Source organism: Heptranchias perlo, chromosome 7, assembly GCF_035084215.1.
Source record: "Heptranchias perlo isolate sHepPer1 chromosome 7, sHepPer1.hap1, whole genome shotgun sequence".
NCBI lineage: Eukaryota > Metazoa > Chordata > Chondrichthyes > Hexanchiformes > Hexanchidae > Heptranchias > Heptranchias perlo.
Genome location: NC_090331.1, coordinates 56,448,737 through 56,896,529, shown reverse-complemented (window position 1 = coordinate 56,896,529; position 447,793 = coordinate 56,448,737). Strand labels below are relative to the sequence as shown.

General features: G+C 39.1%; 9 protein-coding genes and 1 long non-coding RNA gene across 27 annotated transcripts in view; 8 read left to right on the top strand and 2 right to left on the bottom strand.

Moving 5' to 3' along the window:
* Positions 1 to 9,093: 9,093 nt before the first annotated feature.
* ttn.2 (titin, tandem duplicate 2) lies at positions 9,094 to 382,118 on the top strand. Of its 16 annotated transcripts, none has more exons than XM_067987633.1 (248): positions 9,094 to 9,306; positions 10,836 to 10,939; positions 11,508 to 11,711; positions 14,294 to 14,581; positions 14,678 to 14,766; positions 14,870 to 15,093; positions 16,912 to 17,827; positions 18,221 to 18,379; positions 19,879 to 20,169; positions 20,328 to 20,438; positions 22,218 to 22,502; positions 22,853 to 22,918; positions 23,033 to 23,291; positions 23,391 to 23,460; positions 23,675 to 23,881; positions 26,384 to 26,526; positions 27,874 to 28,070; positions 39,805 to 40,035; positions 40,242 to 40,486; positions 40,623 to 40,819; positions 40,913 to 41,077; positions 42,870 to 43,038; positions 43,126 to 44,819; positions 44,901 to 45,182; positions 45,485 to 45,751; positions 45,878 to 46,150; positions 46,264 to 46,527; positions 46,626 to 46,886; positions 49,721 to 49,981; positions 51,396 to 51,659; positions 52,220 to 52,480; positions 52,617 to 52,877; positions 53,059 to 53,319; positions 53,433 to 53,574; positions 53,669 to 53,837; positions 53,997 to 54,228; positions 58,592 to 58,876; positions 59,412 to 59,537; positions 78,534 to 78,722; positions 82,468 to 82,524; positions 97,839 to 102,140; positions 103,140 to 103,418; positions 104,410 to 104,973; positions 107,435 to 107,716; positions 107,843 to 108,121; positions 108,262 to 108,540; positions 108,651 to 108,929; positions 109,045 to 109,332; positions 110,167 to 110,445; positions 110,668 to 110,949; positions 111,081 to 111,359; positions 111,497 to 111,775; positions 113,245 to 113,523; positions 113,647 to 113,934; positions 114,196 to 114,474; positions 120,527 to 120,808; positions 120,923 to 121,201; positions 121,354 to 121,632; positions 121,735 to 122,013; positions 124,981 to 125,268; positions 125,532 to 125,810; positions 145,626 to 145,907; positions 146,014 to 146,292; positions 146,405 to 146,683; positions 146,814 to 147,092; positions 147,197 to 147,484; positions 149,715 to 149,993; positions 150,098 to 150,376; positions 150,501 to 150,779; positions 150,949 to 151,236; positions 151,416 to 151,703; positions 152,581 to 152,868; positions 160,261 to 160,350; positions 160,758 to 161,040; positions 161,389 to 161,572; positions 161,711 to 161,797; positions 161,912 to 162,179; positions 162,267 to 162,527; positions 162,664 to 162,873; positions 163,864 to 163,941; positions 164,041 to 164,067; positions 164,532 to 164,576; positions 164,874 to 164,897; positions 166,083 to 166,148; positions 167,236 to 167,331; positions 170,570 to 170,653; positions 173,394 to 173,468; positions 174,723 to 174,797; positions 177,616 to 177,693; positions 180,012 to 180,095; positions 202,970 to 203,050; positions 203,811 to 203,891; positions 204,652 to 204,732; positions 205,489 to 205,569; positions 208,254 to 208,334; positions 209,095 to 209,175; positions 211,613 to 211,690; positions 212,846 to 212,932; positions 213,872 to 213,955; positions 214,912 to 214,995; positions 216,195 to 216,278; positions 216,975 to 217,055; positions 217,760 to 217,834; positions 218,293 to 218,376; positions 219,083 to 219,160; positions 224,743 to 224,814; positions 226,318 to 226,404; positions 234,654 to 234,737; positions 235,561 to 235,635; positions 236,061 to 238,949; positions 239,611 to 239,661; positions 240,679 to 241,074; positions 241,385 to 241,654; positions 241,748 to 242,023; positions 245,144 to 245,280; positions 245,375 to 245,501; positions 245,641 to 245,907; positions 246,826 to 247,092; positions 249,795 to 250,058; positions 250,162 to 250,301; positions 250,547 to 250,673; positions 250,890 to 251,156; positions 251,257 to 251,523; positions 251,632 to 251,898; positions 252,078 to 252,217; positions 252,303 to 252,429; positions 253,163 to 253,305; positions 257,689 to 257,812; positions 257,924 to 258,190; positions 258,316 to 258,413; positions 262,779 to 262,947; positions 263,049 to 263,318; positions 263,412 to 263,678; positions 264,857 to 265,135; positions 265,240 to 265,648; positions 265,754 to 265,878; positions 265,967 to 266,233; positions 266,353 to 266,640; positions 266,750 to 267,049; positions 267,151 to 267,453; positions 267,545 to 267,732; positions 268,803 to 268,917; positions 269,032 to 269,316; positions 270,199 to 270,350; positions 271,714 to 271,861; positions 272,771 to 272,948; positions 273,035 to 273,156; positions 273,678 to 273,965; positions 274,063 to 274,359; positions 274,470 to 274,656; positions 276,995 to 277,110; positions 277,360 to 277,659; positions 277,772 to 278,071; positions 278,175 to 278,280; positions 278,385 to 278,581; positions 278,679 to 278,984; positions 279,092 to 279,370; positions 279,483 to 279,782; positions 279,892 to 280,194; positions 280,367 to 280,744; positions 280,870 to 281,172; positions 281,367 to 281,666; positions 281,767 to 282,063; positions 282,154 to 282,438; positions 282,536 to 282,829; positions 282,915 to 283,214; positions 283,357 to 283,665; positions 283,789 to 283,979; positions 284,084 to 284,513; positions 284,805 to 285,113; positions 285,201 to 285,349; positions 292,762 to 292,794; positions 292,908 to 293,037; positions 293,131 to 293,430; positions 293,549 to 293,863; positions 293,969 to 294,265; positions 294,395 to 294,694; positions 295,089 to 295,403; positions 296,530 to 296,678; positions 297,454 to 297,604; positions 297,689 to 297,970; positions 298,069 to 298,371; positions 298,476 to 298,778; positions 298,862 to 299,143; positions 299,234 to 299,533; positions 299,869 to 300,171; positions 300,279 to 300,587; positions 300,702 to 300,983; positions 301,097 to 301,396; positions 301,495 to 301,788; positions 301,911 to 304,877; positions 304,998 to 305,318; positions 305,435 to 305,719; positions 305,817 to 306,116; positions 306,266 to 306,568; positions 307,983 to 308,258; positions 308,394 to 308,693; positions 308,790 to 309,092; positions 309,210 to 309,509; positions 309,658 to 309,945; positions 310,202 to 310,498; positions 310,597 to 310,899; positions 310,995 to 311,300; positions 312,992 to 313,279; positions 313,400 to 313,690; positions 313,813 to 314,100; positions 316,125 to 316,712; positions 316,804 to 316,908; positions 316,996 to 317,193; positions 317,291 to 317,587; positions 317,682 to 318,269; positions 318,366 to 318,668; positions 318,782 to 335,887; positions 337,264 to 337,560; positions 337,731 to 338,318; positions 338,418 to 338,720; positions 338,849 to 339,145; positions 339,241 to 339,528; positions 339,622 to 339,921; positions 340,012 to 340,314; positions 340,421 to 340,726; positions 344,557 to 346,323; positions 346,435 to 346,728; positions 347,462 to 347,749; positions 347,883 to 348,182; positions 348,288 to 350,354; positions 350,464 to 350,766; positions 350,889 to 351,194; positions 351,307 to 351,597; positions 351,707 to 352,006; positions 352,121 to 352,426; positions 352,522 to 352,827; positions 353,104 to 353,385; positions 353,495 to 354,088; positions 354,226 to 354,513; positions 354,627 to 354,926; positions 355,291 to 355,593; positions 361,059 to 361,361; positions 365,935 to 366,519; positions 366,630 to 366,935; positions 367,093 to 367,392; positions 367,481 to 368,056; positions 368,163 to 368,468; positions 368,561 to 369,154; positions 369,502 to 375,380; positions 375,492 to 375,645; positions 380,367 to 380,636; positions 380,757 to 382,118. In XM_067987633.1, the coding sequence occupies exons 2-248, from the start codon at positions 10,849 to 10,851 to the stop codon at positions 381,053 to 381,055; spliced, it is 96,519 nt and encodes a 32,172-aa protein (XP_067843734.1). In that variant the 5' UTR covers positions 9,094 to 9,306; positions 10,836 to 10,848; the 3' UTR covers positions 381,056 to 382,118. The 16 variants fall into 16 exon arrangements, with proteins under 16 accessions (XP_067843734.1, XP_067843733.1, XP_067843739.1 ...); XM_067987632.1 differs by having other exon boundaries at positions 211,607 to 211,690; XM_067987638.1 differs by lacking the exon at positions 18,221 to 18,379 and having other exon boundaries at positions 211,607 to 211,690.
* Positions 79,607 to 82,156, top strand: LOC137323429 (myosin light chain kinase, smooth muscle-like). Its single transcript, XM_067986902.1, has 3 exons — positions 79,607 to 79,703; positions 80,329 to 81,213; positions 81,513 to 82,156. Exons 1-3 carry the CDS (start codon positions 79,607 to 79,609, stop codon positions 82,154 to 82,156), a joined length of 1,626 nt encoding a protein of 541 aa, XP_067843003.1.
* On the top strand, positions 126,682 to 127,566 carry LOC137323428 (CAVP-target protein-like). Its single transcript, XM_067986901.1, has 2 exons — positions 126,682 to 127,139; positions 127,283 to 127,566. Exons 1-2 carry the CDS (start codon positions 126,806 to 126,808, stop codon positions 127,564 to 127,566), a joined length of 618 nt encoding a protein of 205 aa, XP_067843002.1. The 5' UTR covers positions 126,682 to 126,805.
* LOC137323427 (roundabout homolog 3-like) lies at positions 127,872 to 129,052 on the top strand. The gene is made up of 3 exons (XM_067986900.1): positions 127,872 to 127,915; positions 128,116 to 128,465; positions 128,715 to 129,052. The coding sequence occupies exons 1-3, from the start codon at positions 127,872 to 127,874 to the stop codon at positions 129,017 to 129,019; spliced, it is 699 nt and encodes a 232-aa protein (XP_067843001.1). The 3' UTR covers positions 129,020 to 129,052.
* Positions 134,452 to 138,563, top strand: LOC137323426 (titin-like). Its single transcript, XM_067986899.1, has 7 exons — positions 134,452 to 134,629; positions 134,832 to 135,110; positions 136,005 to 136,283; positions 136,974 to 137,138; positions 137,388 to 137,666; positions 137,944 to 138,225; positions 138,490 to 138,563. Exons 1-7 carry the CDS (start codon positions 134,452 to 134,454, stop codon positions 138,561 to 138,563), a joined length of 1,536 nt encoding a protein of 511 aa, XP_067843000.1.
* On the top strand, positions 192,960 to 194,666 carry LOC137323757 (uncharacterized). The gene is made up of 3 exons (XR_010963440.1): positions 192,960 to 193,032; positions 193,769 to 193,849; positions 194,606 to 194,666. It is a non-coding gene; the product is annotated as an uncharacterized lncRNA (long non-coding RNA).
* Positions 382,119 to 390,730: 8,612 nt separating the features above from the next.
* plekha3 (pleckstrin homology domain containing, family A (phosphoinositide binding specific) member 3) lies at positions 390,731 to 405,080 on the bottom strand. 2 transcript variants are annotated; one of them, XM_067987628.1, is made up of 8 exons: positions 404,786 to 405,080; positions 399,966 to 400,082; positions 399,436 to 399,591; positions 398,748 to 398,884; positions 397,749 to 397,919; positions 397,535 to 397,578; positions 396,923 to 397,050; positions 390,731 to 393,960 (listed from the first exon to the last, which is right to left on the bottom strand). In XM_067987628.1, the coding sequence occupies exons 1-8, from the start codon at positions 404,823 to 404,825 to the stop codon at positions 393,821 to 393,823; spliced, it is 933 nt and encodes a 310-aa protein (XP_067843729.1). In that variant the 5' UTR covers positions 404,826 to 405,080; the 3' UTR covers positions 390,731 to 393,820. The 2 variants fall into 2 exon arrangements, with proteins under 2 accessions (XP_067843729.1, XP_067843730.1); XM_067987629.1 differs by having other exon boundaries at positions 396,923 to 397,047.
* A 203-nt stretch (positions 405,081 to 405,283) lies between these two features.
* On the top strand, positions 405,284 to 417,561 carry fkbp7 (FKBP prolyl isomerase 7). 2 transcript variants are annotated; one of them, XM_067987630.1, is made up of 5 exons: positions 405,284 to 405,564; positions 407,794 to 407,838; positions 414,271 to 414,422; positions 416,461 to 416,588; positions 417,120 to 417,561. In XM_067987630.1, the coding sequence occupies exons 1-5, from the start codon at positions 405,299 to 405,301 to the stop codon at positions 417,279 to 417,281; spliced, it is 753 nt and encodes a 250-aa protein (XP_067843731.1). In that variant the 5' UTR covers positions 405,284 to 405,298; the 3' UTR covers positions 417,282 to 417,561. The 2 variants fall into 2 exon arrangements, with proteins under 2 accessions (XP_067843731.1, XP_067843732.1); XM_067987631.1 differs by lacking the exon at positions 407,794 to 407,838.
* Positions 417,562 to 425,781: 8,220 nt separating this feature from the next.
* On the bottom strand, positions 425,782 to 435,978 carry pjvk (pejvakin). The gene is made up of 6 exons (XM_067987626.1): positions 435,768 to 435,978; positions 434,195 to 434,390; positions 432,106 to 432,247; positions 429,877 to 429,994; positions 429,340 to 429,483; positions 425,782 to 426,616 (listed from the first exon to the last, which is right to left on the bottom strand). The coding sequence occupies exons 1-6, from the start codon at positions 435,976 to 435,978 to the stop codon at positions 426,315 to 426,317; spliced, it is 1,113 nt and encodes a 370-aa protein (XP_067843727.1). The 3' UTR covers positions 425,782 to 426,314.
* A 4,940-nt stretch (positions 435,979 to 440,918) lies between these two features.
* Positions 440,919 to 447,793, top strand: part of LOC137323750 (interferon-inducible double-stranded RNA-dependent protein kinase activator A homolog A-like) — a 23,211-nt gene continuing 16,336 nt past the window's right edge. The window contains exons 1-2 of the mRNA XM_067987625.1: positions 440,919 to 441,112; positions 442,774 to 442,943. Of these exons, the coding sequence (XP_067843726.1) occupies positions 440,934 to 441,112; positions 442,774 to 442,943 (349 nt within the window). The 5' untranslated portion in view covers positions 440,919 to 440,933. The remainder of the gene's footprint in view (positions 441,113 to 442,773; positions 442,944 to 447,793) is intronic.

Below are 447,793 nucleotides of genomic sequence, written 5' to 3'. Positions count from 1 at the left end.
TTGTTTCTAATCTCATTTTGGGGTTCACTCTCATACTTCATGATATCATCAAAAACCTTTGATCTGATTACTGCCTTCTAATCACTTCCAGGCATCCATTAATCCATATATAAATGTATATACAAGTAAAAATGTTTGTTTATTAGAGGTGAAACAATTCACCAAGGTTAATTAGGACCTTTTAATCTTAATGTGGACTTGTAGTGGTGTAAAATTTGAATTTTCTTCACTATTGCTGAGTACAATAGTAAGTACAATAATAAGTACATCTGTACTGTATGGGGAATGTGTTTGTAATGAATTTCTACATAGTTTTTGAAACATTATTAATGGCAGTTGATCTCATTACCCTTTTCAGAAAAAAATAAACAGAAATTATCCAACATTAACAAGGAAACTTCAGAAAAGGGTCATGGAGTTATGACCAAGACAGATAGACCCAATTCATTTACAAATATACAAGGGCACGGAGCATGTTGTGTTAAAGATCAAAGATCAGGGATTGGACAAACAGCGCTGAGGTAAGTTATCTACCATTCTATTTATATGGTAAGTAATCCTTTCATTTTGTGTAATCATGAAATACATAAGACCATGCCAACAAATGTACGTAGCAGTTTTTTAAAAATCTGCTTAAAGTAATCAAAAATATTGTGGCAATATAAATCCAAACAGTAGCAAAATATCATAATACTGTGATATCATTTTAATATATAGAAATTATATTATATCTTAGTAGCATATTGGAAATTAATATTGTCCAACTGTCTTCTTGCTGTTATTCTATGATAGTACTTATATCTCAATGCTTGTACAATTTCTTCCTATTTCCTGTTTCATTATTTTAAGCCAAATGACAAAATTTGGTGGCGATAACTGAAATTATGAACCTGAACAGTGAAACAGCTGCATCAACTGATATGTTGATAGTGTGAGATGAAGTAAGGTGGGAGGAGGCTCGTGTGGGGCATAAACACCAGCATAGACCTGTTGGGCTAAATGGCCTGTTTCTGTGCTGTAACTACTATGTAATGTAATACTATGCAATGTAGATATAACATGCCAACACAGCTCTCTACAGTGATATCGCAATATACAGCTTAACTTAAATTAAGAAAAACAAACAGCCAAATAGAAGATTATATATAGATGGTTGGGAATGCATTTGAAGGATCTAACTCAATCTCATGGTCCTTATACAGCTGTAATTTTCTGAAGCTTAAGCCCAGCGGTTCTTATTGTATCAAAACTCCTCAATTATGTCATAACCTGTTGTTGTTCAGCAGTAGGAAAAATATGAAGCAAAACATAATTTTAGTTCCTAATTTTAAAATATATTTTTCCTCTCATGGCACACAACATTCCTAAACCAAGAGGGCAAGAGACTTCTCCAAAGCTCCTGTTAATACAAGTCTGTAATTAGCCATTCAGATGTTCCTAACAGCAACCAAAGTTGACTTTGTTCTCAAATTTTGTTTTGTTCTTTTTAACTAGGATGACATGAGGTGCACATTCTGTAGGGGACTATGGTCATGAACTGACTTCCAACCTTTCCATGCAAATAACATTGGTCAGCTCTGTGTTATTAATCTTGGTTTCCAAATTCCAATTTATACCTTTTTTTCCTTGACAGTTTGCTCCATTCCCGAAGGCAGTGTCTCCTTGCTAGGATACAGTTTCACAGGCACTGGTTGCCCACCAGTGCCTTGCCTAAGCAGTCATTATTCATGTAAGGCTCTTGACAGTGAACGCCAGAAGGCTGTTCACCTGTGGAGGAGCATGACAGCCAAGCCCTATCCTATCCTCAACCAATGTTCACACGTGTACGTTTCCAGTAGTGTTGATGGATAACAAATCAAGGAACCCTGACTGATATCCACCTCATCCTATTTGACTTCTTCATCAGTGGTTTGACAGATGGCATCGTATGGGACAACCTCAGTGTGTCTATTCAAGTAATTTATGAATATACTACAGCTCTCTTTTTCATAAATGATATGAAAGAATTGTCCTGAGATCGAGTTCATTCTACTCACCATCTTAAACAACAGGCTAACCAAGGGGATATGGTAGTGCCTGCCCGCAAAGGTTGGATTATGGCCTTGGAAGGCTTATGAGGGGACCTCAAGGATATTGTTTGGAAAATACAGGGGCCATGTGTTCCAGTTGTTTTATAACCTGGAAGTCCTGGTGGATGCTAACTTTAGTCTGGATTCATTCTCTGGGATCGCACTGTGAAATAGTGAGGGATACTTGAGTTTTTTGAGTCTTTCATCAATGATAGTAAAATTTCAATACAGGTTAGGCTTGTGATGTATAAGCATGCAAAAGAAGGGCTTCCTTTGATCCATACTCAAGAAGGGGAAGTGGCTATAGAGATAAAGGGCCTACAATGCCCTGGCAGGCAGCCTCTTAGCTAAAACCTATCACATTAGGAGCTGGAGTAAACAGTTGTGATGAGTAAGGCTGGTACACAGCATTGTACTTGGATGCATAGAACATTAAAGGTGTCTGGCACAATGTAAGCTGTCTTGTGTAGGCCCTTCTACCACACTGAAAGCAGATGCCCCTTGTATAGCCAATGAGGCTTGGTGCTGGAAGACATTACCTGAAGACCATGTATGAGAACACATGCTTATATATCTAGGGCTCGGTGCCTACTGTTGGGTTGCAGAGAGGCAAGCAGCTGCTGCTGAAACTCTGCACCTCCAATTGGTGGAACATGGTGTATGTCCATGATGTGTCCAGGAAAATGGTGGCAATACACCCCACATCTTATGGTGAGTTGCACTGTTCATCATACTGATTAGAAGGACCTCCAGGACCTGCTGCCGTGCTTGGCAGTTGTCTTGTGACTACCCTTCTTGCGGGAGGTACACAGGAACCCTTTGGGCTCAAGATGGCTCCAAGATGGCATTTCTGGCAATGGAAGCTCAGAGTCAAGTCAACCCTCTGTGGTAGACTCAGAAATCCAATACCTGTACCAGGCAAGTTTGCAGTACTGCAGTGCACTGTTGATGATTGACCAGCCAGTTTGGCTCACTATTGGAACCTGGAAGAGTTTGAGCTGTTACTGGAGGCTAGGATTCTTGCCACTCAGCTCTGGATATTGTTGCAAGCCAATGCTCCAAAGAATAGCCCGAACTGGACTAACATTGGGAAGCAAGCTGTGTGGATTTAGCTGGTTGAATTCCAAGGACACCCTGGTGCACACTTGGAGTCCCCAAGCCTTGCCTCTGTGCCTTAGCTCTCTGGATGTGGGCAAGTGGGCTATGTCCCTATGAGCAAAGAGTGTCTACTCTACATTAGGAAAACAAAAACCCTACAAGAGGATGCTGATTTCTCAGTAGCTTGATTTGTAGACTTTTAAACATAGTAATGGGTTTCTGCACGTGTCATACACCCACCTGAGCAAAACAAAAAATACGTGGTGCTTTCTTAGAAAATTGAGCATGCCATAGTTCTTTGAAGTGGAGGAAGAATTGATACCTGGTTCCTTCAAGATATGAACTATGTGCTGCAATAATAGCTGATGAACCTTCAGCATAGGAACATAGGAACAGGAGTAGGCCATTTTGCCCCTCGAGCCTGTTCTGCCTTTCAATGAGATTATGGCTGATCTGTGACCTAACTCCATATCCCTTAGTACCTTGAGTTAACAAAAATCTATCAATCTCAGATTTAAAATTAACAATTGAGCTAGCATCAACTGCTGTTTGCAGAAGAGAGTTCCAAACTTCTACCATTCTTTGCATGTAGAAGTGTTTCCTAACTTCATTCCTGAAAGTCCTGGCTCTACTATTTAAGCTATGTCCCCTAGTCCTAGACTCCCCAACCAGCGGAATTAATTTCTTTCTATCTATCCTATCGGTTCCCCTTAATATCTTGAAAACATCAAACAAATCACCCCTTAATCTTCTAAATTCCAGGGAATGCAACCCGAGTTTGTGTAATCTCGCCTCGTAATTTAACCCTTGGAGTCCAGGTATCATTCTAGTAAATCTACCCTGCACGCCCTCCAAGGCCAATATATCCTTCCTAAGGTGTGGTGCCCAGAACTTAACATAGTACTCCAGGTGTGGTCTAACCAGGGCTTTGTATAGCTGTAGCATAACTTCTACCCCCTTATATTCTAGTCCTGTAGATATAAAGGCCAGCATTCCATTAGCCTTTTTAATTATTTTCTTTACCTGTCCATGATATTTTAATGATCTATGTACATGGACCCCTAAGACTCTTTGGACCTCCACTGTTTCGAGAAGGGATATGCAGCACAACTCTATACCCCTTCAATACAGGGAAATGACAGAGCAGTTGAATACTTGGACCTGGGAGGCAATGTGGAAGAGGTTTGCAGACACCTGCAAAATTGCCAAAGTGCCACCACTCAACAAACGTCCTCCATTTTTGGACTTCTTCCCCACCCTCCCTGTCCTCCTCCTCCTCTAAGACTATATTTGCCAAGCACCTGTATCATTCACAAGATGTTTATTTTATTCTTACTTTTCTTTGAAGACCTTGTCTCGGAGACACATTGTAATTGCCTGTCATTTTCTCTTTCTGTAGATTCTTCCAAAGGTGAGGGCCTAAGATAGCATGGTCTTGCACAGCACCGCAGGTTGTGTAAAACACTTACCTGCTTCCAGCACCAGCCCAGCTATTAGCTCTCAGGTACAGAGCAAGCAATTAGTGAGTTTGAGAAAAGAGCACCAGGTGAAGTATTATTCACAGATGAGACGGTGCAAATGGAGGGCAGGAGACGGAAATGATAGACTGGAGGAGGCTATGAGCTCAATGCTATATCCCCACAGCATTACCAAGGGATTGGTACCCTGCATTCAAATGTGATTTAATGCAAGAGCACAAGGCATTAGGTTTAACTTTAATATTTGCCTGTCATAAGCAGTATCCAGTGCTTATCCAAGTTTGTGCAGCAAAACAGCTTGAGTATCACTGCACTGCAGCGGATTTGTGTGGAGTGAGTAACATCTTCATGGACATCTGCAGGGATATCTCAAAACAATAAGGGATCAAACACAGAACAAGTTTCAATCACGGTCACAGTGACTACTGCCATTGAGACCTTGGATACCCACTGTGTAGTCTGGATTAGAAACACAAGATCATTTGGAAAGAGCAGTGACAGTGGGAAATAGATACTCTATTGACTCATAGCAGCCTGCTGAGCCACTAGCCCCACCACCCAGCTGCAGTGGTGTGGTTTCAGAAAAGGACGATGATGTAGCTTTTTCTCAAAGATGGCCCACAACCTTCCAGGCATCACCTAAGACTAAGGAAGTCCCTTGGAGTACATCTGACGTCCCTGCACCCCGAGGATCATTGCCACAACCATTCCATGAGGCTCACCTCTTTCCATCGCAGTTGGCGGTGCAAGGGAATATTTCACCAATAAGAAATTGATTCAGCAAATCTTAAAGATTCATCAAAGGGAAGCATGGGTAGGAAAAAGACAAGGGCAGTTTTCTGTAGACACTAAATGCTTTTTGAAATGTTATTTTTTCTTCCTTTGATGTTTCAGTATTATTTGGGGAGGAGGTGAAAGCCTAGAAGAGTGGGAAACTTGTTAGATCAGCATTAGAACAGGGAATGTGGTATTTGTAGAGTATCTAATGTATTGGAGATGAGAGTTAGATGAAACTTAGGAGATGGGAGTAGGTGTCTCACTATGTTTTGGGCTACAGTCTCTGCCTGCAGATCGTGGCCCTCCATCTCTGCCTCCTCCTCTTCATCACTCTCTTCATGTGGGTCTGTTGCCCTTTCGGTTTCCTCATCCTCCAGCTGCATGCTCATCCCTTTTTATACAATATAATTGTGCAGCATACAGCAGATGGTGATAAACTGGAGATTATGGCTGGATTATAAAGCAGCACCCAACCAGAGTGTTCCAAACAGTGGAATTATTGATTGAGCATCTCTACAGTGGGATCCATATATACTAGGATGGTGGCATGAGACTGACTCCACTACACTCCACTGCTGTTTGGATTGGGGTCAGAATCCATGGTTGTAACTGGTACCCCTGGTCTATCAAGAGCCATCTGGACATTCTGTCACCACTTGTCAATCAATGAAGGCACTGTAAACTGCTGGAGAACTAAAGCATTGTGAGTGCTTCCTAGATAATAGGCATTAACATACAGGAAGGATAAATTTGTTGTGGTTGAAAACCACCTGCACATTAAGGAAATGGAAACCCTTCCAGTTCATCCATGCATTGGGGTTGTGATGAGGAGCCATGACGTCCACATGGATGTCGTTGATGATGTCCTGAACATTTGCGAAGCTTGCCAATTGGTAAAGGTTCTGTACCCTCTGCAGTTGGTAGTTCCTTTTCCCAGGAATGGTGATTGGCAAATATGCCAAATATGCAAATATGGCATCAGACACTTGCTGGATGAAATAATGAACTAAAGACTGCCTTATCTGGCAGATGTGTCATGTGGTGGCCTAGAAGGAGCCTATGGCATAGAAACCTAATGCACCGTGACCTTCATAGCAACAGTGAGAGATATTCCAGTCCTTGACATGGTCAGCAATTCAAGCTGCAGGAGATGGCATAGTTCTGAACTGCATCTGCAATGAAGCAGAGGTGCTGAAGACTTGTCACATCTGACATACCCAGGTAGGAGTGGCATGGTCTGCAAACCCAGGTCTTGGATACATGCATAGCACCTGAATTGTCTTTGAACTTGCATATGATGTCCCATCATGAACTGGTCCTCTTCATCCAAATCATGCAGGAGAATGGGAGTTGATAGAGCCAGGCCCATCGTCCCAATTGCAGCAGCTAATTGGCACTAACTAGAAGTGCAGCAAAGCAAAACTTGGGCTTGTGCAACAGAGAGCACAATAATAAATGTACAGCTGTCTAAATATTAGCAGCAAAAAAATCCAAATGCAAGTGAAAAGGCAACAAATTGACTTGCCTGCTCTTGCACTAATGTGCTCAATTTTCATTTGTGAGGCTATTAGTGTGGGCGGACCATTGCCAAACTTTTGAAATTTTGGCATGGGACTTGAAATGCATCATTAGCATATTAAGATGAAGTCCATGCATGCTGACTATATGGCCTCCTGTTTTAATTGTATCCATGTGATTTATATCAATTATTGTTAATTGTATTCAGGTGGTGCGTATCAATTGGGAACTCTCTTGTATCCATTTATAAGAGAGGATGTGGTGTGGGTGTAACGTGGAGCTCTGTGAATAAAGGCTTGGAAGCAACTGAAGACCAGGCTCTAGTATTCTAATCTTCACCACCTGGCTGTCCCATTTATAACATCTAGGAAAAATCCCCCTCCCCCAAATAGCACCTCGTAAACACAGGCATGCAGTAGAGTTGAGGTCGAAGATCAGCCATGATCTGATTGAATGGTAGAGCAGGCTGGAGGGGCTGTATGGTCTGCTACTGTTCCTATTCATTATGTTCTTACGAATCAGGTGTGCACACATGGGCCCAATTTCACAAGCTCCACTAGCTGTGTGTGATGCCACACCAATGGCATGCAGCTTCACAAAATTTCTTTTGAGTACAAAACTAACAATACTCAACTGAAACTGGAGATGCAAAGAATTTTTTCCCCAAAGCAGTGGCTATGTGTAGCAGACTCCAAGCAAAAAAGTTAAAAGTTGTGTTGATTAACTACTTCAATAAAGATCCAGAGAAATATCTGGTTAAGAATCGGATTGAAGATTATAGAGAGAAGTATAGACAGAGATGGTTAAATATTCCATGGAACAATTTTTTCTGCGATGCTGAGACCATAGCGAGCAGCTCGCCAGCTTTGAATATTGGGGCTACTAGGATAGTTAAATATTTTGAAGTTTTGCTGAAGTATTATTGAGGGTTGGGGAGAAATTCTGTAGAACCTTCCTTCAGGTTATTTAAATTTATGGGGTAGAATCCATAATAGGAAAAAAATTACAGTGGAAGAAATGGGCTTGTTGTACCAAACAATCTTTTCTTAGTCAGGGCTGTCTTATATTCTAATACACAACATTAGGTTTTCCAGTAGTCTGAAAAGTATTGCATTTTTTTAGTAATCTACATTTCATTATTAAATTCCCAACCACCGGGATCCACAGTGCAGATATATGTCAAAGATCACTTCTATATAATTTTAATACTAATTTCTGTCTTTGCATTGCTGCTATCAGCAGTATACATCTAACTACAAAATTAGACCACAGCACTTCTCTGTTTGATATGGTAGAGAAATAATTATTGACATTTATTGTGCTACTATGTGCATTTTCTTTATTTTGTTCAATCTTTCATAGTTTTTAAATTATAAAGAAATACATTTGCATACATTCAATCAGGAACTTTGTTTTTCATAATATTGTCATTAATATTATAACCTTTGTATAAAACCCATTGCTGCAGATAACACAAATTAGATTCAGTCCTTTTTTACAATGAGATTGAAATACACATCCTCATATATTTTGCACTTTTGAATTGTTTGCAATACCTGGTCAATAGCTTTCATTTTAACTTCTGCAGTAGTAATAGCAACAAAAATCAAATGTGAAATTCTATAATGAAATGGGATTGTCTGTGTCAAAGCGAACACTACTGATCAACACAATTATTTAAAATAATACCCTTGATTAGCTGTTTTGAAATGAAACATTTGACTTGGTGATTGACAGATGCAGTTGTTAGTTTCAATGTGTCATCAATGATTGACGGTAACAGGACTTCTGCTTTAAGACATGCACTATTGCTAAGGGTTTGATTTTTTCTTTATCAGTTAAGTGCTAACTGGAATATACAAAAGTAAAGATCAAGAAAAGAACAAATAAAAGTGCTGACTGTATTTGAATTGAATCTAATTATTGTGACCATAGGAATTGAAAACTCAGAAATAATGTGCCAAAATTAGCACTGTCTGCATAAAAGTAAAGTGACTGGCAGTGTTGGGTTGCCTAAAATGGATTCATTATCCCATGATGCCCTGCTGTAATAGCCAATCAGAAGTGTCTAAGAAATTATGTTGCATACTTTCAGCAGAGCTGTGGTATATAAGGTAAAACCACCATGTTAGCACTTCTGAGCGGCTCAGGCATTCCCAGCCTCGCCTCGGGTGTAGGGATTGCATGGGAAACTAAAACTACACCTAGTCCATCCACAACCTCCGTGTAGTTTTGTTTCCTTTTAGTAAGAGGAAAGTCCCATTCTCTCAGTGGATTGTTGGAAAAATTCTGAATAAGGAGGTAGTTTCCGAAGCTTTAAAACTTTGGGCTTAGCCCTATAATTCTAGGCACGCTTGAAAATTCAGGTTAGTAAATCTGTATTTCTTCTAAAGCAGCATTTTGTTTTCATTGCATTACAATTAATTCAACTGATTTTGTATGTTAAGCAATAAATACATTCTTGTAATATTTGTTTTCCCAGTAAAAGTTTGAGTAAAACAACTTTAAAATATATTTATCTATACCTTATTAAATCATTTATAACCCTAGACAATGCTACTCAATATTTTGTGTGTGAAATGGATTTGTTGAACAATACTTAATATTTAAATATTAAGACAAATTGAATTCTGTGATCGAAATCTAAATTATTTAGAAAGTTTGGACTGTAGTTTGAAGTTTTCAAGGTTATGCTATTGACAGATAAATTAAGACATGCTAAGAATAGTACTGATTATATGCATCTGGTATCAGCTAGTCAGTGATGTCTTTTTAAGGGAATCAGCACTGAGCTATTAGTTGTACCATCAGCTATGTCACACTTGTCCACTGTCAATCAAAATCATCTGGCTAAATTTAGAACACAGCTTTAGGTCACAAGCTTGTTAATTCTTACTTCTAAAGAAACTAAGGATCATATTTATAAGATGTTACAAATTCATTTACTTTGTAATAAGCAGCTGATTTTTTTTGTGTGGAATTCTGAATATAAAGTAGTTTTATTTCTCTCTCCTTTAATTTGTAACTACATTATATATCTCATTGGGTTTTTATTTAAACTAATATTTGGGGAGTAATGGTGTTCTTTTTTAGTGTGGTGTAAATTAACTTTACTTAAAGAACAGATTTCTACATTTCTACATTTGTTTAGTTAGGACCAAAGTTGTAGGAAATTTAGATAAAAGTGGAACAAATAAAGATTTTCAACAACTAAAACATAATTTGGATAAATTGTTAATTTGTTCATTTCCATCTGGAAATGTATTTATTAATTGACAGCAGGATGCAAAAAAATTCTACAACATAGCAAAGTGATCCAACATAGAAATAGTATACATCACCTCATTGTTGGGTTATTTAACCATCTTTTAAAGCATTCCATACCAGTTGCCCTGCTCTTCAGTGTTAGTTTTTTTATAGAATCGTATCATAAATAGCTATGTCTGCATCTCATAGGTTATCAGTGGTGTTTGTTCAAGCATTAAGATGACTCATAGTCCAAATTTATTTCATATGGATATTCACTGAATCGACATAATAAAATAAAATCGATTATGTTAAAAAAAAGTAAAGTTCTGCCAGGGTAGACTGAGTACACAAGTTTAAACATGTTCCAACAACTCTTAAGAGCAAATTGTATGCATACACAAAAATAAATCTCGTTCATAATTAATTAATTATTCTGAAACGAAAAGCTCCTGCTCTGTAGCGCCATCATCAAAACTGAGTTGCTTTCTTTCCACTACCCAAACCAATCTAATGACCAGCCCATGACAGAATAAGAACAGAAAATGATTTAAGAAAAATGTTTATTCATTTCATCCTTTAAAATAATGCACACGGACACATTCAAAGAAATGCAACGTTATTAACTATCCATCTTTTTCTTTTTTAGGGTGCCTATAAAAATGACAACACAAGCTCCGACTTTTTTACATCCGCTTCAAAGCGTTGTGGCACTTGAGGGTAGTGCCGCAACCTTTGAAGCGCATATTAGTGGTAAGTTATCAAGTCATTTTTGTAAATGCAACGTAAACGCAAACAGACACAAAAGGCTGGAAATTAAAATCGGTCAGGATCTGAAAGGCGGGAGGGGGGGAACATTTTAAGATTTCGAGTGGCGACCTTTAGTCACCTTTGTTGTTCCATATAACTCAATACACGTGCTTGTAGATTATATTTATTTCAGGAAGCAGTAAAATAATTGTTTACCACCATAGTTTCTTCACACCCGTAACGACATAAAATATTCAATTCTGTAAAAAAAAATTAATTTGATTTTATTATTGCTCAATGTATTGTCAAGATGCGCTTTCGTAAATAGATACGCATCTCAGCAAACTGGGCAAGAGCTTGGTGTTCATCGGAGCATTATTAGCTAATCACATCAGAGGAATGCAAACTTAAATATTTCTCTCTTCGTTTGTCTGTAAATTATTTCGCCCATATTTAATTTTCTACTTATAAAGGACTTCAGTTTCTCTCTATCTTTATATTTATTGCATGCTATGTATTCTATGTGTGTGGGTGGATCGGTTTCTGGAGCCCTGTGTTTGTGTGTTGTCAGGTTTGCCAGTTCCTGAGGTGAGCTGGTTCAGAGATGGCCAGATTCTCTCCACTGCTGCTCTCCCAGGCGCAGAGATTTCGTTCAGCGACGGCCGCGCGAAGCTGACTATTTCTCATGTGTCGCCTGCGCACAGCGGCAGGTTCTCATTACGAGCCACCAATGGATCAGGACAAGCGACTAGTACCGCCGAGCTGCTGGTGACAGGTAAATAAATGCACAGAGCAACCACATGGCGCTGCTGCAATTACAGCAGGACAGGGGAGTGGGAGGAGAAAGACTCCAGTGAAAATATTCTGGGAGTGCAAATTCCTCATTTTTAAAAAAAAGTCAAGGGGAGGGTTCGCCGGTCGGCCCGGCCCCTTTTGCAATGGGGACGACGTTAAGTTTAACGCCCACTACGAGCCCCCTCTACAGGAGCTTCTGGTAATTATACACTCTTTGGTGTTGAGATTGCTGGGTTTTACAGTACTTTTTAATAGTCTGAAAATACAATTTTTAATAGTTTCAAAATACTACACTCGCCGTCAGGTTTTACGTACACCGCGGATGTCCCCTATCTTTAGCTAATACGTAACAAAAAACACCACACCTTCCTTTTTAAAATGGACAACTAAGTTGCCCCTTTATGAATTTTCACGGCTGTAACTTCTCTTAAAGAACAATATTTTATCATTCCATTTTTTAATTTTCCCAAATGTGTGTTTTCCATTTTTGGTTTTATTTTGAAAAATATGCAATGGGATATTGTCGGCTTTGACATTAGATCCTTAGAATTCTGTACTGGATTCCTATTTATATTTCCAAATGCATTGCAGACTGGATACTAATTGGTTATGAATTAAAATAGATTTGAAATTAACATACAACCACTTGAAAAATAATCTGGGCTGACACTTCAGTGCACTACTGTGGGGAGTGCTGCATTGTCAGAGATGCCATTCTTTAGATAAGATATTAAAATGAGGCCTGTTCCAGATGGTAAAGAGAATGGTAAAGGTCTTGGAGAACATTCCTTCCTTAGCTAACACCACCAAAAATAAATGGTTTGGTTATTCATTTCATTGCTGTTTGTGAGACATTACTGTGGGCAAAATGGTTGCTGCATTCACCTGCATAACAACAGCGACTGTATTTCAAGTATTTCATCCTATTTGAAGCACTTCAGAGGATAAGGAGTGACAAGGCAGTAAATAAACGCAATTAACAAATGAGTCCAATACAGAAGATGAAGCATTAGAATCCCCCATGCTTGCTATCTTTATATAAGATTAAGTACTATCAAGGAACGAGTAGGGCAAATACTGTGGTCTTGCTCTCCCTTCTAAATCTCAATTTGTTATACTTTCACTGGCGCACCTGGTTCATTTCATTATTACCCTTCAAACTTTTGAACTTCCAACGTTTGTTGTAAAATAACAATCTTATTGCACTGTATCCAAACTTTGTGAGTTCACCGGTAAAGCACATCTTCTACCACATTTGTTATTAGTTTCTTGGAATTTTTTAAACATTAAACATAAATGTTTGCAATTTTTCAAAAACAATTTCACTGTAACATGATAATTTGGTTGCATATAAAGGACATATCTCAGAAATCACTAGCTTAATCATAACATCAGGAAATGAAGTTGGGAAATGAAGGAGAGTAGTTAATTAATGTGCTGCCTTTCACCTCTGGGACCCAGGTTCAAATCTAGCCAAGATTAATTGGAAGTTTCCCCTCTCTCTGTTGTAATGGTATATATAAAATCAGCGACAGATCTCAATCGAATTCCTGCTGGTTTGGATTCATTGCCTAATACTACCCCCAATTTGGCACTAAACCACTGATCTCTTGCAGAGATGCAACAAGGTTTCCTGATGTAGGAAATGGTAGTGGTGCAATAGGGGTACTTATTTTAAGATAATTGCTAAAACACTTTGGAGAACAAAAGGAGCTTTACATTTACCTGCTCTGATTTGGAAGTTCTTGATGCTGGCACTTTAGGAATCATTTTACAAAATCGTGCTGCCAAGGTAGAGCCTCAGCTGTCAGGAGTGCATATTGGAAATAGAGATGTTTCATCCCAACAATTTTCCATCCATAAAAATTATTTAATGGAAAATCATGGGAAATATTCATCTGAATTCCCAATATGTGTTCCCAATGGATGATGCTCCGTGCTGGGAGCATGATTTTGTAAAATTACCATTCTCTATTCACTAGCACTAACATTCTTCAGCCTGAGTTTAAAAATGCAATAAAAATAAAACTGAACTAGTTGATCTCCTGTGATGTTCACAAAGTGGAGATATAGGGAGTAATTTTCACCTTCTTCACTTGGGCAGTAATCTGGCAGTACCGATTGCCAGCCTGCTCCGGAGTCTGCCTGATTTAATTTCCATATGGAAATTAAAATCAGACAGATTCTATAATGGACAGGAGAACCACTCCAACAGTTTACCGCCCAAATGGTGAAGGTGACAATTATCCCCATAGTAATATACCTGATATTTGGGCATGGATCAGTAGTCGTGAAGACATGGGTAGACCGCATGTGTAGAGAGACCCAAGAGGCACAGAAGGGAAAAATCATGGTTATGGGATGATAGTAAAAGAAGTATTTAGGGACAGAAAGCAAGACTAATCAGAAAAGTTGACAGTTTTTATGCTAGTGACTCATTGCATATAGTGCACAGTGATGTGCACTATATGCAGGACTTCTAATTATATAGATTGATGCCAAATAACTTAATCCAAAATCGCTACGAATTTAATCTTGGTAATTTTTTTTAACCTATTGCAGCAGAAACAGCGCCTCCCAACTTTATACAGAGACTACAAAGCATGACTGTGAGACAAGGATCCAAAGTTAGACTGGACGTTCGTGTGACTGGAATCCCTACACCTGTGGTGAAGTTCTACAGGGAAGGAGCAGAAATCCAGAGTTCTCCCGACTTCCAGATTGTACAAGATGGTGATTTGTACAGTTTAATAATTACTGAAGTTTATATGGAGGATTCTGGAACCTTCTCAGTGACTGCCACAAACAGTGTTGGACGTGCCACCTCTACAGCCGAGCTCCTCGTCCAAGGTATTTTTTTGTTGATTATTTGGGCAAGTCAAAATAGTACTTGTACAGTTCCGAAATTAATTGCAACACTTCCATTGTCATATTTCTTTTATATAGCTGATGATGAAGTGGTACCTGCCAAAAAGACAAAGACAGTTATTACTTCTGCTGAAATTTCCCAGGCAAGACAAACCCAACTTGAAAAGGTATCTTGTACTTGATCTTCACTCTGAGATTAATTTTACAATAATTTATTTGTTGTAATTGAATATAAGCCAATATAAATTTCCTTTTTATTTATATTTATAGAAAATGGAAGCTCACTATGAGGCCAGATCTTCAACAATTGAAATGGTTGTTGATGGCAGGACAGTAGTGCAGCATTTGCATCATAAGACACCTCCACGCGTCCCACCGAAACCAACGTCCAGGTCCCCAACTCCACCAGCTGCTGCTGGCAAAATACAAGTGACTCGCCAACAATCCCCATCTCCTGTTCGTCATGTCAGGGCCCCAGCACCTTCACCTGTCAGGTAAGGAAAATTTAAATGTTCATATCAGAACATTTAAACACTTTTCTTATTGCATTTGTTAACTGGTAGTTCATGTGGAACAATAGTGTAAAAATCAAAAGTTCTCTGAATTTTTAAAGGAATGATGCCATTCATCATTCAAACCTTCATTGGGTTTCATTCAAAGTTACAAGTGCATGGAGCTAAACTTATTTTTACACAGGAATCTATCTGCTGGTCAGAGTTTAAGGTTCATGGTGCTATCTGGTATCAGTAGAGGCTATGGCATCTAGATTGAAATCCTACAATTTGTTGGATGCAAAAGATTTCCTAATTTAATCCAATGAAATCCAAATTCAAATTTAATTTTTTTTTTGTTTTGCAAAGCAAATCAGTAGTATACTGGAATGACAGTTATTTTGGAATGATAGAAGAATGTAGAAATGCTCAGGACCAGAAGAGGCCATTGTGGTCCATCTGGCCAGTGCCAAATTTCAAAACGACCATACTGTATTGTAGCATGTAAAAACAGAAAATGCTGGAAATACTCAGCAAGTGAGGCAGCATCTGTGGAGAAAGAAAGAGAGTTAACATTTCAGGCCGATGACCTTTCGTCAGAACTGGAAGAAGTTGAAGATTTAACAGTTTTTAAGCAAGAACAGAGCCAGGGAAAGTAGAGGGGGGGGGGAGCGGACGAAAGAACAAAAGGGAAGGTCTCTGATAGGGTGGAGTGCATAGAATCATAGAATCATAGAAGTTTACAACATGGAAACAGGCCCTTCGGCCCAACATGTCCGTGTCGCCTAGTTTATACCACTAAGCTAGTCCCAATTGCCTGCACTTGGCCCATATCCCTCTATACCCATCTTACCCATGTAACTGTCCAAATGCTTTTTAAAAGACAAAATTGTACCCGCCTCTACTACTGCCTCTGGCAGCTCATTCCAGACACTCACCACCCTTTGAGTGAGATGAATTGCCCCTCTGGATCCTTTTGTATCTCTCCCCTCTCACCTTAAATCTATTCCACTTCGTTATAGACTCCCCTACCTTTGGGGAAAGATTTTGACTATCGACCTTATCTATGCCCCTCATTATTTTATTTTAAGTGCAGGAGGGATTAAATGCCAAAATGGATGATGGTGCAAGGCAAGTATTGTAGCATACTTCTCAATCACTTCTTTCATCAAAAAGCTATCCAGTTCATTGTTGAATTTAGGTCCAACATGTGTCACCACTGTTTTCCTGGATAGTATATTCCACAAACGCTGTCTGTGTGAAGTGGATAATCTGAACTGCCTGTTCACTGTTTCTTTTCTGAGTTTGACCTCATGCCCACAGGTTATAGAGTTTTATTATGTGAATCATTTTATTACAGTTCAGTTTATCTATACCCATTGGAATCTTGAAAACTTTAATAAGATCTCCCCTGAGCCACCTTTCTTCAATTCTTCTTACATTAAGAGTGTAAACATTCTTAGCTGCCTTCGTCTCATCTTTAGCTCAAATGCTAATCCCTGATATCTGTTTAGTTGCCCTCCGCTGTACTCTCTCCAAAGCCTCTGTAGTATGATGAGCGAATTGTACATATTACTCCAGGCGGGCCTGAACCAGTGCTCTATACAAAACTCATTATTATTCCTCGACTTTATATTCTATTCCCCTCGCTATACACAACATGATCTTGTTTGCAAGAAAAAAAATACTTTTTGCATATGCTGTGATCAAAGGCAGGTCTGCCAAAATGAGACTTGTACCACTGAACCACCACTGCAGATGATGCTATGAATGAATTAATCAATTTAAATGCTGCTCATACCTTTATTTTTTTATATACAGGTCCGTATCTCCAGCTGGAAGACTTTCAACATCACCTATCAGACATGTCAAATCTCCACTTCTTACTCGCAAATCTCAGACAGCTACAGTTGTTACTGGAGAAGCTATACCTCCTTGGAAGCAGGAAGGCTATATTTCAGCAACTGAAGCACAAATGAGAGAAAGCAGATTAACCACACGTACCACACAGATTCATGGAGAAGAAAAATGGGAAGGGAGATATGGAGCCCATGGACAGATGATAATCACTGGAGCTGCTGGAGCTGCTGGTGCTGCCAGAATTACTGCAGTTGGAGGAGGTGCCAGTGCTGCTGGTGCTGCTGGTGCTGCTAGAGTTACCATAATGGAAGGAGCTGCTGGTGCTGCTGGTGCCGCTAGAGTTGCCACAGTTGGAGGAGCTGCTGGTGCTGTTAGAGTTACCACAGTTGGAGGAGCTGCTGGTGCTGCTGGTGCTGCTAGAATTACCACAGTTGGAGGAGCTGCTGGTGCTGCTAGAATTACCACAGTTGGAGGAGCTGCTGGTGCTGCTGGTGCTGCTGGTGCTGCTAGAATTACCACAGTTGGAGGAGCTGCTGGTGCTGCTGGTGCTGCTAGAATTACCACAGTTGGAGGAGCTGCTGGTGCTGCTGGTGCTGCTAGAATTACCACAGTTGGAGGTGCTGCTGGTGCTGCTAGAGTTATCACAGTCGAAGGAGCTGCTGGTGCTGCTGGCGCTGCTAGAGTTACCACAGTTGAACGAGGTGCCAGTGCTGCTGGTGCTGCAAGAGTTACCACAGTTGAAAGATCTACTAGAATTACCACAGTTGAAGGAGCTGCTGGTGCTGCTGGCATTTCTAGAGTTACCACCGTTGAAGGAAGTGCTGCAGCTGTTGGAATGACCGGTGTTGCTGCTGGTGCTCCAGTTGCTGGCAAAGAGGTAAGGCAAATTGGCATTTTCATCAAGCATGACCATGTTCTGCCAAAAAAATTGTTGTTAATAATTCAGAGTAGTCTTAATTCAGCTATGTGGGAGGATCTCAGATGCAAATATATTGAGATCGATAAATTTTAAACCAACAGTGAAAGTGGATTAAAATAGATCTGTAAAAAATTAATCAATTTCCTGCTTGGTTGTATAAGAAAAAAAAAATTGTATCTGTAAAGACTTAATAATCTAATTTGTTATGTTCATGCTTTTCAAATGTATGTATATGCATCTGCATTTTGAATGTTACACCAATACAGCTTAATTTTGAAAACAATTTTTTTGATATTTAGTTACATGGTATATATAACAAAATAAATCTATTTTTTGCTGTAATGAATTCAGACAGAGCATGACATAGAGAAAACAACAGCTGTAGCTACTGTAGTAGCCGCTGTTGACCAAGCCAGAGTACGTGAACCAGTTACTGTAACCACTACCAAAGAAAGAAGCACTTCAGAGAAACACATGTTCACAGTACAAGCACAACCAGTTGAGGATCAGGTAGTTTGAATCACAATGAAAAATAACTTTTAATTCACATATTTGTTACAAAAATATAGCCTTTTGCTCTTATAATAAATTTCATTGTCACATTCTCATGTAAACATAACATTTTTTTATATACCCCTTAGTTTCACCACTTCTCTTTACTTGTATCATTTAGTTTCACCAGTACTTCCCTGTACTTGTACCCCTTAGTTTCACCACTTCTCCCTTCTACTTATGTCCCTTAGTTTTACCCGTACTCCCTTATTCATATTTCCCTTAGTTTCATCACTACTCCCTGTCAAGTGTGTACCACCTTGCATGTACATGTCATGTCATTTTAGATGGTTTGCTTAAAATTTGTATTGGTTACAAATGCATTAATGTGTACTGTGCATTTTGCTATCAAAAGCAATACCAATTTTTTTTGTAACTCAAATCTTTTCACTTTGACAATTAAGGAAAGAAATCAAGGGGTACATTTTAACGGGGAACCAGGAAGAGGGTAGGGTGAGGGGTGGAATTCCTGACGGGAAACCCAAAAGTATGGTTTTCCCGGACGTCCTTACGATTTTGACGTAAGGACGTCTTTCAATTTTTTTCTGTAGGTTTCCTGCACGATAGCCAGCCAGATTGACAGGCTGGCTGTCAGTCGGATGGGAGAGCAACCAGGGAGTGGATGCCAGCAGGTAAATCTTAGATCGAGGGGGTGGGGGAGTTGAGGGTCATTGGTTGGGGGGTCGGTCATTGGGGTGGAGGGGGTTGGTCATCGGAGGGTCGGACACGGTGGTGGGGGGGTCGGACACGGTGGTGGGGGGGTCGGACACGGTGGTGGGGCGGGGGGGTCGGAGATTGTGGTGGGGTGGGGTGGTGGTGGCCGATCAAGTATGTGGGTTCATGGCAGGTAGGCTTGTTGGGCCTGGAGCAAACACTTCTGCTCCTCCTGGCCCACAGCAGTGCAATAATGGCACTTACCTGCTGATCCAGGCCTTCTCACCTCCTCTTACGTGGAATCACGGCCCCCAAGTTTTAAAAATAAAATCCTATTAAAATGGAAGCCTGTAGTTTCCTTAAAAGATTTCAGTGACCGACCTGCCTCCGGAGAGTGGGTTGGTCGCCCGCCCCTCAACCCGCCTCTGTTAAAACCGGAAGTGGGCAGGTTGGAAGTGGGTTGAGGTCGGGTTTTACTTTTTTATGACTTTTACCTTCCCACCCGACCCCAACCCACCTGTTCGTGGGGTTAAAATTTACCCCCTAAAGTTTCCTATTTTTAAAATTTCTTATTTACTAGTTTGATTTAATTAACAAATCAACCAGCTTTGCAAATAAGTGCCTTTAGAGCATAAAATAAACTTTCAACGAATTGTAATATGACAGAAATATATTCTCAGACCTCAATGTGATATATCAGTCAAAGCCCAAGATGGTATTGCTTTTGAAAGTCATAGTTAATCTTGTGAAATGTAAGATTAGACTATGAGTGCCCTCGCAGACTTAGCCCTTGTTGTCTGCAGATTGAGGTTGGCAAAAAGGCTGAAGCTGTGGCTAAGGTATTGGCTGCTGTGGATCAAGCACGTACTAGACATCCTGTGTATGCTGAAGGAGTGCGTTCAGAAGAAACATCTATGGAGTATGAATATGCACAGCGTGGTGTATGTCAAAGTACCACTGAGTTTTCTGCTGAGAAACCAACAGCCCCTGCTGAACATCAAGTTGTCACTACAACTGTCAGAAAAGAGACAGTTATTGTGCCAACTGAAACACAAATTTCCTATGGCGAACAAGCTGAAAAACACATTTCACAGGTTAGACATCATTTCACTCATAAAACAACGAGTTAACATTAACAAAGATTCTGTTATTCGTGTTAGCTATGAAGATCATCTTGACAGAACTTTTGTTTTCAATTTTATCAGTACATGCTGAATTAAACATAATAATAAAGATTTTGTTGTTGCTTTAGATTGAAAGAGCATCAGAATCTGCAATACTTCTGGACCACAAACTTTCCAGTACAATTCCTCACTTCACTGTCTCAAAAATCACTGTTGCCAAACCAGAAACAGCCCAAGAGGTAAGGATAAAAATTCTGTATGGCAGGCAAACAAACAAAAAGCTTATAATATTAAATCTTAAATAGACAAGATTATAAAGTGAGGTCATTGATAATAAAATAAATCTGTAGCTAGAGAAATTAGAAAGGGAAAATCTATATATTTTGTTTAACAAGAGTCTTATCAATTTAGGGGAAATAATCCTGTAAACCACTGATAATTCCCGCCATGTAAGCAATGGTTTGTGGATGTGCCAAGCAAGCATTGGGTCAAGTGTATAATTCATTATAAATGCCTTCTAAAGGAAGAAGCTATGTGGATATTAGCTGCAATAATGATTAACACACATGCTAGAGACACTGGGGTGGAAATTCCTTTTGACCTGTTGGTGGATATTGTTATCATTTACTTTATGAAAAACTTCTCATTAAATATCGGGAAAAGGTTTTTATAATCTAGTCATTGGGTAAATTTAGAAACCAGTTACAGATAATTAATTAGGGGGCATGCGCAGAGTCCTAATTTGCTGAGATGGCAGATATAATATCTCAAGTTATTTTTTACAAGCATCAGACAGCTTATATTAGAGGTTGCTATTTCCCTTCCATGCTGTATTTAATTTTTTAAAAAGTTTATATCTGGATTAAAAAGGTTTGTTTGTACATTGGTCCAGAATTTGCTGAGAAAATAACGGCGATTTTAATGTGCACGCTTTTATTAGTGTGTAAATAACCAAGCAATTTGAGGCGAGGAAGAGATACGATGTGAGTTGCGAATCACCACAAATTGCTGGACAATTTGTGCTGCTCCACCGTTAGCCTCGCAAAAACAGGAGCTCGTTGTCAACTTCCCCATGAGTTTCAAGAAATTGCTGCATTTGCGCTGTTAAAACTAATTAAACCTGCCGTAGAAAGTTAGGGCTAGTACTTAAAGACATTAGGACCCTTTTCATGACAAGATTTATGTTCCTGCAACGCCACTGAACCTCTCCGGCCCAGAAAGGCAACAATCGAAACTGTGACGTCTCATTCCTGCCGGTAGTAAATTGTTCCTAGAGGTTTTTAAAATTTAAAATTTAAAATGTTAAAAATATTTTCTTACTTTTCCATTCTGTCTCTTTTTTATCTCACTCTTAATCCAATCTTTCTTTCCCTCTGTTTATTTCTCGTTCTGTATCTAATTTGACTCTAATTCACCCTATTTCCTACTCCGTCGTTCACTCTGTTTCTTTCTCTATCATTAAATTTAATTGGTAAAGGAGATAGACACTTGGTCCCGTTGTTCACCAAAGTCCCATTATCAGCTCCCACTTCCAGCAATTTGTGGCACAAAAAATTTTTGAGCTGAAGGGTGAGGAAAAATATATAATAAACGGGGCACGCACCGAGATGCACCGCTCCAGCAAATTCTGGGCCATATGCTTTTTTGCTGTCTTTGTTTATCATTCATTTTACATTTTCACAAGTACATTTTTTGATCTTCATCATTTATACTAATAGTTTATTTTTAACAGTTATAGAGCATTAACTCAAGTTCTTTGAATCTAACACTTCATGTTAGTAGGAAGCTATTTGGACCTACCTTTCACTATTACCTTAATGTTTTCTAAAATATGAGCTCCTACATTTATTGCCTTTTATCCTGTTGATCATTTCATTTTCATGCTCACACATTTTCCCAAAAGGTCACCTAATTTAGCTAACCCAATAACCCCTTCCATCCCTGTCATTGTGACCAGTAGTTTAAACATTTAAAATAATTTGTAAATAATGTAACTTTGTTCTTCTTGGCTTGGTCAGGTTTCTATAGCAGGAACTGCTATTGTTACTCTGGAAAAAGAGTTGTCTGCGTCTTCTGCTGTAAAGGTTACCAAGCCAGTGAAACCTCCTGTGTTAAAAGAGGCCAGAATTGTGACAGAAGAGAGTGTCTCTCCCCAGCCTCGTATTGGAGAAAAAACAGTCATGTATGAGACGCGGTTTGATACTGAAATGCACAGGCATCTAGGTTTAAGTATTTCAGGCTCACTTGAAGCTGAATTTGATGTTGAACATGTGGAAGATCACTATAAAACAGAAGCTGACCAGGTTTGTTAATTACCCAGTAGTATGCCCTAAATATTCTAACTTTTGTGTGTTCCTTTAAATTAACAATAGCAAATAGTGTGAAAATTTTCACTCCTGATCAAGAGCAAAGCTAACAACATTTTCATCTTGACCCTCTCTCCTCTGAAACCCTTACCACAGCATAACATGGTATAACTCTTTTAATTATAAGAATGATAACTCAGTGGAGTGACAGCCTGGAGTAGTGTGGCCTCTTCAGGAAGCTCTTCTCCATTTTTCTATTTGATTCGTAACATTCTGCTAAACCTATTTGACAAGTTGTATAATAGGGTCTCACTTCTTACTCACTGCTTTACTTTCTGTTTCTTCAGGTCACACAACCTGTTGCTGTACCAATTCCACCAGTGGTTCCACTTACCCCACCAAGTTTTGTTTCTGTAAGCAATTAGTTCACATGAAAATGCATTTTAAATGGACAATTTGCATTTTGTATGCTTTATATTAGCTTTTTTTTTAAGTTGTTTAAGTTAATTGTACCCTACTTTTTCCAGGGCTTGAAAGACGTTACTGTAGTAGAAGGTGAATCTGTGACCCTAGCATGTGAAATCACAGGACACCCCAACCCAACAGTGATGTGGTTTAGAGAAGACTATCACATTGAAAGTTCCATTGATTTCCACCTAACATTCGAAAGAGGCATTGCTCGTCTAACAATTAGGGAAGCCTTTGCAGAAGACAGCGGCCGCTTTACATGTACTGCCACCAGTGACGCTGGTACTGCTAGAAGTTCATGCTACCTTCTTGTTCAAGGTAAGTTTTTTAGTAGGGTTAACAAAGATTATTAAAATTTGACAAACAACCTTCTGTCCAAAGCACATTTGAAATAATTTATTGTTTGTACTTTTGTAGTGTCAGAAGAGATTGAGAGCAGAGAAGAAGCCTTTGCAGTATCTGAGCAAACTGTCTCTGAAAGGAAACGGTATTTACAATCTTTAAATCTTACAGTATTTTCATTGCTGATACTTTCGTTCTATTTTTGTTCCGAGAAAGATACTCTTAAAACCTGCTGTTCTGTGCATTGAATGTGCAATAACATAAATAATATAAAAAGCTATATAAACTTGTGCTAAAAGACAAGTCATTCATTATGGTCCACCAATTCAAAATGGATCTTGGTATTTGTTTACTTCCAGAGCTGAAATGAGAGTGGAGTCTGAAATCAGTGTTACAGCTGAATCAGTGGAAGGTGCCGCTGGAGTCGCTCCTTTCTTCATCAGGAAACCGATCGTGCAGAAACTAATTGAAGGTGGAAGTGTTATTTTTGATTGTCAGATTGGAGGCAGCCCTAAACCACATGTTTACTGGAGAAAAGCTGGAATTCCATTAACGACTGGATACAGGTATAACATTCTGTTAAGCAGCACTTAAAGTCTCATGCCATGCCATTTTAAAATTTAAGACAGCCAACTAAAGTCACTTTACATTGTTTTAAATTGGAATATTAACTGACTTGAAAAAAGACAGTTGTGCAGCATAGCTAAATTATTACGTTTATATCTAAAAATAAACTATTTACACACAGTAAGTGTGATTCTGTGTTTGGGGGAATGCAAGTTGGAGTTAGAGCTGTAGTAAAATGGCCCCAATTCTCAGACCTGTGCTCAATGTGAGTACAAAATTGCAAATGTAACATTTCAACAGCTCAGTACAAGTTCTTCATGTTCTATTTGAATATTTTTTTGATAAAATCAACAGAGTTATAACAGCTTCAGAAGTACAATTTATTTTTTAAACAGTAAGAAATGACCTTGCAATTATACTGTGCCTTATCATGTCCTCAAGACATCCCAAATAGTTTAGAACCTTTTACTTTTGAAGTGCAGTTACAATTATTATGTAGGTAAATGCAGCACCCAATTTGCACACAGGAAGGACCCACAAACAACTAATGAATGAATGACCAGTCAGTGTGAAGCTAATCATGTGCTGGGATAGATTTCAGAAGCATATCTGTTATTCTAACCTTGCACAGGTCATTGGTGAAGCCACGTTTGAATTATTGTGCCAGTAACATACTATCATGAAAAGAACTTTATTGAGCCCCTGATGGCCCAGTTGGTAAAGGCAATGTATATCTGAACCATACAAACCAAGAAGGTTCCAGTTTCGATTCTTGGTCTGTGCTAAGTTAGCAGATCTCATCCAAGGTGGCAGTATGGTTATTACAATTGAACTCAGCATGGCTGGTCTAAAGAGGGAAAAATCAGCCAAATTTATCCAGTGACCCCAGCAGTGATACCTTCACAGTCAAATGACATGCCAAGCTGACTGTGGAGGCTCACACAGGATAACCATTTGGGTGAGGTGCGAAAGGGTACCTGGCCCCCATGGAATCAGAGCTCAGCATAAATCTTTGTGTTCATGAGAGGATGGGGTAAAAAGCAGTATAAAACAATTCGTGAAGAGGGATTCACAGAACTGAAGTTGTTTTCATTGGAGGAAAGAAGATTAAGAAGCAGACATAATCCAGACTTTTAAATTCCTGAGAGTAATGCAAGCAAATTATTTAACTTGGACTGTGAGTGCTAATGTACATGAGTATAAAATTAACAAGCAGACATAAAATCAGAATTTTTTGTCACCAGATTTGTTGTATATAGAAAAACTCTCAGCCAAGACAAAATTGCTCCTTTAAGAAACATGTTGGGTAGACATGTTAAGGAGGATCAGAAAATGGCAGTCGTGTTGAATGAGCTCTTCACATTAGTCTTCACAAATAAAGACCGTGGGTAAATTCTAGATCCAGTTATTTTGGTGCAGGAATTTATGAGGGAGAAATTGCTCTTTTAATGAAAAACAGGACAATGTCTTTTTTTCTTCATAATGACTAGGTGCAGCTTTGAAATGTAATTTCTGAGAATTAGACTTCAGGCTATCTCAATTGGACTGTGAGTGTAGAACTGGAATACTCAAGTACAAAATTAATGAGCTTCAACTGAATCTAGAGATAAGCAGAAATATTTTTTCCATGGAATAGTGGATTGGTGGAACAAACTCACTGTAAATGTGGTGTTGATTAACTTCATCAGAAAAGAACTAGATAAATATCTAGTTAGGAATGGGATTGAGAAGAAAAGGGAGCTGGATACGGACAGAGATAATCATTTTCTACATGGAGTACAGTGGTTCCTGTGTTGTGATGAAGAAGGAAATGCCATTCATGGAAAGCACAGTTGAATACTACAAACATGCAAATGGATAGATTTGCTAGTTTGATTACCTTTGGATGACGGGGAGTAATTTTGCAGAACCTATTTTTCAGAAGATAAATTAGTCAGGTAGAATTCATGAAAAGATAGATTTAATATGGAAGTAATGGGCTTGTTGTGTTTACGCTGTTAAAGTAGTTAATGTTGCATAAATCAATACTTTTAAAACAGAACTGGATGAATACCTCATCAGGAATAGGATTGATAGATACAAGTTTCAACATAGATGTAGCTAAATGTTGCATGGAAGATGATGATTCTTCATTACTTCTACCATTAACAGTTTGTTTTTCAATCTCGTATTGGTTCCTGAACTCCTGGGACCAATGAAGTGTCATATCAAGGAAGGCAGTGGTATAGAATATAGAAATTAAGATTAGATCACTATTCTGGGGTTTCTCTTGATTTATCTTTCAAGGCATGGGGGAAAGCTGCAGAACCAGGTGATTGAATGGGCTGGGCAGAGTCTGTGATATCACACGTTCTTTGTGCTTTGTGAAAGGAGTGGGCGTAACAGGCTGTCTGGACTTTTTTTGTTCCATGATCTCTTATGTTCATCATGATTTTTTTTCTAACAGGTACTTTCTTTATGATTCTTGAGGTTTTATGCTAACGTACTTTCTTCCTCTCTAGGTACAAGGTGAGCTACAACAAGGAAATGGGAGAATGCAAACTTGAGATTTCCATGACTTTTGCAGATGATGCGGGTGAATATTCTATTGTTGTTCGTAATCAACATGGAGAAATTTCTGCGTCAGCTCAACTACTGGAGGAAGGTATGTTGCCATTAAAACAATTGATGGTTAAAATAAGTTCATTTTGTACAACAGCTAAATCTGCCCCATGGAGGTGGTATTAGATTACTATAATAATTAAATTATTTTGAGATTAAAAAATCTTTATTTAGGTAATGACAAAATCATTTGCTTTTATTAAGTGAACTGTAAAATTTGTAAGTGTGATTTTTTTAAACAAGTACTAAAATTATAATTGTGATACATAACAATCATAACATTTAACAACACAGAGGAAGGCATTCAGCCCATCACATCTGTGCTGACGCTCTGAAAGATCTATCGAGTTAGTCTAATTTCCCTGCCCATACCCCTTTATTTTTTTCTTTTCCAGATATTTATCCATTTCCCTTTTAAAAACTATTGTCCACTCTGCTCCTATCATTGTTTCTGGTTGGACATTCCATAACCTAATAACCTTCTGTCAAAAAAGTTCTAACCTCTTCTTATTCTTTTGGTAATTATTTTCAATTTATCCCCTCTAGTTACCAAGTTATCGGCCAGTGGAAATAGTTGTTCCCTATTTCTCTTATAAAAGCCGCACATAATTTTGAACACCTCTATCCAATCTCATCTTAACTTTCTCTATGCCAATAAAAAAAGCCTCAGTTTCTCTAGTCTCTTTTCATAAAGTCCTAGTATCCATGGTATAAACTTAGTGAATCTCTTCTCTATCCTTTCCCTGGCCCTGACATCCTTTTAAGGTAGAGAGCCCTAAACTGGATGTAGTGTTCTAACTGGAGCCTAACCAATGATTTACACAGGTTTCGCATTACCACTTCGTTTTCATATTCTATAATCCTATTTATAAGACCTTGGATCACATTTGCTTTTTTTTTTACAGCTTTATCAACTTGTCCTTTCACTTTTATAAAATTGTGTTTCTGCACCACTAAGTGTCTCAGCTTTTCTGCTTCTTTTAAAGTTTTACCATTGAGTGTATATTTCCTCTCATTCATCCTCCCAAAGTACCTCACATTAAATTTTATCCGACACCTGTTTGCTCAAATTACGATTTGAAGTTGCTTATAGTCTTTTTCATTGTTGATCACTTGTTCTCATTTTTCTGTTGTTTGCGAATTTTGATGTGCCCCTTTCATCCAAGTCCAAATCATTTATTTATATATATATATATATATATATTTTGAGCAGAGCAGTGATCCTAATAATGATTCCAGAGGGACACCACTGTTTATATCCCTCCAGTCTAAGTAGAAGATAATTAAAGTACCATATTTGTTCAACTCTTTGTATTGACTTTCCATTTTAACAACTCAGTAATTTTTATAGCTTCTAGGCTGATCTAATTCTGTTGTAATTTATTTTTAGCTGATTATGAGCTTTACATGGAGGAACACCGGGAGGTAATATATCGGACAGAATTAGTAACAGAGTATGTCCAAGAACCCAGTGTTGCAGAAGTAGCGCCAGTGATTTTAATGACAGAATATGAAAAAGAACAAGCACTAATCAGGAAGAAAATGGGAAAAAGTGCAGCCATGATGAAAACTGTGACAGAAGAACAGGTGAGATTCATCTTAAAATTAGTTTATATATCTGAACAAATCTTAAATACAATGCAAAATTATCTCATTTGTTTTATAATGCTTGGAGGTAAAATTGTTTTGTAATTTTTAAGGTTAAATTAAGCAGTTTTCAAAATGCACAACTTGTGTTATTATTTTTCAATTTTTGAATAAAATATTTTTAGCAGCCAATGTTCAAACAATATTCGGCTTTCATAAAGAGATCTTTTTTAAGCTTTGCTAAAGTGCAGAAACTAGTGGACTAATGGTGTCATTTAAAATGTTTAGAGTTACCAATAGTTGAAAAAAATTACTGGTTGCCATTCACATTATTACGATTTGCATTACTGATTAACAGTCCGATTGGCGACAGAGCTTTGTGCAATTATTTTCTAAATATCTGTATCAATCACAGAAATGCAAAGCAAGGTTTTGCATTCTTTGGGAATAGTATATGCATGTGAATCAGCCTGATGCATGGAACAATTTTGGAAACTGTTTTGTAGAATGAATTTTACATTTTGTAATAATGGTCTTATCTCCAATGGTATTGCACCTGGAGAGACAAGACCGTGTGTAGTGTTCAGCTGAGGTGGGGTTAGAGGGTGTGAGAATAATTGGATCAGGTGTGCGGACTTAGTTCAGTCGCCATTTTAAAGTCATTCATTCGGTCCTTATTTTCGTATATTTCTATTATAAATTTTTATTTCCACATTTATAATGGAACCTATCTTTGTAAACTTGTCATACTGTAATTACATCTTCCTGTCAGTGATGGTGCTCCAGTGAGTCCACTAGCAAGAGTATGTAATTTCAGTAGGACAAGTTTATAGGACAGTTTCCATTATAGATGTGGACATAAGAATTTACAATGGAAAGAGTTAGCCAGAGGTGTGTGCAGTTGTATGATTTTTAATATATTATAGATAATGGTCTTCCATAGAAACTTACAGCACAGGAGCCCATTCGACCCATTGGGGCCGGTTTTCGGGTGACGGAGTGGGTGTGTTGGGGGCGGAGGGGCTCTGAAAATCGCTAAAATCCAGAGCGGGTTTGGAACCCGATTCCAACCTGCTGACTTCCGGTTCCCCAATGATGCGTCCGGGTGCGCATGCGCCTACTGAATGTGGGAGTCCCACCGGCAATTGAAGCCGGCGGGATGATAATTTGCATAGTTTCTCCGATAGTTGAGGTACTTGCACTACTTGATTGACTAGACATTTTGACAGGGGTGCGATTTTGAAGCATCCTCAGCGTGTTTCCTGTACTGTGAGAAACACTCCCTGTTGCAACAGACATGTTTCAGCCAGCAGCCAGTGGGAGATGCAAAGGATTATTTGACTGGTGGGGAGAAAACCACATTTATTGCAGCAGGGCACTCTGTCACTTCGGACAAAATTTTGGTTGCAAGACCTTTGTGTTTTCACTCAAAATTCTTACTTTCCACCCTAAACTCTGCTGTGCAAACATATTTAACTACCTTGCGTACCCCCTCAAACTCACATCGTCAGGATGGGGAGTGCCATGGCTGCATTCACCACTGCATCCGAAGACACGGCGTTCATCTCCGCCACGTGGAGCTCCACAACACAGCACTGTGCCACAGGCACCTGCTCAAGAGCACCGAGGGCAACAACAGAGAGAGCGACGTCGCAGGAGGCACTACCCTTGCAACAGGGTCTGCAGACCGAGGCTCAGCTTCCTGGACCTCTCTGAGGAGCAGTGCATACGGAGGCTCAGAGTCAGTCGCCAGGTAGTCGCAGACATCTGCAGCCTCCTTCATGCCGAGCTGCTCCCAGCTGCGCCGAGCAGCATCTCCTTACCTGTTGCTGTCAAAGTCACCACTGCCCTCAACTTCTTTGCCTCCGGATCATTCCAGGGTGCCACCGGGGACAGCGCCGGGGTCTCTCAGTCGTCTGCACACAAGTGCATAAGGCAGGTCACCGGAGGCTTGTTTTGCAGGGCCTCGCACTACGTCAACTTCCCCATGGACTACCTCATCCGGACAGAGAGGGCAGTGGGATTCCACGCTGTGGCTGGCTTCCCACAGGTGGAGGGTGTAATCGATTGCACCCATATAGCAATACGAGCACCTCCACACAAGCCAGGGCTGTTCATCAACAGGAAGGGCTATCACTCCATCAACACTTAGCTCGTTTCTGACTATCACAAGAGATTCCTTCACGTGTGCGCCAGACACCCTGGCAGCTGCCACGATTCCTTCATCCTCCGGGAGTCCAACATCCCACCCCTCTTCCACGCACCGAACATCCGTAAGGGCTGGCTCCTCGTGGACAAGGGATACCACCTGCACATGTGGCTCATGACACCTCTGAGGAACCCCACCACCGAGCAACAGAGTCGATATAACGACAGCCACATCGCTGCCAGGTCTTTTTTTTTATTCGTTCATGGGATGTGGGCGTCACTGGCAAGGCCAGCATTTATTGCCCATCCCTAATTGCCCTTGAGAAGCTGGTGGTGAGCCGCTTTCTTGAACCACTGCAGTCCGTGTGGAGAAGGTTCTCCCACAGTGCTGTTAGGTAGGGAGTTCCAGGATTTTGACCCAGCGACAATGAAGGAATGGCGATATATTTCCAAGTCGGGATGGTGTGTGACTTGGAGGGGAATGTGCAGGTGGTGTTTTTTTTTATTCGTTCATGGGTTTGTGGGCGTCGCTAGCGAGGCCGGCATTTATTGCCCATCCCTAATTGCCCTTGAGAAGGTGGTGGTGAGCCGCCTTCTTAATCCACTGCAGTCCGTGTGGTGAAGGTTCTCCAACAGTGCTGTTAGGAAGGGAGTTCCAGGATTTTGACCCAGCGACGATGAAGGACCAGCGATTATATTTCGAAGTCGGGATGGTGTGTGACTTGGAGGGGAACGGGCAGGTGGTGTTGTTCCCATGTACCTGCTGCTCTTGTCCTTCTAGGTGGTAGAGGTCGCGGGTTTGGGAGGTGCTGTCAAAGAAGCCTTGGCGAGTTGTTGCAGTGCATCCTGTGGATGGTACACACTGCAGCCACTGTGCACCGGTGGTGGAGGGAGTGAATGTTTAGGGTGGTGGAAGGGTGCCAATCAAGCGGGCTGCTTTGTCCTGGATGGTCATAGAGTCATAGAGTCATAGAGTCATACAGCACGGATAGAGGCCCTTCGGCCCATCGTGTCCGCGCCGGCCATCAGCCCTATCTACTCTAATCCCATATTCCAGCATTTGGTCCGTAGCCTTGTATGCTATGGCATTTCAAGTGCTCATCCAAATGCTTCTTGAATGTTGTGAGGGTTCCTGCCTCCACAACCCTTTCAGGCAGTGAGTTCCAGACTCCAACCACCCTCTGGGTGAAAAAGTTCTTTCTCAAATCCCCTCTAAACCTCCCGCCTTTTACCTTGAATCTATGTCCCCTTGTTATAGAACCCTCAACGAAGGGAAAAAGCTCCTTAGTATCCATCCTATCTGTGCCCCTCATAATTTTGTACACCTCAATCATGTCCCCCCTCAGCCTCCTCTGCTCCAAGGAAAACAAACCCAATCTTCCCAGTCTCTCTTCATAGCTGAAGCGCTCCAGCCCTGGTAACATCCTGGTGAATCTCCTCTGCACCCTCTCCAAAGCGATCACATCCTTCCTGTAGTGTGGCGACCAGAACTGCACACAGTACTCCAGCTGTGGCCTAACCAGTGTTTTATACAGCTCCATCATAACCTCCTTGCTCTTATATTCTATGCCTCGGCTAATAAAGGCAAGTATCCCATATGCCTTCTTTACCACCTTATCTACCTGTTCCGCCGCCTTCAGGGATCTGTGAACTTGCACACCAAGATCCCTCTGACCCTCTGTCTTGCCTAGGGTCCTCCCATTCATTGTGTATTCCCTTGCCTTGTTAGTCCCTCCAAAGTGCATCACCTCGCACTTTTCCGGGTTAAATTCCATTTGCCACTGTTCCGCCCATCTGACCAACCCATCTATATCGTCCTGCAGACTGAGGCTATCCTCCTCACTATTTACCACCCTACCAATCTTTGTATCATCAGCGAACTTACTGATCATACCTTTTACATTCATATCCAAGTCATTAATGTAGACCACAAACAGCAAGGGACCCAGCACCGATCCCTGTGGTACCCCACTGGCCACAGGCTTCCAGTCACAAAAACAACCTTCGACCATCACCCTCTGCCTTCTGCCACGAAGCCAGTTTTGTATCCAAAGTGCCAAGGCACCCTGGATTCCATGGGCTCGTACCTTCTTGACCAGTCTCCTGTGGGGGACTTTACCGAAGGCCTTACTGAAATCCATGTATACCACATCCACTGCGTTACCCTCATCCACACGCCTAGTCACCCCCTCAAAAAATTCAATCAAATTAGTCAGACATGATCTTCCCTTGACAAAGCCATGTTGACTATCCCTGATTAATCCTTGCTTCTCCAAGTGGAGACTAATTTTGTCCTTCAGAATTTTTTCCAATAATTTTCCTACCACTGATGTTAGGCTCACTGGCCTGTAGTTCCCCGGTTTTTCCCTACTCCCCTTCTTGAATAATGGTATTACATTAGCGGTTCTCCAGTCCTCTGGCACATCCCCTGTGGCCAGAGAGGTTCTGAATATATGTGTCAGAGCCCCCGCAATCTCCTCCTTTGCCTCACACAGTAGCCTGGGATACATTTCGTCCGGGCCTGGGGATTTATCCATTTTTAGGCCTGCTAAAACCGCCAATACCTCCTCCCGCTCGATGTTAATATGTTCGAGTATATCACAGTCCCCCTGCCGTATTTCTATGTCTACATCGTCCTTCTCCATAGTGAAAACAGATGCAAAAAATTCATTTAGAACCCCTCCTACATCTGCCGGCTCCACACACAGATTGCCATTTTTGTCCCTAAGGGGCCCTATTTTTTCCCTAGTCATCCTCTTACCCTTAATATACTTATAAAACATCTTAGGATTTTCCTTTATTTTGCTCGCCAGTGTTATTTCATGGCCCCTCCTTGATCTCCTAATTTCTTTTTTAAGTATCCCCCTGCACTTTTTGTACTCCTCTAGGGCTTCCTCCGTCTTTAGCCTTTTGTATCTGCCAAAAGCCCTCCTTTTTTTCCTAATCCATTCTCGTATATCCCCTGACATCCAAGGTTCCCTGGAGTTCTTGGAACCACCCTTGACCTGGTGTTGAGCTTCTTGAGTGTTGTTGGAGCTGCACTCATCCAGGCAAGTGGAGAGTATTCCATCACACTCCTGACTTGTGCCTTGTAGATGTTGGAAAGGCTTTGGGGAGTCAGGAGGTGAGTCACTCGCTGCAGAATACCCAGCCTCTGACCTGCTCTTGTAGCCACAGTATTTATATGGCTGGTCCAGTTAAGTTTCTGGTCAATGGTGACCCCCAGGATGTTGATGGTGGGGGATTCAGCGATGTTAACGCCGTTGAACGTCAAGGGGAAGTGGTTAGACTCTCTGTTGTTGAAGATGGTCATTGCCTGGCACTTGTCTGGCGCGAATGTTACTGGCCACTTATCAGCCCAAGCCTGGATGGAACACTATGTAATCATCAGCGAACATCCCCATTTCTGACCTTATGATGGAGGGAAGGTCATTGATGAAGCAGCTGAAGATAGTTGGGCCTAGGATACTGCCCTGAGGATCTCCTGCAGCAATGTCCTGGGGCTAAGATGATTGACTTCCAACAACCACTACCATCTTCCTTTGTGCTAGGTATGACTCCAGCCACTGGAGAGTTTTCCCCCTGATTCCCATTGACTTCAACTTTACTAGGGCTCCTTGATGCCACACTCGGTCAAATGCTGCCTTGATGTCATGGGCAGTCACTCTCATCTCACCTCTGGAATTCAGCTCTTTTGTCCATGTTTGGACCAAGGCTGTAATGAGGTCTGGAGCCGAGTGGTCCTGGCGGAACCCAAACTGAGCATCGGTGAGCAGGTTATTGGTGAGTAAGTGCCGCTTGATAGCACTGTTGACGACACCTTCCATCACTTTGCTGATGATTGAGAGTAGACTGATGGGGCGGTAATTGGCCGGATTGGATTTGTCCTGCTGTTTGTGGACAGGACATACCTGGTCAATTTTCCACATTGTCGGGTAGATGCCAGTGTTGTAGCTGTACTGGAACAGCTTGGCTAGAGGCGCGGCTAGTTCTGGAGCACGTCTTCAGCACTACAGCCGGGATGTTGTCTGGGCCCATGGCCTTTGCTGTATCCAGTGCACTCTGCCATTTCTTGATATCACATGGAGTGAATCGAATTGGCTGAAGACTGGCTTCTGCGATGGTGGGATATTGGGAGGAGGCTGAGATGGATCATCCACTCGGCACTTCTGGCTGAAGAAGGTTGCAAATGCTTCAGCCTTGTCTTTTGCACTCGTGTGCTGGACTCCGCCATCATTCTGGGCTTCCTTCTACAAAGGGAGAAAGTACAGTCGCGTGAGTGAGTGATGGTGACGTGGCCAACCAATGAATGCATTGGTTTGGGTGCGGCTGACCATGAAAGAGATGCATCAGAGGGTGAGTATGAGACAGAGCTATAACACTGTATGAGGATTGGTTTGAGTGGTAGTGGCAGGGTGAGTAATGGGGAGGTGAGGAAGTGCTGAAGAAGTGCAGGTAAGTTGAGGATGAGCTTTGAGTGGGTGTGAGGAGTGATGTGATAGAGTAGTGTTGACAGTGAGTTGTGGTTTGGGGGCGGTGATGTGGAAGACGGAATGTCGGAGAATCATTAAGTGTACTCACTTTTGCTGACCTGGTTAGGTCATTGCAGCACTTCCTGCACTGTATCCAGGTGCGGGAGATGTTGCTGCTGTTGGTGTCCTCCTCTGCTACCTTGAGCCAGGCCTTCTTAGTGGCAGCGGCAGGGCACTTCCTCCCGTCCGTCGGGTAGAAGATATCCCTCCTCCTCCTCACGCCATCCAGTAGCACCTGGAGTGAGGCATCACTAAATCTTGGAGCAGCCTTTCCCCCGGGCTGCTCCATTGTGCTGTTTGGGTTTTTGCTTCAGGAGCAGCCATTGGAGGACTGCCCCTTTAAATAGAGCTCCTCCAGCTGACAGCATGTGATGTGGGTGCGCAGCCCGCCCACTGCGCAGCTTTCAGACGGCAAACCCGGAAGCCACGTTAAGTGGCTCCAATTTACCCCCGATCGCGTAGGGAATGGACAAATTTTATTGGGCGGGTTACCCACACGCCCATTCGCCCCCCCGCCCTCGCTGCCATCCCGCCTCCCTGCTAATATCAGGCCATTGTGCTTGTGCCAGCTCTTTGCCAGAGCAATCAAAAACTAATCCCTGCCTTTTCCTCATAATCTTGTATCTTTCTTTGCTTCAAATATTTATCCAACTTTCCCTTATTAATAATAATAATAATAATAATAATAACAGCAAGTTGCAGTTATATTGCACCTTTAACGTAGAAAAAAAGTCCAAAGTGCTTCATAGAGGAGTAATTTAAAAAATGGATGTAGAGCCAAAGAAGGACATACTGGAAGGGGTGACCAAAACCTTGGTTTGAGGATTGTCTTAAAGGAGGAGAGAGAGGTAGAGAGGTATAAGGAGCAAATTCAGAGTGTGGGGCCTCGGCAGTTGATTGCACAGTCACCAATGATTGGGTGAAAGCAGGGGGGTTGCATAAAAGGCCAGAGTCAGAGAAATGGAAAGTTCGGACTGGGGGGAAGGAGGAGGGGCTTGAGGAAGCTGCAGAGGTAGGGAGGGACGAGGCCATGAGGAGATTTAAAATTTGAGGCAATGGGGGGACTGGGATCCAGTGTAGATCAGCATGGTCAGGGATGATGGGTAAGTGGGACTTGGTGCGGGATAGGATATGGACAGTGAAGTTTTGAATGAGTTGAAATTTATGGAGGATTAGAGGATGGGAGGCCAGCCAACAGAGAATTGCAATAGTGAAGTCTGGAAGTGATAAGGATTTCATGGCAGATGGGCTAATGGAATGTTGGCTTTTATTGCTAGGGGGATAGAATATAAAAACAGGGAGGTATTGCTGCAGTTATATAAGGTATTGGTGAGACCGCACCTGGAATACTGCATACAGTTTTGGTGTCCATACTTAAGAAAAGACATACTTGCTCTCGAGGCAGTACAAAGAAGGTTCACTCGGTTAATCCCGGGGATGTGGGGGCAGACATATGAGGAGAGGTTGAGTAGATTGGGACTCTACTCATTGGAGTTCAGAAGAATGAGAGGCGATCTTATTGAAACATATAAGATTGTGAAGGGGCTTGATCGGGTGGATGCGGTAAGGATGTTCCCAAGGATGGGTGAAACTAGAACTAGGGGGCATAATCTTAGAATAAGGGGCTGCTCTTTCAAAACTGAGATGAGGAGAAACTTCTTCATTCAGAGGGTAGTAGGTCTGTGGAATTTGCTGCCCCAGGAAGCTGTGGAAGCTACATCATTAAATAAATTTAAAACAGAAATAGACACTTCCTAGAAGTAAAGGGAATTAGGGGTTACGGGAGCGGGCAGGAAATTGGACATGAATTTAGATTTGAGGTTAGGGTCAGATCAGCCATGATCTTATTGAATGGTGGAGCAGGCTCGAGGGGCCGATTGGCCTACTCCTGCTCCTATTTCTTATGTTCTTATGCTAAGGTAGGAATAGAAGCAGATGATGTTACAGAGGTGAAAGTAGGCAGTCTTTGTGAAGGAGAAGATTTGGGGTTGAATGTTTAGCTCGGAGTTGAATAGGCTGCTGAGATTGTGAATATTCTGCTTCAACCTGACACAGTTGTTTTGGGGAGGGGAATAGAATCGGTGGCAAAGATATGGAGTTTGTTGGAGGGAAATGAAGACGATGACTTCAGTCTTACCAATGTTTTGCTGTAGGAAATTGCAAAGGACTTTGAATAGGAAAGGGAGTTTGGAGTGGGGCAGTAGTTTGCATGGACAGAGTGGGTTTTATGTGGGGGAGGGGGTTGGTGCTGACAATTTTGAAAGGGAGTTGGACAGTGCCTGAGGAGAGGGAACAATTTGCAATGTCAGTTGGCAGAGCCAGGAACAGATGTTGGGTGGTTAGCAGTTCAATGAGAATAGGGTCAAGGGAGCTGGAGGTGGGTCTTATGGTCAAGTTGAGCTTGGAGAGGGAATGAGGGGAGATGGGTGAGAAAGTAGAGAGGGGCAGGAATTCAGGACTAGGTCAGAGGGAGTCTGATGGATGGCCTGACTTCCTTGGCAAGGTGGGGAGAAAGCAGAGGTGGCTGGACATATGATCTCTATCTTGCTGACAAAGAAGTTTATGAGCTTCTTGTACTTGTTGTTGGAGGTGAGGGTCCAGGGGAGATGGGTTTAAGAAGACGCTTGGTAATGGAGAAAAGAAACCGCATTTTATCTTTTCTATTCAGGATGAACCTGGCATAGTGAGTGATTATGGCAGAGGGGAGTGAGGCCTGGTGGAGCTTGATGTAGTCCAACCAGATCTGGTACAATATGGCTGAGCCATTTGTTCACCAGATATGCTCAAGTCTGCATCTCTTGGACTTGAGAGAACGAAAATGGGGGCAATACCAGGACGATCAACTGAGATAGAAGATTTTGAAAGTTTTGCTTGAAACAAAGGCATCAAAGGTGCAGGTGAAGGAGTGATTGAGCAAATAAATAGCTGCAGAATTATCGTGGTGAATGAAGGGCCAAAGTCTAGGCAGTTGGGAGATTGAAAGTGCAGTTGGACGAGGAGAGTTTTTTCCAGGCGCAGAGGTAGAGGCAGTAGGAGATGGAGTAGAGGAATGTGGGTGGTGAGGGATACAAGGAAGTGGTTTGAAATGGCCTTGTCAGTGATTGAGACCATGAGAATATAGAGGCTATGGGTGATAGCCTATTAGAGTATTTTGAGGATGTAACTAGCAAGGTAGATAAAGGGGAACCAGTGGATGTAGTATATTTGGATTTCCAAAAGGAATTCAATAAGGGGCCACATTGTTACTCAAGATAAGGGCTCATGGGGTTGGGGGTAATATATTAGCATGGATAGAGAATTGGTTAACGGACGGAAAACAGAGAGTAGGGATAAACGGGTCATTTTCAGGTTGGCAGGCTGTAACTAGTGGGGTGCCGCAAGGATCAGTGCTTGGGCCTCAGCTATTTACAATCTATATTAATGACTTAAATGAAGGAACCGAGTGAAATGTATCCAAGTTTGCTGATGATACAAAGGTAGGTGGGAAAGTAAGCTGTGAGGAGGACACAAGGAACCTGCAAAGGGATATAGACAGGTTAAGTGAGCGGGCAAGAAGGTGGCAGATGGAGTATAATAAGAACATTAGAACGTAAGAAATAGGAGCAGGAGTAGGCCATACGGCCCCTCGAGCTTGCTCCACCATTCAAACAGATCATGGCTGATCTTCAACCCCAATTCCACTTTCCTGCCCGATCCCCATATCCCTTGATTCCCCTAGAATGTGAGGAAATGTGAAGTTATTCACTCAGCTAGAAATTTTTGGACTCTAGGAGAATCAAGGGATATGGGGATCAGGCAGGAAGGTGGAGTTGAGGTGGAAGATCAGCCATGATCTTATTGAATGGTGGAGCAGGCTCGAGGGGGAGTATGGCCTACTCCTGCTCCTATTTCTTACGTTCTTATGTTCATATAGAATGGCCATGAATATACGTAGGAGAGTTTTTATGGAAGGAGAGGTTTTGCGAGGATAGGAGGGCAGTAAATTCAGAGGAGAGAGTGCAATGGAGCAAAGATGGAGATTAAAATCACTGAGCATGACTCCTCGAGCAGAGGAAATTGTTTTTCCTCCATTCACTGTATCAAAACTATTCTTAATTTTAAAAACCTCCATTATATGTCCTCTTAGCTTTCTTTGCTCCAGTGGGAATATTCCTGGTATCTCAAGTCTCTCCTCATAACAATGGTTTCCCATCCCTGGTGAATGTATGCTAAGCATTCTCTATGGCTTTAATATCCTTTCTATAATGGGGTGCCCAAAACTGCACACTACTCTGTAACTGTGGCCTAACCAGTGCTTTGTATAAATCATTACTTCTTTATTGTTGTAGTCTGTGCTCCCATTTATATTGGCTTTTGTTATGATTGTATCTGTCTGAACTCGCACTTTCAGGGAATTGTGTATTTTGAGTCCCCAAGTCTCTCCGTTCCTTCAGCATCTTTCCGATAGTGTACACTCCCATTCATTGGGTTAGAATTTAACTTACCAAAATCATCGTTAATGAGGCAGTAATGACCTCAAAAGGGGTCCCGTTACTGCCCGTTAACGCCGACACTCTGCCCATTGCCATTTTTACAGAGAACGAAGTGGGTGGCCGAAGTTCTTTCCCGTTTCAAGTGGTAGGCTCTTTTTAATATGCAAATTGAGGGCCTAAAAAGTGGATGCAGCACTGACCCCTGGGTCACCACTTCCAACTCTTCTCCAGTCCAAGAAACACCCATTTACACTAACTCTTTGTTTCCTATCCATCAACCAGCTTTCTATCCATGCTACTAAATTTTCTCTTTTACCGTATGCTTTAATTTTCCTAACAAGTTTCTTGTGGAACACTTTATCAAAATACTTCTGAATATCTGTATCCATTAAATCTACTGCATTCCCTTTCTATCACATCAATCAATTCAAATGGTTTCAGAACATCATGTGCTGTGGCTGTTTTTATGCATTTATTTAGGTGTTGATTAAACAACCCTTTCTATCTTATGCATTGTTTGGTTGTCACTGTTTTAGTCTATTGCTTATTGTCAGCTAAAAATAATTTTGTTTGCTTTTTCAGGAGTACCACATTTCTTCATTTGAAGAAAGACTTATCAAAGAAATTGAATTCCGAATCATCAGGATTACTTTGGAAGAACTTCTTGAGGAAGATGGTGAAGAAATGGTGTTAGATATTTCTACAGATGAATCTGTTGAACCAGGATTTGATTCAACAGTGAAAAGTTATAGAATTCTTGATGGAATGGGTGTTACTTTCCATTGTAAAGTCTCTGGTCACCCATTGCCCAAGGTAAACAATTGTCGCATTCGAATCCAAATATACCATGAAGATTATTTAAAATGAAATTTGTTTGTAATTAGATGTAGTAACTAATGTGAAGGTATGAAAATGTGTATTGTACAATTTAAAATGATTTTGTAAATTTTTCCTTTGGAAATTACAGATTTTGAAATGATCTAATGCATCTTGGTGGTATACATTTTATATTTTCGTAGATTGTATGGTTCAAAGATGGAAAGCGCCTGAAACATGGAGATCATTACCTGATGGAGGTTTCTCAGGATGGCAGAGCCAGTCTGCGTATCTCTACAGTTTTGCCAGAGGATGAGGGCATCTACACAGTGTTTGCCAGCAACATCAAGGGAAATGCTATTAGCTCTGGAAAGCTGTTTATTGAACCTATTGGTGCTCCAGCAAGCCACACTTATTTACCAACAACAGAAATAATGAGGAGAATGCGGTACTATTTATTAGACACTATCTACTTTGTATTGATTTCATATATTGTGCTTCACATTCAGGACATTTCAAAATTAATTAGCTAGTGATTTCAAAATTGAAATTATAATGTTAAATCCTTTTCTTCCTTTCTTCAGTTCTATGTCTCCTCGATCTCCAAGTCGTTCACCGGCACGTAGACTAGATGACACAGATGAGACTCAACTAGAGAGACTATACAAACCTGTTTTTGTTCTGAAACCCACATCATTTAAGTGTTCCGAGGGGCAGACAGCACGATTTGACCTTAAAGTTGTTGGCAGACCCATGCCTGAGACGTTATGGTTTCACAATGGTAAGAGTGATATTTTGTCACATCAATGTATTCAGTGTTTGCAAATAATATGGGGAAGTTAGGTAGTTAACTTAATATCCATATCTGTTACAGGAAGTCAAATTGTAAATGACTACACTCACAAAATTGTGGTAAAGGAAGATGGGATTCAGTCGCTGATCATTGTTCCTGCTCTGCCAGTTGATTCTGGTGAATGGACTGTTGTAGCACAAAACAGAGCTGGCAAAACCTCCGTTTCTATGACATTATCTGTAGAAGGTACCATATATTTTAATGTCTTTTCAATGATTGAAAAATTTAAGTGGTTAATTATTTTAGGCTAGCTTGCTCCAAGAAATGTGTTTTTCATTAGGCTGGATTTTACTGTAAAAATAACAGTGAGTCTTAAAGCGCTCACTGTTACTAATAATGAAATCGATCAGCAACTTCCACAAGCGCACGTGCGCAGTTAAATGCGGAAATCGGGAAGTTGCTGTCGGAAATGCGTCGCCCCTCTGTAAGCTGCGCAAAAACGGCATCTCGCCGACTGTCTCCCCATTCAAATGAATTGAACAGCGTGAAGTTCCTGTACTGATGGACTAAAGTTACCAGAAAAAGTTAGGGCTTGTCCATTCCAGTGTAAGTACCATTTTAACGGTGTGGTAAATTTTAATTACTGCCAAACAACTTCTCTGGCATTGAAAATTAGCTTTTACAAGTGTGAAGTCTCATTCCTTCTGCTTTTAATTATTGTCAGACATTTAAAAAAAAATGTAATTAAAACTTTTTTTTCTTACTTTTTCTTTCTGTCTCTTTTATCTCTGTCTCTTAATCTAATCTGTCCATCCCTCGCTTTATTTTGCTTGCTATACCTGATTTGACATTGAATTCGCTATTTTAACTTACACTTCCTGGTTCAGTCTCTGAGCTGCTCATTAAAGATTCTTCAATCTGATTGGTTAAAGAGACACACAGTTGCTTGCCCTGTTCACACAGGTCCCAGATGCCCTGTAGAGGGCGCCGCGCTGAATGGATCTCTAATTTATAGTAACTTGCTGTGCAAAAGCTCATAGAAAGACTATGGGGAAGTGCAAATCTGACAAACGGCACCCTGCTTACAGTGCAATTTGGCCCATTGTTTCTGTGTTTATTGTAAAAGACACATAGAGATTAATAATGAGCAGCATCAGGACCATTGCTTCAGTGTGTCTTGTGCACCTGCCCATAAATGAGCTGAGCTTCCCCCACAATGTGAGGTCAGCTCATTATAATATTTATTATTTGCTCCAGTTGCATTGCCTAGAATGTACCGAGTTTGTGGCAGTAGGGTTTCCAGTACCGGCAACTCGAGAAGAAAGGACCTTTTTGGGAGGGTTGAAGGAGCATTGCACTGGATGAAAATCAGTCTTTTAAGGCCCAAAGATTGAGCAGGATTTAAGCTGGATTGTCGTAGTGGTAGAACAGGGCCACCTAGATTTTAAAAAAATAAACATTTTGACAGACCTTCCCTTCCAGTGCTCATTTTAAGCACGCAGTGATTGAAGCGCTGTCCAGGTGGTCCAACTGTAGTATGGGAGCAGGCTTAATTACAATAAAAACACGTGGCCTTGATGAGCATTATCAAGCCTATATTGTAATACGTTTATAGGGGAAAAATGAACATCAATTTTTAAAAAAAGTTTTGTTCTGTCTTTTTATTCCCTTTTGAGGCATGTCCTATTCTTTGGCTGAATGGGTGGGTAATGACCTGCTTCCAGGTTTTTGACAGAGTCTCTTGAGTTGATAATTAACAAGTGCGCTAATATGAGCCAACATGAATGACATGTGGATTTTTCCTCCTTGTGGGGAAGTACTTTGGCTGCAAATTATGCTTCCCTCACTGGCATGGCAAGATTGGAAACCCATAATGTGAAACTGCAGCATACCTCTCTGTTGTACAGCACATTGGAGCATCAATATATGGCTCTACTATGCCACTCAAATTGCTAAAGTTCAATCTCTAGGTGTGTAAGTTTTTGTGTATGCATATTTATGAGCAACAATATTTAAAATTTCATTATTTTCTTTACAGCTAAAGAACATTTATTGAGACCACAGTTTGTGGAAAAATTGAAAAATGTCAGTGTCAAAGAGGGAGCCCCTGTTGCAATGGCGGTAAAAGCTGTTGGAAACCCAAACCCTGATATTGTATGGCTGAAAAATAGTGATATCATTGCCCAACACAAGTATCCTCACATTAAGTAAGTACATTACAATTTTAATAAATGTTGGTGATAGTATGTACATTTGCAGTATTTGTTGTATTCTAATTTCTACTTGTGTTTCAGGATTGAAGGTACTAAGGGAGAAGGTGCACTTAAAATTGATTCTGCAGCAAGTTATGATGCCGCCTGGTATACTGCAACTGCTATCAATAAAGCAGGTCGTGACACAACAAGGTGTAAAGTCAATGTTGAACTTGAGTTTGCTGAACCTGAACCAGAAAGAAGGTTAATCATTCCAAAGGGAACATATAAAGCTAAGGAGATATCGGCTCCTGAGCTAGAGCCCCTCCATCTACGTTATGGACAGGAACAGTGGGAAGAAGGTGATTTGTATGATAAGGAAAAACAACAGAAACCCCATTTCAAAAAGAAGATTACTTCTGTGAGGCTCAAATGTTTTGGGCCAGCACACTTTGAATGTAGGCTAACACCAATTGGTGACCCAACAATGGTTGTTGAGTGGTTGCATGATGGTAAGCCTCTTGCTGCAGCCAACAGACTTCGCATGATCAATGAATTTGGATATTGTAGTCTTGACTATGAAGTAGCATATCCCCGGGACAGTGGTGTCATCACCTGTAGAGCAACTAACAAGTATGGTGCTGATCAGACATCAGCTACTCTCATTGTAAAAGATGAAAAGAGCCTTGTTGAAGAATCTCAGTTACCTGAAGGCAGAAGGGGAATGCAGCGAATTGAAGAACTTGAAAAAATAGCCCATGAAGGTGCACTTACAGGTCTTTCAGAAGAGCTGATAAAAGAAAAGACAAAGCCTGAAATAGTTTTGTTCCCAGAACCAGCAAGAGTGCTGGAAGGTGAAACAGCACGCTACCGGTGTCGTGTCATAGGCTATCCTCAACCAAAGGTCAACTGGTATCTTAATGGGCAGCTTATTCGCAAGAGCAAACGGTTCCGACTACGGTATGATGGTATCTATTACCTGGAAATTGTTGACTGCAAGTCATATGATTCAGGCAATGTCAAAATTACTGCAGAAAGTCCTGAGGGGGTTGTGGAACACACAGTGAAGCTAGAAATAACACAAAGAGAAGATTTCAGGTCTATCCTGCGGCGAGCCCCTGAACAGAAAGTTGAAATTGGCCCATCAGAACCAACCAAGCCATTCTTTGAAGTCATTAAGATAGAAAAACCAACAGATGCTGCAACCAAAGAAGTGGTGAAGCTTAAAAAGGCTGAAAGAATTGTTCATGAAAAACTAACAGAGGAGACTGAAGAACTGCGCAGCAAGTTCAAACGTAGAAAGGAAGAAGGTTATTATGAAGCTATTACAGCAGTTGAACTCAAATCACGTAGAAAGGATGAAGCTTATGAAGATATGCTGAGAAAAAGAAAGGAAGAACTCCTCCATTGGACCAAACAAATACCTGAGGAGGAGAAGAAACTACCTCCTCCTGAAGGCACTATCAGCATTCCAACCTTTAAACCAGAAAGGATTCAGTTATCACCAAGTATGGAGGCCCCCAAAATTTTTGAGCGTATTCAGAGTCAGACAGTAGCTCATGGAGATGAGAGTCATTTTCGTGTTAGAGTGGTGGGCAAGCCGGACCCTGAATGCCAGTGGTTTAAGAATGGTGTAAAGCTTGAAAAAACTGAACGAGTCTACTGGTACTGGCCTGAAGACAATGTTTGTGAACTTGTAATTAGAGATGTTGTACCTGAAGATTCTGCCAGTATAATGGTGAAAGCTATCAATGTTGCTGGAGAAACCTCGAGCCATGCTTTTCTGCTAGTGCAAGGTATTTAACTTTGTGTGTTAAACGCTAGATTTTTTTTTATTTGTCACCTGGCATTTACATTTTTTTTTCATTGTTTTTCAGCCAAGCAAGTGATTACATTTTCTGAGGAGTTGCATGATGTCAATGCAAAAGAGAAGGACACCATGGCAACTTTTGAATGTGAATTGTCAGAACCATTTATGAAAGTACAGTGGTTTAAGAATGATGTGCAGATTTTCTCTGGTGACAAATACCGAATGCATTCTGACCGGAAAGTTCATTTGCTGTCTGTATTGACAATTAATATGAATGATGCTTCAGAATACACCTGCGCTCTTGTTGAAGATTCTTCTGTAAAATCAACAGCTAAACTTATTGTTGAAGGTAAGGAAAAATGCTTGGGCAGCAAAACAATAACTTAATCACTGCATCACACTAGACAGCATACAAAGTGTAATTAAAATTGGAATTAATTATTTAGTACAATGGAGCCCCATTCAAAAGGATAGTGGGTTGGAGAATTTATACTACAGTATTGTAGCCCTATCTCTGACCCAAGCTTCTTTATGCATGGCTTCCGACTGAGAGCACTGGATTTAATTTTAAATTGCATTATGAGTGTCAATATATGAAATACTACAGTGATGCGGTTGTTTGAAGTTCAGCATTTTTTTCTGTGCGCATAGGTGCTGTTCTTGAATTCGTTAAAGAGCTTGTGGACTTGGAAGTACCAGAGTTGTTCTCAGGTGAATTAGAATGCACTGTTTCATCGGAAGATGCTGAAGGAAAATGGTACAAAGGAGATGTAGAGATCCACTCTAGCAACAAGTTCTACATTTCCTCTCGTCGTGGTCGCCACACTCTGACAATTAGGGATGTTGTCAGGGAAGACCAGGGTAGATACAGTTTTGTTGTACATGGCAAAAAGACAAGTTGCAATCTGAAGATGATACGTAAGTTAATTTTGTATGTAAAACGATACTAATTAACTCATCTTGTGTTTTCTAATATATACTTTTAGTGAATTTAACAGATTTAGAGTCATTGCCAGGGACTGATGTCATCTTTGTTATTTGTAGCACGCGCTGTTACAATCCTTGAGGATCTTGGAGACCAGACTGTTTGTGAAGGCGATATTGCCCAACTTGAAGTAAAATTCTCTCAAGAAAATGTTGAAGGTGTCTGGAAGAAGGATGGCCAAGAAATTCAGTCTGATGAACGTGTTCACATTGTTATAGACAAAACATCACATATGTTACTGATTGAGGATGCAACTAAACAAGATGCTGGCAAATATTCATTTCATGCCAGTGATTTTGACCTTGTATCAACTGGACACTTAACTGTAAAATGTAAGTGTTCATTTCTTTATTTTTAACATTTCAACTTTATAGCTTTTCATGTGGCTATAAGGGATATATGTATATTTCCAAAAAATGATGCCCACTTTTGATTTATTTTCCAGGTATCGATGTTGTGATCCCTCTTAAAGATCTTGCAGTTGTTGAGGGAACAAAGGCAGTTTTAGAGTGCAAAGTCTCAGTTGCACATATTACTTCTGTGAAATGGTACTTCAATGACCAACCGATTCAGTTTAGTGACAGGATACAGACTATTGCTAAAGGGGCTAAACAGCGTTTGGTAATCAGCAGGGCATTTGCCTCAGATGAAGGATGCTACAAACTTGTCATTGGCAAAGCTGAAACAAGCTGCAATCTATCAATTGAAAGTATGTGCCCAATTATTATGAAACTGTTTAAAGAACTTATATTTTTGTTTGTTGAGCATTTTGTTTTCTGAAGCTTGAATTTGTATCTTTTCTTATAGGAATTGAAATTATTAGAGGTCTTAAAAATGTGACGTGCACAGAGACTCAGAATGTTGCTTTTGAAGCTGAGTTGTCTCATACTGGGATTGATGTAGCATGGGTCTTTAGAAACCAAGAGCTCAAAATGGGTACCAAATACAAGATCGAAGCAAAGGGCAAAATTTACAGATTGACTGTGCTGAACGTAATGAAAGATGAAGAAGGAGAATATACATTTGAGGCTGGTGAAAAGACATCAAAAGCAAACCTTACAGTTTCAGGTATGAAGATCTTAAATGATATTACGTTGATTAAACAACAGAATATAGTAGTTTTTTCAATTTATTTAGAGTAAAAAATCATTGCATCTCTTTCTAAAAATAAATTGCAAGAACAATTTAGCAAAATGTTCTGCATTCTCCATCTATATCTAGCTATTATTACTATTATTATAAAAATGGTCTGAGTGCGCATGTGCCCTTAGCGTCATAGTTACATTTCATGTGTCTATGGTATTTGGTATCGCACTGTTAGATTAGTTGAACTTAAAAAAAATCAAATTACAACTCTGTAATTCTGAGAATTAAACAAAATCTATCAATTAAAAAAAATCAATCAAATCACTCAAGATGTTTTTTTTAAAAATGTTCATCTGTTATTGTTCTTTCTCACAAACTCAAATACCCCAGTACTCAAAATAAAGTTTCTAACATAAAAGCATTAAAAATTACATATTTCACATTTATATACTTAACTTTAACTTAACAATTGTGTTTGGTTCCTTTCGATATCTTCATTAATCCTTTTCTTAAGATACCCCAGCTCCTCTTGAGAAGCGTGGTACTGTAGTTTATTTCTCTGACTACACTGACAGCATGTCTGCCTTCCTTCTTGCAACCGTGCATCTCCTCAATTGATTGCATTTCCATTTTCCACATATAGCTCTATATTTTTCCTTTCTATCAATCATTTAAAAACAACTTTATTTTTTCACTTTATCTGTTAACCATCTGGCTTCCATTTCCACAATTGGCCTCATCATTGCACAAGAGCGAACACACACTCAATCCCCTATCATGGCAGCCCACAGATGCTCCCATTCTCTGATATCGCTTCTCTCTCTGACCATACCGCAAATCATTCTCACAGTGGAAGAGCTGAAGTGCCAACAGACTCGCTTATAAAATCTAGAGACCCACTCTTCCAACCCATTTCCCACATTCCATCTCAGTGCTCGCCCCATTAACTCCTTACCTAAAGTAATCAAGTGCATGATTTTTTAAAATTAATTTGAAGTTAGTATTGTAGTTCATTTCAGCCCACTCTCTTTTCACCGCCGCTAACTTCTTTCCTTGAACTCTGGAATACAGGTAGCTTGCAATCCCCAAAATCAGCTTTATATTTCCTATTCTATGTGCTTTTAAATTACATCCCTTTTTCATTCTTCTAAATCCTCCTGCCACTGTTTTGTTATTTCTTGAGCACCCGATTCCAGTCCTGCATATAATCCTACATTTTCCTCCTTTCCTACCTCCCCTTCTCTGAACAACTGACATTATATATTCCTCTCCAGAATTTGAACTTCTATTTTACTCAATGTAGAAAACACATTTAGCCTTTAGTAAGCTTTACACCAGAATATACTCTTATCCTTAGAAAATTAAACAAATTAATACCAACACAATAATCACTTTTTCTTTAATAAGTCAATCAAACGTACCTTAATATAAAACTTTATTTCACAATGTTATTTTTAATAACTCAATTTTTAAGACAATAATTATTTTTTCTTTTATATTTCTCGACATATACAATTATTCCACCAATATTATTGTTGTTAGTGGAGCAGACTTTTCAGTGTCTTTTATTGTATAGCAATTAATGTACTAATGAGTACTGTGCTTTAACAATTATTGATTTTCATTTATTGAAACAGACAAACACATGGGCACCCAAAACTATTTTTTTCTGTTGAGGTTGAAAGATGAAGGAAACCCATAGGGAATATTTTCTGTTTTCAAAGTACTCCTTATTTGTTTTATAAAAATAGAATCATATTGATTACTTATTTTAGATTCTTGAACCCTTATCCAGCTTCAGAGTTTGGGCGGACTGAAGTCATGGAGGGATTTGTAGACAGAGATATGGATTTTAAATTCGATGTGAGTTGGGAAGCCAATGTAAGGACAGGATTGATGGGAAAGTGAGACTTAGTGTGGGACAGGATGTGGGCAGCAGAATTTTTCACAATTTGGAGTTTATAGAAGGTAAACGATGGGTACCCAATAAGGACAGTGTTGGATAGTCATAAGGGTTTCAGCACAAATGGCTAAGATATGGGTAGAGGCAGGCAGTGTTGTGGAGGTGGAAGTAAGTGGATTAGATGTTGAATATGATATTGGGTCAAATAGGGTGCCAAGATTGCAAACAGTCTGGCTCAACCTGAGAGAGTGGCTAGAGAGGGGAATAGAGTCAGTGGCAAAACTGTGAAGTTTGTGGCAGTGGCATCGTTTTTCTCAATGTTGAGCTGCATGAAGTTGTGGCTTATACAGGACTTGACGTCAGATAAGCAGTTTGACAACACAGAGTCAGATTAAGAGTTAAGAGAAATAGTGGAAAGGTAGAGGCAAGCTGATGTCGCAAAGGAGCAGTCCATAGTTAACAAAGAGGAAGGGGGCAATGATAGATGCTTGGGGGATCCCAGAGATAACTTTATAGGGGAGGGAGGAGAAGCCACTACTGGAGATACATTGGCTACATTCAGATAGGAAGAAATGGAACGAAGCAAGGGTAGTCCCACGGAGTGAATTGACGGAGGAAAGGGATTTGAGAAAGATGTTGTCATCATTCATATTGAATGCTGTGGAGACGTGGAGAAGGATGAGAAGGGATAATTTACCATGTTCACATTCATTGAGGATGTTACTTTCCTTTAAGATCATCTTCTAACTAAAATGGAGATTTATTCAGGATCAGAGACACCATTTGTTAAAATTTACAATAATGATGCACACTATATCTTCAGTGTGTGTGCATACATATATAGTTAAGTGTTAGGAGTTGGTGTTTGGTTTTGTTTGTTTTGCTTCATTCCAATATTTTTGTACACCTATAGGTGGTGCCATCAGCAAACCCCTCAAGGACCAAACTGTGGCTGAATCACAGCAAGTTGTCTTTGAATGTGAAGTTGCTAATGCATTCTCTGAGGGATTATGGTTAAAGGATGGCAAACCAATAAACTTCAGTGATATTATCCGAAGTGAAGTAGATGGAATTACTAGGCGTCTCATAATTGAGATCACTAAATCAGAAGATGCAGCTGAATATTCATACCAAGTTGCAACCTCCAAGACCTCTGCTAAGCTGAAGGTTGAAGGTCAGTATCACAAACATAAAGCAAAATACATTTATATTTAGACACTTAGCTGAAGAATGGAGATCATGACCATTCATATTTTAATTATAAATAATACAGTCAAAAGGAAAAAAATATTTAATTATTAACAGCCAAGTAATATGGCAGTTGTATTTTATATAATTTCTGTTTATGCTAATATATTGACCGCTGTTTTCGAACATAAATACTTAAAAAAAAGTACTGCTGAATTATAGTTGAAATTTGAAAAATAAATGATCTAATTTGCATAAATCGTACATTGAAGGATTGACCTGATGTTATATACTGGGAGTTTATTTCTGTCTGCCTTAGAACACACTTCAAATTGAGTTATTCTGTACATAATATTACCAGCTTCTACTGACGATTTTCTGCTTTCATGCCTGTGGGGTGTTCTTCATTGTAGACAAGAGACTCCCATGATTGAATCATGTAATTTGACAAAAGACGATACTAGAATTTATTACACATTAATAAAGTAGAGTAGCCTAACATTTATATATTAGGTAGAGATACAGAGAGTAGATGAACAGTTGAATATGCAGTTAATTCCGTGACTAAGGAAAACCTAATAATTTGGAAATAAGTTATAAACTACTTCCTTAGGAGTAGATGTATTGTGTATCCTTTATTCCCAGTGCATAATTTTATTTTGCAAAACTTTTATTTCAATGAAAATTACTTTCAAAATAGTTCTATAACAGAATACACTAGGGGAACGTGTAGTACCCAGTTTATCCTTTTCATGTAGAAGATTTTTGTAGCTTACTTATGTGTTAGAGTCTTATGCACGTGGAAAAACTGATCATTTTACTGTTCCCCGAGGAATAGATATGAAATAGTTTTAGAAATTTAAAACTTTGTTGCTTTTTAATGATGATTATTAGAAGCATAGAAAGTAGCTTAATACTCTCCATTATATTTTGTGAAACACTTCTCCCCAGAGTTGATTGGAAATCTCTTAATATTGAAAATTTAAATTCATTGAATTTTTTCAGTCTTAAGAACAACTTCTTTCAGGAGTAAGTTATAGCACTAATATAACTACTTAGCCCCATTACTCTACACCAAGTGGAAAAATTTGAAATTTGACATCAATTGGCACATGGAAAGAAATGGCAATCTTGCTCCATAAGTTCTATGCAGTGTGCCATGAATGTGACGATATTGCTGTAAAACACCTGAATAAAAATGTATGGCACAGCATGAGGGAGTAACCAGGCAGATTAGGTGATGAATTAATTGTACCAGTTGATCTTGCAAAACAGTTCAGTACTGCTGAGAAGTAGTACTCGCCTCTCCTTTCAGGTGATTAATGAGGTGGATAATGGGATGATGGGTAATTGAGGTAGCATTGTAAATAAATAATGTTTATAAAATTGTGTTTATAAAGCTGTCAAGATAAAGAAGACCTTGAAGAATCTGACTGTCACAGAAACCCATGATGCAGTCTTTATCTTGGAACTTACACACGCTGATGTGACTGGAGCCCAGTGGATTAAAAATGGAGAAGAACTCAAACCAAGTGACAAGTATGAGATTGCCGTAGATGGAATCACACACACTCTTAAAATTAAGAAGTGTGTCATTACGGATGAATCTGTGTACAACTTCAAACTTGGCAGAGTGGCAGCCAATGCCAGACTTCATGTTGAAGGTAAGTAGCAAAATTTGTATTTTTTATTGCATAACAATACAATTTATTAACAAAACAATTATTATAGGTTATAATTTCTTATACAATTCTGAAACTGTTTTTAACCATGCTAATAAGAACTGAGATATTCTTATATTATACATTTTAAATACTTTTATAGGAACATGGTACAGTCTTGCAGAATTGCCAATCAACATCTTGGCTTGTTCAATTAAAAAAATGTATTTTTTTGGCATACGGGACAACCTGTTAATATAATTTGAGTATCACCGCAACACTTTTAACATTATGTGAGGGCCTGAATAAAATATTGTGTAAATAAATGGATTCAAATAATATATCAAAAAAGAACAAAATATGACATTTTGCACTAATTACTCATTGTGTTCATATTTGTAAACTATAAATTAAATGGCATATTTTTACATTGTATACCTGAAGTTATTACAATAAAAATATGCATTCATATCTTTTATCTCTCATTAACTATTATTATGTCATCTAAAATGTTTATTTGAATGGGCAGGACTTAAAACATTGCTTTGGTTTTACGTTATTAGCTATCAAAGTAATTAAGAAACCAAAGGATATTACTGCCTTGGAGAATGCCACTGCTACTTTTGAACTGAGTGTGTCACATGACAATGTGCCAGTAAAATGGATGTTCAACAATGTGGAACTTAAGACAAGTAACAAGTGTAAAGTCATTTCAGAAAGGAAAGTTCACAAATTAGTATTGGAGGATATCACCCCAGCACAAATTGGCGAGTATTCAGCCATCGTCGGACAGCTTGAATGCAAAGCAAAACTTTATGTGGAATGTGAGTACATAATTATATATTCTGTTAGTGATAATACATTACAAAATGGCAATTTAAATATACAATCAAAAATTCCATCATCCCAAAAGAAATTACCTATTTTCTGCATTCTAATTTTTAAAATTTATTTGTTAAGCTGTACACATCACCAAGACAATGAAGAATATTGAAATTCCAGAGACAAAAACTGCAACCTTTCAGTGTGACGTGTCTCATTTCAATGTCCCAGCCACATGGTTGAAAAATGGTGTGGAAATAGAAATGAGTGACAAGTTTAAAATAGTTGTGCAAGGCAAACTCCACCAGCTGATTATAATGAACACAAGCCATGAGGACTCTGCAGAGTATACCTTCATCTGTGGAAATGACAAAGTGTCTGCTACTCTGACAGTAAAACGTAAGACTTCCTCATCTATATACACACTGTATACCCACTGTTTCTAAGTTAATCTTACATAATTACTTGTGAAAACATTAGGTGTGTTATAAAACTAAATACCAAACATTTAATAATGAATAGAATGTATACATTGATAGTCATGTTACTCTGCAGCTAAACTATGTTTTTCTTTCTTTAGCAATTTTAATAACATCAATGCTAAAGGACATGAATGCACAAGAGAAAGATACAATTACCTTTGAAGTAACAGTGAATTATGAAGGTATTACTTACAAATGGCTCAAGAATGGTAAAGAAATCAAATCAACTGAGAGAACCCAAATAAAGTCCAAGCAATCAACGCACACACTTTCAATTCGAAATATTCATTTTGGTGATGCAGCAGAGTACAGTTTTGTTGCTGGATCAGCATCATCTGCAGCAACTTTATATGTGGATGGTAATGATTTGAAATTATTTGTTTCTGCTTCTGTTTTGGTAACATACTTAACTTTAAAATTGCATGTCCAACATACTCTCTACAGTGTATAATCAGCATATTTCCTTCTACAGCTCGGCACATTGAATTTAGGAAACACATCAAAAATATCAAAATCACTGAGAAGAAGAAAGCCGCCTTTGAGTGTGAAGTTTCAGAACCCAACATTGCAATACAGTGGATGAAGGATGGTGAGGAAATTCAGCCCTCTGACAGGTCAGTATCTGATCTATATAACATTTGAAAAATTCAGTTTTATGTGCTGAATGCGTTAAATATACAATTTCACTTATATTGCTTTTTTTTATAGAATTAAGATTCATAAGGACAAATTTGTCCATCGTCTCACCATTCCTGTTACAAAAATGTCTGATGCTGGCCAGTATGCAGCAGTAGCAGGTGGAAATATTTCTGCTGCTAATTTGTTCGTGGAAGCTCGACACATTTTGATTTCAAAACCTGTTCAAGCAGATATTCAGGTACAATGTATTCCTTTTTTTATTTAGAACCAATAACTTTTACAGCTATCAAACAGCATAAGTAACAATATAATAATTGAAATCACAACGGAACAGAAAACCATTTTTTTTTCACTTTCCATACATTATTTTAACAAACGAATAATTTTCTGTAATTAGATCCTTGAGAAAAAGCGAGCCGTAGTTGAATTTGAAGTCAATGAAGATGATGTTGAGGCTCAGTGGCTGAAGGATGGAATTGAGATCAACTTTCAGGTTGAAGAAAGATACAGATATATAATCCAAAGACGGGTACATCGCATGACCATTACCGAAACAAGAGTTTCTGATTCTGGAGAATACACCTTTGTTGCTGGAAAGAATCGAAGTGCTGTGACACTTAATATCAATGGTATGTACAAGAGCAACAACAACTGCTAGCACCTGTAAATAGAAAAACATCTGAAGGCATTTCACAGGGTGTAATCAGACAAAAATGGACACTCAGTCAAAGAAGGAGATATTAGGAGAGTTGAACAAACACTTTGTCAAAGAGGTGGCTTTTACAGTGCATCTAAAAGGAGCAGAAGGAAGTGGAGAGGCATAAAGGTTTAGGAAGAAAATTCCAGAGCTTAGCGCCTAGACGGCTGAAGGCACAGCCGTTGAAGGTGGGACAAATAGAGGGGAGGATGCACAAGAGGCCAGAGTCGGAGGAATGCTTGGGGTGGGGGGGGGGGTTGTAGGGTTGGAGGAGGTTACAGCCAAAGGAATGAATGAATGAAAGAATTTAAATAAGAGAATGAGAATTTTAAATTGGAGGTGTTGGGGGACTGGGAGCCAATGTAGATCAGTAAGCACAAGAATAAAGGGTGAGCTGGACTTTATGTGGGATAGGATACAGGCAGCAGAATTTCAGCAGAGCTTTGGATGAGTTGAAGTTTATGGACAGCGGAGAATGGGAGGCCAACCAGGAGAGCATTGGAATAGTTGAATTCTTTTTCTTTATTTGTTCATGGGATGTGGGCGTCGCTGGAGGTAACAAAGGCATGGATGAGGGTTTCAGCAGCAGATGGACTGAAGCAGGGGCAGAGATGGACAATATTATTGAAATGGAAGTAGGTGATCTTTGTGATGGAGAAGATATGGGTTGGAAGCTCAGCTTCTGGTTGAATAGGATGCTGAGGCTGAGAACAGTCTGGTTCAACTTAAGACAGTGGCCGCAATGGGGAGTGGTACAATTTTAAAGGGGGTACAGGAACAGAGAGACCTGGGGGTATGTGTACACAAATCTTTGAAGGTGGCAGGACAAGTTGAGAAGGCTGTTAGAAAAGCATATGGGATCCTGGGCTTTATTAATAGAGGCATAGAGTACAAAAGCAAGAAAGTTATACTAAAGCTTTATAAAACACTGGTTAGGCCTCAGCTGAAGTATTGTATTCAATTCTGGACACCACACTTTAGGAAGGATGTCAAGGCCTTAGAGGGGGTGTAGAAGAGATTTACTTGAATGATACCAGGGATGAGGGACTTCAGAGAAACTGGAGAAGCTGGAGTTGTTCTCCTAAGAGCAGAGAAGGTTAAGAGGAGATTTGATAGAGGTGTTCAAAATCATGAATAGTTTTGATAGAGTAAATCAGGAGAAACTGTTTCCATTGGCAGAAGGGTCAGTAACCATAGGACAATGATTTAAGGTGATTGACAAAAGAACCAGAGGCGACACGAGGAAACATTTTTTTTTATGCAGGGACTTATGATCTGTAATGCACTGCCTCAAAGGGTGGTGGAAGAAGATTCAATAATAACTATCAAAAGGGAATTGGATAAATACTTGAAGGGAAAATATTTACAGGGCTATGTGGAAAGAGCAGAGGAGTGGGAATAATTGGATAGCTCTTTCAAAGAGCATGATGGGCCAAATGGCCTCCCTCTGTGCTGTAACATACTATGATACTATGTAATCAGTGGCAAGGATATGGAGTTGTGACATGACCTGAAGATGATGTCTTCAGTATTACTAATGTTTAACTGGAGGAAATTGCAGCTCATCCAAGACTAGATGTTGGATAAACAGTGTGGCAGCACAGAGGCAGTGCAGAGGTCGCGAGAGATGGTGGAGAGGTAGAGCTAGGTATTGTCAACGTATATATGGAAGCTGACCCCATGTCTTCAGATGATCTTGCCATGAGCCATTGTAGATGAGGAAGAGGAGGGGGCCACGGATTGATGCTTGGGGGACCTAGAGGTGATGGTGCAGGGGCAGGAAATAAGGTATTGCTTAAGATCCTCTGGCTACGATTAGATAGGTAAGGGTGGAATCAAGTGTGGGCAGACCCACTGAGATAGACAATAGAGGAGAAGCGTTGGAGGAGGATTGGCATGGTGAAATATGTCAAAGGCAGCAGAGCGTTGAGGAGCACTAGGAGAGATGGGTCATTGTCACAGAGAATGTCACTTGTGATTTTGATTAGGGCTGTTTCAGTACCGTGGCAGAGGCAGAAACATGATTTAAACACGGAGTTGTCGAAAAGATAGGCACAGATTTGGGAGGCGACAACACCTTCAAGAACTTTGGAGAGAAAAGGAATATTGGAGAAGGGGCAATAGCTTGCAAGGACAGAATGATCGAAGCTGGGTTTTTTGAAGGGGATAATGAAGGCAGTTTTCAACAGGAGGGGGACAGTAACTGAGGGGAGGGATCTATTTACAATGTCCGCTACCATGGAGCCAGGATGGGTCTCATGAATGGGATGAGCTCAGAGAGGGCATGGCAGGATATAGGAGAGAAAATAGAGAGACAGGAGTTCAGATCTAGGGTGGGGGAGCCTGGCAGGTGGCTTGGCTTCCTGGGCAAGGGGAAGGGAGAGAAACAGCAGAGGTAGTTGAGCAGATGATCTCAATCCTATTGGCAAAGAAATCCATGAGCTCCTCATACTTGTTGGAGGTGAGGGGGTCAGGAGCAGTAGAGAGTGGTTTAAGGGGGTTATCTTTGCTCTCTAGGATGATCCTTGAGAAATGTTTATTTTTGGCATAGGAGAGTGAGGCCCATAGCATTTGGTGTGGTCCTGCCAGATCTACTGATCAATGGCTAAACCAGTTGTGTGACAAATATGCTCATCAAGTCTACACCTCATGGATTCAAGGGATCAAAGATGAGGGCCATACCAGGGAGAATGATCAGGATGGGAGAGAGAAAAGGTTGTACTGGGGACAGGATATCAAAGGTGGAGGAGAAGGAGTGGTTGAGCAGATCGACAGCTGTCGAAGTATCGTGACGAATGGAGGGCCAAAGGCTGGGCAGTTGGCCTAAAAGTGCAAATTTAAGTTACTTGGGAGAGAGTGTTTTCCAGGAGTGGATGCAGAAGGAAGTGGGTTCGGTAGGGGAATGTGGATGGTGAGCGATACAAGGACGTGGTTGGAGACAGCCTTACTATGATCAATGGGAGTATAGAGGCCATAGTAGATCGTGAGGTTGAGGGAGTTGCTGTGAATATGGGCAGGAGTGTTTATGTGGAGGGAGAGTTGGAGGGAGAGGTTGACGGGAGGGCAATGAAATCAGAGGAGAGAGGAAAAGATGTGTTGAGACAGAGACCATGGATGAGGAGTCACTCAGTGCAGAGGTGAGGGAGGAAAGGAAGGTGGATATTTTGGCAAGAAACTTGAGGCGGGGCTTAGGCGGGCGGTAGAGAGCAAGGACTTTAAAAGAGAGGAAAGGAGGGGTGGAACAAGGTGAGGCACTCAAAGGAGAAGGTACCATAAGAGATGGGTGAGAGATCAAGATGTGATTTCCAGATATGGGCTACATTGCCATCCCAGCAGTGTGGACGAGGCAGATGGTGGAAAGTATAGCTGTGCAAGGAGGCTTCAGTAAAGGGCTAGGTGTTGCCACCTGTGACCCAAGTTTCCGTCAAAGGCAGGATGTCAGTATAATCATCCACAGTAAGGTTGTGGATGGCAAGGGCCTTGTTCACAAGTAAACGGATATTCTGGAGGGAAATTCAGAGAGCCGCCGGTATTGTTTATCTTCTGACAGAGTCTGAGGGGGCAGTGGTGGGTGGGGTGAGTGGGACGGAAAGGAGGTTGGTGAAATTAGCCCTCAGTACTGAGAAGGTCAGTTAGAAAGGATAATGAGACAGTAGGGGTTGCTGCTCGTAAGGAGGCAGAGATGAGTGCCTCGATGGCCCCTTATTATTGTTCTTGGAAAAATGGGGGAGGGGGTGAGGTTTAAAACTTCCTCAATTCCTTAATTCAACTTTAGCGGGGCAACAGGAGGCAAAATGGGAGGTAGTAGATCAGCCGCCCATTTTACACCTGCTCGATTTTCCTTTCCATTGACTTGAATGGAAAGGAAAGTCGGGTGGGGTGTATAACGGGCGGCCTATCTGCTAACACTTGTTTTGTGCCCCTGTCGAAGTTGAATTTCAGCCCAATATTTCCAATGAGAAACTGTATCCAAGAAAATCTTAATTTTTTTTCAATTAGCTGTTTTGGAAGTGAAAAAATTGAATGTAGTCAACGAAAGTTAAATATTCAGTATTAATCTTCGGTTCTTCAGCAAATGGAATCATTCACAGAAAGGTGTCTTTTTGTGTGTTTTTTAAAACTTCCTCAATTTCTTAATTCTTTCTCAGCTATTTTTAATGTACCTTTTGCTATGGACTATTATCAATTCTATAGTGATATAAAGAAAGGATATACATGGCTATAGACCGTAGAAATAATTAGTATATGGAAATAGAAAACTAAAGTTTTGGTCTTCTTTTCTGTTCCTATTTTAGTTCCCGAGCCGCCTTCTTTTATGGTGGAACTGGAACCTTGTGCTGTGAAAGCGGGAGAACCTGCTCGATTCTGTGGTGTAATACTTGGCACACCAAAATTAGAAATATCTTGGTACAGAGATGGCCAAAAGCTTGCCTCAGGATTTAAATGCAAGTTACTTCATGATGAAAATCAGTACACTTTGTTACTGATTGAAGCATTCCCTGAAGATGCAGGCACCTACACTTGCGAAGCAAGAAATGAAGCTGGAGTAGCTGTCAGTGGTGCATCACTTGAAGTTGAAGGTACAACTGATGTAATTGATTTATTTGCATGTTAAGTGCTTTGATATGTGGAATATCCTTGTGATAGATACTGCCTGCTCTTAGTCATATACAGATGGGGGAGATGAAATTGATCTTCATTGATAGCGTAATACGATTGATAGCGAATAGTCAGACTGTTTTGAAGTCAGCAGAAAAGAAAATTGGACTGCCTTTCGCTGTCACTCGTTTCGCGCTATCGCAGAAGACTAATTTCACCCCTGGGAATTTTCCATAAATAACAGTTAGCTTTAAGTTATGCATAATTTTACATTGCGAACATCAATCATTTATTAAAATCTTTTGTTAAACTTACACCATGTGTTAACTTTTACTTCATATATAATTTTCAGATGTCCATTCTGATTAATAAACTATTGCGAACATCAATCATTTATTAAAATCTTTTGTTAAACTTACACCATGTGTTAACTTTTACTTCATATATAATTTTCAGATGTCCATTCTGATTAATAAACTAGGATTTGCAAAACATTTAATCATTTATTATTTACAGTTCCAGAAGTTGTCTCTCCTGAGGTAGAGGCACCCGTTTATCTACCTACCATCATAAGTCCAATCCAGGACACTTCTACTACTGAAGGAAAATCTGCTCGATTTCAGTGCCGTGTTACTGGAACAGGTATGTTCCATATTTATATTTCTGCTTCACCTTTTATTTCAGTTTTCTCCTTCCGCCTCTGAAGGACTGAGTTTTGCTGGGGTAGGGTTCCACAGGTACTAACAGCATTCTCATACTTTTCTCATGAGGCCATTCTACATGTATGAGCCAGGCTATTTAACCATGGAGGGCATCACAACTGAGCTTCATCCCCTGCTCACCCGACATCTATACAATAGCACTTTCTAGCAGAGATCACTGGTTAGTGATCGAAAGTGGGAACCTTGGCTTTTTTCCCCTCCCTAACCTGGAGGACAGAGACTGATTGTAGCCCCACAACTGTTGTCCACAGAAGAATAATTTAACCTTTTAGCAATACAGCTTTGTGATACTTTAGCATCAACTTTACCAATTGTATTATTGGGGAGCATCAGCTTTATTAATGACCAAAATAAAGTTTTGAAAGTATGTTTTTTAAAAACTATTGGTTAACCTCCCGTGGCATTGCTCATGTGAATTGGAGGATATGTTGTATTATCAGGTGAACAGACTAATTCCCAACTCCAAATGATTCTCCAGTTCCCAGCAGAGAAAGAGGTGCATCTCACCAGTAACATGGTTTCTTCATTTTCTGCTCCTCCCCACTCAACAGTGCCTCTCTCTGCCTGCTACCTCAACAGGATCTGTCTTCCCACCTCTCCTTCCCTGTCTCAATAGTTCACTCTATACACTCACCCTTTCTTCTTATCCTGCACTCAACAGGATCCTTCTCTCTTTCTTTCCATATCCTTCCCTTGAATAGGCTGTTTGTGTGTGTGTCTGCCTTGCTCTCTATCCCTCTCCTTCCACAAGAAGGTCTCCCACCCTCTCCCAACAGTATAAGTCATCTCAATCTGCTCTCCCCATTCCCTGCATTGCAGCATTGCTAAAATAATGAAAGTCAAGAGTTCCTTGTTTGGAAATGGAGTCCTGCTCATTTTCATATTGGGGCTGTCATTGATTATATGAAGAAAGAAGTATCTTCCTTTGTGGATGTGTTAAAAGCCCAGCTTGGCAGTGGCTTTTGGAAATCGTAGCCTATAATATCAGAGATGGATGAAATTACAGTCTTTTACATTGGAGATTCACTTAAATGAATAAAGAGGCTCATGGCCCATTTGATCTTATTTTTCCAAAATACCAACTCTATCATCTTCCTATTACAGTATGTTGTGTTTTTTAAATTAGTCCATTTTCCTGGCAACCTGTTCTAGAAACATGATCTTGGAAAATTTGATTTCTTATGTCATCAGGCCACACAACAAAACTTGGCAGCTATAGGGTTAAGTACAATTTAGAAAATTTGGTGATGGTAATGGGAAATATTAATTGTAACTGTAAAACTTGAAAGGAAAAGCACAATAACAAATAGGGAAAAATCAGAAGCCTATGGGGGTAAAATTCGACTTCAGCTGTGGCGCAAAATGGGCAGTAGCAGTTCCACCACCCATTATACATCCCGCTCAATTTAAAATTAATGGACGGCAGATCTGCTACCGTGTGTTTTGCACCCCCGCCGAAGTTGAATTTGATCTATATATTACAACATAAGATGTCTAACAGCCTGTTTCAGGATGTAAATGCACTCCTGAGGTCTGGGCTTTTCTATCTTTTGTAAAAAAGGAAAGGTTTTTTTTGCCAATTTTCTCCTCTCCTCTACTAACGATGTCCACGAGGGCATATCTCACAGTCACCAGCTGCTCGCTGCCATTTTACACCTCACAAGGAGCCATTCTGCCATTGTATGTTTTGTTTGCATTAGACCTTCGAATGTGGGTAATTGCTTGACTTAGTTGAATTCTGAAGTATGGAAACTAGGGTGCATCTGGCATCCAAGACGGAAAGAGGCTAATGGGTGTGGCATGCTGTTTCTGGAAATGAAGGAGGGGGATTTGTTGGAGCCTCATTTAAAAATCATTTTGTGCTTTTATTCTGTGAGCTTTATTTTTATGGATATTTAGTGAAGTGGGTGAGGAATTGTCCTGGCAGCAGTATCTCAGATAATTGTCTTTTGCTAAAAAGTGATTGGTTGAATGTACTTTGGTAGAATATCATAGTGTAGAACTTATTTTTGGTGGAGTGTGATTGGAGTGAAAATTGAAATTGCAGTGTCATATTGGGCATCATTTTAGCACCCGCTATCGGGTGCGTTCCTGGTGGGGAGGCTCCGTTAATGGGAGAATCCCGGAGTGGGTTGGGAGCCCGACTCCAACCCTCCCACTTCCGGGTTCCGCACTGATGCGCCGGCGTGCGGCGTGCGCGCGCAGCCCCCGCTGGTGGGAATCCCGCAGGCAATTAAAGCCAGCGGGGTTCCACTTGAAGGTATTTATTTTGCTTGTTCAGGTCATTAACTGACCTGATTAAGGGATCATGTGAGGAGGGGTGGGATTTTATAGGAAACTGGAACTGTTTCCCATACTGGGGGAAACACTCCCAGTTCAAATGGACCTGTTGCAGCCGTCAGCCTGTGGCAGCTGCAAAGGTCCATTTGACAGGTGGGGGGTGGAGACCCTCACTCATTGCAGGAGGCCACTCTATCACTTGGGACAAAGTTTGGCCTCCACCACCCTCCTCCTGACAATCAAAGTCACCAACTTGCACACTTACCCCGGGGTCCAGAGACAAGTACCTACCTTGCGGACCCCCTCAGATGTACATCTTCCGGATGGGGGCCGCCGTAGCTGCAGTCATGACCTCCTTGGAGGGCGAACAGCATCACCAGCCTCGCCATCCACGCCGTCCACCTCTGACACGTGAAGCTCCACAACAGAGTGCTGTGACGCATCCACCTGTACAGCAGGAGGGAGGGATACCGCAGGGAGAGATGCATCGCAGAGGGCACTACCCTCGCCACAGGGTCCACAGACCGAGGCTCAGCTTCCTGGACCTCTCTGAGCAGCAGTGCACACGGAGGCTCAGAGTCACTCGACATGTAGTCGTGGACATCTGCAGCCTCTTTCATGCCGAGCTGCTCCTGGCTGGCCCGAGCACCATCTTCTTACCTGTCGCTGTCAAAGTCACCACTGCCCTCAACAACTTCTCCTCCGCATCCTTCCAGAGTGCAACCGGGGACATCGCCGACGTCTCTCAGCCGTCTGCACAAAAGAGCCCTGCAAATACACCTACAACCACTCTGCAGTGAAACAATGGGTGGCATCAGGTGTGGGTCTTCATTGTGATCCTCAGGAAAGGGCATTATTGCACAAACCAGACAAGATTCGCAAAGACATGACAGTAGTGGTGCCAATATAATATGTAATGTGAGTTGGTCAGAAATGAAATATAAGTAAAAACCATGACAAACCCTCAAACACCCATGTGCATCCCCTTCATGCTCACGACACGTTTGCCTTACGCTTCCTACTGCATATATGTGATGCATGCCCTGTGGCTGCAGCACAGGTAGTGGCAGGTTGAGTGAGGCTGGCCATGAAAGAGATGCACGAGAGGGTGAGTATGAGATAGAGCCATGAGATTGTATGAGGATTGGGTTGAGTGGTAGTGGTGGGATGAGTACTGGCGAGGTGAGTAAGTGCAGGTAAGATGAGGATGAGGTTTGAGTGGGTGTGAGGGGTGATGTGACAGAGTAGTGTTGGCAGTGCAGAAGGAGGTGTGGGGTGGGGGCGGTGATGTGGCAGATGGAGTGTAGGGGAATGAGTAAGTGTACTCACTTTGGCTGATCTACTGAGGTCATTGCAGCGCCTCCTGCACTGTATGCAGGTGGGCGATATGTTGGTGGTGCAGGTGACCTCCTCTGCCACCTCGAGCCAGGCCTTCTTGGTGGCAGAGGCAGGCCGCTTCCTCCCGCCCGCCGGGGGGAAGATCTCTGTCCTCCCCCTCCTCCTCACCCCATCTATTGATACCTGGAGTGAGGCATCATTAAACTGGGAGCAGCCTTCCCCCTGGGCTGCTCCATGCTGTAATTTTTTCTATTTGTTGCAGCATCTGTCAGTGGAGGACTGCCCCTTTAAATAGAGCTCCTCCAGCTGACAGATCTTACTGCGCATGCGCAGTCCGCCAGACGCGCAGATCAGCAGTGGGGAACCCGGAAGACCAGGTAAGTGGATCCAATTGGGCTGCGATCGCGCGGGTGGCTGACTAATTTCACCGGACGCGATACCCACGCGCCCGATATCCCCCCCGCCGCGAACCCGCAGCCCTGGTAACATCGAGCCCATTGTGAAATGTGATTGATTATTTCTAACTTTTTTTTTTGCTAATTTAACAAATAAAAAGAGCACAGCAGCCTAGAAATGACTGTTGACATTAGCAGATGAACATATAGTGCGTTCACATGACATTCTCCCTCTGCTGTTTTAACTAGGATGAATCTGTTAAAATAACAGAAAAAGGAATATCATAAGCACATGTTCATCCACTAGCATTGCCAATTGTAATTTCTAGGCTAGACATTTAACTAATGAGGAAGAAGAAAAAACAACCAATAAGGAATAAGAAAAATGAGAAACAAACATGATGGTCATGAACATACAAAGAAAAGACAGGAAAAAGCCATGACTAGGAAGCCTGCCCATTCAGATACGGCACAACCACGTACACAATTTACTGACTTCTTAAGAGAATTCCCTGAGAGAGGCAAAAACCACAGAATAAAAACGTGTGGCCAGTTTAAGAAAAACTGGGAATTTGTTCTCTAAATCTCCTAGGGTAATCAAGAAAGGCCAGAGGAAGTCACAATGAACGACTTACCTTCTATAATTGGAAATGCCCTTTTCACTTGTCAAGTTCCCTATTAAAGGACTGCAGGTGCATTTTTTAGTAATTTGTTCGAGGGTGATGATTCTCTGAATAATAATACCTCCTGGCATCTAACCTAACTTCACCTAATGATTTTGTATGCACAACCTCTAGTCTTACCATTCCTATCCATCTCAACTAACCCATTCAACCAGACTGAATCCATCCATTAGTTATTTTTTAAACCTCTAAGCTAGCATTTCTCTAAGGAAATCGACCTTATTTTTGGAACCTGTCCCGTTAACTAAAAGGCTAGGTATCGACATGGTAACTTTTCCTCTGCATTAGCTCCAATGCCTCGCTATCCTTCGCAGGGACCAAAATTGAATACAGTAGGGTTGATATTCCTCTCCTGTCTGAGAGCAAGAAGTGTGCTGCACCTAGATTGTGATCTCAGCGTTCACTCTTCCTGTCAAGCCTGATTTAAATATCATAGGCATGCACCGGATGCACATGAGGAGGTGGGGGGGGGCTTGAATTGGTAAGAAGGTGGCACCGTTGTTCCTCCACCTACAGCTTGGCACAAGGAAAGCAACTCCAAAGCTCCCCAGATTCAGGAGTTGTGCCTTTGATTGGAAAAATGCAAATGTGATTCCATTATTTAAGGAGGGAGGGAGAAACCAATTAACTGCAGACCTATCAGTTTAACATCAGTTGTGGAGAAGTTGCTGGAATCTATCATCAGACATAAAATGTCTGAGGACTTGGACAAGTACGAGCTGATCAAAGCGAGTCAGCATGGATTTGTGATGGGTAGGTCATGCCCGACTAATCTAGTTGAATTTTTTGAGGTCTCCAGCATTGTGATAAGGTTTCACACAACATATTATTAGTAAAAATGAAAGCCCACGGAATTGGAGGTAACCTTGTAATATGGGTTGGTAATTGGTTGGAAGGTAGGAGACAGAGAGCAGTGATAAAGGGAACATTCTCTGATTGTGGGATGCAACATGTGGGGTTACCCAGGGATTTGTACTGGGGCCTCAGCTTTTCACCATATATATTAATGGCATGGATGAAGGCATTGCGAGTTGTATATCCAAGTTCACAGATGACACAAGGTTAGGAGACACATTAAATTGTGTAAACAGGAGCAGGGGATTACAAAGGGACATAGGCAGACTAAGTGAGTGGGCAAAACTATGGCAGATGGAGTTCAATGTGGGGAAGTGTGAGGTCATCTACTTTGTATCTGAGAAAGACAAATTGGAATTTAAAAGAAAATGTTTCAGGAGCTAGGGAGGAAGTTCAAGAACAGGATCTCAAAGCTGGTAATCTCTGGATTACTCCCAGTGCCATGTGCTAGTGAGTATAGGAGCAGTGAGCTATGACAGGTTAACACGTGGCTGGAGAAATGGTGCAGGAGGGAGGGCTTCAGATTCCTGAGGCATTGGGACCTGTACAAGAGGACTAGGACCAATGTCCTTGCAGGGGGGTTAATTAGTGCTGTGGGGGAGGGTTTAAACTAATTTGGCAGGGGGAGGGGCACCAGGATGAAGTATTAGAGAGGAGATACAAGGTGCACAGAGGACTGGGAGAGGCAAACAGCATTAGAATAAAGAATAGTTCATAAATAGGAGGGATCAGACAGGGGAGAAATGTGAGGCAGACTAAGATGGGTTTGGAGTGCATCTGCTTCAATGCACAGAGTATGGTTAATAAGGTTGGTGAGCTGCAGGCACAAATAGCCACATAGGATTATGATATATAATGGCAATAACAGGGACCTGGCTCAAGCAAGGAGAGGAATGGGCACAGTATTCCTGGTTGCAATGTATTAAGAAAAGATAGGGCAGGAAAAAAAGGCTGAAGATGGTAATATTGATCAAAGATACTGTTACAGCACTAGAAAGGGATGAGGGTTCAAAGACAGAATCTATTTGGTGAGAATTAAGGAACATTAGAGAAGCTGTTGCACTACTGGGTGTATACTATAGACCATCAAATAGTGGGAAGGAGATAGAGGAGCAAATTTGCAGGCAAATTGCAGAAAGATTCAAGAACTATAAGAGTAGTACTAATGGGGGATTCAATTATCCTAGCATAGACTGGGAAAATAACAATGTAAAGGGCAAAGAGGTAGAGGAATTCCTGAAACGTGTACAAGAGAACATTCTTGATCAGTGTGTTTCAAGCCCAACGAGGAAGGAAGCAGTGCTGGATCTGGTTCTGGGGAATGAAGTGTGACAAGTGGAGTATGTTTCAGTGAGGGAGCATTTGGGAAACAGTGGTCACAATATAATTAGGTTCCATGTAGTTATGGAACAGAACAAGGAAAATCAAATGTGAAATTACTCAACTGGAAGAGGGCTAATTTCATGGAGTTGAAACGGGATCTGATCCAGGTGGATTGGAATCGAATATTGGCAGGTAAAACAGTAAATGAGCAATGGGAGACCTTAAAAGAGGAGATAGTACGGGTACAGACTAGACACATTCTCATGAGGCGGAAAGGAAAGCCATCCAAAGCTAGAGCTCCCTGGATGACTAAAGATAGAGGTTAAAATGAAAAAGGAGGCTTTTGATAAATGTCAAGTTTATAATTCAGTAAATAACCAAGCTGAATACAAAAAGTACAGGGGAAAACTGAAAAAGGAAATAAGAGCGGCAAAGAGAGTGTATGAGAATAGATTAGCGGGTAACATAAAAAGGAACCCAAAAGTCTTTTCTAAACCTATAAATTGTAAGAGGGTAGCCAAAGGAAGTATGAGGCTGATTATGGACCAAAAAGGAGATCTTCTTGTGGAGGCAGAGGGCATGGCTTAGGCACCAAATGAATACTTTGCAACTGTCTTCACTAAAGAAGAGGATGCTACTAATGTCACAGAAAAGGAGGATAGAGAAGAGAAATTAGATAGGATAAAAATAGATAAAGAGGAGGTACTTAAAAGGTTGGCAATGCTTAAAGTAGAAAAGTCAGATGTTCCAGATGGGTTTCATCATAGGTTGCTGAGGGAAGTAAGGGTGGAAATTGCGGAGGCTCTGGCCACAATCTTCCTCAGATATGGGAGTGGCGCCAAAGGACTGGAGGATTGCAAATGTTAAACCTCAGTTCAAAAAAGGGGAGTGTGATACACCTGACAACTACACGCCAGTCAGCCTAATGTCGATGGTGGGGGATCTTTAAGAGACAATAATCCAGGGCAAAATAAATTGGCACTTGGAAAAATATGTGTAATAAATGAAAACCAGCACAGAGCCAAATCATGTTTGACTAAGTTGATTGAGTTCTTTGACGAAGTAATGGAAGGGATTGATGAAGGTAGTGTGGTTGATATTGTGTATATGGACTTTCAAAAGGCATTTGATAAAATACCACATAATAGACTTGAATAAAATTGGAGCCCATGGGTTTAAAGGGGCAATAGCTGCATGGATAAGAAATTGGCTACGGGAAAGAAAGCAGAGAGTAGTGGTGAACAGTTGTTTTTCAGACTGGAGGGAAGTGTGCAGTGGTGTTCCCCAGGGGTCAGTGTTGGAACCACTGCTCTTTGTGATATTTATTAATGACCTAGACTTGGGTATATAGGGCAAAATTTCAGATGACACAAAACTCTGAAATCTAGTAAACAGTGAGGAGGATAGTAGCAGACTTCAGGAGGACATAGATGACTGGTGAACTGAGCAGACACATAGCAGATGAAATTTAAGGAATAGAAGTGTGAAGTGATTCATTTTGGTAGGGAAAATGAGGAGAGGCAATATAAACTAAAATTGTACAATTTTGAAGGGAGTGAAGGAACAGAGACCTGGGAGTGTACGTACCAAAGTCTTTGAAGGTGGCAGGACAAGTTGACAAGGCCATTAAAAAAGCATATGGGATCCTCGGCTTTATAAATAGGAACATAGGAACAGGAGTAGGCTATTTTGCACCTCGAGCCTGTTCCGCCATTTAGTGAGATCATAGCTGATCTGTGACCTAACTCCATACACCTGCCTTAGCCCCATATCCCTTAATACCTTTGGTTAACAAAAATCTATCAATCTCAGATTTAAAATTAATAATTGAGCTAGCATCAACTGCCGTTTAAGGAAGAGAGTTCTAAACTTCTGCCCCCCTTTGCGTGTAGAAGTGTTTCCTAACTTCACTCCTGAAACTCCTGGCTCTCTTTTTTAGGCTATGTCCCCTAGTCCTAGACTCCCCAACTAGCGGAAATAGTTTATTTCTATCTACCCTATCAGTTCCCCTTAATATCTTAAACTTAGATCAAATCACCCCTTAATCTTCTAAATTCTAGGGAATACAACCTTAGTTTTAGTAAATCTATGCTGCACTCCCTCCAAGGCCAATATATCCTTCCTAAGGTTGCCCAGAATTGAACACAATACTCCAGGTGTGGTCTAACCAGGGCTTTGTATAGCTGTAGCATAACTTCTACCCCCTTGTATTCTAGTCCTCTAGTTATAAAGGCCAGCATTCCATTAGCCTTTTTGATTATTTTCTGTACCTGACATTTTAATGATCTATGTACATGGACCCCCAAGTCTCTTTGGACCTCCACTGTTTTGAGCTTCACCATTTGGGTCCAAAGTGGATGACCTCACACATGCTTACATTGAAATCCATTTGCCACAGTCTTACCCATTCATCTCTCTGTAATTTTATGCTTCCATCTACACTGCTTATAATGCTGCCTATCTTTGTGTCATCATAGATAAGTGGCTCTCTATCCCATCATTTAAGTCATTAATAAATACAGTGAGTAGTTGAGGCCCCAACACAGATCCCTGTGGTACACCACTAGTCACACACTGCCAATTTGAGTACCTGCCCATTATCCCTACACTCTGTCTCCTGCCGCTCAGCCAATTTCCTAACCAGGTCAATAATTTGCCCTCAATTCCATGAGCTTCAACTTTAGCTAACACTCATGAGGGACTTTATCAAATGCCTTCTAGAAGTCCATACAAATAACATCCATGGACATTCCCCTGTCCACTACTTTAGTCACCTCTTCAAAAAATTCAATCAGTTTCGTCAGGCATGACCTACCCTTTTCAAATCCATGCTGGCTCTCTCTGATAAGCTAAAAATTTTCAAGGTGTTCAGTCACTCTATCCTTAATTATAGACTCTAGTAATTTCCCGACAACAGATGTTAGGCTAACTGGTCTATGATTCCCTGATTTCCTTCTCTCCCCTTAAATAGTGGAGTGACATGTGCAATTTTTCTATCTAAAAGGAAAGGTTCCTGAATCGTGAGAACTTTGGAAGATTATAGTTAGGGCTTCTGCAACGTTCTCACCTACTTCTTTTAAAACCCTCAGATGGAAACTGTCTGGTCCTGGGGATGTCACTTTTTAGTGCCATTATTTTCTTCATTACTCTTAATTTGCTTATGTTAATTATGGTGAGCCTCCGTCCCTGATTCAAAATTAGTTTCCTTGGGGCATCTGGCATCCTCTACTGTAAATTCTGATGCAAAGTAATTATTTAACATGTTCGCCATTTCCTTATTTTCATTTACAATATCACCATTATCAGTTTTTAGGGGCCCACATTGCTCTTGACCATCCTCTTTTTCCTAATATAAAATTGTAAATTTTTTTTGTGTTGATTTTGATATCCCTTGCAAGTTTCTTTTCATACTCCCTTTTGTAGCTCATACTGTCTGTTTTGTCACCCCTAGAGACAGAGGACAAAACAAGGAAATTAAGCTAAACCTTTATAAAACACTAGTTAGGCACCTGCTAGAGTATTGTGGCCAATTCTGGGCACCACAGTTTAAGAAGGATGTCAAGGCCTTAGTGAGGGTGCAGAAGACATTTACTAGAATGGTACCAGGGATGAAAGATTTCAGTTATGTGGAGAGACTGAAGAAACGGAGGTTTTCTCCTTAGAGTAGGGAAGGTTAAGGGGAGATGAAATAGGAGTTCAAAATCATGAAGGGTTTTGATAGAATAAATAAGGAGAAACTATTTCCAGTGGCAGAGAATCAGTAACCTGAGGACACAGATTTAAAGTAGTTGGTGAAAGAACTAGAGGCGACATGAAGAAAACATTTTTTACACAGCGAGCAGCAATGATCTGGAGTGCACTGCTTGAAAGGGTGGTGGAATAACTTTCAAAAGGGAATTGGATAAATACTTGAAGGGGAAAAATATGCAGGGCTATAGAGGATTGGGGCTAATTGGATAGCTATTTCAAAGAGCCGGCACGATAAGCCGAATGGTCTCCTTCTGTGCTGTATTGTTCTATTGGTGAGAGACTAAAAACCCTTTGCTACTCCACAGTTCCATGTACACAAGTCACCAAAAGCTAGTGCTCAGGTATAAAAAGTAATGAAAAAGGCTAATGGAATGTTAGTCTTTATCTCAAGGGGGTTGGAATACAAAAGTTGTACACCTTTGAATAAAGATTCCAATATCTTTCCTGCTACCAATGTTAAGCTAACTGGGCTATAGTTCCCCCAATTTGTTCTCTTTCTTTTTGAATATAGGAATAACATTAGCTGTCCGCCAGTCTTTTGGATATATATTAGTGCCTCTGATCCCCTGTGCACAGATCTACATATTACAAAAAGGATATAGAGGCATCGGAAAAGGTGCAAAAAGATTCACAAGGATGATACCAGAACTGGGAGGATATACTTATCAGGGAAAGCTGAACAGGCTGGGGCTCTTTTCTCTGGAAAAGAGAAGGCTGAGGGGTGACCTGATATAGGTCTTTAAGATAATGAAATGGATTGATAGGGTAGACGTAGAGAAAATGTTTACACTTGTGGGGGAGTCCAAAACTAGAGTTCATAAATAGAAGATAGTCACTAATAGATGCAATAGGGAATTCAGGAGAAACTCCTTTACCCAAAGAGTGGTAAGAATGTGGAACGCGCTATCACAAGGAGTAGTTGAAGCAAATAGCATAGATTCATTTAAAAGGAAACTGGATAAGCACAAGAGGGACAAAGGAATAGAAGAGCGTGTTGATAGGGTTAGATGAAGTAGGTAGGGAGGAGTTTCATGTGGAGCATAAAACCTGGCATAGACCAGTTGGGCCAAATGGCCTGTTTCTGTGCTGTGGACTCGATGCTGTCTCTTCCTTAGCTTCTTTGAGTATGTGCAGCTGCAATTCATCCAGACCCAGGGTTTTATCCTCTCTAAATTTGTCTAGTTTATCAATTATTTCCTGCCTACCTATCTTAAATGTCATAATATCCTTTTTGATCTCTTTCTCTAATGTCATGTCCACCTTGTTAGTCTCCCTGGTAAAAACTGAGGCATGTAACTATTCAATATTTCTGCCATTTCACTGTCATTACCTGTGACTTTATCATGTGCATCTCTTAATTGCCCAATCCCTATCTTAATTTTCCTTTTATCCTTTGTGTCTATAGAATACTTTGCTATTTCTTTTTATATTCTTTGATCATCCTTTTATCATTCCCTCCTTTATTGTGTATGTATTTAGAGCATGCCTTTTTCTTCCGTTTCAATTTTACCCATATCTCTCATTATTGGCAAGTTTGTTCTTGTATTTTAATGGCATATATTTCATGAACACCGTTGATCATCTTTTTAAATATTTCCCATTGCTGCTCTCTTTCTTAGAAAATATTTTTTTCTAGTTCACTTTCCATTGTTCCATCTTCAACCCCTCATAATTTGCCTTTCCCTCCCCCCCCAATCTATTGCTTATGTTTCTCTCAATCATTATCTTAAACCTTATTATGTTGTGATCTCTATTGCTTAGATGCTCTCCCTATGCTTTCATCTCTTATCTGCTCTGGTTTACTTCCCATTACTAGATCCAGCAATGAGTCCTCTTTTGTTGGGCTTCTTATGTACTGGGTAACAAAGGAGTCCTGTTCACACTGTAAAAACTCCAATCTCTTTTCCCCTTTCACTACCACTTCTTGCCATTTTATTTGGGGGTAGTTGAAATCTCCCATGATTAATATTCTGTCTTCTACTCATTTCATAGATTTCCCTACGTATTTCTTTCCACTATTAGGTGGTCTGTAGTATACCCCAATTAGCGTGATCGATCCCTTCTTATCCTTTACCTCAATCCATCTAAATGGCAGTAGGAAAAAAGAACATAAACTGCCATTCCGTTTTCTCTAATTAGTACAGCTACCCTACCCCATTCTTCTTAAATATATTATATTCTGCAATATTCAACAGCTAATCCTGGTCTTTACACAGCCATGTTTCAGTTATCCCTACTACATCTGGTTCCTCTCTACGAATTGTTGCCTCCAGTTCCCCCATATTGTTTCGGATATTGTGTACATTGCTGTACTGGCAATTTAATTTGTTTTTATTAATCATTCCTCACTATTTTTAACAGTTATTTTATACTTAAGTTCTATAATATTTTGTTTCCTGACCATTTGTTACCCATATTCATTTTCTTAGTTTGACCTTTACTCTCCTCCTATTTCTTTTATCTTCGGGCTACTGTTATTTCAACCAGATCCCTCCCCCGGCCTGACTAGTTTAAAGTCTTACGCACAACCCTATTTACCCTTTCCGCTAAGACCTTGGCCCCATTCCCGTTCATGTGGAGTCCATCCGAGCGGTACAGCTCTTTCCTGTCCCAGCACTGATGCCAGTGTCCCATGAACTGGAACTCTCCTTCCCACACCAATCTTTCAGCTATGCATTCAACTTCCTGATCTGTCTATCCCAATGGCAATTAGCATGTGGCTGGGATAATAACCCCGAGTTTACCACCCATGAGGTTCTGCTTTTTAATTCAGTTCCTTGCTCCTGATACTCTGAGTAGGACCTCCTGCCTGTTCTTCCCTATGTCATTGGTCCTTACATGGACCACAACAACTGGATCGTCGTTTTTTTCCTCTCAAGTATTTATCCAATTCCTTTGAAAGTTACTGTTGAATCTCTTTCCACCATCCTTTCAGGCAGTACATTCCAGGTCATAACAACTCACTATGTAAAAAATGTTTCCTCATGTTTCCTTTTGCCAATTACCTTAAATCTGTGTCCTCTGGTTACCGACCCTTCTGCCACTGGAAACAGTTGCTCCTTATTTAGTCCATCAAAACTGTTCATGATTTTGAACACGTCTAATCAAATCTCCTTTTAACCTTCTCTGCTCTAAGGAGAGCAGCCCCAACTTCTCCTGTCTCTCCACATAACTGAAGTCCCTCATTCCTGGTACCATTCTAGTAAATCTCTTCTGCACCCTCTCAAAGGCCTTCAGATCTTTCCCAAAGTGCGGTGCCCAGAATTGGACACAATACTTCAGTTGTGGCCGAACCAGTGTTCTATAAAATTTCAACATGACTTCCTTGCTTTTGTACTCTATGCCTCTACTTAGAAAGTCCAGGATCCCGTATGTTTTTTTAACTGCTTTCTCAACCTGTCCTGCCACCTTGATAGATTTGTGCACATATGCCCCCAGGTCTCGGTTCCTGCACCCCCTTTAGAATTGTACCATTTAGTTTATATTGCCTCTCCTCGTTCTTCCTGCCAAAACAAATCACTTCAAATTTCACCTGCCATGTGTCTGCCCATTTCATCAGTCTGTCTGTCCTCTTGAAGTCTATCACCATCCTCCTCACTGTTTACTACACTTCCAAGTTTTGTGTAATCTGCAAATTTTGAAATTGTGCCCTGTACACCGAAGTCCAAGTCATTAATATATATTAAAAAAAAGCAATGGTCCCAGCACCGACCCCTAACACCACTGTATACCTTCCTCCAGTCTGAAAAGCAATCGTTCACCACTACTCTCTGCTTCCAGTCACTTAGCCAATTTCGTATCCATGCTGCCACTGCTCCTTTTATTCCATGGGTTTCAACTTTGCTGACAAGCCTATTATGTGGCACTTAATCAAACATCTTTTGAAAGTCCATATACACATCAACTGCATTGCCTCCATCAACCCTCTCTGCTACCTCATCAAAAAACTCAATCAAGTTAGTTAAACATGATTTGCCTTTAACAAGTCCGTGCTGGCTTTTCTTTATTAATCCGCACTTGTCCAAGTGACTATTAATTTTGTCCCGGATTATCATTTCTAAAAGCTTTCCCACCACCGAGGTTAAACCGTAGTTGCTGGGTTTATCCTTACACCTGCTTTTGAACAAGGGTATAACGTCTGCAATTCTCCAGTCCTCTGGCAACACTCCCGTATCTAAGGAGGATTGGAAGATTATGGCCAGCACATCTGCAATTTCCACCCTTACTTCCCTCAGCAACCTAGGATACATCCCATCTGGACCAGGTGACTTATCTACTTTAAGTACAGCCAGCCTTTCTAGTACCTTTTCTTTATCAATTTTTAATCCATCCAGTATCTCAACTACCTCCTCTTTTACTGTGACTTTGGCAGCATCCTCTTCCTTGGTAAAGACAGATGCAAAGTACTCATTTAGTACCTCAGCCATGCCCTCTGCCTCCATGCGTAGATCTCCTTTTTGGTCCCTATTTGGCTCCACCCCTTCTCTTACTTCCCATTTACTATTTATATGCCTACAGAAGACTTTTGGATTCCCTTTTATGTTAGCTGCCAGTCTATTCTCATACTCTGTCTTTGCCCTCTTATTTCCTTTTTTACTTCCCCTCTGTATTTCCTATATTCAGCCTGGTTCTCACTTGTATTATCAACCTGACATCTGTCATATGCCCCTTTTTCTTGATCTTTCATCATTCAGGGAGCTCTGGCTTTGGTTGCCCTACTTTTCCCCCTCTTGGGAATGTACCTAGACTGTACCTGAACCAGCTCCTCTTTAAAAGGCCACCCATTGTTCGATTGCAGATTTGCCTGCCAATCTTTGATTCCAATTTACTGAAATTGACCCTCCTCCAATTAAGTATTTTTTTCCTCTAGCTTGCTCCTTGTCTATAACTAATCCAAACCTTTTGATACTATGATCATTGCGCCCTAAATATTCCCCCCACTGACACTTGCTCCATTTGACCCATCTCATTCCCCAGAACCAGGTCCAGCAATGCCTCCTTCCTCGTTGGGCCGGAAACACACCGATCAAGAAAGTTCTCCTGAACACATTTCAGAAATTCCTCCCCCCATTTGCCCTTTACATTATTACTATCCCAGTCTATATTAGTATGGTTGAAGTCCCCTATTATTACTACTCTGTAGTTCTTGCACCTCTCTAATTTCCCTGCAAATTTGCTCGTCTATATCCTTCCCGCTAGTTGGTGGCCTATAAAATACACCAAGTAGTGTAATGACACCTCTATTCTTTCTGAACTCTAACCAAATTGATTCTTTCTTTGAGCTCTCAAGGACCACCTCTCTCTCCAGCACTGCAATATTCTCCTTAATCAATACTGCCACCAGGCCCCCCCCCCCCACCACTCCTTTTTTTCCTTAACACCTTGTATCCAGGAATATTTAGTAACCAATCCTGCCCTTTTTTGAGCCTGGTCTCCATTATCGCCATCACAACATATTCCCATGTGGCTATTTGCACCTGCAACTCACCAACCTTATTTACCGCGCTTCGTGCGTTTACACATATGCACTGTAAACCTATTTTAGACCTTCTTGTATTCTCTCTTAGTCTGATCCCACCTAATACCATACTATTTCTTACTCTAGTGCTATCTGTCTCTCAATCCTTCGTGCACCTTGTTTCTCCTTTCTAATGCTACATCCTAGTGTCCACCCCCCCTACCAAATTAGTTTAGATCCTCCCCCACAGCACTAGTGAACCTCCCCGCGAGGACATTGGTCTCAGTTCTGTTGAGGTGCATCCCGTACATCTTGAATAGGTCCCTCCTGCCCCAGAACTGGTTCCAATGCCCCAAGAATCTGAAGTCCTCCCTCCTGTACCATTTCTCTAACCACGTGTTAACCTGCCTTATCTTCCTGTTTCTGTACTCACTAGCGCCTGGCACTGGGAGTAATCCAGAGATTACTACCTGTAAAGTCCTGCTTTTTAACTTCCTCCCTAGCTCCTGAAACTCTGCCCTATGTCATTGGTACCCACGTGGACCATGACTGCTGGCTGTTCCCCTTCCCTCCCACAGAATGTTCTGCACCCCCTCCATGATGTCCTTTACCCTGGCACTAGGGAGGCAACGCACCATGTGGGACTCACATCAACAATCACAGAAACACCTGTATCTCCCTGACTATTAAATCCTCTATGACTACTGCATTTCTACACTTCACTCTGCCCCCCCTATGCAGTCCTATGCCCCATGGTGCCATGCACAGGACTGCACACCTTCAAGGTGTCATCAACCATGCTATTTTGAGTGTGCCACACATCCAAAAGATTCTTGCACTGCCTGCCTCTTCCTACCCTTTTGGATGGCCACCCACTTGCTATCCTGAACTCTCTGTGGCTGCAGGGTGACCACCTCCTGGAACGTACAATCCAGGAAACCTTCAGCCTGCCTTATGCTCTGCAGTGACTCCAGCTGTCCCTCAAGCTCAGAAACTCTCAGCTTGAGCTCAAGCAACTGGAGGCATTTCCTGCACATGTGGCCCTCCAGGATACATGAAGCGTCCTGAAGTTCCCACATGGCACAGGCATTGCAGGCAATGGGTCTCAGCTGCCCATCCATTATATTTAGAAATCTTTTTTTCTAAACTCCCTTTAGATACTTGATTATTATTAATTTACTTACTGTTTACTTACCCCAATCAACCTACCCTTTTACACCAGGTCTCCTCCTCTCTGTTCACTGTCCTTCCCCCTCTACACCTAATTCTCAAGTTCACAATGCACTCTGTGCTTCAGTAGATAACTTTTACTTTATATGCCTTTTGAGAACACCAGTTAAAACTGCTCAATCAGCTTCCAGCTCACAATAATCACCCTCTATTCAGGCAATCACTTACTGTTAACTGTCACCTAACTTGCAGTTCCTTTTAAAGTTTTAAAGTTCTTCGTTACATTTTAAACTAAATTTAATTTCAATTCACCCACTACTTTAACAGAGTCTCCCTCTCACCAAATTCTCAAGTTCCCACTAGGTTCACAATTCACTCCATTCGCAATGCGCTTGACCAGTCTGTCTATGTCCTCCTGAAGTCTGCTACTATCCTCCACATTGCTTACTACATTTCCGAGTTTCGTGTCATCTGCAAACTTTGAAATTATACCCAAGTCTATCTCCCTAATTATCGAATCCCCCATGACAACAACCTTTCTATTTCTATTTTGTTCCTCCCCCCACCCCGCTTCCCTTGGACCGCCCCCTGCTCCACGGAGCCTTGGTTAACTTTCTGGCCATCCTCCCTGCAGCCTTCATCCTTATTCCCATAGGTAGCAAGTGCATCGTACCTGTTTGATAGGACCAGTGTCTGCAGTACCTCCTTCTCTACCTCCCCTAGGTTCACCTTACCTTACCGACTGACTGTCACACACCTTCCTGCACCTGTGTTTTACAGTGAGGTGTGACTGTACTCTGGAGTAAACTGTCCAGAAATTCCTCCCCCCTCCCTTATGTGTCAGAGGGTCTCTAACTCGCACTCCAGCTCAACACCTCTAAACTGGAATGTTTCAAGGTAGAGACAATTCCTACAGGTGTAATCATCCGGGACAGTGTTAATGACCATAAACTCCCACATTCTGCAGTCCTGACACACTGCTTGTGCTGCCATTTCTAATCTTTATTTATTTATTGTTAGCAGTAATTTATTTCTAGAGCTAATAGAATAACTTGAGGTCAAGATTATAATTAGTTTGATTTCAAATTAATTAGTAATTAATTACAAGATTATTATTTATTTATGAATTATTTATGTATACCAAATATATATTTCATGCAATTTGGATCCCTTTAATGTTGATTTACTCTACTTTGTTTATTTTATCCCCTTAGATCTTTTAGACAAATTTCTTAGGTCTGTTTGTTTACCTAAAGGCGATATTCTCTTAAGACTTAAGTTAAATGATAATTTAAACACTTAGATCTAATTTCTCGGGCTCCGCCGCTCTTCACTCTGTACTGACCATGACGTTACTTGTGAGTTTTTCCTCTGTTTGTCTAGTACTTACTCGCAGATTCCCGCTCTTTTTATGGGGAGCCACTCTCTACCGCCACTCCTTTTACATAATCAGTTCATGTGCACAACAGATTTTTATGATGCACATACTTTATTTATATTTCAGTTACATTATTTTAAATTGTAAGCACTATACAGTTGCATTATTTGAGTTTAATTTTGACACTTTTAAGTTAATAAGTCATTAAGTTGGAATCTGTTATCAAGATTATAGTCAGTTTGGGACAATGTTTCTGATGAAAGTGCATTTTATTAAATAAATATAGATCTAAAGGTTACCTGGTATAGTAAACACAAGGAGATCAAACAATCACGATTCTTCAAGATGGTTCAGTTTGAAGACACTTACCAGCTGGAAATTGCTGAAGCCTACCCAGAGGATGAAGGAATGTACAAATGTGTAGCATCCAACTCTGCTGGAGAGGTGTCATGTACCGCTAACTTAAAACTGGAAGGTAAATTAACTTATTCTTGTTTGTGACTTTATATGCTACACCTTATATTATTTTTACATTTCTATTTTACTGGTATGAATTTTGAAGCATATTTCTGTTTGTGGTTGTTTTCATAGTTTAGTACTGTTTGTCATTGCCTGTGGCATTCATTTCCATTCATCAGCACAATTGGGCCAGGAAGAGTGTTCATTTCTTGTGAAAGCATGTGCATTTTGTGCTTGTATTGCTGTCCACCATTCCACCTTATTTTTGTACCTACCATTTCTTGAAGCATTTTCATCAGTTATAGACTTCATCAAGCAACTCACCTAGTCTACATTTGTGTCCACACGTGTAGTATCTCTCAAGGCCAGTTTTCATCCACCTCTAAGGTAAACAACAGAGGCCACCTGCTGTGCACACTGTGGAATTCCACTATAAAATGATTATACTTCCTTACTAAATACAGTTTGTTTTTTAAACAACTTAATATGTTATAACTGTAAATTTATTCAGCAATAAAGTGTTGTATTTAATCATTTTGTTTGGATTTTCTTGAGTTAAAAGTTAGGACTCCTCTTGCAATGGTTTCACTTTTAACATTTTTCCACAAAACTGTAGAGTAAGATGAAAGCTTTCATAGCCTATATCAAATGCACCTAAAATAATTCAAACTTACAGAGATGCACTGATTTACAAGTGTCAAGTTTGTACCTTGGCTTGTCATTATTAATGTCAGTCATACAATTTAAAACCTGACCTCCTTTCCAGGATATAAAAAGGTTGAAGAAATTACATCAAAGATCCAGTGGCATATGCCCACATTTGGTTTCCCTTAAGAATCAACCCCAGCCCAAAGGCTCATCCTTAATGAGTCTGTTTCAAGTCAGCAAGTGTACTTTGGGATGGCAGCCAAATTTTATGCAATAATTTCTGGTCTTCCTAAACCAAGGACCCAAATGGCTTCACAATGGACAGTTAATGAAGCCAAGAAAAGACCTGGTACTTCATTTTGATAATTCTGAGAACAAAGCCACCCTTATTACTGATGCAAGAATAAAATTAGGATAAGTGTTAACTGGTCTAGCAGTTTCAGCAAAGTACAGCTTATGCTAGGCAATATATATGCAAAGCCAAAAAAAATTGCTGGAGAAACATCTAATACTGCTACACTTACAGTAATTGAAGGTCAAACAGTTTATCCTCTGAAGAGATAGCTGCTATTTACTGTAGCATTTCCAATAATACATTTTATTACTGATTATTTCATCTAGCTTTTGATTTCACACTTCATGCTACCTCATGGTTCTAAAATCTGACCATTTTAATGCACCATTTAGAAAGCCTTTCATCTTGATATATATACATGCATTCATCTTCATCTTGAGTATTTGCAAAAGAAGAAGTAAATCTTCATTTTGTTCAAATGAATGCCATTTTCTCCCATAGAATTTTGCAGATTTTTTGAGGAAAAGGACATGGGAGTTTTCCTCAGTCAAGTGAATTGCACTTCTTTAGCATGTGGCCAGCATGCTGGGTTGCCCTTTGGACAACATGAACTATTGCTTTTTTATTTTGTCAGTCATGATTTAATATCATGATTAATATTTTGTCTTTTGTTACTCAGATTACAAAGTGCAAAGCATAGATAGTCAGAGCATAACAACTTCTGGAAAAGCTGTAGAGGAATCCATCGCTTCAAAGCCTTTTGAGGTATCAGAAATGCATGTGGAGTCCCCTGTGACCTTAAAGCATACAAAGAACTATGCAAAGGAAATCAGTTTACAGCAAAAACATACATACGATGTTCAGATGTTTGAAAGTATTTCCACGAGTTCATCTAGCAAGACAGTTTCTTCTGAAAGATGGGAAGAATCCCAAAAAGTTGCCAAGACAGAAACAATCAGAAGTGGCTCTCAAAGTTCGCCGAAAATCCTACAAGATATGAATAATGTCGCAGTTCTGTTAGGTGAAACTACATCCCTAAAATGTCAAATTCTAGCGTTCCCAAGACCTGAAATAACATGGTATAGAGAAAATCAAGAAGTTGTGGAAGTTAAGAGAATAAAAATTGTAACTATAACAGAAGCTGAAGTTTTAACATCATCTGAAATAATTATACAAAATGTTCAAGAAGAGGACACAGGAATTTATAGATGTAAAGCTGTAAATCCTCATGGTGAGGCTAAATGTGAAGCTGAAATAACTGTTACTGCAGCCAAACCTATCCTTGAAGTCCCCATGATTCTCCTTGAACTTAGTGATCTGAGGGTGAAAGCTGGTCAGATGGCACAGTTCATCTGTTCTTTTAGAGGGGAATCTTTTCCAGAGGTCATATGGAGTCACAGAGGTAGAAGACTGGAAGAATCAGAAAAACTGAAGATTTCTCAAAATGGAAATGTTATGTCTCTCACAATCCTTAATGTGCACATAGAAGATCAGGGACAGTACAGCTGTACTGCAAGAAATGAAAGTGGAGAAATGAAGACTACTGCCGTACTAATAGTAGAAGGTGGTTGTTTATTATTTTGTTTAAAAACAACATCCTGATCCATTCACTTCATTGTTTCTTTTCCAAAATAAGTTTAGTTTCTTTTTAAGAAGATCCTAAATTTACCTATTAAGAGTAATATGTTTTATTTTAAATGTTTAGCTAGTGATTTATACAAACCTTAACACTGGACATTTCATCACACCAGTCTGCATGAAGTATTGCAAACATTAATTCTTGCTGTTATATATTTTACAAGTATTTACTTTGCTGAAATTGCTAAATCAGTTAACACTTATCCTAATTTTATTCTTGCATAGCTGAAGAAGCAAAACCCAAAACAGGTGCAAAAATTTTCACTGATAGCAGTTCAGATAGCAGTAAAACTGAAAAAAGGCCACATATCACATCTGATAGCAAATCAGAAGTACGAAAGAAACCATCAAGTCCACCACCGTCTTCAACCAAAAGACCAACTGGAACAGAGAAGCCCCGAAGCCGAGACTACTATCCTGACGTAGTGCCCTGTGATGAATTGATAGACACTGGAGCCATAGCACCGGCGTTCTTAGAAAAGCTGCCTTCAGAAACCATTGTACACGATGGAGAAGATGTTTTACTGTTTTGCATTGTAAAAGGTGTACCATCGCCTTGTGTGCTTTGGCTGTGCAACCAACGCATAGTTGAAGAATCTTCACTGTGTTCCATAAAACATGATGGAATGCTATGCAGTTTAAAGTTACAGAAAGTCAGCCAGAGTTACAGTGGTACTTATACATGCAAAGCGGTTAATTCTGCTGGAGAAACAGCGTGCAACACTCTACTTAGAGTGACAGGTTGGCAATTGCATGCTTTGGTCCTTCCCAATGTGACTCTATCATGCATCTCGGCACAGCTCATGGAAAGATTCTTTGTGGAAAGTCATCTTTTTGCCATGTGGATTACTGCACTCCTTTTTTCTTAAATCAGATTAGGCATGTTGAGGCATGTTTGATATTTTGATACAGAGCGAAACGGAGAATGAGTCATTTTTGTACAAAATCATGGATTTTCTGAATTAGCTTTGTGATTCAATCAACCAGTTGCTTGGTAAAGCCTTCTGAAAATCTCAATCAGCAACTGCATTTTAACTTTATTGCATGTATGTTTTGTATGGTTTTTGCATATTTCATGTATTCCTAGTTTTATTATTTCTTTTTGCATTTTGTACATATGAATTGGAACAATAGTGCTACATTTCTGCAATTATGTTCAACATTATTAATTTTCATGCAGCTATAGAAAAGGAGATTCAAAAGAAGATTGAACAGCAAATCGAAATGGAAGTGAGAGGTAATGTTTTTATTATTATTTGATAAAATTTGTTTAATTCTGTATGAAAATGCTAAGACCCAACTACATCCACGTACTTTGATATTTTGCAATCTTGATAAGTTGTGCTTTATTATAAAATGTCAAAAATCGCATGTTGTCTGTGTCAGTCTGATTTGTTTACAAATCAGGGTTGTTGTCATCATTCTCATTGTGATGTAAACAAAAAAAATCCTTTAACATCAATATTTATTTTACAGGCAACTTTTCTTTTTACCAGTATTAGTTCCTCATATTTCAGCTGAATTTCAATTTGGAAGTGCTCATTATCATAATTGATACACTGCAAAAGGAATACGTAGAGATACATGTTGTATCTTAATATAAAGGATATAATAAGAAGTGTTTAAATGAACTCTCAGATATTTATTGTTTAATGACTGAATCCCAGAGATATATTTTAATATTTTATGATTACTTGAGTCAGTAGGTTTTTGTCAGTCTTATGTATTTCTGAATTCCCAATAAGCTTTACAATAAGAATTGCACCTGGTACTTAAAGAACTTGCAGGCAATATTTTGTTAAAGGATATTTGATCAGAATATTTTCCATTTGTGCATTTATTTTCTTCCATTTACATGACATCAATCTATCTTCATGTATTTACACTGGCTTGCAGATAGCAGTATGTGTTCATGTTTGTTGGCTTTTTTTTGCATAACACTATGAATCTAGCAACTGTATTAGTTCGAATAAACGCCTTCTCATGCAATTTATGAAGGATTACAGTTATGGATGAATTTATTTCTATCTATATTTATTAAAATTCTAAAAATTATACCTATCAAACTGGCTGAAAAATTTATCTACTATCGAAAGGATCAGAAAGGGCGTTTATTCTGCTGTCTGCAAGTCAGGTAAGCACTTGTAATAACCTAGATACCCCCAAACCATTACAGGGACAGATTTCACATTTAAAAAATAACAAAATTCTGTCATGAGATCACTTTATGCTTTTTTCAAAATATACATTCTGATATGATTTTTGAGAAGAAATTGCTACAGTCTGAAGAAGGAACAAAGAACGAGCGATTTTCCTGCTCAGAATCTTTAAAAAGAAAATGGTCTTGCGTTTATTCGAACAAATATGGTGAGTGAATTTTTTATAGTTTTTGTGAAAAAAGCTGATGCTTTAAGTTTGTCATTTCATTATGTTTCAGATTTGTACTAAATTTAATTCTTAAAATGTTTTGAAGTGATTTTGAAGAAACTTCACACAAATTATTTTTCTTTTTTTTGCAGAGTTATTTTTTGGTGATGGGAACGAATGTTTGGAAAATAGAGAAAACCTGCGGGATGCTTTTTCGGACGCTGAAGATTATTTAGATCAGGGACTTGTTTCTGCTGATCGTTGTGCAAGCAGAACATCTTCTATAAGTTCCTGGTCTGAGAATTTCAGACCATCTTTCACTGAAAAGCTAAAATTCAAATCTGTAATGGAAGGAGATCAAGCTGCTTTTAAATGTAAACTGGTTGCCAGTCCAGCACCAAAAGTTGCATGGTTTCATAACAACAGACCTATACGTAAAGATTCAAGAAGGATTATTAAAACTGAAAGCACAAGGCACATTCATAGCTCAAGTTTGGAAATCAATAATGTAGAAGAGAAAGATTCAGGGAGTTACAAAATATTTGCAATAAACTCTGAGGGCTCAGGAGAATCAACTGCATCTTTACTTGTTGCACTTAAAGAGGAGCAAAATGCAAACTATCTGAGCTTTGTGAAGAGATCAGAGATGGTTCACAAAAGTATCTACTCTTTAGTTAAGAAACGGGAAGCAAGACTTAAAGTTGATCTCAGACATGTTGGGTCTCCCTTTGATAAGAAATATGAGGTTCGAGGAGCTTTGTGTAAACAGTCACATTCTAAAAGCAGACTGATGCGTACAATGTATTTTGAAAGGACATCCGCAGCAACAAAACATGATCTGTTTTTTGATGGCTCTGCAAAAATGCAGTCACCTAGGTTATATGGGAGGATTCTAGACAAGGATAGTTTGATTGATGAAGACATCAAAATTAAACTGCAGCTTTTACGTGAAGCTAAAAGGAAAAAAAGATTTTCTCTTGCACTCTCTGAAGCTTCATTTGACCTAGGTACAGTATCAGTTGAAGACAATCTAAAGTACAGTAATGCTTATTTAGACAGAGAGCGCAGCAGAAGTGTGGGAGACCTTGATCTCATGAATTATGAACAGAGTAAATCTTATTTTGTGCAAGAACAGGCAGAGTCTCCTGTTGAATATTTCCAGAAAGAGTCTCCTGAATTTCAACATCGAATGGAACGGATATTAGGACTTCCTTCACAGGCAGTAGAACCACAAAGAGCCCCTGAAGAAAAAATTATTGAAGAATCTTCCAGAACAAAAGTCATAAAGTCATTAAAAGAGCAATTTCTGAAAGGTGGTTTATCTCAAGAAACAGCACAATCACATGAAAATCAATATTGGCTAGAAGAACAGGAAACCGATGAATGTTATTTTCAGAAAGAATATGATACAAGAAAAGAACCAGAGAGTGAACTTTGTGAAGAACCACAGGGACTTTCTGATCAATGGTTTGGAGGCTTTATTAATATGCAGAGGGAGTTATTAACAAAGAGGCCTGAAGAGGTGTTTGACCCTTCCACATCAGCAGTCAAAGAAACAAAGCTAATTAAAGAAGCAGCACAATACAAAGACAGTGTTGAGTGTGCAGAGATTTTATTGAAGGAAAAAGAATTCCCAACATTTGTCAGAACACTGATAAAACAAACTCCAGTTGAAGTAAAAGAATCTTCAACTGAGTCTGAGTTTAAGGAAGACCATGAGACACTTCCTGATCAGTGCTCTGATAGTTTGATAAGTATGCAGAACTCACTAGCAAAGAAAACTGAAAATGGCCATTCGATGTTTGACCATTCCCGAGCAACAGAAATAAATGTATCCAGAATCGGTGAAAAGGAAGACATAGTGAGAGAGTATTCTCCTTTACCAGAGAAAAAAGAAGCCTCAGCCCTTTTCAGAACATCATTGGAAGATAATGCAATAGAAATAAACAAAACCTCATGTAGAGGCGAAGTCAAAGAAGACCATATGACACCTCTTGACCAATGGCCTGAAAGTGTCTTACTAAAACAGCCATCTGTATTTGACCATAGAATTATTGATCAAACCAAACCAGCAACCAAAGGACATGAGATGATAAGTGTGTCTAAAATCAACCAAAAATCAAAGCAATATGAAAGTGAAATTAAAGATTATACCCAGATGCTGATATCCTCTACTTTACCAGAGAAAAAAGAAACCTTAAGTTTTGTTAGTTCTTTGATGGAGGAAACATCAAAAGAAATAAAAGAAATTCCATACAAATCTGACGTTCAGGTGGAGTATGAGACACCTCTGGAACAATGGCCTGAAAGATTAATTAGTATACAAAGGGATTTACTAACTCAGAAACCTGAAGGAGGTCATAAAACATCTGACCAATCTAAATCATCAGTCAGGCTGACAGAGATGATTAGTATGTCCAAAATCAGGCAAAAGGAACCACAATATGAACGACAGATTACAGATTCCATTCAAGCAGTGAGACCTTCACCCTTGCCAGCAAAAATAGAAACATCAAGTTTTGTCAAAACACTGATAAAACAAACTCCAGTTGAAGTAAAAGAATCTTCAACTGAGTCTGAGTTTAAGGAAGACCATGAGACACTTTCTGATCAGTGCTCTGATAGTTTGATAAGTATGCAGAACTCACTAGCAAAGAAAACTGAAAATGGCCATTCGATGTTTGACCATTCCAGAGCAACAGAAATAAATGTATCCAGAATCGGTGAAAAGGAAGACATAGTGAGAGAGTATTCTCCTTTACCAGAGAAAAAAGAAGCCTCAGCCCTTTTCAGAACATCATTGGAAGATAATGCAATAGAAATAAACAAAACCTCATGTAGAGGCGAAGTCAAAGAAGACCATATGACACCTCTTGACCAATGGCCTGAAAGTGTCTTACTAAAACAGCCATCTGAATTTGACCATAGAATTATTGATCAAACCAAACCAGCAACCAAAGGACATGAGATGATAAGTGTGTCTAAAATCAACCAAAAATCAAAGCAATATGAAAGTGAAATTAAAGATTATACCCAGATGCTGATATCCTCTACTTTACCAGAGAAAAAAGAAACCTCAAGTTTTGTTAGTTCTTTGATGGAGGAAACATCAAAAGAAATAAAAGAAATTCCATACAAATCTGACGTTCAGGTGGAGTATGAGACACCTCTGGAACAATGGCCTGAAAGATTAATTAGTATACAAAGGGATTTACTAACTCAGAAACCTGAAGGAGGTCATAAAACATCTGACCAATCTAAATCATCAGTCAGGCTGACAGAGATGATTAGTATGTCCAAAATCAGGCAAAAGGAACCACAATATGAACGACAGATTATAGATTCCATTCAAGCAGTGAGCCCTTCACCCTTGCCAGCAAAAATAGAAACATCAAGTTTTGTCAAAACACTGATAAAACAAACTCCAGTTGAAGTAAAAGAATCTTCAACTGAGTCTGAGTTTAAGGAAGACCATGAGACACTTTCTGATCAGTGCTCTGATAGTTTGATAAGTATGCAGAACTCACTAGCAAAGAAAACTGAAAATGGCCATTCGATGTTTGACCATTCCAGAGCAACAGAAATAAATGTATCCAGAATCGGTGAAAAAGAAGACATAGTGAGAGAGTATTCTCCTTTACCAGAGAAAAAAGAAGCCTCAGCCCTTTTCAGAACATCATTGGAAGATAATGCAATAGAAATAAACAAAACCTCATGTAGAGGCGAAGTCAAAGAAGACCATATGACACCTCTTGACCAATGGCCTGAAAGTGTCTTACTAAAACAGCCATCTGAATTTGACCATAGAATTATTGATCAAACCAAACCAGCAACCAAAGGACATGAGATGATAAGTGTGTCTAAAATCAACCAAAAATCAAAGCAATATGAAAGTGAAATTAAAGATTATACCCAGATGCTGATATCCTCTACTTTACCAGAGAAAAAAGAAACCTCAAGTTTTGTTAGTTCTTTGATGGAAGAAACACCAAAAGAAATAAAAGAAATTCCATACAAATCTGACATTCAGGTGGAGTATGAGACACCTCTGGAACAATGGCCTGAAAGATTAATTAGTATACAAAGGGATTTACTAACTCAGAAACCTGAAGGTGGTCATAAAACATCTGACCAATCTAAATCATCAGTCAGGCCGACAGAGATGATTAGTATGTCCAAAATCAGGCAAAAGGAACCACAATATGAACGACAGATTATAGATTCCATTCAAGCAGTGAGCCCTTCTCCCTTGCCAGCAAAAATAGAAACATCAAGTTTTGTCAAAACACTGATAAAACAAACTCCAGTGGAAAAAAAAGAACCTCCATATGAATTTGAGGTTAATGAAAAACATGAGTCAACTTCTGATAAAAGGCCTGAAAGTTTTATTCACGTGGAGAAGGACTTTCCAGCAGCAAAATCTGAAGATAGCCGTGGAATCCAAATGCTTGATCAATCCGAGTCAGCAGAACAGACAGAGGTGATTAGTGCGCTTAAAATCAGCCAAGAAGAACAGCACAAAAGCAAGGTTAAAGACTTCACTTCAATACTGAGACCTTGTATATCAGAGAAAAAAGAAACCTCAACCTTTGTCAGTTCATCAATGAAAGAAACAGCAGCAGAAATAAGGGAACCTCCATATAAATCTGAGGTTAAGGATGGCCACAAGACACCTGACCAATTCTCTGGAAGTTTTGTTAGAGTGCTGAGGGACATTGTAACAGAAAAATCTGAAGATGCCCATAGAATGCCCAATAGGTCCACATCAGTGGTCAAACAAATGGAAGTGACTAGCATATCTAAAATCAGCCAAAAGGAGCCACACTGTGAAGACAAGGTTAACAGCGCCACCCAAATAATACAACCTTCTTTACCAGATAGAAAAGTCACATCAGCCTTTTTCAGTTCATTGATAAAAGAAACGCCAATGGATGCAAAAGAATCTCCATATGAATTTGAGCTTATGGAAGACCATGAGACAGCTCCTGACCATCAGCCTGGAAGTTTTGCCCATGTACAAAAGGACTTCCTAACAGGGAAACCTGAAGAGGGTCTTGAAATGTATGACCAATCCAAATCAGCAGCAAAACAGACTGAGATGATTAGTGTAGCTAAAATCAGACAAAAAGAATCACGATATGAAGCAAAGGTTCTGAATTCCACATGGATAGTGAAGCCTTCTCCTTTACCAGAGGAAAAAGAAACTTCAACTTATGTAAGCTCATTGATAAAGCAATCTCCAGTAGACATTATAGAATCTCCTTGTAAGGGTGAACTTAAGGAAGATCATGAGCCAGAACTTGAAAATTTTAACAATATGCAGAAAGACTTCCTGACGGAGAAACTGGAAGGTGGCCGTGGAACATCTGATCAATCAGCAGTCAGAGAGACACCAATGATTAGCATATCTGAAATTAGTCAGAAAGCACCGCAAAATGAACGGAAAGTTAAACCTTCTACCCAAGTGAGACCTTCTCCTTTAACAGAGGAAAAGGAAACTTCAAATTTCTTCAGTTCATTAATGAAAGAGACACCAGCAGAAATACAAGAACATCAAAAGAAATTTGTAGCTACAAAAGAATCTCCAAAACAAGAGACTCCTACAATTAAACTCAGACAACATTGCCCACCTGTATTTTTCCATCATGTTGCATCTCCTGAAATTAAGCAAGGAGACATGTGTGTGCTTGAATGTCAATTTAATGGGGACCCACATCCTACTGTAACTTGGTACAAGGATGAAAACCCAATTCCACGAAATAGGGATTATGATGTTCACTCCACAGAAAGCAAATCTACATTGAGTATTGGCTGCACTTGCAAAGAACATGAAGGAACATATACATGCATAATATTCAACCAACATGGAACTGCAAAAACATCTTGCATCCTTACAATAAAAGGTAAGTTTCATCTTACTTTATTTCTGAACTTATTTTGTTAAAATATGTTGCAAAAAGATATTAATCAAATTTTGATTTTCAATTCAGTAAACAAAATCTTCATTTTCCAGAGCCAGAGCTGTTTGAAGAATCTTTGAACACATTTGATATACATGTGACTGAAGCACTAGAGAACTATACTGAAGAAGATGATCTTGACCAGCTGGTCGAAAAGGAAATTGAGTTTTATTTTGCACCAATTACTGTAATAAAATCCACCTTACAATTACCAAAAGTAGCAATACCCCAACCATGTCCTTTAAGTGTATCTTTGCTTTCTTCTCCTGTTGAAATTAAAATAACTGCTCCGACTCCAACACCAGAGCAAGATGAAGAACGGAGAGAGTTACTTCAAGTAGATGAAGTTGATTCCAAGCATTCATCTCAAGAACCCTCCTCTCAAACTACAAAACATAAATTTAAATTCTCCTTTGATGTAATTTCTGAACCTCCACAGGTTATAAAAGAATTAGATAAGATTTCTTGTACAGAAGGAAAATCAGTGATGTTTGAATGTCTAATTTCTGGAGAGCCAACACCTGTTGTTAGATGGATCCAAAATGACAGAGTTTTAACTTGTGATAGTAGCAAGCACCGATTTGAAGAGTGCGGAGGAAAGTATAGATTATATATTGATAGTGTTTCAGCATCTGATGTAGGGAACTATAAATGTGTTGCTAAAAATAAAGATGGAGAAGCACAGAGTATATCTAATCTTACAATAGAACCTGTAGTGCATAGCTTTATTTGCCATCTGAAGGACACTGAGCTATCTGATGAAGAAGAGTCATCTGTTAGCCATTTCTTACTAAATCTAAGTAAAATGGGACAAGGAGAAGACATTGAGCAACAAAGACAATTATCAGTACATGAAGGAATCAGAGATATTTCTCCCTCATTTAGCATAAAAGAAAAAACATCTAGTTTTATTTCTGAAGCTGGAGGCTCGGTGACTTCCACTGCAGATGAATTTTCAAGTAAAGCTTCATCTTTAAAGGAAGAGTGCAGTGAGGTAGTAATAGACCCAATGACTTCCCTTTCTGATGAATTTTCAAGTAGCATGTCATCTTTAAGGGAAGAAAGCAATAAAGTAGTCGCCGACTTAGCGACTTCCTTTAATGATGAATTTTCAAATAAATATTCATCTTTAAAGGAAGAGAGCAGTGAGGTAGTAATAGACCCAATGACTTCCCTTTCTGATGAATTTTCAAATAGCATGTCATCTTTAAGGGAAGAAAGCAATAAAATAGTCACAGACTTAGCGACTTCCTTTGATGATGAATTTTCAAGTAAATATTCATCTTTAAAGGAGGTCAGTAATAAAATGGTCACAGATTTAGAAGTGACAGGACAAAACGTGCCAGATATAGCATTAGAGGAAACATATTCTATTGGCCAATATCTACGTTCCCTTGATAAAAATCATAAGTTATCTGAAGTTTGGAAGACGGAAGAAGAAACAGAACCAAAAGGAGGCAAAAGTGTTGTTGTAAGAGAAATGTATGAGGATAGTATATTTCCAGAAAGTGTAATTAAGCAAGTTGCTGAAAGTAATAGAGCAGAAACAGAAGGAAATGTGTTAGAGGTGGAGTTAAGTGGTAACTCAAAGTCTCATAAAACCATTTGTGACATAAATGTAGATCCAGTAGAAACAATTTCTAAGAAAGATGAGGGAAGTGGAAACTTTTCCATTGCACAGTATTTCCTTACTGCAGGACAGGAAGAAGCACCAGTTCATGAAGAGGGAAATAATGAGGCATTTGCCTATGATGAGTCTGGAATAACCTCAATGGAGGTTGAGGAAGTAACATTTGCTGCTGTTTATGACTACTATAATCAAAGTGAAGAGTGGGCACGCTCCCTTTCCCCTGAATCTGAAATGTCAATTGAAATAAGCAGTACAATTAGCGATGAAGTAGCAGAGAATGAAAGATTTTATACACCACCCTTGGCTTCTGAAAATTGCAGATCTGCTGTGTCTGTAGAGTCATTTCATACCCCACCTCAATCTCCTGGCTATGTGACTCCTCCAGAAAGATTGCCTTCACTTAATGCTGTAGAAAGGTCTCCTTCTGGTTCTTTACTGGAGAGGTTTCATACACCACCAGAATATTTCAGAACACCAATAGATGAGGGTATTGAAACAACACCTCTTGAGTATGTAAGTCTAGCTACTGAAGAGCAAAGATCAGAGTCATTTTCAACTCCTCCGCAAGAAGCTGAAGCAAAAGGAAATGAAATGCCACCTGCATTTATCAAACCTCTTGCCAGAAAAAGGATCTATGAAGGAGGCACACTTACATTTATTACTGAGGTAATTGGTTGTCCTATTCCAGATGTTAAATGGTATAGAAAGTCATTATTAGAACCAAATCATAGAACCAGACTGGAAAGAGAAGGAGATTTGTGTATATTAGTAATTCATAGCATGCAGAGAGAGGATGAAGGAGAATACATTTGCAATGCTGTAAACATTATAGGAGAAGCCAAAAGTATTACTCAGGTGGATGTTTTACCACAAGATGGAAGGTCAGTTGCATTACCACCCCCAGTGACTCATCAACATGTTATAGAGTTTGATGTGCAGCAAGGCCAAACATCTAGATCTCCTTCACCTCAAGAAATTCTTCTGGAAGTTGAACTTGATGAATATGAAGTGAAGGAATTTGAAAAACAGATAAAGATTGTTACAATTCCTGAATTCACTCCTGACAATAAAAACATGATTATCTCTCTGGATGTCCTGCCCATGATGATTGTTGATGAACATAATGTAGACTTTATAACAAAAGAAAATGAAGATGTGAAAATTGACTTTGAAGTCACTGAAATGCCCCCAAGATTTATTAGCCATATTTTTGATCTTGAGATTCCAGAAAACACCGATGCAGTCTTTGAATGCACAGTGACAGGTATTCCTACCCCTGAAGTAATGTGGTTCAAAGATGATTCATGTATAACTTCAGATGGCAGGAAATACATTATAACAGATAATTCTAATCATAGTCTTAAAATAACCAATGTTTGTCCTTCTGACAATGGAATGTACAGTTGCAAAACAGTGAATAGTGTTGGAGAAACAACATGCAGAGGTTTTCTTGCAGTGACAAATTCAAATATGGCACTTACAAAAACAGGTGGTAGAGCTGTAGCTGCTCTATCACTGGGTAGTGCCCAAGAACGTCCCCAGGAATTAGATGTTGTTGTTGGTGATTCTTTGCTGTGTGGCAACCAGAGTTCAGAAATTGAGGTTGAGTTTGAATTTGAGCAAGGTAGAGATGATTCTCAGAAGTCGGTGAAACTCATAGCTGTAACAGAGAAGGGGAATGAAGAAAAAGGAGAGAAATGTGTGAACATTAGTTTTGATGTATTTGCTGAGCCAGCCAAGGAGGAGACTATTCAGTTTAAAGCGGAGGCTTCTGAAACCTGTTCGTTCGAATTTCAAGTGACAGAAACCCCACCAAAGTTTGTAATATCCCTCCATGACTGTAAAACAACTATAGGTAGTTTAGCATCTTTTCAATGCTTTGTGACTGGTACTCCAAAACCTAGTGTAATGTGGTATATGGATGACAAAGTACTTCAAGGTGACAACTATATAATTGAGGAAAAGGACTCAGGACACCATTATTTGAACATTGCAAATGTTACAGCACGTGATGCTGGAGTGTACAAGTGCAAAGCTGTTAACAAAGCTGGGAATACAGTCACAGATGCTGTTTTAAAAGTACTTTACATATAAAACAGTACATGATATCACTTCTGAATGTCCTGTGACATGCTTTGAATAATGAAGAATTTGATGCATGTAGGTTTTTTTAGATTTATGTACATTTATGAATTTGCTAAATTCAAACATGAAAATTTAATTGGTAAGAACAATTATATTTGCTTGTTTGACATTGCTGAAAAAATGGTTTATTTTTAGATGAATTTTGGCAATTTCTAATAGTTTTACTTTGGAGTGGTTTATCAATAGTGAAACTGTATTTTATTATGTTCAAAATATTATCTGAAAAGTAACTAGTGTAAACATAGCAAATGTTTTGGACTAGGGATATAAAAAGGCCTGGCTAGGGTCAAGACTAGGGCGTTGAAAAGTATTGCTAACGTGAGGAGATTTACATCAAGCAGGTTGATTGTTAATGGCTTGATTGGCATCTTTAAACATAAAGTGCTGTTGTGGTTACACTGAAGACCTGTCCATGTTGAATTAACACAGCCCTTTTTAAATAAACTTAGCCAAAATCTTCATCTTACATGTACTTGATAATTTTTGCAATTCTTTTTCTAATATGTTCTTCTTCAGAGGTGACTTTCCTTGATTAGTTGTGTGATCTGCTTTCAAAGACACTTTCAAAGCACTGAAAGTGCTGTAGTAATGTAGGAAAATTCTGTCATTTTGAATTTCCTTTCCTTTGGCCCAATACCTTTTTGCTGCTTGGAGCTGTGTCTGGCAACTCGATTGAGTTCCTCATTTCTCAACATGCAGAGGCCCAGGTACTAATTTCATCAGAGGTTTGCATTCAAACACAGATCCTTCAGTATCAGATAGAGGCATTAATGTGCTTTCTTAAGGTATTTAATTCAAAATGCATGATTGTTTTCCGTTGAAAGATTAGTTAAGATATTGAAATCTTATTAATAGAGTATTTGTCCTATTTGGTATACTGTAGCTGAATATTTTTGTTAACATTTGGTATAACTGAAGATGTGAGCTAACATATAAAGAATGGTTTATTGTTAACCCTTTGAGGACAATGATACCTTTTTGTGGCAAAAAGCATTATATAGTGCAAGTTTAGCTGGAAAGTACAACAAAGGAGAAATACATTGTGCCAAAGAATGCTTTTAAGATTTTACTTTGTAATATTTGGAAATAAAAATATAGTTTGACAGAATAATAAATACATAATACATTGTAGGGTCCTGTTTGATTCAATATTTATACAAGTGCATTTGATTAAAAAACACTCAAGCCCTGAAATTGTATGTTCTGATGCCACATACCTGAATTATTTAAAGTTGTTTCTGTATTGAACCTGCTCTGTTTCCTGTTTTGTACCATGGTGGATTTGGACATAAGTGTGGGTTAGAAAATATTTTAATTTAAAACATATAAGGCTAGAAATTCATGTTAGTGATATTAGCGGCCAATCACTTAACGTGCTTATATGACATTCCTCTGTCCGTTATTTTAACAGGGTCATTTACCCTAATTTTTTTTAACTGGCCTAAAGCCTCAATTAAAATACCCTACAGAGGAATGTCATATGAACATGTTAAACATTCATCTGCTGATATCACCAACAGCAATTTCTTGCCTAATATTTTAATATAACTACTTTTTGAGTCACATATGGCAAATTGGAACCTGTTAACTTTGAGCTATGCAGAATTGTTTGATTCGGATACTGTCTGATGCTATGGAGGGAAAACCAAGAGATTGTGATAGAGGGACCTGAAAGGGATACTAACGGTCGGTCATATGAAGGACTAGGATGGATACTTTCATGATTGTGAGGGGAAGCCACAGTTCTTGAATGGAATCTATGCCTTAGGACAGAACTACTGCAAGGACATGACAGGATAGTTTCTTGTGGCTATAATCTGGAGGGATACTTGAAGTTTTGGTAAGTCTGATTTTATTTATTATATACTCCTGCTTTTATTCATTTATATTTCTTATCTCCTTTTGGGACCCTCATGCATACGCTATTTCTCAGCTAAAATAGGGAAGAACCTACCTGGTCCCAGATCTTTTTAGCTAGGAAGTGCCAAAGCCCAGGTGACTCTTTACCTGGCTTTCCTATCTTACCAATGAGAAAGTGTTTGGCATTCCTAACTTGCCTTCCAGTTATCTTTACAACTGAGATCAGAAACTTGTGTTGGGAATCTCATGTACAAACCACATCCTGCCTCTTTGTGGCATAGTGCATTAGTGCACCTATGTGCTACATCGCCACACAGGCTAGATGTTCAAAATTTTATGTAGTGTTTTTCTTGTTACTCTTTTGTATTTGTTAACTTTAGGGCTAGTGTTTAGAGTTGAGAAAGGCTTGAGAGATTGCTCAGGGCCAGAAGTGCATAGTGTTGAATTAAGAGTACTGTTTCTGGAGCTGCAGAACACATTGCTATGTGTTACCACAGTTGCTGTTGGAGGAAGTGCACTATATGCCACAATGGATTTTAATGCCCCCTGAGAATTATTAGCTAGTCTGTCAGTTGAATTTTTTGAACAGTTTCCATAATTGTGAAAGTAGGGCAGTAAAAATTTATATTCAGTGGGTCCAGAGAGTACGACCATGATATAATGCAGATGATTTCAGAGTAATTTGAAAGCTACAATGGAAATTCAGTCTTCAATGAGTTTGCAAATAATCAAATTGCATCTGTATGTTTGTGGGTCACATCTTTGATTATCATTGTCATTTTCATATTTACTTTCTAATTTGTTAATTTTACATTTAAAATTAAGTTATTCTATTGTAATGAGGGTTTAACATTTGTCCAAAATATATAATTTGTTTGGTAGTAAAGAACAAGCTTTACTGGTTTCAATTCAACAAGTACATGGTCAATTTATTGAAATTCCAAGATTTAAAAAATAGTTTCTTTCATGCCATAAAACACAAATGAATGTTTTGATCAAAATGTTTCTGTCAATTATGTTATCACAAGTATAACAATATAGTTGTGTGAAAGCATGCGTTGTTTTCCATGTTTTATCTGCCACATTTGACATGATTTAAGGCATGATGAATGAAAAAAAAACTTCCATCTTGGTGAGGAGAAACTCTTTAACACTGACATCATTCATTCCCTGTACAGGTTTATGTTACTATATATTGTATTATTATATAGTGTTCTGATGCTGTGTAGACTAATGGATGCTGGTACCTTTGGTTTTGTTGTCAAGTAATAATGCGATTGATATGTAAGGTATATTTTCTTTTGCTTATCCCTCCTCTTCTGAAGACAGTAGCTCATGCTAGGATGCAGTTCCACAGGTTGTAGTGACCCCCTGGTACCATGCCCAACTGGCCATTCTACAGTGGTCAGAGAGTGTCGGTAAATTATTTGACTGTGGGGCCAAAACAGTGAATGTTATTCTGCACTTAACTGATGTCTACACACATACTTCCGATATGGATTGCTGGATAACAATCAGGAGCAGGAATTCTGGCAGTTTTTCTTTTGCCGTAGCCTGGAGATGCTGAAGCCAATTTTGGCATCTCATTGCTACCCAATTAAGAGAAGCTAACTCTGCATAAATCAAGGATTGAAGCTGGGATCTGTCTGTTCTGTATGGCACAGTGGTATACAAATGTTGCATTTATCTTCTGAACCACTGGAGCAGTCCCTGCATAGTAAATTGTTTTTAACCAAGTAAAGCAAGGTTAGATATTGGTTTAGCCAGACATAGTTTGGCAACATTGGGTTACCAGTAGATTGGCATGGTTCACAAATGATACCTTTGTTATTTTTTAGCCTGAAACTTAGCACACTATGGAAATTATAGTACTGATTGTGCTATTACTAAGGTAAAAGTAGCAATGCATGTTTCTTGTAGCTTGCTTGTGGTACAACTTAATGTTCAAATCTGATTTATTTGATTGAAAAATATGTACTTCAGTGATGGAATAAAGGTTATATTAGAAATTCCTCTCAAGCCTACAAATTTGTAGCATGCAATACTTTTTTGCATAGCAATAAATAACACCAGCATGACTGTCCTAGAGTTGAATTTCAGTAATGTTCCCATTGCAAGATGCCATTCCACCACTAGCAAACCTCAATCTACAGAGTTCCTTTTTACTCACTTTGAATAAGAAATGGAGGATCTAGATCTGACTTTAAATCTTTTCATTTGTAAATAATTACTCTGGTTCTTCAGAAGACACACAAATCTCAATTATTATTATGTTAAATAGTTCAGTTTTAACTTGAAATATAAAGTTGGGTTTTTTAAGTTGCTAGTGTGATGATAAGAGTAGCTTTAGGCAACATTTTTCCTCCCTTTGTCCAACATAATTCTATTCACAATCAGTGGATTCCATTACATGTATAGATTGAAGATAAATATTTGAAGAAGGCCATTATAGAATCTTTTGAACCAAAAAGAGTTTAGCACACAAAGTTATACTACTAATTTTTGCGATTTTTTTCAGTTTCCAGTATTAAGAAGCATCTCTCACAATCAACATGCTTTCTAAATGTAACCATCTTATTTCTTATACAGAATTTTCTAGCTCTGTTACCATCGCTGCTGAAGATAAGAGGGAAGATTTCTACAGCAGTGACCTTCATGTGTCAGACAAAACATTTGAACTCAAGCCTGAAACAACAGTTCTTTCTAGTATTTCGGACATAAAAACTGATGCTAAGCCTTTAAAAGCAGTGCCAGTATTCATCAAACAAATTTCTAGTATTGAGGTAGTTGTGGAAGATGTAGCTAAATTCTCTGTCACTATTACTGGATTCCCAAAACCCTCTATTCAGTGGTTTTATAACAGTAAAAAATTGACTCCTTCATCAAATTACAAGTTTGTTTATGATAGGGATGAATATAGTCTAATTATACCTTATACAAAATTTACAGATGAGGGAGAATATTCCTGCTCAGCTACTAATGTACTTGGAGAGACTTCATGTAGTGCATATCTGAAGATCAAACCAAAGGAAGGTATGGGAGGGTTTAGGAAATCAACTGCAAAACCTCCAGTTGCAAAACTACCAGAAAAAAAGTTAAGTAAAGAGGCGCTGTCAAAGGAAGCTGTGACAATGATACACGCAGAAAGCATATATACACCTAGGGGTCAACCACCACATTTTTTCAAACAGCTTAAATCTTTGCAGTGCCCAAAAGGGCTGTCTGCTAAATTTGAGTATGCAGTGATGGCAGAACCAATGCCAGAGGTACTTTGGTATAGGGGAAATTACCAGATTCATCAGAGTGTGCACTGCAACCTTAGTTACAATCCTGATGGCTTTGGTTCATTAACTATTAATAATGCACAGAAAGAGGATAGTGGCTTGTATTCCTGCAAAGCATTTAACCCATTTGGAGAGACAACTTGCACTGCAGAGCTAATTGTATTCAGTGATACTTCTGGTACTATCGAGCATACAAAGCAGGAAGTAGTTCCAAAGCACCACACTAAGACATACAAAAAATCTGTAAGTGATCACGCCACAGAGTCACGTTTATTCATGGTAAAATTACCTGGTGATGCTCAGGCTGAATTACAGGACAGAGATCAATTGGTGTATACAATAGCCTCTGAAGATAAGCATTCTGTGCACAGTGAACAGGCAGGCATGTTGCATGATGTGGCTGTCTCTGCTGCAGAAGCAGCAATTACAGGAAAGAAGCAGATAATAATGCATACCCAAACTACACAAGAGAATCTAGGCTTTATAGAGCAACATTATGAACCAATTAAAAGTCCACCATTATTTGAATTATCAAGCACTGAAGTGCAGCCAGACCCTGCCCTTTGTTTGCCCACAGTTGAGAAAACTGTAATTTCAAAGGAAGCCATCTTTAGTATTAGAGATTTGCCTACTACAGCTGCGAAGGCAAAGACGCAAGAAACAAGTATCTTGTACCCATTGTTGGCTGAGGATAAACATCTAATTCCCAGCTATAAGACTGCAACTCTTAGTGTTGTAGAAAAAGAAGTAATGTCAAAAACAGAGCCAAAGTACTCTCTGCATAGTTACAAAGTTGAGGGACATCAAGAACTCCCCAAAGAAGCTTTTTTTGTTTTAGAGGTTCCTGAGTTACAGAAAGGTAAAATGCAAAAAGAAAGAAAAATGGAGGTTCATACAGCTGTAGCAACAGAGAAGAAAAAAATAAGGGATGAAATCACAAAAGACATACAACCATTAGATGCAGCAAGAGAAGCAAAGTCATTAAAAGAATTACCAAAACCATTCTTGATGTCTGTTACTGAAAGCCAGAAATCATTACCAAAGGAATCTGTATTTAAAGTACAAAAAACTGAAGTGCAACAAGCTTCATTTATGAAAGATGAACTTGTCAAAACTGCTTTAACTGCAGAAGAAAAACAACAACTCTCAAGTGAACATACCGAAATAATAATTGGGTTAGATAGTGCAATCTCGTTGACATCAAAAAAAGAAGAAAAGAAGCCTTTGCATTTACAGATTGTTAAGGGACAAGACACTCTGCCCAGAGAAACAACATTTACTTTTGAAGTACCTACAGAAGAGAAAGCTGACATGAGAAAGAGCCCAACATTACTACATTCATTAGTGTCCAAAGAACAGCACCTTACACCTTACGAATACACAACTCAGTTATCTGATGTAAAAGATACCATCACCATTAAATCTACAAAAGAACATGCTTCTACTTTATATCCTAATTATATAGAGTCTCCGTGCATTCTTCATAAGGAAAGTGTACTACCTTATGAAAAACCAGCTGCTCATATTGCAGCAAACAAACTTGAGAAAGCATATAGCTATGCTGCTGTTGCGGAGGAGAAAACAGAACTGTTGGCTGAACAAACGAAAACCCTTGAAATGGAAATTAAAAGTTTACAGTCTGAGGTCAAAACTGAGCCACTGCCACAAAAGTATCTCCCATCTGTAACTGTACCAATGCAGATATCAAAGGAGAAGATTTTTACCGTTGATGAAAAAGAACAACATGCAGTAATAAATAAGTTGGATCACATTGCCAAACAGTTCAGTACTGTAACAGAGAGCAAGATAGTGGAAGATGGTTCTGTTGCCATTTTTAAAGCCCTAAGTGCAGCAACCTGTGAAGAGAAATATGAACCAAAGCTACTTTCAGTTTCTGTGCAGGTTAAAGAAAAGGCTATGTCTATAGAAAGTACCAGTACGTTAGAGGCTGCAGAAGAAGATTTTGCAGCAAGAATCCAAGAGGGACAGTCAGTAAGATTTCCAATGTTGCTTCAAGAAAAACAGCTCATTAAAGAGGAACATTCTTCAGGTATCAAGAGATCAGAGCAAACAACTCTGAAGGTAGAGAAACAACCAGATCAAGCACTACAAGCTCATGTAATACAAGAAAGTGATGCACTCCGTAAAGAACTGGCATTTAAGGTTGATGTTCCCAAAGCAGTCACGTTAGGTATAGGTATACAGATTAAGAAAGCACTGCAATCTGCTTTAGCAAGTGAGCATCGTGTTCTTTCTTCTATCTTATTGGGCAACATAGAAGAGGTGGAGATTAGGGAATTAAAAGTTCAAAAAGAATTTAAGTACACTTTATATACATACCAGATTACTAATGCCAGTCCTCCCATAGATATAACTCTGGCCTTTGAAGGAGAATATCCTCGGAAAGCTGACCTAAGAAGGGAATTGACAGCTGCTTTTCATTCTATTACTCATGAACAGCAGCACGCTTTGCTAGCTGAGCAGCTAGGTACAATTCCATTGCCAACGGATAGGCTAGAAAAATTGTACATCAGCACTACACCTGCCAAAGAGATGATCTCACCTGTCGTTGAGACTGTTAACATTGCTGAAAGCACCTTGGATGTGGCTAGGTATGGGATGCATACAGCTGAACTGAAAATGCAAACAATGGAGTTAGTACAAGCCACAATTACACAAGAACACCCTGTAATCTCAAAGAAAGCAGTACCTCTAGCACATACACAGGTTATAGATATTCCATCCAAAAAAGAGCCGCAAACCACCTTGTTTTCTCCTACAATGAGAAAAGAGATCAGTGGGGAATTTGTGAAGCATCTGTCCAAAGAGGAAAAGCATCTGGCTGAAATGAAAAGCCAGTCTAAAACTCTTTTACATTCTTTCATTGGTGCAGAGCAGATTGTAATGCAGCATGCTGAAGAGGTTAGGGATGACAAAACATTGTTAATACATTTGAGTAAAGAGGCTCAGGCGATGAAAGAGCAACATGCGACTTTGTTTACTTCAGTTCTGGCAGATAAATCAGCGTTGGGTGATTCAACTATTTCTCAGAAATCAAAAACTCAAGAAATGATAGTAACCACTGAATCAGAGGGTTTTATTCATGAATCTAAATCTGTAGAGACAGTTGGAAAAGTGGCGACTGTAACGAGTCACATAAAAGATGTTGGTGCTGCGATAGTTACGACAGACGCCCCTTCAGCACCTGTCCCAGTAGACCAGCCAACAGAAATTCTCAAAAAAGAAAAGAAAATGGAGGAAATTATAGTTACTAATGTTTCTAAATCTAGAAAGCCAGGCGAAACACTAATAAAAATTGCCAAAGACTATCCAGTAATTACTGAAGGGCTTATAGATATCACTGTAGATGAAGATAGTAAAGTAACATTTAGCACAGTCATAACAAAAGTTAAAAAGGTAAATTGGTATATCAATGGGAAGCAAATCACTTCAAAAAATGAGTTCAAATGTTTGCAAGAATTTGACACTTACTCACTTATAATCAACAAAGTACAGAAAGAGGAGCATCAAGGAGAATTTGTCTGTGAGGCACTGAATGAAGCTGGAAAAGCAACTACTTCTGCAAAACTCACAGTTGTTATAAGAGGTTGGATTATGGGGATAAAATTTTTGTTAAAATGAACTTCAAAAGCTAATATATTGGACTAAACATATAGTTAACTTCTAGTATTAGTTTATGCTAATAAATTAACATGACTAAATCCTTCCTTCCTTCCCTCCTTTCCTCGCTTCCTTTTTTTCTTTCCTTTCTTCCTTATTTTAAAGGTAAAAGAGTGATTGCATTACCTAGTTGTCTATCTAGATACCATGCAGTCAAAGCCTGATAAGACCACTTCAGTTGATTTCACAAATATTTTACATCACAAATTTTAAAACATAATATGATTATATATTGCTTTAGAAAACTTAATAAGGTTATGTATTATTTTAAATGAAACTTGCATTCTGACTTGATGCGATCTTCACAGGCTTTCACTGCAGATAATTTTAAAGATAATAATTAGCCTTTAAAACTTAATGCTATGTTTGAAACTTACTGTGAATATATTATTCTCTTTTGCCCTCTTGTACTTTAACATTAACTACTGATTAACATCAGCCATGTTTTTGTAAGTTTCTACTAACAGAATATTTAATATTGCTTTCATCCCCATATCCACATTTGAGGAATTGCTAGATTTTTATCATTATCACCACTTTGTCATAACGAAAAGACAACTGAACATTGCATTTCTTCCTAAAACTTAATATCACCTTTTTGTCATCTACTTTTTTTCTAGGAAAAAACATTTCATAGATGTACCAATTACTTTGCATGCTTCAATGGGCACCACACATGTCAGTAAATCTTGAATTTCATTCATTGAAATGTTACCATTTACTGCGTTGAGCACAACTACTGGTCAGCTAACATCTTTTAACAATCATTTCTTCTCCACAGTCACTCCTTGGATTGCTAGTTTCTGTCACCCTTCCCTCCTCCATCCTTGAATTTCAGGGGGCCACGTCTAAGCCCTGTGCTAAAAAAATACAGTTTACTGTTACAATCTTTTTACAATCCAATATTTTTTATTTAAATCTATAGTGCCTCCATCTTTCAAGAGGAAGATTGAATTACTGGAGGTGATAGTTGGACATGCTGCTCAGTTTGAATGTGAGGTTGACCCTATTCCTGATGTGAGGTTCCAGTGGTTCCGAGCAAGAGCTGAACTTCGTGATAGTGAAAAGTACAGCATTGTGAACGAGAAATATATCTCCACCTTGAAACTTTTGAAGCCTCAGCTAATTGATTGTGGTGAATACACCTGCAGAGCATCAAACCAGAGCGGCAGTGTAAGCAGCACAGCTAAATTGATCGTGACTGGTAAGTAGGTTATGCTCTAATTGTTTTGATTAATTTTAACAATTAATTTTCAATTTGACTGCTCTTAAAAAGTTTGAATGGTTTCACATCTATAGTTACTTTACATCTGCCCAAAATGACTGCTCACTTCCAAAAGTAACAATATACTTTTTGACATTTTTACACAGTTTAATTATCAAAAATGTTTACATTTTGCAAAGGTGTTTCACTATATAATAATTTTGCCCACCATCTTTTAGACTTTGTTTTTATAAAACCATTGTTGCTTTTTCTTACACTGACAAAAATGTTCTGCTTCACTTATGAAACAAAATGTGTCTAAAGCATTAACAAACCATTGCAACAAATTACTGCAATAGGTTTCTATAGCTGTTTCACTGGTGTAATATTATTTTTTGAAAGATTTATGAACTTTGAAATTATACTACAAGAAGATTTTTGTCCCTCCATATATATTACTTCACCTTTATAAGAAAAATATTTCACTTTGAATTCAAATGTTCCTTCAGTCACCTCACAGTAACCAATTTTGCTACCCAGATAAAATTGTTTTGAAAATGAGTCTGTTTTAATTTTTTGATGGTAAGCTATCTAAATGCTGCAACAAATGCAGCTAAGAATATCAATGTCATCTGTTTTCTTTTGTCTTTCTTATTTTCTTTATGATGTGGAGATGCCGGTGATGGACTGGGGTTGACAATTGTAAACAATTTTACAACACCAAGTTATAGTCCAACAATTTTTATTTGAAATCTACAAGCTTTCGGAGGCTTCCTCTTTCCTCAGGTAAATGTGACATTTACCTGAGGACGGAGGAAGCCTCCGAAAGCTTGTAGATTTCAAATAAAAATTGTTGGACTATAACTTGGTGTTGTAAAATTGTTTACAATTATTTTCTTTAAGTAAATTAGAGCAACATACCAGTCCTAAATGAGTACTTTCTCAAAGCCTTCAGTAAATGAAAATCCTAACTAAGATGTTTCTTTTGTAGAACTTTCCCCACCAAGCTTTATAACTAGACCGGAGTCAGTTACGACATTTGTGGGTAAAACTGCAAGACTTGAGTGCACAGTGGCTGGATCACCTGTGATCCATACCATTTGGCAAAAGAATGGTGTTGATGTTACTGATGAAGAGAACTACAAAATATCAACTAAAGACAACAAGCGTGTTTTAGAAATTAATAACTTAAAGGTTCAGCACAAAGGAACCTATTTTTGCAAAGTGACCAATGACTGTGGCACTGATATCTGCACAGCTGACCTGATAGTACTTGACAAACCACACATTGCCAGGAGCCTTGAATCTACCCAAACTATAATTAATAGCAGTACACATCTTGAATGTCAAGTAGTCGAAGACACAGGAGTAAAAATATCATGGAAAAAAGATGGATTAGAACTTCGCTCTAGCAAAGATTATAAAATGAAATTTGAAGACAAGATAGCAGTTCTAGAAATCTTGAAAACCAAACTGAAAGATGCAGGAAATTATGAATGTACAGCTTCAAATGAAGCTGGAAGTGTTTCTTGCTCAGCATCATTAACAGTAAAAGGTAAGGAGTGTTATAATATTGCAAATTGCTGGTAAGCAAAACTGATGGTTACTTTACATAAAACTAGTGATAGCTTTTAAAGCTTTTAGTAGAGGCAATGTTTCTTGTTACGGGTTAGATAGTTCTAAATTCTTGTTAGCCTAATTCTTGTTAATTCAAAGAATATTTTTCTTAATCTTGGTTTGCATATTTTGCATAAAAGTAATCATATTTATTGCATAGTACTTTGATTAAAACATCCTGATTAAAGACTGTTTCCTAAAACAGCTGCTTCTTATTTATGATTATCTCATTTTCATCATTTTTGGAAGCTGTATTCAGCCATTTTTTTATATATCTTTACTTAAAGATATTTTTACATTTTGTCAAATGCAATATTCAAGTAATTGCAATTTCTGTAGAACTAATAAATTTAGTATGCTTTATATGTATCACTTTATGGAGCATTGGTATTTTATGCTTTTCTTCTAATAACTAAACATATACCCAGTAGATATATTTTGAATGCAGTGAAATCTGTCCTTATGATCATTTTAATTAAACGGTCATTTATCTTAAATATCCACTGTTTCTCAAAACCGGAAGGTTTTTAATTTGTCTCTTGAAAAACTGGCAGTCAAAAAAGTACAACCCAGGGGATCCAAGGGAAAATGGCAAGTTGGATCCAAATTTGGCTCAGTGGCAGGAAGCAAAGGGTAATGGTCAACGGGTGTTTTTGTGACTGGAAGGCTGTTTCCAGTGGGGTTCTGCAGGGCTCAGACCTAGGTCCCTTGCTTTTTGTGGTATATATTAATGATTTGGACTTAAATGTAGGGGGCATGAGTAAGACGTTTGCAGATGATAGAAAAATTGGCCGTGTAGTTGATAGTGAGGAGGAAAGCTGTAAACTGCAGGAAGATATCAATGGACTGGTCAGGTGAGCAGAAAAGTGGCAAATGGAATTCAATCCAGAGAAGTGTGAGGTATTGCATTTGAGGAGTGCAAACAAGGCAAGGGAATGCACAATAAATGGGAGGACACTGAGAGATGTAGAGGAAGTGAGGGACCTTGGAGTGCATGTCCACAGATCCCTGAAGGTAGCAGGACAGGTAGATAAGGTGATTAAGAAGGCATACGGGATACTTCCCTTTATTAGCCGAGGCATAGAATATAAGAGCAAGGAGGTTATGATAGAACTGTATAAGACACTAGTTAAGCCACAGCTTGAGTTCCGCAAACAGTTCTGGTCACCACGTTACAGGAAGGATGTAATTGCACTAGAGAGAGTACAGAAGAGATTTACGAGGATGTTGCCAGGACTGGAGAATTTTAGCTATGAGGAAAGATTGGATAGGCTGGGGTTGTTTACTTTGGAACGGAGGAGGCTGAGGGGTGATTTAATTGAGGTGTACAAAATTATAAAGGGCCTAGATGAAGTGGATAGGAAGGACCTATTTCCCTTGGCAGAGAGGTCAATAACCAGGGGGCATAGATTTAAAGTGATTGGTAGAAGGATTTGAGGGGAGTTGAGGAAAGAATTTTCACACAGAGGGTGGTGGGGGTCTGGAACTCACTGCCTGAAAGGGTGGTAGAGGCAGAAACCCTCATCACATTTAAAAAGTGCTTGGATATCCACTTGAAGTGCCGTGACCTACAAGGCTAAGGACCAATTGCCGGAAAGTGGGATTAGGCTGGGTTGCTCATTTTCGGCTGGCGCGGACATGATTGGCTGAATGGCCTCCTTCAGTGCCATAAATTTTCTATGATTCTATTGACCTTGATTAAATATCTGCCCCATAGTATAATGAGAGATGTTGAGTAAAAAGGACAAGTTAGCAATGTGAATTAGTGGAATCTATACCTGAATTAGTCAGCTGCTCTTTCAATACATTCAAGCTGACTGTAAAATTATTGTGCGATTAGGATTGTGACATAATTCTTTTCATTTGGATTCAGTTATTTACATAACGTACATAAAGATTTTGGTCTCATTCTGAAGGTGATAGACAAACAGGTTCTTTGTGTTTCTCTTATCCTTTGCTTACCTCTTTTTATTTAATTGAACTTTACAATAGAAAATCATTACATATAAAAAAAGTAAATGTCTGGAAGCAAGATACAAAGCAGTTATTAAATCAAGGGTTCTGTTGATCACATAAATTATGAAAACAAAGCCCACGTGACCTAAAATGTTATCAGAGTCCCACCAATTCAATTGCTGCTTTATATCTGCCTTCAATTTAACAATTTTATTTAGCTATATATATGTGCATAAAAATAGATGTTATTTTTTCTTTGCCTTTTTGATTTGTTGTTGAAAAAAATTGCTAAGCTTAAGAATTTAACATTTTCTCATTTGTCGATTGCAATACTTTGTGTTACATCTTTTCTTTAAAAATTGTCTTTGCGTTATCACAGTTCTCTTTTTGTAAATGCCCTTTCTTTGACGTCTCTTAAAATGTTTCTTCAAACCTTTCTTCAGAGCCACCTTCGTTCCTTAAGAAGCTAGAACCATCATTGCTGTTGAAACAAGGTGATCCAGCACACTTGAAGTGCCAAGTGAAAGGGTCACCTGAAATCAGTGTTACCTGGTACAAGAACAATAAGATTCTCAATTCCTCAGAAAAATACAAGATATCATTTATTGATTCTACAGCTGTCCTTGAGATTAATGATACAAATGTAGAGGATAGTGGGGATTATGTGTGTGAAGCACAGAATGAAGCTGGTACTGATAGCTGCAGCTCTGTCATTACAATCAAAGGTCTGTACGATGTTGACTTTGGTTTCATATTAGGCACCATCTTTGTTGCCGTCTTTAACATTTTTGGAAAAAAATGACAGTTTGAAATTGAATTTTAGTCTGAGATTTTTATGTGTTCCTTTGTAGAGCCTCCCTCTTTTATCAAAGCTTTTGAACCTACTGAAGTAGTAAAAGGATTCAATTGCACTCTTGAATGTGAATTGTCTGGTACAACTCCATTTGAAGTTATCTGGCAAAAAGACAGAAAGCAGATAAGAAGTAGTAAGAAGTTCAAGGTGATCTTCCAAAACGCTCGTGCTTATCTCCATATTAGCTTCTTTGAGTTCTCAGATGTCGGTGATTATCAATGCACAGTTTCTAATGAAGTAGGAAAATGTTTCTGTGGTGCAACAGTGAAGATGAAAGGTTAGTGATGTTTTTAGAAAGTGAGAGAAATATATTCATAACCTACTTTCATAAATAGATGTTAAAAATTTGACAAAGATCATTTAATAGATGGACCATAAAATACATACTCTGTCATCTGTATGTTCATTTTAATTTAGAGCCACCATCATTTGTGAAGAAGCTTGAAAATACTACTGCACTTTTGGGAAGCTCAGCTGTGTTTCAATGCAGCATAAAAGGCTCACTTCCTATCACTTTAACTTGGCTGAAAGATAAAAATGTTGTCACAGAGAGTGATAATATCAAAATGACTTTTGAGAACAATATTGGTACTCTTCAAATTGCTGCTGTTGAAATGAACAACAGTGGGAGATACATTTGTCAGGCAGAAAATGAAGCAGGAAGTCAAAGATGTCTGGCGTCGCTGATTGTGAAAGGTTAGTTTGAGAATGTATTGGCTCATTTTATGCAAATCTCATATTTTATGAAATGACGCTGCTTTACATTACTAAGTTTTGTTAATAGTAACCATTTCATTTTGCCACAGAACCTGCAAATATCCTTGAGAAAGCAGAGCCAATTAGTGTGACTGCAGGGGACCCAGCAACTTTGGAATTCATAATAGCTGGTACACCAGAACTAAAAGCTAAATGGTTCAAGAATGGCAAGGAGCTAATATCCAGTAGAGGATGTAAAACAACTCTTTCAGATAAGGTCGCCAGCTTAAAGATTTTTTCTGCAGAAAAGGAGGATAGTGGTGAATACTCTTTTGAGATCAAAAATGATGTGGGCAGTTGCAGTTGCAAAACCTCTATTACTGTACTGGGTTAGTATAGAATTATCTAATTTCATTTTTATATTTCCTTTGCTTATTGTAATTCAAAGCATGCTTTTAATTTAGTTCCAGTAATCTCATTGATTTGTTACTCTGTCTTGGGCAGATCGTATGATTGCTCCATCCTTCACCAAAAAACTACGGAAAATGACCAGCATCTTGGGTGCTTCCTTTCACATGGAATGCAAATTCTCTGGTTCTATCCCAATCAGGATTTCTTGGTATAAGGATGACAAAAAGTTATCAGCTAATGAAAAGTACACAATATCATGTCAAGACAACACAGCTGCTTTGGAGATTAATCAACTAGAGATTGCAGATGGTGGAACCTACTCCTGCAAAACTACTAATCCTGCAGGAACTGATGAATGCAGTGGAGTCTTAAGTGTAAAAGGTTTCAACAATTAATTTCATTCTGCTTCTGCAATTATATCTTTTCTTTTGCTGTTTCAATTTTCAATCCAGACCTTTTGCAAACCCATTTTATTTTCATGTAAAGCATATTCTTCATTGGTAAGTGTGTTCAAGTTTGGCCAACTTTTTAATGCATTTGTTTTCCATTTACTCTCCGATGACTCGATATATAAATGCAATAAGTGTATAGTATTAAATCGTATGGATCAGCATCTTCCCAGGCCTTTTTTGGCCATTTTTTCTTTGCTATCTTCCTCTCTTGAAGTTGTTGATTCCTTACCAAAGCTTCATTCCACTCATATGTGAGGCTTGATGGAGAATGTCGGTGGGATATTTAACTGCAGCGGTCATCTCTGCAAAGCCGGATCCTGTCTTTGCTCAATGTCCATATGCACATACTTCTAGCCAGAGATTGGGAATGGGAACTATGTTTAATTTTTCTCTCTCGAACCATGATGCTCAGACCAATTGTAGTGGAACAACAGCTGCCCTGGCTAAGATCAGCTAACTCAGCACATATTAGCAATTGAACCTTGTATGTTGCTGGTCTGTATTAGTTAGCCACTTGCCAGATAAACTTGCTGAGCCATCAGGGGAATCCCTGGAATGTCCCAGAGTTAATTGCTAGAATGTGTTGAGTTACCTGATCTCAGTTAGCTGAGGTACCAGTGGACTGCTAGAGCCATGAAACTGTACCCTAGGGTAAATCACTGCATATAGGAATGGAAGAAAGAAAATAAGGAGAAAGCTTACTTGCTCCATATATTTATTCATTATGCATAATTCATATGTTTTTTTTCTGAATGTCTTTTAGAGCCTCCGAGCTTTATAACAAAGCCTGCATCAAAGCAAGTTCTACCGGGTTCAACGGTGAAGTTTAAGACTGTTGTGAATGGCACACCTCCAATGTCAATGAAATGGTTCAAGGGTAACACAGAGCTTGTGACTGGTGGCACCTGTTTCATTAAGAAGGACATTTCTGCAACTTTTCTTGAGCTTTTTTCAGTGAAACCGTCTGACATGGGTGACTACACTTGCGAAATCAGCAACGATTCTGGGACAATTTCCTGTACAACAAACCTTTTTGTAAAAGGTGATTCTTTTTTATATATATTCTCTTTAGTGTTATTCAATATTCTTATCACTTTTTATGTTCTTTCTATTAAAATGTCTCTAACATTGTAAAGTATACTTTTATTAATAGGAGGGGCTATAGTTATCTTCTCTGTGAAGTGGCGTGGATGTTTTCATCTTCTTTGTCTTCCTTTATGAATATCTTTTAAATATATTCTTTATGACATCTTGATTTTTATAGAACCACCAGTGTTTCTCCGGAAACTAGAGTCATCAACATTACTGAAAAGGGGTGATTCAGCTCGGTTTGAATGTGAAGTGACTGGCACACCTGAAATTAAAGTTACCTGGTATAGGAAAGACAAGCAAATTCATCCCAGTGACAAATACAGAATGTCATTTGTTAATTGTGTGCCAGTTCTTGAAATTCTTGATGGTGATGTGGAAGACAGTGGAGAATACAGTTGTGAAGCTCAGAATGAAGTTGGTAGTGAGAGTTGCAGTATTACTGTAACAGTTAAAGGTCTGTGAAGATATCTTACTTCTAATTTTACGAATTTAGGCTGCATTTACAAGATACCTGCAGCTGCAAATTTTTGGATCTAAGTGATAAAGAGCATGTTTTAGATTGAATTTGTTGTTTCTTCATTTTAGAACCTCCATCTTTCAGAAAAGAACTTGAATCTCTTGAGGTGCTCAAAGCCTCTGACATCATTCTTGAGTGTGAAATGGCTGGTACAGCCCCATATGAAGTTTCATGGTATAAGGACAATAAGCAAATTAGGCCTAGCAAAAAACGCAAGACGGTCTGTCAAAACTCTTTAGTTAGTTTACATATTCTTACATTTGATACCTTAGATGTCGGTGAATATCAATGCAAGGTATCAAATGAAGTGGGAAGTTGTTTCTGCAGTTCTGCAGTCACTTTGAAAGGTTAGTAAAGACTTAGCAAGTGTTTCTGTTCCATTATATTACATTATAAATTAATTTTGTTTTACACTAATTATCAGGTGAGTTTGTAATGAATATTCAGAGAAATTCTTTATTCATAATATTTCATTTTAAAACAGAATCTCCATCATTTGTTGAGAAGATTGAAAATATTACTGTGCTTTTGGGAGCTCCTGCTATGTTTCAAAGCACTGTGAAAGGTTCAAGCCCTATTTCTATAACCTGGCAAAAAGATAAAGATGATATCACCGAAGATGATAACATTAAAATATTTTTTGAGAAGGATAGAGCTACACTGCAAATTGGTTCTGTTGAGAAACATCATGGTGGGAAGTTCCTTTGTCAGGCAAAGAATGACGCAGGAATCACAAAGTGTATTGCAAACTTGGTAGTGAAAGGTTGGTCTAAAAATTATTAACGTGTGTGTTACAACTTCACTTATTTTTAAAATGGAACTGCTCTAAATGTTTTAAGTTATTTTAATTTCATAATGGCTGTTTTAAAGCAGATGAAACAAATAATACCCAGTACTTGCTGGAATGGTTAGACCATAAAGAAAGTCTAAAATATTTTTATTGGCCTAGAAATTGCTGGAAAAATAATGGCGAGTTCACACATCCACCATTATTCTTGCGTAAAAAGCCCAACAATCTGTGTCGAGGAAGAGATATGCCATGAGTTGCGAATCACCACATATTGCTGGACGATTTGTACTGTTCCGCCATTAGCCTGGCAAAAATGGGAGCTCACCATCAACCTCCCCATGAGTGTCAAGAAATTGCTGGATTTGCACCGTAAATATGAATGAATCTCGCTGCAGACATTTAAGGCTGGTATCTCATGTCATAAGGACCCTTTTAATGACGTGATTTATCGACCTGACATGAAACTCAACCCTGGAGGCCCAGGGGATAGGCGGGAAAGTGGAGTTGAGGTAGAAGATCAGCCATGATCTTATTGAATGGCGCAGCAGGCTCGAGGGGCTGTATGGCCTACTCCTGCTCCTATTTCTTATGTTCTTATGTTCTTAGAAAGGGAACAACCAGAGGTTTTTTAAATTCAACATTTTTTCTTATTTATCTTTACTGACTCTTTTTCCTCTTTAATACAATCTTTCTTTCCCTCTCTTTATTTCTCTTTCTATATCGAATTTGACTATAATTCACCCTATTTCCTTCTCTGTCATTCGCTCTGTTTCTTTCTCTATATTTAAATTTATTTAGTTAAGGAGATAGACCATTGGACCCGACGTTCAGGAGGTCCCAGTTGCCACGTTGACATCACCGCGCCATTATCAATTCGCATTTTCAGTAATTTGTGGTGCAAAAATAATACGATCTGAAGGGTGAGGAAAAAAATCGAATTCATGTGGCTCGGTGCGAGATGTGTCGCTCCAGCAATTTCTGGGCCAATTCTCCTTAGAATAGAGAAAATAGAAGAAGAATATAGTACTACAATATTTTAGAATCATGAGAATAACTGATTAAATTGATGTTAAGTTGAAACAGGTATTAGAACTGTGACCAAAAGAAAGAATAACTCTGAAAGAATTTAGGCATGGATGCTTAATGCACACAGGTGTAAAATTGTAAAATTGGCAATGCATGCAGTTAATACATTTTTTTAATTAAATAAAAAGGAATTGGATGAGTCTTTTTTAAATGAGAAATTAAACGGTTGCACAGGCAGAATTTTCCAGAACTTGAGAAAGGCAGGCTAAGGCACAAATGAATGGTATAGTTTTACAAATAGAGGTTGTGGAAATATGTATCAATAGCTTGGCTCAGGGAAAGCGAATTAGGTGGGCCAAAATGGCCGTTTCTTATTTCTTATATTCTTATGTTCTAATATTCTTTTTTTGTCACAGAACCAGCAAATATTATAGAGCAAGCAGACTCTATTAGTGTAACTGCAGGAGAGCCAGCAACACTGGACTGCAGTTTTACAGGAACACCAGAAATTAAAGCCAGATGGTTTAAGAATGGCACAGAGCTGATGACTGGTAGAAAATATAAAATCAGTCTTACAAATAAGCTTACAAGTTTAAAGCTTCTGTCTACCGAGAAGGAGGACAGTGGTGAATTTACTTGTGAGGTCGAGAATGATGTTGGTAGCAGCAGCTGCAAAGCTTCTATTACAGTATTGGGTTGGTATTCTAACTCTTCCATTTCATTGCATTTACTGCCATATTTAAAAGAAACAGCAACATAGTTCAGCGATTATTTTGAAAGAAATTATAGCCTTTGCTTTCCTACTATGTGTTGGACAGATCGCATAGTTCCACCGTCATTTAAAAGAAAATTAAAAAATGTGGATGGCGTCAAAGCTTCTTTTATTAAGATGGAATGCAAGATCACTGGTTCTCTTCCAATGAGTGTGCTCTGGTATAAGAACGATGAAGAGATAACAGCAAATGAAAAATATAAATTTTCTTATCATGATAACATGGCGCAGTTGGAGATTCATCAACTAGAGATGACAGATGGTGGAGCTTACACTTGTAGAGCAACAAATGCTGCTGGAACTGACCAGAGCAGCAGTGTCTTAACTGTGAAAGGTTTGAAATGTTGTTATCAACCTCTTAATTGCTTACAAGAGTTAACTAGTTATGGTAATATCTTCTTTTTAGTCATCACAAGCATTACTTGTTATCCTTCTTGGTTTGCTACATTAACAAACATACTGCGAATACCGTACATTATACTTACATATTCTTGTACTCACTTATTTTGGCTTACCTTTTGAAAGAAAAGTACTGTATTTATTTTTCTTTTATGTTCTTGCCATAATGACTGCAATTTTCCTCTGGCAATTTTAGAGCCTCCGTATTTTACTGTGCGACCTTTGTCCCAGGATGTTGTGCCTGGTTCCAAAGTACAGTTTAGGAGTGTTATGAGTGGGACACCTCCAATGACTATAAAATGGTTCAAGGACAGTAAGGAGTTGATGCCTAGTAATTCATGTTACATTTCAAAAGAAGGCTCAACAAGTTTGGTACAACTGCATTCAGCAAAAGTCTCTGATACGGGTGACTACACTTGTCAAGTCAGCAACGAAGTTGGCACAGAATCGTGTGCTGCAAATCTTTTTGTCAAAGGTGTGGATTTTCTTAATAATGTTTCTACATAACATTGTACACAGAGTTTTATTTTACTATGTTTCTTAATAACATTGTAAATCTTTATTTGATAGCTCCTTTTCCCTTATAGCTTTCTTTCAGTTTCTGTAGTTTATATATTATGTCTTTATTTTTATTCATTTCAATTTATGATCAATCTGAATCTACCTTCAACATTAATACTAATTTCTTTGTCTTATTTTTCTCAGAGCAATGAAACGTGTAATTTTTTTTTGTTTCCAATGGTTTGGGTTTTTATATCATGATGTGACAGTAGGCCACAATGATTCTTGTTCAGGTTTTTAATTATTTATTTGGTTTAAATATATATTTGAACTGAGGTGGCCAAACTAAGCCACGTGAGCTATATGCAGCTTTGTGAGATCTGGGGAAATATTCTATTTATGCTTATTTTTCTTATTTAGCTGGTTCCTCCTGTTTGAATTCCACAGGTCTTGAGGTTTAGAAAAGTTTCTCATTGCTACTCCCTTATTGGTGGATAAATCCTAGATTTGAATACCCTGATCTGTTAGCTTGCTAGTAGCTTGGCATAGATCCAAAATTAATTTAAACTTTATATGTGGCTTTCGTGTAAGTGCTCCTCAAAGACAAAATATTGAGACTCCTGTTAGGAAAGATAGCAGTGGGCAGTGCTTTACTAAAAAAAATCCCTGGGTGATATCAGTCTGCATGAACCATAATCCCAAGAGGTGACTGGATTATGTGGTTTATGTTAGGTAACTATCTTATCTATATGTGTAGCTTTGAGATGGAATATTACAAATGAGCATCATGAAGCATATTTACTGTTGCAGTAGTGGATAGTATGGCGGCATAATTCAGATATGATACTGAATGTAAGTATTATGCTTTTCTGTTGAGATGCTAGATTGTGCTGTGGAAAAAATACAATGTGGTAGGCCAGGATACAGTACACCCAGTGAAAGGGAAGGTGGGTAGAAAAGAATTGAAATGGAGAAGTAAAAGGCTACAGGATCAGCAAGAATCCTAAGGATACAGTGACTAAGAAGCAGGCACCTGGAGAGAAAAACAGTGAAAAATATTCTGAAGTGTAGGTGAAATATCAAAACAGATCATAAGAGAGTGGGAGAACTTAAATGAAGAGATCTACAAGCGGAAAGGATGGACTGAGATTAGCATTGGTGAGAAAGGGAGAGGCATCACTGGAAAATGGTGGGAAGAGCAATAGGTGAACAATTTAATAACTAGTGATAGTTTTAGAAGGAAGTAGACAGGCATAAGCGTGAGCAAGACCAGTAGAAAGCAGTCACAGATTTCTTTCTATTTTTACAACTACCATGAGTATTACTCCCATGCAAAATGATGACTATGGGGGAGCACAAATTAGCTTGCTATGGAGTATTCAGGTCTTGTTAAAACCAGTCTTGAGAAATTTATGCAGAGCAAGATAAACATGAAAATTAAGTTTAGTATCAGATCCATGAATTAGTTGTAAAAAGAAATGGCAAGATTTCTAATTTTCACAATACTGACAGAAGTAAATACCAAACTTTTAATTCCCCAACATTGCTGGTTAACTCAAGTTAGGGCAGGAAATTGGACATGAATTTAGATTTGAGGTTAGGATCAGATCAGCCATGATCTTATTGAATGGCGGAGCAGGCTCAAGGGGCCGATTGGCCTACTCCTGCTCCTACTTCTTATGTTCTTATGTTCTTATATCATGAACAAAGAAGATGTATCATTCACAGAACATACAACTCCAGGTCTACCACAATAGATGCAGCTACCTGTACCTCACTAGAAGCAATGCATGAATTGCCCTGGCCAAGTAGGAAGGGTGTGACTCAGGTGTGCTGTTTTGCCCATGTTGTGCTGCAGGGACAGTAAAGGTCACTAGCGCCCTCCATTATTATGCTGTATCCCAAGTGGTCCTTGCTGCCCTGCAAGTTCCAGAGGACCAGTCACAGTGAGAGCCTCCCTTCCTATCAATTTGATCATTTTCTTTTCATCGGCAAAATACTGTTGCTGTGAGGGACTACCATCTATTTGGTCCTTTCTGTATTTTTCAACTTTACCTATTAAATATGAGAACAATGTGAATTTAGGCAGGGTAATTTGAACCATGTAAATCCCTTCCAACAGTACATTCTCTCTGCCACCCTGGTGAGCGTAATGTAATTTGCAGTCGCCTTCCTTGCTATATCCTTCTTACCGTTTCTCTGAGTTAGTGCAACACTTTTTGTGTTTAATAACTCTGGTTTTTAAATTCTTGCCCATATACATCCATTATCACGTTAAAAGAATCCAAATTCATATGTGGCATTTCATTCATTTGTCTGTGAGAATACTGTTTTTGTTCATCGATATCTTTAACAACTCATAGATGTATCACCTATTTTGAGCTCTTTGTGCTCCTTTTTAAGTTATGATAATTTTTCCAGGCTTGCTCCATGGTCCTCACAATGGTTGATCTTGAGTTCATGTAGCAGTTCATAAACTGTCAAGTTCTTTGTCTCTAATGTAGTTTTGTTAGCAACCCCTCAATCTTTCCAGCCCAAAAGAGTTCATTGTGTTTTTCAAACATGATCTTCATGTACTAACCAGGGAAATGGTCTTTCTTTAACCTTCTTTGAACCATTTTGGAAAAGTTTCTGCATTCTCCAACAATGGATGAATGAAATACTCATCATTAAATGACAATTTAGCTACTTGAGAAGTGTGAAAAGAACATTATTACAGGTGCGATGTGATTGGCCAGTTTTCATTTGCTCCCCTAATAGGATCACATTATAAGAAATCATCTGCAACAATATTGCTTACACCTATTTTTTGTCCACTGAATTCAATGCAAACAGAACAATTAACAATTAATTATTTGTAAAATATAGCCCTAGCTAATTTTTTTTTAAAGATTAAATTTGATGATGTAATCTTTATTTTGGTTTTGAGAAAGTGGCAGGATAAAGCCATATTCTTCTTTGGTGCTATTTTCTTCTAATGTGAGCACAACTTCAGTAGTCAGGAACAAGCTGAGTGTACCTGGTGGTCAGTCCCTGTGGAAGATCCAGTAGTTATTAACCCCTGAAATTCCACAGGGGTTCCATCTGTTACCTACTGAACACATGACTGGAGACTAGCAGAACCCCAGCAAAATGGTGTAAACAGTTGAAAACGGCCATTTGCACCATTTCCATGGAGTTCCGCTGGTCTCCCACAGGAATTACGATAGGAGACTGATTGAACCCCGTGGAATTTTAGGGCCATAATAACTAATCAATGTTCCATGACATTGCACATGGGTAGTTAAGACCAAGTGTTGTCTTCAGATGAAGCTGAGTCAGAGGGTGAGGGATACTTGGACCAGTGTACACAGATGTAATTCTAAAGTCATGCATTCTGCTCTTATTTTTATATTTCCATTATAGAAATTACTATATTTACATCTATAATGGAAATTGCTTGCATAAACTTGTCACTTTGTAATTACACCCTCTCAGCATTGGTGTTGCTTCACCCCCTTAATTGGCAGGAGGGTGTAATTAGAGTGTGACAAATTAACAAAGACAGTTTCCATTATAAACATGGACATAGGAATTTATAATGTAAAAAACTGACAGGAAGTGCATGCAGACATAAGATATTTTAAAATGTTACTAGTCATTCTGCTATGGTGTTGCACACAGGGAGTCAAGATCTAATGTAGTTTTATGTAGTCAGTTATGTAGTCAGTTATGAAGTGTGTTTAGAGGCTCAGGGTGGGGGGAGCAATAATTGGTCCAAAGTACACATACATAATTTGATAGCCATTGATTTTGTCCTTATTTTAATATTTCCATAAGTTCCTGTGTCTGCATTTATAATGAAAACTGCCTATGTAAACTTGTCATTCTGTAATTACACCACCTTCTCTCTCTTTCTCTCAATTCCCATTTCTCTCTCTTTCACTCAAGATCCTCGCTCTTAAACTTCCCCAACTCTCAACCCTCCATCTCAACCCCTTTTCTCTTATTCAATCCGCCTCCCTCTGAACCCCCTTTCTCTCAAATGCCCTTTTTTCAAACCCTTTTCTCTCAAATTCCTCTCTCAACCTGCCTTTCTCTGAACCCTAGTCTCTCTTAATACCCTTTATCTCTCTCTCGCTACCACGTTTGTGAGGTCAGTGGTAGGGCACTTAATTTGAACGTGGCAGGTGCGTACAAGCACCAATACGAGTGCATCAATGGCACCTGCCCCTCCAATGCCTTATTCAGCCATGTCCCCTTAAGGGGGCCAATCAATTTTTTAAAAATATAAATCTTAACATTCTTCATCAGTCCAGGTCACTTGGGTGAGGTCCACTTCCACCAACCTAGAGATTGGTATGCCTCACCTCATTGACATACTGACCACCACTATTTCCCTGGGGCCAGAATGAGCTCAGAAAGCAGGGCTGCATCCCCTGACAACATTTGTCTTATAAGGGACCAGAAAACCCCAGAAATGGCAGAGGCTTGGTGCACCTGGATTTACTGCAAAACCCCTGCAGAATTTTGGGGCCAGCTGTTTTGAGAAAAAAACAATATAAATTTGATCTCAATTAAGCTTTTGAAATTTGTTCTCTTGTTTTTCAAAATTATTTAAAGGAAAGCTACTAAGCAGAAAGTTGAAGAAGCTGAAGAAAAATATTGCATCAGTAGAGCTGATTGAACATACTGATGCATACTAGAAAACTAGGTACACTCCATATACTCAGACTGCATAATCCAAATTCTGCTTAGTGTCACGGGTCTAGGCACAAATACCAATTCTAAGCCCAGGTTTTTGGGAGAGGCTGAGGCCTTCAAGTGAAAACTTTAATGAAAGCGTTAAAAGACACAAAAGACAATTCAATTGATAAATTCAATCATGTTATTGTGAAATTTGTTAAACGCAAATCATGTTTAACTAACTTGAAGGGTTTAGACAGAGTAGATAGAGAGAAACTGTTCCCATTGGCGGAAGGGTCAAGAACCAGAGGTTATAAATTTAAGTGATTGGCAAAAGAACCAAAGGTGACATGAGGAAAAACTTTTTTACACAACGAATGGTTAGGATCTGGAATGCACTGCCAGAGGGGTGGTGGAGGCAGATTCAATCATGGCTTTCAAAAGGGAACTGGATGAGTACTTGAAAGGAAAAAATTTGCAGGGCTACAGGGATAGGGTGGTGGAGTGGGACTAGTTGGATTGCTCTTGCAGAGAGCTGGCACGGACTCGAAGGGCCGAATGGCCTTCTTCCTTGCTATAACCTTTCTATGATTCTATAAATATTTAATTTTTGATTTTTTAACATTTTGTTTGAACCCTAAGTTTAGACATTGGAAATTTTAGTTACTGAGGAAAAAAATGACTGCTGAAAAAAGATTCAGAATACATTTTGAGAGAATTGTGGGAACCCAGTGGCCGGATTACACAAACAGAGTGACTAGCTTACATAGGCAAACATCAGAATTTATAATGGAAAAAGTTGACACAAAGTATGGGGAAAAAATAACAACAGAAAGTCAAGTGCTGCATTTTAATATATTATGGATAGATATATGTCTGTAAATACGTGAGAAGACAGTTACACAAATATAGGTAATGCGTGAATGTAACCTAACAGACAATTTATTTTTACACAAGATTATTTTAACTTAAACATTTTTGGAGCTAACTTTGGCTCTATTTGTAAAAAAGCGACTAGCATATTTGAATGAATGTGATTTCTTGATGTTCCAAGATGTCGTAATGGTACATCGTATGATAGCTATGTGATGAGTTTGATATCAAATATTGACTGAGTAGTTAAAGTGTAATTTTTAGGGCATTTACAGAAGTGTTCAATGAATTGCATATTATGCTGTTTAAAATAAGGTCGATCGAAATCAATAACAGATAAAGTGTTTTCTCCATTTTATATTTGTAATGACTTAGAGGTCATACGAGTCATCACTAATTTATTTTAGCATATCCATTACCCCCAGTTGAGTGCACATAAAATCTTTTGGTTTTCTTCTCATTCAATTCAGTACATTTTGGTTTTATAGAGCCTCCAGTCTTCATTAAAAAGCCAGATCGTACAATATTATTGAAAAAAGGAAGTTCAACATGTCTTGAGTGTACAGTAACTGGCACACCTGAGCTCAAAATTACCTGGTACAAGAATGAAAGTGAAGTTCAGCCAAGTGACAAATTCAGGATGTCATTTGTTGATTCTATATCAGTCCTTGAATTTATTGATGTCATTGTGGAAGACAGTGGACATTACACTTGTAAAGCAGAGAATGAAGCTGGTTTTGAAAATTGCAATGTTACAATTACAGTTAAAGGTGTGTAGCCGTAAAATGTAATAATGGAACCAATTTTGACAATTTGTTTTTTAAATGTTTTTCCAGTTTGGACAGTTTCTAAATTCTTTTGCTTTACTTTGCTTTTTTTTTTAGAACCTCCTTCTTTTAAAAATAAACTCGAACCTGTTGAGGTAGTAAAAGGCAGTGATATCAGTCTTGAATGTGAAATGGCCGGTACAGGCCCATTTGATGTCACTTGGTATAAGGACAATAAGCGGATTCAATCTAGTATAAAATTCAAGATGACCGTTGGAAAATCTTTAGTTAGTCTTTTTATTCAAAAGGTCGATAATTCAGATGCTGGTGAATACCAGTGTGAAGTAACAAATGATGTGGGAAGTTGTTCTTGCATTGCTGGAGTCAGATTAAAAGGTCAGTTATCAAATGCCAATCATTTTCTTTTTTGACATTTTCAATAATCCCATTTTGCAATTCATTCTTACATGGGATTATTACTTTAGCATGAAAGAATACTGAGTGTTTGATCTTATATCTAATTCATACGACTTTTAACTTTAAATCAGAACCCCCTTCATTTGTGAAAAAGCTTGAAAACATTACAACATTATCTGGAAATCCAGCCACTTTCGACAGCCAAATAGAAGGGTCAGCTCCCATATTTGTCACTTGGATGAAGGACAAAGATGAAATCACAGAAGATGACAATATTAAAATATCTTTTGAGAACAGTATTGCTGTACTGCAAATTGCTTCTATTGAAGCAAATCACAGTGGAAAGTACACATGTCAGGCCAGGAATGATGCAGGAACTGAGAAGTGTTTTGCCACCTTGTTAGTAACAGGTTAGTATGAGACACTTGACATTTGTGAATTTCAGTAAAGTGTCAAGTATGCAAACAGTTTTTTTAAATTCATCTATTGAGGAAGTATGGTTTTTCTTGCAGAACCTGCACAAATTATAGAGAAGCCAGAGCCATTAAGTATTACTTCAGGAACCCCTGCAATTTTGGAATGTGTTGTTGCTGGTACCCCAGAACTGAAAGTTAGATGGTTCAAGAATGGAGCTGAGTTGACATCAAGCAGGAAATATAAAATGACTTTTGTGAATAAGGTGGCAATCCTAAAGGTTCTTTCTGTTGATAAAGATGATAGTGGGGAATATGCTTTTGAAGTCCAGAATGAGTTTGGACACAGCAGCTGCACAACTTCTATGACAGTACTAGGTTGGTGTTTTTTTTAATGTGTTGAAACCTTTGATTGTGCCTCTCAAAAAAGAAGCTGAAAGGGAAAGGCCCAATATAATTTTAACATAATTAGAATGAGAAAAGTATATTTTAAATGTTCTGAAATCATATTTGTGTTTTCATGTCATCATACCATCTTCTAAATGTGTGCAATTGGTTAGAGACAATTTCTTAGTAACATCTTCAGTTCCTTCATGGTTGTGTAATAATTATCTTCATGCCTTGAGCAGCTAGTAGAATATTACAGGGCCTTTAAGGAAAACATGCCAAAATTTTAAGGGTGAATTTTAACTATCGGGTGGCCAGTTGTTGGGTGAGCGGGCCAGCTGCCCAATCCCTCACAGTCCATTTCAAGTGCCAGGCCTCATTTTCATGCCGCTAGTGTGCTGCAGGCCCCAAACCAGTGCCCTAAGAACATAAGAACAGAAGAAATAGGAGCAGAAGTAGGCCATACGGCCCCTCGAGCCTGCTCCACCATTCAGTAAGATCATGGCTGAACTTCAACCTCAACTCCACTTTCCTGCCCGATCCCCATATGCCTTGATTCCACTAGAGTCCAAAAATTTATTTGTCTCAGCCTTGAATATGCCCAACAACTCAGCATCCACAGCCCTCTGGGGTAGAGAATTCCAAAGATTCACAACCCTCTGAGTGAAGAAATTCCTCCTCATCTCAGTCTTAAATGGCCAACCCCTTATCCTGCGACTATACCCTCTAGTTCTAGACTCTCCAACCATGGAAAACCACCTCTCAGCATCTACCCTGTCAAGCCCCCTCAGAATCTTATATGTTTCAATGAAATCACCTCTCATTCTTCTAAACTCCAGAGGGTATAGGCCCATTCTACTCAACCTCTCCTCATAGGATAACCCTCTCATCCCAGGAAATTATCTAGTGAACATTTGTTGCACCGCCTCCAAGGCAAGTATATCCTTCCTTAGATAAGGAGACCAAAACTGTACGCAGTTCTCCAGGGGTGATCTCATCAAAGCCCTGTAGAACTGTAGTAAGACTTCCTTACTCTTATATTCCAACCCCCTTGCATTAAAGGCCAACATGCTATTTAATTTCCTAATTGCCTGCTGTACCCAGAATAATAGAATCATAGAAAATTTACGGCACAGAAGGAGGCCATTCAGCCCATCATGTCAACGCCGGCTGGAAATGAGCCACCCAGCCGAATCCCACTTTCCAGCAATTGGTCCATAGCCTTGTAGGTTATGGCACTTCAAGTCTATACCCAAGTACTTTTTAAATGTGATGAGGGTTTCTGTCTCTACCAACCTTTCAGGCAGTGAGTTCCAGACCCCTACCACCATCTGGGTGAAAAACTTTTTCCTCAGCTCCCCTCTAATCCTTCTACCAATCACTTCAAATCTGTGCCCCCTGGTTATTGACCTCTCTGCTAAGGGAAATAGGTCCTTCCTATCCACTTCATCTAGGCCCTTTATAATTTTGTACACCTCAATTAAATCACCCCTCAGCCTCCTCTGTTCCAAAGAAAACAACCCCAGCCTATCCAATCTTCCCTCATATTCCTAAAATTCTCCAACTCCAGCAACATCCTCGTAAGTCTCCAGTGTACCCTCTCTAGTGCAATTACAGCCTTCCTGTAATGTGGTGACTAGAACTGTATGCAGTGCTCAAGCTGTGGCCTAACTAGTGTTTTATACAGTTCTAGCATAATCTCCCTGCTCTTATATTCTGTGCCTCGCCTAATAAAGGAAAGTATCCCTTCATAACCACCTTACCTAATTGTCCTGCTATCTTCAGGGATCTGTGGACATGCACTCCAAGGTCCCTCACTACCTCTACGCCTCTCAGTATCCTCCCATTTATTGTGTATTCCCTTGCCTTGTTTGCCCTCCCCAAATGCATTACCTCACAATTCTCCAGATTGAATTCCATTTGCTACTTTTTTACCCACCTGACCAGTCCATTGATATCTTCTACAGCTTTTCTCCTCACTATCAACCACATGGCCAATTTTTGTATCATCTTAATAATGCCCCCTACATTTAAGTCCAAATCATTAATATATACCACAAAAGCAAGGGACCTAGTACTGAGCCCTGCGGAACCCCACTTGAAACAACCTTCCAGTCACAAAAACCTGCCTGCTAACTTTTTGTGTTTCTTGTACCAGGACACCCAAGTCTCCCTGGACACCAACATTTAATAGTTTCTCACCATTTAAAACATATTCTGTTTTTCTATCCTTTCTACCAAAGTGAATAACCTCACATTTCCCCATATTATACTCCATCTGCCACCTTCTTGCCCACTCACTTAACCTGTCTATATCCCTTTGCAGACTCTTTTTGTCCTCCTCACAGCTTACTTTCCCACCTAGCTTTGTATCATCAGCAAACTTGGATACATTACACTCAGTCCTACTGCAGCTTGCTGGCTCAGGGCTAGTGCAATGTCAGGTGGCCTGTAGGCTGACCTAACCGGCAGAAAGGTAGGACCGGAGGGGAGGATATAATCGTGGAGGGGGGGATCCCAGTGCAGCAGCATCCTACTTTCTTCGTGTGAAGTCCCAGAGAAGCACCATTGATCCTCCTGGCCCCATAAAAATAATTTTCACACTTAGCTTTTTGGGCCTTTTCTGCTGTACCACCAGGTCTTACTGAGCAGAGGCATGCAAGGCACACGTCCAGCGTGGTAGGCCATAAAATTGCATCAAAGTCCTAAGTATGTCATAAGACGTACATAAGGCCACAGTTTGCATAGATTAATGAGGCTCCTGCTTGTTTCCGGTGTGCCCATCAGCCGCCAAGCAGAAGGTCCCGGGAAAAATAATAGTGGAGTGGGAATGGAGCAGAAAGTCCAGCACCTCCATTTTAACAACATTACCACCTCGTTTCCACTGAGTAGAGTGAGTTAAATCTCCCCTTTGATATTTTAGCTGACAAACTATTTTCGTTGTTCTGTGTTGGACAGATCGAATAATTGCTCCATCCTTTACAAGAAGTTTAAAGAAAATGAATAACATATTGGGGACTTTGATGCACATGGAGTGCAAAGTATCTGGTTCTCTTCCAATCAGCATTTCTTGGTATAAAGATAACAAAGAGATAATAACTAGTGACAAATACAAAATATCATTTGAAGAAAATACAGCATTTTTGGAGATTAAAGAACTTGAAATCACAGATGGTGGAAATTACTCTTGCAAAGCAACAAATACTGCTGGAAGTAGCGAATGCAGTGGATTCTTAACTTTAAAAGGTTTGAAGATCTCTTTACTCCAATCCACTTCTATTTTAAGACGCATCAAATGCTGATTTTCCAGTTGTAACATTTTCTATTTCTTCTTTTCTGCAACAGTAGAATGCCTAGATAAATTGTATGTATTTCCACTTCCTGAAATATTTTAACATGTTGTGATCAGTAGTAAAATGCTAGAGTTATGTAATTAATTTTAGAAGTATTATTTTTATATTTACTTTATCTGACCTTAATAAAAAAACATTTTCTTAAATGAATTATAGAATCACCGAACTTTATAGAAAAACCAATGTCCCAAGGAATTGCACAAGGATCGACACTGCAGTTTAAGAGTGTTGTGAAAGGAACTCTTCCACTGTCTGTCAAGTGGTTCAAAGATAATAGGGAATTGAAGCCTGGTGCAAGATGTTCCATTTGGAATGAAGAAGCAGCACACTTCTTTGAGCTAATGTCAACTAAAGTTTCTGACGCTGGTGTTTACAACTGCCAACTCAGCAATGAAGCTGGTTCAATCACCAGTACTGCAGAAGTATTCATCAAAGGTTTGCTTTTCTTGTAAATCTTATTAGAAATGATTTTTGTGCAACATTTTTAACAGTGTTATATTTCTTCCTTAGTTTTCTTAAAATCAAAGTTGAGTAACATTTATCTGAAGGTGTCTTTTAGTCACTTGTCTACTAATCTATTCTTCATGTGCCCTAACTTTACTTTGTACTTGCAGTATTCAGGTTTATTGCATTTAATTTTCCCAGAACCTCCAAGTTTTGTTAAGAAGCCATCTCCTTCAACAGTACTGAAACAGGGAGAATTTGCACATTTTGAGAGCAAAGTAACTGGTACACCTGAAATCACAGTCACATGGTACAGAAATAACCATGATATTAGAACCAGTGACAAATACAGCATATCATTTCAAAACTCATTGGCTGTTCTCGAGGTTGCTGATGTAATTGTGGAAGATAGTGGGGATTATTCCTGTGAAGCGCAAAATGAAGCTGGTGGTAATAGCTGCAACTTTGTGGTCCAGGTTAAAGGTGTGTAAAATAATATCAGATATGCTTAAAGAGAGATTTAGCTTTTGGCATTTGATTGTTTCCTAAGCCACATTGTTGTGTTTGCTCTTTAGAACCTCCCACATTTATAAAGAAACTTGAACCGGTTGAGGTAGTTAAAACCAGTGATATCACTCTTGAATGTGAGGTGGCCGGTACAGGTCCCTTTGACGTTATGTGGTATAAGGACAATAAACAAATTCGACGCAGCAAAAAATACAGAATGATCTCTGAGACTTCTTTAGCCAGTCTTTGCATTCTAAAATCTGATGTATCAGATGTTGGCGAATACAAGTGCACAGTAAAAAATGATGTGGGGAGTTGTTCCTGTAGTTCTGCAGTCAGTTTGAAAGGTCAGTTATAGAGTGTTGTCAGAACCTATTTTTCTTCCACTGTTTATAGTGCCATTTTAGTTATCTGTGTTCCTCATTAGAGAATGCATTGCTAAGCTATTTGTGGAATATTAAAGCGTTTTAAGAACCATAATGAAAAACTGTGAAATATATTCAAATATTCACATTATCATTTGTTTTAAACTAGAACCCCCAGGATTTATAAAGAAGCTTGAAAATATAACAACATTGTCAGGGAATTCTATTGTATTCCAAAGTCTATTGAGAGGCTCAAAGCCTATGTATGTAACTTGGATGAAAGATAAAGATGATATCCAAGAAGATGGTAATATTACATTGTCTTTTGAGAATAATATTGCTACTCTTCAAATAAATGCTGTTGAAGAAAATCATGCTGGGAAATATATGTGTCAGGTCAAGAATGACGCAGGAACTGAGAAGTGTTTTGCCACTTTGTCAGTAGCAGGTCAGTAGGATATTGGTTAGCTTTATAGTACCCTCCACTCCAAAGTTTTTGCTAGTTACAAGTGGGTTCATATTCTTTATCATGTATCAACTAACTATTGATTCATATCCGTAGTATATTGAAGAGATTTTTTTTTCTCATAGAACCAGCAAAAATCACAGAACAAGCACAGTCACTCAGTGTGACCGCAGGAAATGCAGCAAATCTGGAATGTACTGTAACTGGTACACCAGAACTAAAAGTTAAATGTTTTAAGGATGGAAATGAAATGGTACCTAGCAGAAAACACAAAATCAGCTTTGAGAATAATATGGTCAGCCTAAAGATTCCTTCTGTTTCCAATGATGATAGTGCTGAATACACTTTTGAGGTCAAGAATCAATTTGGAACCAGCAGCTGTAAAGCTTCATTGACAGTATTAGGTTAGTGTTTTATTTGCATTTAGAATTTGACTAATTTAAATATCCAGTGTCATTTGAAAATTTTGCTTGCAAATAAAGAAATCCTGATCACATCAACCATAAATATATATAAAGGTTCTTATTGTCATAATATTCATTATTGATCTTATTAGTGGCCGTGCCTTCAGCAGCCTAGGCCCTAAGTTCTGGAATTCCCTCCCTAAACCACTCCGCCGCTCTAACTCTCTCTCCTCCTTTAAGACCCTCCTAAAATCCTAATTCTTCGACCAAGCTTTCGGTCACCTGTATTAATATCTCCTTATTTGGCTCAATGGCAATTTTATTTGACAACGCTCCTGTGAATCGCCTTGGTACGTTCGACATTAAAGGCGCTATATAAATGCAGGTTGTTTGTTGTAATGATGAGAGTAGCCAGATTGGCTGTGTTGAGAGTTTTAAAATAAGTTTTGTTTTGAATGGTCTCAGAAAGAACATCCTAATAAATATGAAAATTCCACTTTTGAAATCATTAAGTCTTATTGTAAACAATCACAGTGGATTTGATTCATTTAAAGCACTTGCAAATATTTGCTGTTTAAGTTGATTGGCTGTGCTTTTGTCACTTTATCTTGGACAGATCAAATAATTCCCCCATTGTTTACAAGAAAATTACGGAAAATGGACAGTATTTTAGGATCTTTCATACATATGGAATGCAAAGTTTCTGGTTCTCTTCCAATGAGCTTTTCATGGTTTAAAGATTACAAAATAATAACAACTAGTGAAAAATACAAAGTATCATGTCAAGATAGCAAAACAACTTTGGAAGTTAATCAACTGGAGATTTCAGATCATGGAACTTATATTTGCAAAGCAACCAATTCAGCAGGAATGGATGAATGCAGTGGTATCTTAAATATAACAGGTTTGAAAGATGAGCTTGCTTTGTTTCAGTTCCTACTATAGCTTTTGCATATAATTTGCACTTATTCAGCAGTTTCTGATTTTTGCTTGTTGCCCTAAAAAGGATCACTACATAGTGTTTAAAATTTGTTATGCAATTTATAGTAAGTTCTAATTTTAGCTCTGCCATTTTATTTTTGTTGATATCTTACACATTGTAAATTAAGTCCTACAGGGATCCAATTCTATTTTTTTTTCACCTGACTTTTAGAGCCACCAAGTTTTATAGAAAAACCCGTAGCCCAGGAAAGTCTACCTGGTTCCGCAGTGCAGTTTAGAAGTGTTGTGAAAGGAACTGCTCCACTATCTATAAAATGGCTGAAGGATGGCAGGGAACTGATGTCTGGAGCTGATTGTTTCATTTTAAGTGAAGGTTCAACAAGTTTACTAGAGTTGTTTTCAGCTAAAGTTTCTGACATGGGTGACTATACTTGTGAAGTCAGCAACAAGGTTGGCAGCACCACTTGTACGACAAGACTATTTATCAAAGGTGTGCATTTTAGGTTCACTTTTTAAACCATTGTGGAACATAGTTAAAATTCTGATGTGTTCCAGTTTCAAAAGTTTACATGTCTGTAAAGTTATTTTTCTTTGGATTGTTACATACTTATCTCTTATTTCTTATTTTTGATGTTGCTATTGTGTGGTGTGTTGTCTTCCTTAATTCCTTTATATGTTGCATGCATTTCATTGTTCCTTTTTATGTTGTATGGGTTTGTTTCAGACTTTTGCATTTATAATTAAATTTACTACATTTTCTTCTCTAGAACCTCCATATTTCATTAAGAAGTTAGATCTTACGGCAATATTTAAAAAAGGAGAGACAGCGAGTTTTGAGTGCAAAGTAACTGGCACACCTGAAATCAAAATCACTTGGTTCAGCAATAATCGTGAAATTAGAGCCAGTGAAAAATACAGAATGTCATTTGTTGATTCTGTGGCAATCTTTGAGATTGCTGATATAAGCCTGGATGACAGTGGGAATTATTCCTGTAAAGCACAAAATGAAGCTGGCAGTGAATCTTGCGATATTAAAGTTACAGTTAAAGGTGTGTAAAAATTCCAAGTTAAATTTTCCATCAGAAGCTAATGGGTCTTTCCGAAAATGTTGCAAGTGTCTGGTGCTTAATTATAGAATATTTGGGAGCCTTGACTTCATCAGCCTGGTTTTATAGCTGTTTTATAATTGGCTAATAACAATTATTATTCACTTGCCACCAGCTCCTTCTCTCAAATTGATTTATGAAACATAATGCAAACATTTTACTCGTACATTTTAAACTTTTAATTACCGGCGGGAAGCTGGCAGGACCAGACTGTGCAGGAGTCTTCATTGGAGGCCCCGGCAGATTTTAACTGCTCGGCCCTATTCGAATGCCGCCATTCAATTGCTTGTCCATTTCGAGCAGAAAGCAGCAGCTGGCTTGCCAGGGTGATGGGGAGTGAATGTAGGCTGCCCTCTAGCACCAAGAGAAGGATGCTGGCAGTAAGGTTAGTCTGGGAGGGGAAGTTTTGCAAGCGTTGCATGGGTGGGGAGAGGGTAAGCCCGGGGCAGAAAAGCCGAGACTTTCTTTGCGGGGCCCGGAGTACCACCTGAGCTCCTCCTGATCCCACAAAGGAAAGATTTTTAATTGATCACGAAGGCCTCATTAGCTTCCCTACAACTTTAACTGGCGGACAGCTGAAACAGGAGAACATTAAAATGCCACATGTGTCCCATGTACGAATTGCGACCCCGATTTCCATTTATTAGTGCGGATCCTGCCGCAGTCCAGTGGTCGCCTCATCTGCCGCCAAAACTAACGGTGTTAAAATGGGGAATTGGCGGGAACAGAGCAGGAAATGGAGCCACTCCATTTTATCTGCACCCCCTCTTCATTCCTGCTGATAAGGGAGAGTTAAAATTCCTCATCCCTTTATTTTATATGCTGAAGTCATGTGCACCTCGGCTAATTAATTAACATTGAGGGCAGATAATGCCATTGAAAATTGTAGCTATGTATGAAAGAAAAAATGTGAAGGGTATTTATTAAAGTATTTGACTGATGTGCATTAAATAATAAGCTGTAGAAGAAAACATCTGTGTGTTGGTTTGTCGTCCATGATTAGCCATCACACATTCAATTAAAGATCACGGAAATATTTTTTGATGCCAGTGATTATAGTCGGGAGTCACTGTGCAGAAATTGAATTTAGTGGCTGCGATTTGTAAACCATGTTAATGTGTTTACTCTTTAGAACCTCCCACATTTACGAAGAAGCTTGAGCAAGTTGAGGTAGTAAAAACCAGTGATTTCACACTTGAATGTGAGGTGGCCGGTTCAGGTCCCTTTGACGTTATGTGGTATAAGGACAATAAACAAATTCGACGCAGTAAAAAATACAAAATGGTCTCTGAGAATTCTTTAGCCAGTCTTTGCATTCTAAAGTCTGATAGCTCAGATGTTGGTGAATACAAGTGTACAGTAAAAAATGATGTGGGATGTTGTTCCTGCAGTTCTACAGTCAATTTGAAAGGTCAGTTACAATCCAGTTCTAGTAAGTGATTTTACCTGGATGTTGTGTGGTATCTGCTTTGTTGTCATCTTCCTGTTAGGTGTTATTGAATGTCTTGAAGCACAATATTTGCAATAATTGAAGATTGGTTGTATAATTGTCAATTATAACAGAGTATATTCTCTTTAAACTAGAGCGACCAACCTTCGTACAAACAATAGAAAATGCAACAGTATTTTCTGGAAATTCTGCTGTATTTCAATGTCTTGTAAAAGGCTCAGTTCCTATATCTACAAACTGGAAGAAAGATGGCAAACATGTCAAAGAAGATGATAATGTAAAAATGTCCTTTGAAAACAATGTTGCCACATTACAGATTATTAAGGTTGAAGAAAATCACAGTGGAAATTATATTTGTCAGGCAAAGAATGATGCGGGAACTGCAAAATGTTTTGCCACGTTGACCGTAATGGGTTAGTAGGAAGTAATGAGCATATGTATTGTCCACAAATTATTGATCTCTGTTTCATAATATTTACTTTTCCACAGTAAAATTATTTGAATGTTTTTAAATTAATTTATGATCATCAAGGTGAGGAATGCTATTACTGACAAAGGGGACATTTTCCATGTCGTGCAACCATTGTCAGGATCAAGCACTCCGGTGTGGCAGTTAAATGCAGGGTATAGCTCCCTCTATTCTGCCCCAAAAATATGCCTCTTGCACATCCTCAGAAGAGCATTTCCACTGTATCTGTGTGTCATTTTCCCATTTCCCTCCCCATCTATTTTGTGAGGTCTCTGAATGAGATTTCTAACTTAATGCCCACTGAGAGACAGTTTATGCACAAACCCATTGGGAGCTATATTGAGACTGCCCAAACTAATTTCACATGGAACACTTACAGCAAGCATGTAGATGAGATTTTTATTGCAGCTGTCTTGACTGGATTTGAACCCAGGTCCATGCGATATCAAACCCGTTGTGCAGTCCATGCCCCCAAATTTATTTTCTTAAAATAACAATCCTACCATAAATATTACATAGTTCTCCTGATGTAAAATATCTAATTTTTCCCACAGAACCTGCGAATATTATAGAGAAAACTGAGCCACTCACAGTGACTGCAGGAAATCCAGCCATTTTGGAATGTACTGTAGCTGGTACACCAGAATTAAATGTTGCATGGTTCAAAAGTGGAAAGCAACTGGAATCAAATAGAAAATATAAGATGAGTTTTGTGAATAAGGTGGCCAGTCTAAAAATTCTTTCTGTTGAAATGGCTGACAGTGGTGACTATACTTTTAAGGTCCAGAATGAGTTTGGAGCCAACAGCTGCCATGTTTCTTTGACAGTGATAGGTCAGTGATTAATTAGTGTCGATGGCTTTGATTTCATCAAGCATTTATTTTAAAACCAAAGTTTATCACAAAGTTATAATACTTTTATTGATGTATTGTGATTTTTTTCTTTATATTGGACAGAACAAATAATTGCTCCATTGTTTACAAGAAAACTAAAGGAAATGGGCAGTACTTTAGGATCTTTGGTACGAATGGAATGCAAACTTTCTGGTTCCATTCCAATGAGCATTTCTTGGTATAAAGATGACAGAGAAATATCAGCTAGTAACAAATACAAGATGTCATTTCAAGACAACATGGTGTCTTTAGAGGTCAATGAGTTAGACTTTTCAGACGGTGGAATTTACACATGCAAAGCAGCAAATTCAGCAGGAAGGGATGAATGCAGTGCTGTCTTAAGTGTAAAAGGTTTGAAACATTGCTTTGCTATATTTCTTTCTCTTCAGTACTATAAACAAATACTTGTTTTCTTAGCCAAACAGTTTCTATTTGTTTTTGCTGCGATAGTGAAGTAACCAAAACTGATAGGCCATCTCTATCTTCATTTTCTTAAGTGTTCTTAGGTTTTTAATGGATATGTTAGCATGTGTTATTCATAAAGTTGTCTTTACTCTGATCAGCTCTTCTAACTTGTATATACATCTGAGCTCATTAAATGTTTTCTTTTTGTGTGAATTTTAGAGCCCCCAAGCTTTTCAGCCAAAATAATGTCCCAGGATGTTATACTTGGTTCTACAGTGCAGTTTAGGAGTGTTGTGAAAGGGACCACACCACTGTCTACAAAATGGTTCAAAGAGAACAGGGAATTGATGCCTGGTGTGACATATTCTATGTGGAATGAAGGCTCAACATATTTGTTAGAGCTGTTTTCATCCAAAGTATCTGATGCGGGTAGTTACACCTGCCAAGTTAGCAACGATGTTGGCACAGATGCCTGTTCTGCAAAATTGTTTGTTAAAGGTGTGCATTTCTGTATTTTTGCTGCAGTTCTATTTTATATAAAACTGTTTTCTCTGCTTTGCTATTTTAAAAGTTTGGAAACAACAATTTGTTTATTTGATGGTTGGTGAACTCTAGTGGTAGAACTTCACACTCCCAACCAGGGAGAGGGGGCAGTGATAATCGTCTGGCATTCAAGTCTGGTCTCACAGTTAGACTCGATGATTTATCATTAACTGCTTGGTGGAGCATCATGTAGTGGTGGAGAATTCTGTCTCCATTCAAAGAAGAATTGGCAAAACCAACAGTCTCACTAAAATTGATTGGTATCATCTGATCGTAAACTTATAATGATGTCAATTTTGAGGACTTTCACAGCCGACAATGCCCCACCCCTCCTATGGAAGGAAGAACTATTTTGGTGGAGGCAGCAATTACGGAACCCGATAGCATATGAAAAAGGAAATGCAGTTTACTTTACCATACACAGAGCTCTATTTGAGTTTTAAACTAAGTTTTTAAAAAAATTATAAATTTAGTCTGTAAATGTTATGTAGCCAATTATTTATATCTAAATATTAGTTTGAATTGCTTTTGATTATCCTTTAAACGTATATTGAAGTTTGTAATATTTTGGCTTCTAGAACCTCCTCGTTTCATTAAAAAGCTAGATTCTTCAACAATACTAAAGAAAGGAGTCTCAGCACGTTTTGAGTGCATTGTAACTGGCACACCTGAAATCAGAATTACTTGGTACAAAAACAGCCATGAAATTATAGCCAGTGACAAGTGTATGATGTCATTTGATAGTTCCGTGGCAGTTCTTGAGATTATTGATGTTATTTTGGATGACAGTTCATGCTACATCTGTGAAGCACGGAATGAAGCTGGTAGTGACAGCTGCAGCAGTGAAGTTGAAGTTAAAGGTCTGTAATAATGTCTTCTTTAATTTGGTAACAAAATATATATGTTAGTTTCTTGAGGAGGGATACTGTTAGTTTCTGCTTTTTGGTTGATTTGGATTTCTTTATTGTGATTACTTTATAGAACCTCCCAGTTTTAGAAGGAAACTTCAATCTGCTGAGATAGTTAAAACCAGTGATATCACTCTTGAATGTGAGGTGGCTGGCACAGGTCCCTTTGACGTTATGTGGTATAAGGACAATAAACAAATTCGACGCAGCAAAAAATACAAAATGATCTCTGAGAATTCTTTAGCTATCATTTGCATTCTAAACTCTGATGTATCAGATGTTGGCGAATACAAGTGCACTGTAAAAAATGATGTGGGGAGTTGTACCTGCACTTCTATAGTCAGTTTGAAAGGTCAGTTATAGTGTGCGGTCAGAACCTATTTTTCTTCCACTATTTATAGTGCCATTTTTGTTATCTATGTTCTCCATTAGAGAATGCATTGCCAAGCTATATGTGGAAGCCTTCTACCTTTTACATTAAAGCATTTTAAGAACCATAATGAAGAGCTATGAAAAATGTTCAAATATTCATATTATCATTTGTTTTAAACTAGAACCCCCAGGATTTATAAAGAAGATTGAAAATATAACAACATTGTCAGGGAATTCTATTGTATTCCAAAGTCTATTGAGAGGCTCAAAGCCTATGTATGTAACTTGGATGAAAGATAAAGATGATATCCAAGAAGATGGTAATATTACATTGTCTTTTGAGAATAATATTGCTACTCTTCAAATAAATGCTGTTGGAGAAAATCATGCTGGGAAATATACGTGTCAGGTCAAGAATGATGCAGGAACTGAGAAGTGTGTTGCCACATTGTCGGTAGCAGGTCAGTAGGATATTTGTTAGCTTATTAGTACTCTCCACTCCAAAGTTTTTGCTAGTTACAAGTGGGTTCATATTCTATATCATGTATCAACTAAAATGAGATTCATACCAGTAATATATTGCAGATGTACCATCGTCCAGGTCCCCAGACAATCCTTCCAGTTGAAACAGCGATTTACTTGTACTTCTTTCAATTTAGTATACTGTATTCTCTGCTCACAATGTGGTCTCCTCTACATTGGGGAGACCAAACACAGATTGGTTGTGCTTTCCTGAACATCTCCATTCTGTCCACAAGCGTGACCCTGACCTGCCGGTCGCTTGGCATTTTAATTCCCCGCCCCGCTCCCACACTGACCTCTCTGTCCTCGGCCTCTTACACTGTTCCAATGAAGCTCAATGTAAGCTCGAGGAACAGCACCTCATCTTTCGATTAGGCATTTTACAACCTTCTGGACTCAACATTGATTTCAATAACTTCAGTTCATAACCACTGCTTCCATTTTTTCAGACAGCAACTGCTGGTAATGGTTCTGCTGTTGCCATTTACAGCTACTCTTGACCAATCTTTTGTTTCTGAACCTGTCCCATTACCACCTTCCTTGCCTCGCACCATCATCCCTTTTGACATTTAATCACTCTTGCCCACTACCCTATCACAGACCTTCCCTTTTGTCCTTTCCTCCCCTTTCCCTGGCTCTGTACCTGCTCAAAAACTTTAACATCTTCCAATTCTGATGAAAGGTCTTCGACCTGAAACATTGACTTTGTTTCTTCCTCCACAGACGCTGCCTCACTTGCTGAGCTTTTCCAGCAATTTCTGTTTTTATTTCAGATTTCCAGCATCCGCAGTATTTTGCTTTTGATATATTGAAGAGATTTTTTTTTCTCATAGAACCAGCAAAAATCACAGAACAAGCACAGTCACTCAGTGTGACCGCAGGAAATGCAGCAAATCTGGAATGTACTGTAACTGGTACACCAGAACTAAAAATTAAATGTTTTAAGGATGGAAATGAAATGGTACCTAGCAGAAAACACAAAATCAGCTTTGAGAATAATGTGGTCAGCCTAAAGATTCCTTCTGTTTCCAATGATGATAGTGCTGAATACACTTTTGAGGTCAAGAATCAATTTGGAACCAGCAGTTGTAAAGCTTCATTGACAGTACTAGGTTAGTGTTTTATTTGCATTTAGAATTTGACTAATTTAAATATCCAGTGTCATTTGAAAATTTTGCTTGCAAATAAAGAAATCCTGATCACATCAACCATAAACATATATAAAGTCTCTTATTGTTATGATGTTCATTATTGGCAGTCGTGCCTTCAGCAGCCTAGGCCCTAAGCTCTGGAATTCCCTCCCTAAAACTCCCATCTCTCTCCCTCTCTCTCCTCCTTTAAGACGCTCCTTAAAACCTATGTCACCAGTCTTAATATCTCCTTACGTGGCTCAATGTCAGATTTTGTTTGATTACGCACCTGTGACGCGCGTTGCTATATAAATGCAAGTTGTTTGTTGTAATGATGAGAGTCGGCAGATTAGCTGTGTTGAGAGTTTTAAAATAAGTTTTGTTTTGAATGGTCTCAGAAAGAACATCCTAATAAATATGAAAATTCCACTTTTGAAATCATTAAGTCTTATTGTAAACAATCACAGTGGATTTGATTCATTTAAAGCACTTGCAAATATTTGCTGTTTAAGTTGATTGGCTGTGCTTTTGTCACTTTATCTTGGACAGATCAAATAATTCCCCCATTGTTTACAAGAAAATTACGGAAAATGGACAGTATTTTAGGATCTTTCATACATATGGAATGCAAAGTTTCTGGTTCTCTTCCAATGAGCTTTTCATGGTTTAAAGATTACAAAATAATAACAACTAGTGAAAAATACAAAGTATTATGTCAAGATAGCAAAACAACTTTGGAAGTTAATCAACTGGAGATTTCAGATCATGGAACTTATATTTGCAAAGCAACCAATTCAGCAGGAATGGATGAATGCAGTGGTATCTTAAATATAACAGGTTTGAAAGATGAGCTTGCTTTGTTTCAGTTCCTACTATAGCTTTTGCATATAATTTGCACTTATTCAGCAGTTTCTGATTTTTGCTTGTTGCCCTAAAAAGGATCACTACATAGTGTTTAAAATTTGTTATGCAATTTATAGTAAGTTCTAATTTTAGCTCTGCCATTTTATTTTTGTTGATATCTTACACATTGTAAATTAAGTCCTACAGGGATCCAATTCTATTTTTTTTTCACCTGACTTTTAGAGCCACCAAGTTTTATAGAAAAACCCGTAGCCCAGGAAAGTCTACCTGGTTCCGCAGTGCAGTTTAGAAGTGTTGTGAAAGGAACTGCTCCACTATCTATAAAATGGCTGAAGGATGGCAGGGAACTGATGTCTGGAGCTGATTGTTTCATTTTAAGTGAAGGTTCAACAAGTTTACTAGAGTTGTTTTCAGCTAAAGTTTCTGACATGGGTGACTATACTTGTGAAGTCAGCAACAAGGTTGGCAGCGCCACTTGTACGACAAGACTATTTATCAAAGGTGTGCATTTTAGGTTCACTTTTTAAACCATTGTGGAACATAGTTAAAATTCTGATGTGTTCCAGTTTCAAAAGTTTACATGTCTGTAAAGTTATTTTTCTTTGGATTGTTACATACTTATCTCTTATTTCTTATTTTTGATGTTGCTATTGTGTGGTGTGTTGTCTTCCTTAATTCCTTTATATGTTGCATGCATTTCATTGTTCCTTTTTATGTTGTATGGGTTTGTTTCAGACTTTTGCATTTATATTTAAATTTACTACATTTTCTTCTCTAGAACCTCCATATTTCATTAAGAAGTTAGATCTTACGGCAATATTTAAAAAAGGAGAGACAGCAAATTTTGAGTGCAAAGTAACTGGCACACCTGAAATCAAAATCACTTGGTTCAGCAATAATCGTGAAATTAGAGCCAGTGAAAAATACAGAATGTCATTTGTTGATTCTGTGGCAATCTTTGAGATTGCTGATATAAGCCTGGATAACAGTGGGAATTATTCCTGTAAAGCACAAAATGAAGCTGGCAGTGAATCTTGCGATATTAAAGTTACAGTTAAAGGTGTGTAAAAATTCCAAGTTAAATTTTCCATCAGAAGCTAATGGGTCTTTCCGAAAATGTTGCAAGTGTCTTGTGCTTAATTATAGAATATTTGGGAGCCTTGACTTCATCAGCCTGGTTTTATAGCTGTTTTATAATTGGCTAATAACAATTATTATTCACTTGCCACCAGCTCCTTCTCTCAAATTGATTTATGAAACATAATGTAAACATTTTACTCGTACATTTTTAAGTTGACTCCTAAGGACTGATTTTAATTTCCAGTGGGAAGCTGGCAGGACCAGGCCATGCAGGAGTCTTCATCAGAGGCTCCGGCAGATATTAACTGCTTGGCCTAATTTAAATGCCGCTTTTCAGCTGCTCATCTGTTTCGAGCGAAAGTGGCAGCTGGCTGGCTGGGGGGATGGCTGGCAGCGGGGGGGGGGGGGGGGGGGGGAATGATTGAAGACCAAGCTCTGGCACCTAGAAGGCTGCCGGCAGCAAGGTAAGTCTGGGAGTGGGGTGGGGGTTGGTGGTGCTGTGTTGTGAGGGTCTCATTACTGAGGAGGGGGGAAGCCCAGAGCAATAGAGGCCCAGAATATCTCTGTGGGGTCCGGAGTAGCTCTCGTGCTCTTCCTGGTCCCATTATGGATGCATTCTTAATGTACCCTCGCTGACTCCCTGACAACTTTACCTGTCGGGGCAGCCGTGCCGCCCATCTCGCTCAGGAGAACGTTAAAATGCCACTTGCGTTCCATGTACGTTATGGGACCCCGATTTGCATTTATTAGTGCAGCTCCTGATGCAGTCCAGTGGTCGCCACATCCGCCGCCAAAACCAGCGGTGCTAAAATAGGGAAGTGACGGGAACAGAGCGGCAAATGGAGACGCTCCGTTTTAACTGCTCCCCCTCTTTGTTCCTGCTGATCAGGGGAATTAAAATTCCTCCTTTTTTACATGCTAAAGTCACGTGCATCTAGGCTAAATTATTAACGTTGAGGGCTGATAATGCCATTGAAAATTGTAGCTATGTATAAAAGAAAAAATGTGAATGGTATTTGTTGAAGTATTTGACTGATGTGCATTAAATAATAAGCTGGAGGAGAAAACATCTGTGTGTTGGTTTGTCGTCCATGATTAGCCATCACACATTCAATTAAAGATCACGGAAATATTTTTTGGTGTTAATGATTATTGTTGGGAGACACTGTGCAGAAATTGAATTTAGTGGCTGTGATTTGTAAACCATGTTAATGTGTTTACTCTTTAGAACCTCCCACATTTACGAAGAAGCTTGAGCAAGTTGAGGTAGTAAAAACCAGTGATTTCACACTTGAATGTGAGGTGGCCGGTTCAGGTCCCTTTGACGTTATGTGGTATAAGGACAATAAACAAATTCGACGCAGTAAAAAATGCAAAATGGTCTCTGAGAATTCTTTAGCCAGTCTTTGCATTCTAAAGTCTGATAGCTCAGATGTTGGTGAATACAAGTGTACAGTAAAAAATGATGTGGGATGTTGTTCCTGCAGTTCTACAGTCAATTTGAAAGGTCAGTTACAATCCAGTTCTAGTAAGTGATTTTACCTGGATGTTGTGTGGTATCTGCTTTGTTGTCATCTTCCTGTTAGGTGTTATTGAATGTCTTGAAGCACAATATTTGCAATAATTGAAGATTGGTTGTATAATTGTCAATTATAACAGAGTATATTCTCTTTAAACTAGAGCGACCAACCTTCGTACAAACAATAGAAAATGCAACAGTATTTTCTGGAAATTCTGCTGTATTTCAATGTCTTGTAAAAGGCTCAGTTCCTATATCTACAAACTGGAAGAAAGATGGCAAACATGTCAAAGAAGATGATAATGTAAAAATGTCCTTTGAAAACAATGTTGCCACATTACAGATTATTAAGGTTGAAGAAAATCACAGTGGAAATTATATTTGTCAGGCAAAGAATGATGCGGGAACTGCAAAATGTTTTGCCACGTTGACCGTAATGGGTTAGTAGGAAGTAATGAGCATATGTATTGTCCACAAATTATTGATCTCTGTTTCATAATATTTACTTTTCCACAGTAAAATTATTTGAATGTTTTTAAATTAATTTATGATCATCAAGGTGAGGAATGCTATTACTGACAAAGGGGACATTTTCCATGTCGTGCAACCATTGTCAGGATCAAGCACTCCGGTGTGGCAGTTAAATGCAGGGTATAGCTCCCTCTATTCTGCCCCAAAAATGTGCCTCTTGCACATCCTCAGAAGAGCATTTCCACTGTATCTGTGTGTCATTTTCCCATTTCCCACCCCATCTATTTTGCGAGGTCTCTGAATGAGATTTCTAACTTAATGCCCACTGAGAGACAGTTTATGCACAAACCCATTGGGAGCTATATTGAGACTGCCCAAACTAATTTCACATGGAACACTTACAGCAAGCATGTAGATGAGATTTTTATTGCAGCTGTCTTGACTGGATTTGAACCCAGGTCCATGCGATATCAAACCCGTTGTGCAGTCCATGCCCCCAAATTTATTTTCTTAAAATAACAATCCTACCATAAATATTACATAGTTCTCCTGATGTAAAATATCTAATTTTTCCCACAGAACCTGCGAATATTATAGAGAAAACTGAGCCACTCACAGTGACTGCAGGAAATCCAGCCATTTTGGAATGTACTGTAGCTGGTACACCAGAATTAAATGTTGCATGGTTCAAAAGTGGAAAGCAACTGGAATCAAATAGAAAATATAAGATGAGTTTTGTGAATAAGGTGGCCAGTCTAAAAATTCTTTCTGTTGAAATGGCTGACAGTGGTGACTATACTTTTAAGGTCCAGAATGAGTTTGGAGCCAACAGCTGCCATGTTTCTTTGACAGTGATAGGTCAGTGATTAATTAGTGTCGATGGCTTTGATTTCATCAAGCATTTATTTTAAAACCAAAGTTTATCACAAAGTTATAATACTTTTATTGATGTATTGTGATTTTTTTTCTTTATATTGGACAGAACAAATAATTGCTCCATTGTTTACAAGAAAACTAAAGGAAATGGGCAGTACTTTAGGATCTTTGGTACGAATGGAATGCAAACTTTCTGGTTCCATTCCAATGAGCATTTCTTGGTATAAAGATGACAGAGAAATATCAGCTAGTAACAAATACAAGATGTCATTTCAAGACAACATGGTGTCTTTAGAGGTCAATGAGTTAGACTTTTCAGACGGTGGAATTTACACATGCAAAGCAGCAAATTCAGCAGGAAGGGATGAATGCAGTGCTGTCTTAAGTGTAAAAGGTTTGAAACATTGCTTTGCTATATTTCTTTCTCTTCAGTACTATAAACAAATACTTGTTTTCTTAGCCAAACAGTTTCTATTTGTTTTTGCTGCGATAGTGAAGTAACCAAAACTGATAGGCCATCTCTATCTTCATTTTCTTAAGTGTTCTTAGGTTTTTAATGGATATGTTAGCATGTGTTATTCATAAAGTTGTCTTTACTCTGATCAGCTCTTCTAACTTGTATGTACATCTGAGCTCATTAAATGTTTTCTTTTTGTGTGAATTTTAGAGCCCCCAAGCTTTTCAGCCAAAATAATGTCCCAGGATGTTATACTTGGTTCTACAGTGCAGTTTAGGAGTGTTGTGAAAGGGACCACACCACTGTCTACAAAATGGTTCAAAGAGAACAGGGAATTGATGCCTGGTGTGACATATTCTATGTGGAATGAAGGCTCAACATATTTGTTAGAGCTGTTTTCATCCAAAGTATCTGATGCGGGTAGTTACACCTGCCAAGTTAGCAACGATGTTGGCACAGATGCCTGTTCTGCAAAATTGTTTGTTAAAGGTGTGCATTTCTGTATTTTTGCTGCAGTTCTATTTTATATAAAACTGTTTTCTCTGCTTTGCTATTTTAAAAGTTTGGAAACAACAATTTGTTTATTTGATGGTTGGTGAACTCTAGTGGTAGAACTTCACACTCCCAACCAGGGAGAGGGGGCAGTGATAATCGTCTGGCATTCAAGTCTGGTCTCACAGTTAGACTCGATGATTTATCATTAACTGCTTGGTGGAGCATCATGTAGTGGTGGAGAATTCTGTCTCCATTCAAAGAAGAATTGGCAAAACCAACAGTCTCACTAAAATTGATTGGTATCATCTGATCGTAAACTTATAATGATGTCAATTTTGAGGACTTTCACAGCCGACAATGCCCCACCCCTCCTATGGAAGGAAGAACTATTTTGGTGGAGGCAGCAATTACGGAACCCGATAGCATATGAAAAAGGAAATGCAGTTTACTTTACCATACACAGAGCTCTATTTGAGTTTTAAACTAAGTTTTTAAAAAAATTATAAATTTAGTCTGTAAATGTTATGTAGCCAATTATTTATATCTAAATATTAGTTTGAATTGCTTTTGATTATCCTTTAAATGTATATTGAAGTTTGTAATATTTTGGCTTCTAGAACCTCCTAGCTTCATTAAAAAGCTAGATTCTTCAACAATACTAAAGAAAGGAGTCTCAGCACGTTTTGAGTGCATTGTAACTGGCACACCTGAAATCAGAGTTACTTGGTACAAAAACGGCCATGAAATTATAGCCAGTGACAAGTGTATGATGTCATTTGATAGTTCCGTGGCAGTTCTTGAGATTATTGATGTTATTTTGGATGACAGTTCATGCTACATCTGTGAAGCACGGAATGAAGCTGGTAGTGACAGCTGCAGCAGTGAAGTTGAAGTTAAAGGTCTGTAATAATGTCTTCTTTAATTTGGTAACAAAATATATATGTTAGTTTCTTGAGGAGGGATACTGTTAGTTTCTGCTTTTTGGTTGATTTGGATTTCTTTATTGTGATTACTTTATAGAACCTCCCAGTTTTAGAAGGAAACTTCAATCTGCTGAGGTAGTAAAAGCCAGTGGTGTCACTCTTGAATGTGAGATGGCTGGCACAGGTCCCTTTGACGTTATGTGGTATAAGGACAATAAACAAATTCCATCTAGTGAAAAATACAAGATGCTCACTAAGAACTCTTTAGTTAGTCTTCATATTTTGAAGTTGGATGTTTCAGACGTCGGTGACTATAAATGCATAGTAACAAATGATGTGGGAAGCTGCTCCTGCAGTTGTGGTGTCAATTTAAAAGGTTAGTTACATTGTAATAAGAAAATACTTTTACCTTCATCACATAGCACAGTTTTAGCAGCTAACGTGTAATGTTGACATTTTAGGGAATAGTTCCAAATACAGTATGTATTGCCATTTTATTATAATCATTAAAGAGGACAGAGCAAATTACTCATATTTATTTGTATGCCTATTTACCTTGAACCAGAACCCCCATCATTTATAAGGAAGATTGAAAATGTTACAACAATTGCTGGAAATTCTACTATATTTCAATGCCTTGTAAAAGGCTCACAACCTTTATCGATAAGTTGGATGAAAGATAATGATGATATCAAAGAAGATGATAACACAGCAATTTCTTTTGAAAACAATATTTCTATCCTACAAATTACAACTGTTGAAGAAAAACATGGTGGGAAATACATCTGTCAGGCCAAAAATGATGCAGGGATTGAGAAATGTTTTGCTACGTTGATAGTAACAGGTTGGTAGGAAACATGATTGACTAACATGTAAAAGTCAGTTACTGCCAAATTCATATTTGTTTATCATACTAATGTGAAAAAGAAGGCCACATTAAAATATTAAACATACTGACAACATTACTCAGCAGAGTATTTTTTCTTAACAGAATCTGCAAAAATTGTTGAGGAAATAAAATCATGCAGTGTAACTGTAGGAAATCCAGCAATTTTGGAATGTACTGTAGCTGGTACACCAGACCTAAAAGTTAAATGGTTTAAGGATGGAAAGGAGCTCACATCCAGCAGAAAATGCAAATTGACCTTTGAGAAAAACATGGCCAGTCTAAAGATTCTATCCGTAGAGAAGGCGAGTAGTGGTGAATATACTTTTGAGGTCCAGAATGAGTTTGGAGTCGACAGCTGCAAAGCTTCCTTGACAGTATTAGGTTAGTATTTTAAATGTATTGAGAGATTTGGATGTGAAAAGGATTGCAGTTAAAGCATGAAAACAAAGCAGGTGTTTTAGGCTACTTTTACACTTTAAGCTTACAGGTTGTGCTCTGTATTGTACAGATCGATTAGTTGCTCCAACATTTACGAAAAAATTAAAGGATACGGGCTCTGTATTAGGGTCTTTCATGTCCATGGAGTGCAAAGTATCTGCTTCTCTTCCAATGAGCATTGATTGGTATAAGGATGGGAAAGAGATATCAGATAGTAACAAATATAAACTATCACAGCGAGATAACGCTTCATCTTTGGAGATTAATCAACTAGAAATCGCAGATGGTGGAATTTATACTTGCAGAGTATCAAATGTAGCAGGAAGTGATGAATGCAGTGGCACACTAACTGTGAAAGGTTTGAAATATTGTCTTACTGTTTCTGCTCAATTTCTTAACATGGTACTTGTCAGTCATATCATATTTTAACCTTGCCAGAATTTCTTGAAAGTTTGAAATAATTACTCTGAATTTATTAGTTATGTAGTTTATAACACAAAAGTTGATGAATCTTTTTATATGTGCTCTTTATTGCGACAAATATATTTTTTCTTCAATGAATTTTAGAACCACCAAGATTTATAGTAAAACCATTGTCACAGGAGGTGCCCCCCTATTCTGCAGTACAGTTCAAGAGTGATGTGAAAGGAACACCTCCCCTGTCTTTCAAATGGTTTAAGGATGACAAGGAACTAAATTCTGATGCTACATGTTGCATTGTGACGGAAGGTTCATCCAGTTTTGTACAACTGTACTCAGTAAAACATTCTAATACAGGATACTATACTTGCCACGTCACCAATGATGTTGGCACAGATACTTGCACAGCAAAATTGTTTGTGACAGGTGTGCATTTTTTATGTTGTGTTGGTATATGTTATCAGCATCTTGTTTGTCTTTTATTTGTTGTTAATGTCTTTAAGTTGCTGAGTATTCTCAGTATATTCGAATCTTCTTTCTTATCTGTGTTCTATGTTAACATATTGTGTTCATCATGACATCAATTGTATGTTATCTTATATTCTTTATCACATCAATTCTATATTAGTTTCTTATACTCTTCATTGCCTCAAGGATATATTATCATCTTATACTCTTCATTACAACAATTCTATTGTATGCTTTTTATTATCTATAACATTAAAAAAATTATAATTGATTTATAATTTGTCTTTTTAAAAGAATTTATAACATTCTCTTATGCAATTTTTACTTTGTCCACTTCTTTCCACATATTTCACAATTCCAATTATTCCAAAATGTAACATTCCTGTAACCCTGGCACTAAATGTACTCTATTTTGGTTTCCCAGAGCTCCCATCTTTCATTCAGAAGCTGGAACCATCCAAAGTACTGAAGAAGGGTGAATCAGCACATTTTGAGTGCAAAGTGATTGGCACGCCTGAAATCAAGGTTTCATGGTTCAAGAATGATGCTGAAATTAGTGCTGGTAACAAATACAAAATGCATTTTGATAATTCTGTAGCAGTTCTTGAAATTATTGATGCTGATTTGGAAGATAGCGGTGATTACATTTGTGAAGCTCAAAATGAAGCTGGCAGTGTCAGTTGCAGTGTAGCTGTTGCAGTCAAAGGTAGGTAGCTTTTTTCAGATGCATATATAAAAGTCTGTCAAAGTTATAAAGCAAGTATCTTTTCTTCATGAATGCATAAATGAGACAAATTATGATCTTCTTACAGAACCTCCTATTTTCAGTAAAACACTTGAGGCAGTTGATGTACTGAAAGGCTCTGATGTCATACTGCAGTGTGAATTCAGTGGTACATCTCCTTTTGAAGTTACCTGGTATAAAGACAAAAGGCAAATCCGAGCAAGTAAAAAGTATAAAATTACTTATGAAAACCATGTAGCAGGTCTTCATATTCTTAAAGTAGAGACGCCAGACAGAGGGGAATACATGTGCATGGCCAAGAATGATGTGGGAAGTGACAATTGTATTGGCACCTTAAATCTAAAAGGTTGGTAAATTTTCCAAATTGTACATTTAAATTTTACTGTTGTTATAATTTTAGGAAAACATTTCTTTAAGGTTATGTTTCACATGAAAGGAATATTTCTTTAATTCTTCAGAGCCACCAGCATTTGTGAAGAAACTTTCAGACATTTCTTCTGTGCCTGGAGAGTCTGTAACTTTACAATCTACCATTAAAGGCTCAGAACCAATTAATGTAACATGGATCAAGGAAAAGGAAGAAGTGAAAGATAATGAGTACATGACTATTACCTATGAACAAAACATTGTTACTTTACATATTGCAAAATTAGAACCAGTTCATGCTGGAAAGTATACTTGCCAAATCAAAAATGATGCTGGAATGCAAGAATGCACTGCTACTGTAGTAGTTCTGGGTCAGTAACCTAATATCAATATACTAGATGTTTATAGAATTTAATTCATATTTGAGAGGATTACAGACTATTATTTTATTTGCCAGTGTTTATCAAGAATATTTTGTAAATGGAGGTTTTTTTCTTATAGAACCTGCCACAATAGTGGAAAAAGCAGAATCTATCAGTGTAACTGCGGGAGATCCAGCAACTTTGGAATGCATTGTTACAGGTACACCAGAACTAAAAGCGAAATGGTTGAAAGATGGTCAAGAGTTAGCATCTGGCATAAAATATAGGATCAGCTTTCTAAACAAAATTGCCAGACTAAAAATTCTGTCTGCAGTGCAGGCAGACAGTGGTGAATATGCTTTCGAAGTCCAGAATAATGTCGGTAGCAGCAGCTGCAAAGCATCAGTCAGCGTTCTAGGTTTGGTTTACTGCTTTTTCTTCTTCATACTGTTTTCTTCAGGATTTTAAAATATTTTTTTCAAATCTCTTTATAATCATGGTTTATTGGTGTAACTTAAACAGATCGAATTATTCCACCAACATTTACAAGCAAGTTAAAGAAAATGGATGGTATCTTGGCTTCTCCCATCCAAATGGAGTGCAAGGTGTCAGGATCACCACCTATTACTATGTCTTGGTTCAAAGATGGACAGGAGATTGTACACGGAGAAAAATATCATCTTGCATTTGGAGATAATACATGTGATTTGAAAGTAAATACATTGACAATGTCAGATGCCGGCAGTTATACATGTAAAGCAACGAATGCTGCAGGAAGCGATGAATGCAGTGGTGTCTTGACTGTGAAAGGTCAGTTTATTTCTTAATGAAGATACCAGTATTTTTCTTGCTCCTGTGTACTCTCTTTGTATATAAATTATGTTTATCATTTGCTGTATTCCAAATGATTTTTGTTTGGTGCTCCACTGGTCTACGAGTGTGTAAATGTTACCATGTGACATGGCACTGAGCCTTGTATAGCAAAAAGGTCTGCAAGAAAGATTTCCAAGGATGATACCAGAACTGAGAGGATGTACCTTTCTGAAAAGATTGAACAGGCTGGAGCTCCTTTCTCTAGAAAAGTAAAGACTGAGGGGTGACCTGATAGAGGTCTTTAAGATTATGAAAGGGTTTGATAGGGTAGACATAGAAAAGATGTTTCTACTTGCAAGGGCGACCAGAACTAGGGGCCATAAATATAAGATAGTCACTGATAAATCCAATAGGGAATTCAGGAGAAACTTCTTTACCCAGAGAGCGGTTAGAATGTGGAACTCAATACTATAAGGAGTAGTTGAGGCGAATAGCAAAGATGCATTTAAGAGGAAGCTAGATAAGCACATGAGGGAGAAAGCAACAGAAGAATATGTTGATTGGGTTAGATGAAGTAGGGTGGGAGGAGGCTTGTATGGAGCATAAACACCAGCACAGATCAGTTAGGCCGGATGGTCTGTTTCTGTGCTGTACATTTTATGTAATTTGATGTAAGTCGGCGATCGGGTGCACTACAATTGGCCTCCGTGTCCTCAGATAGGCAGTGGGAAAATATCGACCAGCATTCCTGCTGTCACTTTCAAGGGACCCCAGCTTGAAAGTGCACAGATGTGGGTGTTGTATCAGGATAGAATCAGGCTCATCAATGATCATTTTCATGGTCAAATGGCCTGCTGATGCCGACCTTCCACACTTAGACACTAAGAATGGCCACTTGGGTGAGGTACTGGAAGGCTGGTATTATCTGCAGATTATCTGTCAGGAAAGAAGGTGACAAAGGGGTAAAAATTGTGAAAAAAAGAGAAAAACTGATTTTGTTTTTATTTCGAGCAAAAAATTAAGGTATTTTAGTCTTAAATTTAAATCTCTAGTAAATTTATAACTTAAAGTTAAGATGCAGGTACAGCAAGCAATTAGGAAGGCAAATGTATGTTAGCCTTTATTGCAAGGGGGATTGGAGTATAAGATTAAGGAGGTCTTGCTGTAATTATATAGGGCTTTGGTGAGACCACACCTGGAGTACTATGTACAGTTTTAGTCGCCTTACTAAGGAAGAATATACTTGCCTTAGAGGGGGTACAACAAAGGTTCACTAGACTGATTCCTGGGCTGAGAGACTTGTCCTGTGAGGAGAGATTGCACAGAATGGGCCTATATTCTCTGGAGTTTAGAATAATGAGAGGTGATCTCATTGAAACAAATAAAATTCTTAGAGGGCTTGATAGGATAGATGCTGAGAGGCTGTTTTCCCTGGCTCGAGAGTCTGGAACCAGGGATCATAGTCTCAAGACAAGGGGTCGAGGGGAGGAGAAATTTCTTCACTCAGAGGTTGTGAATCTTTGGAATTCTGTACTCCAGAGGGCTGTGGATGCTCAGTCATTGAGTATATTCAAGACTGAGATCGATAGATTTTTGGACACTAAGGGAATCAAGGGATATGGGGATAGGGCGGGAAAGTGGAGTTGAGGTCGAAGATCAGCCATGATCTTATTGAATAGCGGTTAAGTTACAAGGAGAGATTACACAAATTGGGGTTGTATTCTCTAGAGTTTAGAAGGTTAAGGGGTGATCTGATCGAAGTTTATAAGATATTAAGGGGAACAGATAGGGTGGATAGAGAGAAACTATTTCCGCTGGTGGGGATTTTAGGAGTAGGGGGCACAGTCTAAAAATTAGAGCCTGACCTTTCAGGAGCGAGATTAGAAAACATTTCTACACACAAAGGGTTGTAGAAGTTTGGAACTCTCTTCCGCAAACGGCAATTGATACTAGCTCAATTGCTAAATTTAAATCTGAGATAGATAGCTTTTTGGCAACCAAAGGTATTAAGGGATATGGGCCAAAGGCAGGTATATGGAGTTAGATCACAGATCAGCCATGATCTTATCAAATGGTGGAGCAGGCACGAGGGGCTGAATGGCCTACTCCTGTTCCTATGTTCCTAGCGGAGCAGGCTCGAGGGGCCATATGGCCTACTCCCGCTCCTATTTCTTATGTTCTTATGTTCTTAATGTTATATTACACCATTTTGCTTTGACCCCTTTAGAACCACCCTCATTTGTGAGCAAACCTGATCCTCAGGAAGTTTTACCTGGTTCAACAGCAAGATTTCTAAGCGTTGTTACTGGAACAGTTCCACTGAAAGTGAAATGGTTTAAAGGTAGCACTGAACTGGTAATGGGAAGGAAATGTCTAATTTCTTTAAGTGACTCAACAGCAGTACTGGAGCTACTAAACGTGGAACCTTCCCAAAGTGGAGACTATATCTGCCAAGTCAGTAATGAAGCTGGCAAAGATTCCTGTACAACAAAATTATCTGTGAAAGGTTTGTAAAGTACAGATTAAAAAACAGAACATCTGTGTAAGTTAAAATTTTGCTTGAGTGGTTAGGATTTTTTTGACAACTGTTTTCATATGTATCTTTATCAGAACCAGCAGTATTCCAGAAGAAATTGAAGGATTCTAGTGTTGTACTGGGGAAGTCAGTTTGTCTAGACTGCACATACGCTGGTACCCCAGAAATCAAAGTCATCTGGAAGAAGAATGGTTTTGAAATATCCCAGTCTGAAAAATATTTAATAACTACTACTGAAACATCTTGTATTTTGGAAATTCTCAACAGTATTAGAGACGATGGTGCAAAATACCATTGTGAGGTAGAAAATGATGCTGGAAGGGACACTTGTCATGCTGAAGTGAAAATATTAGGTTTGTTAACTTTTGATTTCTTTCAGTCACTGACTTTACATCAACATTCTGTTTCTTTGCTTTCTTTTTGTGTGTGTATACATGCATATTCTTTCATTGCTGACATATATTGATTATACCTTAGAACCACCAACGATTGTCCAACATTTAGAGCCTCTGGAAATAACAATAGGAGACTCAGGATCTTTTGACTGTACACTCACTGGAACACCTGAAATTAAAGTGGCTTGGTACAAAGGAGACACAAAACTGAGAGCCACCCATAATTGCAAAATGGAGTTTGTGAACAACATTGCAAAAATGGAACTGAAGAAAGTAACCATGAGCGACAGTGGGGAATATATATGCAAAGCTGCAAATGAAATAGGGGCCTGTTCATCAAAGGCCATGCTTACTGTTCAAGGTGACATTGCTTGGCAGATTAATCAATGTCTGTGCTTAACAGATTGATATATGTCTGCATGTCATACATTTCGTTGTGAGGATATTTTAGTCTTTTTGTTGTGGTTAAAAATCATTTCCTGTGTAATCATAGTTTTGATGAACTCATTCCATAACTCTTTATTTTACAGAACTTAAATCTGCACCTTCTTTCACAAGAAAAATTAAGAATATGGAAGGAACTCTTGGTCTTCCAGTGACATTTGAGTGTTGTATTTCTGGTTCAGCTCCCATTGAAACTTCTTGGTTTAAAGATGGGATGAAATTGGTCAGTGAAGAAAACTTAATTATATCTTTCATAGAGAACAAAGCAACACTTAACATTCTTAACATTGAGATGGATCATGTTGGTGAATACACTTGCAAAGCTTCCAACATGGTTGGAGATGTTTCATGTGATTCCAAACTAACTCTGAAAGGTTTGTTGGGTTAAATATGCACTTATTATCTTCAGCTTTTTGACTTTATTATCTTTTACCCTAATTCTGTAATATTTACACTTTGATATCTGCTTCTTTTATATGTCATTGCTAGATGCTATTACTTTACTATTGATAGTATTACAGCAGAAAATAATCCTTTCTTGTTATATTTTTAGAGCCTAGAGTTGCCCCTGTATTTGACAAAAAACTAGAACCAGTGGAAGTTACCACTGGGCAAAGTGTAGAACTTGAATGCCATTTAATTGGCTCTCCCCCAATTAAAGTCATTTGGCTGAAGGATGACAAAGAGATCCGATCAAGTGGCAATTACAAGATAACCTGTGCGGAAAATACACCTCACCTGACAATTCTAAAAGCAGACAAGGGAGACTCTTGCCAGTTCATCTGTGAGGGCAGCAATGATATTGGAAAAGACTCTTGCAAAACACAAGTGACTGTAAAAGGTATTGCTCAATGTCAGTTATTCTTTTCCTCTGGTACAGCATTCCAGGCGAAGCTTTATTCATTTGGAAGAAGAATGTTGCTACTTATTAGTTTTGCTACTTATTAGTTTTGCTTCTTCATTATGATTGTTTTCTAGTTACTTGTTCAGTTTGTGTTATATTATCTGTGTGGAGTTCTTCTTTTGCCAGTAAAATATTTAGGAAAGTCAATTATTTAAAAACAAATCTTAACTGAAAAATAACATCAAAGGTGGTGAAATTCTTTATAATCCTTATCAACAGCTCTTCATTTTAGACATCTACCACCCATTTCTCCAGGCACTTTTTAAAGGATTTCTCTAGTGGAAACATAACATCACTGAAGAAATGAAAAATATATCTATATCTTTTGGGTATTTGTAATATTAAACTCATGTTGCTATACCTGTCTGTTACAGATTGTAAAATTCCACCAAGCTTTACTAAAAAACCTCTTGAAACAATGCAGGATACATAAGGAAAATCTATAAAACTTGAAGCTCGTGTTTCTGGTTCACAACCAATGTCTGTAAACTGGTTCAAAGATGAACAAGAGATCCTGCAAACTGAAAATTATGAAATGTCATTTAAAAATAATGTAGTAGTGTTGAACATTAAGAGAGCACATCTTACTGATTCTGCTGTTCATACATGTGAAGTGTCCAATGCAGCACAGACTGCTAAACTCTCCTGGATGAAAGAGGAAATGTGATGATGGGATGCAGCAACGGGTAACCTCAAAGGGGGAGGGGGTATGGACTGGGTAAAATAAATAGTTAAAAGAATCTTCGATCTGATGTTTGATGATGGCAGATTTTCCATTTTAAATACTGACATTTATTTTTTTTTGCTGTTTTAGAGCTTAAAAAGCCTCCTGTCTGTGATATACCACTTAAACCAATGACAATAACCGAAGGAGAGATCTTGCAGCTTAGTTGTCATTTCCATGGATCTGAGCCAATTAAGATACAATGGTTTAAAGACAGAAAAGAAATAAAACCATCTGAAAAATTGAACATAAGCTTCATGGATGGTACAGCTGCCCTAGAAAGTAAAGCAGCTACTAAAGCAGATAGCGGTGATTACCTATGTAAAGCCACAAATGAGGCTGGAAGTGACTCTTGCAAAGCCAAACTAACAATCCAAGGTATGGGGTAGATATGAAATGGATTGCCATTGTTATGTGAGCAATATAAGGATGCTAAATGCTCTTATTAATAATGTTTTGTTTGGCTTTTCCAACTTCTTTGTTCCCTTTCTGCAATAAGATTAATCAGTGCTGCCTAGAAATCTTTAACTTGAAGTACAGAAAGGGACTGAGGAGGTCCACTGAGCCATATAGCTGACACTGGATGGTTGGAACAACAACTAGCCAATGGCTAGATTAACCATTAGCAGTGCCCCAAGCTGCCAATAGTATTTTTTTTGTGAGTCAAAAGTTCTACCCCAGGGTTCAAAGATTTAAATGTGTTCTCACAGATCATGTAACTGCTCGGATCAAGCCCATCTTGCTGAGCTTGCCATGGTAGTTTTCTTAAAAAAGAGAAAGTTGCATCTTAATTTCGAATTCTTAAACAAAAAAATTAAACAAAATGTAAAATTCTGGTTCTGATTTTAAATCACTGCTTCTTGCAGTTAGATAGCCACTGCTGTTTTATACTGAAATAACTGTATTTCATATCTCAGACTGTGTAGAAAAGAAATTTTAGATTAATATTTAATTCTAGCTCTGTTCATTGCAGTGCTCTGTACCATCACCACTTTGTTTCAAATGCTGCCAAAAGTTCCTCATTTTGAAGTTTTATTCCAGGTGCCTTTGGCCACAATACTAAATAAACTTATGTATTGTTTTTGTTTTGTAAATATGGTACAAGTGTTAAATTGTTCTTAAGCTGATGATGCTGTAATAACAGATTATTAATTGAAATGTAATTTGGAGAGTGAAGATGCATCATGTGCATAAAGACTTTTATAGTTTGTTCATAGTACCAAAACTGCATCTTGGTCTGTAACCATTTTTGTTCCATCTTGTTAAATGATCTCTATAGGTAAGTGGTCTGCATATTTTTATGCGCAAATTTCAAAATACTATTAATGATATAATCAAAATAATTGGAGGGTAGGAGCATAACATCTTAAGTTTGTAAAACATGGAGGCAGCTCTGGCCAGTACTTTCTTCTTCCAAGAATGCAGTGGTAATGCATGGGATGTGGGGAGCTGGCAGAAGCACAAGCACAACTGGTCAAATGGCCACATACTTGGGAATTCCTATGATTCTGGGTGCATATGCATATTCACCATGCACTGAAAATAGGCACTTTCCAGCCATTGCTCACTGGAAGCAAACATGTGGATGTGTTACGATACAGTTATCCTTATTGCCAAGAAATAATATCTTAACAGCATCCTCTCTGAATTTTTAATGATTGCAATGCTTACTTGTCATGATTCCCTGGAAAGTTTTATTAGCAAATCCCACAGAGATGAGATATTACAACTGAATCTGTGTTAGTTATAGAAAGACACAGAGAGGAATACTGCAATTTTAAGTATGTAATAAAAAGAAGATAGTCAGCATAAATTTTCCACCAGTAGACTTGCTAGCATGCTTTGTAAACATTGTAGCATATTGGAGATGTCAATACAACGTGACTCCAGGATGGTATGTTGCCTCCCTGGTGCTAGGGTCAAGGATGTCACGGAGCGGCTGCAGGGCATTCTGGAGGGGGAGGGTGAACCGCCAGTAGCCGTGGTCGATATTGGTACCAACGACATAGGTAAAAAAAAGGGATGAGGTCCTGCAAGGCGAATTTAAGGAGTTAGGAGATAAATTAAAAAGCAGGACTTCAAAGGTAGTGATCTCAGGATTACTACCGGTGCCACGTGCTAGTGAGTATAGGAACAGGAGAATAGACAGGATGAATGCGTGGCTGCAGGGATGGTGTAGGAGGGAGGGATTTAGATTCCTGGGACATTGGGACCGGTTCTGGGGAAGGTGGGACCTGTACAAGCGGGACGGGTTACATCCGAGCAGAACCGGGACCAATGTCCTCGCGGGGGTGTTTGCTAGTGCTGTTGGGGAAGGTTTAAACTAGAGTGGCAGGGGGATGGGAACCTGAGCGGGGAGTCAGAAGGGAATAAAATTGAGAGCAGCAAGAGAGGGGAAGACCCAGGGGAAATCTACAATACAAATAGGACAAACAGTTGTTCAAGAACAAGTGAAAGGGAAAAGCGTAGAGCAGCGGAAAGAAAGTGTACTTTAGGCACGACAGAAAAAATAAAAACTAGAAGGCGTAAGGCGAGTAACCCAGCATCAAAGCTGTGGCAGGGGGTTGGGAACCTGAGCAGGGAGACAGAGGAAAGCGTGTCAGGAAGGGACAGAAGGTATGGAGTAAAAGGTAAAGTGTTAAAAAAGGAAAAAGCAGGAACTAAGTGTCACAAAACATATTTGAAACTTCTTTATCTGAATGCACGTAGCATTCGTAACAAAATGGACGAGTTAACGGCACAAATAACTACGTATGGGTATGATCTTGTGGCCATTACAGAAACATGGCTGCAGGGTGACAACGACTGGGAATTAAATATGCCAGGGTATTTAACAATCAGGAAGGACAGGCAGGAAGGAAGGGGAGGTGGGGTGGCTATGTTAATAAACGAAGGAATCACTGTAATACAGAGAAATGATATTGGGACAAAGGATCAGGATAATGAAACAGTTTGGGTAGAGATAAGGAATAATAAGGGGAAAAAACACTAGTGGGCGTAGGATATAGGCCTCCTAATAGTTGCAACTCTGCTGGAAGAAGTATTAATCAGGAAATAGTCGGGGCATGTAATAAGGGAACAGCAATAATTATGGGGGATTTTAACTATCATATTAACTGGACAAATCAAATTGGGCAGGGCAGCCTTGAGGAAGAGTTTATTGAGTGTATTAGGGATGGATTTCTTGAGCAGTATGTAACTGATCCTACAAGGGGGCAAGCAACCTTGGACCTGGTCCTGTGTAATGAGCCAGGATTAATTAATAATGTCCTAGTTAAGGATCCCCTTGGAATGAGTGACCATAACATGGTTACATTCCATATCCAATTAGAGGGTGAGAAGGTTGGTTCTCAAACAAGCGTACTGAGCTTGAATAATGGAGACTATGATGGTATGAGAGCGGAATTGATTAAAGTGGACTGTGAAAATAGATTAAAGGGTAAGACGGTACATGAGCAGTGGTGTTCATTCAAGGAGTTATTTTACAACTTTCAAAAATATATATTCCACTGAGGAAAAAAGGGTGTAAAAGAAATGACAGCCATCCGTGGCTAAGTAAAGAAATTAAGGACAGTATCCGACTAAAAACAAGGACATATAAGTTGCCAAACTTAGTGGGAGGATAGAAGATTGGGAAGTCTTCAAAAGACAGCAAAAAGTAACTAAAGGATTGATTAAGAAAGGGAAGATAGATTATGAAAATAAATGAGCAAAAAATATAAAAACAGATAGCAAGAGTTTCTATAGTTATATAAAAAGAAAAAGGTGGCTAAGGCAAACGTAGGTCCCTTAGAGGATGAGACCAGGAAATTAATGGTGGGAAACATGGAGATGGCAAAAATGCTGAACAAATATTTTGTTTCAGTCTTTACGGTAGAGGACACTAAGAATATCCCAATACTGGACAAACAGGGGGCTCGAGGGGGGGAGGAGCTAAATACGATTAAAATCACTAAGGAATTGGTACTCAGTAAAATAATGGGACTCAAGGCGGATAAATCCCCTGGACCTGATGGCTTACATCCGAGGGTCTTGAGGGAAGTGGCAGTAGGGATTGTGGATGCTTTGGTAATAATTTTCCAAAATTCTCTGGACTCGGCAAAGGTCCCGGCAGATTGGAAAACTGCTAATGTAACACCCTTATTTAAAAAGGGTAGTAGGCAGAAGGCTGGAAATTATAGACCAGTTAGCCTAACGTCTGTGGTGGGTAAAATTTTGGAGTCTATTATTAAGGAGACAGTAGCGGAACATTTGAATAAACATAATTTAATAGGACAAAGTCAGCATGGCTTTACGAAGGGGAAGTCATGTCTGACAAATTTGCTTGAGTTCTTTGAGGACATAATGTACAGGGTGGATAAAGGGGACCCAGTGGACGTAGTGTATTTAGACTTCCAGAAGACAAGGTGCCACATAAAAGATTATTGCTCAAGATAAAGAATCACTGGATTGGGGGTAATATTCTGGCATGGGTGGAGGATTGGTTATCTAACAGGAAGCAGAGATTTGGGATAAATGGTTCATTCTCGGACTGGCAACCAGTAGCCAGTGGTGTTCCGCAGGGGTCGGTGCTGGGTCCCCAACTCTTTACAATCTATATTAACGATTTGGAGGAGGGGACCGAGTGTAACATATCAAAGTTTGCAGATGATACAAAGATGGGAGGGAAAGTGGAAAGTGGAGAGTGAGGAGGACATAAAAAACCTACGGGGGGATATAGACAGGCTGGGTGAGTGGGCGGAGATTTGGCAGATGCAATACAATATTGGAAAATGTGAGGTTATGCACTTTGGCAGGAAAAATCAGAGAGTAAGTTATTATCTTAAAGGCGAGAAACTGGAAAGTACTGCAGTACAAAGGGATCTGGGGGTCCTAGTGCAAGAAAATCAAAAGTTAGTATGCAGGTGCAGCAGGTGATCAAGAAGGCCAACGGAATGTTGGCTTTTATTGCTCAGGGGATAGAATATAAAAACAGGGAGGTATTGCTGCAGTTATATAAGGTATTGGTGAGACCGCACCTGGAACACTGCATACAGTTTTGGTGTCCATACTTAAGAAAAGACATACTTGCTCTCGAGGCAGTACAAAGAAAGTTCACTCGGTTAATCCCAGGGATGAGGGGGCGGACATATGAGGAAAGGTTGAGTAGATTGGGACTCTACTCATTGGAGTTCAGAAGAATGAGAGGCGATCTTATTGAAACATATAAGATTGTGAAGGGGCTTGATCGGGTGGATGCGGTAAGGATGTTCCCAAGGATGGGTGAAACTAGAACGAGGGGGCATAATCTTAGAATAAGGGGCTGCTCTTTCAAAACTGAGATGAGGAGAAACTTCTTCACTCAGAGGGTAGTAGGTCTGTGGAATTTGCTGCCCCAGGAAGCTGTGGAAGCTACATCATTAAATAAACTTAAAACAGAAATCGACAGTTTCCTAGAAGTAAAGGGAATTAGGGGTTACGGGGAGCGAGCAGGAAATTGGACATGAATTTAGATTTGAGGTTAGGATCAGATCGGCCATGATCTTATTGAATGGCGGAGCAGGCTCGAGGGGCCGATTGGCCTACTCCTGCTCCTATTTCTTATGTTCTTATGTTCTTATTTGAGCTCTTTCACAGGTTTATCATATCTAATCTACATCTGTTTGCATGGTTGGAAGCAGGCTTCAGATATCTCAATTGATATAGTAATATCCATTTTCAACCCTGTACAATAGAAACTTCACTCTGCTTCCCAAGCAAACACACTGACCTTACCATATGGAGCAGCCTGTTACTCTTGGAAAGGGAAAAGTCAGTGAGCGTGAATGTACCACCTCCCCTCTTCCAAATGGTGCCTTTTTAAAAATTCGCTCATGGGATGGGGGCGTCGCTGGCAAGGCCAGCATTTATTGTTCATCCCCGATTGCCCTTGAGAAGGTGGTGGTGAGCCACCTTCTTGAACCGCTGCAGTCCATCTGGTGAAGGTTCTCCCACAGTGCTGTTAGGTGGGGAGTTCCAGGATTTTGACCTAGCGACGATGAAAGAACGGCGATATATTTCCAAGTCAGGATGGTGTGTGACTTGGAGGGGAATGTGCAGATGGTGTTGTTCCCATGTGCCTGCTGCCCTTGTCCTTCTTGGTGATACAGGTCGCGGGTTTGGGAGGTGCTGTTGAAGAAGCCTTGGCGAGTTGCTGCTGTGCATCCTGTGGATGGTACACACTGCAGAGGACTGACCAATGGCACACCTGCCAGAGGTCCGACCAATGAAGCAATTCTGGGACTTTACTAAGCACATCTCAAAATTCCTGTAGCAAGCAAGCGACCACAAATACATCTCAGTCATCTACAGGCTCCCAAGCCTCATTCTACTTCTCAACAACCCAACCTTGAGGAACCATGTCCTGCAACATGGTCTCCCCACAACACCCACAGCTGGGTAAAGAGATGAAAGTTTCTTGTATATTGTCAATACAGAGGTGCTAATGGAACTTCTTCACAGATTTATTATTTCTAATTCATCCATTTTGTGTGGTTGGAAGCAGGCTTTAGATATCTAAATTGATGCATTAATGTCCACTTTCAACTCCCCAGACCCAAATGGTAGATTGCCTTTCATAGACACTTTGAAGAGACTAGAGGAAACCCCACAGTTGTTCTGATGTTATCAGCTGGAGAGAAGTGTATATCAGGCGGAAAAAATCCCACAATCACTTTGAGTAACATAGGAACATGGGAATATAGGAACAGGAGTAGGCCATTCAGCCCCTCGTGCCTGCTCCGCCATTTGATACGATCATGGCTGATCTGTGATCTAACTCCATATACCTGCCTTTGGCCCATATCCCTTAATACCTTTGGTTGCCAAAAAGCTATCTATCTCATTTAAATTTAGCAACTGAGCTACTATCAATTGCCGAGTAGATTCAAAACCTAGCAGAAGAAAGGCATCACCAGGCTAGACCATGTTTTCCTCAAGGGCCAGATCATGAATTTTGAGTTAGCTGAAAAATTACATTTCATTTCATTCAACTTGATCCAATGTTTTCATATCTGGCATTTTCTCAAAGATGCAGTGACACCACAGATTCAACTCATACTGTTGTGGAGCTGCAGCTGCTCAACACCATGTACCACTGTTATCTCTATGTGAACAGACAAAATAAAAAGCTTGTCCTGCAAATGAGGTTCAAGCCATCCATTCACTAAAGAGAAATGGGATGAAATATAAAGACACCCCCTACAACCTCCACATAGACTAAATATATCGCACTCTACACAAACTTTACCCCACCTTGATTGTTGAATTCATTTGGGGTCAGGAAGAACTGCACTAAGCCACAAAGTATCAGATGCAATTCTCTGATCAAGTGTTGCTGCTTTTTAATATTGGTGGCATTGATGAAATATAAGTTCATGCAGCCTAAATTTAGACTCAAGACCTGACCTGACTGCAGAGCTAAGTGGAAGGAGACTCTGGAGGATGGTGTCTTGCTGCTCCACTGTAGAGTCAGATTAGACCCTATCTCCAGATTTACATCACATATAGTGAAAACTACATTGTGGTGAGGTCAAACCTGTAGTGTAAATGCACCCTGCAATGCTTTGCCAGAATATTACGTCTTCATGAAGATTTTTGTTGTTTTTAATATTGACAATAAAATAAATAATTACTGATGTTTCTTTTTATGTACACTCTGCTTAGTCATTCAGCTTGTTTACTTGTGAGAAATTTGACATTTAAATACTAAAATTCTGACATTTGAAATTCTTTTAAATTGTTCTGGTTTAGAAAAAGCTGTCGCAAAGAAAGCAGTTTCTCCATCACAGCGGGACAGGATCTTCTTCATTGAGAAACCAAAGAATATGAAAGTACCAGAAAGTAAGTCCACTGTGGAATAGTTCCTCTAATGTGTAATGTTTGTTAAAAAGAAACATTTCTGAAAGATGCAAAATATTTTAAAGCAAAAATGGCCAAATAATTACAATGCTATACCATTTGACTGTCAGCTAGAAGGTATTAGTTTGAATTTCAGTCTGAAAGTAAATTTACACACAAGCTTCTTGAGAAAAAAAGCTTCACGGATCTTCTGGAAGGAAGAGAATACTTTACAGGATTTCATTACTGTGCACCACCTAAAGGGTTAACTAAAATGTTGGAGCTGTATCCAATTTCCCAATTAAAGAGAGCAGCAAAGAATTAGGGCATAGGTTTTTGGCAGGAGAAAATAGGGAGAGTAAAAGTTTTAAAGTAGTTATCATTGTTCTTGATTATATTTTGCATTCCAGAGGGTATAGCAACATTTATTGCAAAGGTTGGTGGTGACCCAATTCCAAATGTTAAATGGATGAAAGGCAAATGGAAGCAGATGAACCATGGTGGCCGAGTTATTGTACAACAAAAGGGACAAGAAGCCAAACTGGAAATCAAAGAAGTGGTAAAAACTGACTCTGGACAGTACAGATGCGTAGCATCTAACAAATTTGGTGAAATTGAAAGCAGTGCAAACTTAGAAATTGAGGAGAAGAAGGAAATTATTGTTGAAACAGACTTCAGAGCTAAACTGAAGAAGTAAGTATTTTAGATTAAATAAGATTGATAAAGTTCTGATTCAAAATATGAGTGAGCAGATGATATTTAAAAGTAGTGTTTTTCATTTTATGAATATTTCACCTGTTTGCCAGAAAAGAATGTGAATGTTTATAAAGCTTAATGTAACTGAATCTTTTTCTTTAGTTTGGCAGCTTTGTTCTTGATTATTTATTCTATTTTATGTAATGATTGGAAGAAAAAATTAATTTCACAGTAATACTTCTTATTGATGTTAGTTTTGGTCCATTAATTTATAAATTTTATTAAATGTACATTTTATTTTAAATGCAGTTAAAAGGCATTAATATTTGCTGTTTATTTTAAAAGAACACCTTCCAAGCAAAAGGAAGAAGAATTAGACAAGGATATTGACATTGTAGAACTTCTAAGGAATGTCGATCCTAAGGAATATGAAAAGTATGCCCGTATGTATAGAATTACTGATTTCCGTGGTCTTCTTCAAGCCATTGAACAACTGAAAGCCAGCAAAGGGGATGAAACTCACAGAGTGGTGAGTAACTTTATGATTATTTCTATGTGTACTAGTACAGTGGAACAAGCTATAGATTTTATGCAGAATAAAAATCTTATATGATTATTATGCTGGGCTTTTTTGTCACTGCTTTTAATTTTTTGGTGCTTTATTAAGGAGTTGGAAGAGTATGAGCGAGGCCCTGAAGAAGATGAGTTTAATGAACTAATCCAGTATATTCAGCAAAGAATAGAAAGGGTTGAGGTAAGATCTGTTCTATGATAAAATAATAGTGACCACAAGTTGTGTTCACAGTGTTGTGTTTCACAGTGTTCTGTTTGAAATAAATATTTACAAAAATGTTTGTCCTCTCTGCAGCCCATTCAATTAATCAAAGATATTGAAGATCAAATTGTACGTACAAATGTAGATGCAGTGTTTGAATGTGTGATAAAGATAAACTATCCAGAAATCAAGCTTTCCTGGTATAAAGGGACTGAAAAGTTGGAATCAAATAACAAGTATGAAATTAGCATTGATGGTGATATTCATCGCCTAAAGGTCAAAAACTGTGCACTGCAAGATCAAGGCAACTTCCGCATTGTCTGTGGCCCACACATCTCTAGTGCAAAACTGACTGTTGTTGGTAAGCAGTATTTATACTTTTAATTCTGAATGTTGTTTCCATTTTTTTAACTCATCTAACTCATTTGCATTTGTTTGTGTTCTCCAGAACCTATAGTTGAACAACACCTTGAGAATCTTTCCGGTAAGGAAGGTCATATTTGCATCATGGTTTGCCAGTTCTCCCTACCAAACCTGAAAACTGAGTGGTTTAGAAATGGTAACAGGATTGAGGGACGAGGCAGATATTCCATAGATGTTGTGGATAAATTGCAGAAAGTCACAATTAGTGACTTGAAACCAGAAGATCAAGGCCGATTTACTTGCAGTTATGAAGGTCTTGAAACATCTGCTGATCTAATTGTTGAAGGTTTGTAGTTCTATCAAAAAGTCTTAACCGAATTGTACTTTGCTGATTAGGTTTTATTAAGTATTATGCTGATTAGGTTTTATGAAGTATTATTAAGTATTAAGTATTGAATTGTTTTTGCTCTTGTGTGTTATAGCTCAGCCAATTGAATTCACGAAGGCAATCCAGGATATTGTGGTGAATGAACATGAGTCAGCTGTATTTGAATGTGAAGTGTCTTTTGATGATGCCATTGTAACTTGGTTTAAAGATACAATGGTGCTGAAAGAAAGCCCAAAATACAGCTTCAGAAGAGATGGGCGCCGAAATTTTATGACTATCCATAATGTCACAACAGAAGATGAAGGTGCATTTAGTGTAGTCACCAAATGTGTTCTTTTTATTACAGTAGTTATCTATCTATCTTACTTATCTACCTGCAAACAAAGTTAATTTCTAGAGGAATAGAATTCAAAAGCAGAGAATTTATATTAAACTTAAATAGAACCTTGGCTAGACCACACACAGTACTGTGCTCAGTTCTGGTCTATTACAAAAGGATGTAGAGGCACTGGATGAAAGTGCAAAAAAGACTTACAAGGATGATATCAGTACTGAGAGGTTATAATTATCAGGAAAGACTGAACAGGCTGGGGCTCTTTTCTCTAGAAAAGAGAAGGCTGAGAGATGACCTGATAGAGGTCTTTAAAATTATGAAGGGGTTTGATAGGGTAGATGTAGAGATGATGGGGGCGATTTTAAACCCCAAGAACTGGTGGGTTGGGGGCGGGTGTGAGTTGAAAATAGTCGTTTTTTGGGTCACAACTGCAACTCGGCTTTTTTTCCGGGTTTAATGTTGGCACGGAAAAGTACAGGCTTTCCACTGGGAATCCAAGTCCAAAAATCTTGCGGTTGTGACCCAAAAAAACAACTATTTTCAACTCCCAGCCGCCCCCAACCCACCCGTTCTTGCGGTTTAAAATCACCCCCGATGTTTCTACTTGTGGGGGAGTCCAAAGCTAGGGATCATAAATATGAGATAGCCACTAATAAATCCAGTTAGGAATTCAGGAGAAACATCTTTACTTAGAGAGTGGTTAGAATGTGAAACTTGCTACCACATGAAGTAGTTGAGGTGAATAGCATTTAAGAGGAAGCTCGATAAGCAGGGAGAAAGGAATAGAAGGATACTTTGAAAGGGGTGAGGTGAAAAAGGTGGGAGGATGCTCGTGTGGGGCATAAACACCGGCATAGACCTATTGGGCCAAATGGCCTGTTTATGTGCTGCAAATATTATGTAGTACTTATTTCAAATAAAGTAAAGGTAAATACAGCAGTACAAAATTCTATTTTTCAGGGGTTTATTCAGTAATTGCTCAACTTGAGCCAAGAGGTGAAGCTAAAAGTACTGCAGAACTTTGTGTATCAAGCCAAGGTAGGTACATTTGAAATTAATGCACTTTTTTAATGAAACAAAAACATTTCCTTTATTGTTTTATTAATTTTCACTAATGCTAAAATCTGTTGTTTACAGAAATCATCTTACAGCCCAGGAAACCTGGTGTGTAATCTGTTAAAAATCTTATATTCCAGTTCTTAAATTTTCCTTAATATTGCAATAAAGTATAAGCAGAACTAACTGTTTTCATCTCGTCTTTTAGTTAAAATATCAGAACTTTGTTAAGCAATAGTAAACGATGGCTGTATTAAATAACTTATATTACAAAAATATTTAAAACAAGCTAGTATTTGTTTTTTTCTTTATTTTAACTTTAAAACAGTATGCACGCACAAGATTCACTGGTGATCAGTAATTTAAAAGCTGCCTCTAACATTACTGTTTGTCATTGATGGTAATATTTTTTTTACATTTTCTCAAGATGTAGGTCAGATTTTAAAATCTAAAATACTGGTTAGAAATTTCATTTCATTTCTTGCATTAAATTGTTCAATAAAATAGTAAGAAAATGGGTCCTCAGGAAGAATGAATCGAAAATAATTATTCCTCCTTTTGTAATTCTTTAGATGTTCCTGATATTGGAATTCAAGTTGAAAAAATGCCATTTACAGGTAAAAGAGCAGTTAGCTTAGGAATGTATTATCAAAAGGGTATTGGTTCAATTGTAGAATCTATAGATTTCATTTTTTTTGCCAAAAGAGTTGCAAAATGAAAATTGTAATTAATTATTGTTTATTCATCAAAATCACATTTTGGATTCATGTACACACCTTTTAGCTGAATGTTTGAAGTTCCTTCCTGTCCTGTGTCTTTCGTTGTGATCTTTTTAGTAAGCTATATAAATGTATCTTCCTTGAATTTGCAAGAATTATTTGTTATTTACATATTTTTCCTCATCTCTGTTATAGAAGAAGAATGGATAGAAGAAAGAGGTAACATATTTATATCCTTTGTGTTTTAATAAGCTAAGGAGCTAACTAAATCTTAAATATTCCAGCATTCTAAAACAGCATCATGGAAACATACTTTGACTATGTAATTTCTTCATGTTATGCCAGTTCCATAAAAACAAATTTAGACTTTCTGAAGTTGTCTAGTCAACTGCACCTGAAAAGTTTCATGTGTCATTAAGAATGGTTTTCCTCTATCAAAATGTGTAATAACATTTACAGCATAATGTTTTTATAAACAGCATGTCTGCATAAGATGTGTGCCTTTAATAGAAATATTTGTACTGTCTATACTGTGAATACTGTGTATTCAGAAGTAATTTTTACTTTTGTGGGTAATGGAGAACTCCAGGTGCCGGATGGGCTGCCCGTTCCCCCCCACCCCCCGATTTTCTTTCCCATTGACTTTAGTCAGGTGGGGTGTATAATGGGCGGCCAATCCGCTACTGCTACTTTTCCACCACCAGCAAAAATTAAAAATCGGCAGTTGTGGGAAAAATTGTAGTTTTTCTGGGCTGTTTTCAGCTTATACCACACTGTGACACTGATGCTCACCAGAAATTGGACATCGGGCTTCATCTACATAAAACGGGCGAGCTGTAGACGTCTATCGAGCGTCCCAATGCAGCTCACAGGTCGGGCCCTGGAAAATTCAGCAGGCTCCAATGGGTATCCAACCGTCATGCAAGTTCTTCAGTCGGGGTGAGGCAAACTGGAGGGGGGTGAGCACAGGCTGACATTGGCCTGCAGCATTGCTGTGAATCCAGGAGAAGCACTGCTGCCCCTTCTGGCTCCACATTAAGGCAAGTAAAGAAACATAAAACTTGCCTTTTCTTCAGCAGCCCTCAGTGGTCTATTTAAACACTGCTGGTTAGGCCACTGTGGACCCTTGAAAACTGAGCAGAGTATTGGGGTCCTTAAAAAGGCATTAGGCACTTGATTAGCATATTCAAGGTGCCTAACGCCTGTTTTAAGTGGGTGCCCTTGACACTCATCGTACTTTTGGGAGGAATCTCCCGTTCAGTGCTTTTTATTTGGTCAATTCACTGAAACAGGATCAGCACGTTATAGGCTTTCATTCGCATTTTTTAAATGCACTTTTTCTGCAAGATTCATATTTTTTTAACTGAAGTAATAGTGGTGTAAAATAAAAATGTTTTTTTAAAGTTACTGAGGCTCGCACGAAGATTACTGAACATGTTTCTTTTGAAGAGGAAGTTTATGTCAGAAAAGGTACAGAAATGAATGGAACCTTGTGTTTTTTAACAAGTGTGATTTTTGTGATCTGTGCTATTATCATTTTATTCTTTATAAATTTTTTCTTTAAATAATCCCTCCTTTGTAATTGTTCTTTTTCTTTTATAATTACTATGATTTATTTCAGTGTCTTTTATTTATTGATTTTTGCCAAACTGTTGCATGAATTTAGGTCTCTTTGTATGTGTTTGTTTGTGTTGTTCCCCATCTTTTAGAGAAGGTTTTTGTTTAATTGTGGAAGTCTGATTACAATCAGTTAATTTGTACTTTATTGTTGTGTAATTAGTATAAAAATTGAAGAAAATGTGCATACGGCTATTTGAAAGAAAACAAAATTGCCCTTAAGATTGTCATAAAGAATTTTAAAATTTGAATATATTTAAATTAGTTTAATATTTTAGGTATTGAAATTAGTTAGCCTGCTTCTGAGACCTTTCTTAAGTGGTAAGCATTCAGGAGCATGTGAATTTTCAAAACTCAAGCTAAGTTGTCTAATTTTCTGGTAGCACTTGTACATATTTTTAGTATTTGCTGTAGAATGATATTTTCTGTGACTGTCTATCGTTAGTAATTGTTTGTCGTGCTCCCAGATCATGATCAAGCTTTTTTCTATATATAGCAGACTTTCCTGTATTTTCTTTGAATCTTCTTTTGCACTTTTTTTCTCTACACAACATAGCCAGAAATGAAAATGTACCAGAAAAATATGGAAACATCAACAGTACTATGGTAGTATTTTTGAATGTTAAATACATTTCACGTACTGAGTGTATCTCAAAAACTTAATAAACCTGTTATGTTATTGGACATATGCATACAAATTTACTGCATCATTTTAAATTCCGGAAACATGAGGGAACAATTAGTAAGAACCCGAAAAGACATTTATTTGGTGGTTTTCTTGCTGTTCTTTCCCATATCCAACTCAGGTACATTTTCTTGTACAATACAGGAATCTTTATAGATGTGAGAGCACAGAATGTTTGTTAATATAATTTGTTAAATGTGTATAAATGTTTTCTGTTAATTGATGTGGTCTACAATAACAATAATGTCTTTAAAGTGTCTGGAGTTGCCAGAGCGGCTGTACCTGAAAAAGTACCTGAAAAAGCTGTTCCCTCTCGGATTCCTCTTGTACAGGAGGCAGTTCCTCAAGAAGGTACAATGAGCTTGTAGTTTGTTTACAACAAAACTTCATGTATGTTCTGTGGTTCTTGTTAGCCTTCTTTGTGGTTTTCTCACAACAAATGCCAGCTTGTTTTATTTACTTTAGCTTATTCTTTATTTCAGTAGGGTTCTTTGAGATTTTATATACTTGATCAGTTACATTTCAAAGCTGCTTATGTTCGCATAATTGCTACTGTCTGTGTACATAACTATTACTGATATAGTTTTTAATGTTCTGTGAAAAGGTTTAAAATTGTAAAACTTTTGATTGCTTATAATTTTTGAACTCATTTAGAATTGTGTGTCTTTTGAAAATAATCCACATTGTTCATGTGTTTAAACAAATTTGGATCTGACCTGCCATAAGTTGTCAAGAAAATACCACTTCAAAAAGTTGTATCACCAACTCCTCTAAAAAATCAGAAGTACTTTGTGGGAAAAAAAGCAATTAAAGTCTTAACTGTATAGCGTGCAATGTGGTCTTCATGGAAAACTGTTGTGTTTTGTCTGCCTCTGTCAGAAACCATACTTGTTTCATGTTGTTTTTGTGTATTCATTTTTCACCATTCCATATGTAAGAGGATTGGCATAAAGAAAGCAGGGTACTTGTGAGCTATTATAATCCCACAATAATTCAGTACTTAAGGTTTTGTAAGGTCACCAGATTCATTGTTTGAGTCATGGATTTATTTTTCATGGGCAGCATACGGTAGTACAGAGAGAGGATACTAGGATGATGCCATTACCGTTTTTAATGACCTCACAATATCAGTGACGTCAAAGAATAAAAGTTTTTGTTTCATTTCTAAATTTCTGACTTTATTGAGATCCCTATGTTTTATGCAGCACTGTGTGATCCATCTATTGCCCCTTCGATTTCTGTCTGTACTTCCTTACTTGTTGCTTCTTGAGGCCATGCTACCTTCTTCATCTAGCATATGTGGTACAGTCGTGAATCTTTTTCATAAATGTCATCGGGGCAACCAACAATTGGAAGATGGACCTTATTGCTGTAAAGTGCATTGTTTAACAGCCTGACTAAATATTCAAACTCACTCAAACATCATTGGTTGCATGAAGTGTCAATAAAGGTAGTAGCAATGAATACTTGTTTGGCAGACCGACACAATTGCTAGATCTACAAGGCTGCCCTTTCTTCTTTGTATGGATACCTATTCATATCTCATCCTTAATGTTTGATGTGTCTGAAGCTATGTTTTGTATCCTGATGTAAACTGTTGTTTGTATAAAAATGTTTCTTTAAATATTCTCTTATGAGTATAATCAGAAAGTATAAAAGGTTATGGCCTAGATTTTCCTCCCATTGTATGAGATTTGGGGCAGCAGGTGGGGGAAGATGGGGCAGGGAGGCCTAGTATCGTTTCGCCTCTGGTCAAAAAACCCTGTTCAGATTTTCTCTGCCCCCGATGTGAGAAGCCTGGAGCACCCACTGCAATCCCTGCACTGAATGTAAATCAGATTAAATTTGGAAGTGATGTGCAACGTTGGATTTCCGTACCGTACCAATTCTTTTGTGCTGTTTTCGCCTTCTGAGAAGAAAGTAGAATGTGTGGAAGCCCTCCACTTGCCACAAAGAACTTGCATTTATTTATATAGCATCTTTCATAACCACAGGAAGTTCCAAAGCGCTTCACAGCCGATAAAGTATGTTTTGAAGTGTAGTTACTGTTGCAACTTGCGCATAGCAAAGTTCCACAAACAGTGATGAGATAAGTGGCCAGATAATCTGTTTTTAGAGGTATTCATCCACTTGAGAAGGCAGACAGGACCTGGATTTAGCATCTTATCTAAATGTCAGTACCCCTCAGAGTGCAGCATTCCCTCAGTACGATCACTGAAGCGTCAACCTATGTGCTCAAGTCTCTTGATTGGGGCTTCAACCCATGGCCTTCTGACTCAGAGGCAAGAGTGCTACCACTGAGCCAAGGCTGACAACATATGGAATGTAAGTGTAATTTAATAGGCGTGAGAACAGGTGCAGGAAACAAGCAAACATATATCAAAAGCAAAATACTGCAGTTGCTGGAAATCAGATAATGCTGGAAGTACTCAGCAAGTCAGGTAGCATCTGTAGAGAAAGAAGCAGAGTTAACATTTTAGATCGATGACCCTTCATCAGAACTTTCTGATGAAGGGCCATCGACCTGAAACATACACTCTGTTTCTTTCTCCACAGATGCTGCCTAACTTGCAGAGCATTTCCAGCATTTTCTGTTTTTAAGCAATTGCTTAAAAATGTCTTTCACCACCCCTTCCAAGTTAGGCTGTGAGTTGAGGAACACTTGCAGGAGCAGGAAAAGGGTGTGAAGGGTCTCATGCACTCTCATGGATATTTCAGGAAGTAGTACATGATGTTGTAATTGTAAAACATGTTTTTAACATTACATTGGTTCAAATTGTGACTGTCACCTCTTACTTTGGCTAACCTGGTGAGATCATTAGGCTTGTAATGGCAATGGTTGCTGGAGGTGGCACTCACTGCCAAGGCCACATCCTTCCATTGGACTATGCTCTTTGTGGGTCTCCTTACTTCACAGCCAAAAAACAAGTTTTTCCTTTGCCAGATTCCAGTCAGTAACACCTCAACTGTAGAATCTGAAAATTTGAGAATCTGAAGGCCCCGTGCCTTGGAGAAGCAACAGCCTGAGACATTGTAGTTATCCAAATAGCTGCACAAGTAAAATTGTCGCCTGGGCCGTTTAAGACCCAGAAAAAATAGGGCAGGATCAGAGCTGGGTCACACTGATGGTGGAAGTACAGTCCTGGTAAACCCACGATGGAGGAAAATCTAGTGCTACATGTACATATGTTTAGAAAATTAAAATTGTTGTTCCTATAATTGTTACAAATATTAGCTAATGAAAAACACATTTTGTTGAGAATGTGTAAAACCATATTTATATTACAATCATTACTATTTAGGTAACTTTTTATAATAGTTTCTTTTAACTTAATCTGTTAAGTTTTTATTTGGTTGCTAATATTATCATTGCTTCAGTGACCAGCAATTCTTATTAATTATTACTGGTGAATCTATATTAAAGATATAGATCCTTATTTGTGCTATGTTATTGATGTACATGCAATATGTTGCAGCAGCTTGTTTTTTGTTATTTGTATGTATCACATATATCAATAGATTACTTCAGATTTATAGTTGTCACTGATGAACTTGGCCAAAATTTTAAAATAAGTCACTTTTTTTAAAGTGCCAGAGATTTATAAGAAGCCTGTTACTGAAGAAGTTCAACTACCCATTATTCCAAGAAAAGAACAGGATGTTCTAGTAAAAGGTATAAAAATCAATGCAGTGTTTTATGCAAATGTTAATTTTAAAATGTTGTCTTTCTTTTGTGATGGCCTGTTAAAGCTCTTCCAGCACATTGGAAATTAGCGAGAACGAAATATAAAAGATGTCAGCAAGAATGTTTTATTACCCAGAATGATACCTGTTTGGAATAATCTGCTGAGCAAAGTAGTAGACAAAAATATGGTGCAAGATATGGTGCAACTACATACACACCCCTCAATCACACAATTTCCTGCGAGAAGCAGTAAAGCAAAGATAAAAACTATAGCCAATTCATGAAAACCTCTGGGAAATTTCTCTCCAACCCCCAAAGCTGTAGGAGACCCATTACAAACTACAGCTTACCTTCTATAACTAAAAATACCCTCTTCACTCTTAAGTTTGTAAATTTCCCTTTTAAAGGAGTGTAGCAAATCCATACCCACTGCATGTTTCAGTAAAGTTAGGGTTAAGGTTCCAGAGGGCAGTATCACCGTGAAAAGAAATATATCCTGGCATCTAAGCTAACTTTTTGCTTAAGGTTGTTATATGCATTATGTCTAGAACTACCATCCCTATCCATTTCAAATAACCTATCAAACTAGACTAAGTCCGACCTCATTATCATTTTAGAAAGTTCAATCATGCCCCCTCTAAGCTTGTGCTTTTCTAAAGTAAATAGCCCTAACTCTCAGACACTATTCTGATAACTAAGAGCCCTAAGGCTAGATATCAACCTAAAAGCCCTCATCTGCACCTTCACCAGAGCATCAATATCTTTCTATCCTTTAGCATGTGCAGGAAACAAAACCTGACACAATAGTCCAAGCAAAGACCTAAAAAGGCCTTGTGTAGCATAAATAAAGTGCTCTTTGTTTTATATTCGATGGTCCTTGCAATACACCCTAAAACATTATTTACCTTCACCGTAGCCACCTCACACCGCTTGTAAACTTCCAACAATTTGTCAATTGTTACCCCCAAGTATCTCCCTTGAACATAACTGTAGTTTCTGTACCCCAAATGCACATTAAAAAATGTCTGCCACTTATGGGCCCATTCCTCAAATTTATATAAATCAGCCTGCAGCCTATTAATTTAGTCTAAAAGGCTTACTTCTGTGCACATTTTCCTGTGATTGAATGAATTGCTTTCATCCAAATCATTAATGAAATTGATGAACAGCAGTAGTTCTAACATGGAATCTTGTGGAAGTTCATTTTAGTCCAGCTCCCGTTCATATCCACTTCTGTTAATGGCAAACTTATGTCTATGAGATTTTAACCAGTTACCTGTCCAGTATGATACCCGTCCAATGATCCTATATGACTTGAATTTTTCTAGTAGCCTTCTGTGTGGCACTTTGCCACATGCTTTTTAAAATCGAGATATATAACATCAACTGGATTGTCATCATCCACTATTTTGGACACTTCCTCAAAGGACTAAATAAGTTTAATGAGGTAGAAACTCTGCTTCCTGAAGCCATGCCGGGAATCTCAAATAACCACTGATCTCTCTAAGTGATCATAAATGAAATCCATGCAATGCCTTTCAACTTGTCAAACTGACAGCCTATAATTCCCAGGGTCAAATTTCTTCTCCTAAATAATGGGATCACCTAATTATGCTTCCAATCCATTAGAACCTTCCCAGACATCAAGAGCTATTGAATATGTGAATCAGTGACCCACATACAACCTCCTCCATTTCTATAAGCACTCTAGGGCAAATGGAATCAGTTCCAGCAGCATGATCATCAAAGACACGTTTGCAGTTATTTCTATTGTAGCATTTCTAGCTGCACATCTATCTAGTGCTATCAGGACTGTAGCATCATCATCATCAGTTTTGGGAACTGATGCACAGTGCCGATGCATTCTGTAGATTTGATTCCCTCTGATTACATTTTTGTAACAACTATCGATAATAGAAGCATTTGATGTGCACCCAACAAAAGTGGAAAAAAAAGTGTGGCTGCTTTCACATTTCACCCCCCACCCCCCACCCCTCGCCACGCACACACACATTTTGATTTGAAGTTTAAGTATAAATTGTAAAATTTTGAACATACTTTTTTTGTATTAGAGTTCCCACTAATATAAACATTACTTTAAGAGTCATGATTATCGGTATACATTTACCACTTCTTATTATATTCTTGACCTCAGATGGCTGTGCTTTGTGGTCTAATTGTTTTTATGTATGCTCTTGTTCCATATGTTTTGTTTCACTTTTAAACATTGTTGGCTGCAGAAGGTAAGCTGAGACATCAGCTGCTGATGCACACAGGCAGGAACGACTTTTGAACTAAAGTAACCTGAATTCAGTCCTGGCCTTGGCTGGCTGGAACCAGTTTGAATTAACTAAGTTTTGAGAAAAACAAAGGAAATGTGATAAGACACTGGCTCCCCGGCGGGGAATTGAACCCCGGTCTCCCACGTGACAGGCGGGGGTACTTGACCGGAGGTTACCAGTTACGGTTACTGGCTTAGTACAAAGAGGAGAAGAGTCAATCTCTCTTAACTCTCAATTCACTTTATTCACGCCGTTAGATCATATACATATAGCTTATACGTCTGGTTAGATATAGGCATGCAGTTTACACCAGGTTATACAGTTTTATACCCAAACTAAGATCTAAACGCACACCCACTAGGTTTCTCTGACACTCCCTGAGTGGTCACAGAATATAAAGGATAATACCCAATATCATTTTCTAAAAATGAAAATGTTCTTTAAAGTGCCTAAGAAGCCTGTTGCTGAGGAGGTTGAACCAGTTACTGTTCCAAGAAAGGAAATAGCTCCTCCAACAAAAGGTATGGAAATATACATACCATACTTTTAAAATGACTCTTTCAAAATAAATCACATGTTCTAGCTGGTTATTGTGTGAATGTGCGTTCGTGTTGTGTCCTGATTCTTTTGTATACTGTTTTTATTGTTTGCTTACTTATCCATTACATTGAGGGGCACATTAAATTAGAAACACTGGTTTTGGGGGACTTTGCTCTTATTTATAAATTTTAATTAAAATATATTTTCAGTGAATATTACAGTTCTAGTAATGAGTGTATTCTCATTTTGGTTAATTTATCAATAATTAGTGTTATTGTAACTAAAATAAATTAACTTCATAACTTACAAAGTTTTTGGGGGAAAAGGGTAATTATTACAAGTAGCTTAGTTTTAAGCTTTTTAATTTGTAAAATCATAATGGTTGCTTAGTTGATTTATTTTTATGCTACAGTTACTTATCAGTAAACATTAGTAAAACATGCATGCATGAGAACATATAGATGGGGTAGTAGGTAAACCAGAAATTAATGAAACGCAATGGGTCTTGATTAGTATTTTGCTTCCTGAAAATTGCTATTAGGAAATCTTCAGAGATTGCAAATTAACCTACTGGCGATCAAGGCTGAGAATACCTATCATCATGCTACACATTATATTCGGACCTAAATCTTTAATACTGCAGAATTACCTATGTCCAACTTTATTTCGAAAAGGAACTTGAAATTTTGTTGAACAGACATCTCTATCTTTCTGCTTCCTAACTCGGCAGTATGGTTGGCACTAGCATGTCTAGTCAAAAACATAATCATGCTCTTCCAATAGCATAGAACTGCTATAAGCCAGCTTGTTCGGAAAGTAATTCTGGGGACAACACCATAGGCTGTATATGGGGGAAGGAGTTCTTTCTATAAAGAAGCATAATCGCAGTGCTACCAGAAGTGATAGGAAGTATGGAGGAAAGTGTGGAGATTTGCAGCTAAAATCACTTATGCTAGTTGAGAACTGAACATTAAAATATCCAAAGGATTAGTGTGTAATTAAGGTGGCTCATAGCTGCTTGATTGATTAACTAGGTTGCATAAAGCAATAATAACTGAATGTATACCAGAGCCATGATGCAAACTGCGAGATTATTGTGTGATTGGCATAAGATGATAGACTGTGTAATGTACTAGTTGCTTCTTTTGTGTTTAATGTTATGTGTATTTCTGTGTTAAAATGTTTTAAGTACACGTCTTTGATTTTTTTTTGTCCAAAAATTAAATTCCTTGAAGCATCAGAGGTTCCTGAGTTTGTTCCTGAAGAAGTGAAACCAGTTACACGAAAAGAAAAGGTTGCTCCAATAAAAGGTACAAAAGAAGCACCATGTTTTCTATAGCATTGTTCCTAAGCAAAACAATATTTCATTTTGTCATTATCTTGGAAAGTATTTCTGTCTTAGAGGCTTCAGATCGCCAATGCTCTACTTAATCTTATTTTATGAAATGTATTGTTTTAATTATTTGCTTGTGAATTTGTGCCATTCTATTGCTGTAGTGTAAAATTGTGCTGTCCTTGTACTTGAAATAATTTTGGTACTATCATTGTGCATAAGCATTAAGCATTAAAACACAAAGTATTTTAATAACACCAGTATTATATAAATTTGAATTTTGCATTGAATTTCTTAACCAATGGCTTGCGTTGAAAACTTTTAGTCCATTACTTGGACCTATTGGTAACCCCTGTGATGAAGCTGTTGAAACAACTGTTTGCTTTGATGCATCATAAATGCACAGCTCTTTGGCCGGTTTTTCTTGTTGCCTCAATGGAGTTTGCCCTATCATACTGTATGCATGCAATTGATATCATAATTACTATCTTTTGGTACTTATCTTCAAGGAGCAACAGCTCAGTGATGGACTGCCACACCCACAAGGGAAGATGAGGACCATGATTGTATTTCTTTGTTTTCCTAGGTTACCAACCTCATCAAATATAAAGGGGGGGGCGGGGGGAGTCTACTTCCAAGTCATTTTACATAGTTTACGTAGAATCTATGTAATCAATTTTGTTCAAATATAAGGTGGGGGGGGAGTCCACTTCCAAGTAATTTGAAATTGAAAACTATCTTTTAAACTTTTATCTTTTAATCTTTTAGATTATCTTATTATAACTTAAGCAAGAGTTTATAACAAACCTACTGCATCTTACTCCTCTAGCATGCTGGCTGCTAACAGTAACTTACACAGGGTGCAACAAGTGTGCAACCTGGCTCTTATGGCTGGGCTCAAAGCGAGTAATTGGAAAATCAGAGTGTGCATCTTTAAATCCTCCTGCCCTTCAGGCTAGGCTTCTGGTTCGCTGCAAGCCACTATTCATTGTTCGTGTACCACTGTCAGAAAGTGATAATGTCAGAGTTTTGTCATTGTTAATGGCCTATTTGCACTCTCAGTGCCACCTGCTCATGACCAACCAGTCTTGGTTGTAATTTTGAGTTATCCACAAAGTGTTACAGGCACCAGATTTTTCCTTCTAGAAAAAGGTTAACTTTTTTTTAGTTCATTCATGGGATGTGGGCGCCGCTGGCAAGGCCAGCATTTATTGCCCATCTCTAATTGTCCTTGAGAAGGTGGTGGTGAGCCGCCTTCTTGAACTGCTGCAGTCCATATGGTGAAGGCACTCCCACAGTGCTGTTAGGTAGGGAGTTCCAGGATTTTGACCCAGCGACGATGAAGGAACGGCGATATATTTCCAATTCGGGATGGTGAGTGACTTGGAGAGGAAGGTGCAGGTGGTGGTGTTCCCATGTGCCTGCTGCCCTTGTCCTTCTAGGTGGGAGGTGCTGTCAAAGAAGCCTTGGCGAGTTGCTGCGGTGCATCTTGTAGATGGTATACACTCCAGCCACAGTGCGCCGGTGGTGAAGGGAGTGAATGTTTAGGGTGGTGGATGGGGTGCCAATCAAGTGGGCTGCTTTGTCCTGAATGATGTTGAGCTTCTTGATTGTTGTTGGAGCTGCACTCATCCAGGCAAGTGGAGAGTATTCCATCAAACTCCTGACTTGTGCCTTGTAGTTAGTGGCAAGGTTTTGGGGAGTCAGGAGGTGAGTCACTCGCTGCAGAATACCCAGCCTCTGACCTGCACTTGTAGCCACAGTATTTATGTGGCTGGTCCAATTAAGTTTCTGGTCAATGGTGACCTCCAGGATGTTGATGCTGGGGGGTTCAGCGATGGTAATATCGTTGAATGTCAAGGGTAGGTGGTTCGACTCTGTGTTGTTGAAGATGGTCATTGCCTGGCACTTGTCTGGCGCGAATGTTACTTCCAGGAGACTATTTCCCTGGCTGAGTTTTTTCTAAATTGATGTAGTATTTTCTATAAGGAAAGCGTAATTCCATTTACATTCTTTATCGCTAGAAAAAAAATCTCTAATTTTAAAGCTAATATAGATTGTTTAAAATTGGTTGAAAGACCTTAACTTAGAAAATCCATTGATCTTAACTGCCTCTGCTTCACTGATGCAAAATCATGTACATAAATAGTTGAGGTCAAGTTTACAGAGGGTGGAAGATGGGAGGCCAGCCAGGAGAGCATTGGAATAGTTGAGACTGGGGGTAACAAAAGCGTGGATGCAGATTTCAGCAGCAGATGGACTGAGATAGGGGTGGAGATGGGCAATATTACGGAGGTGGAAGTAGCCGATCTTGGTGATGGGGAGGATTATGGAGTCAGAAGTTCAACTCCAGGCCAAATAGGACGCCGAGATTGCGAGCAGTCTGGTTCAGCCTCAGACATTGGCCAGGGAGGGGGATGGAATCAGTGGCTAGGGAATGGAGTTTGTGACGAGGGCCGAAGACAATGGCTTCGGTCTTCCCAATATTTAATTGGAGGAAATTTCTGCTCTATGGATGTCGGACAAACAGCGAGACAAATCAGATGCGGTGGAAGGGTCGAGAGAGGTGGTGCTGAGGTAGAGCTGGGTGTAGTCAGCATACGCATAGAATCTGACATTGTGTTTTCAGATGATGTTGCCGCAGTGGCAGCATGTAGATGAGATATATGAGTTATGTGTTGGAAAGGAAAATACAATTTGGATGCCACCATTGTATGACTTTCATTAAATGTTTGAATAAATGTCATTTTTGTTTTTGATAAGCTTTTGCTAAATATAAAAAATATTCTTTCAAGTGCCAGAAGTTGCTGTGAAACCTATTCCTGAAGAACCAGTTCCTGTTCGAAGGAAAGAGGAAATCACTCCAGTAAAAGGTACAAAAAATACAAGATTTATACAAATATTTTCCCATGTGATATGGTAGTTTATTGTTGACATTGAGGTGACAATGTTGTCTTGTTTTCATGATAATCTCTCAAATCAAAGTTAGAACTCTTCTGACTGCTTATTGTACAAAAAATACTCGTATTCTCAATGTCCGTTATGAACATGTTACAATGTTGTGATCATTGTTCATAGTTTGCATGTGTATAGATCACGAATATTATGATAGCGTTAACATTGCTTAATAATTTGGCAATACATCAATTAAATTGGAGTGAAGCCATTTTTTGCAAAATTCTGGATTAATTTTTGTCACTGATTAAATTCTGATCATGCTGTTGGAAAAATGTGAATAACAATACTCAGTAAACAATTAATTTATTAGGAAAAAGAGTAAAGAGCCTTTTGTATTTTATTTTAACAAATATAATATATCAAAGTAAAAATATTCCATTAATTCTAGTCACTGAAATTCCCAAAGGAAGCACATTACTTACATAAGTACCAGTAATTGACGCAGCTTTACTGTTATGTTATTGTTATAAGAGAAATTGTCTGTCATGTGTTGTCCTGTTTGGTGTTAAGATACATTCTGTATATTTTCTAAAATGGTTATAGTCTTTAAAAAGATAATGTTATTTTAAAGTGCCAGAGATTCCTAAAAAAGCAGTTGCTGAAGAAGTGAAACCAATTATTATTTCAAGAAAAAAGGAGGTTCCTCCACTAGAAGGTATAATATACACAGAAGGATTTTATACAAACTTCATTCCCATATAATTTAGTATCATCTTCATCAGATCAGAATGCAAGCATGGTTTTTCTTCCGAGTCATCTCATACGTCCTAACCGGATCCCTGCTTTTGATGATGCTTATGGTGTCATTTATGATCTTCATACTTATTCCTGATTGTATATAATGTTATGTTTTATTCTGTTGTGATGTAGTGGAATCATTTACATGTCTCATTTGTGCGTATTGTTCTTTCTTTTTTGTAGAAATTAGGTAATATTTCTTGCTGTAAAAATAATAAATGAGAATTTGATCTGGAACATTTGAATCAGCAGAGAGTTGATGATATCTAGTTTTCTATAACGCCTATTCAGAAATTAAATCACGGCTTTAATTTTTAAAAAAAGTTTCAGTGGTTCTCAATTGAAATTGTTTGATTGCTAGAGCAAGATTTTAGGATTTGTCAGTTATTTAAAGAAAGCAAACCATAATTTTGTATGCAAATAATCAATACTTTAACTTAAGTGTTGACTATTTCCCACAGCAAGAGTTATTTTTATTTATTAATTTGTAGCGTGAGTTGTCAAAATCAATCATTTGGATAAGGAATATTTTCCTCCAGCAAATAAAATTCTAGAAGCCAAGTTCAAAGAAAATGTTGACTCCTAATGGTTCAATGAGTAAGTGGGATTGAGATGACTGATCAGAAAGGCCCATCTTCAGCTCCAGGATGAGTTAGCTGATTTAGTGGTGGTGGAGCTAAGTAATGCTACAATTCTTCTTACCATCCCCAGTCTAGGGAAGAGGAGGGAATTTCTGATTATCTTCTAGAATCAGGGTTGGCTCTAATGGCCCCAAGAACAAGTAACCTACTGACCAAGCTGCCACTGTGTAGGAAGTATGCAATGTGAAGGGGGCTTTTACCTTGCACTCCAAATGAGATCATTACATTTATTTCTGCATTGCAGCCAGGTCCTGGTGATAATGTTGGGTGCATTCACATGTTGTACCATCTCTCACCATGCCAATTCACCAATTTGCCTTGGCACCCACCAACCATTGAAGGGGAAAAGGGCCTACTTTTTGTTTTGAATTTACACCACCAGCTTCTCCACAGCTCTATCTGAAAATCTCCAGGCACTGCTTGAACTCTTCTTATCCCCAGACATTTTCCTGCAGCTTCACTGCTTTGATGACAAAAAATGCACCTCTCCTTTAAAATGCTGTAGGCCTTTAAGAACCTGCAGCAGCATCTGATTTCCCACTGCCGAATCGGCAAGATGTCTATGGGGAGCACATTTCATGCTGGCACTTGACTCACTCATGCAAATTAGGGATGATCTGGAAATTGGGTTGGGTTCTCCCACAAATTTGTCCAGATTGCTGTTGCTTCTAATCCATACACCTCCTGATGAGAGACCAAAATTGAACCTAATGTCTCCAGTAGTTGAGTACAGTTAAGCAGCTATCATAATGCACAGTTTCATTATCTCCCTCATCCTTTCCTTGAATGACAAAATCAGACGGTATTGTACATTTTTGATATACATTCTTTTAAAACCATCCTGTTTTTTAAAGTGCCAGAGGTTCCTAAGAAGCCAATTGCCGAAGAAGTAAAAGCAGTTATTGTGCCAAGAAAAGAAAAGGTTGCTCCAGCAAAAGGTACAAAATTACTCAGAGACTCTTACACCAAAATTATCTTTACATAATGCAGCATTCTGTTGTTTCCATTATACTGAAAACGACAGCTACTTTTCATGCTTGACTCTTCAGTCTGAATCAAAACCTCTTTTTGAGGTTTACACCAATATAATTTCTCTTTATGGATTTATACTGTCCTGTCACACTGTAGTGAAGTTAAAGCACACATTTTTTTTTGTTTAGGTTACTCATGCTCTTTGATTTAAGCAAATAGCAATTTAATATTTTTATTATAATGCTTAGATGGAAATGTTGCATTGAACATTTGGATGTTTGCAGAAGTTAATATCTACTTGAAAACAGGTTCACTTTTTAAAACAATTTTAAAATCAATTATTATTTTGTAACTTGGATCATTTGAATTGAAAAAATATAAATAAACAGTGAAATAAAATTGCTTAATTTATAAAGATAGTAAAGAATAATTTTTATATTATTATATCAGTGCAGCAGGATCCACAATATTACCAGTAATGTTATTTTAACACTGCAGTTAGGTCCCTGTCACATTTCAGGATTTTTTGGCCATTTTTCCACCGAAAATATTTAGAAAAATAGTTACTTTTAATGTTAGGCTTGTAAAAGCATAGTGTATTTCAGCAAGATTAAAAAAAGAGGCTGAAACAAAAGATAGCTACGATGCTGATGAGCTAGTTTAGATGTCGTTTCTCCATATACTGTAAATAATAAACTTATCACATCATATCAGTTCTTGTTTCACCAAGTGTTTGCTTGGTCCACCTTCATAGAGATTGAAGCAGTATACATGCAAAAGTTGTCTTGTTGATTTAGTGTTTGTTTGTCGTTACAAGAGCAAACGTCACTTTAAGTTAGCGTCGTCCGCTGTGTATTTCATGTCGTAATTTGTTGCTTAAATTTCTTCAAAGTGCCAGAGGTCCCTGAGAAACCAATTCTTGAGGAAGTTAAAACCATTACTGTGCCAAAAGAAGAGATTGTTCCAGCTAAAGGTAAAAATGAATACACAGAAGATTTTATATCAACAGTCTTCCTACATCGTGTGGTCTCTTGTTCTCACTATTGTGGTCATTTTCAAATCCTGTTTCTTATTCAAATGCTACTTGTTTTCTCCATGTTTGTGTCTTTATGCTGTTCAGTTACACTGTTGCAACCTCATATATTGGCCCAAATCTTGCTGGAGCGTGGCATGTACCATCAGCTAGACTTTTTCCTGCACCTTTCAGCTCAAAATGTTTTTGCTCTGTAAGCTGCTGGAAGTGTGAGCTGATCTGGGGCCTTAGTGAACGACAGGACCAACAGTCTATCTCCTTAACCAATGAGATTTAAGGATTGAGAAAGAAACAGAGGAACGACGGAGAAGGAAATGGAGTGAATTAGAGTCAAATCAGATACAGAAAGAAAAATAGAGGGAAAGAAAGATTGCATTAAGAGAGAGAGAAAAAAGAGACAAAGGAAAAGTAAGAAAAAAATAAAAACAATTAAAATTAATTTTTTTTTAAATCTCTAAGAAGAATTTACTGCATTAAGGAATGAGACTCAACAGTTTAAATTGTTCTCTTTCTGGGCTGGAGAGGTTGATTGATATTGTATTAACAATTATCACATTGTTAAAAGGGTACTTACACTGTTAAGTACAAACCCTAACTTTCTCGGCGAGTTTAATGTGGAAATCCAGCAAGTTCTTAAAAATAACGGGGAGGTTGAGGGCGAGATGCTATTTATGCAAGGCAAACGGTGGAGCGCTGTAAATCGACCAACAAGTTATGGCGATTCGCAACACACAGCATATCTCTTCTTCACCTGAACCTGCTGGCCGATTTGCGCATTAATAACGGCATGCATCATGAACTTGCCATTATTTTTCCAGGAAGATTTAGGTCAGTATGCTTTAAACTTTTTTGTATTGTTCATACTGTCATAGCAGTAGCTGTACATGTTGAAAATACCTAAATACTTTTATGGTAATGTATCAAATCAATGTGAATTTGATCATGAACCTTCACAATTATACAGAAATTTAATAAAAATGCTGTTTAATTGAATATATAAACCAATAGAAATACCATGATTGTTAAAACAATATATTTAGGTCTCATTTATGTCAGTTACTTTTGTCATGTCTGTTGCATGTTATCTATTTTTGTCTTAAACATCTTCAAAGCTATGTAAGTTTTCTTGGCTGAATCGTGATGGTAAAAAATAATAATGTTCTTTCAAGTTCTGGAGATCCCCAAGAAGCCAGTTGCTGAGGAATTGAAACCAATTACAGTCCGAAGAAAAGAAGAGGTCATTCCAGCTCCAGGTATAAAAACACAGAAGGTGTCATCTAGGTTTATTCTTACATAGGAAGCATCTTATTCTTTCCATTATGGTGGAAATGATTCCTACTTTTTATGGCCATCACATAAAGTCTTTCCCAGACCCTGCTTTTGCTGCTGCATATTAAGAACAGTATTTGTCTTCTCAGTTTGTATGAAATTGTGATGTTCTGTTATATTGTTCACAATGTTCTAACAGATGTTATAACATGCAGGAAAAAATATTTGTCTGATAACACGTTAACAATGAAATTGATATTGAATATTCACATTTACAATATTCTGAGGTTCGTGCTGTTTAATTCAAACTGCTAAAAATAATATGAATAATGTATTAGTGATTACATGCTGATTTGTGTCATTGCATTGGGCAAGTGTGAATAAAATAATTTTTTAATGAAAAGCTTAGTTTATAAAGATCATAATGCTTTTTAAAAAAACATATTGCCAAGCTTATTTTATTGTAAAATATTTTATCATTATGTTTTCCTAAACTAGAGGTTGTTAATATATTTAAACATTTCAATCTCACATGGTAAAGATTTACCAGAAGAGTGAATTGAACACAATTGGGTAATTATCTGTCCTGCAGAAAGAAACATTTGAAATCTATGAGTCCAGATCTAAGTATGTGGTGTAATAAATGAGACCTCAACAATCACCTGAGTAAAAACATTAGTTCAAAACTACACAGATTAGAAGTAATCAACTGAAAAATGTAATACAGAATTTTAGATTATAAGCAAATAAATCAGAAAGTCAGATCCTTCTACTCTGCCCAATAATGCTTCTTAGCCATAACTTCAGATCTACCGTTTCTCACACCAGCAATCTTAAAAAGTCTTGGATTGAGATTGACAATTTAGTACCAAATTTGAAGCATTTTTATGCTTTGGGCCCATTTCCACTATGAACTGCATTGAGACTTTTTCAACTGATTGAACCTTTACAGCCAGCAACATCCCATTAGCATGCGCTGGATTTCAATCCAGATCCCAAAGATAAAAGGACTGTATCTAACCCATTGCACCATTCTGTCGCTAACTGTAAACATATGCTTTTATTTTGCATGTACATAAATACCTGCCTCTTTAATTGAATAATTGTGTTATTATGAAAGAGAATGTATTTTATTTCTGTATCATGGATCTCATGTTGTCCTAATTTGTCTCTTGCAAGTTCCATGTTATCGTGATCTGTTTAAATATTATCCAAGTTATGTGTATATTCTTGAATGAATCTCATCTTAAATTAATAATGTTCTTTAAAATGCCAGAAATCATTAAGAAGACCATTCCTGAAGAAGTTAAACCAGTTACTATTCCAAAAAAAGATATTATACCAACTAAAGGTATAAAAAGCATTTTTAATAGTCTAGCTCTTATGTAATACTGTGTCCTGTCTTCAGTTATGATCATTGTTACCTTTCATTGTCAAGTTATAATCTGTGTTTTCTTCTAGTGCTTCTTGTTACTTAAATGCAAATTGGCATCTTCATATTTGTCAATGTGTGTTATTCTGTTACAGTGCTGTGGCATCGTGGTTTATGTTTAAAATCTGTGTGAATTTGTCATAAACAGTAGCTCTAACAGATATAAAATATTTGTGTAATATGGACATGGACTATGATCTTGAACATTCAGATCTTTACTGAACTTAAACATAAAATCAATAGAAACAAATATGAATATTAATGTGTTATTATTACATGATGACTTGGATCACTTCTTTTTGGAAAAAATAAATAAGATAGAAAGCATGACATTAATTATAAAGTCAGTAAGGAATTTTAATGTTTCTTATTATCATAGTATCATAGTAAGTACAGCGTAGGAGGAGGCCATTCAGCCCATCATGCTTGTGTCAGCTCTTTGACAGAGCTATCTAATTAGTCCCATTCCCCTGCTCTTTCCTCATAGCCCTGTAAATGTTTTTCTTATCAAGTATTTGTCCAATTCCCCTTTGAAAGTTGCCATTGAATCTGCTTCCACCACCCTTTCAGGCAGTGCATTCCAGACCATTAAAACTCGCTGCATAAAAACTGTTTGCTCATGTCGCCTCTGGCTCTTTTGCTGATCACCTTAAATCTGTGTCCTCTGGTTACTGACCCGTCTGCCACTGGAAACAGTTTCTCCTTACTTACTCTATCAAAACTGTTCATGATTTTGAACACCTCTATCAAATCTCCCCTTAACCTTCTCTGTTCTAAGGAGAATACCCCCAGCTTCACCAGTCTCTCCACATAACTGAAGTCCACCATCCCTGGCACCATTCTAGTAAATCTCTTCTGCACCCTGTCTAAGGCCATGACATCCTTCCGAAAGTGAGGTGCCCAGAATTGAACACAATACTCCAGCTGAGCCCTAACCAGTGTTTTATAAAGGAAGCATAACTTCCTTGCTTTTGTACTCTATGCTTCTATTAATAAAGCCAGGATCCGATATGCTTTTTTAATAGCCTTCTTAACTTGTCCTGCGACCTTCAAAGATCTGTGAATGTGCACCCCCTTTAAAATTGTACCATTTAGTTTATATTGCCTCTCCTCATCTTGCCAAAATGTATCACTTCACACTTCTCTGCGTTAAATTTCAACTTCCTTTTCCCCTCGTAGGGATGAGCCTACTCTGTACCTGAACCAACTCCTCCTTGAAGGCCTTCCTATTATGGTGCTAAATATATTCTGTCAACAAATCCATTGCTACCAGATAGTATTTGACTGATTAATGACAGGACAACAGTAACCACCACTTGCATTTATATAGCCCTTTTAACGTAACAAAACGTTCCAAGGCACTTCATAGGAGCATTATCAAACAAAATTTGACACCAAGCCACATAAGGAGATATTAGATCAGGTGACCAAAAACTTGGTCAAAGAGTTAGGTTTAAAGGAGCGTCTTAAAGGAGGAGAGAGAGGTAGAGAGGTTAAGGGAGGGAATTCCAGAGCTTAGGGCCGAGGCAGCTGAAGGCACTGCTGCCAATGGTGGAATGAAGAAAATCGGGGATGCGCAAGAGGCCATAATTGGAAGAGTGCAGAGATCTCAGAGGGGAAGGAGGAGGTTACAGAGATGCACAAATGACAGAAGTTTTGATTTTATAATTGTCATTTGATTGTCATTTGATTGGAAGAGTACATGTCTTGTGTTCGTTTCATCTGTCACATATGTTTCATGCCTTCAGTTTTTAAGTATCTTCATTGTCATATATTACACATTCTTGAATTAATCTGATATAAAACAAAATTGTCCTTTTGAAGAACCAGAGATTCGTAAGAAGCCAGTTGCTGAAGAAATGAAACCAGACACTATTCCAAAAAAAGAAGAGATTACTCCAGCGAGAGGTAGAAATATATACAGGACATTTTATACATGCTTTATTCATATATGACATGACAACATGTTGTTATAATGAGAACAATTTCTGCTTTTCATAGTCATCTCTTGAACCCCAGCCTTGCTTTGGTGCTGCTTGTTCTTTAGATGCAGTCTGTCTTCTTTGTGTTTTTATGAGTTTGTGATGTTCTGTTATAATGTTGCGTATTCATGCTTTGTATTGTATATCAACCAACTAGGGAGAAATTTTTGAATGACTTAAAGGGAAATTTAAATTTGAATATTTGCATTTATGCAGAAACTAATATTTGAACTGAATGCTAATTCATTAGAACAGTTCTGAATTTTACTTTTTTAAATTTAGTTATATATACCAACTTAGATCAATTATCTTGAAAAGTTTAAACAAAATTATTGGCTAATAAAAGTATTTAATTTGTGAGTCTATAACGTATTCTTTTATTTTGTTAGCTGAAATAATACTGAAGTGTATTTTTCTCTGTGTGTAAAGTTAAAGAAAAATAAGTAAACTGGTGACAGTTTAGTACAGGATTTTTTTTAACTTTACACAGAGGAAACTGCCCAATTATATCAATGTAAAACTTCTCTATTACCAGTTAATGCTCAGTTGCCTCAATAGAGCACATTTTTATACAAGTAATTCTCTTTTTGATTTAAAAATCATGCATTTTCAAATGTAAATACAATCCTATATTAGTATCTCCTGTCATACGTGTGTTATGTTGTATTGGTTTGTTGTTTAAACACCTTCAGAGTTTTGTACATTTTACTGAATTAATTTGCTCTTAATATATCAATGTTCTTTAAAGTGCCAGAGGTTCCTAAGATGCCTGTGGCTGAAGAAGTGAAACTAGTCTCTCTTCCAAGAAAAGAGGCAGTCACTCCAGTCAAAGGTATAAAATAAACACATATTGTATCCAGTGTTAAATGTTGTATGTTATATTTGTATGATTTTTTTTGCCATTATCTTTTGTGTGTCTGTTTTTCGTCATAACATCTTCTTTGACATTAAAGCAAAAGAAGGGTTTAAAATTAATTCTTAATACAGTGAGAACGAAATGGCAGTTTGACCTTAAACACTTGAATTTGTGCAGATGTTAGTGTTTTTTAATTCTACTCAATCTGACATTTTTTATGTCCAGTGATTCCATGTTGACTTGGATAAATATAAATGGGAAGTATGATTCAAAATAATTAAACTAAATTGTAAATTTGAAAATAATTAAACTAATTTAGAAAGACAATTTTTTTTCAATAAAATTATGTTAGCAAAGATGCCAATCTAGCATTACATAAATATTGCTATTTTGACCAATTACTGATCAAATACAGCAAATTATTTATATGAGCACTTTGGCTGACTAATTTATCAGTTGCGTTAATCATTCAAGAGAATATGTTCATCCTGTTAGTTTCAATCTGTTATGTTGGTTCACCTGGTCTCAATTAGTGCAATATCATTAAAGACATACTTGTTTATTTGAGCTAATAAAACAATAATAATCTTCAAAGTGCCAGAGATTCCTAAGAAGGCACCTGCTGAAGAAATTAAACTAATAGCTATTCCAAGAAAAGAGGAGGCCCCTCCTGCTAAAGGTACAGATCCAATAGAGGTAATAGCTTTAACATGTAGGGAAACCGATTATTTTTTGATAACTTGATGTCAATAACATTGGAAAATGATTTTAGACATTTCAATTTGTACCGACAGTATTGAGGAAGATTTCCACAGTTTGCGAATCAACAGCATATTTTCAATTTTGCTATAAATAGTGAAAAGTAGAAACTTTCTCCCAATATTTAGATTAAGTCAAAGTCACTAGAGATGGTATGTTTTGATTAGTTATTACAAGGTGAATTGGATCATTACATTAGGAAAAGTTTGAACAAAAATACCGTACTTTTGTAAAGACTGTAGAATATGTTAAAAGTATGGGTAAATATATATTCCATCAGTGCACAAAGTTCATTTTCCTCTTGATGTAATTGTTATGTTGATTCACAAGAAAATATCACCTTGTGTTAGTTGGTCTGCCATATTTGTTTCATGTTTTGTTGACATTATATGTCTTCAAACTTTTATACATGTTCTTTGAGTGAATCTTATCTTAAAAGAATTATGTCATTTAAAGTGCCAGAGGTTCCTACGATGCCAATAAAACCAGGAGAAAAGCCGATCTTTATTCCAAGAGATGAAGTTGCTCCAGCTAAAGGTACAAAAACACAAAGATACTCTTATAATACAGCGACCTGTTTACACCATTAGAATGATAGCTTAATTCTTAACTAGTGTGACATTACCTTCACATTAATAGTGAAAACAACTTCTACTCTTCATGGTAATTTCTCAAACCCTATCCAGAATATTAAATTGATCATCTCTATATTTATTTGTCAATCTATTTGTTTTGTTACAATGTTGCGACATTGTTATCTGTATGTGTTGTTCATGCGGTAACTGCTCTAACATGTATGGAAACCGATTTTTTTTTGCTAACTTCATGTCAATTGCATTGAAAAATGATTTAAATATTTCAATTTGTGCCGACAGTATTGAGGAAGATTTCCACAGTTTGCGAATCAACAGCATATTTTCAATTTTGCTATAAATAGTGAAAAGTAGAAACTTTCTCCCAATGTTTAGGTTAAGTCAAAGTCACTAGAGATGGTATGTTTTGATTAGTTATTACAAGGTGAATTGTATCATTGTGTTCGGAAAAGTTTGAACAAAAAAACATACTTTTGTAAAGACTGTAGAATATGTTAAAAGCGTAGGTAAATATATATTCCATCAGTGCACAAAGATCATTTTCCTCTTGATATAATTGTTATGTTGATTCACAAGAAAATATCATCGTGAGCTACTTTGTCTGCCATATTTGTTTCATGTTTTGTTGACATGATATGTCTTCAAACTTTTATACATATTCTTTGAGTGAACCTTATCTTAAAAGTATTATGTCATTTAAAGTGCCAGAGGTACCGAAGAAGCCATTAAAACCTGGAGAAAAGCCGGCCATTGTTCCAAGAGATGAAGTTGCTCCAGCTAAAGGTACAAAAATACAAATATACTCTTATAACACAGCGACATGTTTACACCATTAGAATGATAGCTTAATTCTTCACTGGTGTGACGTTATCTTCACATTAATAGTGAAAACAGCTTCTACTCTTCATGGTCATTTCTCAAACCCTATCCAGAATATCTAATTGATCATCTCTATATTTATTTGTCTATCTATTTGTTTTGTTACAATGTTGGGACATTGTTATCTGTATGTGTTGTTAATGAGTTAATAGCTCTAGCATGTAGGGAAAACAATTTTTTTTGCTAACCTCGTGTCAATTACATTGGAAATTGATTTTAGACATTTCAATTTGTACCGACAGTGTCGGTGAAGATTTCCACAGTTTGTGAATCCACAGCATATTTTCAATTTTGCTATAAATAGTGAAAAGTAGAAACCTTCTCCCAATGTTTATGTTAAGTCAAAACCACTAGAGATGGTATGTTTTGATTAGTTATTATGAGGTGAATTGGATCATTACATTTGGAAAAGTTTGAACAAAAATACCGTACTTTTGTAAAGACTGTAGAATATGTTAAAAGCGTGGGTAAATATAAATTCTATCAGTGCACAAAGATCATTTTCCTCTTGATGTAGTTGTTATGTTAATTCACAAGAAAATATCACCTTGTGCTAGTTTGTCTGCCATATTTGTTTCATGTTTTGTTGACATGATATGTCTTCAAACTTTTATACATGTTCTTTGAGTGAATCTTATCTTAAAAGAATTATGTCATTTAAAGTGCCAGAGGTTCCCAAGATGCCAATAAAACCAGGAGAAAAGCCGATCTATGTTCCTAGAGATGAAGTTGCTCCAGCTAAAGGTACAAAAACACAAAGATACTCTTATAATACAGCGACCTGTTTACACCATTAGAATGATAGCTTAATTCTTAACTAGTGTGATGTTATCTTCACATTAATAGTGAAAACAACTTCTATTCTTCATGGTCATTTCTCAAACCCTATCCAGAATATTAAATTGATCATCTCTATATTTATTTGTCAATCTATTTGTTTTGTTACAATGTTGCGACATTGTTATCTGTATGTGTTGTTCATGCAGTAACTACTCTAACATGTAGGGAAACCGATTTTTTTTTGCTAACTTCATGTCAATTACATTGGAAAATGATTGAAACATTTCAATTTGTACCGACAGTATTGAGGAAGATTTCCACAGTTTGCGAATCAACCGCATATTTTTAATTTTGCTGTAAACAGTGAAAAGTAGAAATTTTCTCCCAATGTTCAAGTTAAGTCAAAGTCACTAGAGATGGTATGTTTTGATTAGTTATTACAAGGTGAATTGGATCATTCCATTTGGAAAAGTTTGAACAAAAATACCGTACTTTTGTAAAGACTGTAGAATATGTTAAAAGCGTGGGTAAATATAAATTCCATCAGTGCACAAAGATCATTTTCCTCTTGATGTAACTGTTATGTTGAATCTCAAGAAAATATCATCTTGAGCTACTTTGTCTGCCATATTTGTTTCATGTTTTGTTGACATTATATGTCTTCAAACTTTTATACATGTTCTTTGAGTGAAATTTATCTTAAAAGAATTGTATCATTTAAAGTGACAGAGGTTCCGAAGAAGCCAATAAAACCAGGAGAAAAGCCGGTCTTTGTTCCAAGAGATGAAGTTGCTCCAGCTAAAGGTACAAAAATACAAAGATACTCTGATAATACAGCGACCTGCTTACACCATTAGAATGATAGCTTAATTCTTAACTAGTGTGACATTATCTTCACATTAATAGTGAAAACAACTTCTACTCTTCATGGTAATTTCTCAAACCATATCCCCAACATTAAATTGATCATCTCTATATCTATTTGTCAGTCTATTTGTTTTGTTACAATGTTGCGACATTGTTATCTGTATGTGTTGTTCATGCGGTGATAGCTCTAACATGTAGGGAAAACAATTTTTTGCTAACTTCGTGTCAATTAAATTGGAAGATGATTTTAGACATTTCAATTTGCACCGACAGTGTCGATGAAGACTTCCACAGTTTGTGAATCAACAGCATATTTTCAATTTTGCTATAAATAGTGAAAAGTAGAAACCTTCTCCCAATGTCTAGGTTGAGTCAAAACCACTAGAGATGGTATGTTTTGATTAGTTATTACAAGGTGAATTGGATCATTACATTTAGAAAAGTTTGAACAAAAATACCGTACTTTTGTAAAGACTGTAGAATATGTTAAAAGCGTGGGTAAATATAAATTCTATCAGTGCACAAAGATCATTTTCCTCTTGATGTAGTTGTTATGTTAATTCACAAGAAAATATCACCTTGTGCTAGTTTGTCTGCCATATTTGTTTCATGTTTTGTTGACATTATATGTCTTCAAACTTTTATACATGTTCTTTGAGTGAATCTTATCTTAAAAGAATTATGTCATTTAAAGTGCCAGAGGTTCCCAAGATGCCAATAAAACCAGGAGAAAAGCCGGTCGTTATTCCAAGAGATGAAGTTGCTCCAGCTAAAGGTACAAAAACACAAAGATACTCTTATAATACAGCGACCTGTTTACACCAATAGAATGGTAACTTAATTCTTAAGGAGTGTGAAATTATCTTCACATTAATAGTGAAAACCACTTCTACTCTTCATGGTAATTTCTCAAACCATATCCCGAATATTAAATTGATCATCTCTATATTTATTTGTCAGTCGATTTGTTTTGTTACAATGTTGCGACATTGTTATCTGTATGTGTTGTTCATACGGTAATAGCTCGACCATGGAGGGAAAACAAATTTTTGCTAAATTTGTGTCAATTAAATTCGAAAATGATTTTAGACATTTCAATTTGTACCGACAGTGTCGGTGAAGATTTCCACAGTTTGTGAATCAACAACATATTTTCAATTTTGCTATAAATAGTGAAAAGTAGAAACTTTCTCCCAATGTTTAGGTTAAGTCAAAGTCACTCGAGATGGTATGTTTTGATTAGTTATTACAAGGTGAATTGGATCATTCCATTTGGAAAAGTTTGAACTAAAATACCGTACTTTTGTAAAGACTGGAGAATATGTTAAAAGCGTAGGTAAATATAAATTCTATCAGTGCACAAAGATCATTTTCCTCTTGATGTAGTTGTTATGTTGATTCACAAGAAAATATCACCTTGTGCTAGTTTGTCTGCCATATTTGTTTCATGTTTTGTTGACATTATATGTCTTCAAACTTTTATATATGTTCTTTGAGTGAATCTTATCATAAAAGAATTATGTCATTTAAAGTGCCAGAGGTTCCTACGATGCCAATAAAACCAGGAGAAAAGCCGGTCGTTATTCCAAGAGATGAAGTTGCTCCAGCTAAAGGTACAAAAACACAAAGATACTCTTATAATACAGTGACCTGTTTACACCATTAGAATGATAGCTTAATTCTTAACTAGTGTGCTGTTATCTTCATATTAATAGTGAAAACAGCTTCGACTCTTCATGGTCATTTCTCAAACCATATCCCGAATATTAAATTGATCATCTCTATATTTATTTGTCAGTCTATTTGTTTTGTTACAATGTTGCGACATTGTTATCTGTATGTGTTGTTCATGCGGTGATAGCTCTAGCATGTAGGGAAAACAATTTTTTTTTGCTAACTTCGTGTCAATTAAATTGGAAATTGATTTTAGACATTTCAATTTGTACCGACAGTGTCAATGAAGATTTCCACAGTTTGTGAATAAACAGCATATTTTCAATTTTGCTATAAATAGTGAAAAGTAGAAACCTTCTCCCAATGTTTATCTTTTGTCAAAACCACTAGAGATGGTATGTTTTGATTAGTTATTATGAGGTGAATTGGATCATTACATTTGGAAAAGTTTGAACAAAAATACCGTACTTTTGTAAAGACTGTTGAATATGTTAAAATCGTGTGTAAATATAAATTCCATCAGTGCACAAAGATCATTTTCCTCTTGATGTAATTGTTATGTTGATTCACAGGAAAATATCACCTTCTGCTCGTTTGTCTGCCATATTTGTTTATGTTTTGTTGACATTATATGTCTTCAAACTTTTATACATGTTCTTTGAGTGAATCTTATCTTAAAAGAATTATGTCATTTAAAGTGCCAGAGGTTCCTATGATGCCAATAAAACCAGGAGAAAAGCCGGTCTATGTTCCTAGAGATGAAGTTGCTCCAGCTAAAGGTACAAAAACACAAAGATACTCTTATAATACAGCGACCTGTTTGCACAATTAGAATGATAGCTTAATTCTTCACATTAATAGTGAAAACAGCTTCTACTCTTCATGGTCATTTCTCAAACCCTATCCAGAATATTAAATTGATCATCTCTATATTTATTTGTCAGTCTATTTGTTTTGTTACAATGTTGCGACATTGTTATCTTTATGTGTTGTTCATGCGGTAACTACTCTAACATGTAGGGAAAACGATTTTTTTTTGCTAAGTTCATGTCAATTACATTGGAAAATTATTGAAACATTTCAATTTGTACCGACAGTATTGAGGAAGATTTCCACAGTTTGCGAATCAACAACATATTTTCAATTTTGCTATAAATAGTGAAAAGTAGAAACTTTCTCCCAATGTTTAGGTTAAGGCAAAGTCACTAGAGATGGTATGTTTTGATTAGTTATTACAAGGTGAATTGGATCATTACATTCGGAATAGTTTGAACAAAAATACCGTACTTTTGTAAAGACTGGAGAATATGTTAAAAGTATGGGTAAATATATATTCCATCAGTGCACAAAGATCATTTTCCTCTTGATGTCATTGCTGTGTTGATTCACAAGAAAATATCACCTTGTGTTAGTTCGTCTGCCATATTTGTTTCATGTTTTGTTGACATTATATTTCAAACTTTTATACATGTTCTTTGAGTGAACCATATCTTAAAAGAATTATGTCATTTAAAGTGACAGAGGTTCCTAAGATGCCAATGAAACCAGGAGAAAAGCGAGTCTTTATTCCAAGAGATGAAGTTGCTCCAGCTAAAGGTACAAAAACACAAAGATACTCTTATAATACAGCGACCTGTTTACACCATTAGAATGGTAACTTAATTCTTAACTAGCGTGATGTTATCTTCACATTAATAGTGAAAACCACTTCTACTCTTCATGGTCATTTCTCAAACCATATCCCGAATATTAAATTGATCATCTCTATATCTATTTGTCAGTCTATTTGTTTTGTTACAATGTTGCGACATTGTTATCTGTATGTGTTGTTCATGCGGTGATAGCTCTAACATGTAGGGAAAACAATTTTTTGCTAACTTCGTGTCAATTAAATTGGAAAATGATTTTAGACATTTCAATTTGCACCGACAGTGTCAATGAAGATTTCCACAGTTTGTGGATAAACAGCATATTTTCAATTTTGCTATAAATAGTGAAAAGTAGAAACTTTCTCCCAATGTTTATGTTAAGTCAAAACCACTAGAGATGGTATGTTTTGATTAATTATTGTGAGGTGAATTGAATCATTACATTTGGAAAAGTTTGAACAAAAATACCGTACATTTGTAAAGACTGTAGAATATGTTAAAATCATGTGTAAATATAAATTCCATCAGTGCATAAAGATCATTTTCCTCTTGATGTAATTGTTATGTTGATTCACAAGAAAATATCACCTTGTGCTCGTTTGTCTGCCATATTTGTTTATGTTTTCTTGACATGATATGTCTTCAAACTTTTATACATGTTCTTTGAGTGAATCTTATCTTAAAAGAATTATGTCATTTAAAGTGCCAGAGGTTCCTACGATGCCAATAAAACCAGGAGAAAAGCCGGTCTATGTTCCAAGAGATGAAGTTGCTCCAGCTAAAGGTACAAAAACACAAAGATACTCTTTTAAAACAGCGACCTGTTTGCACCATTAGAATGATAGCTTAATTCTTAACTAGTATTAATAGTGAAAACAGCTTCTACTCTTCATGGTCATTTCTCAAACTTTATCCAGAATATTAAATTGATCATCTCCATATTTATTTGTCAATGTATTTGTTTTGTTACAATGTTGCGACATTGTTATCTGTATGTGTTGTTCATGCGGTAACTACTCTAACATGTAGGGAAACCGATTTTTTTTTGCTAACTTCATGTCAATTTCATTGGAAAATGATTGAAACATTTCAATTTGTACCGACAGTATTGAGGAAGATTTCCACAGTTTGCGAATCAACAACATATTTTCAATTTTGCTATAAATCGTGAAAAGTAGAAACTTTCTCCCAATGTTTAGGTTAAGGCAAAGTCACAAGAGATGGTATGTTTTGATTAGTTATTACAAGGTGAATTGGATCATTACATTCGGAAAAGTTTGAACAAAAATACCGTACTTTTGTAAAGACTGGAGAATATGTTAAAAGTATGGGTAAATATATATTCCATCAGTGCACAAAGATCATTTTCCTCTTGATGTAATTGTTGTGTTGATTCACAAGAAAATATCACCTTGTGTTAGTTCGTCTGCCATATTTGTTTCATGTTTTGTTGACATTATATTTCAAACTTTTATACATGTTCTTTGAGTGAACCATATCTTAAAAGAATTATGTCATTTAAAGTGACAGAGGTTCCTAAGATGCCAATGAAACCAGGAGAAAAGCGAGTCTTTATTCCAAGAGATGAAGTTGCTCCAGCTAAAGGTACAAAAACACAAAGATACTCTTATAATACAGCGACCTGTTTACACCAATTGAATGGTAACTTAATTCTTAACTAGTGTGATGTTATCTTCACATTAATAGTGAAAACCACTTCTACTCTTCATGGTCATTTCTCAAACCATATCCCGAATATTAAATTGATCATCTCTATATCTATTTGTCAGTCTATTTGTTTTGTTACAATGTTGCGACATTGTTATCTGTATGTGTTGTTCATGCGGTGATAGCTCTAACATGTAGGGAAAACAATTTTTTTTTGCTAACTTCGTGTCAATTAAATAGGAAATTGATTTTAGACATTTCAATTTGTACCGACAGTGTCGATGAAGATTTCCACAGTTTGTGGATAAACAGCATATTTTCAATTTTGCTATAAATAGTGAAAAGTAGAAACCTTCTCCCAATGTTTATGTTAAGTCAAAACCACTAGAGATGGTATGTTTTGATTAATTATTGTGAGGTGAATTGAATCATCACATTCGGAAAAGTTTGAACAAAAATACCGTACATTTGTAAAGACTGTAGGATATGTTAAAATCGTGTGTAAATATAAATTCCATCAGTGCATAAAGATCATTTTCCTCTTGATGTAATTGTTATGTTGATTCACAAGAAAATATCACCTTGTGCTCGTTTGTCTGCCATATTTGTTTCATGTTTTCTTGACATTATATGTCTTCAAACTTTTATACATGTTCTTTGAGTGAATCTTATCTTAAAAGAATTATGTCATTTAAAGTGCCAGAGGTTCCTACGATGCCAATAAAACCAGGAGAAAAGCCGGTCTATGTTCCTAGAGATGAAGTTGCTCCAGCTAAAGGTACAAAAACACAAAGATACTCTTATAATACGGCGACCTGTTTGCACCATTAGAATGATAGCTTAATTCTTCACTGGCGTGATGTTATCTTCACATTAATAGTGAAAACAGCTTCCACTCTTCATGGTCATTTCTCAAACCCTATCCAGAATATTAAATTGATCATCTCCATATTTATTTGTCAATGTATTTGTTTTGTTACAATGTTGCGACATTGTCATCTGTATGTGTTGTTCATGCAGTAACTACTCTAACATGTAGGGAAACCGATTTTTTTTTGCTAACTTCATGTCAATTACATTGGAAAATGATTGAAACATTTCAATTTGTACCGACAGTATTGAGGAAGATTTCCACAGTTTGCGAATCAACAACATATTTTCAATTTTGCTATAAATAGTGAAAAGTAGAAACTTTCTCCCAATGTTTAGGTTAAGGCAAAGTCACGAGAGATGGTATGTTTTGATTATTTATTACAAGGTGAATTGGATCATTACATTCAGAAAAGTTTGAACCAAAATACCGTACATTTGTAAAGACTGTAGAATATGTTAAAAGCGTAGGTAAATATAAATTCCATCAGTGCACAAAGATCATTTTCCTCTTGATGTAATTGTTATGTTGATTCACAAGAAAATATCACCTTGTGCTACTTCATCTGCCATATTTGTTTCATGTTTTGTTGACATTATATGTCTTCAAACTTTTATACATGTTCTTTGAGTGAACCTTATCTTAAAAGAATTATGTCATTTAAAGTGCCAGAGGTTCCTAAGATGCCAATAAAACCAGGAGAAAAGCCGGTCTTTATTCCAAGAGATGAAGTTGCTCCAGCTAAAGGTACAAAAACACAAAGATACTCTTATAATACAGCGACCTGTTTACACCAATAGAATGGTAACTTAATTCTTAACTAGTGTGACGTTATCTTCACATTAATAGTGAAAACCACTTCTACTCTTCATGGTAATTTCTCAAACCATATCCCGAATATTAAATTGATCATCTCTACATTTATTTGTCAGTCTATTTGTTTTGTTACAATGTTGCGACATTGTTATCTGTATGTGTTGTTCATGCGGTGATAGCTCTAACATGTAGGGAAAACAATTTTTTTTTGCTAACTTCATGTAAATTACATTGGAAAATGATTGAAACATTTCAATTTGTACCGACAGTGTTGAGGAAGATTTCCACAGTTTGCGAATCAACAACATATTTTCAATTTTGCTATAAATAGTGAAAAGTAGAAACTTTCTCCCAATGTTTAGGTTAAGTCAAAGTCACTAGAGATGGTATGTTTTGATTAGTTATTACAAGGTGAATTGGATCATTACATTAGGAAAAGTTTTAACAAAAATACCGTACTTTTGTAAAGACTGTAGAATATATTAAAATCGTGTGTAAGTATAAATTCCATCAGTGTATAAAGATCATTTCCTCTTGATGTAGTTGTTATGTTGATTCACAAGAAAATATCACCTTGTGTTAGTTCGTCTGCCATATTTGTTTCATGTTTTGTTGACATTATATGTCTTCAAACTTTTATACATGTTCTTTGAGTGAATCTTATCTTAAAAGAACTATGTCATTTAAAGTGCCACTGGTTCCTACGATGCCAATAAAACCAGGAGAAAAGCCGGTCTATGTTCCTAGAGATGAAGTTGCTCCAGCTAAAGGTACAAATACACATAGATACTCTTATAATACAGCGACCTGTTTACACCATTAGAATGATAGCTTAATTCTTCACTGGTGTGATGTTATCTTCACATTAATAGTGAAAACAGCTTCTAATCCTCATGGTCAATTCTCAAAGCATATCCCGAATATTAGTTGATCATCTCTATATTTATTTGTCAGTCTATTTGTATTGTTACAATGTTGCGACATTGTCATCTGTATGTGTTGTTCATGCGGTAACTACTCTAACATGTAGGGAAACCGATTTTTTTTTGCTAACTTCATGTCAATTACATTGGAAAATGATTGAAACATTTCAATTTGTACCGACAGTATTGAGGAAGATTTCCACAGTTTGCGAATCAGCAACATATTTTCAATTTTGCTATAAATAGTGAAAAGTAGAAACTTTCTCCCAATGTTTATGTTAAGTCAAAGTCACTAGAGATGGTATGTTTTGATTAGTTATTACAAGGTGAATTGGATCATTCCATTTGGAAAAGTTTGAACAAAAATACCGTACATTTGTAAAGACTGTAGAATATGTTAAAAGCGTAGGTAAATATATATTCCATTAGTGCACAAAGATCATTTTCCTCTTGATGTAATTGTTATGTTGATTCACAAGAAAATATCACCTTGTGTTAGTTCGTCTGCCATATTTGTTTCATGTTTTGTTGACATTATATGTCTTCAAACTTTTATACATGTTCTTTGAGTGAACCTTATCTTAAAAGAATTATGTCATTTAAAGTGCCAGAGGTTCCTACGATGGCAATAAAACCAGGAGAAAAGCCGGTCTATGTTCCTAGAGATGAAGTTGCTCCAGCTAAAGGTACAAAAACACATAGATACTCTTATAATACAGCGACCTGTTTACACCATTAGAATGATAGCTTAATTCTTCACTGGTGTGCTGTTATCTTCATATTAACAGTGAAAACAGCTTCTACTCTTCATGGGCATATCTCAAAGCATATCTCGAATATTAATTTGATCATCTCTATGTTTATTTGTCAGTCTATTTATTTTGTTACAATGTTGCGACATTGTTATCTGTATGTGTTGTTCATGCGGTAACTACTCTAACATGTAGGGAAACCGATTTTTTTTTGCTAACTTCATGTCAATTACATTGGAAAATGATTTTAGACATTTCAGTTTGTACCGACAGTATTGAGGAAGATTTCCACAGTTTGCGAATCAACAACATATTTTCAATTTTGCTATAAATAGTGAAAAGTAGAAACTTTCTCCCAATGTTTAGGTTAAGTCAAAGTCACTAGAAATGGTATGTTTTGATTAGTTATTACAAGGTGAATTGGATCATTACATTAGGAAAAGATTAAACAAAAATACCGTACTTTTGTAAAGACTGGAGAATATGTTAAAAGTATGGGTAAATATATATTCCATCAGTGCACAAAGATCATTTTCCTCTTGATGTAATTGTTGTGTTGATTCACAAGAAAATATCACCTTGTGTTAGTTCGTCTGCCATATTTGTTTCATGTTTTGTTGACATTATCTGTCTTCAAACTTTTATACATGTTCTTTGAGTGAATCTTATCTTAAAAGAATTATTTCATTTAAAGTGACAGAGGTTCCTAAGATGCAAATAAAACCAGGAGAAAAGCCGGTCTTTATTCCAAGAGATGAAGTTGCTCCAGCTAAAGGTACAAAAAAACAAAGATACTCTTATAATACAGCGACCTGTTTACACCAATTGAATGATAGCTTAATTCTTAACTAGTGTGATGTTATCTTCACTTTAATAGTGAAAACCACTTCGACTCTTCATGGTCATTTCTCAAACCATATCCCGAATATTAAATTGATCATCTCTATATTTATTTGTCAGTCTATTTGTTTTGTTACAATGTTGCGACATTGTTATCTGTATGTGTTGTTCATGCGGTGATAGCTCTAGCATGTAGGGAAAACAATTTTTTTTTGCTAACTTCGTGTCAATTAAATTGGAAATTGATTTTAGACATTTCAATTTGTACCGACAGTGTCAATGAAGATTTCCACAGTTTGTGAATAAACAGCATATTTTCAATTTTGCTATAAATAGTGAAAAGTAGAAACCTTCTCCCAATGTTTATGTTTTGTCAAAACCACTAGAGATGGTATGTTTTGATTAGTTATTATGAGGTGAATTGGATCATTACATTTGGAAAAGTTTGAACAAAAATACCGTACTTTTGTAAAGACTGTTGAATATGTTAAAATCGTGTGTAAATATAAATTCCATCAGTGCACAAAGATCATTTTCCTCTTGATGTAATTGTTATGTTGATTCACAGGAAAATATCACCTTCTGCTCGTTTGTCTGCCATATTTGTTTATGTTTTGTTGACATTATATGTCTTCAAACTTTTATACATGTTCTTTGAGTGAATCTTATCTTAAAAGAATTATGTCATTTAAAGTGCCAGAGGTTCCTATGATGCCAATAAAACCAGGAGAAAAGCCGGTCTATGTTCCTAGAGATGAAGTTGCTCCAGCTAAAGGTACAAAAACACAAAGATACTCTTATAATACAGCGACCTGTTTGCACAATTAGAATGATAGCTTAATTCTTCACATTAATAGTGAAAACAGCTTCTACTCTTCATGGTCATTTCTCAAACCCTATCCAGAATATTAAATTGATCATCTCTATATTTATTTGTCAGTCTATTTGTTTTGTTACAATGTTGCGACATTGTTATCTGTATGTGTTGTTCATGCGGTAACTACTCTAACATGTAGGGAAAACGATTTTTTTTTGCTAAGTTCATGTCAATTACATTGGAAAATTATTGAAACATTTCAATTTGTACCGACAGTATTGAGGAAGATTTCCATAGTTTGCGAATCAACAACATATTTTCAATTTTGCTATAAATAGTGAAAAGTAGAAACTTTCTCCCAATGTTTAGGTTAAGGCAAAGTCACTAGAGATGGTATGTTTTGATTAGTTATTACAAGGTGAATTGGATCATTACATTAGGAAAAGTTTGAACAAAAATACCGTCCTTTTGTGAAGACCGTAGAATATGTTAAAAGCGTAGGTAAATATATATTCCATCAGTGCACAAAGATCATTTTCCTCTTGATGTAATTGTTGTGTTGATTCACAAGAAAATATCACCTTGTGTTAGTTTGTCTGCCATATTTGTTTCATGTTTTGTTGACATTATATGTCTTCAAACTTTTATACATGTTCTTTGAGTGAACCTTATCTTAAAAGTATTATGTCATTTAAAGTGCCGGAGGTTCCTACGATGCCAATAAAACCAGGAGAAAAGCCGGTCTTTATTCCAAGAGATGAAGTTGCTCCAGCTAAAGGTACAAAAACACAAAAATACTCTTATAATACAGCGACCTGTTAACACCAATTGAATGGTAACTTAATTCTTAACTAGTATGACGTTATCTTCACATTAATAGTGAAAACCACTTCGACTCTTCATGGTCATTTCTCAAACCCTATCCCGAATATTAAATTGATCATCTCTATATTTATTTGTCAGTCTATTTGTTTTGTTACAATGTTGCGACATTGTTATCTGTATGTGTTGTTCATGCGGTGATAGCTCTAACATGTAGGGAAAACAATTTTTTTTTACTAACTTCGTGTCAATTAAATTGGAAAATGATTTTCGACATTTCAATTTGTACCGACAGTGTCGTTGAAAATTTCCACAGTTTGTGAATAAACAGCATATTTTCAATTTTGCTATAAATATTGAAAAGTAGAAACCTTCTCCCAATGTTTATGTTAAGTCAAAACCACTAGAGATGGTATGTTTTGATTAGTTATTATGAGGTGAATTGAATCATTACATTCAGAAAAGTTTGAACAAAAATACCGTACTTTTGTAAAGACTGTAGAATATGTTAAAATCGTGTGTAAATATGAATTCGATCAGTGCACAAAGTTCATTTTGCTCTTGATGTAGTTGTTATGTTGATTCACAAGAAAATATCACCTTGTGCTTGTATGTCTGCCATATTTGTTTATGTTTTGTTGACATTATATGTCTTCAAACTTTTATACATGTTCTTTGAGTGAATCTTATCTTAAAAGAATTATGTCATTTAAAGTGCCAGAGGTTCCTACGATGCCAATAAAACCAGGAGAAAAGCCGGTCTATGTTCCTAGAGATGAAGTTGCTCCAGCTAAAGGTACAAAAACACAAAGATACTCTTATAATACAGCGACCTGTTTACACCAATAGAATGGTAACTTAATTCTTAACTAGTGTGACGTTATCTTCACATTAATAGTGAAAACCACTTCTACTCTTCATGGTCATTTCTCAAACCATATCCCGAATATTAAATTGATCATCTCTATATTTATTTGTCAGTCTATTTGTTTTGTTACAATGTTGCGACATTGTTATCTGTATGTGTTGTTCATGCGGTGATAGCTCTAACATGTAGGGAAAACAATTTTTTTTTGCTAACTTCATGTCAATTAAATTGGAAATTGATTTTAGACATTTCAATTTGTACCGACAGTGTCGATGAAGATTTCCACGGTTTGTGAATCAACAGCATATTTTCAATTTTGCTCTAAATAGTGAAAAGTAGAAACCTTCTCCCAATATTTAGGTTAAGTCAAAACCACGAGAGATGGTATGTTTTGATTAGTTATTACAAGGTGAATTGGATCATTACATTAGGAAAAGTTGGAACAAAAATACCATACTTTTGTAAAGACTGTAGAATATGTTTAAAGCGTAGGTAAATATATATTCCATCAGTGCACAAAGATCATTTTCCTCTTGATGTAATTGTTATGTTGATTCACAAGAAAATATCACCTTGTGCTAGTTTGTCTGACATATATGTTTCATGTTTTCTTGACACCTTATATTTCTTTAAACTTTTATACATGTACTTTAAGTTAATTTTATTGTAAAATAATTATGTCATTTAAAGTTCCAGAAGTTCCGAAGAAGCCAGTAAAACCAGGAGAAAAGCCGGTCTTTGTTCCAAGAGATGAAGTTGCTCCAGCTAAAGGTACAAAAACATAAAGATACTCTTGTAATACAGCGACCTGTTTACACCATTAGAATGATAGCTTAATTCTTAACTGGTGTGACATTATCTTCATATTAATAATGAAAACCACTTCTACTCTTCATGGTCATTTCTCAAACCCTATCCAGAATATTAAATTGATCAACTCTATATTTATTTGTCAATCTATTTACTTTGTAACAATATTGCGACATTGTCATCGGAATGTGTTGTTAATGAGGTAATAGCGCCAACATGTCGGGAAACTGATTCCTTTTTTTGGTATCTTGATATCAATTAAATTGGAAAATGATTTTAGACATTTCAATTTGTACCGACAGTATTGAGGAAGATTTCCTCAGTTTGCGAATCAACAGCATAATTTCAATTTTGCTATTAATAGTGAAAAGTAGAAACCTTCTCCCAATGTTTAGGTTCAGTCAGAGTCACTGGAGATGGTATGTTTTGATTAGTTATTACAAGATGAATTGGTTCATTGTGTTAGGAAAAATTTGAACAAAAAACGTACTTTTGTAAAGACTGTAGAATATGTTAAAAGCGTAGGTAAATATATATTCCATCAGTGCACAAAGATCATTTTCCTCTTGATGTTATGTTATGTTGATTCACAAGAAAATATCATCTTGAGCTAGTTTACCTGCTATTTTTGTTTCATGTTTTCTTGACATTTCTATGTCTTCAAACTTTTATACATGTTCGTTGAATGAATCTTATCTTAAAAGAATTATGTCATTTAAAGCGCCAGAGGTTCCTATGAAGCCATTAAAACCTGGAGAAAAGCCGGCCATTGTTCCAAGAGATGAAGTTGCTCCAGCTAAAGGTACAAAAACACAAAGATTCTCTTATAATACAGCGACCTGTTTGCACCATTAGAATTATAGCATAATTCTTAACTAACGTGACGTTATCTTCACATTAATAGTGAAAACCACTTCTACTCTTCATGGTCATTTCTCAAACCCTATCCCGAATATTAAATTGATCATCTCTATATTTATTTGTCAATCTATTTGTTTTGTTACAATGTTGCGACATTGTCATCTGTCTGTGCTGTTAATGAGTTAATAGCTCTAACATGTAGGGAAACCGATTTCTTTTTTTGGTAACTTGATGTCAATTAAATTGGAAAATGATTTTAGACATTTCAATTTGTACCGACAGTATTGAGGAAGATTTCCAGTTAAGAATCAACAGCATATTTTCAATTTAGCTATAAATAAATTAAAAAGTAGATATCTTCTCCCAACTTTTAAGTTAAGTCAAAGTCACTCGAGATGGTATGTTTTGATTAGTTATTACAAGGTGAATTGGATCATTATGGTCGGAAAAGTTTGAACAAAAAAACATACTTTTGTAAAGACTGTAGAATATGTTAAAAGTATGGGTAAATATATATTCCATCAGTGCACAAAGATCATTTTCCTCTTCATGATGTTGTTATGCTAACTCACAAGAAAATATCACCTTGTGCTAGTTCGTCTGCCATATTTGTTTCATGTTTTCTTGACATTATATGTCTTCAAACTTTTATACATGTTCTTTGAGTGAATCTTATCGTAAAAGAATTATGTCATTTAAAGTGCCAGAGGTTCCTAAGAAGCCATTAAAACCAGGAGAAAAGCCGGCCATTGTTCCAAGAGATGAAGTTGCTCCAGCTAAAGGTACAAAAACACAAAGATACTCTTATGATACAGCGAACTGTTTACACCATTGGAATGGTAGCTTAATCCTTAACTAGTGTGACGTTATCTTCACATTAATAGTGAAAACAACTTCTCTTCATGGTCATTTCTCAAACCATATCCCGAATATTAAATTGATCATCTCTATATTTATTTGTCAATCTATTTGTTTTGGTACAATGTGGGGACATTGTCATCTGTATGTGTTGTTCATGCATTAATAACTCTAATATGTAGGGAAACCGATTCCTTTTTTTGCTAACTTGGTGTCAAATACATTGGAAAATGATTTTGGACATTTCAATTTGTATCGACAGTATTGAGGAAGATTTCCACAGTTTGTGAATCAACAGCATATTTTTAATTTTGCTACAAATAGTGAAAAATAGAAACCTTCTCCCAATGTTTATGTTAAGTCAAAACCACTAGAGATGGTATGTTTTAATTAGTTATTACAAGGTGAATTGGATCATTATGTTAGGAAAAGCTTGAACAAAATACCGTACTTTTGTAAAGACTGTAGAATATGTTAAAAACATAGGTCAATATATATTCCATCAGTGCACAAAGATCATTTTCCTCTTATGCAGTTGTTATGTTAATTCACAAGAAAATATCACCTTGTGCTCATTTGTCTGCCATATTTGTTTACATTTTGTTGACATTATATGTCTTCAAACTTTTATACATGTTCTTTGAGTGAATCCTATCTTAAAAGAATTATGTCATTTAAAGTGCCAGAGGTTCCTAAGAAGCCATTAAAACCAGGAGAAAAGCCAGCCATTGTTCCAAGAGATGAAGTTGCTCCAGCTGAAGGTACAAAAATACAAAGATGCTTTTATAATAAAGCGACCTGTTTACACCATTAGAATGATAGCTTAATTCTTAACTAGTGTGATGTTATCTTCACATTAATAGTGAAAACAGCTTCTACTCTTCATGGTCATTTCTCAAACCATATCCAGAATATTAAATTGATCATCTCTATATTTACTTGTCAATTTATTTGTTTTGTTACAATGTAGGGACATTGTTATCTGTATGTGCTGTTCATGCGTCAATAACTCTAACATGTCGGGAAACCGATTCCTTTTTTTGATAACTTGATGTCAAATGCATTGGAAAATGATTTTGGACATTTCAATTTGTACCGACAGTTTTCAGTTTGCAAATCAACAGCATATTTTTAATTTTGCTATAAATAGTGAAAAGTAGAAACCTTCTCCCAATGATTAAGATAAGTCAAAGTCACTAGAGATGGTATGTTTTGATTAGTTATTACAAGGTGAACTGGATCATTTTGTTCGGAAAATTTTGAACAAAAAACGTACTTTTGTAAAGACTGTAGAATATATTAAAAACGTAGGTAAATATATATTCCATCAGTGCACAAAGATCATTTTCCTCTTGATGTAATTGTTCTGTTAATTCACAAGAAAATATCCCCTTGTGCTAGTTTGTCTGCCATATTTGGTTATGTTTTCTTGATATTATGGGCTTAATTTTTGGATGTTTTAGCCGGCGGGTTCGTGGCAGGGGGGCTCCGAAAATCCGGTATTCCCGGGGCAGGTCCAGAGCCCGGCTCCAACCCGCCCACTTCCGGGTTTCCCAGTGATGCGCTTCGATGCGCGCGTGGCCCCCGCATGCGGGTCTCCCGCTGGCAATTAAATCCGGCGGGATCCCACTTAAACCAATTAATTAGATCGTTTGCAGACCTGATTTGTAGGATATTTTAGGAGGGGTCGGATTTTCAACTCAACTGAGCCTGTTTCCTGTACTGGGGAAAACACTCCCAGTTGAAATGGACGTGTTGCAGCCACCAGCCTGTGGCAGCTGCAAAGGTCCATTTGACAGGTGTGGGGGGAGACCCTCACTCATTGCAGGAGGCCACTCTGACACTTTAGACAAAGTTTGGCCTCCACCACCCTCCTCCTAACAATAAAATTCACAAACTTGCAACCTTAACCCTGGAGTGCAGATACATTTACCTACCTTGCTGACCCCCTCAAACATACATCTTCCGGATGGGGGCCGCCATAGCTGCAGTCGTGACCTCCTCGGAGGACGAACAGCATCACCAGCCTTGCCGGCCACACCGTCCACCTCTGACACGTGGAGCTCCACAACACAGTGCTGTGACACATCCACCTGTACAGCAGGAGGGAGGGCAACCGCAGAGAGATGCGTCGCAGAAGGCACTACCCTCGCCACAGGGTCCACAGACCGAGGCTCAGCTTCCTGGATCTCTCTGAGCAGCAGTGCACATGGAGGCTCAGAGTCACTCGACATGTAGTCGTGGACATCTGCAGCCCCCTTCATGCCGAGCTGCTCCCGGCTGGCCCGAGCACCATCTTCTTACCTGTCGCTGTCAAAGTCACCACTGCCCTCAACAACTTCTCCTTCGCATCCTTCCAGGGTGCCACCGGGGACATCACCGACGTCTCTCAGTCGTCTGCACAAAAGAGCCCTGCAAATACACCTACACCCACTTTGCAGTGACACAATGGGTGGCATCAGGTGTGGGTCTTCATGGTGATCCTCAGGAAAGGGTATTATAGCACAAACCAGACAAGATTTGCAAGGACGTGGCAGTAGTGGTGACAATATAATATGTAATGTGAGTTGGTCAGAAATGAAATATAAGTAAAAACCATGACAAACCCTCAAACACCCTTGTGCATCCCCTTCATGCTCACGACACGTTTGCCTTATGCTTCCTACTACACGTATGTGATGCATGCCCTGTGGCTGCAGCACAAGTAGTGGCAGGTTGAGTGAGGCTGACCGTGAAAGAGATGCATGAGAGGGTGAGTATGAGACGGAGCCATGAGATTGTATGAGGGTTGGGTTGAGTGGTAGTGGTGGGATGAGTACTGGCGAGGTGAGTAAGTGCAGGTTCGATGAAGATGAGCTTTGAGTGGGTGTGAGGAGTGATGTGATAGAGTAGTGTTGGCAGTGCAGAAGGAGATGTGGGGTGGGGCCAGTGATGTGGCAGACGGAGTGTAGGGGAATGAGTAAGTGTACTCACTTCAGCTGACCTACTTAGGTCATTGAAGCGCCTCCTGCACTGTATGCAGGTGCGTGATATGTTGGTGGTGCTGGTGACCTCCTCTGCCACCTCGAGCCAGGCCTTCGTGGTGGCAGAGGCAGGCCACTTCCTCCTGTCCGCCAGGGAGAAGATCTCTGTCCTCCCCCTCTTCCTCACCCCATCCAGTAGGACCTGGAGTGAGGCATCATTAAACCTGGGAGCAGCCTTCCCCCTGGGCTGCTCCATGCTGTAATTTTGGCTCCTTTCTGCAGCATCAGTCAGTGGAGGACTGCCCCTTTAAATAGGGCTCCTCCAGCTGACAGCCTATGATGCGGCTGCGCAGTTACCCACGCGCCCAGTCGACCCCCACTGCCAACCCGCCTCCCCCCTAAAATCGAGCCCTATATGTCTTCAAACTTTTATACGTGTTGTTTGAGTGAATCGTATCGTAAAAGAATTATGTCATTTAAAGTGCCAGAGGTTCCTAAGAAGCCATTAAAACCAGGAGAAAAGCCGGCCATTGTTCCAAGAGATGAAGTTGCTCCAGCTAAAGGTACAAAAATACAAAGATACTCTTATAATACAGCGACCTGTTTACACCATTAGAATGATAGCTTAATTCTTAACTAGTGTGATGTTATCTTCTCATTAATAGTGAAAACCACTTCTACTCTTCATGGTCATTTTTCAAACCATATCCCAAATATTAAATTGATCATCTCTACATTTATTTGTCAGTCTATTTGTTTTGTTCCAATAATGGGACATTGTTATCTGTATGTGTTGTTCATGCAGTAATAACTCTAACATGTAGGCAAACCAATTCCTTTTTTTGCTAACTTGACGTCAAATACGTTGGAAAATGATTTTGGACATTTCAATTTGTACCGACAGTATTGAGGAAGATTTCCACAGTTTGCAAATCAACAGCATATCTTTAATTTTGCTATAAATAGTGAAAAGTAGAAACCTTCTCCCAATGTTTAAGTTAAGTCAAAGTCACTAGAGATGGTATGTTTTGATTAGTTATTACAAGGTGAATTGGATCATTATGTTAGGAAAACCTTGAACAAAAAAACGTACTTTTGTAAAGACTGTAGAATATGTTAAAAGCGTGGGTAAATATAAATTCCATCAGTGCATAAAGATCATTTTCCTCTTGATGTAATTGTTATGTTAATTCACAAGAAAATATCACCTTGTGCTCATTTGTCTGCCACATTTGTTTATGTTTTCTTGACATTATATGTCTTCAAACTTTTATACATGTTCTTTGAGTGAATCTTATCGTAAAAGAATTATGTCATTTAAAGTGCCAGAGGTTCCTAAGAAGCCATTAAAACCAGGAGAAAAGCCGGTCTTTGTTCCAAGAGATGAAGTTGCTCCAGCTAAAGGTACAAAAACACAAAGATACTCTTATAATACAGCGACCTGTTTACACCATTAGAATGATAGCTTAATTCTTAACTAGTTTGACGTTATCTTCACATTAATAGTGAAAACCACTTCTACTCTTCATGGTCATTTCTCAAACCATATCCAGAATATTAAATTGATCATCTCTATATTTATTTGTCAATCTATTTGTTTTGTTACAATGTTGCGACATTGTTATCTGTATGTGTTGTTCATGCGTCAATAATTCTAACATGTAGGGAAACCGACTCCTTTTTTTGCTAACTTGGTGTCAATTATATTGGAAAATGCTTTTGGACATTTCAATTTGTACCGACAGTATTGAGGAAGATTTCCACAGTTTGCGAATCAACAGCATATTTTCAATTTTGCTATAAATAATGAAAAGTAGAAACCTTCTCCCAAGGTTTAAGTTAAGTCAAAGCCACTAGAGATGGTGGGGGAAAAATTGGATAGGGCCTGTTTTTGGGCCGGAGTAGCACGATTCGCTATCACCCCGCGCGCAATGGTTCCTGCGCAGGCACGACGAGATTTTCATCAGTCCTGAGGACTCACCTGCAATCTGCGTTGGAAATCAGCATTGAATGAGGATTCCATGCAATTTGCACTTTCCACCAGCAGGGGGAGCTCCAATCTCTTAAAGGCAGGCTGTCCGTTAGAAATCTCTTAAAGGTAGCTGGTACCTGTTATTTGCTGAATATAACAGCCTGCTGTCTGCACGGAGTCTGAATGGAGATCAGACATCGCACACGTAAAGCACAGATGCAGGCCCCTTCCCTAAGTTTACATACTGATGTTATATTAAAACACTGAATAAAGACCGTGCAGCACTAAATCCCACATCCTCCAATCTGCTTGCCAGACCTCACCAACCCACCGATCTGAGAGTCTGTCCACCAAGGTTGTCTGCTGATGCACCAGAGGCCTAGGTGCAAGAGGTGGACAGAAGGCGATACATCCTATATTCACCGGGGGTGGGGGGGGGGGGGGGCGGGGTGGAGCAAGAGGCCCTCCAGACATACACCCAAAAGGCAGTGGGAGGTAGTAGGGGATGAAGTCAATGCCAGGTGCACAGCATCATGAACATGGATGCAGTACAGGAAGAAGTTCAATGTTTTGACATGAGTGGTCAAGGTGAGTGAGGTCAACTGTCAAGTGGCATCTCCTACCAACTGCACCACTCGCCACATCCACTCCTCCCGCACTAAACCCACCAACAAACTCTTCCCATCAGTACTCAACTCTTCCTCTCACCCTCACACATTACCACTGTTGCAAGCCACCGACCCACAAATCACAGGCCACACACACTGGCAGCTATTCATACATGACAGGCACATTGCCCAGACACACGTCATGTTTTCTTGCAGGAGAAGGTAGCGCATATCAGTAGGCAGCTAGCGGCAGTGGCATTCAGCCTCTCGAGCCTGTTCCGCCATTCAGTGAGATCATGGTGGACCTGTGACCTAATTCCATATATCCGCCTTAGCCTCATATCCCTTAATACCCTTGGTTCACAGAAATCTATCAATTTCAGATTTAGAATTCACAATTGAGCAAGCATCAACTGCTGTTTGCAGAGGAGCTTCCCAAACTTCTCACAACCTTTGCGTGTAGAAGCATTTCCTAACTTCACTCCTGCACGTCCTGGCTCTAAATGCTTGGCTATGCCCTCTCGTCCAAGTATTCAAGTATAGGAGACCTCCAAAAACAGTTACAAATGTCTCGGCAGCCAGAAGCAATAATCCAACCTCTAACCTGTAAATCCTGCATGGTCCTTTTAAATAGCGCTGGTGGGAGGTCCTCCAGGCACTCTAAGACACGTTGAGATGGTTTGGTTTAGACTGTGTGTTGAGTTGAGCATTAAGTCCCAAAATGGTGTGTATCACTTTAAATCAGTGTTGTACACTGATTGATGCCATTTTCTCCCTACTTTACATGCTTCCAGCATTCATTATCTGCGCCTGCGCTAACTCCTATACCAAGATGGCGTCCGGCGCACATTACGCTGGAAACGTGCGTGCGCATCCAAGACGCCATCTTGGATGTCGGAGAGGCCGTGTAGCACCGAAACAACGGGCGCATAAGGCCCAATTTAGCGCCCGGTATGTTTTGATTAGTTATTACAAGGTGAATTGAATCATTACATTAGGAAAAGTTTGAACAAAAATACCATACTTTTGTAAAGACCGTAGAATATGTTAAAAGCGTGGGTAAATATATATTCCATCAGTGCACAAAGATCATTTTCCTCTTGATGTAACTGTTCTGTTGATTCACAAGAAAATATCACCTTGTGCTACTTTGTCTGCCATATTTGTTTCATGTTTTGTTGACATTATATGTCTTCAAACTTTTATACATGTTCTTTGAGTGAATCTTATCTTAAAAGAATTATGTCATTTAAAGTGCCAGAGGTTCCTAAGAAGCCATTAAAACCAGGAGAAAAGCCGGCCATTGTTCCAAGAAGAGATGAAGTTGCTCCAGCTAAAGGTACAAAAACTCAAAGATACTCTTATAATACAGCGACCTGTTTACACCATTTGACTGAAAGCAGTTATTGCTTTTTATGGGGATGCACTATTATTCAGAACTCTATTTCTGGTCCTTTTTATTATTCTAATGGAATTCATTGACTCCTTATCAATTCATCAACAAATCTGTTACAATGTTGTGACACCGTAGTTTATGTTTTACATCTGTGTGTGTTGTCGTAGTTGTAATGTGCATGGAATTACATAGAATTTTATAGCACAGAAACAGGCCATTCGGCCCAACTGGTCTATGCCAGTGTTCATGCTCCATAAGAGCCTCCTCACAACTTAATTTATCTCACCCTTTCAATATATCCTTCTATTCCTTTTTCCTTCATGTACTTACCTAGCGTCCCCTTAAATGCACCCATACTAATTGTCTCAACCACTCCATGCAGTAGCGAGTTCTACATTCTCACCACTCTCTGAGTAAAGAAGTTTCTCCTGAACTCCCTATTGGATTTATTAATGACTACCTTATATTTATGGCCCCTAATTTTGGACTCCCCCACAAGTGGAAACATCTTCTCTACTTCTACCCTATCAAACCCCTTCATAATTTTAAAGACCTCCATCAGGTCGCCTCCCAGTCTTCTCTTTTCTAGAGAAAAGAGCCCCTGCATGTTCAGTCTTTCCTGAAAATAGTTTTATATTTTTATACTACAAACAATTAAATTGGAATATTATTTTGAAGATTTGATTTTATACAGAAGTACAATATCTCAATGAGTACAAACCCACTATAAATAGCACTTTAATCAATTTCATCAATCATTATATTTGAAAAAGTCTGGTAAATAAATATTGGACAAAAACGCTCTATTTGCAAAGGCATTGAAAATTTTAAAAGTTACACTGGTAAATTTATATTCTGTTAGTTCAGAGAGATGCTTGTTATTTTCAATCACTGTGCAAATGATTAATACCAATAGAGAATCCACACACAGCTGTCCTTTTCAATTAATGTCTGTGTGTTCCTATAACAGAAATATAATTTTGAGTTAGTTTTGTTGGTGACATGTGTATCGTGTAGTGTTAACTTATTATTTAAATATCTTCAATTAAGTACATTTTCTTGAATTAACCTCACCTTAAAACACAATGTTCATTAAAGTGCCAGAGATTCCCAAGAAGCCACAAATACCAGAAGACGTTAAGCCAGTTGTTGTTTCAAGAAAAGAGGAAATCATCTCGACAAAAGGTACAAATGTACACAGAAACATTGCATACAAATCTTATTTCTGCATTTTATAGCAGTCTTGTTATACTATTATATTAAATTATTGTCTGTTTGTCATGTTCTTCTCCTTTACCAAAGCCAAAACCCTTATTTTGGCTAATTCTCGATACACGATTGCAATTTGTCTTGCCTTTTATTTGTGAATTTGTTTTCATGGTCTTCACGTAAGTTGTATCGATAGTATTCTCGTGGCGTTAGTTTTTCATGTGCAATTTGGCTTCTTAAATTTCATTCATGAATTTCTGTTGTTCTGTTATAGATAAAATTATAGCTTATCTGTGCTATTTATACTGTCAAAACAGGTCTAATTTGTAGTAAAATAATTACTCATTTTTAAAATTGAGAAATAAATGCTAAGTGCCAAATCCTACAATGCAGGACACTATCATGGCTGAAGAGAGTAGGAGATAATATGCAGATGTATTGTTTTTATTGACATTACAGAAAGAAATAGTTGAATAGCAGGATATTGATTCAGTACTAATACTTGATCTTAAACATTTGATTACTAATATTACTGATATTTAATTAGGTATTCAATTTCTCTAGAAATAATCAGTTTTTAAAAATATCATTTGAAAAAAGCATAATAAAATAATTTATTAGTGAAAAGAAAAAATCTTAATTGTGAAGATGATAAGTATTGTTTTGGTATTTAGAATATGATAAACTACTGATGCAGAAAGATCCTTATTATCAATTATTGCTTCTGTGACAGCAGATTATGGACATAATATCTTTGGTTATAATAGTCATGTTGTTCTTAGAAAAGGGATCATTATCTTATGTTAGGTTAGCTGTCCTGTGTGTTTCATGTTGTCTTGTCTTTTAAAAATCTCTTCAAAATTATGCATATCATCTTCAATAAGTCTCATTCTTAAACAATAATGTTCTTTAAAGTCCTGGAGATTCCTAAGAAGCCAGTTGTTGTTGAAGCTCAACCAGTCACTATACTAAGAAAAGAAGAGGTCATCGCAGTAACAGGTATAAAAATACTTGGAAATATCATTCTTATATAGTATTGATTTTTTTTCTACTTTTCACGGTCTTCTTGTAAATCATTCTGGTACTAGTTATTCGTGTACCATTTGGCTTCTCAAATATTAATTCATGAATTTGTGTTGTTCTATTACATGTAACATTATGGATTATGTTTTAAGTCTGTGCTGTCTGTACTATCATAAGAGCAGGTTTAACTTGTAGAAAAATAATCGTGTATTTTTTTAAAATTGAGATATATATGTTAAGTGCAAAATTATATAATGCAGGGCACCATCATGGCTGAAGACAGTAGGAGATATGATGAGATAAATCAAAAAATAATGATTAAGTAATTCCAATCTTGGGTTTAAACTCTGTAAATTGTAGGAGAGAGGGCTGAGTAAATACTGTTTACATAATATGAACTAAATATGAATTTAAACTTGGGGAAGTTCAGTTTAAACAAAGATAAAATAAGTAATTGATTTACAAAACTATTAAGAAAGAAAGAAACTACTTGCATTTATATAGCACTTTCCATTTCTTCAGGATATCCCAAAGGGCTTCACAGCCAGTGAATTACTTTAGAAGTGTAGTCACTTGTAATGTAGGCACTTGTGGCAGCCAATTTGCGTACAGCAAAGTCCCACAAACAGCAGTGAGATAAATGACCAAATAATCTTTTTTGTTGTTGGTTGAGGGGTAAATATTGGCCACAACACTGGGAAAAATCTCCTGCTGTTTTTCGAATGGTGACATGGGATCCTTTACGTCCACCTAAGAGGGCAGAAATACTATTATTTTTATTATTAGATGACTTGGATATTTTATTAAATGTAATGTAGTCTTGTGTGAGTTCTGTTTGTCATATGTGCTTCATGTTATTCTGAATTGTTGTTAAATATTTTTAATGTGTTTTTTAAATGAATCTCATCTTAAAACAATTACATATTTTAAAGTGCCAGAAATTCCTAAGAAGCGAGTTGCTGAAGAAATTACACCAGTTACTGTTCTGAGAAAAGAAGAGGTCATTACAGTGAAAGGTACAAAAATGAAAGGAAGACTTTCATACAAACTTTACCCAACATAGTACGTTATCGTGTGAACAATTTCTACTTTTCATGATGGCATTGTAAATCAAAACCAGAACCCTGCTTCTTGTGCTCTAAGTACCGTTTGCCTTGTCCACGTGTATCTGTGAACGTATGCCGTTCTGTTGCACTGTGGTGATGCTGTTTTGCACCTGGGTGCATTGTTTTTGCTGTCATGGGGAGCAAGTTAATTAATATTTTCATATCAGTATATTCTATTTTCATTGAAATGGAAGTGGAGATGGAACAGCTGAAGTTTTATTAGCTAATAGTATTTAATTGAATACCAAAAAGCTAGAAATAACGACATGGATATTTTAACGGATCATTATAGGCTGACAAAAATTATTATATTTGTAGAAGTGAAATGGAAATACCAATTAGAAGAAAAGTAATTTAATTATAAAAACAATAAGGAATATATAATTAAATATGCAGCTGTTCTGATGTACTCCTATTGCAACTAGAATGCCAGAAAGTAGGCTGGGTCCCTTGAAGTAAAGTTTCTAGATGGCCTTGTGGGGACAGAGCTTCCACCCACCTGTTACAAGGTCATCGTCATAAGAAGACGGAGGAGGGGTGGGACTCCCTACATCAGGAATTCCTGAAACCTCAGCCCTCAAAGTATGGTCAACACAAGAATGCTTGGTGGGACCAAGACACCAGGCATACTGGCTGATCCAACAGTGGATATGGGATTGTGGCCTGTACCCCAGAAAATTTACCACCAATTTTTTTTTCAATTTTTAAAGTAGCCTGCTTTGTAAGGGGTCTATGGGAGGGTGGGTGGCAGCCAACATTTCCTTCCAGGATATAGGCCCAATACCTTTATGCTCGACTTTATGACAAACGGCCCTATTGGCATGCGTGCCCAGCATTTACTGGCAAATTGGATAAATTCCCCCAATCTTGATAGGTTTTAAGTTTGCCAGTGGCAGATGCTCTCGTCAGGCGCTATCCCCATGTAAGAACTGAGATCACTGGCCCATGGATTTTTGGGTTCTATGCCTTTATAGAATGGAATGTCATTTTATGTTAGTTGAGTTTGTTACGTGTTTCATGTGCGTTGGTTTTGCTTGTTTAAAATAGTTTCAAAAAAGCTTAGATTTTCTTGAACGAATTGCATCTTAAAACAATCATATTCTTCAAAGTGAATGAAGTTCATGAGAAGACTATTGCTGAAGAATACCAACAAGATATTATTCAAAGAAGAGAGGAGGTTACTCCAGTAAAAGGTACAAAATACACTCAAGATTTCATAAAATATTACAAAAGTAATTTTTACTTTTCTTGGTCATCTTTCAAATCTTATCCTAATGTTTATGTTTTTTCTTTTTATTCAAATGTCATTTGTCTTAGCCATATGTATACATATGTGTCATCAATGTGTGCTGTTCTGTTCAACAGTTATGTCAAAGAATGTATTTTACATCTGTTTGCATTGTATGTGCTGTCATAACAGTAGCTTTAACTTTTGGGGAAAATATTTTTTATTTTATTCCATGCTAACAATTAAATGTAATTTTGAGTCTTTGAGTCTCTGCTTAAGTTAAGAGGACCTCGTGAATTACAAAATCACCAGAAATATATAGTTTTTTTTAAGAAATCTGAAATTACTTGCTGACTTGGATCATTGTATTTGTGAAACAAAAAAATGCTTTGTGGCAGAACAATGTAATTCTTTAACTTTTATTTATGGTGGCAAATGTTTATTTTTGCAATGCAAAATGATCCTTATAACTATTTGCTCCTCAAATACCCAAAAAGTAGTTATTAATATTTAATAATTATTGTTTTACAAGGGAATTGTGACCTTGTGTTAATTTTGCCATTTAAGTATGTTTTGTGTTATCTTAATTTGTTTACATATCTTCAATATTTATATGTAATTCCTCAATGGATCTTATATTAAACAATGATATTCTTTAAAGTGCCGGAGGTGCCAAAGAAACCAACTGCTGAACAAGTCCAACCAGTTAAAATTCCAAGAGAAAAGGTTACTCCTATAAAAGGTATATAAAACAAAAAGATTCCATACAAATATCATTTCTACATCTTTTCTTGTCATTATCGTGTAAACAATTTCTACTTTGCATGGTCACTTCTTCAATCCTATCCAGAATTTGCCTTGATACTTCTTACTTTTCTCTTGCAACTTCATTTTTCATATTCGTTCATTTGTAAGTCCTCCTCTGTTGCACTGTTGTAATTTTGTTTTAAATCTGCATGTGTTGTTTATATTATAACTAGCTTTAATATATTAGGAAAAAGTCCAATATTTTATCACGTTAGTTGAAAGGAAATTAGATTGTGTAGATTTAGTGTTATGGAATTAAATATAAAACCACTAGAAATATAATCTTGATGACATGGATCATTGTATTTGGGAGAGTCAAAATAAAACTAAGGTTATCAGGACTGAAGTCCTTTTCTAGGAAAGATAGTAAAAATGTATTTTGGTAAATACATTTTCCTCAAGTATATTTCATCAATGCAGAAATATGCAATTATTATTAGTTACTACTCTAATACCAAATTACAGAACATTACATTATTTTGATTTAATAATTGTTCTGTATTTGCAAGAGGGAATGTCATTATGTGTTAGTTTTGTGTATTATGTGTCTTTTATGTGCCTGGATTTGGTTAACTAGCTTCACTGTTATCCACATTGTCATAAATGAATCTCATCTTAAATCAATAATGTTCTTTAAAGTGCCAGAGGTCCCAAAGAAACCAATTGCTGAAGAACCAGTTACTATTCCAGGGAAAGAAGTTGCACCAACTAAAGGTACAAAAGACCACAGAAGAATTCCCATACAAACCTTATTCTTTGCACTGTGGCATCCTGTTCTTTCCATCACTGTAAAAACAAATGTACCATTTTTGATCATCTTTTCATAAATCATGGCCAGATGTTACTTAGGATGCTTCTTATTTCAATGCCATTTCCATTCTCTTATGTTTATTCATTCTGTGTGCTGTTCTGTTGCAATGTAGTAGTGAACATAGTTTTTGTTTTAGATTTGTGTGTGCCACTCATGCCACCGTGTACAAAAAGCACAATACATGCTGGAGTAGTTTCTATTTCCATTTAATACTTATATTGTTACAAGATAAAATGTCATATTGTGTTAGTTTTGTTGGTCATGTCATCTTGTGTTTAAGTATCTTTATGGTTTTGTAGATCTTCTTGAAATAATTTCATTCTAAAATAATCTCATCCTAAAATGATAATATTCTTTAAAGTGCCAGAGCTTCTAAGAAAGCCTGTTATTGAAGGGGAGAAACCAGTTGCTATTCCAGGAAAAGTGGAGGTTCCTCCAAAAAAAGGTATAAAATAAAGAGAAGGATTTCAGCCAAACTCCATTCTTATGTAACATAATGTTCTGACATGGTAACATTATTTACTTTGTGGGGTCATCTCATTAATCTAAATAAAACTTTACTTTGGACACAATGTTAAACAAGTTTAATTGTCTTTTCATGTTTATTGTTGTGCTCTTCTACTTTTTATTGTGAGGTGTTGATTTATGTGATGTATCTCCTTGTATTATTCATGTTGTTGTATATTGACTGTAAATTTTATATTTTGTTCTTCTGAGAATATATTCAATAACTTGGGGCTGGATCTTGAAAATATGAACTGGTGCAGAAGTTAGTAACTGAATAAAAGTCCACTATAGAAATCAGAGCAGTGCCTTACTTTACCAATGAATAAATGATTTAAAACATTGTATTTGGAATAGAGTAGAGCTAATTGATTTCATTGGAGAAATAGCCAGGAATGTTTTCATATTATTTTATTAGACATTATTCTAGCAATGCAAAAAAATAGGATACTGTCTCAATGATAAAACATTTTTGTACAAGAACTTACCTTGATAACTATAAATGTATTTGTGAAATATCATGTAGGTGCCTTCTGTTGTATCTGTTTAATTGTTTGTTTTGTTGAAGGCGGGTGTTAAATATTTTGAAAGCTGTGTACATTTTCTTCGGTGACTCCATTATTAAATACAAATAATGTTCCTTAAAGTGCCAGAGGTTCCTAAGAAGCCAGTTGATGAAGTGAAACCAACTGCTGTTCCAAGAAAAGACATTGCTCCACCTAAAGGTATAAAACTACATAGGTATTTTATAACTTTGAGCTTGTGTATTTAAAGATTTTATTTGTATTTTTCTTGAATTTGTCCTGCTTTATAGGATGTGATTTTTGTACCTGTGTATGTGTATTTGTATGGATTGTATGATGATGTCCCAGTATTTTTCATTGCATAATATCAATGAAATGGGTACTGGATTTTGAACTCTTGAGTTTGTGCAGTGTTATGATATTAATTGGCTTCACTCTAGAAATAATAATTTTTTTCTTATCGATGGTCCTTACTTAATTAGATTACTGAATTTGCAAAAATGTGACCGAAAGTAATTAATTCTTGGACAAAAAACTTAAAGATGCTGAAAAACAGTTTTTCTGTTCGGGGTGGTAGGGAATCCATTTTTCTATTGTAGAAACATAATTTATTATTGGTTGAATGCTCTTTTTATATATAATAGTAATTCTTGTTTGTTGTCATTTTGATATGTGGATTTCCAACTTGCCTCTTGGGCTTAAAACTGGCATTGAAAATCGAGCGATTTCTATAACATAAGAACATAAGAAATAGGAGCAGGAGTAATCCATATGGCTTCTCAAGCCTGCTCTGCCATTCAATAAGATCATGGCTGATCTTCGACCTCAACTCCACTTTCCCGCCTGATCCCCATATCACTTGATTCCCTTAGAGTCCAAAAATCAACGATCTCAGCCTTGAATATATTCAATGACCGAGCATCCACAGCCCTTTGGAGTAGAGAATTCCAAAGATTCACAACCCTCTGAGTGAATTAATTCCTCCTCATCTCAGTCCTAAATGTCTGACCTCTTATCCTGAGACTATGTTGTAGTCAACTTGACTCTCTGTTCAACTGTTTGAGACTAACTCCATAATGGTTAATAGCCATATGACTTTATTTTGTACAAATAAGAATCAATACCTTACAGTATTGAAGCAGTGGTTTACAAAGCACAATTGAGAATTATATTACCCCTTTGTCCTTTGGGTAGAGGCCACGACTCCGTTCCACATTCCCTCCTACATGTACTCTCGTTCTCGTTCACCCACTAGGTATTTTCTTTTCTGTCCTCTACAACTTGATTCTAGCAAGGGGTCTCTCTTTAATGCTACTTTTGGGTGTGGGCACAGGGGCTGTTACTGACACAGCTGTTTACCCTAACGGGTTCTTTCTAAAGGGCAAGGTGACCAATGAGACGTCATGTATCTCTTTAGACAAAGGAAGAAGAGTCAGCCCACTTCTTATCTTTACGTTTCACGGGCAAGGGGTGATTGAGTGGCCGTCAAAATGTCATATCCTCTGGTTGACCAATCATAGGCTTCCAACACTAGAGGGGGCCTGCCCACTCACTTAACCTTTTTCTAACTTTTCTTCAAGGCCAAAGCCGGAGGCTTGGACCTGTTATCTTTTCACTCCCTGTCTTGTCCCAGGCTGTTAGCTCTCAGACTTCATTGTCTCATACGGACAGATAGCTCCTTATCCTGTGGAAATACGAACATACGTACATACGAATTAAGAGGAGGAGTAGGCCATTCGGTCCCTCGAGCCTGCTCTGCCATTTGTTAAGATCACGGCTGATCTGATTGTGACCTCAACCCTACTTTCCCGATTCTCTACTATAAACTTTGATTCCCTTGTTAATCAGGAATCTATCTAACTCAGCCTTAAAAATATGCCATGACCCTGTCTCCACCACTCTCTGGGGTAGGGAGTTCCACAAACTCACGACCCTCTGAGAAAAAAAACTTCTCCTCATCTCCGTCTTAAATGGGAGACCCCTTATTTTTAAACTGTGGCCCCTAGTTCTAGTCTCTCCCACAAGGGGAAACATCCTCTCAGCAGCGACCCCTTCTAGTCCCCTCAGGATCTTATATATTTCAATAAGATCACCTCTCATTCTTCTAAACTCCAGTGTATACAGGCCCAACTTGTCCACCCTTTCCTCATAAGATAACCTCCTCATCCCAGGAATCAGTCGAGTGAACCTTCTCTGAACCACCTCTAAAGCAATTATGTCCTTTCTTAAATAAGAAGACCAAAACTGCACACAGTATTCTAGATGTGGTCTCACCAATGCCCTGTACAACTGTAGCAAAACATCTCTACTTTTATATTCCATTCCCCTTGCAATAAATGACAACATTCCATTTGCCTTCCTAATCACTTGCTGTACCTGCATACTAACTTTTTGTGATTCATGTACTTGGAAACCAGATTCATGTACTAGGACACCCAGATCGTACATATTTATTTCTATTTGAGCTGTCAATTCATTCATTTTGTTATGAATGCTTTGTGCATTCAGATGCAAAGCCTTTAGTACTGTCTTTTTACTATTTTTGCAACTCTAGTCTTATCTGCTGGCTCACTCTTAAGTTTGCGTGACTGAGTAACTTGTTAATGTAGCTGTGGTTACTGCTTGTGTGCTGTGCCTCCAATTTAATATTCTCTTTAATTGTATTAAGGGATTTTAAGGGTTTTGTAAGGCTTGACAGATTCTAGGTTATATGATTAATTACTATATACTTGCTTGATTAGTACAAAAAAGAACAAGGTGCTCATATAAGGATAGCAAAAGTTACAAAATACATGTGGTACAATGAGTCAAGTTACATGTGTGGAATGTGGTTGCCGAGCGACATGAAGGCCCATCCTTTATTTCACTGCTTTTGCCTCAAAAAGCATAATTGTGTGTTTTTAACCACTATTACTAAATTTGTGTGGAAATTATATTTCCATACAACGTTCTCTAGTTTTAGACGCTCCAGCCAGGGAAAACAGCCGCACAGCAACTACCCTGTGAAGCCCTCTTAGAACCTTATATGTTTCAATGAGATCACCTCTCATTCTTCTAAACACCAGAGAGTATAGGCCCATTCTACTCAATCGTTCCTCATAGCACAACCCTCTCATCCCAAGAATCAATCTAGTGAACCTCCAGTGCACTGCCTCGAAGGCAAATATATCCTTAGGTAAGGAGACTAAAACTGTATACAATACTCCAGGTGTGGTCTCACCACAGCCCTGTACAATTGTAGTAAGACTTCCTTACTCTTGTATTCCAACCCCCTTGCAATAAAGGCCAAAATACCATTTGTCTTCCTAATTGCTTGCTGTATCTGCATGTTAACTTTCTGTGTTTCGTGTACAAGGACACCAAAATCCCTCTGAACACCAATGGTTAATAGTTTCTCACCATTTAAAAAATATTCTGTTTTTCTATTCTTCCTACCAAAGTAAATAATCTCACATTTCCCCACATTATACTCCATCTGCCACCTTCTTGCCCACTCACTTAACCTGTCTATATCCTTTTGCAGACTCTTTGGGGTGATTTTAAACACCAAGAACGGGTGGGTTGTGGGTGGGTGGGAGTTCAAAATAGTTGTTTTTTTGGGTCGCGACCACAACCAGGCTTTATTTCCAGGTTTAACGTCGGCGTAAAAGTACAGGCTTCCCACTGGGAATGCAAAGTCCAAAAATTTAGCGATTGCGACCCAAAAAAACAACTATTTTCAACTCCCACCCGCCCCCAACCCATCCATTCTAGGGGTTTAAAATCACCCACATTGAATCCTCCTTACAGCTTACTTTCCCACCGACATTTGCATCATCAGCAAACTTGGATACAATACACTCGGTCCCTTCATCTAAGTCATTAATATAGATTGTAAATAGCTGATCCCCAAGCACTGATCCTTGCGGCACCCCACTAGCTATAGCCTGCCAATCTGAAAATGACCTGTTTATTCCTACTCTTTGTTTTCTGTCCGTTAACCGATCCTCAATCCATGCTAATATATTACCCCCCAATCCCATGAGTCCTAACTAATCTTGTGTAACAACCTCTTGTGTGGCACCTTATCAAATGCTTTTTGAAAATCCAAATATACTAATCCACTCCTTATCTACCCTGCTAATTACATCTCAAAAATTCTAATCGATTTGTCAAACATGATTTCCCTTTCATAAAACTGTGTTGACTCTGCCTAATCATATTTTGATTTTCTAAGTGCACTGTTACTACCTCCTTAATAATTGATTCTAGCATTTTCCCTACTACTGATGTCAGGCTAACTAGCCTATAGTTCCCTGTTTTTTCTCTCCTTTTCTTGACTAGCGGGATTACATTTGCTACCTTCCAATCCACAGGGACCATTCTAGAATCTAGCGAATTCTGGAAGATCAAAACTAATGCATCCACTACCTCTGCAGTCACCTCTTTTAGAACCCTAGTATATAGGCCATCGGGTCCAGGGGATTTGTTGGCTTTTAGTCCAATTAATTTCTCCAGTACTTTTTCTTTACTAATCTTAATTACTTTAAGTTCCTCCCTCTCATTAGACCCTTGGTCCCCCACTATTTCCGGTATGTTTTTTGTACCTTTCACTGTGAAGACAGATACAAAATATTTGTTTAACATCTCTGCCATTTCCTTATTCCCCATTACAATTTCTTCTGTCTCTGCCTCTAAGGGACTTACGTTTACTTTCGCTAATCTCTTCCTTTTTACATACTTGTAGAAGTTCTTACAATCTGATTTTATATTTCTTGCTAGTGTACTCTTATATTTAATTTTCTCCCTCTTTATCAATTTCTTGGTCATCCTTTGCTAAGGTCTAAAACCCTCCCAATCCTCAGGCTTACTACTCTTTTTGGCAGCACTGTAAGCCTCTACTTTTAATCTAATACTATCCTTATCTAGTTAGCCATGGTTCGATCACTTTTCCCGTGGAGTTTTTATTCCTCAAGGGTATGTATATTCGTTGAGAATTATGAATTATTTCTTTAAATGTTCGCCATTGCTTATCTACCATCATATCTTTTAATCTAATTTCCCAATCTACCTTAGCCATCTCGCCCCTCATATCTATGTAATTGGCCTTGTTTAAATTTAAGACCCTAGTTTCGGACTTAACTACATCACTCTAAAACTCTGTATGAAATTCAATCATAATATGATCATTCTTCCCCAGAGGATCCTTTATTATAAGATTACTAATTAATCCTGTCTCATTACGCATTACTAGATCTAAAATAGCCCATTCCCTAGTTGGTTCCTCAACATATTGTTCTAGAAAACTGTCTCGAATGTATTCCATGAACTCGTCCTCCAAACTACTTTTTGCCAATTTGGTTTGTCCAGTCCATATGAAGATTAAATTCCCCCATGATTATTGCATTTCCCTTGTTACATGCTCCTCTAATTTTCTGATTTATATTCTGTCCAACACTATAACTACTGTTAGGGCCCTGTAAACTACTCCCACCAGTGTTTTCTGCCCCTTGTTATTTCTTAGCTCCACCCATACTGATTCTGCATCCTGATTTTCTGAGCTAAGATCCTTTCTCACTATTTCTTTATATCATCCTTTGTAACAGACGACCTAGCCACAACTCTAGTTTTATGCCTGACAGCAAGTTGATAATCTAACCCATTGTGTTGACTTGAGAAAATAAAATGTCATCTTGTGTTGATTATCTCTGTCAAGTATGTTTGTTGTTATTTTACCTTGTAGCTTAGGCATCTTAATAATATAAGCAATGTATTCAATCTTAAAACTACAATGTTTCTTAAAGTGCCACAAGTTCCTAAGAAGCCCGTTCCTGAACCATTGAAACCAAAAAAAGAGGAAATTACTCCAGGAAAAGGTACATTTCTTTTCATTGTTTTAGATGCTAGAAATACTTGTGTGAAACAAATGTCTTGTTGCTGTTTAAATATTAATATTCTGTTCCATTTTTGTTTCATGCTTTAATATATTTGTAAGTATTATTGTTGCTCAATTGGACAATGGAGGGTCTAACCATAAGGCTCCAGGGATGGAAATAAATGTCAGGATTGTTTCATTGGCTGATTAAAGGATTTGCCAATATTTATGTCTTTACTAATTTTAGTAAAATAGTAGACATAAGTAAAAAGTGGTGTGATGCCAGTAGAAAGCATGAATGGACTGTTCTTAGCACTGCTTTGAGGATTCATAATTCAACAAAAATGGTTTGACAAACATTAGCAAAAAGTATTGCTGATGTTTGCTCTTTAAGCACTCCTGTGCTTTTGTTAGCAGGTTGCAACTTAAAATTAAAAGTGGGCATTTCTTCTATTTTTCAAAAAAAAGTTAAGTGTAGTTCCAGGTATCATCACTGTTGCCAGCACCAAACAACAGCTCATAGCAGGCTGTGACAAACCCAATAGTCTCACCTTGTTAATGGAAAACTTGCAAGGTGCACGCCTACACCTCCAATCCTAACTCTGCAAGTTCTGCTAGTTCAGCGAAACCCTTCCTTTATCCCACTCTGTCATACAATGTAGTGAATTAACCCAGTATATTGAAATAATGAGAGGCAATAAGACTCGTTTACTAGGTCATGATGAATAATGTAATAGGATAATTATCATGCCCTGTTATAATATATGACGGGTTATATTGTGACATGTGGTAGGTAGTTTTGTATGCTATAATGAATCTCTGGCGATGTGTTGTGAAGCTGGTAGCAAAGAAATGGATGAACACTCACTACTTACTTTACCTGAAGAATCGTGAGTATTATTGAGGCAACATTATTCCACAGTATTGAAAATGTGTGCTAAAACTTGTTAATTGCGGTAAAATCCATTGTCAAATGAAGCTGCAGCTGTGCTGCTGTATAGAATGACTGCAGTTTAATATGTCAATGGAGTTTTAATGCACATAATGAACTTCTTATTTAATTCTTTCTAACCATCCAGAGGAGCAGGACCATTCGCAGGGATTTAGTGTAACACAAGAAACTACCTGCTGCATGTTACAATACGACATTAAAAGTTACCCTCTGTATATTAGAATAGGACATAATTACTAATATGCTACATTATTATAATATGACCAAATTAATGTTATTGCTATGACCCAGTAGACTAGTGTGCAACATTTTAACAACAGATTAGGTTAAATGTGGGATGTGATTGTAATAGAAGAGCTTGTGAAGTGTTCGTTCTTGACAATAAAACTTAATGTTAATATTACTTCTTTAATGTTACCTTATTTGGATGATCACCATCTTGGTATATTAACTGTGTTGTGGGTGTGTCCAATGAGAGTTTCTTTTTTGGTTAAATATTGTATAAGTATTCTTTGATCATTTTAGTTTAAAAATACTTTCTTTTTTTTAAAGTGCCAGAGATTCCTAAGAAGCCAGTTGCTGAAGAAGTGAAACCAGTAACTGCTCTAAAAAAGGCTGAACAACCTGCACCACAAGAAGGTAAAACAAAAAATCAACACAGCGAGGGTGAAATTTAACTTCAGCAGGGGCACACAGCGGGCATAATTGGATCGGACCCCCATTATACACCTGCCCGATTTTCCTCATCATTTTGTGTACCTGCCGAAGTTGAATTTCGCCCCCAATATTTTATACAAACATTTCTCAGAAGAAATATTACTTTACTCTTAGAACGCTCCTTTATTTCTACTGTTGGGCTTTTCGGTAACTTTCTTTGATTTGATTTTCTTTTATAATAGAAGTGTTTATTGGTTTGTTATGTCTTCCAATTGTGATTGCCCTTTTTGTTACTTTTGAAAGGACCTCTTATTGTTGTCATGTTTCATCTTTTGCAAAGAAAAATACATGGTTCACTTTGGTGATCTCAAAACATGCAAGTAGGATGTGTACTATAATTATCAATTAAATAGAAATATAATAATTAATGAAAAACAATTATTATATGGAAGCTTGGAACAAATGTAGAATAGCTTTTTTAGATTATAATGATTTTATCCTTACATTTCTTTTTTATGACTATTTTAAAGGCAATTTTATGCTCATTAAGGGGAGGGATGTTTGTGCTGTGGATGGAATATTTTCCATTTCAAGCTCCTCTACTTAGCATCAAGCACTTCTATAAAGTTCCCCCAACATTATGCCTCAGTCTCAAACTGAAAAGAACATACTTACAACATTTGTGTGATTTTTTAATTTCTCACAATAACTATTTTGTAACCTCTGAGTGAGATTACCAATTTAATACCAATAAGTGGAGTTCTCCGCTGTGGGCCCATGCTTACCAAGAACTGGGTTAAGACTGCCCAACCTCATTTGATGTAGGAGCCCAGCAGACACGGGACTTTTCCATTCACTCAGTCTGGTTTCAATTTGAATCCTGGTTCCAGAGGTGAAAGGAAAATGTCTAATTGAATATATCATTCAACCCTCCAACTTTGCTTGTTAGATTTTCCAAATTATGCTTATCTGTAAAACACACCTTCTCTTAGATAGTTTAAACTACTTCAAAGTAAAAAAAAATGAGTTTAATAATTGTAATGTTCCCTCAAATCTTCCAATTTGTATCTAGAAGCCAACTTGTTTTTAGATGATAGATAACAATAGATTTTTATCTATATTTGTTTATTCTGTCTTCTGTGTTTTATGTGACTGCTTTTGTTGTCTTTGTATTACTAAATACTCATTTGGTCAATTTGTCCTAAAAATAATATTTGAAGTGCTTGAAATTGATAAAAGGACTGAATCTGCACCCATCACTGTTTAAAGAACAGGTTTAGTCATTTCAGAAAAAGGTAGAACATGTGCAGAACCAGCCTATGAATTGTGGTATTTTGAAAAAAATGAGCTAATACCAACACTCTTTTCTCTACTGAACACTACCAGTGCTTAGCTGGTTCATCAGAATTCTTCTTGTTTAACGGTGGTGTCTTTTGTTTTAATGTCAGTAATGTAATGCAATTATGTGTTACGTTGTGTGTTCTTAAAATGTTTGATCCGTTTTACCTTTATCACAAACTGTATAATAGCTGCTATGAGACATTGTTTTTTTTGGGAAGTAATTTTTTTATATTTTAATGGCTTTGCCTATCCCATGAAATACAGGAAATGTATTTGAATATTTGTTTACTGGAAGCCCAAGAAACAAGTATTCATCATGAGTGTAACTATGCTGTAGTCAACTATATGTATTAATATTTTAAGAGAACAAGTATAACTGTAAACATAATTAGACATCACAGCTTTAATATCTCTAGTCACTTTGAAGCAGTTCATATCATGATGATAACATACTGTGTTGTGAATATTTATCTAAGGTCACAGTCATCGTGTAGCTACAGATGTCAGATCAATAGCACAGCATTCAACACTTTGTTTATACTGCCTGACTGAGAATCTGATTTTCTCAGCTTTGTGCTCTCCTCGACATTGTGAATTTTAAATGCATTCAGAGGTGTCCACAATCTCAAAATATTGAAATTAGTTCTACTTCAGTTTCTAAAATCTTCAGAAAATCCAACAGACTCCCTGACCTCTTTTAAAATAGGCTTGAAGCTCCACCAAAGTTATAATCCATACAATGCCAAAGTGAAATAACCTGATATGACCACCTCAAGGTGGCCTCACACCACTTTGCTGCAATCAAAATGTGACCATATAACTGTACCCTAAGATAGCATTGTGGGATATTGAATAATGCTCTTATGAGGTTGTTCCCTCCACCCCACCATTGCAGCTTATGTATAAGTACAGTGATGACAGATTAAGGGGGCGATTTTAACTCCCATCGGGTTTTGGGTGGACCGGGGCACTCCTGCGCCTCCTGGCCCGACAGAGGCCTCTTTGTCCTCCAGATTGCCGCTGACCTAGCGGGAAAGCTTCCATGCTCAGGCTCGAGTTAAAATCCAATCAGGGTCCAATTAATGTAATGGGACCCCGATTTGCATTAATTTATGAGGCTCCCACCTGATTCCGCGGGTGCTTCAGCCAACGGACTGAAGTAAGCAGTTATAAATTGTGGAATGAGGCCGTATGGCTGAACACTTCATTTAAAGGCCCCCCCCCCCCCCCACCCCATTCATGCTAAGCAGGGTGGGTTAAAATTCCCCTCTAATAAATGTGAAAAAGTACTATTTGACTTCAATTTTAAAACTGTGCATGAAGAACTTTTTGGAATTCAGGATTTAAGATTTTGACAGAGAAGCACCTTAGTAAAAAAAAATGCAAAGTTGAAGTGATGCTATATTTTTATTAATTTCTCCTTTAAAAAAAAACAAAAAATAAACATTTGAAGATAGATATCCTGCTTATTTATTATTCTAGGTTGATTTAATAGAGGTATTATTTGATCATCTTTGCATCATCTTTCAGAAACTTAGTTATATTTATTTGCATAGTTCACAAAATAAATGAATATCCATAATATATTGCTTTCTTTCAACATTATGTTTCATCATTCGTTATTGCAGCAGTACAATAAATTATATAATTTTTATAATTTTTTAATAAGATTTCAAAAAGATGTTGGATAATTGTTTACATATTCCTTTGATTTATCCAATTTGTAATTAACCTTTGTTGAGATTTTCTTTCAAATGATTCAAGCAGTCAATTTAATTGCAATGCAGTACTCACTTAAAGGATCTAAAGATCCTTGAAAAATAGCAGTATTATATATATTGTGGTAATTGTGATGTACTGTGTGTGTCTGTCATTTGATGTTACCTATTATCCCATAATGGAAAGTATGGATTGAAATTGAAATCATGTTCTTTAAAGTGGTTGAAGATGACTCGACCATAATTTGGAAAAAAAATCGACCATGTGAATAGTATTAACAGGCACCTTGGGGAAAATTTTAACCTCCCTCTTCTGGCAGAAACCAGGCCGGGGGCAGTTAAAATAATGGCAGCGATTTACCCCCCCGGGATGCGCTCCCACATGATTGGATTTTAACTTGCTGTTTTCAGCAGGTGCGTGGGAGACCGCGGGATCCGGCTTTAAGCATGCAGATCATGCCCTGATGCAGAAGTGCTCCTCCGGGCCTCACAAGCATTGGTTTTATCTGTCAAAATTGTTTATCTTTAATATTCTGCTTTAGTATCTTCTGTGTGATCTAAAACTTTATATTATTGTTAAAGTCCCTGAGGTTATGAAAAGGCATGTGTATGAAGAAGTAACAGAAGTCACTTACGAAGAAAGAAAAAAAATTTCTTCTCTTAAAGGTATATTAAGAAACCTTACATTTGTGGACTATTAACATGCTTTTAATTCTTTCAGTGTTACCAGTGCCATGCTGGTTCTTTTATCTGACTTTATCTTTTGTACTTGTAGTGTTGCATTTTATGTCTTGGCCTGTCTGTTATTATGTTATGGTACTGTTGTGTTGTAAGTGTATGTACTACACACATTAAATGAATACTTAAATGTACAGTTTTAAGCAACAACTTACATTTGTAAAGCAGCTTTAAGGTGCAAAATGTCCCAAAGCACATCTCAGATAGGAGTATGGAAAACAGGCACTGAGCCAAAAGGTAAGGAATAGGAGGGAGTAACCAAAAGGTTGGTTGAGAAGGTGGGTTTTGAGGTGGTCTTGATAGTAGGAGAGAGAGTTCGAGAGGTTTATGGAGGAAATTCTAGAGAGTAGAACCTAGGCGGCTGAAGGTAATCCAACCTCTGGTGGGCCGAAGGGAGGAACAGATGCAAAGACGACTAGAATCAAAGGAATGGAGAATAGTTTAGGTGGGAAGAATATAGGGCTGAAGGGGATTGCAGAGGTGGAACAAGGCTTTGAAGACAAAGACATGGGGGCTGAATTTCCTCAGAGCATCTCTTGGTCCGTCGCCATAACTGTGGTGGAAATTTGGCAGAAACCTCATTACGTGTATAAACGGCGTTTCCGCCGAAGTGGGAGAAACTCTGAAGAAATTCACACGCTTAGATTTTAAATTCAATGCATTTGAATGGGAAATCAGTGTAAATCAGTACGGATAGAGGTGCTGGGTGAGCTGGACTTTGTGCAGGCAGGGTATATGCAGCAGAGTTTTGGACAATTAGCGATTGTGGAGGATGGAGGATGGACGATGGGAGGCCAACAAGGAGAGCTTTGGAGTAGTCGAGTCTGCAGGTGACACAGACATGTATAAGCATGTTTGTGTCATGTTGGGTTGGAGGCAGGCAGTGTTGTGAAGGTGGAATTAAGTGGAGTTTATAATTGAGAGAATGTGGGCCTGAAAATCAGCTCAGCATCAAACTGGGCACCAAGACTGTGAACAGTCTGAACCTTTGTCAAATGGGAATTTCTCCAAGAGATGGTCACTACATTACAATAATTTTAATTTGATTTTCTGACATTTGGTTGATCAAGCCCAATTTTTTTATATTAATTACTGGCCAAGATAATCTGTCTGTAACTATGCAAAATTAGTACCTACCCATAAGAGAAACAATTATTTACTGTTGGTCATATACGATACAACTGTTACTTAGGAACACACTAGTTGAGGCTGCTACAAGAAAATGTATGATACTTTCTAATTTCATTTTGACATCATTTAGGTTCCACATTCAGTTATACTATTTTTTTCTATTTTCTGTCATTCACTTTAGAATTATTTTTATGCTTTACATATTATTTTCAAAATCTGCACAGTATTTCCATTTGGGTTTGTAGAGGCTAATTATATATTGAAGTTAATTTTTAAAGAATTAACAGAAAGAATAGATGTAGGGTAATGTAGTCGATGTATTATACTTGGATTTTCAAAAGGCCTTCGATAAGGTAGTTGATACATGACTAAGCTCAGGGCATATGGAGTCAGGGGACAAATAGCAGAGTGGATAGCAAGCTGACCACAAAACACAACAGAGAGTAGTGGTTAAAGGTAGTTGCTCAGACTTGCGGAAGGTGGGACGTGGTGTTCCACTGGCATTGGTGCTGGGACCACTGTTGTTCACCATTTACATAAACAATTTGCACTTGGTAATCAGAAGTACAATTTCAAAATTTGCAGATGACACAAAATTGAGGGGTATAGTTAATACTGAAAAAGACTGCAACAAAATACAATAATACATTAATACATTTTCAGAATGGGCATGTAACTGGCAAATGAATTTCATTATAGTGTGTGTTGGTACATTTTGGTAGGAGGAATAAGGAGGCCACATACTCCTTGGATAATAAGATTCTAAATGGGGTAGAGGAGCAAAGGGAACTAGGGGTGCAGATTCACAAATCAATAAAGGTAGCAGTGTAGGTTAGCAAGACCATAAAAAATGCCAACAAAGCACTGGGGTTCATTTCTCGAGGAATAGAACAGAATTGAAAAGCAGAGAGGTTATGTTAAACTTGTATAAAACCTCGGTTAGACCACACTTAAAGTACTGTGCACAGTTCTGTTCTCCATATTATAAAAAGGATATAGAGGGACTGGAGAAGATGTAAAAAAAAGACTTACAAAGACGGTACCAGAGCTAAGAGGCCATAACTATTAGGAAAGAGTGAACGCGGTGGGGCTCTTATCTCTAGAAAAGAGAAGAGTGACTTAATGAAGGGGTTTAATAGGATAGACATAGGGAAAATGTTTCCACTTGTGGCGGAGTCCAAAACTAGAGGACACAAATATAAGATAGTCATTTATAAGTCCAATAAGAAATTCAGGAGAAACCTCTTTACCCAGGGAGTAGTTAGAATGTGGAACTTGCTACCACATGGAGTAGTTGAGACAAATAGCATAGATACATTAATGGGGCAGCTAGATAAGTACATGAAGGAGTAAGGAATAGAAGGATATGCAGATAGGGTTAGATGAAGTAGGGTGGGAGGAGGCTCGTGTGGAGCATAAACACCGGCATAGACCAGTTGAGCCAAATGGGCTGTTTCTGTGTTGTAAATTGTATGTAATTTTGTTATATGTAAATTGCTGTGCCATTTAAAAAATATATACTTGTTTTCATTATGATGTTTTGCTCTTGAAAAAATACTTGAATGTGGTTTACAACAGTTTTAATAATGTCTTTAAAGTGCCTGAAGTTGCCAAGAAACTTGTGCCTGAAAGAGTTATTCCAATCACATTTGCAGAAAGCAAAGGGGTTACTCCAGTAAAAGGTACAGAAGTAACAGTAACTTCATCTACATGATCTTATCACATATATTACTAACGGTAACCTTAATGTTCCATGGACTTCATCCAATAACAAGGAGTATGCTTCATTTCCATTCTGTTATCTTTTACATCAAGATCATTGTCTTTGTTTCTTGTTTTTTCATCGTTTTGTACTGTTTTGTTTTGGTGATAATCTCGTCCATTTTTTCTTTTTATATCTTGATTTTTGTACCTGTATTTGTAATAATGTTACTTTATTTTATGTGGTAATATTTGTATCATCTTATACTCTCTTCAAACCTAAACTTCAAAATTTTTGACCTAAAATTCTGAAACTCTAAAATTCTAAAACTTTTTCTTCAAAGTCTCAAAAGCTTTCAAGAAGATTTTACATGAAGAAACTGTTGAACCTGATGAGTCGATTTTAGATGAGGAAATTGTTGAGTCCGATGGGACGATTTTACATGAAGAAACTGTTCAGGCTGACGAGATAAGTTTACCCGAGGAAATTGTTGAGCCTGATGAGAAGATTTTACATGAAGAAATTATTGAAGCTGATGAGACAATTTTATATGAGGAATTTATTGAGTCCGATGAGATGAGTTTACATGAAGAACCTGTACAGGTTGACGAGATAACTTTACCTGAAGAAATTGTTGAGGCCGATGAGAAGATCTTACATGAAGAAATTATTGAAGTCACACCTCCAGAAAAAAAGAAAATTATTGTAGAGAAAGGTAGAGAACTAATTTATTAGAAGATTCTATTCTAAAGCTGCTGCTGCATCTCACAACCAATGGAAATATATATGAAATTTTGATTTTTACATCGTTGCTGTGGGAGTCTCCCTGCTTTGTTCTAATACTGTTGTCTCCAATGTTGATATCCAAATTTCAGGTGTTCCCTAGTTACACTCGCTCTATTCTTACTTGTTTTTTGTTTTACATCATGCTCTAATATTTATTATAGGGTGTAAGAGTTTGTGAATTCAATCACTTTTGGAAATCCCTCACCAAACTTAAGTATTGCCAAACCTAACTAACGAAAAGTACACATAAATAACAGTTACTATTTGCCAGATATGGAATGAACTGTTTCTCCCAGTAGAGACATACCCTACTTACCTCAGTATAGAGAATTTAAAACTGGTTTTCAAAAGCCACGACTTAGAGAACTCTCACGTGTACAAAGGTACTGCTGGAGTTTAACCATCTAAAATTGTGCATCTTAAAATCACAGGGTACTAGAAAGTTTCTTATAGCTTGTCCAGCCAAGACCATCTTACCTGGTAGGGCATTAGCTTGCAGAGTATTCTAGGCTCACTGCATTCATGGGGCTACTTTTTGTTATGTTATCTATAATATTATTTACTGTTGTGTGTACATCTAAAAATGATATGGAACGATTAGCACTCAAAGGTTGTTTGTTAAACCTTTTTAACAAGTTAACAAAGGTTTACTCAAAGGACCTTTGTTAACTTAGGTACTTTCAGAGCATTGTTATATTTACTGTTATTTGAGTGTTACACATGTTTGGTATGATTGTAGTTAGCTGTCAGAGATTTAGAGATTTTGCATTTTAGATCATGCAAACTAAATATTTGAACAAAAATATTTTTTGAAGTGACTCCAATTACCAAGAAGATTGAACCTAAAGGTGATGTTCCAGTCACTGCTCCAGTGAAACAAGACTTGGAACCAGTGGAAGGTACACAAATAAGTGTCACCCATTGCCTTGTGTCACTGCTGCAAAATTCATGAAACATCCTACATTTGAATACCTTTCATTTTCATCACATCTCCTCATTTGCAGATGTCTGCTTCCCACAATTCATTATTTCATGGCATAATTGATGACGCTTGCTTTCGATTTTACTTTGTTCATTTGTTCAACTGTCCCTAATTTTAATTTTGTCACCTGGACATCGTTCTTACAGTCTAATTAGTAATCAGTTTTTATAGTGAAAGGAAAATATTATAGCCGTATATAAGAACTAACTATGATAAATGAAAGTCAAACCCTGATCTATCCAATTATTTTGTTGATTATTTAGGGATGTTAGTTATTATACTCATTTAACATGCTGTACAACTTTACTGTGATTTATTTTTTCCAATTTTATTTTTGTAATTCTCCTGCCCATCTTCTAATAAAGCCATTCTTTCTCAAGGTCAAAATTTGCAGGAATTCTATCAATACCACTGCTTTATTGACCAATCATATGGCATGCATAAGCTGTGCAGGAAAGAATACTTCCCAAACAGTTTTCCTTCCCTCTCACTGATGACCTGGATAAGCTGGCAAATTCATCATCAAGTGGAAGATTGGAAAGGAAATGCTTGTCAAAACTTCACTATTGCAGAATTGTAGTTGATGGTTCAGTACGCTAGTGCTGTAACTACTAAATCATGGGACAGCTTTCCAAGAATTTTAAAATATTTTTGATATTGCTAGGGACAACATTCCATATAATTATGCATTTTCACATTTGACTTTCATGGTAACACAATTTTTCACATTGTTTCTAAAGCACCTGAAGCTGAAGAAGTTCCTATTACTACAGTTCCTGTTACTGCTCCAGGACCAGTCAAGAAACCCCTTAAAGGTACAATTTATCAAAGCAGCTTGAAACTTTACTTATTATTATACATTGTAAAATACCTAACTGTATAATATGTTAATGTACAATTTCTGTTTGTTTTTTTCTGAGTGTTAAATTTAAAGTTGTGCAGAATTTAAGTCCACAGGTTTCTCAATGTTGTGTACTGATTGTATCAAATTGTTTCTTCAGTCTATTTAAAAAGCTACAATTTATGTAACTTGCCTGCTGTGATTCCTTCTGTTAATGTGTTTATTTGGAAATTTTGCTGTCTATGGAAATGTTTTTCAGTGTGTTTTAATTTGGTGAACACTAGTGTAGTTTAGAGAGTATGACATTGTTTTGTTTTGTTTTGATGTTAGACTGTTCTTTTACGGAATTACAAAAGTCCTTGTTTATTTGTCACTAAATGAAATATGAAACCTTTATAGCTGCAGAACAATCCAAGGCACCTTTGAAACTAAAACCTACAGTCAAAGTTCCAAAAGAAATAGTAGAAGATATTGTAGAAATTCCAGCACTGAAGAAAAGTAGTAAGGTTCCCAAGGAAGAGACAGATGAAGAAGAGGGTATTATATTAAAGAAGTTTGATAGATCCCCTGAAGAAGAAGACAATGACATAGGGTTAAAACTCAGGAAACCTGCTGAAAGCCCTAAGGAAATGGAAGCTGACAAAGGACCGGATATAACCTTAAAAGAGAAAGAAACAGAAAGAGAAATAATATTACAGATGGTTGATAAGATTCCTAAAATAGACAAAGATAAGGGGAAAAGTGTAATACTAAAGAAACCAGATAAAATCTCTATTGAACAAGATGATGCATATAAAATATTACCAAAAAAGATTAGTAAAGTATTACCTGAAAAAGTAGAAAAAGAGCCAGGTATACTACTTAAGAAACCTGATAAGATCCACAAACAAGAGGAAGAAGCAGAAAAAGTACTATTAAGAAAGTTTGATACAGTTCCTACAGAAGAAGCCATAAAAGAAAAAGACATAATGTCAAGGAAAGATAGTAAGATATCCAGTGATGAAGAAGATAGAGAAAAGCAAATAATATTGGAAAAGTTTAGTGAAGTTCCTAAAGCTGACAAAGATAAGGAAAAGATTGTGCCCCTAACCAGATCGGCAACGGTTCCTATGAAGGTAGGAGACAGGGAAAAAGTATCAGTAAAGGAGGCTGAAGTTCCTGGTGTAGAGAAAGATAAGGAAAACATCTTTCCATTGAAAAAGCCTGGTAAAAGCTCTAAGGAACAGGAAGATGAAGAAAAGCATTTGATACTGAGAAAAGGTAGTACACTTCCTAAGCCTGATGTGGAAAAAAGAGAACACCCTAGTATCAAGAAAGTTGACCTTTCCAAACCTGTTCATGAAAAACCAAGGGTTGCGCCACCTGCTGAAGAAGGAAAACACAAAGGTATAGAAATTTATCCAATAGAAAGAGTACCCAGGGAAGCTGTTTTAGAAAAGCCTGCATCAAAAACAGTACCAGGAGAAGTTGCTGCAGAAGAGGCTGATGTTCCCAAGGCAATACATGAAAAGAAAATGGTATCCTCTAAAGAAAAACCTCATGAGACAACTTTAAAAATTGGTAAAGGGAAAATTCCAGTTTCAAAAGAAGAACAGGAAACAGTTCTCCTGAAAAAAATTCCTTCAAAGGGAAATGCATTGGAAGAAAAAGAGCCACAGAAGATTCATAAAATACTTGAAAGGGATGTGGCAGTTTCTAAAGAAAAAAAACAAGATACACCTACTAAAATTCACAAAGAGAAAACATCAGGCTTACAAGAACAGGAACCAGTGAAGTTAGAAAAAGTCCCCTCAAAAGATATTACATTCGAAGAAAAAGAATCACAGAAAATACAGAAAGTTCCTGAAAAGACATTGGTGACCCCTAGAGAGAAACGTGATGAAGCACATCTTAAAATTGGAAAAGGGAAAGTGCCAGTTTTGGAAGAACAAAAGGATCATATTGAGCTGAAGAAAATTCCTTCAAAAGAAGTTATGGTAGAAGAAAAGCCACAAAAAGCACCTGTAAAGAAAGTACTAACCCCCAGAGATATACCTGATGCTGCACCTCTTAAAATTGGCAAGGGAAAAGTGCCAGTTTTGGAAGAACAAAAGGATCGTATTGAGCTGAAGAAAGTTCCTTCAAAAGAAGTTGCAGTGGAAGAAAAGCCACAAAAAGCACCTGTAAAGAAAGTACTAACCCCCAGAGATATACCTGATGCTGCACCTCTTAAAATTGGCAAGGGAAAAGTGCCAGTTTTGGAAGAACAAAAGGATCGTATTGAGCTGAAGAAAGTTCCTTCAAAAGAAGTTGCAGTGGAAGAAAAGCCACAGAAAATACCTGTAAAGAAAGTACTAACCCCCAGAGATATACCTGATGCTGCACCTCTTAAAATTGGCAAGGGAAAAGTGCCAGTTTTGGAAGAACAAAAGGATCGTATTGAGCTGAAGAAAGTTCCTTCAAAAGAAGTTGCAGTGGAAGAAAAGCCACAGAAAATACCTGTAAAGAAAGTACTAACCCCCAGAGATATACCTGATGCTGCACCTCTTAAAATTGGCAAAGGAAAAGTGCCAGTTTTGGAAGAACAAAAGGATCGTATTGAGCTGAAGAAAGTTCCTTCAAAAGAAGTTGCAGTGGAAGAAAAGCCACAGAAAATACCTGTAAAGAAAGTACTAACCCCCAGAGATATACCTGATGCTGCACCTCTTAAAATTGGCAAGGGAAAAGTGCCAGTTTTGGAAGAACAAAAGGATCATATTGAGCTGAAGAAAGTTCCTTCAAAAGAAGTTGCAGTGGAAGAAAAGCTACAGAAAATACCTGTAAAGAAAGTACTAACCCCCAGAGATATACCTGATGCTGCACCTCTTAAAATTGGCAAGGGAAAAGTGCCAGTTTTGGAAGAACAAAAGGATCGTATTGAGCTGAAGAAAGTTCCTTCAAAAGAAGTTGCAGTGGAAGAAAAGCCACAGAAAATACCTGTAAAGAAAGTACTAACCCCCAGAGATGCTACACATCTTAAAGCTGGCAAGGGAAAAGTGCCAATTGTGGGAAAAGAACGGGAAATAGTACAAGTGAAAAAAGTTTCCTCTGAAAGAATCTCACCAGAAGAAGAATATGAAGAAGAATACAAAGACCAGGAAGTAGAATCAGAAGAAATGTCAATAGAATTACAGGATAGGGAAGACTGGGAATCGGAGCTAACTGAAGAAGGGGAGGAATATGGCTCATCTGCTGATTGGGAGTTTGAAGATGATGAAGAACTGCTTGAGGGTGTAGTTGAGACTCCTTCAAAGCCGTACAAACGACGAGGTGAGATGGCTGCTGCACATCTACCAAACTGATTGTTCATTTCTTGTGCTTTGGAAAATGGATCCGTGTTCCTTGATGTTGTGTATGTTCATCTTTGTCAACCGTCTTTGTTTCTCCTAGCAATGCAGCTTGTGATTGTGTGCATGAAGTACCATGTTTGTCAAAAGTGTAAGGTCTAAAATTCATGTCTGTTGCTTGTGTTTTATCCATGTAGTCCTATGTTTCCCAAGGAAAAACTGTCTTAATTTGCTTTGGTGTTTGCTGTTAACAGAACTAAGGGTGATTTAAAATCATTTTTCATATATATCATTGAAGGCAGAGAATTCAATAAACCTTACAAATTGCCTGGTTTCATATTTTCCTCATTCTAAACTAATACGTCTTTTTCTTCATTTTAAATCCCCTCTGGCCGCATGAGTAAACCTTTGTTTAGGATATTAAACCAGTGGTAGTGCCACTTTGGATTTTTTTTGTGTGTATATATATATATATATATATATATATAGCTATCTATATGTAAATATATTTTTGCATTTAAATGCAATACACTTTTCTAGCCTCATTGTTTTCACCCTCGGGTTATTACAGAAGCAGTTTAACATATAATGATTTGGCAGGATAGTCATGACATGCCAATAATTATGTTACTATCTCACTACAGATGCTAAGGCACCAACTGATGAAGCCGGCAGGGGTAGAGGCATGCTAAGAGGTGAGAGGGGCTATCAAGCACATAGTGGCAGCTATGAATCCATGCATGATTGTACACATTTATACTTGTTCCTCAAGCACTACGGAACATGCAATAGTATTCCAACGTACCACATCTACAGTTAAATGAATTATATTGCTATCTAAAGCACCCTATTTAAATTTCACTCATTATTAGTGAAAAAATCCATTAAATGCTATGATACATTTCAGTTATTTTAGAATTTAATAAGTCAAATCAATTTGCATGGCCTTCCAATTACAGTAATGATTGTTGGCTGCATAGACTGGATAGTAAACCATGGATTTATATTATGTTGCTTAATTTTGCATGAACTGCCCTCTCTTTGTATGCTTGCAGCTCCATAAAGCAACAAATGGAGTTCAAATAATCCTATTACTTGAGCACGAATAATCTATTTGTGTACTGCATCTGTATATTTGCTGCAAATGATGTGGCGTGGGAGAACTTAGCCTGAAAACTAAATGGAAGGAATGCCTACTATGTTTCCATGTACATAGTTAGGTTGTGATCACCTTACTAAAATCTAATATTTTAATGCATGCATTTTCCTCTATTTGTGTGCAAAATACAGTGTTTTCAGCTGCACAGAATAGTTACTACTTGAATTTACTTGTGCTGCCTGAGAACTATGATTACGAATCACTGATACTCCTTGGTGAATGGCGAATATATCCGTACTGAAACTATAGTGGCTGTATATGGTGTAAATCTTATCACCTGAAATCATTATCGCATGATGGAATGCATAGACTTTGAATGATGGGCTTCCATGCACCAATTTACCTCAGAGAAGAACCAAAACCAAGTTTGCAGAGTTTGGTCTCTTCTTGGTCAGTCAGTTTCATTGCTCTGCTTGCATCGCCGTCGTTTTTTTACCAACTGAAAGTGGCACGTGGCATCTAAGTGTCTGGTTCGCATCAAACCATCTTCAGAAGCATGCAAAAAAAGAAACAAATAAAATCCAATGTATTTATGTTCAACTCTGAATTTTAGCGAGAAAGACACCATCGCCTGGAGAAGGAGACAAGAAGCCAATTAAACCTGGTGCAGGGAGGCCACCCTCAGAGGAGCCACCTTTTGCAGGGTTCCAGCTCAAAGCAGTCCCGCTGAAATTTGTCAAAGAGCTAAAAGATATCGTGCTGGAGGAAGCGGAGTCTGTAGGTTCTTCCGCCGTCTTCGAATGCCAGATCTCCCCGTCTACAGCACAAACATCTTGGATGAAGGATGGAAGCACTGTGAGAGAAAGTCCCAAATACAAATTTACCGCTGATGGCAAAGATAGAAAGTTGCATATCATTGATGTGCAGCTTTCAGATACTGGTGAATATGTCTGTGTAGGCCGCCTCGGCAAGCAGGAAAAGACGTCTACAGCAAAACTAATTGTTCAAGGTATTTTGCATTCCTGTCTGAGGTATTGCACGGCGCAAGCCAAGAACAAGACTGCACGTTGTATTAAAATAGCTGCAACTTTGGAATCCTGCTGAAAGATATAGTTCTTTTCTCAGTCTAATTATTAAGCTCAAATAGTCAGTTACATACTGTTGCCATGTTATTGCACAAGGCTTCATCAATTCAGTGTAATCCAAATCACTAGATTTGAAATATTAGATGTGACAAAAGGCTTTTGAACGCTTTGTATAAAATGCACACTTTGTTTTATTATAGAAAGTTAATTGCTATTTTCCCTAAAATGTTTTAGAACTACCAGTGGCATTCTTTAAAACGTTGGAAGAGGAAACCACCATCTTCAAAGGACAGCCCCTATATCTGTTCTGTGAGCTGACCAAAGACAAAGAAGTGATTTGGAAGAAGGATGGTGTACCTATTACAGACGAACTTGACAAATACGCAATTAGTGTCATCGGGTTGCAGCACTCCTTAACTATCACAAATTCAGATTTTGATGATGCTGGAGTGTATTCTGTTGAGACTGGTGACATAAGATGCGAGGGAAAAGTTAATGTACAAGGTTTGTATATATGAACGATCTTGTATATTTGAAGCAGCAGGAAATGAGGATTTAAGGATTGGTTTTAGTTTGGTATATTTTTATCCATTATAGAGATTGTAAGGAAGTGGTTTGTTAAACCTGTTCGGGATCAGCGGGTCAAACAAAAAGAAACTGCCGTCTTCGAATGTGAAATTGCAAAAGACACTCCAAATTTCAAATGGTTCAAAGGTAATGAGGAGATTCCAATGGAACCCACTGCAAAAACTGAAATTAAGAAAGTTGGCAAAATTCTTACTCTGATTGTGAAGGATGCAACTCCAGAAGATATTGGTGAATACACAGTGGAGGTGGAAGGACAGGCTTCTACAGCCAATCTGATTGTTGATGGTAAGTTTTCCATTACTTGTAGAAATGTGCATCCCACTTGCTCTTCCACATCTGTATAATATTAATAATTTTGGGTAGGCACGCACTTCCTGTCCACAAATCGTAATTCCTATTGTCACAATTTTTCGTCACCTGCCAGCATCGCCCATTGTAAATTGCTATGTCAGCATTTCCCATTCAACTTTCATGTATGGACTAAAATAATGTAGTAGCAGGCTCTGACCACTAGTGCCTTTTTGGAGCCAGGTCCTTAAGTCTCTATCTTATATATCAACTGACCTGTGGGCAACACCACAGGCAAGTTACTACTTTAATATAATGATTCCTGTGTTTATCAACATGAAATAGAAAGCTCTGACAGATTATTTTGATATATTCCAATTATAGAATTAAATAATTTTACATCACAGAAGAGGGCCATTGGGCCCATCCACTTAGTTCTAATTCCCTACCCTTTCTCCATAATCTTTTAAATCTTAAAAATATTTATCCACTTCCCTTTTCAAAGATATTATGGATTCTGCTTCCATCACTTTTTCTGGTAGGGTATTCCTACCCTAACAACCCTATACGTGAAAAAAAATCCTCCTACCTCTCCCTTTGTTCTTTCGCTGATAATCTTAAATTTATGCCCTCTAGTTACTGACTCATTGATCAGTGGAAATAGTTTGTCTCAATTTACATTATCAAAACCCCCTCATAATTTTGAACAATTCTATCAGATCTCCCCTTAACCTTTGTTATTCTAATGAAAGGAGCCTTAGTTTCTATGATCTCTCCTCATAATTAAATTCCAAAATTGAACTTCCACTTAGAGCAAATTTTCTCCATATAAAGATTTCAGTTGCAGACTACAGACTGACGCTAAGGAAGTTAAGATCACTTTGATATGGGGAGAAAAAGCTAACTAAACAATTTTAAATCTGCTGTTTCTTAATAAATGTTTCAGTTTGAGAATCAGTTTATAACCCGACAGCTGTAAATCCTACTGCCAGCAAGAATTTCTTGGCAAATTGAACTTGCTTTTAGGAAGATTTACCTTGCGACTTACAATTTTTAATTTCTTCCAGTTCTGACGAAAGGTCATCAACCTGAAACGTTAACTCTGTTTCTCTCTCCACAATTGCTGCCTGACCTGCTGAGCATTTCCAGCATTTTCTGTTCTTATTACAATTTTTACTGACTGTTATTTTATAGTAATCAGTTGTTATTTGATAAAACATGTAATGATTATGACACAATCTTTCATCCTTCAGTGTGGATGCAATGCATCAACTACATGGATTGCCCTGACCATCAGTATCCTTCTCTGCTATTTGTAAAATAATTCAAGAAATTACAACATGCAAGCAGGCCATTCAACCCAATCAGTCCATGCTGATGTTTATCCTCCACGTGAACAGTAGTCCTACTGTATTCCCATGTAATCCCATGTACTTGTTCAGTTCCCATTTCTCTTTATTCCTATTTCATCAGCCACCTATTTAATCTATTCTGAAGTGTTCACATGGTCTCTGCTTCAATCACTAACTCTTGTAGTGCATTCCACAGCTTCAAAACCTTCTCCTGCTCTATGTTATAAATCTCTTACATTTATATTCATGTTCCCTTGTTCTAGACCCTTCGATTCTGTCCCATCCCTTCATAATTTTGTACCTCTCTATCAAATCATCCCTTAATCCCTAATGAAAACAGCCCCAGTTTTTCAAGTCTTTCTTCATATTTATATTTCCTCATAACAGGCAGCATCCTAGTGAATCAGCACTGTACCCTCTCTATTGCCTCAACATCCTTCTTGTAATGTGGAGCCCAAAACTGCGTGCAGTACTCCGACTGTGGTCTTACTAAGATTTTATATAAATTCACCGTTACATCTCGACTTTTATATTCTATACTTCCTGCCTTAAAACCCAGCATTCCATTAGCTTTTTATGGCCTTATCCATGAGGCGCTGCTTTTAATGTCTTGTGACTGTAAACCGGAAAATCCCTCTGCACTTCCACGTCATCCAGCTTTCTCCCATTCAAAGTATAATTTTTGTTTTAGTCAAAATGTACCAACTCACATTTACTGATATTGAATTCCATCTGCCACTTTTTTGCCATTCCACCATCTTATCAACATCCCCTTGTAGCTTCCTTTGGTCCTCAGAATTATTTACTATGCCTCTCATTTTGGTATCTTCTGCAAATCTGAACACCACTCCCACTAGCCCTTTTTCCAAATCGATGACGTACACAGTGAACAGAAGCGGTCCTAGAACAGATCCTGTGGGACACCACTAACTACTTCCAACCACTTTGAGAAATTCCTCCCTTTTAATCAGTTTGTAATCCAATTTGCCACCTTCTTCTTAGTTCCATGCCCCTTAATCTTCTGTAATCGTCTCCTAAGTCCATGTATACCACATCCACTGCATTTCTCCCATCCACCATATCTGTCACCTCCTCAAAGAATGAAAGGCATTCAGGTGATCTCCACTGTGTATATGTTGAGATGCATATAGAGATTTCAAGGCTGTAATCTAATCTTGGAGTTGAGATGATAGTTATAAACCAGATATACGTTGCTCTGGCAGTGTACCCCACCCAAACCCCTCATTGAGATTGTTGCCTTGTAGTCACTTTTCATTTGTAGTACAGTACCAATAAAAAACCAGTGGGATGGTATGCCGATACAGAGATGGAATTTTAAGTGTAAAGTTGAAGTATTATTGATTAAATGAATAATAACCTACCGAAGGAAAGTATGATTTTCCATCCACCCATTGACCTAACTCATAACCTGTAGGGCACTTTATGTTTACTGCGCTGTGTACAAAAAAACAGAATGCATAGGTTAAGAGCTTCCCTTTTTAAGATTATTCTAATTACTTCTATGTTAAGTTTCATAAAGAGACCATGAAATAAAGTCCTGGTGTGATCTGAAATTATAATAAAAGAAATATGCATGGCACAAGCCAGTGTCCATTGTATGTTTTCCAAAAAAAAGTAGAAGATTATACGAATCAGGAATTCATGATCAAGAAAATCTTATGTAGATTTTGCAGGTCTGCTTGAACAGGAATGCTTTCAGCATTCTACTCTAATGGGAACATGACATTTAATGTTGCCTTTTCAGAACGGGAGATAGACATACTTTCAGAACTGCAGAGTGTGGACGTGTATGAGAAGGAAACAGCCACCTTTGAAACCGAGATTTCTCGAGATGTTCCAGTTGAGTGGAAGCTCAAGGGAGAGATCCTACGCCCATCACCTGTGAGCTTTGTTTCAAATCTACAATTGTTACAGTAAAATATGTATTGCTGTTTTGTTTAAAACCCTAAATTATGATTTTTTAAAAATTTTGCAGACCTGTGAAATGAAAGCAGAAGGTGCAAAACGTTTCTTGATCCTACACGATGTCAAACTGGATCAAGCTGGTGAAGTTGACTTCAAGGCAGGCAATGCCACATCCATTGCTTACTTGAGAGTGAAAGGTAACTAATAAACTTGAAGGAAATATTCTGTGTGTTTTTTTTATGACGACAAAGGGTGAGGAATTTTAAAGAAAACGGGACAAAGATATAGTTTGTTTTTCTTAATTTAGCTTTCACTAAAATGTAATATTGTTTACAGAAATTGGACTTGACTTTGCGGTGCCTCTGAAAGATGTGACTGTTCCAGAAAAACATCAGGCACGGTTTGAATGTGTACTTAACAAGGAGGTTCCCAAAATTCTGTGGTTGAAAGGTACCGACATACTTAAGGCTGGTGATAAGTTTGATTTAGTTGCTGATGGAAAGAAGCACATTCTTGTTATCAATAAATCAAACTTTGATGACGAAGGAGATTACACCGCTGAAATTGAAGGCAAGACATCAACTGCAAAACTGACTGTAACTGGTAGGTTTTTTTATTACATACATTCATGGTTAAACTATACTGGTTTAATGTTGTGTTGGTAACATTTAATTGATTTAACCACTTTTTTGCTTATGGTTTGGCATTGTGAAAAAATGTTTGTGAAGTCCTGTTCAAATATATGGAGGTAGTTAATTATTTCATTGTGTACGGCCATCTGAGCTTTTGTTTTTCTGAAGCACTGGGCTAAGTATACAATTAAAGATGGGGATCTTGTCATACCAAATGTGCCATACATATTAAATTAAAGACTGACTTGGGCCCTTTGGGAGCTGCCTTCCCCTAAAGCCAGGCTGTACTCTGTAGATCACAAAATCGTTAGGCATCTTACAAATTACTAAAATAAAGAAAGAACTTGTATTTATATAGCACCTTACACGACCTCAGGATGCCCCAAAGCATTTTATAGCCTATTAAATACTTTTGAAGTGTAGTCACTGTTATAATGTGGTGAAATGTGACAGCCAATTTGCGCACAGCAAGGTCCCACAATCAGCAATGAGATTATGACCAGATATTCTGTTTTAGTGATGTTAGTTGAGAGAGAAATATTGGCCAGAACACCGGGGAAAAGTCCCCCGCTTCGAATAGTGCCATGGGATCGTTTACGTCCACCTCAGAGGGCAGACAAGACCTCGGTTTGAAGTCTAATCCAAAAGACAGCACCTCCGACAGTGCAGCACTCTCTCAATGCTGCACTGAAGTATCAGCCTAGATCATGTGCTCAAATCTCTGGAGTGGAGCTTGAACCCACGACCTTCTGACTCAGAGACTGACATCTAATAGTTTTTATATAATTTTTCAACATTTAAAATAAATGCAGATTTCAATTGATTAGTTAATTAGATGATCTTGAACTGATGTAATGTTAATTGCTCCATATGTTACTTCATATTTCAGGTATGAGGTTGAAGTTCATTACACCACTAAAAGATCAGACAGTCAAAGAAGGTAACACAGCTCATTTTGAAATCGAGCTATCACATGAAAATCTCCCAGTGATTTGGTACCGAAATGAAACGAAATTTCACCCAAGCAGAACTGTCCTGGTCTCTAGTGATGGGAAGAAGCACGTATTAGAAATTAAAGAAGCAACTCTTGATGATACATGTCAGATACGGGCAGAAGTTGCTCAGCTATCCACAAAATGTAACCTGAATGTCCTAGGTAAGGATTAAGTAAAACAATTGTTTTGAAGTCATAGAATAGAATCATAGAAAATTTATGGCACAGAAGGAGGCCATTCGGCCCATCGTGTCCACACCGGCCGAAAATGAGCAACCCAGCCTAATCCTACTTTCCAGCACTTGGTCCATAGCCTTGTAATTACTGCACTTCAGGTGCACATCTGGGCACTTTTTAAATGAGTTGAGGGTTTCTGCCTCTACCACCCTTTCAGACAGTGAGTTCCAGACCCCCACCATCCTCTGGGTGAAAAATCTTTTCCTCAGCTCCCCTCTAATCCTTCTACCAATCTCTTTAAATCTATGCCCCCTGGTTATTGACCTCTCTGCTAAGGGAAATAAGTCCTTCCTATCCACTCTATCTAGGCCCCTCATAATTTTGTACACCTCAAATAAACCACCCCTCAGCCTCCTCTGTTCCAAAGTAAACAACCCCAGTCTATCCAATCTTTCCTCATAGCTAAAATTCTCCAGTCCTGGCAACATCCTCGTAAATCTCCTCTGCACCCTCTCTAGTGCAATTACATCCTTCCTGTAATATGGTGACCAAAACTGTACACCGTATTCAAGCAGTGGCCTAACCAGTGTTTTATACAGTTCTAGCATAACCTTCCTGCTCTTATATTCGATGCCTCGGCTAATAAAAAGAAAGTATTCCATATATCTTCTTAACCACCTTATCTACCTGTCCTGCTTCCTTCAGTGATCTGTGGACATGCACTCCAAGGTCCCTCACTTCCTCTATACCTTTCAGTATCCTCCCATTTATTGTATACTCCCTTGCCTTGTTTGCCCTCCCCAAATCTATTACCTCACACTTCATAGGAAGATAGGAACATAGGAACAGGAGTAGGCCATTCAGCCCCTCGTGCCTGCTCCGCCATATGATAAGATCCTGGCTGATCTGTGATCTAGCTCCATATACCTGCCTTTGGCCCATATCCCTTAATACCTTTGGTTGCCAAAAAGCTATCTATCTCACATTTAAATTTAGCAATTGAGCTAGTATCAATTGCCGTTTGTGGAAGAAAGTTCCAAACTTCTACCACCCTTTGTGTGGATGTTCCAAACTTCTACCACCCTTTCTCTGGATTGAACTCCATTTGCCACTTTTCTGCTCACCTGACCAGTCCATTGATATCTTCCTGCAGCTTTCCTTCTCACTATCAACCACACGGCCAATTTTTGTATCATCTGCAAACTTCTCAATCATGGCCCCAATATTTAAGTCCAAATCATTAATATATGTCACAAAAAGCAAGGGACCTAGAACTGAGCCCTGCGGAACCCCACTGAAAACAGCCTTTTCCTATCACTGAGCCAATTTTGGATCCAACTTGCCACTCTCCCTTGGATCCCATGGGCTTGTACTTTTTTGACCAGTCTGCCATGTGGGACCTTGTCAAAAGCCTTGCTAAAATCCATGTAGACTACATCAAATGCACTACCCTTATCAACCTTCCTTGTTACCTCCTCAAAAAATTCAATCAAGTTAGTCAGATACAACCTTCCCGTAACAAATCTGTGCTGACTGTCCTTGATTACTCCGTGCCTTTCTAAGTGACGGTTTATCCTGTCTCTCAGAATTGATTCCAATAATTTGCCTACCACCGAGGTAAGACTGACTGGCTTGTAATTACTTGGTCTATCCCTCGCTCCCTTTTAAAACAATGGTACAACGTTAGCAGTCCTCCAATCCTCCGGCACCATGCCTGTATCCAGTGAGGATTGGAAAATGATGGTCAGAGCCTCCGCTATTTCCTCCCTTGCTTCTTTTAACAGCCTGGGGAACATTTCATCCAACCCTGGTGATTTATCTACTTTCAAAGATGCTAATCCCCTTAATACTTCCTCTCTCACTAAGTTTATCCCATCCAATATTTCACACTCCTCCTCCTTAACTAAAATGTCTGCATCGTTCCTCTCTTTTGTGAAGACAGATGCAAAGTATTCATTAAGAACCATACTCACACCTTCCATCTCCACACATAGGTTACCTTTTTGGTCTCTAATAGGCCCTAGTCTTTCCTTAGTTATCCTCTTGCTCTTAATGTATTTATAAAACATCTTTGGGTTTTCCTTGATTTTACTTGCCAATATTTTTCCATGCCCTCTCTTTGCTTTCCCTAATTTCCTTTTTAATTTCATCCCTGCACTTTTTATACTCCTGTAGGCTTTCTGTAGTATTGAGTTCTCGGTGTCTGACATAAGCTGTCCTTTTCTGCCTTATCTTACCCTGTATGCTCCTTGACATCCACGGGGCTCTAGATTTAGCAGCCCCACCCTTTTTCTTTGTGGGAACATATTTATTCTGCACCCTTTGAATCTTCCACTCGAATGCCTCCCACTGCTCTGACACTGATTTACCTTCAAGTAGCTGTTTCCAGTCCACTTTTGCTAAATCACTGCTTAGCTTAGTAAAATTGGCCTTTCCCCAATTGAGAACTTTAACTCCCGTTCTATTTTTGTCCTTTTCCATTACTATGATAAAACTAACTGAATTATGATCACTACCACCAAAATGCTCTCCCAATTCTGCTGTGCAGTGAAACTGGCACCATGTGCTGTGTGCACTTCTTTGCATAATAGTTCCAATAAAGAAAAGATGACTAATTTCTGAAAAGTTTTGTGAGAGACATTTTCTTTCTGCATACAGAACATTAGCTGTTTATCTTTCATCCACAGAGGCTGATCCTTATTTCACTGTGAAGCTACAAGATTACACTGCTGTAGAGAAAGATGAAGTCAGCCTCGAATGTGAAGTCAGCAAGGATGTGCCAGTAAAATGGTTAAAGGATGGCCAGGAAATCAGAGCATCAAAGACAGTTTCAATTAAAGCCATTGAGAAACGCCGCATCTTGACGATCAAAAAAGTTGACGATCAAGACAAGGGTGACTATGAATGTGACTGTGGAACTGACAAGACGAAAGCCTCTGTGAATATTGAAGGTATATACTTTATGAATGAGTATGCATAGATTCTTAAAAAATTAGAATGTTCTTTCAACATGTGTAGTTTAAACACCCATTTTTAATACTGATATGGTTACAGCTCGCATCATCAAGGTGATACATCCATTGTATGGTGTAGAAATCTTTAAAGGTGAAACTGCACGCTTTGAAGTGGAGATCTCAGAAACTGATGTGCATCCTCAATGGAAGTTGAAGGGAGAAACTCTGTTACCATCACCTGTACGTTGTTTTCTTAATTTAGTTCAAAATAAAACATTCCTGCATCTGTATTGGAATTATTCAGTAGTAAATAATTTTACCTCAGAATTGTATTCATTTATTAAAATCTTCACTACAAAATCTCCTTCTAATAAATGTTCAATCGAACTTAGGAGCTTGTATAGATATATTTGAAAAAAGGTCAGGGAAAGTTTAATACAAATGAACGTCATCCTAATGTATCATGGATTTTTTATAATAAACAGCAATGTGAGATTATCGAGGATGGCAAGAAACACGTTCTGACCCTCTACAATTGCAAGCTAAATGATTCTGGAGAAGTTTCTTTCCAGGCTGCTAATGCTAAGTGCGCAGCTAATCTGAAAGTCAAAGGTAATTTTCAATTCATTTGGAAGAACTGGTTATATTTTTTTCTGGAGTTTTAATAACTGCAATTCAGGCTTATATTTTAGTACCTTAGTTCCATATTCTATTCCTTTAAATGGTATGTATGATTTGCATATGTAACATATACATTTTTAAAAAATATGTATTTTTGCCCATGTGGGTTATTAGTCTAATCTTTTTACTCCCTACACTCCCATCCAGAAATTCCACTCACCTTCATTGTGCCGCTTAATGATGTGAAAGTGTACGAGAAAGATGAAGCAAAGTTTGAATGTGAAGTGTCCAGAGAGCCCAAGACTTTTCGTTGGTTGAAAGGAACTGAGGAGGTTAAACCTAGTCCTAAGTTCGAAATTTTAGCAGAAGGGACAAAACATATGTTGACAGTTAAGGAAGCTGCATTTGATGATGAGGCAAAATATATGTTTGAAGCAGAGGACAAGAGGACAAGTGGCAAACTGATTATCCAAGGCAAGTGAAAGCGGCAAGACAGCAATATATAAATTCCTCTCTGGATAAATTATTTTCTTGTTAATGCAGGTTGAAGTTGATAAAATTCTTTTATTCACAGGTATACGACTTGAATTCATCAAACCTCTTGAAGACCAGACCGTAAAAGAGCGTGAAACAGCAGAATTTGTAGCTGAGCTTTCTCATGACAACATTCAGGTTGTGTGGTACAAAAATGACAATCGCCTGCATCCAAGTAGGACAGTGACTATGAAAGACGACGGTAAGATCCATGCCATCACATTCAAAGATGTGACCATCGATGATACTTCCCTCATCAAAATTGAAGCAATGGCTAAAAGCTCAGAGGCCAAACTTACTGTGCTCGGTAAATAGTATATATGGAAACACATGAATTATTTTGCTAATTAAGTTTTAAACTGAAACACTGCATTGTTCGATTTTTCTAATTTGTTTCATTTTTTGATTTTCTTAGAGGGTGAACCATATTTTATTAGCAAGCTGCAGGATTACACAGCCGTAGAAAAAGATGAAGTTATCTTCCAGTGCGAAATCAGTAAAACTGCTGCTCCAGTTAAATGGTATAAGGATGGAAAAGAACTGATTCCTTCAAAGAACATTCAGATTAAAACAGATGGGAAGAAGCGCATATTGGTTGTTAAACGGGCTCTGAAGAACGATCAGGGTCAATATTCATGTGACTGCGGCTCTGACAACACATCAGCCAAACTAAACATAGAGGGTAAGAATAACAGAATGCCATCTTATCGATAACATTTAGAAACCTAATATTCTGTGTCCTTTGGATGTTTACTGAGGCAACTCAGAACTTACATTTTTAATAAATTAAATGTATTTATTTTAAATGTATTAGTAGTGTGTTTTTCTTGGAGAATAACATTTTACATTATTTTGCTTCAGAACGTGACATTAAGATATTACGTCCACTGTACAGTGTTGAAGTCACAGAAACAGAAACTGCTCATTTCGAGACGGAAATTTCCGAAGAAGATGTACATGGCAATTGGAAGCTGAAGGGGGAAAATTTGCTTCCGTCTCCTGTGAGTTTTAACATTAGAAAAGTGCTGAAGCTTTTCTTTCTTTCTTTCTTAACAGTTTGACAAGTTTTTTTTAATTACAATTCAGGACTGTGAGATTAAAAAGGAAGGCACAAAACATTTTCTTATACTGTACAACGTGCGCATGGATCAAGCTGGCGAAGTTGACTTCCAGGCTGCTAATGCCAAATCCAGTGCTCATTTGAGAGTCAAAGGTAGATACGTGCTTGGTATTGTATTACCAAGAATTTTAATATTCAAGAAATATGCACTTATTAAACCCTTAAGACATTGTTCTGGCACTATATTGGGTGATGTGTCTTTCTGTGTATATTATAAATATCCAGACTACCTGTTGCATGACTTTCCATTGTAAAAATTAATGAACAGATGTAGGTCTCAAAAATTATTGATCACCAAATTACTAACCGATAATGTGGAATACCTTGTTTGCAGTTTAAAACTGAGAGTTGCTGCGTTTGCAGTTTCAGTGTTGAGTAATATCTAAGTCCGCATTTTTGGAAAATGCTTAAAGGCCACTGGACAGCAACAGGCAGTGTCCAAAGGGATAGCTGTGCAACCAATCGGATCCGGCGTTATTTTGGACATGATTCTCCTTAAGTAGCAATGGGGACAAGTATAATAGGCAGTTTCAATGGGGACAAGTATAATAGGCAGTTTCAATGGGGACAGCTATGATAGGCAGTTTCAATGGGGACAACTATGATAGGCAGTTTCAATGGTGGGTCTCAGGTTTACTGCTGACTGCATTACATTCCAGGAAATAGAATGTGCAAATACAGGTTTTAAATTCACCTGTCGCCCTTTTGGCTCGGCCTGGTCGTGTGGGTAGTGAAATAGTCACAATCTCCTGGGACAGCCGAATTTAAATTAGAGGAACAATTCTCTTGAGACTAAAGGCCATAACGATGTCTTTTGCATCCAAAGCTCGTGTGATAGGCTTACTCCGGCCCCTCAAAGATGTGACAGTAACCGCTGGAGATTCAGCTACTTTCGACTGTGAACTGTCATATGAAGGAATTGAAGTCCAATGGTTCTTGAAGAACAAGAAACTTGAGTCCAGCGACAGAGTATGTTGATAAGTATTTTGTGTTATTTCTTTTCTCTTTTGTAATTCATGGAGAATGTAAAAGTGGTATCTCACCTACATTCCAAAGTGTTCCGACTGCACGATCCTACTGAGTTTTCTGCATATAGGGGCTTTGATGGTTTGCCGTTGCATTTTAGGCAACTGATGAGGGGTTCAAAATAACATTCTGGTCAAGTTTTCGTTTCCCTCCATTTCTCTGTGGCTGTTTTTAACCACCACAAATGCTTGTGCACACCATTTAAAAATAAATGCTGAGTCTTTGACTAATTAATTGTATTTAAACTATGAATAGCTATAATAAGCTATAATTATGGGGGATTTTAACTATCATATTAACTGGACAAATCAAATTGGGCAGGGCAGCCTTGAGGAAGAGTTTATTGAGTGTATTAGGGATGGATTTCTTGAGCAGTATGTAACTGATCCTACAAGGGCGCAAGCAACCTTGGACCTGGTCCTGTGTAATGAGCCAGGATTAATTAATAATGTCCTAGTTAAGGATCCCCTTGGGATGAGTGACCATAACATGGTTACATTCCATATCCAATTAGAGGGTGAGAAGGTTGGATCTCAAACAAGCGTACTGAGCTTGAATAAAGGAGACTATGATGGTATGAGAGCGGAATTGATTAAAGTGGACTGGGAAAATAGGTTAAAGGGTAAGACGGTACATGAGCAGTGGTGTTCATTCAAGGAGTTATTTTACAACTTTCAAAAAAAATATATTCCACTGAGGAAAAAAGGGTGTAAAAGAAATGACAGCCATCCGTGGCTGAGTAAAGAAATTAAGGATAGTATCCGACTAAAAACAAGGACATATAAGGTAGCCAAACTTAGTGGGAGGATAGAAGATTGGGAAGTCTTCAAAAGACAGCAAAAAGTAACTAAAGGATTGATTAAGAAAGGGAAGATAGATTATGAAAATAAATTTGCAAAAAATATAAAAACAGATAGCAAGAGTTTCTACAGTTATATAAAAAGAAAAAGGGTGGCTAAGGCAAACGTAGGTCCCTTAGAGGATGAGACCAGGAAATTAATGGTGGGAAACATGGAGATGGCAAAAATGCTGAACAAATATTTTGTTTCAGTCTTTACGGTAGAGGACACTAAGAATATCCCAACACTGGACAAACAGGGGGCTCGAGGGGGGGAGGAGCTAAATACGATTAAAATCACTAAGGAATTGGTACTCAGTAATTTAATGGGACTCAAGGCGGATAAATCCCCTGGACCTGATGGCTTACATCCTAGGGTCTTGAGGGAAGTGGCAGTAGGGATTGTGGATGCTTTGGTAATAATTTTCCAAAATTCTCTGGACTCAGCAAAGGTCCCAGCAGATTGGAAAACTGCTAATGTAACACCCTTATTTAAAAAGAGTAGTAGGCAGAAGGCTGGAAATTATAGACCAGTTAGCCTAACATCTGTGGTGGGTAAAATTTTGGAGTCTATTATTAAGGAGACAGTAGCGGAACATTTGGATAAACATAATTTAATAGGACAAAGTCAGCATGGCTTTACGAAGGGGAAGTCATGTCTGACAAATTTGCTTGAGTTCTTTGAGGACATAACGTACAGGGTGGATAAAGGGGACCCAGTGGACGTAGTGTATTTAGACTTCCAGAAGGCGTTCGACAAGGTGCCACATAAAAGATTATTGCTCAAGATAAAGAACCACTGGATTGAGGGTAATATTCTGGCATGGGTAGAGGATTGGTTATCTAACAGGAAGCAGAGAGTTGGGATAAATGGTTCATTCTCGGACTGGCAACCAGTAGCCAGTGGTGTTCCGCAGGGGTCGGTGCTGGGTCCCCAACTCTTTACAATCTATATTAACGATTTGGAGGAGGGGACCGAGTGTAACATATCAAAGTTTGCAGATGATACAAAGATGGGAGGGAAAGTGGAGAGTGAGGAGGACATAAAAAACCTACAAGGGGATATAGACAGGCTGGGTGAGTGGGCGGAGATTTGGCAGATGCAATACAATATTGGAAAATGTGAGGTTATGCACTTCGGCAGGAAAAATCAGAGAGCAAGTTATTATCTTAAAGGCGAGAAACTGGAAAGTACTGCAGTACAAAGGGATCTGGGGGTCCTAGTGCAAGAAAATCAAAAAGTTAGTATGCAGGTGCAGCAGGTGATCAAGAAGGCCACAGGAATGTTGGCTTTTATTGCTAGGGGGATAGAATATAAAAACAGGAGGTATTGCTGCAGTTATATAAGGTATTGGTGAGACCGCACCTGGAACACTGCATACAGTTTTTTTGTCCATACTTAAGAAAAGACATACTTGCTCTTGAGGCAGTACAAAGAAGGTTCACTCGGTTAATCCCGGGGATGAGGGGGCGGACCTATGAGGAGAGGTTGAGTAGATTGGGACTCTACTCATTGGAGTTCAGAAGAATGAGAGGCGATCTTATTGAAACATATAAGATTGTGAAGGGGCTTGATCGGGTGGATGCGGTAAGGATGTTCCCAAGGATGGGTGAAACTAGAACTAGGGGGCATAATCTTAGAATAAGGGGCTGCTCTTTCAAAACTGAGATGAGGAGAAACTTCTTCACTCAGAGGGTAGTAGGTCTGTGGAATTTGCTGCCCCAGGAAGCTGTGGAAGCTACATCATTAAATAAATTTAAAACAGAAATAGACAGTTTCCTAGAAGTAAAGGGAATTAGGGGTTACAGGGAGCGGGCAGGAAATTGGACATGAATTTAGATTTGAGGTTAGGATCAGATCAGCCATGATCTTATTGAATGGCGGAGCAGGCTCGAAGGGCCGATTGGCCTACTCCTGCTCCTATTTCTTATGTTTTTATGAATATTACAAATCAATAAAAATGCATATTGCATGTAAAAATCTATATTCTACATCTCTAAAGTTCGTTGCGATTGGAAAGCAACAATGGAACAAATTCAATGAAAAGCACTTTTCTCTTTTGCTATTACTAGAAGCATATACAGTAATTCCATTCTTAAAGTATTTTGCAAAGATTTATTTTCTTAACTATGATGACTGGCAAATGTGAAGATGCTTTCAAGTTCCGAAAGAAATACGGTCGCTGATTTTTTTTTGTAAAATATTAAAGGTAAAGTATTAAACGCATATATTGCAAACAATGCACATTTTGTAGTTGTTACTAAAATTCTATAATGTTAATTGGACATTCTTTCTATAGGGTGTGTGGTTTGCAAGCGATCTCACTTTTCCCCTTAATCCCTTAACTTTTTTAGTTCACATCTACTAAGAACAAAAAGCGTAAATTTGTAACACTCTGGATAAGCAAAATATACTTAATGACCTAATTCAGTTTCTAATTACCTGAATGATGGTATCTGCAATTCACAGAAAGAATTACAGACCCGACTTAGTAAGATTAAATGACATATGTTTGCATATTTTAATTTGCCATCATTGTAACAATTATCTTGATATGTACAATATCGATTTGCTAATCAATATTTCTGCTCAGCCCAGAGATTCTTACACAGGCAGATATGAAATTTGATTGCAGTGAAACGATCATATATGTAATTAAAATGACACTGGGAAGTAAATGAAGAAAGATGGATAAAAAGAGATTAATTTCTGAAACAATAAAACAGAGTGTTTAGATAATCTAACAGCAAATGACAATCAAACGCACAACATAGACTCGTGGAGATGGTTGTTGACAAGGATACCAGCATTTGTTGTTGTAATCTTTATGTTAAAATAAGAACAGTTTACTGAGCATTTGTTAAAATTGATAGTGTATGGTACTGAGCTGGCAGGGGATATTGACTGTAGTGTAGTGTCACCTTTGTAATAGCGAAAAACACACTTGATATCCAATTCCATGTGAATGTGTATGGCTGGCTGCTGTAAGCAAAGCAACTTTTGTTTTTATACATTAGGAAGCATGTAGTAATGGATTTATCAATTCTTGTGTACCAAAAACTTGAATGTGTAAAACAAAATAACAATAGCTAAATTATCTATGACAAGCTAATTCAGTTTTCAATTATCTGAATTATATCGAGAAAAAAATTGTATGTGTATATATATATATATGAAAGGCATGGCTAAATTTTAGTTCAAATAAAGCATGAGAAATTTAGAAAATTAAACAATGTGCAGAACTGTAACATAATTTCTTAGTATTTTGCAGCAATTGAAATGTATTAATAGTTTTGCAGATGTCTGATTAAATCCTCACATTTTGAAAGCTGTAAAGGATAGTTAGTATCAAACTGTGGTTGTTGTTTGAACTAATCAATTTTTCTTAAATAGAATTAATTGCTTAGTTATCTTTTTGCTTTTAAACATGTCTTGAATAATCATATAGTGAGTTTGCTAACAATCCAAAACTCTTATTTTGGATCAGGTTGTTACTCGTGCTGAAGGCAGAGTGCACACTTTCACCCTCAGAGATGTTCAGTTAAACGAGGCTGGTGAAGTCAAACTTACTGCTAAAGACTTTGCAACATCTGCCAAGCTTATCGTGAAAGGCGAGTAATACATTACACCAAAGAAATATCTGAAGTTTTTTTCCAAAACACTATATTTGGTTATGTATTTTATAATTAATATGTTGAATTTTCCATTTAAATCTTTTATAGAACCACCAGTTGAATTCACTAAACCTCTGGAGGACCAGACAGTTGAAGAAGAAGCCACTGCTACACTGGAGTGTGAGGTGTCCAGAGAGAATGCCGAGGTTATATGGCTTAAGGATGGAAAAGAAATTCATAAAACCAAGAAACATGATATCATTGTTGATGGAAGAGTTAGAAAGCTTATTATCCATGACTGCAAACCTGAAGATTCTAAAACATATACTTGTGATGCCAAAGGCTTCACGACTTCCTGTTTCCTCACTGTGGAACGTAAGTAAATATATATATTGTACAATGTTCATAACTAAAGCATTGTGCTACATTGTTCAGATCTACATTGATGACAATATATATGTTACTATTTATCTGCCAGTAAGACTTTGTTTCTTTCACAGCTCCTCATGTTGAATTTACAAAGCCCCTCACTGATCTTGAGGTGAAAGAAAAGGATGTTGCCAAATTTGTATGTGAAGTTTCACGTGAAAATGCAAAGGTTTGCCTTCTGTTTAAATCATTGTATCTGTTTTGTTTTTTTAAAATTTTCCTTTTATGTTGATAGTTAAAACCCAATCATTTAAATTTAAGCAAAAGGGTAGATTAGATAGTGTATCTTTACAGCTGTGGGCCTCACATGTATTCACTTTTGTTTCTGCTACAGTGTAAGGTTACAGTAAGTGAGCCTTCATGGTGAAATAAATTTTCATGTACCTTTTCCTGTACAATAGTCTACCCCTCTCTTTGGGGCCTGAAACTTACTCAATTCCCAGAGTTTCCATTTTTCTTGGGGCTGCATGTGTGCACAAGATCACAAAGAAAATTGGCCCCTATACTTTTTACGTTTCTACTGCTTGTTTATTTTTAGATAATTCTGTTCTATACTTCTCTTGCTGTGTATGCACTTGTGACATTGTACAACACTCCTCCAAATGTTATTTATACTTCTTCTGATCTCTATTGCTGCTCAAACTCCTGTATGACTCATAAAGCAGAAACCTTCCCTTTTAAGTATGTTCTTTTACCAGAGTTACATCATTACTTCCAGGAGTTTAACCAATCAATCAACCTTTACCAATATTAGAATTTCTATTCAAACCTGTATAGTCACATCTGTAAACTTAAAGTTCCATTTGTTCCAAGAATTCATAGATAGAAAGAAAGGACCAGTTGATTAAAGTCCTTCAGGGAATGATACCTGACATTCCTACTCAATCTGCCCTACTCCACTCTCACAAAATGTTGTCGACTCTTAATATCCTCTCAAGTGGTCTAGCAAGCCCCTTAGTTACAAAACAAACACTATAAAAATAGGACAACAAGAAAAATATGACACGCATTGACCCAATCATCGGATCAGGACAAGATTCAAGCAATCCCAGCTCAGTCAACCCTACAAAATCCTCCTTATCAACATCTGGGGAATAGTGCCCAAGTTAGAAGAATGGTCCAATCAAGCAACATCTTGACATAGCTGAGTTCACAAGGTCATATATTTCAGTCAGCATCCCAGCCTCCTCCATCACCATTCCTGGGTATGTCCTATTACACCATTAGAAGAGACCTACCAGAAGTGGGGGCACAATGGCGTATAGTGGGGTGAATGTGGCCCTTTGGAGTCATCTAGACCCCATGAAGTCTAATTATTTCAGCTCACATAAAGCAAGCAAATCTACTGATTACCACCTAATTCCCCCCTTCAACTGATGAATCAGTACCCCTCTATGTTGAACACCACTTGGAAGAAGCACTGAGGGAAATGTACTTCACGTGGGAGTGTCAATGTGATGATACTAGTGAGCCACCAAGTGTGACTCACTGGTAGCATCACTGACCAAACTGGCTGAGTCCTGAAGGACGTAGCTGTCAGACTGGGTTTGTATCAGATGGTGAGGAAACCAACACTAGGGAATAACCTGCTTGGCCCACATCATCACCAATCTACCTGTTGCAGACACTTCTGTCCATGATAGCATTGGTAGGAGTAACCACTGCACAACCGTTGTGAAGACAAAGTCTTATCTTCACAGTGAGAACATCCTCCATCATGCACTACTGCCATGCTAAGTGGGACAAACTAATAAACCAAAAGTGGGCATCCATGAGGTATTGTAGGCCATCAGCAAGAGAGGAATTATAATCTCACCAAAATCTGTAACCTAATAGCCTTGCACATCCCTCATTCCTCCATCTTTATAAGGCCACAAGATCAACCCTGGTTTAGTAGAGGGAGCACCAGGATTACCTTAGACTGAGACACAAATCTTGTGATGCTACAGCAGAGAGCTATCTACATGCTAAGCACCAAAAGGAGCAGACAATGACAGAGCTAGGCATTCCACAACCAAAGCAAAGCTCTGTAGCCCTACAACAACCAGTGGTAGACAATTAGGCAACTAAAGGGAGGAGGAGGTTCTATGAACATCTCCATCCTCAACCACGGCAGATACCAGCACATGACTGCAAGAGACAAGGCTGAAGTGATTGCAAGCATTTTCAGCCAGAAGTGTCAAGTGGCTGATCCTACTTGGCCTCCTCCTGAGGACCTTACAATCATAGATGCTAATATCCAGCCAACTTGATTATGTGACATTAAGAAGCGACTTAGTATACCAGACATAGCAAGGCCTATGGGCCATAATAACCATCCCGGCTGTAGTGCTGAATACCTGCGCACCGGAACTAATCAGTGCTGCTATGACATAGATATCAACCCAATAATGTGGAAAAATGCCCTAGTACATCCTATCTGCAAAAAGCTGGACAAATCTAACTCAGCCAATTACCACCCTGTCGGCCTCTCCCAACACGTGCAAAATGAGGGAAGAAATAATCAATAATGACATCAAAAGACACCTACTTACCAATAATCTGCTTGCTGATGCTCAGTTCAGGTTCCAACAGAACCATTCAGCTCCTGACCTTATCATAGCCTTGATCCAGGCATGGACATAAGAGCTGAATGTCAGAGGAGAGGTGAGAGTAGCTGCCCTTAACATCAACCAAGTATTGTACCAAGGAGCCTTAGAAAAACTGAGGTTAATGGGGGTCAGTGGGAGAACCCTTCAGTGGCTGGAGTCATACTTGACACCCAGGAAGATAGTTGTGGTTGTTGGAATCCAATTATCACAGTCCCAGGACATCACTGTGGAAGTTCCTCAGGGTGGCGTCCTAGGCTGAACCATCTTCAGCTATTTCATCAGTGACCTTCCCTTTGTCACAAGGTCTGGAATGGGCTTGTTAGCTGACAATGCTGCAGTGTTCAGCTCCATTCACAACTTGTCCAATAGTGGAGCAGCCCATGGTAGACTACAGCAGGACAACATCCAGGCTTAGGATGACAAATATCAAGTTATGTTTGTACCACATAAGTGCCAATAAATGACCATCTCCATCAAGAAAAGGCCCAACAAACACCACCGATCTCAAAAGCACCACCAGCAGTGAGTCCTTCACCATCAGCATCCTGGGGGTCACAATTGACCAAAAGGTTAGCTAAACCAGCTGTAACAACATTGTTGCTGCAGGACAAGGGCAGAGGCTGGGCATTCTACAATGAGTGGCTCCCTCTTGATCTTTCAATATCTCTCCACCATCAAACAAGTATGATAGAATATTCACCACTCACGTAGATGGCAACTGTGCTCAAGATGCCCAACACCATCCAGGACAAAAACATCCTTTTTCTCAGCGCCCCTGCATTTCAACTCAATATCCAGCCCATTTAGCACCAGTGGCTGCAATCCCTTCATTACTGGCACACTGTGACTGCAGTATGTACTATCTACAGGATGCACTTCAGCAACTCTCCAAGCTTACTTCAACAGCACTTCCCAACCCATAACCTCTACTACCAAGAAGGACCAGATTGGAGCACCATTACCTACAAGTTCCCCTCTAAGTCACACGCCATCTTGATGTGGCTATATACCACCTTTCTTTCATCATCAATGAGTAAAAATCTTGGCATTCCCTACCTAATGCCATTGTGGGAGCAACATCACCACAGGACTGCAGCAATTCAAGAATACAGCCCACCACCACCTTCTCAGGGAAGCTAAGGATGGGCTATAAACGCGACCTTGCCAGAATCGCCCACACCCTTAGAACAAATTTTTAAAAATTATATAACAGCTTATGATGCCCTTAGGGTATCCCAAAACAATTTAGATCCAACGGGTTACATAGAATTACATTAAATTTACAACACAGAAACAAGCCATCCAGCTCTGTGCCAGTGTTTATGCTCCATATGTGCCTCCTTCCATTCTGTTTACTTCATTGACCCTCATCTCACCCTATCAGCATATCCTTCTATTGCTTTCTCTCTCGTTCTTATCTAGCTTGCCCTTAAATACATCTATATTGTCCACATTCTTTGTTACGTAGGCAGAAAAAATACCTAGTTATTGCCTTCCCTCGCAATGGGGTGAAGTAGACCAGAAGGGCTCTTTGTGTTATCAAATCTGACCTTCGTTAGTGTCTCTCCAGGTCAGCGATTATGTTCCACAGAAACCACCCAAAGCTGGAAATATTGAGTGCCTGGCCACATTCACCTCTGCAGGTGCTACATCTGTGCTTAATCAAAAGTTAACATGGCACTTGCTATTACTCTATTAAGAAAATTCCAAGGACATGTGCACGTCTGCTTACATCAGTCTCTCTTTCACGATAAACAGCTTTAGACTGTGCCAGCATGCTCGGTACCAAGTTATTATAATTAAATTAACCCCATATTATCAGACTTGTCACACTTTCTTCTACCGAGGAATCCACTCTCGTGTATTTTGTTTCATGTACTGTACGATAAAATGATTTGTGAAATTACCCTGAGCAAGGCATTATGAATTTTTTTTTATTTCAGGTACGTTGGTTTAAGGATGGTGTTGAAATAAGAAAAGGCAAAAAGTATGACATCGTTGCTAAAGGCGTGGAGAGAATGCTTATCATTCACAAAAGCAGCTTTGATGATGAAGCTGAATATGAATGTGATGCAAGGACAGCTAAAACTTCTGGATTGCTTACAGTTTTAGGTAATTAGTCAGATCAGAGCTGTGCATTATTTTAACTTTCAGAAACATCTTTTAGATTTTCCTGATCCATTTATACTTACATATAATGCCATGTTTTGCAGAAGAGGACGCTGTCTTTACCAGGAACCTTGCAAATGCTGAAGTTACTGAAACAGACAGTATTAAATTGATCTGTGAAATTTCCAAACCAAATGCTGACGTAACTTGGTACAAGGGAGATACAGAGTTACCTGAAATTGGCAAATATGAACAATTTACAGATGGCAAAAAGCGAGTTTTAGTAATTCAGAACACTGAGCTAGGTGATGCTGGTGAATATAATTGCAGACTCCCAAGTGGTGCTCGGACTTCATGTCAACTGAAAGTTAATGGTATGTACTATCGTCTATTCTGATATGTGTATGTTTTTCACAGCTGTGTCTTAATTTTTCCCAGGGTAATTTATCCTCATAATTTTATTACAGAACTAGCAGCAGAATTTATTTCCAGACCGCAGAACCAGGAGGTAGTAGAAGGAGACAAAGCAGAGTTTGTCTGCTCAGTATCAAAAGACATTTATGAAGTGAAATGGCTTAAAGGTGATAAGGAGCTTCAATCCGACGATAAATATGAAATCGTATCTGATGGCAAAAAACGAATGCTCATTGTCAAGGACTCCATACCAAATGATGAAGGAACTTATGCTGCCATGATTGGTACCTCAAGAGCAACAGCAGAACTGACAGTTATTGGTAGGTCATGTAAACTATATTGTGAGTTTACTGAAGCATGGGTGACGATTTACAGGAAATAGGAGCATTGCATCTGCACAGTCAAATTAAATAATTTTAATTAAATTATTAAAAAAGAAAAATACATAAGGGCAGATTTTAACTCCCTTCACCTGGCAGAAACGGGGGCTGTAGCGGAGTTAAAATGGAGGTGGTGGACTTACTGCTCAATTCCCACTCTGCCACCATTTTTCCCAGGCCTCCTGCCGGGCAGCTGAGGCACCTGTCTGAATCAGGCAGAAGCCTCATTAGTCTATGAAAATCAGAGTCCTACATAGCCATTTTAACTGCCTGCTGAGCACAGTGTCAGCCGTGGATGCTCCACTCAGTAAAACTTGGTGGTGCAGCAGGAGATGCTCAAAATTTATTTTTATGGTGCCAGGAGGAGCAGGAGTGGTCCTCCAAACTCTACACGAATAATATGAGCCGCTACCACCCCAGGTTTCCCGCCCACCCACCTCTGACCTACCTTTTTGCCGGCCAGGTCAGTTTGAGGGCCGCCTGATATAGTGAGCCCAGAGCTGACGAGCTGCATTGGGACATCCATTCAGGGCGTGTTGCTCACTGCATATTTGTTAATGAGGCCTGGCCCTGGAAATGGACTGGGCCTCCCACTGGCTGTATCAGACAACCAGCCAACGTGCTCCGCCGGTCAGCCAACAGATATTTAAAATCTGTCTCTGATGTAAAATTCTCAGTGCGTGAAAGGCTGAGGTGTTCTCTACCTTGGCTGTGTCATAACCCATTGAGGGATTTATAACCATCTGACAAGCAAGTCTGTTTTGATGTTGAAATGCAATAGGGACTGATCTTGATGCTACTTAGCTCCAAGTTCTTAGCTCCCTTTCTGAGTTTTTGAGGTAGCTGCTGAGGTGAGCAGGGGGCTCTTAGTAGAGTGCTTTTCTTTTCTTCTTTGGAGTAGCAAATTAATTTCAGACTTATAAACATTGACTGTCACCCAGCCCAGCCCAAGGCCTGAGTTAGGGAATGTCACTTCAATTATTGGCGCATCCCACCCCCAATATTAACATTGAGGGAGCTATTGCTCTCACTGCTTCTCTCGAGTTGGCACCTATGTTCAAAAGTATTTAAACTTAAATGATTTTATTGTTTTGAATAAATTTTGTTTTCTTTCTCAGAAAATCTTAGGATAATAACTCCCATCAAAGACCAGCTAGCCAAAGAAGGACAAGAAGTTGTATTCAATTGTGAAGTCAACATTGAAGGTGTCAGACCAAAATGGCTAAAAAATGAAGAAACTATTTTTGATAGTCCAAAATATGTCATGGTCCAGAAAAATTTAGTCTTTACTCTCAGAGTCAGAGATTCACAAAAGGAAGATCAAGGAATGTACACAATTTCACTAACAAATAATAGAGGAGAACATGCAAAATGTTCAGCAACATTACAAGTACAAGGTAGATACTTTTTCTTGAATGTTAAACAGCTGCACATAAAATAAAGTTACATAATACAAGTAAGATGGCATAAGTATTTACATAACTACTTTAAATCTCTGCAGAGGAGGAACTGAAAATCATTGAACCTCTTGAAGATTGTGAAACAATGGAGAAGAAGACTGTCACCTTCTGCTGCAAAGTGAACCGTGAAAATGTCACTCTACAATGGATGAAAAATGGAGAGGAAATTACATTTGACAGACGAATTCTCTATAAAATTGACAAGAAGAAGCACTCTCTTATAATTAGAGACTGTGCATTCAAAGATGAAGGTGAATACACTGTAATTGCTGGACAAGACAAATCAGTTGCTGAACTTATTATCACAGAGGCACCAACAGATTTCACAGAACATATTCAAGATCAGACTGTCGTTGAGTTTGAAGATGCAATCTTTTCATGCCAACTGTCTAAAGAAAAAGCCACAGTAAAATGGTACAGGAATGGCAGAGAACTCAGGGAAAGCAAAAAGTATGTTTTGTTTTAATCTTTTTTTGTTAAAACAAAGACTGTCATTCATAAGTGTTTCATATATAACATATATAATATAATCCATAATCTTATTACGTTTGCCAGGTATCAGTTTGAAAAAGATGGTAGTTTTCACAGACTTTATATAAGGGAATGTAGACCAGATGATGAATGTGAATATTCCTGTGGTGTGGAAGACAGGCGTTCAAGGGCAAGACTGTTTGTTGAAGGCAAGTACTGATTTAGAAAAACAAGTACACCACAACAGTTTTGAAAATTCAGGAAACACAGGGCTAATTATTACTTTTCTCCTTTCAGAAATCCCAGTTGAGATCATCAGACCTCCACAAGATATTTTTGAAGCCCCAGAATCTGATGTTATTTTTGAAGCTGAATTGAACAAAGATAAAGTTGAAGTCAAGTGGCTCAGAAATAATATGATAATTGTTCAGGGTGATAAACATCAAATGATGAGTGAAGGAAAGGTCCACCGATTGCAGGTCTGTAACATCAAGCCACGTGATCAGGGTGAATATAGGTTCATTGCCAAGGATAAAGATGCAAGAGCGAAACTGGAACTTGCAGGTAAGTTCATTTGAGTTTTATAAATATTGATGAGAAATGTTAAATTTCCTGTTACTATTTACAATGAAATGCCTCTGAAGATTTGATATATTCCTGACTTGTGAATCTTCTCACTGTAGCGGTACCAACAATCAAGATGACTGATCTGAACCTTGTAACTGATGCTGGAAAGCCATTCACAATGACACTTCCATATGATGCTTATCCTCGTGGTGAAGCTGAATGGTTCAAGGAAGACAGTTCTACTTCTGAATATGTCAGCCTGCCCAAACGGAACATTGACACAACTGCAGAAATCACCTGTTATAGACTTTCTGATCCAAAGAGAACTGACAGGGGAAGATACAAGATTGTGATTCAGAATAAACATGGAAAGGGTGAAGCATATATAAATTTGAACGTTATCGGTAAGCAGTCTTTGTTACACGTATGTTCTGTAGCTGGGTATGTAAACTGTTCTTAAAATATCTTCTAAACTGCATTTCCTAAAACAATTTCATTTCTGTCAATTTACAGATGTGCCTGGCCCAATCCAGAATTTGAATATTTTGGAAACTTACGATGGTGAAGTCAGTCTTGCTTGGGATGAGCCTAATAGTGATGGTGGTAGCAAAATCCTTGGGTATGTTGTAGAAAGGCGTGATGTAAAGCGCAAAACTTGGACCTTAGCTACTGATCGTGCCGACAATACTGAATTTACAGTGACCGGTCTTCAAAGAGGAATAGAGTATCTATTCCGTGTCAGTGCAAGAAACAGAGTAGGTACAGGTGAACCTGTGGAAACTGATACACCTGTTGAAGCTAAGAATAAGTTTAGTAAGTATCAAATAATATTCATCACTAGTTTCAATTATTAATTCCAAATAATTTCTATTGTCAATATCACAAAATAATCATTTTATTGCCTTTTCTGTCAGATGTACCTGATGCACCACTGAACGTCCAAGTGAAAGATGTGAACAAATTTGGTGCCACCATTACATGGGAACCACCAGAATATGATGGTGGAGCAGAAATCACTAACTACGTTGTTGAGTTACGTGACAGAACCTCTGTCAAATGGGAAGCCGCTATGATTACTGGAGCAGATGAACTCTCTGCTCAGCTGAACGATGTAGTGGAAAACAGAGAATATATATTCCGTGTCAGAGCAGAAAACAAAGCTGGTGTAGGAAAACCCAGTGCAGCTTCACATCCCGTGAAGATTATGGATCCAATATGTTAGTATCTAATCAGAAATATATGTATTTGTAGTAAATGTTTTTAGATTTTTAATTTTGTACATTCATTAATTAATTTCTCCTTTTTTAGTCAAACCAAGCCCGCCCATTGAATTTGCCTATTCAAAGCAGACCAAAGAATCTGTGCAGCTGAATTGGGAACCTCCTCTTAAGGACGGAGGAAGTCCAGTAGAGGGCTACATTATTGAACGATGTGAAGAAGGCACGGATAAATGGATTCCTTGTAATATAAGACTTATTCCTGAAACAACATTCAAGGTTATTATTAAATTTATTTATTTTTTAAACATATCAGCGCTGATTTAGTAAGAGCTGGAGGCAACTGCTCTCCCAATGGTAATTTTAGGGGTGCAATTCACCTTCAATCCATCATCAAGTTACAGACCCATCGTCACCTGATGATCAACACTGGTCCCCTGGCAGTTGTCCTACATGGACCTCTGGTGTGCTCAGTGACATTTGTGAAGTAGAGCTTCAAGTGGAGGGTGTTGATCAACTTTTCAGTTCATTCACAGCTTCACGTGCAGCTATTTGCGGGTGGGTCAGTAAGGCACGTGGCAGCTGTAACAGTTGGACTGACTGATAGGTCACACGGGTGGTGAGAAATGAGGCACACTTTTTCTTTACTTGATTGTGTGTAGGTACTGACTTAGGGCATGTTAGAGAGCATTTGCTTTGTTGTCCATCTTGATGGGTCACATGGAGAGTTTTTTAAAAATTTGTTCTTGGGATTTGGGCAGCACTGTTGAGCAGTATTTTTTGCCTATCCCTGGTTGCTGTGAGGGCATTAAGAGTCAACCATATAGTGTGGGACTGGAGTCACATGTAGGCCAGATCAGGTAGGAGTAGCAGGTTCCCAGAGATAGGAGGAGTAGGATCAAGGAGGTATTTGAAGATGATGATAGGATTTTGAATCAATTTGTTTAGGAACAGGAGTTCTGCGAAGGTAGGAATGGTGAGTTTTCAGACCTGCGTGCTGGACAGGATGTAGGTCACAGAATTTTGAATGAGTTGAAGTTTATCTAGGGTGGACCTCAGGGAACTGGCGAAGAAAGGGTTATAGAAAGGGTTGGAGAAGTGGGCACAGAGTTGGATATTGATGACTTTCGAGGATCTCAGAGAGGATGGGAGTGTGGAGAGGGAGCAATAGTTTGAGAGGATAGAGGAGTCAAGCATAGGTTTTTAAGGTGAGTGCTAATGGATAGATATTGTTTTGAGTCTGTAACATTTGTGACCTCATACTTGCTGCTGACTGGGAAAAATGTGCTAAGAGTATTATTGTTATTTTTAAAAATATTCTCATATACTTTTATTTTTTGTCACTACAGGTTACTGGTCTGAAACAAGGAGTGAAATATTATTATAGGGTATCTGCTGAAAATGCAGCAGGTGTATCAGATCCAGCTGATGCTCTTGGCCCACTAACAGCTGATGATCCTCATGGTAATGGATGTTCTTTTCTGAACAAAAATCTATCAAAGGCTGTGAAACTGAGTTTTTTTTTTAACTGTGACCATTTGCATAACCTTTTAAGTCTGATTACACTTTCTCTTTTAGTGATTCCTTCTCTTGATTTGAGAGCGTTCAAAGATGGCCTTGAGGTCATTGTTCCAGAGCCGCTTAAGATTCGTATTCCTATCACTGGCTACCCTATACCTACGGCAAAATGGGCTGTTGATGAAAAACCTCTTGAAAGCAATGATCGTGTGAAGATGGCAACAACTGCTGCATATACGCAACTAATCATTTCTCCCAGTGAACGTCCTGATAAGGGAATATATAAACTGACACTGGAAAACGATCTGTCATCTGTTACAGGAGAAATCAACGTGAATGTAATTGGTAAGTATCTGAATATTTTCAGAAAACAACATTTTTATTTAATCTTTTTAAAATGATTCTACAACAGCTTGCATTTATGTAGCACCTTTAACAATGAAAACATCCCAAATACTTTACAGAGAGAGCGAGAAAATAAATACATTATAGAAGCACGTGCAAAGCCTTCAACATGGAAGTTAGGAGAAGTAACTGAAAACTTAATTGAAAGGATGGGTTTTGCAAAGGTTTTTAAAGATGGAGGAAAAAGCAGAGTGTTAAAGAAATTTAGGAAAGGAATTCTAGAGAGTAGGGTCACCTGAAGGTGCTGTAAGCAATGGTGGACTAACCAAAAGGGGAGATACAAAAGGCCAGAGTCAGAGGACTGAACAACGGGGAAAGGGATATAAGCCTGGAAGATGTTGCAGAGTTAGAATGTGCAAAGCTATGGAGGAATTTGAAAAAGGGGATTGTGATTTTAAATTCAGTGTGTTAGGGAATCAGTGTCGGTCAGTGAGGATGTGGATGATGAGCAAGCGGAATTGAGTGCAGGACAGGATATGAGTGGCTGAGTTTTTAACAAGTTGTAGTTTATAGAGAGTGAGGGATGGCATACTGACAAAAAGAGGATAATGGAGAGAGTGAGTCTGGAGCTAACAACAATATAGCTAAGGGTATCAGCAGTGGTAAGATAGGCATGGAGGTATGTGATGTTGTGGATGGTAACGTAAGGATGGAAAGCAGTTTGAAGCTCAGCTCTAGGTCAAATGAGACACCATGGCTTTGCACACCCTGAGTGAATGACTGGGGAGGTGGAAGGAGTTAATAGCAAGGAACAGTTTATGGCATGTGCGTAAAACAACAAAATGATTAAATATTTAATTCTTTCTTGTTTTAACTTCTCAGCACGCCCAAGTGCACCAAAAGATCTTAAAGTGTCAGAAATCAGTAGAAGTACAGTACATTTGATGTGGGAGCTACCAGATAATGATGGTGGAAGTCCATTGACTGGATATCTTATTGAAAAGCGTGAAGTTAACCGCAAGACTTGGGTCAAAGTAAGTCATAAACCATACTAATCTCAAATTTACATTTGATATATACCCACAATTATCAAACTAGTGGCTCAGAATTGTCACCTGTGTTCATTAAAGTTACTCATTAAGGCTAGATACAAAGAAATTGCTGCCCACCTGGACAAATAGTTTAGTAAGTTATCAGCTCATATACTGAGATACTGAAGGAAACAAACAAGCATAAAGCTATTCAGATGTCAGTAGTAGCTCCATTATTGTAATGTCAACCATATACAACTAAATATTGAGCTCAATTCCATGTCAGTGCCTTTCTGCATAGTAAGTCTTCAGTGTAGATTTAAGCATTTTTATTAGAATTCTTACCCAAAATTTTCTGTTTTATTGTTAAATCTTTATGTTGTCTTTCAACAACAACAACTTGCATTTATATGGCGCCCTTAACATAGTAAAACGTCCCAAGGCGCTTCAGAGGAGTGTTATCAAACAAAATTTCACACCGAGCCACATCAGGAGATATTAGGACAGATGAGGGTCATAGAGGTAGGTTTTAAGGAGCGTTTTAAAGGAAGAGAGAGAGGCAGTGGGGTTTAGAGAGGGAATTCCAGAGCTTAGGGCCTAGGCAGCTGGAGGCTGATCGGGGATGCGCAAGAGGCAAAAATTGGAGGAACGCAGAGATCTCAGAAGGTTTGTAGAGCTAGAGGAGGTTACAGAGACAGGGAGCGGCGAGGCCATGGAGGGATTTGAAAACAAGGATGAGAATTTTAAAATCAGGGCGTTCCTAGACCAGGAGCCAATGTAGGTCAGCAAGCACAGGGGTGATGGGAAAACAGGAGTTGGTGTGAATTAGGATACGGGCAGCAGAGTTTTGGATGAGCTCAAGTTTATAGAGGGTGGAAGATGGGAGGCCAGCCAGGGGCGCATTGCAATAGTCCAGTCTGGAGGTAACAAAGGCATGGATGAGGGTTTCAGCAGCAGATGAGCTGAGGCAGGGGCAAAGATGGGTGATGTTACCGAGGTGGAAGTAGGCAGTCTTGGTGATGGAGCAGATATGTGGTCAAAAGCTCATCTCAGGGACAAATAGGACGCCAAGGTTGTGACCGGTCTGGTTCAGCCTCAGACAGTGGCCACGGAAAGGGATGGAGTCGGTGGCTAGGGAACGGAATTTGTTGTGGAGACCAAAGACGTCGGTCTTCCCAATATTTAGTTGGTGATTTTTGCTCATCATTTTGGACAAGCAATGTGACAAATGAGAGACAGTGGAGGGGTAGAGGGAGGTGGTTGTGAGTTAGAGCTGGATGTCATCAACGTACACGTGGAATCTGACATGTTTTCGGATGATGTCGCTTATTAACGCTGAGGCATTGTTACATTCTGTGCTTTCTAGGTTATTGAGGGAGTGCAAGACTTAGAATTTACCGTCCCTGACCTCTTCCAAGGAAGAGACTACCTGTTTAAAATTTCAGCCTGCAACAAATGTGGCCCAGGCGATCCTGCATATATTGATGAACCTGTTAATGTATCTGCACCAGCAAGTAAGTATTTAGCTTTGCTAATCCTTTGTATTGAATCTTATGATACTTCCTTTGTAAATAAAACCAAATAGATCTACTTTGTTTCTCTTTAAATGTATGCAACACTGTTCCCCTTTAAATATGTTTCATAGCGTTCTTCTGTTCACATGCTAAAATTTATCATAATGGTAAATGAATAAGGAAACAAAATAGCATTGCGAGCCAAGATCTTGCCTAGAATGATTTAGCAAACAGTTTCATAGATCAGTTCTAAGGGTTATTAAGTAATTTAAGCTGAAAATGTTTCCTAAACCACTCCCTTAATGTATTCTCGCTATCCTGTTTAATCATTGAAAAGTTAGGATACTTCATATTATTATGTTTCAATGTATTTGCACAGCCAACAAATCTATAAATAACATTAGATCTGTTGGATGTTTGTATCTTGCATATTGGGAATCCTTCTTTGTAGTTTCAAAAGTATATCCCTATGAACAGAAACTGTTTCCAAAAGTAGATGGAAAGAGAAGGGAATGGAGCTAATTTTAGTGTCTGGGATGCTCCATCTGTGTTGCAGTGGAAATCTCGCCGTGGGCCTGCCATGCATACGGGATGAACCCTGTCTTGGATCGGGGTTTTGGTGGTGATCATGGAAGTCATGCTCCACCAGAACACTGACACTGCAAGAAGAATCCTGGTCTTTACCTCCCCAATTGTGACTCACCCTATTAATCATTTCTATCCCTATAAATTTCAGTAAATTATTATTCAGAGAATTGAAAGCTGTCTGCATTTGACCCTTTGGGCCATATTAGCACCAGTTATAAACTGACTTAGACCTGAAGATGAAAATTAGTCTTAAGTATATTTAATTAGTTCTTTTGATACTTTTAAACTGAAGATTTTAATTTGTAATTCTGTACTTTACAGCTGTTCCAGATCCACCAGAAAATGTCAGATGGAGGAATCCATCTGCCAAAGGAATCTTCCTTACATGGGAACCACCAAAATATGATGGAGGCACAAGAATTAAAGGATATTTAGTAGAAAAATGTCAACGCGGTGCTGAAAAGTGGGAGGCATGTGGAGAGCCAGTTATTGAATTGAAGTAAGTTTATATATCTAATTTTCTAATGTTTACTATGTTTTAAATAATACAAAATAAATTCTAAAACTGGTTATTATGTTAAATAGGATGAAAGTGACTGACCTCACAGAAGGGGAATGGTATTCATACCGTGTCAAAGCTTTGAACAGACAAGGTGCCAGCAGACCAAGTAAACCCACAGATGATATACAAGCAGTGGACCCAAAAGGTACATTGTTACTAACTAATATAAAAGTATTTTTGCAAAACTCATCATTTTACTATGCCCAAGATTTATTAATACATTCCAAACCTATTGATAAATGCAGATAGATTTATCTCACAAATATTCACATTGTGTTAAACATTGTCACTGTGGCAAGTTCAATTACTCAGGAAGAAAATAGAATATATTATATGAAGAAGAATAGTTGACTGTGTTACTCAGTAACTTACTGAAATTAATAATATTAAAGCTGAGATATAATGATAAATTTAGTGAGGCAATGCAACTAGCACAGGGCCTTACTGGAGCTCCTAATTTCCCAATGAATTCATATTAATGGCTGGGAAATTGGATAGGCCACAAATCAGGCGCGCAGTCCTGCATACCTGATTCTCCAATCGACGCTCCGTCAAGTGAGGCTCCACAATGGGAGCATGGCTTTACTGAATTTACCCTAGAATTTCCTTTTAAAATACATAATTTTTTGGACTGAATTAATAACATGTTTTCTTTGTTTACAACAGAGGCTCCAGAGATTCGTCTTGATGTTAAACTGCTTGCTGGTATTACTGTGAAGGCTGGAACAAAGGTTGAGCTCCCAGCTTTTATCTCTGGCAAACCTGATCCTAGAATTACTTGGACAAAAGCTGAACACATTCTGAAGCCTGACAATAGACTAACTATTGACACAAAACCTGATCATTCCACAGTGACAATCTTAGATACCACAAGGAGTGACAGTGGCATCTACATTATTGAAGCAGTAAACACCTGTGGTCATGCCACTGCTGTTGTTGAAGTCAATATTCTAGGTATTTAAAATGTTAAAATGCTATTGATAGACTTTTTTATAATCTTGAGACAAATAAATTTTCTCAAACGAGTACTGACCATTTCCTTTGTTTACAGACAAACCTGGTCCACCGGCTGCCTTTGATATCACTGATATTACAAATGAAACCTGCCTCTTGACATGGAATCCTCCTAGAGATGATGGTGGCTCACGTGTTACAAATTATATTGTGGAATGTATGGCTGGAAGTAGTCAAATATGGAACAAACTCTCATCTACTATCAAAGAAACCAAATTCAAGGCAATAAATCTTACACCACTGAAAGAATATACTTTCAGAGTTAGTGCTGAGAACATGTATGGTGTTGGAGAGCCATCTCAGCATACTCCAATTATAGCTAAATATGCTTTTGGTAAGCAAAAATATGATTTTGTATATTATAATTTTAAGATTTATTGCATAATTTGTGCACAATATGCCAGTTAGATTTTTAAAACCCATGGACATATGTTTGTACATTAGATCCACCTGGTCCTCCAACACGTCTACAAGGTTCAGATATTGCTAAGGATTCACTGACTTTGACATGGTATGAACCTGATGAAGATGGTGGCAGCCCAATCATTGGATATTTTATTGAAAGATTTGATCCAGACACTGATAAATGGATTAGATGCAACAAGTTACCTGTCAAAGACACAAGTTTTAGGTATTTATAACAATGCTAATTTATGAATTAACCACATTTTGAAAAGCTCAGAATTGAAGTCATGATAACTCTGACATCCTTAATCATGATTTGTTTATAACTAGATCTTCCATGGCATTCCTTATGGGAAAAACTTTTAAAAAACGCTCTCTTCCTGTAATGGTCTTTTGCTTGTTTCATACTCTAAGCTCTTTCTCTCTCTCTCTCTCCACTCTGATACACTTTCATTTATGTACCTATAGCCCCTATTTTAAAGGGGGGTGGGGGGGGGGGGGGTGCAGGTACGGTGCGTGTGAGCCCTGAAGTGAGCGACACACCCGGGGAGTCCGGGGAAGTGGAGGCCCAGCCAATCTTAACAGCCGGACCTCATTACCATAAATTTTCCCAGTCACCTGGCCAGATCCACTAGCTGGCCAGCGGGCGGGTGCAGTAATTCGGCAGCATGAGGCCATAGCCAGGACCCAATAAGTGGTGAGTGGGGTTCTGGATGCAACTGGGAGAAGGACGGGGGGAGGAGCAAGGGAGCTCCTCCTGATCATTCTTACCCACGATCCACCTCCCGGCAGGTCTGGCACGGCTTCGCCGCTCAAACCTCCAACTAATATTGCAGTCAGACTGCATTTTTAAGAAGGACCCTAATCCTTCCTGCGGATGTGCTGCCCCGGGCTCAAAAGAGGAAGTTAACATCAGGACATGTCAGGAAGACAACGGGATCGGAGGGGGTAAGTGACTGCCCACATTTTAACTGCCCCCCAGCCCGGTTTCCGCCACGTTACATCTGTTTGACCCTGACTCATGTTCTCTCTTTTTCTATAAATCTCACGTTCCCCCTGTCTTTTATATCCCCTGTATATTTCCCACTCTCTTTGTATGCCTCACACACAGTCTTTAAATACTTCACTTTCTCTCTCTCTCTCTCTCTCGCTCTTTAACAACTTAATAAAATCTGGAATGAGAAAAGATTATTTGGAGCATCAAGTCTGCTCCATTCAGGGTGAATGTATAATTATTGTGTCATGGACTTCCTCCCACATCAATTGTTTGATCGCCCACTTTAAGGAACACTGGGGGAAATTTTCATCTTCACCGCATGGGCAGCAGTCTGGCACAGCAGATTGCCCAAGTCATTATAGAACCCGCCCAATTTTAATTCTACAAATGGCAGGCAAACCAATCCACCAGATTAACGTGCGTGTGGTGAAGACAAAAATTTACCCCACTAAGCTCCTTTTATTACCTCCCTGAAAAAAATAAACAATAACAACAACTTGCATTTATATAGCACCTTTAACATAATAAAGCAATTATATCAATACGACTATCCCACTCCTTAGCAGACAGGGCCAGGAATGACAAAGGAGAGAGGCAAGGATCTGCCTGCACAGGGAAGGAGCAAGCAGGGAGGCTGGGCTGGAGAGGGTAGGTGGGAAAATGGGGTTGGACAGAGTTATTAGGGTTACCTGGAGCTGGAGTTAGCAGAGGAAATAACTGAGAAAGAGTGGGGGCTTTCCAGGAGCCAGGAGCAAGCGAGGAAGCCAGAGCCAGTGGAGAAGTGCAAGGTGGATGGTGATGATGAAATGTAGCACAGGAGGTGAAGATGGTGGTGGTGTTTGAGGCCCTCCCCAATATAAATATAGAGTGAATCCCCTCAAAAATTGCCACCATAATAATGTTTTTTAAATATTATCACTGCTTTGAGGACCTACACATATAAAATTAAAAAGTAGAAATGATGTAATTTTGCAGTATGAGGACTTCAACCTGTATTCTTTTGATAAGGGTCAGGGTCTGCAGATAAACGCCTCCTGCCTCTAGCCCCCCCATTAGCTGATATGAAGGTGAAGTAACCTGGAACGGGGTACAGATACTGGAGCTAAGAACAGGAGTTGTTGGCTCGAGCTATGGAGAGCAATTAGGGAGCAGGGTCTGGACCGAGGAATGGAGTAAGCCAGAGATCTGGCCGAGGAAGAATAGGAAACTGTCTTGGTGCCTGAAGAGGGCATGGAATCACAATTTTTTTTCTTGTTAATGTATATTTGGTTATTTTGGTTGTTTGTGTGAAATGTGATTTTTTGATTAGTGGTTGAATTTGTGAATTGTGACTTCTGGTTGGTTAGTTTTGTTAATGCAGAAGAAAAAGAAAAACTTAGGTCGAATATGACTGATAAGAATTTCTTTTGACAGTGGTAGAATGTAATTGGTCTGATAGCTACAAACAGTTAAACAATCAGCAAGTACAAAATGATCCTGTCATTATGGTCATGACAGACTCAAAAAATTCGATAGATTGATTGCCTATAAATTAACATGTTGCACACATGTGTTTTGCAACCAACAGAGTGAAAGGACTTACTCCGAAGAAGAAGTACAAGTTCCGTGTTCTGGCAGAGAATCTAGCTGGTACTGGCCAACCTAGCAAAGAAACAGACCCAATCCTGGTGAAGGATCCTATCGGTATGAGTACAGTTGTCTTACCAAATGTAATTTGATAACAGTTTATACATTAGGGTAAATTTTGTTAGGCCCCGCTCCACCAGTAAGACCTCACATGCAGCAAGCAAATATCAGAAACTCACACCTGAAATTTTCCAATATCTTCTAGCTGTGTGCAAGGCGCCGACGGTGCTGCAAGGCCTCGCAGAATTGACCATGTTGTGTTTACCTAACAATTGACCCATATTTCTAATGTAAATTCATTTATAGACCCACCGTGGCCTCCTGGAAAGCCTAATGTTAAAGATGTCATGAAGACTTCAGCTTTCTTAAATTGGAATAAACCAGAACATGACGGAGGGGCAAAGATTGAGTCTTATGTTGTTGAGTTACTGAAGAGTGGAACAGAGGACTGGGTTAGAGTAGCTGAAGGTGTTCCTATGACTGAATACTTCCTGAAAGGGCTTATGGAAAAACAAGAATACTCATTCCGTATTAAAGCTGTTAATAAAGTTGGTGAAAGTGAACCAAGTGAACCCAGCGATCCTGTGCTGTGCAAGGAGAGATTGAGTAAGTTACACCCAACTTATGCACTACATATATTACTTAGCAACTTTAAATAATCACAATCATTGTCAAAAGGCATATATTTTTAAATATGAGAATTGCTGTCTTCCCACAGATCCTCCTTCACCTCCACGTTGGCTTGAGGTTGTCAATATCACAAAGAATGCTGCTGATCTTAAATGGACAGCACCTGAAAAGGATGGTGGCTCTCCAATAACAAACTATATTGTGGAAAAAAGAGATGTAAGACGAAAGGGTTGGCAGGTTGTTGACACTACAATAAAAGACATCAAGTCCACAGTTACACCTCTTTCAGAAGGTTCACTGTATGTATTCCGAGTTGCTGCAGAAAATGCTGTTGGACAGAGTGAATACTGTGAACTGGAAGACTCAGTACTTGCTAAAGATACCTTCAGTAAGTTGTTATGTGGATAGTGTTATGTCTCTAGTCCTAGTGTATAATTATTTGCTGCTTTAGATTCTTTTTATCTCACATATATATTTTGATTTCTCTCCAGCAACTCCTGGACCACCTTATGCTCTTACAGTTGTTGATGTAACCAAGAGACACGTTGAACTGAAATGGGAGGCTCCCAAAAATGATGGTGGAAGACCAATACAGAGGTCATTTTAGTCCTTTTTTTATTTAGTACACTTTCTTAACATCACAATGGATGATTTTTCTAATGTTGCTGTATACTAATGAATGATACTGAATGTTTACATAGGTATGTAATTGAGAAGAAAGAGAAATTAGGAACTCGTTGGGTTAAAGCTGGCAAGACTGCGGGACCAGAATGCAATTATAGAATCACTGATGTAATTGAGGGCACTGATGTACAATTCCAAGTCCGTGCTGAAAATGAAGCTGGCTGTGGGCATCCAAGTGAACCAACGGATATGCTTACAATTGAGGATCCAACTAGTGAGTAGAAACTGATAGTAATGTTATAATGTGGCTTCCCTTTAAATTTTGAAAATAAATGCAATATAATATTGACTATGATTTTGTTTGTGTCTAGGTCCACCATCTCCTCCTCTTGAATTACATGTGGCAGATGCAAGCAGAGATCACATTTCTATTGCATGGAAAACACCAGATAAAAATGGCGGTAGCCCTATTCTTGGCTACAATATTGAAATTTGTGAAGCAGGAACAGAGAAGTGGATGAGGATTAATTCTCGCCCAGTAAAGGAACTGAAATATAAAGCAGAAGAAGGCATTGTCCCTGAGAAGGAGTATGTCCTGAGAGTTAGGGCTGTTAATGCCATTGGAGCAAGTGATCCATCAGAAATTTCAGAAAATGTTGTGGCAAAAGATCCTGACTGTAAGAACAGCTTTCTTTTGAAATACATCCTTTCTCAATCTGAAATTGTAGTTCTTCTATTAATAGTATTAAATTTTGCATACTAAAAAAAATATTTATTTTAATAGGCAACCCAAGTATCGAAGTACAGACTCAAGATATAATTGTTGTGGAGGGTGAGAAATTGAATATCCCTATACGCTTTAGAGCTGTACCAGTACCAACCATTTCATGGTATAAGAATGGGAAGGAACTCAAAGCAGGTGACAGAGTGACTATGAAGAGTGCTTACACCCGTGCATCCCTTGAGATTACCAACAGTGTTCATGCTGATGCTGGTGTTTACACTATTACTTTGGAGAACAAACTGGGTTCAACGACTGGCACCATTAATGTTAAAGTCATAGGTAATAATCTGAAATGAAATGGAGGAGGAATTCTTAATGTAATTATATTCTTGTCTGAAAAAATAGTTCATTTTAAGTTTAAATTAATATATTTTCTTTTGTTTTAATTAAGGATTGCCTGGTCAGTGTAAAGATATCAAAGCAAGTGACATCACCAAGAATTCTTGCAAGATAACTTGGGATCCTCCAGACTATGATGGCGGCAGCCCAATTTTGCATTATGTTCTTCAACGTCGGGAGTCTGGTAGAAGAACATATACACCAGTAATGTCTGGTGAGAATAAACTGAGCTGGCAAGTAAAAGATCTTATCCCAAACGGTGAATACTCTTTCCGTGTAAAGGCTGTTAACAAAATTGGTGGTGGTGAATACACTGAGCTTCGCAACCCAGTTATCGCAGAGGATCAAAAGCGTAAGTCTTTCAGGAAAAAAATCATCACCAAATGATATATATCTACTTAGGCTGTAATCATTGTATTATTTTTAATATTATTAAATTTATGTTTTTAATTTTCCTTCAGAACGCCCTGATCCACCAGTTGATCTTGAGGTCCAGGATCCAACGTCAAAATCAGTAACACTCACATGGAAACCACCTCTTTATGATGGTGGCTGTAAGATCATGGGCTATATCATAGAAAAGATAGCTAAAGGAAGTGACAAATGGGAGAGATGCAATGAGTACTTGGTTCCTGTTCTGACTTATACTGTGAAGAATCTTGAGGAAGGAAATGAATACCAGTTCCGTGCACGTGCTGAGAATATTGCTGGAGTTAGTGATCCTTCAAGAATAACTCCAGGAGTTAAAGCTTTAGACCCAGTTGGTGAGTATCCTTTTTCATGTGAAAGTCAGAAAAATCATTAAGTGGGTGAAAACTTGATTCCTTAATTTTTACAAATTACCAGCTGAGGAGAAAATTTACAACAATTTCATGGTTGACCAATTCAGTAATAAGAAATCAATTTTATTTTCAATTACTCTGTTTTTTTGTACAGATCCACCAAAGGTCTTCCTCAGTGGAAACCTTCAGTCTGGATTAAGTGTCAGAAGGGGTGATGAGTTTCTTCTTCCAGCCCGTATTTCTGGTTCTCCTTATCCAACTGTGACATGGCTTCGAAATGATGAAGTAATCAGACCTGAAGAAATCAAAAAGAGAGTAGAGAAATTAGTGCCAGCTAGGAAGAAGAAGGAAGTTGTAGTGGAGGAGCCTTTCTCTCTCAGTTTACCAGAACGTTTAACTGTTGACAACAGCATAACAGGAGAGTCCCAAATGTCGGTTCGGGATTCCATTAGAAAAGACTATGGAAAATTTACTATCAAAGTAGAAAATGATCATGGTATTGCCCATGCTAGTTGTGAAGTAACTGTTCTAGGTAAGATGTTGTACAAATTTTTTTATATCTGTTACAATAATTTGTCAAAAGAAGCTGCTAAAATATAAACATTAAAGATGTTAATATTAACATAATTTATCAATTTTATTTATTTGCCATTCCAGACACACCTGGCCCGCCTATCAACTTCATATTTGAGGAAGTCAGAAAAGATTCTGTCATCTGTAAGTGGGATCCTCCTTTGGATGATGGTGGTAGTGAGATTCTTAACTATATCTTGGAGAAGAAAGATAATTCCAAAGCTGAATCCAGCTGGATTACTGTAACAACAACTCTTAGACATTCCCAATATCATGTTACTAAACTTATTGAAGGAAAAGAGTACATTTTCCGTGTGGCAGCAGAAAATAAATTTGGTCCTGGGCCATCATGTGGCTCAAAGCCACTCACTGCCAAAAATCCATTTGGTAAGTTTTTACTTTTCTTTCATCATATAAGGTACACCACTTGAATATTAAGTTAAAAATGTTATTTGTCACAAACATTGTACAAATACCTCAGTGATATAACATAGTTTCCAACTTTTCCTATTAATGTTATTTGATATTGATTTGTTGTTACCAGCATCGCAATTTACTTGTCCTTGTCATTCCTGATTTAGATCCCCCTGAGGCACCTGATAAACCTGAAGTGGAGGATGTTACTAGCAATAGTATGGTTGTTACATGGAAAGAACCAAAAGACAACGGTAGCCCTATTTTAGGCTACTGGATTGAAAGAAGAGAAATTAACAGCACGCACTGGGCTCGAGTTAATAGAAACTTACTAAATGCTCTAGAAACACAGGCCATCGGCCTCATGGAGGGATTAACATATATATTCAGAGTCTGTGCAGAAAATGCAGCTGGCCCTGGAAAATTCAGTGTACCTTCGGATCCCAAGACTGCACGGGACCCAGTTTGTAAGTATTGGCTTAACAGTAGCTGATAAATTAAAAAGCACAAAAATTGTATGCACATCTTATTCATTTTACAATTAATATTGTTTTTTTTCTGTTTAAGTGCCACCTGGTCCACCAGTACCAAGAATCCTTGATACAAGTGAAATATCAATAGATGTAGTGTGGGATCCTCCTATATACGATGGTGGTGGTGACATCACTGGTTATCATGTTGACAAACAACTTATAGGCTCAAAGGAATGGTCACGTTGCACAGAAAAACTAGTAAAAGACCACAGGTTCACAGTCCATGGCGTTAGAGAAGGTGCAGATTATATAATTCGTGTGGTAGCAGTCAATAATGCTGGAGAAGGAGCTCCTGGTCAGACTGAAGCTGTAACCGTAAGGGATCCACAAGGTATTAAGAATTGTGCAATTACTTATTGATAGGTTTATATTTTTCAATCTTTTTTTGTTTTTATTCATAAAAACACATCTTGTTTTACAGAGCCTCCAGTAGTAGAATTTGATATCAGTGTAAGAGCAGGTGTTCTAAAACAAGCTGGACAAACCTTGAGACTTCCTGCCACTGTAACAGGCCGACCAGCTCCAGAAATTAAATGGAGCAAGGAAGAAGGAAAACTTGATGAAAAACTTGTTGTTATAGAAACAGTTGGTACCAAGACGGAGTTAATTATAAATAATGCACAAAGAAGCGATTTTGGCAGATACTTAGTCACTGGTACAAATAGCAGTGGCTCCAAATATGCATGGACCCGAGTGGAAATCGTAGGTAAGAAACATACTAAAGAAACAAAAGTATAATAGGTTGGTGTTCTACATTAATATCTTGGTTAAATCTAAATGGTACATGCCACCTTTTCTTTCAGATGTGCCTGGCCCTATACTGGATCTAAAACCTGTAGTTGTTACAAGAAAGATGATATTACTTAACTGGTCTGAACCTGCAGATGATGGTGGCAGTGATATCATTGGCTACATTATTGAGAAAAAGGATGCTAAAATGCATTCCTGGAGACAACCAATAGAGACAGACAAATCCAAGTGTGACATTGTTGGTCTTCTTGAGGGACAGGAATATATGTTCCGTATTTGTGCTAAAAATAAGTATGGCTGTGGCCCTCTTGTTGAACTTGGACCTATAGCTGCAGTTGATCCCCTAGGTAAGATATGAGGAAAATGAGAAAATTAAATAAATAATGTCTGTTCATATATGTTACTTGTTTCAATTGAATATTTTAATTGTAGGTCCACCAACTTCGCCTGAGAAGTTTACATGTATAGAGAGAACAAAGTCAACAGCCACACTTCAGTGGAAACCTCCACGAAATGATGGTGGTCGTCCTATTTTAGGATACATTGTTGAAAAGAAAAGACATGACCAGCCTGAATTTGAGAGAGTTAGCAAACAGGTTTGTCCAGATACAACTTTAGAGGTTGATAATCTAGAAGAACTACAGATGTATGACTTCCGTGTCAGAGCTGTCAATGAAATTGGAGAAAGTGAACCATCAATTACTCTTAATGTAATAATACAAGATGACGAAGGTACGTGCATTCAGTAGATATGTCCTGTGCTATTGACCTGTAACTAAAATTTCATGTTGAAAATGTAAGTACTTTTTTTTTCAAATTTCCATATTTTTTTTAACATTTTCGTTCTTGTTTGATTTGCTTATTTTCTTAACAGTGCCTCCAACTGTGAGACTGCTACTGAAAGTTAAGAAAACCTCTTTAGCTGTTAAAGCTGGTGAACCAGTTGAAATTCCAGCTGAGGTGGATGGCCTTCCTTTACCCAAAATTGAATGGAGTAAAGGGGAGACTGTAGTGGAAAAATCAACTGACCGACAGAAGATAGATACTGAAATAGTATCAAGAACTAAAGCAATGACTAAGTTTAGTATTCCTACAACTGTTCGAAAGGACACAGATACTTACACCATAACTGTTTCAAACCGCCTCGGGACAGCATCCCAGACTGTGAATGTTGATATTCTAGGTGAGAAAATAAAACAATTGCAACAAAGAATTTGAGAAAATATTATAAGGCTTATGTAAGAAATTTCCAAAAAGTGACTATTTTGTTCAAATATTGATTTAATTTGTGCTTTTTTAACTTCAGATAAACCTTCTCCACCAAGAAACCTTAAAGTTTCTGACATCAAAGCTGAATCCTGCTATCTGACTTGGGATGCCCCTGAAGATAATGGTGGCAGCGAAATAACTAACTATATTATTGACAAGCGTGATGCAAGCAAGAAGAAATCCGAATGGGAGGAGATCACAAACTTTATTATTGATAGACGATATGGCGTAATGTTTCGTTTCATATTACTGCATTAGGTTTATGTTTTCAACAGCTTTTTACTACAGTTTAGCAAATTTTATATGTGTAACCAAAGTTTTCTTCTTTTTAGGTATGGAAACTGACAACTGATGGAGAATATCAATTTAGAATTAGAGCAGAGAACAAGTATGGAATTAGCGATGGCTGTATGTCTGAAAAGGTGACAATCAAAGACCCATTCGGCCTCCCAGGACCACCAAGTAAACCAAAAGTGTCTGACATTTTAAGGTCTTCTATGCTTGTATCTTGGGAACCTCCATTGGATAATGGTGGTGCTACAATCACAGGTTACTATATAGAGAAGAGGGAGCTGGATGGTGTGTATTGGGCACGCGTCAACAGAGCTCCTCTGACAAAACCAGCTGTAAAAGGCCTAGACTTCAATGTCCTCCGCTTGATAGAAGGTGTTGATTATCAGTTCAGAGTCATGGCTATAAATGCTGCTGGAATTGGACCTCCTAGTGAACCTTCTGATCCTGTTTTGGCAGCTGATCCGAAATGTAAGTTTGATTAAATCCTTGGATATCAGTCATACATTTCTGCTTCTTAAAGAAATAGTAGATGATTAAAACTTTTATTAAAATAAAACTTTCCTAAAATAATCCACATACCATCATAAATGTGACAGTAATACTTTAATCAACTTAAACAAGATAAGGCTTACATAATTGTAAAATATATTTTATTTTTTATAACTCAGCTTAAAGCAAACAAATAGCTTTGAGGCATATTCAAACAAAAATGGGAGAAATCAACATAAGTATGAAATGTTGTTCTTTTTTGCCCCCAAGATCCACCAGGTGCTCCATCCTGTCCTGACGTCACTGACAAAACAAAGGATACAATATCACTTGCATGGAAATGCCCAGAAAAAGATGGTGGTAGCCCAATCCAAGGTTATATTGTTGAGATGCAGGAAGAGGGCTTAAGTGATTGGACAAGAGCATCAGAGCCAGATAAACTACTTCCTAAATGTGAATATGTGGTGAGAAATTTAAAGGCACTCAAGAAGTACAGGTTCCGGGTTAAAGCTGTTAATGCTGCAGGGGATTCTGAACCAAGTTTATCGACTTCAGAAATAATTATGAAGGAGATTCTAGGTAAGTACCTCTAGATTTAGTACATAAGAGTATTGGGATATATTTTTTACAGGTTATAACCAACATACTTTTCTTCATGATTTACAGAGGAACCAGAAATTATACTGGAACTTGGTGGACAAGATTTCCTCAGTTGCCGTGCTGGTACAGCTTTGAAGATTCCAGCTATTGTAAAAGGCCGTCCTATTCCAAAGACTAATTGGGAATTTGAAGGACAAGCAAAGACAGTGCTGAAGGTATGAAATATTTTATTTATATGTAGGTATGTATACTCATCTATATCCCAGGAAGGAATCCTCAGTGCCATCCCAATTCAGTGTTCCTTGGGCATGTGGGGTTGAGGATGACCACATTTGATGGGTGTACTCCAGGGAGTCATTATAGTGAAGTTCATTTGCCAGCTGTGATAAGATTAAACAACATACCCTGACAATCACGGGACTATATACATTTTGTTTGCTCTTTCCTGATAATATAAGTGAGTTGCCTTTTTGTTGCTGAGGCTGGTGTAGCTGATTTGGACTTTTGTTTCATCTTGTGTGTAGTTTTAAGGCTGCTTGGGATGGGTGGTGTTGGGGGTTCGGGGGATTGCTGAATGAGGCACTCTAAGATGATCCACTCTACCTACTTGACACCTCCCTGGAAATGTTTTGTCCACTTAATCCCTACCAAAGTGTGAAGAATTTATCACAATTTATATAAAACCTTGGCTGCTACGTGACCTGTAAAGAACACCCAGAGGTAGATTTCCACCTGTACCACCAAGGTGTAAAGTATCCTCTGGGTGGAGTGTAGAAAGGTAAATCTGATAGGGAAGATCACACATGTGTGATCTTCCCTATCAGATTATCCAATTAGATGAATGAAAGAAAAAATAGACAGGCTTTGTCTGTTAAAGGCATGTGATCCTCCTCACCCAATTCTCCTCTCTCAAGGAGCATTCTGACCTCCATAATATGCCACCAAGTACATTGAGCAGCATTTGTCCATCTTAGTTACACAGTTGCAGACAACAGCTAAGTCTAGCCAGGTGTTTTTTTCTGTGAACATTTCTTGCCACTAATTGAAGATTAGCTGCAGGTCACAGTACTGCAGCAGCAGGTGATGTTACATACATTCGATTCAGCAACTAGGGCTTTGTTGTATGCAATCCTGCTCCACCACATGTATGGCTGTACCTCACAGCCCTGCACTGGGAACTACTGCAGCAGCTTTTTTATTTACTCTTTTGTTTTGGAAGTCAAGTGGAGAGTTTATTAAAGATTATCAGGGCAAATTAGCACATCTTATGATTAAAGCCAAAATATCTAATTTAAAAAGATTTATGCTATCCAAGGCAATTGAATACATTCACAATTAGCAGAAAAGAAAGGATTTTACTCCAATTATTTAATTGTGCCCAAGAAATTAGGGGGACACCACCGCATATGGAATCTTAGGAAACTAAACCAATCCTTAAAAAAAACTTAAGATAGTCACCCTATGTCATTTCATCCAGACAGTACGCCCTGGGGATTGGTTAACAGCCAAAAATACTTACTTTTGCACAGCCATTTGACCTGGCTCACAAGTTTCAATCTTAATTTTCAAAGCATCAGCTTTCCTTTAGCCCTTCACTGATGCCCAGGGTGTTCACCAAGTACCTTTCAGGAGATGCTGCACCCATAGTGATGCAGCATCTCCACATGTACTGAAATTTGGACAACTGGTTAATCAGGGTTCCTAGCTGGTACTCTGCCAGGCAGACAGCTCAAAAGTGCACACTTCCAGGAATTGGGCTTCATATTCAAACATGGAAAAGCCCCAACTGATTCCCACAGAAGATCCTGATATTTTGGGGGTGCATCTCTGCATAGTCCAATGGAGAGTGTTATTACCCTTAGAGCAAATCACAGTGCTCTGGGATCTTAGATCCCTCCAGAAAGGAGGTTGGGAAGTATCATAGTAGAATTTTTATTTGTGGGTACTTAATCTATCTTTTGCTGGTAGCCACCATTGGTGTCCCCAAAACACCGTTGAAAATGCTTTAGAAACTCTTTCCGCATTGTATATGGTATCAAAGAAAATGTAGCAGCATAGATTTGGGTATTTGGGTACGGTAGCATAGTGGTTATCTTATTGGACTAGTAATCTAGAGGCCTGGACTAATAATCCGGAGTCATGGGTTCAAATCCCGCCACGGCAGCTGGGGAATTTAAATTCAATTAATTAAATAAAATCTGGAATTAAAATACGAGTATCAGTAATGGTGGCCATGAAACTACCGGATTGTTGTAAAAACCCATCTGGATCACTAATGCCCTTTAGGGAAGGAAACCTGCCATCCTTACCCGGTCTGGCCGACATGTGACTCCAGACCCACAGCAATGTGGTTGATTCATCCTCAATGATGGCGGAGTCCAGCACGTCAGTGCAAAAGACAAGGCTGAAGCGTTTGTAACCATCTTCAGCCAGAAGTGCCGAGTGGATGATCCATCTCGGCCTCCTCCCAATATCCCCACCATCACAGTAGCCAGTCTTCAGCCAATTTGATTCACTCCACATGATATCAAGAAACGGCTGAGTGCACTGGATACAGCAAAGACTATGGGCCCCGACAACATCCCGGCTGTAATGCTGAAGACTTGTGCTCCAGAACTAGCTGCGCCTCTAGCCAAGCTGTTCCAGTACAGCTACAACACTGGCATCTACCCGACAATGTGGAAAATTGCCCCAGGTACGTCTTGTCCACAAAAAGCAGGACAAATCCAATCCGGCCAATTACTGCCCCATCAGTCTACTCTCAATCATCGGCAAAGTGATGGAAGGCGTCATCGACAGTGCTATCAAGCGGCACTTACTCACCAATAACCGGCTCAGTAATGCTCAGTTTGGGTTCCACCAGGACCACTCGGCTGCAGACCTCATTACAGCCTTGGTCCAAACATGGACAAAAGAGCTTAATTCCAGAGGTGAGGTGAGAGTGACTGCCCTTGACGTCAAGGCAGCATTTGACTGAGTGTGGCACCAAGGAGCCCTAGTAAAATTGAAGTCATTGGGAATCAGGGGGAAAACTCTCCAGTGGCTGGAGTCATACCCAGCACAAAGGAAGGTGGTAGTGGTTGTTGGAGGCCAATCATCTCAGCCCCAGGACATTGCTGCAGGAGTTCCTCAGGGCAGTGTCCTAGGCCCAACTGTCTGCAGCTGCTTCATCATTGACCTTCCCTCCATCATAAGGTCAGAAATTGGGATGTTCGCTGATGATTGCACGGTGTTCAGTTCCATTCGCAACCCCTCAGATAATGAAGCAGTCTGTGCCCGCATGCAGCAAAACCTGGACAACATCCAGGCTTGGGCTGATAAATGGCAAGTAACATTCGCGCCAGACAAATGCCAGGCAATGACTATCTCCAACAAGAGAGAGTCTAACCACCTCCCCTTGACATTCCATCGGCATTACCATCACCGAATCCCCCACCATCAACATCCTGGGGGTCACCATTGACCAGAAAGTTAACTGGACCAGCCATATAAATACTGTGGCTACAAAAGCAGAACAGAGGCTGGGTATTCTGCGGCGAGTGACTCACCTCCTGACTCCCCAGAGCCTTTCCACCATCTACAAGGCACAAGTCAAGAGTGTGATGGAATACTCTCCACTTGCCTGGATGAGTGTAGCTCCAACAACACTCAAGAAGCTCGACATCATCCAGGACAAAGCAGCCTGCTTGATTGGCACCCCATCCACCACCCTAAACATTCACTCCCTTCACCACTGGCGCACTGTGGCTGCAGTGTGTGCCATCCACAGGATGCACTGCAGCAATTCAGCAAGGCTTCTTCGACAGCACCTCCCAAACCCGCGACCTATACCATCTATTGTAAACAATTTTACAACACCAAGTTATAGTCCAGCAATTTTATTTTAAATTCACAAGCTTTCGGAGACTTCCTCCTTCCTCAGGTAAATATCTATACCATCTAGATAGACAAGAGCAGCAGGCACATGGGAACAACACCACCTGCACGTTCCCCTCCAAGTCACACACCATCCCGACTTGGAAATATATCGCCGTTCCTTCATCGTCGCTGGATCAAAATCCTGGAACTCCCTTCCTAACAGCACTGTGGGAGAACCTTCACCACATGGACTGCAGCGGTTCAAGGCGGCGGCTCACCACCACCTTCTCAAGGGCAATTAGGGATGGGCAATAAATGATGGCCTCGCCAGCAATGCCCACATCCCATGAACGAATAATAAAAAAATAGAAAGATGGTTGATGGACAAGAAACAAAGGGCTTCATTTTAGCACCCGCTATCGGGTGCGTTCCTGGCGGGCGGTCTCCGAAAATCGGAGAATCCCGGAGCGGGTTCGGAGCCCGGCTCCAACCCGCCCACTTCCGGGTTCCCCACAGACGCGCCGACGTGCGCGCGCAGCCCCCGCATGTGGGACTCCCGCAGGCAATTAAAGCCGGCGGGGTGCCACTTAAGACTATTTACATTGCTATTTCAGGTCATTAACAGACCTGATTAAGGGAATATGTGAGGAGGGGTGGGATTTTAGAGACAACTGGGACTGTTTCCCATACTGGGGAAAACACTCCCAGTTCAAATGGACGTTTTGCAGCTGTCAGCCTGGTGGTGGGGGGAGACCCTCACTCATTGCAGGAGGCCACTCTGTCACTTGGGACAAAGTTTGGCCTCCACCACCCTCCTCCTGACAAGAAAATTCACCAACTTGCACACTTACCCTGGGGTCCAGAGACATGTACCTACCTTGCGGACCCCCTCAGATGTACATCTTCCGGATGGGGGCCGCCGTAGCTGCAGTCATGACCTCCTCGGAGGGTGAACAGCATCACCAGCCTCACCAGCCTCGCCCGCCACGCCGTCCACCTCTGACACGTGGAGCTCCACAACAGAGTGCTGTGACACATCCAACTGTACAGCAGGAGGGCGGGCAACCGCAGGGAGAGATGCATCGCAGAGGGCACTACCCTCGCCACAGGGTCCACAGACCGAGGCTCAGCTTCCTGGACCTCTCTGAGCAGCAGTGCACACAGAGGCTCAGAGTCACTCGACATGTAGTCGTGGACATCTGCAGCCTCCTTCATGCCGAGCTGCTCCCGGTTGGCCCGAGCACCATCTTCTTACCTGTCGCTGTCAAAGTCACCACTGCCCTCAACAACTTCTCCTCCGCATCCTTCCAGGGTGCCACCGGGGACATCGCCAACGTCTCTCAGTCGTCTGCACAAAAGAGCCCTGCAAATACACCTACACCCACTCTGCAGTGACACAATGGGTGGCATCAGTTGTGGGTCTTCATAGTGATCCTCAGGAAAGGGCATTATTGCACAAACCAGACAAGATTCGCAAAGACGTGACAGTAGTGGTGCCAATATAATATGTAATGTGAGTTGCTCAGAAATTCAATATAAGTAAAAACCATGACAAACCCTCAAACACCCTTGTGCAACCCCTTCATGCTCACGACATGTTTGCCTTACGCTGCCTACTGCACATATGTGATGCATGCCCTGTGGCTGCAGCACAGGTAGTGGCAGGTTGAGTGAGGCTGACTGTGAAAGAGATGCATGAGAGGGTGAGTATGAGATAGAGCCATGAGATTGTATGAGGATTGGGTTGAGTGGTAATGGCGGGATGAATACTGGCGAGGTGAGTAAGTGCAGGTAAGATGAGGATGAGGTTAGAGTGGGTATGAGGGGTGATGTGACAGAGTAGTGTTGGCAGTGCAGAAGGAGATGTGGGGTGGGGGCGGTGATGTGGCAGACGGAGTGTAGGGGAATGGGTAAGTGTACTCACTTTAGCTGACCTACTTAGGTCATTGCAGCGCCTCCTGTACTGTATGCAGGTGGGTGATATGTTGGTGGTGCAGGTGACCTCCTCTGCCACCTCGAGCCAGGCCTGCCTGGTGGCAGAGGCAGGCCGCTTCCTCCCGCCCGCCGGGGGGAAGATCTCTGTCCTCCCCCTCCTCCTCACCCCATCTAGTGATACCTGGAGTGAGGCATCATTAAACTGGGAGCAGCCTTCCCCCTGGGCTGCTCCATGCTGTAATTTTTGCTATTTGTTGCAGCATCTGTCAGTGGAGGACTGCCCCTTTAAATAGAGCTCCTCCAGCTGACAGATCTTACTGCGCATGCGCAGTCCACAGAACACGCAGATCAGCAGTGGGGAACCCGGAAGACCAGGTAAGTGGATCCAATTAGGCTGCGATCGCGCGGGGGGGCAGACTGATTTCGCCGGGCGCGTTATCCACGCACCCAATTGCTCCCCCACCGCGAACCCGCAGCCCTGGTAACATCGAGCCCAAAGAGTTAAGACTAATGATTGTTGCTTAAATTAGAGAAGAATTGGAAGTGGTGTAACCCAGGAGTCAATGCTGGGTCCAGTTTTGTCCCTGTTGTATATAAATGATTTGGACTTGGACATAGGGAACACAACATTGAACCTTGCTGACAACACAAAAGTAGGGGGTTGGCAAACAGTGAGGCAGACTGTAAAAGACTTCAGGAGGACAAAGACAGGTCATCGAATGGTCAGAAAGGTGGCAGATGCAATTTAATAAGGAGAAATACTAGGTAATACATTTTTGATAGGAGAAACAGGGAATGGGGGTAGACACTCAACGGAAAGACACTGAAGGGTGTGAATGCATAGAGATACCTATGGGGGTAAATCCATAATTCCCTGAAAGTGTAAGTGCAGGTAGATAAAGCCAAAAAATGGCCAATAGCTTTGTGGGTTTTATAAATAGAGGCATAGAGTACAAGAGTAAAGAAGTAATGATAAAGATGTATAAGCAATGTTTCGGCCACAATTAGAGATTTTGGTGCCTCAACAAAGAAAGGACATTAAAGCCAGAGAAAACATAACATGTAGATTCACTGGGATAATGCCAGCGATAGGAAATTCTAGTTAAGAGGAGCAATTTGAAATTGAGAGATTATTTCCTCTTGTTGGAGAGTCAGTGATGAGGAAGGTTGGGAGAAATTTCTTTACTCAGAGGATTATTGGAACTTGGAATGCTTTGCCACAGAGACTGGCTGTGGCAGAGACATTGCTTTTTACTTCAATGGAGAGTAAAATTGGACAGGATGTAAAACGGGTGGCTGACCCAAAACCACCCCATTCCCGCTAGGCGGGTTAGATTAAAATCAGGGGCTAATGTTTTGACGGATCTGTTCTAACAGCAGTGGTTAAAACTCCCCAGCAGGGGCGTTTCCTTCCCCCCCCCCCCACTGGTTTCGGTAATTAGTTTGGTATGGGTTCTACAGTTTATGAAGGCTGTCCAAACGAAGAAGGGTGGTGTTCATTCATTACATCATTACATCTCTCACAAACTATGATCCCCCCCAGTACTGCCTCTGGACATGCTGGGCCTGCCTTTTTGGTTTGGTTAGGTATTTTCTTGTTTGAAATTGGTTCAGATCAGCTTCAGGTCAAAATGAAATGGCACCAACATGCAGGCCCTGGGTGAAGATCACATGTGGCACCATCCAGTATGACATCATGACAAAAATAATTGGGGGAAAGCTTAACAAGTAATCTTCTCTAGAACAAATCAATCATCAATAATCATAGTTTTCTTCTCAAAAAATATAGATTAAATGGATTTTGTAACATTTGATATTTTACTGTTTTGTTTAGGATGAAGTACATAATATACCAGATGATGCCCAGGTAATAATGTGGTTAATAATTCTTTTACGGTATCATATTTTAAATTTTGGAATGTAGAAAGACAATTTGCATTTTAATTACTGATTTATTATTCATCTTTTTGTCTCTTGTAGATTGAAAGTACCGAAACTATGACAACTGTGGTTATTCCAGAATGTAACAGAGGCCACTCTGGTCGATATGCTATTACTGCTAAGAACAAGGCTGGACAAAAGACATTACATGTCAGAGTAAATGTTCTTGGTATGTAATTATTTTACTGAATTATATTTGAATCAGAATGAATTGTAGTAGCTTGATGTGATTATTAAATTAATTATCTTTTGTGTGTTACAGATATGCCAGGACCACCAAAAGATCTCAAAGTAAGTGACATTACAAGGAGTACCTGCAGGCTTTCATGGAAGCCCCCAGACAATGATGGTGGAGACAGAATTAAGTGCTACGTTGTGGAGAAAAAGACTGTAGAAGGAAGGGCTTGGGTAAAAGCTAATGCTTCCTGTGCAGGTACATCATATGTTGTGCCTGATCTTGTTGAAGGGCAGGAGTACTTCTTCCGTGTCCGGGCAGAAAACCGATTTGGCACTGGTGCACCAGTCGAAACCATTCAGAGGACCAGGGCTAGAGATCCAATTCGTAAGTTTATAGTTTTAAAAATATACACTAGTCTAGTTCAGATAGCAGTATAATTCATTTTAGTGAATCTGCTTTTTGTTTTCTATCTATTTCTGATGAATGCACTTTTACATTTCAGATCCCCCTGAGCCTCCAACAAGACTCAAAATTGTTTTGGTTACTAAGAATTCTGTTTCTCTTACTTGGAAGCCACCAAAGAATGATGGAGGGGCTCCAGTAACACATTACAATATTGAATGTCTTGCCTGGGATCCTACTGGACAAAAGGAATCCTGGAAGCAGTGCAACCGACGCGATGTTGAAGAAACCAAGTTTACGGTAGAAGATCTAAACGAGGGTGGAGAGTATGAATTCCGTGTAAAAGCTGTTAATGAAGCTGGCACTAGTAAACCATGTAATCCTGTTGGACCAATTATTGTGAAAGATCAAACATGTAAGTACTGACACAATTATGTCATAAGGTACCAATGTAAATATAGAGAATAGAGAACACCAAATTTAAACCTACCTAAAATGTACTAAATGTTTCCATGTCTAGGTGCACCTGCAATTGAACTTAAAGAATTCTTAGAGGCAGAACAACATACAGATATCAGCATTATAGCCAAAGTCAAGGGCACACCATTCCCAACTTTGACATGGTACAAAGCACCTGCCCAGAAACCAGAAGAAAAATCTAAAGTAGAATATGATCAGCATGTCAACAAAATTGTGACTGAGGATGGTTGCACTCTACTAATTCATCAGTCTCTCCGAAAGGACACTGGTCTTTACACCCTCACTGCTACAAACAATTTAGGAACTGCTTCCAAGGAAATGAGACTCAATGTTCTTGGTAATCTTTTTTATAACTTGTCTCTTTAAATTTCTAGTTTTGTAATGCAATAATAAGTGCATTCCTGTCATTTACTGTAATAAGGGTAATTGAGAATATTCATACTTTTGACTTTGTTCTAATAATTAGGTCGTCCTGGTCCTCCAGTTGGTCCTATTAAGTTTGAAGGAATTAGCGCTGAGACGATGACCTTATCCTGGCTACCCCCAAAAGATGATGGTGGCTCCAAGATCACCAACTATGTTGTTGAAAAGAAGGAAGCAAATAGGAAGACTTGGATTCAGGTTACCAATGATGTTAAAGAGTGCATTTGCACAGTACCCAAGTTACTGGAAGGACATGAATATGTATTCCGCATCATGGCTCAGAATAAATATGGTGTCGGTGAACCTCTTGACAGTGAACCAGAGACAGCAAGAAACCTGTTTAGTACGTAGTGAATTAAGTTTCCAACAGATATCCTATGTTTTGATATTGCTGACTTTACAGATGCATCCATGAATACAGTTCAATTCTATATATTTAATAGTGGCTAGCAAAATTGTTTATCTTGAGTTCCAAGTTCATATTTAGCAGTACAATACTGTTGATTGTGTAACAAAAAATATTTAAGTTAAAATATGTACCAGTAATTGTGCAGGCTTCATAATTCTGTGCTTTCACCAACAAAAATTATTTAAATTTTGTGCTTGAGTTGTCCAATAGTTTTTGGAACATTAACTTTTCTACCTTTAATTTCAAAATTACTGTCAGCATATACTCAGGTTAACTACTGTTGTAGATTCAGAAAATACCAATAAAATGTATATGATTTTTTTTACAGCTGTACCTGGAGCTTGCGACAAACCAACTATAAGTGGTGTGACCCGCGATTCTATGATAGTCAACTGGGAAGAGCCAGAATATGATGGCGGCTCTCCAGTAACTGGCTACTGGTTAGAGCGTAAAGAGACCACCGGGAAGAGATGGAATAGAATAAATCGTGATCCAATTAGGGTTATGCCACTAGGTGTATCTCATCAAGTACCTGGCCTTATTGAAGGCTCATTTTATCAGTTCCGTGTGTTAGCCATCAATGCAGCGGGCGTTGGACCCCCAAGCATGCCTTCTGACCCTATGATGGCAAGAGATCCTATAGGTGGGTATATTTTATGGTAGAGGTTTTCAAACTTTTATGTGTGGGAGACTCCTGTAAATATTGACACACTGGTGCAGCTATTTACACATTCCTAGGGACCTGCTATCCTAACTTCTGGCAATTTCAGCTACCCAAAAGCAAAACAGTGCGATATTGCAAACAATGGGGGTGATATTAGAAGGCAACTGTGGATGTGTTGGGGGCAGGGGGTCTCCGAAAATCGCGGAAATCCCGTTCAGGTTCAGAAGCCGGCTCCAACCTGCCGACTTCCGAGTCTTCCAGGGACCCACCTGTGTGCGCGCGGGCAACCCAAAAACAGAAGTCATTGAGGTACTTAAGGCACTTTACCTGTGACAAATTAAGTACTTAGAAAAATTTATAACTTACCTGGATGGCTTGCCCACCGCTTCTGATTCACACCTGGTAAAACCAGGCATGAAGTGCCGGATCATAGAACAAGAAACTAAATAAATTAAATAAAAAACCATTGACGGAAGCGAAAACACTAAGTGAACCTACCTTTGCACCCTGCTCCAATGTCCGTGTCTCCCGCTCCGATGTCCCCCTCTTCAATTCCCCCGATGTCCCCCTCTTCACCCCCCCAATCTTTCCCCGATGTCCTCCAATCTTCCCCTCTCCCCCCGATCTTCCCCTCTCCCCCCGATCTTCCCCTTTCCCACCACCCCACCCCCCCGGTCTTCCATTCCAGCGCCGGATGATGTTTCGCTCTTCTCTCGCCCCCCCACCCCCACCCCCAACCTCGCATTGCAGCTCCTGACAGCAGCCAGCCTGTCATTCAGGCCAGCTGCCAGGCGCAAAACCCGGAGAGGACATTAATCATCAGCAATCAACATGCGATTGCATCGGAAACGGTAAGTTTTGTTCATGCAGGTTAGCCACGCGCACCTTCACCACCCCACCCCCCCACTGCCAACCCGTCACCATTGCAAAATCAAGCCCAATATGTTTAATTAGTATAAAGCAACAGAAACAACATGCGAGTAAGTCTACAAATACTGAAATCTGATGACCTCATTCCCACATGAACCCCCTCGATCCCATGATACACTTAGATTAACAACATGGTTTTGATAGCTTGTACTGAATATTTACTTTTTTTTAACAGCACCACCTGGTCCTCCATTTCCTAAGGTGACAGACTGGACTAAGTCAACTGTAGATCTTGAATGGGCTCCACCAATAAAAGATGGTGGATCTAGGATTACGGGCTATTTTGTTGAATTTAAGGAGGAAGGAAAGGAAGAGTGGGAGAAGGTAAATGCATCAATAATGATTTTATATATAGGGGTCAATTTTCCGTTTTTTTCCCTCTGTCTTTGTCAGGCACTGGATAGGCAAAGCATACCTGACGGTCTGCCTGTCCAGGTCTCAGAGCGGTCAAATTTGGTGAGCCAAACCATTAAAATGGCTTGGTCGCACCCTCATTGCAGACTTGCTCCTTGGCAAGGCCTTAAAATGAGGGTAAAAGTAAAAGCGCAGCTGGAGCCTCTCAGACCTGCATTGGCAGTACTGGCCTCAGGCCCATCTGGTTACTGTTGGAGAACAGCAGTAATGGCCTCCACGTCCAAAAATCTGAAGGGTCCCTGCAACAACAAGGCCTTTCACCTTTTTGGGCCTTCTCCATTTTGCCACCTGACTCTCTCAGACCCTCCTCTATGAGAAGACCCAGACTCTAGGCACACCCTAGCACCTCCACCTGCCCCTGTATTTGGGTCCCTTTCCAGGGCAATGACAGGAAAATGAGTTTGTAGGGCTGGGAATGCATTCTATCACTCTGTTTCCATGGCAACGCTTGGCCTGCACCTATTGTATGCACAGGCCTTATTCCACCCTTCAGGCAAGGCACCAGAAATCCAAGGGCAGTGTGAAAGGGCAGAAATCTGGCATCATGAGTTTCTCCCTCCACCCCCATTTTCCTGACATGTATGCCTGGAAAATATATGTTCCCTGGATGCTGACCTGAAGAAAATTGATTCTATAATGTTCGATTTTGGCTAATGTGTTTGCCTTTTATGCTGTTTTTTCATAGGTTAAAGACAAAGAAGTTAGAGGCACAAAGTTTGTTGTACCAGAACTGAAGGAAGGAAGTCTGTACAGATTTAGAGTAAGGGCAGTAAATGCTGCTGGAGTTGGTGACCCGGGAGAGGTTTCTGATGTCATTGAAGTCAAGGATAGAATAGGTAAAAAGTGAAGACCTTAGTTGCATTTCTTCTGTATTACTTTTGCAATGATAAATATCTGACATAATTGTTTTTTTATTCTAGTCATTCCTGACATTAACTTGGATGCCAGCGTGAGAGACAGAATTGTAGTGCATGCTGGTGGCGTGATTCGTATCTTGGCATATGTATCAGGTAAACCAGCTGCAGAGATCACATGGAAAAAAGATGATAATCCAGTACCAGAAGAAGCTACAATTGAAACTACAGTTATCAGCTCTGCTCTTGTTATTAAGAATTGTGAGAGAAAGCATCAAGGGATTTACAATCTTATTGCTAAGAATGCAGGAGGTGAAAGAAGAAAGACTATTATTGTTGAGGTTTTAGGTAAATATCCTTACTTTCTGATTTTTGCAGTTAGTGCAATCAATTTTTCTCAAGTATATAAATAAAATGAATAAACTTTTTATTTTGTTTTGTTACAGATGTTCCTGGGCCAGTTGGCGAACCTTTCCACTGTGAAAACCTAACAAATGATTCTTGCAAATTAACATGGTTCCTTCCAGAAGATGATGGTGGCTCTGCTGTTACCAACTATGTCATTGAAAAGCGTGAAGCTGATCGTAGAGGCTGGACGCCTGTCACATACACAGTTACCAGACAGAATGCTATCGTTCAAGGTCTGATTCAAAGAAATGCTTATTTCTTTAGAATTGCAGCTGAAAACCTCATAGGCATGGGCCCATGGGTGCAGACTACACAAGAAATTATAGCTAAGGAACCAATGTGTAAGTAATATTTCTAGTGACATGTTTTTCCTATCTTTAAATATTAAAGAAATCAATTGTAGCCAATGAATACATTAATTTTAATATATTTTTCTAACTTGCAGCTGTTCCTGAGCGCCCTGAAGATCTTGAAGTAACAGCAGTCACAAAGCATTCGGTTAGCTTGAAATGGAACCCTCCTAAATACGATGGTGGCTCAGAGATTACTATGTACATTTTTGAAAGTCGTCTCATCGGCAAAGACAAGTTCAATAGAGTTACTAAAGAGAAACTGTTAGAAAGGATTTTTACACATAGTGGCTTAAAGGAAGGTGACACTTATGAGTACCGCGTCAGTGCAGTTAATGCTGTTGGCCAGGGGAAACCATCATTCTGCACAAAACCAATAACTTGCAAGGATCTACTTGGTAAGATACATTTCAAAAATGATTTTAGAAATATCTCTCTTTTCTTTCCCAAAAAGGCAATAATAGTGTATTTTTATCTTTAGTACCACCAATACTTGAGCTGGATTTCCGTGACAAGTTTATTGTGCGTGTTGGCGAATCTTTCAGTATGACGGGACAATATGGAGGGAAACCTACACCTAAAGTTTCTTGGTTTAAGGATGATGTTGCAGTTGAAGAAACTGATCGCCTAAAAATAAAAACTACTCCGTCAAAACTTTGTCTGGGAATTCTGAAAGGTATTCGTGATGACTCGGGTAAATACTGTGTAGTTGTGGAGAACAGCACAGGGGTACGAAAGGGTCTCTGTCAAGTAATTGTTGTTGGTAAGTTAGTCATTTTTGACCTTTTTCAGTTTAAGATCTTGTAATATTGAACTGGAAAATGGGATTGAAACAAAATGTTACTTTTTTCAGATCGTCCACAACCTCCAGTTGGCCCAGTTGTGTTCAATGAAGTTCACAGAGATCACATGGTTATTTCCTGGAAACCTCCACTTGATGATGGAGGCAGTGACATCACTAATTATATTGTTGAAAAGAGAGATACAAACCGAGAACTCTGGATGCCTGTTACTTCTACAGCTACTAAATTAACTTTCAAGGTTCCAAAATTAATTGAGGGCAGAGAGTATATTATCCGAATCTATGCTGAAAACATGTATGGAATCAGTGATCCATTGCTTTCAGAAGAAATTAAAGCCAAAGATCGTTACAGTAAGTGTTGGACTTTAGAATTTACTAGTTGATATATTAAGCAGAAGACACAGAAAAAACAAGCAAACACTCAGAACAGCAAATGAAAAATCTTAAGTTTTCTCCTAACTAGTTTCACCTAAAGTAAGACAACTTTCTGGTTTCATATTAAGTATTATATTAAATATTTTACTTTTTTAATATTAAAATTATTATTTTAGTTATAAGTGTGCGCACAACAAACATGTCCTGACTCCTATTTTATCAACATGTTTGTAATGTAATAGTGGGCATATGTAAGGGAGAAATATTTGTTTTTATTTGTGCTTATTCAGTTTTTATTGTTTTCTCTAAAGGGGTTCCTGAAGCACCAGAACAACCAATTATAAAGGATATTACTAAAGAATCTGCTGTGGTGGTTTGGAATAGGCCACGTGATGGCGGCAAGCCTATCATTAGATACATTGTGGAAAAGAAAGAAACCATGTCCAATCGCTGGTCTAGAGTATCCAAAGAGCCAATTTACCCAGACACTCAGTTCAAAGTGACTGATCTCCTTGAAGGCTGTGAATATGAATTCCGTGTTTCAGCAGAAAATGAAATAGGAATTGGTGATCCTAGTCCACCATCCAAGCCCATCTTTGCAAAGGATCCAATTGGTATATAAAACTTATATTCAACTTATTTATTTTTTTCCTTAGAAATAACATTTTATGATGTATTTGTCAGATTTATGATGACCATATTTTTAACTGTTTTTATTTAGTCAAACCAAGCCCACCCATTACTCCTGCAGCAGTGGACAAAACGAAATCTACAGTTGACTTAACTTGGCTACCTCCACGCCATGATGGAGGAGGCAAAATATTAGGTTATTTAGTGGAGTACCAGAAAATTGGTGACGAAGAGTGGAAGAAAGCTAATCAAACACCAGATTCCTGCCCTGACACTAATTTTAAGGTGACCGGTCTCACTGAAGGTGATACATACAAATTCCGTGTTACGGCAGTCAATCAAGCTGGCGAATCAGATCCGGCTTTTGTTCCTGATCTAGTTAAAGCAAAAGACAGGCTTGGTGAGTGTTTTAAAGGATTACCATGCGGATCATTCCACATTGAAAAGTGTTGCTATTAATCATATTGTCTGTGTTGGATTCTGTTTACTCAAAATCATTTTATTCCATTTACAGAGGCTCCTGAATTGTTTGTGGATGCTAACATGGCTCGAGCTGTAAACCTGAAAGCAGGAACCACTTTAACCCTCAGTGCAACTATAAAGGGAATGCCATTTCCAAAAGTCACATGGCAAAAGAATGACAAGGAAGTACCAATGAAAGCTGATATTGAGATTACTCCAGTTAGCAGCAAGCTTGAAATCCGTAATACTGTTAGAGGTGACAGTGGAAGTTATTCACTGACAGTTGAAAATGAAGCTGGAAGCAAGAGTGCTGTGTGTATAGTTTCTGTATTAGGTAATATTGCTGGAACATAAGGATTGTAGGAACAACCTGTTTTTAACTGAATCTTGATCTATTTGCCTTTTTTCCAGTAATTACAATATTAAGAATATGTTAATTATTTTCAGATAAACCTGGTCCACCACGTAATTTGAATATTAATGAAGTTAGAAAAGATTCATGCTATCTGACATGGAAGGAACCAGAAGACAATGGTGGTGCTGTTATCTCAAACTATGTAATTGAGAAACGAGATGTTGCAGCTCCTCAGTGGATCCCTATCTCATCCTCAACCAAAAAACACAGCATTATGGCTAAATACTTAATGGAAGGCATCCAGTATTTGTTCCGTGTGGCTGCTGAAAATCAATATGGTAGAAGTAGCTTTATTGAATCAACAAAACCTGTAAAGGCAGTTGATCCAATATGTAAGTTCTTACTCACTAATGTTAATAATTTCACTTATTCAAACTCAAGTTTGTACCCAGGACAGCTAAATTATCATGTTATTATCTTATTTTTATAGCTCCCCCTGGCCCACCTAAGAACTTACACCATGTTGATGTAGACAAGACAGAGGTGTCTCTTCTTTGGAATTACCCAGATCGTGATGGAGGTTCTGAAGTCACAGGATTTTTAGTTGAATACCAGGAAGAAGGAGCACAAGACTGGATTAAATTCAAAACTGTTAGCATACCAGAATGTGTAGTAACTGGTTTAGAACAAGGAAAGACATACAGGTTCCGTGTTAAAGCTCAAAATGCAGCTGGGCTTGGTCGTCCAGATACAACAGTGCCTATACTGTGCCAGGAGAAATTAGGTTTGTTATTTATATTGACTCATATTATTTGCAGTGTGTTTTCCATTGCTTTCAATCTGTACTTCATTAAACACTGATATTTTCATGAGATTCATTGGTTTATATATACTTTTGTTTTATAGTATCACCCTGGGTGGATATTGATGTAAAGTTGATCGAAGGTCTTGTTGTGAAGGTTGGCAGCACAGTCAAACTTCCTGCCCTCATGAGAGGTATTCCTCCTCCTTCAGTGAAGTGGGTCACTGACAATGCTGAGCTTAAATCAGAAGGCAATTACAAAATTGACACTGACAACAACTCAACGGTGCTTACAATTAAGGATTGTACCAGAAAACATACTGGTGAATATATACTTACTGTTTCCAATCCAGCTGGTAGCAAGACAGTGGCTTTACACTTAACAGTCTTGGATGTTCCTGGCCCTCCAGTTGGTCCAATCAATATCCTCGAAGTAACACCACAGCACATGGTTATCTCTTGGCGTCCACCTAAGGATGATGGTGGAAGTCCTGTCATGAATTATATTGTTGAAAAACGAGAAACTAAGAACGAAACCTGGAGTGTTGTTAGTTCTGGAACCACAAGCACTCAAGTTAAAATTCCACGTCTTCAGAAGGGATGTGAATACATTATGCGTGTTCGAGCAGAAAACAAAATTGGTATTGGTGAACCACTAGAGTCTAAACCAACTGTCGCCAAGTACATGTTTGACGTTCCAGGCCCACCTACTAAACCAATTGTTTATGATGTCACAGAAAATGCTGTAACAGTTTCTTGGGGTGTACCAAAGTACGATGGTGGTAGCCCAATTATTGGTTACATTATGGAACGCAGAGAAACAACTGGTAAATGGATACGGGTGAATAAGACACCAGTATTAGATCTAAAATTCAGAACTGTTGGACTTTATGAAGGAAATTTGTATGAATTCAGAATATTTGCTGAAAATATTGCTGGTCTAAGTAAACCATCACTAATTTCTGATCCAGTCTCACCAATGCGTCCTATCAGACCACCTGGACCACCAATCAATCCTAAACTGAAAGACAAGACTAGAGAAACTGTTGACTTAGTCTGGACAAAGCCCACCAAGGATGGAGGCAGCCCTATCTTAGGATATATTGTAGAATGTCAGAAAACGGATTCTACAAAGTGGGATAGAATTAATAAAGATGATTTAATCAAACAATGTGCTTTTAGAGTACCTGGTCTTATTGAAGGCAATGAATACAGATTCCGTATAAAGGCTGCCAACGTTGTTGGTGAAGGTGAGCCAAGAGAACTACCAGAATCTGTAATTACAAAGGACATTCTTCATCCTCCAGAGCTAGAACTTGATATTACTTGTCGTGATCTGGTCACAGTTCGTGTGGGACAAACTATTACCATAACTGGGCGTGTTAAAGGCAGACCGGATCCAGATATTACATGGTCAAAAGATGGTAGGGTACTTCCTGCTGAGAAACGTATAGAGATAAATAATGACTACCCTGTTATACAGCTCTTGGTTAAAGAAGCAACCAGAGCTGACCATGGTAAATACAGTGTTGTCGCTAAAAATAGTAGTGGACAAGCTCAAGCTGCTGTTACTGCCAATGTCCTTGATAGACCTGGCCCTTGTAAGAATATCAAAGTAAGCTATGTCACTAAAGATTCCTGTGTGCTTGCCTGGGAAAATCCAGAAGACAACGGAGGCTCAGAAATTACTAACTACATCGCAGAAAATCGGCATCCCAGCCAGAGAGGATGGTCTGTGATCTCATCTGATTTGACTAAGCGTGTGGTCAAGATTCACATTACACCAAATCATGAGTACTTCTTCCGTGTGTGTGCAGAAAATAAAGTTGGACTAGGTCCAACTATTGAAACCAAAACACCAATCTTAGCTATTGATCCTATTGAAAAGCCTGGAGAACCTGAAAATCTTCATGTTGCTGACATAGGAAAGACATTTGTTCTGCTTAAATGGAGGAGACCCGATTATGATGGTGGTAGTCCTAACCTGTCTTATCATGTTGAAAGAAAGTTAAAGGACTCAGATGAATGGGAAAGATTACACAAAGGAAGTATTAAAGAGATTAGTTTCATGGCTGACAGATGTACTGAAAACCAGAGCTACCAGTTTAGAGTTCAAACTAAGAATGAAGGTGGCGAAAGCAACTGGGTGAAGACAGATTATATTATTGTTAAGCAAGAAATTCAAAAACCAGTCTTGGATCTAAAGCTAACTGGAATACTAACTGTAAAAGCAGGTGAAACCATCAGAATTGAGGCTAGTCTCAGAGGCAAACCTCAACCTGAAGTTGTTTGGGTAAAGGACAAAGATGCAATTGATCTTAGCAGATCACCTCGAGCTAAGATTGAAACAACTGCTGATGCATCCAGATTTATCTTAACTAAATCTAAACGTGATGACAGTGGCAAATATGTAATCACTGCAACTAATTCAGCTGGCAGCTTTACAGCTTATGCTACCGTGAATGTTTTGGATGTCCCAAGTGAAGTTAGAAACCTAAAGGTCTCTGGCATTGCAAGTGATAGGTGTGGAGTCAGCTGGGACCCACCAGCAGATGATGGTGGTTGTGAAATTCAAAACTATATTCTAGAGAAATGTGAAAGTAAGAGAATGGTCTGGTCCATATATTCCACTTCTTTAATTAATGATTATGCAAATGTCACTCGTCTTATTGAAGGAAATGAATATATCTTCAGAGTACGAGCAGAAAACAAAATAGGTACAGGTCCACCATCAGAAACTAAGCCAATTGTAGCTAAGACACAGTTTAATAGACCTGGCCCTCCAGATGCACCAGAGATTACTAAAGTTAGCAAGGAAGAAATGACTGTCGTATGGAATGCACCAGAAGATGATGGTGGAAAATCAATCACAGGATATATATTGGAGAAGAAAGAGAAACGATCTATTAGATGGGTAGCAGTCAACAAGAGTCCAATCCCAGAGAGACGGATGAAGGTTACAAATCTGATTCCTGAACATGAATACCAGTTCCGTGTCAAAGCTGAAAATGAAGTTGGATTAGGAGACCCAAGTTTACCTTCAAGACCAGTAATATCAAAGGATCCTATGGGTATTTCATTTTTAACATTTTGTGAATTTTCTAAATGGAAATATTTTAGTTTTTTTTCACCCTTTTAATTTGCTGTCACACCACATTCTCCTAACTCATTTCCTATTTTTCTGTGCACAGAACCTCCTGGTCCTCCAAGTGGTCTAAAGGTGATTGACAGTACAAAGACGTCAATTTCTCTTGGCTGGACAAAGCCAGTGTATGATGGTGGCGCTCCTATCATTGGTTATGTTGTTGAAATGAGGCCAAAAGGTGTCAGTGAATCTCCTGAAGAAGGATGGAAGCGATGTAATGTTACAGCTCAGCTTGTTCTTACTCAATATACTATGACCAGTCTTGATGAGAAACAGGAATATGAATTTAGGGTTTCTGCACAGAACCAGGTTGGAATTGGTCGCCCTGCTGAACTGAAAGAAGCAGTATCCCCAAAGGAGATGTTAGGTATGCACTGCATTTTGCCTTTTTGCCCTTTGTGATGCAAGTAAAACATTGTGTTTAAATGTGGTAATATTTCTTTAAGACAAAATAATTTCTTTTACAAAATGAATCTTTTTCAGAACAACCAGAGATTGACTTAGATGCAAGCCTGAGAAAGCTTGTAACCGTACGAGCAGGATGTCCTATCAGGTTGTTTGCCACTATCAGAGGCCGACCCGCACCTAAAGTTACCTGGAGGAGAATGGGAATAGACAATGTTGTCAGAAAGGGTCAAGTTGACCTAATTGACACAATGGCTTTCCTCGTCATTCCTGATAGTACTCGTGATGATTCTGGCAAATATTCGCTGACACTGGTAAACGCAGCCGGTGAAAAGGCAGTGTTTGTGAATGTTAAAGTTCTGGGTGAGTATTATTCCTTTTTCTTGTTTTAGATGGTTCCTGATCTGAATTGATCATTAACTGTTTTAATTTTCATCAATATGTTTTTTTTCACTTCCAGACACACCTGGGCCTGTCTCAGACATTGAAGTTTCAGATGTTACAAAAGTGGCATGTCACCTGTCTTGGTCACCACCTGAAAATGATGGTGGTAGTCAAGTGACTCACTATATCTTGGAGAAGCGAGAAGCAGACAGAAAGACCTGGGGTACAGTGATACAAGATTTAAAGAAAACTAGTTTCAGAGTGACCGGTCTAGTACCTGGAAGTGAATACTTCTTCAGAGTGACTGCTGTCAATCAATATGGTGCTGGGGTTCCAAAAGACATTGCCAAACCAATTTTGGCAAGAGATCCAATCAGTGAGTAGTTTATTTTTGCATTCTTCCTATAAAACTAAGAAAAAAGAGCTGTATTGGCCAAATGGCCTTTTCTCACCACTAGCCTTATTTTCCAGATGTTATTTGATATCAGTTAGTTTCAAAATAACAGTTTGCAATTTGATTTTTAGGTGAACCAGATCCACCCAAGAAATTGGATGTCATTGATATGACGAAAAATACTGCTTCACTGACATGGTTACCACCTATTAGGGATGGAGGTGCTAAAATTGACGGTTATGTTATTGAATACCAGGAAGAAGGCCAATCTGAGAAACAGTGGACGCAATATTCTACAGTCAAGGACCTGGCCATTGTTGTAACAGGCCTTAAGGAAGGAACTAAATACAAATTCAGAGTTGCAGCTAGAAATGTTGTAGGGGTCAGCTTGCCCAGGGAAACTGAAGGAGTTTTTGAAATTAAAGAACAGCTGAGTAAGTAAACACTAAATGATTTCTTATGAATAAAGTGCCAAAATTGAAACAAACTTTAAAAAAAAACATTGTGGGGGAGACTTTCAGTTTGGGCACTGAACGGGCGTGATATCAGCAATGTGCCCACAATGCTGCTCAATGTGGCAGTCGGGAGGCTTGAACAACTTTCAGGTTAGTTCCTTATTAATATTAGTGAGTCAATGAGCTGTAAGTGCCAAATGGCACCTGCTGCAGCTCTCCAGTTTCCCAGGATGGAAAATCATCCGTTGTGGCACTCAGTCCCCTGGCAGGTAAAGCCTGTCAGGGGGAGAGATCAGATTCCAGGTGACCGTAAGAACAGGCCAGCAGCAGGCCAAAAGAATTCTGTGGTGTCTGGAGGAGAACGCCTGTATTTTCTGGCCCCACCTTTTTGGAGAGGCCTCCAGCGGTCCCTTTAAGGATCGCTGATTAGGACTGTCAGGACCTGGAGAAATTAGACTGGCAGGTGCCGAGCATGCTGCACCCATTTCTCTTTGAAAATTGTAATTGGGGTCCTACTACAGGAGTAGGACCCCAATTTGCATAACTAAACAGCCTCCTGTCTGATTTGAGCAGGGCGTAGAGCTTCCATTTAACGTCCCGCCTGAAAGTTGATTCTGCTGGGCAAATGGACGCACAAGGTCCCCACCAGACTTTCAATTACTGGTCATCTGTTTTTCAGGCGTGAAACAGGCAAGTGGTAGTTGAAATTCTCCCCCTGTGACTTTTTCAAGATATTTTCAAATTTTAAAAATAAGGGTTTGTATTTAGATAGTGCTTTATCACATCTCTTAGAGACAATTCAAGTGCTTCACATAAAATGAATTACTTTGACATGCAACATCTACAGTTTTGTAGGCAAGCACGGTAGGCATTTTACACCCAGCAAGGTCTCATAAACAATGAGATGAATAATACCATGAAATTTTGAAATTGACACCTGAACAGGGCCTTAGTTTAACATCTTTTAGAAAAAAAATGGCACCTCCAACAATGCAGCACTCCCATAGTACTGTACTGAAGTGGCAGCCTAGATTATATGTTCAAGTCCTCGAGCAGAGCTTGAACCCATAACCTTCTTACATAGAAGCAAGAGTTTACCAACAGAGCTGAGCTGGCATTTGGTAATTGTAGAAACATTGTGTAATAGGAGAAAGTGTAAATAATAATTGTTAAGTAATTTAAGATGCTGACAGAATAGGACTGATTTCCTGAGTATGTGCTGCTGGCGGGGAGTCTTGCCAGCTGGTTGTAATTATTGGGAGATTGGGAAGCTCCCTGCTAGCAGTGCATACTTGGAAAATTGGCACTGAAATGTATTAAGGGAGCATATAAATTTTAACAAAGGCTCACTCTCCTGCATTAAGATTGAATTAATGTCATGTTTTTCTTATAGTGGCACCAAAGATTATCATGCCTGAATTCATAACTATCAAAGCTGGGCAGAAGCTTAGAGTTGAGGCTCATGTAACTGGCAAGCCTGCACCAATTTGCAAATGGATGAAGGGTGAAGAAGATATTGTTCCATCTAGCCATCTAGTTGTGCACAAGTCAAAGAACACTTCTATACTCATCATCAAAGATGTTACCAGAAAAGATAGTGCCTATTACAACCTTTCTGCAGAAAATAGCTCTGGCACCACCTCGCAGAAAATTCGTGTGGTGATAATGGGTTCGTATACTTGTTACTTTGACTAGTGCTATGAATTTGCATGAACTGGAGCTGAGTAAATAGTTTCATATTAATTGTATTCTACAAAAGCAGCATTATTTCATCATTTCCTTATCGATGGTTAATGTCTTTCAGATATCCCTGGACCACCACAACCACCATTTGACATTTCAGAAATTGATGCTGATGCATGCAGCCTTAATTGGCATATTCCATTTGAAGACGGTGGCAGCAAGATAACAAACTATGTAGTTGAGAAGTGCGATTTAAGCCGTGGTGACTGGGTTACTGTTGTGTCATCTGTAACAAAAACAAACTGTAGAATTGGAAAACTTATCCCTGGGCAAGAGCACATGTTCCGTGTACGTGCAGAAAATAGATTTGGCATTTCAGAACCTCTCACCTCTGAAAGAATGATTGCTAAATATCAATTTGGTAAGCTATGACAAAGTATTTAGGTTACGCATTTTTCTCAAGACACAAAATCTTGCTTGAGAGCTGACTATAGTTAACTTTTATTTTTGTCCACAGATGTTCCAAGTGAACCAAGGAATGCACATGTCACAAAGGTTAACAAAGACTGCATATTTGTAGCATGGGATAGACCAGAAAGTGATGGCGGCAGTCCCATCAGTGGATATATTATTGAACGTAAAGAGAGAAACAGTCTTCTTTGGGTAAAGGCAAATGACATATCTGTTCGTACCACTGAGTATCCATGTTCAGGTCTGATTGAAGGGCTAGAATATACTTTCAGAATTAGTGCACTGAACAGAGCTGGATCTAGCAAGCCTAGTAAACCAACTGAGTTTGTAACAGCTAGGACACCTGTTGGTAAGTAGCCAAAAAAAAATTGAAAATAATTATAAAATTAACTTTATAAGATATCTTAAATTCTTTGGATAGTTTTTGTTTGTAAAATTAGAAATATGTACCCATATTTTACAACAGATCCACCAGGCAAACCTGAAGCCATTGATGTCACGAATAGCACTGTTTCTCTCGTCTGGGCAAGACCCAAACATGATGGTGGGAGCAAACTAATTGGCTATTTCGTTGAAGCCTGTAAATTACCTGGTGATAAGTGGATACGGTGCAACACCCACAGCCAAAATGTACCTCATGAAGAATTTACTGTTACCAATCTTGAAGAAGGTGCCGAGTATCAATTCAGGATCATTGCAAAGACTGCAGTTAATATGAGCAAGCCATCTGAACCTTCAGACCCAGTGACCATCCTGGCAGAACATGGTACTAATTAATGTCACTTTATTGAATTACTTCTTACCTGATTCTCATTTTTCTGACATTGCAATATCATAAGGCATGATGATAAATTTAGTGTATTAACTTATAGAAGAAAAATTATTCACATTATAATGCTTTGTTCAATTTACAGTTCCACCAAAAATTGATTTGGGTGTGGCCATGAAGTCTCTTATTATTGTAAAGGCTGGATCGAATGTTTGTCTAGAGGCTAATGTCTTTGGAAAACCTTTTCCAAAGATCACATGGAAGAAAGATGGCAAGATAGTAATGCCTGCTGAAGGCATTAAGATAGCCAGAACAAGAAATCTGTGCACACTTGAATTATATAGTGTCCAAAGGAAAGAAACTGGAGAATACACTATTGTTGCAGAGAACCCAAGTGGATCCAAATCAGCTAATGTAAAACTTAAAGTACTAGGTAAAAAGATTTTAAAATGCTTCATAAAATATATGTGTGAACCTACTGTTAATTGTGCAACGACTTCATAAAATGTGTTTGTGAATGTGCATCCATATGTTTAATGGCTTCATAAGACATGAATGTATTTTCTTGAGAACCTAATGCAAAAAAGGTGAAAGTCAGATTTTAAAGCAAATGGACTGGTTTCATTTTAAAATTAAAAATATAACGTTTCTAAAATATTAATGCATCCTTATTTTCTGTTTCTTGTCAGATAAACCTGGTCCACCAGCTTCTATCAGAATTAACAATATTTACACAGATCGTGTTACTCTGAATTGGGAACCTCCTCTTGAGGATGGAGGTGCTGAGATTACTAACTACATTGTAGATAAACGTGAGACAAGCCGTCCTAATTGGGCTCAAGTTACTGCCAATGTACAGCTTACAAAGTGTGGTGTAGAAAAGCTTATAGAAGGGCATGAATACCAGTTCCGCGTCAGTGCTGAAAACAAATATGGTGTTGGTGACCCAATCATGACCAGTCCAGTTGTTGCTAAGAATCCTTATGGTAAGTAAAACACTGATTTAGTTCTGTAGCTATTTTTGATTTTAATTGATTGTTAAACAGACAAAAGATATTTAACGCTTACTTTGTATTCTTTACAGATGTACCTGGGCCATGTGATCCTCCAATAATTAGCAACATCACAAAAGATCACATGACTGTTAGCTGGAAGGCCCCATCAGATGATGGTGGCTCTCCAGTGACTGGATATTTACTGGAGAAACGTGAGACAAAGGCTGTTAGTTGGTCAAAAGTCAACAGGAAGCCAGTATTGGAAAGAACAGTTAAAGCTACAGGACTTCAGGAAGGCACTGAGTATGAGTACCGAGTTATTGCTTTGAATAAAGCTGGGCCAGGCAAACCTAGTGAATCTTCAAAAGCAGCAATTGCCCTTGATCCTCAATGTAAGCAGATATGAATATATATGCATATATTCTACTATATTTCAGTCTCTTTTTTTAAAAACTTTTTTTCATACAAATTATTTTTTTCCATTCAGATCCTCCAGGACCACCTGCCTTCCCAAAAGTAGTTGATACAACTCGCAGTACTATCAGCTTGTCTTGGAGTAAACCAGCATATGATGGTGGCAGTCCAATCTTGGGATATCTAGTTGAAGTTAAGCGTGCAGATGCTGAAAACTGGATAAAATGCAATGTACCAAAGAATCTTCATGACACACACTATACTGTTACAGGACTATTTGAAGGCACTGAATATCAGTTCCGTGTAAGCGCAGTGAACAAAATAGGCTACAGTGATCCAAGTGAAGTGCCTGATATACATACTGCCAAGGATATTTTGAGTAAGTTTTCATTACTTGGATGAAGCAAACTAAATATTGTCACTAAAACATTATTCTAATAGTACTCAGCAGGTCAGGCAGCATCCTTTGGAGAGAGAAACAGAGTTAATGCATCAACCTAAAACATTAACTCTGTTTCTCCTCCACAGATGCTGCCTGACCTGCTGAGTGTTTCCAGCATTTCCACAGTATTTTGCTTTTGTTTTTATTCTAATACCAGTGGTTCTCCCATGATATAGTTTGGAGTGTGAGTCATGGTGTTTCATATGTGTTTTATGTACTGAACTGATGTTGCTGCTTTGTTTCACATCAAGATCTCACAGTTGTTTCTCAAGAGCTCCACTTATCCATGGGAACTGGGTGCACTTGGGGTTGGCTTGAGACCCGCAAGGCTGAGCCCATTCTGATTCCATTTGTATTGCTTGTGGAGTGTTTTGTACTTTTTGCACAAGTATTAGGGGGCTGGGGAGACAACCACTGCTATAATTCCTGTACTTGCTTCGTAGGCAGGGTCAGTTGTGAGATTTGGGGCCCCCTGGAGGAACTGCTCAATGTTGTCTCTGTTACTCTGCCATTTTCTCTCTTTTTTTTCCTCACTCTTGTCAGTCTCACACTTTCTATTATTCTCTTCCTCTGTCAGAGTTATTCTTCACCTTTATTTCTGGCCCTAATATTGCATTGTGGTATACTAATATACAAAAGCTTAATGTATTTTTCTGAAGTTGCTCTCTCCATTTTTAAATGCTTCATTATCCCATTTTAAATAAATGGGTTAATGCCTGTGCTAAAACAGTAAAGAGGGGAATTTCAGACAAACATTTAAAATGTTCATAGTCTAGTATCGGACAGTGTAATTTCAGAGTCTCTGTACTTTCCCTTTTTTAAAATGTCCCTGGGTTTCTATTACTGCCCCCTTTCACTCTGTGTTTCTTTGTTAATATCTATCTCTCTCTCTCTCTCTCTCTCTTTTTCTTTGTTGCTCTGTTCCTGGGACCAGAGCTGCTGCACTATGGAGAGCCATGAGAAGGGGAGCATGTGAAACTGCCAGAACCATTCCTGAACAGAGATCATGGGGAGCGAACGGGGGAGTCTAGAGCAGCCGGAACTAGCACCAGACATGCATGCCCATGGTGTGCTGTAAATGTGCATGCATTGTTCAAACTAACCCTTAGGAAAGTGGCCTAGGTTGGGCAGTGCCATGATGTATAGAGGTGTGGTGCCATTTTCTAATGGGGGAAGGTGTGTACAGAATCAGATTACTGCTTTGTAATGGGAATGGGGAGATGTTGAAGTGATTGTAATGTGGGATGGCAATTTTATGGGTAAGTTTATGATTGTTTTTGTGCAATATTGTTTTTTTTTATTTAGTTATGTGATAAAGATTTTAGAGGTATGTAATCCAGTGGGTGAAGCAATTTTTTGATGGAATGTGGATTGGCATTTTTGTGACTGAACCAAATTACACCATAGAGGTGGCCTAGAACTTTATTGGTTCCTGTGACATGGTTCTGGGATCTGATTGAACAGACAGACTGTCAACGTTCTCTGGGATATAACTGGTTGGTAAGTGGCCTCTGGTTCTATGATCTAGTTGATGGGAGCGACTGTATGGCACTGTGACACACAAACATATCTTGAAACATACTGAAGATTTTTAATAATAAAGATTTAATTTTTTTTTTTCTGAACAGTTGCTCCTGAAGCAGATCTTGATGCTGACTTAAGGAAGGTACTTGTACTGCGTGCTGGTGTCACAATGAGAATCTATGTGCCAGTGAGGGGTCGGCCTCCACCAAAGATTACTTGGGCTAAAATGAATGCCAACATTAAGGATAGACAAGGACTTGAAATCAGAACTTCGGAATTTGACACAATGTTGTACTGCGAAAATGTGAATCGATACGATGCTGGAAAGTACATTTTAAGTTTAGAAAATAGCAGTGGAATAAAGGCATACACACTTACTGTAAAGGTTCTTGGTAAGTTGTTACCAATTATTTCATTGTCATAAAAAGTAACATTTTTGTCATGTAAAGCTAGTTGATTTTAATTGTTTTATTCAATGAGACAACTATTTCCTTTTTTTTCTTATTAATTAGATACTCCTGGTCCTCCAGTTAATCTTATAGTTAAAGAAACATCAAAGGATTCTGCTGTTATATCATGGGATCCTCCTCTTGTGGATGGTGGCAGTCCAGTTAAAAATTACATTGTTGAGAAACGAGATGCTGAAAGAAAGGCATGGTCAACTGTAGCAACTGAATGTACCAAGACAAGTTTCAAAATTATTAACTTGGAAGAAAGTAAATATTACTACTTCAGAGTTCTGGCTGAAAATGAGTATGGAATTGGTGAACCTTGTGAGACAAAAGATGCTGTGAAAGCTTCAGGTAAGGAATAAAACATTACCTGTTAGAGTGTAGCATAATTATTTTTGATAATGTAATACTTGACAAAAATCAATGCATTTTGTAATTTTTTTCACTAAAAATAATGCATTTTGTTAATATAGAAGAACCTGGGCCTGTGATAGACTTGAAGGCTTTAGCTGTGTCCAAGACATCTTGCACTTTGACATGGAAAAAACCAATCAGTGATGGTGGAACCCAAATCATTGCTTATGTTGTTGAAATGATGCTTGAAGGGGACAGGGGGAAAGAGTTGATGAGGTCCAAGAATTTGCGATTTTCAACAAAAGAACTGGAAGAAGGAAAAGAGTACACTTTCAGAGTAAGAGCACAGAATGATACTGGATACAGTGTACCATGTGAAATTACAGTTGTAGCAAAGGATCAAGTTGGTGAGTAATTTTTCACGTTACTATTGTTACAAGCTCCTATTGACATTTACAGTTTGTCTTGCAATAAATACAAGTTCGATTACAAGTGTGAATCGTTGAAAGGAGAAAAAATAATATTTGGTAATACGTAAACAATTTAATCTGGAAGTAGGTGTGCTTTAAAAAAATGTGGTCATCTAAATGGCAATTAACAGGAATTTAAAAGTGAACCTCACCACCAGCAAGCTAAACTATTAGGTCATGTCTGACTAATCTAGTTAGAACATAAGAACATAAGAAATAGGAGCAGGAGTAGGCCAATCGGCCCCTCGAGCCTGCTCCGCCATTCAATAAGATCATGGCTGATCTGATCCTAACCTCAAATCTAATTTCATGTCCAATTTCCTGCCCACTCCCCGTAACCCCTAATTCCCTTTACTTCTAGGAAACTGTCTATTTCTGTTTTAAATTTATTTAATGATGTAGCATCCACAGCTTCCTGGGGCAGCAAATTCCACAGACCTACTACCCTCTGAGTGAAGAAGTTTCTCCTCATCTCAGTTTTGAAAGAGCAGCCCCTTATTCTAAGATTATGCCCCCTAGTTCTAGTTTCACCCATCCTTGGGAACATCCTTACCGCATCCACCCGATCAAGCCCCTTCTAATTGATTAACAAGGGAGTCAAAGGTTATAGTAGGTAGACGGGAAAGTAGGGTTGAGGTCACAATCAGGTCAGCCATGATCTTATCAAATGGCAGAGCAGGCTCGAGGGGCCGAATGGCCTACTCCTGCTCTTAATTCGTATGTTCGTATTTCTTGGAGGAGGTCTCTAACAAGGTTGACAGGGGAGTGTCTATGGATGTTATCTACATGGATTTCCAGAAGGCATTTGATAAGGTTCCGCACAAGAGATTATTAGCAAAATGAGAGCTAAGAAAGACAAATCAGAATATTTTCTTAATGGCAAGAGACTAGGAACTGTGGAGGAGCAAAGGGATTTGGGTGTCCAGGTACACAAATCACCAAAAGCTGGTGCACAGGTACAAAAAGTAAATGAAAAGGCTAATGGAATGTTGGGCTTTATCTCAAGAAGGTTGGAATACAAAGGGGAGGAAGTTATGCTTCAATTGTACAGAGCTTTGCTCATACCCCATCTGGAGTATTGCATTCAGTTCTGGGCACCACACCACAGGAAGAATATATTGGCCTTGGAAGGGCTACAGCGCAGATTTACCAGAATGATATGGGGGCTTAAAGGGTTAAATTATGAAGACAGATTGCATAAACTAGGGATGTATTCCCTTGAGTTTAGAAGGTTGAAGGGTGATCTAATTGAGGTGTTTAAAATGATAAAAGGATTCAATAGATTAGATACAGAGAAGCTATTTTCTCTGGTGGAGGAATCCAGATCAAGGGGCACAATCTTGAAATTAAAGCTAGTACTTTCAGGAGTGAAATCAGGAAGCACTTTTTCACACAAAAGTTAGTAGAAATGTGGAATTCTTTCCCCCAAAAGGTTGTGGATGCTGGGACTATTAAAATTTTCAAGATGATGTGGACAGATTTTTATTAGGTAAGGGTATCAAGAGATATGGATCAAGGTGGGTAAATGGAGTTCAGGTACAGATCAGCCGCGATCTAATTGAATGGTGGAACAGAGTCGAGGAACTGAATGCCCTATTCCTGTTCCTACTATAGGGTATACATAGTATTTCCACATTCATTTATAAGGTTCCCAGTCTAATGGAGTACATTTGTCTTACATTTTTAGAATTGGCACAGGCCAAATGCACAATGTGAGCTGTGATTCTAATAGTTACTTCAGTTGGACGGTGATTATAATAATCTCTTTGTAATTGTTTAGCCGAATATGTCACGTATGGGAAATTATTTTAAGTTAATCCTTAAGTTATATACCTTGTTAAGGTTTTACCTATAATTAAACATTGCAAGTTATTATTAAAACATAAGAACTGTTTCCAAATATAACTGTCAAAATTGAAATTTGAACTTATTAAACGAAATCACTCTCTTTTTCTTAATAGTGCCACCAAATATTGATTTAAGAGACATCCCTGACCTAACATACATTGCCAAGGAGGGAAGTAGTTTCCGTATTAAAATTCCAATCAGTGGCAAACCTGCACCAAAAGTAACATGGAAGAAAGGTGAAGACCAGCTGCAGGAAACTGGCCGAGTAGCTGTAGAATCCATGGCGATTAATACAATACTTACAGTGCGAGATTGTCACAAGGGTGATGCTGGAAAATACACAATCAACTTGAAGAATGATGCTGGCACTAAGGAGGCTGCAATATTCATGAAAGTAGTTGGAAAGCCTGGAATACCAACTGCACCTTTGCGTTTTGATGAAATAACAGCAGATGCGATTACTTTAATCTGGGGCCCCCCTAAAGATGATGGTGGTGCAGAAATTACTAATTATATTTTAGAAAAGCGAGATAACATCACCAATAAATGGGTGACAAGTGCCACTGCTGTACAAAAAACAACATTCAGAATTACAAGGCTTCATGAAGGAACTGAGTATGTGTTTAGAGTCAGTGCTGAGAATAAATATGGAGTGGGTGAAGACCTGAAGTCTGACCCTGTCGTAGCCAGGCATCCATTTGGTAAGCATGATTGCATTTTACAACTAAACTTTAATTGCAGCGTTACATTAATTTTTAAACTGATTAATGTTTCTCTTTCCCCTCCCCCAAGATGTGCCTGATGCTCCTTTGCCACCAGAAATAGTTGCAGTTAGACACGATTCTGTCTCCCTGACTTGGAATGATCCAAGGAGGACTGGTGGCTCCCCTATCACAGGTACAAAATATAAATTTCTCCCTTTTGACCAGTTGTTTAACATATATAACTTTGCAACATTTATTTTAAACTATTTTTTTGCACCAGGTTATCATGTTGAGTATAAAGAAAGAAACAGCCTTCTTTGGAAGCGAGTAAGTGCTACCCCACTAAGAATGAAGGATCATAGAGTGCCAGGCTTGACTGAAGGTCTTGAATATGAATTTAGAGTTATGGCAATTAACTTGGCTGGTGTAGGCAAACCTAGTGGACCATCACACCCTGTTACTACACTTGATCCAATTGGTAGGTGAAATCCATTGCACAGTTGCTCATTTATTATTATTACATATTATAAATGACAAAAGATCATCAGCTGATATATTAAAAAAATACTTTTCAGATCCTCCTGGAAAACCTGAAGTGATTAATGTTACTCGGACCTCTGTGACCCTAATCTGGACTGAGCCAAAGTATGATGGTGGTCACAAACTAATTGGCTACATTGTTGAGAAACGTGACCTGCCTTCAAAGGCCTGGATGAAAGCAAATCATATTAACGTTCAAGAGTGTGCTTTTACTGTTAATGATCTTACTGAGGGCTGTAAGTATGAATTCCGTGTAAAGGCAAAGAATGCAGCAGGAGCAATTAGTCCACCATCTGAAACTACAGGAACCATTATCTGCCAGGATGAATATGGTGTGTAATTTTCTTTTTTGCCATATGTTAAAAACAAATTTTAAAACACGTCTGGTATTACTAATACACTTCTTTATTTCTTTTACACCCACAGTGGCACCAACAATTATAATTGATCCTGTTGTTAAAGAAGGCTTAACAGTTAAAGCTGGCGATACTATTATAATTACTGCTACTAGTATTCTTGGCAAACCTCCACCAACATCAGTATGGTCGAAGGGTGGAAAAGACTTCAAGGTCTCTGACATTGTCCAAATTGAAAAAACTCCAACATCCTCGACACTGTCTGTTAAATACGCTACTAGAAAAGATTCTGGCGAATATACCATCACTGCCAGCAATCCATTTGGCACCAAAGAAGAAAATGTGCGTGTGAAAGTGTTGGATGTTCCGGGTCCTCCAGGACCTATTGAAATAAGCAATGTTTCAGCTGAGAAAGTTACACTAACTTGGTTACCTCCAGCTGAAGATGGAGGTTCTCCGGTCAAATCTTACGTGATTGAAAAGAGAGAAACCAGTCGTCTTCTCTGGACTTTAGTTGCCGAAGATGTTACAAACTGCAGATATGTTGCAAGCAAACTTATACAGGGAAATGAATATGTCTTCCGTGTCTCTGCTATAAATCTTTATGGGATTGGTGAGCCAGTACAGTCGGAACCAGTTAAGATGGTGGATAGTTTTGGTAATCACATTCATTTTAAAATATTGAACATTACATGACTTTTGTATATTTGGCTTGATAGAAATATAAACTTCATTTGTGCTTTTCCTCTTCCAGGTCCCCCTGGCCCACCTGGAAAGCCTGAGGTTACCAATGTTACCAAAAATACAGTTACCATTGGCTGGAAGAGGCCAGCTGATGATGGTGGTAGTGAAATCTTTGGATACATTGTGGAGCGTAAAGAAAGGAAAGGCCTCAGATGGGTTAGAGCAACAAAGAAAGCAATCTCGGATCTACGACATAAAGTAACAGGACTCAATGAAGGAACTGAGTATGAATTCCGTGTCTGTGCAGAAAATAAGGCAGGCATTGGAGCACCAAGTGATCCGTCACAATCAGTATTGACAAGAGATGTAGCATGTGAGTATTAAATTTACATCAGTTCTCTTTTCTCTGTTATCACTAAACTGTTATGTGAAAATAGACATACACAAGTATAATTGTATTATTTTCCTTTAATTTAATTTATGCAGATGTACCTGGACCTCCTTCTAACCCAAGAGTGATTGACACAACCAAGACTACTGCTAGTTTGACTTGGGGGAAACCCCATTATGATGGTGGACTTGACATTATTGGCTACATAGTCGAACACAAGAAAGAAGGAGATGAGAACTGGATAAAAGACACAACAGGCACTGCACTCAGAATAACTGAATTTGTTGTTGCTAACCTTCAACCAGGAGAAAAATACCACTTCAGAGTTAGTGCCCTCAATGCTGAGGGTGTTGGTGAGCCTGCCCAAGTTGAAGGAGCTATTGAAATTAAGGAACGTGAAGAAGCACCTGATTTTGAATTAGATGTTGAACTGAGAAGAACTCTTGTTGTCAGAGCTGGAGTAAACATTCGCATTTTTGTACCAATCAAGGGACGTCCAACTCCTGAAGTCACATGGTTTAAAGGTGACATCCCAGTTAAAGGCCATGCCACTATAGAAACCACAGATTCATACACATTTCTGCTTATCCCAGACTGCACAAGATATGATGCTGGAAAGTACACAATGTGTCTTGAAAATGTTGCTGGTAAAAAGAGTGGTTTTGTAAATGTGAGGGTCTTAGACTCACCAGGACCACCTATAAATCTCAAAGCCAGAGAAATAACAAAAGATAGCATTACAATCCAATGGGATATACCAATGATTGATGGTGGTTCACGGATAACCAATTACATTATAGAAAAACGAGAATCAACTCGGAAGGCATACTCTACCGTTACAACCAATTGCCAGAAATGTTCACTCAGAGTTGTCAATTTGTCAGAAGGTTGTGAGTATTACTTCAGAGTAATGGCAGAGAATGAATATGGCATAGGTGAACCAGCTGAGACTGTGGATCCTTTAAGAGCAACTGAAGTTCCATCACCTCCAGAACGCCTGCACATTATGGATATAACAAAGAATACTGTTAGTCTAGCTTGGCCAAAACCAGAACACGATGGTGGTAGTAAAATTACAGGATATGTACTTGAGACACAGAAGAAAGATGCTGAAAAGTGGTTGCCTCTGGCAACTGTAAAGGCACTAGATTATGTTGCAAAGAACCTTAATGAAAATGAAGAATATACATTCCGAGTCATGGCAGTAAATGCTGCTGGAAGGAGTGATCCACGAGAAAGCAGACCAGTTCTTGTTAAGGAACAAACAACACTTCCAGAATTTGATCTGCGTGGCGTATATCAGAAGCTTGTGATTGCAAAGGCAGGTGATAATATCAAAGTTGATATCCCTGTTATTGGTCGGCCAAAACCGACAGTCACATGGAAGAAGGAAGGCCAGCCTTTGAAGCAAACGCAGAGAGTAAATACTGAAAATACAGCAAACTCAACCATACTTAACATCAATGAATGCACAAGAAATGATAGTGGCAAGTTTACGTTGACAGCTAAAAATATACTTGGTGAAGTAAGTGACATCATCACTGTTCAGGTTCATGACATACCTGGGCCCCCCAAAGGGCCAATTAAATTTGAGGAAATTTCATCTGATTACATTTTGCTGTCATGGGAGCCTCCTGAAAATGATGGTGGAGTGCCAATCAACAATTACATTGTAGAAATGCGTGAGACCGACAGTACTTCATGGCTAGAGCTGGCAGCTACTGTAATACGTACAACATTTAAAGCTACTCACCTTACTACTGGAACTGGATACCAATTCCGAGTTAAGGCTCAAAATAGATATGGCGCTGGTCCTGCAATTGCTTCAGAGACTGTTGTTGCAGCATATCCATTTAAGGTGCCTGGACCTCCTGGAACTCCACAAGTTATTGCTGTTAATAAGGATTCAATGACTATCACTTGGAATTACCCTGTTTCTGATGGTGGAAGTCCCATTTTGGGATACCACATTGAAAGAAAGGAAAGAAATAGTATACTCTGGCAAACTGTAAGTAAGACTTTGGTTGCGGACACCACATTTAAATCAGTCGGACTTACTAGTGGCATTGCATACGAATTCCGTGTTGTAGCAGAAAATGTAGCTGGCAAAGGTAAACCAAGTAAACCATCAGAACCAATATATGCATTGGACCCCATTGACCCTCCTGGTAAACCAGTTCCACTTAACATTACAAGACATTCTGTAACACTCACCTGGACAAAACCAGAATATGATGGAGGCTTTAAGATAACTGGTTACACAGTTGAAAAGAGGGATCTGCCTAGTGGCCGCTGGCTTAAGGCAAACTTTAGCAATGTGCTAGAGACTGTGTTTACTGTCAGTGGTCTCAATGAAGGTGACACATATGAATTCCGCATAGTAGCTCGAAATGCTGCTGGTTCAGTAAGCAAGCCATCTGATTCTACTGATGCAATAATATGCAGAGATGACATTGAAGAACCCAGAATAATGGTTGATGCTAAATTCAGGAGTGTTTTACTATTGAAAGCTGGTGAAAATTTCAAACTTGAGGCAGATGTTAGAGGACAACCACCACCAACAATGGTTTGGACAAAAGATGGAAATGATCTTGAAGAAACAGGAAAACTAGAAGTAAAGATGACAGATTTCTCTACTGTTCTAATCCACAAAGAAAGTGTAAGAAGAGATGGTGGTGCTTATACACTTACTGCATCCAATCCTGGTGGATCAGCGATGCATGTTTTCAACGTCAAGATTTTGGATAGACCAGGACCTCCTGAAGGACCTATAGTAATTTCAGACGTCACTGCAGAAAAATGTGTGATATCATGGTTGCCACCACCGGATGATGGCGGTGCAAAGATTGAACATTATGTAGTTGAAAAACGTGAAACCAGTAGACTTGCGTGGACAAGTGTGGCTGCAGATGTTCAAGTAACCAAATTAAAGATAACCAAACTTCTGCAAGGAAATGAATATATTTTCCGTGTTATGGCAGTAAATAAATATGGGGTCGGTGAATCATTAGAATCTGATCCTGTTATTGCTGTTAATCCATTTGTACCACCTAGCCCACCAAAGACACCTGAAGTTACAGCAATCACAAAGGATTCAATGGTGGTTTGTTGGGGACATCCTGATTCTGACGGTGGAAGTGAAATTACTAACTACATTATTGAGAGGCGTGATAGGACAGGAATGCGCTGGGTTAAATGTAACAAAAGAACAGTCACTGATTTACGATACAAAGTTGGTGGACTCACAGAAGGACATGAATATGAATACAGAATCATAGCTGAAAATGCTGCTGGTGTAAGTCAACCCAGTCCTTCCAGCTTATTCTACAAAGCATGTGACACTGTATTCAAACCTGGACCACCAGGTAATCCTAGAGTGCTAGATACCAGCAGATCTTCAATCACTATTGCATGGAATAAACCTATTTATGATGGTGGCTCAGAAATTACAGGTTACATGGTTGAAACAAGTCTTCCTGAAGAAGATGAATGGACAGTTGTAACACCGCAGGGTGGACTCAAGGCTACATCATTCACAATCATTGATCTAAAAGAAAACCAAGAGTACAAAGTTCGCATATATGCTGTCAACTCCGAAGGTATTGGAGAGCCTGCACAAATTCCTGGAACAGCTAAAGTTGAAGAAAGGTTATTGCCTCCCGAGATTGAGCTTGATGCAGATTTGCGCAAAGTGGTATCTTTAAGAGCTTGCTGCACTTTGCGATTATTTGTTACAATTAGGGGAAGACCAACACCTGAAGTTAAATGGACAAGGGCAGATGGGGAGCCCCTAGATAGAGCTTCAATTGAAAATACAAGCTCATACTCTCTCCTTATCATTTCAAATGTAAATAGATTTGATAGTGGCAAGTATGTCTTAACAGTAGAGAACAGTGGTGGCAGCAAGTCAGCTTTTGTCATTGTTAGAGTTCTGGACACCCCAGGAGCAGCACAGAATCTTAAAATTAAGGAAGTTTCGAAAGACTCTGTTACAATTACTTGGGAGCCCCCACTTATTGATGGTGGCTCCAAGATTAAGAATTACATTGTGGAGAAAAGAGAATCAATAAGAAAAGCATACTCTACAGTGATTGCCAACTGTCATAAGACAAGCTGGAAGGTGGATCACTTACAAGAAGGTTGTAACTATTACTTCCGTGTCCTAGCTGAAAATGAATATGGAATAGGTCTTCCCGTTGAGACATCTGACTCAGTTAAAGTATCAGAAAGACCACTCCCACCAGGCAAAGTAACTCTTGTGGATGTGACAAGAAACAGTGCAGCTTTGTCATGGGAAAAACCAGAGCATGACGGAGGCAGCAGAATTTTAGGCTACATAGTGGAAATGCAAAGTAAAGGCAGTGAAAAGTGGACAACATGTGCTACCGTGAAAGTAACTGAAGCCACCATAATAGGGTTGACACAAGGTGAAGAGTATATGTTCCGAGTATCAGCACAAAATGAGAAAGGTGTCAGTGATCCTCGACAGCTGGGAGTCCCTGTTATTGCAAAGGATCTTGTGATTGTTCCTGCTTTTAAGCTTCTATTTAACACATTCAGTGTTCTAGCAGGAGAAGACCTAAAAGTTGATGTACCATTTATTGCACGCCCTAAACCAACAATATCTTGGCTGAAAGATAATCTGCCATTAAAACAAACAACAAGGATTAATGCTGAGAGCAAAGATAATAAAGCAATTCTGATAATCAAGGAGGCTTGTCGTGAAGATGTTGGTCAGTACAATATAAAACTTACAAATACTGCTGGTGAAGCATCTGAAAATCTTAGCATTGTTGTTTTAGATAAGCCTGGGCCTCCAATTGGACCAGTCAAATTTGATGACGTTACTGCAGACAATATCGTTATATCATGGAAACCACCAGCATTTGATGGTGGCTGTCAAATCAGTAATTATATTGTTGAAAAGAGAGACACTACAACTACTGTCTGGCAGATTGTTTCTGCTACTATTGCCCGAACAACTGTCAAAGCTGCACGTTTAAAGATTGGTACCGAATATCAATTCAGAATTGCAGCTGAGAATCGATATGGAAAGAGCAATTATCTTATTTCTGAATCTGTTGTGGCACAATACCCCTACAAGATCCCCGGTCCTCCTGGTACGCCTTTCATAACAAATGTTACAAAGGATAGCATGGTAGTGCAATGGAATGAACCTGTCAATGATGGTGGCAGCAAGATTCTAGGTTACCATCTTGAACGCAAAGAAAGAAACAGCATTTTATGGATCAAACTGAACAAGACAATTATTTCTGATACTAAATTAAAGTCCATTAATCTTGAGGAGGGTATTGAATATGAATATAGAGTGTACGGTGAGAATATTGTTGGCAAAGGCAAACCTAGCAAAGTATCTGAATGTGTAGCAGCTAGAGATCCTTGTGATCCTCCAGGGCGTCCTGAAGCTATAATTGTCACTAGAAATGCAGTGACACTGCAGTGGACCAAACCTGAATATGACGGTGGCAGCAAAGTCACTGGCTACATTGTTGAAAAGAAAGAACTTCCTGAGGGTCGTTGGATGAAGGCCAGCTTTACTAATGTCATCGATACCCAGTTTGCTGTAACTGGCTTAGTAGAGGACCAGAGATACGAGTTCAGGGTAATTGCTAGAAACGCAGCTAGTGTATTCAGTGAACCATCTGAATCCACTGGTCCAATTACTGCTAGAGATGAAGTAGACCCACCACGAATTAGCATGGATCCACAATATAGGGAAACTGTTGTAGTAAATGCAAGTGAATCATTCAAAATTGAAGCTGACATTTATGGCAAACCAATACCTACAATCCAGTGGATGAAAGGAGACCAAGAACTTGCAAACACAGCTAGGCTTGAAATTAAAAGTACAGACTTCAACACAATTCTGACTGTCAAGGAAGCTATTCGTGTAGACAGTGGCCATTATACCCTGTTAGTAAAGAACGTAGCCGGTGAAAAGTCTGTTGCTGTTAACGTGACGGTACTAGACAGACCAGGACCACCAGAAGGGCCAATTGCTATAACTGGGGTAACTGCTGAGAAATGCACATTAAACTGGAAGCCACCAAAACATGATGGTGGCAGTGATGTTTCGCATTACATTGTTGAAAAAAGAGAAACCAGTCGTTTGGTCTGGACACAAGTTGAGTCTAATCTACAGACTCCAAGTTGCAAAGTTACCAAACTTCTGGAAGGAAATGAATATATCTTCCGTGTTATGGGCGTAAACAAATATGGTATAGGTGAGGCACTTGAATCTGACCCAGTAATATTAAAGAATCCATTTGTATGCCCTGATGCACCAAAGGCACCTGAGGTTACTGCTGTCACAAAGGACTCAATGATAGTTGTATGGGGAAGACCTGCATCCGATGGTGGTAGTGAAATACATGGTTACATTTTGGAAAAACGTGACAAGGAGGGCATAAGATGGACAAGGTGTAATAAACGGCTGGTTAGTGAACTGCGTTTCAGGGTAACTGGTCTTGTTGAAAACCACAATTATGAGTTTAGAGTATCTGCTGAGAATGCTGCTGGTGTCAGTGAACCAAGTCCATGCTCCATTTACTACAAGGCATCTGACCCTATCTACAAACCTGGACCACCTAACAATCCTAAAGTAACTGATGTTACAAGAACTTCTGTCTTCCTTTCATGGGGAAAACCCATATATGATGGTGGATGTGAAATCCAAGGATACCTTATAGAGATGTGTGATATAAGTACTGATGAATGGACAATGTGCACAACAGCAAGTGGCATTAAGCAGACCCGATTTGAAGTGGATAAATTGGTAGAAAAGCATGAATACAAGTTCCGTGTCTGTGCTGTCAATAAGGCAGGAGTTGGTGAACATGCTGACATTCCTGGCACTGTCCTTTTGGAGGATAAATTAGAAACTCCAGACCTTGACCTTGATGCTGATTTAAGGAAGGTTCTTAATATCAGAGCTGGTTGTTCTTTGAGATTATTCGTTCCTATCAGAGGGCGTCCTGCTCCAGAAGTGAAATGGACCATGGCAGATGGTGAAATAAGAGAAACAGCACAGATTGAAGTTTCTGAAAGTTATACATTACTTGTAATTGACAATGTTAACAGATATGACTCTGGCAAATACATATTAAATTTGGAAAACAGTAGTGGAACAAAATCTGCCTTCGTTACTGTGAGAGTCCTTGATACACCAAGCCCACCAGTTAATCTAAAAGTAAAAGAGATAACAAAGGATAGTGTCACCTTATCCTGGGAACATCCCCTGTTAGATGGAGGTGCTAAAATTAAGAATTTCATTGTGGAAAAGCGAGAATCTACAAGGAAAGCCTACTCAGCTGTTATCACCAACTGCCACAAGACATCTTTTAAGATAGAACAACTTCAGGAAGGTTGCAATTATTATTTTAGAGTAACTGCTGAAAACGAGCATGGAATTGGATTACCTGCAGAAACTGTTGACCCAGTTAAAATATCTGAGGTGCCACAGCCTCCAGGAAAAATAACAGTGGTTGATGTGACAAGAAAGTCTGTGTCACTAACGTGGGAGAAACCGGAACATGATGGTGGTAGCAGAATAATCCAGTATATTGTAGAAATGCAAACTAAAGGTAGTGAAAAATGGTCAGCATGTGCACATGTAAAATCACTTGAGGCAATAATCACTAGCCTGGCACAAGGAGAAGAGTATCTGTTTAGAGTCATGGCAGTGAATGAAAAGGGCAAGAGTGACCCAAGAACTCTTGCAGTGCCAGTGGTTGCTAAAGATCTAGTGATTGAACCAGATGTCAGACCAGTATTTAGTAGTTATAGTATACAGGTAGGACATGACTTAAAAGTTGAGATCCCTATAGCTGGACGTCCTATACCAACAATTACTTGGACAAAGGATGGTCAGCCGCTCAAGCAGACAACTAGAGTCAATGTTATTGATTCTGACAATAATACAGTACTAAACATCAAGGAATCAATTAAAGATGATAGTGGATTGTACGGTATCACCGTGGCTAATATTGTTGGACAAAAGGCAACATCTATTGAAATAATAACACTTGATAAGCCTGGTCCACCAAGTGGCCCTGTAAGGTTTGACGCAGTTAGTGCTGAAAGTATCACAATTTCATGGGATCCACCAAGCTTTACTGGTGGCTGTCAGATAACTAACTATATAGTTGAGAAGAGAGATACAACTACCATAAACTGGGAGATTGTTTCAGCTACAATTGCTAGAACAAGTCTGAAGATAACCAAACTTAAAACTGGAGCAGAATATCAGTTTAGAATATTTGCCGAAAATAGGTATGGTAGAAGTTTTGCTTTGGATTCTGAGGCAGTTTTAGCACAGTATCCATTTAAAGAGCCTGGCCCACCAGGTACACCATTCATAGCAACTGTTACTAAGGACAGCATGGTGGTGGAGTGGCATGAACCAATTAATGATGGAGGTAGCAAAATCTTGGGATACCACCTTGAGCGCAAAGAAAGAAACAGTATTCTTTGGACAAAAATCAATAAAACCATTATACAGGACACAAGGTTTAAGACCACAGGACTTGAAGAAGGCATTGAATATGAATTCAAAGTATATGCTGAAAATATTGTTGGTATTGGAAAACCCAGCAAAGTGTCTGAATGCTATGTTGCTCGTGATCCATGTGATCCTCCAGGTTGTCCAGAAGCCATTATCATAACCAGGAACTCAGTAGCACTTCAATGGACAAAGCCAGAATATGATGGTGGAAGCATCGTAACTGGATACATAGTAGAGAAGCGTGATTTACCTGAGGGCCGCTGGATGAAGGCAAGCTTCACAAATGTCATTGAGACTCAATTCATTGTGACTGGTCTCACTGAAAATGAAAAGTATGACTTCAGGGTCATAGCTAAGAATGCTGCAGGTACAATTAGCAAACCATCTGACAACACTGGGCCAATCACTGCAAAGGATGAAGTTGAACTACCTAGAATATCTATGGATCCAAAATACAGAGACACAATAGTGGTTAATGCAGGTGATGCATTTAAGTTAGATGCTGATGTTCATGGCAAACCAGTACCCACTATCCAGTGGTTCAAAGCTGAAAAAGAGGTTGAAGAATCGGCAAGACTTGAGGTTAAAAATACTGATTTCAAAGCTTTACTTCTTGTTAAGGATGCGATCAGAATTGATGGTGGGCAGTACATTCTTCAGGCATCTAATGTGGCTGGTACAAAATCTGTTCCTATCAATGTAAAAGTATTGGACAGGCCAGGACCTCCATCAGGTCCAATCCAAGTTACTGGTGTCACTGCCGAAAAGTGTTCGTTATCTTGGGGCCCACCACAACATGATGGTGGAAGTGATATTTTACACTATATTATTGAAAAAAGAGAAACTAGTCGCCTTGCTTGGACTGTTGTGATTTCAGATGTCCAAGCAACTATGCATAAAGTTACCAAGCTTTTGGAAGGTAATGAATATATCTTCCGTATAATGGCTGTCAACAAGTATGGTGTTGGTGAGTCCTTGGAGTCTGCACCCACTCTAATGAAAAGCCCGTTTGTACCTCCTGGTCCACCAAAATCTTTGGAAGTAACCAATATTGCAAAAGACTCAATGACTATCTGCTGGAATAGACCAGATGACAATGGCGGTAGTGAAATTATAGGTTACATTGTAGAGAAGAGGGACAGGACTGGAATCAGATGGACAAAGTGCAACAAGCATAGAGTAACAGATTTGCGCTTCAGAGTTTCAGGACTCACAGAAGACCATGAATATGAATTTAGATTATCTGCTGAAAATGCTGCTGGAATTGGTGAATCAAGTCAGCTAACAAATTTCTATAAAGCATGTGATCCTGTTTACAAACCTGGGCCACCAGCAAATCCACACGTTGTAGACACTACAAAAAATTCTATTGTGCTTATTTGGGGCAAACCAATTTATGATGGTGGCAGTGTCATTCAAGGATACATAATAGAAATCCGCAAAGCAGATGAGGAAGACTGGGCAATCTGCACGCCACAATCTGGCCTACAAGTCACCCGCTTTGAAATTGAAAAACTTACTGAGCATCAGGAATACAACATTCGTATATGTGCCATCAACAAGGTTGGAGTTGGTGAGCCAGCTTCAGTACCCGGTACAGTTAAACCAGAAGATAAACTTGAAGCAGCTGAAATTGAACTTCCAGCAGAGTTAAGAAGAGGAATCACAGTCAGAGCTGGCAATACTATCAGAATCTTTATACCATTTAAAGGTAGACCTACTCCTGAGATCAGTTGGTCAAAGGATGAGGGCGAATTAACTGAAAAGTCTCAAGTAGAAAAAAGCCTAAATTATACTCAAGTAACAATAGACAACTGTGATAGAAATGATGCAGGGAAATATATTCTGACTTTGGTGAACAGCAGTGGTACTAAATCTGCATTTGTTACTGTAAAAGTTCTTGACACACCTGGAGCTCCACAAAATTTTACTGTAAAGGATATAAGGAAAAATTCAGTTACACTACTGTGGGAACCTCCCCTTATTGATGGAGGTGCAAAGGTTAAAAATTATGTTATTGATAAGCGAGAATCAACCAGAAAAGCTTATGCTAATATAACTGCTAAATGTAATAAGTGTAGTTTCAAAGCTGAGAATCTTACTGAAGGAGCTATTTACTACTTCCGAGTGATGGCAGAGAATGAGTTTGGTGTTGGTGTACCTGTTGAGACTGTAGATGCTGTAAAGGCTTCTGAGCCACCTTTACCACCAGGAAAAATCACCCTTGTTGATGTCACCCAAAAGAATGTGTCTCTAATTTGGGAGAAGCCCGAACATGATGGAGGTAGCAGAATAATGGGATACTTGGTAGAAATGCAGCCTAAAGGATCTGACCAATGGGCTGTTGTTACTCAATCCAAGACATGTGATGCAGTAATTTCTGGTCTCAGTTCAGGGCAGGAATATCTCTTCCGTGTAATTGCTTTCAATGAGAAAGGAAAAAGTGATCCCAGACTCTTAGCTGTGCCAGTGATAGCTAAAGATCAAAGTATTGCACCTGTTTTCAGACTCATGTTCAACACATATAGTGTCCAAGCCGGGGAGAACCTAAAGGTTGAAGTTCCGTTTATTGGCCGTCCTAAACCTAAGATTATATGGACGAAGGATGGGCAGACACTAAAACAGACAACAAGAGTTAACGTGGAGGATACAGCAACAGCAACAATCCTTCTTATTAAAGAAAGTCACAGAGATGACTATGGGAAGTATTCAGTAAGTGCTACAAATAGTGCCGGGACAATAAAAGAAGAGATTGGCATTATCGTGCTTGATAAGCCAGGTCCTCCAGTTGGGCCAATACGATTTGATGAAGTTAGTGCTAATTTTGTTGTAATATCGTGGGATCCACCAGAGTATACTGGAGGCTGTCAAATTAACAACTACATTGTTGAAAAGCGGGACACAACTACTACTGCTTGGCAGCTGGTGTCTGCAACTGTGGCAAGAACAACTATTAAAGTTTCTAAACTTACGACAGGATCTGAATATCAGTTCAGAATCTTTGCTGAAAATAGGTATGGAAAGAGTTCATCTTTAGATTCTACAGCAGTCATTGCACAGTACCCATACAAACAACCTGGTCCACCAGGCACTCCATTTGTGTCAGCTGCTACAAAGGACACTATGTGTGTACAATGGAATGAACCAGTGATTGACGGTGGAAGTAAAATTTTGGGTTACCATCTTGAACGCAAAGAAAGAAACAGTATTCTATGGACAAAATTGAACAAAACAATTATTCAAGATACCCATTTCAAGTGTAATAATCTAGAAGAAGGTATTGAATATGAGTTTAGAGTTTATGCAGAGAATATTGTTGGCACTGGTAAACTTAGCAAGGTGTCTGAATGTTATGTAGCCCGTGATCCATGTGATCCTCCAAGCCGTCCTGATGCTGTTGTCATCACAAGAAATTATGTTACTCTACAATGGAAAAAGCCTCAGTATGATGGTGGTAGCAAAATTACTGGATATGTGGTAGAAAAGAAAGAACTTCCTGATGGTCGCTGGATGAAAGCTAGTTTTACCAACATAATTGACACTGAATTTACTGTTTCTGGATTAACTGAAGATGCAAGATATGAATTTAGAGCAATTGCAAGAAATGCAGCTGGTATTTTCAGTGAACCATCTGAAAGCACTGGACCAATTACAGCAAGAGATGAAATTGAAGCTCCAAGAGCTTCCATGGACCCCAAATACAAAGATGTAATAGTTGTTAATGCAGGGGACAGCTTTGTACTAGAGGCTGACATCTATGGTAAACCTGTACCTGATGTAACATGGATCAAAGATGGCAAAGATATTGAAGCAAATGTTGCCAGAATGGAGGCTAAATCCACCATTCAAAAAACTAGTCTGACTGTCAAGGACTGTATAAGAATTGATGGAGGACACTATGTACTTAAGCTCAGTAATGTAGGTGGAACAAAATCTATTCCAATAACTGTTAAGGTCCTTGATAGACCTGGTCCTCCTGATGGTGTTTTGACAGTTTCTGGTGTAACTGCAGAAAAGTGCTATTTGGCTTGGAACCCACCTTCTCAGGATGGTGGTGCCAATATTTCTCACTACATAATAGAAAAAAGAGAAACTACCAGACTTTCATGGACACAAGTAGCATCTGATGTGCAAGCTATTAGTCACAAAGTAACCAAACTTCTTCTGGGTAATGAGTATATATTCCGTGTAATGGCTGTAAACAAATACGGAATTGGTGAACCACTGGAATCTGACCCAATTGTGGCTAAAAACCCATTCCATACACCAGGTGCACCAACAGTGCCTGAGGTTACAGCTATTACTAAAGACTCTATGGTTGTGACATGGGGGCACCCTGATGATGATGGTGGAACTGAAATTGAAGGTTATATACTGGAGAAGCGAGACAAAGATGGAATCAGATGGACCAAGTGCAATAAAAAGAGGTTGAGTGATTTAAGGTTTAGAGCTACTGGTTTAACAGAAGGCCATTTCTACGAATTCCGTGTATCTGCTGAAAATGCTGCTGGTGTAGGTGATCTAAGTGAACCATCCACTTTCTACAGAGCTTGTGATGTAATATATGTTCCTGGTCCACCAAGCAATCCAAAGGTGGTAGATACAACAAGATCAACAGCAGCCCTTGCATGGGGCAAGCCAATTTATGACGGTGGAGCTCAAATTAAGGGTTATACTGTAGAGATGAAGGAAATTAATACTGAGGACTGGATCACATGCACTCCTCCAACAGGTGTGCAATCAACACATTTCACAGTAGCAGACTTGAAGGAGAATACTGAGTATAACATCCGCATCTGTGCCATTAATTCAGAAGGAGTAGGAGAACCTGCTAGTGTTTCTGGTACAGTAATTGCAGCTGATAAGCTTGAGCCACCAGAAATTGAGCTAGATGCTAATCTCAGAAAGATTGTGTCTATACGTGCTGGTGGTACTTTGAGGTTATTTGTTCCTATTAGAGGCAGACCAGAACCTGAAGTAAAATGGGAAAAAGCTGAAGGTACTCTAAGTGAACAAGCCCAGATTGAAGTTACAAGCTCTTACACCATGTTGGTTGTAGATAATGTTAACAGATTTCACAGTGGCAAGTATAATTTAACTTTGGAAAATAACAGTGGTACTAAATCTGCATTTGTTAATGTCAGAGTTCTTGATTCACCAAGTGCTCCTGTGAATCTACACATAAGAGAGGTGAAGAAAGATTCAGTGACTATATCGTGGGAGCCACCTCTTATTGATGGTGGGGCAAAGATCACTAATTACGTTGTTGAAAAACGTGAATCTACCAGAAAGGCTTACGCTGCTGTTACCAACAATTGTACTAAAAACACATTCAAAATTGAATCACTTCAAGAAGGAGGTATTTATTTCTTCCGTGTAATAGCAGTTAATGAGTATGGAATAGGCTTGCCAGCAGAGACTGCTGAGCCCATTAAAGCATCTCAGGTACCTTTACCTCCTGGCAAAGTGACATTGGTAGATATAACAAGAAATAGTGCAACACTTACCTGGGAGAAACCTGAGCATGATGGAGGTAGCAAAATAACCTCCTACATTGTTGAAATGCAGACGAAAGGAAGTGAAAAATGGATTTCATGTGCTCAAGTGAAAGCACTGGAGACAACAGTGAAAGGTCTAACCACAGGTGAGGAATACACCTTTAGAGTAATAGCTGTGAATGAGAAAGGAAAGAGTGATCCAAGACAATTGGGAGTACCAGTGATTGCAAAAGATATTGAAATTGAGCCGTCTGTTGAGCTTCTTTTCAACAGTTTCAGTGTAAAGGCTGGTGATGACCTCAAGATTGACATACCATTTAGAGGAAGACCTTTGCCAACTGTGACATGGAAGAAAGATGGCCAGGCTTTGAAACAGACAACACGAGTAAATGTTAAGACATCAAAGACATCAACACTTCTGACCATCAAGGAAGCCTTAAAGGAAGATATTGGAAAATATGAAGTAACTGTTTCCAATAGTACAGGATCAAAAACCTTCTTAATTAGCATTGTTGTTCTTGACAAACCTGGACCACCAAGTTCTATTCATATTGATGAAGTCAGTTCTGACAATATAACTATATCTTGGAAGGCACCAGAGTATGATGGTGGCTGCCAAATTAACAATTACATTGTTGAAAAGAGAGACACTACTACAACAACATGGGAAACTGTTTCTGCTACTGTAGCAAGAACATCAGTTAAAGTCACACGCCTTACAGCAGGATGTGAATACCATTTCCGCGTTTATGCAGAAAACCGATATGGCAAGAGCCACTATAGTGAATCTTCTGCTGTTGTTGCAGAGTATCCATTTAAACCACCTGGTCCTCCTTCAACTCCTATTGTTGCATATGCTTCCAAAGGTTATATGATTGTAAAGTGGAATGAACCAGTTATTGATGGAGGTTCCAAAATTGTTGGCTACCACCTTGAATGCAAAGAAAGAAGCAGTATCTTGTGGACAAAGATGAATCGAGGTCCTATAAATGACACAAAAATGAAAGTAACTGGCCTTGAAGAAGGTCTGGTATATGAATATCGTGTGTATGCCCAGAACATTGCTGGTATTGGTAAAAGCAGTAAGGTTTCTGAAGCTGTTGCAGCAAGGGACCCCTGTGATCCTCCAGGTCAACCTGAAGTAACGTATATAACCAGAACCTCTGTTTCACTATCTTGGACCAAGCCAGAATATGATGGTGGTGCTAAAGTTACTGGTTATATTATTGAATGCAGGGAGCTACCCGATGGACGCTGGCTTAAGTGTAATTTTACAAACATCCAAGAAACATATTTTGACGTTACTGGTCTCACTGAAGATCATCGCTATGAGTTCCATATTATTGCAAAGAACGCTGCAGGTTTATTCAGTGAACCATCTGAATCAACAGGTCCCATTACTATAAAGGATGATATGGAAGCCCCAAGAATTATGATGGATGCCAAATTTAGAGAGATTATTGTCAAGGCTGGAGACACTGTCAAGGTTAATGCAGATATTGCAGGCCGTCCTCTTCCAGTGATATCATGGACAAAGGATGGTAAGGAGCTTGAAGGACAAGCTAGAGTTGAAATCCAATCAACTGACAACAGCACTGCAATTGTCATTAAGGACTGTATTAGACGAGACTCGGGACAATATGTTGTAACACTGCAGAATGTTGCAGGAACGAGATCCATGGTTATTAACTGCAAGGTACTTGATAGACCAGGTCCACCTGCTGGTCCTTTGGAAATAACTGGCTGTACAGCTGAAAAATGCTCACTGTCGTGGGCACCCCCTCAAGAGAATGGAGGAGCAGAAATTGATCACTATATTGTAGAAAAGCGTGAAACAAGTCGTGTTGCTTGGACCCTTGTAACAGGGGACTTACAAACAACATCCTGTAGAATAACTAAACTGCTTAAAGGTAATGAGTATGTTTTCAGAGTGATGGGAGTGAACAAGTATGGAGTTGGTGAAGTTTTAGAGAGTGAACCTGTAAAAGCCATTGATCCATTCACAATTCCTAGTGCACCAAAATCAATAGAAATTACCAATATCACAAAGGTTACCATGACTATCTGCTGGGAAAGACCTGACAGTGATGGTGGAAATCCAATTGCTGGATATATTATTGAGAAGCGAGAAAGGAATGGTTTACGCTGGGTTCGAGTTACGAAGAAACCTGTGTATGATCTAAGAGTAAAGGCAACAGGGCTCCGTGAAGGTGCTGAATATGAATATCGTGTGTATGCAGAAAATGCTGCCGGTGTTGGTCCTCCAAGTGAACCATCAGCATTGATCCGTGCAGAAGATCCAGTTTTCATACCTACTCCTCCATCTAAACCAAAAATTATTGATTCAGCAAAGACAAACATTACTGTTGGTTGGACAAAGCCACTGTTTGACGGTGGAGCACCTATCACTGGATACAATGTAGAGTATAAAAAGTGTGAAGACACTGAGTGGACAACAGCAGTTCAGAATTTGAGAGGCACAGAATATACAGTACTTGGACTTACATCTGGATCAGAATATCTTTTCTGTGTACGATCTATTAACAAAGTTGGTGCCAGTGATCAGAGTGAAATATCTGATCCACAAATTGCAAAAGAAAGAGAAGAAGAGCCTGCATTTGATATTGATAATGAAATGCGCAAAACTTTGATTGTCAAGGCTGGAAGTTCCTTTACATTAGCTGTACCTTTTAGAGGAAAACCAGTACCCAATGTAATGTGGAGCAAACCTGATGTAGATCTCCGTGCAAGAGGAATTATTGATACTACTGATTCAAGTACATCTTTAACGATAGAAAAAGCAACAAGAAATGATTGTGGTAAATACACAATAACATTGCAGAATGTATTAGCTACTGCCACACAAACACTAGTTGTCAAGGTCCTGGATTCACCTGGACCTCCTGGCACTATTATTGTAAAAGAAGTTACCAAGGACTCTGTAATGCTGGCCTGGGATGTACCAGAAAATGAAGGTGGTGCTCCTGTGAAGAATTATCATCTTGAAAAACGTGAAGCTAGTAAGAAAGCATGGATCACTGTAACAAGCAACTGTCAACGTCTTACGTACAAAGTTAGCAGCTTACAAGAAGGTGCCATTTACTACTTCCGTGTCCATGGAGAAAATGAGTTTGGTGTTGGTGTACCCATTGAGAGCAAGGAGGGTATTAAAGTGACAGGTAATTTATCAATTTTTACAATCTTTTGAACATTTTCATTAACAGTTATTGAACTATAATATCTAACCATGTGGCATAACCATATTGCCTTGATGTTCTAGCATGTCACATCACAGAATCAGGAATGGAATTTTTGCATAATTTCTTATAGGCCAAGGTACTAATTTCAGCTGAGCTATTTGTATGATGATAAAGAGAAATATGCTCAGGAGATGGGCATGATTAATCTGGGCAGCTCTCAAATACCTTTTGATTATTTTTAGAGTTCATAGGATTAGGAATGGGCTATCTGCCATTTTATAGTGGAATGGTGTATGATATGGAATAAACAAAAATTGAAAAAATGACTTACAATTAAATATGGATTAGCAGATAAAGTGCAGTGACACATCGGGGTAGAAATTCGTCGGTGCCCGGTTTTGGCCGCGAAGGCAGCAATGCAGCCACAACGCATGCACAAACCGGGAGGCCCAAGGCAACCCCGACATTGGGCCTTAGACCTCATTAATATTAATTGGGTGAGTTGCCAGCACCTGTCACGCGTCCACAGGCAGCCTCCACCATACAAACTCATTTGAAGAAAATAAATGATGGGCCACTTTCCTCGCTGGCAGCAGCCCAAAAGTAAGCACCAGGAGGGAAGGGGGTGAGCAGCAGAGGGACTGGGGTTGCTTGGGATACTATGGAGCCAGGGGAGAACTTCTGCTCCTCCTAGCACCACAGTAACGATCTTTCTAATTTTTGTTCTAAAAACTTTTTAAAAATTTGTTGGCAGTCGCTGTTTAAGCTCCAGTGACTGCTGAATAATCGGGAGCGGAGCTGCCCTGGCGCCTGGTTCATTCCATGATATCCAATTTCCCAGGGGGTCTAAACCAGGCATTATCAAGTTGGACGCCTTTCAGGTGATCTTTGGGTGTGGAATTAAAATGGGCACAATGAGAACCAATTTCTACCCCATTGTGCCACAGAATGTATGACATAGATTCTCTCTTCCCATTCCTGATATGATTCGCTCTCAGTTCATTTGGTGGAGATGCCAAGTGAATGTGAAGTGCAACCAAAAAGGAGGAAGAAAATATTAGAGAGTGGGTCAACTAATTACTTTGTGCAATTTCTAGAAGTATAAGAAAATCAAATACAAAAGTTTCCTGTTTGCATTCTCAAATTGGGCATGGTACATGGTATGGGGAGATTTAAGGAAGGAACCCATAGGAAATAGCATACAAAATAAATATCAGGAGAGAAAAATGTTTTAAGTATTCTACTTGTTAATTTATTCTATTATTATCTGTATTCTTAATTGAGGCAGCGTATGTTAAAATCTGGACAGTGCATCTGACATTGATAGGCTGAAAAGTAACATTATATTTTTTCAGAAAAACCAAGTATACCTGAGCGACTTGGAGTTACAAATGTCACCAAAGATAGTGTTTCACTTGCTTGGTTGAAGCCAGCACATGATGGAGGCAGTAGGATCACAAACTACCTTATAGAAGCTCTTGAAAAAGGCCAGCAAAAGTGGGCTAAATGTGCAGTTGTGAAGACCACACACCATGTTATACATGGTTTGAAAGAAAATGTTGACTATTTCTTCAGAGTATCTGCTGAAAATCAAGCTGGCCTAAGTGACCCGAAGGAAATGCTTCTACCGGTAACAGTTAAAGAACAACTCGGTAATTATTATTGATATTATAATGATGACATTCTGTAGTATGAGCAGCTATAATTTATGTGATTACTTGAAACAAAAAAGTATAAGCCTTTTTTTTAGTCCAGTAGCATTTTGGACTTTATGATTTACTCAGTGAACCAAAACTGCTATTTTTTTTACCATTATTTTCAGAGTCACCTGAAATTGACATGAAGAACTTTCCACACAACACTGTGTATGTTAGAGCTGGATCCAACCTTAAATTTGAAATCCCAATATCTGGCAAGCCACAGCCAAAAGTATCTTGGTCCAAAGATGGCATTCTTGTGAAGTCAACCATGAGATTTAACACTGAAATGACTACAGAAAGCATGATTGTGAACCTGAAAGAAAGTGTTGCTGGTGACGCTGGTCAATATGATATTACTGCTGCCAACTCCAGTGGAACAACAAAGTCATTTGTTAATATTGTAGTGCTCGACAGACCTGGACCTCCAGTGGGCCCTGTCAATATTACTGAGGTTACTGAAGATAGTGTAACACTGAGATGGCAACCACCAACTTTTGATGGTGGCAGTCAGGTAACAAATTATATTGTTTTGAAAAGAGAAACCAGCACTGCTGCTTGGTCAGAAGTGTCTGCTACTGCAGCAAGAAGTATAATCAAAGTCATGAAGCTGACTAATGGAGAGGAATACCAGTTCCGCATCAAAGCCGAGAACCGCTTTGGAATCAGTGACCATATTGACTCCAAATGTGTCACAGTCAAATTGCCATACAGTAAGTTGCTTACTGATGCAGCATACCAAGGAATAACATAATTATTGTTCATTTTATCTATATTTACACAGTTAACTGTATATTAACTATATTTTTCAGCAACACCTGGACCGCCATCTACTCCATGGGTAACTAATGTCACCAGAGAGAGTATAACAGTGGGCTGGCATGAGCCAGTTTCTGATGGTGGCAACCACGTGATTGGATATCATTTAGAAATGAAGGACAGAAACAGCATTTTATGGCAGAAAACTAACAAGACCATTATCCGTACAACACACATGAAGGTCACAAATATCAGTGCTGGACTTATCTACGAATTCCGTGTATATGCAGAAAATGCTGCAGGCATTGGCAAAGTCAGCCATCCTTCTGATCAAGTTCTTGCAATTGATGCTTGTGGTATGTATTCACCTAAATCGTCCTTGATTTCTTTTTGATCAGATGTAGAATTGCATTATTGCTTGGACAAAGCCAATATTTGCATATGTGATCGGATAATTAAATCTCAATGTACGTTTCTTTTTCAGAACCTCCAACATACATAAATGTAACAGATGTTACAAAGAGCTCTGTAAGCCTCAGTTGGAAAAAACCAGCTTATGATGGTGGCAGCAAGATCACTGGTTACATTGTTGAAAAACGTGATTTGCCAAATGGGAGATGGACAAAGGGCAGCTTTACAAATGTCATTGAGACTCAGTTTACTGTCTCAGGTTTGACTCAAGAGGCACAGTATGAATTCCGTATATTTGCGAAGAATGCAATTGGTTCTATAAGTAATCCATCTGAAGTTGTTGGACCTGTAACATGCCATGATACCTTTGGTAACTATTTTTCTTCTAACAATAATATATCTTCATATGAAGAATTATTTTTTTATAGCTAGTATTTCTAATAATATCACTATTATGATTTATAGGTGCACCTCAAGTTGACTTGCCAATGGAGTATATGGATATTGTCAAATTTAAGGCCGGTTCAGCCATAAAGATTAAAGTTGGCATCTCTGGCAAGCCTCTGCCATCCATTGAATGGTACAAAAATGGTAAAGAACTTGAGACAAGCGCTCAGGTCTTTATTGAAAACACAACTGACTCTGCAGCAGTAATAATTAAGGATGCCACTCGTATCAACAGTGGAGACTATGAAATCAAGCTTAAAAATCCCTTGGGCTCAGCATCAGCAACAATCAAATTAAAAGTACTAGGTATGCAGGTGTATTGTTTGCTAATAAACTGAAGTTTTTTTTTAGCTGTACATTTTTCAGAAATTACATGACTTTTTTTCCTCTGCTTCACAGACAAACCTGGACCCCCGGTTGGGCCTATAGAATTCAAGACTGTTACAGCTGAGAAGATCACAATCATGTGGGTTGCTCCAACAGATGATGGTGGTGCACCAGTCAACCACTATATCGTTGAAAAACGTGAGACAAGCCGAGTTGTATGGTCTCTCATTTCAGAAAAGTTGGAACATTCTATAATTTCAATACAGAATATCATTAAAGGCAATGAATATATATTCCGTGTTCGGGGTGTGAACAAATATGGTGTTGGTGATCCACTGGAATCTGATGCTGTCATTGCTAGGAATGCATTTGGTAAGATAACAGGACCAGTTGTTTCATTTTTCACTGAATGCTCTTCTTAATGGCTATATAAAGGTTAATTTTGAAACTTCTTTCAAATAGTTACACCCGGGCAGCCAACTATGCCTGAAGCTACCATGATAACTAAACAGACAATGACTGTCACCTGGCAGAGACCCACTGTTGATGGTGGCAATGAAATCAGTGGTTATATTTTGGAAAGACGTGAGAAAAAGAGTTTGCGATGGTTTAAGATCGTTAAGGAATCTATCCGTGACACCAGGCAAAAGGTTTCAGGCCTTACAGAAGAAAATGAGTATCAGTACCGAGTGTGTGCTATTAATGCAGCGGGAGCAGGCCCATTTTCCGAAACTTCTGATTTTTATAAAGCTATCGATCCAATTGGTATGTAAAAGTAATATGAAATATGTTGAAATTTTGTAAATATTAAGCAACAGGCAGCATACCTTTACATGTTCATATGTTCAAATATTCACATTTTTATTTGCAGACCAACCTGGCCAACCAACTAAACTGAAGATTGTGGACAGTACTAAATCTTCTATCACTCTTAACTGGACTAAACCTTTCTATGATGGAGGAAGCACAATAACAAGTTATATAGTTGAAAAGAGGGAAACTGATGAAGACCAATGGACAGTAGTTACTTCTAAGGGTGAAGTTAGAACTACAGAATATGTTGTGTCCCAATTGAAACATGGTGTAAACTACTATTTCCGTGTCAGTGCTGTTAATGTTGCTGGGCATGGAGAACCAATTGAAATGGCAGAACCTGTACAGGCTAAAGACATACTTGGTAAGTCAATAATATGTAGAATGCATTGAATATATATAACACATACATAAATGCAGGGAGCATGGTAAATAAGGTTGGTGAGTTGCAGGCACAAGTAGCCACATGGGATTATGATATTGTGGCAATAACGGAGACCTGGCTCAAACAACAGGGTGAATGGGCACTTAATATTCCTGGCTACAATGTATTCAGGAAAGATAGGGAAGGAAAAAAATGAGGGGCTGGGGATGGCAATTGATCAAAGATACTGTTACAGCACTAGAAAGGGCTGATGTACTTGAGGGTTCAAAGACAATTTGGTTAGAATTAAGGAACAACAGAGGAGCTATTACGCTGCTCGGCGTATACTAGCGGCCACCAAATAGTGGGAAGAAGATAGAGGAGCAAATTTGCAGGCAAACTGCAGAAAGGTGCAAGAACTTTAGAGTAGTGATAATAGGGGACATCAATTATCCTAATATAGACTTGGAAAATAACAATGTAAAGGGCAAAGAGGAGGAGGAATTCCTGAAATGTGTTCAAGAGAACTTTCTTGTTCAGTATGTTTCCATCCCAACGAGGAAGGAAGCAGTGCTGGATCTAGTTCTGGGGAATGAAGTGGGGGCGAGTGGGAGGGCATTTGGGAAACAGTGATCACAATATCATTATGTTTAGAGTAGTTATGGAAAAGGACAAGGTTAAATCAAATACTCAACTGGAGGAGGGCTAATTCTGTCAGTAAATTGAAAAGGGATCTGGCCCAGGTGGATTGGAATTAAAGATTGGCAGTTAGAACAGTAAATGAGCAATGGGAGTCCTTCAAAGAGGAGATAGTTTGGGTACAGACTAGACACATTCCCATGAGGGGGAAAGGAAGGGAATCCAAAGCCAGAGCTCCCTGGATGACTAAAGATATGGAGATTAAAATGGAACAGAAAAAGGAGGCTTATGATAAATGTTGGGTTCATAATTCAGTAGAGAACCAAGCTGAATACAAAAAGTACAGGGGAGAACTGAAAAAGGAAATAAGAGGGGCAGAGAGAGTGTATGAGAATAGATTAGTGGATAACATAAAAGTGAACTCAAAGGTTTTTTATAAACATATAAATAGTAAAATGGTAGTCAAAGGAAGGGTGGGGTCGATTAGGGACCAAAAAGGAGATCGTCTTGTGGAGGCAGAGGGCATGGCTGAGGTACTAAATGAATACGTTGCATCTGTCTTCACAGAGGAGACAGATGCCAATGTCACAATAAAGGAGGAGATAGTAGAGAAATTGGATAGGATAAAAATAAAGAGGAGGTTCTAAAAAGGTTGGCAGCGCTCAAAGTAGAAAAGTCACCCGGTCCGGATGGGATGCATCCTAGGTTGCTCAGGGAAGTAAAGGTGGAAATTGCGGAGGCTCTGGCCACAATCTTCCAATCCTCTTAGATATAGGGACGGTGCCAGAGGACTGGAGAATTGCAGGATTGCAATGTTCAAAAAAGTTGATAGGCTGACTAGCCTATAATTTCCAGGTTTATCCCTAACGTCAGTGGAGGGAAAACTTTCAGAGATAATCCGGGACAAAATTAATTGGCACTGGGAAAAATATGGGTTAATAAATAAAAGCCAGCACAGATTTGTTAAAGGCAAATTGTGTTTGACTAACTTGATTGAATTCTTTGATGAAGTAATGGAGAGGGTTGATATGCATATGGACTTTCAAAAGGCGTTTGATAAAGTACCACATATTAGGCTTGTTAGCAAAATTGAAGTCCATGGGATTGAAGGGGCAATTGCTGCGTGGATACGAAATTGGCTGAGGGACAGAAAGCAGAGAGTAGTGGTGAACGGTTGTTTTTCAGACTTGAGGGAAGTGTGCAGTGGTGTCCCCTAGGGCTCGGTGTTGGGACCACTCTTTTAGATATATATTAATGACCTGGACTTGGGTATACAGAGCATAATTTCAAAGTTTGCAGATGACACGAAACTCGGAAATGTAGTAGAGTGAGAAGGATAGTAACAGACTTCAGGAGAACATAGACAGACTGGTGAAATAGGCAGACACATGGCAGATGAAATTTAATGCAGAGAAGTGTGAAGTGATTCATTTTGGTAGGAAGAATGAAGAGAGACAATATAATAACAACAAAAACTTGCATTTATACAGTGCCTTTAATGTACTAAAACGTTCCAAGGCACTTCACAGGAGCGATTATCGAACTAAAATTTGACACTGAGCCACACAAGGAGATATTAGGACAGGTGACCAAAAGCTTGGCCAAAGAGGTATGTTTTGAACAGCGTTTTAAAGAAAGAGAGAGGTGGAGAAGTTATGGGAGGTAATTCCAGAGCTTAGGGCCTAGGCAGCTGAAGGCATGGCCGCCAAAGGTGGAGCGATTAAAATCGGGGATGCACAAGAGACAAGAATTGGAGGAGCGCAGAGATCTCGGAGGGTTGTAGGGCTGGAGAAGGTTACAGAGTTAGGGACGGGCGAGACCATGGAGGGATTTGAAAACAAAGATGGGAATTTTAAAAACGAGGTGTTCCCGTATTGGGAGCAAGTGTAGATCAGCGAGCACAAGGGTGATGGGTGAATAGGACTTGGTGCGAGTTAGGAAATGGGCAGCTGAGTTTTGGATGAGCTCAAGTTTATGGAGTGTGGAAGATGGGAAACTGGCCAGGAGAGCATTGGAATAGTCAAATCTAGAGGTAACAAAGGCATGGATGAGGGTTTCAGCAGCAGATGAGCTGAGACAGGGACGGAAATGCGCGATGTTACGGAGGTGGAAGTAGGCGGTCATGGTGATGGAGCGGATATGTGGTCAGAAGCTCATCTCCACTTAGGGTCAAATAGGATGCCAAGGTTGCGAACAGTCTGGTTCAGCCTCAAGACAGTGGCCAGGAAGAGGGATGGAGTCGGTGGCTAGGGAACGGTGTTTGTGGCGGAGACCGAAGAAAATGGCTTCGGTCTTCCCAATATTTAGTTGGAGAAAATATTTGCTCATCCAGTACTGGATGTCAGACAAGCAGTGTGACAAATCAGAGACAGTGGAGGGGTTGAGGGAGGTGGTGGTGAGGTAGAGCTGGGTGCCGTCAGCATACATGTGGAACCTGACATTCACATAAACTAAATTATTCAATTTTAAAGGGGTGCAGGAACAGAGAGACCTGGGGGTGTACATACACAAGTCTTTGAAGGTGACAGGACAAGTTGAGAAAGCTGTTCAAAAGGCATATGGGATCCTTGGCTTTATAAATAGAGGCATAGAGTACAAAACCAAAGAAGTTTTGCTAAACCTTTATAAAACACTGGTTAGGCCCCAGCTGGAGTATTGTGTCCAATTGTGGGCACCACACTTTAGGAAGGACGTCAAGGCTTAAGAGAAGGTGCAGAGGAGATTTTACTAGAATGGTAGCAGGGATGAAAGTCTTCAGTTACGTGGAGAGACTAGTGAACCTGGGTTTTTTCTCCTTAGAGCAGAGAAGGTTAAGGGGAGATTTGATAGAGGTGTTCAAAATTATGAATGGTAAATGTTTCTAGTGACAGAAGAGTTGTTAACCAGAGGGCACAGATTTAAGGTAATTGGCAAAAGAACTAGAGGTAACAGGAGGAAAAAACATTTTACGCAGCATGAAAGGGTGCTGGAAGCATACTCAATAACAACTTTCAAAAGGGAATTGGATAAATACTTGAAGTGGGAAAATTTCCGGGGCTATGGGGAAAGAGTAGGGGAGTGGGACTAATTGGATAAGTGTTTCAAAGAGCTGGCACAGGCATGATGGGCTGAATGGTCTTCTTCTGTGCTGTATCATTCTATGATTCTAAAGGGTATTCCCTAACATATATATAAACATTTATATTCTACAGAAGAGCCCGAGATTGACCTTGATGTTGCACTCAGAACTTCTATAACAGCAAAAACAGGCGAAAATGTAGAAATTATGATACCTTTCAAAGGCCGTCCTACTCCAGATGTCACTTGGAGAAAGGGTGAGATAAATATAAACACCGATGAAAGATATGTCATCCACAATACCGAGTCATCTACAGTTCTCACTATTCCTGAGGTCAACCGTGAAGATACCAGCAAGTATGTTTTGACAATTGAAAATGGTGTCGGGGAACCCAAATCAACATTTGTAAATGTAAAAGTCCTTGATTCTCCTGGACCTTGTCAGAAGTTACATATTAAGCATGTAACCAGAAGCACTGTCACATTACTTTGGGAGCCACCTCTTATTAATGGTGGTGCTGAAATTGTCAATTATGTCATTGAAAAGAGAGATGCAACAAAGAGAGCCTGGTCAAATGTCACAACTAAATGTTCCAGCACAATGTTTAAGATTACCAACTTGTCAGAAAAGAGCTCATTCTTTTTCCGAGTACTAGCAGAGAATGAGAATGGATTGGGTGAGCCATGTGAGACTTCAGAACCAGTGAAAGCCACTGAAGTACCAGGGCCAGTCAAAGATGTTGCGATGAAAGACTCAACAAAGTCTTCTGTTGTGTTACATTGGAACAAACCTGACTATGATGGAGGTAGTATAATTACAGAATATGTAATTGAAAAGAAATTGAAAGAGGAACAAGAATGGTCACATGCTGGAACTTGCAAGGTCGGTGCATTTGAAATTACTAAATTAAAGGAGTTAGCAGTAATGGAATTCCGAGTGTTCGCTAAAAATGAAAAAGGATTAAGTGATGGTGTTATTACTGGACCTATCACTGTGAAAGATTATGTCATTACACCTGAAGCAGACTTATCTGAAATACCAGGAGGACAAATTAGTGTAAGAATTGGACACAATGTACACATTGAACTGCCGTACAAAGGTAAACCACGACCAGCTATCCAGTGGCAGAAAGACAATATTCTGTTAAAAGAAAGTGAACAAATACGGTACAAGAAAACAGAAAACAAAGTCACTTTAAGTATTAAGAATGTCAAGAAAGAACACAGTGGGAAGTACACCTTAATCCTTGATAATGCAATTTCCAGAAAGTCATTCAGCTTTACTATAATTACACTCGGTCCTCCAGCGAAGCCTAAAGGACCAATTAGATTTGATGAAATCAAATCTGATAGTGCCATAATTTCATGGGATGCCCCTGAAGATGATGGAGGAAGTGAGATTACTTGTTATAGTGTTGAAAAGCGTGAAACTTCACAAACCAATTGGAAACTGGTTTGCTCTAGTGTGGCCAGAAGATCTTTTAAGGTTACCAAACTGGTCAAAGATTCAGAGTATCAATTTAGAATTTGTGCTGAAAATAGATATGGAGTAAGTCAACCACTTAATTCAATGGCTGTTTTAGCAAAACATCAATTCAGGCCTCCTGGACCACCTGGAAAGCCTGTTGTATACAATATCACTTGTGATGGTATGACAATCTCATGGGATGCACCAGTATATGATGGTGGTTCAGAAGTCACTGGTTATTATGTTGAGAAGAAAGAAAGAAACAGCATCTTATGGCAAAAGGCCAACACAATAGCTATTTCTGGCAGAGATTACCGAATTACAGGACTTATTGAGGGCCTGGACTATCAATTCCGCGTTTATTCTGAAAACAGTGTTGGATTGAGCCCGGTCAGCGAGACAAGCAAATTCACTTTGGCTGTCTCACCAGTTGGTAAGTAATTTATTCCTGAAAAGTATAATAATGAAGTCATCTTTGTGCTTAATTCTACTTGTATCAAAACATAAAAGCCAATATTGACTAATTGTATATTTTTTTCATCAGATCCACCTGGTACACCAGATTATATTGATGTAACACGAGAAACTGTAACGCTTAAATGGGATCCACCACAACGTGATGGTGGAAGTAAGATTGTGGCTTATAGTGTTGAAAAGCGGCAAGGAGGTGGGCGATGGCTGCGGTGCAACTTTATTGATATTACTGAATGCCAATATACAGCATCAGGTCTTAGCCCTGGTGATCGTTATGAATTCCGTATAATTGCTAGAAATGCAGTTGGAACAGTCAGTCCACCTTCTCAGTCATCGGGACACATCATGACAAGAGATGAAAACAGTAAGTACTAAAAACAAAGCTATGTTATATATGGTTGGCCTTTATCTCAGCGGGACTGGAATGCAAAGGGGTGGAAGTTATGCTAAAGTTATATAAAGCTATGGTTAGACCCCATTTAGAGTATTGCGTTCAGTTCTGGGCACCGCACCTGAGGAAGGACATATTGGCCCTGGAGAGGGTGCAGCACAGATTCACCAAAATGATACCGGGGCTAAAAGGGTTAAATTATGAGGACAGGTTGCATAGACAAGGCTTGTATTCCCTTGAGTATAGAAGATTAAAGGGTGATCTAATTGAGGTGTTTGAGATGATTAAAGGAATTGATAGGGTAGGTAGAAAACTATTTCCTCTGGTGGGGGAGTCCAGATCAAGGGGGCATAACCTTAGAATTAGAGCTAGGCCTTTCAGGGGAGATGTCAGGAAGCATTTCTTCACACAAAGGGTAGTGGAAATCTGGAACTCTCTTCCCCAAAAAGCTGCAGAGGCTGGGTCAATTAAAAATTTCAAAATTGAGATTTATAGAATTTTGTTAGGCAATAGTATTAAGGGTTACGGAACCAAGGCAGCCAAATGGAGTTAAGATACCGATCAGCCATGATCTAATTGAATGGTGGAACAGGATCGAGGGGCTAAATGGCCTACTCCTGTTCCTATGTTCTTACGTTTTTATGGTAGATAGTTGTTATGTCTTTGAATTGTTAACTTAGTAATTACTCAATTCTTTTTTTCATAGTATCGCCATCAATTGAATTTGGTGCTGAACACTTTGAAGGCATGACTGTAAAATCTGGTGAGAGTATTCGACTCAAGGCACATATCAAAGGCCGCCCATTACCACAGGTGATCTGGTATAAAGATGGAAAGGAAATTGATAAGAAATTGATGGTAGATATCACCAATGTTATTGGGTCTAGTTCTGTCTTTGTTAGAGACTGCAACCGAGATCATCGCGGTATATACACAGTGGAAGCCAAGAATGCTTCAGGCAGCAGGAAAGCTGACATTCATATCAGAGTTCAAGGTATTTGGAGGAAATTGACAACTTAAGTACCTACTTTAATTTCTCAGTTGCTTGTTCACTGTTCTTAGTAGTATGAATACTTTAATTCCTATTAGATCACTTGCTGGATACTAACAGTTCTGATTTTGTTTAGATACTCCTGGACCACCAGTTGGACCAATTCGATTTAGCAACATTACTGGAGAGAAACTTACATTGTGGTGGATTCCACCAGATAATGATGGCTGTGCTGCCATTAACTACTATGTAATTGAGAAACGAGAGACAAGTCGACTTGCATGGGCATTAGTCACTGATAAATGTGAAGCCTGCTCATACACTGTCACCAAACTGATTAAGGGGAATGAGTACCAGTTCCGTATCTCAGCTATCAACAAATTTGGCACTGGCAAACCAATAGATTCAGAGCCAGTTATTGCACAGATACAATACAGTACGTGTGTTTCATAATTTATAATTTATAGTAATTAATAGTTTACCCCAAACTTTTGTCAAACCTTTACCAGTCCTAACTAGTTAACTGTTTTTGATTTCACAGCTGAACCTGATGCACCTGGCACTCCAGAATCAACTAATGTTTCAGGAGAAACTATCACACTTACTTGGTCAAGGCCAAGATCAGATGGAGGAAATGAAATTAAGCACTATATCCTTGAGCGGCGTGAGAAGAAGAGTATGCGTTGGGTCAAAGTTTCTAGTAAGAGAGCCATTACTGAAACCAGATTCAGAGTAACTAATCTCACAGAAGGAAATGAATATGAATTCCGTGTCATGGCTGAAAATGATGCTGGAGTGGGTGCCTCAAGTGATACTTCTAGACTTATTAAGTGTAGAGAACCTGTTAATCCACCAGGTCCTCCTACAGTTGTCAGAGTCACAGATACAACAAAGACATCTGTAAGTTTGGAATGGACTCAGCCTGTCTTTCATGGAGGCATGCAAATTATTGGCTACATAATCGAAATGTGCAAAGCTAGTCTTGAAGATTGGAATAAGGTTAACGTCGAAGCATGTGTCAACACCAAATACACAGTTACTGACTTGGAACCTGGTGAAGAGTATAAATTCCGTGTCTGTGCTGTTAATGGTGCAGGAAAAGGAGACAGCTGTGAAATTTCTGTTCCGGTACAAGCTACAGATAGGTTAACCCCACCTGAAATTGATATTGATGCCAGTTTCAAACAAATTCATATTGTTAGAGCTGGTGGTACAATTTGCCTGCATACTGCCTTCCAAGGCAGACCAGTTCCTGTTGCCACTTGGGGAAAAGCAGATTCGTCCATTGGGCTACATGTCCACATTAATACAACAGATACAAGCAGCATATTAACGGTGGAAAACTGCAATAGGTATGATGCTGGAAAATATACTCTTACTCTGGAAAACAGCAGTGGTAGCAAATCTATTACATTCACTGTTAAGGTACAAGACACTCCAGGTCCACCAGGACCAATAACCTTCAAAGATGTTACGAGAGGTTCTGTTACATTAATGTGGGATGCTCCAGTTCACGATGGAGGTTCACGTATTCATCATTATGTCATAGAGAAGCGTGAAGCCAGTAGGCGTAGCTGGCAAGAAATCAGCGGAAAATGCACCCGACAGATCTTTAGGGCACAAGAACTTGCAGAAGCAGTGCCATACGTCTTCCGTGTCATGGCAGAAAATGAATATGGTCTTGGTGTGCCATATGAAACGTTAGAGCCTATTGTAGCCACCGAGGAGCCAGCACCACCTAAGAGACTAGATATTGTTGACACAGGCAGAACCTATGCTGTCTTGGCTTGGATGAAACCAGAGCATGATGGTGGTAGTCATATTACTGGTTATCGAGTGGAGATGAAGCAGAAAGGTTCAGATCACTGGGTTGAAGATGGTCAAACCAAACTCCTTACTCTTAAAGTTGATGGGCTTGTTGAAAATACAGAGTATGAGTTCCGTGTCAGTGCTAAGAATGATGCTGGCTACAGTGAACCAAGGGAAGCGTTTTCATCTGTTATTATTAAGGAACCACAGATAGAGCCTAAAGCAGATTTAGCTGGAATCACCAATCAAATTATCACCTGCAAAACAGGAAGTAGTTTTACTATAGATGTGCCTATTAGTGGACGTCCAGCTCCTAAGGTAATGTGGAAACTTGAGGAGATGAGATTGAAGGAAACTGCTAGAGTCAGTATCAAAACAACAAAAGAGAGAACAACACTGACTGTGAAAGACAGTATGAGAGGTGACTCTGGCAAATATTACTTAACACTTGAAAACACAGCAGGAGTCAAGACCTTTACTGTAACTGTTAATGTTATTGGTCGACCAGGTCCAGTTACTGGCCCTGTAGGCATCTCATCCGTTTCTGCAGAGTCATGTGTATTATCATGGACAGAGCCCGAAGATGATGGTGGCACTGAAATCACCAACTACATTGTAGAAAAACGTGAGTCTGGTACTACAGCGTGGCACCTCATCAATTCCAGTGTAAAACGTACTCAGATTAAAGTTACTCACCTGACAAAGTATATGGAATACAGCTTCCGGGTCTGTGCAGAGAACAGATTTGGTGTTAGCAAACCATTGGAATCAGCGTCTGTGGTTGCTGAACATCCATTTGGTAAGTGAAAAAATTTAATCTGTTATTTGATAATGCATATGACTAAACATATACATATAGGGTGAAATCTGAGAAAACTTACTGATTGTGTTTTACGTATATACTGTAGTTCCACCAAGCCCACCTACCAGGCCAGAAGTTTATATTGTATCTGCCAATGCTATATCTATCCGATGGGAAGAACCATACCATGATGGTGGCAGCAAAGTTACAGGCTACTGGATTGAGAAGAAAGAACGGAACAGCATTCTCTGGGTGAAAGAAAACAAAATACCATGTATTGATTGCCATTACAAAATATCTACTCTAGTGGAAGGCTTGGAATACCAGTTTAGAGTTTATGGAATGAATACTGCTGGCTTGAGTAAAGCCAGTGAAGCTTCTAGACTAGTAATGGCTCAGAATCCTGTTGGTAAGTACATACATAAGTATAAGAAAAGAGATTATATATTATGCAATTATACTTTTTTATATTTGCAAATAGTTACAAATTTCAACTGAAATTTAAATTTACTTTTGTTTAAATTTATAAAGATCCTCCAGGTCGACCAGAAATAACAGATGTTGATAGGTCTTCAGTTTCAATGAAATGGACTGTACCATTTTATGATGGTGGAAGTAAGATTATTGGATACATCGTGGAACGCAAACCTTATAATGAAGCTGGAGATGGTCGCTGGCTTAAGTGCAACTACACCTCTATCTCAGATACCTTCTACACTGTTACAGGACTCAGTGAAGCAGAGGTTTATGAATTCCGTGTTTTAGCTAAGAATGCAAGTGGAGTAATTAGTATACCATCTGAATCAACAGGACCTGTCACTTGTAAAGATGAATATGGTATGCTAAAGTCAGAAATACATCATAAATCTATAAATGGTTTTAACTTCCTATTGAAACAAAACAAGTCTCTTTTTAAAGGTTATTTATTACTTTTTATTCATGTTTACAGTACCACCCAAAGCTGAACTAGACAGTAGGCTACTTGGAGAAATGGTTACTATAAGAGCTGGATCAGACCTTGTGCTTGATGCCTTCATTGGTGGGAAACCTGACCCTAAGGTCCATTGGTCTATGGGAGATAAAGAACTGGAGCTTTGTGAAAAGATCTCTCTACAGTACACTAATAAGCGTGCTGTTGCCATTATCAAGTTCTGTGACAGAAATGATACTGGAAGATATACACTAACTGTGAGAAATCCAAGTGGAACTAAGACTGTATCTGTAAATGTTAAAGTGCTAGGTAAGTTTTCTGTTACAAAATGTACTAAATATTTTTTGAATTATACTTCAAGTTAAAAGATATGTACAGGCTAAATTTGTGTCTTAACTTTATGTTTCAAACTCTTTAGATTCACCAGGACCATGTGATGGTTCACTTATCATCAGCAGATTAACTGAAGAGAAATGCACTTTGTCATGGAATATGCCAAAGGAAGATGGTGGAGCAGAGATTACACACTATATTGTGGAGAGACGGGAGACAAGCAGACTTAACTGGGTAATCGTTGAAGCTGAGTGCAAGACTCTTTCCACTGTAGTTACAAGACTTATAAAGAACAATGAATACATTTTTAGAATAAGAGCGGTTAACAAATATGGACCTGGTGTTCCACTGGAGTCTGAACCTGCCATAGCCAGAAACTCATTCAGTAAGTACTATGTGATAAGTTTCTTTTATATTTGCAAAATACTGTTATTCATCTTAGTAAAGTAATAGCAAAGGTATTACTGAAATCTAATGCACTTCAATTTGTTGTAAATAGTCATCCCATCACCACCTGGTGAACCAGAGGTTGTTGCGATTGGAAAAGAGCACATCATCATCCAATGGTTGAAACCTGAAACTGATGGTGGAACTGAAATCAGTAACTATCTTGTGGATAAACGTGAAAAACGAAGTGTACGTTGGACTCGAGTCAACAAAGATTTTACTATATATGATACCAGACTCAAAGTTACAAATCTAATGGAGAGCTGTGAGTACCAGTTCCGTGTTACAGCAGTAAATGCAGCTGGTAATAGTGAGCCAAGTGAATCGTCACATTATGTCCTATGCCAAGAACCCACATGTAAGTATTAGATTTTTAATAAATATTTTAAGTTTCTTATAATTGAAAACCTAGACAAATCCTTATGAACTTAATCTATTTAAATTAAATAACAGATACACCTGGAGTACCTTCAGCACCAAGAGTTGTGGATACAACTAAGCACAGCATCAGCCTAGCATGGACGAGACCCATGTATGATGGTGGTTCTAATATTATTGGCTATGTTCTTGAAATGAAAGAGGAAAGCACGGAACAGTGGTATAGAGCACATACTACAGCCAACTTAAAAAATGCTGAATATACCATTACAGCTCTTACAACGAGCAAGAAGTACTATTTCAGAGTTGCTTCTGTCAATATTAATGGAATGAGTGAATACAGTGAGTCATCTGCTGAAATTGAAGCAGTAGACAAAATAGGTAAGTGGAATTATATAGGGATTTCATATAGTTTTGCAATCCTTTACACTTTTCTGACAGGATATCTCTAATATTGGAATAAAATGTGCATATCTGGTACTGAAAATATATTAGTAATAAATTATAACTGGAAAGCAATCTAAAACAGACAACTTTACAGTCCTGGGAAATAATCAGTGACATTTTTGATTGTTGATAACTTCTTGAAGATTTTATTATTAGAGGATTGTAACTTGTTTTTTATCTCTATTGCATAAATACTTTTTATTTTTCTAGAACTGCCAGACCTTGAGCTTGCAGATGATCTCAAAAAGACTGTCACTGTTAGAGCTGGTGGCTCACTCCGCTTAATGGTCTCAGTAGCAGGGAGACCTACTCCAGTACTAACCTGGAGTAAACCTGGTGTTGACCTCCGCAGTCGTGGTTTTATTGATATTACAGATTCTTACACACTGCTAGTAATTGACAAGGTGAATCGCTATGATGCTGGAAAATATACCATTGAGGCTGAAAACCCATCAGGCAAGAAGTCAGCGACTGTAGTTGTCAAAGTATATGGTATGTGAAACAAAATATTTTCAATCTTTTGTTCCTGTTGTCGTTTCTTCTAGATATTTTAAAGCATAAGATAAAAAATAAAACATTAAAATACCTGCTATATTCTCAGATACTCCTGGCCCACCTGGCGCTGTTAAAGTGAAGGAAGTCTTAAGGGATTCTGTGGTTATCACATGGGATATTCCAACAATTGATGGTGGAGCACCAGTCAACAATTACATAATCGAAAGACGTGAAGCTGCTATGAGAGCATTCAAGACAGTGACAATTAAATGCAACAAGACAATTTATAGAATAACTGGACTCACTGAAGGAACAATGCATTATTTCAGAGTCCTGCCAGAGAATATCTATGGTGTTGGTGAGCCGTGTGAAACCGCTGATGCAGTGCTTGTCTCAGAAGTTCCTATGGTTCCACAGAAACTGGATGTAATTGATGTCACAAAATCTACAGTCACACTAGCCTGGGAAAAACCACTGCATGATGGAGGCAGCAGACTGAATAGTTATGTTGTTGAAGCATGCAAGGCTGGTACAGAAAGGTGGATGAAAGTTGCAACTCTTAAACACACAGTTTTTGAACATACTATAATCTCTTTAAACGAGTCTGAACAGTACCTGTTCAGAGTCAGAGCCCAGAATGACAAAGGTGTCAGTGAACCAAGAGAGATTGTAACTGCTGTCACTGTACAAGATCAGAAAGGTATGTGTAAATTTAAAATGAGTTTTTGATATTTATATGGTAGTTCAAAAATAAGCACTAATATGAAGTAATGTATTGTGGATGTAACGCTAGTTTTACTAAAAATTGGTTTTATTCTTGTATTTCTTTTCTAACAGTGATACCAAAGATTGATTTGGCAGGCATACCTCAAAAGACTGTCACTGTACATGCTGGCAAGCCTATTGAACTAGCTATTCCAATTAGTGGTCGTCCACCTCCTGGTGTGTCATGGTATTTTGAGGGTACAAAACTGAAAGAGAATGATCGTACCAAAGTAGAAAGATCTGCCAAAGTAGTTAACCTTACTGTGCGTGAAACCACAATAGACGACACTGGTGACTACATGCTTGAACTAAAAAATGTTGCTGGATCTGCTACTGAATCCATCAAAGTGATCATTCTTGGTAAGTATTTCTCAAAAACTCCATATAAAAAAATTACATATATACCCGTGTACTGTCTGTGGTACAATAATAATTTTTCAAGTCTTAGATAAATGTATTAATTTATTTTGCAGATAAACCAGGACTACCTGCAGGCTCAATTAGATTTGATGAAATTGATGCCACCACTGTCACTATCAGTTGGGAGCCACCAGAGAAAGATGGTGGAGCTGCCGTCACTGGTTATGTGGTGGAACAACGTGATGCTCATCGCCCAGGATGGCTGACAGTGTCTGAATCTGTTACTAGGAACACATTCAAGTTTACTAGATTAATTGAAGGCACTGAATACGTTTTCCGTGTAGCAGCCGCAAACCGTTTTGGTATTGGATCATTTTTACAATCTGGCATTGTGGAGTGCAAGAGTGCCATCAGTAAGTGCAATACTAAAGCATTTAACTGGTAATTAGAGATGACATGATATTAAAATGTATGTTATATGTAAATAAAACAATCCTATGACTTTCGGACTCTTGATTGTGCTCATTATAATGGACAATAATTGTAAAAACTATGATAAATCAACAACAATTAGACTCAGTAGTTAGTCAAATGTTTCATGGCTGTTAAGGGGAAAACATACTGTTTCCTGATCGGGCAGAACTAATAGAATTCTGTAAAATCAGAATCATTGATACTCGATGATACTTTTAAAAATTCTTGTCAAAAATCATTTCTCTATGAATCATTAAATGATTTTTATAAAGGTAAATTGCATTCCTCTTTTTTTCCCAACAGATATACCTGAACCCCCTGGTACTCCTCAAGTATTTGATGTCTCGCGTGATGGTATGACAATTACTTGGGAATCACCAATTGAAGATGGAGGTTCACAGATTTCTGGGTACATCATTGAACGCAAAGAAATAAAAGCTGAACGATGGGTGAGAACCAACAAAGTGCTTGTGACTATGACAAGATATCGTTCCACTGGTCTTATAGAAGGATTAGAATATGAGCATCGCGTGACAGCCATGAACGCAAGAGGTGCTAGCAAACCAAGCCGACCTTCCAAATCTGCAGTTGCCATGGACCCAATAGGTAAAGTGATACAGTATTAATTCCTAAATATGAAAATCTATTGGTTAAACTTTATTTCCACAACTTGAATTTACTGTATTCTCAAGTATTAATAATGTCTCACTAATAATAGTTATGGAAGTTATTGGTCTTTAACAAGAATGAAAGAATACCGATGATATTTTGTTCATACTTTTGATATATGTAACTATTAATTATTCATTCTAAATATTAGAGGAATTCTAAATCACATTTCATCAAGTATACTGAATCAATCATGTTATAGAATTATATAGTTATTATTATACTTAAGATTGTCACAGATAGTGTAGGGGGGGGGGGGGTGGTGGTGTGTGTCAGCTTCGCCTCTGACTTCTGAGCAGTTCGAATCGCTCCCACTCCCTGGGTTCTAGACCTTGGACTTATTTGGGGGTTGTGACAAAGTGCAGCAGACAACTGGTTTTGGTGCAAGAAACTTTGACCTTTATTCAAGAGAGAAAATACAACACAACAATCTTAAAACTCTAATAAAATGGGGAACATTTCGGTACACACGAGGGAAATTACTGTAGAAAGATACCTCACCCCTCCCAATCCCACTGTACTAGCTAAGTTGGACTCTAAAGGGCCAGAGATAATGCTCACCAAATGAATCCTTGACAGTAATTCACCCAGAAACTTTGCGGATCTTCGGTTTTCTCCCGAGTTGGTTTTCTTTGGTTGCAGTGGCCCAATATTACCCGGTTTGTTGGTGGCAATATTCGGTTGGTTGTTTCGTAAGGCCCTTGTTGCCGCGAGGTGTCTGATGGTCACTGGTCTGGTTTCTTCTTGTGTGTCGGCCTACTTCTAGAGCTGCTGACCTTCCCTGTCGAACTGCTTTCCTTGTTATTCGCTGGAAGCTGCTCTTCCTTCCAGGGACAGGCAGAACAAGCAGCACACATGCGCCAGCAAGAACCAGAGAGAGAGAGAGAGGTTTCGAGTTTCCACTTGTGTATCCCTCTCTTACAATGGTCTTCGTCACTTTAAAAAAAACACTTCATGTCTGTCTAAACAGTTCTTACAAAGTCCTTAGGAATCTTTGATGGCTTTATGATGGTCCCTCATCATGTTGCAATTGCTTCTCCCGATGGGTCATTGCTAATTCCGATTTTTAGAGCTTCCTTTTGTATCCAACGTCCTAGGTGTTGATGGGTTTTGCTTTAAAACAAAGGCATGGCCCCACCATGTCTGGAGCAGTTACCTCTTTCAATGACCTATTGCCTTTCGAATTAGTGCTGAGTGTCGACCACCTGCTGTAGGTTTTGCATTAAAACAGAGACATGTCTGAAGCAGTAATTCTCCCACATTCCATGTGTGTGTTGTGGATTCGTCTGGTGACCTCTCACCTATCCTTCCATCTTAGGATTTCAGTCAATGGCCAAAGTTTTTCCATACTCAGGGAAAAGGTGAATTCCCAGAATTCTTACCGTCACCCCTACGAGGAAGCCAGTCCCTTAAAGGACGTGGATTCCTCGAAAAGTACTTTTCCCCTTTGATGCTTCCTGGTGCGGCGCGTGTGTGAGTCACCCTGAAACGGTTAGAAAAGAGTCCACAGTCCTTTTCTTTAGGGTTTTTCTCCAAGTTTTGGGGGATCTGTGAATTTTGAAAATCTTACAGTAGTGAGAATTTATTTCCCATAATATTAAAGAAGTTAATAAAAGTACAGTGGCTATATGTAAATCTTTAGTCAAAGAGCGTTAAATGTTTGAAATAATTTACCAAGCAAGTTAATGGAGACAAAAGCATTGAAGTGATTCAAAGTTCATTAGATGCCATGTTAATGTACTAGAAGGATGAACATACAAGCCATTTCTCACCCCTGACTTTTGTTATGAATAGGCAGTCCACTTAAGTTGTAATAAGCACCATAGGTGGATGTCATTTGGACAGTAAACCACTTCTTTAATTTAATTGAGTGCATAACTACAGCAATAGAACCATAAAATCCGAGCTGTTTCCATTGATTTGAGGTAAGTAAAAAGCGCTACCAATAGCAACCAGCGCTTCAAAATAGCCCAAAAAATAAAGAAAATTAGCACTTACAAGCTTAACTGTATCTTTCATAAAACAAGATGAACATCTATTCATTTCACAGTAACATATCATTTAAAAATATGCAGTATACGTTTGGAAAACATACATACAAAATGCTGACAGCTGAACATGATTAAGAAATACTCTGTAAACTATGGCCTCCATTTTAGCACCCGCTATCTGGTGCCTTCCTGGCGGGGGGGCTCTGAAAATCAGGGAATCCCGGAGCGGGTCGGGAGCCCGGCTCCAACCCGCCCACTTCCGGGTTCCCCACAGACGCACTGACGTGCGCACGCAGCCCCCACATGTGGGACTCCCGCAGGCAATTAAAGCCGGCGGGGTGCCACTTGAGAGTATTTATTTTGGTATTTCAGGTCATTAACAGACCTGATTAAGGGAATATGTGAGGAGGGGTGGGATTTTAGAAACAACTGGGACTGTTTCCCATACTGGGGGAAACACTCCCAGTTGAAATGGACGTGTTGCAGCTATCAGCCTGTGGCAGCTGCAAAGGTCCATTTGACAGGTGTGGGGGGAGACCCTCACTCATTGCAGGAGGCCACTCTGTCACTTGGGACAAAGTTTGGCCTCCACCACCCTCCTCCTGACAATCAAATTCACCAACTTGCACACTTACCCCGGGGTCCAGAGACATGTACCTACCTTGCGGACCCCCTCAGATGTACATCTTCCGGATGGGGGCCGCCGTAGCTGCAGTCATGACCTCCTCAGAGGGCGAACAGCATCACCAGCCTCGCCGGCCAAGCCGTCCACCTCTGACACGTGGAGCTCCACAACACAGTGCTGTGACACATCCACCTGTACAGCAGGAGGGAGGGCTACCGCAGAGAGAGATGCGTCGCAGGGGGCACTACCCTCGCCACAGGGTCCACAGACCGATGCTCAGCTTCCTGGACCTCTCTGAGCAGCACTGCACACGGAAGCTCAGAGTCACTCGACATGTAGTTGTGGACATCTGCAGCCTCCGTCATGCCGAGCTGCTCCCATCTGGCCTGAGCACCATCTTCTTACCTGTCGCTGTCAAAGTCACCACTGCCCTCAACAACTTCTCCTCCGCATCCTTCCAGGGTGCCACTGGGGACATCGCTGACGTCTCTCAGTCGTCTGCACAAAAGAGCCCTGCAAATACACCTACACCCACTCTGCAGTGACACAATGGGTGGCATCAGGTGTGGGTCATCATTGTGATCCTCAGGAAAGGGCATTATTGCACAAACCAGACAAGATTCGCAAAGACGTGGCAGTAGTGGTGCCAATATAATATGTAATGTGAGTTGCTCAGAAATTCAATATAAGTAAAAACCATGACAAACCCTCAAACACCCTTGTGCATCCCCTTCATGCTCACGACATGTTTGCCTTACGCTGCCTACTGCACATATGTGATGCATGCCCTGTGGCTGCAGCACAGGTAGTGGCAGGTTGAGTGAGGCTGGCCATGAAAGAGATGCACGAGAGGGTGAGTATGAGATAGAGCCATGAGATTGTATGAGGATTGGGTTGAGTGGTAGTGGCGGGATGAGTACTGGCGAGGTGAGTAAGTGCAGGTAAGATGAGGATGAGCTTTGAGTGGGTATGAGGGGTGATGTGACAGATTAGTGTTGGCAGTGCAGAAGGAGATGTGGGGTGGGGGCGGTGATGTGGCAGACGGAGTGTAGGGGAATGAGTAAGTGTACTCACTTCAGCTGACCTACTTAGGTCATTGCAGCGCCTCCTGCACTGTATGCAGGTGGGTGATATGTTGGTGGTGCAGGTGACCTCCTCTGCCACCTTGAGCCAGGCCTTCCTGGTGGCAGAGGCAGGCCGCTTCCTCCCGCCCGCCGGGGGGAAGATCTCTGTCCTCCCCTTCCTCCTCACCCCATCTAATGATACCTGGAGTGAGGCATCATTAAACCTCGGAGCAGCCTTCCCCCTGGGCTGCTCCATGCTGTAATTTTTGCTATTTGTTGCAGCATCTGTCAGTGGAGGACTGCCCCTTTAAATAGAGCTCCTCCAGCTGACAGACCTTACTGCGCATGCGCAGCCTGCCCGACGCGCAGATCAGCAGTGGGGAACCCGGAAGACCAGGTAAGTGGATCCAATTAGGCTGCGATCGTGCGCAGGGCAGACTGATTTCACCAGGCGCGTTACCCACGCGCCCAATAGCCCCCCCGTCGCGAATCCGCAGCCCAGGTGACATCAAACCCTATATCTTTCACTTATTACACCCTGTTTGACTTTTTTCCTTTTTGTCCCTTGCTTTCTTCTCTTGTCACCTCTGCTTTCTTCCGAAGGCATTGGGCAAGATTTTCCTCCGCCACACCACTCGAAAACGGGCATGGCGGTCGACAGTCAAGGGAAATTGGGCAGGGAGGCGTACGGTCACATCTCCGCCTCTACTAGTACTGCCTTTGATTTTCCTCTGCCTCGGTTATGAAAGCAGCTGGTGGTCCCTGCATTGCCCCATCGCATGCAAATGACAGTGGGGCCCAGAATCCTGGCCAATTTCCAGGCCATTTGCTACTATCACCAATCCTTGGAACCACCAGAAGAGAGGTGGCAGAAGACTCTGACAATCGTGGAAAGCATGCTGAAGTCCCTTTTGGAGTGAGAGTGCCAAGTAGTGGGCACCTCTCCTTCTTCAAGAAATTAAGTTTTTTAGGCCACAGCACTCCAAGACCTAAAAATAATATTGTTCAGACCTTCTTTACTGTCTTTTTATGGTTTTACTGTCCCCTTTAAATGGGCTTTCTCCTCTTCTGGTGCTGCAGTGGGTGTCCTGCTGCATCACTGCTCCATTTTCCTCCCCGTTAGTGGCATGCTCCCTCTCTCTATTGGGGATCCAGCCAGGAGCCCATCCTGCTTAAATGAACAGCCCTAACCCAGAAAATCAGTTGGGTTCATGGCAGGGTCAGATGACAGATGGGAGCCCTGCACTGACCCTTCTCTGGCAGCAAGCCCACCCCGAAGGAAAATCCTAGCCTTTACCTCTTTGCTAGGTTCCATGGCTAACTGGTCACTTTCCAGTGCTTTAACCAACTGGTCTTTATTTATGTGTGTGCTTTGACAGCGAATGCCACAGGCTGTTTGACTCTGGAGGCCCTCAATCCCATCCTCACCAAGCATACACACATGTACACCTGCATCAGGAGTCGTTGGATAGCAATCAAGAAGGGGATCCCTGGCTGATTTTCCCCTCCCTATCCCAAGGGTGCTGAGACTAAATGCAATGCCCCACTGCCAACTTAACTAAGATCAACTAACTTAACACAAATCAGGGATCAAATCTCGACTTTTCTAATTGCCTCAGTTACTCACTGCGTAAAATCGCTGAGCATCTTGTTTAACTTTATTTTATTTATACTACTTACATTAAAAAATTGCACAATAATTTAATTTGTTATATTCTGTAGATCCACCTGGCAAGCCACAGAATCCTAGAGTTACAGACTCAACAAGAACATCTGTATCCATTGCTTGGAGTCCACCAGAAGAGGAAGGAGGTTCCAAGATCACAGGCTACCTTATTGAGATGCAAAAAGTTGACCAGTATGAATGGACTAAGTGCAATACTACTCCAACAAAGATCTGTGAATACACCCTGACTCACATGCCGCAGGGAGCTGAATACAGGTTCCGTGTAATAGCAGCTAATGCTGGTGGTCCTGGTGAGCCTGCTGATGTGCCAGGAACTGTTAAAGTCATTGAAATGCTAGGTGAGAAATGTTGAAACTGTTATGTTTTGGGTCATGTTATAATTTATGTTCTGTTATCCCCGATTTTAGGCTCTGTTATGACCCATTAATTAACATAATTGGGTTGTAAAAGCATGGGGATATGGATGGAGATCAGTTGTGCTCGATCTCCTCCCATAAACTGCATGTTGCATATTTCTAGTCAGGTTTCTGTCAGGCTGAGGAAGGTCCCACCCAGAAACTGGATGAAGCTTTAGTATGATATTTTGAGGCCTTTACATTGGAAGGACAATGCCATTACCCTCCCAACTGCTTATGTAGGCAAAGCCATCATACTTGGAAGGATGATCACAGTCACATAGGATTTATCTGAGCCAAGATTCATCAGGGAAGCTATGATACAGGGTGGAAGATAGGAGGCCAGCCAGCAGTGCATTGGAATAGTCAAGTCTGGAGGTAACAAAATCAGGGATGAGTGTTTCAGCAGCAGATGGGCTGAGATAGAGGCGGAGATGGGCGATAATTACAGAGGTGGAAGTAGGTGATGGAGAGGATATGTGGTCGGAAGCTCAGCGCAGAGTCAAATGGGACACCGAGTTCGCAAACAGTCTAGTGAGACAGTGGCCGGGGAGGGGGATGAAATCGGTGACTAGGGAACAGAGTTGGTAGTGGGGGCCGAAGACAATGGGTTTGGTCTTCCTGATGTTTAATTGGAGGAAATTTCGCTTCATCCAGGACAGGCTGCCGGACAATCAGTCTGATAACACCGATGTAGTGGTGAGGTGGAGTTGGGCGTCATTAGCGTACATTTGGAACCTGAAGTTGTATATTCTGATGATGCCATCAAGAGGCAGCATGCAGATAAGAAAAAGAAGGGGACCAAAGATAGATCCTTGGGGGACCCTAGAGGTAACAGTGCATGGGTGGGAACAGAAGCCATTGCAGGAGATTCTCTGGCTACGATTGGATAGGTAAGAGTAGAACCAGGCGAGGGCAGTCCCATTCGGCTGGATATTGGAGGAGAGGTGTTGGAGGAGGACGGTGTGGTCAACTGTGTCAATGGTTACAGACAGGTCGAGAAGGATGAGGAAGAATAGTGCTCCATGATCACAGTCACATAAGATGTCATTTGTGACTTTGATTAGGGCCGTTTCAGTGATGTGGCAGAGGCGGAAACCTGATTGGAGAGGTTCAAACATGGAATTGTGGTAAAGATGGGCACAGATTTTGGAGGCGACAACATGTTCAAGAACTTTGGAGAGAAAAGGGAGGTTGGAGATGGGGCGGTAGTTTGCAAGGACAGAAAGGTCAAGGGTGGGTTTTTTAAAGAGATGGGATAATGACGGCAAATATGAAAGGGAGGACGACAGTGCTTGAGAGGGAACTGTTTACAATATCAGCTAGCATGGGGGCCAGGAATGGAAGTTGGGTGGTCAGCAGTTTAGTGGAAATAGAGTCAAGAGAGCAGGAGGTGGGTCTCGTGGACAAGATGAGCTCAGAGAGGACATGAGGGGAGATAGGAAAGAAACTAGAGAAAATTGCAAGTTCAGGGCTAGGGCAGGGAGGAAACCTTGGGGGAAGTTTGGCTTGGTGGGCTAGGGGAAGATATGGAAGCGGCTGAAGCAGCTGAACGGATAATCTCAATCTGAGTGACAAAGAAGTCCATGAGCTTCTCGCATTTATTGTTGCAGTTGAGGGTGAAGGGGCAGGGGAGAGGGGGTTAACAAAATGGTTTATAGTGAAGCAAAGTGGCCGGAGGAAATCTTTGCATTGCAGGATGATCCTGGAGTAGTGAGCAGTTTTGGCAGAGGAGAGCAGGACCCAATTGTGCTTGATGTGGTCCAGCAGATCTGGCGATGATTGGCAAAACCAGTTGTGCGCCATAAACGTTCAAATCTGCATCCCTTGGACTTAAGGAAGTGAAGATTTCTAAATGGTGAAAAGTTTGAAACAGTGGAGGTCCAAAGTGTCTTAGGGGTCCATGTACATAGATCATTAAAATGTCATGGACAGGTACATAAAATAATCAAAAAGGCTAATGGAATGCTGGCCTTTATATCTACAGAACTAGAATACAAGTTATGCTACAGCTATACAAAGGCCTGGTTAGACCACATCTGGAGTACTGTGTTCAGTTCTGGTCACCTCAGGAAGGATATATTGGCCTTGGAGGGAGTGCAGCTTAGATTTACTAGAATGATACCTGGACTCCAAGGGTTAAATTATGAGGAGAGATTACACAAACTATAGTTGTATTCCCTAGAATTTAGGAGATTAAGTGATGATTTGATCAAAGTTTTCAAGATATTAAGGGGAACTGATAAGGTAGATAGACACAGAAACTATTTCTGCTGGTTGGGGAGTCTCGGACTAGGGGACATAGCCTAAAAATTAGAGCCAGGACTTTCAGGAATTAAGTTAGGAAACACTTCTGCACAAAGAGTGTTGGAAGTTTGGAACGCTCTTCCGCAAACGGCTGATGATACTAGCTCAATTGTTAGTTTTAAATCTGAGATTGATAGATTTTTGTTAACCAAAGGTGTTAAGGGATATGGGGCTAAGGCATGTATATGGAGTTAGGTCATGGATCAGCCATGATCTCATTGAATGGCGGAACAGGCTCGAAGGGCTAAATGGCCCATTTCTGTTTCTATGTTCCAATGAAGATGGGGACCATACCAAGGGAAACGACCAGGGTGGGGGAGAGTAAGACTTTCACTGGGGGCAAGGGCATCAAAGGTAGACTGAAGATGCAGTTGCTGAAACACCGTCAACTGTTGGAGATCTTTCACCAGGCTCTCATTGAGGAGACCTTCTAATTTCTATGACCACCCATTGCAAAAACGGTCCTCCCTACATCTTCACCATTCCGTCAACAAATACACCAATATTGCCTTTACCTCTGTTTGAACTGCTAAAGATACTATTCCTGTCACCTGCTAAAACAATCTGTGGACACGTACAACTTCAGTGCAAGCATATTTTATTATCCTTCATATAATTTGTGTATATTACTGTTGTTTGGCATCCTACTTGCGTCCTCTTGATTGAGGGCTAAAATTGTCAGAAGGACATACAGCATGTGACAGCATGCAGCCCATAGTGGGTGTGATTACATAAACATGCATCATACAGGTACAGTTAATCAATGGATTTGTTATGGGGAAATGCATTTAAGGATGCAAGGGAAGGAGCACTTAGAGGGGGAGGTTGCTGCTGCAAAGACTGTTGTAGGGAGGCAGGGGCTGGCGAGGTAACTTTTGGTGTCCTCCATGCTTAGTGCATACATTAATATAAGACTCTGGTCATTGAACTTCTTATGGCTCTGCAGCCAAGTCTGTTAAATTGTGCAGTGAACATTCACATTTGTCAGCCATCCAAAACCATCAACCATCAATCTGAAAAAGAACCTCCATCATATGACGCACTTGCTCTAATAAGATCTATATTGCCTCATCATAAAATCAGGGCACCCAATTGCTTGAATGACATCTTGATGAAGACATCTTGAAGTTCAATGATTCCCATTTGCCTTCAGTAAAAATCCCTTTTAAATGCCATTTCTCATTCATCAGTGGTTGAGCTCTCAATGATGAAGGTAGAGGCGGGGCCAATGCATTTACAGTCAGGCACACACTAATGAAGCACTGCCCAACTTATGCCTGAATGGGCCCCAAGCTAAAAATTGGAGTTATTGGGCTCGATTTTGAAATGGTAGTGGGATGGCAGCAGGGGATGCGGGTGAAGGTGCGTGTGGCAAACCCGAATTTAAAAAAACTTAACTTTTCCGATGTTGTCGCGATGTAATTGATGGTGATTAAAGTTGTTTCCGGGTTTCGCCCCCGGCAGCCAGCCTGATTGACAGGCTGGCTGCTGACAGGAGCTGCAACACGCTGGGAGGTTGGGGGTAGGGGGAGAGAAAGAGAAAGAGAGAGAGAGACGTCATCCAGCGCTGGAACATAGAGTGGAGGGCGCTGAAGATCGGGGGGGGGGGGTGATGAGGTGAGATCGGGGCGGGAGGAGAGGGGGAGAACCGAGGTGGGGGGAGAGGGAGACATCAGGGGCGGAGAGGGACATCGGAGAGGGAGACATCGGGGGAGAGGGGGACACCAGAGAGGGGGACATCGGACATTGGAGCAGGGGGGGTGCAGGCGACATCAGTGGAAAGGTAGGTTTATTTTGTTTTTCAACTTTGTGCAATGTTTTTTATTTACTTTATTTTATTTATTTTTGCCCGATCTGGCCGTTCACGCCTGGTTTCACCAGGCGTAAATCGGAAGCCGTGGGAAAGCCGCCCAGGTAAATTTAAAATCATTTTAACTATCTACTATATCAGAAATAAAATACCTTAAGTACCTCAATGAGGTACATTTGGTTCTTTAATTGTCATCCCGCCGGAAGTTGGCGGGTTGGGGCCGGCTTCCTCACCCGCTTGGGATTTTCCCGATTTTCGCAACTCCCCTGCCCCCAATGCACCTACAATTTGATTTGAAAATCGGGGCCTTTTTTATGTTTTGTTCTGACTTGTTTCATGATATAGGTAAACTGAGTTGTAGGGTGACAATACTATACTATTTGGCTCTTTTTTTTTCAGAATATCCTGATTATGAACTTGACCAACAATACCTTGAAGGTCTGATTGTAAGACAAGGTGGAGTCATCAAACTATCAGTGCCCATAAAAGGCAAACCTATTCCTGTCTGCAAATGGACAAAGGAAGGCCGTGATATCAGCATGCGCGCTATGATTGCAACTTCTGAGACCCACACTGAACTTGTGATAAAGGAAGCAGACAGAGAAGATTCAGGCACTTATGACCTGATTCTTGAAAACAAATGTGGCAAAAAGACAGCTTACATTAAGGTGAAAGTGATTGGAAATCCAGATCCTCCACAAGGACCACTTGAATTTGATGACATTCAAGCTCGTTCTGTTAGAGTAAGCTGGAGACCTCCTGCTGATGATGGTGGATCTGATATCATTGGATATATTGTTGAGAGACGTGAGATACCCAAAACTGCCTGGTGCACTGTTGATTGCAGAGTAAAGGGGTGTTCCATTGTTGTTAAAGGCCTGAAGGAAAATGTGGAATACCACTTCCGTGTTTCTGCTGAAAACCAGTTTGGCATTAGCAAACGTCTAAAATCAGAAGAGCCAGTTGTACCAAAGACCCCACTAAGTAAGTATAGGATTGTTCAGTGTAGCCTTAAGTAAAGCTTGTATTATCTTACTCTTTGAATTTAATTAATTTTTTTGCATACAGTAACTAATTCATTACTATCATTCTAGATTCGCCAGAGCCTCCAAGCAATCCACCAGAGATACTGGATGTCACCAAGAGTTCTGTCAGCCTGTGCTGGTCAAGGCCAAGGGATGATGGTGGATCACGTGTAACTGGCTATTATATTGATCGCAAAGAGTCTACTACAGATAAATGGGTGCGACAAAACAAGACCCATATTACCACAACAATGTATACTGTTACTGGACTTGTTCCAGATGCTGAGTATCAGTTCCGTATTATTGCACAGAATGATATAGGTCTTAGTGATCCAAGCCCACCATCTGATGCTGTCCAATGCAAGGATCCTTTTGGTATGTTTTATTGTATCTATATAAATCTGTTATATGAAAATGCAATTTATAAACATGAGATTTGAAATATAGTGCAATTACTGTATCTTAATGAGGTGCCTCACTATCAATTTTGTTACATCAAAGTTAATATAATTATAAAAAATATTTTTCACAGATAAACCAAGCCAACCTGGAGAGATTGAGATCATTTCTGTCACAAAGGATAGCATCACTATAGAGTGGGAGCGCCCTGAATGTGATGGTGGCAAGGAGATTATTGGTTACTGGGTTGAGTATCGTCAATCTGGTGATAGTGCATGGAAGAAATGTAACAAGGAACGAATAAAAGACAGACAGTTTACACAGGGTGGCCTTCTGGAAGCCACAGAATATGAATTCAGAATCTTTGCTGAGAATGAGACTGGAGTCAGCAGGCCTCGTAGAACTGTTATGGCAATCAAGACTAAATTGACTTGTATGTATTTTTATTTCTGGTTTAATTTAAATTAATATGCTTTTTGTATTGTTAGAAATGACTCATACTTCTTTTTTCTTACCAACAGCTGGAGAAGAACCAAGTGTTAAACAAGAAATTACTGATGTTACTGCTAAGCTAGGTGAGCCAGCCAAACTGGCCTGTCAGGTTATTGGTAGACCACTGCCCGAAATCAGATGGTACCATTATGGAAAAGAATTACAACAAAGCCGCAAGTACAAAATGAGTTCAGATGGACGTAACCATTCAATTACCATTGTAACAGAAGATCAGGATGATGAAGGCCTGTATACATGCAAGGCTACTAATGATGCCGGAGAAATTGAAGTCAGTGGTAAAGTATTGCTAGAAGCTGCTCCACAATTCCACCCTGGGTTCCCACTAAAAGAGAAATATGCCGTAGGCGTTGGTACAAGTCTTCGCATCCATGTTGCATACATTGGGCGTCCTGTGCCTGCTATTCGCTGGTTCCATGGAAAGAAACCCTTGACAGATTCAGATAATATTTCAATAGAAAACACAGAGCACTATACTCACCTTGTAGTGAGAAATATCCAACGGAAGAGCCATGCTGGAAAATATAAAGTGCAGCTTAGCAATACGTTTGGAACAGTTGATACAACACTTAACGTAGAAATCCAAGGTAATCTAATTTAATTTTGTGCATGCATACGGTTAGTTTTATTGTAATTATTGCTAGATATTTTCACTCAAACAGTATATCTAATGCCATCTACATTTACTTATAGATAAACCAGATATGCCTGAAGGACCAATGGTAGTTGATGCTTTGCTGAAGAATTCTGCAGTAATCAGTTGGAAACCACCACTTGATGACGGAGGTGCTTTGATTACCAACTACATTGTAGAAAAACGTGAAGCCAAGGAAGGTGAACAATGGCATCTAGTATCATCCGCTATTGCTGGCACGTCTTGTAGAATTGTAAATCTCATTGACAGTGCTGGCTACTACTTCCGTGTTTCTGCTCAAAATCAGTTTGGTGTCAGTGAACCATTGGAAGTTTCCTCTATTGTCATCATCAAGAGTCCATTTGGTAAGTGTCTACATAAATGAAATTAAGTCGTTTCTTGTTTACTATCTTGTTATATTTTGAATTATAATTTATATGCTTTTTCCTCCCTATAGTGAAGCCTGGGAAACCACTGAAGCCTTTTGTAGCTGCTGTCACAAAGGACTCTTGTGTGGTTTCATGGAAACCACCTGCCAGTGATGGTGGTGCAAAGATTAGAAACTATTACCTTGAAAAACGTGAGAAGAAGCAGAACAAATGGATTGCTGCAACAACTGATGAAATACATGAAACAGTTTACACTGTGAAAGGCCTTATTGAGGGCTTGGAGTATGAGTTCCGTGTCAAATGTGAAAACCTTGGTGGTGAGAGTGAGTGGAGTGAATTATCTGATCCTGTCGTTCCAATGTGTGATGTACCTATCATGGCACCACAGTTTAAAGAAGAAATACGCAACTTGAGTGTGAAATACAAGGGCAATGCCACTTTTGTTTGCAAGATTACTGGTCATCCTAAACCTGTTGTGAAATGGTTTAAACAGGGAAAGGAAATTGAGCCTGATGGTGAAAAGATAAAGGTCCTGGAATTTAAGGGAGGCTACTACCAGTTGGTAATTACCAGTGTCACAGGAGAAGATGCAACTGTTTATCAAGTCAGAGCAACCAATCAAGGAGGTTCCATTTCATCAACAGTCTCTTTGGATGTTGACGGTGTGTATCAGAAATTGCTTAAACATGTTATATAATAGTGAGGGGGTATATTTCTAGATACATTTAGGATGAAATTGATCTTAGGGGGTCATGCAAAATGGATGATAACGAATCAGCAACCCATTTTACAAGCCGCCCAATTTTCTTTCTCATCTCTTTACTTTTTTATTGAAGACAATGGAAAAGAAAATCAGCCGTGGTGTTAAACGGGCTGCCGATTCGCTAGCACCCGTTTTGCACAATCGCCCAAGATCAACTTCGCCCCCCTTTAGTTCACTGTTTTACCTTAACTTGCTGCCTTTCAATATTTACTTTTAAAACTAAATTTATTATTTTTTTGTTTCTAGTTCCTGCCAAGATTCAACTACCCAAACATCTGGAAGGCATGGGTGCAGTTCATGCTCTCCGTGGTGAAGTACTAAGCATTAAAATTCCTTTCAGTGGCAGACCTGATCCTGTAATCACATGGCAGAAGGGGCAAGATCTTATTGATAACAATGGTCACTACCAAGTAATTGTGACCAGAACATTTACATCTCTTGTGTTCCCGAATGGAGTTGACAGGAAAGATGCTGGTTTCTACATTGTATGTGCCAAGAACAGATTTGGCATAGATCAACAAACAGTTGAACTGGATGTAGCTGATGTACCTGACATGCCAAGAGGAATTCAAGTCAGTGACATTACACGTGATTCTGTTGTTTTAACATGGAATCCTCCAGCTAGTGATGGTGGAAGCAGAGTAATCAACTATATTATTGAGAAATGTGCAACCACAGCAGAGATGTGGATACGTGTTGCACAGTCACGTGATACGCATTACACTGTTGTGAATCTCTTCGGCAAGACTAGCTACCAGTTCCGTGTGATTGCTGAGAATAAGTTTGGCCAGAGCCAGCCATCAGAACCAACTGATCCTATAGTCACAAAAGAAGATAAGACAAGAGTTCTGAACTATGATGAAGAGGTTGATGAATCGATAGAGATTACCAAATGTAAAGCTACTCATTCTACTATTAAAGAACTTCACAGTCGATACACAATTGCTGAAGAGCTGGGACGTGGACAGTTTTGTATTGTTCATCGTTGTATTGAAAATATCAGTAAGAAGACATACATGGCGAAGTTTGTTAAAATAAAGGGTGCTGATCAGGTGCTGGTGAAGAAAGAGATTGACATTCTCAATGTTGCTAGGCACAGGAATATCCTTTGGCTACATGAATCATTTGAGAGCCTTGAAGAATTGGTCATGATCTTTGAGTTCATTTCTGGCCTTGATATCTTTGAGCGCATTAATACAACCAACTTTGAGCTGAATGAAAGGGAAATTATTATCTACACTCGCCAGATCTGTGAAGCACTTGAGTTTCTACACAGTCAGAATATAGGCCATTTTGATATCAGACCAGAGAATATAATCTACAGCACAAGAAAGAGCTCTGTTCTTAAAATTACTGAGCTTGGGCAGGCCAGACAACTCAAACCTGGTGACAATATTAGAATCCAGTTCACTGCTGCAGAGTATGCAGCACCTGAGCTACATCAGCATGATATGGTCAATGCAGCTACAGACATGTGGTCAGTAGGTATACTTGTGTATGTACTTCTTAGTGGTCTCAATCCATTTATTGCTGAAACAAACCAACAGATTATTGATAACATTACTCGTGCAGAATACAGCTTTGAGGATGAAGCTTTCAAAGATGTCACCACTGAAGCTCTAGACTTCATTGATCGCCTTTTGCTCAAAGAAAGGAAGGCTCGGATGACAGCTGCTGAAGCTCTTGAACATCCATGGTTGAAACAGAAGACAGAAAAAATGAGCACCAAAGTGATTAAGACTTTGAGACACAGAAGATACTATCAGACCCTAGTCAAGAAAGAATTGAATGTAGTTGTTTCTGTTGCTCGTATTTCTTCTGGCGGAGCTGTTAGAACGCAAAGGGGAGTTACGGTTGCTAAAGCAAAGATAGCTCCAATTGAAATTGGTCCACTTACTGGACAAATTATGCATGCTTCTGCTGAAGAAGGTGGTCATGTTAAATATTCCTGCAGGATAGAAAACTATGATCAATCTACCCAAGTCACTTGGTACTTTGGTGTCAGACAATTGGAATGCAGTGACAAATATGAAATTACCTATCAGGATGATTTGGCAACAATGTATGTTAAAGACATAAACAAGTCAGATGATGGTACTTACAGATGCAAAGTAGTAAATGACTATGGTGAAGATAGCTCCTACGCAGAACTGTTTGTGAGTGATGTCAGAGAAATTCGTCATTTCTATATGGAGCGTACTGTAAAGAGAGTAAAACGTAAAGTGGATGCTATGAGGCTCCTTGAGAGGCCACCAGAGTTTACTTTGCCTTTGTACAAGCGTTCTGCATATATTGGAGAAGATGTCAGATTTGGTGTTACAATAACAGTTCACCCTGAACCACAAGTAACTTGGTTGAAATCCGGACAGAAGATCAAACCTGGTGAAGACGAGAGAAAATATACTTTTATATCTGACAAAGGTCTCTATCAACTGATCATCCACAACCTAACAACCGATGATGATGCTGAATACACAGTAGTAGCTCGCAATAAATATGGTGAGGACAGCTGCAAAGGAAAATTAATAGTATCACCTCACCCACCTGCAGCAGACAACACTTTGAGACCAATGTTTAAGCGTTTGTTGGCAAATGCAGAATGCATAGAAGGCCAAAGCATTCGTTTTGAATGTAGAGTGTGTGGTACACCGGCACCTAGTCTGAAATGGGAGAAAGATGGACAGGCTTTGGCATTAGGTCCAAATATTGAAATTGTCCATGAAGGTCTGGACTACTATGTATTGCACATAAGGGATACTTTACCAGAGGACTCTGGCATTTACAGAATCACTGCTACCAACAGCGCTGGATCTGCGAGCTGCCAAGCCTATCTAAAAGCTGAACGCATGACCTACACCAAGCGTCAGTATAAGAGTGAGGAGGAACGACAGCAACATGTTCAGAAACAAATTGACAAAACAATAAGAATGGCTGAAATTCTTGCAGATGTTGAAGCAGTTCCACTGACAGAAGTAGCAAAGCAAGCTCTGCGGGAAGCTGCAATAATGTACAAACCAGCTGTCAGCACCAAGAATGTAAAAGGTGAATATGAAATTTCAAAGGAAGAAAAGAAAAAAGAAAAGAGACTTCGCATGCCTTATGAGATTCCAGAACCTCGTGTGCACGCAGCAACTGCACTTGAAGAGGACCAAGATATCAAACAGTTTGTGCCTTTGTCTGACATGAAGTGGTACAGGAAACTGCGAGACCAATATGAAATGCCAGCACCGACGGAGAGAATTGTAACAAAACGACCAAAACGAATCCGTCTCTCAAGATGGGAGCAGTTCTATGTCATGCCTTTGCCACGTTTTACTGATCAGTATAAACCCAAATGGCGCATACCAAAAGTGTCGCAAGATGATCTTGAAACAGTTAGACCTGCTCGAAGGCGTACACCATCTCCTGAGTATGAAATATATTACAGACCAAGAAGGAGATCACTTGGTGATTTGTCAGATGCTGAATTACTCCTCCCTGTCAATGACTACCTTTCATTGAAGAGAGTAGAAGAGGAAAGACTACGCCTTGAGGAGGAGCTTGAGTTAGGATTTTCTGCTTCACCTCCAAGCCGGAGCCCTCCACGTTTTGAGTTATCAGCACTTCAGCATAAATCTCAACGGACGCAGTTAGCTACAGCGGAAGAGGAGGAAAAATATGGCAAATACCAAAAATATCACATCCCTTCCAAATATGAAGCTGGCCCAAGTTTTATAGACCTCCGGCAGCGTCATGACAAAGTTGTTTATAGAGCACCAAAACAAAAACAAAGAATGGTAGAAGACAAAGAAGATGAAGAGTTGCTTCGACCAATTGCTACAGTCCAGAGATTGTCCGCCTACCAAAAAGAACTTGAGCATATGGAACATGAGGAAAAAGCAAGGATCAAAAGTAGACGAGAAAGAGAGATTTTAGTGACAAAATCAGAAGAAGAAGAACAAGCTGTTGAAGTCAGGGAATATGTTCGCAGAGAATCTCCATCTGTCTCAAGGCTTCTTAGAAGAAGACGATCACTTTCCCCAACTTACATTGAATTGATGCGACCTGTATCTGAACTAATCAGATCTCGACCACGTCCTGCAGAATTTGAAAGTGAAGGCTTAGAACGACGGTCACCTACACCAGAGAGAACCCGTCCTCGCTCACCCAGTCCTGTATCTCGAGAGAGCTCACTTTCACGCTTTGAAAGGACTGCTAAGTTTGACATCTTCTCACGATATGAATCAATGAAGGCTGCACTAAAAACTCAGAAGACTTCAGAAGCAAAATATGAAGTTATTACTCAGCAGCCTTTCAGCCTTGACCACGGTCCACGTATAACTTTGAGAATGCGTTCTCACCGCATCCCTTGTGGTCAAAATACCAGATTTACTCTAAATGTTCAGTCCAAGCCAAGAGCTGAAATTAGTTGGTACCACAATGGTAGAGAAATTCACGAGGGCAACAAGTATCACTTTACTGATATGAGTGGTGTCCTGACACTGGAGATTCTGGATTGCCAAGCTGAAGATAGTGGAACGTATCGTGTTGTTTGTTCCAATTACAAAGGAGAGGCCTCTGACTATGCAACACTAGATATTACGGGAGGTGACTATTTTACCCTCCTATCTCGCCGTAAAGATGAGGAGCGACCAAAAGCACTTATACCTGAACTGACGAAGACTGATGTTTACCATATCTCTACAATCAGAAAAACAACAGAAATTGAAGAGATTAGTGAGATGAAAGAAACTAAAACAAAAGAATCAGAAGTAAAGGAATCAATCAGCTCTGAAATATATGCTTCAAAAGAAAAATCCATTCATGCATCCAAGCGAACTCTCCCAGCCAAAATACTAACCAAACCACAGTCAGTCACCGTAGTAGAGGGAGAACCTGTTAGATTTGTCTGTGGCATTGATGGTGAGCCAACACCCACTGTGACATGGATGCATGCTGGGACAACAATTACATCCTCCAAACGCTACCATATTATAACAACACAGTATAAATCTACCTTTACAATTACATCAGTTCAATCTTCTGATGAAGGAAGCTATACAGTGGTGGTAGAAAATTCTGAAGGAAGACAAGAAGCACACTTTACTCTGACTATCCGAAAAGCTGGAGCAAAGGAACTGAGTATTGTAGCACCACCAATGGTAAAGTCCCCTGAACCTCATGCAAAGCCTTCAGAGGTAATCAAGACTCCCAAGAGAGTCAAATCACCAGAACCAGTCACTTCTCTTCCAAAAGTTAAGTCACCCCCAACTCTCAGAACACCTTCAGCAGAACGAGTGGAGATCCCTGCAAGTGCTCCACCTAAGATTTCTCAAGGATTGAAAGCTGAAGTTTCTGAAGATGGTATCGTAAAACTGACATGTGCAGTTGAAAGCACAGTTCTGAATGTGAAAGAATTGGCTTGGTTCAAAGATGGACGTAAAATAAGGGAAAACAGTCACTACAGATTGGAATATGCTGCTAATGGTGTCTACAACCTCAGTATCCATGGAATTAATGAAACTGACGAAGGAGAATATACTTGTGAAATCACTGGTGAAGGAGGTGTTTCCAAAACAACTTTTTCCTTTGTCGGTCAAGTATTCAAAAGCATTGTCACCAAAGTGAGCAAGATAACTGAATCAAAGGCAACTGTTCAGAAAAAAGGTGTGGCTAAATCACATGGAAAAATAGAAGTAGTTCAGGAACAAATTGTGAAAAAAGAGCTTAAAACATCATACACAGAAATTACGGCTACACGCGTACAAATGACTGCAGTAGATGGTCAGAAGGCCACACTTAAGGCCAACATACCAAATGCTTCCAGTGTGAAATGGATCTCAAATGGTGTGGCGCTCATCAATTCAGAAGATTACCGCTATGGTGTATCTGGAAATGACCACACTTTAACTATCAAAAAGATCAGTTTCAGAGACGAAGGCGCCATCACCTGTGAAGCAAAAACTGAGCATGGAATAGTTAAATGTCAATTTGATTTAACAGTTAAACAAAAACAATCAAATGCTCCAACATTCATTGCACAGCCCAAGTCCCAAAATGTTAATGAAGGACAAAATGTGACATTTACTTGTGAAATATCAGGAGATCCTTCTCCAGAGGTTGAATGGCTAAAAGACAACCATCCTGTAAGTATTTTATTAATTTATGCTTGTTGCTCGTTTATCTGGTTCTCCAAATAAAATCATTTTAGCATGTTCTTTGGCTTGTAATGAAAGGAAACTTGTTTCATATTCCAGATTGCAATCTCAAGAAATATGAAAGTGAATCGTTTGAAAAACAAATACACACTAGAAATTCTGAATGCAGCAGTCTCTGACAGTGGAAAATATACAGCAACAGCAAAGAATTTCCATGGACAGTGTTCTGCAACAGCTTCTTTAATTGTGCTTGGTATGTTACTACCTTAAATTAATTATTGCACTCATTATTATGACCTTTGCATTTTCTGTGCACCCTTTTTACTTTGGCATTTTATTGAACCTGAACTTGAGTTTCTTCAGTACAATGTAGAACAAAAGTCTGGCAATTAATTGAATAATTTTAACATATAAATTTATGTCTTTACAATTTTTTTTATTCGTTCATGGGATGTGGGCGTCGCTGGCGAGGCCGGCATTTATTGCCCATCCCTAATTGCCCTTGAGAAGGTGGTGATGAGCCACCTTCTTGAACCGCTGCAGTCCGTATGGTGAAGGTTCTCCCACAGTGCTGTTAGGAAGGGAGTTCCAGAATTTTGACCCAGCGACGATGAAGGAACGGCGATATATTTCCAACTCGGGATGGTGTGTGACTTGGAGGGGAATGTGCAGGTGGTGTTGTTCCCATGTTGTGCCTGCTGCTCTTGTCCTCCTAGGTGGTAGAGGTCACGGGTTTGGGAGGATCTGTCGAAGAAGCCTTGGTGAGTTGCTGCAATGCATCCTGTGGATGGTACACACTGCAGCCACTGTGCGCCGGTGGTGAAGGGAGTGAATGTTTAGGGTGGTGGATGGGGTACCAATCAAGCGGGCTGCTTTGTCCTGGATGGTGTTGAGCTTCTTGAGTGTTGTTGGAGCTGCACTCATCCAGGCAAGTGGAGAGTATTCCATCACACTCCTGACTTGTGCCTTGTCGATGTTGGAAAGGCTTTGGGGAGTCAGGAGGTGAGTCACTCGCCACAGAATACCCAGCCTCTGACCTGCTCTTGTAGCCACAGTATTTATATGGTGGGTCCAGTTAAGTTTCTGGTCAATGGTGACCCCCAGAATGTTGATGGTGGGGGATTCGGCAATGGTAATGTCGTTGAATGTCAAGGGAAGGTGGTTCGACTTCCTCTTGTTGGAGATGATCATTGCCTGGCACTTGTCTGGCGCGAATGTTACTTGCCACTTATCAGCCCAAGCCTAGATGTTGTCCAGGTCTTGCTGCATGCGGGCTCGGACTACTTCATTATTTGAGGGGTTGCGAATGGAGCTGAACACTGTGCAATCATCAGCGAACATCCCCATTTCTGACCTTATGATGGAGAAAAGGTCATTGATGAAGCAGCTGAAGATGGTTGGGCCTAGGACACTGCCCTGAGGAACTCCTGCAGCAATGCCCCGGATTGGATTTGTCCTGCTTTTTGTGGACAGGACATACCTGGGCAATTTTCCACATTGTCGGTTAGATGCCAGTGTTGTAGCTGTACTGGAACAGCTTGGCTAGAGGCGCAGCTAGTTCTGGAGCACAAGTCTTCAGCACTACAGCCGGGATGTTGTCGGGGCCCATAGCCTTTGCTGTATCCAGTGCACACAGCCATTTCTTGATATCATGTGGAGTGAATTGAATTGGCTGAAGACTGGCTTCTGTGATGGTGGGGATATCGGGAGGAGGCTAAGATGGATTATCCACTCGGCACTTCTGGCTGAAGATGGTTGCAAACGCTTCAGCCTTGTCTTTTGCACTCACGTGCTGGACTCCGCCATCATTTAGGCTGGGGATGTTTGCAGAGCCTCCTCCTCCCGTTAGTTGTTTAATTGTCCACCACCATTCACGACTGGATGTGGCAGGACTGCAGAGCTTTGATCTGATCCGTTGGTTGTGGAATCGCTTAGCTCTGTCTATAGCATGTTGCTTCCGCTGTTTAGCATGCAGTCCTGAGTTGTAGCTACACCAGGTTGGCACCTCATTTCTAGGTACACCTGGTGCTGCTCCTGGCATGCTCTTCTACACTCCTCTTTGAGCCAGGATTCATCCCCTGGCTTGTTGGTGATGGTAGAGTGAGGAATATGCCGGACCATGAGGTTACAGATTGTGCTGGAGTACAATTCTGCTGCTGCTGATGGCCCACAGCACCTCATGGATGCCCAGTTGAGCTGCTAGATCTGTTCTGAATCTATCCCATTTAGCACGGTGGTAGTGCCACACAACATGTTGGATGGTGTCCTCAGTGCGAAGACGGGACTTCGTCTCCACGAGGACAGATGCATTTGCGACAGGTAGATTGGCGAGGACGAGGTCATGTAAGTTTTTCCCTTGTGTTGGTTCGCTCACCACCTGCCGCAGGCCCAGTCTGGTAGCTATGTCCTTCAGGATTCGGCCAGCTCGGTCAGTAGTGGTGCTACCGAGCCACTCTTGGTGATGGATATTGAAGTCCCCCACCCAGAGTACATTCTGTGCCCTTGCTATCTTCAGTGCTTCCTCCAAGTGGTGTTCAACATGGAGGAGGACTGATTTATCAGCTGATGGAGGGCAGTGGGTGGTAATCAGCAGAAGGTTTCCTTGCCCATGTTTGACCCGATGCCATGAGATTTCATGGGATCCAGAGTCAATGTTGAGGACTCCCAGGACCACTCCCTCCTGACTGTATATCACTGTACCACCACCTCTGGTCAGGCTGTCCTGCCAGAGGAACAGGACATACCCAGGGATGGTGATGGAAGAGTCTGGGACGTTGGCTGAAAGGTATGATTCTGTGAGTATGGCTATGTCAGATTGTTGCTTGACTAGTCTGTGGGACAGCTCTCCCAATTTTGGCACAAGTCCCCAGATGTTAGTGAGGAGGACTTTGCAGGGTCGACTGGGCTTGGTTTGCCTTTGTCGTGTCTGGTACCTACTGGTCTGTCCGGTTTTATTCTTATGACTTTTTTTAAGCGCGATTTTACAACTGAGTGGCTTGCTAGGCCATTTCAGAGGGCAATTAAGAATCAACCACATTATGTGACTCCAGACCCACAGCATAGGCCAGAACCTGGTAAGGACGGCAGAGTTTCCTTCCCTAAAGGGCATTCGTAAACCAGATGGGTTTTTACAACAATCCGGTAATTTCCTGGCCACCATTACTGATACTAGTATTTTAATTCCAGATTTTTATTTAATTAATTGAATTTTTAAATTCCCTAGCTGCTGTGACAGGATTTGAACTCATAACTCTCGATTATTAGTCCAGGCCTCTGGATTACTAGTCCAGTAACAAAACCACTATGCTACCGTATCCTAGTACCGTACCGTAGATTGGAAAACTGCTAATGTAACACCCTTATTTAAAAAGGGTAGTAGGCAGAAGGCTGGAAATTATAGACCAGTTAGCCTAACATCTGTGGTGGGTACAATTTTGGAGTCTATTATTAAGGAGACAGTAGCGGAACATTTGGATAAACATAATTTAATAGGACAAAGTCAGCATGGCTTTACGAAGGGGAAGTCATGTCTGACAAATTTGCTTGAGTTCTTTGAGGACATAACGTACAGGGTGGATAAAGGGGAACCAGTGGACGTAGTGTATTTAGACTTCCAGAAGGCATTCGACAAGGTGCCACATAAAAGATTATTGCTCAAGATAAAGAATCACTGGATTGGGGGTAATATTCTGGCATGGGTGGAGGATTGGTTATCTAACAGGAAGCAGAGATTTGGGATAAATGGTTCATTCTCGGACTGGCAACCAGTAGCCAGTGGTGTTCCGCAGGGGTCGGTGCTGGGTCCCCAACTCTTTACAATCTATATTAACGATTTGGAGGAGGGGACCGAGTGTAACATATCAAAGTTTGCAGATGATACAAAGATGGGAGGGAAAGTGGAGAGTGAGGAGGACATAAAAAACCTACAAGGGGATATAGGCAGGCTGGGTGAGTGGGCGGAGATTTGGCAGATGCAAACAATATTGGAAAATGTGAGGTTATGCACTTGGGCAGGAAAAATCAGAGAGCAAGTTATTATCTTAATGGCGAGAAACTGGAAAGTACTGCAGTACAAAGGGGTCTGGGGGTCCTAGTGCAAGAAAATCAAAAAGTTAGTATGCAGGTGCAGCAGGTGATCAAGAAGGCCAACGGAATGTTGGCTTTTATTGCTCAGGGGATAGAATATAAAAACAGGGAGGTATTGCTGCAGTTATATAAGGTATTGGTGAGACCGCACCTGGAATACTGCATACAGTTTTGGTCTCCATACTTAAGAAAAGACATACTTGCTCTTGAGGCAGTACAAAGAAGGTTCACTCGGTTAATCCCGGGGATGAGGGGGGGGGGACATATGAGGAGAGGTTGAGTAGATTAGGACTCTACTCATTGGAGTTCAGAAGAATGAGAGGCGATCTTATTGAAACATATAAGATTGTGAAGGGGCTTGATCGGGTGGATGCAGTAAGGATGTTCCCAAGGATGGGTGAAACTAGAACTAGGGGGCATAATTTTAGAATAAGGGGCTGCTCTTTCAAAACCGAGATGAGGAGAAACTTCTTCACTCAGAGGGTAGTAGGTCTGTGGAATTTGCTGCCCCAGGAAGCTGTGGAAGCTACATCATTAAATAAATTTAAAACGGAAATAGACAGTTTCCTAGAAGTAAAGGGAATTAGGGGTTACGGGGAGCGGGCAGGAAATTGGACATGAATTTAGATTTGAGGTTAGGATCAGATCAGCCATGATCTTATTGAATGGCAGAGCAGGCTCGAGGGGCCGATTGGCCTACTCCTGCTCCTATTTCTTATGTTCTTATCCTAGATATAAATGTTTTAATTTTTTTTTGATCTATTAGTACATGATGTATGACACACTCAAATAGGACTCACATTTTGATCTTTATAAAATGATTTTACCTTTACAATATGTCAAAAGTGAGGCCATTTATGCACCATATCTGTTTGCTATGCTCCACAGTGCTGATTGAAGAACCTTCTAAAATGGTAGTTCTGGAGACTGGTGCTTCCGCTAGCAAGCAGGAACGTTTCTCTTCCAAGACCTTGCAAATGACCAAACAAGAGGCCAGCAGCAGCATGACCGAAGTTAAATTTGCCAGCATGTCTTCTAGTAGCATGTCATCTTTCAAAGAATCAAAGTTATCGATGAGCTCCAGCTCTTTTATGGAGCATTCCAGTATGAGTCAATTGGAAGCAAGTACTGCCAAAATGATTACTGGTAGTATTAAAGGTGATATTGAGTCATTACTAAAACATTAAAAATATATGACTTTTTCTGTTAATTACATCCATTTGTACTGCCAACATGCTGCTCAAAAAAAACTAACTTGTCTATGATATTTTTTTACAGGGTCTTCTCCTAAAATTGAAGCTTTACCATCAGATATCACCATTGAGAAAGGAAAGGTTCTAACAGTGGCCTGTGCCTTCTCAGGTCATCCTATGCCTGAAGTAAAATGGTCACGTGGAGGAAGACCTCTTTCTGATGAAGCAGAAGGTGGCAGATTCCACATTGAAACAACAGATGATCTAACAACACTCATTATCACAGGTGTCAAAGAAAATGATGCAGGACGCTACACTCTAAGACTCACAAATGAATTTGGATCGGATTCTGCCACTGTAAATATTAAAATTAGATCGATTTAAAGATTTGAATCTGCTGACATGTGTTTTAAACTAAACTTCAAAATTGATAGATACCTTAACTGTTATGAACTTGAATTTCTGACTTGTATATATTATTTTTAATATTTTTGTACCTGACTTGACATCATGCATTTATACCAAACTAGACAATTTCTGAACAAATGGTAGATTGTGCAATATGGGATTATTGCACATTTGATATAGGAATTTTTAACCATTTTCTGTGACATGTACATACTGTATATAGCCGATCTAAACGGTTATGGAAGTTTTGTACCTTGTGTTTTATGAGATTTTCAATGCAACTTTTGAAACTGATAGTTGTCAGGGGAAAGTTTGAATAGGACGACTACCTTGTTCAACCTGGAACTAAAATTTGCGCCTCAACATAATGTTGATGTCTAAGAATACCTCAGCAGGTAGAGAGGCTCCCTGCTGAAGACAGCCTACACCCAAGAGATGATGCTATGCACAGTATGTAGATACGTGCAATACAAGTATGTGGAATTCGAAGGCTACACCTGTGGTGCTATTTGCATATACCCTCCTGCAAATAACACCACAAGACTTTAGCTTATGAACCGGCTATGTCATATCACTGTTTAACACAGACAAGATGATCAACTATGAATACAAAGTGCAAGCGGCCAGTACTTTGTATAACCATCTTTCATGTGCACTGTTTCTAACATGGTGACTACTTGGATAGTTTGAATGAAAAATACATCAAACTGGCCATACCCTCATTTCAGCAAGCTGTTCCAAGTACTCCTGTGTAGAAGTAGTGCCATCTCAAGGAGATTCAGATTTTCCATGGGGTGCACTGACTTTGTGTGGTAATAGTAGAATTTTATTTCACGTTATCTGTTCTAAGGGCATAAGTAACAGAAATGAACCACATTGAAAAAAAATCTTTGTGCTCCAACATTTTAATGCCCTGTGCAGTAACTTTAATTAGAGAAATAAGTAGTGTTTATTTTACTTTATTGAGCCTCCTTGAGAATTAGAAAACTAAAATTGTATTTCTGATTGTGAAATAAAGCATGCTTTCTGCACCTACAAATGTTTTCTTTTTTTTTACATATGGCTTCACTCAACTAAAGGCAATAACACAGCGACACAAAGCATACTAAATAGTCCATAAATTTAGTAACTTCACACACCTATATCAGAATAAAAAGATAATTCACATATAGAAATTCAGTTCAAATAAATTTAGGATGTATAAGCATAAAAATGGCTTGAACTTTTTTTGAGGAAGTTACTAATGTGGTAGATAAGGGAGTGTCTATGAATGTTATTTATATGGATTTCCAGAAGGCTTTAGATAAGGTTCCACACAATGACTGTTAGCAAAAATGAAAGCACATGGAATTGGATGCAACCTATTGACGTGGGTAGGGAATTGGGTAGGAGGTAGGGGACAGAGAGTAGGGATCATGGGCATGTACTCCAATTGGAGCAGGATGTGATAGTGGTGTCCCCCAGAGATCTGTACTGGGGCCACTATATTTTCACTATATTTATCAATGACTTAGATGAAGGAATAGAGAGCTGTTTATCCAAGTTTTCTGATGACACGAAGTTATGTGCCACAGTAAGTAGTGTAGGTGGGAGCCGAAAGTTACAAAGGGACATTGATAGAGTAAGTGAGTGGGCAACTGTGGCAGATGGACTTCAGTGTGGGGAAAGTGTGAGGTCATTCACTTTGGACCTAAGAAAGATAGAACAGAGTATTTTTTAAATGGTAAGAAGCTAGGAATTGGAGCAGCAGAGAGATTTAGGGATCCATGTACAAAAATCACTGAAAGCTAGTTGGCAGGTACAAAAAGTGATCAAAAAGGCGAATGGAATGTTAGCCTTTATCTCAGGGGGGCTGGAATACTAAGGTGTAGAAGTTATGCTACAGTTAATAAAGCTCTGATTAGACCATGTCTGGAGTACTTTGTTCAGTTGTGGGCACCGCACCTCAGGAAGGATATATTAGTCTTGGAGGGGGTGCAGCGAATGATACCTGGGCTAAAAGGATTAAATTATGAGGACAGGTTGCATAGACTAGGCTTCTATTCCATTGAGTATAGAAGATTAAAGGGTGATCTAATTGAGGTGTTTACGATGATTAAAGAAATTGATAGGGTAGATAGAGAAAAACTATTTCCTCTGGTGGGGGAGTCCAGAACAAAGGGGAATAACCTTAAAATTAGAGCTAAGCCATTACGGGGAGATGTCAGGAAGCACTTCTTCACACAAAGAGTAGTGGAAATCTGGAACACTCTCCCCCAAAAAGCTGTTGAGGCTGGGTCAACTGAAAATTTCAAAACACCTTGTTAGATTTTTGTTAGGTAAAGGTATTAAGAGATATGGGACCAATGGGGTTAAGATACAGATCAGCCATGTTCTAATTGAATGGTGGAACAGGTTCGAGGGGCTGAATGGCCTTCTCCTATTCCAATGTTCCTATGACTCAATTCTATGGCCATATGCTACAATTGCTACAAAATGGCTTATAGAAAATAAATTACATGTAAGTAAAACATTTGCTTGGTTGGGGTATTCATGGTTGTCTCAAATTTAAATCTGCAGCTTTACTCCTTAGCATTCCTCCAGATCATTTCTACTTTTGAGAAGTTAGAGCTATGAGTTCTGTGCTACACACAATTCCACAGTTGGGAATGAGCAGGGTCCCTGATATCAGGCTAATGTCTCTGTAACTGACATCCCAAAATCAGGAACTATCATACCTCTGGGATGCGTGTAACACCATGACTGGATACTTCCGACCCAGCACCACCGCCCCCCCCCCTCCACCTCCTCCCCCCATGTAATCTCCAAGAAGTTACAGTACCTAAAAAAGGACCAGATGAATGCATAATCCCTTCATTTTAACTCCTCATAAAACAACAATCTGGGGATTTACCATTCACTTCCAGGAGATGATTAGATGCCTAAACTTGGTTTGCTTGAACTGTCTCACAGTAACCAGGTCAAACATGGACAAGGAAACCTCCTGCTGATTACCACCTGCCACCCTCCCTCAGTTGATGAATCAGTCCACCTCCGTGTTGAGCACCACTTGGAGGAAGCACTGAGGGTAGCAAGGGCACAGAATGTACTCTGGGTGGGGGACTTCACCAAGAGTGGCTCGGTAGCACCACTACAGACCGAGCTGGCTGAGTCCAGGAGGATATGGCTGCCAAACTGAGCCTGCGGCAGGTGGGGAGAGAACCAACAAGAGGGAAAAACCTACTTGATCTCGTCCTCACCAATCTACCTGTCGCAGATGCATCTGTCCATGACAGTATTGGTAGGAGTGACCACCGCACAGTCCTTGTGGAGACGAATTCCCGTCTTCATACTGAGGACACCATCCAACATGTGTGGCACTACCACCGTGCTAAATGGGATAGATTCAGAACAGATCTCGCAGCTCAAAACTGGGCACCCATGAGGCACTGTGGGCCATCAGCAGCAGCAGAATTGTATTCCAGCACAATCTGAAACCTCATGGCCCGGCATATTCCTCACTCTACCATTATCAACAAGCCAGGGGATTAACCCTGGTTCATTGAGGAGTGTAGAAGAGCATGCCAGGAGCAGCACCAGGCGTACCTAAAAATGAGGTGTCAACCTGGTGAAGCTACAACTCAGGACTACATGCATGCTGACCAGCAGAAGCAACATGCTATAGACAAAGCTGAGTTATTCCACAATCAACGGATCAGATCAAAGCTCTGCAGTCCTGCCACATCCAGTTGTGAATGGTGGTAGACAAGAAAACAACTAACATCAGCAAAGTGATGGAAGATGCCATCGACAGTGCAATCAAGCAGCACTTACTCACCAATAACCTGCTCACCGATGATCAGTTTGGGTTCTGCCAGGACCACTCGGCTCCAGATCTCATTATAGCCTTGATCCAGACATGGAAAAAAGAGTTGAATTCCAGAGGTGAGGTGAGATGAGAGTGACTGCCCTTGACATCAAGGCAGCATTTGCCTGAGTCTGACACCGAGGAGCCCTAGTAAAATTGAGAATCAGGGGGAAAACGCTCCAGCGGCTAAATTCATACCTAGCACAAAGGAAGATGGTAGTGGTTGTTGGAGGTCAATCATCTCAGCCCCAGGACATTGCTGCAGGAGTTCCTCAGGGCAGTGTCCTCGGCCCAACCATCTTCAGCTGCTTCATCAATGACCTTCCCTCCATCATAAGTTCAGAAATGGGGATGTTCGCTGATGATTGCACAGAGTTCAGTTCCATTCGCAACCCCTCAGATAATGAAACAGTCCGTGCCCGCATGCAGCAAGACCTGGACAACATCCAGGCTTGGGCTGATAAGTGGCAAGTAATGTTTGTGCCAGACAAGTGCCAGGCAATGACCATCTCCAACAAGAGAGAGTCTAACCACCTCCCCTTGACATTCAATGGCATTACCATCGCCGAATCGCCCACCATCAACATTCTGGGGGGTCACCATTGACCAGAAACTGAACTGGACTAGCCACATAAATACTGTGGATGCAAGAGCAAGTCAGAGGCTGGATATTCTGCTGTGAGTGACTCACCTCCTGACTCCCCAAAGCCTTGCCACCATCTACGAGGCACAAGTCCGGAGTGTGATGGAATACTCTCCACTTGCCTGGATGAGTGCAGCTCCAACAACGCTCAAGAAGCTCGACACCATCCAGGACAAAGCAGCCTGCTTGATTGGCACCCCATCCACCACCCTAAACATTCACTCCCTTCATCACCGGCGCACCGTGACTGCAGTGTGTACCATCCACAGGATGCACTGCAGCAACTCGCCAAGGCCTCTTCGACAGCACCTCCCAAACCCGCGACCTCTACCACCTGGAAGGACAAGGGCAGCAGGCACATGGGAACACCACCACCTGCACGTTTCCCTCCAAGTCACACACCACCCCGACTTCGAAATATATCGCCGTTCCTTCATCATTGCTGGGTCAAAATCCTGGAACTCCCTACCTGACAGCACTGTGGGGGAACCTTCACCACACTGACTGCAAGAAGGTGGCTCACCACCACCTTCTCAAGGGCAATTACGGATGGGCAATAAATGCTGGCCTTGCCAATCGATGCCCTTATCCCATGAACAAATAAAAAAAAGTTGTATTAGTCTTTACACAACCAACAACCCTTCAGAGGGCCACCGCATCAATCAATGAATGAATTCATCTCTTCTTGCCAAATCAAAGACAGACAATAAAATCATGAACTAACATTTCTTTATCAATATTTATGTCAACACATTAGCAGTATTTTAATGCTAAATATCAAGATGTTTGAGCAGATGGTACATAAGCAGACATGATTACCTGACAATAAATTTAAGGTTACAAGTGCATCACAAAAACTCAGCATCAGCTCGCCTTTACTTGTTGCCTTAAGCTCAATGCCAAAAATTGACATAAAGTCAGTGTCATTAGTTTATGATTAGAATCCTTGTTTAGCTGACAAGGAATCAACTTTTTGAATAACAAGTCTGGTTAGTTCAGTTTATTTCCAAGCAATGGTTCTTGGATCTTATACAACCACATCCTTTGGCAGTGACACAGTAGAGTTGGTTCTCGTGCCTCCCTCTGGGATGCTCCCGTTGGGCTCCTGGGATGTCAGAGCACTGAACCTCTCTTTGTAAATATACCTGTTCCCTCTTGGATTGTCTGTCTCTCCTTGTTAGAGCCACTTCACATGTCAGTAGAACTAGAGCCAGTTCAAATCTCCCTTCTTATTCAGGGAAACTTCTCACATACAAGTGAGACATTTACCTATATCTGACTGGACATCAGATCTATTCAAACTCCTCTGACTTGTAACCTCTTTCCCAGGGACTTTCTGTTTGTTTGAAAGTGCCTCTTTCGATTCCTTTTTAGCTCTGAGTTTAATTTTTCACTCCGTGACCTCACTTGATCAATCTGGGTGATACATGTACGGCAACAGTTCACCTTCTAGGTATCAATCACCTGAAATAGACATCTCGGCCTAAGACATATGGGGGAAGGGTTTGTCTTCCCTGTTACTGCCTATTTTGGGGTAGTAAAAAGAGTACAATGAGTTCTTTAAGGCTACTGCCTCAAAGAAAAATGACACGTGCATTCTCCGCACAAAAAAACACGAATCCACTTTAAAACCAGTCAGAGGTGTTTACCACCCCATATAAATAGGGTAAAGGGGGCATTACTGTTGCAAGCCCTCCATTGCCACCCCAAACCCCTCATAATTAACCCCAATATAAATCTGACATGGTCCTGAGGCAGACACAACGTGGAATAAGAACTTGTACTTACAAAGTGCCTTTCACCTCAGGATGAAGTCACCCGATGAAGTCACTGTTGTAATGTAGGAAATGCTGCAGCCAATTTGCACACAGCAAGGTCCCACAACCAGCAATGTGATGATGACCACATAATCTGTTTTAGTGATGCTGGTTGAGGGATAAATATTGGCCAGGACTCCACTATGGGTCAAGAGGTGGAAATGGTCCAAGAGCTGGTTCCCACTACTGGAACTCTCATAAGATTTTCTTTCTTTTTGGCAACCAAAGGTATTAGGGGATGTGGGCCAAAGGCAGGTATATGGAGCTAGATCACAGATCAGCCATGATCTTATCGAATGGTGGAGCGGGCACAAGGGGCTGAATGGCCTACTCCTGTTCCTATGGAGAATTCAACTACTCATTCAAAATAGTGCTATGGGATCTTTTTATGTCCATCTGAGAAGGCAGATGGGGCCTCAGCTTAATGTCTCATCCAAAAGGCATCACCTTCAGCAGTACAGCCTCAATAACGCACTGGAGTGCCAGCCTCGATTTTGTGCTCAAGGCTCTGGAGTGGGAGGCAAACACACAACCTTCTAAAGTCGCAATAGGTAAACAGCAGGTTCACATTGTATTAGGACCACCTTACAGCAAACCCACCAATGGGAGGAGAATCCAAGTCATAATAACCCAATTTTAACTACAAAAAAAGCAAGCATTCTAGTTGCCGATTCCTTGTAATTTCTCAGCCTTCAATAACAAAAAAACAGAACTAAGTGGCATTTTGTTAAGTCACTTCTGCTGTACACTATTGCTTACCTTAGAACTACTAGTGCTAATAGACCTGATCATCTTTCCAATCAAACTATCAGATACAAGAGCTTGCTTCAAATCATTTTGTAATCTCAATGCCATGGTAAATAATTATTTTTGGAAATGTCACCACTATGCCACACTACAAGCCTTTGCACTATTGTCAAGCACAGGACAGTAGCACCTTAATGCTGTTGGGCCTCAATAATGGTCTTGCACTAGTCATTGCTTCATTAGAATTTGTTTTAGAATATTTATTCTGAATGCAGCCAAGTGAACACCTTCAGTCTGAGTTTGGTCCTATCGCAGAGTCTGTGGTCACAGGGAGTACCTAGCAGTAACAACACTTATGTAATTAAGACTAGACTTTTGAGATTAAGGCATGGCCATCAAGCCTCCATGCACTATGAAGGGATTTACAGTGGTACATGAATCAGTATTAAAAAAGGATGTTGAGTATCGGTATTGACAATCATTCTTTGTTGTAGTGTTAAACTTACAGGGTTAGGAAATTATCAAGCCAATTGTTATTAACTCAAAGGTGGAGCTTATAAATTTAATAACCATATTTGTGAAACCACTAGATTTATGCCTTTCTTACTCAGCAAAAACTAGGTGCTTCACTACTTACCTCCCATTATGCACAGGTATATAAGGTCTACAGTAACAGGAATCTTTGCCCATCTTATTTCATCAATTCAAATTCTGATAGTGGGTATAAGGTAAGAAACCAGACAAGGCAGCAGTAAAAAGTTTTTATTACAATACAGATCATCTTTTCAGTTTAGTGGATAATTAAAACTTTACCTTAAGTATCTTAATATATATTTCTAATAAAATATTCCCTCAGCATCTGGACACATAACCCAATTATGTTTTTTCTTTAGTTATACAAAATACATCAAGTCAATACACCTGAATGCAGTTTTTGGTCCAATTGCTTAAACAAACAGAACTTGCTTGATATTTTTTTGAAAGAAATTGGAACCACAATTTTTTTTTAAAATCACAGTTAAACAATGCATCATACAGCAACAGACTTAAAAACTACAGTCTTACAATACAGCCCATCTTTAACAACCACATCTGGTAGTTTTCCAGTACTTGTGAAATTTAGAATCATTGGCTAGTTGGCACAGGTCTCAGTTGGTCATTGAATGGAGCTGCAGTGTTTAAAGATATACCAATATGATATCTCAATATAAAGCACTTTTAAATAGTACTGCATTTTGAACTTTATGTTGTGGGATATTCACACCTTTTAATAACAAAAGATTGATGTTACAACCAAAAGTCTATTAATGTATGGACTTGCTCCAAAACAGGAATATATTATTTTCAACAGTAATACAACAATGTAGTATTTTGCCCAAAGACTTAAGGTAACAGGCTAGTTAGACATTTTAATCTTATATTTTCTAGGTGTTATTGCTATAGTTGAATATACTGACTTCCTAAAAATCAAAATTTCAGTAGTTGAAGAGCATGATCATTTTACCTCAAAGCACAAGATACTGAAGATATATTGTGTATGTGAGGATGGGAACTAATGGAATTTCAATGCATTTAAGACCTATTTTACTGTATAGTTAAATACCACATTATCTACAGCATGGTTTCATTATTTCATGCAAATTTTTCAGAATACAAAAACAGTATAGAATGGTAAAATCACAAAAGTGCAGGGTTAAGTTTGACTTAGCAGTGTAAACATGCACATGGAATTTGGCACTGGTAAGAACACACTCAGACGTTAGTGAAGGAAAATTTCCAAAACTGCTTAAAAATAATTACAAATGACACCTAGACATAAAAGGCTACTGGTAAAATGTATGCATTGTGAATGTAATTTATTCTATATATCGTCAATATTACAGGTAGTTTTGGAAGGTGCTGATAGATGGCTTAGGCAAATAACCTATCAAGACAAAGAGTCACATTTATAGATGCCGTTGATTATAATGGAGAAGTGCCTTTAAAAAAGTGGCTATTTACACTTTACTGATCGAACGGTCATACTAGGATTCGCTTGTTCAATGAGTGAGGGTTCAATATTTTGTTTAGTAGATGGTAAAATATTTGTTACTATCAATGTTAGCAAATGGCTTTTTAAGATCATACAAAAGGAGCAGGGTTAACAAGATCAATAGTTAAGAATTGCAAATATTTATTCAGATTATATAAACCTCACCACTGGATTTTTTTTTGAACATGACTGAACAGATGAATGGCAAATCAGTATACTAACATTTCAACTCCCCTACCTCAATCAACTAGATTTAAATAAACATTCAGAGCTCAAACTTTGTTCATTCCATTATTTTAATTGCATAAAACGTCACCATCCTTCCTATAAGTTAAAAGAACTTGAAAGAGAAAAATTGAAACTTAAGATCTAATTTGCTGTTAATCATAATTAGCATAATTGATTGTCAACAGGGTGTACATATTACAGTACACCAGAGCTTCACATTATTCAATCTCAACTCAGCAATGTATAAGAGGATCTGATTGGATATTCCCCTCTGAAGAGAATATGTTTTTCCCTGTTATTTTCTCACTGTAAATGAAATTTCAAGCTTGATCAAAAGTATTTTCATAAAAGTTTAATTTCTTTATATGAAGAAGTCATTGAGAAATTGTAGGATAGTGGTCAGCAATAAAAGCCATGTTGCACACCAAACCAGTACATCCTAATGGATACACTGACACAGCAATATTATTCTCCATCTTCTAAAAGTTATTTTACATTCACTGAAAGCAAAATTCATATTGTACACATTAACATTATCAACTATGTTCAGATCTTAATGGCTCAACATTACCCAGTTATTAGGATAATACTTCAAAATACCTACTCTACAGTGCATGAAACAAATCTTTTCTTACGAAGTTTTCTTTAAATCTGTAAATCTAATATACTAAACTTTAAACTTAACTACACTACTGAAAAGCATAAAGATTCAAAAAATGTATAGTAGTTTTTCTATCATTCTAAATTTTAAACAAACAGTGGAACACATCACTAATAAAACTTAGTGCTACTTCGTTAAGACAAATAAATGGGAAATGTTTCTTCCTCATCCATTTTCTTCCCTCCCTTCCTGAAAGCTTTAATTCTTGCTGCTGAGCTCTGGGTTCAATCCAGTACCTTGTCCGAGTGGCCATTATTCACACGTGAGCCGTAACAATCAATGTTAACAGGTCGTTTGACCACGAAATGTGGAAAAATCAGGGGCGGAAGGAGAAAAGTCATGATTGAGCTTGATCCGGTCTTCAACCAACATCTACATATGTGCACTTCTAACAGGAGGAGAGGCAGGATGGATAGCAATTGGGAATCGGAACGCTGGCTGATTTTTCCCCTTCTGTAGCCCAGATACCAAAGTCAATTTTACTGTCCTTATTGGTGCTCCAGCTGAGATCAAGCAACTCAACACAGACCAGAGATCTGATGTATGGCTCAGCTTTTCACTGGATAAACACAATGAATTATTGGCGAAGCTGTGAAATCATGTATCTTAAGCATCAATACCTAAATTGATGTCTTGTAAAGACACAGGATATAAAAATGTTTGTTAGCCAACTAATAGAATTTTGCATGCAAACTCTTAATATTCACAGCATTTAATATTTATGAAAAATAAAAAGTACACAGAACAATGTGATGGCATGGTTAACATTTACATCCATATCTAACCAACTGGTGCCATTAACTCCATCATTCACTGGTACACCTAAATGCTAACATTTTTACTTGCTTAATACTTACTCAACCTTTAAAAGCCAAGTTGGCTAATGAACCAAGATTAGGCAAGCTCACTTACTCCTTTTGGACTTGGCTACAGGGTTTTGGAGATTAAAGTGCTGTACTCTGTACATCAGTGAGTTATGACATCAAGGTTATACTGCTCTGAGTGCTAACATGTCTGACATGTAGTTTTTACATATTGCTCATATTCTTGTGATCAAGACTAGTTATTTGCCATTAGATAAAATACACACATCTGAGTTTCAATTATTCAGAATTTAAATCTATGTCAACGAGGAAGATGTGAACTAAAAAGACTGGCGTGCTATCACACTAAATTTCAGTTTAATGTGCAGCAGAACAAAGATTACATGCACAATTATTTTGTTTCCCCCTTATTTGCTAATATATTCCCCCCCTTTTTGTAATGGTATTGTTCATATTGAAAGAGACAGATGTGCAGAATAAACTACACTACTGAACAAAAATAACCAGCATATATAAAAAGAATGAAAGTAGCTGGGATAGAAGGGGTTCCTTCAATAAAATGTTTTTTTTGCAAATTGGTTACTACTGAGTTGGTGTCCTAAAAATATAATTTTTAAAAAAAAAATTCTTAGGAAAAGTTGGCCAAAGTAGTCTCATCCCTCCAAGAAATATCCTCTTGCAGTACATTTTCTTCTAATTTAAGTGCACTGTCTCTACCACTCTAGACAACATTTAAGAGAACTACATCTTACTGTTGTGAAATAATACAAGTCCTCTCTGCTTAAATATGGCACCATGGATATAGAAATGCAAGAGCTTTGAAATATTTTTATTGTACAACCAGTTAAATCTCTGAATAGGCAGGAAACAACTGGTTGAGGGAATGAAAAAGTAGGAAGAAAAATGGTTATGAACTATAGCTCGTTTTAACCGGCAGATAAAGCACTTTTGTCTTCCATCTCAGATAAATAAGTTATTACAGACATGTCAATTTAAGAGAAAAGCTTTACCTCAGCTGGAGATGTTCACATCTAAAAAATGATTACTTATTTTCTATAAGTTGTTGCTAGTTACATTTTGTTTTCTGGGTCTCCACTGCCTTTTATTTATCTATTTTTATTGGATATAAAATACACTATGTTCATCATCTTTGTTAAATTGCATACACTTTGAATCGGGAATAATTTACTCATGTCTCTTTTACAAAAGATTTTATAATAGTGCAGAACACATTAGTTTTAATTTTATGTTCCAGAAACTGTTTCTACAAGTATTTGAGTTCTGGTATAACCAGTACTAATCGGCTGCTACTAGAAAAGATGAAGCACAATCCAAACCTCATCCTAAGACTGTGTACAGCACTGATGTACATAGCACGGATTTCATTCAAAATGTACAAACACCAAAATTAAATAAAAGGTGTAAACAAATTAACATTTAACAGCAATTCCTCTAGAATGCACACTCTCTATGGATAGATAGGTGCAAACAATGGACATGTACAGCCCCAAGGATTTAATTCTTGGTATCAAACCTGTCCTGGCAACAGTCATGAAAGTACACTCCTCTAGCACTGCTGCCTTCAGTCACATGTTCCATCCTTATTTTTCAAGCAAGTTTCACTGTTGCTATTGAACTTTTAATGGCACCATGCTCTGTACGGAGAAGTTCTGGACCAGACCATCACTAATCCTTAACTGATTTATTACACAATAGTGTAGAAAATAGAGTGGTAATTTACTGAAAATATATAATAGAAATAAGGTTAGGTCAGCTTGTCAAGTTTTCTGATTTTATGTACTATTATAAAGTGCAGAGAAAGCCTTTTAACTGGAAATTACAGAACCAGTTCCCCTTGTTGCAATATCTAAATGCCAGCAGTAATTGCATAGCAATATTAGTGGAGTGACCATCTTTTCAATCCATTTTAATTCACATGTTTTCAACTTAAAAGTGCAACAAAATGACACTCTGTCTCAGATGTTTTATTCCTTGAGGTTGCAGTATTTTCTTCTGGAATGGTCACTGGAGGGAATTCACCATTTGCAGTCAGTAATGAATTGCGAGAAATTTGAGCAGCCTCTGTAAAAGGGTTGAAAGAATTAGTTTACAATCTTGGTTCAGTGAATACATTTTACTTTCACAGATGCTTGACTGTGGATTATCAATGGAAGAAATAAAAAAAAAAGGGGAAGTTAGGTGATTTTTTTTTCACGAAGAAGGTTAAAAGAACATGGAATGTGACAGGCAGGCAAGCATCTTGCTTCAGATGAGAGAATAAACATATTAAAATCCTCCACTTTGGGTTTTGTTTTGCCTTGCACAGAGCTGAGAAGATTCACTTGCTGCAGTGCACAGATGGACCAAATCAGTTTCCTCGTACTGTATCAGTGTACTGTCTACATGGCTGGTGACTCAGGGTATCAAACACTGGTCTGATTTAAACCCACAACTGCATGCTTTGTAGTATACCCAACAGTCAAGCTGGTAGCATTTACACTGTTAGAACATTACTGCTTACATTTTACATTTTTTTGGTTTCATGAAAAGTGCCAGTGTATCATTACAAAGTGTATCATAAGTCAAGCAACTGTTTACACTACTCCACGGAATCACATGGAAATTACAATACAGGAATCGGCCGTTCATCCCAACTAGTCAGTGTTGATGCTTATCCACCACGAGTAGTACTTCCAATCCATGTACCCATCCCTGTTCCCATATCACATCACTTATCTAACCTATTCATAAATGTTAACATGGTCTCTGTTTTATTCACAAACTCTGGTACTGCAAACCAGTCTCAACCATCTGTGTAGAAAATGTTTCTCCTGCTCTGTCCTTAATCTCTTACACTTAATCTTACACCTATGTCCTCTCATTCTAGACTCTTGAATCACTGGAAACAGTCAATTTCTTTCTACTCTGTCCCATCCCTTCATAATTTTTAAAACATCTCTATCAAATCGCCTTGTAATTTCTGTTCTAACAAAAACAGCTCTAAGTACTATACTCTTTGAAACAGAGGGCAAAGTTATATATGCTCAAACGTGTCCACATTCAATTGTACCTTTAAAAATGTGAAATTAAATTGCTTTGTGCATGTTTGTGAATTCTGTTGGTGGTTAGATTCTTTTATTCAATAAAGTGAATGCAACTACTGTCATGGCTCTGAACCATGCAATGATATAACCTAGCAGGTTTGTGAAATCACTGCTCATTACAAATCTAATGCAACCTATCAAATCAGAACAATTAGCTTTTATATAGCACCTTTAACATAGAAAAATGTTCCAAGGCTCTTCACAGAGGCGTAATCAGACAAAAATGGACACCAAAACAACGAAGGAGCCATTAGATGAGGCGATTAAAACCTTGGTCAGAGGTATGGTTTTAAGGAGGGCCTTAAAAGGAGGAGAGGAAGGTGGAGAGATTTAGGGAGAGAATTCCAGAGCGGGGGCTTAAACAGCTGAAGGCGCTGCCACCGACGGTGGGGTGAGGGGGGTGGAGGATGTGCAAGAGGCCAGAGTTAGAGGAATGGAGAGTATTTTGGGGGGGGGGGGGGGGGGGAGCGTGCTGTAGGACTGAACTGAGGTTAGAGATAAGGTGGGGTGAGGCCATGGAGGGATCTGAACACAAGGATGAGAATTTTTAAATCAAAGCATTTGGGAGCCAGGAGTCAATTTAGGTCAGCAAGTACCGGGGAGATGGGTAACTGGGATAGGATTCAAGTAGCAGAATGTTGGATGAGCTGAAGTTTACAGGAGGGTGAAGAATGAGAGGCCGGCCAGGAAAGTAGACGGGTCTGGTGGTGACTAAAGCATGGGTGAGGGTTTCGGAGACTGTAGAGCTGATGCAGAGGCAGGTGAGAGTAGGTGGGCTGTGTGGTCAGAAGCTCAGCATGTGGTTGAAAAGGACATGGAGACAAATGCCAAGGAGGGGTTGGAATCAATAGCATGGTTATGGAATTTGCGGCAGGGGTCGAAGATGGCTTCAGTCTTCCCAACATTTAACTGGAGGAAATTGCGGCCCTTCAAAGACTGGATATCGGACAAGCAACACGACAACACAGAGGCAGCAGTAGAGCTGGTTGTCGTCAGTGTACACATGGAAGCTGACGCTGCATCGGCGGATGATGCCACCATGGGGCAGCATGTGGATAGGGAAGAAGAGGGTGTCAGGGACTTCAGTGGTAATGGTGCAGGGGTGGGAAGAAAAGCCATTGCTGGAGATGCTCTATCTACAGTCGAATAGATAAGAGTGGAAGCAAGCGAGGACAGTCCCACTCAGCTGGACAACGGAGGAAAGACATTAGAGAAAGATGGTTTGATCATCCATGTCATAGGCTGCAGAGAGGTCGAGGATCAATAATGCACCGGTCACAGTGGATGTCATCTGTGAACAATTAATTGATTTTAGATTCAAAATATCAAAAGGAGGTGCTCTACTGACAGATTATACAACTATAGAAGATAGCACTTTTATGTTTTCCTCAGTCCAAGGGGAAGGAGGAAAGAGGGGAGGGGAGAAGGCCCTGAAACAGATTGCAATGGTGACATTCTACATTATTTGAATTATTTAAAACATATATACACTGAACGCACTATTTCCCAGTGATCTATTTGAAGTTTCTCAATTGCTGCCTTTTTGTGCTACAGCTGAACTACTCAGTTTTTGTTAAATCATAGCTGCTGAAGCTGCACAGATGAGCTGTAGTTAGCAAAACCTACTTTAGTTGCAGGGAACAAAAAAAGACAGTCAAGAATACCCAACTTTAAATGGCAGCCAAATTTCAGCACATTTCCTCCCTCTATCCTACAACGCTCTGCTTCTTGTAACTGCTTTGGAATTTTTCGCATTGAAAGTAACAGATAAAACAAAAACAAAATCAGGCCTTTCAATGTCAAATCAAAATTTAAATAAATATAAATTTTCCTAAATTTATCACGTGAAACTTGTAAATTATACACTAAGAATCTCATTAACTCCATTATTCGAAGAACACGCAAGATTTCTCAAAGAAGGGATCTAATTCTATGCTTACTTTCTGCATCTTCCAGAGCGCCGTCACTGTATGATTCAGTATCTGAATATGTCCGTATTCTCCTGTGTTCTTCAGCATGTGATGTCACAATAATAGTTTCCTTTTGGTGATTAGTGTCCAGTTTCCTGCTGAAGACAAAATTTCATCAACCCAAAAAAAACTCCAGGAATGAAGTCAAACTGCAAAGCACTGAAATGTAGTGTACTGGCAGCCACAATAATATGTAGAACCCAAACCCATAACTACAGCAAGCAAGATGGAATGTTTTAGAATCATTAGAACCTAGTAATTAGATTTTTAAAATCACTAGTGTTGATATCCTGTTCATTTCCTGCATACTTTAAGTCAATGGTTATCAGTTTTGTGATGGCAATGGCCAGCTGTACAATGATGTGCAGTCACAATGATGAAGGATTGGTATCATTACTGCAAATGTTGATTGCCAGCACAATCTACAGCAACCTTATTTATATTGCACCAGTGACAATACCTACTAAAATGTTGGGCTAGAAAATATTGTACTTCAAAAGGTCATTAAACAATGAAGTCACAATTACTAGTGGCCAAATATAATTTGTATCTATAACCAATAACAGAATTCCTTTCCCTTACCTATCATAAAGAATGGTACCAGGATGACTAATCGATCGTTTCATCTGCAATATTGAAAAAAAAGTTACCAACTTGATAATCATCTAAATTAGGCTTGTATCACAGCTCAAGTTCAAGTCACCGAAAGACAATCAAATTTTACATGAGAAACCGCAACCGACAAAATGCAGAGGCATTAGTAAATGTATATTTGTTGCTTTTTATAGTACCATACCCGAACCATCTGAACAGGTAAAGGTGATACAGGAGACACAAGTGGATCAGAGTGAGAAAACTGGAACATTTCTGGCTTAAACTTGGCATTGGCTATTTTCATGCACTCTTCAAGAGTTGTAATGAAGGTATTGCAGGTGGCACTGAGCAAGGATGAGGCTTCATTCATGTTCTAAGAAATAATCAAAAATGTTTATTTAAATATACACATTTCACAACACACTTTAAATGTAGACTGCACTTTATGGTTATACAATGGCGATTGATAGTCGCCCAAATACTATACAGCAGAACTTAAAAGCACCATAAGCTTCAAGTAATTTACAGGTTCCAAGCCACACTTTTTTTTTAAGTAAATTAGCAAATATGGAGCACCACTTTACCTGATTTATATAACATTTTTTTAAAAAAACACAACTTCTGTTCATTTTAGAGACTTAGCTGGGTAAATGTTCATTAATTCACAAAGATTTAGCAGAACCATTGAAGATCAGTTACTTTAAAGAAACCCCATTACGGAAAGGAGAAAAGAGCTATCGACACCTTTGTAAATTGTTCAGAGATTCATGAAACTATAGAATTCACTTCCAGGGTTAGCGGTTGAGGCAGAAACTATGTCAACATTCAAGATTACATTAGATAGGTGGATGAAGGAAAATGGTTTGAAGGGATATGGAAATGGGGTGGATAAATGTAATTGGAACTATTTTCTCGGGTGAAGGGTAAACGCCAAAACGGACTTCTTGGGCTGAATGGTCTGTTTCCTTATTGTAACTTCTATATATTTCTGTGATCTAGTACAATGGCCTAGATTTAGCAAAAAAAACTTGTTCAATGAGGGTAAGTCAGATGGACTGGCCACAAGGCTTAGAATTAGAATTTATATTCAGGATCTTGTATTCAGGAGCCCAACATTCCACTGGATATCCCCCAGAAGAAATGTAAATACATATCTACAAAATCTATTCACCAGTATTTCTTCTAATACATGATACCATACCTCAGCAGTGGGTGACAAACTTGGCTGGTCTTGTTTGACAGATTCTTGTATAGTATGAACTTGCTGCATCAATAAGTCACAGTACAACCGAAGTTCTGACATCTTAGTTTTGAGAGACTCATTGGTTTCACTGATTTCTAGAGAATTCAATTAAAAGTACACAATTTACAGGTATGAACCAATGGATTAATTTATCACATTTACACTATGTTCAGTGCCACTAGTTTGTTTGGCAGGAGCAGAATATGCCAATTAGAATGGACTGATGAGGAAAGTCAGTGCAGGACCATATCAGTCTCTCCATATAATTATTTTTTGGAACTTGTGTAATTTACAAAAAAAAAATTTCAGTAACTGAGTGCAATGAATATTTTTCACCATATATCTACACGGTCATAATTGCTACATTTCTTTTCCTCATTAGCATGGGTTTAATGGGTACGGCCAATAATTTGACGACTTTGGACAACATTTTCATATAAACAAGTCCCAAAATGGCTCCAAGATTTAGTTACATTCTTTTAAAAAAAAATGACCAATACGATACAATAGGCAGAATAAGTAGTATTAGACGGGTGACCAGAAAAAGGCAATTATTTGCACAACAGTTTGTCAGGAAAACAAAGTTACGACAGACAGCTTACAGCTTCCTTTAAGCGTTACAAATCCTGTTTGCATTTAATGTTACCTTTTTCCTTTTTAGTCCTGTTATCTGTCAGACATGCTTTTGAACTCCCTAGTGCCACCAACCACCTCTGTCTTTCAGCAGCATTGACTGATTTCACATAGAAATGCTGCTCTCCAGGAATAATCAGTTCCATTCGTGTGTTGTCAGTTGGATGTACTGATTTTAAAGAAAGACAAATGATGAAATGCTCCAGTGGTACGACAAGTTGCAACACTACATACTTCAAAATAAAAAATTTTTGAACGTTTTAGCAGTAGTCTAATTTCCATGAAAAGGCTAGTAATAAGACAGCAAACCCACACAAGGTATCTGATTATCAGTTTTTGATCTTCTGGGAGCTAACCTTCAGCATCTGTGATTAAAACCAATGCTGAAGATCCCACAATAAACTCTAAACGGAGAATTTAAGGAACTCTAAAGTGAAGATTTCAGACTAGTAGTATGTCACACATAGATTATGAAAAGAAATTTGAGATACAAACTTTTTTCATTTATGAAATTTTGACTTGAGAAAACAGTTTATTCCTTACCTTTAATTTCACATACAGCCATTTTGATACTTCCTTTGCTGCCTTTGTTAACATCATCCTGAGAATCGTAATAGGAAAGTATGCCATTATCCAGTATGAACCAACGAGGCTGCCAACCTAGGAGAGAGAAGTAACAATTGAAAGACTACGTTATAACTAATTTTTTGAACAGAAGTTCTCAGGACAGGTACCAGTTAACCTTCAGTGCCTTGACTGATCGTACCCAACTAATTTTGGCCTGTACAGAAAAGGCTACTTGTATTTTATATGGTACAACTAAAAACAAGAAAGAAAAACTTTCAATTTTCTATATCAAAAGAGCCAACATTGATGGTTAAATATTAAAGGTAATTGATGTACATGTAGGTTACATCCTGGAATAGTGGAACATGAATTAATGGAGGATTGGGTGCTGCAATGGGTTAGCACATTGCCCAAGACCTGGCTCAAATCCAAGGAAAAGTGAATTAGAGTTTCTCCTTTGCCAGCTGCAAGGGTCCTATATGAAATGTCCAGTCCACAAAAAGCAGGACAAATCCAATCCGGCCAATTACCACCCCATCAGTCTACTCTCAATCATCTGCAAAGTGACGGAAGGTGTCATCGACAGTGCTATCAAGCAGCACTTACTCGCCGATGCTCAGTTTGGGTTCCACCAGGACCACTCAACTCCAGACCTCCTTATAGCCTTGGTCCAAACATGGACAAAAGGAGCTGAATTCCAGAGGTGAGGTGAGAGTGACTGCCCTTGACATCAAGGCAGCATTTGACCGAGTGTGGCACCAAGGAGCCCTAGTAAAATTGAAGTCAATGGGAATCAGGAGAAAAACTCTCCAGTGGCTGGAGTCATACCTAGTACAAAGGAAGATGGTAGTGGTTGTTGGAAGCCAATCATCTCAGCCCCAGGACATTGCTGCAGGGACTTCCTCAGGGCAGTGTCCTAGGCCCAACCATCCTCAGCTGCTTCATCAATGACCTTCCCTCCATCATAAGGTCAGAAATGGGGATGTTCGCTGATAATTGCACAGTGTTCGGTTCCATTCGCAACCCCTCAAATAATGAAGCAGTCCGAGCCCACATGCAGCAAGACCTGAACAACATCCAGGCTAGGGCTGATAAGTGGCAAGTAACATTCGTGCCAGACAAGTGCCAGGCAATGACCATCTCCAACAAGAGAGAGTCTAACCACCTCCCCTTGACATTCAACAGCATTACCATCGCCGAATCCCCCACCATCAACATCCTGGGGGTCACCATTGACCAGAAACTTAACTGCACCAGCCATATAAATACTGTGGTTACAAGAGCAGGTCAGAGGCTGGGTATTCTGCGGCGAGTGACTCACCTCCTGACTCCCCAAAGCCTTTCCACCATCTACAAGGCACAAGTCAGGAGTGTGATGGAATACTCTCCACTTGCCTGGATGAGTGCAGCTCCAACAACACTCAAGAAGCTCAACACCATCCAGGACAAAGCAGCCACTTTATTGGCACCCCATCCACCACCCTAAACATTCTCTTCACCATCGGCGCACAGTGGCTGCAGCGTGTACCATCCACAGGATGCACTGCAGCAACTCGCCAAGGCTTCTTCGACAGCACCTCCCAAACCTGCGACCTCTACCACCTAGAAGGACAAGAGCAGCAGGCACATGCGAACAACACCACCTGCACATTCCCCTCCAAGTCACACACCATCCTGACTTGGAAATATATCGCTGTTCCTTCATCGTTGCTGGGTCAAAATCCTGGAACTCCCTACCTAACAGCACTGTGGGAGAACCTTCACCACATGGACTGCAGCAGTTCAAGAAGGCGGCTCACCACCACCTTCTCAAGGGCAATTAGGGATGGGCAATAAGTGCTGGCCTCGCCAGCGACGCCCACATCCCATGAACAAGTTTTAAAAAATGTTGGGCAGGCTGAACCCGTTCCTAGGCGCACAGCACTAAACTCCTGAATGAAAATGCCACACTGATATATTTCTGGTCAAGGTAAAGCATCTTGTTGTAAAAGTAGCTTTACTTTTGAGTTGGCTGTGCTATATCTGACCAGGGGAGTATTTGATACTAACACTGGAGCCGGAAACAAATAAGTGCTCCATTCTCAGCACAAACATACCTCACCTTTCTTAGTACATTTTTATAAATGGATTCATGATGGCAGTAAGATCAGAAGTCATACTTAGCATAGCCAACGTGCTCTAGTTTGTAAAAATACAAGAGAAAAACTCAACTGGTGGTACCTCAAGAATACCTTGATCAGTGGTTTAGTAGCAGATTCCCTGCCCACTCTTGGTTGAGAATAGAATGTAGTCTGTCTTTTTTTAATTTAAACATAAGCAGACATTTTTTCTTTAAACTACGTTCAAATTTTTAAAAAATTCCACTCCATTTGACAAAATTAAACACTCAAAAATTGTGTTTAAGAAAGAACATACTTGCATTTACATTACAACTTTTACATCCTCAGGATGTCTTAAGGGGCTTCACAGCCAATGAATTGCTTTTGAAGTGTAGCCACTGCTGTTTTGTAGGAAAACCAGGCTGTCAACTTGTACACAAAGTCCCACAAACAGCAATGAGATAAATGATCAGTTAATCTGTTTAGAGGTGTTGATTGGGGGATAAATGCTGGCCAGAACACTGGGAGAACTCCCCTGCTCTTCTTTGAATAGTATAATGGGATCTTCTACCTGGCCTTGGTTTTACATCTCATCTGAAATATAGCACGGCCAACAATGCAGCACTCCCTCAGTATTGCACTGAAGTGTCAATTTAAATTCTCAAAGCAACTAGGTTTGGGGATTATGTGCGACCTTGCCAAAATTGCCCAACATTCCATGAACAGATTATTTTTTTAAATGTGCACATCTCTATAATATCTACAACTGCATGACAGTGTCAAACAAGAGCTCATATAAAAGGATTGTCCTATTGCCAAGGGCCTTCACAAAATGAGGCCTCCATACGCCAATACCAATTTCCCCTCCGTCACCGTGTTTCTTCGGGAATAAACAGTACAATGAATTTGACAATTGCCTTGATGGAATTTTGTCCTCAACAAAGTTGCTTTTTTCCCCCCACATTTACTGACAGTTCTGTAGCAACTCCAGATGACTTGAAATGCCCTGTAAACTGTCCCAAAAATATTCATTGACAACTTCAGAAGAGCATTTTGTTTACAGCACCTGAGCTAAGTTGGTGGCAACAAATATTATTGGGACAGTTTAGAGGGAGCCTTACCCTGCATCCATCCCAAGCTCAGATTTCCTCTCAAATGCAATGCTCTAAAGAACCAAATCCATATCCCAAAAGTGAAGGGACAGCATTCTCAGCCACTGTTCACCTAGCCTCTAGCTAGACAGTAGAAATTATATCAATGCTGCCAAACTGTACTGTATTCCACAATTGACTGTTATTCAAGCAAAGATGACACATTTAAGCAAAAAAAGTTCAGAAAATCTACCGAATGTGAGGAGGTTAAAGTTTCCAGTATCTACTTTAAGGTTTAGTATGGATTGGTACCATTATTTTTTTCCTCTAGAGTGCACATTGTACTCCTTCCCCTCAAATGCAAGCTTTTAAATAACCAAAAAAAAATGACAACTAACAAGATTGGTATAATTCCAAAAAGAACGGGAAGCTCCTGAAGAAGTGAAACATGATGTTTAAATATCAGTTACTGGGGTTTCTAGTTAAACTGACAGAGAAACTGGTGACAGGAAACACCAAAGCCCCTGGTCTCAGTATAATCACTAACACATGGAGTGGTTGAGGCGAATAGCATAGATGCATTTAAGGGAAAGCTAAGTAAGCACATGAGAGAGAAAGGAATAGGAGATGTTGATCGGGTTTAGATTGAAGCAAGGTGGGAGGAGGCTCGGGTGGAGCATAAACACCAGCATAGACCAGTTGGGCCGAAAGGCCTGATCCCGTGTTGTTAAATTCTATGTAATATTGAGGAGATCGGCGCACCGAGATGTAAATCCCCTTTAATAACCGCCGACATTTAAACACACGGACGTGTTTACTTCTGAAACCATCTCTCGGAACTCCCAGCTACTCCGAGTGAGGACTTCAATGGAGAAGGAGCCGACATCAGAGAGCGACCGCCTGTGAGCCGAGGCCCAGGCCCCGGCGGGGTGCAGCCTGTGAGCCGAGGCCCAGGCCCCGGCGGGGTGCAGCCTGTGAGCCGAGGCCCAGGCCCCGGCGGGGTGCAGCCTGTGAGCCGAGGCCCAGGCCCCGGCGGCGCAGCCTGTGAGCCGAGGCCCAGGCCCCGGCGGCGCAGCCTGTGAGCCGAGGCCCAGGCCCCGGCGGCGCAGCCTGTGAGCCGAGGCCCAGGCCCCGGCGGCGCAGCCTGTGAGCCGAGGCCCAGGCCCCGGCGGCGCAGCCTGTGAGCCGAGGCCCAGGCCCCGGCGGCGCAGCCTGTGAGCCGAGGCCCAGGCCCCGGCGGCGCAGCCTGTGAGCCGAGGCCCAGGCCCCGGCGGCGCAGCCTGTGAGCCGAGGCCCAGGCCCCGGCGGCGCAGCCTGTGAGCCGAGGCCCAGGCCCCGGCGGCGCAGCCTGTGAGCCGAGGCCCAGGCCCAGGCGGCGCAGCCTGTGAGCCGAGGCCCAGGCCCCGGCGGCGCGGCTTGGCCTGTGAGCCGAGGCCCGGCCCGGGGGGAGAGGCTTGGCCTGTGAGCCGAGGCCCGGCCCGGGGGGAGAGGCTTGGCCTGTGAGCCGAGGCCCGGCCCGGGGGGAGAGGCGCGGCCTGTGAGCCGAGGCCCGGCCCGGGGGGAGAGGCGCAGCCTGTGAGCCGAGGCCCGGCCCGGCGGCGCTCACCCGTCAGGTAATTCGTCCACTTGTAGAGGATTCCTTCCATTTTCACATCTTCCGATTCCGCGTCACTTCTGCATCAGTCCGTCCCGAGCGCCTCACATTCAGGCCGCGCTCGCAGCAGACACCGAGTGGCCCGGCCCGGCCCGCGCTCTCATTGCTGCGCGGGCCTCGGCTCGCCCATGGGCCCGGCTCCGGACACAAACCTCTCGCTCGGCGGCATCCCGTCACCGAGCTTCCACCGGAACCGGCAGCTCCGACCGCGATCCTCCGCGCCGGAAGTGTCCGTATGACCGACAGACCAGAGCACCAATCGGAAAACAGCAGCGCCGACCCGTGAACACAAGGATCTGCCGACGGGGCAGAGGTCACGGGTTTTTTTTCTCTCTCTCTCGCGATATTTGGAACCTGCCCCGCCTCCAGGGGGCGCGGCAACGGCGAGCGGGGTCGGATGATTGACAGGCGGACGGAACGGGGCGGCGAGCCAATTATCGCCCAGCGGAGCGATGACGTGTGACAATGCCACGTGTCAGCCGAGCCCGCGCCTGTCACACTTGGCGCGTGCGATCCGAGATGTCTGCCCGGGGCGCGCTCCTGCTCTACCTGCAGCTGTCTGCTGTGGTCTTCAGTCCCGTCTGTGGGCAGACAGAACAAGGAGAAGAACAAGTAAAGATAGAAGTTATATACAGGCCAGAAAACTGCCCTCAGAAGAGCAAACGAGGGGATTTGCTTAATGCACATTATGATGGTTACCTAGCAAAAGATGGATCGAAGATTTATTGCAGGTAAACTTCGTTTGTAGCGCTTCCGTCAACATTTTGCCTTCATAACTTTTTTTGGGGGAAAAATAGCTATTGTGTGCAGCAGCTCCTGGTTCCCTTCCCCACCGCGCCCAACATTCTCTCTCTCCCCTCCCGCTCTCTCCCCTCCCCCCCCTCCCCTCTCTCTCTCCCCCCCCTCCCCTCTCTCTCTCCCCCCCCTCCCCTCTCTCCCCTCCCCCCCCTCCCCTCTCTCTCTCCCCCCCCCCCCTCTCCCCCCCCCTCTCCCCTCACTCTCTCTCCCCTCTCCCCCCCCCCTCTCCCCTCTCTCTCTCCCCTCCCCCCCTCTCCCCTCTCTCTCTCCCCTCCCCCCCTCTCCCCTCCCTCCCTCTCCCCTCCCTCCCCTCTCCCCTCCTCTCTCCCCTCACTCTCTCTCTCCCCTCACTCTCTCTCTCCCCTCACTCTCTCTCTCCCCTCACTCTCTCTCTCCCCTCACTCTCTCTCTCTCCCCTCACTCTCTCCCCCCCCCTCTCTCTCCCCCCTCCCGCTCTCCCCTCTCTCTCTAACTCGGATCTCCAATTGGTTTCAATCGTAAATTTTGCTGAGTTTTGAACTTACCTTCTGGAGTTGACTTCCGGCGGAGTTGCTGCTCCGATGAATTCCAGTGTCCGCTTGTAACAACTCTCCCTTTGCCGAGCTGCGAACGAGATTCCATTAGAGCGGCAGCAAGACGTCTGTCTCCCCTGTGACCACTTCAGATTCTCTTCTTTCCCAGGTGTTGGCAGCACTGGCGGGCAAAAGTGTTACGAATACATATATTTATTATTTACTAGTCGTTACAGAGTGGTGAGAATTCAAAACTCGCTGCCGCAGGAAGTGGTTGAAGCAGACAGAGGCTTGATGCATACACGAGGGAGAAATGAATAAATGGATATTGAAGCAGGGTGGGAGGAAGCTCATTCGGAGTATAAACAGTGGCATAGAGCAGTTAGGCTCAATGACTTGTTTCTGAGCTGCAAATTCTATAAAATCCTATGAACATTGCAAGTTGGGAGTCAAGAACAAGTGTAATCAAGTGGGAGGGTAGGAGATAGATAACTGGACCGGGGTGCAGAGATGACTGAGTATTTTAAAGTCATACATGCTGTCTTTATATTTACATATTATTTTGATTTTATATTTATTACTTAGAGTTAAACAGCAAAATGTAAAATAACCTGGTAAATAGAGTTGGTTGGAACATAAAAGCTACTCTGCAGTGCAGGCTAAGTTGGAGTTGGCCTAAGAAGTTATGTTTACTAATAGAATCATAGAAGTTTACAACATGGAAACAGGCCCTTCGGCCCAACATATCCATGTCGCCCAGTTTATGCCACTAAGCTAGTCCCAATTTCCTGCACTTGGCCCATATCCCTCTATATCCATCTTACCCATGTAACTGTCCAAATGCTTTTTAAAAGAGAAAATTGTAACCGCCTCTACTACTGCCTCTGGCAGCTCGTTCCAGACACTCACCACCCTTTGAGTGAAAAAATTGCCCCTCTGGACCCTTTTGTATCTCTCCCCTAATGACACGTTAGTGGGTACATCCACAGTATCGTGTGGTATTGGAACACTCTAGGTTCAGTCCTAGTTTTAATGAAATTTGCTGATTCCAGCTAGGCCTTTAGTAAGGGTGCTACAATTAGCTACTGGAAGGAAAAATAATAAGTCAGCATTCTCGCTCTTCTTTAGTAACCCCTCCTGGGAAGTCTTGTATCTGGACATTTGATGAGGATAGTATAGTATTAAAAATTCAGTTGTTAGCAAGCTAGAAGACTTGAGAGTTTTGACATGGCTGTTTAATAATCAGCCATTTCAACCAATACTATCTGCAGCTGTGGATCATACAAACACCACCAGGTCAAAGAAACTAGTCAGTAAACTTCCTGTACTTGACCACGGATACAAAGTTAAATCAATATTGATAGAGCTCCTTCAAAGGAAATATGTTTTTAAATAGGAACACTAGTATAGATAGGAATACTTCAATAATCTATAGTATTATATTTCATATGACTACCTGAACTTCCTGTTGCATTTTCTTGCTTACTGTATCAACATTTTGTCACCTCTTTCAACAATTAGTAATGCCTGCTTCTGTTGCTTTTAATGGATAACGCTAGTGTCTACTTTTAGCATTGTACTTTTTTTCCAGTCTTTCTACACTAGGTGGCATTGCTACCATTCTTTGACTCTGCTACCTTCCTTCACTAGAAGCCGTGAGGCTCCCTCAGCATCTTTTCTCACTCCAGCTTCAAGGTAATTCATAAGTTTATCACATGCCTGATTTGCAATTGATTCTTAATTTAAATTTAATATTTTGCCAAAAATTGCTCTGAATTATTACTTTATGGCTTTTTTTTTGCTGCTTGTGCCAACCAAATAATAAATAAATGGTTGCCCCACCACTGCAGCTGCAGACTGCGTGCCCCCATTTAGCCCGATAATATCGGAGACATGGAGGAGCGAGAGAGGGAAAGAGACATCCACTGTTGGGTGTAACAAATCAGGGTGCAGAAGAGATCACAGAGAGATGGGGAAGCAGAAAGATATGTGAAATACAGATCAAGACAAACAAGGACAGGCAGAAGAACAAAGACCAATATTGCAGATAAGGGAACTTCACACAATTCAATCAATGGACAACCAGAAAGAATGGGAGCAAATACAGAAAAATCAGGAGAAAATAGAATACAAGGGGGGAGAAAGGACAGAGAGATATAGAGTTCAGAAGGGCAAAATAAAGAGAAACACAAGGATTAGAGAAAATGGAGCAACATCACAGAAGATCCACTATAATATGTTAAGTCTTCCATATAACAGACTCTTCATCTACTTGTCACCTTTAATTCTTGTAATATAGGACCCATCACACTTCATTCATGACACTGATTATTATGAGATAATACATTCTCACTCAGTGTGAACAAACACCATGTGAGATCTGCTAATAATGCATTAAAATCCTTGAATTTTTGGTTTGTCAAGTTTGTGACACCAGTCCATTGAAATCAAAGCCTGCAGAGGGTGGAGTTGTTACCTCTTCATTACAACAAACTATTCCATGAACACCAATAATTCTTGTTTGCTCCAGAGGTGGTAGTTTAACGTCTAAAACACAACTAAAAGACATACCATTTTCTCCAATAAACTGTGAGCAGTGGCACAGGCGATTGACTAGTATCAACTATAAAGTTCCAACAATTTCAGTGTTAGCAGTTTGTCCAAAGTGTGAACTCTTAGTTATGGAACGATTGGACTTTATAGCTGATAGGTAAAATCATTGTTATTTTTGCAAGGATCCTTGTTGTTAGGGTTGTGGGTTATGTTACTCATGATGTTGATTGAAGCCTTTTCCATCAGAGGCTTCAGTTGCAGTATTGGTTCACTGTTTTGGTCATAAACCCTATTGTTCTCTGATAATATGGCTGTCATTTGTTTTCTGTGGACTGGCTGGATAGCTGTATTTGTGTTATGGAGTGTTTAACCAAACTGTCAGGTCTCTCCGCAAATGACTGTTTTCTGCGGGTATCCTTATAAACACTTTTCCCATCTTCAGTTCTGACACTGCTGGATCTAATATCCACTTGCTGCTATGCTAGAATCCATTTCCCTTTCCTGAATTCTGACAACTTCTGAGGTGTCGCTTCTCTTTTACATCACTCACTTACCTCAGATTCAGAAGTTGGCTTCTTGTAGAAGGGAGTGACTTGGTTTCTCTGCCAAATAGCTGTTTAGTGCCCACATTGTCTGTTGTACCAGTCAATAAGAGCAAGATAAGGCTCTTTGCCGGAGTGCCATTGCAATTTTAACACACTGCCTTGCCGTTTGTGGAAAGCTCAAGAAATGGGAGTGAACTTACTGTTCAGTAAACGGTCAGATCGCCACTCATTTTATCACCCATTCATATTTTCTGCCAGATGCCAGAATTGCCCACCCAAATACAGATACATACATTCAGATGAGGCAGTTATGATGGTGTGACATCATACTTTGCATCATTGCCCTCACTCTAGCGCTGGCTGTTAGGAACACTTGCATAAAAAGATCATTCAGCTTTGCTGGGCAGTATGGAACATGTTACAAAATTTAAATGGCCACAGACGGCACTTAAATGGATCGAGGTACCATCAGTGGGCATTCCACATTGCTTGGAGGCAGCAACATGTTTTTCTTTTTGGATGCAAGTATCGGAATCCTGTAGCAGGCGCCCATTTCTCTATCAAACTGTTCCAGTACAGCTACAACGGTGGCATCTACCCGACAATGTGGAAAATTGCCCAGGTCTGTCCTGGCCATGAAAAGCAGGACAAATCCAATCCACCCCATCAGTCTACTCTCAATCGTCAGCAAAGTGATGGAAGGTGTTGTCGACAGTGCTATCAAGCGGCACTTACTCATCAATAACCTGTTAACCGATGCTCAGTTTGGGTTCCACCAGGACCACTCGGCTCCAGACCTCATTAGAGCCTTAGTCCAAACTCGGACAAAAGAGCTGAATTCCAGAGGTGAGAGTGACTGCCATTGACATCAAGGCAGCATTTGACTGAGTGTGGCACCAAGGAGCCCTAGTAAAATTGAAGTCAATGGGAATTAGGGGGAAAACTCTCCAGTGGCTAGAGTCATACCTAGCACAAAGGAAGATGGTAGTGGTTGTTGGCGGCCAATCATCTCAGCCCCAGGACATTGCTGCAGGAGTTCCTCAGGGCAGTGTCCTAGGCCCAACCATCTTCAGCTGCTTCATCAATGACTTTTCCTCCATCATAAGGTCAGAAATGGGGATGTTCGCTGAAATGGGGATTGCACAGTGTTCAGTTCCATTCGCAACCCCTCAGATAATGAAGCAGTCCGTGCCCGCTTGCAGCAAGACATGGACAACATCCAGGCTTGGGCTGATAGGTGGCAAATAACATTCATGCCAGACGAGTGCCAGGCAATGACCATCTCCAACAAGAGAGAGTCTAACCACCTCCCCTTGCCATTCAACGGCATTACCATCGCCAAATTCCCCCACCGTCAACATCCTGGGAGTCACCATTGACCAGAAACTTAACTGGACCAGCCACATAAATACTTTGGCTACAAGAGCAGGTCAGAGGCTGGGTATTCTGCGGCGAGTGACTCACCTCCTGACTCCCCAAAGCCTTTCCACCATCTACAAGGCGCAAGTCAGGAGTGTGATGGAATACTCTCCACTTGCCTGGATGAGTGCAGCTCCAAAAACACTGAAGAACTCGACACCATCCAGAACAAAGCAGCCCACTTGATTGGCACCCCATCCACCACCCTAAACATTCACTCCCTTCACCACCAGCTGCAGTGTGTACCATCCACAGGATGCACTGCTGCAACTCGCCAAGGCTTCTTCGACAGAACCTCCCAAACTCACTACCTCTACCACCTAGAAGGACAAGGGCAGCAGGCACATGGGAACACCACCACCTGCACGTTCTCCTCCAAGTCACACACCTTCCCGACTTGGAAATATATTGTCGTTCTTTCATCGTTGCTGGGTCAAAATCCTGGAACTCACTACCTAACAGCACTGTGGGAGAACCTTCACCACATGGACTGCAGCGGTTCAAGAAGGCGGCTCACGATCACCTTCTCAAGGGCAATTAGGGATGGGCAATAAATGCTGGCCTCACCAGTGACTCCCACATCCCATGAAAAAAAAAGAAAAAAAATGTGATCAAATCGGATGTGTTATTTGTCAAAATTTACTATATATTTACTTTAGACTTCTCCTCCCTGCCTTTGGATTAGTTACTGATTATGGGCCGGATTTTGCTGTGAGCAGTGAACAAAAGACCAGCTGTTCATTACACTTGCACTTGCCCATAGACTTTCTATGAGCTTTTGCACAGCAAGTTCCTCTAAATTAGAGAGCCAAAAAGCACGGTGCCCTCTACAAGGCATCTGGGACCTGTGTGAACAGGGCAAGCAACTGTGTATCTCCTTAACCAATCAGATTGAAGCATTGTTAATGAGCAGCTCGGACTGAACCAGGAAGTGTAGGTTAGAATTGAGAATTCAATGTCAAATCAGGTATAGTGAGCAAAATAAAGAGAGGGAAAGAAATATTGGATTAAGAGGCAGAGATAAAAGAGACAGAAAGAAGAGGGGAAAGTTTTTTTTAAATCTCTAACAACAATTAAAATCTGAAGGAATGAGCATCCACACTTGTAAAAGTTAATTTTCAGTGCCAGAGAGGTTGATTGGCAGTAATTAAGACTTGCCACGCCATTAAAATGGTACTTAGTCTTGAAATTACTTGACTTAACTTTTGATGCCGAGTTTAGTACAGGCCGTTCAAGAGCCAGCTGGTGAGATGCCTTCTTCACACAGCTTACGGGGCAGCAGGACATCTGGTACAGCAACCTCCGGATTTCAGCGTTTAACTGCGCATGTGCAGTTGCCAGAAGTTGCTGTCTGATTTGCACATGAATAACAGTGAGCGATGTTAGCCTCCCCGTTATTTTTACAGCAAAATCCGGCCCATTTTATACATATATTGGTAACATAATGTTTGTGCTGCCTGTACCTCTAAGCTTTCCCAGTAAATGAGTAGCTTTGGTTATTAGCTTATCTAAAACTTTATTCTAATTACGCTGTGCCAGATTTTCTTGGGAGTATGTTGATTGTAAATATAGTGGATTTTCTTGTTTTTGATTCTAGCTGTTCAAATCTAAAACTATAATCTCATCCATAGAATTAGTCATTGGAGTTACTGGGTCCTGATCTTTTCCCATTTGCTTTCAAACTACCAAAATCAACAATGCTTTGGTCCCCAGATACCAGACCTTTTTTCTGTCTAGGAGTGATGACTATACTTAACTTTTAAACAAAATCAACTGTTGTTCTAAGCTCTTTTTTTAAAATTTTAGAAATCCCTTGCATATTACAAATGTGCTAAGCAATTGATGCTAAAGTTGAACAGTTTAGTACCTCATTCTATTGGGCGACTAACTCGCGAACAGAAAGTCCTGAGGTTGGATCCAAATGTTGCCTGTCACAAACTTGCTTGGATGGAGTAGCATGTTGAATCGAGTTATTCCATCAGACAGGAAAAGAAAATTATGTTTTCTTTGTTAATCAGAGAAGTAAATGTCTGTGCATTTGATCCTGCTATTTTCTAAGTTGAAGAAAGGTTTGTAAAGGCAAACAGCCTGCATGAGGGAGAGCTAGTACGTGAGTGCTTTTAAAAAAAGAATTAAAGTTACAAAACCAATAATTATTTTAAATGCACTTTTTTGTTCTTTTGTAAATTTAAGAACATTTTTGTAAACTATCCTTTGGAAGACAAAATTAAACGGCTTAAGTTCAGTCAATTTCTGTGATCCTGCACTTTTCTGTGGGCTATATTTTTAGTGTAATTCAGATTTTAGCTATGGTAGTAATTTCTGCTAGCCCATAATCTACTTCTAGGTTGATCTTTTTTTAGCTGACACTTTGATACTGAACATAATACTAATGCAAGTTCATATCTGATTACAGTAATGAAGCTAAACATCAGGGATAGCCTTATTGTAATATACATTAATTGGTTAACACCTAAAGTAAATAAAATGAAGATGAACATGAACACTTTAATCTAATCAATGTCATCCCTTTCTTCATCCTATTCTGGTTTATTTATTTCAACTTTACTCTTTTCATCGTGTTCAGCTTTTTTCAGTTTAATGTCTTTTATGTACCTTTCTTTTGCTTCTCTGCTCATACCACTTTTAAAATTAAATCTTTTTTTATGCAGCTCTTTTGAAACCAGTCTAATGGCTGATTTTGCAGCCAACAAAAGCCTAGATTCTATTGATGGACATGATCATAGATGAGTCTAGGTCAATATCTTAAATTTTATCTATCGCCCACAAAAAATCAAAATTAATTTCCATTTTGTGTATGTTGTCATCTGATAGACCATTTTGAATAAATTGCCACGAGTTGTTCACTTAGCTTTTGTCGAGACTTTCATCATGCAGGTTGAGTCCTGGTACGAAGAACAATATTTGATAGTTAAAAATGGAGAAACTCTAGATTTTTTTTGTTATTATTAGCAACAAGAAACAAGAAAATCAGATATACTTGCAGGTCATTTGTAGCTTGTGTAGTTACTGAAAACATTTTCTGAATTCCTTATAGTGATGCTTGTATTCGGATGAAGTTTTGCAGCTGTTAATGGAAACATTGCTTCTCTTCACATCAACATGGAGAGCTCAGGGAACAGATGCACCCTCAACTTAGTGCACAGTTACCAGAAGTAATGGTTAAACAGTATAAATAATAATTACATTTCTACTTATTTTTAAATGGCAATACTAGTAAGTTTGAGTTGAGGCTTGGAAAATTGAGCATGTAACTTAGTTTATGTAGGGCGGATTGTGAGGGAGGAGCAGCATCTCCAACTTGTATTTTATGGTTCATTACCTTAACTCTTGATTACTAAAATACATTTTAATTTGGTATACTAAAATGTAATAACATGAATACATTTTCATCTTGCTTTGTGTCTTGAGGATGTCATACTTGGATTCTGTATGGAAAAATCATTCTCATTTTTTATATTTTGGTCAGGTGTTCCAGCTTCTCTTTTTTAAAAAAAAAGTTTTCTAAAAATTTGTAATTTTCTGATTTGTTTGAAATATTTAAACCTATACCTAATTGAAAAAGCATTTCATATTTATCTTCCTACAGTCGTACAGACAATGAAGGCCATCCCAAGTGGTTTACACTTGGTGTCGGACAAGTAATAAAAGGATTAGACATTGGTATGACTGGCATGTGTGAAGGAGAAAAAAGAAAACTAATTATACCACCTTCACTGGGATATGGAGTAATTGGCAGAGGTAATAACTAAATGCAATTTAACATAAGTTGTACTATTTAGTGTTTTAATATTATTTCTGCTACTCTGCTATTGAAACCTCATTAACTTAATACAAATAACATGAAATGTCTTCCTATTAAAGCTTGTATATCATTACTGAATGTGTAACATACAGCATGTACATTATTGGTATGAATTTCATCTGTGAAGCAACCACGGTTTAACACACAGTACTTAACAATCTGGAACATTTTAACCAAAAGCATGAACATTATTTCAAAATTATTTTAAGTGATTATCTTTGAACAAATGTGAATCTAATACCATTGTGTTTTTATGCACTGTGCAATGATGCTTGATTATCCATGTTATAACTTTTGGGCTTATTTTTATCCAAGGAATGTTTTTGGCATAGGTTTGATGCATAATCAGTTCTAACATTTGTGTTTACTACTGTTTTGCATGTAATACATATTTACACTTCTGTATTGCCTTGACTAATTGGTGATGCCTCACTTTTGACTGCTTAGAATTTTGTACAGTTCCTGAGGAGAAGCGTCTCCATCCACACAATCCAGTGATATCTATGAGCATTCATGCATGCTGAGAAAGATGAGCCTCTGGTGGTGTTAGAGTAGAATGCATGTATTTATTTCTACACGGTACGTACACGCAAAACATGTCATGGGGTTACTAACTTTAATAATAAGACTAATAGACTTTTGACCAAGTAATAAATGAACAATCACCACAAGGATTGCGCGGTTCAAGATGAAGGCCCACCACATTCTCAGCAACTAGGGATGGGCAGTAAATGAAACATTGCCAGCAATGCCAAAATACTGAGAACAAATAGAAAAAAATTAAGTTGATGGATAATTTGAGCATTAACAATGCTTTCCATAACTGTAGAAATGACCAATGTAAGCATAATAATGCAGTAGTTGGAAGAACAAATCTAGAGTAAGCACAAGCAAGTTTCCAAAAATAAGTGGCACAGAGAGAAAGAGAGATTAGAATAAGTTATGTGAGGAGGCTAGTAATAAATGGGGGGAGGGGGGGGATTAAACATTCCCTTCGTCGTTGGACTAGGCCATAACCCACACCTAGGTGGGCTCCACTTCCCCCATGGAAGTGGCCAGCACACCTGCATTTATTGCGCACACCAGCCGAAAAGGATATGCCAGGTTCCTTTTAAGGTGGGGTATGTGGGAACTCCTGCTATTTGGAGACCCTGGCCCTGCGCCCTTCTACACCATTGGCCTTGTAAGGGGCCCGTGGAGCTTCTGTCCTTTACAAGGCCTTGTGGAATCTCCAACATTAGGCCAAGAACTAATTTGCAGCCCTTCTGGCACAGTCCCACTGGAATATTAGGGATGTGAACCAGGCAGGCCTCCTGATGCCTCATTATGGTAGAACTAAATGGAGGGAGATTCTTTACCAATACCATTTAAGATTAGAGTTATAGGAAAGTAAGCCAAAACGGGTAAGTTTTCTCTGTACCATCAAGGTAACATTGGGATGGAAAGGAGCATTGACTGAAGTTATAGGACACGGCTGTGGCGAGAGATCAGGAAGAACAGTTGCTGGAGGGACAGGAATCATCTTTTCAGTCTTATTACATTAAAGGGCATAGCTAAACCTAAATTAGTACCTCAGAATCAAGGTTCTAATTAGTGAATATCTCTCTTTTTAATATGGGAATGGTGGTCCAGAATTGGTCACAGCTGAGCACTGGGCTCCAAATTCAAATGCCATTCCCAAGTAGCATTTGATTTCCTCTGGGTCAGTTTTGCTTGTTGTCTGTTGGGTTACTATATGGAACAATATCTCGGAGAAAGAAACCCCTGCAGCACCAGGCACAGGGTCAGTGAATTAGAGCACAAGCATTCATTCTCCTTGAGAAGTTAAAGATATAAACTGTCCTGCCCATATGGATGAAGGAGGAAGCAATAGAAATCTTAATAGGTGGCGGGGCGGAAAGGAATGTCAGGCGTAATTCAAACTTAAAACATTTGCATCAAAATTAAATTTAAAACTTTTGGTTTTCTATGCAGATAAGATACCTGCCAATTCAACCCTGATTTTTGAAACTGAACTCTACGTAGTGAGACGAGGACCACGGAGCATGGAATCTTTTAAATCCATTGATTTGGACAGTGATCGAAAGCTTTCCCATGATGAGGTATGCAAATATAAATTTTGTAAAGAGTTGGTTATGCTGAATTTAAAATGATTTGAAATTTATTCTTCTAAGGAAAAGTGGTGTGAATTTTTTAAAGGAACTACATTGCCACTTTTGAATTGATGCACATAGGAAACCATATCACATTGGTGCAAATGTGGCAGGCTATCTGCAAGCACATGCTTTGTGCTGCTACTGCATGCCAAAAATGGATAATGTTCCATTCCTCAGCACAGGCATTCTCACCCCATGAACAGAAAACAAAATTCAACTAAACAAGTTTTACAAAGTGTGTATATGTATGTGTATGTATATTATATATATATATATATATATATATATATATATATACTGTTAAAGAAAAAATGGTCTGAAAAGTAGTGTCTAGAGATTCCTATGTTGAATAATCTTGCCGAAAAACTACCTTATTTTTGTACCCTAGAGGTTATAAGGTCTATTTTTGTTTTGCTAGACCTACAATTACCTTTCTTCTATATACATTTGAAATGTATTCTTGTTTATTGATTTCAGCTAAAGCTGTACTTGGAGGAAGAGTTTAAGAGAGATAATAGGAACCGTGATCCTTCCTTCAAAGATCGTGTCCTCACTGATATACTCCGAAAAAACGATCGTGATGGAGATGGCTACATTTCTGCCGCAGAGTACAATGTTTTTCACCATGATGAGCTGTAGATCTGTGCTTTTAAATTAATTTCATTTCCACCTAACTTAGATGCAGTGTTTTGTAATATGACTGTATGGGTACTTTTAAAAATAAATTTCCTGTGTTACTGCAGAACAGCAAACGTATTCTTCAAAATGTCAACCTTTTGATGCTTCGATGTTATTTTTAAGCCTAATGTTATGGTTGATATTCACAGAGATCGTAGAACTGAAACACTTCGCAATGTTTTGGATTTAAGCAACATTACATTGTATTATGACCACTCGAAAAATAAATGTTTTAAAAGGATCAGCAGTAATCTCTTTTATGCCTCACTGTTGGGTATTGACTATTGATTAATTACTTGTTGAAACAACTGGAATTATATAACTAATTACTGCTGTTAACAAAAGGCAAACTAATGTGTAACGGTACAGAATGACCTGACAACATATCAGATGTACAAGGGCCCCCCCTGATAAAGCAGGTGGTCAAAAAAGTTACATTTTTTGAAATGTAAGCAACCTGGGTATAAATAGAGGGGGAAAACGCAGAAGTAAGTGCAGTTTACAAGCATGGAAAGTCAACAGGTTAATCTTGGGCACAAATGAGAAGATTTGATGGGCTGTTTGGGTGGACATGGAGGGTTGAAATAAGCATAGGCATTGTTTGATGAGAGAGAGAAGTTAGATAGGAAATGTTAATTGGTTGTATGTGTAGTTACTAAAGGCTAAGCTGTCTGCCTCTCCCTCTTCCTGAGTCACTTCAGAATCTAAACAAACCAGGTAATTTGTCAGCTGCATCTGCAGCTTAGGAACTGATAGTGTTTTAGCCATACAGTAAAGTGAAAATCTTAGTACTGGACTAGAAAACACAGCAAGTTGGAATTCCAGTTGGGTTTTAACTGGGAACAGAGTCTAAATAAAGGATATAAGGAAATATAGAGTAAGAAGGAGGAAAAGAATAATTACAATTCTGACTAGAGGGGGGAAATGAAGTAGTTGTGGGCCAGAATAAAAGGAAAAAAGGGATTCTATAAGTAAATTAAAATGTCTTGCGTTGAACACTTATCGTCCCCTATATTCAGGCTAATAAGAAATAGTTTGTAGTACTAAAGGTTATCAGCTCAGCTACAATTTCAGAAAAGTTAAATACAACTTGTATAGAAGTTACAAAGGAAGGGTATAATCTTATCCGAATGAAAGATGTTAAAATTAGTTGTATAGCTATTGCAACTGTTATTTAAAAAAGGAAGAGGAATGATTGACTCAGTTAAAGAATGAAAGGACATACTGATTGTCTGAAAAGCAACAGGCAATGGAACAATTACTGGCCCCCAACTAACAGTTAGAAACCCAGGCTAGAGCAATTGAAGAACTAGTAGGGCATTGGAAGCAAAAATGTGAACAATTGAAAGGAGGTGGGAATCTAGACAAGAAAACTGTTCTGAAAGAGAGAGCATAAATAGTTAGCTGTCCATTTAGATGTATCAAAAGGAATGGTTCAGCAGAGGGCGAAGGCAGAGGGTTGAAGATGTGTGCTTTGTGATATATATAACACGAGAGGTTGGTCAGGTGCCTAGTATGTGACTGGAGGCTGCCATCGCTTCAAAATGGAGGAAGATGGTATTTGAAGGGAAGACTTCAACCGAGCAGAATGTGATGGAGGCAAAGGAAACTGGGTGAGAACAATGCAGCAGCAACCAGAGCAGTGCTCTGAGGCTCCGCATCTCTGCCAACAGCAACAAAGTAAACTGAAACTATGAAGCAGCAGAAACCTCTTGATTTAGGGCAAAAGAAATCAAGTACAGATTCAGGAAAGGATGGATTGATTTTGGGCTCCCCTCAAAAGAGAGGTGGCACAAATGGCACCTCTGAATTACAGAATGCTGACCCATTACCAAGATGCCTTTATTTAAATCCAAAAAACCTGTGCATTTGCCTTTACCATTTCAGAGAAGCCCTGTGCTAGAGGCTTTTATGAAGGGTGTCTTAAAGTCAGAGAAAAAAGAAAGCATAGGAGGTGTAGGTAAATGCCAGGTTACTCAGAACCTTGGCTCTCCAAGAGTGACAGTATGAAGACTCTTTTTACCTCCAAGCCAGTATCCCTCAGGGCACTGTAGTACAGGACAAAGGAAAAAATATTAAACAATCTTCTAATACTAAAGTAGCCTCTGCAACGCAGGAAAATATAGGTTCAAAATGCAATAAAGATGACTATCAAAATAATGCCTTGTGGAGTTGGTCCCTGCCAGACCAACAGATAAAGTCACCACTCGCCCCACTTGATATTTTGAAGAGCTCAAACATGAGCTTGGTACATGCAATCTCATTTATCCCCTAGAATAATCCAGCAGCAGCAAGGATTATTCAATAATGACTTCCAAAATACACTTCAGGCCTATAAAATGGCACAAGAGCTAAAGAAACTCAGGTTGCAAAAATAAAAGCATCCTCTGAAATGTTCAGCTGATCCTTTTTCAGGGGCACTGTAAATCAGGGTAATCTGAAGAGAGCATATTCTCTACCTTCAACATCATTAACAGAGAGCACCAGACTTTCTAAACAAAGAATCAGTTCTGAAGCTTGTAACAAAAATGCTGCGTTCAGGTTTGCTGAAGAGAACAAGGTGTAAAGAGGCAATCCAGAGGCACAATTCATATCCTCCATGTTGCAATAGGAAAAACTCAATGAGTGCCTTAAAACCAACTTTCCAGCAGGCTCGTCTGTCTCGTGTTCGAAAGATAATTTGATAAAGAAAGCGTAATTCAATAGATGAGGGTATCTGAAAAGAGAAAGTTTCCCTGTCATAGCATTTAAATGCAATTTTTCATAAGGCAGGGTCCAAGGTACTAAGCAAAGGTTCCAAGTTCCATTTCTGAGGGCAGAAAACACCTCATCAACTGGGCTAGGCTTTATTTCAAATAGAGAGTAAAACTTAATTTTTTAACAACTGATTTTCCTGGACAACCCAGGTATTTATTGTTCTCTGGAATGTGTTTGTTTACAAAACCTGCAAGTGGCACAAAAGCAAAGCACTCTATATATTTGAATAAAAAGATTTTGCATTTGCTAAAGACTATTGGGCTTCCTTGAGATTATAGCAGATTCAATGTGATATATAAGGAGCCCAGAGCCGAAAGGGAACATGATTAAAAAGCACTGGAAATCAGTAAAATTCACTCAAACTATATTTAATCCTTCCTTTAAAATGCTAGAATTCGCAGAGTCTGCCTCTAGAAGTAGGATAGATTCCAACACTTGAAGCAGACAACTTTTCAAAGCTGGGGGAGGGGGAGAAATTAGCTTGTTTGATGTTGCAGTGCCAAGTGCTTTGTCAAGTCAGGGAAGGTCATGCGTATCCATCGTTCAGCATAATGTCATGATGCTAATTTTAATGGATGTGCCTAGCACATATTTTCTGTAGAACAAATCAAGGGTGATTAAGTTCCTACAGTTTGTTAAGCATGTTAGAGTGAAGAAGAATATATAGGGCAAACAGGAAAAATATGATCAAAAGGATACACTAATGAACTAATTAAAATGTGAATAAAGTCTAGGTGTGATATATTGACTACCTTTGCATAGCTGTATCTCAAATTATTTAAAGGCTTGGCACCCTACCTCCAAGGTCAGCATGATAAACTAATGAACGATAACTTCATTTATATAGCACCATTAATGTAGAAAGTGCCCCATGGTATTTACAGAGGTTGGAAAAAAAGGCATTGATACCTAGCCATGGAGGGACAGATTAGGAGGGATGACCACAGGGCTTGGTTAGAAGGGTGAGTTTTAAGAAGTTCTTTAAAGGCAGAGAGAGAGGAGATGGAAGGGTTTAGGAAAGGAGCTCCAGGTACTGGGCCAAGGCAGCCAAAGGTTTTGCAACCAATGGTGGGGTGAGGGTGGGTGGATACACAAAACTCCAAAGTTGAAGGATTGAAAGGTGCAGGAGGGATAAAATGCTACAAGATATTCCATAGATAAGGTGCAGTGAAGTCTGAAGGGATCCTATTGTTATCCCCCTAGTATATGCAAGATATTGGGCAGTATGAAGCACAACCCCAAGTTTACGAAGCTCAGACAACTTAGAAGATTACTGCCGTACCTGAGAGAATATCTACGGCAGGAATGAACGAAACAGAAACAGTGAGATTTTTTAACATGTCCAAATCAAAAGAATTTGAGTTAGCGAAGCTAGCAGCCAAAGAAAAAGCAAAGGAGAGAGAGTTTCAGCTAAGAGCATGGGTTTCAATTAGAGCTTGAATGACATGAATAGGAAGAATGCAATTGGGAGGAAGAGCAAAGCCGGAGATAAACCAAGCAGAAGTCAAAAGATCTGAAAACAATGAGGCTGCTTTTTCACAGTAGCACATAGCAGCCTGGTGAAAGACTACCATTACATAAAGAACAAAATTGCCTGCATTTGTGAACAGTGGATGACCACAGAGATACTTGTGGTCAGAGCTTGGCTGGAATACTTTGGGTATGCAAGAGTCACATAAATGGAACTTTATTCATCCAGGCCATTTGACATTTTAATAGGGGTTGATGTAGATACCAAGGGAGCCATTCACTGGACATGGCTGCCTCATCTAGGTGGTGATGAACAGGTAGAGGTAGCTGTTACAGAACTCAGGAGCAGCAGTCAGCTACTGCCTAATGATGAAGCTGGAAGTATCCAGTGACCCAGCTGGATGGATCTCCCAGGCAATTAAGGGTCTGCCCGAGGACACAGGCACCCTCTAGTATGTCACATTTTAGGATGTTTTGACTATTTCTCCACAGGAAGTCTTTGGGGAAAAAAAGTTACATTTAAATATTGGGTTTTTAAAGTGTAGTTTATCCTGACAGGTTTATTAAAAGTGCCACTGAGATAATAGGTGGTTTAAATGCTAATAAGTTAATGTTTTACATTGCTTCCTCAAACACTGAACAATAAGCAATTTATTAGGTTGTAGTCAGTAAACACCTCACACCCATTAGGTTGGGAAGTCGCTGGTCTTTTCTGACTGTGAACAGGGAGTGATAAAATCACAGAGGAAAAGGAATAAGTTCGGTTTTTAAACCGAAGCTGCGAAGACAAGCTTTGGCCAGGCTCAGAAGAAAAAAAGCACTGATTTTGTTTAAGTCAAGTAAGACAAGCCACTAACGTGGGGATGTATTGTATTTTTATTATTACATGAAGATAAGTTGTACTAATTGAATTAAATGAGCCTGATCATAACTTTGGCTCTGTATGCTATGATATAAAACAGCTTAATAATTTGTATCTGGTTTCGTCTTAACAGGTGTTTTCTTGGTCTGTCTTTCAGAAGATTGGAGAGGCATATGGAGGCAAGTACGAAAGACGCAAATTTCCAGTTCAGATCACAGGGGGATATGACCATTACCCCCCAGGGTTATGCTATCATATTGTTACATATTGGGCAATATCGACAAACTCCTAAACGTAAGATGCTCAGGCCGCTTATGGGAGTGACCAACACCACTGTACCTGAGAGAACATCTAAGGCAAGACCTGAGATTTGTAACAAAGTATTTTGATCTTTAGCATTTGTGTTTCTCACACCTTTCTCATCCATTGATTCTGCTGTCCTTTCTGGCATATAGATTGGTATCCTCCACAAGTGAAACTCACCCATTACCTCTCATCCTACTAAAAATGTAAGAGAAAGTTTAAATACAAAGTGGGATAGATGTGAAGGAAGAATTTCCAGGAGTAGGCTAAATGCCAGTCACACACACATTCGGAGACAGAGAAGCACACATAAGGTGAGAGACAGAGAACACACTGAGCAGAAAATAATAGTGCAATTGAAGCCACAGAGTTCACAAAGACCTAATATTTGGCTGACCATACAGGAGGATGATGGGCTGGGAAAAAAATTGGATTATACTTAATAGCAGACAGTAAATAATAAAACAAATACACAAAGAGAGGATATCAAAATTGGACTTAATGGAGCACACATTCAAACAGCCCAAATTAAATGTCAGTAAAGGCAAAATATTAAAAATCTTCAACTGATCTTTTGACATGCTTGCTGAACTACCAACTAATCAGGAACATACTGCCATAGTTCTCCATATTAATTTAATAATGTACTTTGATCACCTAACAGCGGTTCAACTGTAATCAAACTTTCTTACTTGTACATAGTTCAAAATGTTAGAGGTAAATATGCATTAAAGCATTATATAGTCAAATTTATTCTAAAGTTACAAAACTACACACACTTGAGTGAATATATAGTGAGCATTTATATCATTCAGTATAAGTACCAAATAAGCCCTATGTAAAAATGATTTTGTCCCAGGCCATTGCAAAAAGTGCTTCTGGGAATAAAAAGCCAACATTTTTACAAATGTTTACATCCAATTTTCCACCACTTTCCTGGAGTAACCTTGAGACTGATGGAATCTCAACCATCTTCTGCATCATAATTGTGATTCCAAAGGACTATTTTTTACTTCACATAAACATTTCCCCAGCTTTCTTCCCTATAGCCCTCTCCGCTTGCCCCCACCTCCCGCCCAGGTCCACACAAAATAGTCTCTCTTCTGGAATATGGTAGAAAGATTTTATTTCCCCCAAATATTGAGAAAATATTCCTAATGGGACTGTAGTTTAGTTGGATTTTTCTTTTACTGAATATATGGTATGATAACTATAGACCTAATGAGATTGAAAGACTCCTATTCATTATTTTTTGTGGATCTTAAATAAACCATGTAATTTCTTTGCAAATGTTGTTTATGAAGATTTTGCTGATTTAATCAATTAGGAACTGCAGGTCTATGGAAAAAGTCACAGTGTGGAATTTTTTTTCTAATTAGTGCTTTAATATTCAGATAGCTGCACCTCTCAGCAAATTGAAACTCGCATGATATTCGCTTAACATTATTCGACAGCAAATTATCACTTTGCCAGAAATGAAGTCACGAGGTGCTGGTATTTACCTATAAATATCACACGTACCACACACTGCATTGCCATACATGGATGTAATTTCCTAATGTAAAGCTGATAATGTGGCAGAAATTAGCTCCTACCCCAAATCAGCAAGAACGCTCTGTTCTCTCCAAAAGTTACCTTTCTTAACCAGATTCCTCCTCAGGAGTTACAGGTTGAATAGCATGCAGTCCTAGATTTCCACGCTAAGCTCCAGTAATGCTCTTTCTACACAGGAAAAGGTTACAGCAATGGTGGTGATCTGGCCTTCAGTTCATTTCAGGTAAATGTTGACATACAGAGCTGCTTAAGCCTGTTAATCATAGTGCACTGCATGCTTCAGGTGATTGCTACCTTTGTCAAAGGAAAAGTCTTTATAAAGTTATATCTGGTTTTACATGGACAGCCTGAAGCAACAGTAGGTAAAACACAAATTTAAGAAAGTAATCTTTCTACTCTTTTTGAAATTGCTCCAGATAATCTGTTATCCAAATGTGGCTTTCAGATCAGCCACCTATAATGAAAACATCTTTCAGAAAGTAGTTAAGAGTATGGTTCTGCAGGTGATCATTACTGCCAACTGTGAAATAAGCTCTAAACCCCTTTCATTAGCTTACGGTGCAGAATTCTTGTGCTCCATTTCCATGAATAAACTCTTTTTTAGCAAGTGGTCCTACCTTGTGCCAGTTATTTTAATTTTGCCTGCCATCTATGGTGGACTTCTTTCTTTGGCGGACCATGGCGTTTCTCGTCAATTCTCCTATCAGTTGTTATTGCCAACTCCCTGGGGCGATCTGAGGCAGGCAGACCATAGGGATGATCTTGGTCACTCGTTACCTCTGAAATGAGAACATCTTGTGCTTCCTTTTTCACTAACTGCAGCAGCACACTTCTAGATCTCAAATAAGCAAACTTGAACGTATGGCTTTAAACTGTTGTAGAACTATCCTGAAGGCACTTTTAACCTAACTATTAACATTTCTTTTCAGCTCCACTGTGAAAACACCGATTTTTGAACAAAAGCTTAACAGAAATGTGTCAATATTCAGCAATGTTTTAGCAATATTCAGCAATTTTTCTGCAACCTGAACTGGATTTGCTAAAATAAAATACTAAATATTGGAGAATACTTCCAAACATCTGTCTTCTGACTAAAGTACACCTGAGGAATTAGGTGCTTGTGTAAATTCCAAACTCTGCTTAATCAGTTTAAATTAAAATTAAAAATTATCACTAATGTACAGGGGAATTTATAAGGTGTATATTTGTAGTATCTCTGTTCAACTTACAAATATAATCAGCCATGCAACACACCAAGCACTATTGGTAATTTCAAACCCACTTTGAAGAACAATAATCCCAATCGTTCAATAAGTAATTATTTGTGGAACTTACAGCAAAGAATTGAAGGCACCTCATCAATATATGGTATGAGTCAATTCCAGCAAATATTATATTCTGTAGCAACATTACAAACTAGCACAAATAAACATACATTTAAACTTAATGAAATTGAGAACTACATTTTATACACCATCTGTTAGATACATAACACTTTGACTCACAAAACCTTCATGCGTTTGCAATTTGATACTTTAATGAATTATTAACCCTTTAAACAAAGTTCAAGTCAGCTGCTGATAATCATTGCCCAAACAAAACAAGATGAAACTGCTTGCATTACACAGTCCCTACAAAGGTATACAAAATTTGTAAACTAAGGAAAGCAGAAATTTCAATCATGATACAAAATAAAACTGAAATCCAAACAGAAGAACTTCCGAAAAGTATATCATGCAAAATCAATTTATGTATTCTAGGACTCGTATTGTCGCTCGTTCAATTGCCAGAGATTCAGGCTAAAATAGTGACATAAATTTGCAGCAAAGTTCTCTCACCGACAGATAGACCCGATAATTTTTCCTTTACAACATTTCATTATTTACAATTTTAAAACTATAAATTTGCAATATAAAGAGAATATTTTTATGCAAACTCAAATTGACTTGCTGCTAAAAAAAATGCAAAAGTATTTACTGCATGAATACTAATGTAGTCTTGCAGATGTGCTATTACATCTACAGCTCTAATCCATACCAAAATGTACTTCACCGTACTCTTTTGTGCCACAGATCAAAGCACGGCACCACATGCAGTCTCACATATTTCTGTCCGTTGAATGAACACTCAAGGCATCCATATACTGTCTCTCTTCGGGAACTTCCCATGCCACAAAGAACACAGGGCCCTTTGGAGATATTATGGTTGAGGAGATTGACCCGTGTGTGTGCATTGTCTCTGAGGTAGTTAGTGGAAATGTCAGTCATGCTGGTAGCTTTTTCATAATAGTCAGCGACCAAATCCTCCAAATAAAGATCCGAGTTTCTGACATCGTCCAGTACCTTTTCATCTGTTCAAATATACAGTAACAGATAACAAAGTTTACACTCACTGAAAACATAAATTTAACACAAGAATCCTGTGGCTAAATTTGACTTCTGATAGTACAATACTGGGCACAGCAACTGATAGCAGTAAAACGGCATTGCAAACTGGTTTTCCACTTTCCATATTTTCTAGTGAGGAACTGTCTTTAAGTTATGGAGAGGAGGGAGAGGGGTGTGCCAGCAATTTATACTGATCAGCAAATTGATTTTCCACACCATCTGCTGGTTGTACTCAGCAGGAGGGTGAAGCAAAATAACAGTTGATCTCATCCCCACCAAAACAGCTGCTTCCTGCAGTCTAAGCACCTCTCACTATCTTTGGTGGGATAGGACTCCAGCAATGTTGACGGTTAATGTTCTCATTATTGCGGAGAAGAAAATACACAATACAAATACACTATCAAGAAAAATGGCTGTTTTAGCAAGTTACCATGCAGCAAAGTTAGGCACATATACATATTAAAATGTGGGCTCCTAATAGATGAAAATGTCACTGGTAAATGATATCAGGTTTCCAGTCACAAATGACAAAAATAAATGCTGCTGCAGCTCACAAGCAAAATCACACGCTTCTGTACATTTAAAAATAAACTAAAACATTCACTGTAAGCTGGAATACCTATCATCAATGATGTAATTATATCAAAACAATCTGATCTCTTAAGTGCTCAATAAAAGTTTGATTTAAATTCCAAAGAACAATGGGGTAGAAATTGGTTTGTGTCATCAGGCTGGCACAAACTGGGCTTAGGGAACAATACCTGTACCAGAACAGGTAGGCCCGAGGCCCAATCAATATTGTAAAAAGACCGGCGAGCTGCGGATACCTACTGCACATCCCCAGGCGGCTCGCCGGCAAAGCGAGGATGAATGTTGGGCTTTGCAGCACCAGCAGCGGGCCCCCTGTAGATCCTGGGACAGGTGGAGGCGATCGGGATGCGGGCTGGCAGCAACCCACAGTGGTGCTAAGAAGTGAAGAGGAGCACTCATGCTCCTGCCTGCTCCGCATTAACGTAGTATTCTTTTTAAACTTATCTTTTTGTAGGAGGCCTCCAACGGTCCCTTTAAGGACTGTGGTTAGGCCGCATGTAGACCAAGTTAACCTGAATGAAGCAACTCGACACCTGCTCCGTTCAGGGCAAACAATTTTTCGGAATGGGTCCTAAAACAGGCATTAGGCCCATTTTTAGAATTTTCAAGGCACTTTGTGGTTGTTTTAGGCACATGCCAGGGGCATCTCTACAGTGCCCAAACCAATATGGCTTTGGACATATTTCTAATGCTGTTCAGTCATTGGAGGTTGCCCCCTAAATTGGACCCCCATGCCCTCGTTTTCCACCCAGAAAATGGGCACGAGGTCCAATTTTGCCTCCAAAATTTCTTAGATCAATGTTAAAATTTTAATTGTATTGTTTCACGTGCAAAAATCAAATTTTTACTCTTTGATGAATAAAAGTATAATTTGACATTCTTTTTGTAAATGGCAAATTCAGAAAGGATTTAAGCAAAGCTATAATTAGCCAAATGAAAATAGTGCATTGAGTTTTACATATATATGTTTTCCTTAGCCATATATTGCCTAAAGCAGTCATTTTCTTTTTAGTTATTTTATCAATATTTGCCAGTGGAATCTATTCTCTATGTTGTTGGTCAGACTGAAGAGGCCAGAAACATAAGCACCTAAATGGCTAAAGTGCAATTGAACAATCAGAGACTGTGAAGTAATCCTTTTGGTAAATGTGATCACTGCAAATGTACATTTACATCAACTGTGATATCCTCTCTAGGACTTTTTTCATAGGCTTGAATCGTTTTTCAATTGAAAACTAATAAAGTAAAACTCTTTAGTACCATAATTGAATATGTGCCCCACACCAACAGCTGCTGCTACAGCTTTTCATCACAGGGAAGTTTTAAGTAGAAGCAATATATAACATTAAAAAGATGGAGAAAAGAAGGATGCATTTGTACCCCACAAGCTTAGCTTCAGTGCAAAGTGGAAAATGCTTTGTCCTGATACTAAACTTGGAGTGTATATAAGGTGCTAAGGCTTGAACTGACATCAAAGCAAGGCGAAGGGCAAAGACCTTCTCTTCCAGTGTTAGGTTAGATTAGGTTCAGGCTACATTTATACTGTAACTGAAGCATTGTGAAAAGCCAAATAGCTTTGAGCTGACACTACAGCTGGAGTGCAAATCCACCCTAAGGTATTTAAGGAGAGACATATTGTGAACATAGTTTGACCCGCTCCCTCTATATTGCTTTTTACATTTGTTGTCCTCTATTGCTCCATGACATTCACTCACAATTACTTATCACCAACTGAATCAAAAGAGCGTTGTAGGGAAATTACATCACTACAACAACTTTGTGAACCACACCATAATAAAGGCCCCACATGATATTTGTAACTTCTTAATGACTTTGTTGCTTGTAGATCATCAAGTCATCCCACTTGTAAGTTATAAATCACATCCCACAGCTTTTCATCGTATATAAAGAATATAAAAGTACATGGTGGTTTACTTCATGAGCAAGTCGTCATGCACGTTCTACATCAATAAGTATAGCAATATATTCGACTTCTATGTGATAATTTGATTTTCTTATTTTAAAAATTTGTGTTGTACTTTTAAATTTCTGTAATACACTACAATTACTCTGTAGTATTTGAGGAAAAGCTTACCTGATCTGAATGGACTGCCGTAAAAGAAATCAGACAGACATCGCCGCAGTTTCCACACTGAGAATCGGCTCATTAAACCACCCAATTGCTCTGTTATTTGTTCTTTCTCAAACCCACCTTCTGATTCAGATGTAACACAGAGTTCTATAAGTTATGCAGATATAAACAATTATGCAACAATTTTTTTAGTTAAAAGTCTTGCTTCGTCCTGCTTAGCTATAAATACAATTATCTTAATACTGATCAACCTGCATAGCCTCCAACTGGCAAATTTTTCACCCACCTTTTGAGAATTTCTGATTTCAAAAATGACTTAATACATTTTGGCCACTTAGGAAAGGATTAGTTACACTTTTTTAAACAATTATTGTTCTTGATTCACACCTCATGGGTGCAAGTATCAGCACTCAGTCACTCTCTATGTTTAAACTAAATAAATAAAAGCTAATAATTAGTGACTACAGAAATGATCTATAAGTGCACTGAAGAATTCTTTAGGATTTAGTAAAAACAACTTTAAAGCAATACGTTACTTACCAAAGTGCCCATCCAAACGAATATATAGTTCAAATACACTAAATGCAATAGTTGTATGAGCTGGGATAACAATGGATTTGTCACATCCTTTATGATTTCGTCCATCATCGATCTGAAACTAGAATGGGCACCATAAACAGAAATAGCCTTCTACTTTTACAGACCAGCATTAAATAAAATCTAACAAACATTTAAACTGAAATATCTAAATTTTACAAACTAAAGTTGGCACTATGTAAATTGTCATTTGATGCAACTCAATTTATTTTAAAGCACCTCGAACTTTGTGGCAAGGCTACACTAAACTGTAGAAAATGCTAAGGTTTTATGACGACTGGTTAACAAAAGAATGAATACATTTTATTTGCACTATTTTTTCCATGCAACAATGCAATTCTGATCAATAATGAATCAAGTTACAAATAACTTCTTTGAGGTATATACAAACAAGGGTATTTTCCTTTTATGATCGACAGTAAAGCCCACCATTCAGAGTATTCTAGGACTTCCAGTTTTAGACTCCACAGAAGATATTTACACTTGAGGTTTATGCAAGTCTTAAAGCAGTGCAAACCAAATTAGAACTGACTTTCACCTGAAGATGAAAATCAGCCTCAATAAGTCTTAATAGAAATACAAGTTATAATACAATTAGAGCACAATAAATTAAAATATGAATATAATACAAATCAGCAATTAAATAATCATACAAATGATCTTAACTATACATAGTATGTTATCTCACCTATATCTCCCACTCCCTCCCAATGCCAGTTCCACACACCCGACTCCCCTCTCCCAACAGGCCCATTCGCAGCTAACAGGATCTTGGGATTTATAGCCAGAGCGATAGAAAACAAATCTCACGGGCTAATCATTCTGTATAAGGCACTTGTACAGCCAGATGTAACAGCACTGTGTGCAATCCTGGTTGTTGTACTTCAATAATGAGAAGAGAAGACTTATGGGAGACAGTATTGAAGGAATAGAGATTCTTAGGGGAATAGATAAATTGAACCCTGATAAGTTCCAGAGTGCCACAAACTCTAGAACCAGGGGGCACAGGCTCAAACTTAGAAGGAAGATGTGCAGACAGTTTAGATTTAGATACAACGTGAGGAATTAATTGCCCTGGGAAGCAGTGGCAGCAATCAGTGTGAAAAAATTTAAGGGAGAATTGGATAGCAATTTCAGGGAGTGGACGATCGAGAGATATTATTTTTGGGACTGGAGAGATAGATTGCAGAATCTCTTCCAGTCTTGTAGTTTCCTACGGACCTCCCAACACCAGGCTCTGACTTTCCATACCCTGCCTCCACCCCCTCCTGAACTCCAGCTCTTCTCTGACCCACACATGTTAGAACAACTCCTGAATGAACAACCAGCCCCACTACCCATGTTGACCACATCTTGCTACATGCTATGAGCTTTAAAAAAAATAAAATAATTTGTGTTTGTTGAACGCTTTATGGAGGTGAAATTCAACTTTGGCGGGTGTAAAACGGGTGGCACTGGATTGGCCGCTGCTACACACCCTGCTGATTTTCCTTTCCATTGAAGTCAATTTTACCCCCAATGTCTCTCAGAACACCCTAAAGCACTTCACATATAGTAAATTTCTTTGAAGTGCAGCCACTATTGTTACATAAACAAGATAGTAATTGAGCAAATAAGTAACGTAAACTGTGTCAGAGGCAGAGAGAACATGAGAGATTTACAGAAAAAAGAGCAAAGGAAAGGAGAATATTGCAGAAAGGAGGAGAAAGACAGTCTGAGACAAATGGAGAAATGCAGGGGAAACAATAAGAGAAAGTATACAAGGTATACAGAGAGAGAGGATGTGTGGAGCAGGCACAGTGAAGGACAAACATAAACAGTGAGGGTGATGGAAATAATTTGAGTGGGAGAGACAAACAAAGAAAATTATAGAAAGACAAAACACATTTTTGTTATGTTTGTGAGAAATGTCACAGGAGACGAGCTAGTATATTTAATATTAATTGTATGTATCTGCCTCACAAATAGATTAACTGACAATACTTGATCCTCAAATTTGCCCTTCATTATTACATGTTTGGTACCACACTTAAAAGCAATGTAAACAACAGATTGAAATTTAAATTTTGGGATGTAACTGGCATTATTTAAAATGAATGAATTCTATGTAATTAAATTCTTGCACCATCCACATCACTAACTATAATGGAATAGAAACATATTGAGACTTACCCTCATTGTTTTTCCTCTCATGCCTGCATGCACAGTGAGTGAGCATTGCCGAGTTGTGCGGATGCTCTCCATGACAACACACAGTACAGCACGCCGACTTTCTTTCATCTGACGAACAAGGCAATGTTCCACGTCAATTTTTCTGAGGAGTTATCAAAAAGTTAGTCCACTTACAAATGGAGCAGGAGCTAGAAATCCAAAATCATAAAATTTTTCAGCAGAGATGAAGGCTATTCAGTCCATCGTGCCTATGCTGGTTCTGAAACAAATATCCACTTAGTCCCATTCCTTTGCCCTTTCCCCATACCCTTGAATTTGAATAAGAAGTAAGATTTCTAAAATAAAAGATAAATAGTATTCTGCAAATTTGTGATCATAAATATAGCCTTTATCATGTTTCTTTTTCAAATATTTATTCACTTCTCTTTTAAAAACAATTATGGATTTTTTTCCACCACTATTTCTGGTGAAGCATTCCAAGTCCTAACAACCTTCTGTGCAATAAAAATCTCATCGCCTCTCCCTTCATTCTTTTGGTGATGATGTTAAACTGATGCCCTCCAGTTACTGACTCACTGACAAGTGGAGATAGTTTTTCCCAATTCATCTTGTCAAAACTCTTCATAAATTTGAACAATTCTATCAGATCCCCTCTTAACCTTCTCTGTTCAGCTGAAAAGAACATCAGTTTTTCTAGTCTCTCCTCATAACTGAAGTCCCTTGTTCATGTTATCGTCCTGATGAACCTTCATGAACTGACATCCTTCCTAAAATAGAACACAATACTATAACTAAGGCCTAACCAATGATTTGTATAGGCTTATCATTACTTCTTTGTTTTTGTACCCAATGCCCCTATTTATAAAACTGAGGTTCCCATACCCCAGCTTTATCAACTTGTCCTTCCACTTTTAAATCTGAATCCCTAAGTGTCACTGCTCCTCTACTCCTTTTAAAGTTTTATCATTTAATGTATATTTTCTCTCCTTATTCTTCCTTCCAGTATGTATCATTTCACATTTCTCCACATGAAATTTGATGGGACATGTATTTGTCCAATTAGTTAACCTGCTCAAATCTGGTAACTCATGAACAGAGATTTGATGACCTCGAGGACCCCCCGGGGATCCCCTAGAGACCAGAAATCCTAGTTTATGGACCTATGATCCAGGCAAATAGCAACCCTGCCACTAGCACCTTCGGGGACACAAAAATAATGATGGGGAAAGAATACCATCTTTCACTACAAAAGAAAATCTATAGTGTGAGATAATGAAATGAGATTTAGAGCCTTAACATATATTGATTAAACATTAGGAGTTTATAAAAGTAATTTCATTATTCAGAAACAAAATTACTAAATTAAACTAACAAGATTTTATTAAAGAAATGAACACTGAGCATATTTTTTTTAAAAGTCTTCTAAAATGTGTGTACATTTTTAATGTCAAGTAGAATGAAAGAAATATATAGAACCAAAGAAAATTTAATTCATGATGTTATATTTAAAGTGTTGAAACAAATATATTACTGCAATCCCCGAAGGATTCAAATTAAAAGGATTTCAAAAGGGAATTGGATAAGTACTTGAAAGGAAAACATTTGCAGGGTTACAGGGAAAAGGCGGGGGAGTTGGACTAGCTGGATTGCTCTTGCAGAGAGCCGGCACGGACTCAATGGGTCGAATGGCCTCCTTCTGTGCTGTAACCATTCTATGATTGTATGAATCAATGAAATCATTATTAGATGCTATGCCCAGTGAACTATTCAGTGATTCAGATGAGAACTCAATGGAGTGAACACAGGTAGGTCCAATTGACAGTTAAGATTAAGATTTATTAACATGACCCTGTTTGCGATTCCATGATCATATTGTTAGAGCTTGCTCTTAATTTTAAAAAGTTTATTAATTAGTACTTTGTTTTTACTGAAAAATGTATATACTCTATTTAGTACCGACACACATTAAGTGTTTATGATGCACCAATTATTGTATTCATTGTTTCAATAATATGTATCCATTTAAGAATTTTTCATGATGTTTTGAAAACTAACAGGGGTTAACAACATTTTAAAATAGCAGAATTACCTGTTAATGATCTCCCTGAGGAGTATTGGAACCTCCACCTCATGTTTTGTCACTATTCCAAATGAAGCTTTGACTGCCACAGAGTCCGATCCATCAATGTTAAACCCAACATCATGAATAATATGGTTTCCGAGTTTCCCACTTAGGGAAACATCAGACTTATCTTCATAATTGAGCAGCTGATATGAAGAGACGCCTATTAAATAGGGAAAAAATGCCTGATTACTTTTGTTATCTTTACTGGTAATATATTTTCAATATAAATTCACATTTATGTTAGCACATATATGTTGTAATTTACTGATGCAACTCAGTATATGAAACTCAGAACTAAGTTAACGATTATCGTATTAAAATAATAATCCCTAATTGTGATAATCAAATTGATTGCTATAAAATTGGTTAAATGGAAGAAGACAAAACCTAATGAATTTGAATAAAAAGTAAGATTTCTATAATAAAAGATAAATAGTCTTCTGCAATTTTGTGATCATAAGTATAGCCTATATCATAAATTTTTAAAAAATGATATGCAACTCATAAAAATCCCTCACTGTGATGTCCCTACAATGAAACCTAAAGCCTGGGGTATAAAGGAAATGTTGAACCAACAACTTATTCATAAAATAGTACCAGAGAGAAATAAATTTAACACAGAATTGTGCACAGATTTCTGTATCGGGACAGTAAACCCTTCAGGGGAAGAGACATAGATATAAGACAAGATGAGTCGGAAATTAGTTCAACCCTGCCGGAACAGGTAGGCCCGAGGCCCGATCAACATTGGGCCTCATTTAAATAATTTACACTGCAGATGCCTACAACACATCCACATGCAGCTCACTGTCGAAAAGAGGATGAATGTCAGGCAACGGCCTTCCGCCCACGGCATTGCTGTGGAAGCAGGAGAAGCACTCCTGCTTCTTCTGGCTCCACATTAATGTAAGTTTAAAAAAACTTTAAAGCCAAAAATGTACCTATTCTTTGGCGGCCTCCAGCAGTCTCGTTAAGGACCATTGCTAAGCCACCGTAGGACTGCAAATAGTCAGAGATTGTGCAAGGCAAGCTCCGCCTAATGTTGATCAATTTGGGAAAGGGGTTCTAAAACAGGTATTACTCCCCATTTTAGCATATTCAAGGTCCCTAACGCTAGTTTTAGGTTGATGCCAGAGACACGTCTACAGCATCAGAACCAATATGGTGTCAGACAGTTTACCATGTTTGGGCATGGGAGGGCAGACCTCTGTGCCCTCATTTTCTGCCCAGAAAACAGGTGCAATGAGATCTAATTTCACCTCTGATTAATCTAGGAATGACCATCTGAATAACCTATACAGGAGTTTGCTCACTATGGAGCAAGCAAGACGGCCAAATGGCATTTTTCATTCCATATCTTATGTTCTTAATAATCAATCTTACAAACATAATACAAAATCACAAACTTTAATACGACACTGAGTGGACCCAGCGTTTAAACAGTTTAATTTGTCCTAATTTTATTTTATTATAATGATGCAGTTTCCTGCAAAACAAAAAAAAAACAATTTGCACATAAGTAAAATAAATACTTTACCAGCGGAAACCTCTTTTTCCCCAACAAGAATGTCCTTCAGAGTGAATGGTGTGGAGCTGTACTTCTTTTTTTTCCAGAAGCAGGATTTTTTCCTTTTTGTGACTAGACTGAGTGGCTGATATCTGTCAGCCTCACTCAGACTAGGAACAGGCTTCAGTCTGCCTGTATCGCCAACCTGCTTCACAAAGTTCTTTGTAGCAGCAGAAAACATCTCTTACCAACAAAAGCCTTATCTGATTTGTTACAGTTGTGTCACACCAGAAATTAGATTCTGGAATTCTAAACAATCAAACTATTATAGAGAGTCAAAAAAAATTGAAACTGTAGTAACTTTGAGATTATTGTCAGCCATCTGTGTGAATCTTTCCTCTGGACGGTTCCTTTTTGCACTTCTGTTGAGCTCAGGTTTATGAATAATAAACAAGCTGTTAACCTGATCGGGATGTTTGCGACAATATCTCTTGCAGTCACGAGTTTATTCTAATTATCTAAAGACAATTTCAGGCAGAAGTAGCAAACCAAATTAATGTTCAATTGCACAGTTTTAAATGTACAACTTGATTATTGCTGAAATCATAGAGTCATAGGTATCAGGGTATCTTTAATACTACAATCAATAAAATATTAGTGTTTTATTATTTGAAGTGTGAACACAAATACTGGCAATTCAGAATAAAATATTTATGTTTTTGTTTGGGCTTCTGGTGTTAATGCTACAATAATGTAGTAAGTACATGAATTTGGGTTTAAAAACTAAGATAGTTTAAAAAAAACACTTCTTTTGATATCACTGACCTATAAGATTTGATTCAAAGTTATGGCAACCTTTGTATTTGAGAATAGACAGAAATGAGGCTGCAGTAAGCAAAATCAGCAAAGCGTGGGGAAGAAAACAAGAATGGGGCTGTTTAACTGTGATTAAGATTGAGGAATGAACTGCAGCCAGAACAATGGCTTCTAAACTCCCTTTCAGTCATTAAAACAGTTCAGTCATTGAACAAAGATTTGAAACTCCGAAGATTGATCGCAACCCATAATAAAAAAAACACAGTATTAGTTCTAAGGAAGTTAAATAATTCTGAAACATAACAGTCAAAGTTACTTTGGATGGTTCCTTAATAGACTTCTAGTTATGCCAAGTAACCTACAGAGCACAAGAATCAATTTTTAAAGTAATAAGGGTCTGCAATGTAGAAGGACTGAATGGCTTTTGTTCTTATCTTCTTAAGACATAAGTTCTAATTTTTCAATATTTATTTTCAGTTGGGGATTTTTGAAATGCTTGAAGATTTATGAGAGACACAAAACGATAATGCCTTTCTCCATTTGCTATCTTCAGTGGAAGCCTTCTCAACAGATCACAGATTTGTATGAAAACAAAGGCAAAACAACAGTTTGCAATCCTTCCAAAAGATTGTGACAAGACAGAACTGCATCTCAAATCTGAAATGATTCATTTGTTCCTCCTGCTAAGAATAACTCAACAATTGTGGGGAAAAAAAGGAAGGGCAATACCCTGACGGGATAGTATCTTAGTCAAGGATGAAATATCAGGATTAGTTTGAAGCTGGTTTTATATTGCACTAAGACATACTCGTGATACCCAAATCCTACATAGCTAGCTGCAATCCAAAAGTAAATTTGTCGGGATTTGCTAAGACTGGTAACTAAATAGGTGCTACTGCTGTCTGGACAATCAGCTACTAATAACCAACCTTTATGAGCAGTATAGGAAGATCTGAAGGATCTCACAATCAAGAACAACATGTGAGAGTTAAGGTGACTGCTGCCTTGCATTCTTTGTTGTAAAGATCTTTAAGATGGCTGATGAGAAAGCAAATGGACTCCTTTATGATGAAATATATCATCTAGGTAAACTGCTACTTTTGTCAGGAGAGTTGCTCATTATATCAGTGTCCCAAAAAATAGCAACAGTTTAAAGTCCTATGAGCAACTGACGATATACATAGGCATCTATCTACCTTCTAAAAGTCTGCATCTATGCAAATCATAAAAAGGTTACCACTTGATGAACATACGGGTTCAGTTTGATGTCAATAGCCTTTTCTCATATTTCTGAGATTCTGACATGACATGCAATTTAGCAACTCTGGCTTGTCTGACATTTTCAATGGGAGCAAGATGAAAAAAAAGTTGGCTTGTAAAGAATTTTGCTATTCTGGAGTTGCAGTTAAATTACACTATTGGGCAGAGTGGTGCGAGCTTTACTGGTGACTTTACTGCCTTGTGAAATTAGCCATGTCACATCTTACCCTGGACTACTTCACATTAACACAGTGTCAGTGAAAAGTGCTTCCATAGGACTGGCAGCAGTACATAACTTCACATATAGTATCAAAACTATATGGAGAAGTTCTTTTTAGATGTTTTGAATGGTTAGTTTTTAGAGATGATGGTGGGCATTGGATTTAAAAGTGAAACAAGCCAAGATATATGTGGAGACCAGAAAATAGTCCTAGATTTGTAGTTCCAAGAAATAAAAGTTAAATGGAAACCCAATGTAACATGTATAAAATGATAAAAGCAGCTTGCTAAACTAAATATGATTTTGCAATGTTAAAAAAACTATGGGTATCCATGGTAAAAATGTCACTCTACCTATGGCCCCATCTGCTTGTGTCTCACATTTATCAACCAAGTGACAAAATTAATATTATTATATGCATGGGTTGTTAAGTACTGGTTCTGATTTTAACTCACCCCGCCTGGCAGAAACTGGGCGGGAGGGCTGTTAAAATGAGGGCAGCGACTTGCCCCCTCAGATTGCACTGCCTTCCCACCATGTCCCAATGTTAACCTGTACTTTTGAGCAGGCGAGCAGGACACCTGCGAGAAGGCAGCCGGATCCTTCTTTAAATATGCAGCTCAGGCTGATCTACAATTTTATTTGATGGCCTGAGCAGGGAAGCAGGCCAGTCCTGACGGGAGGTGGATTGTGGGACAGAAGAGGCCCAGGCAGGTAAGTTTTCAAATTATATTTTACGTTTTCTTGCAGGCCAGGAGGAGCAGGAGTGTCCTTGGGCCTCCCTTGCCCCGGGCTCCCCCCACCCCTCACCTGTCACCATTTACCTGACTGCCAGCATCCCCAGCCAAGGCCTACTGCTGTCCAATTACTGCTCCCGCCCACCGGGCAGGTGAAAGATCTGGCCAGGTTTCAGGCGGCAGTCGGAGAGAATTTATGGAAATGAGGCCCAGCTGTTAAAATTGGACAGGCCTCAACCTCCAATAGTCCTTGCGTGTACCATTCCCCTTCCCATTCCCAATCCCGCCCTGCCCTGCCGCACCCTCATTGAAATCAGGGCCACAAACTCAAACTAAGCCAAACTAGAAACATTAATGTCAGTCTGCTTTCTAAATCTTAACTGTGAATAATGTGCCAGATGTTTCAGTGCAGTACAAAGTTCTTCTACACAAGAGTATTGATATATTGACTATTGATTGCTTTCTCCTCTTTCTCCTGAGGCTCCAACCCTTGCTGTTGTGCAGTTGAACAAGCACCAGAAAACCTCGAATACCTCACCTGTGATGCCATCTGCAGTAAGATAATCTGTCTAGGCTTAAGCATGATTTTTTTTTAACGCTTCTAATGTTCCTGATTTTTGGAAGATTCCCAGAAGTCCCTCCCTTACAAATAGGGGGATAGCCATGCGTCTGCAACTGAGTACGCATTTACTTCGTAGGGAAGTGGGGCAGTTGGAATGTGTTGGTTGAAGATTACAGTTGAAGCTGGCACCAGTTATTCTTCAGCTTTACCACCCAATTTCAGGTGGTATCAAGGCAGCCAGAAGAGGAAAATTGGGCAAAACGCTGCCAACCGGAAATGTTGTGGGTTTGCATCTCGACACATATTTTGGTGAGTGGCATCAGTAGCCCGAACTTTAAATACACGAATGCCTCGTTTTAACATGTATTTCTGGGCTTGCCAGGCTCGCACACCTGTTTTTGTGGTTCTGGCATGCATAGGGTTGCCAACCCTCCAGGATTAACCTGGAGTCTCCAGGAACTAAAGATTAATTTTGCATGGGGTATAGATTTAACCAAGAGGCATAGATTTAAAGTGATTGGTAGAAGGATTAGAGGGTGGTAGAGGCAGAAACCCTCATCACATTTAAAAAGTACCTGGATGTGCACCTGAAATGGCGTAACCTACAAGGCTACGGACCAAGTGCTGGAGAGTGGAATTAGGCGGGTGGCTCATTTTCGGCCGGTGCGGACACGATGGGCCGAATGGCCTCCTTCTGTGCCTTAAATTTCTATGATTCTATGATTAACCTCCTGGACACAGCTGTGAACAATCTGGGAGAAAAATCATAGGGGCATTAAAAGAATTGTGTGTTGTTTTCATTTTCCTTTAACATTTTTGTTTATTAGTTATAAAAATATTGGAGATGTGAAAAAAGGCTGTTTGACTGGACTGGGAGGTTGTGTGATGAAACCTCCAGGAATACCTCTAACCAGAGTTGGCAACCCTAGGCATGCAGGATTGGCATTCAGGGATGCTAGACAACAGTAAAGATCCACGATGCCATGGAACGGGCACAGCAATGTAATGGTAAGTGAATATTGGTGATTCTTCAACTAGTTTTCTGGGGATTTTCTCATGTTTCCTTTGTTGATGGGGTCAGTAGAGGTTTCTGCAGGCAATATAGAGATAACTTCGCAGATGTCAGCTCAATGCACCGTGTTAACTCCGACCCAAAATCGCGCGCTGTCAATAAGGCGGTGCAGGGCAGGCCGTAATAAAAACAGAAAATGCTGGAAATACTCAGCAAGTCAGACAGCATCTGTGGAGAAGGAAAGAGTCAACGTTTCAGGTCGAAGACCTTTAGTCAGAAGCTGCCTCACTCGCTGAGCTTGTCCAGCATTTTCTCTCAGGTTTCCAGCATCCGCAGCATTTTGCTTCTGATGCAGGGCAGGCTGTGATGTCAGGAGTCATTGTGACATCTTTGACGTCGTAGATCGGCTGTGACGTCGATGGATGACGATCGGACGCTCCGGTATTCGGTTTGGCACGAACGTCACGACCTCGCGCTTGGTGACGACTCGCTGAATGCGTCACCGCCGGAAAACTCCCATCATTCCCGCCCGGCAGCCAAGGGAGCACGTGACGGCGGGGGGGGGAGAGAACTACAATACCCAGCATTCATGGCGCCCCCCGCCGGAAGTAGCGGAGACTGGACGCAGAGCGGCGGCGGTGAGGTTTTGAGTCCAAGCTCGGGGACACAGAGCACCTTTTCTGCGCGGCTACAATCCTACCCCGCCGGAACCAGCATGTCTGAGGAAAGGTTTACAGCCGCGTCCAAAAGGAGCTCTGGATGCACCAGGTGAGTGAGTGGCTGCAGCTCGGATCCACGGCCCCTCGCCTCGCCTCGCCGCGTTAGAAATCGCGGCGCCCCTGGTACCTTGGCCGTGAAGAGCGGACAGAGCCGAGTGCGGCGGATCGTGGCGCTTTGCTCACCTGGTAATAACGGCGATGTCTGTGCACCTCCTACCTGTCCGAGTACAGCGTCTCCATTAAAAGCCAGGATCAGAGGCCCCCCCCCCCCCCCCCCCCCGCCGCAGCTCCTGTTTGATGGTGGTGGTGGGAGGGGAACAGCTTTTGCTTTTGCTTTGGCTTCTTCCGAAATTCAATTTTCCCCAAGCCCCACACCCACTTTCTCATCTCCAATGTTTTAATAACTAATAAACTAACATGTCAAAGAAAATGAAAACAATTTTTAATGCCCCTTCTGGATAGCACCCATCAGTGTCCAGGGGTATAATCTTCAATTCCTGGAGACTCCAGGACAATCCTAATCCATAATCACTTTTCCAACAGGTTACTGGCTCCTCTCCCTTACCCAGGGTTGCCAGTGACTGTAGCACTGGTGAGATTTGCTATCTCAGTGCAGATTGGGATTTAAACGTGACCTTCCTGAGTTTTAGGAGTGTCCAAAATTTTTATGTACCAAAAGTTTGCACAAAAACATGACACTGTCAACAGTGGTGTTTCAGCTGTTGCTACCAACCAACCACAGGTGCTAAATTATCAAATCAGTTTTACAAAATTAAAGGCACTGCTGGAGTATTGTGCGCAGTTCTGGTCACCACATTACAGGAAGGACGTAATTGCTCTGGAGAGAGTGCAGAGAAGATTTACAAGAATGTTGCCAGGGCTTGAAAATTGCAGCTACAAGGAGAGATTGGATAGGCTGGGGTTGTTTTCCCTGGAGCAGAGGAGACTGAGGGGAGACTTGATTGAGGTGTACAAAATTATGAGGGGCCTAGATAGAGTAGACAGGAAGTGTCTGTTTCCCCAGCGGAGAGTTCAAGAACTAGAGGACATAAATTTAAGCTGATTGGCGGAAGGATTAGAGGGGACATGAGGAAAAACTTTTTTACCCAGAGGATGGTGGGTGTATGGAATTCGCTGCCTGAATTGGTGGTAGAGGCAGAGACCCTCAACTCTTTTTAAAAGTACCTGGACCTGCACCTAAAGTGCTGTAAGCTGCAGGGCTATGGACCGGGTGCTGGAAGGTGGGATTAGAATGGGCACCTGGTTGTTCTTCGAGCCGGCACGGACACTGTGGGCAGAATGGCCCCCTTCTGTGCTGTATCTTTTCTATGGTTCTAATGGTTTGAATTTGCCGCTCCATTTCTATTTTTTTCTGAATTACGTGTCTGGCTGCACCTGTTGGAATTTAGTGACACTTTGGTTTGGAAAGGCTGGTCTTCAGCATTTCTCTCTTTTGGTAGTTTTAGGATTTATTTGTGTTCCAGAAGGGTGAGTTACTGGGAATTCATAGGCTGCATAGATTGGTTATCTCTGGCTTAGTACCAAACTCAGCATACTGAGCCAATGGAGGAGTAAATTTAAATGTTTACCAAGTTTAAGAGAATGGCTTGGTTGATTTTAAGTTCACAATGTGACTGAGCGAACATGCATTCTTGGGATATTTATTTTTATTTCTCCATCTTTTACATTTTGTTTATTTCAACTCCCCAGTTTGGATCAAGTGATTGCTGCAAATCCTGGGAAGACTCCTATCAGCCTACTGCAGGAATATTGCACAAAGAATGGTAAAACACCCCAGTATGAGCTTGTGAAATCTGAGGGTCAAGCCCACCTGCCTAGCTTCACCTTCAGAGCAACAATGGGAGAAGTGAGCTGCACAGGTCTGTCAAATGTTGGTGTATTTCCCACCGCTATCTCCCTTCATCTGTATTTCAAATCTGTAGTGTCCCACAGCTGTCAAATATAAACAGATTCTGATCGGTAATACAGAGACATCTGTTGCAAAGATATTCCAGTTTTTACAGCAGAATTCAATTGCAATTGTACAATTAGCATTTTTAAACCATTGGAACTTTGGCCATGGGTCTGGCTGGAATTCAGGGGTGAAGAACAGAGATCAGCAGCATTGTAATGAACTTCATCTGTGCTGCACAAACTTTAGGTCTACACTACTGGGCTCAATTGATATACAGATTTGGCTAACCCTCCAGAAACATTGCAGCAATATTGCATTTTCATTGTATATGTTTATACAAAACTCATAATACATGCACATTTCATGTACAATGTAATATCTATTTAATATAAAGTCTTGTATGGCAGGATACATTTCCTGTAAGTGTAATACTACTTTGTCATGCTTTTCTATAAATAGAATCATAGAAAGGCTACAGCACGAAAGGAGGCCATTTGGCCCATCGAGTCTGCGCTGGCTCTATGCAAGAGCAATCCAGCGAGTCCCACTCCCCCACCCTATCCCTGTAGCCCTGCAATTTTTTCCTTTCAAGTATTTGTCCAGTTCCCTTTTGAAGGCCATGATTGAATCTGCCTCCACAATCCCCTCGGGCATTGCGTTCCAGATCCTAACCACTCCTGTGTAAAAAAAAAAAAATTTCCTCATGCCTTTGTTTCTTTTGCCAATCACCTTAAATCTATGTCCTCTGGTTCTTGACCCTTCCGCCAATGGGAACAGTTTCTTTCTATCTACTCTGTCTAAACCCTTCATGATTTTGAAATGCTTGAACTTTTAAAAATTTAACTTCTTATATTTACCTTTTGGTTTGTTGTTCACATGTGACTCTCTTCTATCTCTGGTCGTCTTGACTTCCACTTCCCAACTAATGGTGGCACTGTTGTCAGTGCTTGAACTCCTAACTTCCACGAGTGCCACAAGCTAAGTTGAACAATCTTATACTATCAGAAATAATGAACTTCAATACTATTAAAGTGCTCAGTAGTTTCTCTTTTTTAAATTTCAAAAGCAGCCTCTTTCCCTGCTCACGCTTTGTTAAAGCTCTTTTACTGTCGATGCCATTATACAATAACCACTTTAACAAACTTAAATCTGGAGGAGTCAGTAGATCGGATAGTGCATCACTGCTAAACACTCCCCTCTAAAATACTTTAACCAACTTAAAACCCTTTCTCAGCTCTTGGTCCTGAACTTATTACATGGAGTGCTTTTAGGGGGTAGGGGAAGGGGGAAGAGATAATCTGTGCGTGGTAATAATGTGCAAGGTTACCTTAGGGTCTGAGATCTGCTGGGGAAGTTGGCCACATCACCTTGGATTCACTACTTCTCAATGCTCCGAAACCACTGCCTCCCATAATACTGTCAAACCCAAATCCTGCTCCTGGTTTTCTCTAACCTCTCTCCTCAGGCCGTCCGGATCCACAGACCTTCTTCCCGACTATTTCCATATCTGGAGCCGTACCCCCTACATCCATATCTGAATTTCCCCCCTTGTTCTTAGATTTGGGATCCCTCTCCTTCATATTCCTACATCCCAGCACCCCACTCCACTGCTCCTGAAACCTACCAGTATACTTAGACCACATGAACACCCTTCCACTGCTTCCAGGCCCCGAGATATCACATCCAATACTTACACACTTCAGGGCACCCCTCCCACTATTTATATACCCCACAAACACTCTGCACAATATTCCACTAATAATGTTGAAGATTACCAGAGCCGATATCTTACTATTGAGTTTTGGTTAACTCAGTTTATTATCTTTCTCTCCATAGTATTTAAGGAATTAATTTCATTTCCACCTATATTCTCATCTTCATCCAAGCCTCTGAGTTGAAGTTGACTTTCAATTAAAAACTCGCACCTGCATAATATGTTCAAAACTGTACTCACATCTGCTACTATTTGCCATTGTTCCCTCACTTTTATATTTTACTTTATTCTCCAGTTAAGCATCATCTTTTCCCTTATCCCCAAATGAGGTGTCATTCTGTGTCCTCCCCCACTCAGGCAATCTCGTATTTACATTTTCCACATGTTTTGACTCTCAACATTTATTCCATACACTTCAAAACTGCTGCATCTATATTTATTACTACACCTCCTTAATGTGATGCACTTTATCCCATACAAACAATGAGCAGTGCCATAGGACACCAACAAATACAAAAATGGTACAACAACAGCATATTTAATGTTTGTCACACTTCAAATATCACAATTATTTACCAGTATATATAAGTCTTGCATCCAGCCACATTGGAAATGTCATGCACAGAATGTATGTTACGGTTGCATCTGTTTGGCCGAAATAATCCTTATAACACATTACAACTGATCAATCTTCTCTGAAGAAAAAAATAATTTCCTGGTCTTTCCCCAAGATAAAAGGCAAGAATTTACAAGCAGCTGTCAATCTTGAGAATCAGGAGACTGATGAACCCTTCCTTTCTGCTCAATCTCAAAGGCCAGCAGTATTTTAAGAAAACAAACTTCCTTTAGCAACAGCATTTAGTCTCTAATTGACCTTAGGATGTGAACATAGTGTACTTCCGCAGTAATAAGCTGAGCAGATATACTTGTGGCTTTAAAAAGGGACAGGCCATATTAAATACAACTCTACCTCAGCAAAAGACACAATTTTTCTGATATTGTTTTGCAGCTATTAGGAAAAGGCATCATAATATAAGTACTCTACTTATTTATGCTATGCATTATGTAGTGTCACACCCTTGTCATTATTAAACAGCATATCATCGAATTATCATGAGAAACATAGAAAACATAGAAAATAGGAGCAGGAGTAGGCCATTTGGCCCTTCAAGCATGCTCCTCCATTGAATATGATCATGGCTGATCCTCTATCCCATAATCCTGCTCTCTCTCCATACCCCTTGATGCCTTTTGTGACTAGAAACCTCTCCAGCTCCTTCTTAAATATATTCAGTGACTTGGCCTCCACAGGTTCACCACCCTCAGTGAAGAAATTTCTCCTCATCTCAGTCCTAAATGTCCTACCCTGTATCCTGAGACTGTGACCCCTTCATTCTGGACCCCCCCCCAGCCAGGGGAAACATCCTCCCTGCATCCAGTCTGTCTAGCCCTGTCAGAATTTTATATGTTTCAGTGAGATCCCCTCTCATTCTTCTAAACTCGAGTGAATACAGGCCGAGTCGACCCAATCTCTCCTCATACGACAGTCCTGCCATCCCAGGAATCAGTCTGGTGAACCTTCGCTGCACTCCCTCTATGGCAAGTACATCCTTTCTTAGGTAAGGAGACCAAAACTGCACACAATACTCCAGGTGTGGTCTCACCAAGGCTCTGTATAACTGCAGTAAGACATCCTTGCTCCTGTACTCAAATCCTCTTGTAATAAAGGCCAACATACCATTTGCCTTCCTAACTGCTTGCTGCACCTGTATGTTTGCTTTCAGTGACTGGTGTACAAGAACACCCAGGTCCCTTTGTACATCAACATTTCCCAATCTATCTCCATTTAAATAATACTCTGCCTTTCTGTTTTTCCTTCCGAAATGGATTACTTCACATTCATCCACATCATACTGCATCTGCTATCTATTTGCCCACTCACTTGTTTAAATTACCTTGAAGCCTCTTTGCATCGTCCTCACAACTCACAATCCCACCTAGTTTTGTGTAGTCAGCAAACTTCAAAATATTACATTTGGTTCCCTCATCCAAATCATTGATATATATTATGAATAGCTGGGGCCCAAGCACTGATCCCTGTGGTACCCCACTAGTCACCGCCTGCCACCCCGAAAAAGATCCATTTATTCCTACTCTCTGTTTCCTGTCTGTTAGCCAATTGTCAATCCATGCCAGTATATCACCACCAATCCCATGTGCTTTCATTTTGCACAATAATCTTTTATGTGGGACTTTACTAAAGGCCTTCTGAAAATCCAAATAAACTACATCCGCTGGTTCTCCCTTATCTATCCTACCAGTTACATCCTCAAAAAAACGCCAGTAGGTTTGTCAAACATGATTTCCCTTTCATAAATCCATGTTGACTTTGTCTAATCCCATTGATATTTTCTAAGTGTCCTGTTATCACATCCTTTATAATAGACTAGCATTTTCCCTACTCCTGATGTTAGGCTAACCGGTCTGTAGTTCCGTTTTCTCTCTCCCTCCTTTTTTAAATAGTGGAGTTACATTTGCCACCCTCCAATCTGCAGGAACTGTTCCATAATGTATAGAATTTTGGAAGATGACAAATGGATCCGCTATTTCCATGGCTCCCTCTTTTAGTACTCTGGGATTCAGATTATCAGGTCCTGGGGATTTTTTCGGCTTTCAATCCCATTAATTTCTTCAGCACTTTTTTTACTACTACTAATTTCCTTTAATTCCTCGTTCTCACTAGTCCCTTGGTTCCCTAGCATTTCTGGGAAGTTATTTGTGTCCTCTTCCGTGAAGACAGAACTAAAGCATTTGTTTAATTGCTCTGCCATTTCCTTGTTCCCTATTATAAATTCTCCCGTTTTTGACAGTAAGGGACCTACATTTGTCCTCACTAATCTTTCTTTTTACATACTTGTAGAAGCTTTTACAGTCCACTTTTATGTTCCTTGCAAGTTTACTCTCATACTCTATTTATCCCCTCTTAATCAATCTCTTGGTCCTTTTTTGCTGAATTCTAAACTGCTCCCAATCCTCAGGCTTACTACTTTTTCTGGCAACTTTATATGACTCCTCTTTGGATCTAATACTATCCTTAATTT

Coding starts and splice junctions, on each gene's coding strand:
- ttn.2 (XM_067987632.1), top strand. CDS start 10,849: ATGACAACACAAGCTCCGACTTTTTTACATCCGCTTCAAAGCGTTGTG. Junction 242,024..245,143: donor AGCCAATCTGATTGTTGATG/GTAAGTTTTCCA, acceptor TTGCCTTTTCAG/AACGGGAGATAGACATACTT. Junction 300,984..301,096: donor GTGTATAGTTTCTGTATTAG/GTAATATTGCTG, acceptor AATTATTTTCAG/ATAAACCTGGTCCACCACGT.
- LOC137323427 (XM_067986900.1), top strand. CDS start 127,872: ATGGCAATTTTATTTGACAACGCTCCTGTGAATCGCCTTGGTAC. Junction 127,916..128,115: donor CCTGTGAATCGCCTTGGTAC/GTTCGACATTAA, acceptor ATTCATTTAAAG/CACTTGCAAATATTTGCTGT. Junction 128,466..128,714: donor TGGTATCTTAAATATAACAG/GTTTGAAAGATG, acceptor CCTGACTTTTAG/AGCCACCAAGTTTTATAGAA.
- LOC137323428 (XM_067986901.1), top strand. CDS start 126,806: ATGAAAAACTGTGAAATATATTCAAATATTCACATTATCATTTGTTTT. Junction 127,140..127,282: donor TGCCACTTTGTCAGTAGCAG/GTCAGTAGGATA, acceptor TTTTTCTCATAG/AACCAGCAAAAATCACAGAA.
- pjvk (XM_067987626.1), bottom strand. CDS start 435,978: ATGTTTTCTGCTGCTACAAAGAACTTTGTGAAGCAGGTTGGCGATACA. Junction 434,391..435,767: donor GGAAAAAGAGGTTTCCGCTG/GTAAAGTATTTA, acceptor CCTATTTAATAG/GCGTCTCTTCATATCAGCTG. Junction 426,617..429,339: donor CGGCAGTCCATTCAGATCAG/GTAAGCTTTTCC, acceptor ATATTTGAACAG/ATGAAAAGGTACTGGACGAT.
- LOC137323429 (XM_067986902.1), top strand. CDS start 79,607: ATGGCAGCCAAATTTTATGCAATAATTTCTGGTCTTCCTAAACCAAGG. Junction 79,704..80,328: donor TGAAGCCAAGAAAAGACCTG/GTACTTCATTTT, acceptor TTTGTTACTCAG/ATTACAAAGTGCAAAGCATA. Junction 81,214..81,512: donor TGCCGTACTAATAGTAGAAG/GTGGTTGTTTAT, acceptor ATTCTTGCATAG/CTGAAGAAGCAAAACCCAAA.
- plekha3 (XM_067987628.1), bottom strand. CDS start 404,825: ATGGAAGGAATCCTCTACAAGTGGACGAATTACCTGACGG. Junction 400,083..404,785: donor GTGGACGAATTACCTGACGG/GTGAGCGCCGCC, acceptor TCTCTCTCCTAG/GTTGGCAGCCTCGTTGGTTC. Junction 399,592..399,965: donor GGCTGTATGTGAAATTAAAG/GTAAGGAATAAA, acceptor CTTTAAAATCAG/TACATCCAACTGACAACACA.
- fkbp7 (XM_067987630.1), top strand. CDS start 405,299: ATGCCACGTGTCAGCCGAGCCCGCGCCTGTCACACTTGGCGCGTGCGA. Junction 407,839..414,270: donor TTTCTCACTCCAGCTTCAAG/GTAATTCATAAG, acceptor ATCTTCCTACAG/TCGTACAGACAATGAAGGCC. Junction 416,589..417,119: donor GAAAGCTTTCCCATGATGAG/GTATGCAAATAT, acceptor TATTGATTTCAG/CTAAAGCTGTACTTGGAGGA.
- LOC137323426 (XM_067986899.1), top strand. CDS start 134,452: ATGTGGTATAAGGACAATAAACAAATTCGACGCAGCAAAAAATACAAA. Junction 135,111..136,004: donor TGCCACATTGTCGGTAGCAG/GTCAGTAGGATA, acceptor TTTTTCTCATAG/AACCAGCAAAAATCACAGAA. Junction 137,667..137,943: donor GACAAGACTATTTATCAAAG/GTGTGCATTTTA, acceptor TTTCTTCTCTAG/AACCTCCATATTTCATTAAG.